Genomic DNA, 560,066 nt, shown 5'->3' on the forward strand with positions numbered 1-560,066 from the left:
CAAAACTGGCAGACTCTTGCAATAAGCATAACATTAAAAGCTAAAAATGTAACATTCTAAAAATACCAGCTTGCTTTATCCAGTTTGCCCTTTGAAGGGCCACAAATTTTTATTTGTAATTCTTTTCGCTCTTCTATCAGGATAGGCTTAGCTATGCTGTCGTAACAAATAACCCTAAATAGCTTAGTGGTTAACACAACACACGTTTATTTTTTTGCTCGCTCTGTACAACCAGTAAAGATCAACTGAGGATTTTGCTCTCCGTTGTCTTTCAGAGACCAGGTTGATGTACGTACGGTGTAGCCACTACTTGGAATGCTGCGGCAGCAGGAAAGACAATTTAGGAGGGTTTCACTGTCAATTAAATGCTCTGGCCCGGAAGTGGTCCGTGTTACTTCTGTTCCTGACTCCTTTGGCCAGAACAAGTCACATGCACTCACCTGAGGAAGCCAAGTAAAGAGGAAATCAGGAAAGAAAATCCCACTAGGCAGCCAAAGCAGAAAGAGTTGGTAAGAGCACTAATGATTTCCACACTACTTACAACACCAACCTGACTGTTGTAAAGGCAACTAGTATTGATTGAATAGCTCATTTAAGTGTTGACCTCTTTAAAATACCACCATGACTAAAAAGTAATATTAAGAGGACACTTTTTCTGACCTACTAGAGCAAAAGGAGGCTTCTCAAGACCCACCTCCCGCTGAGGCCCCTTGCTAAGGCTTCAGTGCACTTCAAATGCCTTCTGCTAATTGTAAGCTTGGATAAAACTGCTATTTTGAGAGGCTGAGTGATGGCAGTTACAAAAACACTTCAACAGGAGTGGTCAGCTCTTGGCAAGCAATCTGCCTCACTGGGAAACAAAGGTCTAAAGAAGGGAATAACAGGTAAATACTGTTATCACTGTTTTAAACGGAGACTGATTTTAGCCTTTAAAGCTCTTTTCATCAAGGCATTGCTGAAAACTCATCCATTTTAAGGATAGCTGTTTTGCCCAAATACCTTTCGACTGGCTCCTACTAGATAATGTGTAACAAATAAATTGAGGAATAGACCGAAGTCTCCAATACAGGAACAATCTTCCCAGTCCATGAAGGATATGAGAGAAAAGGATTTTAGGGATGGTTTAAAAAATACATCAGTGTCCAAATCTCAGGACATTATCTGTGTGGTGGGAACAGCTAACAGCACAGTTAGTTTCACATAGTGTCTCCTGTTCAATTTCTTATTTTCTCTGGGATGATGAACATTTTGAAAATGAAATAGTGGTTTGAAGATCAAGTAACAAAGCTTTTAGTGGATGTCTTTTTTGAAATATCGTTATCTGTGACGTGCTGATTTTACATAATAGGTCACAGAAACCCAAAATGTTTCATTTATTAAATAATACTTAGCATAAACATTTCAAACTTGGCTATTTTAGAGTATTAGGAAATTAGAATAAAAGGAGAATATTTTTTAAATTTTTTTAGTGCTTTACATTTATGGTAAGATAAAAATATGAAGAAAAGATTACTATCTCTTAGAACAATATAACAATGTAATAAATATTTTTATCATTAAATATAAATACTAATAGGTAACTTTTCTTGAATGCTTACCATGTGCCAGGCATTACCATTATACAACCCATATTCACTAATTTTATTCTCACAATAATCCTCTGGTGTAGGTATTGTTATTATTATGAGCAATTCACAAATGAAGACATTTACAACACAGTCTGATTCCAAAACCTTTGTATGGACATTCCTTTGAGAATATGGTCTGTGGAGACAAAGAGACTGAGGTTTGAATCTTACTGTGCCATTTAATAAAAGTAGAAGCCACTTTGAATCAGTTATTAAACCTTTGTAAATATCCATTTCTTCATTTGTAAAAGTCATGAGCTTTAGGTAAGAAAAAAGAAAAAGAAATTGCTCAGGACACTGTCTTTCCCCCAGTAGTTGTCCAAAAAACACCAGCTATTATTCTTATTGTAATCACTAGATATAAAAGGAAGTATCTAGCACAATCTCAGGACTACAGTAACTATTTAATAAATATTGGTTTTCTTTCTTGTATATATTCAAAAATCTTAATAGACTGAAAACTAAAAGACTACACCACATGTGAAATGGAACCCAGCTGGGATGGAATTCCACAAGATTATGAGAATGTGTCTGTGAATGACCTTGAAATGAAAGCCCAGGGGCTATTTTGAATTCTGTTTCTAAATTTAACTGTGTCATCGTCTCATATTATTCCTCTCATTGCCAGGGAGTTTGGTGTTCATTTAATATACACTGGATACACTGGGTACATTCTTCAAAGTATCAGCTTTCAAATCCTGGCATTGAACCAGTTTCAATGACTATTCACATTTCCTACAGAGGCATAGTGGAATTTAATAAAAGATCTGTGGATTGGAGGGGGAATAGGGTATCTGGGTATAAGAGATTTGTGACGGCTCTGATATATTTCTTTCCTCTTTTCAAAAGCAAAATTCACAAAGCGCTTTAAAATTACTGACAAAATTACAACTGAATATTAGCACTCTTTAAGTCCAAGCATCACCACTGAGTACTAAAATGAACATAATGCTAAAGTGTATTCGAGTTTCAGTGCTCTAAAAAAGTTGTCTGTGAACCAAAGGTAGCTCTTGTACTGTCTGATTAAAGATACCTGTCTGCAAAACTAAATGATGCATCAACATTGCAAGCTCCAATCAATTTAATTGATTTGTGTGCATCATTATCCTATCTGTTATGTTTATGTTTTCAATTGTCAAAAGCAGACTTTGCCGATTAAGGGCTGTGTTACAGATATAGCAGTTAAAGGATGGAGAGTCCAATCATTAGTCTATATCATACAGAGCTGGCCAAGAGCATTACTCTTCAAAAATGGAAAAATAACAGCTTGAGGAATAGGTCCAACGACACATTAACTCAACAAATCCAGGAAGCCAATGCGTAGGTGGTAAAAAGTCTAGTTTAGTTTCCAGAACAGCCAAGTAGAACTTCCAAAAGTTGACTGAGGGTAAACTTGACCGTATTGTTAGCTTTAGCAAGTTGAAAAGTGATGTCTTATGAATTCTATTTTGAGCTAAGATTTTTTTACTAATAATTCCCATTAAAATTAATGTGTGCAAGAAAAGCTGAAAGTATGTATGATCTTGCTTATTTCTAATAATAATCAGTTACACGTGATTTTTTTTGTTTAGCATTCATACTAAGTTTTGGTTAGGATAAAAATATCAAACTACAAAATTTAACATTTAATCTCTTTATTAATGCTAACATTTGAAATTTAAAATTTCCTCCTGCATAGGGGATATTTAAACTTATTTGATATTATCTCATTGACAGAGATGAGGAAAGGAGAACATATATATATATATATATGTACCTAACTATTACGGATGAAAAGCATTTTGATTTTAAAGAAAAGACAAGGTAACAATCTTGTATTGGTTGGCTAATGCCGATTACAGCAAATGTTTTACTTCCTAGTATTGCTAAACTTCATTTCACTGGGGAAAATTGAGGCAACATAAAATTAAAGGTTCCATGTCCAGCAAATGTTACTTAGGAGGGGAAATAAGCCAATGAGAAGAAATTCCCCCTCTTCTCCATTTCTCATCTAAAACATTCTGGAAAATGGATTTGTGAGGAGAAGCTCTTTCTTTCAAGGACAAAAATTAGGGTTAAAACTATATACAAAATTTGAATTCTGCTATCTTGATCGCAAAGTGCTGTTTCCACAGGATGACCCTATTCTTTTGAAACATAGTTAGTAAAAAGCAAATAAACTGCAGGGAAGCAGCAGACCCAAAGTCCAGGAAGAGTCAGGACCAGCAAAGCAATCATCTATCACATGCACTTGTGAAGTCCAGGACCATATCTTGACAGTGTTAAACATTAAAACCAAGGCTGGAACATTAGGGATAAGGAACAACATCATTTTTTTTTTTTTTTTTTTTGGTGCCACACACCCCTACCACACTGTTCCAGTCTCTCTGTCTTTTCAATTCGTTAGGTTTTTGATGTAATGTTCAAGAACTCCTCAGTTGTGTATAACACCAAGTGCTCAACACAACACGTGCCCTCTTTAATACCTATCACCCAGTTCCCCATCCCCCCAATTCACAGTCTCTTTCTAAAGTTTATTTGAGCAAGATCAACAGGAGTTTTGGTTTGTTGTGGGGTTTTATAACAATGAATTATAACAAATTATAAAATTATAATTATAATTATAATTATAAATTATAATATAATTATAGATTATACAAAGAATTATAACAATTCTAGAATTATAACAAATTCTGTTAAAATTTATCTGGAAACACAAAAGACTTATAACATTATAACAAGAATTATAATAAATTACATTAAATATTATAGAATTATAACAAATTATATAATTATAATTATATAATTATAACAAATTATATTAAAGAATTATATTATAAAATTAACAAAGAATTATAACAAATTCTATTAAAATTTATCTGGAAACACAAAAGACTCTGGATAGCCCAAGCAATCTTGAAAAAGAAAACAAAGCTGGAAGTATCACAAACCCAGTTTTAAAACTTTAGCAATCAAACAGTGTGATACTGGCACAAATACAGACACAAAGATCAATGGAGCAGAATGGAGAGCCCAGCAATACACTCGTGCTTATATGGTCAATTAATCTGTGACAAAGGAGGCAAGAATATGTAATGGGGAAGAGGCTCTATTAAAGAGACCTTTAATAAGTGGTGCTAGGATAACTGGACAGCTACCTGCTGAAGAATGAAATTGGGTTTTCACACACCATACTCAAAAATAAACTCAAAATGGATTAAAGACTAAATGTGAGACCTGAAGCCATAAAATTCATAAAAGAATACATGGACAGTAATCTCTTTGGCACAAGCCTTAGCAACGTTTTTCTAGATATCTTTTCTCAGGTAACAGAAACATAAGCAAAAATAAACCATTGGGATTACACCAACATAAAAAGGTTTTACACAGTACAGGAAAGCATCAACAAAATCAAAAAAGCAATCAGGGAGCCTGGGTGGCTCAGCTGGTTAAGTACCTACCTTCAGCTCAGGTCATGATCCCAGGGTACTGAGATGAGCCCTGTATTGGGCTCCTGGCTCAGTGGGGAGTCTGCTTCTTTCTCTTCCTCTCCCTGTCCCTCTGTATCTCCCCTCACTTCTTCTCTTTATATCCCTCACTCAAATAAATAAGTAAAATCTTAAAAAAAAAAAAAAAAGAAAAAAAGAAGAAGCAATATGCTGAATGAGAGGAGATATTTGCAAATGATATATCCAATAAGGGGTTAATATACAACATATATAAAGAACTTGTGCAACTCAACACCAAAACTCCAAATAATCTGTAGACACATGAATAGACACATAGTCAACATCACTAATCACCAGGGAAATACAAGTCAAAACCACAAGATATTACCTTATCTCTGTCAGAATGGCTAGAATCAGAAAGAAAGAAAGAAAGAAAGAAGGAAAGAAAGAAAAAGAGAGCAGGAGAGAGAGAGAAAACAGAGGAGAGGAAAGAAAAGAGAGGAGAGAAAGAAAGGAAGAAAAGAATAACAACTGTTGGTGAGGATGTGGAGAAAAAGGAACCCTTGTGGCACTACTGGTGGGAATGTAAATTGGTATAACTGCTGTGGAAAACAGTACAGAGTTTCCTCAAAATATTTTAAAACTAGAAATAGCATATGATCCAGTAATTCTACTATTGGGTATTCATCCAAAGAAAATAAGAAGACTAATTTGAAAAGATATATGCATCCTTATGTTTATCACAGCACTATTTACAATAGCAAAGATATGGAAGCACCCCAAGTATCCATCAATAGATAAAAAAGTAGGGAAGAAGTGGTAGGTATATATACAATGGAATATTACTCAGCCATAAACAGAATGAGATGTAGGCACCTGGGTGTCTCAGTCGGTTAAACGTCTTCCTTTGGCTCAGGTCAATCCCAGGTCCTGGGACCAAGTCCTGCATCAAGCTCCCTACTCAGGAGAGAGTCTGTTTCTCACTCTGCATCCCCGTACTCATGAGTAAATAAAATTTTAAAAAAGAAAGAAGAAAAAAAAGAATGAGACCTTGCCATTTGTGACAACATGGATGGACCTAGATGGTATTAGACCAAGTGAAATAAGTTGGACAGAGAAAGACAAACACCATGTAATTTCACTTATATGTGGAATCTCAAAAAGAAAACAAACAAAGTCAGCCATGAATACATAGAACAAACTCATGGTTATCAGAGGGTAAGTTCGTGGGAGGTGAAGGAGTGAAATAGATGAAGGGGATTAAGAGATACAAACTTCCAGTAATAAAATAAATAAGTCATAGAGATAAAAAGTACAGCATAGGGAAATTAGTCAGTAATATTGTAATAAGGTTGTACGATGAAAGGTGGTGACTACACTTATGATGAGCATTGAATAATGTATAGAATTCTTCAACCAATATGCTGTGCACCTGAGAGTAATAAAACTATGTGTGTTAATTATACTTAACAAAAACAACAAATAAAGCTTATGGTCAGTTCTTAATCTGCTGTGGTGGGGGAAAAGGGGGGAAGGAGAGAGGGAGAAGCAGTAGCAGCTGTTTGCACCTAATTCTGACTTACTCAGGAGCTTTGTAACATGCAAGAGCATGCAATATTTTTAAAATCTTCACATTAAAAAAAAATCTTCGTATTTTTCCTGGAAGAACACACAAAATAATCAAGAGTCCACTGGGGTAAGCCATTCCTTACTGAAAATAACTTGTTTTTTTAAGACTTTATTTATTTATTTGACAGAGAGAGATACAGCCAGCGAGACAGGGAACACAAGCAAGGGGAGTGGGAGAGGAAGAAACAGAGCAGGGAGTCCAATACAGGGCTTGATCCCTGAGATCATGACCTGAGCAGAAGGCAAATCTTAACGACTGAGCCACCCAGGCACCCCCTGAAAGTAACTTTTAATAGTGACTTGTAAAATTGTGCACTGAATTGTAAAGATCATTTGTGAGAAGACAATAATGAGGTTTCTTTGTGATTAATTCTTGTTTTATGTGCACTAAAGGATTGGATGTTTATTGTTTTGTTTTGCTTTGCTTTGCTTTGTTTTGTTTTTAACATCAAGCTCTTCTATCTTTCTTTGCTATTCTTGAGCACAGCTGAGCATATTTTGATTATTTTTGATGCCACCAGTTTGGTAGTCATCTTTCTTTAGGTACAGTTCACAGATATATACTGCTTGACAAGAAAAAAAAAATCCACAAGAATTTCCTCTGAAGACATTCATATGCAGCATGTGTTAGATTTTTTCATTTTCATTTGGCATTTGCCAACTCAACTAATTATGTTATCACTCAAGGTAGACTTTAAAAAAGAAACTCTTAAGTAAGGAAAAAAACCAAAAAGATGAAGTCTTACTGCCCAACTTTCAGAGATTTTCTTGTCATCCTTAAATAGAAGAAAATTATACTGGGACTTCTACATATCTGCATATTATGTGCTTGTTCACCTCACCCTTTCTCTCCACCTTCACCCTTCACCCTCCTTCCTCTCTCTATATATATCTCTAATGACTTGTTTCTCTAGAACAGGGTCTTTACCGATCCATTCAAATTCAAGAATTTATCTCTGGGTGGTTGCTCTCTGTAGAAGTTTTGTCATGTTATAACCCTCTATCAAATATATCTGTTACATAAGTTTCTCATTCTCTTTCCCGGGCTATGACTTATGTAGCAATTCTGTCAGACATAAATATGAAATGGTCAATTATGACATGAATTGAAAATATGGAGATGAACATAAGTTACCAGTATATATTTATGAGCAAATACTTTATTTCAGTCAATCATTCTAAGTGGTTACTGTTTATAAGGAACATCGTTATATGCATCACGAAGAAAGAAAACATATTTCCATTTAAATTTGACACATCAGCAATTGAAAGATATATCCCCATTTCATGGATGAGAAATATAGAGAAGGGGTGTACCATAGAATTAATAAAATGCGGTAAACTGATGTACGATGATGGGCCTTTTTCCCTTGTAGTACATCCAGGGTCAACCACTGAGCACATTAAATTTTACTTACCTGCCTCTTTCATTTTTCTGTTTTCAAGTCATATTTATATGCAAGTAATTCTGCTGATTTGGCCTTGATTTTAAGATGCAGTTTAAAGCCTGAGCTTGGGTTCCTTCCAATCTATGTCATGGAACTTGGCACCATTTATTCCTGTAGAGTTAATTTCATTTATTCTGCCTTCAGTTGGCCAGTGACATAGATATCAGGGAAAGCTGGCACGAGGGAGCAATGTCTGGGCGCTACTCTGTTATTCCATATTAAAAGGATTACTCCAAAATACATATCCATTTTAAAGGCATTTGGACTAGTTCTACAAAATAGCGAGGGAAGAAAATTTATTTGTCAGTGCCATCCTTCTTTCTGATGGCCAATTTTCTTAACATTCCAAAACAGAAAGGTCAGAGGGTATCATACTGTTCTGGGTTAAGCTTACAGCCCCCAGTAATAGCTATGTGTTCTTTCTCTCACATCCTAAAGGATAGCATTTAGCAATTAGCAAATCTGATAATCCTTTCAACTGGCCAGAGAAAGGAAAGTGGGATTCTGCCTCCAGTTAAAAAAAAAAAAAAAAAAAAAAAAAAAAGATATGGATTTAACACTGACCATTTGAAAAGCAATTAGTATTTCATCCCATAATTAGGGATTCCAAGTGAGTGTGGGTGGAAGCAGGGCAGTTTCAGCACAAATAGTAAGGAAGAGAGCTATGATAGGTTACCAGGTAAGATATTTTGGGGCAAATGGACCGTTTATCTATCTAAAGTGTATAGTTAGAACTTTAAGCCATTAATGCCAAGAACCAACCTAGGCTTAGGGAAAGCATTTGCTTCATCTCAAGGAAAAACCTATAATATAGTTTATAAATGTAATATAATTTATCGTCACACAATGAATTCTGGAAAAAAGTCATTCATTCATTTAGTATTTTTAAACATCTGTTATTAGCCTGGCCTGAGCTAGGTTTTAGAGATACAGCAATAAAATAGATTTGGCCTTTGGCTTTATGGAGCTTATAGTATAAAAGAAAATATAGATATTAAATAAGTAACTGTATGTGTAATGAGTGTTATAAAAGAGATGTGCAGGACCCAGTCTAGTGTTTGGCAAAAGCAAAAGAGATGACAACTTGCTTAAGACTTCAAAGACAGGGGGCGCCTGGGTGGCTCAGTGGGTTAAAGCCTCTGCCTTCGGCTAGGGTCATGATCCCAGAGTCCTGGGATTAAGCCCCCCCAGGGGATCCTACTTCCTCCCCTCTCTCTGCTTGCCTCTCTGCCTCCTTGTGATTTCTGTCTGTCAAATAAATAAATAAATCTTAAAAAAAAAAAAGAAAAGAAAGACTTCAAATACAGGTGCATATTAACTTGGTGTAAGTGGAAAGTGAGTTACCCAGGCTAGGAGAAGTACATCTCTTTGAGGCCCCATAGACCAGAGAGCTACTACCTTATTAGAGCTAAAAGAAACTAAATGTGAATATAATATAAAGACGGAAGCATGTAAGGGATAAGGTTGAAGATAATAGGAGGACTAACCACACTATGTGATGTCCTGTAAGTCATTCAGAAAATTTGGACTTTATTCTAAAACCATTAAAAAGCTGTTAAAGGGTGTTAAGCAAGAATTAGTTCATTTTATTCTTCAATTTTTTAAAAAATTGTATCTGAGATTAAAGAAATAGTTTAGAGAAGGAATCAATTGGATGCAGGAGACCACTTCAAAGAGCACTGCAGTAAGTCCAGGTGGACTGTGATGGTGTGAATCAGAGCAGGGTGGTTGGCATCAGAGCTGGAGAAAAATAGATAAACCAGAGAGCAATTTGGAGATAGACTCTTAAGATCTACACAGTAAAGATAAACAAGCCATCAAGGATGACTGCATGAGTCCCAATTTTGTCTTGAGTAACTGGGTATGTGGTGGTAACATTTCTAAAAAGAAAAAGAAAACTGGGAGGGGGGGAACCTGGAAGAGGGGGGAATAATTGCAGAGGGACTCCAACATTTAAGGATCAGGTAACAAAGAAAGATGTGACAAAGGAGATCAAAAAGGTATATTCAGGGACACCTGGGTGGCTCAGTTGGTTAAGCTGCTGCCTTCAGCTCAGGTCATGATCTCAGGGTACTGGGATAGAGTCCCGCTTCGGGCTCCTTGCTCAGCAGGGAGTCTGCTTCTCTCTTTGCCTCTGCCTGCCACTCTGCCTGCTTGTGCTCTCTCTCTCTCTCTCTCTCTCTCACTCTCTCTCTGACAAATAAATAAAATCTTAAAAAAAAAGGTATATTCAAATTATGCTCTTGTTAGAGTGTCAAATATAGCCTTCTTACACCCTTCCATTGTATGACATCATGTTAGTGGTCAGAAATGAGGAGAATCAGTGGCATAACAAATAATATGGAGGAAGAAAGTGTATAGGGTTGGGAATGGCAGGAGGGAATAACAGATGGGCCATCTTACAAGTGGGGACTACTGAGAAATATTTCTCCTAATTCAGACACAAAGGGCAGAAAGTAAGGAAAGCTGATGGAGTTCTAATCTCAGTTAAAAAAAAAAAAATTCTGATCGAAGATGAGCTCTTATTATAGTAACATAGATCTTTAATTTTCTCCATAACTAGTGTAACCCAAAAAAGGAGAAATCTATTTATCTTCTGCCTTTTGGAGACAAACTTCTCAAATCAATAAGTGGCTTCAATAGCTAATTTTACTGAACACTTACTATGCGAAAAGCTTTTTACTTTCTCTTTATAACCTAAGATGTAGTAATTAGTATATTATCCTCTTCTGATCAGGGCAGAAGGACTAAGCAATTTGGCCCAAGTTGCAACGTTTTTAAAGGATGAAATCAGTATTTAAACCTGAACAATCTGATTCCAGAACTAGTTTGTCTCCACAGCATTAATTTCCTATCCCACCACTCTACTACATTCTACGGTACTAGTACTACATTCTTACAGGTCACAAATAATCATCTAATCACTGATTCTTAATGTTCCCTTCTTGATGTCACTATAATTTTTAATGAAGTCTGTTTTGAAACTTTTCTTCTCTTGTTATCTGTAAATATTCTTGTTTTTCTTTTACTTTTTTTTTTTTTTTTTTTTTTTAACACCTCTGACCACTTTGTCTCCCTTTTTGGCTCTTCTGCATCTGCCCTCTAAGGCTGCGTTTGTCTTAAGCCCTCAACCATGAGTACAAATTTATGTATAGTACTTTAGTTTCCTTTAGGAATAAGGCCCTTAAAAAGAAATTCTCTGAACAAAGACCTCAATACCCTAGTAGAACTACATACTGTAACCTCCAGTCCAGGTACAGCAACCTGTAGACCCCGTACTTTGATCAGCGTTGCTAGACTGGTCAAAGTTATGCGCACAATCTAACTAGATCAGTTTCCCCAGTTCCCTGTGATCCCCATTGCTTCTCTCTGCCATTTCCAATGTTACTTCCTGGTTCCAGCATGCCTCATGCTTTCACTTAATGTCGCAGTGCGGTTTCCCTACAGGACTTTATTACTGCAGCCGAGTTGGTCTGTTGATTCCATAACATTCTGAACTGTCCAGGAGGCTGTAGAGCTGAGAATGTGTTCAGAAGTCAAACGATCTTATCATTGTTTTGTAAGTTCTGTGTATTCCGGTTATACTCCTTTCTCAGGTAAATGCTTTGCAAATATTTTTCTCATATGTGTCTTATCATTTCATTTTTTTAAGAGCATCTTTCAAAGAACAGAAAAATTTGATGTTATTGAGTTAAATTTATCAATATATTTACTAACGGACCATGCTTTTCCTTTGAATCAAAGGAATCTTTGCCTAAACTAAAGTCAAAGGGTTTCTCCTATGTTTTATTCTACACTTTTAATGATTTTAGTTTTGACACTAAGTTTTATGATTCTCTTTGATGAAATTTGTATTTAATTAATGTTATGGATCATATGGAATACATATAAAAATCCAGTTACTCAGTATCAAAGTTTACCCCTTCTGCATCAAATTTACTTAAAACCTTTGTCAAAAATTGGGGCACCTGGGTGGCTCAATTGGTTGGGTGACTGCCTTCAGCTTGAGTCTTGGAATTGAGTGCCACATCAGGCTCCCTGCTTAGCGGGGGTCTGCTTCTCCCTCTTCCATGTTCTCTCTTTCTCATTCTCTCTCTCTCAAACAAATAAATAAGATCTTAAAAAAGAAAAGAAAAGAAAAACCTTTGTCAAAAATCAAATGATCACTTGGTATGGGTCAATTACTGGACTTTGAATTCTGAACCAGCAGTCCATTTATCTCTCTTTGCCCCAAGACCATATTGCTTTTATACTACAGCTTTATAATACGTATTGTAAATCAGGTAGCATTTCTTCTTCTTTTTTTTTTTTTAAGATTTTATTTATTTATTTGACAGAGAGAGATCACAAGTAGGCAGAGAGGCAGGCAGAGAGAGAGGAGGAAGCAGGCTCCCTGCTGAGCAGAGAGCCCGATGCAGGGCTCTATCCCAGGACTCTGAGATCATGACCGGAGCCGAAGGCAGCGGCTTAACCCACTGAGCCACCCAGGCGCCCCATTCTTCTTTTTAATGGTTGTTTTGCTTAGTCCAAATACTTTGCATTTCTCTACGAACTTTTCAGAATCAATTTAGCAATTTCTAAAAGACAAGAAAAGAAAAAAAAGTCTACCAGGATTTTCACTGGGGTTGCTTTGATTCTATAAATTAGTGTGGGGAGAACTACCATCTTAACAGTATTGGTTCTTCCTATCATTTAACATGTTGTATCTCTACATTTATTTAAGTGTTCTTGAATTTGCTGAAGCAATATTTTGTAGCTTTCAGTGTACAGAATTTTGAACATCTTTTGCCAGTTTTATTCTGAAGTACTTCAGATTTTATTTTTATTTTATTTTTATATTTCTTTGTTTGAGAGAGAGTGAGAGCACGAGTTGGAAAGAGGGGTAGAGGGAGAGAGAGAAGCAGACTCTTTGCTAAGCAGGGAGCCTGATCACAAGTCTTGATCCCAGGACCCCAAAATCATGCCATGAACCAAAGGCAGACACTTAAGAGACTGAGCTACCCTAAAGTACTTTATATTTTTTTAATAATCTTGCAGTTGGAATCTTAAAAATTTCAACTACCTCTCATTAATTGCTAGTGTACAGAAACAATTGATTTTCATATTTTGATCTCATATTCTGTAACTTCACTGAACTCACTTACTAATTCTAGTAGGTATTTTGGTGAGTTTCCATAAAGACAATCATAATTTTCAAATAAGTACTTTTTCTCTTTCTTTCTAATTTAGATAACATATTTATCTTCCAAAATACACTGTCTAGAACTTTCAATACAATATTGAATGGAAGTGATGAGAGTGGACATCTTCTGTTGTCCCTGGTTTTAGAAAGAAACCATTTAGTCTTTCACCATTAAGTATGTTAGCAGAAGGACTGTTGTAGATGACCTTTATCAGGTTGAGGAAGAGCTTTTCTTATCAGAAATGGATACTGGATATTGTCTAATTCTTTTCTTGTGCTTACACAAATGATCATGTGATTTTTCATTTTAGATTTTTCATATGGCAAAATATATTGATTAATTTATAAATGTTAAATCAATCTTGTATTTCTTAGGTAAACCTTATTTGCTCATGATATATCCCTTTTATGTATGGTTGAAATTTATCTATTAATTTTCTAAAAACTATTTTTTACATATAGGCTTATTAAGGATATTGGCATGTAGTTTTCTTTTTTGGTAATGTCTTTGTCTGATTTTGTTATAATGGTAATGATGACTTTATAGAATGAGTTGGTAAGTATTCCTCACTCTTCAATTTTCTGGAAGAGTTTGTGTTGAATTGGTTTTATTTCTTCCTTAAAGGGTAGATAGAATTAATCAGTGACACCATCTGGGTTTTCTTCATGGGAAATTTATTTAATACAAATTCAATGTTATATATATACAAATATGTGTGTGTATTTATCTGTGTATTCATATACATGCATATATATTTATAGATCATCTATTTCTTCTTGAATAAGTTTTAGTGGTTTGTTTCCTTCAAGAACTTTTTCTATTTTATTTCAATTATGGAATTTATAGGCATAAAGTTTCTCATAGTAACCCTTTAATGTCTTTTTAATATCTGCAGAATCCATAGTGATGTTCCTGTTTCCATTCTTGATGTTGGCATATTAGTAACTTGTATCTATTCTCCCTCTCTTCCTTTTCCCTTCCCTCCCTTTAATCAAACTGGTTATAGGATTACCAATTTTATCCATCTTTTCAACAAATTTGGTTTTGGTTTCTTTGGTTTCCTCTGTTGATTTTGTTTTCTATCTCATTGGTTTCTGTTTTAATTTCTTCTACTTACTTTGGTTTAGCTAGCTCTTCTTTTTCTAATTTCTTAAAGCAGAACCCGAGATCACTGATTCGAGAACTTTCTTCTCCAACAAGTGTTCAGTGCTATACATTTCCTCCTAAGTACTGCTCTAGTGGTATCCCAAGACCCTGTTACACTGTGTTTTCATTGTTATTTATTATAAAATGTTTTCCTATTCTATTATTTCATCTTTAGTCCATGTGTTATTTAGAAATGTGTTATTACCAAATATTTGGGGATTTTCCAGATATGTTACTCTTGTTTTCTCATTTGATTATATTCAAAGAACACACTCTTTATAATTTTAATCCTTTAAAGTAATTGAGACTTGTTTTATTATCCATAATAATCTATCTTGGTAAATTTTCCAGGTGTATTGGAAAAGGGTGCATTCACGTAAGTTGGATTGAGTATTATAGCAATGCCCATTAGGTTAGTATGTTCAAATATTCTATATTATTATTGATTTTGTCTATTTATTTTATCATATACCGAGAGAAAGGTATTGAAATCTCTACCTATAATACTGTATATGTCTATTTCTTCTTCGAGTTCTATCAGTTTTTGCTTTATTTATTTCAAAACTCTATTATTAGATTCATAGAGATTTAGAATTATTATGTCTTTTTGTTAAATAGATCCCTTTATCATTATAAAATAATCTTCTTTATTCCTGGTAATATCATGTGCCCTGAAATGTACTTGGTCTGATATTGTATTGTGATGTACTTGGTCTGATGTTGAAGCTTCATTCTGAATAGTATTAATATAGCATCTCTTTTGTATATTTATATTTAAAGTGAATTTATTATAGGCAACATTGAGTTAATTCTTCTAATCTGACAATCTCTTTTTCATTGGAATGTCTGGACTGATTATATTTAATATGATCAGTGCTATATTAAATTATATTATCTCTTCTTTTTGTTCTTTCCATTCTTTGGTCCCATATTCCTGCATTTTCAGCCTTCTTTTGGACTTGATACTTTTTAGTGATTTCATTTTATCTTCTTTGTTGGATCATTAGCTATGCCTCTTTTTTTTTATTGATTGCATTGAGATTTATAGTATACATTTTTAACTTACCACATTCCACTTTAAGTGATTTTTATATCACTATATGTACATGTAAGAGGACCATAGTTTACTTCCCTTTCTACTTCCTAGTTTTTTACTATTTTTTCCTTTATTTTACTCATGCATATTATAAAATACACAATAATTTTGCTCAAATGATGAATTGTCTTTTGAGGAAATTTAAATTATAAGCAAAATCCCTTATTTTTTTTAATCCATGTAGTGAACTTTCCTGGTGCTCCTCATTCTTTTAGATGTATGTTCTCATCTGGTATCATTTTTCATCTGTCTGAACAAATTTCCTTCAATTTCATTATAGTATAAGTCTCCTCAAAATTATTTTTTCAGCTTTTATGTCTGAGCTATGTTTTTTTTTGCATTTATTTTTGAAAAATAAATGCATTGAGTATTAAACTCTAGGCTGTCAGTCTTTTCTTTTACATTTTTAAGATATCCCCCACTCTTTGAGTTTTTCCAGTGAGAAATCTGCTGTCTTCCTTATTTTCATTTATATACATATCGTTTTTCCTTTGGCTATTTTTAAGATTTTTCCTCTTACAGCACGTTTTAAGTAATTTTATTATGAAATGTGTTTATGTAATTTTCTTCACTTTTTTTGTGTTTAAAGATCATTTTGCTTCTTGGAATGTGGGTGCTTAATTTTTATGAATTTTTTTTAATTGGCCATTGTTTCTTCAAATTTTTTTTTTGTTCCTTCTTTTTTCACTACTTTAGGAATCCAATCACATATTTGAAAGGTTTCTTGAAGTTGTTCCAGAGCTCATTGGTATGATTTATGTTCTTTTTAAAAACCACATTTTCTTATTTGTGTATTTATTTATTTATTTATTTGAGAGAGCACGTGTGTGTATAAGTGTTGGTGTGTGTTGGGGGGTTAGTTTGCAGAGGAAGAGAGAATCTTAATCAGGTTCCACATTCAGCACAGAGCCCAACACAGGGGCCAAGATCCCATGACCCTGAGACCATGACATGATCTGAAATCAAGAGTTGGATGCTCACCTGATTGAGTCCCCATATTTTATGTTTTAAATTTTGGATAGTTTCTATTGCTTTCTTCAATAGCCTAAATTCTCATTTCAGACACTGTAGTTTTCATCTCTACAAGTTTGATGTGGGTCTTTCTCACATCTTTATTGTTTCTAGTTAACACTTTAGATACATGTATTCAAGGCAAAATAACTGTTTATTCCTTGGGCCTGCTAATTATAATATTTATGTTAGTCTTAAGTCAGCTTTGATTGATTGATTATTCTTCTCAGTATGGATCATATCTGTCTGCTTCCTTGCATGTCTCTAAATCTTTGGTTGGATGTCAGACCTTGTGGATTTTATTTTCTGAGTTTTCCTTTTCCTATAAATATTTTTAAGCTTCATTCTTGTATGCAGTTACTTGGAAATAGATCCTTTGTGGTCTTGCTTGTATGACTTGTTAGGTAGTTCCAGAAAAGTACCAAGCATAGGGCTAATTTTCCCTCACTACTAAGCCACGACTTCTTTGAATACTCTACCCAGTGCTACATGAATTATGAGTTTTTCTTTTATGGATCTATGGAACAGGTACTTTTCCTGGTCAATGTGATGCTGTACACTCTTTGCTTTAATTCTTATGAATGGCCTTCACTGCCTCTGGTAGTCTGCTCAAATGCAAATACTGATCAGTACTCTGGGGAATAGTCACCTTAGACCTTCTACATGACTCGGGGTTATTTGTCTGTTCTGGTCCCTCCTTTGTGGTATTGTCCTATCAACTCAAGGCGGCTTTTTGTCTCTAGACCTCCATTTCCTCAGGCCAGATTCTGCCTGTGTTCTTTTCTGAACCATAGCTTGGAAATTTTCTCATGACAGTAGGCTAGGACATTTGTAGGAGTTACTGCAGATGTTTTCTATCTCAGGGATCACTCTCTTCAGTTGCATTATGCCCAGCTCCTTGATTTGATATTGTTGTTGTTTCCTGCAGGAAGGCAAATCTAGTCCTTTTTACTCTGATTTGAAACTGAAGTCCCAGATGATCTTAATAATGGAGATGATCCATGGGAAGATGAAGAAATCTATATATAGTTCTTCTGCAGAAAATCCAGCTTATGGTATATATTGAATCAAAGTTTCTTTCTACATACACATACATATGTATATCTTTTTAATTTAAACTACATTATCCTACTCTGGGGAAGTATCGATTTTAATGAGCACCAAATTCAATTCTAAATACTGTTCACTTAAAAAAAAAAAAAGGAAAAAGAAAAAAACCATAGATACTGCAAGAGTGTCTGTCATTTAATAGGTAGTGATGACTTTATAGAAATGTGTGCCTCAAATCCAGCCACTACAATCTTTTTATATTGTAACTATTCTTAGATCTTAAAGAATTTTCTGACCTCATCCCTCTAAGGAAAAATTTCAACATTTACCTGTCAAATACTCTTCTTTTTCTAGATTAAAATTGTGGTATAACTAGGAGAATACTGAGCCAGGTGAAATGATAAACTCTCTCACGAAATAATTTAGTATCATTGGCTTAGGAAATGTTATTGTCCCACATGAGAGTTAATTTAGGAGGTCCTCATGAATACAGGTAATACAGAGACATCTGCCAGATTAATTATCTCTGAAAAAGTTCTCAAAAAATTTTTGGATATAGGTAAATTTAATCTAGATTATAAATTTTGTGTAAAGACAGAATGTTTTAAAAAATCTTTAGTATTAAAACCAACATTAAGTAAATAGCCTTGGTTTCACTGTGATATCTTTGAACACTGTGAGTCTTTTCAAGTTTAAAAGGCATTATTATGGGGCATCTGGATGGCTCAGTTATAGGGACACCTGGATGGCTCAGTTGGTTAAATTTCTAGCTCTTGTTTGGCTTGCAGTGATTTCAGAGTCCTGAGATTGGGTTCTGGGCTAAGCATGGAGTCTCTTTGGGACTTTCTCTCTCTCTCCTTCTCCCCCTTCCCCCTACTTGCTGTCTCTCTCTAATATAAATACATAACGTTTTTTAAAATAGATGGGAGCAGATTGTGGAAGAATTAAATTAGAAAGAAACTTCAAAATTCGATACCTTAAGTGATTCAGTGTTATTAAAATTTTGTATTAAAAAAAGGGAGTCTATTAAAATTGTTTTAAGAATCAAATAGCCTAAGGAAAATGACCTCAAAGTGGGGAAAAATGAATTCTTAAAATCTGGGTCATTTACCTGAGATTTCCTGTATTTCCTGCAGCTTTGTGTTTAAAATTTTTTTTTAAGATTTTTATTTATTTATTTGAGAGAAAAGATAGCAAGAGCAAGAGCATGAGCAGCAAGAGTTTAGGGGAGAGGGAGAAGTGGGCTCCCCAACAAGCAAGGAGCTCTGTGTGGGACCAGATCCCAGGATCTCAGGATCACAATCCCAGCTGAAGGCTGACATTTAACCTATTGAGCCACCCAGGCACCCTGTGCTTTAAACTTTTTGATGCATCACCTAGAGACCATTACTCTTCCCCCCCCCCCCCACTGAAGATCAAGTTATCAGCAAAGTACAAAATGGTAATTAAAAATTTCTAGTTCAGTACCAGGCCCACATTGTTCTTTTAATGAATCAGATTATCTCAACTTTGTAAGGATTAATGAGGCACTTGTAGCAGTTCCTTTAAATTTCTCAGAACACTATGCCACCAGATAACTAAGCAGCAGCCTTGTAAACTCAGAGTTAACAGAAGCTCAGAAAATCCATTACATTTAATTCACTAAAAGAGTCAGGAGTTTTTTATTAGGACATTCTTAAAATATCATTTATTTTAATTTAATATTAAGGTTTGTGTAAGCACTCAATACTAGTAGAGAATAGGGTAAAATTAATATTGCAGTATTTTTCTTTTAGAAAAAAATTAAAATAATTGTGCAATATGTATAACAATAGTTTTTGAAAACTGCATATGTTTTCTTTCCAAAATCAACAAATATTAAGAATTTAGTAATATAGATATTATAGGTTTAAGAAGAATTATTTTGTGTCTTCTTCAATTTCTTTCATGAGTGTTCTGTAGTTCCTCAAGTACAGATCCTTTACCTCTTTGGTTAGGTTTTTCCCAGGTATCTTATGGTTCTTGGTGCTATAGTAAATGGAATCAATTTTCTAATTTCCCTTTCCATATTTTCATTGTTAGTGTATAAGAAAGCAATTGATTTCTGTACATTGACTTTGTATCCTGCCACATTACTGAATTGTTGTTTGAGTTCTAGTAGTTTGGGGGTGGAGTCTTTTGGGTTTTCCATATAAAGTATCAGGTCATCTTCGAAGAGAGAGAGTTTGACTTCTTAATTGCCAATTTGAGTACTTTTTATTTCTCTTTGTTGTCTGATTATTGTTGCTAGGACTTCTAATACTATGTTAACAAGAGTGGTGAGAGTGGGCATCCTTGTCGTGTTCCTGATCTCAAAGGGAAGACTGTCAGCTTTTTCCCATTGAGGATGATATTTGCTGTGGGTTTTTCATAGATAGATTTTATGAAGTTGAGGAATGTTCCCTCTATCCCTATACTCTGAAATGTTCTAATCAGGAATGGATGATGACCAGACAGGACTGGAAGGGATTATGCTGAGTGAAATAAGTCAAGCAGAAAGAGTTAATTATCATATGGTTTCACTTATTTGTGGAGCATAAGAAATAACATGGGGGACATGGGGAGATGGAGAGGAGAAGAGAGTTGGGGGAAATTGGAAGGGGAGATGAACCAGACTATGGACTCTGAAAAACAATCTGAGGGTTTTGAAGGGGTAGGGGGTAGGAAGTTGGGTGAGCCTGGTGGTAGGTATTATGGAGGGCACATATTGCATGGAACACTGGGTGTGGTACATAAACAATGAATTCTGGTACACCAAAAAGAAATAATAATAATAAAAAAACTATTTTGGAATAACTTCAGGTTTATAGAAAAATTGCAAAGATAGTATAAATAATTCCCATATGCCTTCACCAAACTTTCTCAATGCTAACATTTTACACAAACACATGTATTAAAACTAAGATCTTAACACTGGTACGATGCTATTAACTAAACCACAGATTTTATTAATATTTCACCTTTATTTAATTCCAAGATCCATTCCAGAACATCATTTTAACTGTATGTATGTGCATATATATGTCTGTCTGTATGTATATAGTTTCCCATCCAATACTTTGTCAGAACTATATATATTTTTCTTTCCATTAATCTTTATTTTTTTGAAGATTTATTTACTTATTTATTTGAGGGAGAGAGAGAGAGACAGAGAGTGAAGGGAGGAGAGGATGAGGGACAGGGAGAACAAGTCTTAAGCAGACTCCAAACTCATATCGGAGCCCCACACTGGGCATGATCTCACCACCATGAGATCACAACCTGAGCCAAAACCAAGACTCAGATGCTTAAATGACTGAACCATTTGGGTGCCCTTATTTTATTTTTAAATTAAATTAAATTAACATGCAATATTACATTAATTTTAGGTATAAAAGATAGTGATGATATTTTTATACCCATCATATATATCATATATATATTTATATCATGAATACACACACACACACACACACACACATTACAATGCTTTTATCCATTCATCTATCAATAGGCACAAGTTACTTCCATATTTTGGTTATTATAAATAACACTGCAGTGAACGAAGAGGTACATATATCTTTTCAAATTAGTGTTTTCATTTTCTTTTTTCAGATAAATACCCAGAAGTGGAATTGCTGGATTGCTATAATTACTTGACAAATCTCTATACTGTTTTCCATATTGGCTGCACCAATTTACATTCCCACCAATAGTGCACAAGGGTTTCCTTCTCTCCATATCCTCATCAACAGCTACTATTTCTTATCTTTTTGATAATAGCCATTCTGACATGTGTGAGGTAGTATCTCATTTTGGTTTTGATTTGCACTGATGTTTAGCATCCTTTCCTATCTCTATTGGCCATCTATATGTCTTTAGAAAAGTGTCTCCTCAATCAGGTTCTTTGTTTTTGTTGTGTTTTTATTGAATTGTATGAATTATTTTTATATTTTAGGTAACAACTTCTTAACAGATATATCATTCGCAAGTGTCTTCTCCCATTTAGTAGTGTGCCTTTTGTTTTGTTGATGGTTTCTGTCGATGTGCAAGAGTTTTTCAGATTGATGTAGTCCCATTTGTGTGTCTTTTTGTTTCTTTTTTTTTTTTTTCCTAGCCTGAGAAGACATATCCAAAAAACAGTGCCAAGACCAATGTCAAAGAACGTATTGCCTATGTTTTATTCTAGAAGTTTTATAGTTTCAGGTATTACATTATCATCTTTCATTAATTCATTTTGAGTTTATTTTCACATATGATGCAAGAAAATGGTCCAGTTTCAGTCTTCTGCATGTAGCTGTCCAGTTTTTCCAGTACCATTTATTGAAGAGAATGTCTTTTCCTCTTTGTATCATCTTGTCTTCCTTTTCATAGATTAACTGATCACATAAGCATGGGTTTATTTCTGGGCTGTCTACTCTGTTCCACTGATCTATGTATCTGTCTTTGACCCAGTACCATGCTGTTTTGGTTACTATAGTTCTATAGTACAATTTTAAATCAGAAGAGCTAGGGTATCACTTAACTTTTAGTCATCATGTATCCTTAGCCTTTTTCAACTGGGGATAGTGTCACAGTCTTTCTCTCCTCTTCATATCTTTCATAATTTTTAAGAATATTGATCAGCTATTTTATAAACATCTTTGAATTGGTTGTCTGATATTTACTTGTAATCAGAAATTCTCAATTTTTTTTGAAGAATACCTCAGTAGTGAAATGTGCTTCTCACCACAGTATATCGAGGGTTATATCACAACATGTCTTATCACCAGTGGCATTAATTTTGTTCACTTGGTGAAGGTGGAATCTGACAGGCTTCTCTACTGTAAAGTTCCCATTTTCTGTTTCCATATTCTACTATTTGGAAGCAAATAACTAATGTCTAGCACACATTCCAATGGAAGAGAATTAAAACCTGCCTCCTGGAGGGAGAATAATTTATTTAGAATTTTTCTGAAGGAAGATTTTTCCCTTCTGCCTCATTACTTTGTCAATCAGTTATGTATATTAGAAGGTACTTGTAAATATTTACTTTGTTTTTTGAGTTGTAAATACTATTACAAGCATAGCCCAGAGATATTGCTGGTTCAGTTCCAGACCATCTAAATAAAGCAATATTGCAATAAAATGAGTCCAGTGAATTTTTTTCATTTCTCAGTGTATACAAAAGTTATGCTTATATTATACTGTAGGCTATTAGGTGTACAATAGCACTATATTTACAAAATGTACATGACATTTTAAAAATACTGCTAAAAATGTTAACCATCATACAAGTTTTCATCAAGTTATAATCTTTTCGCTGCAGGAGGGTTTTGCTTTGAGGTTAATGGTTACTGACTAATCAGAGTGGTGGTTACTTATGATTGTGGGTGACCATGGCAATTTCTTAAAATAAGACAACAATAAATTTTGCTGCGTTAATTGACTCTTTCTTTCATGAACAATTTCTCTATAGCATGTGATGTTGTTTTTTGTCCACAATAGAACTTACTTTAAAATTGGACTCAATCCTCTAAAATTGAGCCCCCACTGTTATATCTACTAAGTTCATGTGCTATTCCTAATCCTTTGTCATTTCAATAATCTTCAAAGCAACTTCGCCAGAAGTAGATTCCATCTGAAGAAACCAATTTCTTTGCTCATCTGTAAGAAACAACTCCTCATCTGCTTAAGTTTTATCAAAAGATTGCAGCAGTTCAGCAATCTTCAGGCTCCAATTCAAATTCTAGTTCTCTTGCAATTTCAACCACATTTGCAGTAACTTTCTTCACTGAAGACTTGAAACCCTCAAAGTCATCCATGGAGATTGGAATGAACTTCTTCTAAAGTTAATATTTTGGTCTCTTTCACTGAGTCACAAATGTTATTAATTGCATCTAGAAGGGTGAATCCTTTCCAGAAATTTTCGAACTTTTTCCCAGATCCATCAGAAGAATCACTATCTCTGACAACTAAGGCCTTATAAAAATACACTTCTTGGGTTACCTGGTGATTCAGTCAATTAAGTATCTGCCTTCAGCTCAGGTAATGATCCCAGGGTCCTGGGATTAAGCCCTGCATTGGGCAAAGAGCCTGTTTCTCCCTTTCCCTCTGCACCCTCTCTCTCTCAAATAATAAAACAAAATAAAGTCTTTTTTAAAAAATGCACTTCTTAAATACTAAGATTCAAAAGTCAAAATTACTCCTTGGTCCTTGGGTTGCAGGTTGGATACTGTGTTGACTGTCATGAAAACAACATTCATCCCATCATACGCCTCCATCAGAGTTATTAGGTGACTAGGTGCATTGTTAGTAAGGAGTAGTGTTTTGAGATGATTCTTTTTTTTCTTTTTTTCTGAGCATTAGGTCTCAACAGTAGACTTAAAATATTTAGTAAACCATGTTGTAAAGAGATGTGCTGTCATCTAAGCTTTGTTTTCCCATTTTTAGGTCACAGAGTAGAAGTAGCAGAATTCTTAAGAACCCTAGGATTTTCAGAATGGTAAATGAGCATTGGCTTCAACTTTAAGACACTAGCTGCATTAGCACCCTAACAAGAGTCAGCCTTTGTAGTAGGCATTGACTTCTCTAGCTACAAAAGACCAAGATGGCATCTTCTTCCAATAGAAGGCTATTTCATCTACACTAAAAGGCTACTGTTTAGGGTAGCCACCTTCATTAATTATTCTAGCTAGATCTTTTGGATGATTTGCTGAAGCTTCTACATTAGTACTTGCTGCTTCACCTTGTACTTTGCTGTTAAGGAAATAGCTCCTTTCCTTGAACTTCAGGAAACTACTTTAGGTAGCTTCAAACTTAATTTCTGCAGATTCTGTTCTGTCAGCCTTTATAAAATTAAAGAAAGTTAGGGCCTTGCTCTAGATTAGGCTTTGGCTGAAGGGAACACTGACTGGTTTGATCTTCTATCCAGACCACTGAAACATTCTCCAAATCAGCAATAAAGCTGTTTGTTTCACATTCTTATTATTCATGTATTTATTGGGGTATCACTTGAATTTCCTTCAAAAACTTTTCCTTTGCATTCATAAATTGCCTATTCATAAATTGGCTATGAATTGCATTCGTAAATAGGCAAGAAGCCTAGCTTTTGGCTTAGCTCAGATTTTGACATGTCTTCCTCACTAGGCTTAATCATTTCTAGCTTTTGATTTAAAGTGAGAGACATGTGGCTCTTCTGTTCACTTGATCACTTAGAGGCCATTGTAGAGTTATTCATTGGCCTGATTTCAATATTGTTGTATCTCAAGAAATAGGGAGACCCAGAGAGAGAGACAGATAAAGAATGGTCAGTCAGTGGAGAAGTCAGAACATACGCACTTATCTATTAAGTTCACCATTTTATAGGAGTGTGGTTCATGGCACCCCTAAACCATTACAATTGTAACATCAAAATCACTGATCACACAGATCACTGTAACAAATATAACAATAATAAGAAAGTTTGAAATATTGTGAGAATTACCAAAATGTGACACACAGACGCACAGTGAGCAAATGCTGTTGGAAAGATGTTGCTAATAAACTTGTTGCCATAGACTTTCAATTTGCAAAACATGCAGTATCTGTAAAGTACAATAAAGTACAATAAAAAGGTTTGCCTATACTACTAAGAGTCCAATACAACTATTATTTATTTTGTTGCTCAAATGATTCGTGCGTTGAGTATTTGGGACTCTTTCTGGTTGGTTCCTATGTCCCTTTGACGTGCCCCGTAGTCATCTCTGTTTCCTTATCCTCCTTCTTTTCTTGTTCTTTTTCATCTCCTTCTTCTTCCTCTGTTCCTTCTTCCTATTCTTCTTCCTCTTCCTCATCCTCTTCCTCTTCTCCTTCTCCTCTTTCTTCTCCCTCTTCTACTTTTTCCTCTTCCTCCTCCTCCTCCCCCCTTACCACTCCCCCCTCTTTCTCCTCTCTCCCCTCCCCCCTCCCCTTTCCCCCTTCTTCCTCCTCCTCCTCCTTCTCCTCCTCCTTCTTCTTCTTCCTCTTCCTCCTCTTTTTCTTCTTCTCTTTCACTCTCTTTCTGGCATTATTAAATGCTTCAGGTTTATCTTGCATTATTTTTACCCAGTCCTAGAATCAGCCATTTCTTCAAGGAGCCCTGGTTCTTTTTGTTGGAGAATGGTATTTAGAAACTAAGATCTCAGTTCTGGGTATGCTTGTTGTTACTGTGATGTCACTGTTTCCATATTCTCTCAGCAGACAGAACTAAGAAATTTAAGTGTTATGTAAACCCAGGCATACACATTTTTAAAAATATATTTATCTCTTTTGAGTATGTATAAGGGGGTAGGTGAGCTCATATCACTCTCTCTGAATCTAAATTCAGGGCCACAAGGTTTATTCTATCCTTCCCCCATTGCTTTTATTTGTAACTTCTATCTCCGACAGCATGAAACCTGGCTCCAGTTATCTACAACTTACTTACTTATTTGCTCAACCAATTGTGGTATACATGCAGAGTAGCCTTAGGATTCTTAGTCCATATTGCTGTGAAATATAAATTTACCAACTAGAATATAGTGTTTATATATAGCTCTTTTTGTTTTTAGCCTTATAGTATTCAGTCAGACAATAGTTTCTGAAATTTAGGTTAGCTTCTTTTTCTCTTCAATAATGCAGTTTCAAAGAGAATTATCTTGAGTAAAAAACACAATATAGGTGATATGGAATTTAGAAATGTAATGTTTCAAAAGTTCATTTTGAAGATGATTGTCATTAATTTTTACAGAAGCAATATTCTAAAGCATTTTAATCCATCATAATTTTAACTCACCTCAATATTATCAGAGCTCTTTGTCTTTTAAGTGGGGCAATTACAGCATTATACCAAGTCCTACTGGAGTGAAGGCAGAGTTGGGGAAGATTACCTGCTGTGACTTTTATTAGATACAACCACAGTAGCACAACTCCGCTTCCTCCCCTCTAAATTAATTGAGTTGCCTTGATCTGCTACCCTTCTTGTCATGGTCTTGATATAATATTTGAATGTCTTATTTTCCTAATGACATGCTTTACTATATTATAGAAAATGAAACTGAGGTTCTGAAAGTGACTTGTCCAAGGTCATATGGAATATAAATGGTAGAGCTAAAACTAGAATTTAGTCTGTTTAAAGTAAAAAATATGAAAATTTATCATATTAATGTTAGAACTTCATGTCCTGCAGAAGAATACAATGTGGCTGGGTTCCCAGGGTACCCTGGGATCAAGCCCCACATTGTGCTCGCTGCTCAGTGAGGAGTCTGTTTCTTCCTCTCCCCTTCTCTCCCCTCATGCTGTCTATCTCTCCCAGATTGGAGCGCCTGGGTGGCTCAGATGATTAGGTGTCTGTCTTCGGCTCAGGTTATGATCTCCAGGTCCTGGGATCAAGCCCTATGCCAGGCTCTCAGCTCAGTGGGGAGTCTGCTTCTCCCTCTCCCTCTGCCTCTCCCCCTGTTTGTGCTCTCTCCCTCCATCTCTGTCTCTGTACCTCTCTCAAATGAATAAACAAAATCTTTAAAAAAAAAAAAAACAGATTATTCACTTTAGTACATGGACATTTTTATAGTCTTTGAATCATCCATTGCCTATTTCTTTATTCAGTTGGCTCAAACTATGCAACTCTAAAGACATTTCTACCCAAAGAATATAAACAGGGTCCTATTCTAGTCAACTTTCTCATACTTTACAGTTTGTCTTTTGTCTCTGAGTAACTTGGCATGGTTATCTTACAATGTAATTTGAATAGATTGGCTCTTCTTGAATAACTTAGCTTTGACCTTGAACATGTCAAATTAAAGTGCAATTTCATTAAAATGTTCAGAGTCAACATAATTTTTTGTTTTATTTTGTTTCATGAGGATTTTAGAGTGTCCACTATGTACTCATGGGAACACATGCACAGATAAAGAATTTTCTGAAAATAGTTCTGGTTAAACGTGGTACAGGCTTATCAAAGAAGAGGTTTTTTCCTTTTTTTTTTTTTTTTCTTATAACCAATCATAGATTGATAGCTTCTTAGAGTAAAATACTTTCCTAAAGAAAGAAAAAATTTAAAATACCAAAAAAAAGGCCCAATTTCTTATGATTATATTTTTTTGTTGATATTGAAGTTTCTAAACATTTTTTCTCAATTTCTGTATTTTTCTGTTAGTGGGTTGGTCACAGGCATTTGTTTACCAGCATTGGTCTATGGAACATACTGGTTACTGATTAGAGGATTCCTTTAGAAAACGTCATGCTCATCATATTCCTACTCAGGTTTCACTGGCATATCCAATCCCCCCGTCCCCTGGAGGTGTGTTAACTATCCTCAAGATCTTAATACTTTCTTACTTTTGTACTAATCTCAGCTATTGGAGAGCATTGTATATGAAAGACATTACTGTTCTTTGCTATAGTATTGCCTTTGCAGAAATATAATCATTTCTTAAGTCATTATTATATGTCACATAGAATTTTAAGTATCTTATATATATTGTCATTTATACCCTCAATATGAAAATTGGTACTACTATCATTCCCACAGAAATGGAAAATGAAGGACAAAGAAATTGACTTCCTGTGATCGTAGTTAATGAGTTAAGATCCAAACTCAGGTAGTCTGGTTCCTAAGTCTGTGTCCTTGCCTTATCATACTGCTATCCATAAGATAAACTATTTGAAAAGGACATTGTGTATATCTAAAATTGGCTTCTGAGGGGTGCTTGGGTGACTCTATTGGTTAAATGTCTGCCTTCAGCACAGGTGATCTCAGGGCCCTGGGATCAAGCCCCACATTGTGCTCCCTGCTCAGTGAGGAGTCTGTTTCTTCCTCTCCCCTTATCTCCCCTCATGCTGTTTATCTCTCTCTCAAATAAATCAATAAAATCTTTAAAAAATAAAAATAAAATTGGCTTTGGAGTACGTTGTTCAAAATGTTCCTCAATACCTCTCACTTATGGAGCCATTTTTTTTTTTTTTTTTTTTACTCTCAAGTTTTCATTTAAATTTCAGTTAGTTAACGTATGCTGTAGTATTAGCTTCAGTAATAGAACCTTATGATTCATCACTTACATATAGTACCCAGGACTTACCACAAGTGTATTCCTTAACACCCATCACCCATTTAACCCATCTCCCTAATCACCTCCACTCCAGCAAACCTCAGTTTGTTCTCCATAGTTAAGAGTCTGTTTTCTGGTTTTTCTCCTTCTTTTCTCCCTGCACTCCCATGTTCATTTGTTTTGTTTTGTTTTTTAATTCCACATATAAGTATCTATCTTTCTCTCATTGACTGATTTCACTTAGCATAATACAGTCTAGCTCTAACCACATCATTGCAAATGGCAAGATTTCACTCTTTTTAATTTTTTATTTAAATTTAATTAACATATAGTGTATTATTATTTGTTTCAGGAGTAGAATGTAGTTACTCATCAGTTGTATATAATAGCAGGTGCTCATTTCATGAAGTGTGCTCCTTAATCCCCATCACCCAGTTACCCCATCCGTCCACCAACCTCCCCTCCAGCAGCCCTCAGTTTGTTGCCTGTAGTTAAAGAGTCTCTTATGGTTTGCTTCCTTCTGTTTTTATCTTGTTTCATTTTTCTTTCCCTTCCTCTATGTCCATCGATTTTGTTTCTTAAATTCCACATGAGTGAAATCATACAGTATTTGTCTTTCTCTGACTTACTTCACTTAGCATAGAATACTCTAGCTCCATCCATGTCATTGTAAATGGCAATTTTTCATTCTTTTTGATGGTTGAGTAATATTCCATTATCTATATCTATCTCATCTCTTCTTTATTCATTCATCAGCCGATGGATGTTTGGGCTCCTTCAGTAATTTGGTTATTGTCAATAATGCTGCTATAAACATCAGGGTGCATATGTCCCTTCAAATCAGTATTTTTGTGTCCTCTGGGCAAATACCTAGTACTGCAATTGCTGGATTGTAGGGTAGTTCTATTTTTAACTCTTTGAAGAAACTCCATACTGTTTTCCAGAATGGCCATACCAGTTTGCCTTCCCATCAATGGTGTAAGAGTTCCCCTTTCCCTACATTCTCACCAACAGTTGTTGTTTTCTGTGTTGTTAATTTTAGCCATTCTGATAGGTATGAGGTGACATCTCATTTTGTAGAGCCATTTCTAACTCAAAGGGACAATTTAAAGCTTATAGAATTACAGAATTTTAATATCTCTCCTCTTTGTTTTTGCTACTGGGCACCAGAGAACTAAGTTCTGAACCCAAATGCCATATATTTTCTCTATCTTAAGATTTTTTTTTTTTGCCTTTCTCATGTATTGTTTTACTTATTCAAAGTACTTTTTAAAGATTTTATCTATTTATTTGAGAAAGAGAGAGAGAGACAGAGTGCGCACACAAGAGAGCGCACGTGCACAGAATGGGCCAAGTGGCAGAGGGAGATGGAGAAGCAGATTCACCTCTGAGCAGGGAGCCTAATGTGGGGCTTGATCCTAGGACCTTGGGATCATGACATGAGCTGAAGAAAAACTCTTAACTGAATGAGATACATAGGTGCCTCTGTCCCCCAAGTATTTTTATTAGCCACCTCGAATTCTTTTTGTCAAATAGACGGTATAAAAATATGCCAATTAATGCCCTAAAGCAGTTCTTCTCTCATATGATTTAAATAACAGAAATATATTCTATAGTAGTTTTGAGGATCAGTTGTCTAAAATCAAGGTGTCAGCAGGGCCACATATCACCTGGAAGCTTTAGGGAGAATCCATTCTTTGCCTCTTCCAGTTTCTGGTGCCTACTGACATTCTTTGACTTAGTTTGTAGCACTCCAATCTTTGCCTTCATAGTCACTTTACTCCTCCATCTTGTTTCTGTCTGCTGCATATCTCTTCTAAGGACACTGTCATTGGATTTAGGATCCAGATAATCTAGATAATGTGGGATGATCTCCTCATTTCAAGATCCTTAATTGTGTCTGCAAAGACCTCTTTCATAAATAAGATAACGTTCACAGGTCTTAGGGATTCGGACTGGGCACATCTTTTGGGGAGCCACCACTCAAGCCATCATAATAGGTGATTATTGTTGCATGAGTCTTTAATCCATGGGCTTTGTGACTTAAATTTTTATATGTAAAAAGTCTTTTTATTTTTTGTCCACTTCCTGGCTCTCCATTTTCTTGTGGACCAGTTAAGTTTGCCAGGGATCTGGGTTTCATTCAGGTAAGGTTGACAGATACAGTGTTTTAAGTTTTGTCTAATTTTTGTCTTGAAGTCCTAAGAAAAAAATAGAACTCTCCTACATATTTGTCTCTATATTCATCTTTCTGAGAGGTAGGATAAAATAGCTCTTAAAATCATAGACTGTAAAAGGTGTACTTAGATTCAAATCCTGACTGACTCCTACTTGCTGTATTATCTTAAGCGATTTTCTTCATCTTTATGTATCTTTATCATAGGGTTAACTAAGGATTTTACACATATGCACCACACCACACAAATGGTTAAAACAGTGCCTTGACTGTGGCAAGCAGTGTATTACTATTAGCTTTTATTGTAAAGCACTACAGTCTTTCAGAATAAGTCCATTATGATAAGCTCAGCTATCTGATCCTTTCTTACAAGATTTTATGCCTAAAAAGTTTGTAAAATTTTCCAATAAGCAATTCAGAAGTACTGAAAATTTCACATATATAATCACTAGAGATAACATAAAGGCATTAAGGAAGCCTGTAACTCCAAGTTAAATGAAAACTGCCATTTGATTGGGTAAGTCTGAGACCAAAGAAAATTGTTTAAGTTCTAATGGAGAGGACAAGATGTTCAAAGTATTTGTCACAAAAGTTAGAGCCTTTCACCTTTAGGTCGCTGATTCTCATCCAACTGGCGACAAAAGTAATTGAAAATCATTATCATCTGAAAACCATTAAGTACTGTCTCTGAAAAAAAGTTGTTTGCCTCAGACTGACTTCCAGGCAGTAACAATTACCATCACATTGAACACCCTCTACTTGGCCATCTAAGTAGAGAGGTTAGAGGGTGAGCAAGTCTGAAGATAAAATGACAACCAGGACCTCCAAGGTCCTCTGAGAGGCTTGGCAGGTGTAGAGGGAAGGCTAGCTGGCTACTGTCTCTGCTCAATTTAATCCAGAAATAAGTGGGTATCAGTTTGGAGACTGAGATTCTTACAGTCTATATAGGAGAAAATTTTAAACTAGCTTCATGGAGTGTAATTTACACCATAAAATTTACCTGCTTCAAATGTATAATTCAGTGATTTTTGGTAACTTAGAGAATTGTGTAGCCTTTGCCTCATCCAGTTTTAGAACATTTTAATGGAAGAATTTAAAGGAATATATATCCAATTGGGCAGTGTAGTGGCATCCTAATAGTCTAATAGTCTCTCTGCTTGCATTCTTGTATTCCCTTTTCCATAGGAAAGATATTTTTTTTTTAATGTAAATATTTTTTAAATGTAAATCAAACCTAATCAGTCTTCTGCTCAAAACCCTTCAATATTGTTGGGGCGCCTGGGTGGCTTAGTGTGTTAAGCTGCTGCCTTTGGCTCAGGTCATGATCCCAGGGTCCTGGGATCAAGCCCCTCATCGGGCTCTCTGCTCAGCCAGGAGCCTGCTTCCTCCTCTCTCTCTGCCTGCCTCTCTGCCTGCTTGTGATCTCTCTCTCTGTCAAATAAATAAAATCTTAAAAAAAAAAAAAAAACCCTTCAATATTGTCCTGTCATACTTAAACTAGAACTCCTATATGATCAAACAGCTGCCTAGCTCTCACACCCTACTTCTTCGTATTCTTTTTACTATAGAGCAGGTACACCAGAATTCTTTTTTCTGTGACTAATCCACTCATTCCCCATTGCAAACTCTTTATTTGCAATGCTCTTTCTCTCATGGCTTATTCCTTGTCATTACACTTAGCTTAAATGTCAGTTCTGAGAGCCCCTCCTTTACCACCATAACTAAAGCAGATGTATTAGTTTAATTTTAATTCTCTGCATTTATTCATTACAACGGGACATTTATGGATTTTGAGAAGCATTTCTTATATGTTAGTTGACATTCTTTCGCCCTCCACCTCCTCCATGTAAGCTTTATGACAACTGGGACTTGTCTTGTTTACCTTTTAGCCCAATACCTAGAAAACTGAACTGGCTGTCACATGGGACTTCATTAAACACTTGCTCAATAGTGAAGAGAGAATAGGTCCCTGCTCTCTTGGAGTTTACATTCTAATGGGAGAGATCAGTACATAAGAGAAAAGGAAAAAGAGAGAGATAGAAACACCTAATTTTGTTAATTGCTGCACAGGAGAGAAAGTGTTATAATAGATTCTGAAGAATCTTATTTAAGTAGTGAAAGCAGAGGCTTCTCAAGATGAGTTGACATTTATGCTAAGATCTCAAGGAATGCTGGGAAGAACCAGCCCTGTAGAGCTGAGTCATGACGAGAATTCCCAACAGAGAAGGGCACAAAGAAAGTCTCAAAGGCTACAAAGTTCCGTGAGTCCCAGGAAAGTCAGTATTTCTAAAGAATAGTAAAACCTGATGAGATGAGAAAAGGTGATGAGAAAAGTGGTGGAAACATAGTCAGGGTCCAGATGATACAAGAGTTGTTAGGGAATGATAAGAAGTCTATATTTAACTCTGAGTGAACAAGCATGTCATTTAAGTTGTATGATTTACTCCTTGGGTAGAGCCTTACTATTCAAACTGCCCCTAACCAGTAGCAGCTGCATCACCTCTGAGCTTGTTAAAATTGCAGAATCTGAGGTACCATCCAGAACTGAATGAGACTAAGTACTTTTAGTGACATCCTCAAGGGATTTAGATGCACATTAAACTTGAAAACACCAACAAAGGATTAGAGCGGAGAAAGAGTAAGAGGGAAACTAGTTGGGGCACCTGGGTGCTCAGTTGGTTAAGCATCTGCCTTCAGCTCAGGTCATGATCTCAGGGTCCTGGTGTCAAGCCCCACATCAGGCTCCCTGCTCAGTGGGGAGCCTGCTTCTCCCTCTCCCACTCCCCCTGCTTGTGCACCCTCTCTCTCTTTGACAAATAAATCTTTAAATAAAAAAAAAAAAAAAGAAAAAAAAAAAAGAGGGAAACTAGTTAGATGTATTAGTCCAAATGAGAGACTGCTTGTATGAGTGACAGCACAAAGGATGGGAAGACTCATTTGGGGTGTATTTTGGAGATAGTTTAGGTCTTCTAGCCAGCTAAATGGAGATTTCTGTAGGTAGTGATACAAACCTGGATTTCTGAGAAAAGTTTAGGTTAAGAGATACAGATTTGTGGGTCTATTGGGTAACTTGCTTCCGGGTTTCAAGTGCTGTTTTATTATGTCTTATATTTTACGGACATTTGCATGTTGTCTTCATGAAAACTAAGATATGCCTTTCTGAACGTTATCCAAGTCCTCCACTTTCACTCAGAGATCCTCTTTTGCTAGGTATTGCTCATCAAGTCCTTTATTAACCCTTTCACAAAAAAATGTTTTGAATGTTTTAAAATTCAAGGCCAATGCTAATCAAGTCTTCTCTCTCTGTAGCCCCTAGAATTCTTCATATCCAAATCTTAACTGGGGAAGAGACTCAGAGATTCTCCAGTTCCTAGGTTCAAAGCAATTTGGAAACTCCTGGGTTGGTGGGTCCAATTCTCTCCATGTACATACAATTCTGTACTCTCCAAAAAGAATCATTAGGCTAGAAGCCAGTTAATGGGAATGAAAGAACATAAGGAAGTTCCAATTGGGGAAGTTTACATAGGGTTCCCCCTTCTTAAGCTAAGAGGAAGAACGACTTCTTGTATTAGCACTTCCTTAGTAAGTGGTGCATTTGAAATCCAGTTTAATGTTCTTCCTATACCATTTGTTTTACCAAGGAGAGTTCAGTTTAATTGTCGAAAAAGTTATTACAATTATAAACAAGAGCAAAAAGGTGTGTGTGTGTGTGTTTGACCCCCTTTCTTTTGTTTCTCTTTGAGGTATGGGAAATGGGCAAAATTCTTGCCACGGTTTCAATTCTCTGCCGCTGGCAACCCAGAGAATAGTACCAGAACATCACAGTGTCCCTGGGATCTTTCCAGGATCCTGACTTTCTTTAGTTAACTCATGCGACAAGATAACCCTACAGGAGTTTCTGGGGAGACAACGGTGTGAACAGTCTCAAAGGTATTCCTAGAGCCATACCTAACTTCCTCTCACAGTGAATTTATTTGCTGTCTGCAACACTGCGCTAACGAATTCCCAGAACTTTGAGAAGGTCCCCTGCAAGAAAACCAGACATCCCTGTGAAAAGGATGCCACAGAAGAAAAGCTGAGGGCTAGCTCTGGAGCCAAGTACGGGTCAGGGGAAGGGAGGGCAAGGCTGAGCTCCGGCGGCGGCCTGGACCCGCCTGCCAGGACGGCCTTGGCCCAGCCAGGGGGAGGTTGCGGAGGAAGGGGCAAGTCTCCCGGCCTCCAGGTGCTAGCCGCGTGAGTGGGCGGAGGCCCTGGGCGCCTCACCCCCTGCTCGGGAGGTGCGTCCGGGAATCACCCTGGGTCCCGCTCCGCCCCGACGCCGGGGGGTGGGGGTGGGGGCGGGAAAGACGAACGGCCGTTCACTCGGGCTATAAAGGGCCCTGGGCCGCCAAAGCTCCCCTCAGCGTCCTCCGGCTCCGCCTTCGCCGCCTTCCTCCCCGCTAGAGCTCCAGTTCCCGCTCTGGTTCCAATCGACCTTCTCGGGCTCAGCTACTCGGGCTGCAGCAGAAGATGGCGGCTTCCGAGGCTCCGGCCGACAGCTCTGAGGCGGCTCTGGCTGCAGCCCTGGCGGATGTGCCGGAACTAGCTCGACTTCTGGAGATCGACCCGTACCTGAAGCCCTTCGCCGGGGACTTCCAGCGCAGGTACCGCCTGACGCCACCTCAGCGTTCTCTCCCCCCATCCCCCCTCTCTTCTCAGCGGACAGGATGCCTTTCAGGCGCGAGCTGCGGGCTCGGGCCGCCCCTCGGTTCCGCCGCGCGCAGGCCCCGCCCCTTAGCGGTCCCGCCTCTTGGGCCCCGCCCCGCCGCTCGCTGGCCCGCCCCCGAGCTCGGAGGGTCGCAACTTCTTCGGGTGGGCGGCGGGTTGACCCGGTTTCCTGGGTCCAGTGGCTTTCAGAGAGTGGTTTGATAACTCTGGCACCCGGGCGGGCGTGGCGGCCCTGAATAAACTTTCCTCCTCCCCTCTCCCTGCCGTTCGAATCCGTGGTTTTGCGCCATTGGGTACGTGCTTTGACTCCCAGCACTAGTTTCCTCAGGCGCTCGACCGAGCGAGGCAAAGCCGCGGCAGGTTTTCTGACCTTTGCGTTCACGGAGTTGCCCTGTGAATTAGCGTGTGCGTAGCACTCGGCGTGTGTAATCGCGCGTTTGCCTTCTCCGTGTATTTCATTGCAAATACTGCGATTTTTATGTCCAACACGATTCTTTCCGGCAGCTTGTGTTCTTTCCTTGTTACTATATCCTTGTTACTCTCTCAGAGGAGATTAGCGTATTTTGGCCACTTGATTTCCCGCGGGCCAGCTTTGATGAGTAAACGTAGAGCGACGTTTGTCAGCACCATTTGTCTGTGTTTGGCATGGCCATCCCGAAGAGGCAGAAAGGCCTTTGGAGCCACACTTCTAGAGAGCGATTTAGGAGCTTTAGGTTTAGTTGGTCCCCTCCTCATGCTATAGGAACTCGGTTTAGCACCATAAAGTTGCTGGGATAATCATTGTAACAGTCGTCAGCTTAACTTCAAAGGTATCGTTTTTAAGACGGAAACAGTTGTTAGACCAGTGATGGTAGTTGTATTTGTGAGATAAGCGCATTGTGATTTAATGGTTTTCTGACCTTTTAGCCAAGTGACTCCAGGAGGACAACTACCATGGCAACAAAATATGCATAGTCGCATTTTCAACTAATAGAAAATTGCCGTTTGTTTATTTATTTATTTATTTATTTATTAAGATTTTGTTTATTTATTTGACAGAGAGCACAAGCAGGGGGAGCAGGAGAGGGAGAAGCAAGCCCAATGTGCGCTCGATCCGAGTGGAAGGCAGACACTGAACTGACTGAGCCACCCAGACGCCCCAGAAAATGGCTGTTTAGTTATAGGCAAGAGGCAGTATTGGGGGTACTGGAACAGGGTTGATTTGGAATTTGGAAAAAAAAAAAAAAACGAAGTTCATAACTTGGCATTGTCATTTACTACCTGCATTTAATCCAGCAACTGTTTATTAAGGATTCCCTGTGAACAAAAGAAGTGGAAGACACAAAGTTCCACGTAACATCTCATTGCAGAGCTTGTATATCCTAATGAATGCGCTCTCCTCGAAGTAGTCACCTTGAGCTGTTGCTCAGTTGGTCAGGTGATTGGGCCCTTACACACCCTTATGAAATTGCTTTCAGTATTTACAACTTACATTTTCAAAGTGACAGCATAATCTTCATGGTTAAAAATTGGATTTGTTGTAGAAATAGTTAAAAATTTTGAGCAAATGGTGGTGGTCATATTTTTTTGATGTGTTTATTAATGATGATCCTAGTTTATTTCTATGCTTTGTAAATAACAAAAGACATTTCTAAAAGAAGACTTGTGGGGTGTTTGTTTCCCTACCTTCTTTAAAACAAAAAAAGATCACAGCTGAAGAACAACCCTTGTTAAGTGTTTCTTTCTTGTAATTCACTTCAATGCCATTGGGATTGAAGCAGTTAGGATCCTCTTTTATGATTTGTCAAAATTAATGAGAGGGACAAAGCCCAGAATAAGGAAGTGAAGGGAATCCAGTGTTTTTGATGAAAAGGCTAATCCAGTGGCCCCTGGTATCTCACTCTGACCTGGATTCTACTTCTGGCCTTGGTTCTGAGTAATTGCCATTTCCAGCACACATGTTCCATTTAGGCATATCAAATAGTAATTTGGGATTTTGCAGTAGCAACTTCTATTGTTAACATGTGAAGAATAAAAGGATTCTTCCCTCATAAAGTTTGGTCCTGGTTATTTTCTATTTTCTGTTTGTTTCTACTAACCCAGTGGGACATTGTGTCCTTGGCCTGACACGAATATACACCCAGTCATTCAGGCCCAAAGTAGTGCTTACCAAGGACTGAAGAAAATTTAGGTCCCAAGTAATGGTATTTAAGAATGGGATGGGAGAGGTCATTTCTTGTCATTGATAGACTGTCTCATTCTTTCCCAACTGAAGTATCTTCATTAACAATTCTATTATGTACATTTGTTGTTCTTGTTTACCTTTTCTGTAACTGTAAGAATGTCAAAACAAGTGTTAGGATTAATGAATTACTCTGTGACGTAAAATAAAAATTAGTACATTATTGCGTTTGATAGTCCCAATGATGGTTACCTTCTCAGATGGGATTTTCCTTTTGGCTGTCCTTTTTTTTTTTTTTTTTTTTTTTTAACCTATTATATTTTCTATTAGTTGCTGTGATCATAATTTTAAAATCTTAGTGTTTTAAAACAATAAGATTACTTGTCCTTATATTACATGCCAATGTGTGTCAGGCTCTCCTCATGGTCATCACTCAAGGATTTAGGATGATGAAAGCTTCGTTTTGAAACATGCTGCCATAATGTTAGCTGTAGGGAATACAGAACATGTTAAACCATACACCGTTTCTTACAGCTTTTGCCTAAGAGTGAGTCACTTCTGTAGACAATGTTATTTTGGCTAGTGTAAGTCAAATGTGATGTCTGGGCATGTGTGTGAAACAGAGAATTGACATTTGTGTACAGCTTAGAGAACAGCACAGTTGCAGTTGCACTTGTCTATACTTTGTGTTTAAAGTTTATTAATATTTTTAGATTTTAATTTAATCCTGATGACAAAACCATGAGGCAGGAAGGTTTTTATTTTTCATGAGTTACAGATGGAGAAGCTGAGATTTGGTTAGTTGCTTAAATTCACATGGCTAGTAGTACTGCAGTTGGGATTAATCTTTCTTTCTAGAACTATTTTCAACAAGTTCACAGACAATGACTTCTTAGTAATTTAATGGATACATCTTTCTTTCTTTTTCTCTAGCATTGGACATTTTGGATCACTTATTGGATCCTTGAAGCCATTGAAATGTTTTGCTTTTCTTTTATTACCTCTGATGGCTTTTCCTCTGTCTCTGACCATTTAACATAAGAGATTCTCAAGGCTCTTCCCTATGTCCTTTTATGTATTTCTACTTATATACTTTCCCTAGGCATTCTTCTCCATCCCATGGATTCCATTTATGTACTGAGGCTGCCCACATCTGTCTTCAAACCCAAATCTCCTGGTCTCGGTCATATTTATAAATACCTTCATTTTGATGTCCTAGAAGTGCAAAACTCAACATGTGTAAACCAAATTTAGGGTTTTTCATCCCAAACCTGTTTGTTCCTTTATACCCTGTCTCCCTGTGTGGTGGCCTATCTACCAACTGCTCGAACCTAAAAACTTAACATTTATCCTTACTTTTCACCTCTTCTTTCTTCTTATCTCCAGGTAGAGTCAATTATAGCTCCTGTTTTTCAACCACATGCCACTTTATATTCCTACTGCTCTCATCCTACTCATGTTGTTAGCATCTGTAGCCTGGTTTACGAAAACAGCCTCATAATTGCTCCCCCTTTTTACATTTCCTCAGCAATTTTGCATGGCTTTTAAGGTATAATACAGACTACTTCTCATGATGTGCAAGATTCTGTACTATCTGGTTTCTGTCTACCTTTTTAGCCTCATTATTGGACCTTCCTTCTCACTCTATACCATCTAACCAAAGGGTCTTGAGAGACAGCTCAGATGTGTGAGAACCGTTCTGTAAGAGACAATAAAATATCACCAGTATAAATTGGAATTGTATCCACTTTATGCGTGCACTCCTTTTCAATATTGAAGATTTTCATTTCTTTGAGCTCACAAGAAGGTAGGGGTCTAGAAAAATCATGAATAAAAGGCAAGTTTAAGAACCAGAAACATTTTTGATTTTTATCAGAAGTGACTCCTTCAGCTCAGTGGAAATGAATTAATAAGTGAACCCTTTTATATATTTTTATTAATATAATTTTCCTCTACCCCATTAAATAGATCTTTGACAGATGTTTAAAGGATATCAGTTGGCAGTGTGCCGGAATATTATTCTGTGTTGGAAGTCACGTGTTTTGGTCTAGACATGCTTCCCGCTGTGCTTCTGTACATGCTGTTCGTTCTGTTTTATGCAGACTTTGCTGCTATCTTAAATTTCCTAAACATGCTTCTGGAAACAGCTTAGAGAGATATACCTTCCCTGATTTCTCCTCATCCTTATACCTTCTTCCAGGCTGGCTGAAGAGCCTCACTTCTTATCTGCCACCTTGAACATCCCCATCCTAAGGGTGTTCATCCACTGTCATGTAGTTGTCTTTCTGCCCTTTTGTATCCCTGGCTAGATCGCTTGCTCCCATGTGTGGGTGCTTTCTCTGTGTAGTATGTTTATTCTTGTCTTCTCAGTCCATAGAACCATACCTGGCTTATAGGAAACAGAGTAGCATTCTCATGAAGGTGTTCTTGTTCTGAGTCTACTTATTTTTCATAGCAATAAATCTCAGATCAACTTACCTTGAGCTAAAAATGTGGGGAATGCTAGGCTCAACAGAGTAGAAGCAGTAGTTACCAGAGGATTATGTATAATAGTCTAGGGAAGGAAATATATGTTCGAGTAAAGAGCTAAAGATAACTAGAGAAAAATCAAGAAAATTATTATTAATTAGATATTCTCACAGAGTCTAAAGGTTTAGTTGCCCGAAGGGATGTTCAGTTTGAGAGAGCCTGATGTCAAATAGTGTGCTCAAGAATGGGAGAACTGTTTTTTGTGACCCCAAGCATACCAAGTGTTACAATTACAGTGAACATCTCTATTGGAAATGAAAATAGCTTTTATATGGTAGCTAATCAGAGTGGGAAAGCACTTTGGAGTTGGTGTGTCAGCAGCCACACCAAAAATTGATTCTCACAGCACAGAAATTTTATATCATAGCTGCATGGTGCACTTTTTTCTCAGTGCCTGGCCAAGTTGTTGGCTCTGAGGAAAGTCAAATGTCAGTGATTCTAGAAGGCAGGGAAAAATCTAAAGATTACAAGATGTATCTTGCCCACTCTTCTGTACTAGTAGATTTATTTGCCCTTTGCAGCTGCGATCTGTACTAACTCCAGTTACTCCTGAATTTTCTACAGTGATGGGCAAGAGGCTCTGACCTCTTTTCATTTTCAAAGTGCCTTAAAATGACTTGATGGAGCATTATGGTTTAGTTTAGGCTCTGGTGCCTGCTGTACCACCTCCTGAGAAATGACTCTTTATGTGATAACTTCTTAGAGGATTCAGTTCGGCTCCCACCAAGCTGGCCCTAGTTAGTCAGCAAGGTGTTAATATAGTCCCTGTGAAATGTACTATAGTTTTAGACTGATAAGAATATCATGCTGCTGTTATTTGAAAGCATGTATTAAACTTCAATTATACATTTGTAGATATTAAAGGAAAACATGAAAGTGTTTTCATTGAAGAGAATTGCTACTATCAGTTCATTCTAAAGTAAGTTTATATTTCAGTAAAGAGTACGTTCTTTTCTTGTGATGTCTGCCCCTCAGTAGATGCTTACCACTGTTTTGAATCCAGGGTTCTTTTGTGTTTAACATTCCAAAGCGGCATAATCTGTTTTGTATTTAGAGTATAGTACATTAATGAAAGGTAAAACTGCATTAAACATCTGTTACTATACAATCTACATTCATTAATTTATTATATAGCTATATTGCATCTTACTTGATGTTAAGCTATAGAGACCAACTCGTAAAACTAGTGTTTTGATGTTTAAATGATTAGAACAGTTTAGATTCTGAGTTTAGTTTCCTAACATGTAAAATGGGAAAATGTATAAAAATATATATATGTAAGAGCAAGATGTGTGTGATGTAAGAGCAAGATGAACTTTGAACTTGAGCTCTCATGTGTGCTAGTAGTTTTGGATCTGAGTGCAAATTAATCAACCTCTGTAAACCTTAGTTTCCATTTCTGAAAAGAGTGGGATGGTACCTACCTTCTAGGAGTGTCTTGAGGACTAGGGATATATTGAAGATCCTCAGTAAATTAATAGTTATTTGATGATGATAATATTATAAGCAAAATAGCCTTCCATCATAAATATTCACTAGGATATTGTTTTCAAAAGATTTTATCATTGTTAGCTTCTTCGATACTGTGTCTTGAAATCAACTATCAGATTCGTAACATGACCAGAAATTCTCCACAATTCTTCCATTTTGTTGGATGACATCTTTACTTTAGGGATTCTTTCTTTTTTCCTAGTAGAGCTATTGTGTGAATTAGGTGAGGAGGTGGTAATGTTAATCATAGTCTAGTATACAGGGAAAAGAATATGTTTAAACTTTGATCCTTAATTTGGAGAGGAAATGAGAAGGCAATTGTCTGTTTACTATAAGCTGAAGGCAAGATGAGTTCTGGTATAATGCGCACAAAACTCCCTTTAGAGAGAGAGAGGTAAATGCTAGCCTGCAGAAACTCATACTCTTCTTTTGATCTTCCTTTTCGGTCTTTTCTCATCTTTTATCTAACTGCTAACTGTTCATATTCTTGGACATCAAACAGCTACAGGGATTTTCTTCCTCCTGAACTCTGGATGGTTGGAGGACTGGTCATATCAAGTTTACTGATAAACAGGAATAACTTTGAAAATAAGAAAAAATATATAGCAGCAGCTTTAAAGTTTGAAAATAAAAGAATTATCCAGCCGAGTCCGAACATATAATCTATTAGTAAGAATAAAATTTAAATCCTGTATCTTGCCTTGTCTTTTCTCTCTCTTTATTTGATGATTTCAGTTATTTTCAATATGCTTGATTTTGCAATGAGTTGTATAAAAGAGAAAGATGGAATATTCATGTGTGTTTTAGTAGATCCATTGAACAGAAATTACAGTGAGTCACAGTCTCTGGGTATGTACTTTAGGTCTGTAATCTAAAGTAGGATAATCAAAGGGATTGTCCTGGGTGGCTCAGTCTGTTAACTATCTGCCTTTGGCTCAGGTCACGATCCCTGATTCCTGGGATCGAGTCCCACGACAGGCTCCTTGCTCAGCAGGGGAGTCTGCTTCTCCCTCTGTCTGATGCTTTCCCAGCTTGTGCTCTCTCTCTCTGACAAATAAATAAATAAAATCTTTAAAAATAAATAAAATATGATGATTAGAAACCAAGTATACAGGTACACTTCTTGTGTAGGTAACCTTGACGTTTTCCAAATATTTAGCAAGTAAGAATTAAATATTTCTTTTACCAATGAAATCATGTTATTCGATATCATATCTAAATTATTTTCATTTTCATAAATTATTAACAGCCACAGGTTATATTTAATTATGAATCACTGCATAATATAGGTATGTTCTCTGTTACAAAAGCATAATAAAGTCAATTATCATGTAGGTCTGTGTAACAGAAAACCCAGTGTGCCCTCAACTAACAGAAAAGCCCACAGACTGATACAAAGTACAACTTTGCATTTCTGACAAAGGAAGAGAACGTGAATGGTTTGGGCTTTAGCGCTGAGCCATCCTTTATCTTTCTGTTCTACCATCCTTTGCTTGTGGTCTTTCTTCTTACGCTTAGAAGACGGCCGGGCACATCTAGGCCCCACATCTGTTTCCCTAGCAGGAGCGTGTTCATTCCAGCTTACTCTGTCCATTTTAGCGAAGCATGTGTTAGATTTCCTGTAAACTCCATCTAGGTCTTTCAGTTTACAAATTATTGACTAGAACTGTCCCATGGTCATTCTTAACTGAAAGTGAGCCTGGAGGGTTAAGGCTTTTTGTTACGTACACCTTTCAGAGAAAAGTCCTTTGGCCTCACCTATGTATGGTGAGAGCATCCCAGAGCTCTTCCCTTTGCTCCAAAAGCTGACACTGTTTCTGCATAAGATGAAAACCTTTAGTGAGACTATATGTTGTAGTTCTCTAATATCATATCTGTGTATAAAACCTTCTGAGCAGAACCCAGGTATTTTCATTTCTCTCAAGAGATGTCTACAGCCACATCCCTCAATATCACCAATCTCTTGAGTCATGGCTTTCACTTTCCTAAACCTGATCTGTGTTTTTTCTGGATTATTTTCTTAGAGAAATATAGAGACTTTGACTGCTCTGGTCCAAAATGAACTGATTGGGTCTCCTCAGCTACCTGGCTCCAAGACTTGGGAGCACCACTGTCTTTTCTTTTTAATTTCACAGATTATTACTCTTAAAAAATAATGAGAATATTTTGAGAGGAAATGCGTTTGTCGGTTACTAATAACTTTTCATGTATTCTTGGGTTCATTAAAAAATGATCTGATTTATCTTTAAGTTATATCGTATTTGTAAGGTTGGAAAGAAGAACTAAATTAAAGATGTCAGTTAATTTACGTTCAATCTTTAAACACAAATTGTCTTTTGTTATCTGACAACCTGCACATTTATGAGGCTTTACCAGTATACCTTCCTGTCCTTTTCTTTTGAGAGCTTGAGATGTGTGACTGTCATTCTCACAATATACCTAGCACAGACTTTTTATATAAATAAAGGATTTTATCATCATAGGTAAGTTTAGTGTTTTGTCTTTGATAATAGGATTAAAGAGCAACTTATGGAAGAGTGCAGTTCCTCTTTGGTGTCAGAGAAGATCGTTGCTGTGTCTGGGTCATATAGATTTTCTCTCCTAAGAGATTATGGACCTACTAGCCATGATCGTTCTGTACTATTATTTAGATCATGAGTAACTAATGTCTGATTTACTATTGGTTTTTAATAGTTTTCCAGTGTTTTCTCAAGAGGATTGGTTATTATCCCAGGATTTTGGAAGTTCACAAATGAGTTCATATTTACTATTTCCATGTTTTTTTTTTTTTTCCCTAGCTGTGATCTTTCTGTGTTAAATATCTGTTATTTGTACATTTTTATTGTTGTTTACGCATGGGAGTCTTCCATCCTCTTGATCGCTTCAGTTGACATGTTATGTTGGTTGTTTAAAATTGTGCTTGCTAGCGATAAGAGTGTAATGAAACTAACAGATCTCTTTTCGCTTCACTTCCCTAAGGTGCCCTTTATTGAAAACTCTATGCTATCCCTGCAGTAGTAGGTAAACCTCTACTCACAAATACAACACATAAGCAGGAAGTACATAGAGTATTAAATTAGCTGAAGTTTTGTTGCAGCAGGTTCAGAGTACCTTTAGACGTAGAAGTCTTTAAAAAGAAACAATAAACAATGAGCCAAAAAAAAAAAAAAAAAGGTTAGAGGACATTTAAAAATAGCATGAATTTGGAGACCTGCAGATTATATTAGACTGGATTTAAAGAAGAAATATTTTGAAATAATTATAGATTCATAGGAAGTTGCAAAATAGTTCAGAGAAGGCTCCCTTTCTCAAACTTGCCCCCATGGCAATATTCTTGCCTAACTATACTGCAGTCTCAAAACCAGGAAGTGAACATTGTCACAATCTACAGATCTTCTTCACATTTCATGGATTTTTATAATACATGCATTTATTTGTGTGTGTCCACTTTTTTGCAATTTTATTGAAAGTGTATATTGACGTAACTACCACTGTAATGATGATATGGAATTATTACATCCATGGACTTAAAGGAGCTCCCTCATTCTTTTATACTCACACTATTCCTTTCCCCCATCTCTAACCTTTGGCAACCTGTGGTTTGTTTTCCATTGCTATAACATGTTTTTTTCATTTTTAGAATGATATGAAAATTAAATGCTACAGTATACAATCTTTGGTTATTGACTTTCCCTTGAGATCTATCCCAGTTGCATAGATGAATAGTTTGTTCCTTTTTGTCACTGAATAGTATTCTACTGTATATATGTACCATAATGTATCTGTTTACCTGTTGAAAGACATGTGGATTATTTCTATTTATTGGCTAATTAAAAATATTGCAATAAAGTTGAGATATTCATATTTACATATGGGTTTTACTTTTCTGGGAAAAATTCTTATGAGTGTGAATGCAGGGTCATATGGCGAGAAAATGTTCAGTTTTATAAGAAATTGCCAAACTTCTCCATAATGTCTTTGCCATTTTGCATGCCAGTCAGAAATATATGCAAGATCCAGTTTATCTGCATTCTTGTCAACATTTGGTATTGTCACTTTTTAAAAAGTTAACCATTTTGATACATGGATAATGATAGATCATTGTGGTTTTAATTAGCATTTTTCTAATAGCTAATTATGTTGAAAATCTTTTAAAGTAGCATACTTGCCAACTCTAGATCCTCTTTGGTGAAATGTCTTTTCATGCCTTTTGCCCATTTTCTAATTGGGTTTTTTTTTTTTTTTTTTTTTAACCTTTGAGTTTTGAGACTTTAAAAAACATATTCTAGATAGAAGTTCTTGCCAGATATTTGTTTTGCAAATACTTGCCGTTTCATCTCCTAAGAGGGTCTTTAACAGAAAAGTTTTTAATTTTGATGAAGCCCAATTTATTGATTTTTGTTGTTGTCATACGGATTGTGCTGAGAGCTCTTTGCCTAGCTCTAGGATCTGAAGATTTTCTCTAATGTTTCTCCTGGAAGTTTTATTGGCTTACATTTTACATGTAAGCCTTTGACCCATTTTCAGTAAATTTTTATGTAAGATTTGAGGTTTCACTTGAGGTTTATTTTATTGCCTATGTATATTTGATTCTTTTTAAGGATCATAAACTGACATACTTGTATTAGGAAGCCACCTGGCCAAAAATAAGTTGGTGTTTAGTTAAATATCACTGAAATATATGAATGATGACAATTGTCATCTTGTGTTACAGTTTTTTCAATATTTAATTTTCATGTTTTTCTTATGCCATAGCATTACTTGATTTATATTATAAACATGTGCAGGTTGAATTTTAATTTGGCTTTTTAAGATTTTTCTTATTTCATGCCTTAGAACCCACCTGTTTGTCAGTATCACATATTGTTCAGTTCTATATTATAGAAAATATTGCTTTTAAAAACAAAGTTTCATTCATTTTGTCTGTTTCCTTGGCTTAAATAACAAGCAAACCTTCAAAAAAATTTTTTATACTTTTGCTTGTAGGAATGAATGTGTTTAATTTTAGCTAAAGTAATGTTAATATTCCTTAAGATTAGCTACTTTTTATCTAACTAAAATTAGCCTTTGGTTTATTTCAATCTTAATATTTACTTTGATGTTTGTCAGATTCATTGTGCTATTAATATAATAGAAATCAGAGCATGTCAATTTCCCGACAAAAATTGCTTGGGTGTTGAGAGATGAAAGTTCTTAGCACATTTATTTGATAAAATTTATAAAATTTATGAGGAAGATAGCTAAAAATTTACCCATCTTTAAACAGAAAAGTAAAGTGGAACTTTTGAGGATTTTTTAATTCTAATTACTCACTGTGATAAATATGATGCTCTGAATATCTAAAAGAGACTTCTGCCAACTCTACTGATAATAAGTTAATCATCACAATAATAATAATTACAATTTATGTACAAATTATGTACACATCATTTTATGTGCACTGAGTCTGAGATATGGATTTCTCAGAAGCTCCCAGGTGATGCTGGTGCTGCTGTTTCACAGATATTTTGATTAGCAAGGCACAGCATGACCCCAACCTCAATTTAAAACTCAGTAATGGGCCAAATTTTATTCTATAAATATTTAAGTTATATATTCTAACTTTTTTGAAAATAAATAATCTGTATATACTCATATAGTTAACCAGATTATTTAATTTTATAATGGTCACAATGATTTTTCTACTTACAGTAGGTAAAGGGAGTTTTATTTTATCATTATCAAAGTTATTTTTTCTTTCGTCTGCATTGTGAGTTTCAGTGTTGCATATATGTCTTTTGGATAAGATATAGAAAATGACTACGTATAGAAAACTATTCCCCACACTGGTGTTCCAGGGTATATGTGTGCATCTGAGTCATAGGCTGTTTAATTAATTTGTTTGTTTAACAGACCTATTTTTGACATCCTCATATTCCCAGGCATTTCTCTGTGAATGGACAGTAGGACAATTATGAGTAAAGTAGGCTTCCTCTCGGACAGGAGCTTTAATTGGGGAGATGAACGAATAAATGCAATTATAGTAGATATTTGTGCATAAAATTCAGTATAAGGAAGATGAAAGCATATCCAGTTCTGTTAAGGAAGGGGAGTTTGTACCACAAAGAAGTTCATTTGAATTGCCTGAAATTCTTAAGATACTTTATTTCATAAAAGAAGGACTGAGTCTTGAGGAGTGTTGCCAAAGCCTGAGACTTTTTTGGAAGGAGTTGAAGAATACGATAGCTATAATATTAATCTTCATTAAAACTATAATGAAGCTATCATATGACTTCTACACAGTTTTTGTTGCTTTAAAGTGAAAGTTGACTTGCAAAAATGGTTCAGTTGCAAAATATGCTTGTGTAAGAATTGCCACATTGTGTAAGAACTGAAGCCTCTAAAATAGTTCATAAATTATATTTGATGACCTATTAGCATATTTCTTTAACAGATAAACCCATTTGGAAGAGATTGTGGATTCTTTTTAGAGGCAATGAAGCAATTCCTAAGTAAGCTAAGGTCACCCATTCCTGAATGAGTCAGGGAGATATTTTGATGATTGTCACCTAGTCAAGAAGGTCTCAGAAGTGCACATGAACGCTGAGTGCCTCCTCCTGACCCCACTCTAAGTGTCTCACTTAGATTAGCACTACCCAATAGAAATATAATATCAGCCACATATGTAATTTCAAGTTTTCTAGTAGCTAATGGGAAAAGATACAAAGAAATGGATAAAATTAATTTTATAGTATATATTATTTAACCCAATATATTCAAAATATTACATATTTAGAAGAAGAGTTTTTATAGGAAGAGTTGGTATAGCTTATAAAGACAATGAAGAGAAAGATTAAGGAGGGAGAGTTTCAGTCAGCTTTGTATTCTTGATTACAGAGGAAAGTATTCCCATGATGATTCTAATTTTGCCTAAGAGAGGGAGTCAGCAATGACTGACTGCTGACTTGTTTTTAATTATACTTGAAGAGAAATATAAATGGGTGATGTTGTAAATGTAACGTGGAGATATGCCATACTTACTTAATTGGAGCTGACTAGGTGGTCATGTCTTCCCCAAGTCAGTTGACTTGTCCACAGTCACCTTTTCATTTAGGTGAGTCTCATTTATGTCATATTTTCATATGCTGAATGCCTTACATCTATCCACTAAAGCAAAAACAAACACAAAATGAAACTAAACAGCCAAAGTAAGTATGGCCTTTCTTGATAAAGTGAGATTAGGTAGCTCCTCTGTGCTGTCATGGTCCTAGACCTTCCAAGATGTGCCAGCCTTACTTTGACTCAGCCAATGACAGCTGTACCTAATTTTTTTGTCCTAAGAATCTAGCTTATTTACTGTGACTCATTATGACTTGCATTATTCCTGAGTTGGTCTCTGCTCGTAAGAGAGAAATGTTGGAAGGACTGCTCCGTGATCACTCTTGAAACTATTGACAGTCTTGTGGGTGGTGTGCATGCATGAACACGAGTGTTCTGTTACGACCTTTTCTTTGTGACTTGCTTTTCTTTCTTTCTTTCTTTCTTTCATTTTTTTTTTTTTTTTAAAGATTCATTTATTTATTTATTTTACAGACAGAGATCACAAGTAGGCAGAGAGGCAGGCAGAGAGAGAGGAGGAAGCAGGCTCCCTAGGAGCAGAGAGCCCAATGCGGGGCTTGACCCCAGGACCCTGAGATCATGACCTGAGCCGAAGGCAGAGGCTTTGCCAGGCGCCCCTGTGACTTGCTTTTCTTATTTTGACTATATGGTATAGTCTATATACAGTTTCTTCTGTATTTATACTTTTTATTTATTTTACTTCTGCTCACTTTTCATACTTAATAGTTACCATTGTAATAAAAAAATAAAAAAATAGTTATCCTTGTAATAATAAAAACATTACTGTTTAATCAAAGTATTTGTGGTCATGAAGTGCCAAATTCTTCCAATGGAATGCTGTTTTCCTTCTCTCTTTAGTATTGTATACTTCACGTTAGAGCTTCTCAGTTCATGCTGACTCACTGTGCATCACAGGGATGCCGGGTGTGTGTCTTGAATTTAAGAAGAGAAGGGTATATTTAGGGAACACATTATTGTCTTTTACTTGTTTTCCAGAGAGCTTAGAATAGAGGTTTTTATTCAGGGGGTGTTTGCAAGTAGATATTGGCTGGGAGTCTGGTCCCGCTTGTTCTGCATTATTAGAAATATAGAAATATTTATTCCTATTGTTGTTGGAGGGTCCCTAGAAACGCTTGAAAGTAATTCTTCTATCATGTAGTGGCCTGTGGTGGGCAAAACCTCTCTCACATATAGCTTAACCTTTCTCGTGTTTAATACTACTCATGAAGAAGATTGTAATTTGTGCATTGTGCTTTTATCAGGTTGCTGTTCCCAATGCAGTTAGTGTAATTTTTCATTTCCTAACTGTCCTCGGGCAATTCTATTTAACATGCTTTCTATTTCAGAACATTCTCCTATTTAAAAAACTTCTTTTGCCTCAGGCCCAACATGCTTTTCCAGCCAGGCCACTAGTAATTTCTATCCTTGCTGGCTTCATTCACCTTCACTGTTAAAATTTTATATAGATTTCCTAGGAATGTCTTTTTTTTTTTTTTTTTTTTTTAATGGCAAATTCTGGGATGCCTAAGCCTTCTATTTGTTGATGTTACTTTGATTTACAGAAATGACATTTTTATTACTAAGAAGAAGACATGTCTAGTTTTTATTTTTTCTTTCAAATCTGTGTTAGATTGTAAACTAGACTTTGTTTTCATAATGAATAGAATTTTAGCTTTTCACCTGAACTTCTAAAGTTGGCCACAAAATGTGCTTGAACACTAGACAACACTAGACTAACACTAGAATAAGAGGCTGTTTCACTGATTTTTAAAAAAGGGGCTTATTCAAGTTCATTTAGTAGGTAGCAAATTCCTTTTTAAGGTGGTCTCTTAAAAGTGAGTGAAACAAATTATCTAGATTGCCATCGGAATGATCATAATTTTGGCTTGATTTTAGCTTGAGGTAAAGCAGCATTGTAAGTTGAGGCTCTTGAAGGTGATTTTGGGTCTGAATTCGGTAATAATGATATACTGTAGAGGGATTTAGGTTTATAATGAGGACAGTCTGGTAAACAGAGGCATCCAAAAGAAAGCCTTTGTTATCATTAGCCACTCGCCACTCTGCTTTATACCAAAGTATATTTTGAAATATCTAATATGAAATCAAGTTTTTCAAGTGGTTGCAGGGAATATATTATAGAGAGAGATCTCAGTACTAAAATTTGAACTCTGACTATGATATAAATATGTATTATATATTTTTATATGTGTACATATTATATGTGTGTTTGTGTGTATAAATGACTTTTATATCATGTCTCATCTGATTCGGAATAAATGTTTTCCTGTTCGTCGTGGTGCTGATATCTGTGGAGAAACATGGCAGAAAATGGGGATTTTCTTTTCTTTGGGGATAGTCATCATAGTGTTAAAAAGGAGAAAGGAAGAGTACTTCTTTTTTTGGGTTATAGTTTGCATTTTAAATTTCATTGCTGTTCCTCTCAACTTCCATCTGTGTTGACATTTGGGAATTTTGTCGTTGCTCTTTCTCAAGTAGAGTGGAAAAGCTTAAAACAGAATTTACACTTTAAAATACAACGGAGGCTCTGTCACATCGCGATTCACTCCAGGTCTGAGTACTTTTTCTTTTTGGCCAAAAAAAAAAAATTTTTTTTCTTGTTGAACGAAATATTTCTCAAGCTTATGACACTACTCATTATTTTATATTATTAACAACCATTTGCATTAATGGAAAGCTCTGGCTGAAAATACAATGATAAATATTAAAATTTTAAGCACTTAATATTTTATAATACCAAAGAGATATTTTCATATGGATGTATTATGAATTAATTGCTATTTGTTAATGATGTTGTTTTATTTTATTTATTTTATTTTATTTTTTAATTAAGGTTCATTTGTAACCTTGGAAATAGTAAAAATGTGGATGAACTGCAAATAGCCATGAACAGATTGGGTGCTCTTTCTTTTTTTTTTTTTTTTTCCCTTAACTTTCTAAATCCCAGTAGGTTGGCATGCATTCATTTTCTCTCCCTCCCTCTACCCCCCTTCACTATCCCAACTGTGTGTGTGTGTGTGTGTGTGTGTGTGTGTGTGTGTTTGTGTGTGTATAGGAAAGAGAGAAAGGATCTCTTGGCTGAAGAACTAGTGGCCCACACCTCCGTTTAGTTACTGACAGGTTTGGCTGATTGACCTGTTTTAGTCCATTTAGACTGCTATAACAGAGCACCAAAGTGGCTTAAACAACAGGAAATGTATTTCCCACAGTTGTGGACATGAGAAGTCTCAGATTAAGGCTTTTTGGCAGATTGCAGTGTCTGGTAAAGGCACTCTTCCTGATTTGCAGATTTCTGTCTTCCCCCTGTATCCTCACTTGACAGAGAGGAGAGGGAGAAAAGGAGTAAGCTCTCTCCAATCTGTGTAAGGGCACAACCATTCATGAAGGCTCCACTGTCATCCTAATCACCTCTCAAATACCCACCCCTTCCTCTACCATCACACTGCGGTTAGGATTTCAGCATCCGAATTTTAAGAGGGATACAGGCATGGAGTGCATAAGTCCCTGAGACTATCTAGCTCTTAATGTTTGTGATGGATTTTGTGGGTAAAGTGAATTTTTAGATTTTAAACAGTGTATGTTCATGCTTGCGTGTGTGTCCTGCCACACTCTGAGACAGTACAGCAGAAACTCACTGTCATTTTCTAAGGCAGCCATGAGACTAGAGACCATTTAATAATAACTTTTAATAATGAAGGCTACATGATTGAAATTAAGGAACAGTAGATTTTGGGGGCCGTTATAAAAGGCAAAAAAGGAATATTGTAAGTCTCCCACATTTTTTACCTTCAAATTGGTAAGACTGGGACTCTTAAAAGTTCCAGGGTTCATGGGGAGTGAGGCAGAGATCTGGTTATAGGCAGACATAATTCATTCATCAGGTAGCCTGGGAAGGAATAAGTAAGCTATTTTTATTTCCTCAAGTTGAAATAATTATAATGAAATTTTTTTTGGAGAAAAATAAGATCTGAAAGGAAAGGATAGTTTAAGAGCACTTAGAGCATTTTAGTTTTCTTATGAAACATAACAATAAAAAATGGTGCTAACTCTGGACTAAACAGATACAAGTGGATATCATACCAATAATTAAGCATTCATTTTAATGTTTTTCTTAAGACCTTAAGCCATTTCTTTCCACTTTCCTCCTTGCCTTGTCATTAGAAATCTGTAGGTACATTTAACTTATAAAGAAGGAAGGGATGCAAATAATTTATATTAGATTTCTTTGTGTTTGATTTGGATGTTTCCATGTAGGAGCGATGTAGTAAAATTGGTGTATATTTTTGAATGTATTAGATAGGGAAGTATTTATTCTTGAGTAGATGTTTAGGAAGAGTGGAGACCCTACCACATAATTTCCCTATAATCGTAATAAAAGTTAATTGCTAATTTCAGAGACATTCATTAGGTAATAGACATATTTTTATGGTAATTGAACCCTTTATTCTGTTTCCTTTCCTCCTCTTTGCTTTCCATTGGTTCCATCTCTTTTCTGTGAACTTTAGTTGATTTTCTGGCTGATCAGCTGATTAAAGGTAAAGTGATAATAGCTGATAATAGCTTAATATTGTACTGTTATATACATTTAAATGACTATATTTGCAGGCTAATTGAAGATCATCCATTTGAGAATTTATGGACTTTCAGCGAGGGAGCGTTTTTGTTTTTAAACTGTGTCCACCTTTATGTAATGCTTACCCTTAAGAAAAGCCAACACATAGGGGCACCTGGGTGGCTCAGTGGGTTAAGGCCTCTGCCTTCGGCTCAGGTCATGATCTTAGGGTCCTGGGATCGAGCCCCACATGGTGTTCTCTACTCAGCAGGGAGCCTGCTTCTCTTCCTCTCTGCCTGCCTCTCTGCCCACTTGTGATCTATCTCTCTCTCTCTCTCTCTCTCTCTCTGTCAAATAAATAAATAAAATCTTAAAAAAAAAAAAAAAGCCAACACAAGCCTGGGTGGCTCAGTTGTGTCTGCCTTTGGCTCAGGTCATGATCCTAGGATCCTGGGACTGAATTCAGCATCTGGCTCCCTCTCCCTCTGCCCCTACCCTCTGCTTGTTCATATACACTCCCCCTCTCTCAAATAAATAAAGAAAATCCTAAAGAAAAAAAAAAAAGCCAACACAATACCAAAAAACCCCAAAACAAAACAATCATGATCTACACTATTGTTGTTATGTTTTGGAGACCATCTAAGTTTTGATTACTCTTTTCCTAGTAAACATACTAGACTGAGCTATAAGGAAGGGAAATTTCTGCAGTAACAAACCAAAGGCCCCAAGATAAGGCCTGGAATTGAAAATAGGCAGTATGAGATAACTAAAGCCATTATGAAATTTTGCTTTCTCTCCCTAACTATGCAAGTAGCCAGTAGTGCCTCTGGATCACCTGTGATAAATTCTGTTAAACTACAGATCAGGAGGCTTGGGTAGGGGCTTGCAAATTTGCATTTTGAACAAGTTCACAGGTGATGCTGCTGGACCACACTTTGAATGGCAAGGTCAAAGAGTGCATGAAGTTGTTGATGTCATTTGCTGACCACTTCCCCTCCAAGTTGTTAATTTTTCTTTTCTTTTCTCTTTTTGCCTTAATTGCTCCAACATATTTACCTATGTTTTCAATGAAATCATAGTCTTTCATTTCTTACAAGAATCCAAAGTTTTCTTTTTTTCCTTTTATTTTTCCTGTGGTGCTAGTAATGCATAAAAATACATTGCTGCCAGATCCTTACAGATCTTTCAGTTAAAGTTGATTGTGTGCTTTTATCTCTATTCTATAATTAAGGAGCCTGTGTTGTTGCCACTTAGAGTAATTCATCTTCGATGGTGGAATTTCTCTCTATAAGGGTTTAAACTCACCCCCATAATGTTTACAGTGTGCTAAAATATCATATTAAAACCAACAGAGATATTTTAGTGATCATTCCTGTGGAAATAGCATTACTTCAGCTCACATTCCTGATATCTTTCAGAGTTTTTTGTGTGTGGAACAGAATGAACATTTCGGGTTTTCATCACAAATGAATCATGATTCAGACTTTCAATTAGAAAAACATTTATTTTTCCACCTGACTTTTCTTAAAAATTATCCAGTATAATCTTGGTTGTATATGTATTCAAAATAATCTATGCCCACAAATTCAGAGAAGGAAATGTTTGTGTTATAATCTGCTGGGGAAAATTAATGCAAGAAAATATATCTTAGCAAACTGCTCTGTAGAAGTGGTTATCTAGTGGGAGTTTTGTACTACAAAGGGAAGACTGAAATAAGTAAACTGTTACATTGTTAATATTATTTAGGATCACATTTTCTTGGAGCTAAGAAAAAAATTCAGGTGTGAGTTAGACAAAAATGGAAAAGTATAGCTTAAATAAAAGCACTGTAATAGATAATGGTTAATTTTAATTTTAATTGTTTATTATGGGCTATACAATGGTATTCTTGAAATTTAGAAAAAGCCTTGCCTGACTTACATAAAGTTTAAGAGGTGTTTATGTTTAAAAAATGAAAATAAGAAAACTAGCACAAATATATTCCAAAGGAGTAGAATATATGAGTCAGTCCTCAAGGGATGACAAGGCAAGGTAAAATTGCCTTAACCCATATGGGAAGCCTAATGGAAAAGATTCAAGTCAGTAATGAAAATACTCTCAATAAAATCAAGTTAGCTAGAGAACCAGTGTGATCACATTATTGTGTTGCCTAAGTTTATGGATAGATTAAACTCTTTTTCTATCAAGAAGAGTTAGTTTCTTAGATCCAAACTCTCCTGAAATAGGCATTAATTCACTCAGTATTTACCAGGTAGTATGTTAGGTTCTTGAACGTGTGTCTTTATCTTTTTTCTTGAGTAATTATTGCCTAATGGGAAGTACTAAGAATAATCCAGTGATAGATGCCAATATACCAAACTTTCCTGATAACCAAGATGTAAATAAATTCCTAGTTCTGGAAGACACATACCCAGAAGTTTTTTCTGAGCTTCATGAAATATTTTATTTAAAATACAGAAACTGGCTGATTGGTACATTGACAATATGTGTGTTTTGCAGTATCATTTGGTCTGTGTTCTAATCCCAGTCCCCTGACTTATTAGTTAAGTGACTCATGGGCAAGTTATTTAATGTCCCTAACCCTTAAGTTTTGAATCTATAACATGAGGATAATGATAGTAGGTTTGCTGAGATTTAGTGAGGATTAAATGAAATAATCCGTGTAAAGATTGACAAGAGGTAATAGTGCTCAGTAAGTATTATTGATAGTGATAAGGAGATATAGGTGGTAAGGTGATCTTAGGAATTACATTCCAGGGCATACAATTTTTATGATGCTATAAGCTGATGAAGGTAACAAAGACATAATACATAATCACCCCCAATCCCTAAACGTTAAAATTTTTCTGTAGATTTCTTTCCTTAAGGGATTGTAGTTACTACCATAGCTTTAAATCAGGGCTTTCCAACCTATGGAGAAAGATCAGTCTATTATATATTTTTAAATATATATATAATCTAATAGAGACATACTTTTATAAAATTCAACAAAAGTATTAGAAAAAAAATAAATTTAAAAGAAAAGCCCTAGTTTTTATTACAATAAAATATATAAAAATACTTTGTACAGTTGCTATAAAAGTTTCCAGATGCTTATTCTCATATTCTCTACCTATCTCATTATGGACCAGTGATCATAGTTGGCAGCTCAGCATTGGTCCATGCATCACATGTTTGAGTAGTACTGCTTAAATATATATCCTGATTTACTTCAAAATTTATATCTATACCCAAATCTTTTCTCTGGTCTTTAGATGCATATTTGGTGAAGACCATCTCTCTCTTTTAAGTAAATGGTACCATGTATCTACTCAGTAGAAATCTACCATTATTGATTCCTTTCTTTCCTCTCTCCCCCTTCTCCTACCAGTTCACCTCTATCCTATTGAATCTTACCCTTGTTTTAATTTCTAGTGTTAACACTCTAGTCCAACCCACCATCATGTCTGATCCAGTTTGGAACTTGACTTCCTGTTTCTACTCATCACCGCTTACCCTTATGTTTACTAGAATGATTTCTTATTTTTTTGGAAATAGTCTGTTTATAACCTTTTAATGCCTTTATGTTTTAATTCTAGTCTCCTTGGCCTAATGGTATGTAATAATTACATCTTCAAAGGGTTAGGAGGAAATTCCAGCATTCTAGGTAGGTGATTATAGTAGTTTAGATTGAGGTGGTGGTTGTGTAAATGGAAAAAAAAATACTGATTCAAAATATTTCTTAAGTATTAAAATCAATATGAATAAGCCAGAGGTAGAGACAATTTTTGCTTCTATAGAGAATAGAATACTATTCTTAAGATTTACCTGTATGCCTGTCAGTTCCTTCAGGCCCATAACTGAGTCAGATCCTAGGCTTTCACAATGACGTTGGCATTTTAGGTAGAAAGCTAATCTGTGTTAACAGCAACCTGGAGATAGTGTACTGAGTTGAATTCTAAGAAAAGTAGACTAAGGAGGATGGAACATACTAATATGAGTATTCATAATATTCATTTTCTAATTCTGAATATTCTAATATTCAGATTGAGCCAGATTTATCCATATTGAGTGTTCTTAACAAGAATCTGGATTTAATTTAATGACTCCAACAGTTTGCTTGCTTATTTGACTGGAACTTGAGCTGAACAACAGGTAACATTTAATGAGGTTGAGATGCCTGAACATTCCTAGGCTGTGAAGAGGAAGAGAGGCTTGGGAAGATGGGAATGGGAGAATAGGTTTATCATGTACAGCTTTATCTACCGTGTCACTCTGTCCTTCATGAAGTCACACCTTTGATTTATAATTTTAAAAAGTAATGGTGAGAGGAGCAGACCTTTGCAGAAGTAGCTACAGGCTTGGAAATGCTATTGAGATACGTTGCCTTTGAACTGAACTCATTGATTTTAGTGGGGGTTATGGGATCTGGTAGCAAAACACTTGATTAGGTAATTGTAATTGCTGTAATAGTCTTCAAGTGTAGAGTGGCAATCATTGTTTTGAAATGTAAGGTTGTGTGGTATGAGTAATAGATCACAGTGTCCTTTGGAATATGATATATTGGTAGATTACCAAATTTTTACCTGATCTATAAAACTGGGGAAATTCTATGTACGTTGAGTAGAAACTTGACTTGTGTTAACTGAAATAGGGAGAACTGCTTCTCTTGCAGTCATTTGATTAAAGGAGAGGCTGATTTCCCTTGAGAAAGGACATAAAATACCACCATGCATATGTTTTAAATCTTTCAAGCCTTTCCCAAGGAGACCTGCTGTTTACCAAGAAGAAGCCCAGACTTTTGAGAATTTATAAAAACAGAATCTGGGGTGATCCTAAGGCTGTAAATGCCACAGTGGCATATAAGTTAGACTTGAAGCTTCTGTAGGTCACTTGATCTTCGTCACTATGGGTCCAAGTGGCTGAGCAGACTGATGCTGTAGTTAATTTCCAGTGTCCTGAGTGCATAGTAGCAACAGACTTGGAAATTGACAGTTTTCACACTGACTTCTTGTGGAATGAGGACTCTTTAGGAAGGATCAAGTGGAAGCCTCTAGAACTGCCCCTCATTAACAAAAAAGAAAAATCCTAAGCAGTATTGCATCCTTGGAAATATTGCTGCAAGTGTGGCCACTCTCAGAGACTTGAACAATATAACAAAGATACAAGATTCATATAACATTCCCTTTTGATTTGCTGATTTGATGGATGATCTCAAAGAACAACTGTGGACTAAATAAAGTAAACCTAATTGGTGTGACTCCAGTTGCTTTGCTTTCTAAAATATAGTGTCAGTACAGTCCTTGGTACCTGGTATGCAGCAATTGATCTGGTGATTTTTTTTTCCCTCTATGCCAATTAGTAAGGATAGTCAGAGACAGATGGCCTTCAGTTTGCAGGGAGAGCTGAAAAACCTTCATATTTTTAGAATAGGGCACTGATATTGTTCTTGATCTCTGTCGTAATATGGTCCATAGTGATCTTCTGATGGTTAATTTTATTTGTCAACTTAACTAGACCACAGGGTTCCCATATATTCATCTAAATATTACTCTAAAGGTGTCTGTAAGGGGAATTCTAGATGAAATTAACATTTGAATTAGTAGACTGAGTAAAGCTGACTGCCGTCCCCAATGTGAGTGGGCCAAGTCCTGTATAGAACAAAAAGACATGGAGTAAGGGAGAACTCTTTCTCTCTGCCTGACTTTGAGCTGAAACGTAGGGCTTCTCCTGTTTTTGTATTTGAATTTGGACCAGAACTTACATCATGAGCTCTCTGGTTCTCAAGCCTTTGAGCTCTGTTTGGAACTATGCCATCAGCTCTTTTGGTTCTCAGGCCTTCGGACTTCAATTGGAAGCACTAAACCATTGGCCCTCCTGGTTCTCTAGCTTGTCCACTGCAGATCTTGTGGCTTCTCAGTCTCTATACCACATGAATCAATTCCCTATGATAAATCTCTTTAATAAATACTTATATATCTCCTACTGGTTCTGTATCTCTGAAGAACCCAGACTAATACAGATTTTAATCATTTAGGTATCTAGAAAACACCACCCTGGGCCACTTACAGTAAAGGCATCATACTTTTTAAATATGATTAGTAGGGAGTAGCGAGCAGGCTAGATGCCTTAGGGTAGTACTCACATAGGCCACATGGTAGATGAGAAACTCCGTGCTTTAAACTGGTAACCCTGCAAAATTTAACTTAATACAGTGTTCAAATATTGGTTCAACACTTCTGAGTCTATAAAGTTTTTTTCCTTTCCCCAAATGACTGGTGTTAATTAAATACAGAAAAGATAAAGAATTCCACATTCATTTGAACTTCGAATAGGGATTTTTTTTATTGTTAACTGGGAAATAAATTTCTGGAATTTAGTGTATTTATTTTACACATGCACACACTCATATAAAAATCAATGTCATCTTTAAAAATAAAATTCTATTATTGAATGATTTGTATGGAAAAATAAGTTAAATTGGAAAGCTTTAGGAATAAACTAGAGTTTCCAACCTCAAAGTTTTCTTGTTTTTATTATTTTATTTATTTGAGAGAGAGAGACAATGTGCAGAGGGAGAAGCGGACACCCTGCTGAGCAGAGAGCCCAGCTGAGCCACCCATGCACCCCACCATCCTCAGGGTTTTTTTGTTTTGTTTTGTTTTGTTTTAATTGATTATACCTAATACTTTTAAACAAATGACAGATGACTAGGTAAGAAAGGCAAATTTGTCCAATTCCCACCCTTTGTTCATGTAAAGGAGCAGAATTCATTTCAGCAATTTATTTAGTGTCTACTATTGGCTAGGTACAATTACAGGCATTGGAATATGAGTGAATAAAACAGACTAAAATCTGTACATTTGAGAAGCTTACTTTACAGAAGCAGGAGACTGGGTGATATGCAGTAAATATAGTAAATATTGGATGATAAATGCTATGGCAAAAAGAAAACATAGAAAAGAAGAAATAACACAGTAATGGGCCAGCAGTTTTAAATAGGCTTTTTTTTTTTTTTTTTTTAAGGTGGGTACTGTTGAGCATATGGCACTTGTGCAAATGTGAAGGGGAATTACTTATGTAGATATTGGGTGGAAGAAAGTTCCAGACAAAACAGTCCTTAGGGGTTTGCCTGAAGTATTTAGGAAATCTGTTTGGGACATAGTAAGCTAGGAACAGAGCAGTAAGAAATGGCATAGAAAGATAAATTGAGTAAGGCTCAGTTATGCAAGTACTCATAAATTACTGTAAAGATTGGTTGGTTCTTACTGTGGCTGAGATAGGGAGCCACTGGAGAGTTTTGACCAGAGAAATGACATGATTTTATGGTTAAAATGATTACTGTATTAGGGTTCTTCAGGGAAATAGACTAGTACTCTCTCTCTTTAAGCCAACAAATAAACACAAGTTTATTAAGTGGAATTTGCTTATGTGACTATGTGTACTGAAAAGTCCCAGGATCTGCTGTGTGCAAGCTGGAGGCCCAGGAAAGCCAGTGTCACAGTTCCAGTGACAGTCCAAAGGCCTAAAACCAGGAGAATCGATGGTATAAATTTCAGTCTGACTCTGAAGGCCTGAGAACCGCAAGTACAGATGTTATAAATCCTAGTTTGAGAGTAGGAGAAGGTGTTGCAGAGAGATTTTGTTACTTCCTCACCTTTTTTTTCTGTTCAGGACTGAAGTGGATTGGGTGATTCCCACTCACTTTGAGGAGAGCAATCTTGTTTACTCAGTCTACTGGTTCAAATCCTAATCTCTGGAAAGATTTCGCAGACATACCCAGAAATAATGTTCAGTCAGACATCTGGGTAATAGGTTTTAGGAAATGGAGAATAGATTTCAGGAGACAAGGATGTGAGAGGGAAGACTATTACATAATGTAGGTGAGAAAGACAATGGTGGTTTGGACTAGTAGCTTAGCAGTGGAGGTATTAGAGTGTGATTGGATTATGGATCTGTTATGAAATTTGAATCAAAAGGACCTCCTGGGGACGCCTGGGCTGCCTTCGACTCAGGTCATGATCTCAGGGTCCTGGGATCCAGCCCCACATCAGGCTCTCTGCTCAGCAGGGAGCCTGCTTCCCCCTCTCTCTCTGCCTGACTCTGCCTACTTGTGATCTCTCTCTCTGTCAAATAAATGAATAAAATTAAAAAAAAAAAAAAGGACCTCCTGATGGATTCGATATGAGAAAAAGAAAGGAATCAAGGATAACTCTAAGGTTTTTGTTATGAATAAGAGGAAAGAATTTAATAAAGTGATAACATTTATCATTTTTATAGTTGAATGTGGGATTTTGCTCATTTTAGAAGGAAATGGGCTTGCTGTATATATTTGCCTGATATAAAAGATACTATATTGTTGTCTAATGTCATTTGTGAGTGTTAATTATCTCCATTAATAGTAGGCTTCTATTTCATTTTACTTACTGACCTGGGTTCATGCAGTTCTCATGCATTCTATATATTCACTGATTTAACAGCTATATTTCAATGTAAGTATGAGGCTTTGTGTTAGGTCTGGGCTACAACAATAAAGACCAAGTAGACAGCTATCTTCATGGTGTTACAATCAATATGTCTAAAGGTTTTTTTTGTTTGCTATTGCTTTGTTTTGTTTTTCCCATTATTTCCTGTAGGATTGGATACAGAAATTAATCTTTATTCAAAATTTATAAAATGTTATAAAAAGTTAAATAAAATGTTATAAAAGGGTTTCAGCATTTTTTCAGGGCTTCCACAGGAAATAAATGTCAATCAAAGCAGTATAATCTAAGGCTGATTTATTTATAAAGTGAATATTTATAAAGATATGGTAGTAGGAAACCTAAGTGGATAACGCAGTGACCAAGGGCTTAGCCGACTTGCTCCCGTGGGTAGTCTGAGGGAATAAGTGAAGGGGAACTTAATACAATCTAGAAGGAGAATATGATATAGATACATCCATTTTGAGAAGAGCAGTGAGTGGTCTTAGGTCAGGGGACATGGTGAGCTCAATGGCATGGAGGGAGCTGGGAGTATATGTATCCTGATATCACACCCCCCACCCCGACCCCTACTCTTCTCTCTTCCTGGATCTCCCTAGTGGCCAAACCCTATTGGCTGCCAGAAATCTGTTAATATGGTCCATATAGGTCATGATATTGATAAAGAGAACAGTGGACAGAATAATAGAAAAATAGAAAATAGGTCTGGAGGAGCCAATGAAAGATGTCTGGACAGTTTGCCCCTTTTGCCTCTCAGCCTATACTCTTAACCTTTTTCAAGGTGAAATGTTTTGTGATCCTGAGGTAGACAGTGCACAAAGTATCATCATCTACGCTACCATCTGTGATGTCAGACTCGTCCAACCCTCACTGAAATAGAAGGCATTGGCTAGTATTCTTTATATAAGATAACACAGAGGAAAAAAAATAGAGAAAAAAATGACTGAGTACTATAAAACATAATTGCTATAGGCCATTTTAATCATCTTCCACCTTGGCTGGATGGGGTTCTTTGCAAGGTGAAACTTTATGGGGAACGTTTTCAAGGTTCATTTCCACAGGATCTGAGTCCTTGGTAGTTTTGTTTTTATTGGGTTACACCTTATTGGGACTGTGGGGCATCCCAGTATATCTCCTGATTTTAAACATAGTCCTTTTGGCCTCCATTGTGAAACTACAACATCTTCCTCCTTGTCTTCCCATGGTTCAATGACAAATGGAGTGCAAGATGGCTAGAGGGTAGTCTTAGCTTTCCGTTAATCAAAAATGTGACCATATTTCTTGTTGGAAGAATTCCTCTTCATTGGGAACTGGGACGCCACATGCACCAAGCCTAAAGTTGGTGTGAAGCAAAATTTTTCCTGTATCTGTTATCAGATATGATAATGAGAGGGGCTACACCCACATCTTCCATTTGGTTCATGGACCTATATTCTGTTTATGGACAGATATTGCTGTACATTGGCTGCTAGTTTGAAACATACACTGAGTCTCCTAGGACAGTAGCTCAACCTCTCAGACTATTGCCTATCAAATGTAATAATTGAGCCTTCAGCAGGCCATTCTGCTATTTTATAAAGCCAGCTATTTCTAGATGATAGAGCATATTGTAATACCAGTGAATTGCCCAAGAATTAGCTCATTATCTATATTATATATCCTGTTGTCAGAAGCACTGTTGTTTCATAACATGATAACTGATAAAGTATAAGATAAATCCCTGAACAGTAATGCTGGTAGAAGAATCAAAGACAGAGCTCTACCCAGAATATATTTATCCTTTTAAGGACAAAATACTGCTCCTCCTTGAGTTCCTCCTTGCTGTGATAGGTCCAGTGTAATCAATCCACTACCAAGTAGTTGATCAGCCCAGAAAATGGTAATATTCCTGGGTTTTCTTGGGGACAGCCTGCTCTTTCACTGGCTGCATACTTGGCAGAGATAGTAGCCAGATTAGACTTGGTGAAGGTGGAAGACCACCCTAGCCACTTTGTATGTGAACATGGGTGGCATAGGCTGAGGAGAATGGTTGACTGGCAACTGATGTCATCATACTCTGTACTTATTCCTAGAAGTCAATCAACATACTTGTCTGTCACTGATTCTTAAATTTGTTTCCAAATTCTGCCTTGCTGGCTAGACCTTGTAGTTACTAGCCTATAAGTCAGTGTCAGACTGCATTTCCAGTTACTTCTCATTCCATTCAAAGTAGAAAACCAGATGTATAGCCTGGTTTTGCTCTCTGGGAAGGTTCCTGCTGAATGGAATTATAGTATACTCCTAACTTACACAGATGCATTCATTATCCAAGCTCAAGCTTTTTCCTTCTGTTTCTTGGCTGTTGGGATCTTATCCTCAGGTCAGATATGCAGGTTGAGGGAGAGGCAGCAATGTAGTAGGAACAAGTGCTTTCGGAGTCAGAGCCTCTTGTTTTGTGTGGTTTAGTTTACTTGTAGAAACCGCTTCCATTTTGAAATGGAATTCCATTCTGCAGTCCATAATGGAAGGTTTGGTGAATCTGATAATACCTAGTTCAACATGGACAATTCAAATCTCATAGTCACTAGATGTTAATGAGGAGGCCAGGAGCTGCTTTTCAAATTGAGAGCAGTTGCCTGCAAAGAATGGCATGAGTTCCCTTTGATGTAAACCACATATATTAGCTTCTTGAGGTGAGAGGGCAAGTTTGAAAAGGTTAGACCGTGAATTTGGAGGGGCAAAGGGAAATCCCTGGTATACTTTGAACTCTTTGAAGAATTCCTAATCTTTTTAATGGTAAATATTTAATCAGCTCTTCTGTTACTATATATATCCTTTTGTATAGGAGGGCATCAGTAATAATTTGATTTGATATTAGAATTTAGACTTAAGTTCATAGTAGTGCTTTTCTAATTGTGCCTTTTTTTTTTCTTTGCCAGAGACACTTACTTCTTTTTCTTTCCTTTCCCTGCCGCCCCCCGCCCCCATGGCCAAGTAATAATTAGGGTGTATTTCAGATGTACATTCTGTTGCAATATATAGTCAAACTAAAATGTCATCTCCAGACTAGATTGGTGATTTACTGCTAGCCAGATTTACTGTTTCTAGTTTCCTTCCTGTTCAGACCTGCCTGTTTCTGCTATTTAGAGGAAAAATTGGATGAGGTGGTTTCATATTATTTTCATTATGCATCTATATTGAAGTAGGTCTATAGCCAGGGTAATTAGAAAGCATAAAACTGGAATAAATCAATTTCTCTAGCATTATGGTAGTTCTTCCTTATCCCTACCTATAGAGTTCCTACTTCATTAGCACTAAATTTTTGTATTTTTTTTTACAAAGTTCAAATCACTTTCAACACATTTAGCTATCTTTAGGATGACAGATGTTTTCATTTCTTTAATATATGTATGTATGTATGTGTGTGTGTGTGTGTGTGTACGTGTATATATATATAGCAGATTCTTGCTCAGTGAGACCTTTTAAATTCGGAAAGTTTTCATATTATCCTTTTTTTCTCCCTCAGTACTATATCTTTTGGTTCATTTTCAGTGTTTTATGTTTATGACTTAACAACCAATCTGTACACAAAATAGGTACTGCCAAGAAACTAATTTTTACTGGTAGCTCTATAGTAATTGGGAGGTTAATCAATAATTCAACTATATAATTAGCTTATATGATTCTAAATAATCATAATATGAGCATCTTTAAAAATAATCTTTTTCTTGACAATTCTGGCTAGGTGTCAGTTTTAGTGAAAAAAGGCTACATTTAAGAATCTGTTACTTTGGAGGCCATCAGGACAGGCTGGAATTATGAGAAACCAAATGTCACTTCAATTTATTCAGCATGCATTTATCTTCCAAAAGAAGCTTAAAAATATACTGCCTACTTTTTTTCCAATTTTTGCTGAGAGTCTTACTTTATAATGACATTCATATTCTCTTTTGTATTTTAGCTTGAAAATTGTTGTTAAAATTTCTTATCATAGGAAGAATTGCGTTGACGTGTTTGGCATTATATTATGTGGTGATTGCTCAATGGCAGGGGATTAAAAATTACTTATTTACAAACATTTAAGTATAGAAAGTTAACATGTCTGAATTGATAATACTTCATAAAAAGTAGTTTGTTGTTCTGGAAATGCTTGATCAAGTTCCCAACTATTGGCTTAAAGATCCTCTAACACTCAACCACATGATTATTGATTTATTTTCTGTTCTCATGATAGATTAGTAATCTGTGATTTTTGTTTTCAAATAAAGATATGATCTGTTAGCCTCTTTTCAGTAGATGTAACACATATTGCATCAAGGGAAGAGAATGTAGGACATTTACAGGATTCCTGTTTGAACAGAATTTTGCCTAGGAGTTAAAAAGGTTTACATTTTCATATTTTCATTAAAAAAATACCAAGTATCTAGTCCATTGAACTGCCTTAATTTGGTCATTTGATTGAGTTGGATATCACCATTGGCATTATTTCAGCCTTAGGGGAAAGAGGAGAAGGGACCAGAAACCCCTCACTAATAACCCTTTTCTCTTGTCACCGCTCACTTAAGTCACCGAAGTAAGCCCACATGTCTTCACTGGGCAACATCACTTTGTTTGGTGCCCAAGAGTAACTGCAAATAATACTGGGGAGCCCTACCAAAGAATTTTTCTTGAATACTCTGGGAAGTATTGCTGGGGCATTTGGAGTAATCCCTCTGTTGGTACAGACTCGAAACACGATTCATATAAAGCCCAGGGTTGCTTAGCAACTTCTATATATAACCCTTTGAGTGATCTCTGCCTCTTCTTGTCCAGAACTGAACATTTCTTTGTTTTTAAAAAGAAACTAAAGTCCTACTTTAGAGATGGTATATTTCTCATATGTAATCTCAATTCTGATGTGTCTCAGGAGAGTCCCAAAGACATTTTTAGTACCAAAAAATAACCTGAAGGGGGGATATATTGTTAGAGACTATTACTCTGAGAGGAGAAATATGATCTTATGGAAAAGAATGTATTTGGATTTTACCTAAATTGAGACATTGAGTAACATTGGGTTGTTGATATGTTTCATCTTCCTCTTTTAAAGAGGCAAAAAAAAAAAAAATTAAAAAAAAAATCTTCTTGCTTATCAGGTTTAGTAACCTTATTTAAGAAGCTATTTACTGGGACACCTTGATGGCTCAGTGGGTTAAAGCCTCTCTTATGGCTCGAGTCATGATCTTGGGGTCCTGGGATTGAGCCCCACACCGAGCCCCACATTGGGCTCTCTGCTCAGCAAGGAGCCTGCTTCCTCCTCTCTCTCTGCCTACTTCTCTGCCTACTTGTAATTTCTCTCTGTCAAATAAATAAACAAAATCTTTAAAAAAAAAAAAAAAGCTATCTACCTACCCATCGGTAAGCATTTAAAACAGATTGATGTGCATAGTAGTGATGTGGAAAAGTTTTGTTTATAAGGCTATTTTTGGGCTTCAGTCTCCAGAAATCATGTCTAGTAGCAGGCATTGTGGCAAGCACCTCAAAAATCTTGATTGTGATAAGCATCCCAGTCGATTTGGATGTAGAAGGGACAGCACCTAAAGAAACACATGTTTTGGGAATTTTATGTAAGTTAAAATGCATTCATTGGCTTTTGTGATATAAATATCTAAAATTGGTATTAGTATTTGGGTATGAAGATATTTTCTTGTTTTTCATGTTTTAAATTTGTATTTTTTACTTTCAGAAAAATTAATTTTTGCTTCTGATGAATGAGATTCCACACCCCCCCCCCCCCCGGGGCGGGGGAGACACCACATTTTTATGTATACACATTAAAGCACTATTTGCTAACCTAAGGGGTTTGGGATTCTGTAGAGGTGCTGTGGAAACTGGACATCAAACTTTGGAATGCCTATTTTGTAGTTGGTTGAGACTTTTAGATTTTTTTTTTTCCTTCCTTGAACAAGAGAAAACTTTTTCTCTGTCATGCAAATCTGTCTGTGATTCTTCTTATTGACTAAAAAGATCTTGGCGAGTGGGAGATGTTGGTTAAAGATGATAATTTTGAGTCCCATCTTGATACCACAGAACTGTAGGAAATAATTAGTGAACAGTATCATAATTTACTTATCATACTTGGAAGCATTTTGATCTTTTAAATTTAGAATGTTAATAAGAAAATGCTGGCAAATACTGTTTTTAGTGTGAATTTGGAAACAAATCTAGTTTCCTTTAAAGTGAGTTGTATAAAATATTTTAGATTTATACATGTGTATTTCCTGTAAGATGAATCTTTCCTTGCCTTTGGACTTCTCTCAATTATAGCCATGTTCCCTGAACCAGGACAGGAACCAAGAAAGGAGTCTTATGGAGAAAAATGTCAAACATACTTTTCTCAGCAGTTGTTGAGCTGGCGGGTTCTTGATGGGGTGCAATTATTGTTTAGGTGTTCATCCTAGTAGCCACTTAGTGGGAAGGAATTTGAAACCTAGTGTTTTCCAGGGATGAGAAATAAAACAAAGAAAGCAAAACAAGCAAACACACAACTGAAGCTCAGGCTTTGATTTTGGAGTTGATTTGTGAGACTGAATGACTAATGCTTTTCATACTCCTGCACACGGTCTATAAAGCAGGAGGCAGGGCCGAGAGAGTGGCTGCGGATACATAATTACATGGCTGCCTCCGTCTTCTCTGGGGTTTTAAAATAGAAATAATGTTACTCTTGAGGGTGCAGAGCTGGACTTTTTGTGCTCTGGTGGTAACCAGTCTTAGAAGAGAATGAGTATGTCATGCTTCAGTGCCACTGCTTTTCGTATTTATTGTTTGTAAGCGTGGTTTTGAGAATGTTGCTGGAAGTAAGAAGAAAGGAGGGAAATAGGTATTGAAGCAAACAATAATAAAATAGATCTATCACTGGAACTGTCTGTGCAACAAGCAGTGAAGTAATTTAAGATGTATTGCCCTGTTTTTAAAGAAAAAAATACATGGTGAAAAAACTGAATGGTTCATTCTACTGTTCTACAGGTGGTAGGTTTCATTTAAACATGGCACTCTTGATATTGCAATGTTCTTTTAAAAAAATCATTAATTTAATTTATTAGGGAGGATGTATGTCGTTTTCTGCTGTGGAGTGAAGTTGACATTTGGAGAGTGAGTAAGGAACTATCAGGAAGGTTGTGGAAGGTTTTATCCTTCAGGAAATGATGCTGTAAGCGAATAATACTGAATTTTCTTAAAGACAGGCACTAAACTTTTTTCGTTTGTTCTTTTTAGCTCAAAGAGATATTTTCTTCAGGAGCACCTGAACCACAATAGCTGATTAGGTATTGGAGATTGGAAGTAGGAGAATTAATGAGTGGGTAAAGGGGGTGGAGGAATGTGTATAGGCAGAATCAATTCTCTTCAAGGCTTTAAAGGACCTTGTGCGTTCCGTTTCAGCAGAGTGATCTGTGATAGCAGATCATATTATTGACTTAGGAGAGTTATACCTTCTATTATAATGATTTGTATAGTAGAAGAGCTAAAGAGATATAAGTTTTCATTATTTGGTTGTCTTTGCTTTTCAACAAGTAGTCTTTCAAACTTTTGTTAAATTAGACAATTAGAAAAAAATATGCTCTACCTTAGAACTTTTAAATTATTTTTTAGGTAATAGACTTTAAAATCATAATTATATTTTAGGTCCTTTCTTACTTTACTTCAGATTCTGTTGTCTTTGCATTTTTATAGTAAGAAAAAATAGAAAAAATAAAGATGGTAATACTGTGAAGTTATTCATAACTTCATTATTCTGAGATCATGGTTAACATTTTGATGTATAATCTTGAGATACTTTTCTATGCATTTATAATTTAGCAAAAGATTCTGTATATTACAAAAGGTCTTTTAACCTTTATTATTTTTCACATAACAATGTAATATGAACATCTTTTTATGTCAGTAAATACAGCTTCAAAACTTTTATTTTGTGTGAGATGTAGCACATATCTTCAATAAAACCATACTGTTAGGGTCCGTGATCAAAGGAGCGATACTGATACAAAGCGAAGGTCAAGCAAAGCTTTATTTCCCGCCAAGCATTGAGAATCAAACCGACTGGTCGGGCCGCCTCTCACAGAGAGAGGGACCCCTCCCTGCCTTACAGACTAACTTTTATAGAGCAAAGGCCTTGTGGTTGAACCTAGTCACACACAGGGGTCCAATGAGATTGTAACACACAGAGAAAGTTGCATAGTCATGCTAGGTCACACACGGGTGGCCAATTGAATTACAATTCACCCTGTAGTAGCTATTTGAACTAGCCTATCACCTTGGTCAGAATTGGTGCCTAAAAGGCACCCAGAAGGCAGGGCCCACATTCTTTAGGGAGATGGTGATTGGGTGTCTCCATCTGGCCTGACTCATCCTTGCATTCCGGCTCTGTTATTTCCACCTAACCTGACCCGCCCTTGTATTTGGGCTCTGTTATCAGGGACTGGTCGACCATATTTTACTGGTTTCCCCCGACTTGCTTCTAGGTAAGTTCCTCGGGGGGGGGGGGGGTGGCGGGCAGGGTCAGTTTAAGTTTTACTGCATAAACAACAAAATCACTGTTTAACCGAGATGAAATCGCTCTGGCTAAATAGGCTCTTACACATACCTGTAATTTTCTTGGTGGGGGTGTGCTCAAAAATCCATAATGGCTGAATTATTCCATAAGAACTTTGGAAATTCTTGTAGAGAATTTGAAGTTGAATTGAATGTATGGCCAGAAGATTAACCAGTGTTATACATCATTGCAGTTGTCCATGTTTATCTGTTGGGGATATGTTCCAAGAACCCCAGTGGATGCCTAAAACTGAGAATAGTACCAAACTCTATATATATTATGTTTTTTCCTATACATACATACCCACGACAAAGTTTCATTTATCAGTTAGGCACAGTATGAGATTAACAACAATAGCTAATGATAAAATAGAACAATTATAACACTATACTTTTATAAAAGTCATGGGAATGTGGTCTCTTAAAATATTTATTGTACCAAACTCACCCTTCTTCTTGTATGATATATTATAAAATGCCTATATGATGAGATGAAGTGAGGTGATGACAAAGGCACTGTAACATAATGTTAAGCTACTACTGACTTTCTGAAGTCAGAGCATCATCTACTTCTGGACCATGGTTGACAATAGTTAACTGAAACTAGTAGAACTGTGTATAGAGGGAGACTACCATATTATAATAATGGCTGTTTTTAAAAAAGATTTATTTATTTATTTGTCAGAGAGAGAGTGTGTGCACAAGCAGGGGGAGCAGCTGGCAGGGGAAAAGCAGACTCCCTGCTGAGCAAGAAGCCCCGATGTGGGACTTGATACCAGGACCTTGGGATCATGACCTGGACTAAAAACAGACTCTTAACCAACTGAGCCACCCATACATCCCTACAGTCATGACTGTTTTTCAGATACCTTAACATACAATTAAATAAATCCTGGTTCTGATACAAATGCCATATGATTTCATTCACTTGTGGAACTTAAGGAACAAAACAAACAAGAAAAGGGAAAAGAGGAACTAAGAAACAGACTCAACTGGAGAGAGCAAGCTGATGGTTAGCAGGGAGGGGGTGTGTGTGGGAGGATGAGTGAAGTAGGTGATTGGGAATAAAGAGAACCCTTTCCATGATGAGCACTGAGTAATACAATCAATTGTTGAGTCACTGTAACACTGTATGTTAACCACACTGGAACTAAAATTAAAAGCATAGTAAAAAATTCTGGTTCTCACAATAACATGCTGAGTTATCTTGGTCAAGTTTTTAAGTCTCTGATCCTTGGGTTCTTCCTCATTTTTTGTAATATAGAATTCCTAACACATAGAATTGAGAGAATTAAATAAAATATTGTTTGTGGAGAACTTAGCACAATGCTAGGTACTTACCATGGTGATTGCTCAGTAATAATTAACAATTATTATTGAAATCTCCCTAGGCTACTAAGACATTGTCTGTGATTGTGTAAATGCCCCGTGGTGAAACATACTGAGGAAGCCATTTGTTCAGTCCCTGTTTTTTAATGGATGCTTCCCAGATGTTGAGGTTGTAAAATTAAACAAAAGATGATTCTTAGTTTTATGGTACCCATAATCTGGTGGAGAAAAATATCAGCAGGGAAATTTATACAACTGTATGATTATACCATTGGGACAGTTTGGCCCATGTGAAGCGTGTCTTGGGAATGGTTGGCCTGTAAACAATGAGGAATCTATGTGAGTTCACAACTCCAGTAGTTTTTATTATGAGTAGGCCGCATTAATTATATTGTAAGTACCCGTATGTGATCTGGCCAGAGCATTTTTGGGAACACCAAATTAAGAAAACAGTGGCCCATAAGCAAAAAGAGTCCTAGGTGAATTAGAAGTTTCCATTTTTCCATTTTACTGATGTTGAATAAGCTACCAAATTAAGCTTCAGGGTGGCATCATTAGCAAAGAGATTTGCTTGCACTTCAATGGAATTTAATGTTGTTGTTGTTGTTTTTTTTTGTTTTTTTTGTTTTTTTTTGCAGATCTGGTTATAGCATTATGGTCATGGTTATAGTAGTTTAATTTGATGCAGAGACTCTTGATAGTATGGTGACTGAAATTTATAAATGTTCTTTTATATCCATACTTCATTATAAAACCTACAGAGTTAACATAGCTCAATAAAACTTAAATACTTTCATCTCAATCTCAATTTGGAAATATTTAAAAGAATAAAATATGCAATTTGGGAAAATAATTAACTGGGACATGTAAACAATACAGCAGATCACCCTACTTGCCAAACTGTACCATGGTTTCAGACCTATTCTGTTCAGTCTGTTTTGGGTCATTGGATATAAAAAAAAGAAATTTGTGAATGTGTGTGTATGATATACACATAATATATATGCATAATATATAATGTATATATAAGCATGTGTGATACACATAATATATTTATATATATACAGATAAATGGGCAGAAAGAAACTTGGATTTTTTTTTTTTTTTTAACTTAAAAGAGGTCTTGCCGACATGTTGGAAGTGACTATGAAAGCTCTTTGATCTTTTGGTTTTGTAGCTGACAGAATTTTGAAACCTTTGTCTCCCTTAGTAAAGGCAAAGAACTGTCAGGGTATTTGATAGACCTTTGATATTTCATGGCTATTTAGTCCAAAAGATGTGGATTTTTTTGTTGGAGATATATATATCTCCTTAGAGTCTTTGATATATATTAGGAGAGTGTGTCCTATGCCATTGTCAAAGTGAAAACTGATTCATTTATCATGTTTCTAATATTAAAAACATTCACAAGGATAAAGTTCTTGGCTATCTGGCTATATTTAATCAATTCAGGAGTGTAATTGGGTTTGTTGATTTGCCAAGTGCCAATATTTTTAGCTTTCTGAAAGGCTTTGGCAATTTTCCAGGTAAAAAAAAGAATAGTGCTTGGTAGTTTTTATCTTACAATTGATATAATAACCATCCAATTTGAAACATATATCAGAGGTATAAATAGTTTCTGTTTACATATTTTGCCTCAGTAAATTAATTCAGGTTCATTGTGACAGATACATCCACTCCCCAAATAAAATTTTCTGGGTAGTTAGAATCCAGCACCAGTGTAATTTCTGCTGTTTTTTTGGAAAGAGGCTTTAAAAAATAAAAAGCTTTGTGGATTTATTTAGTCAGTGTAAATATGACAAGCTTTATTTTTTTAGTGAGTTTTCTGATGATTTTATTTTATTTTTTTTTTACCATTTTTATCACTCTTACTTATAACAAAAGGGCTTTTTTTTCCTTCAGAAGTTTAGCTTATTAAAATTATTTAGCAAACATTAAGCAAAAAAATAATTTAAACTTAGTACAAAGTCCTGATCAGCTTGGAAACTGTAAACTGCAAAATGTATTGGGTAGTATTATGGCTAATGGTTAAGCTCAGATACTCTGAAAAGAAAATCTTGGATTTATATTCCACCTTCACCCACTTAATAGCTGTGTGATATTGGCAAAATTATTTAATGTCTTGTTTCTTTATCTGCCTCATGAGAATGACAGTAGTACACTTCACACTGGGTTATTGTGAGGGTTTAAATAAGTTACTACTTAATAGTGCCTAGAGTGTAGTAAATACTCCATGAAGGTAGTCATTATCATTTATGATTTGTGATACTTATAATTTATTATAATTTTTTACTATTGACTGTTTTTTTTGTTTTATTTGCTGTGTAATTTACATGTAATAGATGGTTTGTATGCTGCTTTTTTAAAGAAAAATAAACATTTAAAATTATATCACTTGTGCATGGTAAAATAGATCCTTTTTGGTATATGTGGGAAACGTCCAAAATAACCTTTGCATTAAAGTGCATTTCTTTTTTCCTTTCTGTTTGGAATTAGGACCCAAATTTGAACAGGTTCTTAGACCTGGATGGGACTTTTTGTTTTAGCTTCTTCAGTGTTACCTGAGGAAGCTAAAGCTTTGGGTGGTTGTCTTACATTCACCTGGCTAATGTCCTAGACTCAGTCTAGAATTTGTGTCTTTTGACTTCTTAACCTCCATCTCTGTTTTAGTAAGTAAATAATTTTTTAAAATATTTTAATTATTTATTTGATAGACAGAGATCACAAGTAGGCAGAGGCAGGTAGAGAGAGAGGGAGGCAGGCTCTCCGCTGAGTAGAGAGCCAGACCTGGGGATCAATCCCAGGATCCTGGGATCATGACCTGAGCCGATGGCAGAGGTTTTAACCCACTGAGCCACCCAGGCGCCCCAGTAAATAAAGAATTTTTGACAGTGTTTGAGTAACATTGACATTCATATTAAGAGATGAAAAGACTTCATTTCTTTTGATGGCTGCATAGTATTCCATTGTGTATATATACCACATCTTCTTGATCCATTCATCTGTTGATGGACATCTAGGTTCTTTCCATAGTTTGGTTATTGTGGACATTGCTGCTATAAACATTCGGGTGCATGTGTCCCTTTGGATCACTACATTTGTATCTTTAGGGTAAATACCCAATAGTGCAATTGCTGGGTCATAATGAAATCTTGCCATTTGCAACAACGTGGATGGAACTAGAGCGTATCATGCTTAGCGAAATAAGTCAAGCAGAGAAAGACAACTATCATATGATCTCCCTGATATGAGGAAGTGGTGATGCAACATGGAGGCTTAAGTGGGTAGAAGAATAAATGAAACAAGATGGGATTGGGAGGGAGACAAACCATAAGTGACTCTTAATCTCACAAAACAAACTGAGGGTTGCCGGGGGGAGGGGGTTGAGGAGAAGGGGGTGGGATTATGGACATTGGGGAGGGTATGTGATTTGGTGAGTGCTGTGAAGTGTGTAAACCTGGTGATTCACAGACCTGGGGATAAAAATATATGTTTATAAAAAATATATGTTTATAAAAAATAAAAAATTAAAAAAAAAAAAAAAAGAGATGAAAAGACATAACCATCATTGATTTTAATCTTTTGATATAGTGAATCACATTAAGAAGATTCTGGTGGTGATTTGGGAGATTGGAATTGCTTCCCAGCAGATTAATTGGCCCATGTTCTCAGAGCATAGCTTATTGTGTAGATTGTGGTCTCCATCATCACCAGAAGCCCCTCTCTAACCCAAACCTGTGGTCTTTGCCATGTAATTTTTCCAAAAAGAGAAACCTGACCACAGAACAGAGTGTTATTTGAACCAAGAGCTGTTGAAACATTAAGTTAGATTTCTTCCTAGAAATCAGTAGACTAAGACTGTGTTAGCTCATGTTTCATATTACACGAGAGAAAATAAACTGAAAGGTCAGTTGAACAGTTACAGCATTGCCCTTTTCCAAGGTAATCAGCAGAGCATGTAGCAAAGACGTGAACAGGAGCGTGACTGGAAAGAGAGTGTCTGATAAAGAGGCTGGCTGCTCGAAGTGCTTGGGACAATACTTGACACTTCCAGGCCTGACCAGATGGGCCGTCTCACAGGGCTTACCTTCAGTAATTCTGATTTATTGCATTCACATGATATTTTTTTTCTAGTTAGGCAGTCAGGTTTTCACATTGCCAGAAGACCCCAGAAATTTTAATATTGACCATTAATCATACCTTGGTAAAATGCAAGGGCAATATATTATTAATTTGTTTGCAACCAAGAGACAAGGCCCAGTGATTAAAATTAATTTCTAGCTACATTTTGTTAATTTATTCTAATTAATTAATCTGTTAAGAAGCGAAAATATGTTTGTTAATGGCTATATTGTAGGTTCTTTAAGTTGTGTTATTAAATATCATTTCCATTACCCTAAAGGTAGGATTCTAGAGATAAGTACCTTATTATTAAAATAAAAAGGGAGTTGTATAAAGCAAAGTAATACCACTAAGCAGCAGATTTCTTGTTTTTCATTAATTGAGTAAGAGCATTTCATGGTTTTGGTTTTGTAGCATTTAGAACTGAGAGGATCTCAGCAATAACTTGCCCCCAACTCTTCACCTCTATGGCCCAGAACCAGAATTAGGAAAGAACATTTAATAAATAACAACCACTATTTACTTTCAGGACATTTTTAAATTGTAGCAACAAACTTTTAAAAGTTAATTTTTAACAGTTTTGAAATGACCTCATTCTTCCCGTCCCTAAAAAGGAATATTTAATGATTTCTATATAACCATAATTTCTACATCTATTTCATTAATTTGAAACTCAAAGTAGTCAAATTACACTTAATTTTAGGTCAAGTAAGAGTAAAACTTATTTAAATAGATTTTATTCTGTAACATTAGAAAATAAGAGGTCAACTATTTGTTCTTAAGTGTGATCTGAGGATGTATTTATTGGGTTGGCTCTGCATTTGTGTATTAGATATGTTACAAAATGAATAATGTTTTTTAAAAGGTTAAAATTAATCATGCACTTAATGCTTGCTTATAATTGAATTAATATTTAGATTTTACTATTGTACTATAATTAGCATGATGGGAGTATTTCGTTTTTTCAAAATTTTATTGATTTCTTTTTCTAGTTAGAAATTCCTTAATTTCTTTTTTCTTAAAAAAATATGAGAAATGCCATAAAATAATTTCTTTTTAATAAATTTATAAATCAATTACTTATACAGTGGATCCTTGAACAATGCAGGGGTTAGAGGCACCAACTCCCTTCACAGTCAAAAATCAGCTTATAACTTTTTTTTTTTTTAAAAGATTTTCTTTATTTATTTGACAGAGATACAGAGAGAAAGGGAACACAAGCAGGAGGTGTGGGAGAGGGAGAAGCAGGCTCCCCACCGAGCTGGGAGCCTGATGATAGAGCCTAGGCTCAAGGCTCTACCCTAGGACTCTGGGATTGTGACCTGAGCTGAAGGCAGATGCCCAGTGACTGAGCTACCCACACACCCCTAACTTTTGATGCTCCAAAATATAACTACTAATAGTCTACAGTTGACTGAAAGCCTTACCAATGATATAAACAGTCTACTAACATGTATCTTGCATATTGTATGTATTATGTACTATATTCTTACAATATACTAAGCTAGTGAAATAAATGTTATTAAGAAAATCAAAAAGAAGAGAAAATATAGTACTATACTATATTTAGGGGGGGGGGAAATCAGTATAAGTAGACCTGCACAGTTGAAACCCATGTTGTTCAAAGATGAACTGTATATAAGTACAACCCTGACATCAATGGTATTATCTTTCTGCTTTATTAATGGGCATGCTGAAACTCTAAGATCATTAAGTAAAAAACCTAAGGGCAGTTTGCTAATGGGCCTAGCAATTGAACACAATCTTCTATTTCTAAACTCTTTTCTTTCTGGTATGCCAGCAGGCCTGGCATATAGTAGGTGGTCCATACCATTTAGTCTTAGGCTAATTCCATGTGTGAAATAAATATTTTAATTAACATCAAGTCCCAATTCTCATGAATAAAGGCATTGGTAAGGATTATAATAATGAGACAAACTACGTGAATAAAAACCGCATCCCTGCACAATGCTATGTTTGAATAGAAATGAGATGATGAGAATTAATTGCCTTCCACTCACTTTTGATCAGTTCTAAAGCACAGAATGGTTTGCATTCATCTTGAATAGCACCGACTACTGAGGAGGATGTGTTTTGGCTCCTGGCAGCCCTCAATGTTTTTATTGGGTATCGCCCTCGACCCACAAAGACGACAAGAAGCCCCAGTTCAGATGTATTTTTTCTCTCTTTATTTTTGCAAGTCTACACACTTATATACGTTTACATGACCAATCAGTGAGCAGGGTACAGGAGGGAGCGAATCAGGCTGTGCACCTAAAGGAACAACTTCGCTAGCAACCAATGCTGTTTACTTCCTCTGTGGGCGTTCCGCTTAGTCTCACGAGGCAATCCTAACCTGGCAACTAGCCAGGTGCCATCTTTTAATGGCAGAGGCCGCCCTGGCCAGGGGCCTGCCTCCGACAGGTCATCATATCCCCAGGTTTGCTATTTACTTTTGTGGTTCCATATGTTTGATCTTGATATAGCACCAAGTTGATGAATCAGCTTCTTACGTGAGACCATGTATTTCCTTACAAAACTGGTTGTTTGGTCACACAGGACCTTCAGGAGGCAGGGGGAAGAATTTCTCCGAGGATTCCTTCCCATTTTCTGTATCATACTGGTCAAGATTTGTCCCATGGAGGCTTTATGCCTTTATTCCTCCACACATCCATGTTATAGGATTTATTTTTTTTTAATTTTTTTTAAATTTTTAAATTTTTTAAATTTTTTATCATGTCCACTGGATTTGATGTCCACTGGTAGTTGCCTGTAAGCCACAACCTCCGTTAAGTCCAGTCAAAGGAGTGCACGAAGCCTGGAGGGCCAGTGGGACTGAGTGAATTAGGGAGTGTGGGACAGTCATACTGCATTGTAACTCTCTTACATTTTAAAAGGCTATTGATTTTTTTTATGTTGATCTCAAATGCAGCAATTATTTTTAATACTTTTATTGTCATAATGGTGTTTGTTTATTTCATACAAAGTTATCATGCTGAGCAATTTTAGATATATTATCATTTTATTACCAAAGCAACTTTATGGAGTTGGTTCTGTTACTATTCTTAGATTAGGAATTTTGGTCTTAGTTATAGCTGGTAAGAGGTAGGATTGGGATTCAAATCCCAACATAATAGTTCTAACTTTAAGCCTAAATCTAACCATTGTATCACCATTGCTTAGCTACAATGTGAACATAGTAAGTGCTCACTAAAAGATTTTCATTGAGTAGTTAATATGTGTTAATATTTTAGGTGTTTGGTTCTCTCAGTATGCAAAACAGATAATTTTCCCTGTCTGTGGAATTTATATTTTAGCTACTTCTGTTTTCTGGTAGAAGCCTTTACAAATGCCTTATGTAATGCTTTCCCTTTTTGCTTTACTATCTTCAAGAAATTATAAACAGCGTCTTTAAGCCACTTTGTAATGTCTTTCATCTCTGTTTGCAGTGATGGGCAGAGCACTAGATATATAGTAGATGTTCACTAATACATATGGAATAAATGGGTGGATTTTACCACTCCTTGTTCATTAACTTTACTTAAATAGTCCCCATCTCTGGTGTTTCCTGGTAGATGAAGTTGAGAATACACTAAAATGGATAGAGATTAGAAGAGTGACTGAGATTTTAAATGGAAGCTTGGATATTTATATATTTGTTTATTAATGACATTTAAACATTTAAAAATAAGGAACAACATTCAAAAATAAGAAACCACATGTAGTATGATACCAATTTTAAAATTCTTCTCATCAATCTTGTATAACAATAGAGTCTACAAATCCCTGTGCTTTTCGTATTGAGTCTATTTAATTTATTTAATTTATTTTTATTATTATGTTCAATTTTAATAAAGATTTCATTAATCTATGGACTCTGCCTACCAAAATTCTTTGTTCAAATTTCTCCTTTTAAAACTTGTCTTTGATCATATCCATTATCTCCCTTTTAAAGTCTTTAGGGTTTTTATTTTTTATTTTATTGTCTTGCTGAAAACTATCTTTTCCATCCTAGTTCGCTTGTAGATCCCTACCCATTCTCTTGCTCTGGCTACACAAAGCTAGTTATCATGTCAACAAGAATCTCCTGGTTTTTACATATGTATTTTCCTTCTCTGTCCTTTCTCTAGCTTTCAAAATATACTGCTTATCCTTCAAGAGATAGCGTAAATGCCAACTACTCCCTAAAGCCTTCTCTAACCTCTTCTCCTCCCAGTAGTACCTTCTGTTTACTCCCCAGTTAATGCTTGCTTATCCCAGCTGTCTCCTGCCATGAGTTGAACACTCTTCCACTAGACTACCGAACTTCTAAAGGAAAGGATTTTATTTTATGTAACTGAATTGTTAGCACACAATAAATATTTTTATTCTATAATAAATATATTACAGTTTTTATTGTTGTAGAATACTTATCCTTAATTAAGAGACATAAACTGTCCACTTGAAAGTCTCAAATGCCTAAATCTTCTTCATTTGACATTTTAATGCATGGATAATTCTGCATATTCTGGGTAGTTTTCACCTGAGAAGAAAGTTTGTATGAGAAACTTTGAAGTCTTTTTAAAGGCTGAAGCTATTTTTTTTTCTTTCAAAAATCCCATAACCCCCTCTTTTAACCTTATTTTCCCATTTTTTAGCTCTTAAGAATTCCTGTTGAGCTTTTCCTTCTGTGTTTTTTCTTGCCTCATAATATAATTCTCCTTGAGGAAGCAAATGACAATATAAAATCTTGAAAATTAAGCTGGCAGGGAAGGAATTTTCCCCATGGGTCCCTTAGGTTTTAGGACCACTTAGAAACACTTGAGAAAGCATTCTATATCCTAGACATTTCCAGATAAGGTATGATCCATCTTTCCTGACTTATCTCCCTATGTTCACAACTCTGCTTAAAATCAGAAATACAGTACTGATCTAGGATGAATTACCTTCCAGGAGAGCAAAGATTTCAGGTTGTTTCTCCCCCACCCTCCCTAAATTTATCTCTTGCTACTTCTGTAAAATAACTATTCCCCCCCACCCCGGTCAATCCAGTCTATATAATTTTCCCCAAAACTTTCCATAATCCATGCATTCGAGTCAATATGAAGTACTTAGTATGTGCTGTGAGTTAGCATGCCTTTATTGTAATTTCTTCCGCAGGGAGAAAAAAAAATTGTAAAGATTCTTAAACACTTTTGGAATTTGAGGAGAAAACCCCTAATGTTTGCTAATAATTAACATATATATTAAATCTAAATAAGTGCTATAAATAAAAAAAGATAAATTAAAAAGTATCCTACAGCATTGCCACTCACTAAAGTGGAGAAAAGTTGTGGCCAACAATTACGGAGCACTTGCTAGCTACTGTGGGGATGGCTCCCAGGGTGATTTCATTGATTCCTCAGAACCTATAATGTTTCTCCCACTTAACAGGGTAAGAAATTAAGCAAAAGGGAGGTTAAGTGACTTGTTCAAAGCCACATATAGTATGTAACACAGTTAGGACATAACCTGCACTTTATTTCTAAGGACTAAGCTGATTCTCTTAATTAAAAGATTAGTAGCTTTATGAATGAAACTTTAAGGACTATCTTTAAAAAGAAAATGTGACATTTAATTTGAGATTTTTGTCTCTTGATTCACTTAAAATATACCTTTTGTGATGCATGATGCTTTATCTATTGCTCCTTACCTTCTTGACCTTGGACAACTTAACATATTTATCTGTGCCTCTGTTTCTTCCTTTGTAAAAAGGATTAAAAACATCAATGTAGAGATCAAATCTGATGGTATTTATAGCATTTTATATCTGTACAAAATGCTAGTTGCTATACTAACTTTATTTTATGTTCTTTGGTTACTAAGAATTTGACCTAGTTTTAAAATATCCTATAAATTCATAGCAAAATATTAAGAGAGATGACTGTAGTAGGAGAGGGCACAGGCATGATGAGCTTGCTGTATCCTCAGGCATTTTCTTTTTTGAGCCACAGTGATTTCAAAGTGGAATGTGTATTTCTGTATCAGAAGCTATAGGGCTGACCTTGAGGGAAGTCAAGATATTTAGTTAAAATAATATAATGTTATAATCCTGTTTCTGTTGAAATTTTAGTAAATGGGACATTTGTACATATTTCATGAAAGTTCTTATGAATGATTTTTTTAAAACTTACACCTTAAATCCGAAGTGCACTTCTAAGATATTAGACTCACTTTAACAAGAACATTATTACCGCATTTGGTTTAACATCCCAGAATTTTATCTTTTTAAATCAGTACTTTTCTTTGCATTATGTATACATGTGTTTGTATTCTTTTCACCCTAAGTCCAATTAATTTTGTTGATTGTTCCTTACTGTTTGATACTTTTATGGAATGTTGTCACTATGTTGTTTAATATGGGTTAGAGTTTTCATACACCCAAGACTTACAGCTGAATGATACTTGCAAGAAGTAAAAACAAAACAAAAAACCAAAAAATACATTTTCTCGTAGGACTTTGAGAATATGAGAGGGTTTGCATCTGAATCTCATTATATCTGCAGAATTTTTTTTTTTTTTTTTTTTTTTTGTCCAGGTCAGTATTTTAAAGATTTTTGAAACATTTTTCAAATAATAACTATTTAAATCAGGAAGAGTTCATAGAAAAAAATCTTGGATTTTTTTTTTGGTTTTCTTAATTAGCTATTTGATCTGGCAAATCACACTGGGTAACAATGGGCTGTAGCTATTAAATAGAAGCTTTTGTTTTTCAGTGGGGTTTGTATTCGCCGTCTCACCAGGGTTCCTTTCTGCATTGTTTTCTGTACTCTAAGGCCAACTTCTTTTCTCATCAGGCTCACACTTTTGTGTTTTTTGATGTGGGACAGCTCCTCATATATGCATTACCTATCTGGTTTCTGTGAGTGGTTCAGTTTGTGTCCCCTGGAGTTAGGGCTGTCATTGAGATTGGAGTCATGCCATTTTGTTAAAAGCTAATTTGTTTCAGATCATGGATCAAATATAATTTTTATATTTATAAAACCATGGATGTATGTGCATGCACATGTGTATGTGTGTGCATGTATGTGTGTGTTTTTGTATGTTTTGGGTATATGTATAATATAGAGGGGCAATTCAACATCAAAACCCCCCAAATAATCTGATTAAAAATGGGCAGAGGACCCAAATGGACATTTTTCTAAAGAAGACATACAGATAGCCAACAGACTATGTAAAGATGCTCCACGTCACTAATCATCAGGGAAATGCAAATCAAAACCATGAGATATCATCTTACAGCTGTCAGAATGGCTAGTGTCACAAAGAAAAGTAACAAGTGTTGACAAGGATGTAGAGAAAAAGGAAGCCTTGTGTACTGTTGGTGGGAATGTAAATTGGTGCAGCCACTATGGAAAACAGTATGGAGTCTCCTCAAAAAATTAAAAATAGAGATACCATACAATTCAATAATTGTATTCAAATATTCGATTCAAATATCCATTACTGGATATTTATGCAAAGAAAACAACAAGATTGATTCAAAAAAATGTATACACCCTGTGTTTACTGCTGTGTTATTTATAATAGCTAAGGTGTGGAAGCAACCTAATTGTCCATCAATAGATAAATAAATAAGGAAAAAGTGGTGTATATACACATACAGAATGGAGTATTACTCAGTAATGAAAAAGAATGATAAGCTCAGATCTTGCCATTTGTGACAACATGCATAGACCTAGAGGGTATAGCATGTGATAAAAGTCAGAGAAAGACAAATAACATATGATTTCCTTTATATGTAAAATCTAAAAAAATAAGTGAACAAATAAAAAGCAGAAATAGATAGGGGCACCCGGGTGGCTCAGTGGGTTAAGCCTCTGCCTTCGGCTCAGGTCGTGATCTCAGGGTCCTGGCATCGAGCCCCGCATCGGACTCTCTGCTTGGTGGGGAGCCTGCTTCCTCCTCTCTCTCTGCCTGCCTCTCAGCCTACTTGTGATCTCTCTCTCTGTGAAATAAATAAAACCTTTAAAAAAAATAAAGCAGGAATAGATACATAAATACAGAGAACAAACAGGTGATTACCAATGGAGAGTGGGGTGGTAGGATGGTCAAAATGGGTGAAGAGGAGTGAGAAGTATAGGCTTCCAATTAGGGAATGAATAAGCCACGGGAAAAAAAGGTACAGCATCACCAGTAGAGTCAATAGTATTGCAATAGCGTTTTATGGTGACACATGATAGCTACATTTACAGTTAAGCATAGATAGCATAGTAAACAAATACATAGTAAACTTAGATCTGTTTAGTGATGAAGTTGTACACCTGAAACTAATGTAACATTGTGTCAAATATCTTTCAATTAACAATACAAAAGGGGGTCATATATGAAATAGTCCACCCACACCTACCACTCCTGTAGGCCACTTCACTCCATTGATCTGATTATGTGACATATTGAGATGTGTCACTGACATTCACAGACATGTGTCACTGAAGCAAATGTTGTAACTGTGGTGTGGTGGTGTTAAGAAGCCTTAGGGCCCTGCCCACTTCAGGCCATTGGAGCCCCACCCTTGGAGCCGAGGAAGAGGGCCCCATGAAAGTGGATGTGCATGCCATTTACAGCCATATCTATATTTTCTTTATCCAAATAGTTACTTTCCAGAATACTGTTCTATAACTTCTTTCTCTAAAAGTAATCCATTTTGAGTATCTTTGCATATCAGTCTCTTTCTCTCTACCTCATCCTTCTTAATGACTCTTATGTAATTTATTGTTTGGATATTCCACAGTTTATACAACTACTCTCCCAATTGTTGATCTGGTAGGTAGGTTATTTTCCATCGCTCAGTGTCATAAATAGTCCCATAATGATTATCACTGTACACCAGAGATGTCGTTGCTTCTTTGTTCTACATATCCAAGGCATTAATTTCTAGAAATGGAATTACTTAATGATTTTGAAATTTTCATAGGTGTTGCCAAATTTTTCTTTAGTTTCTATCATACCAAACGGTCTTGAGAGTGTCTTTTTCTCTGCCTATACTGTGTTCACACTATCATGTTTACTGATTTTTTTTTTTTGGTAGAAAGTAAAATTTCCAAGTTTAGGATTTGTACTTCTTTAGTTACATATGAATTTGAACATCTTTTTATATATTTTTGAACATTTGTATTTTTTTGTGAACTATTGATTTTATTTATTTATTTTTTAAAAAGATTTATTTATTTGAGAGAGAGAGTGTACAGATACACAGGGGAGGGGCAGAGAGAGAGGAGAGAGAGAATCTCAAGCAGATTCCCTGCTGAGCATGGAGCCTGATGCAGGGCTCAGTCTCATAACCCTGAGATCATGACCTGAGTAAAAATCGACTCAGACACTTAACTGACTGAGTCAGCCAGGTGCCCCTTTATTTATTTTGAATTTAATGTCTATGTCTGTGATCTCTCTTGATGTTATTTTGATTTTAGGGGTCCAGTTTTTGATAATTAACTTAAAAGTTTCTATATTTTATTAGATGAGAGATCCTTTCTTTACTGGTTTAAAATGCTCTTTAATCAGATATTTAATTTCTACATATGCTTGAGACTCTTTTGGTGATTCAATTTTGTTCCATTAATCTATTTCAAATAATTTAAATTCCCTAAATTTTACAAACATAGCTTTACGCACTCAATAAAATTCCTATAGGATATTGTATTGGATTATGTAGATGTTGTAATGATATAAAAATTATATAGTTTCAGAAAAAATTATTTTTATTTAAATGGTACTTATTTGTTATAAATGATTGGAACAATGCAAGGGAAAAAGTAAAAAGAAACCTCATGAAAAAAATTGTCACTAATATTTGGGGAACATAATTACTGATGTTTTATATGCTTTCAAACAGGTAGGAGAATAGAGAAATGTCTTGATAGATAGAAATAATATAATGAAACTTGAGACAAATATGTGTTAAATTAGCTTCAATTTATTTGAAACAAAGAAACTGAAGTGAAATGAAAGAAATGTCTGAAATTTATATACATCTTCCTTTATACTAAAAAATGTTGTTTTCTGGAGTGCACATCCAACATTAAGCCATTTACGGTTGTACCAAAAAGAATAAACATCTAGGAATAACTTAAGCAAGGAGGGGAAAAACTGTACTCTGAAAACCTTAAAACATTGATGAAAGAAATTGAAGATAACACAAAGAAATGGAAAGCTGTTCCATGATGATGGATTGGAGAACCAGTATTGTTAAAATGTCCATATTATCCAAAGCAATTTACAGATTTATTGTAATCCCTATCAAAATACCAACAATGTTATTCACAGAACTAGAGCAAATAATCCTAAAATTTGTATAGACCACAAAAGACCCCAAATAGCCAAACCAATCTTGAAAAAGGAAAACAAACCTGGAGGTATCACAATCACTACAAAGCTGTAGTAATCAAAATATTATGGTACTGACATAAAATTAGATGCAGATTCATGGAACAATACAGAGCCAAGAATCAATCTACACTTTTATTGTCAATTAATCTACAACAAGGAAGACAAGAATATATAGTAGGAAAAAGACAGTCTCTTCAAGAACTGGCATTGGGAAAACTGGACAGCTACATACAAAAGAATGAAATTGGACTACTTTCTTACACCATATACAGAAATAAACTTAAAATGGACTAAAGACTTACATATGAGACCTGAAACCATTACATTTCTGGAAGAAAACATAGGCAGTAATATTTTTGACATTGCCCATAGAAACGTTTTTCTAGATATGGCCTCTCCGGCAAGGTAACAAAGGCATAATTAAACTATTGGGACTACCCCAAAATAAAAACCTTTTGCATAACAAATAAAGTCGTCAACAAGACAAGAAGGCAGCCCTCCTGAGTGGAAGAAGATAATTTCAAATGATGTATCTGATAAGGGTTCATAATAACCAAATATATGAAGAACTTACACAACTCATGCACTGTTGGTGGGAATGCAAGCTGGTATAGCCACTGTGGAAAACAGTATGGAGACTCCCCCAAAAATTAAAAATAAAATTATTGTATAATCCAGTAATTGTACTATGGGCCATTTACCCAAAGGAAATGAAAACATTAATTCAAAAAGATATATGTATCCCTATGTTTATTGCAGCATTACTTACAATAGTCAAGATATGGAACCAATCCAAATGTCCATTGATAGTTGAATGGATACAGAGGATACAGGAGTGGTATGTGTATGAATGTGTATGTGTGTATGTGTGTATGTGTGTATATGTGTGTGTATTTGTGTGTATATATACATATGTCATACACACACATACACAATGGAATATTACTCAGCTGTAAAAAAGAATGCGATCTTGCCATTTGTAACAATGTGGATGGACCTAGAATGCTTAATGAAATAAGTCAGTCAGGGAAACACAAATGCTGTATGATTTCCATCCTATGGGGAATTTAAGAAATAAAACAAATGAACAAAGAAAAAAAGAGACAAACAATAGACTCTTAAATAGAAAAACTGGTGGTTGCCAGAGAGAAGTTTGGTGGGGCAATGGATAAGATAATTTGAAGGGATTTAAAAGTACACTTATCATGATGGGCACTGAATAATGCATACAATTGTTGAATGACTATATCATATGCCTTAAGCTGATATAACACTATATCTTAATTATACTTGAATAAAATAAAGGAATTAAAAAGTATAATGATGACAATCTTAAATTTTAGTCAGTGATCAGTTATTCTTTTACAGTGGGGACGACTACTATATTTTCTTCCATTTTCCTTTCACTCATGTAATTTCTTTTATAATAAAACTTACTTTATCCATTGAGGTTATTTCTTTGTTATCACATTCTAATTTTCACCATTGTCTAGCAATGGTTCTATATTTAAAGATCAGGGTTCAGCAACACTGCTCCCATGACTGTTAATTCCTCTGTGTATGTGTTTTTAATCTTTTAATCATCTAGTTTTTTTTTTTTCCCCTTCAGCTGTAGTTCATTAGTGTCATAAACTTAAATTTATTTTTTAATTTGACAATATTTAAAGAATTCCTTAGGTTTGAGGGGGAAATTGCCTTATAAAATACCGTTAGGGGCGCCTGGGTGGCTCAGTGGGTTAAAGCCTCTGCCTTCGGCTCAGGTCATGATTTCAGGGTCCACGGATCGAGCCCCACATCGGGCTCTCTGCTCAACTTCTCTGCCAGCTTCCCCCTCTTTCTCTGCCTACCTCTCTGCCTACTTGTGATCTCTGTCTGTCAAATAATTAAATAAAATCTTTACGAAAAATAAAATAAAATACCATTAGATTATCGCCTTTCCTTCTCAGAAATGTGTGGGCTTAGCTTTATCTTTTGGTCTTTAGTGTTATGTTCCTTTGGAACAAACAAAACAAAAAAAAACCTCCATCTTACTGCTTTTCTATGACTGGTTTTCTAACGAGTTCTTTCTCTATCCTTTTAATTTTAGTAGCCTAAATTGGGAGGCCATGTGCATGTTTATGTTTGTTTTCCAAAATTTTCTTAAAACATAGTATGCTCTTTTTTAATATGTGGCTTTAGTTCTTTTATTTTTCCTTCAAGATCTTATTTATTAGAGAGAGAGTATGACTTGGGGTGTGGGGCAGACTCCCCACTGAGCATGGTGCCCCACATGGGGCTAGATTCCAGGATGGGGTGATCATGACCTGAGTTGTATGTTTAACCGACTATGCTACCCAGGATCCCCAAATATTTAGATTTAATTCTGAGAGAAGAATTTTCCAGCTTTATATTTTTTATATCCATTTTATTTGGTTTTGTTCTTCAGAGTCAGCAGCTATCCTTATTTTAGATCATTTTTGTCAATTTTACGTACCTCTTAGCTTCCCTAATATAGTCCATTTCTTAGTCTTTTTCTTCTCTATTATATAAATTTCCAATTATTTATTTGTCTAATAATTTGCTATTTTACCATATGTGTATTTTGTTTCTTGCTAATTCTATTTTATTATTTTCCAGTGATATATTTTGTTGCTCCTCTTGCTTCTTTTAGGTCTAGGGGTCTCATTTTACCTCTCATTCTATTGTTTTGTTGTATAATCTCTCACCTCTTACTTTTACTGAGTTCATATTTTTTAAGATTTTATTTATTTAGGGGTTCCCAGGTGGCTCAGTCAGTTAAGTGTCTGCCTTAGGCTCGGGTCATGATCTCAGAGTCCTGGGATTGAGCCCCACATCAGTCTCCCTGTTCTGCGAGGAGCCTGCTTCTCCCTCTCCCACTCCCCCTGCTTGTGTTCCCTCTCTCACTGTGTCTCTCTCTGTCAAATAAATAAATATAAGATTTAATTTATTTATTTGACAGAGAGAACATGCATAAGTAGGGGGTAATGGCAGAGTGAAAGGGAGAAGCAGACTCCCCCTGAGCAGGGAGCTTGCCCAGGGGAATTGATCCCAGGACTCTGGGATCATGACTTGAGCCTGAGGTAGACACTTAACAGACTGAGCCACCCAGGCACCCCCTATTGAATTCATTTTTAAGTAAGTTGAAATAAAATGTGAAATATTTGTAAGAATTTCTAAATCTTTGGAAAGATTTGTTTTCTGTTTGGCTTAGTGGGAATGTTCTTCATTAGTCAGCTTCTCAAGTTTTGGATATTCCTTATATATCCCCTACTTGGATTCATGTTATCTTTCTGGGATGACCCTCAGGATTGCTCACCCCTCAGGATCTGGAGAAGTGCAAGGAAGCATATATTAGCATTGCTCAGTTCATCGTTCTGGAACCTTCATTTTTGACAGAAAGCACCTACCATCTGCCTCACTTTAGTTTTACCTGTTTTGTTTTTGCTTCTCCCTGTCTAGTGACATTAGTAGCATTTTTATTTTATTTTATTTTATTTTATTTTATTTTATTGATTGGCTGTATGGACTCCAGATCTGGGTAAGGGTGAGAAACAACCATGTGTTACTCTTAGTCCTCCTTGGGAAGGAATGTTTGGTTTCTTCTCATGGACACTAGCTTTTATAGTTTGACATGATGTAGCACATTTTTTTCCATGCATAGTTGCTATGCTAAAGGGCAGAACTAGGGAAACTACAGCCCATAGGACAAATTTGGCCAGTAACTGTTTTGTAAATGACATGTTATTGGCATTAACCATACCCATTCATTTACATGATGTCTGCAGCAATTTTCATGCTTTTGAGAAATAGCTGAGTAATTGTGAAACAGACCAATTTACCATCTACCTTCTAACAGGAAAAGTGTGCCAAACTCTGTTGTAAGGTAATTTTATTTATCTTACTGGCTTTTGACTATTTTTCTTTTACTTTCTTAGGGGTTGGAAGAGAAACATGCAGGGATGCTCCTTCATCATACTATTTTGACATAGAAATTGCTATAATGCTGATTTTTAAAATTTCATGGAATATAGAAAATCATATTTTCTCTCTTACATCAAAATGCATGAAATTACCAAAAAAAAAATAGATTGGTTCAGTTTGAGATAGGAATTATTTTATCCTGTGAGGTAACTGCTACCTTATATGTGAAATTATTCACATTATTCCTCTTTAATATCTTTTTTCTTTTCTTTTTCTGAATAAGAGTAAATAAAGCATTGACTTAACTACAGTAGCTTTCCTAGAAGACGATTTTATTTTCTAACTTCCTTCTTTTGCACTTTTTCAAAGGTATAAGCGGTTTAACGAGACCTTGAACAACATTGGAGAGAACGAAGGTGGTATTGATAAATTTTCCAGAGGTTATGAATCCTTTGGTGTCCACAGATGTGCCGATGGTGGTTTATACTGCAAAGAATGGGCCCCAGGAGCAGAAGGAGTTTTTCTTACTGGAGACTTCAGTAAGTGTTTGAAAGATTTAAAGTTAGGTGTACTATTTCATTTGTTTACTTAAAACATAGATTTGTTATGCTTCATATATTTATATGAAAATTAATGATTACAAATATCTGACTTTTCAGATGGAGCCATAGGATTTGTTGTCTTTACCTTCACGTGGTACTGGTGTTCCTGCTGTAATGTAATACAGGTGTTCCTGAAAAACTTTCATGTTCTGTAAAATCATGTACCAGAAGTAACGGAGTTTATGAGAAAACTAGTGCTAGGCAGATTGCTTCAAATTTATTCAACGTTGTTAGCAAGCCCTGACAAAATCAATAGCAATCTGGGTAAAAATATTGGTTTAAGTTAAATCTCCACTAGCATTTGCACCTGGTTGGCTGGCACTGTAGTTCTTGGATCCTTCAGAGCCTAATATCCTTTTTTGAGACCTCAGTGAAAGTGAGGACATCTAATCTAGAGGATTAACTTCTTCATGACTCAATTCTTTTGTTTTCTTTTCCTTTTTTTATAATACAATCTCAGTTTTTTTTTAAACAAATATCTTTTTAGCCTTGTTATTTGCACTATTAATTTCATTAGGCACTTAATCCTATGGAAAGCATAGTAGGTCTAGACAGCAGGCTTCTAAGTTACTACGGTCTAGTGAGGTAGGACCTGCATGTAAACGACTATAATATAATTTGGTCAGTTGTAGTCTAGTGGTATAAATAAATTACTGTAATAGTGACAGGGAGGAAGGTTCAATTTTGGATGCAGAATAATGAAAACTGGGCCTTGGCAAAATGTTCATAATGCAAGAAAATACCAGAATGATAATCATCCTTTAGTGCTGTGAGAGTACTGTAGTATTTAAAATTTGATTTTATCAGATTCAGAAGTCTACATGCTGTATTATTCCATTCATATGTCATTCTAGAATTGGCAAAGCTACAGGGGCAGAAGACAGAGTTGTCAGGGTTTGGAGGTAGGAGTTAAGTTGTGAGTGGATTACAGAAGAGTGTGAAGGATCTTCTTGGGGTGATGAAAATATTTCATGTCCTAATTGTGCTTGGTTGTTACATGACTGCATACATTTGTCAAAATTTATAGACCTATACTCGTAAAAGACTGCATTTTATTGCATGTAAATTATACGTTAAGGAAGCTGACTTTAAAAAGTTTTGATTTTATACAGGTTGTCTAAAGCAGTACTGTCTAATAGAAATATAATGTAAGCACTTATGTAACTCAGAACTTTTAGTGGCTATATTAAAAAAAGTAAAAGGACAGTTGAATGAATTTTCATAATGAAAAATTTTATGTAACCCAATATACCAGAATATTTTAATATTTATATAATCAATATCAAATTCATTGGGTATTTTTGTTCTTTTATATTCTTTTTTTTAAATTAATTTTTTATTTTTTATGAACATATATTTTTATCCCCAGGGGTACAGGTCTGTGAATCACCAGGTTTACACACTTCACAGCACTCACCAAAGCACATACCCTCCCCAATGTCCATAATCCCACCCCCTTCTCCCAAACCCCCTCCCCCCAGCAACCCTCAGTTTGTTTTGTGAGATTAAGAGTCACTTATGGTTTGTCTCCCTTCCAATCCCATCTTGTTTTATATTCTTTTAACTCATATTTTTTAATTGGAAATACTTGATCTATATTTAGATTTAGTAAATTTTTAGCTTAAGAATATAAAAAATAAAAAATTAAAAAAAAAATAAATAAAATAAAATACAGGCAAACATACACAACAAAAAAAAAAAAAAAAAAAAAAAAAAAGAATACAAACCCAGGTTTTTTCAAACATAATTGAAAGTTCTAGTAACTGAGTTGAATACATTAAGATTTAAATTTAGTAAAGTAATTAAAATTAAATAAAATTTAAAATTCAGTTTCTCAGTTGTACTAACCTTAATTCAAATGCTCAAAGGCCACAGGTGTCTACTGGCTTCTTTATTGGAAAACATAGGTCTAAGGACTTGTAGTCCTCCAAATTGGATAAGACCTGTTTTTCTTGAGAGGAAAGTTTTGAGAAAGCCATATGATCTGCTGACTTAGATTAGTTTTGGTTACCTGATGATAATTATGAATTAAACAAAATTATGGGGATAAGAGACTTCTTACTTAAATTATTATTAAAATAGTCATTAGTAATTTTTTCTTATACGCAAACCTTAATATTTCTGCATCTTCTCTGTACAGCTGCTTGGACTAGTAGTTTTTTGTTAAAAGACCATTTAGACATTCCACCTATCATTAAGGCACTTTTGGCATTCTATTTTATTACTTCTTTTTACAGCCATTTGTAAGACTGAGAAGTATTGACTCAGAATGTGCAAGTTAATTTTTACATAGAGGTACCAAAACTACTATAAGAACCTCAGTTAAAATTTGGTACTGTCATTAGGTACCCCCTCCAACATATTTATGATTAAATCTACTAAATAAGTTTTAGAAATATAAAAATATGGGAAGGGAACTATATGAAAATTAGATTTGGGAACTGTCATAAGGACTAATACTGATTTATTAGAAATTGTGCCTCGTAAATATAGTTGGGCCGTATGTCTATTTGGAGAACTGCATTTAAAATTTTATTTAGGATTTAATGCTTATTAATTCAAATATGATAATCAGAAATTTTTTTGTAAACAGAAAACTAAAAATTTTCTACTACGTATTTTAATGTAAAAATGTCCTCTGTTAACTTGTTGTTTTTATTCCAATTCAATTTGATTTTTAAAAAACACTACCTTTGGGCACCTGGGTGGCTCAGTGGGTTAAGCCACTGCCTTCGGCTTCAGATCAGGGTCCTGCTCAGAGGGAGCCTGCTTCCCTCTCTCTTTCTCTCTCTGCCTGCCTCTCTGCCTACTTGTGATCTTTCTCTGTCAAATAAATAAATAAAATCTTTAAAAAAACAAAACAAAAACAAAAATGCTACCCTTTGTGAAGGTGTATAACATAATTTAAAATCTCTATATATACTTGGGATAGCATTTGGTGAATTATTTTCATCAACCAGTATTTGTTTAGTGTCCAAGAACATGAAGAACATCAGATTTAATCAATGAGCCCTTACTTTTACTGGAGAGATGGAAAAAACTAAGATAAAACTAAGAAATTGTGATAGAAAATAGTTAGGAACAGGCAGTACGCTGGGAAAATTTAAATGACTAATCTATTTTTTCTTTCTTTAAGATTTTATTTATTTACTTCAGAGAGAGAGAGAGCACAAGCATGAGTGGGGGAGGGCAGAGGCAGAAGCAGACTCCCTGCTTAGGAAAGAACCCCTTGCTGGGCTCCATCCCAGGGACCCAAGATCAAGACCTGAGCCTAAACAGGTGCTTAACTGACTGAGCCACTCAGGCGCCCCACTAAACTACCTTCTTATCTAGATGAAAGAAGAGCTTTTCTGCCCAAAGTTACAGGGTCTCAGAGTCTCTGTATACATTAGATCTCAGTTTTTCCTCACTAAGGAGCTTTCACTTTGAAAAGTTTGAAAATTGAGAGTAGAGCCAAACTTTTGGGTTAATAATGCATTTAAAAGAATATGTCTTTGGAAAAAAAAAAAAATGTACCTGTGAGTAGTGAGCATTAATTTGATATGACTCTGTAGAGCACAGAATTTTGATGATGATGACAACATAGCTGAAAATATACCCTTAAATAACGGAACTAACCGTGCCTTTAACACAAAGAATTCTATATTTTGTTTTTCCCTACTTACATTTTCTTTTCTTTCCTTTTCTTTTTAAAGAAGAGTTGAGCAAGAAAAAAGTCATTTTTTCTTTGTTGAACTTTTTCTCAGGGTCAAAATAGGTTAGTTAATTTTCTTGTTAAGTCTTTTAATGTATAAATTTGTACTAAACCAAAAGGAAAAGAAAATGGCTATTTATTAGCTAAATAATTACATATCTTTTTTTCATTACAAAGTACATATGAAGATTAATTAAAGTGTTCTTGGGAGTTTTGCTGATCATATTAAGATGTTTTAAAAAACATGTAAAAATATTTAACTGTACTCATGACTATACTTATATTTATCAGCTGACAGGTTGACACAACAATAAACTTAAAAGGCTCTGTAGAATTAAGCTCCAACTAGAACATTGATCAGTTTTTAACATTCTATTCCTGTAACACAGTAAGCTTAACTTTCTGTATATGTACTTGAAATACCACTTTCAATTAATCAAAACAATTGCTTCTTTACCCATTGACCGAGATTTAAAAAATAACATGATTTTATTTATATTTTTATTATCAAAGTATAATATAATTTAAAACATTGCTTTTGTGCCTGCCTCTTCTCTCAAACCCTGAAGATAATATAAAACAGATCTTCAGACACCAGCAACAAAACTTTATTTCTACTAATCGTTAAATTAACTATTACTAATATTTACATGAAAATGAAAATTTTCTCAATTTAGTTTTTACCTAAACGATTAGATATTTGTGGTATTTTTTCAGAAGAATTTAAAATGAAAGAAAGTCTAAACTTTATTTCTGTATTATGAAAAATTATACCTGTAATAAAAACCCTTTAGCATACTGTCATATTTGTGTCCTAATCATTTTAAAGATTTTATTTATTTATTTGACAGATAGAGATCACAAGTAGGCAGAGAGGCAGGCAGAGACAGAGAAGAGGAAGCGGGCTCCCTGCTGAGCAGAGAGCCCCAGGTGGGGCTCCATTCTAGGACCCGGAAATCATGACCTGAGCCAAAGGCAGAGGCTTAATGCGCTGAGCCACCTAGGCGCCCCGTCTCCTAATCATTTTAGAAATGGATTGCACTCTATATTCTTTCCCTGGGCTTATTCATAATATTGCTGGTAAATACTTGTTCTATTTTATTTTTTTGCCAACCAACTTGAAGATATTTTAGGTACAACTACTCAGAGTAGTCAAATACAAATGATCCTTAAGAAAGAAATTGGCATGAATTGGTGTGTAAAAAAAAAAAGTTTGAAATCTTAGTCGAGCTGTCGAAAACAGTTCTTCCTTCAGCTCAGTGGGGATAAAGTGATGGTATTTGTCTTACTTGCCTACTAGGTTGCTGTAGATACTAACTAGATCGCAGATTTGAAAATATTTTATACCTTATTTGGTGCTAAAGAAATGTTAATTGACAGGATTGAAAAAATTCACTCATTTGTATTTTTTTCCTTATTAAAGAAATTACTATTAATTTCAAAAGGCAGTTGACCCTTGCACAAGTTCAATGATGTAGTCTCTGTGTTGTCCAAACCAAAGTGGATCTAGCTTTTGCCATTCACATTTTTAAAACTTGGAAAGCAGCTTCACTTTAAATATATTACACATATTTTCTTTATTTGAGAGAAAATGAAACAATCATTTCTTTTCCTTTCAGTCATTTTTTAAAAACTAGCTTTTTAAGCAGCTAGCAGCTGCCGTAGCAACCCAGGAGAGCAGTGGAGGTATAATTAATGACATTCATCAGGACTGGAATCTTACCACCCCAAAAGTATTTCTGGGCAAGCCAGAAACTACTTAAAGGTTCGAGATGAATTTCTAAAACTTTGAATCATCTTCAGTAGAGCGAAGATTCATTCTTTACAAAATTAAATGTGATTTAAAATATCTTGGAGTTTTGGAACTAAACCATGTTTATTGCAAGTTGCTAAATAATTGAAGAAAACTGGGTGCTTTCCAGTAGCTAGATGATAATAAGTTGAGAAAAAGGCTGTAAACTACATATGTCAATATAAAATAATTGGGTTCTATTCGCTATAAGTGAAAACATTTCATTTAAAATTACTAAGTCTGGGAGCTAGGCACTTTTCAAATAACCTAAATGTCTATCACTGATGGACTTAAAAAAAAAAGGGGAAAAAAAAAGGAAAAAATAACACCCTGATTTTTATGCCTATAGAAAAAAGGAACCACAGATATTTTTGCAGAGTAGGATAGATTTCTTTCTTACTTCCTTTAAAAGGAGAATTTTACCTGCTTCCTGGACAAATTAGTCTATAATTTTGTTTTCAGTTAACAATTGCCCAGAAGTTTACATCATCATTAAAGCTTTTGTATTTCTTGATTCCACATGCCCTGAAACAGTGCTGCTGAAAGTGTGCTCTGTGGATCTGTGTGGTTCCATGCACTGTGATTTTACCAGTGATGTATTGGCAGAAATTGGGATTGTAAGCATTTAGAAACTTGAATAGCAGTTTGACAGGGTAGGGTTTTTTTCTGGTGAATCTAATGATAATATAAAAATTGGGGCTTAAATTTTGAAAGCTTTTTTTTTCTTTTGATTTTCTAATAATTCATTTTATTACATTTTAGATAAGATTTAGTCTATAATAGATTGGAAAAAAAGGTAACTGATCCATCAGCACAGATAGTTGGAGAAACACTGATCTGAAAATTAGGGATTATTTGTTGGTTTAGAAGTCTTTTATGGTTGGAAGGTATATAGTTCTGATGTCAACTTCCTTTGTATTCTCTTTCTTCCGATAAATCTATCACAGCTGTGTTGGCTTTCACTGTGGTATGGCATGTTACAAAAAACTCTAACATAATGGTTTGCAACGGCAAAGGCTACAATTAATCAGCTGTCCCTCAATCCTAAGGGTCAAATTCTTCCCAGGATCAAGGGTGATGGAGCAGCCCCTGTGTGGGACATGCTGATCTCCTGACAGAGAGAAAGAGTAATGGAGGAAGCCTCTCACAGCTTTTGAAAGCTTCAGCTTAGAAGTGACAAATATGATTTGTACTTCCATTTCATTAAGTAATTTGGCCAAGCCTTATGTCAATAGGGCATGGAAGCAGAATCTTCTTTAATGGAAGATTCTGAAGATTATGAAAATTTGGGAATAATAGTATAAATGACCCCCATGGCAAAAAATGCACACTCATAATATAAGGTATAAACTTTCTAGATTCTTTGATATTCTAGAGTGTGAGTGTGTGTGTGTGTGTGTGTGTGTAATCAGAAGGGAGTTGGTTCGGTAGGGTAGTGCAGTAGAGCTCTCTACTTTGATTGTTGAGGGTTTTTTGTTTTTGTTTTTTTGGGTTTTTTTTCCTGGAATCTCTACTCACCTCTGCATTCAAGTGGAAGGAACTTCAAGGAGTTTTTTTGTGAGTTAGACACTTTGAACTTTACGTGGGTCCTCTGTAAATGCATTTTTGTTATGTGGGTTCTCATAAGTTTGGCTTTTTGGAGATTGGGATGTTTCTAAAAAGCAACTTTCTGGGATGGTCTGAGGACTCTTGTTTATTTTAGCAAAGAGGTGGCAACTACAAGGTAGAGGTAGAGGCCTTAGGACTATTAATCAAACCAACACTGATACTGAGAAATGGCCTCTTTGATGTATGTCAACTTAAAATAACTAATCAATCTAGGCATTTTGTAGAAAGTTTTCACGATGTTCCTCTAACTTTCCCACCTGATGTTGCTGCTCTCACCCCTTTTATATGTTTTTACTGATAGATTATTTGTTTTCAGTGGAGTGGACGTACAGTGGAGGTTTACTTAGCTGATGTCTACTTACCATATGCGGTGAATTTACTTCTGCTTGACAGGCTCACTGTAAATGATACTGACAGCTTTCCACGGGATACTGAGTACACATGGGTTGTAGGCGGTAGTTCACCACATGGACGCAGTTTGGTTCCTGCCAGTTACATTCAATGCTTATTAGTGAGCGGATTTCCCACCCCTTCAAATCCTGTGAATGCCAATTCTTCTCATTATAATTCTGCAATATAACATTCTATAAAGTGATGAACCCTAGGTGTGACAGCAAAGAAAATTATTAAGTATTGGGAAAATCTCAGTAAGGACAAGTTGGGAAAAAAATGATTTTGAATTAAGTATGCACAAGTGAACTGTGAGAAAATGATATAAATCTAACAATTTCACATGCAGATTACTTTGTGTGCACCTCTCCACTTTTGTTCCGTTATCACTCAAAGGGAATTGGAAATATAAATGTTGCATGGTAGGCGTGCGTTTGTATAAGAAAGATATGATAAGATCCTAATCAGAAGACCTAAGGAGAAATGGCTTTAATCTTTTAACAGAATAGGGGTGAATATTTGTATTTATATTTTAAGTAAAAACAAAATTTTTTACTGTTTTTGAGTGTGCATGTGTGTGTCTACATATGCCAATACATATTTTGTCATTCTCTGCTTTAACCAGTATTTTCAATATACGTAGCAACTCTGCCCCAGTTGTGCTGGATCAGAGAGATTTGTTATAATGTGTAATGGGATTATTTTTATAGGGAAACATCCTTACCTCCCAGGATTTTAGGAAATTGCTGTTAGAAACCTTAATGCTAGAAGGTAGATTTTGAACTGTGTGACATAAATGATAATTTTCTAGTCTCGTGTTGCTTTTTCATAAACATCCTGTTAAAAATTAATGCTGTTTGGGTACTACAGTACTTTTCGTTAGGTCTCAGTTTTTATTCGCAGTTATTTATTTTCTGTCATTATCTTTTTAACATTTTAAAAGAGCTATAATTCACATATCATAAAGTTTACCATTTCGAAGTAGACACTTCAGTGGTTTTTAGTATACTTACTGTGGTGTACCACTGTTATCACTGATTCCAGAATATTTCCATCATTCTAAACAGAAACATCCAACTGGTAGCGTTGGTCCCAAATGTCTTCTCCCGCCATTCTCTGGCTACCTTTAATCTATTTTCTGTCTCTGTGGATCTTCCTATAAATGGAATCATACAATATATGGCTCATCTTTCCAGTTTCTTTCACTTATCATATGTTGTTTTCAGGGTTCATTTAGGGTGTGGCATGGAACAGTCCTTTATTCCTTTTTTTTTTTTTTTTTTTTGGTGGCTGAATAATAATCTACACCACATTTTGTTTATCCATTCTTCAGTGGCAGGACATTTGGGTTGTTTCTACTTTTTGTCTATGATGAATAATGCTTTTATGAATATTTGTGTACAAGATTTTATATGAATAGACACTTTCAGTTCTCCTGGGTCACCTTAGTTATTGATGTTCTTACCATTATTTGCCCTAAGATCTTTTCACCCACCCTGCTCTGCTCTGTACCTCATTTCCCCAGCTCCCTTAGCCTCCACCACTATGGAGCTGGCTTAGTGGGAGGTCCTAATGAATTACTTAAGGGAGGGAAGAGGGAGAGGCCAGGGAATTTCCCCCTACTCCCTTGCCTACCCCTATGTCTAAAGTGAGTCTACCCATTTCTCATGCAGCAGTCCTGTCTTATAGTTCTTGTGTTGCTTTTCTCTCTCTCAGCTCAGCTCCTGGCAGGTAGGCTTGCCTTCTTGCCAACTTCTGTTGGGTGGCCCTGGCTTCTGAGTTCCAGTAATCCTGCTTCTCTCTCAGGGGTATTACCAGCTTCCTGTTGTTGCTCATCTTTATTTGAATTCTTAGTTCTTCTCCTACCCTACCAGTGTAACCAGTTTCCTGTCTTAAGGCTCTTTCTTGGGAATAGGTAGCTTGATTTCCACTCTGGCCTCTCATGGCTGGATAGTATTTCCCTTTCATTAAGCATGCTGAGTTATGGACATATACAGGATATCTTTCACATTCTATTTTAGATATTTTAAAGCACCCATGGAATGATTCAGCCCAGTGGCCCTACCTCTGTTAAGGTATTTTCAATAATTTTTTTAGAAGTTAAACTTACTAACTTTGTGAATGTTTAAGTCTTTTTTTGTGCTAAAGAGATACGCATTATAGAATTTCAGTTATTTTTTTAAAGATTTTATTTATTTATTTGAGAGAGAGAGCACACAAGCAGCAGGAGGGGCTGAGGGAGAAACAGACTTCCTGCTAAGCAGGGAGCCCGATGTGGGGCTTGATCCCAGAACCCTGGGATCATGACCTGAGGCAAAGGCATATGCTTAACTGACTGAGCCCCCAGGAACTTCAGAATTTCAGTTATTTTATTCAAAGTTCTAGAAAACTCAGCAGTGGGAGATAGTGTTATACTCTTCCTTTATATTATAGAAAATTAGTTATGTTTTACTTTAAACAGGATTTTGATGTTTCCTCTATTAGAGAACGGTTTCATCTTCATCATGCTTTGTTAAGTCTAAAACAACTTTTCCACATGTCACTTGAAGCAGACTAACCCGGTGTTGGTAATGTGAAGATTTCAGGATAAATAACAAGTCTTCTGAATCACAATCTTAGGGTAGAGTTTAATGTTTATGATGTATTGCCCTCCTTTTTGAGGATTTGTACCATTGATATGCTAGTGGATGTTTTTAACCCAGGCTATTCTAGTTTGCTTTCTTTTTTCTTGCTATCTCAGTTGACTGGTAAATGTGCTTGGCTCCAATGAACAAGGCTGTTGTGTCTAGGCAAATTGTTCACACACTTGCTTCTGATGATTTTTGGTTGGGAGTTCTGGTTGAGAGTCACAAGATTTTGTCCTCTGTATTAGTCGGTGGCTCAGGGGTTTCACTGCGGTGAGTTTAATAAAGGGCTTTTTACCAAAGGCTGGGGAGGACTAGAATTGGAAGCTGTTGCTTCTTAGGGTGTAGGTATGAGAAAGCAGGGAATGGGAACTAGGGAACTATGTTACTGAAACATAGTTAGAGCTGGAGTCGTAAATGAGGAGTCTGATTACAGGATCTGTGGCCAGAGAGAAAGGCAGCCACTGACAGAAGGAAGCAGAGATGGAGTAGGTGTTAAATACCTTCATTTCTCTTATGCCAGCATCCACCATTGGTCAGTCTCAACTTGGCACTGGAGTACAAGGGAGACCTGGAATTGCCGTCTACTGATGCCAGCCTCCGGGGCCTGGAGCAGGACTTAGGAATTCAGAAGGATCTTAAGGTAGTTCCTAGGATGGAGAAATGGAAAATAACCAGGATAGCTACCGGGATTTCTCTTAACATGACTTAGAGGGAACTCAAATCACTGGAGGAGGCACTTCGGCCTTTATTTTCTTCTAAGTGATTAGGACTTCTTTAGATAACTATATCAGTGTATGATGTACCTTTTCATTCAAAGAAGAAGAAAGCATTCTTGGTGCATTGGTTTCTTTCCCCCCTTCCTTCCTGCCTTGATTGCACCTACCCTATCACCCCTTTTTTCCCTTTCTCCACCCCCAACCTCCCTCCCTCTTTTCATTCTTACCCCAACCCCTCCCTTCCTTCTTTTCCTTGGATATATCTTTAATCTTAACAATCCTGAACAATAATAAGAAGCAGAAGAGTTTCAGGTTTTCAAAAGGGCCTAGGTTCTTAGGGGGAAGGAGATGGAACTTTATTTCTTAATCTACTTAAAACAAGCAATTAACTTTGTAGCAATTTATCAAAGGCTTCTAAAATAGCATAAACCACTGTATACACAATTACCAGTACATCTAAAATCAGAGCAAGTAAAATCCAAGTTTTTCTTTTCTCTTTTTCCCCCTGAAATTATAGAATATAATCTTAAAGTCAGGTGCTTACTCTGTTAAAGTTATAGTGTCTCTCAAATAATATTCCAGTTCACTAAATATACAGTTGCATTGGTGTATATAGTGATTTTTTTTTAAAAGCAGGTTTATTATTAAAAAAAAAAAAAAGAGTCCTTGAAGTTAGGATCTGAAATTTAAATTTAACAATTTCACCTTCGTCCCTCCCTACTTTCCCTTTCCCTTGAGCAGCAATACTTATTGGGCACTTTCTGTGTGCCAAACACTGTGCTAAGTCATGGAAATTCACTGATGCAAAAGAGGGGAAATAACCTTTTCATCTAGCAGGGGAAATGGGTGGTCTCCTTTTAACTACCAATAATTGCCTAAGGTCATCTAGTCATAAAATTAAACAGGGATTTAGATATTATTCTAACTATTGTAGGCATCACTATATGACATTTTGGTCAAAATAAATAAAAGATCAAAGATAACACTTCATAGAGCTATTTTAGGAAATAAAGAATTAGGCAAAGATACTTCCTAAGTACTTTCCAAAGTTGAAACAACTCTTAAAATATAATTTAGTAATAATAACTCTTTCAAGATACTGTTTTTTTAAGGACTTACTTTATTCCTTATTTATTTTGGTGATATTTTGTGTGTTTATTTTTAAACCAAAAGTATGAAAATGAAACTTTTGAGGTATATTTCTAGAGAATCTGTAATTGATTTAAATGATACATGAGACATTTTTTGTCAAACTGAAGTGAGCTAGAAAAAAATCTCTTAGAATAGCTGTATTTAGATTTTAATGAAACTAGGCAGAAAGGAGACTAAAGTGAATTTCCTTTTTAGTCTTTTAAATGAAAAAGTGCATCATTTGTCCTATATATCTTATTCATCATCAGTCATAGCAAAGCATTCATTCCCATGAGGGAGATAATGGATTCAGAGAGCCGAGAGGAATGGAAGATTGTCATTCAATGCAGATGAGTTTTAGTAATATTTTTATCATGAGAAATTGGGTTGCAGAACCTTAAGATTTAGAATTAAGTTGCCATAGATATATTTAATTAAAAGTAGATTGCTTTAACCTTTCTTTAAGTTAGAAATAGGTTTAAAATCTTAAATTAAATTTATAGTTAGTTTGTATTTAACTTGTATTCAGGACTTGCCTTTAATAGGGATTTTTTATAAGGTTTAGCTCCAAAAAGGTACATTTTAATTGAACTATTACAGTGAACATATAAAGAAAGTTTCTGAAAGGATGTTATAACTTTGTATATTGGATCAAAGTATGGTTTACTTTTCTGCTGATGGAGAAAGTAACCAAACTTATCAAACCAAAGTAAAAAGGGAGACCAAAAGGGCGTCTATGTCCTGAACTCTCCTAACACCTCATCAGCACACCTCCTTAACCAATAGAAATTATATTTCCTAGTGTTTTGTTGTTATCATGTGATGGGTTGGTTTCTCATTGATAATACTGTTCTATGGTTAATACTTTTCTAGAAGTGGAAATACATGAAGAATGAAGTTACCAAAGCAGAAAAGCAAATGAGCATGTGTGTGTGTGTGTGTGTGTGTGTACATAAATACACATTTATACATATCTATATATGTCAGATTCGTGAACTCTGATATTAAAGGATCAGTTTTAGGTTAATTAGAGGAAATTAGAGTCTCCAAGCTCATTCTGTGATCTTACCTTATTGGACATTCTTAGTCTAAGGCATTAAGAAAATTAAGTTAAATAAAGAAGGTTGTATAGGCAACTACTAACATTAACCACACCTCCCAGGCCTGGAAATGCATCCCCTAGTTCAGGAGGTTATTTACCCCCTGATTCTGAGCAGACTCTGAGGTTTGGGCTGTGTTGGAGCCATGCCAGTTTCCTGCTTGAGGAAAGCCAGTTTCCTGCTTGAAGAGACAGGGGATGGTGCAACTCATCTGTCATCAGGCCTGGGGGTCGTATAGTTTAACTTTTTTCTAAAGGTTACAAAGTCAGAAGAGGGGCTTTGTCTCAAATCTACTTAGACACTTTTTAACCTTATTCTTCTTGGGGAATTAAAACTTTTTTTAATAGCTAGGTCATGCTGACTCACACAAAAGTATCTCAGATTAATTGTACATATTAAATCAAAATAGACTCCGTCAAAAGATAAGTCTATTCACTGTAACTTTCATTTCCTTTATAAAGGGAAAGCTTCTATAGAAAATAGTCCATATTTGTTCTCCTTTTCCCTCCTCTCCACAGGGTGAGGTAATCACAAACTGCAGTCTCCTATAAATAAAAATACCATCATTACCCAGAAGGTAATTGCAGCATTATATAGCTGTTAATCTTTTCTCAATGAAGATTGAGATTCATTCACTCTCAGAGGCTTAGTAAGAAAGCATGGCCATGTGATGCATTCAGAAAATGGGAGTTCATTGTTGTGAGCTTCTAGGTTATCTTCATCTAGACTTTATTTTGTTTCACACCTTCATCATCAGCCAGGCAAGAAGAGCCTGCTCTGTACAGAGCTATAGAGCAAGCAAGATCAGATTAAAATGTGCTCATGAGAGCTCCTAGCACGGTGCCTGACATCTTGTACATTCATGATCAATACTTCTTCACTAATTCCGTTTTGCCTTTGTCTGGCATTTTCCGGTTTAAAGGGGAATGTGCACATTGTTGTCTAGATGGTCAAAACGCGCCCTTGCTGGATTACTTTTTGAAGCTGTGGACTCTCCTGCGAGGCTCATTGGTGGTGGTATTGTTCCAAATTGAAAGCATAACAATTTTTTTCCTATGGAATAAGTAGATGATACCTGGTAAAATCGACTCTTAAGTTTCTCCAGGTTAATTCCTTTCTTATGGGATGAATTTGGATTCATCCATTTACCACATGTTTCAGTATTTTGTTTAGAAGTCATTGGAACAATATTACTAGAGAGTTGAAGATAGTGCCATGGAAAGCTCAATTTAGGGGTCTAAGGATAATGAAGTGGTGAGGCATGAAAGAAGAAATAGTACGAAGAAAATGAGAAGGGTGTTCTATCATAACACAGGAAGAGAAGAGGGCTTTTTTTTTTTTTTTAAGATTTTATTTATTTATTTATTTGACAGAGAGAGAAAGCACAAGTAGGCAGAGAGGCAGGCAGAGAGAGGGGGAAGCAGACTGCCCACTGAGCAGAGAGCCCAATGCAGGGCTTGATCCCAGGACCCGGAGTTCCTGACCTGAGCCAAATGCAGAGGCTTTAACCCACTGAGCCATCCAGGCGCCCCAAGAGGAAAGGACTTTTTAAGGAAGAGAGATGTATACAGTATTATTATATTATCTTCATAATATTGAAAATGTAGTGAGCACTTAACTGTGCAATAAGTGCTTACTATAGACTTGCACAATATCTTCCCAATGCCCATTGAGGTAGATACTATTACTGTCGTTGCAATCCAGAGGAAAACCCTGAGACTTAGACTCTAGAACTCACAGCTACTAACTTGTGCCAGAGTCAGGATTTCATTCAAGCCATTTTGTCTGCATGCTGAAACCACTGAGCTAGAGAAGGGTTGAGGTCCACAAGCTTTCAGTAAGGTGAGTTCCATTTGCAGCTTTTCTTTGTAGTGGTATGGAGTTTCTGTAACAGAGAGTTGTTTCTATATTTTACAGACGTGGAAATTCAAAATCAAGAGGTTATATAATCTCCCAAAAGTCACATATCTAGTAAATAGTAACTAAATATTTATCTGTAAGTATTCTATATATATTCTGTTAAAGCTCTGTTGACCAATAGCATCCCAATTTTGTGCCTTTGAATTACATATAATTCCTGTGATGTACATCTGATACTCATGTTTATATCTCTAGAAGCTGATTTATATTTTTGGGATATTTTATATCTAAACTTTAAGACATTGTGTGTGTGTGTGTGTGTGTGTGTGTGTGTGATTATATACATATATAATATAATATAATATAATATAATATAATATATGTAAGTAATTAAATGGTTTACATTTTTTACCTTTGAGTTGTGAGACAGAAAAATTCAAAGTGGACTGACTTGAAAGAGAACTCATATATTTAATTTCTTTTCATTTTTTAAAAAGTATTTGAAGAATCAAACTTCGTATCATTAAGATTAGATTTGTTTTGAACCTTGGCTACCACTTTTCAAATCTAAATTTATTTGACTCTATCTACCACATATAGTTTCACTGGATTGTTCCTGTTGCATGAATGTCACCTTTCAAGGTGATTTTGAAACTAATCTTGAAGGAAGCTTCCAGAAATTTTGTTTTTTGGATGACACAACCTGATAATGAATTGAATATGATGGGCAAACGAAAGGCAAGGGAACATTAGAGAACATATAACATTTCAATATTAGGTCATTTATTTTAAAACATACACAAGCATACACAACACACACACATAACTTTCTGTTTCTACAAATAAAAAATAAATACATTTATAAATATGTGTATATATGTATGAAGTATGTATGAATGTATTGGAGTGTGTGTGTGTGTGTGTGAAGTAGATATTAAAGAACCACATGACTTTTGAATATACTATCTTAGGGGAAGGAAAGGGTCTTGGGGAGGTGGTCAGTTGAGTTATTTTGTCAGACTTAATCACACTTAAAACTATTCTAGTGTCTACTATAGGAAAACAGGACAACAGAGAATCACAAATGATTCTCATAGATGAATCTCAGATTTAATCACAGATAATCATAAAAACAGTGGCATTGTTTAAAATTGTTATTGGGCTACTCTTATGGAATATTTTGGAGGTATTCAGTTAGGATAAGTAGTAATGATAAAAAAGAAAATGAATTAGCAAATTTTTAGTACATACCTCAAGATGAATAATATCACTATTGTAGTTTAAAATGCATATTAAATATCACTATAAAATAATGAGTAGTTTTGGTAACTATTTAATGCACGCATCAATTTTCTGCTATGTGCCGTTCCTCTACTAGAGCTAGAGAGATATCTGCTTTATTACTCTTTAGTTGCTTTTTCTGTATCTAGCTCTTATTGTCTACTTGATTGATAGCTCTACACCTGAGATCCACTTCATTCATTTCTTTGGGAACCTTAATAAGAGGAATTTAGAGAGAATACATGCACATCGACTTAGAACTGAATGGATGTACATATGACTCTCATTGGTGTTCAGTATCAGAGAACTTGAGTCTACATAGTCTCAGGTCAGCAGTGTCCATAACTGAGAATATCTCCTTACTGTGTTCAGTAGAGACCAGGGGTAGATATAGAGAAAGAGGATAGTTCTCTCTCTCCAGAACATCAGATTTGTGCAATGAGCAAATGGCCAGTGATCAAGAGAAGATGAAGAGAGCTTGGAGCTTAGTTGACTAACCCTCCAGTGATGGGACAGAGTGTAACAGGATAAGAAGGCAGAGCCATGCAGCCTCTGTTAGGAGATGGTTAAAAGTGATGGAAACATTTTAATGATTTTGTTTCAAATTTTAGAGTTTCTGAATCTGTTCAGTCCAGTAGTTAAGAAAAACATGCTTATTCACTTTGTTTGACTTTAGATAAATGGCTGTTAAATTAGAAGCCAGAAAACCTGGTAATTGTAAGTGGTTTCAATGTGCTTTATTTTAATGGAATTGCCTTAATGGAAGTCAGATTTATTCTTGAACATGTTAAACCTCCATATAACTTACCAGTATTTTCCTGAAATTGGCTCTCTGATTTCTGAAATGGGAGTGGGGAAAGATGTGAAAATTGATGGCCTCAAGCTTTTTAAAATCCAAATTGAAACTTGTACTACAAAGAGAGAAGTTTAACCTGAGAGTTTATGCCTATATCAGCATGACACAGAGCAGCAATTGAAGTTTTCTTACACCCCACAGATCTAATAAACACACTGGTTCATTTAAAAGTGATTCAATTTTCTTGGATTTGGGATTTCAGAAAAGAAGGAGCATCGCCTAATGAATTATGTGCTATGTGCGTTATAAATGTAGAAATCACACATAGAGGTCTATTTTAGATGCTACTTGTATGTAGATAGGGATAATTAGGCATTTTGCAAATCTATAGATTAACAGCTTTTTGAACATTTTAGAAAATCAGCTTTGAGTGGAGATTTTTTTTTTTTTTTTAAAGTAAGCTCTATGCCCACCGTTGGGGCTTGAACTCATGGCCCCTAGGTCGAGAGTCGCATGCTGTACTCTCTGAGCCACCCAGGTGTCCTTTGGGTCATAATAATTATATAAATTATATTAATTATGTATTTGTATATTGTATTACATGTAATATATATACACACACTTTTAAAACAGAGTTTTGTAACTTTTTTCCCTTTATGTATATATTACATATAATTAATACATTATTAATACTACCACTCATAAGAAGGTATTCTTCTGAAATGGTTTTATATTATATAAATTACACATAATAGCTTTAGAATTTAGTACATAAAAGAGAAAATCAAGATCTCCTTTAAAATACAAGTAAATACAGTCATGTTTCCTTTAATTAATATAATTTTGCTTTTAAGTTAAGTCTACATAATTTAGTTACTGATACATATTAATTGAAAAGATTAATGAAAAAGAATTATCTAGATTTTTGTGCTTAATCATTTTTATTACTAAATATAGAGATAATTTTTTATAATCTTAGTATATAATGAAATCTTATTAAAGAGATATTGTTTATTATGTACACTTGCAAAACTAAGAAGAAGTGATTTTTTTTTATTGTTGTTCTGTTCTTTACTGAATTTCCAGTTGCCCAGTTATCTTATGAATTCAGTTTGGTATAAAAAGTTGAAATTTATTCTTTCATTAAAAAGTTGTTGAGTACTTATTATGTGGGTGGTACTGTACTAGGTGTTGCTGTACAAAGATAGATAAAACTTGATCGTGAACTTTAGAAAGCTTAGAGTAAAAAAACAAATCAACACAGATACATGTAATATGTGCTGTAATAGATATAGATTTAGGCTACTCGTGAGATGTTCAGAGGGGTAATGTTCACTCTTAAGTGGTGCATAAGTCAGCTGTGGCCATAGTAACGCTGTGTAACACACTATCCCAAACTTCATATGTAACAACAGTAGCATTTATTTCTCACTCATGTATTTATGCATTTGCTGGGGGGGGCTCTGGTTTGTAGAGGTCTAGATATACTTAGGGAAAATGATGAGATAGAAATCAAGATTTTTTTGGTGGGGGATGAGGCTGCTGATGAGGGATAGGGCAATTGTTGCAAAGCATTATCAAAACTCATTGTCTAAAAGGTGCAAAGAAAAAGAAAGTACAAAGATTGCTATAGCAGCAATTCCATGTTCCAGACTCCATGATGCAAATTATTCCAGACTGAGCGAGACCTCTAGATCCATGATGCCTCTGACATGACTTGGTTTCTTTAATGTCTTTTCCAACCTCTCCAAACCCTGTCTTCCTGAAAGTTTTTTTTTCTTGAACCTTCTACCACACTTGCCCTATAAATCTGCATCAAATTGTCCAATATCTCTGCTCCTCTACAGCTTCTAGGCCCCATGAGGAAAAACCACACAGCCATATGTACCGCTGCTTCTGTGGGCTGTGGCCGTAAACACTCCACAGAAAACATTTGCACACCTCCCAGCCTGGTCTTCCTTACATCCTCCATAGGAGCTATTTAGTTTCACCGCCTCTTCCGAATCCCTCATTTCACTGCCTCTTCATTCTCCCTTAGCGCAAGACTTGTTCTTACTTTTCAGAGAAAGTAGAAGCCAGCAGAAAGGAAAATTTCTACTTCCAAACCATTTCCCTAAAGAGATCATTCATCCTGCCCACATAGTTTTAACAGATAGTAAAAAAAAAAAAATTGATGTCATGAATCCATACATTGAATCCCTCTTTCTTTTCTCCTTTAGTGTGGTAGATCTGTTTACCTCTTTTTCTCCCATCATATTCTCCCTCTGCTTCTTCCTTTCTCTTGGCATACAAAGTTTTTCACATCTTTCCTTCCTTAAATATAGTGGAAAACTAAAGACAATCCCTTCCTTAATTCTTGATCAGATTTCTAGAATGATATTGTAGATCATTAGTTACCAAACCTATGTGTGTACAACAAAAAATTAGGGAGCTTTATAAAAGCGCAGTCCCATTCCTGGATCTGACTCAAAGATGTGGGATGGGGTCTGTTGATTTCTAACTCTTAAAAGAAGCCTTGTTGGTTAAGTATCCGACTCTTCATTTCTGCTCAGGTCATGGTATTGGGGTCATGGGATCAAGGTGCATGTCTGTCTGTGGCCTGGATGTGGAACCTCTTGGGATTCTCTGTCCTTCTTCTAACCCTCCCCACCTCCAGGCTCAGTGGCTTGCTCTCTTTCTTTTCTCTCTCTCTCTCTCTCTCATAAATAAATAAATAAATAAGTAAACAAACAAATAAATAAATGTGTTTTAAAAGCAGCCATGTTGGGGAACTCTGGTCATAAATAGATATGTACTGGCAGAGATAACACTATTAGTATATGAATAAGGTTACAAAACTGTAAGTTAAGAGAGTATGTATATATACATACCTTATATATAATTCATATGGTGGAAACACATATGCATATGCATATAAACACATGTATAGTAAAAAGAAAAACTTTAGACTAAGGTATTAAGGAGGAGGAGTTGGGTTTATGAGTGCTTTCTTTAATTATATTTTTTTGCCTTTTATTCTATACAGAATACACATTTCTTTTCTAGTAAGAAAAAAGTAGAGAAATAATAGTACCCTCGTGCGCATGTGTTCCTCCATTAAGCCTCCCATTCCCTCAAATTAGGCATCTTTTGTGTAGTACTTAACTGCAGTCATAGATTGTGTTGACCATTTCTAGCCCTTTTGAATTCTTTTTTCTCTTACTTCCATTTTCTTTGTCCTGTTCCAGTAACTACCCATGCAAGAAATTATCACTGTCACCTCTAATAACCAAACACTGGTTCTTACCAATTTGAATGTTGAAATCGCTTTCAAATGCATTCTTTTCCTTCCCTATCTGTGCTGTTGTGATGTAAGAGAACCTATGGTGGGTCTCACTGACCCCCAAACAGGAGTGACCAGGCGTTTCAAAAGTCACTGAGAGCTCCTGTAAGTTGAAGTATGAAAAAAAACAATTGGGATTGGAAAGCAGGAGGTCTTCACTGATGAATTTTGCCAGAGTATTTCAGGAACATTTTAGGGGGATGAAGAAGTAGAGATAATAGCCAAAAAATTGGGCTGTCAGTGATAGGAGAAAGAGAGTGACTTGCACCAAAAGAGAGGGTTTTCTTCATTGTCGTTGATGTTACTCGAGAATTAGCAAGTATGTCAATTGGTTGGATTTGATTGCTGAGTAACAAGTCTATAGAAAGAGAATGTTTGAAAACCTCAGAACATGAACAATTTATTAAAAACTGACAAAATGGAATAGTGGAATCAAGAAGTTAGCCTTGAACAAGAGAGAGGTGGGGGGGAACCCTCTTCTACAGACTAAAGGGAAGGAGGTAAAGATGGCTGTTGGTATCTGTTTGTAGGTTTGAAAGCAGAAAACTGAGGGGGTTCTTGTCTGGTGGCTCTAGTTTTCTCTGTGAACTTGAAAAGGAAGTTTTCTGTTCTGAGAAAGGGCGTATATGTGTTTACCTATCTGTGTATGCGCAGATGCTACTCAGTAGAAGGGTTCATTTTTTGTTGTTCTCTCTCTTTTCCCCCTCTCTCGTTTCCTCTCTCTCAGTCTTGTTCTCCTCCCCTCCCTCTGCCTCTCTTTCTCTGTCTTGCTGTCACTCTCTTTTACTTTTGTGGTTGTCAGCCATATGGCTATACACCAAGGGTGATGACGGGATTATTGTTGACAGTTAAGGCTGAATGTCTAGGGAGTATCCTGAATCCCATGCTCTATCCGTTGCTTGGCTGGGAATGGTGACTTGGTTGGACACTGCGGTCCAGAGTGCCCTGCATTTAACAGACTAATGCAGCTCTTTCTCGAGTGTAACTGCCACAGACCTGCCTAACGGTTTTAAGGCTTGCAAACATTTACAGTAAGCCTTTTATTAATGAAAAAATCCACATGCAGAATTTATTTCCTAAAACACAAGATACCAGAAGAATAGCCTTTATTTGCAGTGCAGACATAAATCTAGTTAAGAGCCCAATATGTGTTATGTACATTTCTAATGTAGAGAGATGCTGGACTGGGTCCAGACAGTTTATGTATGTTGTGCAGGAGAAGGGTACGTATAGACAGAAGCAGGAGTCAAACCATCATGGATTCAAATCCTGGCTCTGTCACTTAATAGCTGTGGAACTTTGGCTTTATTGTTCTCCCTCTTTGAGCTTGTTTCCTCATCCATCAAATGAAATCTGTATTACTTTGTAGGACTTTTGAGATAATTGAGTTAGATATTGAATGTCAAGCTCTGAGGATAATCCATAACTACTGTTGCTGCCATCAGTGTCACCAAGTCATCCTAGCTTTTGTTAATGTAATGACTTTTATTACTACTTCTATCACAATAAAACTCTTCACTCCTGTATCATATGAGACAGCCTCTGCTTAAACCATTTTTTTAAGAGAGTGGGTTTTGTGATAGTTTTATAGATTTCCTTTCTTTATAGGACTCTTCCACAGTCCAGCGTAAGTTCTAACATCATCAGCAGCAGCTATGTTTATGTTGGTAATCACGCATAAATCTATTGCTAGTCTGGGCTCCAGAAGAAGATATCTTTTTTTTTTTTTTTTCTTAAAAGCCTGTTTCCCCCATCTTCTTCTTCTTCTTCTTTTTTTAAAAGATTTTATTTATTTATTTGACAGAGAGAGATCACAAGTAGACAGAGAGAGAGGAGGACAGGGAAGCAGGCTCCCTGCTAAGCAGAGAGCCTGATGCGGGCTCGATCCCAAGACCCTGGGATCATGACCTGAGCTGAAGGCAGGGGCTTTAACCCACTGAGCCACCCAGGCGCCCCTCCCCCCATCTTCTAATACAGTTAAGTTGTTCTACCTTTGCAAAGTCTTGAAACATTTAATCATTTTCTCTTCAAAGAAGTCTTAAGGTATCCAGCTTGACTCTTTATTCTCCTTATTGACCAAGCTATCTTCTCAGCATTAAATTTTTATATATGTCTCCCTACATGGTCTTTTCCTTTATGGTTATCTCTGATACAATCTGATTTTAGTGTATGGCAAAAAGCTCAATAGGAATGAACAGATAAAGGCTATCTGCCCTTTAAAATATTTATTTTTATTTTTTAACAGCTTTATTGAGATAGAATTCACTTACTATACAACTTAACTATTTAAAGAATACAATTCCATGGTTTTTAGCATTTTAAAAATAGTGTTGTACAGCCATAGTTACAATCAATTTTAGAAAATTTTCATCACCCCAAAAGAAAACTTGTACCCTACAACTATCACCTTGTAATCCTTCCATCCCTCCCCTAGCCCTAGGCAACCAAAACTTAATATAAATTTGCCTATTCTGGATATTTCATATAAATGTAATTATATGTGGTCTTTTATGATTGGCTTCATATGCTTGGTGTATTGTTTTCAAGGTTCCATGTTGTAGCATGTATCAGTACTTCATGCTTTTTTAGGGCCGAGTAATATTCTACTGTATGGATATGCAAATTTTTCTTTATCCATTTATTAATTAATGGACATGCATGTGTTTACCTTTGACTGTCATGAGTAATGCTTCTATGAACATTCATATGCAAGTTTTTCTGTGGACATATGTTTTTATTTTTCTTGGGTATATAACTAGGAATGGAATTGTTGAGTCAAATAGTTACTTTGACTATATCTTTAGCTTTTTGAGGAACTTTCAGACTGTTTTCCAAGTGGCTGCACAGTTTTACCTTTCCATCAGCAGTAAGTGAGGTTTCCAATTTACCCACAGTGTCACCAATAAGTATTATTGATGTTTTTGACTGTTGTCATCTCATTGTAAATGATAGCTCATTGTGGTTTTGATTTGCATTTTCCTACTGACTAATGAGGTTGAACATCTTTTCATGTGGTTATTGGCTATTTTACATCTTCCTTGAAGAAAGTCCTATTTAGATCCTTTGCTCATTTTAAAAATTTGGTTGTCCTTTTATTATTAAGTTGTAAATGTTCTTTGTGTATTCTAGACTTAAGCCTCTTATCAGATTCATGATTTAGAAATATTTTCTCCCATTTTGTAAATTGTCTTCACTTTCTTGATAGTGTTCTTTGACATAGAAAATTTTCCATTTTACAGACACCTGAGTTGTCACTTCGCTAGACATATTAGAAAATACTATTTCACTTTCATTGGTATACTTTTTTAAGTGGCTGTAGGGTTAGGAGGGAGCCTTGTATAATTGCTTTCCTGATTGCTGTAGACCTCTGACATACATCCACCCCAGGGGCCAGTTCAGGTAGAACAGCTTAAGTTGAAAGATAGTGTTGTGTAGAGAAGAGTTTCTAAACTCAAATCTGTGCTGAAGCCAGGAAAGTTAGAAATGGGTTAAGTTTCGATCCATAGTTACATAGCATAAAAGTGTAAGCTGGAGTGTGGACTCTAAGAGAGCCTCCCTACTTAGCTCCAGATATTTCCAGACATGGAAGGATACAGCTCAATATACGGTTGGTTAAAACATAATCAAGGGCCATTCTTGGCCCACAGGATGATGTTGCTGCCCCTGATGATTTATTGTATTGCATTATACCTTTCTCCCATGCTTTCCCTTTCCTATTTTGTCTTTTCTTTGTTCTTTCTAAGCAAATATTATATCACTTCCTAGCTTTAACTATTAATTTCCTCCTGCTTTACTGTCACTTAAAGATTATAAAATAAAAGGATGGTCAAATCTAGACCAAAAACAAACTAAGGCAAAATGGCCTAGAAATCAATAACAGAAGTCACAGCAAAGATAAATGCCATTATCCTTATGTTCCAAATAATACTTTCTTTTGGTCAAGTATAGATGGCAAGAATTGCTAGAAATTGGATAGATTTTCAGACCCAGTTGCCATGATAGAATTTAGTATAATCTTAACTTGTGCTGAATCAATTAAATTAAAAATAAATGGAGAATTTAAAACAAATTACATATTTTTCAAGGCTGTGAAATATCTACAAAGGTAGATCATGTATCAGAACACTTTTTAGGACTGTGTTTTGAGTAGCAGGCTCTGGATAGAACAATAAATCGTGAGGAGTGGCCAGCTAGGAAGGGCCACTTCAGGCAGAGCAACCTTGCTTTCACTTGTTTTTGTAGTTTTCATGCTGGGGTTCCATAAAATCTATTTTGAGATAACTGAATGGTTTATACTATTAAAAATAGATAGATTGATAAATAAATAACTGGATTGATGACCACCAAATTAGGCCATAAGATAGACCACATTTTAATTTCTTTTAATAAAACTAGAAATAAATGAAAAAGTTTGAAAAAAATACAATACCCACCACCCAACTCTTCCCAAATAACAACAGGAGAAAAGAGAATAATCAAAAGTTATAATTATAGCCTGTTTCAAAAAGAAGTGCAAACACTGTGTATCAAAAGCTATCTGTTATACCTAGGACAATAATTAGAGGCAACTTTTCTCATGTTAGTTCTTCATTTGACCCACAGAACGCAGATAATTATTTAACGTCTGTTTTCTAAATTCTCCCAAGTATGGCCATGATGAATACTATTCTAGATGTACTGAAGAGAAATTAATTTATTGTATACAGTGGGTCTTTGGGGCCTTACGGCCTCATTCTCTTAGTGATCCCTGGTTGAGCGAGCTGGCATGCCTTATTAAAATTATAATTCCCAGCGTTGATGAGGATATGGATAATTGAGCATGCTTATATGCTGCTGTTGGAAGTATGAACTAGCACCGCCTATCTAGAAAGTAGTTTGTTAACCTGTATTTAGAACCATAAATTAAAATCTTTTACTCTTCGAAAACTTTTTTATAATTGTTAACAGAGATTTGGCCAAATATTTTATACAAGACTTCACATTAGTTTTTAAATTTTTATTGTGGAAATTTCTTGGTATGTGTAGAAATAGAGATAAACTTTGTTTTATAGTCTGTTGGCCCGCTATAACAATTTTATAGACCGGGTGGCTTATAAACAACAGAAATTTATTTCTTATAGTTCTGGATGCTAGGGAGTCCAAGATCAACGCACCAGCAGATTCGGTGTTTGGTGAGGATCCATTTCCTGGTTCATAGACAGCAGTCTTTTTTCTGTCTCCTAACATGGTGGAAAGGATCAGAGATCTAGCTGGGGTCTCCTTTGTAAGGGCACTAACCCCATTGATGAGGGCTCTACCGTCATGATCTAATTACCATAGGCTTGAAATATCATCACATAGGCTCATTTATTTCAGTTCTATTTTAAGGGATTTTTTTTTCTTATTTCTCCATTTCTGACAATCAGCTTTTTAATTGTATGAATTGTTCCTAATTGTATGAATTGATTAGTTCTAAAGTCAAAATATAATAAGGTACAATCCTAAACTACTAATCTATGTTATTCCTCCCCTATATACACAATCATTTCTATTCATTTTGGGGGGTTGTATTTTCATGCTACTTAAAATCACAAAACTACATCTATTCATTTGTTATCTCCTTTCATAAAAAATACCATACTATAAATACTATTCCTGTAATAAAGAAACATGGTTAATTCTAATTAAGTCACATTTGCTACATGTGTTTTGATCATGGAGCCCTTTTCTTCCATGCATGCCTTCAAAAACAGTTCAGTAAGCGAAGCTCTAGATTATTTGATTTGTTTTCTAATTTCCAGAAAGCTATATTTCACAGGACTGAACATTGTTCTTTATAATATCAAGATATTAGTATTCACTTGGTCCTGAAGTTAGAGGCATTCTGATTTTATCAGAATGTTCTTGAAAAGCACAGGTAGCCTTCACTAACGTGTGTTGAGAGAATTTCCCCCAAGAAATAATGCTGGAGGTCTCAATAAGATTATCCCCAGGGTACCAGCTGCCAGCCGAAGTCGAAGAATGATAGTTCCCAGGCATCCAATTAAAGGAAAGAATTATCTGGAGGAGAAAAAAAAAGGATGTCAAAAAATCACAAGGATATATCTCAGAAAAAACTACTGCCTTCCACCCAATTGGTTTGTGTGGTCCTCCCATAATCCGTAGGTAGGGATAATGACATAGGAGATTTCAGTTGTGAACATTATGATTTCTTGGGAACAGAGCAAATGCTTTCTTGATATGAGAGAAGTCCCCCAAACTTCCATTTGGCAAGCTAACTTTGCTTAGATGTCTATAAATGGCACATGATATGAAGCTTGAAACAATTAAATAACACAGAATTATGAAGAAGGGTATTTAGTTGCTTTGAGGAGGTGATATTCCAAATATTTAACAACTGTTATAACATAAGGGACATCCATGCAGATAGAAAGTGACTGAAATGTGCCACACAGGCCAGTAGTAGCCTTACATTGTTAGCCTTATCTGCTGCCTTCACCAGGAATCTGTGTCCCTGCTGGGGAAGTCTGCAGGGGTTGGCCCAAGTGTGGACCATGTTCTTCAGCGCACAAGCATCCACATCAGAGGTGTAAGACTCTACATAGTAAGTTGGACTGATTTCAGCAATACATAAGGGAATTTTATATGAAACTCAGGAACTCTACAGAAATGAGGTGGCTAAGAGCTGATGAAGAGAAATACTTTACTGTGAGTTAAAGAGTTTGGGAATATTTGAAGGAGGTTGACATTTAAGAATTTTATGTGAGGATTATTACATTAGAAAAAGAAAGGTTGTTGGGTTTGAGATAAATATAGAGTTTGTTCTCCTGATGCAGTGACCTTAAGTTAATGTTTGATGGCCTATATCGAATGTGTGTTTGCAGTTCATATTAAACTGTGCATACACATTGTTTCTTTTCCATATCTCGATTTGAATTTTGTCTGCTGGTCTTGAGTCTATGGACAAATAGAATCTTTTGCATTACCAAATATGATGATATATTTTAGCCTGTTAATAACATACCTATTAACATGTTTTCTTTAAAAATGTGTCAGGTCACCATAACTTGATAAATACTGAATGTCTTATAAAATGTTATAATAAAATAATTTATGCTAACAGCAAACATGATCTTGAAACTTGACCAAAATTAGTATAAGTAAACACATTGTTTTGGGTATTCCTAACTCTTGAACCTGGCGATGTCTACATTATGGTAAGAAATGAGGCATAGAAAGGGAAATAAGGTAATATGTTAACATTTTAAAACTTTCATATTTTCTAAATAAATGGCTTCAAATTTCTATTCACAATCAGGCAGTGATCAGTGGCTCAAACATTTTAACCAAGTGATTACTTGCTGATAATATTTTAGAAAATATTATTATAGATATTAATAAGTACATTGAATAATGGTCTTAATATATGTTATCTTTTTATGTTCAAATTTGTCAAATTTTGTTCCCTTACATTAATACATTCCAGCTCCTTTATACATTATATCTGTTCTATTATCTTTATCTCACTTGTCATCCTCTGGGCTTTATAACCCTATTCTTCCCAAATTCTAAATCCTGAATTTCATGTGAGTAATGTTGACCTTGAAAGATTATTAAAGATATTTCTTATTTCAGAATTTCCTTGACCAGTTGATTTAGGGCATTATTTGGTAGTCCATAAATCTAATTTAATTTAGAAAATCACTCACAAAGCTAGGAGTAGAGAATGCCTGAACATACCTATTGAGCCAGCAGTTGTTTTTAGTGTGGTCCCTAGGCCAGTGGCATCAACACCACCTGAGAACTTTTTAGAAATACAAATTATTAGTCCACACTTGAGATCTATTGAACCAGACTCTGAGGGTGGGGTAGCAGCAATCTGTTTTAATAAGCTCAGGTGATTCTGGTATGAGCTGAAGTTTGAGAACCACTGAACTGTAGAACTCTCAGTGTTAGTTCTGTACTGGATAGAGACACGAACAATTGTTCCATGTGGTGATGGTGCTATTTTTGGTGTTATCCTGAGGCCTACATACGGATATTAACTATTTGCATTAAGTACTTAAATAAAGTTAATGCTATCTTGTGTACTCAGAATGTAAGTCATACAAGGTTAAAATGAAAAATGTTTGGGTAATCTGGTTCCAAAAGTATCTCTTCAGATCTACTCTAGTATGGCCCAGAATCATTTATCATTATTGTTATTGTTATTATTTTCAGTTATGTTTAAGAATAAAGTCTCATGACTTATTTCACAAGACAAAAATTTCCCTAAATTTTGTCTTTCAACTTCTTATTTTGCCTCTCGTATTTTTATGAAGCTAATTCTATTCTATTTACAAATAAAATACTCAATTTTATTTATGAGGCGACTGTGTGGCTCAGTTGGTTAAGCATCTGCCTTCCACTCAGGTAATGATCCCAGGGTCCTGGGATGGAGCCCCAGGCCAGGCTCCCTGCTTGGTGGGGTGTTTGCTCTCCCTCTTCCTCAGCCCCTCCCCTTTTGCTTGTGCTTTCTCTCTTTCTCACTCTCTGTCTCAAATAAATAAATAAAATCTTTAAAAAAACAAAATTTTTATACTGGTCATTTGATGTTAAACATTTGTTTATTTATTTTTAACTGTGTACTTTCACAAGTGGTTTCTGCAGTTATGCCTAGATGTACCTTAATTTTGTTCCTTCTTTCTTAACTAAGTGTTTAATGTTAAGTTTATAAGAACAGGTCCAAATCCATTTTTTTTTTTTAAAGATTTTATTTATTTATTTGACAGAGAGAAATTACAAGTAAGCAGAGAGGCAGGCAGAGAGAGGAGGAAGCAGGCTCCCTGCTGAGCAGAGAGCCCGATACGGGACTCGATCCCAGGACCCTGAGATCATGACCTGAGCCGAAGGCAGCGGCTTAACCCACTGAGCCACCCAGGCGCCCAAATCCATTTTTTTAAATTATTCTGTTTCTGGGCCTTAGATATATTTATACCCTGGAGAAAATCTCATCTTATGAATCATTTTGGAAAACCCATTTTACAAGAAACAGTTTTACATATGCATGCTGTACTGTGGAAGTGGGAATTTTTATTGGTGTCCATGTGTCCAATAGAAAAAAGCAACATTACTTAATAAAGGAAGTTGAGTGAGGAAAATTCAGGGCTAACAGTAACTGAAAAAGAGTCGAGGAGATGACAGACTGGTAGTGATGTGGCTGAAGAGGGATTTGCATGGGGTGACAATTGTTTAATGCAAAAATCTTAATTTGTTTCATGCATGTATACCTTGTAAATTCCTCTCCCTTTCTCATATGAAATCTTTAGATGTATTCTACGTCACTTGTGGTGGTTGGTAGAATGGATTTTCTTGAGGCGTATATGTGAAGATGTTTTAAATTTTGCTTTCAGGGGTGGTGTTTAGGAAGAAAAATGTAACTGCAGTAAAAGTAAACACCTGAGTTTCCATGAGTAGGAGGGGTAATAATAAAAGGAAAAAAATTCATAATGTGGAATTATAAATAATCAACATATGCTTTAGGGGATTTAGAACTCTTAAGATTTTATAAAAGGAAAATGTGATTCAGTAAGAGTATTTTCTTTATATAAATATTAATACTTGTTTAAATTGACCTTAAAAGTCAAGTGACTGCAAGTTGAGGAACTAGTTAAACTGATATTCAATCAGTAATATTCAAAAGCACATTTATTTTTCCATTACTGAAAACAGCTTTTAAATAAGTCTGAATATGTAAATAACCCATATAGTTGAAGATTCACTTGCAAAGTAATAAAATCTTATTTATAGTTAAATTTTTAGTGAATCTGTATTATAAATTTATTCATTTTGGTGCACTCTGACTCAATTTAACCTTTTCTTGAGGAGATATGACTGTCTTTCTGAACACTAATTTTGAGTTTGGCATTGAGCAGGGCCTATATTAAGCATTGAGTTCATATTTAATGAATGAATGAATGAACTAATGAACTGTACCCTTTATTTTCAGATCTAACTAAGCAAGAAAAGATCTGTCACTTGTCTTAAGTTTAATTGTCTTAACTGATTAGCTTAAAAAATATAGTAAACGTATGAAGTGTTACAGTATCTAAATATTGTTATTTCAAGATTTTTTTTCTTTCTAATTATGCCCTCAATTCTTTGCTTTGGTAAAGGTATGTCACCCTGTATGTAGGTCAGATATTTTTGAGATTTTAGGAGCAGGAACATATAAGGACACAGAGCCTGTTGTTTTTTAATATAAACCACTTCAGACATTTTCAGATTGTCTTCATGTGAGGAGTAGGGAAATGTTTAGAAAGATCTTTATTTCTTTATTTAAATATTGTCTCTTACCCTCACTCCGTCCCCAACATTCAGAGTGTCTGGAGATAAAGATCCTCAGTACTGATGGGGTGAAAGAGTTGGTGTGGAAAAAAAGAAATCATGGCATAAAAGCCTTCTGATGCTTTTCTTACTTCATCTGCTAAGACTCTAATGTCAGTGCCATACAGTGCATGGCATCATAGTGCTGCCCAGTTATTTGTAGAACTATGAGATAGTTTAGGCTTAAACAGTAACAAATAATGTAATAAGCATCTTTCCATACACCACCTACCTTAAGATATATTACAGATATTATTGAAATGTCCTATGTTAATTTTCCTTTATCCAGTGGAAATCACCCATGGAATTTGGTGTTTAACATTCTCATTTTTCTTCTAATATTTTTACTATGTGCCTATATATCCATAAGTGCTGTATAATACTCTTTTGCATATGTTTGAACTTTGTATAAATGATATTCTTTCATACCCTTTTAAAATTAACATTCATGCTTTAGCTATTTGCATATATATATTAGTTCTTTAGTTTATACTATTGTATAGCACTCCATTGTTTAATTATACCAAAACCTATTTACTCATTTTGTTTCTGACTTACATTTTGATCACTTCCATTTTTTGCTATTACAAACAGTTCTTCACTGAGCATTTGCGGATGCTGTCTTGTGCACATTTGTCAGAATTTCTCCAGGCTATTACCTAGGGCTAGGATTGTTGGGCTTTCCAGGGAATGTATCTCAACTTTGCTATACAATGCCAAGTTGTTTTACTAATTTATACTCTCAGTTGCAGTGTTATTTTATAATCCTTGCTGACTACCTGATATTTTCAGGCTCTTAAGTTTTGCTAATCCAGTGGGTGGTAAATGGAGTCTCACTGTTCTTTTAATTTGTGTTTCCCTAATCATAGTGAGTTTGGGCATTATTACATGCTCCTTGGCCATTCGTGTGTCCTCCACTGAAGTCTTTGTTGTTTTTTTATTGTTGTTTTTTCTTTTTTATCATTTTTTGGCCATTTTTCATATGTTTTGGATGTTCTTTCTTGGTATATTCATTTTAAGTGTATTCTCACAATTGGTAGTTTGTCTTTTCATTCTGTCTATCCATCAATCTATCTGTGAAGATAAATTGATAATTTTACTGGTCAAATTTATCAGGCTTGTTCCTAGTTTTTATGTTTGTATCTTGTTTATTTATTTATTTTAAGAGTTTTATTTATTTGAGAGACAGAGAGAATGAGAGAGAGAGAGAGAGAGAGAGAGAGAGAGAGCGCGCATGAGTGGGGTGAGGGGCAGATGGAGAGGGAGAAGTAGATGCCCCGCTGAACAGGGAGCCCTGGGACTCCAGGATCATGACCTGAGCTGAAGACGGTTGCTTAACCAACTGAGCCACCCAGGTGCCCTGTATCTTGTTGAAAAAATACTTTTTATACCTGGGGTGATTATTATTTCCCTGTATTTTCTTATAAACATTTTACAGTTTTGCCTATCATATTTAAGCATCAGTCTGTGCTCAGATGATTCTTAGGCATGGTATTGGGTAGAGATTTCTTTCTTCCTTCCTCCCTCCTTCCTCTCTCTCTTTCTTTTCTTTTTTTTTTTTTTTAATTTTTTTTTAAAAGGTTTTATTTATTTATTTGACAGAGAGAGATCATAAGTAGGCAGAGAGGCAGGGGGGCGGGGGAAGCAGGCTCCCTGCTGAGCAGAGGCTTAACCCACTGAGCCACCCAGGCACCCCTCTCTCTTTCTTTTCTTTCTTTCCTTCTTTCATAAGGATAGCCAGTTGTCACAGCACTGCTTATTAAGCAGTGTGTCCTTTACTTACTGATTTGTTTTCCTGTGTGAATGGGTCTATTCATTTTGACTTTCTTCTGAGATCTGTGATCTACCATTCCTTTGCTTCCTGGCATTTATAACCTTCTACCTTTCTTGCTTGTGGCATTTCTTTAGGTTTTTGACTCAATTCTATCATATACTTGTAGATTTGGATAAATGAAATATGGTTTTAATTATTTTTCATCATTTTTTCTGCCATGAGATATATCTTATCTAATCACCAAGAATACATTTCTGTTTTTTCGTATTCACTCCAGTTGTTGATGGTGTTTTCTACAAAAGGGCCCATTTATTTTCTTTTACAATCTGTTTATTGATAGACATATTGGAATTGGAAGGACAATTGAAAATGTTGTAATTTTTAATTTTAAGTTGCAAAAGGCAAACTTTCAAATATATTTCTTAAAAATAAATATAAAATAACCTGATTTTTTCTAAATGGCTAGAGTATTTTACTTAACACCCTAGAAAACTTAACGTTTTTTAGACAATTTGATTCTGTACAAGAAAGCAGCATATTATGCTTTACTTGAAATTCATCAAGTATTAGTCATACCATGCTATTGTTAACTAATCTTCTTTATTTTTTTAGATGATTGGAATCCATTTTCGTACCCATATAAAAAACTGGATTATGGAAAGTGGGAGCTTTATATCCCACCAAAGAAGAATAATTCTCTACTTGTACCTCATGGGTCCAAATTAAAGGTACTTTCTACCTTCCTGTTTTGATATGAACTTGTTTTCTTTTTGTTTCATTTTCAAGCTTGATTTAAAATATTACAATATAAACTGATGCATGATAACTATGGGGGAAATAGTCAAAATGTTTAAACATAAAAATTTAAGAGACATCATTACTAAATTGTGTTATATTGGGACTGTTTGGTAAGGTACTGAACTTATTGTATTAGTAACTTTGGAAACTTTATGTAAGGAGAGATTGAGTAACTGCAGAAGTCTAGTTTGAAAAACATACAGTTTAATAGAAAGATGAAATCTATCTTCAAATCAGCGAATGTGGAGAGAATTTTTACCTATTAAGAGTGTCTCGATAAAATTGGTTTTGTGGGGGCACCTGGTGGCTCAGTCAGTTAAGTGTCTGCCCTCAGTTCAGGTCATGATCCCAAGACCCTGGGATGGAGCCCCATGTCTGACTCCCTGCTCACTGGGGAGCCTGCTTCTCCTCCCTCTGCCACTCTGCACACCCCCTGTGTGTGCTCTCTCTGTTTCTCTCTCTCAAATAAATAAAATCTTTAAAAAAATTGATTTTGTGGTGAGTTACATGAAGGGGCTATTGTGCGTTGGAGAACCATGCATTTTAGGGACATGATTTTCCTGGTTATTCTTCTTTCTGGTCTTTAACATTACGAGTCTCGTGTTAAATTAAGCCTACTTGGATTACCTCGGGGCCTGCCTGTCAGAGGAAGGCTGAGTGTGCTTCACATGCCCTCTGCTTTGGCTAACCATATGTTTCTGTGTTCGGGGTTTACAGAGCTCATATAGCAGCCTCTCTTGTCTCCTCAAGGGAGGCTTGAAGGATGGGTCCAACAGCCTGGTTTATAGATTTCAGGCATTTGATTATGTGAAAGGTTATCTAAATCCTTTAACATTTACTTGATTTTATCTAGTGCTCATAAAATTATGTAATATTTCCATGTCTCCTTTTTTCTTTCCCTCTTTTGAACAGAATGATTACATTCAAAGCATTTATCATGATGAATCCCGTGACTGGATTATTATTTTCATTGGTATTTGTTATATAACATTTTTAACTGAGTTACTTAAAATAAAATCAAAATATATTGTATTTGTATGGTTGTTTTGCAGGTTGCTTGTTTTGTTTTACAAATAATGAAATTTTACATACATCAGAGAATGACTGAAATACTGCCACAAATAATATAGTTACCAGAAGAGCATATTATCTGGAATAAAGAGACATTTTGACATGGGATGGCAGCCAGGGATCTTAATTTATAATGAAAATGACAAATAAGTAGCTACAGTATACAATAAGAGGGATTTAATGTTTAATATAAGTAATCCCTTTCCAAGTTAGTATAAACTCCACGAGATCAGGGGCCTATCCAGTTTTGTTTACTAATATTATCTATTCTCAGTTCTTAGAGCAGTGCTTGGCACAGAGTAGACACTCGAGAAGTATTTATCAACTATTAATGCCATTTTTAGATCCACTTTTTGATTGAATAAGCCAAAGAACTTGATTCTTCTGTTGTTTATGTGACCTGATTTTAGGAACCTGTGAGGCAAGGCAACTGTTCTCATACTGCTTTCTTTTTTTGTTTGTTTTTAAAGATTTTATTTATTTATTTAAAACAGGGACAGGGGTGGGGGGGTGCACTACACAAGCAGGGAGAGTGGGAGAGGGAGAAGCAGGCTCTCTGCTGAGCAGGGAGCTTGATGTGCCACTGGATCCAGGACCCTGGGTCATGACCTGAGATAAAGGCAGATGTTTAAATATTTAGCCCTCTAGGCGCCTCCTCTTACTGTTTTCAGTGTCACTTTAGGCCTTATGGCCATTTGTTCTGTTTTGTTTTTTGTTTTTAAGAACTAAACTTACTAATTAAAAAAAATTTTTTTTTACCCTTTAAAATTTTTTTGTCATTGTAAATTAGAAAAATTTATGAGCTCTGACTCCTTACCAACTTCTTATGTTAAATGGTGACTGAATTTTCACAAGTTGTTTTTATACAGGGGTAAAGTGATTACAAGGAATGAATGATTATTAATATATACTGGGAATAATGGTAAACATTTGCCTCTCCCATCCAACTCCAAATCCTTTATACTTTCTGCTATGGTCTGAATATTTGTATTCTCCAAAAAAAAAGTGTATTAAAGTCCTAATGCTTGATGTGATGGTGCTAGTGGGAGGGGGTTTGGAGGTGCTTAATTCATGAAGATATAGCCCTCTGAATGGGATTAGTGCCTTTATAAAAGGGGCTCCAGAGAGATCCCTAGTCCTTCCATCACGTGAAGATACAAGAAGAATCTGAAGTGGGCCCTTCCCCAACCAGGTTGGTATCCTGATCTCAAACTTCCAATTTCCAGAACTGCGAGAGTTAGATTTCTGTTGGGTGTAAGCCACCCAGTCTGTAGGATTTGCTGTAGCAGCCTAAACAAATTAAGATGTTTTGTACACTATGTTATGTTTTTGTTAAAAATTTATTTGACTTAGATGAGATGAAATGATCCTATGATTTAAAAAAATGTAGCTTTTACCTTTCACTTGGCTTTGAAAATCAATGTCTAACATAAAGTGAGTGTTTAGTATCAAGTAAACTATTGCATAATCATTTTTCATTATTATCCTCTAAAAATTTCTGTTAGGTTAAATAACTAGAAATTTAGGCCCAAAATATTACTCATAGTGTTTAGATATTTCAAATGTTGAGGAAACATTTAGATGCTGTTAATATGGTGGTGATATCATTAATTTTTCATTTATGGGAAATGATGTATCAGATTCTTTTGAGGGAGGGGTTAAATTCTCTATTAAAAAAAAAAAAACAACTAACTTGAGATTTTTGGCCTTTCAATTTGAAGTTATCCCTAGGTAGTCTATCTCGGTAATTAAAAATCTTGTTTTAAATTGAACTTCAAAATTTATTTCAGTTCACAAGGGATTGACCCCTTTAACTCACTTAAGGATATTTCTCTTATGAATTATCTGGTAACCACTGACAAAAAAAGAAATGTTACCTACCATTGAGATAATAGCTTTGTTTTCTCTGTAAAACATTTTCAATGAAATAATTTGTGGAAGAAAATGCCTCACTGCTAATGTGGTCATATAAATGTCTCCTTTTTGTGTGAGTTTACCAAATAGAACATATTTAAAAAAATATTATAGTAAGGTGAATTAAACTTTCAATACTGTACCCCTGGGGATAAAAATATATATTTATAAAAAATAAAAAATTATTAAAAAAAAAAACTTTCAATACTATAGAAATTTAAAGAAAGAAGACTACATTCCTGAAGGAAAAGGAGACATATTTATTCAAGCTTTAATACTTTTTCTTCCTGGATGCTTAGCCAAACTAATGTATCTAAAGGTATTTTTGTTGTTGTTATTCATTATTTTAAAATACACATCTTTAATAGCATTGTTATATTAAAAAAAAAAAAAAACCTTCTCAAGTTGTTTCATAGAAATTTAACATAATTATTGAGTGCTGTATATCAGGTGCTGTCCTTGATCTGTGATGCTTGTACTGAATTGTGATATATATGTGGACCATGTGTGCTTTTAAAATAAAGTGCTGTTAGAGCAAAATATCAGTGGACAGTTCATTTGTTCTGTCATGGTAACAAGGGAGATAACAGAGGGGCAGCAACATTCAAGCACACTTGGTAACGTGTTTAGAAGGTGACCAGAGAGTTGGAGGGAAGAAGAATTCATGAGAGTACTACATGAATAAAGATGTGTGTGTTGATTGATGTCCCAAAAGGAAGCAAATGGCGCACACACCCACACCCACACACATACACATAGAAATAGGGCAGTTTGAACAATGTTTTTTGTTTGTTTTTCCAAAAGTCTGTTTTCAAAGTTGAGCATGCAGGGGATCCATTAAAGAGTTCAAAGGAGGGTGGGTGAGGGGGCCTAGTAGCCTCAAATTGTTACCTTGCATAGACCACAGGGAACAGGGATCAATTGCTGGAACTCAGAGGGAGGAAGAGTTGGCCATCTCGAATGAATCGCTGAGCTTTGGTGAGAGACATAGTTAATTTATGTCAACCTTGCAGGGAAGGAACCAGGGAAATAAGGAAACAAATAATCTCATCTCCCACTCTTCTTTTTTTCTCTGACCACTTACTGGGGCTGTACCTGGGCCAAAGCCAAAGAGAACCCAGTTTTCTAGGGAATATGGTCCATGTGGGTCAGCATCCTGGGGCAGAGATCTAGGTAAGAAGTAAATCTGTCCTAACTCATAAAATGTAGCTCAGGAGGTCAGTAAAGACCTCAGGTCAAGAAAAGTAAGAGATTGGGGAGAGTAAACCTGTAAGGTGGGTTGGAGGCAAACAGTGAAGAATTCTTTTTCTTTTCTTCTGATTCCCATTTTCTTTTCTCATTCTGATTAATACCCAAATGACTTCCAAGGCAGTGGGAATTGTCTTCTTTTTAGTCTTTACAATGTTTGTGTATTTTAACTTTTCCTTGCCAATGAGTAACTAAATGGACTAGAACAGAGGTTTCTTGATTCCAGAAATTTAAAAGTTTTAGGGGATTCATGTGTCAGTCATCTCGGGATGTTATAACAAAATTCTATACAGTGGGTCACTTAAGTAACAAATTTATTTTCTCACAGGTCTGGAGGTGAGAAATTCAAGACTAGTCAGCTTAGTTGGGTTCTGGTGAAAGCTCTTTTCCTGGCTTGCATATGACTGCTTTCTTGCTGTGTCCTCACATGGCTCTAATCCCATCATCAGGACCCCATACCATGACCTCATTTAAACCTAATTATCTCCCAAATGCTCTATCTTTCAGTACTATCACAGTGGGAGTTAGGGCTCCAACATGTGAGTTTGGAGGGGAGCATAGTTCAGATCAGACCACATTGCTTTTCTAATTATATTGCAATGTTATACAATCAATAGGTAGAAAAGAGACGCAGAACCCAATACCTACATTTGCAATTTTCTTAGATTCTAAGACACAGTAAAAAAAAAAAAAAGTAGAGATTGCTTTACATTCGTATTTAATTTTATTCTGATGGCAATAATATGAGAGAAGGTATTGTGATTATATTTTTTATTTCATGCATGAATACACTCATCTGTGGACTTGAATTAAGTCTTGTCTGACAGCTAAGTCGACACTCTTACGTTACAATATCCTCCTATAGGCTTAGGGTTCGCAGAGAAAAGAGGGGGGAAAAGTCATAGAGAGGAAATAAAACTGGAGTCTCGGGTTTAGCAACTCATTTTATACCATATTTGTCTTTACTTTTTTGTGTGGAAACCATTATCCCCAATTTTTAGGGAGTTGAGAAGGAAAGTTTGGAAGTGACCTTCCCTGAGAATAGAAAGGAGATAGGTAATTTATAAAAAGAGTTTGGGTTTTAGGGGGTAAAATAACAGATTTGTTAAGTAAAGTAAAACTACTAATTGAAATCTGGAATGAGATTGTGAGGCAGAAGGTTGCCATTGAGTAATTTGGGGGGGCATATTGAAAAAATTAGTATCAGAATATTTGCTTAAGATGGTAAATCTCATTTGTACATGAATGTTCATAGCATTATTCATAATAGCCAAAAAGTAGAAACAGCCCCAATGTCCATCAATGTATCTATAGACAAAATGTGGGAAACCCATACAGTGGAATACTACTTGGCCATATAAACAGGTGAAGTACTGATACATGATACATTATGGATGAACCTTGAAAACCTGGGCTCAGTGAAAGAAGTCGGTCATAAAAACCAAGTTTTGTATGGTTTTATTTTTATGAGCATCCAGACTAGGCAAATCCATAGAGACAAGAAAGTAGATTAGTGGTTGCCAAGAGCTGGGAGGGTATGGGGAATGACTACCTATGAGTATAGGGTTTCCTTTTAATGTGATGAAAACATTCTGGAATTATATCATGGTGATGTTTGCATACCATGCAACCTTCTGAACCATTCTAAAATCCATGGGATACTTTGAAAGGGTAAATGTCACGTTATGTGAATTATTTCTCTGATACAGTGAGACATTTGTACTTGGTCTTCTTCCATTGCTGGCATATAGCTCCTAAAACTTTGGGGGGGATGGGGGGACAAGAAGAAGAAGAAGGTAAATCTCATAAGCACTTTATCCTTCATTTCTGAAATATTTTCTTGACTTATTTCGCTGCCAATTTTCTTGTCCCCAGATTCTTTGTTCACTGTTTTGGGAATTTCTAATATCTGGATATGGAATCTCTTAAGTTTTCTTATCTTTTTCTCTCAAGTTGCCAATCATTTTGACTTTCTGTTCTGCTTTAAGAAATAACTTTGTTTTCCACTTTAATAATCACATTTTTAACATTTTTTTTTACATTTTTTTAAAGATTTTATTTATTTATTTGACAGAGAGAAAGATCACAAGCAGGGGGAGTGGCAGGCAGAGGGAGAGGGAGAAGCAGCTGTGGTGGAGCTCTATCGCAGGACTCTGGGATCATGACCTGAACCCATGGCAGACACTTAACCACTGAGCCACCCAGCACCCCCTTTTTTCCCCTAACATTTCCAATAGCATGCTTTTGTTCTCTCCTTTTGCATACATTCTGTCATTGTTAAATGCCCAAAGATACTTTTATCTTTTTGAAAATTATTATAGATGTTTTATTTTCTTTCATCAAATTTGCTGCTTACTCCTGACCTCCTCCTCCTCATTTTCTTTTTCTCAGATTTTATTTTCTTCTGTTTCTTTTAGTCTCTGTTTTTCATTCTGCATGCTGTTTTCAAAGGCCTTGTGATTCATGGCTATTTGGTCTTATTTTAGAATGAGGTAGGAAAAAGTATGAAAATCATGGGCATGTATACAGGGCCTTATTCTGGTGAGTTTCACTATTGGGTCGTCAGAAAGTGAGAGCTTTTAAATTGGTCACAATAACTGAAGCTTTTTCTTTGAGATCTTTCTAGATGAATCTTCCTGTCCCATACAGGATATGGGTGGAAGGGGTGTGGACAGGAGGACTTTATACCTGGCTACTGGAATTCATGGATAAGGACAGGGAAAGTAGAGGAGGGTTCCACTGTGAGAGGTGACATTAAGACACTTAATCCCAATACTTTCAATCCTGTGAGTCACCTCTGTCATCTAATATTCCCATTGTCATTGGAGCCTTCCTAGTTCATTGTTTTTTGAGCATCAACTTCTCATCTCCTGTTTGAGGGGTAAGAGGTGGTGTTCTGGAGAGATATACATTTTATCTGTATAGGCTAGGGAGAAGGTGTGCTCCAGAGTCCACAGTCCCCTTGTTTAACTTAGTCCCCTTGTTTCACTGACCACCTTCCACAGTATTAGGAGTCTACGGATGCCGAGTCTCCTCGTGGTGCTGTGAAGCAAATTGACCAGTTCTCTTCAGGTTCTTCATCGGCAAAATCCAGTTTTAATTTGTGCCATCTTAGTTCCTTCTTACTTCAGCTACTTTCTGTCTTCCAAACATTTGTTGAAATTTCTGGTCTCTTACTGACTCCTTTTCTGTCAATACTGTTTGTATTGCTTTGCTGTTATTTCAACAGATATTTGTTAGGCTCGTCATTTTTAATTCATACTTCTTAACACCCTTCTTTAAGTGGAGGAAGAAAAAAGTACATCTACTGCATAGAAGAATATTTTAAACTTTCTGGGGCCTCAGGTCATTATATTCTCATCGTATGCCATGATTATAAGATTTTAGCCAAACTGATTATTTCTTGCTTGTGATATCTTTACATATTATTATATGTGATAAAGATTTTCTTCTGTATGACCCACAGAAGATCCTCTACTCACTTCATTTGTTACCTGGTTCAACTTAATCAACCTTTAAGACCCTGAAACATCTAATTTGTGAGAAAATGCGTAGTTAGAATTAGATGCTCCTTCCCTTATCACAGAGATTATAATTCTTTGTGTTTGCAAAATACAATACAAATGTTAATAAACCTAGATAGCATACCAGCAAATGGTCTTCCTCTGTAGATGAGAATAAAGGGTTTGTTAATTGATTCATTTTTCTGTTCTTTTTTTTTTTTCTGAAGTTCTCTAAAATGTTGATAGAAAACACAAAATAAATGTGTACATTTCCAAAGGAATCTATTTGCCTATCTAAAGAGTAACTCTGCTAGAGAGGGTGGGTGAGGTAGAAAATTTGGGGAGTGGTTTTTTCTACTTTGAGTTTGCTTCACATTAATTTCTTTATCAAATTTTGCTCTTTTTCTTTCTTAATATCTCAGTTAACATATATTTAATTTTATATTTTCTGCACTTGACGTATTGTACTGTCTTCCCAGATGTATGTGAAGAAATAAATGATAAATTGCCTGCATTTTGAATTTATATTTGGAGAAAACTCCCCATAAACAAATGAATTGCTTGAGCATTCTGTGGCTGGGAAGAAAGTAGAGGAAGAAATTTATATTTTTCAGGAGGTTGTGACAGGAAAGAGAGGAATAAGTAAATGGAATATGGGTTTTTTTCCCTCTTTTAAATTTGTTAGTGATTTAGTTCTCTTTACTTTTGACTACATATTGATGGGGGCAAGAAGGAAACCAAGAGAGAAGATGGTGGGGGGTGGAGAAAGAACAAGGAATTAGAGACAGACTCTTGGGGAAGTAGACAGATGGAGAAGAATAAAGGTCATAGGTTTAATAGTTCGTCAGGGAATGATTATGGGAAGAGATGCATTTTAAGCTTGGTCTTGTGGGAGTTAAGAGATGTAGATTAATGAATAGGTTGTCAGGGGTCAATTAGGGAATAAAAGAATATAAAGTCAAGCAAGATTGAACAGGAATTAACAATTCCACATAGGAGACAGTGGCCAGTTTGACTTAGAAGGATATCATATATAGGGAGAATTAAAAAAAAATAGTGAATCTCATTGAGGAAATTTTACTATGAAAATGTGCAGGACAACATAATTGCTAAACTTTATTTTTTTTAAAATTCTACTTTTTTAAAAAAATCCTTCATTCTTAAAACCTCAGTAATTTTTATAATGACCAGCTTATTCTTTAACCTATGTTTTCTTCCTTTTATTCCTTAGGACTTTGACCCTTAATAATCTCATGGTTCTCCTCACAAATATTCATACTCTCTCTTCTAAAGCATATAAAAGTAGTCTCATTTTCAATTAGCAGAAGTTAGCTACTGTTAATGGACCCTGAATGTTCTTCTTCTCTTGTAGGTAGAGAGTCCTGAAAAGAAGAACCTTCTATCATGTACTTGTGCTCTTGCCATATTTTCACTTCCCATTCATTGGTTTCTATCCTCTCCTACTCTCACTATCTTAATAAAATAAAAGAAAATAGTACAAATAACTGGATGATGGTACTTTCAAACTTAAGACCCGTGAGTGAAGCAACGTAAATCTTATTTATCATTATAGATCATTTGAACCATATATTTATGTCAGTATTTCATATAAATGCACAAATGGATTTTACTGTATCCAAGGCCTATGGTAGGGTCTCAGTCTTCTGCAGTTTCTGAGGGATCATTTCTAGTTATGGTATTGGAAAAACCACCTGCCAACTCAAACTTTTCATAAATCATTGTTTTTGTAGTTAACTTATTAACACTTTCTTTTCCTAGGCACATTACTATAGAAATTCTTTCAGCAATGGCTTGAGATTTTATTATTTTACATTTTGTGTAGGATTAAGGTTTATGTATTATGGATATCTAGATTCAAATTTGTTTAGATGAACATAGGGGAAGGGGAGAAAAAAGAGAGAGGAAAGCAAATCGTAAGAGACTCTAATAACTGTAGAGAACAAACTAAGAGTTTCTGGAAGGGGAAATGGGTGGGGAGGTGGTAGGCTAAATGGATGATGGGAATTAAGAAAGGCACTTGTGTTGAGCACTGGGTGTTATATATATGTGATGAATCACTAAATTCTACTCCTGAAATGCCCCAGTCCACTTTCCTATTATAGCTCCACAGTTAATCATTCTAAAATTTGAAATCTGCTCATGTTATGTATCTGCTTTAAACCTTTATGATGAACTCTCCCAACCCCTGATTTGATTATAGCCAGGATTTTCACATTGTGTGTCAAGAGCTGACCTGGTAAGTTTTTGGATTCCCCAGCACTCACTTGAAATAAGGAGCCTTGCCCTGTTTTATTCTGGGCTCCCATGTATGACTGTGTTTAAATATTTTTTTCTGTTTTGAAAGAATTGAACAACACTGGCCTCTAGTTTAAATTCTGCACTCTTAACTTGACATACAAAGCCCTCCATGCCCTGGCCTCTGCATTCCTCTCCAACTTTTTTTTTAACTTTTTCAGATTTCAGTCCTTTTGGGCTGCTATAACAAAGTATTGTAGGTGGAGTGCCTTATGGACAATAGAAATTTAGTAAAGTTCTGGAAGCTAGAAGTCTGAGACTAAGATGCCAGCTTAGTAGAATTCTGGTGATGGCTCTCTTTGGTTTAAAGACTGTCAACTTCTCATTGGCAACTTCTCATATGGTGAAGAGCAGAGAGAAGAAGCAAGCTCTTAGACTCTTAAAAATACACTAATTCCATTCCTGAGTGCTCTGGCCTCTTGACCTCCTGGAATCCTCATTATCTCCTGTACTCCCTGCCGATACCATGACATGGGGGGGGGGGCGCTGTTAGCATTTCAACATATGAATTTGGAGCAAGGGGGAACACAAACATTCAGTCCATAACAATGAGGCATAGAGTCCACACCAGAGTACTTGGCAGTTGTTCAAATGTCACTCTAATCGTGTTTTAGCAAATGCAAAGGCAGTGTCCCTTCTACACAGAACAGCTTCCCCTTGCTGCAGGCTCACAAACTCCTAGTCTTTGATACAGAGTTCATGTGCTATTTATTTTTGGTCAAGTTTTCCGTAACGACAAACTCTTCTTTCCATTTACTAAATATCCCTTCTGCCACAAACCTTTCTGGAACCTGTTCCCTCCTAGTTCACTGTGATGATACGTAGTTTTAGGCTAAATTTTTTAAGGATATGGTCAGTATCTTGGTCATCCTTGTGTCCCTGGGACCTAACAATATCTGATAGAAGCTACTCAATAGATGTTTATTGACTAAATAGATGAAATGGATAGAGACCATCAGGTAAGTCCATTTGCTGTTGTTGGAAATATTTTTGCATATGCACATTATACAGAAAGTGATTATAAAGTTGTATGTCAGTAACTTTAAATTCTATTCTTTGAGTTTAGGCATCTTTGACCTATGTACTGTTATCTATGGGAATCCTATTGAAACCAGGGTTAAAAACAAATAAACAAATATTAGAATCTGGAAATCATAGCTTGTTTTTTTTTTTTAATTTTTTATTTTTTATAAACATATATTTTTATCCCCAGGGGTACAGGTCTGTGAATCACCAGGTTTACACACTTCACAGCACTCACCAAAGCACATACCCTCCCCAATGTCCATAATCCCACCCCCTTCTCCCAAACCCCCTCCCCCCGGCAACCCTCAGTTTGTTTTGTGAGATTAAGAGTCACTTATGGTTTGTCTCCCTCCCAATCCCATCTTGTTTCATTTATTCTTCTTCTACCCACTTAAGCCTCCATGTTGCATCACCACTTCCTCATATCAGGGAGATCATATGATAGTTGTCTTTCTCTGCTTGACTTATTTCGCTAAGCATGATACGCTCTAGTTCCATCCATGTTGTTGCAAATGGCAAGATTTCATTTCTTTTGATGGCTGCATAGTATTCCATTGTGTATATTTACCCTAAAGATACAAATGTAGTGATCCAAAGGGGCACATGCACCCGAATGTTTATAGCAGCAATGTCCACAATAGCCAAACTATGGAAAGATCCTAGATGTCCGTCAACAGATGAATGGATCATAGCTTGTTTTAATGAGTCTTTAGCATTTTCTGTGTTAGTAGAAAGATCCTTGTGAGTTACTGTTTAGAGAGCTCAATATTAGAGTAAAAGTTTTTCTTTCTCCTGAAGATTTGAAATGCTTATTTTTATCTCATGATTATTCCTTTTCTCTTGTCTGTCAGAAAACTTAAAATTAAGTGAAATGTACAATTGCAATAACCATCCAACTCCAGAGCCCTATACCATTATCTCGCTTCCTTGCCCTCCAGCCCTTTTCGCCTTCTATTTTCATTGTAACTGTTGATTTTTCTTTTTCATTTTATTTTTAAATATTATATTATGTATTTTTTTTTTTTTTTAATTTTTTATTTTTTATAAACATATATTTTTTATATACATATATTTTTATCCCCAGGTCTGTGAATCACCAGGTTTACACACTTCACAGCACTCACCAAATCACATACCCTCCCCAATGTCCATAATCCCACCCCCTTCTCCCCAACCCCCTCCCCCCGGCATCCCTCAGTTTGTTTTGTGAGATTAAGAGTAAATTATAAGTTTTTCCCCCTGTTTTTGGAAGTTAAGAATATAAATTAAATGAATATAAATCTGTGAATAGATCTTGAAATTACTTCCAACCAAGACCCAAATTTGTTTTCATATTCCTTTACATCACCTATGAGTAAATAAATGGGACATAAATCTTATTCCTTATAGTTCAGAACCGTTAGTTAGGAGGCTGTGCAATGAATTTACTGTGGAATGTGCCAGAGGTCAGAATATTTAGATGAGTACTATGAAGAAAGACAAGTCCAATTATGGGATGATGTCACTCTTATTCTATCCCAAATTAGTAATTGTTTGTTATTTTTCTATGGGCGAGACACTTATCATCTGTTTTAGCCATTTTCCTTATTGAAAACTTTCTCTAACCTTGAGGAGTATTTACTCTTGGCACAATGAAATAGAAATATGGAATGCTCTGTTACTATATCTGGGTCTGTTTTTGCTTAAGCTACAGTAAATTATGATGAAAAAAATTGCTCAAATCCTTTTTAGATAGATAGATGCAATCTTATTACAGCTTGCTTATGGTAAGCATTGGGGTAAGGAGTGACTTGGAGTACGTAGTTTTGTTTTCCCTTTTTGTTTTCAAGCTAAAGCAGACTAGGAGGTCGTTAGTGAGATATCACTGGCAGTATAGGGATTGCTTTCTGAAGTCATTATGAATTAACAGCTAATGGGTAGCGTTCTTTGGTAGCTCGTTTATAATTGAGTGCAGATAGATGAAAATCAAACACAAAGGGAACTCAATTTTATCATTAATTTTGACTTTGTTTAACGGATGATTTCTGGGCACCACAGCAGCCTTTCTAATTTGTCTGTGTATGATGAAGAAACTAATCATACACAGCTCAGAGAACAAATAACATACGTTTTCCCCAAAAGGTCACCTTCAGAGACAAGCACAAGGAAAAAAAAAAAAAACCCATAAACCTGTTGATTTTTTTTTTCATTTCTCCTCTGTTTTTTCTCTTCCTTCTTTTAAGAATTCAGTATATAAAATAATTATTTCATAGTTTAAAACATGCAATGATTGAATAGACAGAATTTATAGCCTAATGTAGGCTATAAATATAATCAACTTGTTTCTTTATAAAAAGATTCCTTTGTTTATTTTATAGAACTTAACTATGTGCCAGGTACTATTTTAAACACACTATACATACTAATTCATTTCATTCTCAATGAAGCCCTATTAGGAATGTTCTATTATCATTACTCCCATTTTTCAGAAAAGGAGAGTGAGGCACAAAGAGATTATATAACTTCCTCAAAGTCACCTACCTAGCTGATAGCTGATAGAAGAGGTGGGATTGAAACCCAGGAAGTCTGGCTTTCAAGGTTGTGTTCTTAACCATTATGCTATGTTGTTATAATTTATTAGTTTAAATACAATTCCTGTGACTTCTTGGTAACTCTACTTAAAAACTCTAACAAGTATGACCCGTGGCTTAAATGATAAACCTTTGCAAATTCTGTTATGTTTTTAGAATACATGTTTTCCTATGAGCAAGTGGCAATGCAATGACCGTACTAAATTTGCGAGAACACACACACACACACGCACACAAAACAATCTGATATATTTTTGATTGTTAGGAACATTCAATGGGACATATGTCATAAGTAACACACACACACACACACACGTATGTATGTGTATTTCAAGTTAGGTATTTGTTGGAATCATAACTACTATGTGAGGGCAGCTTACAGTGAAGATCCTCAAGGGAAACTAAGCACACAGATGGAAACAGTTTGATCTTATGATATTGCTAGTCAGTATGTAGTTTGTACACATACTTGTATATATGTTTGTGTTGGTAGATATGTGTGTAAATATGTTGATAAATATGTGGGCATGCATTGGTAGATATGTGTGTAGTTTTATAGCTCTGTAAGTCAGAACATTCTAAAGTAAGGTGATTTTACTTTGCACTTTTAAAATTAAGACTATTCCCGGGGCGCCTGGGTGGCTCAGTGGGTTAAGCCTCTGCCTTCGGCTCAGGTCATGGTCTCAGGGTCCTGGGATCAAGCCCCGCGTCGGGCTCTCTGCTCAGCAGGGAGCCTGTTTCCCTTCCTCTCTCTCTCTTTGCCTGCTTCTCTGTGATCTCTATCTGTCAAATAAATAAATAAAATCTTAAAAATAAAATAAAATAAAATTAAGACTAGTCCCTATGCCTAGTGTGACCGTACATTCCTGTCCTACCTCTCTGGCTAGACCTGTCAGCTTGGGCACTGATGAAGGGGCTAGGTTCAGAAAGCAAGGACCTAGTGGTTGGGTGAGACCATACATGGTACCTGGAAGAACATTGGTGTCATTATAAAGTCGAAAAAGGAAAAGACTAAAGTATCCACACAGAAAAGCTAAGGACAGAGGATGAAAGAAACCCAATTGTTTATAAAGCTTGTGCAGCTAGACAGAGGATGGTTGGAGGAATCCACAATGAATGTGGTTAAAAAAAACAAACAAGCTGTGAGGTATGGTGAGTGTGAGCAAGGTATGGTGAGTGTGAAAGGTGGGGGTCCACCATGCTATTCTTGTTTTGTTGTTGTTGTTGCTGTTGTTTTGTAATGTGTTTTGCTGGCCTGGGACTATACTTAGTCAACTTTATTAAGGTTGTTTCAGTGGGACATAGGCATCTTTCACAGTCACCATATTAAGTAAGATATTGGTTATTTTGCTTTGTCAAGTACCAAAAAATAACAGTGTCTTACTCAAGGTAGATGGTTTTTGTCTCTCTGAAGTAAAAGTTCAGGTCAGTAGGTGCTCTATGGATAGTCTGTGTCTACTCCATGTGTATGTTCAGACCAGTTTCCTTGTTACCTTCCACTGGCCTACAGTTGCCAGGTATGTTACCCACATGATAAACAGCACCTGCCCTATGTGCTTCCTACAGAAAGAGGAGAACAAAGTCAAGGCATTCCCTTTTAAAGATGTGAACACAATATTTCTATACACAACATTTTGACCAAATTCTTAGTTTCATTGGCCGTCCTCACTGCAAGGAATATTGGGAAATGTGGTTTTAGCTTGGGGGCCATTTATCCAACTAAAATTCAGCATGTTCTGTCTTCAAGAAAAAATGGAGGATCGCTTTTGAAATGCAGTTAGCATTTACTGCCATAGCCATTTAAAAGGAACTTTTAAGGAAAATGGAAGTATTAACCTTGTGCTAGAAACTTTTATTTTTATATACTTCTCAGATCAGCTATAAATAATATATCCTTTAAAACTTAAAAAGTTTTAAAACTTTTATGAGTTCAGTCATTATAACTTAGAAAGAGTGGTGTTCTTAATAAGAACAAGAATTTATAAGAATTTAGAAGAGACAGATGACAATATGTACTCAAAGATATAAATAGTATTATTATTATTATTTAAAGATTTTATTTATTTATTTGACAGACAGAGATCACAAGTAGGCAGAGCAGCAGTCAGAGAGAGAGAGGAGGAAGCAGGCTCCCCGCTGAGCAGAGAGCCTGATGTGGAACTTGATCCCAGGACCCTGGGATCACGACCTGAGCTGAAGGCAGAGGCTTTAGCCCACTGAGCCACCCAGGTGCCCCTATAAATAGTATTATTAATGTACAGTTATAATGATATACTTTAGATCATCGTGAATGCCAACATTACACAAATAAAGTGAAAGTAAAATCCTAAAGCAATCTGGAATTTGTTAGATAATATTACGTGAGGCTTAAAATTTTGCCAATTTTGGGGGTTTTTGGTTATTTGTTTATTTATTTGGCAGAGACACAATGAGAGAGGGAGCACAAGCAGGGGGAGTGGGAGAGGGAGAAGCAGGCTTCCCACGGAGCAGGAAGCCTGATGCAGGGCTCAATCCTAGGACCCTGGGATCATGACCTGATCTGAAGGCAGATGCTTAATGACTGAACCACCCGAGTGCTCTAGTTTTGCCACTTTTTGAGAGATATCCAAATTATTATGAAATGCTAGTCTCATTTTTCAAGCTGTTTTTATTTTTTTATTTTTTATGCTGTTTTTAATTTGACAACAACTTCTGCATGAATAAGAGTAGGATTTTAATGAAAACACTACATGTAAATATAGCAGTGTGGAATGTAAAAGCATACTGAGTAGAATTTGCAAATGGACAGAAACCAGGCTCTAACCTGGTTTTCCTTAATAGCAAAATTGAGCATGAAAAATGATTGCCTATATAACAGAATTCTTAGGACAGCTGGTTTGGTGCATTTAAGATACCTAAGATTTAAATTAAGAAGAATGATTTTCCTTCCCTTCTTAATAAAGGTAAATAGGTATTGGCTCTACTCATTTATTTTTTGTATTAGTGATGAGCATTTTTTTTTTTTTATTTTTTATTTTTTATTTTTTTTAATTTTTTATTTTTTATAAACATATATTTTTTATAAACATATATTTTTATCCCCAGGTCTGTGAATCACCAGGTTTACACACTTCACAGCACTCACCAAATCACATACCCTCCCCAATGTCCATAATCCCACCCCCTTCTCCCCAACCCCCTCCCCCCGGCAACCCTCAGTTTGTTTTGTGAGATTAAGAGTCACTTATGGTTTGTCTCCCTCCCAATCCCATCTTGTTTCATTTATTCTTCTACCCACTTAAGCCTCCATGTTGCATTTTAAATACATATTTAATTCTTCACTTTTAAAAATAAATATGTAGGAGCATCGGATAAGAAGGAAAAGGTACAAGCCAACATTTATCTGTAAAATTATAATAATTAATGAAATGACTTTTTAAAATATTTTACATAATATTAGAAGGGTTTTAGAAAGAAGACTGCTTTCTAAAGCTGGAAAACTGGTAAATGGAATCTTACTAAAATAAGAATTATATTTTCAAATTTGTCTTTACTAAATCATATTTTAGGGAAAATCATCAAATATTGGGAGGGCAGAAACACCTCAAAATGTTTCAGTTGTACCCTTGAGAGGATATCTTTTTTTTTTTTTTTAAAGATTTTATTTAGTTATTTGACAGAGAGAGATCACAAGTAGGCAGAGAGGCAGGCAGAGAGAGAGAGGAGGAAGCAGGCTCCCTGCTGAGCAGAGAGCCTGATGCGGGACTTGATCCCAGGACTCTGAGATCATGACCTGAGCCAAAGGCAGTGGCTTAACCCCCTGAGCCACCCAGGCACCCCTTGAGAGGATATCTTAAAGGAAAATGATTTTGGTGATTTCAATATCCTCATAGGAGACCTGCCAGCATTCTGGCCTCTCAGTTCCTTCACCCTCCTCTGCCCTAGTGGTCTCGCCCTCTTCTCACCTCAGCCATCCGCTGTGGTGATCCTACTGCAAATACTGTCCCTACTCATACACTCGTCACTCTGCGCATGCATGTCACCCACTCCGTGTTCACAATAGCATGTGTAACAGTCCCCCTAAAGCACTGGTCCTCAGACTTCAGTGTGGATCACAGTCACCTGGTAGGCTTGTTGAAAGACACTGCCCAGGGTGTCCGATTCAATAGGTCTGGGATGAACTTGAGAATTTGCATTTACAAGTTCCTCAGTGATGCCAGCGCTGCTGGTGTGGGGACCACACAGGACGGCTCAAAGGGCTGTGTTCTTGCAGAGCCTGTGCCTCTAGTTGATGATGCTTTAAGAAACAGAATTGTGTCCTCCAGTCTTCTTTCCTTTTCTTTTCTTTCTTTGGGTTTTTTGTTTATATGTTCATTTGTAGGTCTTAAGGTCCCTTGAAAAAGAATATAGTGGGTTCTTTTTGGATTAGAATTGAAACCGTTGTATACCACTGTTTCAATTCTAATTTTGAAGAATATGGGCAAGGTACAATAAAGGGGTTCTTGAACAAGAGTTTGTATTTTATTTTGTTGAGCAGAGAAACTCAAGGGAAAGTCTATTGAATGCCTTTTTCTTTTTCTTACTGCCCAAGTATGCTCTTTTAGTGCCCTGCGGAGACCTTCCTTCTCCATCCCTTCTCCCTTTATACAAAGGATACATGAACTCATATTGTTACTTTATGTTAAGCCAGCCCAGGAGTCCTGCTACAGCAGTTTTGTTGAAGGCAAAGCATCAGGGAAGAAGTTGGAACAACTAACTCAGTGTTTACGAAGAGTCTATTTACTGTCTTGTTAACTAGGTGTCATGACAAATTATTTTAAATAGAGAATTAGATAAAAGACTTTGGAATATAAAGTTTATTATATGCCATTTATAGCTTTAAGCAAGATACATATCTGAGCATCTTGGGTATTCCCCAGTTTGCATTTAAAAAATATAACTAGTATTTTAAAAACTTTTCAAATAAACAGTATTCAAGTAGATTTCAGTTTCCCATTTTTTTCATATTCATAATAAATAAGAAATATGGTGATTGTTTTTATTATCTCAGGATATATATTTCTTTATTTAAATTTTGTCCTCTCATAATACACCCACAGAACAAATTGTCTCTTTTGAGTATTCTGCCCAATAACACTCTTCAAAACAGTGTACCCTGTCTCACCTGAATATCTAAATATATATGAATGCCAATACCATGTGACATTACTCCTGGGCACTCTGCCTGTTAGATGGCTTTGACTTTATGTCCATGACAGTACAACCTTATATTTCATAGGGAATGTTTCTCTGTGTTCCCTTGTGTAGTGGAAAAACAATAATGTATGTAAATATGGACTCCAGCCCAAATAACTGTTTTGCTTGCTGTTTCTAGCACCTGCTATTGGTGTGACCTTTGGTTAATCATTCTTGTATCTCAGTTCCTTCCCCTAGACTGGGATTCATAATAGTATCCCATGGAATTATTGGGAGGGTAAACGTATTTTCAGCAGTGCTTGGAACTAACTTAATTCTCTGTAATCTCAACTATATATTTTTTTGCATACAAGTGCTTAGAGCCATGCTTATTATGCTTTCAGTAATCACATCTTTGCAGATTTTATGAGTGCAGGCCAAATATTTTATAAATTATAAAATAAGGCAGTATCTGAGGAGTCTGTAAATCAGCATTGTGTTCCTCCTTACAAGATGCTTCCTGAGACTCAGCTGGTGTGTTCATGGGATCACTCCACCAATGTCTGAAAATTCACAAGAGTGTTTAAAAAATCATGTGCTTTGCCCAGTGCTTATTCATGTAAAGAGTTTTATGTGCTTTTGAGCGTTCCTTTTCTTAATTCAAAGTTTACATTTTAAGAATCTTGGAACTATGCATAAAATCTCTGTACAATTTTAAAAGAAATCTTAATGAAATGTTATGGGAGAGATCAAGGAGACTGTGAGACCAAAATGAAGCTACCACAGTGAAAATGGATAGAGAATCCTTAATGAAGAAAGGAACTATTGGAAATGAGAAAAGCTACTTGTTTTGAAACTAATCAAATACAAGGACTGGATGTGAATGATCAATAAGATCTAATCAATGTGAAAAAGCATATCATAGGAAATGTATTAAACTGTGAGCACTGGAATGAATTTGGATACTGTTCTCATATTGCACACACGTTTTTGTCCATCCGATAACCAAGAGAGCCTTTCATATTTCAGTAAAGACAATTCCCATAGTCTTTTCAGTGACCTCTAACAAGTCACAAGAACAAATGTGGCAGTTTCTGCTTTGAACTCCTGAAGGAGTATAGTTCAACTATATATTGACTTAACATTTAGTACAATTATTTTGTGTTTTATACAATTGTCCAAATATATTATTACTGAAATTTGCCTAAAAAACATAAAGTTTGTCTTAATTTATCATAATTCATAAGTAGTATATAAATATAACAAATTTCTTAGGCTAATGGGTAATGGGAATGTATCCTAAAAGAAAGATGCATCTGCAAAAGGATCCAACGTTATTGAAGAGTAGTTCACATTTATATTGTATATTATCAAGCAAATATTTGCTTTACTTGCTAAACTGATTAATTTATATTGTTTTTAAATGATCTGTACTTGTTTATGAAGAGAGGGCCTTACTTACTTGAAGGATACTCATCTAAGTTAGATTAAACTTTGAAATTTCAAATGCTTGATTTGAAATTTTCAAATGCTTGAAAATAAGGGTTTTTATAATTTAGACTTATACAGTTATACAGTTCTGTTTTGCTGGCCTAATTAGCTAAAAATAACATTTTTTGTAGAAAAGTAAATAATGAAATTAATACAGTTTAACTTTTTAGCTCTGGGTTTTGACAGTGCTTGTGTTCTTCTGAGGTAGAGTAGGGGATGAGACAAGGTAAACCTACACATAAACAAAGTATATTTGTGCATAAACACTCATATACCACATGCAGTTTTTTTTTTTTTCATTTCATTTGATTTTATTTCAGTGCTCCAAAATTCATTGTTTGTGCACCATACCCAGTGCTCCATGAAATATGTGTCCTCCATAATACCCACCACCAGGCTCACCCAACTCCCCACTCCCCTCCTCTCCAAAACCCTCAGTTTGTTTCTCAGTCCACAGTCTCTTCATGGTTTGTCTCCCCCTCCAGTTTTCCCCAGTTCACTTTTCTCCATCTCCCAATGTCCTCCATATTATTTCTTATGCTCCACAAGTAAGTGAAACCATATGATACTTGACTCTCTCTGCTTGACTTCTTTCACTCAGCATAATCTCTTCCAGTCCCATCCATGTTGATACAAAAGTTGGGTATTCATCCTTTCTGATGGAGGCATAATAGTCCATTGTATATATAACCATACCTTCTTTATCCATTCATCTGTTGAAGGGCATCTTGGTTCTTTCCACAGTTTGGCTACTGTGGCCTTTGCTACTATGAACATTGGGGTACAGATGGCTACATGCAGTTTTCAAGTTGCTTAATATTAACAAAAAAACGCTGATCGTATTGCAAAAATGCATATCGTTCAGTTACATGTATGAATCAAACCCTAAGTGAGGTAAATCTGATGAGATTCAAGTATACAGTGGACATTAAATATAAGGAAGAAAGCTGGGTTTTTGGTTGTAAAGCAGTATAACCTTTCAACTGCCATATTATTTTCCAAGGGGCTGCCATCCTGAGTCCCCCAGAACTGTAAATACACACTTCTTTAATATTTTTTTTAAAGATTTTTATTTATTTATTTGACAGAGAGAGAACACAAGTAGGCAGAGAGGCAGGCAGAGAGGGAGGGTGGGGGGGGAAGCAGGCTCTTCGCTGAGCAGAAAGCCTGATGTGGGCCTGGATCCCAGGACCCTGAGATCATGACCTGAGCCGAGGGCAGAGGCTTAACCTGAACCCTACACTTCTTTTATCTCTTTTCTTCTATTACCATCATATTCAGTCAGTCAAGAAATTTAGCTAATTTTACCTCTGTAGGATTTCTTGAATATTCTCTTCACTTGTAGCTTGGGCCTTTATTGCCTGTTGTCTAAATTACTCAAGTGGCTTTCCCTTCCCACCACGGTAGACAGTAGCTTTCAAAGGTAGCTTTTGTATCACCATCACGGAGGAAGAGAGTTGTGTAGTTTTAAACAGATTTTGATGATTTTGGTGGATGGCAAGCTTTAAACTACTGGCCTTCTAGAAGTAACTCTGGGCAAGGGGTCAAGTACTTTGGGTTATTATTGAACCATTAGTAATTAGCTATTTGATTTTATATCTTGGTTCTGCAGTTTATTGCTCAGTATATTTATGTTTTATATGTCCCACCTGATGACTTTGTGAAGATACCTTTAAAGGGTAAAAATAATCTAACGGTTTGTCATTATTATTTTATTGTACTGTCAGTGGCTTAGGAGTTGGTAATTTTTAAGCTGTTACTCAGTCCTAAACTCCTCAGGATGGTATTTGCATTTTCTTCATTAATTAATTAACTACTCTTGTTTTAAACTTTCTTGTGTTTAGCTTGCCAGTTTCTTATTTGGAGGTTTGTATAATCTTCTACTATCAGGTTTTGTTATTCTTACTGAATTTATTTCCAATATCTGAATATCTATTTTATTTTATTCACTTCCTGGAATGGCCAGTTTTCTGTGTTTTTGCCTTTCTGGATCCATTTCTTCCTTCAAAATGGCTTAGAAGTCCCTTCCTTAATGAAATAACACTGTGATTAAGGATCTATTTCATATAACCTCAGAACTTACATATGCTGTTTTTATTATTTTTCCTATCTTGTTCTCTCTCTGTATATATATAGTTTTGCACATACACCCGGTATTTTCTCTTGGTAATGAGCAATCCTAGAGTTTGCAAACAAGAAGGAACCTTTGAGATCATCTTCGTCAAATATCGCTGATGTAGTTAAGAAAATTGAATTTCAAGGAAGTTTTAACTTGCCCAAGATTCATGCAACTCTTCATGTTAGTAAGATCTGAGCCTACAGAATACCAGCTCATGCTCCTCAAAAAATAAATCATCTATAGTTGCTTCAGGTTTAAATAAGAAAATATTATCAGTATAGTTGTTTTTATTTGCAGTATATTTCCAGACCATGAATAGTCTTCCATGGATACTATTCTTCTTTGATGAGTTTAAATCATTAGAGCATTTTAGTTGGCATTTTAAAAGTATTATTTTGAGCATCCAGTATGTTAAAAGTGCATTTTAAGCATTTTGTTTGTTTTAATAGCTTGTTTTTGGTTTTTAACCCTTATTTAACAGTCCTGTGAGGTATAGATACTATAATTATTCCCAGTTTTAGCTGAAGAATTTGGATGTTAGCTAGATTAAGTTTCTTGTCTAGCATCATAAGTGGCTGAAACAATAATCAAACTGAAATGTTAATCTTCTCGTCTCTCCTCTGCAATATACTGACTTACATGTTGAAGTTGGGAAAACTATAGTAATCAACTAGCTCAAACCTTATTTTAAATGTGTGTAAACTTGGTGATTTGGCCACATGCTGATTAAGAGGAACAAACCATCTATTTTTAACTGTAATTAACATAGAAAGTGTATAAAATAAATAAATATGGTAAATAGCATTTTGAATAAATAGGTGCCCTGTTTTCAAATGTTTTTGCCTACTTGCATTTCATATTTAAATGTATATGTATATGTATTTAACCTGGAACAATTTCACATTCTTTTTAGAATATAGTTTTCCAGAGTATGACACCATTGCTGTTATCAAGTTGAATTAATATCTGGGTTTTGATACTAATATCCCTTCTTTCATCATTATTGTGTCCTCTTGGTTATAACTTAAGTATTTCTTTTACTTTGATAAGCTTTTTAATTCTTTGGTTGGTATTTCCCTAGTTTAGAAACTAGGTTATATTCTTTTTGTTTTTCTAAAGATGCAGTACATTTTTTTAAGATTTGATTTAATTTATAAAGTAAATTCTGTGAACATTGTTTTCAGTAGGAAGCCCCCAGGTACAGTATTTGATATTCATGTTTTTAATAATCACTGCAGGAAACAGATAGCATTCTGTTTCTAGTTCTTCTGAATGACACCAAATCTTATTTTCAAATAATAATAAGAACCCATAATTTTTAGTAACCATGACTTCTTTGGTCTCTGAATCTGTGTTTTTTCAAATTATAAACAGTATAAGATTTCTGTCATATTTTTATGCTACAATTGAGAATTTCATAAAAGAGAACAGGTTCCATTTTATTGTTGTGGATCATGATATTTTTCATAGATTTAACTGTGCTCTTTAGGCAATTAAAATCATAATGCTTAAATAAACACATAACTTAAAGTTCTTTCTTAAAATTATTTTATTTAGGTAGCTCAATAAGTTGTGTGTTTGAATAGATCATGTATATATCAAATCGATATATTTGTGGCAATGGAGTTATATCTCCCTCTTTTGGAAAGTCAAGGCATGGCATTTGATTGCAATTAAATTATTCTTTATAGATTTTCAGTTTACAAAATTCTCTGAGCCAACAGTTGTAAAAATATTTTCTTTGGAATAGTTTTCCTTTTGGATTTATAGTATTAGTAAAAAAGCTAAACTTTGGTTTGTTCACGTGCACATATTTATTTCTTTAGGCTTGAGACCTACAGGCCATTTGATGTGTTTGAATGCAGGAAACTATATTTTCTTATTTGAAATGCTTTCTTTCATCTTTACTTCAAGAGAGTCAGTTTTACTTTTTTATCAAAGCAGAATTATTAAACATAACTTATAATGTATGTTAAAAACAAAATTTAAAACAATTAAGAAATAGAGAAATAAAACAGCAAAGTAGCTCTTCTCATAATTAACACCCTGGACATCCCTCCTACCATCCACCGTTTTGTGAGTTTTCTTCCTGATCTATTTCTAGGTATTTATATACAGTCTTTCTCTTTGTCACTCTGCTTCTGTGTGTGTGTGTGTGTGTATGCTTTTTATTATCATAAAACTGTGATTATTCTATACTTACTGGTTTCCAATTTCCTACTCTTATCTCCCAATTTACTGCCCCTCTCCCCATTCAGTATATCATGCAAATCTCAAAAAATACATTAGTATTTTACTGACTTTAATCAACTCAATACTTATATTAATGAAGTGATACCTACAAGCTAGAAACTAACAGCATTCTACCTTGGCCTAACAAACTATTATAAAAGAAAGAAAAGCTTATTAATACACTTAATGTATGTCACACAAATCTGTTTTAATAGCTAGTCTAATTTTATAATTTTATGCTTTCTTGAGTTGTTAAAATCAGGACTTGACCTTCACCACCGTTGTTTAGGAGAATATTTTCTTTTTCTGCTCTCTTTGCTGCCTACATCAGCAGCTTAGCAAGTGCCCTGACTTTACCTGTAAATTGTTCAACACTGAGTGTCTTGCTGGATATGGTCTTAGATTTTGTTTTGTGCTCCTTTTTACCTTGCGTAAGGAATATAAAGGGATTCACATTTAGAGATTTTCAGTTAACCATTACCATATCACAAGAAGACTGCTTACATAAAATATAAAAAGAAAACATTTGCAAGAGTCAAAGTAGGTTCTTTTACTTTAAAAAGTTGCATGTCTAATATCAACTTGGTAGTTTTCATTTGTTTAATTTTCATAAATTACTTTCAGAACTTAATTATTTAATCAGCATTTCTAAGAGGTTGAAAACTTTACTTCAACCTACAGGAGCTCATGCAATAATATATGTGAATATATATGTGAACTTATAAAACATAGTTGTGAACTGCCATTGAATAAAACTGTCAGTATAGGTCTTATTTCATGTACACATTAGAATTTAATTAAATTGTATAAGTCAAAGAATATACAGGTAATGCCTTTTGTTTGTTACCTTTGTAAATAACAATGTCATTGACATTTGCATATTTTAATTAAATTGGATTTACTCTATCATTATGCTAAATATTGTTAGTTTATGATGGCCAATTAATTCTATGTCATTGACTTAAGAAGTCACATTTACAAATAGTCATGTTGAGAGCTTTGTGATAATGGTAGTAATGAAATAATAATTCATAATGTCTTATACTGGTAATTAAAGTGGTGTTTTTTGCAAATCTTTGTTCACGTGAATATTTGCACCATTCTTTCAAATGAATCTGTAAGTCAGAAATAAAAGTAACAGCTCACTTACCTGTAAATCTTAAAACATATTTCTGGCAAATAGGTAATTTTACTGTTGGCTCTTTAAGAGATATTTGCTTGGTGATTGAAGCAATTATAAGCTCTCCTATAAACATGGTCTTTTTTTTTGAGTAACAACTGTAAACTATGTCATAAACAGTTGTTTCTCAGCTTTCCGTTTGTTCCTGAGACATGAACTCATTTTTAAATTAATGATTTATATCAGAAGTAATTTTAACATCTGAATAAATTAATCTTTTAGGTGTTTTCTTTTTCTTTCCAAAGCTTTTTGGTCATCTTGTTACCAAAACCAAAAGGTCAGTATTCAAGAAATGAATTTTGATCGGAAGGGAATAAGAACTTTATTTAGGAGGCCAGCCACCTGAGGAGAAGGCAGACTCCTATCCAAAAGCCAACTTTATGGTTTCTGCCTGGCCCAGAGATTTTTAAAGGAATTTAGGATGGGTCATCAGTTAAGGGAGTGTGGTAGTGTGACAATTCTTAATTATATCCTGTCTCAATGGTGCCAGCTACAGATGTTTCGGCAGTTTTTGGAGGTTGTACGAGGGCATCTGGTTCCTTGGTGCCCTGGATAGTACAAGAGAGCCTGGTGATGTGCGGAAGTGCTTGGTTCTTTCTGGGAAAGAATGCACAATCTATAAATATACGAAAGTTTTCGTTAATTGATGTCCTTATTAAGGATGCTTGCCAAAACTTAGACTACTAGGTTGGCCAGAGGGCCCCAGGCAGCTTTAATTTTAGGACCAGGATTGAACATAAGTACACTCTTGGTCTTAGTGATGACACTTTTTTGACACATCTTAGAAGTTTTCAGGTTTTGTCCATCTAATCTTGAAGTTTAGTCCATTCTCCTCCAATTCTTTAGGACTCCAGTTTCCAAGCTCTACTTCTAACTTTTCATCTTTTCTCAAACTTACTTTGATTTCTACTGTATATCATAGTCCAAATTTGGTGTGTTCTTTTAAAGTCCTATCCTATCTTAGGTCAGTGTATCTTCCTCTTATTTTTTATGAGAAGAGTACTGCTTCATATCCCAATTTAGGTACAGATTATCCCTACCTCTTCATCCTCTCTCTGCCCTGCTAAATATTTCTATATATTGCCAACATCTGTTTTCTTTTCATGAGAGGACCATATCAACTCAGATATAAAATTTAAATTTTGAAATTTCAACTTTGAAACCAAATGCAAGGAGAAAAGAACTTTCTCTCATGCCAAACAATATTTTTTGTGATTGTGCCTCATCAACAAGCTAATTCTGAAAATATACATAATTATGTATAGGGAGGTACAAATGGAAATAATGAATGTGTAAGTTAATTAATTGTGGCATGTCAATTATCCTTGAGTTTTCCACTATCTATGCCTATGGAGATAATAGCATTTTATTAGTTTAAGCATCAGTATTCTTAGGCAAGAAAGACTAATCTCCATATGATTTACCTCATGCACTAGGTTCTTTCTTACCTAGGTGCATCTCTTAGGTGCAGAAACCTAGCTGCAAGGAAGTGTGAAAGTGTGATTTTAAGCTTTACATCCTCTTTGTAACGGAAGAGAATGTCAGAAAGTGGTTTGACTGACTGAGGAGCCGATATCTGCTACAACTTTTAAATAAAAATTATAAATGGAGCTCCTAAGACATAATATTGGAAAGAAAAATCATCCAGTTTTAGTAGTGGCATTGAAAGTAGCAATAATAAATATTATTTTGCAAAAAGGATTTGTGTGATACGTGGTAGAGAAATTGTGAAGTATTTTAAACAACGATCAGTTAAGATCAGAAACTTGCAAAGGTTCACCATACCATTTTCTGAAGGCATTCCCAGGTCCTGGAGAAAACATAAGAAAAGTAAATGATGTGAAGACATTCACAGACATACTCAAGACCACAAATGAATAATTTTTGAACCAGCATGGATGCCTTCAGTGACTGAAGTGAGATTAAGTTTATAAAATGACAGTAATAAGTTGGTAAGGAGATTAGAATGAAAAATAAAAAAAATTGTAAATTATTACTGAATAAGAAATAAATGTCAAATTCAAAGTAGAGACTGAGACAAATTTCTTTGCAAAATACTTTTTAAAATCATCTATAAAGTATTCATTAGCTTCCAGGTTTAGAGAATCCATTCCCTCTAACTGTGGTGTGAGTTTTCTTTCCTTCCTTCCTCCCTCTTTCCCTCCTTCCCTCCTGCCCTTCCTGTGTCCTTCCTTCCATTTTTAAATGGACTTGACTTTTTGCTTTCTCACATCTGGCTTTTATTTGCTAAGGCATGAGACCTACAGACCATAGAATCAGAATCAAGGGTGATAGGTAGTGTTGGTACTGGCTATAAATAGAGCTCTTTATTTTAAAATGTTCCTCAGGTAGTCCGCATTGCACATCCAGGGTTGAATACTGCTGCCAAAGATGCATATAAAAGTCTAATGTTCAGTTTACTGAATTCAGGGGGAAAATGTTCATATTTCAAACATGTCACAGTTCAGCATATACAAATCAATTTCAACAAGTGTTTAATTCCCTCTGTTAAAGCCACAAGGGAGTGTATAATACATTTCAGAAAGATAACTTTAAAAAATATTATTTTCTTCCTCTAGCTTTAGTGCTTATAGAATTAGATCACTGGTATCTAGAAAATTGGACTATCCATAATTACCTGTTGCCTGATTGCTTTCTTGATGTCAACGTTAATTCTAGAAATACTTTAAATGTATTAGCAGACATCCTTTTCCATATATCCATGTCCTGTGATATATCTTACATTTATCTTATAAACTTTTTTTGTCCTTCAGTCTGAGCAGGCTAGATTTTAAATAGGATTATGAAGTCTGGAGAATTGAATACTTTCATTTTTCCTTAGGAATATATATTTATTTTTTAATAAAAGTAGTTCGTGCTTTTGTCCTCTAAATTATGTAGGCATCAGTTTTTTTTAAATAGAGCTTTTATTTAGGATTTGATCTTTTAATGCTATGCCAGAAAAAGGGAGAAAATTGCATTTTATACTGTTAAGGTGGGTATTATTTTGAGTTATATTTAATAGAAGTATTTGCCCTTTGGCAAAGTAGGCCTTCAAATATAAGTGAATAGAGGTACACCTACAGGACATAACCTTTTTCTCATGGTAAAGTGCATACTATATAATCTTTTTATCATTTAAATATTTGCATTTAAACTAAGTTATTTTACTGAGTAGCACAATTAAATGTATATTAAATGTCAACATTAATGTTTAATCCTCTTCAATATAAAGTGTGGGGTTTTTTACTTTTTTTTTTTTTTTTTATTTACTTGACAGAGATCATAAGTAGGCAGGGAGGCAGTCAGAGAGAGAGGAGGAAGCAGGCTCCCTGCTGAGCAGAGAGCCCAGTGCAGGGCTAGGGCTTGATCCCAGGACCCTGAGATCATAGCCTGAGCTGAAGGCAGAGGCTTTAACCCACTGAGCCACCCAGGTGCCCCTTAAAGTGGTTTTTTGCTGTGTGTGTGTGTGTGTGTGTGTGTGTGTGTGTGTTTACTCTTCAATCCATTTCTCTTTACTTAGGCTAATAGCTATAAATTTCTCAAAGTGAGTCAGAGTGCTCTGATTGGAAAAACAGAGCCTCATGGACAGGTATAGATAGATACATTTTTAAAAAGTCAACTACTGGTCACTGCATCTTACCACACGCATATGCTCTGAGTCTCACTCAAAAGTCAAGTGGGCAATTATCTAACCTATGCTTTATGGACTGCAATGTCAGAGAAGTTTCCCAGAGTTTCTGCTTCTCCGGAGGTTTAATTTTTTTTTTTTTTTCTCTAGAGGACTTGGAGATTAAAGCTTGTTTGCTGTCCTGTGCCTTTCTTTTCTACATAAGATGGGAGTATCTACGTTTAATAATTTAAATATACCTGAACTAGTGAGGCTTAAAGGAAATATCTCTATTGTGAAGACTCCTATTATTTACCACTACTTCTTTCCATCATCACTGTTGCCACCTCCAGTCTATTAACAAAAGAATCACTTCAATACTTTGCCGTATAATATGACCTACAAAAATGCTATAAATGCACATCACTGTGATATATCACGTTAATAAGAGGATAAAAACCATATGATCATTTCAATAGACACAGAAACAGCTTTCAACAAAGGAAAATATCCATTTGTGTTAAAAACCCTCCACAAGTAGGTTTAGGGAATATACCTCACCACATGATGTGACACCAAATGTCATATTAAGAAAATCCGTAACTAACATCAACCTTAGTAGGAAAAAAAACCGAGAGCTTTTCCTTTAAGGTCAAGAACAAGATAAGGATCTCCACTTTCAACACTGTACTCAACATAGTACTAGAAGTGCTACTCACAGCAATCAAACAACAAAAAGAAGCAAAAGTCATCCAAATCAGTAGGGAAGAAGTAAAACTTTCATTATCTGCAGATGACATGATACTATATGTAAAACCCTCCAAAGACTCAACCAAAAAACTCCAGTAAGATCATATAATATAAAAATCAATCTAAAGAAACTGGTTTCATTTCTTTATTTTTTTTAAGATTATTTATTTATTTATTTATCTGACACAGAGAGAGAGATCACAAGTAGGCAGAGTGGCAGACAGAGAGAGAGGGGGAAAGCTGGCTCCCTGCTGAGCAGAGAGCCTGATGTAGGGCTCTTTATTTTTTTTAAGATTATTTATTTATTTATTTATTTATTTATTTATTTGACACGGAGAGAGAGATCACAAGTAGGCAGAGTGGCAGACAGAGAGAGAGGGGGAAAGCTGGCTCCCTGCTGAGCAGAGAGCCTGATGTGGGGCTCCATCCCAGGACCCTAAGAAACATGACCTGAGCCAAAGGCAGAGGCTTCACCCACTGAGCCACCCAGGCACCCCTTATTTCTATATACCAATAAAGAAGCATCAGAAAGAGAAATTAAGAAGATAATCCCATTTGCATTTATACCAAAAATAGTCAAATATCTAGGAATAAATTTAACAAAGGAGGTGAAAGACCTGTACTCTGAAAACTATAAATTGATGAAAGGAATTGAAGATGACACAAATGAAAAGATATTCCATGCTCATGGGTGGAAAAAAATGAATTTCATTAAAGTGTGCATACTACCCAAAGGAATCTACAGATTTAAGGCAATCCCTATCGAAATGTCAACAACATTTTTCATAGAACTAGAATGAAAAATCCTAAAATGTGTATGGAGCCACAAAAGATCCAGAACAACCAAAGTAGTCTTGAACAAAGAAAGCAAAGGTGAAGGTATAACAAGTCTGGACTTCAAGTTATATTACAAAGCAGTAGTAATCAAAACACTGGTATTGGCACAACAACACACACATTTATCAGTAGAACAGAATAGAAAATCCAGAAGTGATCCCACAGTTATATGGCCAGTTAATCTTCCACAAACAAAAAAAGAATATTCAATGGGGAAAAGATAGGCTTTTCAACAAATGGTGTTGAGAAACTTGGACAGCTACATGCAAAAGAATGCATGTAAATGACCCACAGACACACGAAAAGGTGCTCATCATCACTCATCAGGAAAATGACAACGAAAACTACAATATCACCTCATACCTGTCAGAATGGCTAAAATAAAAAATAGTAAACAACAGGTGTTGACAAGGGTGTGGAGAAAAAGGGACCCTCTTGCAGTATTGGTAGGACTGCAAACTGATAGAGCCATACTGGAAAACACTATGGAGGTTCCCCAAAAAGTTGGATATAGAACTACCCTATGAGCTAGCAATCACAGTACTGAGTATTGACCCAGTGAATACAAAAAACACTAATTCAAAGTCATAAATGCACACCCATGTTTATTGCAGCATTATTTACAAGAGCCAGGATATGGATAAGGAAATCCAACAACATATATATACATATACATATACATATACATATATATACATACACACATATATACATATACACATATATGTATACATAGACATATATACACATATACATATATGTATACATATACATATACATATATATATATATGTTGGAATATTGGAATATTACTCAGATATAAGAAAGAATGAATCTTTCCATTTGCACCAACATGAATGGAGCTAAAGAGTGTGATCTAAGCGAAATAAATTAGAGAGAAACAAATATGACTTCATTCATATGTGGAATTTAAGAAACTAGACAAATGAGCAAACAGAAAAAGAGAGAGAAACCGAGAAACCAGAGCCTGGTTGCTACAGGCTCTTAATTGTAGAGAACAAACTGATGACTGCCAGAGGAGAGGTGGGGGGGGGGCGGGGATGGGTAAAATAGGTGACGGGGATGAAAGAGGGCATGTGTCATCATGAGCACCGGGTGATGTATGGAATAGTTGAATCACTACAGTGTGCACCTGAAACTAATATTACAGTGTGTTAACTACCTAGCATTAAAATATAAACTTTAGAAAATGTTATGAAATCAGCTGACAAGAAATTATCCAAATGCCTATCTGATTTTAACATTTCACATATAGTCTCTATTCCATATTAAACCAACTGTGTAATCACTCTTTCATTTCTTGATGGGTATACTTATTTCAATATTTATACATACTTTGTAGATCTTCCCCTAATACCATTTATACCTAGGAAAATACATGTCTTTTATGGATGAAAAGAGAGAAAAGAGTGTTAGTGTTGTAATCTATATTACAAAATCTTAATATAGAAAGAATATTAAATATTCAGGAAGAATTCTTTTCATCATGAACTGTTTACTTAGTAGTCATTAATTACAGTCTTGGAGATATTAGTCTCAATATATATTAAATATATATTGTATGTTTTCTCAAATCTTACAGTTTTTACAATTACATATTTCAAATCTAGTCTCTGTAATTTCTCTGCATACCTTTTAGGGGCTGAATTATTTCTTTTTTTCCCCTACACTTTATAGCTTACCTCATTGCAAAAGCACTTCACGTGATTGCTTAAGAATCATACTCTTTTCTTCAAATGGTTTGATTTATCACCATATAGACTTTTGTAATTATACTTCATAAAATATTTTTAAAGAGAACTTTAACTCATCTTATGATAGTACCCCCCTATCCTAGCACTTCTGAAAATACTTCTCAGATATTTTTCTATTGGCATTATACCAGATTATAACTCTGTTTACTTAATAGAATTCTAGCCTTCACTGCACATGGATGAGTCTCTTTGAAGCACACTTTTTCAGTAATGAAAACTCACTGATTTTTTCCCCTTTTCATAGCTTTTTTCTTTTATTACTGTATTGATCTTTCAATATCTTGGAAGTTTAAATCCTATATTTTTTATTTATTTATTTATTTATTTATTTATTTATTTATTTGACAGAGAGAAATTACAAGTACACTGAGAGGCAGAGAGAGAGAGAAGGAAGCAGGCTCCCTGCTGAGCAGAGAGCCCGATGCGGGACTCGATCCCAAGACCCTGAGATCATGACCTGAGCCGAAGGCAGCGGCTTAACCCACTGAGCCACCCAGGCGCCCCAAATCCTATATTTTTATACCATGTGTAATTCATTTGTTTTCTAGGCAAAGACACTTAATCAATCTTTACCCGATTACAACATTTCAGCATTGTTCCTATTCTTTTCACTTAGGAGTAGTTATTCTCACTTGCTCAGGGGTATCGTTTTCAATGCCTGCTTCCTAAATCTCGCATAATCCCTTTGGATTTTGTCTTTTTATAGTGACCTCACTTTATAAGGTTTTTGTTCAGGTAATGTACTTGAAATGAAGCAAACACTTTATCAGTTCTACTTAGTTGTTTCTTTATTTCTTTAAAGATTTGCCTCAGTCAAAAGACAGAGACAGAAAAAAATATTATAGTTGTAATACTTCTTAACAGGACTAAAAGGCTGGGGAACTGGGATGGAAACCTTTGGAAGTAATACTCCTTTTTACAAGTACAGGAACGTCTGTCTCTGTAAAAATCATTCTAAATAAGGACTTGCTTTTAGAAGAAGCAACTACTGATCTTCATTTATTTCTTTTTTACAATATTCTGAAGTCTCTTCTCTCCCATGTGTAAGTATTACAGAAATGAATGTTTATATCTCTGTAATTCTACAATTGGTGTTAAATCAGACGCAAAGTAGCTATGAGTGTTATGCCTCAAATATAATCTTTTTGTTCTGTACATTGCTGTCCTTGATGTCAAAGTTCGGTATAATTTGATCTGATACTCCTTTGTGTCACATTACAGATTTATTTTTCATAGGTAGTATGCTTAATCTTTTCTTTTAAAGACATTTTTCCTATCGTAGTTTCATTTTTTGAGAGAAATACTTTAACTATTTCTACTCATACCATTCTTACTGGATTCAACATTGGAAATATTTCTTATGAAAGACCAAAAAAAGAAAAAAATCCCTAAAATCCAAAAACAAAAAGCGCCTGAATTGTGATGCCATATTTTCAAATTAAAAAGTCATACAAAGCTAAAATAATGGGAGTCAGTGACCATTTATCAATAGGTTATTGCTTTCAAAGCTCAACTGATTTATATCTTAGTTAAGCTACTAGGAAGGATATCATCTTTTCTTTTGTGTAGTGTCTAGTACTGATAACATAAGAGTTAATGGGCTTAATCTAATCACTTAATCTCTTTTCCATTTACCTCAGCCTCTGAATATTGTGGATATAAAGGACATCTCAGAATGTGATCATTTATTTCAGTTTTTTTTTTCTTTTAATTTTAGTTCTGGTGTCGTTGACCAATACTGTGTTATATTAGTTTCAGTTTTACAACATAGTGATTCAGCAGTCTGCACATTACTCAGTGATCACGAAGATAAGTATTCTTAATCACCTTCACCTTTTTAACCCATCCCCCAACCCACCTCCCCTCTGGTAGCCATCAGTTTGTTCTCCATAGTTAAGAGTCTGTTTTTTTGTTTATCTCTTTTCTTTTTTTCCTTTGTTCATTTGTTTTGTTTCTTAAATTCCATATGTGAGTGAAATCATATGATACTTATCTTTGATTATTTTGCCTAGCATCATACTCTCTAGCTCCATCCATGTCATTGTAAATGGAAAGATTCATTCCTTTTTTATGGCAGAATAGTATTCCAATGTGTGTGTATGTATACATTATATACACACACAAATATATACACATATACACATATACATATGTGTGTATATATACAATACAGTATTACAATACAATATTACTTCTTTTTTAAATTTTTTTAAGATTTTATTCATTCACTTGAGAGAAAGCATGAGCAGGGAGAGGTAAAGAGGGAGAAGCGGACTCATTCCTTGGTTGGGAGCCAGACATGGGGCCGAAGGCAGATGTTTAACCAACTGAGCCATCCAGGTGCCCCTGCCTACACATTATTTCTTTATCCATTCATCAGATGATGGACATTAGCTGCTTCCTATCTGGCTATTGTAAATAATGCTAAAATAAACACAGGGTGCATTTATCACTGTGAATTAGTGTATTTGTATTTGTCAGGTAAATACCCACTATTTTTAACTTTTGGGGGAACCTCCATACTGTTTTCAGTTTGTGATACAGAGTGATACAGGCTGTATCAGTTTGTGATACAGAGTTGCTGTATCAGTGGCTGGTTTTCAGAGTGGCTACATCAGTTGCATTCCCACCAACACTCAAAAAGGTTCCTTTTTCTCCATATCCTTGCCAACACTTATTGTTGTTTCTTGTTTTTCATTTTAGCCATTCTGACAGGTGTGAGGTGATAATCACGTTATAGTTTTCATTGGCATTTTCCTGATGATGAGTGATGATGAGTACCTTTTCCTGTGTCTGTTGGCCATCTACATGTCTTCTTCAGATGAATATCTATTCATGACTTCTGTCCATTTTTTAATTGGATAATTCATATTTGGGGTATTGAGTGCTGTAAGTTCTTTACCTATTTTGGATAATAACCCTCTATTGTATATGTCATTTGTGATGTCTTCTCCCATTCAGTAGGTTGTCTTTTAGTTTGGTTGATTGTTTCCTTTGCTGTGCAGCTTTTTATTTTGGTATAGTCCCAATTGTTTATTTTTGCTTTTGTGTCCCTTGCTTCACGACACATATCTAGAAAAATGTTGCTACACCTGATGTCAGAGAAGTTACAGCCTGTGTTCTCTTTTAGGAGTTTTATGGTTTTAGGTTTCACATTTAGGTCTTTAATGCATTTTGAATTTATTTGTGTGTTTGGTATAAAAAATGGTTGGGTTTCATTCTTTTGCATGTAGCAGTCCAGTTTTCTCAACATCATTTGTTGAAGAGACTGTCTTTTCCCCACTGTGCATTCCTTTCTGCTTTTTGGAAGATTAATTGGCCATATAAGTATGGGTTTATTTCTGGACTTTCTGTTCTGTTCCATTGACCTATGTGTGTATTTTTGTGCAAGTACCATAGTATTTTGATTACTGCCACTCTGGAGTATAACTTGAAGTTTGGAATTGTGATACCTCCAGTTCTGTTTTTCTTTTTCAAGATTACTTTCTTTGACTATTCTGGATCTTTTGTGGCTCCATACGAATTTTAGGATTTTTAATTCCAGTTCTTTGAAAAATGCTTTTGGTATTTTGATGGGATTGCCTTAAATGTGTAGATTTCTTTGGATAGTATAGATATTTTAACCATATTTGTTCTTCTAGTACATGAACATGGAACAGCTTTCTATTTGTTTGTGTCCTCTTCGATTCCTTTTGTCAGTATTTTATGGTTTTCAGTGTACAGGTCTTTCACCTCTTCGATTAGGTTTATTCCTAGGTATCTTACTCTTTTTGATGCAATCGTAAAAGTGATTATTTTTTAATTTCTCTTTATGTTGCTTCATTATTAATGTATAGAAATGCAACAGATTTCTATAGATTGAAGATCTATATTTCTTCAATCTATATTTTTATAGATTGAAGTTTCTGTGGCTTTACTGAATTCATTTATCAGTTTTAACAGGTTTTTTGGTGGAGTCCGTAGGGTTCTCTCAATATGATATAATGTCATCTGATGATAATGAAAGTTACACTTCTTCACTTATTTGGATGCCTTTCTTTTGTCTGAATGCAGTGGCGAGGACCTCCAGTACGATGTTAAATGATAGTTGTGATAATGGACATTCTTGTCTTGTTCCCTGACTTAGGGGAAAAGCTCTACTTTTTCCCCCTTTGAGTATGATATTAGTTGTAGGTTTTTCATATATGGCCTTTATTATGTTGGTGTATGTTCCATCTAAACCTACATTGTTGGGGGTTTTTATCATGAATGGATGTTGTACTTTTTTCAGATTTTATTTATTTATTTACTTATTTGAAGGTGAAAGAGAGAGAGGGCAAGTGAGGAGAGGGGCAGAGGGAGAGGCAGAGATTCTCAAGTAGACTCTGTACTAAGCACGGAACCTGACATGGGGCTTGATCTCACAACTCTGAGATCATGACTTGAGCCGAAACCAAGAGTTGGATGTCCATCTGACTGAGCCACCCAGACACTGCTTATGATGTCTTTATCTGGTTTTGGCATCAGGAAAATGCTGACCTTATAGAATGATTTTGGATTTTTTTCCTTCCTTTTCTATGTTTTGGAAATGCTAGAGAAGATTAGGTATTAACTTCTCTTTAAGTGTTTGGTAAAAATCATCTGTGAAGCCCTCTAGTTCTACACATTTGTGTTGGGAGTTTTTTGATTAGGGATTCAATTTAATCACTGGTAATGGGTCTGTTCAAATTTTCTATTTCTTCCTGTTCCAGTTTTGATAGGTTATATGTTTCTAGAAGTTTATCTGTTTCTTCCAGTCTGTTGGCACATAATTTTTCATAGTATTCTCCTAAACTCCTTTGTATTTCTGTGGTGTTGCTTATTTCTTTTCCTCTTTTGTGTCTGATTTTATTTGAGCCCCGTTTCTGTCTGTCACTCTTATTTATTTATTTATTTATTTGTTTATTTATTTTGATTAGTCTGGCTAGAGGTTTATTAATTTTGTTGATCTTTCCAAGGAACCAACTCCTGGTTTCATTGATCTGTTCTATTTTTTTTTTTTTTAATTTCCATGTTACTGATTTCTGCTCTAATCTTTATTATTTTCTGCATTCTGCTGGTTTGAGGTTTTATTTGTTCTTTTCCTAGCTTGTTTAGATGTAAAACTAGGTTATTTGTTTGAAATTTTTCTTGCTTCTTGTTGTATGCCTGTATCACTATAAGCTTCTCTCTTAGAATAACTTTTGCAACATCCCAAAGATTTTGGTCCACTGTTTTTCATTTTCTTTTATCTCCATATATGTTTTGATTTCTTCTTTGATTTCTTGGTTGATCCATTCATTGTTTAGTAACATGTTATTTAATCTTCATGTATTTGTGTTCTTTACATATTTTTCTTGTGGTTGACTTCTAGCTTCATAGTGTTGTGGTCAGAAAAGATGCATGGTATGACTTCAGTCTTTTTGAATTTGTTGAGACTTGTTTGTGGTCTAATATGTGATCTGTTCTGGAGAATGTTTTGTTTGCACTTGAAAGGATGTGTATTCTATTGTGTTAGGATGGAATGTTCAGAATATTTCTATTAAATCTATCTGATCTAGTGTGTCAGTCTAATCCACTGTTTCCTTATTGATTTTCTATCTAGATGATCTCTCCTTTGATCTAAGTGGGGTGTGGAAGTCCCCTACAATTACTGTATTACAATCAATTCTTTCATATTTTTTAGTAACTCTTTTATGTATTTGGATGCTCCCATGTTGGGTGCATAAGTATTTATATAAGTATTCTACAGTGTCCTTCTTTGTCTCTTGTCACAGTCTTTGTTTTAAAGTCTATTTTGTCTGATGTAAGTATTGTTACCCTGGCTTTCTTTTCACTTCCATTTGCATGATCAGTGCTATTCCATCCCCTCACTTTCAATCTGTATGTGTCTTTCAAGATGTGATAATTTTTATGATGATTTTATATGTACACTACTTATATAAGGTTTTTTGAGTTAACAATTTTATGGTCTAAATTATGAGATCAAAAAGGAGATCTCTAAAATGTGTGAGCTTTATTATCCAGATAAAATTAACAGAATTTTTAAAAATTCAAATAACAGAGTTATATTTATTTGGTACCCATAGCAGCCTCAATATGTAAACAATGGTAATCCCAGTTATAGTTCATACATAAACCTAATTTATATAATTTTAACAATGAAATATAATTTTAACAAAGTGCTCATTTACGTATTATGGGCTTGTTGTTATTTAGAAAACTGCCTTGATACTTTTATTGGTGTTTGGGTTTTTTCCCCTCAGTTAATTGAGACATAAACTCAAACTTTACAATGAAATATCTTTTAATATCAGATAGTGTTTCTTATATCCCTGATTAAGATATCCAGAATGAAATTTCCTCAGTAAACATTGTTATTATTATTTTTGCTAACTGATTACCTATTGAAATAGTCTCGTCTCTATTTAATGAAGCAGATATATCAGATATAGGGTAGAAAAAAATAACTGCTTAGCTTTTGCATATGGTGAATTCAGAGCTTTTGCTTGCATCATATAGAGTTGTTCCTTTTTTTCAATCTCTGAATATAATTACCTGGGGGTAGACTAACAATCAAACTGCATATTACAAATTCACTTTTTTTGTAAGCTCTCCTATCAGTTCTGAAGATCAGCAACATGTATTCTGAAGGAGTTTGCTTTTTCTGGGAATTGTCAAGGAGACTTGTTTAGTGAATGTTACTGAAATGCATTGGTAGATGTCTTCTTTTGGGGAGTAGGAAGTTCATAAGAGATAAAATATGTTATTTAGACTATTCAGTAAGATAACTTTAACTCTTTCCAGCATGGACAATGTTTAACTAAATTTAAGTACTTTCCATATTATTCTTAAAAAATGATTGCCTGCAATTTTTTCTTCCTATTTTAGTTTCTTATGGCTGCTGCACAAATTTGTTGGCTTTAAATAATAGAATTTGTTCTCCCACAGTTTTGGAAGCCAGAAGTTCAAAACTGGTATCACTGGGCTCAAATCAAGGTGTTGGAATGAACACATTCCCTCTGGAGTAGGAGACTCTGTTCTTTGACCCTTCCAGTTTCTGGCTGCTGCCGGAATTCTTTGGCTTATGTCTGCATCACTCTGCCTCCTTGGTCACATTGCTTTTTCCTCTTCTATCGATGTGTAAACATCCTTCATTTCCTCTAATAAGGATAAATGTGATTTTTCCCTCTTGTAATCTAGATTATCTAATCTCTCCATTTTAAGATTACTTTATCATATCTACAAAACCTATCTTTGTTACATAAAGCATCAATTACAGATTCTAAAGCATAGGATATGACTATATTTTGAGAGGCCATTTTTGAGACTCCCAAAAGAGCATAGTGATTCATTCTTACATAATGTTAATGAATCTTGAAACTGATCCAAGTTGGAAGAACAAACAAAACTATGGGGGAAAGTATACTTGTATATCATTTTTTAAAACAAAGATTATGTGTAAAACTTCAGTTGAATTAAAATGAGGTTTAAGAGCATCTTTAAAATTATATTTTGCTATTTTGTGTGTTAATAATTATATCTATGCATTTAAAATAATGTTTGGGTTCCTGGGTGTCTCAGTTGGTTGGGTGACTGACTTTTTTTTTTTTATTATTATTAAATAAAAAGATTTTATTTATTTATTTGTGGGTTTTTTTTTTTTTTGTCTTTCTTTCTTTTTTTTTTTTTTTTAATTTTTTCTTTTTGGCGTAACAGTATTCATTGTTTTTGCACCACGCCCAGTGCTCCATGCAATCCATGCCCTCTCTAATACCCACCACCTGGTTCCCCCAACCTCCCACCTCCCCACCCCTTCAAAACCCTCAGATTGTTTTTCAGAGTCCATAGGCTCTCATGGTTCACCTCCCCTTCCAATTTCCCTCAACTCCCTTCTCCTCTCCATCTCCCCTTGTCCTCCATGCTATTTGTTATGCTCCACAAATAAGTGAAACCATATGATAATTGACTCTCTCTGCTTGACTTACTTCACTCAGCATAATCTCTTCCAATCCTGTCCATGTTGCTACAAAAGTTGGGTATTCATTCTTTCTGATGGAGGCAGGGTGACTGACCCTTGATTTTGGCTCAGGTCATGATCTCAGGTTCATGAGATCGAGTCCAGCGTCTGCCTCCATGCTCAGCGTAATCTGCTTAGAATTCTCTTTCTATCTCTCTCTCTCAGGTAAATACATCTTTAAAAAAATTTAAAAAATAATATTTATACTATGTTATTTGTAAATATTAAAAACATTTATTTTTTTAGGATTCTACTCACTGATAGAATCATCACATTCTCTAGAATATCACTTATTTTCCTACTTTATTATGAACATTGATTACTTTTTCTAAAAATTTATCTTCTTAGTTTTGCCCCATGCACATTTTTTTTTAATTTAAATTTTAGTTAACTTACAGTGTGGATTTGATTTCTGGAGTAGAAGTCAATGATTCATCATACAACACCCAGAGCTTGTCACAAGTGCCCTTTTCAGTACCTATTACCCATCTAGCCCATCCCCCACACTTCTAAAATTACTTAAGAACAAATTACAGTATATTTTCTATGTATGTATACTTCTCTTTCTCTGTAAATATATATATTTATATATACATATATGTATTCAGTCACACTTTAAATGCACAAAGAATACTCGTATTCAGTATTGTACTTGGTATATCTGTACCCATTGTTTTATATATGTTTATGTATATTTATTTGTATATATATTGATATATATACAAACATATATTTTTGTGTGTTGGTATATATTAGTATATAATATGTACTAAATCAATATATTTATATATTTTCTCTTTATAGTATAAATTACTTAGATGTTATATAACTTAGAGGTAGTTTAAAAGTGGAGATAACATTGCTTTATAAATTAGAAATGACTTTGCTTGGTTATTTACTTTAACCTGCATGCCACTAAATAGTTATTTTTATGACTGTATTTTTGGTAGTATATTTAAGAAATTGAATTTTAGTATTCCATATCTGTTCCTTTTCTCTTGGTCTTCTACACATTCACTCATGAAACCCAGACTTAAATTCAATACCATTTTCCAGAGTATGCTAATACTTCTAACCAGCTGAACACATCCACAGTTTTTATATGAGATTGTTGGCCACCTGATGTGCATATTATGTCATAATTTTCCAGTCCATTGGAACAATATTCTTTGACAAGAAGCATTTCAAAAGGCATTACAGAATGAATGAATACATGCGCGCACACACACACACACACACGCACACACAATTTTTTAAGGTCTTCACTATTTTACCAAACTGTTTCTTATATTGTTTATTTGAGTTCTAAGTGACATTTTCTAAATAAAATTTGAATTCATATAGCTCATAAGTCAATTTGATTTTTGTACATGTAGAGGTTTCTTTTATATACTTGTTTATTTATTGTCTTTTGATAGTAACTTCCCATGTCAAAGAGATAATTTGTTTTAAAAAGGAGCCTGATAATATTTTTACCATGTTATAAGATGTTATAATTTTACAAAGTATCCATTTGCCCTATAAAAAGTTCATCATGATATTGTATTCATTAGGATATTCCTTTAAAATAATTTGATACACTTTTGAAGTTTTATTTTTAACACTGTGTCAATATATTTAAAGTACATAATGCATGCAACTTGAATAGAATAGCTCCACAAATGTGTATGCAATTACATAATTAATGTATTTGTGGTCCTTACTAAAATACTTATTTGTTTCTGATAAAAAGTTATACAAATGAAGGGGTGCCTTCATGGCTCTGTTGGTTAATTGTACAACTCTGATTTCGTCTCAGGCCATGATCTCAGGGTCCTGGGATCAAGCCCTGCAGTAGGATCCCCACTCAGTTATACAAATGAAATGAAGTGATATGTATATGCATACAACCAGGAAATAAAGGTTACAATAATCTATCCATAGCCAATCATTTAAGTATTTTTTTCTATGTGTTTAAATATTTTCGTTTGCATTTACATTAGGAGATGCAATATATTCTTCTTCATGACATGAAAGAATGTTCTTACAACTTTCAATATAATTCAATACTATAGGTTTTTTTGAGTCATTATACATACCATTATACATATTATTGAGTCATTCACTTTTTGCTGATAAAAGTAACACTAAGTTCAGTAGACAAGGATATAATTCTTTGGACACATCTCTGATCATTTCCATGGCAAAGTTCTATAAGTAGAATTGCTAAGTCATTGAGAATTACTTTTTTCATGCATATTGCCAAATTGCTACTCAGAGCTTTTATACTATTTTATACTAAGAGTGTATAAGACTTTGAATTTAGTAGTATCAAGTGAATTCTTTCTTCTTCATCATCTGTTAGACTTATTATCATTGAAAGATCTATCAAGCTATCTCTTTTCAATTTGTTTTGTAGCATGTGCTATTTTGATGTAAAGTCTTATCTCGTGATCTAAAAAAACCTTTCATCTGAATCTGAACTCAGGAGATCCAAATTTTAGGAATTGCCCTCTCCCCCAAAAACTGTGAGCAGAGTTTAGTCAAGAAAGATTATATTCCCCATTCACTGGAACATCTCACAATTTAGATTTACTTAGATTTATTATAATACTCTTAGCTGGTTACCAAATAAGGACAGCAAATCAAAAACAATCTGAGGTGGCTTCTGTAGTTGAGTGCTCAGGAAAATTGAACTAGTGTAATAAAGAAACTTCTAAAATTTAGGGGCCTAAGGAACAGAGAAATTTATTTATCATTTATGTAATGATCACAGATAAGTGTTCCAGATTTGGTGAGAAGTTTTGCTTTTCTATATCACTGGAGGACCTAGACTTTAGAAATATTCTTTAGACTTTAGAAACATTCTTGAAAATGTTAATTCTGTTACAGAAGGAACAGAAGGGAATTTCAAAGTTACTCTTCTAACAAACAATACTAAGGAATAACTGGGAAGGAAGAAAGGGAACTTTTGAAAACAAGAATATTGAAGTCATTCAGTGAATGATTAAATAATCTTTTGTCAGGTGTAGAGTATGATTGTACCCTACCTACGAGCTTATAACTTAGCTTGTGACTGTTTCATGCAGTCTGGCAGAATGCACACAACTCCTGGGTCAGAGACAAATGATCTTACCAGTCACCACACAGTAAGCAGCATGAGCATCATCTTTGCATTGGTTTTCCTGGTCTTCCAAATCCCATGCCGTGACTCCAAGGGGTCCTGATAGAAGCTACTCATACAGTTAGTTTGCCTCATAGCTCCAGAATATTTATCTTGGGGAATTCATTCTTTTATGGAAAGCAGTAAGCAAGCCTGTTCAGTATATTCAGAGGAGACATTATCTTATTCCTCAGGATTGCATGCTACAAACACAACTCTGAGAAATGGCTTCTGTCAGTAACTGTCAAGGCCTTGTATTCATGGCATACCCAGAAAAATATGTAGGAATATGATACACTGATGGACGTCCTTCCAACACCCATAGCACAGTAGCCTCTATAGACATGTGTAAAACAAGCAAATTAATATTAATTAGTAGAGTAGCCTCTATAGACGTGTGTAAAACAAGCAAATTGATATGGACATCCTTCCAGCACCCATAGCACAGTAGCCTCTATAGACATGTGTAAAACAAGCAAATTAATGTTCTAAGGAATGTGTAAATTACAGTAAGCATGAGGAGATTCTTGATGTCCTCTACTTAAAGTTTCAAATATTCTCTCTGCCAACAGGCACCTTTACAAATAATTATGATTATATGAGAGAGTCCCTCCTTGGAGGGACTGTAGAACCATTTTGCAAAGGAGAAAAAAGATAGATAGTTGGATTAAGCAGAGTGTTATTTACTGAAAACTGATTACTATATTTTATTTCCCCATGGCCTATTCTCAGTTGATGAGTGAGACAAAGGACCTTTTCTTAAGCATATTACTATTGTATATTATACCAGAAATTCATGTGCCTCAGAGGCAGACATATCTTTTAGGAAGAATACTAGTGAAATGGATGAATCCAATTCATTCATCTTTTTATGATAATTATTTGAATCCTAGCAATACTTAGCAGTCAGTGACTTCAATAACTTGAAGGCCTAATGAAGGAGAAAGAATTTTGTTCATGTGAGTTAGACATTCCTTTTCACCACTCACCTGCTCTTCCATCATAAATGATAATTTATCATTTTTTGGTGTCTGCAGAAAGTGCTGTGGTTGCCTGTTAAGAGCAAAGAAAGTAAGTATCAGAGTCTCTGTGTTTAACTTTTGGCTCTGCTATTCAGGACTTTTGGCAACTCAGTATCACTTGATATTCGAGTAGTAAAGATTCTCTAGAATCAAGTAAGGTATAATGATGAAAGTCTTTTCTAAACTGTAAACATTACACAAATATTTAATTACCAAGAATTATGCACACCAGAGCTTTTCTCTATTCGAGGAGACTGAAGCCATATTCTCTCTCAATGCTAAGGGCATAATATAGCTTCTAATCTGAACAATTTTGATCATCCTATACCTATGTTTAGAAGGTTTAATTAAAAAAGGAAACAAGAAAAAAGCTACCATTTCAATCTCTTGGAAGCACTGCTCATGTGGTTCACATTGTTATTTAGCCATGTTGATAAATTCAAAATCTTTTATTCAGCATTAAGTCTATAAGGGTGGATTTGCGTTTATTTATTTTTTTATTATTGATAACAGTAGTGATAATATTGGCAAATATAGGAATGGATGGCTAAAGTGGGAAATCCTTGGTTTTATATGGTAAAGCATACTTGGAATAAGATATAGAAGAAGTTGAAAAGAGGTGGAAAATATTTGCAGAGTGATATCTGTGCGTGTACGTATATTTGTGTGTGCACAATACTAATGCTAATCAAAACTCATTTTCCTCCTTTAGCTTCTTGAAAATGTTGTAATTGCTATGAAAACATGATGAAAGAGATGGCACTATAGCTCATTACTTTTTTTTTTTTAACATATAGTAGGGTTATGTCCTTCTGTTGACTTATTCACAATAGTTTCCAAAATATATTCTTGTCTTTCTACTACCTACTGTCTGCTTTAATTAACGATTCTAATGGTTGATTCACAATGATGGAAGTTGCCAGAGAATCATAAAATATTTCCTCTGGTAGTGACTTTAAGGGTCATATACTATAACAGATAAGAAAGTAAAATCCATGGAATTTAAATATCTTTTTTTAGAGATTTTATTTATTTGACACACAGAGAGAGAGATTGCAAGTAGGCAGAGAGAGAGAGAGACGGTGAAGCAGGCCCCCTGCTGAGCAGAGAGCCTGATATGGGACTCGATCCCAGGACCCAAAGATCGTGACCTGAGCTGAAGGCAGAGGCTTAACCCAGTGAGCCACCCCGGTGCCGCGAATTTAAACATCTTTACGGGTACAGATTTGTATGGTGGTTTAGAGTCTTATGACCATTCCTCCTCTTCTTACTATAAGGTAGCAGTGCTCATAAACTCTTAGGTGTTATCTTAGCGTTTTCAAAGTATTTTAAAGCAATAACATCTCGTTCTCTTTTTAGGTAGTTATTAGGAGTAAAAGTGGAGAGATCTTATATCGTATTTCACCATGGGCGAAGTATGTGACTCGTGAAGGTGATAATGTGAATTATGATTGGATACACTGGGATCCAGAACACTCATATAAAGTGAGAACAACAAATCTTTAAATAAATGCTTGTTCCAATATTTCTAGGAAAATTAATTTTTACTTGTATAAATTTTATAGTATAGTAATGTCCAACCTCTCTCTTCACTGCCAGTTTTATATTTTTACATCATAGTGTACCCGGTATACTATACATATATCAGAGTCCATCATCTGTAGCCAATAAAATGGAGATGTGAGTTCTTGTTTTATCTTGTGTTTCTGAGGTTAAGAAGGAGATAGAAATCTCTATACAGTGACCTGGAAGGGATACTGCTTTTTTCTTTTTTTTTAGTCACAATTTCTGATTCATCGCAGATTCTTCAGTGATGAAGAATATTTCTCATTGTTATTGGTTGGAAGCAGGATCAGTGTCCTTAGAAACAAGGGCTAGGGAAGATACCTCATGAATGTATTATTTCAAGTTATTTTTAAGGCCATATTATTGTCAAGGTTTATATGTATCTTTGAACTCATTTTTTTGTCTTCTACATTATTGGAGCTTGTTAATAAATGCTTTGCCTTTAATAACTATGTGTGCATTTTAAGCTCTTGTGTTTTCTCTAAGATTCAATGATAAGGCATAAGCCATTTCATGATTGCTCTTATAAAACAGATCCATTAACATGATCCTAAAAAGGGATTTCTTTTCAAGAGAAAATTTAATGGATGTAGCCAAATGCCTCTTATATGCATAAGCAGTTCCAAACTATTTTAGTTGATTCACCATTTCATTTAACATGCTTAATCAGTTAGTATCATACCTGTGTTTCTGATCTAATTTAATTTTATATTCTGTAGTTTAAGCATTCCAAACCAAAGAAGCCAAGAGGTCTAAGAATTTATGAATCTCATGTGGGAATTTCTTCCTATGAAGGAAAAATAGCTTCTTATAAACATTTTACATGCAATGTACTACCAAGAATCAAAGACCTTGGTAAGTAATAATTGTGATTTTTATTCAGATAAAATTTTAATGAGTCTGTTCTCTTATTAGAAAAGCTAATTACAAGTGTCTCTTTTTTGTGTTAAGAGATTAAATATGTAATAGAAATGCATTTTATTTTAGGCTTCTCAAATTGCCCTGTAATAGTGATAGCATAGAAAAGAGAAATGGAATAAGATAGAGCATAAGAATTCAAGATATTATTCCAATTTCAATTTTAAGTAATGTGAACTGATGGCTTCCAAATTGTAGATAAATATGTAAGCATAATTACTTTTCTACAGGAGAGAACTTTTATCAATTTAAGTGGTCATTGATTATAGCCTGTTCATTTTAGTCTGTTAGGGAAAAAAAAAATCTTACTTTTTTTAAGGTTACTGGAACTCATTTTGTATCAAAGTATATACATAGATCTCTGGTCTGGATGACTTATTTGACAAATATTTATGGTGCATCTTTTTTCTAAGACACACTGTTCTAGATATTTTTATGTTGAACTGTAATGACACAGATCCTTGTCTTCATGGGACCAACCAGGAGAGTTAATAGTGTATTGCACTATTAACTATATCAATAATTCAGAATGCTTTAAATTTGTTATTTTTCTTTTTATTGGTAATGCTTTTTTATCATTTCACAGCATATTAGCACCTGCTCCAACAGCTAGGAAGGAAGATAAAGTACATTTAATTATTCTGCTTCTGGTAGGCAGTCCAAACTTTGGCTAGAAGAAAGGTTTGCAACTCACTGTTAAAGTTCTTAGTTATACAAGGATCTTAATTGTCTGTGATGGTGAGGTCAGATTTCAGAAATCAAAATTAATTAAATATATGAAGAACTTAATATTAATTATATTTATTAGGTGTTATATATAAATTGTTGTATTTGAGATGTTCTAATACTTCATACTGTAATACATTGTTTATGACTCAGATCTTGCAGAAGGTTTGACAGAACAAGAATTCTCTTGTTCATTGTTGTGTTTCAGTTGAATAGTTCAGAACTCTGAACATAAATGAATCTAAGAATGAGTAATGCCATAAAATTAATAATCAAAACCATAAATTGGTGCTTGATCATAAGAATAGTATTTATTTCATAATAGAGAAATAGACTACAAACTCTATTTTGTTAAAATATGTAATTGATTTATGTTTTCTGAGCAGGAGTTTATGTACATATTTCTATCATGATAGAAATGTGATAGATTGTTTTTATAATGAAAAAGCCAACAGCAGATTATGAACCGTAGTTTATGCTGTTCTTTAAACATGAATCTCTAAATCTGAATGTGCCTTTGCATTTGTTCCAGTATTAATCCATTGATGAAATATATACACGAGAAGCTATCACTGACATGAACTGGACTTTGAGAACAGAGTATTTTCTAGGTTACAGAAATGTAACTTTCAAAGTAGTCAAATCATATTTGGAAGTTTTACCAAATTTTACCAAATTTGAAGGAAAAAATGCTTTCTTAGTTATTTTTTTTAAAAGATCAAAGTTACTTCTTTATTTGCTTATATTAAAAGCATATTGGTAAATGCTTTATGTGTGCCCATGTGTGCATACATACAACTTCGCAGTACTTGATTAGGTGTTGAAATTGCAGAAAGTAGAAGAATTAATGCTAGCTTTGTAAGAGCTACCTTGTGGAAGAATGAATTTACTGGTAGATCTTTTGTCATGTGATAGAAGTAATTGAAATACAAAGAAAAGGGTAAAATAAAAAGTTTATGGCATGCAACTGGTTACTTTTATTTAGCTTTCATAATCTTCACTATGAATATTACAAGTGCAACTGAAGTTTAGCATATGTAGATTGCCATCTTTAATATTCTAAAGTCAAATTAAGAGTGTATTTGCATATCATTTATTACTCGTTAAAATGAAGACATTTCAAATAGCTAGTTAGAGTACAACTCTCAAGAACTAACTGTCCGATTTTGTGTTAGAAGGTCAGACAAGCAAAAGATGTTGAAGTAGTAGAACTTTTCAAAGTGATAAATCATTTATATGTAAATGATTATATGTAAAATTTAATGTCTTCAGAACAAGGATGCTGAATTTTTTTTTCATTTTTTTTTAATGTTGCTTTTAATCTCTGTGTGACCTTTGCTTGTATAGGTTACAACTGCATTCAGATGATGGCAATTATGGAACATGCTTACTATGCCAGTTTTGGTTACCAGATCACGAGCTTCTTTGCAGCTTCAAGGTAGAATGAAACTCCCAATTACAACCATTTTTACTTGAGGAAAAAAAAATGAATTTTTACCCTATCAAGCCTTAGAGGCTGGCCATGATTCAACACTGCTTTTCATGAAATGATTTCTGGTGAAGAATATCCAATTAACCTGTTGAAATGGTCATGCATTTGGAGGCCCAAGACTTACTTAGAAAATCATGTCTCATGGAAGTCGTTATTCCAGAGCTCATGTCCTTTTCTAAAAAGAGATTGATTATGTAGGAATATAACTGAGAAGGCTTTTAGTAGGACATACTACTGCAGAAAGATCGTCCTTTCCAGGCTTAAATCCAAGGAATGTGACTGTCTGGGCAGAAAGACACCAAGGAGTCCTATGTAACTGAAGAAGTACTGAACTAAATGACCACAAGTTGAATAAGTCCAACATTGTCTCCACCTCATGGAACTCACACTGTTGTGGCATACAATGTTAATCCAGTAATCATACGTGTTGATTTCTACCCATGATAAAAGCAAAGAAGAAAATGACAGAGTGCTATAATAGCCTAGGATGAGGGATCTAATCAGTTTAGATTAGATCTGAACTGATGTTGGAACTAAGATCTAGAACATAATTAAGAGTGAACTGGGAGGAGTGGTGAAGTAGGAATAGGAGATAGCATTCCAGGCATAGAGAAAAGATACTGATCCTTTTATCTGTTTTTCTTTATAGTCATTCCCCTTGAATAAATTACCTATATTTACAATCTCTAAATCTCATTCCTCTTCTTTCTTGAACTCATTCCAAGTAGGCTCTTCACCTCTTCATTGAAATTGCTTTTGTCAAGTGTACTGATGACCTCCACACTGTTAAGTCTGCTGATCAGTTATTAACTTACTTGAACTGTCAGCAGCGTTTGGCACAATTAGTTACTTGTAATTTGTTAGGACATTTTTCTTTACTTGGCTTTCAGGAAAACTATTGTCCTCCTGTTTGGGATTTTCCTATCTCTCTTGCTGCTTTTTATTTCTTTCTTCTTCTTCTTCTTCTTCTTCTTCTTTTTTTTTTTAATTTCCTTTGCTTTTTTTGACCACTAAATATTGGACCTCCAGGGCTTAGCCCTTGGTTCCATTCTGTTCTGTTTGTGTATGATTTATATTGGGGTGTTTCATCAAATGTCATCCACTCTTATGATTTAAACACACTTTCCACTGTACTGGACTCCTCCCTTTTTGTCTATTCCTATACACTAGCTATCATAAAACCTAACCACCTTGGAACTTCAAAATGTTTCCCAAATCTGGCTTCTTCAGCTGCCCCTATCCTGGTCCAGATTGCCATTATCTATAACCTGGGTTATTTCAGTAGTCTTTTATTTTTTAATTCTTTTTAAAAGATTTTATCTATTTATTTGACAAAGAGAGAGACAAAGAGAGCAGGAACACAAGCAAGGGGTAGTAGGAGAGGGAAAGCAGGCTTCCTGCCAACCTAGGAGCCCAGTGCAGGGCTTGATCCGAGGACCCTGGATCATGACCTCAGCCAAAGGCAGACACTTAACAACCGAGCCACCCAGGCACCCTCAATGGCCTTTTGACCAGTCACTGTTTTCTCTTGTTCTTCTACCCCTTTCCTAGCCTTCTCTCCCTCCCTCCATACACATGTCTGATCACCACTTTAAAATAAAAGATCATGTCACTCTCTTGCTCAGAACCTTCTAGTGATTCCTATCTCTTTCAGGTTAACTCAAAGGTCTTTTATTTTGGGCCATAAGACCTCCTGTGATCTGGGTCTTGGCTGACACTCTGGGCTCATCCCCTTATTGATCATTCCACTCTGGCCACACTAGCCTATTTGCTTTCCTTTCAGGTGTTCCTAGCTTATTTCCCCAGTGCCCTTTCTTTCTGAACATTCTATCTTTTAGACATTCACATGCCTTATTCCCTTCTTCTTTCAGGTGTTCATTTGAACATTGCATTCTTCATGGAACTTTCACTTGATAACCCTGTTTGAAATAGCAGACCCGCCTTTTCTACCAGTGACTTGACTTCATTTTTCCTTAGCAAAGTTATTGCTATCTGACATCCCCCCATGTTTTGCTTATTTATTTGTAGTCCTCCAAATAGAATGTAAATTCCATAAGGGCAATGATATTTATTTGGTTCACTGCTGAATCCCAGAGTATAGAAAATTCCATGACACATGGTAGATAGCTTAATAAGTATTTGTTGAAAAAACAAATGAATGAATGAAATTTTAAGGCTATTTATTCTCTGAACATGCTGCTCATTGAGTAGGAAAAAAAGCTGGATGGTTGCAGTAGGGAGAGAAAGGGGTGAAGTGTCGTAAATCTAAAGTTATTTGAAGGAGCCAAATTAAGCAGTGCAGTAGGTTATGATAAGGCCCACAGTCTTCATCCTAAGGACAATGAAGTGCAAGTATTATTTTAAGTAAAGATGAAATGATCACACTTGCATTTTTTAAAGCTAAGTCTTACTGCTCAGTGGGTTGGCTACCAGGAGACCTGCTATGTAGCAAGCACTGTGCTGTATCATGGGAAACCAGAGAGTCACAGTCCTTGCACTCAGATGAGGAAGTGAGACAATAAATAATCACAAGGGGGATTGGGTGATTACTTATTTAAAAGCAAAGTTGATGCTATGGAAGGCCAGTATTGAGATTTTACATGGGTTAAGAAAAACCTTCCCTCTTAGGAGTGATTTGTTTTCTATTTCATGCAGACAAGAAAACTGCTATTAACACAAACACACGTGCCTATGCCCATGTTTTCTTCTTGGGTAGTGACAGACATGGCACAGTCTCTTGGCCTTCTGGCCCCTGAGGTGAGGTCATTCCAGTTTGGGAATAAGTAAGTGCGGGAGGGATGGCTTCACTCAAGCACAAAGGATATTCAAAGAAATACTCCAAGAGCCTCCAACCCCAAGCATACACATTCACGGGAATGGCCAAGTATATGAAGGGGGATGACAATGCTCTCCAGGCTAGGTAGGCAGGGAGAAAGAAATCAGAAGCTCTGAGTATAGAGAAATGAAATTTACTGCTACTTACTCAAGATGTGAATTTTCTTTGGGATGTAAACCTACATCTAATAACTAGATTTAAATTATTATTGTGTTTTATTGAATGCCTTTAAATTTTGTTTAATAGAAAATATTACCACTTTGAGTTATATATTAGTAATATAACATATTGAATTTGCATATTTCATATTGAATTTGCATATTTAAAGTATCCAGTACTGTTCTGGTAAAACAATTGATACACAATAGATGATTAATTGTTTGCTTTAAATATGAAATGATTTTGGTTTTGCTTTATTCTTTATGTTTAGCCGTTATGGAACTCCTGAGGAGCTAAAAGAATTAGTTGACACGGCTCACTCAATGGGTATTACAGTCCTCTTAGATGTGGTACACAGCCATGCTTCAAAAAATTCAGAAGATGGATTGAACATGTTTGATGGGACAGATTCCTGTTACTTTCATTCTGGACCTAGAGGGAATCATGATCTTTGGGACAGTCGATTGTTTGCCTACTCCAAGTAAGTACATATCATATGGAAATGTCTTTGTTTAAAAAACATTTCAAGGAGCATTACTAAATTCATTGTGTGTTGGTATACAATATCTTATGTCGATTATTTACAATTTTATAAGAAATCTTTAACACACTTACAGCATTTACCTTGTTTTGAATAGCACATGCATTTGTGGTAAGTTGCATTAAAAATCAGTTTTACCAGTCTTAGGTCATTTAAAATATATTAGTTACATCGCCATTTAAAAGGATTAAGGTGAATTTATGAGGTTGAATTAACTATAGCAATTCCCCTTTTAATAGAAATATGCACATTATTTTAAGTAGGCAGTTTTTAAAAATTGTACTTCACATTTTGCTGTCTTAATAATATTGCCATGTTTTTGATCACAGCTAAATTAAAATAACTTCAATAACAACTAACATTTATTAGTATGTAATATGTTAGGGATGATGCTAAGTGTTTTAGATATATTAGCTACATATTTTATTTATTCTGCATAGCAACTCTACTTATACATGGTAAGTCCTGTTGTTACGACCACATTACATAAAGGTAAACTAAGACTTAATGGGTTAAACCCATCTCTGACTTCTTTTACCATTTAAATAGAAGGATATTTTAGGTTATTAAATAGCACAATATGGCAAAAATATTTCAAAAAGTCAAAAATACTATCAGTTTGTATCCATTATTGATTATAAGTGAAAATATAATGAAAACATGCTGTTGGGAATATTAAAAGTAGCAGAGTATCAATGTGTAACTAATTTTTTATAAAAATTTTTGAAGAAATTTAGTGAGTTTTCTTTTAGTTGTTGCATTATACAGAAACATACATGTATCTGGAAAACGAACAGTATAGAAAAATGCTTTAGCAAGACCTCTGACAAAATTAAGATTTCTAATTTTTTAACATAAATTAGGTTACTTTCATGTGGAGGATAGTGTTTTGCTTTGCTTTTTCCTGAATATTAAACATTGTTTTATATTTCATAACCACGTAGAAATCACTCAGGCCAGACGAAGCAGCATAACATATGAGAAAAGACAAGAGGTAGAAGCAGGTGGCAGGGTTCCAGGCCTAGTTTCATTCTGGAACAAATCGATTAATCATTCTGGTCCTCAGGTTTTTCATTATAAGAGGAGGCAGAGTTTGGGGGCTAATACAATTCCCTTTGTAAAGGTATTTTGTATTTCTGTCACCTTTTTGAACATTGCTTTTCCTACTACAGATTTATAACAAGTAAAAAGGCCTAAACCTGTGCTAATTCTGTGGTATAACTCCACTCTTGAGAAAATCTTGTAAACATAGATTGTGGGCAAGTATACAATTAATTGAACTCTCTGGTTCATATTTAGATGAATAAGAGTTGACTCTATACTGTAGAACTGTACCTTAGGAAAGACATGCATTAAGTGATTAAATTTTTGTGTTATGACATGGTTATTCTGTAGAACTGTGTTTTTAAAAAAAACTTTAAGTGGGTGGATTTTTATGTTACAAATGATTATTTATTTTATTAAAATATTTATTATAATGTGTTTTTATCTACTTTGAGCTCTCACAGTCCATTAAAAGTTACCCAATTTTCTAAAGAAAAGGGATTATACACAATTGTTTTAAGAAACATTTCTATTGTAGAAGCTAAGGCATATTTAACATTTTATTTAATACTTGTTTTCTTTTGTTATGGAATTAACTATTAATCTTTCTCAGGGGCTTGCTTTTGGCAAATAATATATAACATGGTTGTTGGATTTTTATTTTTAGAATGACTAATTTTTTGGTTGCATTATATCATACAGGCTTAGTCCTTTGTAAATATAGTTCCATTTAAAGTCCATTTTATTATTCTATATGTTGTTCTATGTGGTCTCTGTATTTTCCAATTTAATAGGATCGGGATTTTCTGTATCAGTTTAGACTAGTTGGTTATGACATCATTATATAATATAGATAAAACCCTACAAAGCCAAATTAAATAATTTAAATCACTAAATTTAAACAAATAATTTTTAATACTTAGGTTTCTCAATATATGAAATACTAAAGATTCTAGGACTCCAAATTATTTTCTCAATACTTCATGCAATTTATTAAAAGCTTTTTTCACAAAATTTATATGAAGTTGATGAAACTTATCAGGCTTTTCTTTTGCATTTTATTCTATTCTGATTAGTTATAGCATATGTAAAATATGTATATGTAAGATAACATTATATGTTCTGTAAAATATGTAAAATAACATTGCTCTTTGCAGCTTGACAAACTAGCTCTAGATTTCGTGACTTCAGATAGCAGTTGTTTATTTTGCTTCTAGATCTGCAGTTTGGGCACAGCTCTGGAGGACAGCTCTTCTTTTCTTCATGTTGTGTCAGTGGGAGTGGCTGAGTTAAGGGGTGGAGCTTGCAGGATCCACTTTCAAGATGGTTCACTCACATGACTGACAGTTGGTGCTCACTGTCATCTAGGAGCTCAGCCATGGCTGTGGGCAAGAGGGACTCAGCTCCTCTTCTTGGAGCCCACTTCACAGCCTACTTGGGCTTTCTGACAACAGTGAACATTCTAAATAACAGGACATGAAGGCTTCCATTTCTTATGGTCTGGGTCAATAAAGTGACAGAGCATCATTCCTACTGTCCCCTATTGGTCAAACAGTTAAAATTTTAAGGACAGGGGATGTAGACCGTTTCATTCAAAGGCAGGAGCATTAAAGAATTTTTATGCTATGTTTTTAAATCCCCACATCTTGGGGTGCCTGTGGCTCATTTAGTTAAGCATCTGCCTTCGGCTCAGGTCATGATCCCAGGATCCTGGGATCGAGCCCAGCATCCGACTTCCTTCTCAGTGGACAGCCTGCTTCTCCCTCTCCCTCTGCCTGCCACACTGCCTACTTGTGCTCTCTCTCTCTCTGTCAAGAAAATAAATAAAATCTTTAGGAATAAATAAATAAATCCCTACACCTAACAAGTTTTGACCAAACACAATGAATATGCCATTTCACAAATTCAAAAAAATATTGAAATACCTGTCTATGAGGAAATACTTTTTTTTTAAAGCCATATTTCTATGGTAGAGTTTTGTCTAAAATAAGCAAGTTTTGAAAAAATATGCTTTTCATTATAAAAGTAAAGTCACCGTTGATAGAGAGTATAAAAAGGCACATGTTATCCAAAATTTAAAAAAAATTATAATTCTTAATAAATATAATGTTCTTTGTACATGAATGCATTTAATAAACATAAACTCATTAAACACACAAATAACACATGAAAACCTAGCCTTCACTAATATTCTCCCCATAAAATAGCTACTCTGCCTGTAATTTTGGGTTTGTTCCTTATCCAGATAAAGTCAGAAGCTACATATTTTAAAATGTAAGTTCTTTTCCAGCCCTTATTTTTGATTTGTTGATTAATATTATCCTCCATGGAAAAGTATATATAAAAGTGGTACATGGTTTATGTAAGACCTAAGCCTCTTCTTTGAAAACTTGTAATAATTTTTGAAATTATTTTATTTACTATTTGAAAAAATTAATCTTATATAGAATCAGCTTCTGTAAGATATGTTGCTGATGCTCATTTCATCCTATCTATATGTCACAACCTGTCACCGTTTATAATCTCTGATTCAAGTGCCATCATCAGAGTTATCAGAATTAAATCTCTCACTCTGAGTAATACCAGAGATCCTGACTGCGCTGTTTCATTACCTGCTATGAATAAATTTCCAATCAGGAGCTGCCCATGTTTTAATTTTCTGTCTACTCGGCTGAACTGCCTTCTAGCTCTGCTAAATTACTAATGACAGTTCATAACAGAGATTGGGTTGTCCTTACTTTAGTTGGTAAAGAGAACTTTATGACAAATCTGTCACCTATAAGTTCCTGAAGTTTCTGAAGTTAAGAAATAATGGATCAAATTTAGAGGTCTCAGTTTTAAATTCTGTTTTGCATATTCATCTGACACTATGTAAATACACTTGATAAAATAACAAGACAACTGCAGATTTGTTGATCTTAAACAATTACTATGCCTTAACTATTGCTAAAGCTTCAAATGAGTACATTATCTTTGTTGACTATTTCTTTTAGAGATAATATATTGAAGGCCAAAGGTGGTAACATAGTAGAGCTAATGCTCATATTTTCCCTGAACCTTATTACATTTGGATACAGAGGTAGCATAATTATATTCCATTAGCATGGGTCCATGGTGAAACAACTGTTAGGTAGGAAGATACTCTATTGTTATCTTGAGTTACTAGAGTTCCTTCTAGAAATAAAAGTAAATCCAGTTTGTTTTTTAACGTCATAATCGTGAATAGAATGAAATACTTCTTAGCATGGACACTAAAATAATTGGATTTTTAATCATGGTTCGGCCTTTTCTATATGTTAGAATGTGGAAGGAAATTCATGAGGGCCTTCCCTGTTATAGTGGATATCTTAAGACTATGATATCATATGTTTTGTTTCTTTTTTTAGCTTGTCAATATAGCAAAATCCATTTATTGATTTTTGAATGTTAGGCCAGTCTTGCATTTCTGGGATAAACCCTCATGAACATAGTTGCTAATATTCTAAAAAAAAAATTTAGCATATTTATATATGACATTTTATCATGATCAGATCAGTTATTAATGATCAGTCTTAACTTAAGGATTATTGTGCACTGATACATTAGCTAAGGAGTGTATGGCACCATCATGATTAGCAAGATGTCTAAAAACTAAGCATCTAGGATATGAATAGAAACTTCTAAAATTATTATTTTAAAATCATGTAGTTCTTTGTGGTCTCTTAAAAGCAAAAACCAAAAAGCCATGTCATTGGGTGAAATAATTTCACTTTTTTCCCCACAGCAAAAATGACTATGGGGCCCCTGGGTGGCTCAGTCGGTTAAGTGTCTGACTCTTGATTTCATCCTAGGTCATGATCTCAGGGTCGTGAGATCGAGCCCCCAGTCAGGCTCTACACTCAGTGTGGAGTCTGCTTAGGAGTCTCTCTCTCTCTCTCTCTCTCTCCCTCTGCCCCTTCTACCCCTCCTTGCTGCCCTCCCCACCGTCCCACTTTGACTTCCGCGTGCTCTCTTAAAAAAAATGACCACAATAACAAATAGATAATAGCAAAAATAAACTAGTAAAGGTAAATGTGTACAACTACTTTTGAAAACAGTTTGATATTATCTGGAAAACTTGAAGACTCATATGTCCTAGGATGTATTACAAAGCCTTTATGCTTGGTTAACTCCTGAGCATATGCTTATCAGAAATTTTGGAAAAAACAGATTGAAAAGTCATTCCCTTCAGGGTATAGGCGATATCTTAAAAATTAACTTGAAGTAATGGTCTTTAAGGAAATTTCTACCATGGGGAAAATACCAAGAAAAAATTATCATCGTTGTGATTTTATTGCCACAATTTCAGTCATAAAATTTCTTTGCATACACATAAATCTTGCAGGTAGTGTTTACCAAACTTTTAAGTTGGTTTCAGTTTTAGTATATCTTAAGCCCATTGGTTATAAATATAAATGAATCCTCTTGCGGTTACTCAGCAAAACTAACCTAACTTCTGGGAAAACGGAAATAGACATGATTTCAGCAAAGACGGTAGGAGTTGATGGAAGCAGTTGAAAAAATTTTCATAATGTAATAATCGTAGTCATTGATCTTCTCATTCATATCCATATATTTTAGTGAGCTGTTATGGCATTAAAATCACATATCAAAGTGACTTTTAACTTTAACCAGACCCTTAATTATTTTATCTTTATTTCCAAAATTAGTTTTAGGGTACCTAGGTGGCTCAGTCAGTGAAGTGTTTGTCTTCAGCTCAGGTCATAATCCTGCAGTTTCAGGATCAAGCCCTATATCGGGCTCCCTGCTCAGCAGGAGTCTGCTTCTCGCTTTGACCCTCCTTCCTATTGTGCTCTCTCTCATTCAGCCTCTCTCTCTCTTTCTCTAACAAATAAAATCTTTAAAAAACTTTTTAAAAAATTAAATAAAATTAGTTTCTTTGTGTGTATAAGTTAACAGTGCACTTAATCTATTACTAAAGGGTCACATATATACAGTTAATAAATAGGTGTATGGGGAAGAATGTGTTGAAAAGTTTTCACTGATAGGGTACACAATCAAAGGGACGCCTGGGTGGCTCAGTTGGTTAAGCGGCTGCCTTTGGCTAAGGTCATGATCTCAGCGTCATAGGATCGAGTCCCACATCAGGCTCCTTGCTCCGCAGGGAGTCTGCTTCTCCCTCTGACTCTGCCTTCCACTCTGTCTGCCTGTGCTTGCTCTCACTCGCTTTCTCTCTCTGACAAATGAATAAATAAAATCTTTAAAAAAAAAAAAGTTTACAAATCACTGAATTAGACCATTTTTAGTTAGATTAAGGTTAACATCATAGACTTTTTAAAAATAAACTATTCTTAGGTTAAAATCATAGATTTTTTAAAAATAAAACTACTTTTTCTGAAAAATTCATTTTTTTGAATAATTCATTTTTTCTATTGACTTGTTTAACAAATGTTAAACACCTACCAAGTGTCATGTCTTCAGAGATGTGATATTTTCAATATATTTAAATGTAGGACAAACCCTAAAATATAATATATGTTTTTAATTTCTTGGATTGATTTTCGAACATTTCATATTTTTTTAATATAATTTTTTATTTTTTATAAACATGTATTTTTATCCCCAGTGGTACAGGTCTGTGAATCTCGAACATTTCATATTTTTTAATTGAGGGTAATACATCATCGCTTTAGACAGACATATATCTGTCCTATTTGCTTTATAAATTCATGAAAAGTAAAAAAGATGATTTTTGTAGAGCAAATGATGAATGATCAAAAGACAGTTTTGGGGGCACCTGGGTGGCTCAGTGGGTTAAAGCCTCTGCCTTCAGCTCAGGTCATGATCCCAGGGTCCTGGGATCGAGCCCCGCATCGGGCTCTCTGCTCAACAAGGAGCCTGCTTCCTCCTCTCTCTCTGCCTGCCTCTCTGCCTACTTGTGATCTCTCTCTGTCAAATAAATAAATAAAATCTTTAAAAAAAAAAAAAAAAAAAAGACAGTTTTGAAGGTAGATTTAGCAAACAGCTAACCATTCCAAAGACAGACAATTAAAAACAAATAATAGCCTATTCTTCATTAAGAATATTACAATCTCACAGTTAGATTGTTAGTAGCTTCAGTGAATGCTAGATATTCCATAAAAAGTCTTAATTGTTTTCTTCTTTCATAGTATTTGTTTCTTTTCTTTTTTTTTTTTTTTTTTTTTTTGTATTTGTTTGTTGTATAAGCCAGAACCTTATTTCAGCTTAAGGAAAATGACTAAATCTACAATTTCAAAGAAGGAGAGTTAGATTCAAAATTCAGACAGACTAATTCTCTTTTGTAAAAGAGATTAAGAAAGTTGCTCTATCAATCTAATCTGTCTGGATTTGAGTGTGAATAGTAGAAATATAACTCAGTCACAGGTTTTATAAGATTATTCAGCCTAGCAGAAAGGTTTCTGTTGATGCAGAGTATAGCACAGGGGTGAGGATTTACAGTCTTTGTGTGAACTTTGTTCCTGGCATTATCTGCCCCGTTTGTTCCCCTCAAGTCTAAAATTTAGGTGCACAGGGATATTGTGAAAATATCTTGAGTGTTTTGGTCTTACTCATCTGTAGCACTCATTCTCAAATCCAAACAGTAGGACAGTTTTACTTGGTAATTTGCCTTAAATTTGAAAACACTGTGCATCGCTCTAATAGTAGCTTCTTTAGGTTAAGACAGTGGTCCACGTTAGTGAAAATGGTCTGAAGGTCCCCGTTCAATGATTATTCATTTGAGTGTGGAAATGACATGGAGTCTATAAGAATAATAGCTGGTTTTATTAATGACCTTTTTAAACAAGTAAGTAAAAAGTGGAAAAAAAATCTATTTTCCATCTGTGGATAACAAGATGACTTGTTTAAGCATGTCTGTTTTCTAGGGTATGGACTAGCAGTTTTGAAGTTACAAAGTAATATTTCATAGCTTCCTAGCCGAAAGATTTCCTTAACATTAAGGGGTAGATAAATAATCCATGTTGTACTGAGCCAATTATTTTCAGAAAATATGAGTATTTCATAATTTTGGAAGCACACATTTATAAGTAATAGAAGGATTATTCATTTTTGAAGGCTTTTCCCCTATTCATATAGATTAGCCATCAGGCCTCTTTTTCTCTAACTCCCGAATTTCCCCTCCACATTTTGTGATGTGTGAGATATCCCTGTTTGGTTTTACCTCAAGTCTTCAGTCTGTCTTCTTTTTCTTTCATTGTTAGTAAAAGAAACCCTCAGCCTCAGGATTTATTTCATTTTCTCCTTCCAGGTTAATGTATCTTCCAAAGATTAGACCTTCACCTGTGTAGCCTTTCAAAATTCTGTCAGCTGAAAGCATCAGTAAAACTCAGGAACAGTAAGAGTTAACATTTTCTCTCAGTGCTTCAGGAAACAAAACAGCATAATAACCGACTTTTCTATAACTTGGTACTGTGTTAAAGATAGCAAATGCGGCGGACTAGGTGTCCAGGTGTGTTCTTCTGGTCTTTATGGAGCGATGGTGATCATGACGATTTCAGTGGTCACCATTGTTAAGGGGCATTCAATTTGGAGGCATTATTGAACTTCCGTCTATGACTGCCTGTTAGAAAATGACTCCTCTCGTCCCTCTCTCCTACTCTCGTCTAATTTTTCTCCATTGTGCTTATACCACTGTGTGACATTCTACATAGATATTATTTAGTTTTTAATTTTAATGTTATATGTGTTGTTTATATATTAAATATGAAGTGAAGTTAATAATTCATTGTTTATAGAATATATTTTATTTAAACTAAAGCGATCTCAAGCTTTCTCTGTCTTATAAGCTTTTTATTATCGAATTTGCTTTCCATGAAGGTGACACTGCACAGTATTGATTTGGTCGCGTTGCCTGTTCTTTCCAACTGAATTCAGGGAAGGAAGCTACAAAAGATACTGCCAGCCAAAAAACAAAACATACATACATACATACATACAGACATATACGTGTGTGTGTGTGTGTGTGTGTGTGTGTGTGTGTGTAGTGAAGATCTGGTATAATATAAAATAGGTGGTTTGGAATTAGGTTACTTGGATGGTGAACTAAGTAACTTAACACTTCAAACTGTTTCATGTGTAAAGAACTTATAATGAAGGACTCCTGGATGCCTCAGATGGTTAAGCGTTTGCCTTCCTTCTGCTCAGGTCATGCATGCTCTCAGGGTCCTGGGATCAAGTCCCCCATCAGGCTCCTTGCTCAGTAGGGACTCTGCTTCTCCCTCTGCCTACTGCTCCCCCTGCTTGGGCTCCCACTTTCTCTGACAAATAAATAAATAAAATCTTTAAAAAAAAAAAAAAGAACTCATAATGATATTATTTATGTGCCATAGGGCAGTTGTTCAGACTATTTTAAATAAAAACTGAAAATGTATGGTAAACTAGAGCATAGAGTGTTAAGGAAAGTTTGGAGTTGTCCTTTCAGATTTTTACTAAGGAAGGTAAGCAGGGCTAAGCTCACGGACCAGGCAGGTAACTGAGGGAAGCAGGCTACCTGGTGCTGTTGGCAGCTGGAGCAAAGAGGTTTAGTCGAAAGGGGCTGCTGCTCACAGCGCCTGCCTGTTTCCATGTGAGAAAAGTCACAAGTCAGAAGTCCACACTTTATTTGAAATCTCTCCATTTTTAATTGTCTTGGGACGTTTGAAGAGGTAAGCAAGAGGTTTTAACCATGTGTTGACATGCAAAGCTGGACTCAGGCTCCTCACCCCGCTCCTGTCCTTGGAATATACATTCTGCCTCCCGTTTCCGTAGTGGAAGCTGTTCCATGGACAAAGCCTTGAGGTAGTGAGGTGGTGCTGAGACTACCTAGACAGTATATGTACCTGAACACAGTTAAGGCCCATATACAAACTTTCAAGATTCTGGGGGACAGGTATGGAGATCCACTCATCTTGTAGCTGCCCAAGACAAGCCCTGTATGTGAGTAAGTTCCCTCCTTATTAAAACTGCCACCTCCCAATTTGGAGTGGCCTGCCTCTTTCTTGGGCTCTCCCCACCTTTCACGTATTCCAGTTTCAGATCACACCTAGGAGGCTCCTGAGGTTGCAAACTAATAGCCATTAATTTAAAATTTTGAAATTATCATACAGACCAAAGGAATAGACATTTGAGATGGATATCATCACTGGGCCCCTGGAGCTATCTCTGTAACCGAGGATGTGCCCTGAGTCGTGGCAATATCAGATTCTACCAAACTTCCAAGAGTAGTAGTAAATTAAGTAGTGACTCAAATATGATATGGACAATGATACTTTTATAGATTAAATATGACATTGCAATTATTTTTTCCTTGGATTAGCAATGAGAATTTTATAAACTTAAACTCATTGTATGATATTATCACTCAGAATTATGTTAACGTCTCCTTGATTTTAAAGAGCAACAGAAGAAGTAAGTGCCTTTTAAGACAGTCTCAGTAAAACAGTACATTTATTGAGGAAATCTACATATTGAGATATATATATACTCATGGCAGAAGCAAGAAGGACAAACTGTAGGTCAAGTGAAGCCCGTGCTAGCTTATTATAAGGCAACTCTTAACAACACTTTGTCAGAAAGAAAAAACATCAGGGGTATGTGTATATATATATATGTGTGTGTGTGTGTGTGTGTGTGTGTGTGTGTGTGTGTATGAAACCTAAGACCTTGCATCTAAATTGTGGTTTCTTTAAAAAACAAACAAACAAAATAGTAAAGTAGATAAATAAAGTAAAGTAAAATAAAGTAAATAATAAATAATAAAAAATAAATAATACATAAAGTAAATAAATAAAGTAAAGTAAAATAAAGTGGATAAACATAGCAAACACTTTCAGGCCAGAGGGGTGGTGAGAGAAGCAGGGAGGGTGCCTTCTAGGCTGCCAGGCTGCTGGCTGGCAGGGGTAGTGGGAATGATGGGAAAGCTTAGGGGAGGCGTACATTAATTAAGAATGCAAACTAGAAACCCAGCAGTCCTGCTGAGGCACATATAGAATAATACTGCCCCAAAGAAATATAATGCAAACCACATACATAATTTTAAATATTCTAGTGTCCATATCCATCTCTAAAGTGGTGATTAAAAAGGAGCCCACCCCATAGAGCTGTTGGAAGATTTTAAATATTAAAAATATGGATAATTCTTAGCATAGTTCCTGGAATATGAGAATTCGTTTTGTATCTTAAAGCTTCTATGGTTTGCTCCACAGCCAGAATGTCATATTGTTATTGAGCTCAAATTTATGTGTCATGCGAACTGTGAACATATATCCATTTAGCAATTACAGTCCCTCTTTATACCATGTTTAAATTATTTCTCAAATCAGGATTGTCTTTCCTATCTCCCACCCTGAGTTAAATGCTCTTATTTGATGATCTGCCTTCACTCTTTTCTCCCTTACCTGTGAATATGTGTTTTATGATATCAGTTACTGGATTATATTATTATTTAGATTTTCTTCTCTGCACCAAGCATGAATGTAAACTTCAGCAAGGCAAAGACAATGTTTGTCTTGTTTCTCTCATTAGCCCTCAAGGCTAGAAGAGTGCTTGACTCATTTAGACACAAATTTGTTGGATGGATAAATAAATGAATGTGTTTATGCTTTCAAAGCCTCCCAAATTAGAATATAGGTATTATACATCTTAAAACCCTATTGATAGGCACAATCCCTCAGAAACTACCAGAGTAGACTGTCAAATGTTTGTCCAACTGAGTAGCAATGAAACCCATTTTCTCTACAAAGTACTACTTTTTGAATATTTTAGCTCCTTTTATTCCCAGATGTAACAAATGGTGTTTCAGTTAATTCATAAAGTAACAATAGCATCTAGATTTGTCACTGCTCTTTGTTCTAATATAACTACTTTGGGAAATCATCCACCAAGGAGGAACGTTCAGCAGGATATCAATGTGTGTCATATGAAGAATGTTCAATGCTCGAATAAATTTGGAAAACCCTGAATTGAATCAAGTTCAACCCATTTCTTTATAGTTGAAATTCTTGGAATGGTTAATTAGTTAATGTGCGTTTCGAACCTCCAAGTAAGTGCTATACAATAATACTTTATTTCTCAAATTTCTTTGACCTCAGAGTACTTCAGTGCACTTTCAAAAGATTAAAAAAAATCTTAATATGGCTTAAGAAGTTTTTGAAGGACCTGAATCTCATCTCATCCAAACATATTCTTTATCTCACTTATTAATCTCTTACCCCTCTGGTGCTTTTCATCCACTGGGACCTCTGTTCATGCTTCTCCCTCTGCCTGCAGTATTTCCCCTGTATGGCCATCTCCTGTTCATTTTCCAGTCCACGGAGTAAAAGCCCCTTCTTAACTTCAGTCTAAATTTCCCTGGAGTGCTTGCTCATGGCTTCCTCTTTTCATCCTTCCTTTATTTATAATAATCTGTGGTTAAAATTTGTGATTATATTCTCATTCTGTATCTCAAAATGGTTATCACTTACCTATTTTTTTTATAATCTCATATTTAGGAGATATCCCACAGTATCAGTGTACATGTGAAAATTCCATATTATAAACGTTGTTAATGGTGGCTTTATATTTTTGTAAAGAATGTCCTGTTGAAATTTGCATCCATGAAGTAAAATAAAAATTTTCACTATCCTTTCACCGATGAAGGTAGAGTGACAGTAACATGTAGTCCATTAGGGGAAGGAATTAGGATAGACTGACTTTGGCATTCAAGTTATTCTGTGTCCAAGCTGTGGGCTCCTTCCTGATGGGTGCTTTTCATCATTTTTAATTATTTACTTCACTGAGCTCTTTTCATTTCCATCTCTTCTCCACAACTCCCAAACCTCATCAACATATAGGACTCTTTATATATAGTATACATTTTAGAGAAATGAAACTTCTTTACTATTATTTCCCCAAGTGGAGAATAATAGCACAGCCTGCTTTAGGATTTATACTTATTTAAAGAAAATACTATGTATCAGTCTTCCCCTACCAGCCCATCAAAAGTCTGTCTACCCGCCTTTATTCTCCCACTTCTTTTCTGTGTTCTCTCTCCCTCTCTCTCACTCTCATATAGATCTTAGCTGTACATTTGGCAATTTCAGCTTTATGATATTTAAAAGAAGATATCCAAAAATAAAAAAAACTTTAAGGACTTAATTTTTTAATTCATGCTTGTCAATTTCTGGAATGAGCTGAAGGGAAATTATTTCTGTGTTCTTTTTTAAAAGTCTTCATAGGCCCCAGTTGCTAAAAGAAATTAAAGTGTAAGTATTAAAATATCATAGCCAATGCAAAAATTAAAACTTCATTCAGAGCCAGATACGTTTGAAGAGAAACTAACCTTTGTGTCTAAAGTAATAATCTCTGAATTGGTAAAGACTTAGAAATTTTTCCCATCAAGGCAGGAATAAAAGATTGTTCTTTCCTCAGGAAAGGGTCCATTCTTCCTTCTTTCCCTTCTTTTTTCCTCTCCTGCCCTCCCTCCTGGTCTTTGTTCCTCTCTCCTCTGTCTCCCTCCACTTTTTTTTTTTTTTTTAAATAATAATACAAGGGAGGGCAAGATTCTAAGGCAAGGGAGAATTTGGGTACGTGTCAGATTAGCTGTGGTCTTCTCTTTGGTCCTCCTTTTTGTCTTCCCTCTGTTTGGTTTGTTTTCCTACTGTGCTGATAATTTCAGCATTAAAAAAAAAAAAATGGCTCTGGCTACAAATTTGCCTTAAGAAATGTGAACCTTGGAGGCCATTTGAGCATAAACCTAAGTACTTTAGAAACAGTGGGAACAGACCTGAGGGAGGTTTGGTCCTTTTATCCACTCTTTGCGTAGGATGCATTAACATCCCGCAGAAAGCAGAAGGTGATTCTTGTGTGTCTTTATAAATTGCCTTGCCATATAGATATAGCATATGAATATTGCATCAGACATACAGGTACTGTACTAACCATATAGATATAGCATAGACATTGCTCATTTGAATATGCACTGGGTTGTTTTCTTATGATGTGTGTGTGTGTGTGTGTGTGTGTGTGTGTGTGTAGACACATCTAAAATCCAAATGTTTATACAGGTTAGTCATCAAATTAATATTTTGGTTTCTTTCAAGTAACTACAACTCATAATCTCCACGTACCTAAAATTGATAGAAAATAGGGCAAGAATATACATTGCTGGATTTGTTTTAAAGCAAAGGAAGTTTTGTTTTAAAAATGTATATGGAATACATTTTTTATGTTAGAAAGTCTGTAAAATGTCTTTAGCGAACATAAGTGTGTGTGTGTATGTGTATTTAATATGTACATAAAGTGAACTTCTCAGGGTCTTAGCTTTTTAAAATGAGTAAATAAGTGTTAGGGGTCAGAGGCCTGATGGACAGATACTGATGATTAAGTAGTATGTTGCTGAGAATCACTTTCCAAAAATATTTTTGGTGTACACAAGCTCTGATTTAACTAACTTGTTTATTTAACAAAAAAAAAATGTATGAGTACTTTCTATGTACCCAACATTCCTAAACTCTGGGAATGAAGCATTAAAAAACCAGTAAGACACCAGTCCTCAGAGCCCTGATGTGGGGAAGGCAGATATACAAAGCAAATTGCCAGGTAGTAGCAGGTACCATGAAGAAAACCAAAACCAGCTAGGTCAGTGGCATGTTACATGGCAACTGTCTTTCAGTGTAGTCAAGGTAAACATTTTGGAAGAGGTGATATTTAAACAGAGACCCAAATGTGAGGGTTCAGTGTAAAATCCACTGTAAACTGTGAAAAGAAAAGCAACTGTGGAGTCCCTGTTTGGGGAGTAAATGGGCTTGGTGCATTCAAGAGAAGGCAAGAGAGATGTAGAATGGTAAGCAAGAGAGAATTTTAGGAAAATCCAGAGAGTTTGACAGTTGCCAGATCGTGGAAAGCCTTATAGGCCCTTATAAGGAGTTTGGATTTTCTTCTATTTTAGTCAACTTATTCTCTGTTTGATGGGAAGCCGTTAAAATGTTTGGATCGTGGGAATGGTGTAACTGTATTGAAAAGATAATTCTGCCTACTATAGGTTAAGGTTGGAGGAAGAGAGGTATAGGGCAGAGGTAGAATCAGTGACCTGGCAATTACTAGAAGTTATCTATATTAATAGAAGTTATTACAAGGGGTGCTCGGGTGGCTCAGTTGGTTGAGCAATGGGCTCTTGGTTTTGGCTCAGGTCATGATCTCATGGATTGTGATAGCGAGCCCCAACTTGGCCCCATGCTAAGCAGGGAGTCAGCTTGAAGATTCTCTCCCTCTACCCCTCCCCACATTCTCCATCTCCCCCCTCCCCAGCTGAAGTAAATGAATCTTTAAAAAGAAGTTATTTCACGTTGTGAGATTATATCAGAAGCACTTAAAGAATAAGGGTGAGGAGAAATATGGTACAACCCTGAGCTCTGAGTTACTCTCACACACAAAGATTAGGAAGACAAAACAGAAGGTAACTAGGAACACAGGGAAGGGTCTGCAGGTGAAACAGGAGGGAGTGTCCAGGGATGCCAGCTGTGTTGGCAGGGCCCAAGACTGCTGATTGGGACTCATAGGCACTTATTTGGACTAAAAATGGTTTTTGGTGGAATAGTCAGGCTAAAATTCTGAATTAGTGACACTACTGGGTGCTTACCCAAAGAATATGCACCCTTATGTTTATTGCAGCATTATTTACAATAGCCAAATTATGGAAGCAGCCCAAGTGTCCATCGATAGAGGAACGGATAAGGATGATGTGTTATATATGTGGTGGAATATTATTCAGTCATAAAAAAGAATGAAATCTTGTCATTTACAACAACATGGATGTGTCTAGAGTGTACTGTGCAAATATGGAGATCTAATGTCTGTTGTAGAGTCTCTCACACTTGAGGCTGCCTCCTCCTTATACATGATGTAACAGCCTGATACTTATTTAATCACTATGAGATAGAAATATGGGACTTAAAGACATAGAAAACAGGGTTTTATGTGCCAGTTTATCCATATCAAATATGATCCCAAGTATTTCTCAGATATTATCCTTACTGTTTCTAGTCCCACTGAAGGAGGGATTCCTTAGAATGCCTGGAGAGTCCTGAGCACAAAAAATGCCATTGTTCACTAGGTGGTTAGAATTGCAGTTAGTAGTAGACAACACAAGGATGTTTTCCAGTTTGCAGCTATGTATGTCAAGAAAGCCTGGTGTGTCTGTGTGTGTGTGTGTGTGTGTGTGTGTGTGCACGCACGCATTATATAAGAATGTATACAGATGTGTGTGTGCATGAGTGCATATGTTGGGGTTAGTACCTGGGATGTGTCAACAGAATCCTAACTCCTTATATTGTTTCTACGTGGAAAAAACTACGAGTCTCTGGATACATTCAATTACAGCTTTATGATATAATGAAGAACTTAATTCTATATTTTAAGAAAACACACATATTAAAAGATGGCGTTATTTTTAAAAGGCATTTGTAAGGGGCGCCTGGGTGGCTCAGTGGGTTAAGCCGCTGCCTTCGGCTCAGGTCATGATCTCAGGGTCCTGGGATCGAGTCCCGCATCGGGCTCTCTGCTCAGCAGGGAGCCTGCTTCCTTCTCTCTCTCTCTCTCTCTGCCTGCCTCTCAGTATACTTGTAATTTCTCTCTGTCAAATAAATAAATAAAATCTTTAAAAAAAAAAGGCATTTATAATAGGGATGTGGCTGTGTTTCTTCTCCCATACTGTTTGTATGTCCTTAGCCAGTCTCTGGGAAGAAGCACACAGATCTTAAGAACAGACAAGAGTTGCAATGCATTATTCCTATCTGCGTCTTGTGCCATCAAGGTAGAGTATTTCCTCAATTGTCTACTCCCTCAGCACCTCAATTCCTATCCACTGGGTGCTGAGGTATCTCACGGAAGACCTAGAGGGGGAAGGATCACATTTTTAAGGTAATTGTACCATAGGATGAATTCTAGGTTCTTCGAAACCTGGGAGCTCTTATTAATATCTGATCTCTTTCTGCCTCTCTAAATTCTACAAATACTAAAATGTGGAGTTCCTCTCACACACCAAAACCATGCCAAAAACCATGTCTTTACCCATGCCATTCCTTCTCCTTTGAAATGCTCTCTTTCCTCTACTGTTCTTTCTGGAATATCTTTTATTTCAAGACCTTATATTTCAATAACTATCTCGCCTTGTAGGAAATTTTCATAAAAACCTCCCCATTACCATCTCGGTCCCTGCCTCCTTAAATGCTTTCCTTCCCCTTCATTCCAACAGATTTAATCTGGAATTCCCCTTCTTAAATACTGTATTTGTAGGCCTAATAATGTATAACATTGAAAACTCCCCATGTTAGTCTTTCCTACTGGACAACAGATCATTCCAGTGGCCTGCCTTTTTATTTGTTTGTTTGGTTGGGGTTTTTTTGTTTGTTTGTTTGTTAAATGGCACCATGGCCAGCATGGGGCTCACACTCACAACCCTGAGATCAGGAGTTGCATGCTCTACTGACTGAGCCAACCAGGTCCCCTCAGTGACCTACCTTTTGACTTCTTTTCCACATCATATGTTTACTCTCTAATGCAATTTTTTTTTTTTTTTAATCTTAAAGCTTTATTTGAGAGAGAGAGTGCGCATGTTGGGGATAGGAGCAGAGGGAGAGGGAGAGAGAGAGAGTCTTTTTTTTTTTTTTTAAATAAACATATATTGTATTATTTGTCCCAGGGGTACAGGTTTGTGAATTGTTAGGCTTACACACTTTACAGCACTCACCATAGCACATACCCTCCCCAGTTCATATCCAACCCACATTCTTATTAGCCATTAGAATTATACCTAAAATAAAAATATGGATCCTGAGAGAGTAGTACTCAATACATTTCTTGAGAAATGTATCATTCAAAGTTACAGATTTTTGAGTATTTCTATTTCAAAAATATTTTCATCTTACCATGTTGCCATATAGTACAGATTTTTTAATTGATATATTTTATATCATTTGATTTTAATTCATGTGTGCACTGAGTAATTTATGAAAGCAGTACTTTTTTTTAACAAATAGGAAGTCATGAGATATTTTTAATGTATCAACTGATTTAAAAAGTCCACTTCCTCCTAATTATAGAGATATTTTAGTTTATAAGTTTGTGTATATCTTTGTGGCATGACATTTTAATACTTAACTGTTTTACTTATGATGGAAAGGTTTTACTCTAAGAGACCTACTAAAAAGACCTACTGCTAAAAAGTAAATAGAAAAACTAGGGCGCCTGGGTGGCTCAGTGGGTTAAGCCGCTGCCTTCGGCTCAGGTCATGATCTCAGGGTCCTGGGATCGAGTCCCACATAGGGCTCTCTGCTCAGCAGGGAGCCTGTTTCCCTTCCTCTCTCTGCCTGCCTCTCTGCCTACTTGTGATCTCTCTGTCAAATAAATAAATAAAATCTTTAAAAAAAAAAAAAAAAAAAAAAAAAAAAAAGAAAAACTATTTTAAGTGTAAAATGATGCTTTGCTTCCTCACATTAAAATGCATTTAAAAATGTCAAAATAAACATGCAAAGTTAAAATTAAATCTCTTGATCACATTTTTTTTAAGTGATAACTCTCTATTTTAATTAGGTCCCCAAAGAATTTTTAAATGTGAACGCCTCTGACCTAGAGGATAATTTTCAAACATTATGTATATAATTATTTGCTGTACAGTTTTTCTCCATTCCACATAAAATCACGATTTTTATCAAGTACTTATCTTACCCACCTTCCATGAAATATATGTTAAGTGTTAAATTATTTATAAGTTCCAACCTACATCTCATTATCATATCTATCATGGCATATAATTAACTGCCATAATTATCTTATTTATAAATAATATAAAAATTTTAAATGTAGACATTTTATATTTATATAAATATAAAAATACAGAAATATGCACGTAAATACAGAATAATTGTCAGTTTTATTTAATTAACATAATAGCCTGTAATTGTACATTTGATATCTGTCAAATGTATTATTCTCATTTCTCTTTATTCTGATTTCAACATGGTCAAATTTAGCAGAAGACCATAAAACTACTATGTTCGTTCTGAGTTTAAGTAGCAAAGTTATAGATTTTTTAAATATATATGTATGTACAGATCTATTTACAAGATAAATTTGAGTCAAGTTAATATAGGTTTTGATAATGGTAAGGATATATTTTCCATAGAATGAATATCACAGTTATAGTTCAGCCATAATGCTAAATATCGGCATAAAATATAGATTATTTAAGCTGATTTTTGTATGGCCAGTGTGTCAACACCAATTTGTCAATATCAGCACTATTAATGACTTTATCACTTAGAAGATTTCTTTTGAAAAATAAGTGAGTTAAAAATTACTCTTTCTTTAAATAGGTTGCAAAATTATAATAATTGTTTACCTATCTTATTATTTTGCGAGAAAGAATCAGTGTTTGAAAAGTGTCTCATATATAAGTTCAGACATTTTCAAGGATGTATTAGGTCAGGTGTTTCTGGGTATGTAGCAGTTTCTCAGGCCCAGAAAGTGCCTGATGAGTAGATTTACTCAAAGGTAAAAATCAATAATGGAACACAAATATCTCTAGCTCTAGTCATAACTTTTCCAGTAGGCATGTAAGTAATTTTACTTTCTCTAGGACTTATCCCGTAGTTATAAAGTGTAGCTTGGCATAAACTCATCCCTAAACTGTTCATACAAAGGAAAATCAGTGTAAGAGATGTCACCAATGAAATTTCTGAGCTATGGGAAAGAAGGGAGGTAATAATGTCCAAGCGAACCAAGTGAGAGAAACAGGTGCTAACTGAGAATGTCAGAGGCAAAAGAAACTTCTCGTTGATATTCAAAGTTAGTGATTCTCTGTCATTTTGATGATTAAGTTTTTGTATCCACTTAACTCAGCTACAGGATGTCCAGATAGCTGGTAAACATAAATTTGGGGTGTGTCTATGAGGGTGTCTCTGGAAGAGATTAACATTCAGTTCAGTAAACTGAGTAAAGAGGCCTGCCCACCGATGTGGCCCAGGTATCATCCAACACTGTTAGCACCTGAGTAGACCAAAATGGTGAAGAAAGGGCAAATTCTTACTCTCTATGAGTTGGGACATCTCACTTTTCCTACCCTTGGACATTGAAATTCCAGGTTCTTGGGCCTTTGGACCCCAGAAGTCATAGCAGTAGCACCATGGTTCTCTGACACTCAGCTTGGGACTGGGAGTTATACCATCATCTCCCCTTGAACTGAATTATGTCATTGGCTTTCCTGGTTCTCCAGCTGGCAGAAGGCTTTGTGGGACTTATCTGCCTCCCCAACTGCATGAGCCAGTTCCTATAATAAGTGTCCTCATCTGTGTCCACATACATTCTGTTGGTTCTGTTTCTCTAGAGCACCTAGACTAATACAGTCATGTTTAAAAATTAATATGATAAATAATCCTCAATGGTGTCACTGGAATTAATGGACTATGGAGTTGTAGGGATCTTCTGAAATGAACTAGTCCACCCTCTCTAGGAGTAGGGTTAACTTCTGTGCAGTACTTTTCATGGTATATACTTTTCTAAAATCCTTTTGGAAAACAATTTCTCAGTACTTACATTTAAAAATGCTCTAGCATGCTCACTGAGTCTGCTCTCACTGTGCTTATGTAACATAGTATTGGAAGAACTAACCAATGAAAAAAAGAAAGGGAAAGGAATGGAAGAGAAGATGGATTGGAATAGAAGAAATAAAATTATACCTATTTACAGATGATATGTAGAAAATCTCAAGGAATACAGACAAATAAAAATCCTCCAATATCTAAGAAGTTTAGCAATGTTGCAAGATCCAAGAAAAATACACAAAAATCAGTTGTTGCTATACACTAGCAATGAATCTATGATAATTAAAATTTATATGGTATCATTTTTAATTCCTCTCCCTTCTTTCCTACCCCCTTCCTTTGTCATTCCTTCTCTTTCTTCCTCCCTCCTATTTTCCATCTCTTTTTCTTATAAAAGAAATATTTAGGTACAAATCTATTAAAATATATACAGGACTGTATGCTGAAAACTATAAAACACCAGTGAAATGAAATAAAAAGATGGGAAATGGAATGCCTGTGTGGTCATAGGTTAGAAGAGTCAACATAACAAGGATGTCATTTCTTCTCAAATAGAAAGGTTTAAGATCATTCCTATCAAAATCTCATCAAGATTTTTTATCAATATAAAGAAGATAATTCTAAAATTATACAAAAAGGCAGATTATTCTAAAATTATATAAGAAGCTAAAAGGTTTTAGCTATTCTAAAGAAATCTTGTAAAAGAGGAATGAAATGGGAGGAATCAATCTTCCTAATTTTAAGACTTACCATATAGTTACAGTAACCAAGACTGTGTAGTTGCAGTGGAGGGATGGACAGAGATTCAAGGAACAGAATAGAGAATCCAGAAATTGACCTGTATGAAGATGCCCAAGTAATCTTTGACAAAATTACAAAAGCACCTCAATGGGGGGAAGGATAGACTTTTCAACAAATGATGCTGGAGCAATTGGACATCAGTGGGCAAAAAATTAGCCTCTACCTAAATTTTATACTTTATATAAAAGTTATTTCAAAATAGATCATGAACTAACATGTAAAACATAAAACTGGACAACATTTAGGGAAACAAAAAAAATGAGAGAAAAATCTTCAGAATGTAGAGGTAGTCAAAGAGGTCTTAAACTTGATACCACAAGCATAATCAATACAAGGAAAAATTAGCAAATTGTCAAAATTACAATACAAGATCTGGTTAAGATGATGAAAAGAAAAGCTACAGAGTGGCAGAAAGTGTTTGCAAACCATATGCCCACAGATATCTCAAATCTAGAATGTATAAAGATGTCTCAAAACTCCACAGTAAAACAAACAAAAAAAACCCACAAAACAAACAAAAGATGGAAAATAGAGGACATGAACGGTGTGTGTGTGTGTGTGTGTGTGTGTGTGTGTGTGTGTGTATACACACACAGAGATGAGAAAGCATTCGGTGTCATTAGCCACTAAAAACTATAATGAGATATTACCACATACCTATCCAAATGCCCAAGATGAAAAATAGTGATGACACCAGTGCTGGTGAGCATGCGGGGAGATGTTTAATCTTGGGGGAAATGTAATATCTTACAATCACTCTGTGAAACAGTGTGGTAGTTGTAAAAATAAATATGCATCTACCATACAATCCAATAATTGCACTTTGGGATATTTATACCAAAGAAATTAATTTTTTTTCCTCACACAAAAACATCTTCATCAGTGTTTATAGCAGCTTTTTCATAATGCCCATTACCCAGAAACATCCCAAGTCTGCTTCAGTGGATGATTGGTTAAACAAATTGTTGTACCTCCATACCATGGAATATGATTTAGCAATAAAAAGGAACTCTGAATGGTATATACACCAATTTGGATTAATTTCCAGAGGATTAGGCTAAGTGGAGAAGAAACTGTCCCAAAGGGCACATACATGGTATTTGGTTCCATATATGTCACTCTTGTAGTGACAAAATAAAGAAATGGAGGATGAATTAGTGTTGCCAGGGGTCAAGGATAGTGATGGGAAGGCAGAAGGAAAATGTTGGGACCATAAAAGGGCCTCAGAGGGCTACTTCTAGCAATGTAATTGTTCTGTATCTTGATTATATCAATGCCAATACCTTGGCTGTGATACTGTATGTTATCTTTCCAAATGTTACCATTTAGGGAAACCAGGTAAAGCCCATACATGATCCCTCTTTATTATTTCTTATAACTGTATGATAATCTATATCTCAAAAGCAAGAGTTTAATTAAAAAATTTAAAAGCCGGGACGCCTGGGTGGCTCAGTTGGTTGGACGACTGCCTTCGGCTCAGGTCATGATCGTGGAGTCCCAGGATCAAGTTCCACATCGGGCTCCCAGCTCCATGGGGAGTCTGCTTCTCCCTCTGACCTTCTTTTCGCTCATGCTCTCTCTCACTGTCTCTCTCTCTCAAATAAATAAAAATAAAATCTCTAAAAAAAATAAAAATAAAAAATTTAAAAGCCTGACTATCTGGAATTTAAATAGAATTTGAAAAAAAAAATTAAAAGCCTCTTTGCAAATGAACAGAGTGGCTGGGAGAAAAATATAGGAAAATGTTAATAGTTATTTAACTGTTACCTCTCATAGGGACTTGTTAGTAGTCTTTATTTTAAAAAAACATATTAACATATGTAATAACTTTTCAAATAGGTTTTTTTTAATAATTTTTTAAAAGATTTTATTCATTTTTTTGACAGAGATCACAAGCAGCAGAGAGGCAGGCAGAGAGAGAGGAGGAAGCAGGCTCCCTGCCGAGAAGAGACCTGATGTGGGGCTCGATCCCTGGACCCTGGGATCAGGACCTGAGCTGAAGGCAGAGGCTTAACCCACTGAGCCACCCAGGTGCCCCCAAATAGATTTTTATATAAAAATCAATTTGTGGGGGGGCGCCTGAGTGGCTCAGTGGGTTGAGCCTCTGCCTTCGGCTCGGTTCATGATTTCAGGGTCCTGGGATCGAGCCCCGCATCGGGCTCTCTGCTAAGCGGGGAGCCTGCTTTCTCCTCTCTCTCTCTGCTTGCCTCTCTGCCTACTTGTGATCTCTGTCTGTCAAATACATAAATAAAATCTTTAAAAAAAAATCAATTTGTGGGAATGCCTAGGTGGCTCAGTCAGTTAAGCTGCTGCCTTTGGCTCAGGTCATGATCCCAGGGTCCTGGGATCGAGCCCCACATCGGGCTCTCTGCTCGGTGGGGAGGGAGCCTGCTTCCTCCTCTCTCTCACGATGATCTCTCTCTCTTATGGGATCTCTCATGATCCCAGGGTCCTGGGATCAAGTCCCTCATCTGGCTCCTTGCTCAGCAAGGAGCCTGCTTCTCTCTCTGCCTCTGCCTGCCACTCTGTCTGCTTGTGCAGGCTCTCTCTTTTTCTCCCTGATAAATAAATAAATAAAACTTTTTTTTTTTTTTTTTAAGCAACTTGTGATTAAACTTAGTGAAATCAGGACATCTGGTGTGCATGCAGTCTTAGAACACCAATGCCATTTAAAATCATTAGGATTCAAAGCTGATAGTTAAGTTTTAAGTTCAGATCCCCTCCACCAAATGAGAATGAGCTATAGAGGAAATACAGAACTCATAAGAGAAAGATGTAAAAAATTAATGATCTAATAATAGTAGATGAAGTATATAACTTAAAAAGTTATTGGGATCCTTGTGTTCAATAAGCAAGTTAACCTTTGTTCTGCTCCAAAGAATTTTTGAATCCAAATAAGTGATTCTAAGGATTTTTAAAACAGCATAGAAATAACACTATAATAGTTACATGGTTTAAAGGATAGATGATCTCAGTAAAGTAAATTTCTTATGAACCATTCTTACCTATCAAGGGCTATTACTCCTGTATAACTGGAAAGTTGTGTTCGCTAACTAGTGTCCCTTTGTTCCCACCACTGCTGGGTTAGTACTGGCTAATGCGTATTAGTAAGATTAGTAAAGTGTTTGCTTTTACTAGGCATAATGCAGATCATTGCTCTTTCCTCAGTACATTAATCTTCTTGAGATTTTTCTCACATTCTTCACTGCATCCTGGTTTTGACAAGTCACACTTGTCACCTTGATTATTTTTGGGGTATGCCCTAACTCCCCATCAAAAAAAAAAGGAGGGGGGATTTATAAACTACATCTTAGTTACCTTTATTTCTGTGGCTAGCTAATGTTATTCATTATATACTTGTATTTTTTTTTTACTCTGAGAGGCTCTCTTTCTCAGTCTGGGAGCTGTCTCATTATAAACAATCCTCATAGCTGATCATTCATAGACATAAGATTTTAAAGAGTCCTCTGTATCATAGTTTTAATCTATAGTCCTTTGTTCAGTAGCCCTGATTCTGCTTGCTCTTACATGTCTTCAGTAGTGTAAAACTTACCTCATGAGGTAGCCCAGTCCATATTTGGACAGGTCTGTCAATTTGAAAATGTTTTGTTTTATTGGGTTAAAAATCTGTGTACCCGTTTGTAACCCATGGAAGTTCACGGAACAGATCCATTCACTTTTCTATATAGTGTGTTTTTGAACATTATACCTTGGGGTTCCTTCTATTTCCAGTGCTTGGATTTCTGTCTCCCCACCCCTAGTTGTTTTTCCTGTTGCAATACAGGGTTTTGAATTCTTATTTATTTAGCAAATGTACATTTGTATATGTCCCTCTTAAATGTTGAATTCTGAACTAATTGTCATATACCAGAGGAGTTCTGACTATATCATATTATATTTTAGTCAGAATGTCTTAGCCATTATCCAGTATAGGAATGCATTATATCTTGTTGTTTATGACTTACTTTATACTTCAAAACTGTAATTGTGTCAAAATGTTAATTGTGTATTAAGAATTGGTACTGTTCTGTCTTCTAGATTTCTTTCTTTTTTTTTTTTTTTTAAAGATTTTATTTATTTATTTGACAGAGAGAAATCACAAGTAGATGGAGAGGCAGGCAGAGAGACAGAGAGGGAAGCAGGCTCTCCGATGAGCAGAGAGCCCGATGCGGGACTCGATCCCAGGACTCTGAGATCATGACCTGAGCCGAAGGCAGCAGCTCAACCCACTGAGCCACCCAGGCGCCCCTGTCTTCTAGATTTCTAAATAATTTGTAAGCAAGGTAATGGGAAAAAGCACTCTTTAGTGACAATTTTTTTTAACCTCATTTAACCTCCATGGAGAATATTGTAAAGGTTACTTAAAAAAAATAAAAAAAAAAAACACTTCAATGTATATCTAGTCAAAATATTAAAACCAGTCATTTTATTTGAATTTAATTCCATAAGGTCACTAGATGAAATCTCTTCCTTTACTTAGTGAATGGATGGAATATGTTAAAAGAGGAAAAGCAGACCACGTTTATGTTTTCAAAAGGCTAAATTGGAAACTTGTCTGTACTCACAGTCCAGTTCTTCAGAATTATAAAACTGAACTTGAAAGCACCCTGGTCACCTCTGACCCACTGGGGAACACAGCGGTCACCACTGGAGAGGAAAGTGGTACGTTTCTTTTCAAGGGGAGCCACCTGCAATCACTGGTATTATCAACAACACTTGGAGTTTCAGAGACCGATTATATTTTTTGCTTCAGCCAGCCATTGTGATAATAGCCTTTCAGAGGTGGCTGGGCTACTTTCAAACTTCTGTCGCTTAAAAGCCACATTAGGAAATTATATTATGCCTCTAATTTATCAAAATTGCTTTTTCTTTCTTGTTTTAATAAGATCATAAACCTTCAAAGAAGCCTTTCCTTATGAAGTGTTATGAATTAGGAGGAACAAATGTAGGCCTTTTATCTTATAAACACAACAAATATTTTACTCATAAAAATGTATTTGTCTTCAACTAGATATTCCTCTATTTCATCTTTAAAAGAGACACACTTTTCATAAAATAAACCATTGCTAAAGACTAACAAGTATCTATAAAACAAAGTGTCTTTCAAATTATTCTTTGATTAATTTGCTGTATCAAACAAAGGTCAAAGAATTGTATCCCTGAATGGTGACGGGAAGATGTGGAAAGGAAACATCATGTTCAGACTTGCCTTGGCTGGCTTAACAGTGCTGTTGCTCTAGTGATAGAGAAGGGGTATTTTGAACCAATGGGGTACACATGTAACATGGGACATCGTAATAGTTGGAAAAAATCAAAAAATTATTGTAAGAATTTACACTTCAGAGCAATACTAATTTCTGTGTGAGGCCATATTTTCATGACATTTCCTTTTGCCTACATGCCTTTTTTATCCTCTGCTTACATTTATATTGTTATTAATTTTTACATCCTCTTTTTTTTCCCCCCTCTGTTTGCCTCATTTGTCCCTCATGCAACTGGTTGTGAATGAATTTGAATCACATTTTTATGCCAGTGACAAGTCGGAGTGCCAAATTGGAGCTATTTGAGACTCTGTTGTGAGAAATTTTTATGTTTACAATTTCTGACATCTGTATTAAACTACTGTCATATTATAATTATTTCTAAAGTATGTTTGACCATTAACAACCAGCAGTATCAACAATGAAATACATGGTGACGGTAATTAGTAAGTTAGAAGAAAGCATAAGTGAGCAAGAGGGCTCTAGAAAGGCAAGTTGTGATGACTAGTGAAGTGGCACATTGTGGTAAACTCCATGAACTCCCTGTAATAGACCTAAAATGTTATTAATTTCGCCAGTAATGAATAACATGCAAAAGGACAAGAGAAAGCAAAAAATAAAAATGAAACAAAAAACCTAGGAAGCAAAATAACAAAATAATTTGAGAGACAGGCAAACCTGTGGGTTGTAATCATTAATATATTTTGCTGTGTCTGAGAATAAAGTCCGACATTATGGCTTTTTGTCTTTGAGCATTGTTTTGGAAGGAGATAGTCGGATAGATGTGGACTAGTGTCCCAGTTTTCCACCTGTCTGCCCAGGTGATTTTGGTAAAACCACTTAACATCTCTTCTTTTAGTTTCCTCATCTATAATTAGGGTATAACAATTGCTACTATAAATACAATGAGAAAATTAAATATAATTATTTTTAGAATATTTTATTTATTTTTTTGATAGATAGTGAGAGAGGGAACACAAGCAGGGGGAGTGAGAGGGAGAAGCAGGCCTCCCACAGAGCAGGAAGCTGATGCAGGGCTTGATTCCAGGATCCCGGGATCATGACCTGAGCTTAACGACTGAGCCATCCAGGCGCCCAAAAATTAAATATAATTAAATGGGTAAAGCATTTGCTCCATTGTAGATCTTTAGGAAACTTAGGGTAGTTTTCTGTGCTTTCTTTGTTTCCCCAGTAAATAAGCTGCCGGCAGCCAACAGGGAAAGGAAATCATCCTCAGGAGTTAACAAAGTATATCATGACTGCCAGTTATCTCATATTGCTTATTGTTTGGGGATCATTGACTATTGCAGTGGAAACTGTTCACAGTGACAGTTCTATATATCAATGAAAAAGCAAATATCAGAAACCTATTCAATGACTTTCAGTGCATGATGTTGAAAAAAAAGTATTGAAAATGTAGTTTGGGACAGCTCTTCTAAACGGGAAAAAGATGTTATAGCCTAAATAAAGAGCTTTCCTAAATGCCTGATTTAATCAGAGAGTAACATTCAGAATTTATATTTCTTAATAAAATTTCTCTCAAGAATAATATTCAGGGGAGGAAGCACGGTAGATACAGTTTGCCTGCACTTATTTTACTTCCATATTATGCAAAAGTAATATTATGTGGCATAGCTCATCACCAGTGATTACAGAGGAGAAAACCATAGGGCACAGGTTGTAGATTCCCTCTTGGTGCAAATAAATGGTTTGGTATGGGAACATTCACCACTGATCCAGAAAACCATTGGTAGTTATAATGACATGCTGATATTCAACAAGGATCCAATTGAGCGATTTTTAGCAACAAGAATTAATTTTGGTAAAAGTAGCAGATTTAGTTCTAAGGAACTTGAGGGGCCAATACAAAACTAATAAATGAACAGCATTAGGGATGCCTGGCAGTTTCAGTTGGTTAAGCAATGGACTCTTGATTTTGGCTCAGGTCATGATCTCACAGTCATGGCCATCAGACCCCACCTTGGGCCCCACACTCAGCACAGGGTCTGCTTGTCCCTCTCCCTCTGCTTCTCCCACTGCTCTCTCTCTCTCTCATTCTCGCTCTCATTCTCTCTCATTCTCTCTCAAATAAATAGATAAAAAAAATCTTTTAAAAAATTGAACAGCATTATAACATACCTTGCTTAAGACACAGTTTCTTCTATGGGATCCCCATTTATCTGTCCTCTCTGTGCTGTCCTAAAATAAACTAAAAAATGATAACAGATACAAAAGTAATAGTAAGAAAGGATTCAAATTCTATCAAAAAAGTTAATGAATTAAAACAAAGCTGCAATTTTGAGTAATTTAATTACAGAATTAAAACATAGTATGAATTGCATGATTTTCCTGAGGCCTAGACACTTTTTTTTCCTTCTTTCCTATGGATGGTTCTTCAAAGCTAAGTAAGTAAGCGGGAGGGACCACATGGTGCAATGTACACAATGGGCTGTGAGTTCTGATGCCTCTGTCTGGGCTTCCTCACCTCTCTCATTTATTCCTTCATTTCATATGTATTTACGCTATGGCCCCTAAGTGCTAGGTGCTCTGCTAGCCTCAAGGATATAGCAGTTTTAACAGGACACCTCTACTTCAGGAGCACCAATTTATTACGTTAAAAATGAATGATAAATTAATTTTTAAAACCACACAGTGTTGCATAATTGCTATGTAGAAAAGGAACAACAACAACAACGGCAACAAAAAACTCAATAAACCAGAAAAAAAGATCATATATATCACATAAGTAGTAAGCAGAACATAAAGGAGAATGAGGATGCTGTGGTTGGTAGAGTGGCCTGGTATCCAAAGAAGGCCTCTCCAGTGTCCTATTTACTTATTTATTTATTTTTAAAAGATTTTATTTATTTATTTGACAGAGATTGCAAGTAGGCAGAGAGGCAGGCAGAGAGAAAAGAGGAAGCACGCTCCCTGCTGAGCAGAGAGCCCGATGCGGTGCTCAATCCCAGGGTCCTGGCATCATGACTGAAGGCAGAGGCTTTAACCCACTGAGCCACCCAGGCACCCCTCCATTGTCCTATTCAGTGAAACCTACTTGACATTTGAGCTAGGGTCTCGCACAGGGGCAGAGAATTCCAGGCAAAGGTGTGAAGTCCCTATGATGTAGATGAGCTTGATTGTGCTTGAGGACAGAAAGAAGGCTGCTGGAGCCGGGGCTTCATGAGGGGACAAAAGTCATGGTATTAGACCATTGCCAGATCGTACTGAACTTTGTAACCAGCTCTACAGACTGGATTTTATTCCGGATGAGATGGGACTTAAATTCATTAGGGCAGTGTCTCTCTGGAGGGGCAGGATCTTGGCCCAACTGTGTGTCATTATTCTCTACCTGGCATCACACTGCAGAGGTGCAAAGGGCCTGGGCATTAATAACAGTAATTCGAATACCATAACTGTAAGTATGTATATCATATAGTATAATATTTTATATATATTTCCAAGTGGGTGGTTTTAGTAGTTCATCATGTGCCATTATAGGAAAAGGAATCTTAAAACATACCATGAAACTTTAAAATAATTTTGGGACTTTTTTTTTTAAGATTATTTATTTATTTATTTGACAGACACAGAATACAAGTAAGCAGAGAGGCAGGCAGAGAAAGAGGAGGAAGCAGGCTCCCGGATGAGCAGAGAGCCCGATGTGGGGCTTGATCCCAGGATCTGGGATCATGACCTAAGCCGAAGGCAGGGACTTTAACCCACTGAGACACCCAGGTGCCCCAATTTTGGGACTTTTTAAAAAAAGCTCATTTGTCCTACCCACTTAAGCCCCCATGGCTAAAAATATATGTTTATAAAAAATAAAAAATTAAAAAAAAAAAAACTCATTTGTAAGCACAGGCTAAATCCTCAGACCTTTCACCAGATACCCTGATAGTCTGAGGAGCAAAGTTTTTATTTCCCAGGGACTGCATCCATTTCAAGTATGAAGTTTATTCTACTCGGTTGTTTCATCTTTTACAAACATGTCACTTTGCCTTTTACTCTAGAATATATTTGTGTTTATTTTACTCTTAAGTAGCTTCTTAAATTGCTGTTAAGAGAGAGATATCCATAGTTGTCCAGCTGCTTTGGTTCTGCAGTGAAAGAGACCTGAGTTTAAATTATTACTTCATCACCAGTCAGCTGTGTGGATATGGGTAAGTTACATACTGACACTGGTAAAATGTGACTTTTAATTGCAGAAGGAAGCAGATTATGGTCTGTGGGCCTAATCTGTCCAAATCTGTTGCCTGTTTTTGTATGTAAAGTTTTGGTGAAATGCAGGCACACCCATTCCTTTACATATTGCCTATGACCCCTCTCATCCAGCAGAGCTGAGTTATAACAGACTGAGACCATACATAGCCGACAAGACCTAAAATGTTTATATCTGGCCCTTAAAAAAAATTACTAACCCCAGTTATACTGCATACCTCAGAATACTGTGGGAATTCCATGTGGGAACACTTCAGAAAAAGCATTTAGTGTAAGGCCTAGCATTTAGTAAGTATTCAATATATATTTGTAGAGACACCTGGGTGGTTCGGTCATTAAGCTTCCGCCTTCAGCTCAGGTCATGATCCCGGGGTCCCAGGATCAAGCCCCACATCGGGCTCCCTGCTCAGTGGAGAGCCTGCTTCTTTGCCTCACTTTCCCTTGCTGTTTGGCTTGCTTATACTCTCTCTTTCTCTGTGTCAAATTAATTAATTAAATCTAAAAAGATTTAAAAATATATATATAATTATGAGAATTTTTAAAAATTCATTTTGTTTACTTACAAATTAATCAGGTCAAATTGACCCTTAAGAAGATGGATCTTTATATACACCTTTGGGGGTACCAAGCATCCAAGTTTGAGAAGTCTGTTTTTAAGCTGTAGTATTTTGGCAACACTTGCCCATTTCTGCATTAATAGCAGTCCTGGATGTTGGAAGTGTAATTTTGCCCACTAATCTGTCCTTGGTATGGATATTATAAATTATATATAGGTAAAAGTCCTTGGCTATATTACAACAATATGGGTAGATTGTTAAATTAATCATTGCAGAATCCTTTGAAAATCTAGGCAGCAATGTGCAAATGCAAAATTTATAACGGGACCAAACAAAAAGAAACTGATGATTCCTTAAGGATACTGATGTTTTTGTGGTTTCTTCCTTTTGTTCTCGTCACCAGAGATTTATATAACATTTGGGGAAATTTTCAATATTTAATCATAAGTATTCTTATTCCAGTGTAGGCTCTACATACAGGCCAATCCGAACTTACTCTAGCTGGAGGCTGGACATACTTTTGTTTTGTTTTGTTTTGTTTTAATGGGATATAAAATGCCCATGTGTATTAAAATTTCTAATAAATGTATGCATTGATAAGGAAGTATGATTAGTGAAGAATTTAATAACTTTACTCTTCACAGCGGTAAACATCTTGTAAAAGTTCCCTAAACAAGGATTGTAAACTGTGGGGGACAAAGAAAGAGGATAATCCTTTATTTGGGGGTTCCAACTAAATAATTCCTTTTTTTAAAAAAAAGATTTTATTTATTTATTTGACACAGAGAGAGAGAGAGATCACAAGTAGGCAGAGAGAGAGAGAGATGGGGAAGCAGGCTCCCTGCTGAGTGGAGAGCTGGATGCAGGGCTAGATCCCTGGACCCTGAGATCATGACCTGAGCCAAAGGCAGAGGCTTAACCCACTGAGCCACCCAGGTGCCCCCCAACTAAATAATTTTTAGTTAGTTTTCATTGTGAAAACATCTTGTTAAAAGCCTGCAGCATACTAATTACAGAACGTCTTTTGTAGTTGTCCAAAGTATCATAATCATTGTTTAAGTTGCATTTATTCCTGTGAAGTAGAGTTTATTGTTTTTTCTTTCCATTTCCTATTTTCCATTGACTCTGAAAATGGGATTTCTTAAGTAAATGTATTAGTTTAATTTGGTTTTTGTTGTTGTTGTTGTTTTAGTGCTTTAGAGTTAATGTTGGATTTTTAAAAATAAATGTTAATTATTTGAGGTTTTTTAGTTTTCCTTGTACATTATTAATTCAGTTGAGGTCAATTTGTTTAAGATTAATTTTTTGAAAAATATACCCCATGGTTCCTACCACATAGACCTTTATGGTTAAGTTGGGAAGACGAGGTTTATTATTTGCATGAACCAGTTTATCTCCTATTATCTTTTATGCAGCACTGATGTAAGGAATTGTCAGATTCTGTGAAGCGTTTGCCAGGATTTGAATAATGAGTAGCATTTGGATAGGAGAGAAATAGCAAATGATTCTTATATCTGATTCTTTAGGGGGTGTAGGCTGGGTAGTTTTAGTTTTGTTTTTGAATGTAATTTTTTATTTTTACAGGTCATCCAGAATTGTGTTATTGTCTAAAGCACAGTATTTGATGTGATTAACCTTTAGGTCTGGAATGTGTTAGTGTATAGTGAAATGATTCAAATAATTTGGCCTATATCCTAAAACTCAGAAATTTTTTAGTCTTAAATTAACATTTTACTTTAACAAAAAGTTTATGAAATTAGGAGAACAAATAATGGAGTATTCTGTTTTAAAAATAATCACATTAAGATTCAGAGAGATTATGTGTTTATACTCATTTTTGCCAAATTGGCTTGAATACAGTTTTCTTGACTCCTAATTTACTGCTGTTTCTTTGTGAATACAAATGTTTCATTAATTTTCATTAAGTGGAGTAAGGCATAATTTTCTCATAAAATGCATCAAACCAGGGTACCTAATATCTGTAAATTTTCAAATTCATGTATAAATATGTATATTTATATATACTTAATGGATTTCAAGCAATAGCTCATTTAGTGTGAGGGGCTTTCACTTTCATTTCTTCAATAAGGATTTAAAAGGAAAAGAGGCCAACAAGAGAGAATGATTAAAGAAGGAAAAGGAAAGGAAAGAGAAGAAGCAATCATATGGAAAGCTAGTTCAGGGATGAAGGAGCCACAAAGAGGAAAGGAGGGAAAGAATGGTTACTCAAGATTGACAGAAAGATCAGAGTCTGTGTTGAAAGAGACAAGAATTGATACAGGAGTCAAGAACAGAGTGAGAGGGGCGCCTAGGTGGCACAGAGGGTTAGGCCTCTGCCTTCGGCTCAGGTCATGATCTCAGGGTCCTGGGATTGAGCCCGAATCGGGCTCTCTGCTCAGCGGGGAGCCTGCTTCCCCTCTCTCTCTCTCTCTCTCTGCCTGCCTCTCTGCCTACTTGTGATTTCGCTCTCTGTCAAATAAATAAATAAAATCTTAAAAAAAAAAAAAAAAAGAACAGAGTGAGAGATTCAAATCAAAACCACATTGAGATACCACCTTACACCAGTTAGAATGGCCAAAATTACAAGACTGTAAGCAACGTGTGTTGGAGAGGATGTAGAGAAGAGGGAACCCTCTTACACTGTTGGTGGGAATGCAAGTTGGTGCAGCCACATTGGAAAACAGTGTGGAGATTCCTTAAGAAATTAAAAATAGAGCTTCCCTATGAGCCTGCAATTGCACTACTGGGTATTTACCCCAAAGATACAGATGTAGTGAAAAGAAGGACCATCTGTACCCCAATGTTCATAGTAGCAATGGCCACAATAGCCAAACTGTGGAAAGAGCCAAGATGCTCTTCTGTGGACGAATGGATAAAGAAGATATGGTCTATATATACAATGGAGTATTATGCCTCCATCAGAAAGGATGAATACCCAACTTTTGTATCAACATGGACGGGGCTGGAAGAGATTATGCTGAGTGAAATAAGTCAAGCAGAGAGAGTCAAGTATCAAATGGTTTCACTTACTTGTGGAGCATAACAAATAACATGGAGGACATGGGGAGATGGAGAGAATTGAGTTGGGGGAAATTGGAGGGGTAGACAAACCATGAGAGTCTGTGGACTCTGAGGACTAAGTGAGGGTTTTGGAGAGGAGTGGGGTGGAGGGTTGGGTGAGCCTAATGGTGGATATTAAGGAGGGCACGTATTGCATGGAGCACTGGGTGTGGTGCATAAACAGTGAATGCTGGAACACTGAAAAGAAATCAAACAAAATAAAATAAAATGGGGGAAAGAAAAGAAAAAAAAGAACAACAGAGTGAGATTTGATAGGTAAAGAGGCTATGACATGTAGTGGGGATTTCCCTGGGATGTATATTGCTAGAAAGAATGCTATTCCAAAGGTATTCTCTTTAGAGGAAAAAATTCTAGAAAAAAAAATGACTAAAACAGGGAAGAATAATTGATCTTTATGTGGGGAGGACAGTCACAAAGTGATCACATAAAAATATTCATCTTACTTTTCTTACCCTCGCCTGTTTATTTGATAGTTAATTTGATACTTTTCTACGAAATCTGATTGTGTTGACCATATATTAGAATCAGTTTTTAAAGGCGGCCCTATGTTAAATACTACACTAGAGAAATGACAGTAAGTAATAAAAACATTCCTGCTATGTCTGTCAGTATGGATTGGGAGCTTTTCTGAAGTAAATTACTTCTTATAAATTTGAATGTATGATATATTGTCTCATTTATCCTATAGAATCTTTAATATTATTAGTCACTATTATAATTAAATGTATTAGGGCGCCTGGGTGGCTCAGTGGGTTAAAGCCTCCTCTGCCTTGAGCTCATGTTATAATTCCAGGGGCCTGGGATTGAGCCCCACATCGTGCTCTCTGCTCGGCATGGAGCCTGCTTCCCTCCTTCTCTCTCTGCCTACTTATGATCTCTGTCTGTCTAATTAATTAATTAATTAATTAATGAAATCTTAAGAAAAAAATTAAATGTATTTATCATATTGTTTATAAAGTGTCTGTCTCTCCCATTAGACCCCGAAGTCCATGAAAATGGGTATTGTGTATTTCGTATTCATTACTGTATCCCCACCACTTAGCACTGTGCCTGGCACAAAGTAGGTACTCAAGAAATAAATGATGAATATATAAATAAATAAATACTACACTACTCCAGAAAAAAAAATCCTGAGTCAAAAAAAATTAGGCTTGTTTTATTTTGGTATTACCCAAACATGCTTATCTTTGTGAAGATTTATTTTCAATATAAAAATACCAGAACACATTGTACTAGAACACAGTACTAGAGCACATTGTCTTATTCCAATGTATTTAACCTATTATTTAAACAAATACACATTTAAAATCTGTTTATTATCTAATAGTTCTCCTTAGTCAATTTCATACTGTATATCAAACTGCTAATAACATGATTATCCCATTTTCTCATTTAATCCCCTTCAAGAGGATGCTGAAATTTTCTTCCATCTTATTGTAAAGAAAACTGAGTCCTGGAGAGGCTAAATCTCGCTCAAGTTCATGCAATTAATTTGATTACATATAAGAGCAATGGATATGTGGGACTTACATAGTCTTTAAAAAAAATTGGTGTACCAAGGAAATTGCCAAAAACAAGAATTAATATATTCATGCCACATGTGGCAGTATAAAATTATACTTAAGAATTATGGTTTTCAGAAGATGGGATTGAGAGGAAGTCAAACCATAAGAGACTCTTAACCTCAGGAAACAAACTTTGGGTTTCTGGAGGATGGCATGGGAAGGGATAGGGTGGCTGGGTTATGGACACTCGTCATGGACATTGGTATGTGCTATGGTGAGTGCTGTGAATTGTGTAAGCCTGATGATTCACAGACCTGTATGCCTGGGGCAAATAATACATTATATATTAATAAAAGTAATTAAATATATATAAATAAAATAAATTTTTAAATTTTTAAAAAGAATTATGTTTTGGGGTGTGCCTGAGTGGCTCAGTCTGTTAAGCTTCTGCCTGCCTGCTTGGGTCATGACCCCGAGGTCCTGGAATGGAGCCCTGCTTTGGGCTTCCTGCTCAGTGGGGAGCCTGCTTCTCCCTCTGCCCCTGCCTGCCCCCGTTTGGTGGTGGTGGGGGAGCTCGTTTGTGCTCTCTCTCTCTCAAATAAATAAAATCTTCGAAAAAATAAGCTTTTAAAAGCTGATTTTGGTTTGGTATTTGTCAATGATAAATATCTATATATATTCAAATCACTGTGACTTGTTTTGATCTGGAGCGGTAATTAGGTTCATTCTATAAGAGCGGATTTTTAACCTTGTTTGAAAGACATGGATATGTGCGCTATCTAGATGCCCATGTCTATATATATATATTTAAGTATAATTAGTTAATTAACAGCGATTTATTATGGAGAAAAACAATGTTTTGTTCAGATAAGGGGTCTAATAATTTCACAGAATACCTCACCTATACTTTCACCAGAGAGGGTGACCTAGTTTGGCTTTCTACTTTCTGTACCTTGGCCTACTCAACTTTTTGGGTCGTCTACTTTCAGAAAGATCTAAGTTCCCTCCAAACGTTAGTAAGATATTTTATAAGCATTAATGCTTTGAAAATTCACTTTTGATAACAGTTTTTGTGAGGAAACAGAGAAATAAGAACCAATTTAAAAACAAATGATGTATTAATTTCTTAAATACCCAGGGTAACCATTATCAGAGTGGGTTATTATTTGATTTATATTTGTCTCTTTTATATCAGGCTGAATGCTTTCATTTTTGTTCTCACTGATGGTTCCTCTGGTCTCTTACTATTCCCTTAACATGCAAACACACACACGCACACGCACACAAACACGCCTTTCAAGTGTGCCTTTTCCTGTCTTATTTGAGCAGACAACCAAGCTTGTTAAGAAATCAGTCAAATTAGAGAAAAAAGAGACTTGAAAATTTCTCAAGTATTTTTTTTAAGCAAAAGTATAATTGGAAGGATTTAGCATATAAAGGTACAATATGCTATCTTTTTGTACTTATTTCCCAGAGAATCCCTGATTGGATTTACAGATACTACAAATAGAGGTAATTTTTATACAATATTTAATAAGCTAAATACAGTTTAGGCCTTCGGGAAAGAAAATGTTTTATTGTAATAATGAATGTAGATAACCAGGGCTCAGTGGATATAATGTGATTAGACAGCATATTAATTTATCTAAAATAAAGTTTTGTGGGTTAAAATCCAGAAAATAATGTGATATTGCAAAGAAAACTTCAAAATCATATTTCAGAATAACCATCTATGTTCTGAAATTTATATTATTACATATTTTTAGTAGTCAGATTAACAGTCTGTCTCACTAACATTTTGTGCTACTTGCTACCTAATTTTATTTGAAATTAATATATACAATAGCCTCAGTATAATTCTCAGTGTCTGAAAACCCAGATATATTTTATGATCGGTGATACTACTGTCTAGTATTAGGTATGATCACTGGATTATATTGATCAATTTCTTAATCATTTCCTATTGACTGACAAAGTATAATTTCTGTTGATAAAGTACAAGCAAAAATGCAGCATTTTTTTCTTTAGTGGTTAATTTAGTTACATTTAAATTGATAGAGGACTTTTTAATAATTTTTAAAAAATGGAATAGGTAGATATTACCTGCTTTTCAATGGCAGTAATTTCAACAGAGTATTTTCCTTCTCATGTTACTTTTATCATAGTTTAGGATTCTGTCCTTTTATTTGACATGCCATACCTTCTTCATGAAAGAAAAAGTCTTAAAGCGTTTTCTTGCTCAAGGTCGACCTACTGCCTGAGTTGAAATACCTGGATCAAAACATGTAGTTTCCTTTCACGGTGTTCAGATGTGCTCTTTGATAGCCATTCAGCTTCAAGATTGTGGAATAATTAAGAAGGATTTATAATTTTCTTTAGATTTTTACATTTAGTGACTCTTTAATAATGTTTCCTATTAATTATACAATACTAGTAGTTTTAATAACATCCAATGGACAAAGTTGCTTACTTTGAAAATCCCAGAAGTTATTCAGGACCACAATTAAAAACAACATTTTGGCAAATACGTTTAAATTACAAAATGTAACTTCGTCCAATAAATGTTGTTAATTCTGATTATACTTGTTCACCAAAAAAATTTGACTATATTTTATTTCATTATAAAGTTTGTTGGCAGAATGTGAGACAATCTACAGGTTTTTTTTTTTTTAATTTTAGGGATATTTTCTAGAGATCTTAATATTGGAATTATCTGTGTAACAAAATTTCCTTAATAAATCTTCATTACTTGATTACAGGTTGAATATTTCAGACAGCTAAACCAATTAGAATCCTGATTATTTTGATTGCCAGAAATTCTTAAATATATATATTCTTCAGCCATATATTCAGTTTTTATATCAGATACCTGTTTATGATTCACAGGAAAGTCAGCTGCATTTTATTATCTTTTTCTGGATTGTAGCAATTCTGTTTTGCTTACTAAAAAAATATGAGTAATGTAATCCGTTGACTTGGCAATATAGATCATGTAGTATTAGCTTCTAACAACTTAATGTGTTAATTAGTTTAAGATATAAAGCTAATAATAAAATAGGTTACTTCTCATACACATTCATCCTGGGCCCCAAAGTATATTATTTTGGCATCACCTTCTAAAATTTAGCATCTATATCTCTTCCAGTTGTTTGGAAACTAAGCTGCCCTTTGGTTTCTAAGAATAGGCTTTAAAACCCTTGTGTCAATGGAGAAATCTTGAAATCAAAGCCCTACCTTGTCTGCTGGAACTCACCAGAGTAAAATTGTGCTTCTAAATTCTGCTATATATTTTTATGGGACTCTAATCAACTGGATGTATCAACTGTGTGATAGGCTGTCTGATGACATTTTAAGGTAGAAAAAGTAAATTGCCTTTTTTATTGTACCCTTTGACAGACATTTTCACACTTTGATCAAGGCAAACCAGACAGTTGAGATGATTCTGTTTATTTATTACTAAAGGGTGTGCTGAGTAATATTTCTATTTCAATCATAATTTGGAATACATTATAACCCTTCTTTTTTTCAGCCCTGCCCCAAAAAAGAAGGAAAAATGGAATTTACAGGTACAGGACTAAAAAATTATGATAGTAGAAATAGTAATAGACATCTTTCAGAAATCTGTTTCCAGGGCACCTGGGTAGCTCAGTCAGTTAAGTGTCTGCCTTCTGCTTCTGTACGGGGTTCTGGGATTGAGCCCCACATTGGGCTCCCTGCTCAGCTGGGAGCCTGCCCTCTCCCTCCCCCTCTCCCTCTGTCTGCCACTCCCCCTGCTTGAGCTTTCTCTCTCTCTCTCTCTCTCAAATATCTTAAAAAAAAAAAAAAATCTGTGTTTCCACTGGTACCTATTCCTTAAGCTTGTTCTGTTGGTCTCTTTAAAAACAAATCTTAGGGATGCCTGGGTGGCTCCATCAGTTGCATGTCTGCCTTCAGCTCAGGTCCTGATCCCAGGGTCCTGGAATCGAATCCCTATTAGGCTCCTTGCTTAGCGGGGAGCCTGCTTCTCCCTATGCCTGCTACTCCCCCTGCTTGTGAGATCCCTCTCTCTCTAACAAATAAATAAATAAAATCTTTAAAAAAAATCTTAGATTCAGTGAACAAGTTCATTCATGTACTGGCTTAATGATTTCATTGTCCCTGTGATGCTGAAAGGTAGCATGTAGAGCAGAATGCCTCAACCTGGACTCCTTACATATTTGTGGTTTTTTAAAATTATTTATTTATTTTAGAGAGAGAGAGCAAGCAAGAAGTGGCAGGCAGAGAGGGAGAGAGAGAATCTCAAGCAGATTCCCTGCTGAGTGCAAGCTGACAGGCTCAGTTCCATGACCCTGAGGCCATGACCCAAACAAAACTATGAGCTGGAGGCTTAACTGACTGAGCAACTCAGGTGCCCCCACATTTAGATTTTTAATGTGTAGATTCTTCCACTTGGTTTTGAAATCTGAGTACATGAGAGAAAATTACTTTAGAAGTAGTTTTCTCTACGAACCTATAATAAGTATTTTATAATTATAGAATAAATGTTAGGCTATGCTTCCTGCAGAAAAGAGTTAATATAGCACAATTAAGACTGCTATTCTTAGAAATGCCTGCCTGCAAGATTGGCTTCAGGCTAGCCATTGGGGACTTGGATTTGGAGAGGGTTCTCATCATTCCCAGAACTGAAAACAGTGGTTCACTGGACTTAAACACTTCATACAAGCAATATGTCTGTTTTTGTTCTAGATAGTTTGGTCTCCTATGAAATATTGTATATCTCCTTTCTGAACACCCACTTTCCTTCTGGGAATCTAGGTTTTGATATGTCAAGGCAGAGGATACCCAGTCACCAACCTCCTGTAAAATCACTAGGAACTGAGTTTCTAATGAGTTTCTCTGGTAGACATTTCACAAGTGTTGTGACAGTTTGTTGTTGGAAGGATTAAGTGTGACTTCATCAGGAGAGGACTCTTAGAAGCTTGTGTCTAGACTCCTCTGAACTTTGCTCCATCTGTGTGCTTTTCTTTTTGTTTATTTTGCTTTTTATCCTTTTGCTATAATAAGTCATAATCATGATCACAACTATATGCTGAATCCCATCTGTCCTCCAAGTCACTGAATGTGAATCACTGAATCACTGTGAACTTGAATCACTGACAGGGGAGGTTCTGGAGGAACCCTGGCATAGCTTTCCTCTTGTAATATAAGTTCAGTGATCTGTGATAATTACATTTTTAATTATATAAATACAGTTGAATACACTATACATTTAAATACACTGTCTGTGTTCCGTTGGATGTTTTCCTAGTGTTAAAAGAAAGGAAAGGGAGGGGTGCCTAGGTGACTCAGTGGGTTAAAGCCTCTGCCTTCAGCTCAGGTCATGATCTCAGGGTTCTCAGATCGAGCCCCACATCAGGCTCTCTGCTCGGCCGAGAGCCTGCTTCCTCCTCTCTCTCTCTACCTGCCTCTCTGCCTACTTGTGATTCCTCTCTCTGTCAAATAAATAAAATCTTTAAAAAAAAAAAAAAGAAGAAGAAGAAGAAAGGGAGGGGAATGCTACATCTTCATTTCAATGGTAATATAAATACTCTTATGACCTACTATTTTTCATCTTTGAGTTCTGGATCCTGTCCATGAAAGGTCTGGTTATTTCACAGACTCAGATCTCAGTCTTCCTTGTTCTCTGTCTTGTCAGATCTCTAAAGTTTTTTTTTTTTTTAATTTTTTATTTTTTATAAACATATATTTTTATCCCCAGGGGTACAGGTCTGTGAATTACCAGGTTTACACACTTCACAGCACTCACCAAAGCACATACCCTCCCCAATGTCCATAATCCCACCCCGTTCTCCCAAACCCCCTCCCCCCAGCAACCCTCAGTTTGTTTTGTGAGATTAAGAGTCACTTATGGTTTGTCTCCCTCCCAATCCCATCTTGTTTCATTGATTCTTCTCCTACCCACTTAAGCCCCCATGTTGCATCACCACTTCCTCATATCAGGGAGATCATATGATAGTTGTCTTTCTCTGCTTGACTTATTTCGCTAAGCATGATACCCTCTAGTTCCATCCATGTTGTCGCAAATGGCAAGATTTCATTTCTTTTGATGGCTGCATAGTATTCCATTGTGTATATATACCACATCTTCTTGATCCATTCATCTGTTGATGGACATCTAGGTTCTTTCCATAGTTTGTCTAAAGTTTTGATTTTGTACAATCTGTGTTCTAGAGTCAGTTTAATCAGGAAACTGAATTTACCAAGAGTGAATTAGTCTGTCTAGATTTGTCATGTAAGATGATAAGAGACGCAAAATTGGGATCACAGAGATTTTGAAAACATATTTACGAGACTGTCTTTCCTCTATTTCCTGCATGAATTTTTTCTTAACCAACAAAAACTAATTATTTATAAAACATTACTCTTATAAGACTAATTGTTGTTATTATTTAACTCCTCTTAATAGTCTAGTTTTAGAAAATGTATATAACCAAAGATTTAATATTTTTTAACTTTTGCTTTTCATTTGCTACTACCAACTTAAAATTTTAGGTCTGATTTTTTTTCTATAATGTATTTCCTGAGATTTTGTTATAAAAAATAAAACTTTCTAGATTTTATTTCTTTACTGTTTTTGTTCTAGATAGTTTGGTCTCCTATGAAATTTTGTATATCTCCTTTCTGTCTTTACAGATAACACATCTAGTTTATGCTTCATCCATGATTTATAAAACATTATAAAATAAATTATTTTGAAAGCGCTACAAATTTGATTGATTCCTCTCAGTTTAATCTTGTGGTGATTTCTGCACCCCAGGATTGTTGATGTTGTTCAGACATTGTTTCAGGTTAAGAGCATTTTAAGCTCTAATATGTAGAATTTAGTATTTTTTAACCCATTAGATTTTTTTTTTTAATTTAGATGCGCCATTATCATTGTTTCTTTTCAGATTATCACAGGGAATTCCTTTTCTGTTTATCCATACTAAGAATCTGTCTAGTCATATGGTCATAGCTAACTGTCTTTTTTTTAAAATACATTATACTTCTTTTGCTCAAGAAGAGAATAGATTAAAGGTTGCAGTAATATGAATGAACAGGCCATTAATAATGCTGCCCATAGTCAACTAAATGATATTGTGCAATGCTTTCTTTTGTTATTAAATTCACAGCATCCCCTTTTTTTGTTTTTATTGGATTGCAGTATCACTGGCTCTTTTAAAAAAATCTTTGTAGATATCAGGACACAGTTTTATAGTGCAACCTGTGTCTAGTCTTCCTAGGAAACATGCAGTCCATAATATTTGTATTAGAAATTGATAGCAACTCTCTACAAGCCCAAGCTGGTGGTATAAACAAATATAGGGCTGGTATTGGAAAATGGAGAGTGGCAGGGACTGGGAAGAGTTTAGGAGGTCCATGTACTATCTGCAGGCATTCAAAGTGAGAATTTGAAGTCCTCTGCAAGTTAAACAAAGCAGTAGTACATGCCACATTAGGCCCAGGGACAGTTTGTAATCTCTTACATATTCATATCTTCATACATCTTCCCAACATATATAGTACTTAAATAGGTTTTGTTCCTATCTGGGGTATTTTTGACTAAAAATATCTTTCCAGTCCCTTTCAGAAATAAAATATGTATTACCAGTTGAATAGCCAAATTACAAAAGTATGTCCTTCTCAAAAACATTGTTTACAAAGGATTATTAATATGGAATTTTCTTCATATCTTCTTTCTGGAGTACTCCTATAGCAACTTTGTTAGAAAAAAGTGTGGACGTGCTTCCTTTCTATTTTGCTGTGAACCAAAATGGCTCTAAATAAAACTTCAAAAAATGTATCAATACTAGAAAGTACTACACAAAATAGAGTAATTTTGATTAGATTTGGTTGTAGAATGCCTCTTTGTTTTAATTAATTTCTTTTTGTTAAGCAGAGTTGGTTTCTGTTTGTTAGTTTGTTTTTCTTAACCCCTAAATGAATATGCATTCATGGAAACATTAGCAAATTCTGCCTTCCTCATGGCTTGGACCTAGCAATGTAAGAGTTCCTTACTACCTTTCAGATGTTCTGGATTGCTTGTATTTCTATTTGTTTCATGTCCTTTTTTTTTTTTTTTTTTTTTTTTAAATTTCAGTAAGTTTGCAAAACGCAAAATAACTTATTTAAAGCAGTTAATTACTAACAACTCATCTTTCCCCAAAGTTTGGATTTACTCTTCTGAAGTTGATTGTGATGACTTAATATCCACTTATGTCAGATTGCTCTTTAATATATGGAAGGTTTTTTAAAAAAAAAACATAAATTTTAACTGGGTTAAAGATTTATGTTCACTATAACTGCTTTGCCATTAAACTAAATGAGGTATTAAAGTCTTAAAACCGGAGTTATAATAAGAGAGAGAACTCAACCAAAACTGTATGACTAAAGAAAATACTAATTGATGATGCCTTCTTTTCAATTGTCCGAAATAGTCTTGTTTCATGTGGCGTCTTTAATTGAGTTATAACAGTTCTTTGTTTTCCCTCTGTTTTTTATGGATGTATGACTCTAACTTGTAAAACTTGTTACTGTATTACTCATGTGTGTTTTAGTAATTAGGATTCTTTTTCTTTACCCTCACCAAAGCACAATAATCTGGTAAATGTAATATCCGTTGTGTGATTGACTTTAAGTCCTTTTGTTTTTAATTTTTTATTCTAAGTGTATGTTTGAAATTGTAGAATGAGGAAATATTTTAAGCAAACATTGGAGACAGTTTTTCTAATCATAATGAAATTATATTTTCCAGGAGGAGAAGCTTTGTAACTATGGTTATGTTACATGAAAAATCTTGATGAAAATTTAGAGATCATTAACAGATTTTTTTTATTGCTGTTGCTATAAACAATACTATGTCATAATCACTGTGTGATTGCTAAGGATACAGCATTGACCTGGAGGGTCCCTGTATTCTGGACCCAACTTACACACTTTTTCTCCATTTTTCTTAGATATTAAGTGATTTTGCAACCAAAAAACTTAGTAATCTCTTAGAACGAATTTCATCAAACAAATGTGATAATAGTTTTCTGCTTTTTGTATATTTCTTTGAACATCATAATTCCTAAGATATTTATAATTAATACTCTAAGCAAACAACATATAACAATCAAAGAAACCACTATAAATAATGCATTTAAATATATTTTTTTCTAATGTTTTAGCTGGGAAGTTTTAAGATTCCTTCTGTCAAACATAAGATGGTGGTTAGAAGAATATGGCTTTGATGGATTTCGTTTTGATGGTGTTACATCCATGCTCTATCATCACCATGGAATGGGTAGGTAGCCTCATATATTACAGATGGAACTAATGATTTCATTTTTTTTTACTGGAATTTTAAAACCAGATTTAGGGTTCAGTTAAAAGAATTGCAATGACTATTATTGTTGGCTTGACTTTTATTGGTTTCATTGTGTATGTCCTTTCTCTAGTGATTTCTGATCCCTTTTTGGTAAGAGGTTGGAAAATATATCTTATAAGTAAATGAACAATAATGCTTTTCTTTAAAATGTATCTACTTAATAATATGCTATCCTTAATATGTAGCTTTCCTTTCAAAATGTTTTATTTTTTTCATTCTGTTCTATTCAAATATAACATGCAATGTTAAATTAGTTGCAAATATACAAACTAAAGATTCCACAATTCTGCACATTACTCAGTCTCATCAGAATAAGTGTACACTTAATCCCCTTCACCTGTTTCACCCCTCCCCAAACCCACCCACCCCCGACCCCCGCAACCATCAGTTTTTTCTGTATATTTAAGAGCCCGATTTTTTGTCTCTTTTTCCTTTGTTCATTTTATTTATTTCTTAACTTCCACATATGAATGAAGTCATATGGTATTTGTCTTTCTCCGACTAGCTTATTTCACTTAGCATTATACTCTTTAGATCCATCCATGTTGTTGCACAGGCAAGATTTCATTCTTTTTATGGCTGAATAATATTCCATTATATATATGTGTAACACACACATGCATATATATAATCACAACTTTTTATTCATTCATCTCTGGGTGGACACTTAGGTTGCTTCCATATCGTGGTTATTATAATAAATAATGCTGCAATAAACATAAAGGGTATATATATTTTTTTGAATTAGTGTTTTTATATTCTTTGGGTAAATATGGGCTATTTCATGGTTTTGTGCAGATTTAGGGTTATAGGTTCTAGTTCTGTGAAAACTGCTGTTGATATTTTGATAGGAATTTCATTGAATCTGTAGATTGCTTTGGGTAGTGTAGGCATTTTCACAATACTCATTCTCCCACTCCATCAGTATGGGAAAGCTTTCCATTTGCTTGTATCATCTTTAATTTTTTCCATCAGTGTTTTATAGTTTTAAGAGTACAGGTATTTCACCTCCGTGGTCAAGTTCATTCCTAGGTATTTTATTCTTGTTGGTGCATCAGTAAATGGATTTTTTTAAAATTTCTCCTTTATTACTTCATATTAGTATATAGAAGCTCATTAGATTCCTGTATATTAATTTTGTATCTTGTGAGTTTACTAAATCCATGTATAGGTTCTATAGTTTTTGGAAGATTCATTAGGATTTTCTATATATAGTAAACATCATGTCATCTGCAAATAGTGAAAATGATGAAAAACTGAGAGCTTTTCCTCTAAGATCAGGAAGTGGACAAGGATGTCTGCTCTCACCACTTTTATTCAACACAATACTGGAAGTCCTAGCCAAAGAAATAAAATGTTTTTAAGCCAACCATTTATCACAGCTCCCATACAATATGAACATGACAGCAATTGCAATGAGAAATAAATAACCAAAAAAAAGAGAGAGAGAGAACCTTTGTGAATGTGTTAGTCCCTTTGCGTATTAAACACTGATGAAAATTATGTATATTTTAAATACCGATGTTCACAATTAAAAGTATAAATTAATTTGTAATTTAAAATACTGATCAAAGATCTTCAGTTTAAAAATTGTTCAAAGAAGTGGGATCATGGAATCCTAATTTCTTAGTAGATCATATGGTGAATAATTACTATTTTTTTAATGGCCAAATATTTACCAGCAACAACCAATTCGAAAAGGAGACTTTAAACTGTAAATCTTGAAAAGTGGCTACCAAGGAAAGAAGCTATATTCAGAGCATCCTGCTATCTGCTCTTAGTCATGGTGCTACCCCCATGAATTTATGTATTTTCCAAGGAAAGACGTTGTATCTATAAAACATGACAGGTGTCGCTGATATCCTCCAGTTTGGAGAGAAGCTAATTTAGGGAATGAAGAAGGAAAGCATGGCAAAGGTCAAGAAAGAGCCTCTCCTAGATTACAGCACCTGCATACTCGTGTAGAACTTCTCTCTGCTGAGGGCTTGATATTTTCCAAGGAATTGTGGACTTAGGGAAATTAATTGGAAAAAAAAATGAGATAAAGCAATTAACATCAAGACACAAAGTGTTCAATTTATGAAATTGAATGACAAAGGGAAGTTCAGCAGGTGACAGAAAGAAAAAGAAATTTACCTATGTGAATGAAAACAGTGGCTGAACTCATACTTTTTGACTGCCAAACAGCAATGTTTAAAAAATTCTTGGGAAAACGAAATTTGTCTCAAGAATTTAATTGAATTGTCATTCAGGTATTAAACTGAAAGAGGTTAAGGAATAAAACTTCCTTTATTATATTTGAAAATATCATTTAGTGATGGGAAACTGAAAAAAAAATTGAATCAAAATGAAAAACTTGATATAGAGAAGCAGAGGGAAAAGGCATATGTTGGACATTAACTTGGTTTAATTAAAAATGATTAAACAATTCAAGGAATTGAAAGTAAGTAGTACAACCTCCATAAGTGCTATGTACTATAAGCAACCAAGGTTAGGATGTGGGAGAAGAGAAGGTAGAAGAAAGATGGAGGATGTTAAAATCTTTTTGTCATCATGGGAAATCTGTATTGCATAAATTGAAGCACATACGTTAAGTAATATAAACACTATGTCTCAATGTTATGATGGTTTTCATATTTGCTTTTCTTTACCTCAAAAGGATCTAATAGGAACTAGCTAACATTAACATCTCTCTCTCTCTCTTTTTTAAAGACTTTATGTATTTATTTGACAGAGATCACAAGTAGGCAGAGAGGCAGGCAGAGAGGCGGAAGCAGGCTCCCTGCTGAGCAGAGAGCCCTACCCAAGGCTCTATTCCAGTATCCTGGGATCATGACCTGAACCAAAGGCAGAGGTTTAACCCACTGAGCCACGCAGGCACTCCTAATATGAACATCTCTTGACATGAGAAAAAAATGTATCTGAAAATTGAAATCTAGAATTTGGTGTCATTTCTCTCTCTCTCTCTTTTTTTTTTTTTTTTTTTTGATTTAAAGTTATGTTAAAATTAGTTTTTTCAATTAAAGTGCTTTCTTTGTTTGCTTTTGAAAAATGAAAATTAAATTTCAGGATTATCTGAATTCCAAATATTTACCATGGAGTACCTTACTAAAATAGAACATATATTTGCTAATGATAATATTACATGGCATTGAAGCCCATTACACTTTGCTATGGAAACAAAACTGATCTCAATAAACTAATTGGTGGGGGCATTTGTGCTAAGAAGCCTTGCACATTAACATAATGTATCTATATTGATTTTCTGTTCTCTAGGTCAAGGTTTTTCAGGTGATTACCATGAATATTTTGGACTTCAAGTAGATGAAGATGCCTTGATTTATCTCATGTTGGCAAATCATTTGATTCACACATTGTATCCAGATTCTATAACAGTAGCTGAGGTAAAGCCATAATGATCTCTACCCTCTGGCCCCCTTTAATATAGAACATTTTGTCAGCATACAATATTTGAATGATTAATCTCATGTTGTCAGTAATTGCATAACTGAAATGATACCCTGACTATAGTGCAGCTATCTGGTGTGGGTGGCACATTATTTGGAATACAGTGTTTTCTTATTAGGAGATAGTGTGCACTAATTACTTGTCGTCCTTCCATTGTTACAAAAGAAAATGCCAGTGGTTAGAAAGTAAAATATCCTAATCAGTGGACAGGTCCTTCCGCCCTGAGACCTTCAACAGAGAAAAGAAATGAATATTAATGCATGTCTGTTTATTTATTTATTTATTTTTTTCCCTTTTCTGGTTTAATCATTAGAGATGGCATGGATCACTGCCTGCAAGCTTCTCTGAAGTCTCTCTTGTTCTGATGCGATTACCTTCCTTGTTTACGTTATTGCTCTTGGATTGCCAAATGTTCACTAGTTATTCATGATTACTGAAGGTTCATGATTAACTGTCCCAAAGCTGCGCTGTAATGATATAATTCGGTATATGCATAATTGACAATTCCCCTCTTGGTGATAAATGTGATAAATTAAGAAGTTTGTTAAATGCTTATGCTAATTTAGATTTAGTTCTAAAATCCCACTGGTTTTCTGAGTCCTCTTACTAGAAATTATTATTAAAATTGAATTTACTATGTTAGAACTGTTCTGTACAAAGCGTAGTACTTGGCATATGAAAATAGCAAGAATATCGTTAAAAGAGTCAGAGTTCAGGTGTATTTGCACACCGTTGGCATTTAGTTCATGGGAATGAGATGCAGTAGTGACAGTCCCCTTTCTGTGGTATTTATTATTTGTATAGACTTTTTGTATCCATCTTTTCTCAAAACTGAATCTTCAACTAGATGGAATGATTGCCTTGTTTATCTTTGAATAGAAAACAGTTCCTTTCTTTAGACATTTTGTCTTCTAAATAGTCTAGGAACAGAGCAATGGACCCTAAATTTCTGGAATAAATTCTTATGCAGATTTTTAAAAAAACAATTATAATAACATTTTGATAAACCTGTATTATTTTATACTATCTACCTGACTACATTTGGTCCTATTTTACAAATCTTGCTAATACCTGTGCTAATCAGTTTATGTACTGAGTATCTTTTAATGTCAGAGTGTATTTTAAACTTTTATTTTGTCTTTCATATGAGTTTATCTGTCAAACATCAAAAAATGTTGTCAGTTATATTTATGACAATTCAAAGCAGAGGCAGTATAAATGAAAAGTTACTACAAACAATTAATGACAGTATAAATCAGAAGTAGGTACTGGAAAAAAAGAAGCAATTATTTAATACATGAAACTTAAAATTGTTCCATTGATCTCATCTAGGGAGCCCTTGTCTGATTATCAGTGTTTCTACCAATGAAACTTGGAGACTTTAGGCTACTTTATATTACTTGGTTTTAGATTTTTTTTTAACAAGATGTGTCTTCAATTTATTCTACTTAAATTGAAAACTACTTCAATTTCAGTACATCACTTTTCTGTCTAGTGGGAGTCTCTTCAAAATGTGAAATTGATCCTCATGAACTTTTTTTTTTTTTACGAAAGGAATGTGGTATAACAAATAAGTAATATAATTTATATAAAGTCCTATTGTAGAAATTTAAATTTATTTACAATGACAGTTACTAAAATTGAAGACTTTTTTTTCCCTAGAATGTGTCTACCATTTCCCATGGTTCTCTTTGCTATATTAATTAAAAGTATTTTTCTGTTGAGGTTTTCTCCTCCTTTTGGAATAGTCATAAGATATCCTTAGATATTAAAAAATAAAACTGCTTCAACTTTATTTGGAATACGTGGTCATTTTTATGTGCTATGTTGGTAGGTATTGACTTTTTTATACTTGAAGTATATTTATTTTAGCAGCCTTTATGTTTACCTATGACTATCCTTCTTCAGATTTTAAGAGGATAATCATTAACTCCTTTCTTTCAAAAAAAGAGCTACAAATATCTTATATGCCTTAATGGAGTAGCTTATTCAGATTTAGGAGTCAAGGCCAATCAGTGTCCAAATATTTTTCTTAGCATATTCTATTTCCTAACAAAGTATTTCCTAAAACTACCTTTAGAACAAATATAGAATGCACCTTAGTGTTTCTTGAGAAAAATTACCTTGATCATTAATACCAGCCTATCACCAGCCCAGGAAAACTCAGTCTCATGGAAACTCTTCTGGGGAAGGCATTTTGTCTACAAGTCCAGTGCCTAATACAAGTGCCTAGAATTTAATGCATAATCAGCTGATGTTTATAAGGAACAGAACTAAATACCCACCCTGATAGTGAAAATATGACCTATTACAAGATATAACTTGTTTTCATTTTTTTTCTGTTACACATTCATACTTTTCACTTTTTTGTCTGAGTTTGTTATAAACTATGAAGTATGATGTAGAAATAGGATATTGACAAATATCTCATTTTCTTACAGATACATTCCACTATGCAATATAGTTAACTGTATCTCTCTTTCATTAGAAAACAATTAAAAATTGTTTTAGAATTCTGAAGAGATCATATGTTTCTTTTTTACCAGTCTTTCTGTGTGAAGAGTTTCGGGATGGTGGTATAAATGAAGAAGCATTTGAGTTAAGTTTCAGAGAGCTCAGAGTATGTGATAGAACATAGAAGAGTTTGTAACAAGCACAGGGAAGAGTAAATATTTCAAAGTGAATGATGTATTTAGTACTTGAAATATAATAGTAGAAATCGTGGTGGAAAGCTATAGGTCTTTCCGTTGGGCTTTCTGTGTGGTTTAGTTAACAATTATAAGAACTGCTTCACATTATCATTTACTGATAAGTGTGTATATGTTTATTTAGGTTTCAGTTTATAAATCCTGAAGGCCAAATATTATGTCTTATTTACCTTTGAATTCCTGACATCACCTTTATTCATTCACTCATAAAATTGTATTGAGCTCCTGCTTTATGCCAGATGCTCTTGTCCTACTCAGAATTTGTGGCGTCTATCAGTGAACCACAACAACAGCAACAACCACAAGACCCTTGTCCCATGGATTGTACATTCTAACAGAGAGGAAGGAGGCAAATAATCAAATAGGAAATTATACTGTCCATACTTAAAGTACGATTGTTGAATTGAATCTTTCGCTACAAAATTTGAGGTTTTGGTAATTGGCTATTGGAAGCTATGGATGGGCAGTGTTAGGGCACTGTCTCAAAAGATGTTACTTTAGAGGGAGCCTGGGTGGCTCAGTTGGTTAAGCACCCAACTCTTGATTTCGGCTCAGGTCATGATCTCGGGGTCGTGAGATCCAGCCCTGTGTTGAGCTGCATGCTCAGGGGAGTTTGCTTCTTTCTCTCTGTCCCCCAACTTGTGTTCTTGCTCTTCCTCTCTCTAAAATAAATAAACCAATCTTTAAAGAAAAAGAGGTTAATTTGGCAGCAATTAGAGTAAAGGGAAACTGGAGATGGGGAATTCCATTTGGAAGCATAATGGTCTAAGCAAGGAGTTATGAAGATTAAATAAGACGGTGGCTGTAGAAATGGAGCAAGAGAAAAGGATTTCTTTGAAAGATATTGTAGAGTTAGAATTGCTAATATGTGGCTCATATTGCTAATATGTGGTTCACAGTTGCTGTTATAATATATTTCGCTACGTCTGGGTCCTCGTACCATCTTTTTTTTTTCCTTGTTTATTCAATTATCAGTAATCTAGGAGTGGCATGACAGAGAAGGAAAATACTCTGTGGAAGGGCCTGACATTTGAGTCCTGACTCTACTGTTGAGAACTGTATCTTTAGAGATTCCTTCACCTGAGTGAGCTTCAGTTTCTGTATCTTCTAGATGAAGAGAATCCATCAGATAACCTTAAGACCCATTTCAAGTGTTGCTGACTATAGTGAAAGCCATCATATTGCTTCATTCTTAATGTACTAAGTCGTCTTTCTATCTCATCAGAAGCTAGGTGCTCCCAGAATGCCCTCCATGACAGGACTGTATGCAAACAGAATAAGTATAACAGATACATGCCACATGGATTTTTGTGTTTGATGAAAGCAATAGCAAAGTGTTCATATATTAGCTCAAAAGTAAGTCTAAGAAACTATGTTTTAGCAGTAATCGTCTTATTTTTTTGTGTGTTCACTTTGTGATACTAAGGAGAAGAAAAAAAATTCGCCTCTTGAGATTGAAGTTGTCTTGCTTTGAAAAGCATTACACAAAAGGTTAGTGGGAAATGAGATATACTGTCAGAGTTGTAACTACTTTTACTTGGAGTGCCAGAACACTCCAAAAATATGTGCTCCCATTTACTGTTTTTATTTATTAGCCCAGAATTTACTGTATAAAAAAAATACTCAGAATCTGACAATGTGAATTGATAATGCTGATATATTTTATTTCAGGACGTATCAGGCATGCCTGCTCTCTGTTCTCCGATTTCCCAGGGAGGGGTTGGCTTTGACTATCGATTAGCCATGGCAATTCCAGATAAATGGATCCAGGTAAGATTTCATGCAATTTTTTCCCGTGTAAATCCTATGTATTATGTTGATTTATTTATTATTTCTTTCATTTATTTCTTAATTTGTGGTCATTAGTTAAAATATTATAATTATTATAATTGAAGTATTAACTTTTCTCATTAGCATGTTGATTCTTGTGCTTTTTAATAAGATACTTCACAGACTTCTAAAAATTCTAGTTTATTCATACTTGAGTTATTCAGACAAGAGGAAGATATTAATATAATGTTAGCTGTGTATTTGGAATTTTACATTATCCAGTTTTATGAAACTTCAGAGCTCTATATTTAAAACACATTAAATGTCATCAAGGCATCCATTTCTGCTTCCAGATCATCAGCGTAGAAGTAACTCCTTAATTCCCGAGACTTGCTTCATAGCATGTTTTTTCCTCAACAGATTTGGATTTATCCATTCCTTTATTTAACATTTAGAAATCCTTACCATGTGTCAAGCACTGGGGATGAATAATTGTACATGACACCTTGCACATAATTAATATAATTTTATTAAATTTAATGACATTTTAGTACCTTGGATTATATTTTGTTTTATTTAACATTTGTCTAAAAGACCAATGTTCTTTTATGTAGACTTAGATTTGACCTATAGCATTTCTGAGTGGCTATGTCCAAAAGCATAGGCTTAATAAGTGTAAGAAGTCAGCTCTGTCTCGAAAAATCATAGCCTTCTGATAAACCCTTTGGTACAGAGGTGAACTGGTGCCTTTACATCACAGTGATAGACCCACTGAACTTTGGATGGAAAAACCATGGAGCCCACTCTGAAGGAAGTGGGTATTGTAATCCTGTAATCCTTAACTTTCGTTCCTGTGCCCCTAGGCAATTTGTGCAGTGCACAGCTGTGACATTAAATCTTTACCAACATAATTTCTGCTTCTCCATTTATAATGATTCCTTAGACATTGTCAAGTTAAAAAAGCAAATGTTTTCTAGAGATGACTCAGAAATCAAAGAAACAAGTATGTATTCTAGCTTCAGCACCTGGGAAAGTTGCTTTATATCTGTCATTTTATAAAAATACTGTTACCTTCAGTTTTCTCACTTTGGTGTAAGGGTCTTTAACATTTGGTTTAAGGGTCTTTACCACCATTTTTAAGGATTTCTAATCTTCCACACAAACTTCCCTCACGAGTGCAAATCTTCCTTTTTTCACCTCCTACTGGAAAGCCTTCACCAGTTTTTGTGCGGATTCAAGAATATTTCAAGGTGTATAGAAACCTAGAATTATAGCCCACAGTGGGATATTTCCTTTTCTGAACAACGATGACTGCTTTAAAAGAAAGAATTAATTTACCTTATGAAAAATAAGGTAATGCTCAAGGTACTATCCTAGTCAGTACCTCATAAGAATGGAAAAATATATTGTCCTGTGTTTAGAATATGACCACTGTGTCTTCTTAGATCATGAATTCTCTAAAGGCAAATGTCATCTTCTGTTTTATGTAATTATTTAAAAATCTTTGCATCACCAAAGTGGTTAGTAAGACAAGAGACAGTTAAAATAATATTTTATAAAACTCAGTGATTTACCCTACTTATGTAATTTGTGCATTTAAAAAGATAATTCCATTAATGACTACTGTTTCCCCAATTGTCAGTAAAGCATACAAGAGTATTAATCCAAATGGTAGCTTTACTCAGAATGTATGTGGGATTCGTCATGATCTACCCAGAGGGTCTGAGTTAGATTAGAATGCTAGATTTCATTCATATTTTTGTTGTTCAAAAGCAAATTATTTACCACTTTCTACTTCTGTTAGTTCAAAGTTAGTAGTTTGGAATATCATATTTAATCACTTACTGAACAAACATTTTCCAATCTAAAATATGGCAGATTTGCAGCATCTCTTTTCATTTTATTTGGTCGTTTTTGTTACCTACCTACCTTTTATCACTTTTTTTTTAAAGTATTTATTTATTTATTTAATGGAGATCACACGTAGGCAGAGAGACAGGCAGAGAGAGGAGGGAGCAGGCTCCCTGCTGAGCAGAGAGCCCAATTCGGGGCTCAATCCCAGGACCCTAGGATCATCACCTGAGCCGAAAGTAGAGGCTTTAACTCACTGAGCCACCCAGGCGCCCCCCTTTTATCACCTTTTTATATTAAATTGATGTAAGTATTTAGTTGAATTCATTCATTTATACATTAATTGCACCAAATATTTTAAGTACCTTATATTTTTTTATTATATAAAGTTCCTCAATTAAACTTTTTGTATGAAGATAATTGCAGATTCCCATGCAGTTTTAAGAACAGTTGTAATGCAGTGAGATCTGGTGCAGTCTAAACCAGTGTTCCCCAGTGGTAATGTCTTGCAAAGTTAGAGTACATTCTCACAGCTAGGATACTGACATTTGATGTAGTTAAGGTACAGAATATTCCATCACATAAAGTTCTTTCATGTTGTCCCAATCACTTTTTAACCTGTGGCACCCACTAATCTGATCTCCATTTCTGTAATTTTCTTTTCATTTCAAGAATGTGATATAACTGAAATCATATACTATGTCATCTCTTGAGATTGCCATTTTTCACTCAGCGGAATTCCCTGGAGATTCATATAGATTCATTTCATATAGATTCTCTGGTTGCATGTATCAGTAGTTTATTCCTTTTTTTTCCTGAATGATATTTCAGGGTGTGGATATACCATGGTTTGCTTAGTCATATACCCATTATAGATGTCAATATTGTTTCTAGTTTGGGGCTATTATAAATAAAGCTGCTTTAAACATGTGTGTGCAGATTTTGTGTGGCCATAAATTTTAATTTATCTAATATAAATGCACAAAAGTGCAGTTATTGGATCATATAGTAGTTGGATATTTATTTGAGGAATTGGATATTTAATTTTTTAAAGAAACTGCCAGACTTGTCCAGAGCAACTGTACCATTTACATTCCCACCAGCAATGTTGCAAAGATCCAGTTTCTGCATATTCTTGCACCTATTTTAGTCATTCTGTAATAGGTATGTAGTGATATCTAACTATGGTTTTAAAATTTGCATTTCCTTAGTGGCTTACGATGATGAACATCTTTTCATGTTTTTATTTGCCTTCTCTGTATCCTCCTTGATGAAATGTCTATTCATATCTTTTGGCCATTTTCTAATTGGATCATTTGTTTGCTGTGGAATTTTGAGAGTTCTTTATATAATTTAAATTAAACTCTTCTATTATATATATGGTTGGTTTTCTCCCAGTCTGCTGCTTCTCATTTTATCCTATTCATGTGAACTTTGACAGAGCAAAAGTTCTTTGTCTATATTAAATTTGATAAAATCCAATTTATCATTGTTTTCTGACAGAGACCTTTCTGGTGTCGAGTCTAATATTTTCTGTCAAACATTTTATACTTTTATATTTAAGTCCATGGTCCATTTTTAATTAATTTTTGTGCAATTAATATTTAAAACTTAGTTTCTTAGTTCAAGTTTCTTTTCCTTCCTTCTTTCTTTCTTTCTGCTGATTTTCGACTTTTCCAGCATTATTTGTTGAAAAGTCTATTCTTCCATAGAATTTTCTTTGCACATTATTCAAAAATCAAGTGGGCATATTTGTGTGGGTCTGTACTTTAGTGCCAGATTGTTGCTGTATCTAATTACCACAAAAGTGTCTTAAAACAACACAACTTTATTGTTATGTAGTTCTCATAGTTCTGTAGGTCACAAATCTAAAATGGGTCTTACTAGACTAAAATTAAGGCCTTGACAAGGCCTCCTTTATTCTGGAGGCTCTAGTTCCCTTGCCTTTTCTGAAGGCTTCTAGGTTTTGGAAAGCCACCTATACTCCTTGGCTTGTGGCCCCTTCTTCCATCTCCAAACCCAGCAAGGTAGCATCTTCAGATTTCTCTCTTACTCTGACAACTCAGGAGAACTGACAACTCCCCTTTTTGAGAAAGATCCCTATAATTACATTGGACCCATCCAAGTTATTCAGGATAATCTTTCCATTTCAATGTATTTAACTTTATCATATCTCTAAAGTCCTTTTGCATGTAAGACACCATGTTCACAGGCTCTGGGCATTAGGATGTGAACATCTTTGGGTCGTCACTATTCTGCCTAACACAATCTGCTGTCTGGTGTCTTAACGATTCACACTAAAATTATGAGAGACGGCTAAGCACATCTGAATTCCATAGGCCAAAAATCAACAAAGGAAGATTCAAGGAGGCCTGAACCCCATGTCTTGTACCAGAATTTGCCCGAATTTTGCATTAGTTGCTGTGTAAAAAATGACCACAAATCTAATTTCTCAGTTGCTATTTATGGTTTCTTCAGAGGACATCCATCCTATTCCAAGGTCCCACCCCCACTTGAGGTAAAGGATTGCACAGAGATCTGAATATGGAGGAACAGGAATCATGGGGACCATCTTAGAATGCTGCCTATCAGAGTGCAATTGACACTTTGGACAGAAGAATGAATGCATGCTCAAAGAATCTACTGAGTAGAAGAAAGAGGCTATTTTTAGGAATAACTTCCAAGAGCACCAGCTTTATAGGCTAGACAGAGGAACAGACACTGCAGGATGCTGGAAAACAAAACAATCAAGAGTTTCACACTGGTAGGCTGAGAAGGAAAGTGCTTCACGGGAAGGGATAGAGTCAGCACTCTCAACATGTACAAGAAATACTTGCCTGAGAAAGAGAAATTATTACCTAAGAGACAGTCATCCACAATCTTGGCAGGGTCATTTGCATCAAAAGGGAGAAGAAGCCAGACGTAGACTGAGTGATAACTAAAGTGGAGAAAAAAATATGTGGTCTGTAAAGATGGTAATTATTTCATTATAATTAGCCTTTAAACTTTGAAGTAACAGGTTTTTTTTTTTTTTTTTTAGTTATCATTTTTTTAAAGAATGGAACAAAGCATTATTCCTCCTAAAATTTTCTTTATTCAACCTAAAAATGTAGCAAGTATATCTCTTCTTGTGAAAGTGACAGAAAGATATGTGCACAATAACACTTCACTGTGGTCTTAATCAAGAGGTAGCAGAGGAAAAAAAAGGTTGAAAAAAATCCTAAAATGTAATGATCACATCATCTGCACAAAGGCCAACGCACACACCCCCACATACCACATCAGTGTCATTTGGTCAGTCTGTATAAAAGCTGTGATTTTAGTAAAAGTTTAACCAAAGATACTTTGCGGCACGGTTACCCTTGTATCTATATGTCAAGGATTGATACGATGGATGTCCTCAGATAGTGACTTAAGGTAAGAACAGTAATGGTTTATTCAAATTATTTTCTCTCTTGCATTTAGCTACTTAAAGAGTTTAAAGATGAAGATTGGAATATGGGCAATATTGTGTACACACTCACAAACAGACGCTACCTGGAAAAGTGCATTGCTTATGCAGAGAGCCATGATCAGGTAAATGAAATTAATGTGTATAAATTAATTGTGTCTCTCTCTGTATTTATTAACATATCTAATACAAACATCTTAATACAAATTTCTATAGTTTAATACAGTTCATATAACTTGTATCTATCTTTACGTCAAAACTCATACTTGAAAAACATTTTTAAAATTATTTTGCAAATCTGTAAATTCCAGCTTCAAAATGCAGTACTATTTTTACTCTGCCAAACTGTAATTAAAAATTGAAAATGACACTTGCAAGTGTTCTCTTACATGTTTTCCTTTGTTGTAACAAGAGAAATGTTGGTGCTGATCCAGGTTAATTTTAATTTCCATTTTAGATATCCTTCTAGAGGGTTTCTTTTATGCCTTCTGACAAGCTTTCATCATTCCCATACCCCTGACCCCCACCCCCTAATCACTCAAATCTCTTGCTAAGTAATCACCCTGACCCCTGTTTGGTTAGGTTTGGCCCTTCCTTTCTAATGCAACCTGAGGTATTTTCCAAAGAGCAGAGTTCATTTCATCAACACAGATCTTTTGATTGAATCTTCTCATTCAAGGCCACTCATATTCTGGCCTAAGGCACAGTTTCCACTTTCATTCTCTGCTCAACTCTCCAAGCATTTTACTCTTCAGTATGATTACATTCCTACCCATTCCTGAATAGGTCAATCTTGTTCCAATCTTGCAGTTTCCCCCACACACCAGCAAATGTCTAGAGCACCTGGGAAGCTTCTATAAAGTCCTACGACCCTGCCTCAGATATCATATTCTCCCTCAAGACCTCATCTAGCTGTATAGGGGGAAATAGTTCCCTCATCCTCCTTCCTTTCCTCACATTTGGGCAGAACATTTGTTTCTATTACCTTTAGATTTCCAGCCTTAGCACTGTGACTGCTCCTAGTGGTTGTTCAAAAAGCCTAAGTAAATGCAGGAACAAAGGCCATTTAGTTTTTTAAATCCCTATTAATCCTCATAAGCATAAGCAACAAAAAATATGCTCTTCATACATTAAAAAGGAGAGAATAGAAATTTTTAAAATTGTTTGCATGGGGCTCCTGGGTGACTCACTCAGTTAAGCGTCTGACTCTTGATTTCAGCTCAGGTCATGATCAGGGTTCTGAGATCAAGCCCCACATCTGGCTCTGTGCTCAGCATGGAGTCTGCTTGAGAGTCTCTCTCTCCCTCTCTCTGCTCCATCCCTGACTCACATTGTTTCTCTCCTCTCTCCCTAAAATGAATAAATAAATAAAATTTTAAAAAAAAAGAAATTATTTGTAGTATGTTTATGAAGAAAATTGAAGCTCAAACAATAAGTCTGTTATTTTTGCAGAAATTGACCATTTAAGGTAGAGAAGTACATTTTCAGGTGTCCTCTTTAGTTAGTAAGAAAGTGTAAGTAGACCAGAGGTTAGCTACTAAGGCCCATGGACCAAGTTCTGCCTGCTGCCTGTTTCTGTAAAGGTAATTGGACACAGCCATATTTAACTGCGTATGTATTATCTGTGGCTGCCTTTGAGCCAAAATGGCAGATTTAAGTAGTGGAAACTGAGAAAGTGGCCCACAATGCCTAAAATATATACTGGGTAGCCTTTACAGAAAGTTTTCTAACTCAGATATAAGCCTATATTAAATTTCTTATTTTCCAAATCAGGGCGCAGCTTTCTTTTCAACTTAAATTGGCCATAAAGCAGATCAACTAAATACCTACAAAAAATGAGACCCAAAAGCTAAAAAAATCAAAAATGGATAATTTGAATTTAAGCATGGAGGAACTCTTACCAAATACATAAAAATATGAAAACTAAAATACTTGTATAATTTCTTTACATTGCACATTTCTAGCAATTATAATAGATTTTGAGCTCTCTAGATATGTTTACTTCTATATAAATGAATAAAAGAATAAATGAATTGATTAAACAAATTGAAAATGAAACAGATTATTTTCATATTTTTATCCCAAAATGTATAGAAAATTATAGACTTATCAAGAATTATTTCATATTTTAAGATTTAGGTAATTTTGCCTTTTATTACCAATTGTCAGAATGTATAAAAAGATTCAGGTTTCCTAGTTCTTTCTAAAAGCAAAAACACAGTGCCTGGTTGGCTTAGTGGTTAAGCATCTGCCTTCGGCTCAGGTCATGATCCCAGGTCCTGGGATGGAGCCCCACGTCAGGCTCCCTGCTCAGCGGGGAACCTGCTCCTCCCTCTTTCCCAACTCGTGCTCTCTCTCTCTCTCCATCTCTTTCTCTCAAATAAATAAATAAAATCTTGTAAAAAAAGCAAAAATACATTGACTCTTAAATCTGATGAAATTATAAAGATGTATGTTTATAATGAATAATACAGAAAAATATGCATCAGGGTAGAAATCTAAGCAGAAGTTACAAAAATAATTTTAATAGAATCATAGATTGAAGAAATAAACACAGTTATAGGTAAGTGTATAATTAAACAATTCCAAACAAGGGAAAAGGACAGATTGTTTAAGAACATTATTGCTGAGTCACCTGGGTGGCTGAGTCTGTGAAGCATCTGCCTTCGGCTCAGGTCATGATCCTAGACTCCTGGGATCAAGCCCCGCAACGGGCTCCCTGCTGAGTGGAGAGTGTGCTTCTGCCTCTGCCTGCCTCTCCCCCTGCTTGTGTTCTCTCACTCTCTCTCTGTCAAATAAAAAAAAAAATTTAGAAAAGGAAAAAGGAAAAGAACCAGTACTGCCTAGTAGCTATTTAACAAGTATATATACATTGTCTTCAAACTTTTTTAACAATGTAGCTTATTATTGAATCTCGTTATATAGCACCAAAGTTACATGTCGGATTGAAGCTGCATTGTCTTGGTGCAAGTTATTAGTCCATTAGGGCTGCCATAACAGAATTCCACAGACAGGGTGGTCTACACAACAGGAATTTATTTCTCATAATTCTGGAGGTTGGTAGTCCAAGATTAAGGTGTCAGCAGGTTCATTTTCTCCTGAAGCCCCTTCCTTAGGCTTGTAAAAGGCCATCCTCTTCCTGTTCTCACATGGTCTTTTTTTTGTGCACAGTCATTCCTAAGCTCTCTCCTCTTCTTCATATAAGGACTCCACTCTTACTAGGTTATAGCCTCACTCTCATTCAGTCTCAATTACATCTGCCCTCTCTTTAAATATAACCACACTGGAGGTTAAAACTTCAACATGAATTTGGGGAGGGCACAGTTCAGTTCATAACTGCACACATTCACTTTATAAGTTTAGATTTAAAATATTTATCTATAAGTCGGAGAACAAAGAGTCAACTTTGATAAAGAGAAATAGTTTGACTGCAAGTAATATAGATGACAATTACCATCTAATCAAACTCTGAAAATTCTTATGCCAGGAACCATATTCTGAGCTAATTCTTTCTTGGTCCTTAAAAATAAGGACAAAACCCACAGAATGAGTAGATATTCTTCTAACAGCATTTTAAAAAGTCATTTTAATCAAAATCGCTGAGAGATTATAACACATTTGTAAGGAAAAATATTTTTTTCTAAAAAATGAAAATTATTATAATACGGTAAGGAGGTTATGGTTTTATCTCATATATGTTTCACTATCTATTATTTTTTGTCAATGAAAAATATTTTGCATTAGTTAGCCATTTGTTAACCATAAATAGTTCAGATTGTTAAGAAGCCTCCCTTCTGCTACTCAGGATGTTTCGGAATTACCTGACCTATTTATCAACTGTTATGTTTTCATATAAAAACAAACTAATTTTAGATTAGATGTCAAATTGAAGGAGAAAGCAAATTTTAGATTTTAAGGAAAAGCTGTCAACCCTCTGCTGATGGGGACAAGGGTCCATTTTACTATATTTATGTACATATTTTATATATATAAATACATATACATAAATATAAATACATATACATATAAATGATTTTTAAGATAGTCTTCTATTCTTTCAAAACAAACAAAGTCATGGTAATGCAAACTATTTTAAAAATTTATTTCGTATTCTCAACATTATAATAAATATTTATTCCAGTTTTCAGAGAACAGGTATAAGAAATATGCAGGTGGCTTATGCTGAGTTTTCACCAAGCTCTTTAAAAATAAAAATCCGTCCTGAAATAGATGGTGTTGATCTCTGACCAGCTCACCTCATTTTACCCATTCACCTTCTGCATAGAAAGCAACTATTAGAAAACACATGAAATTAATACTAATTCAAACACCTCTCCTACATTGTTTCCCATCCCGTGTAATCATGTGTTATTCTGGTATACATCACAAGTGCTTAGTACTTATTCTTTGCATTTATCTCAGTGACTTTTATTTCCATAGGCACTCGTTGGAGATAAGACACTGGCATTTTGGCTGATGGATGCTGAAATGTATACCAACATGAGTGTTCTGACCCCGTTTACTCCAGTTATCGATCGTGGAATACAGCTTCATAAAATGATTCGACTCATTACTCATGCCCTCGGTGGGGAAGGCTATCTCAATTTTATGGGTAAGTATGAATTGAACACATACCCCATCTATGTTCAGAATGTTAACTAATATTACATATGACATAAATCATCTAGAATAGTTTGAATTACTGCTCAGATTTAAAACAGAAGATTACAACTTTGTTTCTTTCATACACTGTCATCTATAAACTGCACAAATTAAATTACTATGACATCATTGTTATACTAATGTATGGTGCAAGAGTAGTCTAATAGCTGTCATCTTAGTTAATTTTTTTTGTCAACAAGTGGGATGAGCTATTTTTAAAAAACTTATAATTATTCTGAATTTAAACATTGGAGTTTACTTTATTATTTTAGTGCTTGCACATTAAACATAAGAAAGATAAAATTGTCATGCCATAACATATCAAGCTAAGTTTATTGGTTTTTGAGGTAATTGTATATCAGTATGTTTATATTATAAATGTGAAAAACCAAGGCAAAGGATATTGTAATAGACTATATATATATATATATATATATTTTTTTTTTTTTTTTTTTTTTTAAGAGGAAAACTAGGGGGGGGCCTGGATGGCTCAGTGGGTTAAGGCTCTGCTTTCAGCTCAGGTCATCATCTCAGGCTCTGCTTTCAGCTCAGGTCATGATCTCAGAGTCCTGCTGGGCTCTCTCCTCAGCGGGAAGCCTACTTCTCCCTCTCTCTCTGCCTGCCTCTCTACCAACTTGTGCTCTCTCTCTCTCTTTGTGAAATAAATAAATAAAATCTTTTAAAAAAAATAGGAAAACTATATATAGTCAAAGGTCTTTATTATCCGAAGGATCTTGAATAATGAAATACAGAAGTCAACTAATAATATTTTCTGTTCTATTTGGTCTAAAACTGTTATTTGAGCATTTGAGTTTTAGATTTCACCAGTTTTCACACTAGAGAGAGATAGAAAGGCTGGGAAGTATATATGAAAGGCTGACTTATTTTTCTATAGTACAAACCTTAGAGTTTCAAATTAATTCATTTCTATCTGGAAGTTTTTTTAAGGAACCTCAGATTGGACTTTTAAAAGTCTCTGTAGATAAATAAGTAAGTAAGTAAGTAAGTAAGTATCTCTGTTACTTGCTAACAAGGTTAGGAAGCCCAGCCATATAAACTATACACCATATTTCACCTGTATGGCCTGTACCTTTGGGTGTATTCCTCTCAAAACAAATTTTGATCAATAAAATCTGTTTAATATTCCTGAGTTGTCCAGAAGTGACCTTCCCAAGGAGGGAGACTGTACTCAGCCAGTCAGGTCACAGGCCAGGTTCCCTGAGTGGATTTTGTAGTTGTTAAATTCATAAATAAAAGTTGGCCTCAGTTCTTTAAAAGCAACTGGTCCTCCCTGACCCAATAAATATTGTTCACAAATATAGCTTTTCCAGTAAGGCCTTATTTGTACAATCAGTTTATTCGATTATATCCTAATAAAAAGATAGGGTCTATGAACCTATATAAATATGTCACCATGTAAAGTAAGAAGAAGTGGGGGTTTAGTGAGAGATTTTTTTTTAAATGTTTTATTTCATTTACAAAAGCAGTTCATGAAGTTATTACAGTTGAAGATCACTTAAAAAAACAAACAAACAAACAACAGATTGCACTTCTGTTTATGTGTGGAAACTATAACAGTTTTCCAAACAGAGAACCAAAATAAAACCTCCGAGTTCATGCAGTCAGTCCTATGTCATTAATTAAAACACACTACATTCAAAATTCTAGTGATCTTGGAGCACCTGGCTGGCCCAGTGAGTAGAGCATGCAACTCTTGTTTCTCAGGGTCGTGAGTTTAAGCCCCACACTGGGCATGGAGCCTACTTAAAAAAAAAAAAAAAAAAAAAAAAAAATTACTAAAAAGAAAAAAAAATCCTTAAAAAAAAGAATTCTAGTAATCTTGACTCAATTTACTGCTTTAGTCTGGACGTTGTGTAGGCAACGTCAATTTAGAAGCCTATAACTAATGAATGGAGAGGATGGGTAGTTCGAACTACGTAATAAAGTCCTTTCCCTGAGACTGTCATCCTTTGTTGAAGACAGTTCTAGCCTATAGCACGTAACAGAACCTGCAGGCAAGCATCAGACTATCAATACATGACAGAGATTTAACAGCTCTAGTTAAATATTGATAATTTTTAAATAAGAAAAGTCTGATGCAAATTCATGCTAAGAATTATTTCCTGAGTCTTGGTATATATTCCATGAGGGTAAAAATGGGTCATGGACAGCTAGGATATTAACAAATCTCAGTAGCTTCATAAACTTTTTGAAGTATTTATATTAATAGTCAACTGCATATATTCTACCTAGGGCAAGCTGAGCATCTCTTCTGTTTTGGAAACTCTTCCCATAGTAACAATAAATAGTAACAATAAATAAACATAATTATTTCTAACATATCTATAAGGTCTATAAAGTGAATATATTTGTGGTATCAAATATAACCTTGAGATTATTTTTTGCTATAGGACTAAGAGAGCTTTGAAGTTCTATTCTGTCCTTAAAACAAATGGCTCCTAATGCTTAACACCAGTATTAACACCTTTTTTTTTTAATTTCCTCTGTCTTATTATCTAAGTCTTAGCATTTCTCTACAGGTATTAAAATCAGTAATCTCCAAATAGCTCTAAAATTTCTGATTATTGGTATTGTTTTATGAAGTTTAATATTTCCCTGTGAGCTATCATGACTTTATATATATTTTTTTCTATTTCCTGATCATGTCACTGTCCTGCCTAATGGCTTCAATGACTAGTGTCCTCCAGCTGACCTGTAAGTCTCACATTAATGGTCTCCTGTGGGTCTCCGTGTTGATCGCTCTGCTCCAGCCAAGCAACCCTTCTTTCAGTTCATTGAATGTACTAACCTCCTTCCATTCTGAGCTCTATACATTTGCAGTTCTCTTTTCTCTGAATCATTCCACTCAAACACACCCTCCCATACCTGAGCAAATCCTTCATCTGCAAATCTCATTTCCTTGGGGAAGCTTTTCCTAAATCCTCATGCTATGCTAGTTTTCCCTGTTATACATTTTTATATTACCCTATACTTACCTTTCAGGGCACTTAACAAAATTACATTTAAAAAACTATTAAATATATTACTCTTTTGGTAAATTTAAGACTCAGTGAAAATAGGGGCCATCTGTATCTTAGTCACTATTTATATCTCCAGGAACTAGTAGCAACTGGCACAATATCTAGCACATCACAAGGCTTTCACTTTTTCTAAAAAAAGGATATCAGGTAGATGTATATGTATGTAATAAATAGATAAATAAATATATATTTATATTTATAAAAAATACAACCTTGTAATATTTTTAGCAGTAGTTCATTAGCTGTAATCACCAGGTATAGTTATAAGCAGAGTAATTTTTTTTCAAGTGGTATGTAAGAAATTAATATTTAAAAAGATCAATTTAGGAAATTTTTTGAGATTGACTGAAGAGCAACATGGTTGTTTGTTCACGTTTTAGGCATTTTTAAACTTGTTCACTTTTTGGAATTTTATTTTATTTTATTTTATTTTTGGAATTTTATTTTTATTTTTATTTAGTAGAAGAAGAAGTTAAGAGAAGAAAACACATTCGTATAGTTTATTAAAACATGTTTACATACATTCATTAGGCACTTAGATATGTGTTCTATTCATAACAAATTATTAGGATCAACACTAATTTCCTCAGAATGATGCCAGTTTGGCTGTTTTGTTTTGTTTTGCTTATTTTTTGTCTTATATTGTCCTAATTTTGAATTTCAAGAATTTTTTTTCTCTCTGATTAAAGGAGAGGAATATTTGCTGTGAATTTTTTATTTGCTAGACTATTTTAACTGGCTATGAATAAATACATTTATATTTCTTATTCTTCTATCATTTAATCATCTGAAAGAATCAAATACAGTAGAGGGGAGCAGGGATGGCTAAATTATGTTTATATTTTTATCATTGATCATAAGAGAGTTAAAATAATAAATATGAACGAAAGTAAATTTATATTAACATGGCATTCTGTATTTTCTAAAGCACTTTCATATGCATCATCTAACTTAATCTTCACTTTTTTTTTTTTTTAATATCATGTCTTCGTTTAAAAGAAACCTTGGGAAAAAGTTAGAGGTGTACTAAGGTATGGTAGGTCAATGTCCCAAGTCACATTTTGCCAAAACTGCAACTCGCGAAGGTAAAGGGGCATGGGTAATGTTGTACAGCTAGAAAATACTGCAGCTGGTTGGTGGTCTTTTCCTTCTGATTTCCAATTTGAGAAAATTAAAAAAAAAAATTTTTATATCAATATGTAGATTAGCCACCACAGTATAATTAATGAATATCTTTTAGGAAAAGGTAGAGCAAAGCGATTAAAAATACACTCTGAGGGGAAATCCAAGAGCTCTAGCTGCGTGACTTGGCTGGGATGCATTCCTTCTGGGCCTTCGTTTGCTCAGGGATAAAATGAAGTACCACCTGCCACAGGGGACCGTTTTGAGGGTGAAGTGATTTAATATGGATGCAAGACTCAGAATATTGCTAGGCACATAGCTCGTTATTAACTTTTATTTAAATTAAGTTAATTGAATTAAAATTAAAATTATGGTTAGCTTTTTAATATTATTAATTATTCCATTAAATAAATAGGTCCTGGATACTGTTGTTCCTGTTCCATCTAAGAGTATTTCTTCAGAATCTTGCCTAATGGTACAATGCTTAAACTAAAAATGTCTTAAAATGTTTCATTCATTTCCTCTTTAAAACATGAGTAAATGCAATAATTCTTTGTTAGAAATCAAGGAACATTTTCCAAGTTGATATATGGGGTAAATTAAACCGTATCTGTAGTAAGTCTAAGAGTAAATATTAATTCTTTTGTTTTTAATTCATAGTGACATTTACTGAATGTTACTGCCAAAACAGCTTACTTAGCTTTCATGTATGAAGGGGTCTGAGGGTTACCTCAGCTAGTTTTCATTTCTAGAATGACTTCTAGGATATATATTGATCGGTTAACATTTATTATGTATCTACTATATGGTATCTGTGTATTGGTCTTTGCGGGCAGTAGATAAAACTTAATGTTTTTCCGGCATACCTGTACAGAGAATTCCTATATACACAGAAACAGAGATAAAGAAGGCAGATTGATTTAAAGTAAGTTCAATTTTAAAAGTTAGTAAATTTGAGATACATATCAATTTAAACTACTAATTTAACATGCATAACACATTCTAGAATATGTTTTAACACAATTTGTAAAATTCCTTCATGCTCCAGACATTTATATGTATCCACTGTGTACCAAGCATTGCTAAGTGGCAGATATTCTTAGGTGAAAAATAGTTCTTGCCCTCAAGGTCTCAGAACCCAAAAGGGATTACAGACAAGTAAGCAGACAATTATCTTTATACTAGTGCATGCACTAGATACAGTGATAGAGATAAGCAGAAAATGTCATATAAATATGTAGGAAACTGGGTTAGGACATTGTTGGTGGAACTTTTAAGCAACTTTAGTTAGACAGATGTAGAATAGAAAGGCACAAGGAGGCCTTGCTATGAAATCAAAGTCAAGTAGGAATAAGACTGATGTACTGGAGTGAGATTGAAGTCATTTGGAAATATTAGACTTCAAATAAATTAAAAAATTGGGTCTATGGAAATGAATTTAGTGATCATTCCTTGATTAGAAAGTTAAATGAAAAAATGTGGTTGTTGGGGTTCCTGGTTGGCTCTGTCAGTTAAGAATCTGCTTTCAGCAGCCCGGGAAAAGAAGTCTGTAACATACAATGGTAAAAATATTAGATTGGCAGCTGACTTATCCCCAGAGACCTGGCAGGCCAGAAAGAGCTGGCATGATATTTTCAGAGCACTAAACGAGAAAAACATGCAGCCAAGAATACTATATCCAGCTAGGCTATCATTGAAAATAGAAGGAGAGATTAAAAGCTTCCAGGACAAACAACAACTGAAAGAATTTGCAAATACCAAACCAGCTCTACAGGAAATATTGAAAGGGGTCCTCTAAGCAAAGAGAGAGCCTACAAGTGGTAGATCAGAAAGGAACAGAGACCATATACAGTAACAGTCACCTTACAGGCAATACAATGGCACTAAATTCATATCTCTCAATAGTTACCCTGAATGTGAATGGGCTAAATGCCCCTGTCAAAAGACACAGGGTATCAGAATGGATAAAAAAACAAAACCCATCTATATGTTGCCTCCAAGAAACACATTTTAAGCCCGAAGACACCTCCAGATTTAAAGTGAGGGGGTGGAAAAGAATTTACCATGCTAATGGACATCAGAAGAAAGCAGGAGTGGCAATCCTTATATCAGATCAATTAGATTTTAAGCCAAAGACTGTAATAAGAGATGAGGAAGGACACTATATCATACTCAAAGGGTCTGTCCAACAAGAAGATTTAACAATTTTAAATATCTATGCCCCCAACGTGGGAGCAGCCAACTATATAAACCAATTAATAACAAAATCAAAGAAACACATAAACAACAATACAATAATAGTAGGGGACTTTAACATTCCCCTCACTGAAATGGACAGGTCATCCAAGCAAAAGATCAGCAAGGAAATAAAGGCCTTAAATGACACACTGGACCAGATGGACATCACAGATATATTCAGAATATTTCATCCCAAAGCAACAGAATACACATTCTTCTCTGGTGCACATGGAACATTCTCCAGAATAGATCACATCCTCGGTCCTAAATCAGGACTCAACCGGTATCAAAAGATTGGGATCATTCCCTGCATATTTTCAGACCACAATGCTCTAAAGCTAGAACTCAACCACAAAAGGAAGTTTGGAAAGAACCCAAATACATGGAGACTAAACAGTATCCTTCTAAAGAATGAATGGGTCAACCGGGAAATTAAAGAAGAATTGAAAAAAATCATGGAAACAAATGATAATGAAAATACAACGGTTCAAAATCTGTGGGACACAACAAAGGCAGTCCTGAGAGGAAAATATATAGCGGTACAAGCCTTTCTCAAGAAACAAGAAAGGTCTCAGGTACACAACCTAACCCTACACCTAAAGGAGCTGGAGAAAGAACAAGAAAGAAACCCTAAGCCCAGCAGGAGAAGAGAAATCATAAAGATCAGAGCAGAAATCAATGAAATAGAAACCAAAAAAACAATAGAACAAATCAACGAAACTAGGAGCTGGTTCTTTGAAAGAATTAATAAAATTGATAAACCCCTGGCCCGACTTATCAAAAAGAAAAGAGAAAGGACCCAAATAAATAAAATCATGAATGAAAGAGGAGAGATCACAACTAACACCAAGGAAATACAAACTATTATAAGAACATACTATGAGCAACTCTACTCCAACAAATTTGACAATCTGGAAGAAATGGATGCATTCCTAGAAACATATAAACTACCACAACTGAACCATGAAGAAATAGAAAGCCTGAACAGACCCATAACCAGTAAGGAGATTGAAACAGTCATTAAAAATCTCCAAACAAACAAAAGCCCAGGGCCAGACGGCTTCCCGGGGGAATTCTACCAAACATTTAAAGAAGAACTAATTCCTATTCTCCTGAAACTGTTCCAAAAAATAGAAATGGAAGGAAAACTTCCAAACTCATTTTATGAGGCCAGCATCACCTTGATCCCAAAACCAGACAAGGATCCCACCAAAAAAGAGAGCTATAGACCGATATCCTTGATGAACACAGATGCGAAAATACTCAACAAAATACTAGCCAATCGGATTCAACAGTACATTAAAAAGATTATTCACCACGACCAAGTGGGATTTATTCCAGGGCTGCAAGGTTGGTTCAACATCCGCAAATCAGTCAATGTGATACAACACATCAATAAAAGTAAGAACAAGAACCATATGATACTCTCAATAGATGCTGAAAAAGCATTTGACAAAGTACAACATCCCTTCCTGATCAAAACTCTTCAAAGTGTAGGGATAGAGGGCACATACCTCAATATCATCAAAGCCATCTATGAAAAACCCACCGCAAATATCATTCTCAATGGAGAAAAACTGAAAGCTTTTCCGCTAAGGTCAGGAACACGGCAGGGATGTCCATTATCACCACTGCTATTCAACATCGTACTAGAGGTCCTAGCCTCAGCAATCAGACAACAAAAGGAAATTAAAGGCATCCAAATCGGCAAAGAAGAAGTCAAATTATCACTCTTCGCAGATGATATGATACTATATGTGGAAAACCCAAAAGACTCCACTCCAAAACTGCTAGAACTTATACAGGAATTCAGTAAAGTGTCAGGATATAAAATCAATGCACAGAAATCAGTTGCATTTCTCTACACCAACAGCAAGACAGAAGAAAGAGATATTAAGGAGTCAATCCCATTTACAATTGCATCCAAAACCATAAGATACCTAGGAATAAACCTAACCAAAGAGACACAGAATCTATACTCAGAAAACTATAAAGTACTCATGAAAGAAATTGAGGAAGACACAAAGAAATGGAAAAATGTTCCATGCTCCTGGATTGGAAGAATAAATATTGTGAAAATGTCTATGCTACCTAAAGCAATCTACACATTTAATGCAATTCCTATCAAAGTACCATCCATCTTTTTCAAAGAAATGGAACAAATAATTCTAAAATTTATATGGAACCAGAAAAGACCTCGAATAGCCAAAGGGATATTGAAAAAGAAAGCCAACGTTGGTGGCATCACAATTCCGGACTTCAAGCTCTATTACAAAGCTGTCATCATCAAGACAGCATGGTACTGGCACAAAAACAGACACATAGATCAATGGAACAGAATAGAGAGCCCAGAAATAGACCCTCAACTCTATGGTCAACTAATCTTCGACAAAGCAGGAAAGAATGTCCAATGGAAAAAAGACAGCCTTTTCAATAAATGGTGCTGGGAAAATTGGACAGCCACATGCAGAAAAATGAAATTGGACCATTTCCTTACACCACACACAAAAATAGACTCAAAATGGATGAAGGACCTCAATGTACGAAAGGAATCCATCAAAATCCTTGAGGAGAACACGGGCAGCAACCTCTTCGACCTCTGCCGCAGCAACATCTTCCTAGGAACAACGCAAAAGGCAAGGGAAGCAAGGGAAAAAATGAACTACTGGGATTTCATCAAGATCAAAAGCTTTTGCACAGCAAAGGAAACAGTTAACAAAATCAAAAGACAACTGACAGAATGGGAGAAGATATTTGCAAACGACATATCAGATAAAGGACTAGTGTCCAGAATCTATAAAGAACTTAGCAAACTCAACACCCAAAGAACAAATAATCCAATCAAGAAATGGGCAGAAGACATGAACAGACATTTCTGCAAAGAAGACATCCAGATGGCGAACAGACACATGAAAAAGTGCTCCATATCACTCGGCATCAGGGAAATACAAATCAAAACCACAATGAGATATCACCTCACACCAGTCAGAATGGCTAAAATCAACAAGTCAGGAAATGACAGATGCTGGCGAGGATGCGGAGAAAGGGGAACCCTCCTCCACTGTTGGTGGGAATGCAAGCTGGTGCAGCCACTCTGGAAAACAGCATGGAGGTTCCTCAAAATGTTGAAAATAGAACTGCCCTATGACCCAGCAATTGCACTATTGGGTATTTACCCTAAAGATACAAATGTAGTGATCCAAAGGGACACATGCACCCGAATGTTTATAGCAGCAATGTCCACAATAGCCAAACTATGGAAAGAACCTAGATGTCCATCAACAGATGAATGGATCAAGAAGATGTGGTATATATACACAATGGAATACTATGCAGCCATCAAAAGAAATGAAATCTTGCCATTTGCAACAACATGGATGGAACTAGAGCGTATCATGCTTAGCGAAATAAGTCAAGCAGAGAAAGACAACTATCATATGATCTCCCTGATATGAGGAAGTGGTGATGCAACATGGAGGCTTAAGTGGGTAGAAGAATAAATGAAACAAGATGGGATTGGGAGGGAGACAAACCATAAGTGACTCTTAATCTCACAAAACAAACTGAGGGTTGCCGGGGGGAGGGGGTTGGGGAGAAGAGGGTGGGATTATGGACATTGGGGAGGGTATGTGATTTGGTGAGTGCTGTGAAGTGTGTAAACCTGGTGATTCACAGACCTGGGGATAAAAATATATGTATATAAAAAATATATGTTTATAAAAAATAAAAAATTAAAAAAAAAAAAAAAAAAAAAAAAAAAGAATCTGCTTTCAGCTCAGGTCATGATGTAAGGGTGGGTCCTGGGATCAAATCCTGAATCAGGCTCCCTGCTCCACCCTCTCCCTCTGCCTGCCTAGCCCCTGCTAGTGCTCTCGCTCTCTCTCTCTCTCTCTGTCAAATACATAGGTAAAATCTTAAAAAAAAAAAAAAAAAGTGGTTAGCATCACTTTAAAGTATCATGAATTCTTCAGTAAGAAAGACCCAGTGTTGATGACTGAATGGCTTTGTGGTTTACTTTTTTTCTGTATTTATAATGTAATTAAATGAATACATATTAGAAAAAGAATACATAGGATCATTGATAATCTATGGGGATATGTCTTGCTACCCTTTGTAACCACTGGCTATTTAAGAATATTTAATAGATGGCTAAAAATAAATATAAAAAATATCTGCCATACACATAGGATATCCTCACTAAATATATGTTAATAACATGTAAATAAAATCCTAAAGCCATTCAGAGGAGAAGAAAATGAGGATAGGGATATATTTTGTCCAGGTTTCCAGTAGCTATTTGCTTATATTGGAAGTACTACTGTTTCCTAATCCAGTTCATCTGAAGTGGAGGGAGTAGTCACATGACCTCATCATGTGACTCATCAGGAACTGCTATAAAGGGGTGTGGTCAGGCAAGCAGGTGGGCTACTATGCCCAGTGATCACAGTACTAGGAATGAAGTCAATAGTGATACAGGGGTCCCCCCTGTAGGTTCTGCTTTCTGCGGTTTTAGTTTACCGCCCAGTCAACTTCCATCTGGACACCAATGATCCTCTTTCTGACCTATCCTCAGAATCAGGAGTAGCCTAAGGCTTTGTCACATTGGCTAAATGAGTCACCTCACCTCTTGTAGGCATTTTATCATCTCACACCATCATAGGAGGAAAAAGGGTGAGCACAATACAATAATAATAATAATTATAATAATAATAAAATACAATACAATAACAATACAATACAATACAATAAGACTTATGGAGAGAAAGAGAGAGAAAGAGAGGGAGAGAAACACTTTTACATTAACTTTTATTAGGTATATTGTTAGAACTGTTCTATTTTATCATTATTGTTGTTAATCTCTTACCATACCTAATTTGTGATTTAAAATTTATCATTAGTTTGTGTGTATGTATGTATGTGTGTGTGTGTATGTATAGAAAAAAATATAGTATACGTAGGGCTTGGGACTATCTGTGCTTTCAGGCATCCACTGGGGTTCTTGGAGAATATCCCCACAGATAAGAGAAGACTACTACAGTATTTTTATTAAAGACTGTTTAGAATTCTACAAAGAGAGAAGAAACAATGTATTTCACTAATTTTAAATATAAATATATATAAACGTTTTGCAGTATCAAGTAGAGCATAAATTAAAATCACCATTAAGCTAAGCACATATCTTGCAGATTTAAAATACTGGCAGACAAAGCGGAATGGGTTTTAAGAATCAGGTATCCAAACAAAATGAAGAAAATTTAATCATAATTTTGAAAATGAAATACCATTTAATCGTTCTTTAAATATAAGTTTCAAAAATAAACTGCACTAGGGGTGCCTGGGTGGCTCAGTGGGTTAAGCCGCTGCCTTCAGCTCAGGTCATGATCTCGGGGTCCTGGGATCGAGTTCCGCATCGGGCTCTCTGCTCAGCGGGGAGCCTGCTTCCCTCTCTCTCTCTGCCTGCCTCTCCATCTACTTGTGATTTCTCTCTGTCAAATAAATACATAAAATCTTTAAAAATAAATAAATAAAATAAACTGCACTAAAATGTTGCCATCCCTGAGTTTCAGGTTGAATTTTGTGCAAAATGTGGCTTTTCAGAGGGCTCTTTGTAACCCTGTCCCAGACTAGGCAATGGTATGGAGAAAGTTACACCAAACAATTAACCCCAAATAATTTTCTTCACTTTCAGGTACTCGGGTTTCTTACCTCATAACATTAAGAAAATGTTTTTCAATAACTTTTTGGGTTTTGGTGGGGAGGAGTTCTTTTTATTAAAAGCTTGCTGCCAGTTTTGTTTCAAAGGAAGTTGTTTTGTTTTCCCCTCTGATTTGACTTCATCTACTTGAGTTTTATCATATATAGATAGAGATTCAAATACAGAGTGAATGCATCACTTTCAGTACTGTCATGTTCATACTCCACTTGTTCAGAAAGCCTTTGAACTAAAGTAAGAATTATTCTTGCAACAGAAGCCTTGCTTCCTCGGTTGTCATTTTCTTCTTCGTCTTGGGGATAGTGTTATAGAAGAACACTTTCTAAATGAGTACACCTTCATTCAATTTGAAATATTAATGCTGCATATAACTCTCTGGGTGTATCTCAAAACATAAATGATTCAAGTTTCTCATTTAAAAAATACTGAACTAGCAGAGTTAAATCAACAAAACTGGTAACGTTTCACTAATATATTGTAGCACGATAGTCTAGAAAACTGAAAACTCATGTCATAATCATAAAACACATATTCCCCATGACATCAGATGTTAATACATAAACTGAAATGTCAGAAATAATCTGGAATCAGTGGGACTCACTGATTCATTTGCTCATTCATTCATTCATTCATTCAAATTAAACTCATTGTTTCCATGTCAATTTCTGGATACAGGTATAGGTTGGTTGTAAGTGGAGTTATTTGAAGGCAAAGAAGCTCAGGTTTGATAGTTTCATACTCTCAAGTGAGGTCATCATCTGCAAGCAGAGGCAATAACTAATGTTTGAGAAAAAAGTAGAAGCATGAAATAGATCACTCCAGGTATGAAAATACTAGGGAGCCATAGTAAGATATCTAGGTAATATTGAGTGATCTTCTCAGAATTGTAATCAAGACTGTAAATTAAATCAGCCTGTGGTTGTGTGACTTTTTTTCTAGGAGGCATGGCTTATCAAGAGTAAGAATTTTATCAGGCATCTGTCAAAAAGAGGGACAAGTTTTGAAAAGTATTAGGAAAAAACCTCCTATAATAAAGAACCAATAAATCACTGGTTCTTAAAATTGCACATTGTAATAACCTGTGGAGTTTTAAAAAAAATATTAGAAATTGTGATTGCATTAGTGTTGGTGATAGCTTGGGCTTTGGAATTTTTTAAAGATTCTCAGGGGGTTCTGAAGGCTAGGAAGGAAAGAGAATTCCAAGACAATGTAAAAGATACAGGAAAGTTCTCTGGTCATGGAACAGAAATCATAGAAGGCACAAGAGGAAGAGGTAGGGGGAAGAGAAAGACAGGTGGGACACATTCTTGTGTATCATGGGTGCAAACTGTGAATGAATGACCAGAAGGCTAGACTTGGACTTCCTAGAAGCAAACAGAGCAAGCAGGATTGGGGATGCTCCTGGAGTTTTCCAAGTTGGTTGGTATCGAGAAGCTTTTTCAGATGTATTTTTATCAATACATAAAATTTAAACCAGCAGTCTTTTCTACTTGTCTTATATTGTTTGCTCTACTTATGAACAAACCAAAACCATGACAATAGAGAGCAGACTACATTGTGTCCATATAGTGGGTCATCTGATCTGTGCAGATGTGTTTTTACTACTTTCTTGTTTAGGAATCTCATTACCATGATGTTATTCTCGTTTCTGTAATGAGTGATACCTGTGGAGAAAGAGGCATAATTACAAACTGGCAATTTTCTCTCTCAGCAGTGTAATGAAATTTCTATTACTAAATTTGAAGGATTTTCTCAATATGATTATATTGTATTTTGACATTTGAAATTCCGTGGGACATTCTTTAATGAATATGTTACGTCCTCCCTAAAGTCACAGAGAAAGTTGAATGGATTGTGTCCTGAGTGTCAGTCTGCATAGAGTGATAGCTACATTATGCTTCAGTGTAAAATGTGTGATCTTACTTCAAATCTTCCATCTAGGATTGTTTAGTGTCAAACTTGTAAATCCTTCTTTTTTCTAGTGGATAGGAATACAATAAAAATTTAAATGCCTTCCTGCTAAGTGCTAGAATTGAAGCAGTTATAGGAAGACAAAATACACTCTCCTGAACAGTAGGAGTGCTAATTTTTGGCATTTTCTCTTAGCTTGTTGAGGCAAGTTTACCGAATGTAACAGGACTGGTAGATGTCTATAAAGCTGAGCTGTGAAAAACTGCAAACTTCTCAATATGAGCAGTTGTGAATGGCATGAAGCCTGTTAAAATGCTCAGAGACACAAATAGCATCTATTTTAAATGGCATGGACTTAAAAGTAATGGCTCTGGTTTGATTCACAGCATTCTGATAACCAATTTTAGATGGTACAGAATAAGAACTTACCATGCATTTGACATTATTATGCTAGGAGTTAAGGAAGTGCTGCCACAGTTAGCTGGGGAGCCTTAAATACTGAAGCCTAAGCCCCACACCAACCATTTGAGTCAGAGTCCCAGAGTGCAAGGTTCTAAAGGTTCTAGCAATGGTAGTCTTTAAAAATCTCAGCAAGCAATTTTAATACGTGGAGATACAATGTAAAGATCCACTCCACTGACGGAGGGAAAAAAAGAAGGAAATGCCAATGCAATTTTGCAAAAAAAAAAAAAAAAAGAAAGAAAAGAAAGAAGGAAGGCAGGGGGGGAGGGAGGGAGGAAAGAAAGAGAAAGAGGAGGGAAGGAAGGAAGGAAGGGAGGAAGGAAGAAAGAAAGAAAAGCCAGAGACAGATCCATACTGTGGAACAGTCAGTCACTGGAAGTTAGGAGATGGAATCGCCTCTCCTTCTCCCCCAGGCGACTTAAATGCCCTCCTCAGTACTGGGTGTGTTCTTTCTGCCAGGTTACTCTTCACCAAAGAACTCTCTAGTCCTTGCTGAGGATCAGAACCTGGGAGCAGAGTCACTTTTGAGAAACCACGTGTGAACCTAGAGGGGAGGGTTTCTGATGCAACTCCATCCACATTTTTCTCCAGCCCGCTCACATTGACCACATCGAACGCACCACACCTTTACAGCAGGCGAAGGGTCTCCTAAAGATCTGAATATTGAGAGGAAGAAAGAAGCCACGGACGCTAACTCTCTGTCCTTCATTCTTTCAGGCTTGGTCTCAGGGTAGGATGCTTGTGTGGTTCCTGAATTTCTTCTTGCGGGATGTGTGTGGTTGTCTATGGCTGGTTGTCTATGGCGGCGAGTGTGTGTGGTGTTAACGGCTCATCCTGAACTCCTGTCCAGCGGGGCTGACCTCCTGCTGCAGTTCCGATGAACGAGAGCAGTGGCCCGGGACCCACCACCGCAGCTCCTCACCTAAGCCAGGTGCGCTGCTGTCTGGTCCGCTGCCGCTAAGCCTCTTACACCGGAAGCAAGAACTTTTCTCTTGGGTTTATTCATATAAACCCTCCCAGAAAAGTGGAGATAATAATTATTAATGTTAGTTCACTCGTTTATTTTCATTATAAAGACTTGTTGGTAAAGTGAAACTTTTTCAGTGCAGGATATGCTAACCTGTGCCATATGATCCCTCATGTGTTTCAAATTTTTAAACCCAAACCTTCCATTGGGGACGTTGATCTTTCTCCTAGTGCAAGTACATCATCATGTCATCAGAAAGAAAGAAAAGTCCTGTGTACAGGAAGGCACTGGTTTTTCTCTTCAGCTCTCTCTTCAGGCTGAGGTCATCACAGGTAGGGATTTAAGCTTGGAGGCCACAGAGCATGTCTCCTAATCTAACAAAATGGTAAAGTGGGACTGGATCTTAGAGGAAGCCCCAGTGAAGAGAGCATGTTTTTTTTTTTTTTTTTTTTTTTGTTTTTGTTTTTTCTAAAATTAACATCTGGCGATGCCTGGGTGGCTCAGTGGGTTAAGCAGCTGCCTTTAGCTCAGGTCACGATCCCAGGTTCCTGGGATCCAGTCCCGTGTGGGGCTCCTTGCTCAGCAGGGAGCCTGCTTCTCCCTCTGCCTACCGCTCCCCCTGCTTGTGAGTGTGCTCACTCTCTCACAAATAAATAAATAAAATCTTTTAAAAAAAATAAAATTAGGGGCATCTGAGTGGCTCAGTAGGTTAAGCTTCTGCCTTCAGCTCAGGTCATGATTTCAGGGTCCTGGGATCGAGCCCCGCATCGGGCTCTCTGCTCAGCAGGGAGCCTGCTTCCCCGCCTCCCCGCCTGTCTCTGCCTGCTTGTGATCTCTCTCTCTGTGTCAAATAAATGAGTAAGATATTTTAAAAATAATAAAATAAAATTAACATCTGAATTCTGCGCTCTTAGGCCAACACACATGCATACATACACACACACTGAATATATGCAGATATATGTGCTCACATACACACATGCATAAACATATGCACACCACTGAACAGACTCACTCTTTTCATAGCCCTGGATTAGGAGACCCGCAGAAAGCTCAGCAGCTCCATTGTTGAGTTGTAGATGGTTGAGTTTGGAGTACTCTTTACTTTAACAATTCTTGGAAATGTTTAGGAATACAGAAATTTCATCAAACCTTTTTATTACTTTATTACCTAGCATTTTGGAAGAATGCTAAAGCATCACATCACGAGCTTCTGTGTCTCACATAAGCTTCTCCTAAATGCAGAAAGTCAACTAGGTCCAGGATCCTCTTTCAAACTGTTTGTATTCGCAAGGAGGGAAAAATAGGATTTTATGCTAGGAGATGTGAGTGAGGATAAATTAATATATAATGAGCATTATACCTAGCCCCTGAAGTCCTGATTTAGTCTTATCTTCAGCTAAGCCTCCTCCCAGTCTAATCCCAATCCAATCCTAATTTGAGCATTAACCTCATCTTATTAGTGGAATTTTCCTAAATGAGATGCCAGTGAAGGAAGAGTATCCCACTCACCCCAACCCATCACATGGTGTGTATTTACTTCATGCTTCATAGTGTTTCTTCTGTGAGGTTAGGCTCTTGAATTATTTCCTACTTTCACTAATTCTCTTCCAGTTTTACTACATAGCAAGTTTCCTTATTTGGCTCACAGTCTCCTAGAACTTTCCAAGTCTTCTAGAGGTTATCAAGAAACCCACAGATAGATCTTCCTTCCAAAAAGAATTGATCAGAGAGGTTTTTGTTTTTGTTTTTGTTTTTGTTTTAGCTCAAAGAATACATGCTGATTCTTCTGGGCTCAAAGAGTACATGCTGATTCTTCTGGTATTATTCAAGATTGTAAAGATCCTTATGACCATAGGAAGCAAAATATGACTGATTCCACACTGCCAGAGGTGGTGAGCTATATGGTTGTCATCTTTTAAAATGTGGTTGTGAAGGCTTGAAACACAAATAACCTGTTCTGGCAACCTTTCTCCTGATCTCCTTGCCAACAGGAGACAAGAATTTAGAAGATGAATTCCTCTGCCTCTAAAACTTTAAATCATTATCTGAGTCTTACCTTGCCCCAGCTCACTCCCAAAACAAAGCAAGAAGATGAACTATACACAATAATCTCATTTAATAGTAGAGGAGAGTAATTTATATTTTCTAAGTTCCTTGGAAAGCATAGTCATTTTTCTTTTAACCTTTTCACTAGAGAAACGTAAGTTTCTCTTTGGGAATATATTTTCCTTGAGGGCTTGGGGAATGTAGATCATATGGGTGACTTGCCTTAATCTGGCAGGCTGTTGTCAAATCAGCATCTTTGAGTGTCTTTGAGTATGCTGTTCTTAAAATAGCTCCATACTGAATATTTACACTGAGCGAGGCAGTATGCTAAATGTTTTACCTATCATATCTCATTTAAACTGAGTTCCAACCGTGAGAAGTAGGAACGATTACCTTCATTTTACACATGGGGAGGATGAAAGGTTAAATCTTAATACAGAAGTCAGAACTTGAACCTAGCTCTGTCTGCCTCCAAAACACTTCATCCCATAGAAGCCAATATTATTATTTCACCTGAAATGAATGCTAAGATTAGCAGTGATGTTAACAAATCTCCAACTAGAGACATCCACCAAAAAGAGATGAATCAAAGAGGAAAACAGCAAAGTGAATTTTATATATGAGGTCATCTGTGACACAAATCAAGTGACTTGTTTCCCGAGTTTGAGCCAGTCTTACAAATCAGTCGTTAGTCCTCTTTGCTTGCTTCTTTCTACTGCTGGATTACTGCTGGGTCAGGCATCGGCCAAGGACCTGAATAAGCAAGAGAAGACCTAGCCATTGGCTCACGGAGTCCATACTCAGAAAAGAGACAGACAAAGCAGACAGATGCAAGTGTGTTAGGTGACACATGTCTCCTTCACAGACCACACAGAGCACATTCTAGAAGAACACGGAACCGATACTCAGGAAAGGAATAGATTGGGACTGTCGAGGGAGGCTTACTGTAGCAAGTTGGGTTTAAAGTATCCCTTTCCTCTCTATCCTGATCCCTTACTGGAGGGGTACCTAGACAAAGCTAAGAAGGTGAAACAGAATGAGGGACCCATCAATTTAGAGCATGAATGATGAGAGAGAAGGCTATAGATGGAAGCAGAGGCCAGGTCATAGAGAGCTATTGAGGGTTTTATAGGAGATTGACAGAGTCAGATCCACAGTTTAGATATGTTACTCAACTAAAAATGTGAACAATAGATTTGAGGGGGCAGTCACCTCAAACTAAATATAGCACTGCAAGATATTCTGCTAACAGAATTCTTTAAAATTGGTTTAAAATTGTAGGTCTAAATTCTTTCCATACTGTTCACCTCACTTTATAAATTGGATCTATCCCTTGCACATGGCTTCAAAATCATTTTCTTCATTTTTTTAAGTAAGATTTTTCTGAAGATTATGAGGAAAATAAAGTTGCCATTTTTCAGGGCTACATAGATGCCAGATCCTTCTGATTATTAACTGAAGTAAAAGAGATATTTAATGGTTAACTCTGCCTAAGTTATGTAATACAGGATAAGAATAACATTATCTTATTTAGGTAAGTTATTTTTACTCCATATTTATATCCCATGTAATCAAACACTTGAATACTGAATACTGGTTCATTTGGGTTTTTTTGGTTTTTTGGTTTTTTTGGTCCTATATGGATCATATAAAAGATGTGTTTCTTTGAATGAGCAAGTTTGAATCAACTGTTCATTTTATTTCATAACTCAAAAATGATCCAGGTACTAGATTGAAGTAGTTTTAAAAATATAAGGTAGTACAGGTACAACTCACATGATACAGTAACTAACATTTGGAAAAATGTTCTTTAATTTTGAGTTTTTAAAATGTATAATTTCAGGTATAAGTGAAATATGCTATTTTAAAGAATTCTGTGTATAGTCAAGAATTATCACCTGATTCATCTTTCATAAGAACATTTTCATATATTTGAGTTGTTTTAAAGAGGTTGTACCTTTAGAAGAATAAATTAAAAATGGAAGAGAATAATAATATAACTTTAAAGCATAAATACAGTTTTGGGCTATGTTGTAGAAATGCCTACAATAGTCATCATCCCTTTATAAATACATTTAATAAATCTGTTGATAATTGACTAAAAAGCTTATATGATTATTCTTTTTTTTTAAAGATTTGGATAAAAATATATGTTTATAAAAAATAAAAAATTATATTAAAAAAAAAGATTTTGTTTATTTATTTGAGAGAGAGACAGTGAGAGAGAGCATGAGAGGCGAGAAGGTCAGAGGGAGAAGCAGACTCCCCATGGAGCTGGGAGCCTGATGCGGGACTCAATCCCAGGACTCCAGGACCGTGACCTGAGCCGAAGGCATTTGCTTAACCAACTGAGCCACCCAGTCGTCCTTATATGATTATTCTTAAAAATATAGGTCAACATTCACTTTTTAGAGAAGAATTTTATAGCTTGGGAGAAAAAAAGCCAGAAACACCTTTGCAACTTTGTTTGCATCCTATTGTCGAACAGACTCTTGAATTATTTTTAATAAAAACAAATGGTAGGTGTTTGAGCCTCACCAGCACACACAAAACCACTGTCATTGAAAAGTCCTATTTTGCAATATGCTGACATGACCATTTTGTGATGAAGAGATGAGATGAGAAAAATAAAAGTTTGAAAATCTAGATAATCCACTCCTTTTCAATACTTCAGTCATATATACAACATACTTGGTTATGTATAGGTCATGAGTTAAAGTTTCTTGTTATACCTAGTAACAAACTAATAATGTGGGTAAGTAAATTTATTTTGATGTTGTCATACTGAGTTATTTTTGTGGTCTCACCTTCCCACCACACTAGTTAGCCTTAATAACACCTTTCCACAAACAAAACATCCAGCTATCTTGGATTATCATTCCAATAAATTATCTACAGTTTAATGAAAAATATTAAATTACATGGTTAAAATTTCACCCCATATCTTATATTTTCTTTTCTTTCCCTCTTCTTTATTATAATGTGAAAGTGCTGTGCACTTAAAAATATCTTTTTAAAATATTTAATTTATGTATTTGACAGAGAGAGAGATCACAAGTAGGCAGAGAGGCAGGCAGAGGGTGTGGGGAAGCAGGCTCCCTGCTGAGCAGGGCTCGATCCCAGGACCCTGAGATCATGACCTGAGCCAAAGGCAGAAGCTTAACCCACTGAGCTACGCAGGCACCCCTAAAAATATTTTTTAGGGATCAGCTTATTTTATCCCTAGCTTTAGACTTTAAAGTAATAGTGTGGCATGAGAACTTAATTATTGTATGTTGAGCAAAGAAACATTTATAACCCTGGTACAGTTTTAAAAATCCATTTATTGGCTTTTTGAAAGACATTTTATTAATTAAAGCAAGAGTCTTCTGAAAGCTGTGTGAACTATAGTAATATCTCTCCATCTTTTAAGTAGGAGACTTAAATTTTGTGTATATATGGGTTCTCCTATAAATGAGACCAAATAAATATTAGCAGAATAAATAATAGTCGAACCAATTCTTTTGCTTACGAAGTTGGAAAGCTACTACTCTATTTGTTAGTCAATTTCAGTATTTTTGGAGCCAGACAACAGTTCTTTCCGACAGCTCTTAAAGAGGTCTTGATGGGAATCAAATGGACGAGGTAGGATCCCTTTATATGTTCTTTGAAGATGTGTAATCAAACAATTCTTTGACTACCCGACGCAGACAGCATGTGCCTTCTATACAAGGAGAATATGTGTACCCTTTTCCAGCAGCTTACCTAGCTTCCTGGTTTCATAAACAGACCTTTTTCATGCATTCTCGGTGGGGTTGATATCACTGAAGGGGGTGGAAAAGGAAGAACAAAAAGTAATAATAATCTTAGATATTATGATTGTTTTTGTCCTCCAGAGCATTGCAGCATATAAACACATATGCAGTAGGTATGGAGTATTTAAATTTCATGAGGTGGAAGCAATTAGGAAAAAAATGTCTAAAAAGGCTCCTGAGTGTGGTGTAAGTGGGGTGAGGGTTGGTGGGGAGGTGATGGGGCCACAATGACACGAAGGTTGAAAAGCAGGAAACACTGTGTTTTTTTCATTGTCCCTTCTGGGCCTCCTACTCAAGCACTGCCCTTTAGGTTCTGTTTCTTAAAATAGTATCTCAAAGAAAATCATTTCTGTTTTCTGGCTTGATGTGTAGATTCTAGTTTTGGAATAGACAGGTAAGCTTTTAATCCTGGCTCAGCCATTCCCATGGACCTAAATGTTCTACTGTGTAAAATAAAACAAAGACTTTGACCTCTTGTTTTTCCCAATAGGTATTGATGAGTTCTTATTCCCTTGGAAAATATTTCTCAAGTAGCTAAAAAAATGAACAGGTTTCAGTTTAAAAATCAGTTTTCAATGTTTTTGAAAGTTGGGGGGTAGTGACTTTTGTGACTGCCAGCTTACTTCCAACTTAAATCTTTTATTCTTCTTGGCTTTTTTCTCCTTCCCTTGCCAGTATATGCTGCCCCTGACTGAACGAGGCCAGGAGTTGCCTGAGCAAATATAATATCAAAGGCCAAGACAGTTTAAGATAAAGAGGAAATTCTTAAATTCTAATTTTCCTTCTTGGAGACACCCATCCTTTTTTAAGTAAAAGACAAAGATAGGCATTCCTATTTAATCAGTTGACTTCAAGGTCACGTGTTTAAATTGGCAACAGTTCTAGTATCTCTATATTGTTATGTGTATATTGTGAAAATGATTTACTTTCTTAGAGAAGAAAATACTCTCATCATTATACACATTAGCATTTAACATTGAAATCCATTTGTATAAAAAGTTTTGTTTCCTACTATCATTTTCTACCTACGTAAGCTTGGATATACAAAATACTTGTTTTCCTGTGAGTCAGCGATATTTTCATAAGTGATACCTCATTTTGTCTTGGAAAGGTTTAACTATAAAAGGCAAGTGTAATTATTATGACTTACTCGTAGAAAAAAATCTTTTTGCATTTTAAAAATTAGCAGCAAATTTGCTCTTTTCTGACCCTTAGCACAAGATATTTTATACCAAGCAGCATTTCCTCCACAAATTGGGATATACATTAGTGACACCTGAGTTGCTTTTGTTTTTAAATTGCAGTTAAACAGTGAATGTTTCCATTTACAGTGTGGCTAAACACGCAGTAACAACAGTAAGCATTGGACTGGACATTGTTCTTTTTACCGTGACTTTGATACACATTTGTTTTAATTATTTTTTATTATGTTCAGTTAGCCACTGTATAGTAGTACATCATTAGTTTTTGATGTAGTGTTCAATGATTCATTAGTTGCCTATAACACCCAGTGCTCATCATAGCACGTGCCCTCCTCAATACCCATCACCCTGTTATTGCCTCCCCTCCCCTCCCTCCTCTCCAAAACCCCCAGATTGTTTCTCAGGATCCATAGTCTCTCATGGTTCATCTCCTTCTCTGATTTCTCCCCCTTTGGATTTCCCTCCCTTCCCCTGCAGTCCTCCATGCTAGTGCTTATGTTCCACATATGAGTGAAACCATATGATAATGGTCTTTCTCTGCTGGACTTAACTTCACTTAGCATAATCCCCTCCAGCTCCTTCCATGTCGATGCAAATGGAGGGTATTTTAATTTTTTTAATAATTACAATAACTAAGAAATGAATCTGAGAAAATATCAGAAAATTTTAAAACACAGCTTTAAAATGCACATTTTACAAATGGAGAAATAGGTCACTAACATGAGAAGCTAATATCTCACCTGTTTTCCCTCTACTTCATTATGTAGTTAGGTGTGCTAACTGCTTTCTCATATTCAACAGTCAGACCCTTGCAGGTATCCTGCTGCCTTTTCAATGACAGGGAAACTCTGGTTTCCAAGGTTGTCATTGGCTTGCAGGTCTCTGCACCCACTCCCTGTACTCTCTCCTTCACCTGCTTCGGTTGACTTCCCTTATTTTCTTTCCCTGCCTTTTCTGCTCTACCAATGTGCCTCCCCTGTCTCTTGCCACACACCCCTTCTCATCTTGTTTCTCTTGCTACATTGGCCCTATTCTTTATTTCTCAGAAAGCTCATCTACTTTGAGGCTTTGGACATCTCTTTAAGTAGATAATTCTAAAATTATCTACTTAAAGCATTTCAAGATCCAACGTTTTGCTCTAAACTACAAACATACATTTTGAAGCTACCTCCCTGAGATCTCTGTGTGGTGTTTTGCGGCTCTTCAAAGTCACAAAATCCAAAACTGAAACCATCCTCCCTACAAATTATGAAGCCTTTCTAAAATTATTATTACTATTAGTATACCGTTTTTTTCCAGTAGCTGGTGGTTGAGCTCTAAGACCCATTTCAGTTGTTCCTTCCTTTTCCTTGTGCTTAACATTCAACCAGTAGCCAATGACCGTATCTTTATTATTCATGTCCTTTTCCCTTTATGCATTCCCCCATGATTTGCTATGTATATTGCATTTGTTTAAACTTGTAAAGTTTTAAATCATTTTCACATACATGATCTCACATAGTGAAACCTGCAAAGTCAGTATCCTTTATATAATGTTCATTTTGAGGCCATATAACATAATGGTTAAGAGTTCAGGTTTGGGGAGCATCTAGGTGGCTCAGTCAGTTTGGTATCTGCCCTCCGCTCAGATCATGATCTCACAGTCCTGTTATCAAGCCCCGTGTGGGGCTCCCTGCTCAGTGAGGAGTCTTCTTCTCCCTCCTCTTCTATCCCTCCTTCTCGCTCATGCTCTCTCTCTCTGAAATAAATAAAGTCTTTTTTTAAAAAAAAGAAAAAAGAGTTCAGGTTTGGAGACAGTCTGACGAGATTCTGATCTTAGCTACTCTACTTCCTGGTTGTGCCATCTTTGGCCCATTACTTAACGTTTCTGTATCTCATTCATCATCTCAAAAATAGGGATTATAATGAGACCTATTTTACCGGGCACTTGTAAGAATTAAAATATTTAATGATGTTAAGAGCTTGCAGTGCTGTCTCACATATGACAAGTGTGTAATAAACCCAAGTTCTAACTATATTACAAGTAAGGGAAAGTTACAAGGCTTGAGGTTTTATATTGTAAGTAGAAACTGCCTCCTAAAATTCATATCTTTTATATCCATATCTCATGCTTCCCCTTCTCAATGACACATATTTTTTTCTATTTCCTAAAGAGAATTTCTTTATTTATTGGATGGCCTAATTTATAGAAAGAAACTTATTTGAAAGGATAAAACTGAGCAATAGAATGTATAGTTCTGTAAGCCAGTTAATAGAGTTTACCTTCTTAGTTATGTTACCACTCTGTGCTCCCACTATTCCTGTAAACTTTTTGTAATGGATCCCAGGAATAGCATTAAAGCAAATATGTATATATTCCTAGATGGTTGTTTAGAATGTCTGCTAACTTATGAATATTTAAATATTCATGAGTCTTGACATCTGTCACTTGGAATGTTAAAAGTTTCTTTTTTCCCCCCAAATACCTGACACATTTAATGATTCTTTTTTTTTTCCCCATTAAATGATACTTTGTAAAGCTTCAAGAAGTTTGGAGAAAACTTTGACAGTTTGTGGAGGACCCAGATAATTATTGTGCCATAATTCTGAATGTTTATTTTAATCTTCTGTTTAGTATAATTAGAGTCTCTTGGATATTTCTCTCCCCTTTAGGCAAACTACAGCACTTATTTCTGAATAGCTTCCTTTATGCTATATAAAATTTAATACAATATATTTGTTTCAAATTGAGTTTAATACGTTCTTTGAAAATAGCATATTTTATATTGTTTCTCTCCATGCTATACAAATACCTTCTAACTGAAAAATGGAGGTTAACTTAGATATCTGTCACACTGTTAGGCTTTTTGGTACAGTTATGTGAAATTCACCTAATTGTATGTCTGTATCTACAAACATCTCACAAAACTGAAATACTGCCCTTCCTATGTAGTACCAAAACATCCTTCCCACCCAAGGAAGAAGGAAAGGAACAAAAAGTGAATATCTCTCCCCTTGAATCAGCTCTTTTAAAACCATCTTCTCATAACAATTCTGCTGGTGTATCACTGGACAAAACTTAGACACAGAGCCATAAATGGAAGCTAGAAAATGTGCCTTTTCTTGAAAGCAGTTTATCTAGCTTGAACAAAACAAAACAAAAAGAAAAGGGTTTCTTGGACTGAAGGAGGGATGTATTTCTGACATAGGAGGTGATATTTAAGCTGGTTGTTGAAGAATAGACATGATTTCTGGAGGCAAGAACAAGTATTACAAGCCGAGGACTAACTAGAAAGATGTATAGGCAGGAAACATCAGCCATGTTCATATTACTTGGGTCATCTTTTTGATTGAAGCAAGATCTGTATATTGGGAGATAAAGCTCAAAGGAGAGCAAAGAAAACTTTCCTTATCCAGGGACAAATAATAGTGATAAGTATTTCTACATGGAATAGCTTAATGAAGTTATTGGATATGACAAAAGTTAAACACAAAACTGATAACATTACTAATGGTATTGTTTTGTTTCTGTGTTCTTTTCTTTACCAAACTTGTTTCCCTCGTTTAGAATTTTAGCTTGTCTGCAAGCGCAGAGAATGATTTAGACCAATGGAAAACGTTCTGGTGTATATGGAAGGAGTGGTGGTGGTAGTTTACATTGTATCAAACCTCTCTGGGACATTTGTGTATGATAATTTAAACATCATTACTTTTAAGACATTGAAATTGTTTACATGATTTTGAACCCTCTCTTTTAATAGCCTTCAAAGACAGTTGACAGGCTGATTCATAACCTTGTCATTATATTTTTTACAATTCAAAATCAGTGTTACCCAGAGCAAATGGGGACACCTGAAGCAAGTAGTGCAAATACTAAGAACTTTTCTTTTTATTGAGGGAAGAAGTTCACAGTGTTTCCTGCAAGCGGTCATGCTGCTTGGGAACTTTTTTCTCATTTATTTGGCACCAGTGGCCTGAGAGGAAGCAAGAGCTGACAGCAGGGAAGCAGAGGAGGCTAACTAGCTGTTGGCAGGAACTTGGAGCAATGGAAACATCTTCCAAAGGCAAACTGATACTGGTCCCTTGATTAAGTTATAAGCAGGTAGTTAAGTCTCTCTACAAGGGGGTTGGAATTGCTGACTACAGAAGAAAGGCTGTGGGAGATTGAAACCTTGGAAGGCTGTAGCAGACTGTGCCTTGAAAGAGCCTGAGGTTCTTAGGCTCTTCTAGCCTGGAATGATATCAGGATTGAATTAAACTGATGTCACTTATTCCATACAGAGGACTTAAGTGAACAGTTTCTTTCCAGTCTTATTTCCTGTGGTTATATGCTTCCCCTTTCAGTGTCTCTGCTTAGCTCTCAATAATTCATTAGGGAGATTTGCTCATCTCTATTACTATGTATGTTTGATGTAGCCAAAAGGAACTAACCCTGACTTAGTGGTTGCATATCCTAGTTATAGACAAATTTTAGGGGAAAATGGCATAATTTGACTCAATTACTGAATTTGGGGGCCTAAACCAAAAGTTAGAAGAGCCACAAAATCACATGTGTATAATCAATTTTGTAGTCATCCAGTATATTACTTTTCACAATTCCTGTTTTCTTAACTTGTTTTCTACTGCCTAAAAAGGTGTTGGGTCTTTCAGCTAGCGCCCTGTTCACTTGCAAAACTTTCACTCTTTTTACAACAATGTGCATTAACAAATCACTTTCTAAGGCATTTGTAATTTGCTTGAGATAAATATGAATTCAGTTAGGATTATATTAAATAACCTCATTTTTACCTTCACCATCTCTTCCTTCTTCTTCTCCCCTTCTTCTCCCCCTTAAAGAACATTTTGAAATTGGAAATACATCTTCACACACCTTTTTATAGCTTTTTTATTATCTTCCCTAATGTCGGGAACATCTTCTGCTTCATGCAGTATCAAGATGGTTTCAGACCAAATGGCAGAGTCCACGACGGTTGCTGTGAATTTTCTTAAGGAAATAATATATTGTTTATAAGAAATTATTTTTGTCCCAAAATGTCAGGTTTTCTTCATTTAGTTCTGTGTGTTTTGTTCATTTTTACTTGGTTTGATTATACTTTATTATTTGTTTTAAACCAGAACAGTGCCACAAAAATCCCATGTAGGTCAAAGTATAATTAGCAACATGAGCCATTTGAAATTCAGCCTCATTGCTGTGGCTTTCAGAGTAGGAAAACACTGTAGGGAGCCTCAGGGAGAGAGAACCTAAGTGATGTGTCTTCTCTCTTCTGATTTACACCCCTCCTTCCCCCCACGAGGGATGGGCTTCTCTGTATGTACCCCTTTCCACCCCTTAGCACTTCTGTCTGTAGTGTTTTGTTTTTTAAATTTGTGTTTATTTATTTGAGAGGGGAGAGAGAGAGAGAGAGAGAGGGAGACTGACACTGGGCTCAATCTCTGGACCCTGCGATCATGACCTGAGCCAAAGGCAGACGCTTAATTGACTGAGCCACCCTGGCGCCCCTCCTCTGTGTTTTTTATGGCCCTCATTTTGTGGTTAGTAAGGAAGCATTTGTTAAACACTTTCTTTGAGTCCTCCCCCTTTGAACTGGGGAAAGTAAGCTAGAACTTTCCCTAAGTAGTATATGGCCTCCTATAGGAAGGAGACATGATTTCCTTCATTTTCTTCTTTCAACACATGTTTCATTGGTCCTCAAATGTGTGCTCTATGCCTGCGCATAAATTAGGTAATAAGGATAGGAGATAAAAACATAGTGTGTCTATCCTTAATCTAATAAAGAGGCAAAAACAGCAAACACAAAAATCACACTATGTAAGGATTGCTTTAATAAGGGGGGGGGGGGATTACACCTGAATATAAGTGGAAACACAAGCACCAAAGCTTTCCAGCAGGATTTTAAAAAGGCCTCATGGAGACCAAACAGCTGTAACATGGGATAATAACATCAAAATAGCAGAACATGCAAGGCACAAAGGGAGCACAGGCCCGTGATAAATATACTTTATTTGTATACTCGGTAGTGAAATTGGAAATATATCTTTACACACCTTTTTATAGCTTTTTTATTATCTTCCCTAATGTCGGTACATTCGTAACAGGTTTCCAGCTAATGTTGCTCAAATCAAATGCTGAGTTCTGGATACCGTAGAAAGAATACAGACAAACCTTAAGTTTGAATACTGACTTTGATGTCTTACACCTGCATCACCTTGGAAAGTCACATTAGCTTCCCGATCTGTTGTCTGAAAACAGGAATAATGTCCCCTCCCAAATTGAAAGGTTATTGTGATTATCATTTGAAATAACTTATAAAATTCTAGCTCTGAGTCCATGTACATAGAGGGCTCTCAAGAAATTACTGTTGCTTGGGACGCCTGGGTGGCTTAGTCAGTTAAGCCGCTGCCTTCCGCTCAGGTCATGACCCCGGAGTCCTGGGATCGAGTCCTGAATTGGGCTCCTTGCTCAGCAGGGAGCCTGCTTCTCTCTCTGCCTCTGCCTGCTTGTACGCTCTCTCTCTCTCTCTCTCTCTGACAAATAAATAAACTCTTCAAAAAAAAAAAAAGAAATTACTGTTGCTTCTATTATTTTAATATAGTTTTATGATCTCATTTATTTAAAATGTTCTCCCATAGTCTTGATTTAAATAAAACATTATGAGAAGATCATTATATATCATTACCCTTCAATATAATAATGCTAATTCTTTAGCATTTCAAGTAAGACTGGTTTATAAGTGTGTTCTCATTTATTCTACCACACATATGCAATATAAAGTTATTCTTACTTTGTACTTATGGACATTGATGGTTAAGAATGTTTTACAGTTGTTTTATTTTGACAAACTTCTTATCAAAACACTTGACCTACATATTTACTTCGTCTACTACCCTGTTCTTGATGACAGGAACTCACCACTTAAAGCAATTCTAATCATGTAGATAAGTGAAGGGATTGATGGGTTTGGCCATGGTCCAAGCGTCGTTCAAGTTGGAAATGTTTTCTTTCCAAAGTGCCCAGAGCTCATTTGGCCTTTGCTTCAAGACTTTTTATGCATAATTTATCCAGGGGAAGACTGGGGAGAGCAGAACAGATGGAGGGGCTCAGCCAGCCTTGCTGCAGTGGCTCTAACCTTCAGTGCCGTTGCTGGCCCCTTTCAGCTCTCAGGGATCAGGGACATGGACGGTGACACCAGGTGGGATAGGAGAGCAGGTGTACAGTATTTGACTCAAGCCACCATCCTCTTTATCTGGCGATGAAGGACTGGAATTTATCATGTATTTTATTCAAAATATTAGTTTGTAGATTTGCTGTAAAAATTTTAAGGAAACCTAATAGTATATTAGTTTTTTTTTTTTTTCCTTAATGTCTTAAGATACGGTACATATTATATACCATAAAACGCCTCAGAGTTCAAAATTTATGAATACAAAGCCTTATATAGTTAAGACAGACCATTCACTCCCAGGTATTTAGTTAAATACTACCTGTCAGAATATCCTAAAATAAACAAAGAGAAAAAGTAAAGCACTCCGTCCTCACAACAGTTTTCAGTTCTTTGGTTTTACCCCAGACGTGACTGTTGTTGCTCCCTTTCCATTCACGAATGTTCTTATTACTCAGTGTAGTTATTATAGGACTTCAGGTTTAAGTTCAACTACTAGCTCCTATTACTGTTGACCATTGTTTCTTCTCGGAACCCGTCTTTCCCTGGGGTCTGTCTTCGGTCTCCCGCCCACCATGGCTTTCCTCATCTCTCTCTCGGACCCTTCCTCCTCAGGCTTTTTTCCAGGCCTCCTCTGCCCCACCTCGCCACGTGAGTGTTCCTCGGGCTTTACCCATTATACTCTCTTTTCTTTTTTTTTTTTTTTTTTTTTTTTTTTTTAAATTTTTTATTTTTTATAAACATATATTTTTATCCCCAGGGGTACAGGTCTGTGAATCACCAGGTTTACACACTTCACAGCACAGTAATTTATAGAATTCCAAGATTGAGTTTCTAAGACCAACACCCTCTCTCCCCAACCCTGTACAGTGATGGAGTTCCAGGCCTGCCCTCTCTACCTCGGCCACCATCTCTGCACTTCACATTTTCTTCTTCTTCTTTGTTTGTTTGTTTTTTAAGATTTTATTTATTCATCTGGGGGGGTTGAGGGGAGAGCATGAGCTGGGAGAAGGAGCAGAGGAAGGGGAAGCAGCAGGCTCCCCACTGAGCACAGAGCCTGATAGGGGGCTGGATCCTAGGGCCCTAAGATCATGACCTGAGTCAAAGACACACATTGAACTGACTGAGCCACCCAGGCACCCCCCGTATTCTTTTGTGGGAGGAAGGCAGGAATGCGGAGAGATTTGCCACTATTCTCTCCTTTCCTCTCCTACTACCCTTTGTTGTTTTTACTCTTATCCTTTGAATCTTTTTTTGAGCCCTCTCATCCAGACCCTTTCCAAAGAAAATATGTATTTTTATACTTGTTTAATGTCTCCTCTAAATCTCTTAATTAGATTATGAGATCTATGAGGACAGGGATCGTGCTGACCTACATTAAGCATGTTATCTGATACACAGGATATACTTTAATACTTTTGAAATTATAATCTTGTGTTATAGTTGAGCATATGACCAATATAGCAAGTCCTGGGACTCAGGATATAATCACTGACCTGTACCTTTTAAAGGAGGAATGCTCATAAGAGGGGCTCCACAGGAAAACCCAGAGACCTCCAGACCAAACCGTTTGATTTTGGAAGTCTTGAGGATATTAAGAGGAACAGGCATTGACATTTGTTTGTTTTTAATGTTCTCTTTAGGACTGTACCATATACACCACATGTGTGTATTTCAAGTGTATATATAGATAAACTTGATATCAACAATGAGTTGCCAAAAGTCCCCAGGGTTGGTTTGTGTGCCACCTTTATGTCATCTTCTGGATCTGATTCTTTTATTTTGTTTCTGTACCTGGAAAGAGATGATTAGATCTTTAATAATTTGGGGCGCCTGGGTGGCTCAGTGGGTTAAGCCACTGCCTTCGGCTCAGGTTATGATCTCGGGGTCCTGGGATCAAGTCCCGCATGGGGCTCTCTGCTCAGCAGGGGGCCTGCTTCCCTTCCTCTCTCTCTCTGCCTGCCTCTCTGCCTGCTTGTGATCTCTCTCTGTCAAATAAATAAATAAAATCTTTTAAAAAAAAAAGATCTTTAATAATTTAATAATTATTACAATTTAATAATTTTAATAATACAACTTTAACAAATATTAAGGGATATCTGTTCTAGATATAGTACAGTGGAGCATACTATGGAAGAAAAAAAATATTAGGTGTGATCACTGCCCAGAACCACATTGATCACTATCAAAAATGGGCCAGGAGATAGCAGGTTTATTTTTCTAAAAGGGAATATCACAGTCCCTGATTTGGAAAAATATTTTATGTTGTGCCCCACCCTTTGGAGAGTTGAATATCCACTAAAGAGCTAGAAGAAAACTGAAAATAGATTCTTCCTCTTAAGAGTTACTTTTTAGTACAGTTGAAGAGGAGAATTAAAGTGTTTTACATTCTTAAGAGGACTATACCTTATTCTCATATATGCATAAACTCAGTATCAACAAAGAGTTACATAACATTCACAGCATGGAGGTTGTGATAGGCTTTAATTAATTCCTAGGTAAAATTAGTATGCATTACAGTTTAGAGAAACAAAACACACAAACCTGCTAATCAGAATGCTCAGCTAATAGAGCTGGGGCTTTTTTCATTAGTTGTATTGTCTCGAATTCCATCACTGGACCAGCTGGCTTCTTGTCAATTTATAGTTTGGACCTTTACATCAAACAGCAAAAAATTAATTACAGGAAAAGCAATCCCAATAGGAATTTTGTGCCGAGAGGTTTTACCCAATTAACCAGACATGAATGGTGCTGTTTACAGAGGAAATGGAAAGGAGAGAAGGAACTTGGTAGAATTTTCTGGAATCATTAATTAACTATAGCAATGTTAGTTACTTGCTTCCCTGTTTGGGTTTTAAAGTTACTTATTATAATAATACATTATATGTTTATAAATTTTTTTTAAATTATAAAAATTTTAAAAAAATTACTTATTAGCCAGAGCTTTCTGTCTTATTTCTGGAAGCACCCAGTTCTGTTATTACAGTGAATGCAGTGAATCATGGCATGAACTATGAATTTTCTTACAAAATATCCCAGGTGACAGCTCAAAAAAATTACTGTCTTCCCATCATTTTGAAATAAGTAACATTCTATGTATTACATCAGTGATCATAATCATATTTTAACAAGCAGAAATATCATCCTTTGATGGTTAGTGCCAGGTTACTTGTAATGCATATTTTTAACTTGGAAATATTGTTCCCAGATGTCATAGTCTTTGCCTCCCTGTGCTAGAGTTAGTTTAAATGTGACTTTTCTAAGCTTCTTATCTGTTGAATAAACTAGCCCACGGTTTGAAAAATGCTTCCCTCCATTTAGGTTTTCACATTTTTTCCCCTTTTTTATGTAGCTTAGAAACTCTTACCTGTGACCCATTCCTTTAGTTACCAACATTCTAATACAGTGAGTGATTCTTACCCTTTTTAAGACTCAGGCTCCCAGAGAATGTGAAGGAAAACTCTCTCATGCCTCAGAAAAACACACAGGTGAACGTGCATACAATGTTTTGCATGAAATATCAGGAAATCACCAGCAATGCATGAGCTCCAAGTTAGAAATGCCTGTTGCATTCTTTGAGGAAGACATACATATATTATGCGTGGATGTATACTCACATATACCTATAATTTAGAAATACATATACATATATTTATTTTGTTAAATTAAAATACTCATTTGTATTATGTGTTTCTTATTCCGGCAAGTTATCTGTACTAAAACAAATCAATTACCTTTTTGGCCATCACCTGAATAAATTTAGATTTCGTATCCATCTTTATAGAACAGCCTTTAGTTATAAGCTTATTTGGGTGGCCATATTTCACTGTACTGTCTCAAGTGCTGCCACATTCCTAAGTAATTTGTGGACCATAGCTGAGAAGAACATTCTTAACTTGTTTTAATGATAGTATTTTTCTTCATTAGGTTTGTGAGCTGTGAGCTGATGTAAGATACTAACAGGCATTTTCCAGTTTTCTCTGTTCAGTCTGAGAATGGTTCACTATTATTCCAAGGTCACTTTGAAAGTCTTTCTGTGATTTGCTTCCATTTATTTTATGCTTGTGTTTACAGTTTTGAACCAAATATGAAATTTAATGTTGCGTTTGTCTACATTAAACTTAATTTGCCCCTTGTCAGCTCATTTACAACAGAGATAACATTCAAAAGCCACCCTGTACAATGTTTTCTCTGCGATCACTAATGTAATTTTTCTATCTATTTCTTTGTTTTATGCAACTTCTGTTTCTTTCAGTTTAAACAAAGCCTCTCCAGGAAAAGATTTTCAGAACATCTAAATTAGTCTCTAATAGAGATTAATAAATGATTCTCTAATAGAATAGGGTCTTCATCATATCTTGAATTTTTTTTAAATAGCTCTTTTTTATAACTTAGAAATTCAATTGCATATTCCATAATATATAAATGTGCTTATTGGAATGTTTTTTAAAGTAGTGACTTTATACTTATCAACGATAAATGAGGTGAAAGTTAAAATACATTAAAAAATCCTAAATTGTATTATGACACCAAACATTTGTCCTGCTTTCATCTTTGTCTTTTATTTTTCCAAGTATTTAATTTGATCTCATGTAATAATTATTTTTATTAATTGTTGCTAATTTTTAGATATGCTATCAAAAAGATAAATGTTTAAAATGGACTAGTCTTAGAATGCAATAAAATAAAACCTTTAAATGATGAAAAATGCTCTTAAAGTAGCATATTAAACATATGCATTAAGGAATATAATTTTGTGTGAGTGTTGAGCATTACTTCCAGTGAGAATTTGTTAACTTGTGCCTATGTCTTCAAATGATTAGTAATGTTCAAAACTTGGAAAATGCTTTCTCTGAGAATCATATCTCCTTACCTTCTCAGCAGCTGCATATTCTTTTCTTAGGGAAATATTAAACAAAAAAAAATCCAGAGGTGGATTTGTAAGATTGCTCATGTTTTATTGCACTAAAATAATAGAAGAAGCAAAAATGACTAACATGAAGAAAATGGTTAAATATAATTGTGTTGTATGCACATAAGGAAGTACCATCATGGAGAGATATATATACTTATTGATGTGGAAAATGCTTACATTAAAATTCAAAACAGCATATAACTATGCATAGTTATCAAAAAGGGTGGGGAGAAGAAATCAGGAGATGGAGAACCTCAACTGTCATTAGTGTTTCAGCCAAAGAAGAACTCTGATTTTAGAAGGTTCCTAAAATGTTCGTTTTAGGTAGAATATAATCAGCTGTATACTATATATACTCTAAGCATATATAGTATATGTGATAATAAATATACCATATAAATATATATGCTACATATAATATATGTAAATATATATACTATTAATATATATACACCATAAATAACCCATGAGAACTTGTTCAGAGGTTTTGCAAGGTGAACATGTAGGAATAAGGAAGAAAGAAACTGGAGAGGGGATTCCTAACATGGCAATTTGATTTGCCCCATCCTTGTGGCAAAATTATTTTCACATCCAATTCTGCCTTTTAAAAATCTAAAATAGAAGATAACTCAAAAGTCATTCACACTGGGCTTAGGGAAATTGGTTTGTATTATTAAATATATGAATAAATGCATCCTTTTACAACTTCATACTTAAAGGAATAAGGTTGGACCATGAAAACTGAATCAAAAGGAGCCAACTGACTAGTTGCCTATTGAATTCGTCCTGCTTGCTTGTATGCCTACTACAGAGTAGGGCTGGTCAGGTCCCCACTCTGATTTTAGCTTTATTATAGCTCTCATCTGTCGCCCTTTATGTAATTCTTTCCTGAACAACATCTGTAATAAGTGGACATGTGTAACATAAAAGCTTCTGTACATTGAAAGCCAATAGCTGACAGACCCTGTGCCCAGTGCCTCACTTAGCATGTTTGAATTTTTTTTTAAGATTTTATTTATTAATTTGAGAGAGAATGAGTGAGAGAGAGCATGAGAGAGGAGAAGGTCAGAGGGAGAAGCAGACTTCCTAAGGAGCTGGGAGCCCGATGCGGGACTCAATCCTGGAAGTCCGGGATCATGACCTGAGCCGAAGGCAGTCGCTCAACCAACTGAGCCACTCAGGCGCCCAGCATGTTTGAATCTTTTTTTTTTTTTTTTAAGATTTTATTTATTTATTTGACAGACAGAGATCACAAGTAGGCAGAGAGGCGGGCAGAGAGAGAGAGAAGGAAGCAGGCTCCCCGCTGAGCAGAGAGCCCCATGCGGGACTCGATCCCAGGACCCTGAGATCATGACCTGAGCCGAAGGCAGCGGCCTAACCCACTGAGCCACCCAGGCGCCCGCATGTTTGAATCTTAAAAGAACTTTTATGAAACATATTATCCTATTTTACAGACAAGTAAACTGAGCACTGGAGAAATTAAATTGCCTAAATTCACTCATAACTGGCTCACTCAGATAAAACCCGAGTCTCACTGTGTCCATGGGCATCATGTAACATAACTGTCTTTTCCTTAGACGTATTAGACATAGAAAGAACGTTCAAATCTCTACTCTGTTCTCCTTCAGAGAGTGGCCTTTGGTTATCCTGCTTTCATTCAGTATAGGGAGGTTGAAAAAAATGTATATCAGTGCCTGGGACTTCCCCCAAAGGTGATGAACATTTTTAACAAGCTTCCTTGGAATCTATATGTTTTCTCTGGAGCATTCCATAGATTGCAAAGCACTCCTCTAAAGCATTTCATTCCTATACCAAATTGGTAGTAAGGTAGCAAGGTCTGAGTTTTTAGTTTGTGTGTTTGTGTGTGTGTGTGTTTGTAGCATTTGTCACTGACCATCCTTTTTGAAACTCTTCTTAGTCTTTGATACATTTTTTCTTGATGTCCCTCTTACTTTGCTAACCATTGTTCCATGGTCTTTTCTAATTAATCTTCTGCCTGCAGTTCCTCAGGATGCTGTCCATAAGCCTTTGTCCTTTTGTGGATGTAACTACTGTCTCTTACTGAGGCCTTAACAAATTACTGTTGGTCCTCACCCCCAGTTCTCTCCTAAATTTCAGTCCCTTATGTTTATCAGTGTTACTATATATCCATGAGTGCCTGTGTATTCTTCAGGTCTTAAATTTAGTATGCCAGAAAACTCATTATCTCCCTCCCACACACTTCCTCTGTCACCATTGTTCACTAGTGTGGTTCGTGTGGCACTACTCAGTCACCTGAGCTTGAAACTTTAAAACTGCACTCAGAGTTTCCGCTTTTACAACCTACATTCATCAGGCAGCATCAAATTCTGTTATTATCCGTTATTATCCTCCTCAGAAATGTCATTTGTTGTTTGTTTGTTTGTTTGCTTCATTTTGTTTGAGTATAGTTGACATGCTGTGTTACAGTAGTTTCAGGTGTTCAACATGGTGATTGACAAACGTATACATTATGCCCCACTCACCACAAGCTTGGCTACCGTCTGGTACTGTGCAACACTATTACAGTATCATTGACTTTGTTCCTTATGCTGTGCCTTTTATTCCTGTGATTTATTCGTTTTATAACTGGAAGCCTGTATCTCCCATTCCCTTCACCTATCTTGCTCATCCTGCCACAGCAACCATCAGCTTGTTCTCTGTATTTCTGATTCTGCTTTTTGTTGCTTATCTTTTTTTACATTCCACATATGAGTGAAATCCTCTTGTATGTGTCTTTCTCATTTGGCCCTGTTTCACTTAGCATAATACCCCTTGGGTCCATCCATGTTTTTGCAAATGGTACAACCTCGTCCTTTTTAATGGCTGTGTAATATATATATACAGACATACACGCGTACACACATACATACATACACCACATCTTCATTATCTATTCATCCATCAGTAGACACTTAGGTTGCTTCCTTATCTTGGCTATTACAAATAATGCTGCAGTAAACATTGGGGTGCACATATCTTTTGGAATTAGTGTTTTTGTTTTCTTTGAATAAATACCCGGTAGTGGAATTATTGGATTATATAGTAATTCTGCTTTTAATTTTTTGAGGAACCTCCATAGTGTTCTTCACAGTGGCTGTATCAATTTATATTCCCACCAGCAGTATAGAAGAAATGCCATTTGAATCATTCTTTTCCTCATTCTCACTGCATCTTACCTTATATACTTTGGATTCTGTGATAGCTGTTCTACTGTGTAGCTATCCCCAATACTCTGTGTCTTTTTTTCACACTGTAGAGGTAGTTTAATAATAAATGCATTTGAACTTCTCATCCCCCTACTTAGAAAATAACCTTTAGCTCCCTACTGCCTGCAATGTAATTACGCTCCTCATTTTATGAGGCCTATCCTAATCTAACCTCATCTTGTCTGTCCCTCCTCTTCCCCTCACCACTAACTCTGTTTTGTGGCTAAACCAAAGTCCTAACTACATCTCACGTCCTCACTCCAATCCATCCGTACATGTCATTCCATCAGCTTGGAGTCTCTGTCCACGTAGGAGAGGTTGGTCATTCTTGGCACTGTATTTCCATGGTATTTATTTCTGACAATATGATGGAGTCCTAACCATCAGCATACTAAAACCAGACTCTCTGCATTCAAAGATCCCAGTACTTAATAAATGTCTGTGGCTCAGCTTCCTTTCTTATAAACTTGGGATAATAATAGTGCCTTCTCTAGTGTTGTTGAAGATGTTAATTCATGTGCAGTGCATGTGCCCAGCCTGTAATAAACAGACATGAAGCATATGCTGTCGCCTCTGCTATGGTAATCAGGATGACAGTGATCGAACAATCTCCCCCAGAAAGCTGAAGGGGTTGCTTGGTAATACCGTAGTCAATCCAGAGTTGATGGCCATCCCAGAACAACAGTATCATGCTTATAGAAAGCCTGGATTTAGCTGTAGGCTACTATACTTTAGCCAACTTAAGTCATTTCTAGTCTTTCTAAAGTTCTCTACTAGTTGAAATTTCACTGGTGCTTAGACATATGGTTTTCCTCAGGTAGGCAGTCCCTTTCTCTGTTCTCCTGCAATTCCAAAGGTGCCTGGGTTTGCCAGTTGAACGGATGTTAGAGTGGGCTGTGCCTTGGCTACGCCATGACAGGCTCCAGACCTAAGCAGAGCTCCGAAGTATGGCAGTGGGAAATTGCCAGTGTCCCTTGAAGCATCCTAAAGTAACTGGAGGCCCAGAGAGTCAGAAATCTGGTTCCCTCTTCTGTCACATCACAGGTAAAATTGTAAGGGATATTCTGTTGACAAATACCAGAATTTAGCAAAATGTTTGTAGATGCTTGATTCTTAGGGAGCTGCTGCAGACGTATTTGTTTGGATGCTATTTTTACTTTGATGGCTGTGGTCCCAAAAAGTTAAATGCAAATTCCAATGTTTCTTAGCAAAGTTTACTAAAGCAGTGCTACAATAAATCATTTTGAATTACATGCTAGTGTACTAGTTTTTATTTATTAAAATATTAATATATTAGTTTTTTGAATGTAGGACATTCCTGTTTTGGCTATAATACTTTCTGACACAAAGGAGAAGTTCATGACTTAGAAAATTATAACATCAAAGTGGCAAATGAAAGTAAATTTTAGAAAGCTGTATTTAATTTTTAAGAGGAAAACAAGAAACTGTAAAGTAGAAATCCACCTTGGGGAAAACAATAGGAGCCAATCTAGTAGACAACCAATATCTAAATTTAATTTTGAGAATGAAAAATATTTATGTGTTACTATTTTATTTTGTTTTTCCAGTGTATGGAGTTTCTGGTTCTCATCATTACAACGCTAAACAATATTTAATTGATAAACATCAGTACAATGATAAACAATATTCCAGTATATGGAGTTTCTGGTTCTCATCATTACAATGATAAACAATATGGTTCCAAATCAGATGTCCTAGCTGAACCCATATATGTGCACATGCATGCAGACACATTTGAAATTAAAGATGACGATTCTAATAGATACATGAAGATCTGAGAAAGAAATAAGGAATATGAATAAGAGTGATGACTTGGGTTTCTATGGCACCTGAAGTTTAAAACATACCTGCCTAATGTGTGGATGAGGTAGAAGGAACCTCATTAAAATCTTTGGATTTTAATCAAAAGAACTCAATTTTAATGGTTACCTTTGCACTTATTATCTGTGTGAGCTTGGGCAAAACTGTCCACAGCTTTGGATTTCTCCTCTGCAAGATGGATATAATGAAGAGGCCCACAGAGGATCAAAACACAATGTACATTCAAAGCCTTGGGTAATTGTAAAGCATTGTACAGATTACAGAAATGATGGAAAGAGAGATTTTGGAAATTAATCAGAGATATTAGAGATTGTTTCAGAGATGACATAAGTATGGTAGAGGTAAGTGTTCTCAGTTTGTGGAAAAAGAGGCATATATCAAGGGCTGTATGGCTGGAATCCTGAGTCCAGATGTGGTCAGCCCTCTCTGTGCTACACTGTGCCGTTTTTGAACCATGGCTGTAAATCGTTCACAGGACACAGCTGTGGTAAATTATAACCTAAACTGATTTTAAGGACTTTAAGACATATAATTATTGAGTCATCTTAGCAAGAAATGCTGATATTACTGGGTGAGGTTTATATTTGTTTTTTGTGTTTTTTTTAAAAAACAGGTAATGAATTTGGGCATCCTGAATGGTTGGACTTCCCAAGGAAAGGAAATAATGAGAGTTATCATTATGCCAGAAGGCAGTTTCATTTAACTGACGATGACCTCCTTCGCTATAAGTTCCTAAATAACTTTGACAGGGATATGAATAAATTGGAAGAAAGATGTGGTTGGCTTTCAGCTCCACAGGTAAGCTCTTTATTCTAAATGTTATGTTTTAGTCTCCAATGTTGTACATGCTTGGAATGGCAATCGATTTAAATCCATATGCGGATCTTTTAAAAACCACTTTATTATTCAGTGTGTAGTGCCCTGGAACATACTTCGGGTTGTCAAAACATGTCACTGAAGTCTCTCCAATAGATAATGAAAATCTTAAACACAATGCCCTGCTTACTTTCCTGTTTAGTTTGTTGTTGGTTAAATTCAGTAATTTTTATTTCAATTGGTTAAAATAAATGACAAAAGCTCCGCATGGAGTCCATTTTGGAAATTGCTGTGGAAACATCTTAATTGTTTTGACTGTTTTCTTTATATAAATAATTTTGCTGTCATAAAGAGACTATTTTGACAACATGTAGATCTCTTTATTCCTTTTTTTTTCTCCCTTCCTTTACTGGTCTCTAACTTGTCATCTCAATAGATGCCATTATACCTGCATGCTGTTTTGTATTTTTCATGAGTCTGACTCTCCTCTGGAATTAAAGTCTCAGTTTTCAATAAGTTTTAGAAAATGTAATTAACAGGTGCAAATTTTATACAGGCTTTTTCCCCTTGCTAAAATTAGCATATAGTATGTGTTACTTATAATCCATTTACTTTTTACTGGTACTATTTGAAATTACTGTTGATGTTTTTTGACTTTGGTGTCTATGACTTTTTTTTTTTTTTTGTAAAGATTGAACAAAGGTACTTATGTATTCACCAAGATTGGCTACATGACATGAATGCCCTAATCACGTTTATTAGTAATGCAGTTTCCAGAAGAGAGAGCAAAATGATGCTCCTTTTCAGCAGGAACAATGTTGAATACCAAAAGGCATGCTGTTTACTCTAGAGCCTTGTTCACATGGCTAAGTTACTAAGAGTAGTGCTGCTGATACGCAGGGAAATCAGTCCTTTCAAAATGGGAGCTGCCAGAGGGTGGTGTTGAAAAAGCGAAGGCTTCTCGCTGCCTACAATAAAACATGGTGTATAAAATGGGAGACTTGGTAAATATAATTTCTTTTTAGACTTTCTCTTTTATTAGAAAAAAAGATAAATTGTAAAGAACATTAGGTTGCCATTGAATCTGACAAAGGTGTGCAATAATGTAAAGTTTTTAAGGTAAATACAACTTCAGAAATCCCAGTACAATAACAATGTTACATTTTATTTTAAAATGTAATTTTATATACCTTACCTCATTAATCTGGGGACTAAAAGTCTTAAAGAAAATTCACTTGTAAATATCCAGTATGCGCACACACACACACACACACACACACACACACTTTATAGGTGATATAAGTACTTAAAACCTAAGCCACAGTGCTGATCCTCTGTGCTTTATTTGAAGTTGTCAATAACTACTGAGATTTTTATACTCTTTAAGCCATTTTTGTGACTTTTGTTAGTGCAGAGTTTGATGCGTGGCAAAATTGCAAGACATTCAAAAAATACAATACATTTTCGTTTGTTGGCTTAATGACTAAGAAGTCTATTAATAAAGACAAAACCAACTTTTTAATAAATAATTTGCTTCTATCAGCACCCACAACGTAATAATGGAATATATGTGTTAATTCTTGCAGGCCTATGTGAGTGAAAAGCATGAAGCCAATAAGATCATTGCTTTTGAGAGAGCAGGTCTTCTTTTTATTTTCAACTTTCATCCAAGCAAGAGCTACACTGATTACCGAGTTGGAACAACACTGCCAGGAAAATATCCTTTTTGTTGCTGGTGAATGTATCTGTCTGCATTCAATTATTTATTACATCATAGAGAATAAGAAAGACTAATGCAGATCTTGGTGACAGTAGCTCTCAGTTACTCTTTTGAAAAATGAGGGACTTGAAAGAGTGATTGGCAAATCTTTGCTCTGCTTGGTTATCCTCAGCTCGTTCTGGTTATAAAATAATTCTGAACATTTTTACATGATATTTTGATCCAATATGCAATTCAGGAAATGATTATAGTTTTTCTTTATGAAATATTTTGTAAGTTATCTTTAAAAATTGTCTCTTTTTCCTTTATCCACTGAGAGAGCAGACAATAGCTATAAAGATAGCTTCCTTCCCTTTTCTCTGTCCTGCCTCCGCAAATGCAGGACATAGCTCACTTCAGAAAGCTTAAACTGGTAAGGAATCAGGGCTTTGGGAGTGTGAGCAAAAGAAATGATAGGGAGAATGTTTTCGATATTCTGTTTATTCATTTACTCATTCATTTATTTGTTTCTCAGATATTTGCTGAGCACCTACTCACTGAACACCAGTGTGCCAGCCCTCTGCTTGGTGCTGTAAATACAGGAATTCTCCTGGCAGATGTAGTCACTGCCTTTATGGAGCTTTTAAACTAGTGAAAAAGAAAAACATTACTAATTGTAAGTTTCATCATTGTTGAAAAAGGAAAAGTACAAGGTATTTTAGGTAGATTATGACTTACCAGATCCATGAAAAAAAAAAAAAATGACAGATTCAGGACCTAGCAACAACCTAACACAAATTTTTAAACAGACCACTGAAATAATGTTCTTCTCCCCCGAAGCCCTCACAGTGATCAGTATCTGCCACCCTGAACATTGCCAGATGCCAAGGGGAAGGCTGAGGCATCAGGGTATCTCTAGCTATAGTAAAGGAAACCTCCTGTTCAGCTCAATCAGATGGTAAAGAAGATGTATTTTGCCACACAATCAAAAGTCCTGAGGTAGGGTGACCCCAGGACCCGTGATAGTATCATCAAGTTTCCTGGTTCGTTCTGTCTTTCTGCTTTCAACCCTCCAGGTGCACCCACGCCCAAAGGATGGCACTGCTGTAGTCACAAGACAACAGCCATGGTTCCAAATGTAACACAAGAAAAGCCAAATAGACCTTTTTTCTCTTTTTAAGAATGAGGTCACTTTAGCAAATTTTCTTTCATCTTCTGTTGACCAGAATTCAGTCACACATCCCCAAAGAAATTTCTAGGAAGGAGGAGTGTATTGCCATGACTGGTTGAATCAAGGGAATTACCCTGGAGTTTCTAGGAAGTGGAAAGTGGACTCGGGAGGTGGACTCCTGGGGAAGTGGTTACCCGGACAGTCTCTCTAAGAGTAAAGAAGAAAGGGCCAGTGCTGTCCAGTGAAGTAGCCTGAGGCACCCACCAGTCCCCTGTGCTACCAGTGAGTGTGGTGAGAGATGGTTCCCTCCTCTCTTCCTGCCCAGAAGATCACAGTTCCACATGCCATCGGGGCATTTAGGAGAGATGGCTGCAGCTGTGACTAATGGTCCCAGTGTGCCCCTGTTGTTGACAGGAAGAATGCTCCTTTAGTGTGATGGGATTGCCTGCACCAAAGAGCTGCACTGTTTGGGGAAGCAAATGTATGCACCATTTTTATAAAGAAATAGAAATAAATGCTAGATGTGTAGCAACTCATACATGACCCCTCCCAGCTCCAAACTGCTGAAGTAATGCCCTTAGACTCCCTCCTCACATACCTGAAAATGTAATCAACATGCAATCAATATATACTTTTTTAATAATCAAACCAAAATACATTTTTAGTACTTGGGGACTACTGTAGTTCTTTGTTAAGCACTATCCTTGATGCTAAGTCGGTAGGAGAGAAGAGATATATAAAACCAAACTAGGATGCAAGTCATAATGCAGTAAATGAGAAGGGGACAGGAATGTTCCATGGAAGAAAGGAGATCAGTAAAAGCAAGAAATAAAGAAAGAGAAATTGATGGATAGAGTGACTGACTTAAGGAAAAGACTCTAAGCCTGGACCTTGGCAAGTGGATAAAATTATAGTAGACAAATTGAGGAAGGCCATCTCAGCTATTGGAGAGTATAGAACATTCTTACATAATGAATAGCACAATGTATTAATTGGAGAATGATGACCCTAAAAAGGAATAAGAGATAAAGCTGAAAAGACAGATCAAGATCACATAATAGAAGATTTCAGTGCTATATTAATTAGTTTAGACTTTTTTCCATAGTTCTTATATTGAGTCACTGAAGGTTTCTAAGTTAAGGAGCTACCTGATAAGAATGTGTGCTTTAGGAAGAGTTCTCATGGACCCATGGAGAGCTTTCTTGAAGAAGGAGATTGGAAGTACAGATATTAATTATGAAAAATTACAGTATATGTAAAAGCTAATTAGGGCTTGAGCTAAAGGGATGACAATAGGCTAGAAAGAACATTTTCTTAGAGTGAAAGAACTCAGCAATTGTTTGAACTTGGGATAGAGAAGAGAAAATATAAGTTTTCATTCTGAGCAAGGGGAAGAATGTTAGTGATGTTATTACTTAGGATACCAAACCAAGAAAGCAAGGAGGAGTAGAGTAGTAACCAGTTGGGGAAATAGAAAATACAAGTTTAGGGGCAGCTGGGTGGCTCACTTCTTAGAGCATGTGACTCTTAATCTCAGAGTTGTGAGTTCCAGCCCCATGTTGGGTGTAGAGTTTACTTTAAAAAAATAAATTAATAAACATATATACACACACATACACACACACACACACATGAAAATATTGTTTTATTTAGGATTTTGATAAATGTAAATACATAGAATTTCAAATGTGATGTTTAGAATAAAAATCTTGACTCAAGCTACATTGATCTCCTGTGTAACGATGTGATCTCTGTAACTTTAACAAATATTATTAAGTGATAACATAAATAATAGCATATTTAATGAAGTAGAATCTACCCAAAAGTTAATTTTATTTAGTGACATAATATTACACTGTACATGGAAGTCTAGTTTGGTATTTTGTGTGTTTTGTTTTGTTTTCCTAAAGTGATCTCTACACTAAACACAGGGCTTGAACCCATGATTCTGCTATCAAGAGTCAGATGCTCTAACAGTTGAGCCAGCCAGGTACCCGTCTAGTTGGGTTTTGATAAAAACCTTGACACAAATTGAGTTTCCTGAAATTTGGTGGTTTATCTAGGTATTTATCGGTATCTGAAATTCTCTAGAAATCTGAAATTTATACAGAAATTCTCTATAGTAAACACTGAATGCTTTACGTTAGTGACCCTTTCAGAAACTGTACTCATTGAAAGCTCTAATGATGTAGACACCTGGGAAAATTGGGTAGTATCTTCATATAAGTGGAACTTGAGCCTTGATCATCTCCTGGATCTCTAGGGAAACCTCAAAGAAAATATTCTTGGTTCTTTCCCTACAGATTTGTTTTCTACAGGCTTGTGCTCACTTAGATCTTATTTACTCTTGCCACCTCTCTCGTTCTTGTCTGTCAACAAGCTTTAACCAATTCCCATATGTTACTGCTTTCTTTAAGGACATTTACATTTTAATAGTGATCTTCTTGAAACTGAAGAAATATGCAAGACCTCATGGACTGGTTATCTAATGTAATAATATTTTTATAACGAAGACTTTTTTGTTGTTGTTTTGGAGGGGAAAGTAGCAGGAGAGGATCCCCAACATACCTTAAACCACACCTAATTAGCTACAGGTTCATAACGCCAGCTTTTACTCCAATATTGATCTTAAAACCTTCTGGATTTTGTGATGTTCTATACTCTAGTGACGCAGTTCAGTGCAGAAATACCATTTATCAGTTCCGCCACACATCATAACTAACCATCAATAGAGCACATTCCAGTCCTAGGAATCTCACTATGTCACAAGGTAAGCAATTCAGGGTTTTTCTTATTTTTTTTTAATATTGCCTTAAACATATGAAAATAAATACATTAATTCTGTACTCTGTCCCCAAGAGCTGTTCTACAAGCTGCCACTCAAGTCAGAGGGCCTTTAACATGCTCCTCACAATACCTACTGCTCCCAAGACTTCCCTCTTGTCCCTCATCAAAATACACATGGCATGGTGTACATCCCTCTTGTGGCATGTCTCCAGAACTAACAGCACAGTATTCCAGATAGAGCCTGGCAAGTATGACGTAGAGTACCCCATTACCTCCCTTTATCTTGATACTTGTCTCTTGTTAATTTAATCTAAGGGAAACTAGCTTTCCTGACAGTCATCACATTTTCTATTCATATTACATTTGCAACCAAATAAAAATCTTTAGTTTTTTGGGGATGTGTAATAGTATGATGTCATAGCTCCCTTAGCCTTTTTTTTTTTTAAGATTTTATTTATTTATTTATTTTAGAGAGAGAGCAAGCACAAGCAAGGGGAGCGGCAGGCAGAGTGAGAAGGAGAAGCAGACTCCTGCATGAAAAAATATATATATATTGCTTTTTGCCTCTCACCTGTTAATGAGGAAGACAACAGCTCTCTGTTATTATTATGATTGTACCATCTTCCATAAGCAGCAGATACACCTATGATAGCTTTTGGCTCTTAGTGTTCCAAGCTTAGCTTTAAGAGTTCTTTTTATTATCCTTAGCGTTTTACAAGTCTCATTTCTTTTTGGTCTTTCATCTTTCCGACTTTATTCTTATACCTTTACACGACATTGTAGCTTGGTATTATAGAACCATTTCAGATAGGGAAAGTACAAAAAATTAGGATTTCTGTGCTGTATTTTCTGACTTTGCTGAAGTGTTCTGTGCCATTGGTATTTCCAACTACTAAGCCAGTGAATTGAATACAGATTTTCACTGTGAAGAATCCACAGTGGCAAGATGGATATATTAATCAAGTCAAGAAATTCATCAAATTTTTAATTCCCTGGAAAGCAGGATTTGGTGACAGAACAAATTTAAAGTTTCTGAAGAAGTCATTTGAACTTCTTCTGTCACTATGAAATATAAACCTATGAACAGGTAACATGTCTGCATTCTTGAGCTGTTCCATTTTTTGAACCCATATATCCTGTATATCAAATAGCAAGACATCAACTTTCACTCAAATCTGTGGAGAATACATGGTGACTATCTTCCCTAAGAAACTGTTGTAAGGTGAACTATTTGGGGGATAATGCCAGGCTAAGTAGAAGAAACACTTTAAGGATGCTTTTAACTATCACTTCAAAATAAGATGATAGATTTTGGAAAGCTAAAAGAGAAGTCCGATTCGTATCACTAAGGTTTTGGAATGTGGTCTTAATGGTGACTGCTGAAAGACATAGTATTGTTTCTGCCATAAGAATCTGCAGCTGTATTCTAGAAAATTAAACACACACACACACACACACACACAGCAAAAACCCTTTGCTTATATACTGTCTCATGTTGGTCTTTTTAGTTGCTGATCTTCAACATAAACACCAACATTCTCTAATTAGTAAATAGCAATGTGGGTGATGCAGAACTCAGATCTAAACCTACAGACAAGTAGACAGGTCATACATTTCATACCTAGGAAGAAAAACACACTCTCTTAATATGTTATATTTGCCTAAAATTTTATATTGTTTGGCCATAGAAAAAGAAAGAAAAAAACATAATGCCCTTTATATTATCCGAATCATTACTTTCTTTCTTCCATTGTATTTCTTCACTTAGAACGATTACCAAATCAGCCTTGAATCAAAAGGAAAACTGCTAAGCCCCCAAGGACAAACCATTCCTTCTAATCCATTTTGAAGAACATAAATGATGATACCACATTTTGAGTAGTGCCAAGGAAAGTGGGTGTTAGGGCACCTCTTTTTGAGGACCTTCTGTTTTCGGGCCATTTTAAATAAGTATCTAGTTTCATATTCCCAGCGGCCCTGTAAGGTAGTTTGTGTTAGCTTCATGGGACAGATCAGTAAACCAAGGCCTTTATGTCACTACCTATCTTCCTCCAGCTCACAGCTGCAGAGGTTGAGCAAGGTACTGCAAAGCTCCTGCACTTTGTGCCGCCTCTGCTCATGGCTGCCTCTGTGTGGTTGGTAGTGATATTGCTGATGATGACATTTCTGTTACACACAGAAAAACTTAATGTGTAGTTCCAGGGCAGTAGGTAGCATGGGAAAAGGAATTGTAAATCCTGTATAGCAAATACACAAATTCATGGCACAGGCGAGCTTCTCTCTCTTCAACTAACTGCCTTCACGCCTCATTCGTAAGGTGTGTGTCTTGGTATGTGCAGATTCATACTGTTCTGAGAGCGTAAACAACACTAAAATCAAATGTTTCTTAAATTATTTGTCATCATGCTGAGATGGGGGCGGAAATAATAGTGTAACAGCAGCCCCCTTTCCAAATGATGTTTCAAACTGTTACAATACTGAAATGTTAAGAGGAGAGTGATCATAAAGGATGGCTTGTGAAAACTACGTGAATCCCAGCCAGAAAATATTTAAAGCTAAGGGAACAGATGAGTAAATAGTTGAATTTGACCTGAGATCTTTGAAATATTTTCATTAAACTGCCGCAAGATGTACTTTTTAAAATGTAAATTCAGACTCTGACATTTGCAACCTGTACACAGAGTTTCTAATGAGCAAATAAGGTCACTTGGATGATTCACTGGAGTATGATTGCTGAAGGCAGAGAGGTTGCTATGAGTTGCTTAGTTTCCAGAAGCCTTTGAAGCATGGTTATGTAACACTCTGTGTTTATTAGAATCTATGCTTTATGCAACAAATAAAAACAGAGGGCTTAAGTTTAGCTAAATGCCATGTTCCATCAAGAATTTATATATAAAGGTTGATTTCTGGACCAAGAAAAATAGAGCATCTCAACTTTCTAGTTTTCCAGGTTATATATGTTTTGGCTTAAAAAAAAAAAAAAAAAAAGCTTAAAAAAATACAAGGTTTTCTCATAGAACATCTACAACAATCACTTTGAACAGATGCAAGCATGTTTCTTTTTCTTGTGTGTATATGTGGGCTTTTACTCTATGCTACGATTTAATGATGCTATTCTTTATGTCAAAGAGATGACCCTACTAACAATTTCATATTTAATATAGGTCCTACTTTGTTTTTATAGCTTCAAAATAGATGTGCATTTATTGCTAGGTTCACCTTCTTTAGTTTCATGATGACAGTAATACGTTTAAACATTATCTAGAGGTCTTTTTTTTATCATTTTTTATTGTTAAACATTGTCCAACAATCCCTATGATTTAATGAAAATAACAGATGCGTATCCCCCCCCTCCACTGGCAATAAAGAGCCTATGATTTAGCATCATTCTTCTACCCAGGAATTTAAGATGAATCATAAAGTAAGAAAAACATTTTGCATGATTAAAATATTGCAACTCCTATAACAGTTTTAGATTGGCTTAATATATATTCATAAGACTATAGGTGGTAATGAATAATGAGCAGGCCCTTAAAACACAAATGGTTTTAGGTGGGTTCTTTTTTCTTTACTTTTTTTCTTTTTCTTTTTTTTCTTTCTTTCTTTTTTTTTTTTTTTCTTAAATATAGGAGTACTATTTCAGGGTCTCAGTATTCTGAGATATTCAACAGCATTTCTGGGGTTTTTTTGCTTCATAGCTCGGTTGTGTGGTAATGGTCTCCTAGGCTCCAGAAATTCATCTAACAATAGCTCATTCAAGATTTCTGTCCTCCAGATCTTGACCTTTTTTGAGAAAAGAGAAATCAGAAACATTACTGTAACCGTTAAAAACAATATACACTTACGTAACAGTGGCTTTGCTAATAAGGGGGAAAATATTTGTGCCCGGGTTGATTATTTTTACCAATCTGTAAAAAGAAGTACTGGTATGTGGAAATTGACTCTGAGGTATGCGTAAGACTTAGAGTCTACCTGCACATTAGCAGTTATATATTTAGTTAAAATGTATTAGGTACCACACATAAAGCTAAGTTTCTATTGGATGGATGGTGATGAATAGAAGGATGGACGGTCAGAAGTGGATGGATGGCTGAGTGTTGGATAGATGAATGGTTGAACACATGGATGGATGGATGAGGTGCATAGATAGAGGATACAGCTACCTAATGGGAACAGAACACCTGGAGTTGTTTAAAATTAAATAATTGAAGTACAAAGATTACTAGAATTTATTGTCTTTCCCTTCAAGTAGATATTTAATTAAATGGTAGAAAGGAGAAATTGATAAAATAATAAGATGCATCATGATTTTGTACAACTCAAAATTAATACAATAAAATATATTGTCAGAATACTTGATGAACAGACTTTAATAAGAAGCTCTATCATCCATTAGAAACTTATCATATGCCTTGCAGTCTACAAGCACTTTACACTTATTATCTCATTTAGTAAACTTTTTCCTTTCCTAGCAAACAGTATTGCTTATATGGAAAAAGAAAATATTGGCCTGAAAAATTCCATATCTAACCTTTCTTTAAAAATAGTTCTTTATTTAATCAGTCCAAAATACATCACTCTCAACTATTAAAAAAAAAACAAACTGTAATTGTAGTCATCACCTTTCTTTATATCTGATGCCAGTGGTCTTTAAACAGAGCATTCTGTGTCTAAAATAAATTTCTAGTAGTGAATGTTAAATTGCTTTTTCCTTCTGGATCTCAGTAGAAATTAGCCATTTATTTATTTGTTTGTTTGTTTGTTTATTTATTTTAGTAAATATCTTCTGCCATCCTTAAAGCTGTTTAGATCTCCTGTAAGTGAGGTATTTTCATTTTCATTATTTTCTGTTAAGCTGTTCTAATTCAGAATCTCACAAGGTCAAACTGAGTAGTAGTGTTTTACTTATATGTGAAAATAGTACGTGAATACTCCAGAAGATTCTTAAAATGAAGCCATGATATAATTACTGGTTCACTGTAATTATTGAAGGGCTCCCAGGAAAAATATATGGATGCTGCAACCAAAGGGAGAGTTTGTTTCTCCAGAGTAAAGTGGAAAAAGTAGAGCTATGAACAACTGTGTTCTTGGAAACAGTGTTTTCAGTTATCACCATGTGTAAGACTCATTTCTAATCCTACTAATGTAGTATTTCTTGGCCTAATGGTGGAAAACTACCTAATTAATTCCTATTATGTCTGTGAAGTTTATTTGTGGAATTAATTGATTCTTTTTGGTTGCTATATGGTATTAATTGTGAATTAGGAAAGTATTCTTTAGATGTGATTGAGAAAAATTATTTAATTAATGTATAACTTAATGAAATACAATCATATTAGCTTCTACTGGCACACAGTAAGTGTTTCATTACAGGAACATTAAAACAGAAAATTATTTTGTCTGTAAAATTACAAAAATTACTGTAATTTTTTTCCTCCATCCATTTCTATTTGGAGATAGTCCATTATTTTCACTTGAGTGCCTTCCCTTTCAACACTCTTCCTTTCTTTCCAGCTAAGGAACACAAGAAAAATAAGTTTTTCTGATGATAGCATTCTTTTCAGATTATGAAACATTGTTTTCTTCAGTTTGTTTTCTTACTCTAACATTTTTGTTTCCCAGAGGCTCACTAGTTCTAAGTATTTCCAGTTCTTATATGTGTAAATGTTGAGAAATTTGTTCTTATTATTAGGATAGTGGTTTAATGCATGGGCTCTTCAGATGGAACAGGACGGTTTAAGCGTTCAAGTTCCCTCTCTCGCACTTGTGTTATAAAAGTAACCTCACTCTTTCTTAGTTTGCTCATCTTTAAAACACCTACTTGTAGAATTATTGTCAGAATTAAGGGAGTTAATGCATATGAAAGGCTTAATTAGCATCAGTGTCCCACTCAGACCTTAAACTCAGCACTGTTACCTGCTGTGCTCATCATTATCAGCTCTAAAAATGCCTTGGAAATTTGGTAATAAAAGAAAGGAAGGGAAAGATGGGAGGAGTAGGTACTGATCCTATCACCTATTAAGTATGTACTCTGGCCCTACCTTGTTCGGTTCTTATTCCCCAGGTCACCACCACAAGGTGATCTCTGTCCTGTCACAGTCTTGGAATTTCTTCTGCTCCTGGCTAAATCCTTCCCACGCCCTTGTGTTACTGGCTCACCTCTCTGCTTTTACCCCCTTGCTCCATCTGCTGCAGCACTTGAGTTCCCTCTCCTCTGCACCTGCTTCGACCTATCTTTTTCCCTCAGGTCCAAATCAAGTTATTTATTCTCTTTCCTTCCTTCTACTCTTCCCCTGAAGAACTCACATATGCTCATAACGTCAACCTTTCGTGGATGATCCCTAATCATCCCTCCTACGTCGATGTGTGTGCTAGTCACCGACTGTAACTTTGGGATAATGACCGTTAGGAAATACCCAGCAGCATGGAATCATGGATTTTTGAGAGGCAGCAGAACTCTAGCATGACCTGGTTCAGCCCATTGAAATTAGATAAAATCGCTTGGTTCAGAAGATATATTTTAGGACATGGTTTCCAAATTAGTATCAAAAATCAAACCTGCCTAACACTTTACATTGTGTGAGTGTTTTATTTACATTGACTCTTCTTATCATCACATCATCTCAGTGATGGGGATCAGGCAAGTATTCTTTTTTTTTTTAATTTTTTATAAACATATATTTTTATCCCCAGGGGTACAGGTCTGTGAATCACCAGGTTTACACACTTCACAGCACTCACCAAAACACATACCCTCCCCAATGTCCATAATCCCACCCCCTTCTCCCAAACCCCCTCCCCCCAGCAACCCTCAGTTTGTTTTGTGAGATTAAGAGTCAGGCATGTATTCTTATCCTCAACTTAATATGAGCACTAGAAAGATTTATAACTTTCACAGGATCATATTTCTGGTAAGTGAATAAATGTGATTTAAATCTGCTGCCTCTAATTTCAGTGTAGTTTTTCCACGTGAGCACCAGATAATTCACTTTTTTGTTGCCCTGTTGAGATGCCATTAAAGTAGGTAAAGCATGCCTCGCTAATTATTTGTAATTTTATATTTCCTTTGTGTTTCTTTGTAAGAGTTAATGGTGCCTCTGACTAAATGTCATTTCTCTGCAGTGTTATACTGTCCTAGTTTCCAACACACTTATAAACACATCAGTTTAAATGGAATATTTTTTTGAACAAATATATTCATTTTAAAAATAAATTTTTTAGGGGTGTGTGGGTGGCTCAGTCAGTTAAACATCTGACTCGATTTGGGCTCAGGTCATGATCTCAGGCTCAGGAGATGGAGGGTTGGGATCCACACTGGGTGTGGCACCTGCTTAAGATTCCCTCTCTCCTCTCTCTGCCCCTCCCCTCTCTCTCTCTGTCTCCTCCTCATACACAAATAAAGAACAAGCAGACTTTTTAAGGGTAAAGTAACTTTTTAAGGAAAAAGAGGACTACTCAAAATTTTTATTAAACCAAGATTAAACCTAAGTATATTTCAGCTTCAAGTGCTGACTGGGAAAGTGTAGATCTGAAGGACATCAGAGGATAAAAGGGTTTGGGGATGAAACATCCCATAAAACAGAGGAAAGAACACTTTACAAAGAAGTGAAAGGTAAGAGTTCTGCTTTCATCAGCTTTCTTGATAAGCTGTTGCTCATGTTCTTCCTTTAGCAGTGGAAGTTAGGACCTATATGCTGGATCCATATTATGGGGATAGCCTTACAGCACAGGAGTTCTAATTTGTTTTAGCTACACACAATAGATCTGTCTTGGACAGGTTTAGGAAGATGAACCTCCATGTAGATATATATTAGAAGTGTATAACTGTATATTTCCTTTTCTTACCTTAATTTAGAATATAGAGAATTCATCTCTGGTGATATTTTGTCTGCTGGCTGCCTTGGACAATTTATCTAAAGAATACATAGAATCCTGTCACTGTATTCAGTTAACTCTCTCATGACCATAATAGTCTCGTCCCTTTGGAATTTTAGTAATAATTCGACGGTCTAAATAAAACATTTGTGAAATAACTATAAAATAAATAATTAAATCTGCATATAATTTGGTTCAAAACCTTCCAGAAAGTTTGGATTATATAAGTCATTTCCACGTCTGGGTATCATGGCCAGAACTTTTGTGGATTTCATTTTGAATAGGACAAGCATGCACTTTGCAGAAATAACTTAGCCACTTTACTTCTTGCTTGTATTATTTCTTCCACCAACTCAGTAAGATTAAACCAATATGATTGTTTTAAAGATGATTGCCAACTACTATGTTAGATTTATTATACCCCTGGAAAATATATTTATTAGCAGTCACATATGTGGTTAAAGCTCTCGCTCATTTTTTTTTTTTTTTAGACCCTACAGGGAAATGTTTATTTTGAATCTTTTCCTTTACAATAATTAATCTAGGTAGAGTTACGATAGTTATGGGCCGGGTGCCCAGAACAGCTCGGGAATAACCGGGAGCGACGCAGCACGCATGGGCGGGTATGTGTGCCTGCGCATGCGCACTCCCGATTGCAGGCTTTTCTGTATAATTTTTCATGGGAAGCTAGCTCAGCCCATTCTCAGTTTTCTGAAACACTGAGTGGGTCCTAGAGTATTATGATTTTCTATTTGCCGTGAAACTTATAAAAAATAAAAAAGGAATATACATTAACTATACATACAAGTTATGACTTCAGATAAATGTTTACTAACAACACTAAGATAATCAGCTTTCAAATGTTTAAGATTTCAGTGTTCTCAAAATTTGCAGTCTTTCTATAGCAGATGGGGAGAGAGGGGTAGAACATATTACTCCGAGACCTATATCCTGGCCCTGCCGAACTATTTTTTATATATTTATATACACACACACACACGTATATGTATGGGTTTTGATGTTCTTTGCTTAAGTTCAATCATCTGTATAAAAAAGCTAACTGATGGGACACCTCGGTGGCTCAGTAGGTTAAGCTTCTGCCTTTGGCTCAGGTCACGATCTCAGGGTTCTGAGATGGAGCCCAACATCGTGCTCTCTGCTCAGGAGAGAGCCTGCTTCCTCCTCCTCTTTTTCTCTCTGCCTGCCTCTCTGCCTACTTGTGATCTCTGTCAAATAAATAAATAAAATACAAAAAAAAAAAAAAAAAAAAAAAAAAAAAAAACCAACCCTAACTGATGAGGTTGATAATGCAGGGTTTTTTTTTTCTGCTGACTTTAGTAACTAAGTAATCAGTCATCCACTTCAACTAACAAATACATAAAATGTCTATCTCCAGGGCTCATACCAATCAGTTATTCACTTTAACTACTGAAAACTGACAAGCATTTGTTTTACTATTGTAATTTCTCCATACTAGACACAGTGCTAAGCACTCAAAATACATTGCTTTAGTTAATCTTTACAGCAACCGTCTGATATGGGCACCTCTGTTTTAACAATGAGAAACTGAGCTGCCAGGAAGTTCAGTAACTTTCCGAGACACACAGCAATTGCCAAAATCGGTATTAGAATGCATTTGTTGGACTCCAAAGCGCATGGATGTCCCCACCATATTTTCCTGTTGTAGGCTATTTCTCCTACCCTAGTCTGTCTGTAAGACATAGCTCAGATGATACCTACTTACTGCTTATAATCGTCATTATTTTTCAAGGACTTTGAAGTTTCCAATTATCTTATCCATTTATGTATGTTTCATTGGATTCCACTGAAGACTGTATTAGAGTAAGTTAGGGAAAAGCTATTTCTTTATAGTCTAAGTCAAAATTATTTTGAGCTCAAAAGCACAATGCGTCCATAAAAAATGTTGAATCTGCATGGTCAAAACTCATTTAGATGACAAAGTATATGGTTATAAGGTGAATAAAAACCTTATTTTTTTCTTTTTCAATTCTAAATAATTGCTAATGCTTCATCAAATAATTGAATTTACAAGTTCTTTATGTAATCATTAATGGCACAGACAAAAAGCAACAGTTTTAGAGGATGGTTAGGCTAGAAGTGTGGGCATATTTTTTCATTATTATACTTTAACTGTGAGCATATTTTTCATTATTATTCTTTCTTGAATTATTGAGAAACAATGTTTTTTTTTTATTTCAAGTTATATAATCTTCTAGGACAAAGAAAATAACCTAGTTGGATTAGTCAAAGTATTCTGTAAAGTATTTAGAATAATTTTCCTGTTTGCATAGAGAAGTATGTGGTACTCAGGACTTGGTATTATCATTTAGTTTGCTATTTACTGTTATATATCATTAAGCATGCCTAAGCATAAACTAATAATTTGCATGAAAATTTATTTCAAAAAGCATAGCAATTCATTAATTAACATGGTAGATAATACTTGAGCCCCTCATCCTTTGAGTTTGTTTTATTGCTGTTCTGAATTATACAGTTTCAAAAAATTTACAGCCAAGGAAATAAACTTGAAGGAATTGTAGTTAATTGAAGAAACCTATTGTTGGTGAACCAAGCACATCCTAGAATATAGAAATATACTTCTGTTTTGTACTTAATTAAAACATGTGGTTGTCATTTAAACTTTTAATTAAGACAGTACTCACAAACTTGAATGCGAATGTAGCTTTTTACAAAAACACCAAAATATTAATGTGAACTAATAAGAGTAAAAAAAGAAAAAAATTACTCCCTTAGGGAGAAGTTGTGGTGTTTGGCGTTTATTATATCTTAAAATGCTCTTTGGTTATATTCAATAATAAATTCCCTTATTTATTTTCATATTACTCTCTGTTTTAATTTTGCTTTAGAAATATAACATTTAGGGATGTTTTAAAGCTAACGTTAAGAAGAAAAAAAAATTTAAATGGATATTTTCTTTTTTATTTTAATGGATATTTTCTACTGAAAGTAGCATAGTCATAAATGCCACATTGCCCTAAAATGGTTTTGAAAAAATAGTTATCAGAATTGCTTTTCAATGATGAATTTTTAAGTTAATGTGTATTTTTTAATTTTTTTTAAGGATTTTATTTATTTATTGGACAGACAGAGATCACAAGTAGGCGGAGAGGCAGGCAGAGAGAGAGGAGGAAGCAGGCTCCCTACTGAGCAGAGAGCCCAGCGCAGGGCTCCATCCCAGGACCCTGGGATCATGACCTGAGCCGAAGGCAGAGGCTTTAACCCACTGAGCCACCCAGGTGCCCCGAGTTAATGTGTATTGTAGATAAGAGAAGTAAATTTAGGAATGCCTAAATCAGACATGCATGCACACATACCAACACACATGCAGATTCATACAATATACAGCAACACATCACAAGAATTTGCTACTTTTGCATTTGGAAAAAGGCTAGAGAGAGCAACTAAAAGGTTTAATGTATGGCCTGGTGTATTGCCTAGGCATAATCTCCCTATATTTATATTTATGGTATACAGTTATAACTGAAGATTTTGTGGATAGTATCTGGCAATAAGTAAAATTCAACTCATGAAACATAAAAAGAGAAGGACTTTGTTAGAACATTGTGACCGGTCCTGTGCTGGAAGTTGTTTTTAACATTGTTAAAAATAGAAAATTTCCTTTGCTTTCCAGAACTTGTTCTTACTCTACCAGAAGTTTGTCCACAATTCCTTAAAGTTTCATATGGAATATTTCCTGCCTTTGATATAGATTCTTTCTTCTGGGGTCACTGAGCTCCCAGAAGTCATTTCAATCATGGTAATATGAGTGGGTTGATTAAAGAATCAGATCTGAAAATAACATAATAAATGCATATATTCTAAGATGTACATTTTTTTCACATTTAAGCTTACCTTCAATTGGGATGTGTTGTACAATGAATGGCATGGTAGTGATTTTTTTTTTCTATTTATTTAAAGAGGATATATAAAATAATTCATCTTAAAATTGATGGTGGCTTAGATGTAAAGATAGATGGTAACTTACCGTCTTTGCCATCTTTATGGTCACCCTGTGCCTAGAGAACCCCTTTCATTGTCACTCAGTTTGAAACCTCAGGGGTTGTACCTTACAATAAATTTCCTTAGCTTGATCAGCGGGAGTGAAGTGAGTTTAGTGCAGAATGATATAAATGATAGTACTTCTTACATCAAAATCCTTATACTTTGAACAGACACTTTATCAAGTGGCTGAGCAAACACAGCAGCTTTTGAAGTATTTGAAGAGCCATTGAATTTAAGAGTCTTCATGCCTTCACTCTTCTCTAATCTTATTAGTGCAGGTCTTCAGAACATGGCTCTTTCTTGGTTCAAATTTAAGGACATAGATTATGCAATAATGCTTAAAACTTCTTATCTATTTCAACCTGTTGATATATCAAATACTTAGGAAGCTCTTGAATTTAAAATGAGAAGAAATCATAATATTTTTAAATGACATTCGAATGGATAAGGACCTATTTGATCTCTTTTATAGAAAAATCTTCATAAAATAATTCCATCATTCTATCATTTTTTTCCTACTGTATTTTCCCAAATTGAGTGAGGTAAACTTTTTGGTCCAATATTTTGTATTCACCAATAAAATGACCAAATGAACCTAATGAACAAGAGTCGGTCTTGAACAAATACAATAAATGTCAGATATTCAGACTCCATAAGGAATGTTAAGAATTCAGCCTTTTAACATCAATTTTTTAAATTTAACGAGATCAGTCATTTAGATGAATATCACTTTATCTGCTTTTTAAATTTTTATTTCTCTCATGTTGTATTCATTCTGGCCTCTTTATCGTAAGAATCTCAACTTCAGAATTAAACGAGAAACTGTTTATGAAAAGATTTTGCCTGATTCCGTGTAAACTAGGTACCCAGGTATAGAGAGTAGGATCATTAGATTACATTGGACTGGTGTGTACATCCCAGCTCCACCCCTAAACCAGTTAGGTGTCTTTAGGCAGACATACTCTCCCCTTCTTCTGTTTCCCCACATTGTGCATTGGTGTCCTTACTTTTCCATCCAAAAATCTCATGGATGTATCTGTGCCTCTCCATTCATAATTTCCGAGGTTAGCCATACTACTGTCTGTGGACTTCTAAGACTCCCGGCTGTTCTCTCTGACCTGGTCTTTTCTTTGTCCATCTCATTCTACCCCTAATCTCCAGGTTAATTTTCTTGGTTGTCCTACTCTTTCTCACCAATCTTCAACATTCTGTACTTAATTACCAAAAAATCTTAACAGCCTAGCCCAGCCTTCAAAACTCTTTATAGACAGTCAATCCTACCTTTCCTCCTTGACTCTCTCTCCCACTGCATATTCCTTTCTGCTTTATTTATAGACATTCAGGTGCATGTGTTATCTCTCCTTACAGCTGTAAGTTGTAAGTAAACTAAGACCATATCTTAGTCATTTTTTTTATCTTGCACAGTGCCTTATACATTTTGTGTACTTAGTAAGTGAGTGGGGGAGTAAAGATAACTTACTTTACTTTCCTCTAATACAAAAATATAAGATATGGAATTAGACCTTCCTTGGTGAATCAGAATTGTCCTAAATGTTTCAAAGATGTATTGAGAACCTTTTATGAAAAGACATTCTGTTAAGTGTGGGGAGGTAGCTATGAATGAAAGAAAGCCTTTTAAGGTATCTTGCTAGATTTATTCTACCTGCTACAGAATTGGAAACCATATTTAAAAGAATAATTTGAAATAAGTGTAAATTGGTTCAGAGTTGTATTTTCAGAGAGATATTCTTTAGTGAAAGATGGGGGTTTACAGGGATTTTGGTGCTGTTTGGGTGCCCTGTGTATGTGTGTGTGTGTGTGTGTGTGTGCACATGAAAAAGAAGGAATAAGGGAATGCTTGAATGAGAGATCGGAAATCAGTAAATCAGTCCAGGTGCTCAAATAACCATTTTAAAATTGTTTGTTCTAAGCAGTGTCCCTAAAAGATGGGTTTTCTAATGCTCAAATAATATATGGTAGTAATTCACAATTATAACGCTCTTCCATAATCATTACTTTTTTTTTAATTTTTTATTTTTTATAAACATATATTTTTATCCCCAGGGGTACAGGTCTGTGAATCACCAGGTTTACACACTTCACAGCACTCACCAAAGCACATACCCTCCCCAGTGTCCATAATCCCACCCCCTTCTCCCAAACCTCCTCCCCCCAGCAACCCTCAGTTTGTTTTGTGAGATTAAGAGTCACTTACGGTTTGTCTCCCTCCCAATCCCATCTTGTTTCATTTATTCTTCTCCTACCCACTTAAGCCCCCATGTTGCCATTTGCGACAACATGGATGGAACTAGAGCGTATCATGCTTAGTGAAATAAGTCAAGCAGAGAAAGACAACTATCATATGATCTCCCTGATATGAAGAAGTGGTGATGCACCATAATCATTACTTTTAATCTAGTGCTTTAAGTTATTATAATTTCTGGAACTCAAGAGTTGCTTTTATATTGTATTTCCTAGGTAATGTAGACACAGGGCTAAGTAATTCCAAAAGTGTCCACAGCTGAATTTATTCTTTAAATTATAGATCAGAGAAATAGGTCCAAACTGATGTTTTAAAAATTTTCGTTATGGCTCTTTAAGCTTTTGCTTTATGACTACAAATTATATGTATTAAGTGAGTAGATTCCAACCATTTTAAGTGTGAGGATCCCTTTCAGTGTCAAAAACAAATGGATTATTTTATAACAATTGTTCTTTCAGTATTCTTGATTGAAAAAATATATAGACAAAACCTTACTCTAAATCTTGTGATTTTTGAAATGAATCTGCATTTTATTAATCAAAAAAGATGAACATAATTTAAAATACAGGATCAGATGTGTATAATAACATAACTTAGGCTTCAGACAATGCCTAATGCAAATATAGATTCCCAGTCCTTTGTAATAACACAATTACTCATTCAGTGAAATCTTTTTAATAACACAGCTGCCAGTGAATATCAACCCAAAGGTTGGGAAATTTTGATGAGATATTTGCTTTCTTCAGACACTACTACCAATTATCTGTGATCTTAACTATTAATTTAATAATTGATACTCTATTTCAGAAGTTTTTAAAGTATTCAAGGACATCAGTCTCTAAATTGTCCTCATTTTTGTTCTTGTTTTTGCTTTTTGAAGATTTGTACAAGCACTTAATGAACTAGGATGAAGAACAAAAGCTATCTTTAGTTGTACTAGTTCCCTTCATTCCACAAGGCTTCGTTTCTTTACGGTGTCCCCAGTTATTTATTTTCACTACCTGTGTTTTGCCATTAAATGATTTCAAATGCTCAAGTCATTTTCAGCTATACTGAGTGACTTTAGAATCTGCCTGTGTCCAGTAGTCATCTTTTGAATCTCAATCAATCTTTCTCTCTGTCTCTTTCTTGTTAAACACTAACATTCTGATTATCAGTTTGAATTTGAGTCAAAGCAGACGGACCTAGATTGAATGAAATGGAGCCATCCCCCCCACACACCAAAAGTTCCTTTAGCAAGTTTGACTGTATCTGTTACCCAGAGAGAGGTTACCTGGGCATGAAAATGATGGTTATTGTTGGTCACCACATCTACTTTTAACGTGATACTTTTTAATGAAAATATACAAGCACTTCTGAATTAAGGGTTTGTATACCAGAGAAAGAAAACACAAAGCACTTAATCTCTTTGTATCCCTCCTTAGGCTAGAAGAAAGTTAAGATTTCCATTTCTACTGATGTATGTTTACTTAAGGAATTTTGTATTGTCATGTCTAGACATTTAGACCATAATAAACTTGAACATAATAGCCATAGCTTTTATTTTATTGTAAATACAGTAATAAAATATATCTCATAATTCACCCAAAAAACTGGATGGTAAATTATAGCAGACCTTATGAATGCAACATGAATCTGTGTGTAACATGAATAGACAGTATGTTTTCATGATCTTGTTTGTTAGTAGCAGAAGGAGACCTGCTTAGGTCTGCACACTTCAGACATACATGGACACTTGGTTCACTTCTGTGTTCCTCACTTTGATAACCAGGATCTAGAAAACTCGAATGAAGTTGGAGTTGGGGAAGGAGTAAAAAGCCATTTCAAATGAGAAATTCTTAAAGGTCTCGGGATTACTTTTAGCATATATTTAGTAATAGATGTAGAGGACACTGGGAGATAGCATAACTATTATTAAATATATGAAAGGTTACTATATTTTGAATTTTCCTTTATAGCTTTTCCAGGTTGAAAAGTCCCAAGAAGTCAAATTTCTGCTCACTACAGAGGTGAATTTCTAATGAACAGAATGGGTTGTAGTAAGAGAAAAGTAAATTCTCTGTTAATAGGTATAGTCGGTCCTAGGTTGGATGATCATGTGATAATCTGTGATAGGATAACAAGGACCCATGAGTATGTGGACCAGAGTCTCTAATACCCCCTTTCAAACATGAGTATCTCTGAAATATTCGAAAAGAAATGGGTGTATAACACAAATCAGGATTTAACAGTGTTCAGAATACTCCCTTTTAAGTTACTATCTCAGAAGATATTTTATAATGTCTCATTTCACTCCTGAACCGTTAAGAGCTATTCCTTAAGAGCTATACATTCAAAATTGTGCTGGATACAGATGCAGCTGAATATGGAGGACATCAGAGATTGGACCACAATACTGATTTTTTTTCTGAAGATTTTAAACATAATGAGCGTCCCTGTTCTCTTTTGGTAAGTAAGGTCTTTAAGATCTATTCATTGCATATTAATTTAATGCTTTATTTTTAAAGCGGCGTTTTTGTCCAAAGAAACAACTTTGTGTAAGTGGCATGTAAAAAAACGAAACGAAACAAAAAAACAAACGGGGTGGGGTTGATAGAAAAGAAGTGAGCTGAAATATTCAGAGGCGGTGTGTGTGGTGCTGGGCTGAATTTGCTTTTGGAAAACTGATAGTAACAGGTATTTGGTGGACAATTGGGAAAGTTTGTCTATCACTAGGAATAAAAAATATTCCTTAAAAAATAAGGAGAAGGCATATTTTTCTATTTTTATGCAACACTTTATTTCCCTTCTGTTCTTGCTTTCTGTATAATCTTTTACATCCAGCAGATTTCTACATTATTGACTGTCTAATGAAGTTTAATTTAAAACACCTTAAGAGGGTCTATAAAAATCTATTGCTATTCTTTCCTGCAGTCAAAGACTGAATTCATTCTACTTACAGAATTTTCTGATTTCCTCATATCACTGAGAAAAACATTAAATCATATAACTAATTTTTACTCTGTGTTAATACGTACAAAAGGATATTGCTTTAAACTATAAGGCTTCAATTCTTTTTTTTAAATTCTTCTTTTTTTTTTAAGGTTTTTTTATTTATTTATCTGACAGAGATCACAGGTAGGCAGAGAGGCAGGCAGAGAGAGAGGAGGAAGCAGGCTCCCCGCTGAGCAGACAGCCCGATGCAGGGCTCCATCCCAGGACCCTGAGATCATGACCTGAGCCGAAGGCAAAGGCCTTAACCAACTGAGCCACTCAGGCACCCAAGGCTTCAATTCTTTTAAAACTGTAGGATCTAGAAACTCTCCAGATTTAGAGGAAGTCTTGTTTACTTTATGTCCAGATAGTAAGCTCAGATCCATTTATCTACGTTATTTTTTTTTCCTTTTCCTGACTAGTCCTATACCCGCCCCCACTGGCCCTCCCTCCCTCTCATTCACACTCTCATTTTCTCATCATCTTCCTCTTCCATCACTCCACTTCCCATGCACATTTTTTTCATCATGGGAGGTCTTAGATGAAGATTTGGTTCACTTTTATGAGGTCAGAATGTATCTAATAAATGTATAGATAGTTTTATCACAGCTGTTAAATTCTCTCTTTTCCAAAAATGTAAGTGTAAGTCAAAGGGGAGAATCTGTAAGGGACGCCTGGTTCCCCCATTTTTCTACCATATTCCCACCTTTAAAGTGGTGCAAGTGTATCACTTTGTAAATCACCCTATTGCCTATGGAATCAGCTTTCCCAAGACAGTGGCATAAAATAAGTGAGAAGAGCAGAGATAAGCAGGATTGAGTTGTGGATTATAGGCTCTGAGGAAAGTGTCATGGCCACAGGAGACGTGAGGGTTATTCTAACAGTATGTGTGTGTATATACGTGGTGATAATAATGACATATGTTTATGTAGCTTTAGATACAGATGTAAATACATATGCATTATTAAGAGGGTGGCCTGGGTGGCTCAGTGGGTTAAACCTTCTGCCTTTGGCTCAGGTCATGATCCCAGGGTCCTGGGATCAAGCCCCACATCAGGCTCTCTGTTCAGCAGGGAGCCTGCTTCCCCCACTCCTCTCTCTCTCCCTGCCTGCCTCTCTGCCTACTTGTTAATCTCTGTCAAATAAATAAATAAAATCTTTTAAAAAAATAAAATGATTAAGAGGGCTATCAGATTTTATCCACAAAGAATAATTGTTGTAGTTTGTCGGAACATTAAGTTTTGCCATGTAAAGTTGATAAGAATAGTTTCTAAAATGAATCTTATTTTTTTAATATTGTTTGAGAGAGAAAGAGAACACACAAGTAGGGGTGAGGGGCAGAGACAGGGTAGAGAGAATCTCAAGCTAACTCTGCACTGAGTGGGGAGCCCGAACCGGGCTAAGTCTCGCAACTCTGAGATCATGACCTGAGCTGAAATCAAGAGTCAGACACTCTCCGAACTGAGCCACCCAGGCGCCCCCTGAAATGAATTTTAAAAATTATCTTAGGAGACACCTGGGTATCTCAGTCAGTTAAGCATTGACTCTTGATTCTGGCTCAGGTCATGATCTCGGGTCCTGAAATTGAACCCTGTGTCCAGTTCCATGCTCAGTCCAGCTCCCACTCTCTATCTCTCCCTCTCCCTGCTTGTGTGCTCTGTTTCTCTAAATGAAAACATAAAATCTTTTTTAAAAAATTATCTTAAAGTTCTGCAATAACCCCTGAGAGATTAAGGAGACCATTCAGCTTGCAAGGAATGGAAAGGAATTTGGAAGAGTCAGGCAACATTTTTATGTAGCAAACTTCCTAAAGCTTCATGTGTCCAGTGAGGATTCTCTGTTAGGTAGAGAGGCCTGGTAGAGCATTGAAAAGACCACAGAATGTTGTGGCAGCGAACCTGGGATCGAGCCCCCGTCTGCCATTGACTAGCTCTAGGAAACTGAGTTCTCACCTTTTCTGCACTGCATTTTCCATCGTCTATAATGAGGATTAGTATAGGATACTCTCCACAGCAACAGATTCTTATGACGCATGAACTCATTAACTTGGCCAAGTTTTTTTGGAAACCGCAAAAAGCTATTTCACATGTACTTTAAAGGTATTGTTATGGCTATTCAGTTCTTTTTTAGGTATGTTAAGCACATCAGGATACTAGGTGCTTTGAGGACACATAGTTAAGAAAAACTTCTTCTAATTTGGGGGAAGTTAATAATCTTACGCCAAGGGCTCACCCTCTATGGGGATGGGCAGAAAATATCTTGCTATGCTTTCAGTTCTTGTAAAAATAAGAAGATTCTGGGCGCCTGGGTGGCTCAGTGGGTTAAGCCGCTGCCTTCGGCTCAGGTCATGATCTCAGGGTCCTGGGATCGAGTCCCGCATCGGGCTTTCTGCTCAGCAGGGAGCCTGCTTCCCTCTCTCTCTCTCTCTCTGCCTGCTTCTCCATCTACTTGTGATTTCTCTCTGTCAAATAAATAAATAAAATCTTTAAAAAAAAATAAGAAGATTCTATCATAATTAGAACAAGCCAACTCACAGTGGCAGCAACAGTCAGGAGATTATTTTGCAAGTACTAATTGAATTTATCTTGCAAATAAGGAATGCACAGATAGAAATTAGCAGGTGGAGTGGAGAGCAGCACATGAGCGTTGGTAACAGGTAGAGGAATACCACGCTGCAAGCACATGAGAGACAGAACATAGCTTAGCCCCTGCCTGTATTAGAATTCTGATCCAACTGGGTCAAAAAGGTAATGATTAGCTCTGTCTTCCCAACGGCAGCATCTTGTTTCAGTAACTTAAGGTGCTTCAGGAAACACTCATTTAAATGTCTTCAGGCTCCAGGTGAAATGATCACTGGTTTTAATATAGGAATAAGAGAGCCCAAATAGACCGGAAAGTCCAATAAAACATGTTCCTTCTTGCCAGAGTTATCCTTTGAAGAGCCAGAAGGGAAAAAAAACACATTAAAAAACAAACCTGTTCTAAGAATGCCTCATTATAATGGGACTCTATTAAACTAGGTCATATGTGCTGGGATCTGATCAGGGTTCTTGAAATGACTGCAGGCGCTCTAGGTCTCATTCCGCCACCAGCGAGAGATCACTCTTGCCTCCCACATGGCTGGAATAAAGGGGAGAAGAAAGGCTTCTTTCCTTCTCCATAAAATTTCTGCCCATCTTAATAAGGACACAGTATTTACCAAAGCTTAATTTGCAAGCTCAATAATCCAAAGGATTTGCTGAATAAGTGTCAAATCTGCTTTCAAAGATAGTAACAAATAGTGCTTGAAGGAATCTTAAAATAGCCACGCAAGCTGCTGATGCAGGTAGCATTCCAGCACCTTCCCTATTATGAACTCTACCAGTTGACGCTGGGAAGCCCAGCGAGAACCGGGTGTGCGCTACCGTTGACACACCTTTGCTAAGGTCAGAGTCGCCCGCAAATGCCAAGAAGCGATGGGAAAGAATTTCTCCATTCTCCTTTACTGGCAATTATCAGAAACTACCCTTTAGCACACTCATTTCCCTACATCTTGGTTTTGTTTTGTTTTTTAAAGATTTTGTTTATTTGACAAAGAGAGACACAGTGAGAGAGGGAACACAAGCAGGGGGAATGGGAGAGGGAGAACCAGCCTTCCAGCTGAGCAGGGAGCCTGATGCGGGGCTCGATCCCAGAATCCTCGGATCATGACCTGAGACAAAGGCAGCCGCTTAACGTGTGAGCCACCCAGACAATCCTCTATTTGTGTCTCTGATAGAGGAACTTATATGAACCTATATGTTACTTACATGTTGGTCAGTGCACTGGAAGCAGGGAGGCTTACTTTCCCTTCTCTAGTTCATAAACTCAAATTCCCTGGCACAAATGGAAGAACAGATTATAGCACCTGTAATGAGAATTAGTTTCCTTTATGGTAACTCAAGTAGTCTCAAGAGTGAAATATGAATAAGGCAGTAATTTCAGCATTTATTACTTTCCCAGTTGGGCTCCTCATCACTAAGAAGTAGATCTGTTGATGCGATTTAAAAAAAAAAAAAAAGAAGAAGAAGAAGAAGAAGTAGATCTGTTTATTCTTATTCTAAATTTGGGAATTCAAAAGCAGACTTTTGGTTTAAATACGGAATTTGGCATAGGTGTATCTTTATTGTAGTGGAAATACAATTTAGCAGTTGGGATAATGTGTTTTGCTCTATCCCAAATCATGAACATGTTTAGGTTTTTCAGATAAGAAAAAAAGTCAAACAATTCTTAAAGCTTATTCTTTTTTAATATTTCTAAATCAGATAATATAGATTTCTATATAGAAATATTAGTATCACTTTTCTCTTAGCCTAACATGAAATAATGAATTAGAATAAGATTTATTTTTTCTCAGAAAATACTTTATGAACTAAAACACATATGTGAAAATTAGAATTATTTTATATATCAAACTTATTTTTCAAAATAATTTGTAATTCTTTTATGACAAATGTGTGTATGAAGACTATGAAAAGTCTAATGCCCTGTTCATCAAATGATGTTATCACCCTTCAATTATGTGCTATTGCTAAATTTAGCAATTTCTAAGGAAATTTAAAAATTAAGGGATTTTCTACTTAAAAGTTATTTTAAAATTTTCTGTTTTCAAATTTTTGACACCCTGTCTTCAAAAATTGTATAATTAATTTTTGCAACTCAGTTATCCTCGAAGAACATAAAACTTTGCCTGGATGCCATAATATAATAGATTATTGTGTGCTGTGGGTTTTTTTGTTTCTGGGTTTTTTTAGTCATGTTAGTTCAACATAGTGATTAAGTCATTAGGGTAGTCAAAATAACTAGGTATATTAGCATGCATTTTGCCTCTCTTAAAAAGTGAATTGGATTATACTGTGGCATTCTGATTCCTTCTGAAGTGCTGACTATAAATTTAGCTAGAAAATACTAAATTCATGACCATACATTACATTGTCTTATATGTTCTTAATGTGCTCCTAACCCCAAAGTCTTTAGGGCTCAATGGCTAACACATGGGCATGGCATATATGTCGATCAGCATATATTACCTGTAACGTACTAAACACTTTTTCTGTACATACACTTAAATATAAATTGTTTATATTTAAATATGCTTAAACATTTTCATGTTTAAACCTACTCAAATTATGTTCATATTTCTTTTCACTTGCTGTATGAATCAAAACTATTTTTAGAATTCAAATTATAAAATGAGTGTTACAGAGCCAATACTTAGCACTAAATTATAGAGCCCCCAACCTGTTCGTGTCTGTGATTGTCTCATCACAAGGATTAGTTCTGATTATCTTAAATCCTTTAGTATAATTGGTAGTCATTTCCTAACCACTAAGAAAATTGATTTACAGACTCAGAACCCTAATAAAGAAAAAAACTCAAAATTCCATAAATAGCCAGAGTTAAGAAAAATCACTTGCTTGGGGAAATTCTTTCATGTTGCCTATACTGCAAGGGCTCAAGAGCAACATAAACACATTCTAGTAATTAACACTGCAGTGAAAAATATAATTACACAATATTCTACTCTAATGATACTCTACAATTATAAACTGAAGGTTTTTTGAGCAGATAGTATTAAGAGGTCTCTAAGTGTGACTGGAATTGGCCTCATAAAACTCCTTACATAAAATGACCAGCATCATTTAGTAAGAGTTCTTGGAGCATTTTTGAACCATTGAATGCCAAAAGAGGAAACTCAACGCATATATTGCAAGCCTTGAACTTCTCGTCCTTCCTTTTGTTATACTCTTACATTTGGGTTGGCTAAAATACCAAGAGATCACAGAAAGGAAGAGTCTTTCTAAATTATAGGTTTATAGTTTTCATTTGTATTTCATTAATGAAATAGTTATGAGGTTATGAATCAAACAGAGTAGGTGCCAGAACTCTGTAGGATTCAAACAGAAGATTGATGTGACCTGTCCTGCCAGATCACTGTGCCACACTGAGCAGAGATCTGTCAGTATTTGTTTAGGTCCGACTTGTTTGTTTTATTAGATCTGTCTGCAGAGCCTTGAACTTACCAGAATCCTTTTATATGCATATAAGACCATACCTAAAATTAGAGAAATGTTTTTAATGTAAAGGGAACTGAAATTCTTTTATCTAGTCATTGGTACTACTGAAAAATTTAGATTGATCTTCAGTTCTAAAGTGCTTACAAGAATTCAGAATCATTCTATTATAACCTGCTGCCCCAGTGATTAGTTAAACCTAGTTTTTGTGATTCCCCAAACTATACACACAGAACAGAGTAAGTATATGGCAAACTCCTTTGAAAGGGCAGAACACTGTCTCCTGACTCCTGCCTGTTTTGATGAGAATGGAGAGAGAATTGGTTGAACCTGTAAATAATAGGAAAAATAGAGGGAAACAGGTTATGGCATTGACATAAAGGGTTTCCCCACACGTAATGATGGCAAGGGCATACTATTTATCTTTTGGAAGTACTAGACGCAAATCGAACTGTGAGACATTGAGCTACCCAGTGACTGTTAGCATTTGTGAAATTATGATGATGATCATTTTTGAAAATCACTATTAATTGAAGATTAGAAAAACTCTTCTCTAGTTACTACATTCATAATATAACTTTCTTTTTAAAATGCCATCACTTTACAACCACTTTAATCTTTATTGTTCAAAACTAACCAACTAGATTAGTATATCTGATTTTTTTTTTTTTTTTAGAATTATAAGAGTTCTTTATGACAAAAACCTTAAGGGAAAACATTGTGTTCATTTGAAGAGTCGAGATGTATTGGACATCCAATAGTTTCATTCAGTGAAAACCAGCTGTTCTGTTCCTTTATTTTTTTTTTTCTTAAGCCGTGCCTGCTTTGCATCTTACATTCAAAAAAGCTTTTTTTTTTTACATTCAAAAAAGCTTTTTTTCTTTCTTTCTTTTACCTATCAGCCAGACTTTTACTTAAAGATAAAATGTCTGAAATAATAAAATATTCAAAGTGTCAAAAATGGAGAGATATTGTCACAATGATGCCCACAGTCTAATATTATTTTTACTGTTTCTTAACAGTAAATATATGTAAAATAGCACATAGATAAATATCAAGCAGTTCAGTTCACTTCTCAATTTGGTAAAAAGTATTTCAGATATGTCTACCAAAGAATATCTTGTGATATATGCACACATTGGGCCCACTTTTATTTATTCTTTTATTCATTGTTTATTATTTTATTTTGTCATCAATGGCACCTACTTTGTCCACTGGCACCTATGAAGAGTTAGAAATGTGAAGACTTTGGGCTTCTACCCTTATAAAATTCATAGTCTGCTGGGGAGGACATATCATAAACTTGAAAAAAAAAATCGCAAATTGTGTTAGATGTTCAGAAAGAAATAAAAATCCCTTTGACCTAAGAACTTGGGTTCACCTCTCATCTCTGCCACTTACTAAGTGTGTGACCTTGGGAAAATTATTTAGCTGCCCCTTGCCTCCATTCCCTCATCGGAAAGATGGAGGTAATCGCAGTGCTGCCTCACAGGGTTGTCCTGAGGATTGAATGAACTAGGACCAGAAAGACGTGGAGATCCTCCCTGATGGAGGGCACAGACTGAGCGCTTAGTAGCTATTAGCTGCGATTATCGTGTGGCGTCCTCACCATACAGAAGGGAGATCAGGGACCCAGAGAGGCAAAGCAACACAGCCTAGGTTGCCCAGATTTAAAAAAAAAAAAAAAACAAAAAAACCACAAAGAAAAAAGAAGACAAAGGAAACAAACAAAAATGCATCAGTCATAGAAAACGGAAGTGGAAAAGCTATGCTATCTAACGTTGTCAAAAGACACCCCGCTGTGGAGCTGGAACTTTCTAAAATGCAAGAGATAAGGAACTAGCAAGATCAAGAGTATTCTGAGCAGGGACCCAGCGAAGGGAGGAAACCCCGCCCCCCCCGTGGGAGGAGCCTGGTGTGGGCGGGAGGGGAGACTCGTGCCACCCGGAGCTGAGAAGGGAGATGGACTGTCTCGCAGGCAGGAGCCGAGTCAGGACCCTGCAGGGCTTGGAGAGGATGCGTACTGCGTTTTCAATGCAGGGGCGAGCTTTGGGGCTGGTTTAAGTTGGGGAGGGGCCTAAATACCCTTAGGATCCCTTATATTACCTTTCAAGTTTATTTCTTAAAAATGACAGGAGACAAAACGGGATGACAAATAAGAGTCTTGGTGTCGAGCGGTGTTCTGTATATTACTTTTATTCACCTGAGTGGAATAACATGGTAACCTCAGGGCAGCCTTCCTGTACCACCGGAGAGTGCCTCGTCAGCAGCGCGTGTCCTTCGGAGCCCGCGCGTCGGCGGGACGTCGGGTTTTGTAAAGCGTGTGGCGCCCTCTAGTGGGGGCTGCTTCGAAGGCGTCTCGCTCAGGTCCCGGGACTGCTGAACCGCGGAAGCGTCTCGGGGAGTCCGCCCCAGTGGAAAGAGACCTGAGAAGGCAGCGTGTCCCTTTGACCTAATGTCACCGTATTCGGTATTTCCTTCAGTGGCACTGACATGATTGTGTTGGCGCAGGTGTACATTCCCAGCCGAGTGGGCCTCGTCCTTCAGAATGCGGATATGCCCCACTGAAGAGACGGAGTCGCAGCTTCCCCAGAAGCCCCGTGCGCCCTGCTTCCCTGTCCGCCCAGTCGCAGCGCTGGTCCTGTGTCCGCCGGCCGAGCACGGCTGTCGGTGTCCAGACGACACACCCATCAGACGTCGGAAATGGAATATTGGCTTATGCAAATGGACGTCAGACTTTGGCTAGAGGGGGCGCATGTGTTTGAAATTTCAAGGATCCTAGACTCTATTTTTCTAGGCATCCGAGCAGCGAGGATTCTCAGATGAAGTGTTCTGTGTGATGCCTTTAAACGACTTTTCTTTCTAGGCCAATATTTGATCCTTAACGTTCACCTATGAATCGTGTGTCATGGGTGATTATTTCTGTTGAATGTAGACAGTATTTTTTTAAGAAGACTATCGGGGGACTTTATTTGTTCTAAGTATATCTTGGTTTAATATATAAAGCACCAAGGTTGTTACTATGTTTTTTTTTTTTTTTCACATTGTGTTTAGAAATACTGTAATAAGTATGTAGTAATGTAGTAATGATATAAAATCAAGAGTTGGATCAGAGATAATATAAGACCATTATACACTTGTCCATGCTTCATTTTGCCTAAGTTTTATCTTGTGACCTCTGCTTCATTTAGTATCTTGGTGGATGCTGATATCTCCGTCTTTCTGAAGACCTGAATTAGGAATTGTAACATTTCAGAAAATGTCTTTTATTGTTAATCAATAAAAAATAAAAAAAAATTTAAAAACTGCAAAATTGCCTTTGCTAATATTTACTTTGCTGGACTACCATTGGGATTGATTTAGAATGAATGTTAAAATGCTTCTCTTACCTCTCATACCCTCCCCACATATATGCACACATGCACAATTGGCCAAACACAGGGGTTAATAATAGTTTTTCTTTAGGTACTATTTTGTAATGTAAGATTATATTGACTAACTCAGGTATCCAAGCTACTCTGCAGCTGTAAACCTGAACACTTTCAGACGTTGAATTAACTATCTCAACTCAGTGGGATACTCAGTCATGAAATTGCCAGTCAATTCATTAAATAGTAGGCCATGGGTCTAAAATCAGTGACACATAATTCACTCATAACTGAGAAATTGTGATGCATTTATAAAACAAAATATCTCTCACTTTTTTAAGATCTTATTTTCTCCTTTACATTAATACATAAATAGTGATGGCTTCTTTTTTGTTTGTTTTTAGCCTGATTATTCATGACTAATAAGCAGTACTTGGAAGTCTTAACATTAAAAACTTATTCAGTACTGGAAAGGGTTAGCAAAAGAGACTTTTATAGCTAAATCTATTATATATTTACCATTTTTCTTATAACTTAGGCCTGAAACATGGTGTTTACTTTAACTTCAAAGTAGAGTAATAGTTCGATTTCCTGACAGAATCATGATTGCTAGCTGATGATGATGCCTACTAGGAAATGTTACTGGAAGCCTGTGTTGCTTGTTACCAAATGTTCTGAGTATCTTAGCACTGCCATGATCTGTGTACTATACTCTTTACTGATAACCATTCAACATACAGGGGCACCTGGGTGGCTCAGCTGGTTAAGCATCTGCCTTTGGCTCAGATCCTGAGTCTGGGATTTGTGTTGGCCTCAGGGTCCTGGGATCGAGTCCTACATCAGGCTCCCTGCTCTGCTGGGAGTCTGCTTCTCCCTCTGCCTGCCACGCTCCCTGCTTGTGGTCTCTCACTCTTCGGCAAAAAAATAAATAAAATCTTTTTTAAAAACAACAACAACATTACAGCATACAGCCATGATGTTTTATGTTCTTGTTCATCATTTCTTACTTTGGCATTTCATTTGTATGAAGAGATGTGGGAATTTTCTATAATAGCTCTTTGAAAATAACAAGAAATTACTTCAGATCTAGAACCCATCTTCTTTCCCTTGTGACTTCTGTTGTATTGATCAGTATTACTAATATAATGTTTAGATTTTTACGATCTAAAGTTCAAATTTAACAATGTAATGTAAGTTGCCTTTGCCAAATGCCCCCCCCCAAAGGGAATAATAAAAGGATGTTGCTAGGTAGAAATTATAAAAATACATGCAACCAAAATATTAAGAGTCCAAAGTAGAATGTAGTTTTTTGTTGTTGGTTTTTTGTTTTTTTGTTTTTTGTTTTTTTCCTATCAGAGCAGACAGCCTTTCTAGAACATTCTAGTATTGTACTGTATTTCTCTATAGGTCTTCATTTTTGTATCAATAACATTCTCCTCATCATGTGCTCTAGTGAGAAGTTCTTTCTTTGAACTGGTTAAACATTTTCAACAATCACAACAGAGAGATGCACAATTTTACTCCATGTGCCTTATAATGTTTTTTTCTCTGATGTGGTTATCACTCATATCAAAAATGAGAGTCCTATATCTCTATCTTTGTTGACTGATTTAGAATAAGTATTTTTACCATTCTGATCTTCTGTGTTCTAGAAAACATAGACGATTACAGATTTCTTTCCCTTGTTGGTTTTTTTTTTTTAAATATCAGTGAATGCTAGTAATTATTTTCCAAAACAGAATTTACCCCTAATGTTAATGATGCTTCATGTTTTAGTTTAATATCAGCTTACATGGAAAGTGCCTATCTTTAATAATCAAAAACTGAACTGTAAACATTTTTCCAAGAACGTTTCCCACTTTTTAACACTTGAACTCTGAGGGTCAACTCCTTTCCTATAATTCTTTTTCTGTACATTGAATGTTTCTGACGTTTCCCTGCTCTTAGCTGATGCATTCATCTCTAACATGAAATGAGGGATTTAGCCACCATGTTCCTCAAGTTCAAAAAAAGAACCAGTGACAATAAATTGACTATTCTTGTGGCAACTGTGAAAGAATGCATGTATTTTTTCCTCTGACTCGAGCACTCCCCTTAGCAATATCAATTCAACATTTGTCAACCATCAGGGTTATAGCCATGGCTATGTGGGATCATACGGGAGGTTGTCTGAATAAGGAGCCTATTCTTCAAATAATACAGAAGAGAGTGCAGACAGATCTCGGGGAAGCAATGAAGGGTAATATGTTTTCCTCTTGTGTTCAGCTGCGGCTTCGGGGCAAATATCTTTTCACTGTCTCTGGTCCCGCAGCCATTGAATCCCATGATGAAAGCAACATAAAATAGGTTTCCTGTTGCTCTTCCTGTCTAAAACAAGCCAGGGCAGACATACCTGATAAAAACCAAAGCAGGAAAGCAGCTTTCTGGCTGGCCTCAAACCTCTGAGACGATTTCTTTTTGCCTCTTTTGACTCGTGTCCTGAACTGGGGGTCTTTGAGTCTTGGGTTTCATTAATCTATATATTTCCTTTTAGGGAGACAGGCACTGAGCTAGGAACTTTGCTAGGTGGAATATTTTGTTGAAAGAAAATAGAAATCTAAACCTAGCGATGTCATGTCCTTTATGCAGCCGAGTTCATTTATCATGCACGATGCGTTAGAATTAAAATGTAGATAAATTTTCCCACTAAAGCCAACCTTCAGGGGGAAAAAAAAATCAAATGAACTCCCTACTAATTTTTCTGCTCTATTATCTTATTAATGGTGATTTGTAGAGAATTGCAGAGAAACATTCATACTTTAGGGCAGAATTTCTTAATTGGTAGTGTGAGAAATTAAGATACAGTAGCTCTAAGTGTTTCTGTCTTTCTGTAATTTAAAACATTACATCTGGATTTTAACTCTGGGCAAAAACTGTGCAGAGAATGTAATGTTTATTTACATGAAAAAATGTATTTTGTGATAGATACGCTGATACTGCAGGGTATGTCATTCAGAAGTTTCCTTATGACTAACAGTGTTTCTTGTGATTTGTGCTGGACCGGAGAGAGGTATCCGGCCCACACATACTCAGTGCAGACCCCTTCACCTAGAAGCCTGCACTGAACTTGAACAGAGCACTGTGATAGCATGGTCAGAAGGCCCGAGTTCCACTTCTAGCTCGTCCTTCCCGTGCCTCATTTTAGAAAGCACCCACTGACTCTTACTTCTCACTTAGGTCAATAAGGCAAAGGGGGCGGGGTGAGGGGAGCATTGGTTTGGTAAATGCTGTTGTTTGATCAATAGCCAAATGGATGGTGAGTCAGAGGAGACATCTTCCAAATTCATTGTCAGGGACACACAGTCACCATCACCTGTCTGTCTTTCACAGCTTCTGTGCTAAGTTATCCGCCCTCTCCCCCACCTAGGCAGGGATGTGGAGGCTGCCTTATAGAGAAAGGGATTTTGCATTTCCTCCACTAATGCAGGTGACCAAAATGTCAGTCCTCCTCCACTGTTGCTTTCCTTTGCTTATTTTAGCTTTTTCTCTGAGTACACGAGGACATTCCAGTAAATTCCATTCCCCTGCAGTCATGTTCTGCCTCCTTAGTGGGTCAGCTATTCTCAAACTTGACACTTACATAACTCAGCCTCGTGAATGAAACTTAACAACCCCTTTATGGCAACCAACAGGGCAAGGTAAACCATATATACGGTGACATAGCCACAGGTACCCTCCAGTGAGATGTGGCAACCAGGTGCTAAGGGTCTGTGTTTCTCTCCTCTTCCCGTTCTGCCCACACTACTGACAGAAGGCATGAATTACAGAGGCAACTTAAGAATTACAAAAGAGAGGTCAAGGTTAAAAACAATTTGGCCCATCATTTTTTGGATTGAAAGTCTGTACTCTTGTCAGGCATACACATATTCATTAAATAAATGTTTGCACAACTAAATAGTAATTTTTTCAAGAAGGGGGAGCAGTATCAACCATTGGTCTGCAATTCCCACAGTTGTTGTTACTTACAATTAGTGCATAGCAAAAAAACTAGCAAAAAGGCTATCACCCTGAATTACTCTACCACACAAGGATATAAATTAAGTGGGATCTGTTCCAATTGTGTGTGCTTGTCTAAGGTCATACAGGAAACATAAAGCTGTAAATGCATGAAAAAAGCCATCCTGTATATAGAAGTTGTAAGTAAACTGAAAACCCACAAAGTCCACTGATTCCAATATTTATCTTGAACTAATGAATTGTTTGATCTCTATATGTGATACTACTCAATTTAGGCACTTTTCTCGCCATATAATGAGCATCAAATCTGAACACGTGATTTTATTTGGATTTAAAGAGCTTTCAAATCTCAGAATGAAAGGCAGAATATGTTTCAGTCCCTTTAGAGAATTTCTCACCTCAAACTACTTGGCTGTGAGTCTTTTATTTTTCCTTTAGAAAAAGAAGAGGAGGGAAATGAAATACCTTTATTACTTCTTTATGTATGTCCACTAGGGATTCTTTTTACCTGAGTTTATAGTATCACTTTCCATTCACTCCAGTAATGTAAATAATGAAAAACACTACATGTGATTTCATTTCACAAATGCCTCTAGCCTTGTTGTCAACTATTGATTAAAGCCAGTCATGTGATATGGAACTCCCCCCAACATGGAAAGTCAACTTCTATCCCCTTTATCACTCAGTTATATCAAAGCTGCTGTAGAATGCCTAATTCTGCACAAGATATTTATTTATTTATTTATTTATTTATTTATTTTTTCCCCCTAACATATACCATATTGGCTACCATGTTCTGAGTGCTTTCCTCTTACTCTGTGCCCTATGGTGGGACTTTATACATTATCACTGAGTCTCTTAAACTCTGCCAAATGATTATAATTACCTCTGTTTGAGGTAACGTTCCTCCTCATCCTACCATACTCTGCTGTCTTCCACAGCAGATCCTTGGCCATTTCAAAATCAGAGGCCAAAATCTGGCCCTCCCATTTGTTAGTTTGTCTTCAACTGGATCTGAGCATCTTTGCTGAGGGAAGGGGATGGCCCGTGAAATCACACTGGGGTGTGTAATGCCCCACACTTTATATCTGATCATATTCAAGTTTCAGGAATTATTTTTGTCATGAATTTACTCCAGCTCCCAGATCCTGCTTTCTAATGCTATTCTCCAATAAAAGGAACTCGGACTCCTTGGAGAGATGGCTGATTCTACAGCCAGAGCAGGGAGTCTACGAGATGAGCCGGGGGCTTCTTGTACTGCCAGAAAGTAAGAAGTGCCCCCTCAAAAGAATGGGAGCATATCCAAGGGACACAGGAGCCAACTGAAAGGTACCCAACAGCTACACCTAAAACAATCTGAACAACAAAATAAATAATGTATTACTGCATAAAGTATAAAATAAATACCCGTGAGTTCATACTGATATAAATAAATGCTTGAATAAATAAATCAATGGGGGAGAAGAGACAAATCTCCTACACAGAAGAATGCTAAATAGTTTTTACCCCTCTGGAAGATAGGTAGGGCTTGACACTCCCCACCCTAACTCTCTCCCTTGCGCATAGACTGCGCTGAGTGATCACGTGATCACTCAGTGATCACCTTCTAAAGAGTAGAGTGAGGCAAGGGGAAAAATAAATGGTAGTGGGAAAACTTGGAAAACGACCTCAGCCAGGGAACTGTGCTTAGCATCATCAGTGAGTCACACTGGTAGCATGTGGTCTTAACATAATTTGGAACACTGAGGAGAAAGACAAAAATAAGTCTTCCAAACCTGTAACACTAGTCTTACCATGAAAAAAATCATAAAAAATTTGAGGGCTTGTGTGTATATTGATTAGATATCAGGAGATTATACATAGAAGATTTTGTACAAATGTATATGTATATATTAGATTTCATGTGTGTGTATATCTCTGCATATAATATATACGACATATTAAAAAGAATTTTGTTTTAAGGAATTGGTGCCTCTGGTTAGGGGTACTGGCAGGCTGGTGAATTTGAAACTTGGACAAGAATTGACCCTGTGGTCTTGAATCAGAATTCCTTCTTTTATGGAAAACCTCAGATTTTGCTCTTAAGATCTTCAACTGATTGGATGAAGGCCCACCGTATTACCAAGGGTAATCTTCACTTAAAGTCAACTCCTTGCAGATGTTGACTACTATGTTAACAAAATAACCTAGTATTTTAATCTAGCCAAGTTGATATTTAAGAATAATCACCTAGAGATACCTGACCCGGTAGGGATGTCTAAGGACTGTCACAGCCCAGAGTTGGAGAAGAAGCATGACATCTGAATACACTGTGATACCCAAAGTGGGAGTCTGAAACAAAAGAAACACTGGGGGAAAGAGTGAGATTCAAATGAGATGTAGCTTAGTTAAGAATCTACAAAAAAATTGCATCAAAGAAGACAGATGCCTAAAAAGACAATTCTCCTTTAGAGAGGAAGATAGTGCTACAATAGATCACATCCAGTGTCCCAGGGAAACAGACCAAGACTGAAAAGAGAGGAAGCGTAGGAGCTTCAGAGCCTGACTGCAGTTTTCTAAAGTGACAGAAACAGTGATGACCAATTGTCCTCTCACCATCTTCTTTCCTGACCCACGGACAAAGCAAAAGTCTAAAATCATGACTACATGGCGTTAAATGTCTAAAACTTGTGTCTTGTTGGTCTGTATGGGATTATTTCCTCTGAGACATTATACTTAGTATTTGGGTTGTGGCCTCCGAGTGAGCAAATACAACATTGTAAAACCAGTACTCGGGATCTGTGGCACAACCTCTTCCACAAATAAGTTATAAGCAATCCTATAGGCAAAATCACTCATTCAACTACTTGGGCATATGGCTTTCAACCATCTATCTGACAACAACCATTTCATGTTAATAAATAAAATGCTTTAAGTGTTCTTCCAAAATTAAGAGCTTGACTATAATCCTCATGCTAGGCAAAGTTAGGCCGAAATTCCACATTAACCCTATAATCTTAATGACTAGACGAAAGGAAAGTGCATTTTTTGGTTTCCATCCCATTTCAGGGTAGGACAGGTAGCCTTCCATCTTGTAGCTACACTATCTGGAATATGTGGCCTCCAAAGTCACAATAAAAGGAGAGAAAACTAAAGAATTATAAGAATAAGTCCAGGTTTGGAAGTAGTTTATACTCCTTTGTCCCATCTTGTTAGAATTCAGTCATGTTATCCTGACCTAACTACAAAGGAGGCTGGATCTTTCTATGTCCAGGAAGGGGAAACAGTGCAATGAAAACAGCATAGCACCTGCTGTAATTGTCAACTAAGTCTAAAAAATCTTATAGACTTAATTCCCCCTTATAAGCTCATATGCAAATTAAATATTAAATACCCTGTGAATTCCTATAACAAGGAAACTAGACTAACTTTGTTTGATTAACTGTTTCCCAAAGTAACTTAACCTTGTTTAACTCAGTTCTTATCCTCAAGGAACATCAATAAATATCTTGGGGAAAAAATGCCACTGTATTTGTTTAAGCACCATTTGGATACACTAACTTGAAGATACCTGTCTCTTCTTTTTCTGTGCTTCTATGACCAAAAGCTCCCATTTCAAAATCGTCTGTGAGTGTGTGTGTGTGTGTGTGTGTGTGTGTGTGTATTCATTTCACTTCAAAGTCACCTTATCTAGGAGCCAATGTTCCTATTGAAATCATTTCTTGATCTCATAATTTAACCATGGGTGAACAATCCTATTTCCCTAGATTCAGAATTCTCCTGATAGATATTTAACGGAATCCTCCAATACAGACATACATCCTTTTGTTGCACTTCCTGGGTATAGTGGGTTTTTTTTTTTTTCCTTGTTGTTGTTGTTGTTTTCACAGATTGAAGGTTTGTGACAGCCCTGAGTTGAGCAAGTCTATTGGTGCAATTTTTCCAACCACCTTTGTTTAATTCATGTCTCTGTGTCACATTTTGGTAATTTTTATAATATTTCAAACTCTTTCATTATCATTATATTTATTATGGTGATTTGTGATCAGTGATCTTTGATGTTACTAATAAATTGTTTTGGGGTGCCATGAACTGCACCCTTGTAGGATAGCTAACTTAATAACCATTGTGTGTGTGTTCTGACTGTTCCACTGACCTGCTGTTTCTCCATTTCTCTCGGTTTCCTTGGGTCTCCCTATTCCCTGAGACACAGTAATATTAAGATTAGGTCAAATAATAACCCTACAATGGCCTCTAAGTGTTCAAGTGAAAGAAAGAGTCACATGTCGCTCTCTTTAAGTCAAAAGCTAGAAATGATTAAGTTTGGTACGGAAAGTATATTGAAAGCTGAGATAGGCTGAAACCTAAGCCTCTTGTACCAGTTAGCTAAGCCGTGAATGAAGAGCAAAAGTTCTCAAAAGAAATTAAATGTGCTACTCCAAGAAATACATGAATGATAAGACAGAGAAAGACTAATATTGCTGAGATGGAGAGTTTTAGTGGTCTGGGTGGAAAATCAAACCAGGCACAACATTCCCTTAAATCAAAGCCTAATTCAGGGCAAAGACCTAACTCTCTTCAGTTCTGTGAAGGCTGAAAGAGATGAGGAAGTGGCAGAAGAAAAGTCTGAATCTAGCAGAGACAGGTTCATGAGATTTAAGGAAAGAAGCCATCTTTATTACATAAAAGTACAAGGTGAAGCAGTGACTGCTGATGTAAAAACTGCAGGAAGTTATCTAGAAGATCTAGCGAAGATAATTAGTGCGGGTGGCTACACTAAACAACAGATTTTCCACATAGATGAAACAGTCTTACAATGGAAGACGATGTTATCCAGGATTCACATACCTTGAGAGACATCCACATCTGGCTTCAAAGCTTCAAATGACAGGTTGATTCTCTAGTTCACAGCTAAATGAAGCTGGTGATTTAAAGTTGAAGTTGGTGCTCATTTACCATCCCCCAAATCCTAGCACCCTCAAGAATTATGCTGTATCTACTCTGCCTGGGCTCTATAAATGGAACACAAAGCCTGGATGACAGCACATCTCTTTACAACATGATTTACTGAGTGTTTTTCTTCTACTGTTGAGGCCTACTGCTAAGAAGAAATGATACCATTCAAATTATGACTGCTCGTTGACAATGCTCCTCCTTACCCAAGAGCTCTGATGGAGATGTGCGAGATTAATGTTGTTGTCATGGCTGCTAGGTACAACGTTCACTCTGCAGCCCATGGATCAAGGAGTAATTTCAACTTACAGGTGTTACTTTTGAAGAAGAACATTTTTGTAAGGCTATCGCTGGCATAGAAAGCGATTCTTCTAAAGGATCTGGGCAAAGTCGGTTGAAAACCTTCTGGAAAGGATTCACTATTCTAGATGTCATTAAGAACATTCATGACTTATGGGAAGGGGTCAAAATATCAACATGAACAGGAGTTTGGAAAAAGTTGATTCCAACCCTCGTGGATGACTTTGAGGGGTTCAGGTCTTCAGTGGAGGATGTAACTGCAGAAGTAGTGGAAATAGCAGGAGAACTGGAATTCGAAGTGGAGCCTGAGAATGGAACAACATTGCTGAAATCTTACGATAAAACTTAAACAGATGAGGAGTTGCCTCTTACGGATGAGCAAAGTGGTTTTTTCAGATGGAATCTATGCCCAGGAAAGATACTGTGAAGATTGTTGAAATGACAACAAAAGATTTAGAATAGTATGTAAACTTTGTTGATAAGAGCAGCAGCAGGGTGTAAGAGGACTGACTCCAATTTTGAAAGAAGGTCTGTAGGTAAAATGCTGTCAAGCACCATTGCATGCTACAGAGAAATCATTTGTGAAAGGAAGAGTCAATTGATGTGACAATCTTCATTGTTCTCTTATTTCAAGAAATTGCCACAGCCACCCCAGCCTTCAGAAGCCACCACCCTGATCAGTCAGCAGCTCTCATCTAGGAGGCAAGACCCTCCAATAGCAAAGAGATTACAACTCACTGAAAGCCTTTCAGTGGTTAGCATTTTTTAGAAATAAAGTATTTTTTAATTAAGGTATGTACATTTTTTTGAAACAGTGATATTACACACTTCATGGACTACAGTATCATGTGAATGTCACATTTACATACACTAGGAAACCAGAAAATTCATTTGATTCACGTTGTTGAGATATAAGCTGTATTGCAGTGGTCTGGAACTATGCCTGTGATATCTCGGAGGTATGCCTCTCCTGATCTCCCAGTTCTCTGGAACCAGTTTCTCCAGGTTTTGAGAAATACTAGAACCAGATTGATGGCTGACTTTTTCTGGAAAGTCAGTAAAATTTCATGGTATGCATGTCATTAAATTACCTAATTCCTGAAATGATTTACCCCTAATTTTCCTTTGCTCCGATCATTGTTACCCGTATATATAAATTTCATTTTTATAGCACTTATCGTAGTGTACATTTGTAAGACACTTAAATCATTTTTGGAGTAAGGCAGTAAATAAAAGTGTAGAAAATCATAGATTAGATAGGCAATAGATGATTGATAGATAGGTAGATGAATACATTTTATAAATATGTCTTTTGTTGTTCTGATTGCATAGTCTGTAGCTATGTGTTTCTGTGTTTTGTGACTAGTTGCTGAGGAACCACTTAGAGTTAATGAGAAGTATAGGAGTTTCCCTTGATATTTCATTAGTCTAAAACCTGGATTTTCTAGATTCATGAAGATTTCTACCCAATATTATGGCAGCAGGATGTCAAATCTAATTATAATATGTGAAGCATATTAAAATATATATGAAAAATGATGACTATTCTTATGTGACAAAAACAATAAATTCTTATATGTACTTTATCAAACTTCCATTCATATATATATTAAGATGTACTATGTTAGAAACCTGAAGGTAATATAAAAAGATAAACTCAATATTGGACAAAACTAAAAATTAAACTTGGGTAAAATAATATGTATTTATTGACAGGCAGTTAGAGAAATGAAGTTAGTAATATTCAGCTTTAGTTTCTTTCTTTTGAAGAAGCATTCCCAAATACAAATCATTCTTGTCCCTCTTGGCCCGTTATTTCTGGTACTGCTCAGAGTCCTAGCACAAGTATGATGTGGGCCCCTTCTTGACATTCTGGCTGGCTAGCCAAATGTCAGTTTAAAAAAAGATAAGGTCATTATTCATTCATTATTATTCATCCATGTATTGAGATACTGTGCCAGGTGCCAGGAATGTAAAGATAAATAAGTAATAGAATTTCACAATTTAGTATGCTGACTGTAGTCTCAAAGGAGCAAATAGATTTGTTGTGGCAGAGTCTACAAGTTTTCTATCCAATGTCCATTCTTCTGTCTTCCATAATAATAGAATCATTATTCAGGTGCCAAAAGACATCATTTTTTCAACCATGTGACTAAATTCCAAGCAAAGAAAGAAGTTGTGTAGAACTTCCAGGAAAACTCCTTAAAATAGAAAATAGAAAATTAGGGTGTTTACTAATAACAACCGTTACCTTCTCCTTGGCTGCTTGGTGTTTGGATAAAATGGCTGGAGGTCTACATCCCTCTTAGCTTATTATAAGACATCTTTACATGCTAGATGGCAGAAGAGAATGTTAGAAGATGCTAGGTTCTTGATGATTATAGACAACCATATAGCCGTGGACCGTCTTTACTCTAGATTCACTTATTTGTAAAAGAAAAATAAGCCTTTATGTATTTACTAATATATTTAAGATTTTCTGTTACATGCAGCTAAAAACATAAATGATTCACTTATCAATGAAAGTAAATCATCCACTTAATGAAAAAAAATCAAGAGCTAGGCCTTGTATATATAAGATTTAAGAAAGCATCTGAATGAGGCTGTCGGTACACAGAGAGAAGGCATATTAGTATATTAGAAGTAGGAAGGTACATTGAGTGTCCTCTAAATACATTAATTCATTCAATGTGAGTTACTAATTCAGAGTCTATGAAGAAAAAGATAAAGAATAATGAAGGAATAATAATCTAGAACCAGTTTATAAAGGTCTTCAGTGTCTAAGCGAAGAAGATTAGTTTCTATTTTTCTTATGATATGGTCATTAGGATTATTTAAAAAGTAAGAGAAAATAATAATCTTTAGAGCTGAATGGACCTTAAAATCTACTACTCTAGGGGTTTTCAAAATGTGCTATGGGGGATCCCCACAAGAACCAGAGGGCTGGGGCAGAGTTTGGGGCTGCTGATTAAGTCCACATAAACCATAATCTCTCATTCAGAACAACTCCATTTTTATTTGTTTGTAATGCCACACAGAGCTTTTTTGAAAAGAATATTACAAGACTAAAAGAATGTGAAATCTACCAACTGGTATCAATCTCTTCTTTTTATTTATTGGAAAATTTTGACTCAGAAGGGGCTTTTGCCCGTGATCTCACTGCAAGGTAGGACTTGATCACTCATGTGAATTTGGCTAGTGACAGAACACTAGCCGAACCCCCCATTATGTTATGGGGCACATAGAGCTGTTCTTTGGAAAGATGCTCTGAAGTACCCTTTGTTGGGAATAAATGCTGGTGGCTGGTTGTAAAAGCTGGAAGGCTGGTTGTAAAGTCAATTGCAGTTACTGCTCCAGACACGAGGATGGCCTGAAGCCAGAGTAGTTTTGATACGAACTGCACAGGTAGGAACATGAATTGGTCACCCCACATACATTCGAGTCCTCCTTCATCAGCACTGTGACCAAATTCTTACTTTTAATTCCCTCCATCTTAAATACTCAGATGGTTTCTCTTTTTTTTTTTCTGGGTGCATCCTGACGTATATGCAGATCAATGCCCTACTTTTTGCTGAAGAGAGCTGGTGAAGAAGGAAGTTGAACTTGCACCGTAACTCTGCAACCTGCAGCCTTGAACTTTCCATCTGGTATTTGGACTCATCAGTCCTGAGATTATCAGAGATGAAAGATAATTTTAGGGTAGTTTCCTGATCATGTTTTGACCTGTGAATCTAAAATGCTGAGAATTTGTTTTCTTAATGTGCCCAGAAGTAGGCACCTTCCCCACAGTCCTTCTACTCATCCGTGTCATGTCATCATTTTCCAAAAGTCACTTGGAGTCCCTATACCTGCTTTCACTAGGCTTTACATTCTTGGTAACTCCCAGTGATAATTTCAATAATAGTTTTTCATTGTGTCTTCTGGACCGCCATCTCATTTTCCAGTAATGATGGAGTCACTACTACCTTCAATTGTCCCTATGCTAGACAACCAATACGAAGACTCATCTTCAGGTGGCTCTTTACCTAGAATATTCTTCTGATCCGAAATATTGCATCAGTCAGGGGCAGTCAGGAAAACACACATCACCACAGGTATTACAAATACAAAGTGATCTAAGAATATGAAAGGGCTGGTAAAGCCATGGTAAGAAAGCTTACTTCTGGCTTTCAGAAATTCCAGAAACATCAGACTTACAGAAAAGGCACTGCTAATAAACTTGGCTCTCTGCAACACCAAAGCCAGTGACTCCCAGGAGGATGCCCAGATACCGTTGGAAGCTGGTGCTGATTACTGCAGCTGCCTACAGCCCTGAAGTAGGTCATTCTCTGGAGAATGCCTAGAAGCTCTGGCAAAACTCCCTCGGCACCATCTGCTGCTACGCTTCTCTGAGAAGAGTAAGGAAGTTCCTTAGCAAAAATACCAAAATACAGCACAGGACACATGTGAAAACTGTTGGAACTGAATTGATAGTATCCCCAGCCCTTGGTTTGCACACTAATGAGGAATCATAAAGATGACTGTACAAGCTGGAACTATGCAAAGGCACCCATAATCAAGAAGAAAAAAAAAGTAATTGTTTTACAGCCTTTTGCCATATTTGTCAAAGCATTGAAACGTCTTTTACTCGAGGTTATAAATGTAAAGGGAAGTGAAAAAAATAGCAAAACTAATATTTACGTGGTCCACAGTAATTTTAAACATTTGAAACACTGACAATAAGTGTGTTTGATTTTTCTGTACAAAACATATCAAGAGTAGTTTGAACAGTGCTTGCCTTTTTGTCATATAACTTAACTGCATGGAGAGAACATCTTTTCTATGCCTGGCTGAATTGTACTCCTTTCTAGGTTTAGATCAGCTGCCAACATTTTATGCTTTGAACTTGCAGTGCCGTGAAATATCTCTGAGAATTCCTTGAGTGTAGGGTTGTGGCTTTTTTTGTTGTTTTATTTTGTTTGTTTTGTTTGTTTGTTTGTTGCCAGCATCACTTCCTCTGGGACACCTTTATCTTTTTCATCACAACCACTTGCCTCATTTAAGTCAATAAGCCACCAGCGATGTTTTTCTAAAACATCATCTACACTTGATTCTCATTTTCTTTCCATCATTATCACTTACCATTTCTTTACTGTACTTTCTTCTTTTCTAGCTAAGTCCCTTTTCTAACTGTCCATTTTTGTAAAAATAGACTAGGGGTTTATCATGGGAAACAAAAGTAAACACAATTACATGTAATTTGTGCACGAACAGAAAACCAGACGCACAAGGACCGACGATCAGCATCCTTTGAAAGAAGTGATGTTACAGGCCACTAATCCCTGATGCAGAGATGTGATTTACATGATGGTTTCTAGGCTGAAGAGCTATCAGAAACTTCAGACTTAATGCAATTACATAATTAATATACTGTGGTGACTGAAAATTGAACTTCATTTAGAACAGGTATTATTTAACTGAAACATGATGACCAAAATTCTGATATATTGGAACCTTACAAAGGAAGGACTATCTGGCTTGGTATTCAGTTGAAGTCCTGAAATAGCCTCGCGAGTAACAGCTGAGAAGAAAAGAAAACATCAGTGATGACTTTAAAAATTCAAAGAGGAAGAATGATAACACAAATAAGTGACATAGAAACAAGTGGTGGAGAAGTTGAGGAAAAATTAGGATATCGATTTTGAACCTCTTAAGTTTTAGATCCTGAAGCTAACCCCTGTGGAAGTATTCAGCAAGCTATTAAAATTTCAATCCCCATTTCAGGACATTTAGGAAACAGAGCTATAAATTTGAATGCCATCCACAGAGAGGTGACAAATGAAGTTAGGAGAAAAAAAAAATTGCTAAATGCATATCTTTCCAAGACCTCACACATATCTGATATGTAGAAAATAACAAACCAAGAAAATGGTAGATGGTAGCATCCCAAGAGACATAATGAATCCAGGAAAGGCAAAATCATGTAGCCAAGGAAAGTGAGTTCTTAGAACAGAACTAACAGCGACAATGACAAAAAGGCAATGGTAAGAAGATGTTGCAGAGAAACAAGACAAGTCCTAAGTAAGAAGCCATTATTAGCTCTCCCATTTAGAAACACCATGGTGATTCTTTAAAACTGTTAATAATGTGCTGGGAGGGGACGCCTGGGTGGCTCAGTTGGTTGAGCAGCTGCCTTCGGCTCAGGTCATGATCCCAGCGTCCTGGGATCGAGTCCCACGTCAGGCTCCTTGCTCAGCAGGGAGCCTGCTTCTCCCTCTGCCTCTGCCTGCCATTCTGTCTGCCTGTGCTTGCTCTCTCCCCCTCTCTCTCTCTGATAAATAAATAAAATTTTTAAAAAAAATGTGCTGGGAGGTAGCAGGAGAAAGAGATTAGAAAAATTTGAGAAGTGGGAAGTAGATGTGGATGACTAGCAAATGTAAGTCATACAGATGTTGGTCAGAGAAAGGAGAGCTTGGTAATGCACCTGGAGAAGAAAAGCATAATCTCTTTTCTTACAAGAAGAGAGTATATATTTTACTGCAGAGAAGGAGCCAGTGGAGAGATAAAAACTGAAGATGTAGGTTCAGAAGAAGCGACCAAGGCCAAAGTTGAGATCAGATTGATGTGACTTAGACATGAGTGAGGGTAATGTGTCTTGAGAGACAAAAAAGAAGGAGGTATCAAGTAAGACTTTTAGGTGAAAAAGATTGAAACAGGTGGAGGCTTCATTAGTGCTTCTCTTCATCAGTGTCAAGCTGAGAACTTAAGATGAGCTAGAATGGTTTATAATACTCATCATAGGAGCTGGTAAAACATACCTAAAGCAATTGTTCGGTATTGGTTTACCCTCACCCAGTGGGTCAGATCACATGACTGTGACCCATGGATAGGCTGAATTTTTATGAATTTTGTTTCTATTTCAGTTCTTAGCTACCTGCGATTTGGATTGGGAAAAGGGAACAGGAGTATTTCTAGAGGGATAGTGATACAGCAGGAGGGTAAGCAAGAAAACGATCTTCTAGCGTTAGGAAAAAAGGAAGTCTGAATGAGACGTGTGAAACCAGTGCGAAAGAACTGAGAACATATGTTGACTATAGGACGGGGTGATAGGGAACATCAGTGTATTAAGGAGTGGCAAGCAATTCTTTCTTGAAAAAAAAGGATTTGTCTTTACACGTACTCAGTGAATGTTCGCCAATGTCAAATACTTCATCTTCAAGTTCAAATACATAATTATATTCATACAACTCTAGGGTACCTGTTCAAGCCCTGCATGTGTTTATCTTTTTTTCAGAGAATTATGTCAGACTGTTGGATCTTCTGCTTTTTTCTCGGAAAGCTTTTTCCTATGGGATTCGTTTCTGACATTATTCAATGTAACTTCATTTTTTGTTTCTTTTCTATCAAATAGATTTTCCCAGATATTTAAAAAAAAAAACTTATTGTTGTGTGATAAGGGAGATTTTACCCTTTTTTGTTTGTTTTTAAGAATACCTGTTAGCTTTGTGTCTTTTTGTCCATGAGCTGGAAGAAACAAATTGCAAGTATCTTTCCTTCCACCTAATTCTTTTCATTTGAATATGGTGTTTGATGAAGTAGGAACTAGGGATGAGCCATAGCTATGTTGTGAGTACGGTGGAGATGTGCACACTTCAGTGCTAGCCATGAATTTGCGATTCTTGCTTTGGAACCACCTGGAAAAAGAAAACATTTGATTACAAGAGAAAACCTAACTGGGGTGAAGCTTTGAGCAAATGAGAAGAAAGAAATTAATTCTTTTACATACAGACGCATGTCCTATATGGTGGTTAATCAAAGAACTTATCTTACATTCGAAGTACATGTATCAAGAATGAAAAACTGGAACACTGATATATTCAAGAAAGGTGTAAGTAGAGTCACAATCAACCTCAGAACTCTGCATAATCGCCAAAGTTATGATGGTATTTTTTTTTTTAATTTAACTACTCTGTCCCCAAAAGCTCTTTTGCCTATGGATGAAGAAATTTGACATAGCACACGGAAGAAGAAAAGATAGGCATGCTGAGGCAGCTGACCAAGAGAGTGGGCATCAATAAGAAAAGGCTGAGAAACAAATTTATGCCTGAAGACGTGCAAGCATATGCACCAGACCTTTTCCAAGTTCACAACTGGGATGCCCAGTGGTTCACAGCTATCAAAATCTGGTTTACAAATGCTTTTAATGTGGTACTTGCTAGTGATGTGTTAAGTTACAAGGAAAGAATACTCACTATACACTGCTTTTGAAACGCCCAAAAGAGTATCTTTAAAGTTTTGACGAACTGGGGAAGGGGTCTCGGGAAAACAATAATTTGGCAGCTACGAAGGGATGTGGATATTCAGACTTCTGTCTACACCGATAGATTGTTTTCCATATCCCCTACTTTTAGCCTTCAGTTTGCACCTGCTGACCTGTGCATGCTTCTGCTGTCCCATCTGACTTCTGAGTTCATCCTCCTCTTGTACCAATGTTTTCTTGCTCAAAACCCACCTTGAATTTCCTTAAAGAAAATAATGTAGGAAAAGCATCCAGCATATGGGATGTAGGGGTTTTCAGCACAACAGCTGAAATGAATATTATTTCTTGACCCACAGATTTCCCTGAACCCATAGCATTTAACATTTCCTAGTGATACCACTTTTTAATTGTTGTAGTTGATTGCTATGAGCATTTCATGTATTTTTGTCTTGTTTATGGTTAAATATTACAGATCTTCCCCCAACTTATGACGGGGTTATGTCCTGATAAACACATTGTAAGGTGAAAACCTCGGAAGTCAAAAATGCATTTAATACATCTAACCTCCCCACATCATAGCTTAGCCTAGCCTACCTTTTAGTGTGCTCAGAACACTTCCATTAACCCACAGTTGGGTTTACCCTCATGATCCCAGGGCTGGTGGGTTGCTGCAGCTCACTGCCATTGCCCGGAGTCACAAGAGAGGATTGGACCACATATTGCTAGCCTGGAAAATCAAAATTAAGATTTCTACTGAATGTGTATTGCTTTCACACTACCGTAAGGTTGCAAACTTGTAAGTTGAGCCATTGTAAGTCGGGAACCTCTGTATTATGAAAACTTGAAGCTCAATTCCTAAAAGGCTATGGCTGGCTGCCTGCCTTCCTTCCTTCCTCAATCCACAACGCAATGTATTGCACAATGACAAGAGAATATGCCCAATTAACTTTTGTGTGAACAAATAATCTTTCCAATAGAAGAGAGAATTCTCACCTAACTGTATTATTTATTCCCTCAATATTTTGCCTACAAAAGGCTCGTGTAATGCAGGTCACTGACTCTGATATACTGAGATGACAGTCATGTTCATTTCACAGTGGCGCAAACTAGGAGGGCTAATTGGATTTAGCTCTCTCGTTTTGCAGGTGAGGAAACAAGAATGTTTACTCGGATGACTTTAACTTTCTGAAGACAATGGCGGGAAATGGGCAGCAATAACCAGGACAAAAGCCACATAACATTTTTGCAGGGTTGTTGTCTATCCTGAAAGATACTATTTTCTGACCTGAATGGAGAAATTTAGTTTGTCTGGATTTTCTACAATACAAATTTGAGGCATAGGAATAATTTCATTATTTTTGAACCTGAGTTACTTTCACACTTAATTCTTCATAAAAACCTTTTCCAGGGTATGAAAAGAATTAGAACTTCTTATGTTTGGACTGTCTTACAGTAAAGAGGTGGAAAATAGAATTAACTGCAATGAAATGGTGTGTTATGCCTCACTTTAAATTATTCATTTTTTTATTTCTTTTATTGAGCTTGAATTTTTCCTCGTGATTGACCTTCAGACGCTTATGAATATCTCTCTGCCACAGAACTGAGTAGACTAGCATCTGGCCTTCCTAGGTTATGAAGTACAAATCCAATTGACTCTTCTAGGACTTGAGGCTGAGGTCACAGGGTATCTTTTAATGGAAACTTGGGAATCGAATAGTCAAAGCTTGCTCTTTGAGAATTAATGTCCACCTATAATCAAAGTCCTTTTGTGCTTTGGCCTTGATAGTTTTAGTGGTGACTTGATTACGAGCTGACTTTAGCGTACTTTGGACAAATTCTGATATGAAGAAGAACCGAGTGACATAAAAAGTATTATACTATGCAGTCTACATTTGATGAAATTCTTTAAAAACTGTCAAGGCAATCATCCGAGAAATGTATTGTGCTTCTAATGGCATGCCGAGAGCATGACAGGTGGGTGTGATTCACCCTAGACCACCAATGTCATGTTCCTGGGTGCTCTGGCAGGGACAAGAAGTCTATGACACTTTCCTTCAAATAGCTCAAAATCTAGTTAGAGTTACAAAATAAGAGAATGGCTGTATGTCTAAAACTGAGAGAAGGGGAAAATTATGATAGGCTGGAATATTTAAAAAAAATTTTTTTTTCTTGAAGCTGCATTCTAATTTGGCCACAGAGCAGGGCAGAATTTGGACCCATCGATGAGAAAAGCAAGGTCAGGTGAAGCAACACTCGCAAAGACAGATGTGATCCTGAATTATTGTGCATCAGAGGACAGAGAGTATCAGCCCAAGTGGAACAGACTATGCATGGTGGGGTACGGTGGGGACAAGGCTGAAGGTACAGACCTATAAAGGACTTAAAAGAACTGAATACGGTATGCAGTGGAGAATCAATATTGTGTATGTTTTGGAGCAGTGGAATTAGTTAATGACATCACTCCCCTGCAAAGAGTAATCAGACTAATGCGTTAAAATGATTGAAAGGGGAGAGAGGTGACAGGTGGAGAAAATAGTTACAGGTTTCCAACTCTGAATGACTGCCGGAAAAAGGGTATGGAGAGGAATGTATAAATAGAAGAGACGTTTTAAGGAAAAAACAATTGAGCATTATGACTTAGTTGAAGAAAATGGAAGTGAAAACACAGCAATATGCCAACCTTACAAATGACCAAATATCTCTAATGAGTAATAAAATGTTTGGTGTGTTTACCTAGCTCTGCCACCTTGACTGTTCAATGAATTTATTCATTAAAAGGTAATGTATCAATGTCAACCCCGTATGTAGGAGGCTAGCAAATAACAGGGAAATGGCCTCACCAGATACTGCTCTCAGCCAAAGGAATGCATACCCATTATGTTGTACAGAAGGCCCTTCCTGACTGCCAAACAGGGGTCAAATCTTTTTTCATTATGATACAAAGCCTTAAAATTTGCCAACATTTATTCTTTTACCCTTGTGCAGAGTCCCTTCTTCCTGAATTTCATGCCACCCTCTACCCCTCTTGATAGCAGCCATTCTTCAATTATCTATCACCCTCAGAAATTTTTGAAATATTGATTCCTTTGTCATTGCTTCCTTTCTCCAAGATCTGACATGAGGAGCTGCTGTTTCTCCCCTGAAATTTTGCAATCCAGCATGCCTTGGTATGACCACAGTCTTTCTTCCTTCCATATCTCTCATACCTACATTCCTGGTACCAGTAATTTCTCAACGACTGCTAGCTGTTTTTGCCTTTACCAGAAACACTTAGTCATTATACTCTTAGTCCTTAGACTCTCCACTCCCTCGCAGATCTCCCACGATACTAACACAGCCAAACTCCAATCCTGAATTTATGCCAAAAACTACCACCTCCCCTTATCTATTTGAGATACAGTAAGAGAATAGCCACAATGCTTAACCTCAGGGAGTTCCTCATATTCAAGAATACATCTAGAGAAAAAAAACTACAAATATTTTATAGCTTTAATACTTCTGCCCACTGTCTGAAAAAAACAGCTAACTGCCAGTGACAGTTTCTCTAATTTGAGTGAGCTCTGTGTGTCTGCACGTGCATGGGTATGTCTGTGTGTCCTTCCTAGGGAATAATATAGATCAAGTGAAAATGGAATCAAATTGCTCATTTCACCTCAAATCAACCCTCACACTCTGATCTCGTTCAATTTCCTCTAACACTTTTTACTTCTCAAGTTTCTTCCCCTTGCATCTCTACTTTTGTGCAATATCTGATCTGTTTTCCCCTAGAATAAATGTGCCTAGAAGTTTTCCAGAGTATGTGTGGCAGTATAAGCATTACAAAGGGATTTAGGACTTGAAAGCTTTGCTCCCCTGTTTAGCAAAAATTTCAGGGAAAATAAGAAAAAAATAAGGATGTGTGTCAGGTTGTGTGGATGTGTGTGTATTTGTGGAGTACTGATGCTTATACCCAACCAAAATATATAGATAAGAAACTTCAAATTAAATGGAACATTATATTTGTCCTTCTCTACCATTCTGAGTATTACAATATTCTTTTACTTAAGAAAACCAAGGTCCCAACATGGTTCCTTGATTCTCTCATCTGAAGGGATTAACATACAAGTTTTCTTGACCTGAAAAGTAACCTTTAGCTGACAAAGCATGTAAGGAAATGAAAAACAGCAGTGTTTCTACTCTTAACCATTTTTTTTTTCTGGTCTCTTCTGATGTAAAAATATTTCGGCTTTCAAAAAAACTATTGTTTTATATCTGCATATGTTAAGGAAAGCTTTAAATAATTAAGGTGCTTTCCCGAAGTGAGCATACATATAAATTTAAAATTTAAGGCCAAGCAATAAAGTATTCTCTTTGAATTAAAGTGAACTCACTGAAATGATTCATTAAATACTTAAAAATAATTCAAACTTCAAGAATATATACTAATGAATATTTCTTATCTAGCTTGCAAATTAACTTGAAAAAAATCTACAAAATGTAGCTATCGATAGAAGAACGCTGATAAATCATACAGATTCATGATTTTATTACAAAAATTCATTAACAGATGAAATTTATATGATTATATACATTTCGAGTATATAATTGGGAACTTCACAAAGCCAGTGATCCACACAGGTAGATTTTTCCATTTTTCTAAACGTACCCTTAAATCCCCAAAGATATAAATTTATTGCAACAAAGTATTACTAAAAGAAGCAGAGAATATAAAGATTGGAGATGGCTTTCTCAGAAATACCAAAACCTCATGCAGTTTCTCACCTTAGACTTGGCTTGATGATACCAGGCCAATAAAGTCAGCCTTATGAATGGTTCAAAGAATAATAGAATAATATCAAGAAGTTAGAAATTCCATGGTGACAAATATTATGTATTTATTCTCTAAGTGATAATTTTGAAAACACTCATCTTTCTCTGGAGATATAAATTACTCACAATTAATTTGGTTAAGATATAACAATGCTTATAAGTCTCAAGATTATCAAAAATTATCAAAAAATTATCAAAAATTACATTTTAAAGAAATTTTGAAGTTTCATAGTTAAATTAAGGTAATGATGTACAGAGATGCAGGTAATGTGAGTTCCCTAGATCTAACAATTGTGGTTAACATAAGAACAGACTAGATCTTTACTTTCCTGAGAAAAGAAAAAGATATTTATTAAATGTTGGGGTTTTTAACAAGACACTGGCTAGGCATTAATATGCTATTTTTTGTAATTGAAGTGACTGAAGCTCAGGCAATTGCCCAAAAATTATATAGTTAGAAAGCAAGAAGAGCAGATTTTTGAATTCAGGTTTGCTTGATTCCGAAGACTATGCTCATTTCACTTTAACAGATTTCTTTTACTACTTTTCTGTGATTCTATATGTATTTCAGAAGTATTCATTATGTGATCTTTTTAATAATAGACACATTACAATTTATGACAAATACATTATAAGTCACAACATTTGGGGAAACAAATTGGCAGTATGTAGCAAATATCTACTGAAGACAAAATTTCTGGAAACCGCCTACAACAATAAATGGGAAGGAATGTTGCTGGATACAATTAGAATTAGGTTCTTAGATGTTGCTAAAGAAACAAAAATTGTTCAATGATGCTTGTTAAAGATGATAAGGAAGACTTTATCATGTCATTATGATAGAAATAGGGAGCACTGGGGCACCTGAACGGCTCAGTCATCTAAGTATGTAACTCTGTGTTTCGGCTCAGGTCATGATCTCAGGGTCCTGGGATCAAGCCCTGAGTCAGGCTTCACACTCGTCAGGGAGTCTGCTTGGGATTGTCTCTCTCTCTCCCTGCCTCTGCCCCTCCTCCTCTCTAAAATAAATCTAAAATAAATCTCTCTAAAAATAAATCTTTAATAACATACTGACTTATTTATTGAGAGAGAGAGAGAGAACACACAAGTGGGAGCGGCAAAGAGAGAGGGAGAGAGAATCTTAACAGACCCTGTCTTGAGCGTGGAACCCCGGCATGGGATCCCAGGACCCTGAGATTATAACCTGAGCTGAAGGCAGATGCTTAACCACTGAGCCACCAAGCACCCCTGGGCATACAGTTTTAAAGATGAAATGAAATCAGTTTCAGTCACCCTTCCCCGACTCCCACAATCCCTAGTCACAAAGCTCTTAGGAAAACGTCCTAATCTGGCTTGAACCATGTGTGTGTCACCTGGATGAATCACAGTCTAGCCAGGGATAGAGGGAATGACGGTAGGCTGAGCCTGAGTCCGGTGCTCATTCTTCAACCACTCACTATGGCCAGGAAAGGACAAGCATGCAACCAGCAAATAAGCCTGCTCCCCTCAAAACATTTTCCCGAGGACGGTGCTAGGGTACTGTTTTGGAAAAACAAAACAAAACAAAAGATTCATTTCCATAACCCAAAATATTTCCTCATTTGCTTAAACAAATTCAAATGGTTTCCAGTCATTGTGACCAAAAAGACTTAAATTATTAAACTGTTTTTTATTACATATAACAAAATCTACTAAAGAAGAAATCCAAAGAAAAGAGAAAGTTCTTCACATACAATGTCCATTTTAATGTAACACTCGGTGTTTGTTTGCACCTAACATTCCGTCTCTCCCCCACCCTTTCCATAACCCAATTTTCAGATAGGGTTAACTCCTCTGAAGGCAAGGTGATTTTCTCAGGGAAATTTCCCAGTGATTAATTCAACCACCCAGACTGAAGTCAATCTGCGAATGGCCTTCTGCTGGCCACAGGGCTCAGGTACCAGGATTAACTCATGACCATGACATTAGAGGAAGTTCTCCTGGGAGTGACAGAAAAGAGGTCTACTGAGTCTTTATGTGAGAGAAGTCGTGGGTTGGAAAACGTTCTCTGTTCTGCCACCCATCTTGATTTCTGGACCTGTGAAGGCTGGTACTACTGGAGGTGTTTTGTAAACACCAAAAAAGCTGGTTTTGTGGTCAGTGGCCCTGGAAGGGCACAGCTGAGGAGTCACAGAGAAATGAAATCAGCACCATTGTATTAACAGAATGAACATTTGTCCTATTGTTGGAGATACAGTGATCTAAACAAAGGCCTGTCTTCAGAATTAAGTTGTTTTTTTGTCTTTTCTTGTGTTACTTATATTACAAAACATCTTGAGACATGGAGCTTTAATTACAATATCATTTCAAACAACATTAAATGACCAACCAAAATGAAGTAGAAAAAACTTTTTCAATATTCACCTTAAGAAATATTTGGAGACATTAAATATTATAGTCACAAAGACTATAGACTATGTAGATATAGCCCACATCTATGTAGGATACTTTTCAAGTTAAAAACAAACGGTCTGTTTCACGTTTTATTACCTGAGCTATCAGTCAGCGTGCGGCAGTCATATTAAAAATCTTACATTCTGGTGGTAACATACTTAGGTCTCAGAGGTCTGACATGACTGGGAATGAGCTATTTCATGAGAGTCTACCCAGAATACTCATGCGTTCTTCTTTTTGTTATTTTTTTAATAAGCTAAGTATTTTTATGGGAATATTCATATGATGTGTTAAATACTTCCTGCCTTATCAGGGAGGGATGCATAATTTCATGTTTTCTTGATGACTCAGGGTCATCGTTGTGCATATCAATTGTATGGCACCTGGTGAAGTAACTATTTGAGGAGACATTTGCCTCCAGATGCTATGCCTTTTAAATTCTTGGGGGTTTTGTTGTTGTTGTTGTTTGTTTGCTTTTTGGTATTTACTTTTTATAATTATTTTGTGTCTTTTACAATTCTGACTTGCCCCTTTCTGTCAGGCTGTTAGGTATCATTTCTTGCTGTTCTTTGACATCCCGCCAATACAGTCATGCCCCCTCCTAATTTTCTGCTTTGAACCTGTTCTAGATTAGAAAGTCAAATAGGCATGCCTTTTAGAACCATGTCCAAGAAAGAACACAAGAGTTTTTAGTAAAGGATTTGTCTAATATACCAAGTTCTGGAACAAAGACATTGAGTTATTTCACTTGGGCTATTTAAAGACTTTTGGACAGATGGGAGTCAGGAGAAACAATCTTACCATTTGCTAATTACAAAATAAAGAGCTCACTTGTGTGTGAAAGGGATTTTTCTGTTAAATCTCTTAAAATTGAAGGGATTGTTTTGAGTAATATTTACACTGAGTTAATTTGGATTTTGCCCTGAAGTAGGCTTGCTGCCAACTGACATGTAAATTTTAGATCTGCAATGAATCTTGAGCTAGAAGCCACATTAGTCAAGATGTCATATGATCTATCAGATTACTGAATGCACACTGTTTTAATGGGGTTCGTTAGCTGTTCCCAGCTAATGACAGAACTGGTCTGTTATCAGCGCCATTTTTTTCATAGTGTCCTGATCTTCCCACACAAAAATATCTAGTAAAAGTGTTCCTTTTCTTCCACTAAAATTGCACTTTTTTCAGCTGAGTAAATATTTTAGAAAGAAAAAAATGAACTATTGGCCTAAATACTGTTGAAATCTACAATACTTTGAATTAACATCTTTGGATTGAATTTAGCTCTCAATGGATAATATTTAATATGACATCAATTTGAAACTCCAAGAAGACCATATGGAAATGATGACTAAAGTGTTTACTCGAAGCCTTAAACACAATTATTTTTATGGTTATCTTTAATGTTTCTACTTTGTTTAATAGCAGCCTTTAGTCACTGTTCTTGATCCAGCTAAGACATATAATGTGCTGTCTGGTGTAACAAAGTGTTATTAGAAGCAAAATCTTTAATATCTAATTTGCTAACTTCAATTTTACAGTTTTTGATCTGAAATGCAGATGTAAATTGGATCAAAGAGAAAACATTTCACTTGGAGAAATTTTCCCAGAAGCTTTTAAAATACACATCTTTTTCTTTTCCTTTTTCAAGAAGGATGAAACTGATTGTTTTGTGAAGTCCTGTGGAGTTTGAGACTCTAAGCAAAAAAAGTAAGGGGAGGATTCTAGAACTCTCTGGCTTATATGGAAGGCATTTGCTTCATGGGAAATTTCCCTCAGACTCAGTCCATATGGATTATCTTTTAAAATGTTTTCATCAGTTTTGCCTCTCTGCCTTTGATTGAAATGAGCCTACCCCTTGAATGTTGTTGAATTTATAGCTCTAGTAAAACAAACTCTTCTGGCATTTCCTACACACAATTGGATTTTTTAGATGCTCCGAAGACTTGAGCTACAGTAGTTTGCTTCATTATTAAAGACATATGATGCCTGTTGTACAGATTTCCCGTTGGGCAACAGAGCTGATAAAAGAATAAAGAATTTCAAGAATCTGTATCTCGAAAGTAAGTCCCAAGGTATCTTTCTTTCATTTTTTTAAGTTGGAGGAAAGCTTGCAAAATAATTTCCATTTTTTATTTAGCTTTGTACTTATTGTACAGAAGCTGTGTGAGAACACAGCATTTATCAGATAAAATTATTTGCCCTATGAAATAAACATGTGTTATTTTAACTTTTTGCCCACCACTGGGGATATTAATGAGAACTTCCTAAAAATGGGTATTTGATGTCAGTCCTGATCAGAATCCTGATTGCAGGTACAGTATAATTCCAAAGGGAGAAAATGTGGTTACTCCTGAATGTTTCAGCCCCTTTACTAGAACACTATTCATCCCAAGTAAAAATTTTTTGGCACTGCCACTTGTGAAGAGTTCAATGGTGACAGCTTTTATACATCCTAATGCCTTAATGTCAGTCCTATGGTCCTGTGATTAGAATGTCATTGCATTAAATCTATCAAATTGCCAGGCCTTTTGCAAGCAACTTTGAAGCAGAATGTGTAAACTGCAATGAGATACTTTGTGCCCGAATGTCAGGGGAGAGAGACAACCGTAACCTAGATTGTCCCATCTACTGAGTTACATAGCTTTCCACAGACACATTCAGTGGCCGAAAGATTCCTTCTGTTAGTGCAAAGGAGGGAAGCTCAAGTAAAGAGGGGGCATTCACAAGGGGAGGACATCTGTTAGAAATCAGCCCAGGAGCAGGAGCTGGCAGTGCTCCCAAAGTGGTTTTTCAGCCTCGGCAGAGTCAGACAATGACAGATGGACTTGCATCTAAATGTCACAAAAGAGAAAAATGCAATCTAGAATTTAGCATTTAGGTCCTTTAACTGTCTGAGTTGAAGATGTGAGAGCTATACAGACAAAGTTCTGTAGCTTGGGCACCTGGATGGCTCAGTTGGTAGGTCGCATAGTTGCTGATTTTCTGATTGAGTTTTGAAAAATTAAGGCACGGTATAACTCAGGGAAAATGCAAACTTTTGTAGCAAAGGTGATCATAGTAGTCTATTTAGACTCACAATAAACAATCCTTACATAGTCATGATCATGGCAACAGAAAATACACTGAATCCAGTACTGTGGTAGACGTCCATTTGGCCACAAGGGATGAAATGTAGGCGGTGATCACAGACAAATAGAAAGCTAAATTTTCATCATTGTAACAGGCAGGAACGAGATGCTTTAAGTAGATAATTGTACAGTCTGAACTCAAGAGCGTAAAATCAGGGGAAGAGATCATTTTTCTCCATGGCTGAGTTTAATTTAAACCTGCGCCGTCAGAGCTCCTTCCCCCATCATCCTCCAGTCATGTTCATTTGGATGAGAAAGTTAATCGTGGCCACTCTCGGATATATGTCCAGACCATTCCAACGTAAACCTTCAGCCTCGTCTCTGATTCAGTTCTCCCCTTGCCCCAAGCTGAGACACTTGCAGGGGGTAGGGGTCATAGCTTTGCTCTTTCACTCTTGGAGCTGTCTCCCCAGCCCCCATACTTGGGGAGGGGAAGGAGATGAAAAAGGTCAAGTGCTTAAGACAGAAGTGGCAAAGGTAAAGGTCTTATGTCACTGGCACTTCTGTAAGGTAGCCACTGCAATTCAATCTTTTGTGTGGAAAGTATAAATGGGCTAGTTCTCTGGGGGATCATATTAGAGATCTTCTTGGGGAGTCTGTGGTGATTTCCAAACTGTTTGGTTGCCTATATTGAGTAAAGTACTATCTAGTGGTGTCTTGTGACCCAACCCACCCCAACCCTCAACACACACACACACACACCTTTCACACCCCTTTTACATTTTTTTTTAAGTCAGCAACTCTTTTTTAAAAAAAAAATTATTTATTTATTTGACAGAGATCATAAGTAGGCAGAGAGGCAAGCAGAGAGAGAGAAGGAAGCAGGCTCCCCACCGAGCAGAGAACCCGATGTGGGGCTCGATCCCAGGACCCTGGGATCATGACCTGAGCCCAAGGCAGAGGCTTTAATCCACTGAGCCACCCAGGTGCCCCACCCCTTTTACTTTTGAAGAATCCTCTTCGACACTCCTCCATCCTGCTCAGTCAGGACTGGGCACCTTCCATGGGTGGTACACAGTGGCTATTCTGAGACCTCCTAGTTCTCTTCCTTGATCCTATGTGGGATTTCCTGATCTTAAGAGAGATGCCTTCTCATCTCTTCATTTACTTCCTTGTTTGCTTGAAGCACATCCACCAAGAGCTTCCTAAGAACGCTGCATAGTAAAATTCTTTGAGTTCCTTTACATTTGAAAATGGTCTTCTTCTACCAATTTATTTTTTTAAAAGACTTTATTTATTTATTTGTCAGAGACATAGAGAGAGCACAAGCAGGCAGAGTGGCAGGCAGAGGCAGAGAGAGAAGCAGGCTCCCCACTGAGCAAGGAGCCCAATGTGGGACTCGATCCCAGGATGCTTAACCCATTGAGCCACCCAGGCATCCCTTATTCTTTTTTTAAAGATTTTATTTATTTATTTATTTATTTATTTATTTATTTGACAGAAAGAGAGATGGCGAAAGAAGTAACACAGCAGGGGTAGTGGGAGAGGGAGAGAGAGAAGCTGGCTTCCCACTGAGCAGGGAGTCCCAGGAAACTCAATCCCAGGACCCTGGGACCATGACCTGAGCTGAAGGCAGACGCTTAACAACTAAGCCAGCCAGGCACCATCTACCCACTTCATTAACAAGTTTGCTGAGTATAAATTTTAGGTTGAAAGCCCTTTTCCATTACAAAGGTGAATATGGGCCTCTACCATTTCCTCTAGCAAGAAGAAAACAGGAATGGGAGTGAGAATTCAAGTTCTGGTTTCCTTGGCTTCAGTCTGACACCCTGTTTCCTGTTCCTCTTCTCCTTTACCCTATATTATTCACACAGAATTCCACTTTTTCAATCCTATAATACTTGATTTGCTGTCATTACTGATTACGAGCCGCCAAAGCAACCTGTGGCCTTAAGATCTTTTTATTTTTTTCACAGTTAAAAACAAACAAACAAAAAACATTGTTAAGCATGTAAATTTCCATTTTTTCCCTGAAGGAAAACAGATATAAGGCAATGCAAAGATCTTAGGTATATAATTTAATGAGCTTTTAAAATGTGTACATCCATGTATCTGACACTCCAGTCAAGGTGAGGAACACTCCCGTCTCCCTAAAAAGTTATCTTCAGCTCTCTTTGAGTTAATTTCTGCCCAACATAGGAAACCACTGCTCTGATTTTACCACCATAGGTTAGTATTCTCATAGTCTTCCCCTCTTGCCAATGTATCTAGGTCAGAAATAGTAAGAGTGGGGTGCCTGGGTGGCTCAGTCGGTTAAACGGCCGCCTTGGGCTCAGGCCATGATCCCAGCGTCCTGGGATCGAGTTCCACATCTGGCTCCCTGTTCCACAGGGAGCCTGCTTTTCCCTCTGCCTCTGCCTGCCACTCTGCCTGCCTCTGCTCTATCTCTCTAACAAATAAATAAATAAAATCTTAAAAAAAAAAAAAAAAAAAGGAAAGAAAAGAAAAGAAATAGTAAGAGTATCAGCGTTCACTGCTGCCCCCTTCAAAAACCATGTCAACTCAGCACAGAGCGAAGGCTCTTCCTTGCCACCCATCTGAAAATCTTTCCGTCAAATAGAATGTATCAACCAAAACTTGGTTTCCTCTTCTCCTTTACCCTATCCAGGGTAAGAAAGCTGGGAGAGTGAGTGGAACGGGTGCAGCAGGAGCATTTGAATTTGGAAGGCAGAAGAAAACCCTCGGATATAGTCGAGCCTAATGTTAGGGAAGGGGCAGGGTGAGGGCTCGGCTAAGCCGGGGCTTCATCGCTGCCCGCTGTTCCTGAACTGCGTAGAGATGAAAACATAAAGTAGGTGATCCTTTGTGTCACTATTCTTGCTCCGCATATTTTGAGAATCGTTCCTTGTGTTTTATGTGTCAGTAGTTGTTAGAATTTATTATGATTATTGTTGTTATTGTTGAATAGCATTCCAGCATATGACTACAACACAAATTGTTTTTCTAAATTCCTGTTGAGGAATACTCGAACTGTTTTTAGTTTTGAGATACAATTGAATAAAGCTGCTATAAACCCTCACACTCAAGTTTTGATGTATGATTTTTTTTTTTCATTTCTCCTTGGTAAATATCTAGAAAAGGAATTGTTTTGACATAGCTAAGTTAATGTTTAGCTTTATAAGAAATGCCAAACATATTTCCAAAGTGGTTCTACTTTTTACCATCTCCCTAGCAATTCGAGAAGATTCCAGTGGCCACACATTCTTGCTACCATTTGGTATCATTCCCTTCAATTTATTTCTAATTGAGGTGATGTGGTAGCTTGTTGTGGTTTTAATTCACACCTTCCTGATGACTAATGATACAGCGTATCTTTCCATGTTCTTATTATCCACTTAGACTTTTTTCTTTTGTAAAGTATCTTTCAATATTTTACTCATTTTTAAATTTAATTGTTTTTCTTTTGAATTGTAAGACTAAATATTTTGCATTTAAATACTGTGTTAGACATAGGAATTACAAATATTGTTCTAGCCTTTTCGATTTCTTATGGCATATTTTAATGAGCAAAACCATTTTTTTTTACATTATTTTTTTTTTTATTTTTAATTTTTTTTTATTTTTTTTTTTAAATTTTTTATAAACATATATTTTTATCCCCAGGGGTACAGGTCTGTGAATCACCAGGTTTACACACTTCACAGCACTTACCAAAAGAGCAAAACCATTTTTTAATGAATTTACTTATTTATTTGACAGGAGGAAAGAGAGAAGGAGAGCACAAGAAGGGGAAGTGGCAGGCGGAGGGAAAGGGAGAAGCCGACTCACCACTGAGCAGGGAGCTCAATGCAGGGCCTGATACCAGGACCCTGAGATCATGACCTGAGCCAAAGGCAGAGGCTTAACCTACTGAATCTCCCAGGCACCCCAATAAGCAGAAGCTTTTAATTCAGATAAAGTCCATTGTATTTTTTTTCTTTTTTTGTTAGTGCTTTAAAAAAAAAAAATCTCTCATTAGAAATCTTTTCCTGCATGATGTCCCTAGAAATATTTGTCTCTGTTTACTTCTAAAAACATTACAGTTTGGGCTTAATGTTTTAGTTCTATGAATGTTTCAACTTAAAACAAACAAACAAATAAGAACAGTATTTTTTTTTCCTCGAACCTGCTTTCAGGTATGCCACATTTGGTCATATTCTTTAAGAACGTGGAGTAAAAGATTTAGTGGCCTTCCTGACATTTTTATACCCAGTAGCCTAAAATTCCAGCTACAGTTTATCACCAGACTCCTGAAAGACAGCAAGAGATAATTTGACCATACTTTGTTACTGCATAATAGGAAATGTCAATGATCTCCCTGGGGTAGACAAATTCTAGCTTTCTCTTACTCCACTTTGACTCAACTAACTCAAAAGTTTATACTTTCTCTCCCTGTAAATATCAATTTCAATTCCTGTACATTTGAATCTTTAAATAATGAGCATCAGGATGCCAATTATAAATTTGCTTAAAATAACAATAAATACAAGAAGGATTATTATTAGTTTATATAACAGAAAAAATCCAAAAGAAGAGAGTCAGCTTTAGGAAGAGCTTTATATACCTGGAGTACCCTCAGCCCTTCGTCAGTCTCCTCCCAATACCCACCCTTCTTGCAATCACCACTTCCATCCATCTCTTAGCTTTTTTGTCCTCTGTGTTAATTTCATTCTCAGGCAGGCTCTCCCCATACAGCAGCCCTCGGCTTCTCTTTCCAATTATTTCTAAAAAAGTCTTGGTCTTAACTCCCAGACTTAGCCACAGTCACATGCCTGTCCTTGAGCTACTCAAAGTAAATTTGTTAGACTGGGTATAAGCTACTTTCCATCCCTCAGAGCAGGATGGACTGGGGCTGGGTTTATCTGAATTAATTTGTAAAGAAAAATAGAGTTGCTGGGGTGCCTGCATGGCTCGATCATTTAGCATCCGCCTTCAGCTCAGGTCATGACACCTGGGGTCCTGGGATCAAACCCCATATTGAGCCCTGCATCGGGCTTCCTGGTCAGCAAGAAGCCTGCCTCTCCCTCTCCCACTCCCCCTGCTTGTGTTCCCTCTCTCACTGTGTCTCTCTCTCTGTCAAATAAATAAATAAAATCTTACCAAAAAAAAAAAAAAAAGAAAAAGAAAAAGAAAAGAAAAATAGAGTTGCTAATTTCCAGAAAAAGGGAAAATACATGCTAAGCAGACAAAAGAAGAGACTATTATTACTATAATTTGAGGATATCAAAGAGTCAAATGAGATAAACATGCTGAAATATTTATTTTTAAAAGAAGTCTTATTCTGTAATTTTTTTTCCTCTACTTTTTTCCTGTACTTTTCACCTACCTTCTATTCCGGACCAAGGAAACATCCAGCTTCTTCTTGCGACGTATTTCAAGGTATCTCTAATGTAAAATGAAGACTCAGAGTTTATCTGAAAATGTTGAAACCATATCACATTTGTCTTATTCAAACTTGTGACACATGTGGTTGGATATCAAACAATGGATACTTTTTGACTTTTCAAAAGCATTTCTGGCCAGTAGCAACACTGGTATGGAAACATTGATCTGCTATAGTCCGTTCTAGGCTGGGTTTTGATACTTTATAATGTAATTTCTCTGAAAGAAACTTTAGATAAAATAACTGGCATTCTGATCTCTGCAAGTATGCTTCATTTTTACAGTGACTAAAAAAGTCCATTTAGCTGATTTGTCAGCCTTGTAAGAAATTGCTATTAGAAACTCATAAGAGTTCTTTGGAGAAGGGCATTTTATATGGGCAACGAGGAGGAGAGTTTAAATCTTTTTGAAGTTATTTTTCAGTCTCTGACTCAAATCACCCCAAGTCCACATATAAATTAACTCCAACATTACCTCAAGGTTAGCAAGCTTGTTTTAACATCACCTTTGAATCTCATTTTGACAAAGTGGAGTTACATTTCTGTGGCTCAATGTGGCTACCACAACCGGTCACTGTCCTCAGCATTCTCTGAGGGTTACCTTCAAACACCATGCCTTAATAAAAAACACGCTGGAAAATGAAATGTTATGTACTTCAATACCATCTTTGTTTGGTTTTAAGAACTTGCCATCCGAATTCCATAGTCAGGGCCCGAGTGTCCCAGAATAAATTGGCCACCACCCCCCAGAGAGTGCATTAAGAAATCCATTCTACTTGGCCAGCATTTAGCGCAGAGACAAGCAGACTCAATTAACCTTTCCTTACTTGTCCTGATACTCACCTTAGTCTCTTCTAGCTCCAGAACATACCACACCATGATATCACAAAACTCTCTGGAAAACTCATTCATCTGTTGGCCATTAACGTCTTCTCCCCCGTCCCACCCCATTTTCCCCCCTGTGGGCCCTCCGGGGCTCTTTGCAGTCCTGACTCCTCTCCTGGGTAGCCTTGCAAAGGGCGACTTCCTTTTCCTTTGTTGCTGAAAGCTTTGCTTTCTATCTCTCTACCTCCCCTTCCTTTTTATTATTTTAAATATTTTCCTAAATATGAAAAACAAGTGGAAGACAGTTTTCCAGTGAGATGTTACCAAGATGAATAGCCTCATGCAAGCTGTTTCTGTTTCCCTTTTCCCTGGAAACCTCTAGACCAGCCTCCTCAGACTGTGACATTTATGTGTAGGGAATGAGGAACATTCCACACTGACAACACTCCATGACCCAAAATGTATTTTCCTGTCAGGGAAAAGTAAGAGGACGGGCCTCCAGTAGTCAGCGGGCTCAGACCCTTGCAATCCCAACGGAGTGTTGAGGTGAAGGGAAAGAGGAAGCAGGGACTCTCAGTTGCCTCTTGGACCTTGGTGGGACTGTGGTTCTCCTGATTTCTGGGGTCCCTGCTTTTCAGCGGTTGTCTTGAGGTTTCTCTAAGCTTCTAATACAAAGTCGTATAAAATAGCGGGTAGAAATCATGGGTCTTGATGGCAAACTGCCTATATTGAAGTCAGAACTCCAACTTGCTGTGTGACCTTAAAAAAACTAATCTCTCGGGGCTCCTGGTGGCTTAGTGTGTTAAAGCCTCTGCCTTCAGCTCAGGTCATGATCCCAGGGTCCTGGGATCAAGCCCCGCATTGGCTCTCTGCTCAGCAGAGAGCCTACTTCCTTCTCTCTCTGCTTACCTCTCTGCCTGCTTGTGATCGCTCTCTGTCAAATAAGTAAATAAAAATCTAAAAAGAAAAAAAAACTAATCTCTCTGTTAACTTCTTAACAGAGAGTTAACAGAGAGGTGACCTGTTAATCTCTGTTAACCTCTCTATGCTTCAGTTTCTCAACAACAAAATAAATATAACAGTAATACTGAGTCAAAGATGATTGGAAGGACTTATTGTCTACAACCCTTGTCTAGAACCCTTGTGACTAGATGTAGCTTAGAATTTAAAAGATTTTATTTTTCACAGAAAGTTTATATGGACAATATACAATAAATTACACAATGCCCCATGAGTTTAGATAGCAGAGTCAAAAATATTGACAATTCTGTAGGAAAGCATATGGATATACACATCAAGTAAAGACTCGAAATAGCCACATAAACGTCCAGGCCAGGTTGCCATCAAATGAGTTGTCAAATACATGTTTCAGAATTGGAACCACAAGATTGTAAGTGTTTAGCCAAGTGCTGAACACATGGTAAGTTCCTCAAAGACTTTATTTATTATCATCATTATTAATTAATTAATTTATTTATTTATTTTATAGATTTTATTTATTTATTTGGTAGAGAGAGAGAGATCACAAGTAGGCAGAGAGGCAGTCAGAGAGAAGCGGGAAGCAGGCTCCCTGTTGAGCAGAGAAGCCGATGCGGGGCTCGATCCCAGGACATGACCTGAGCCGAAGGCAGAGGCTTAACCTACCAAGCCCACCCAGGTGCCCCTTATTATTAAAAAAAAAAAAAAATATTGAATGCCTACCATACACTATTTATTTTGATATATGTTATTGTTTTATAGAACCTCTTGATTAAGGTCAAAACCTCTCCTTCCTTGTTTGGTTCTGATTAATTAACACTTAATTATTTTAAGACTTATTTGTTTTAGAGCAAGTGGGTGTGGGGGGGAGGATCAGAGGGAAAGGAAGAGAGAAACTCAGACTCTCAACTGATCTCAATGAGAGAGACAGACACAACTCACTGCACCACCTAGGCGCCAATACCTGTTAGTTTTAAGATGGAGTGAAACCTTCAGAACTTGAGGAGGTAGGTATCAGAAGAATTTTTCTAACAAAATCCTTTCATTTTCTCCCCTGAATAACTTTACTATTCAGATACAATCCACAATATCTTCTTTTAAAAAAAATTATTATCTATAAGTGGATAATTATCCACTATAAAGTGGATAATTGGCAGGCAAAATTGTAAGGCATTTAAAGTATATGATGTGATGAAGTGATGCATGTATATAATGTGAAAGCATTCCCTTCATCAAATAACACATCCATCACCTTATATATTTATCTGTTTTCTTTTTTTTTTTTTTTTTTTGGTGAGATCATTTAAGTTGCACTCTCTTAATAAATTTCAATTTACACAATGCAGTGTTACCAACTATAGTCACCATGTTGCACATTAGATTCTAATCCCATGGTGGTGGGGCTCCAAGAAGACCTGGAAGTAGCTGCTAATCTCATCCCAACCCCTCACACAGCCCAGCCCCATTCACAACAGTGTTTATAGAGCCTCAAGTTCCTCCAAACATCTGGGTTCTGCTCCTGAGATGATTCATCTCATTTCTCTGAACTTGAGACGGCGGGCACGGTAAATATTCAGTTACAACCCTTTGTTCCTTTGGAGACCCTAAGTAGTGGGCCACCTCGTATCTTCTACTGGACATCACATGGTAGCAATTATGTGAAAAATTTCATGACAAGTTTCAAAATACACAGATTCTAAGACCACCCCCCACTCTTCTTCCCTACTTAATTTATATGAATTATACTTTGGTATTAGAGCGTAGAAAGACAGGCTACTACTAACACCAGTTTATTGAATCTATAAGTTAAGAGGAAAGAAGTCTTTCTTTCTTTTTTTTTTTTTTTAAGATTTTATTTATTTGTCAGAGAGAGAGAACACAAGCAGGTGGAGCAGGAGGCAGAGGAAAAAGCAGGCTCCATGCTAAGCAAGAAGCCTGGTGCGGGGGGGGGGGCTCCATCCTAGGACCCTGGGAACTGACTGAGCCACCCAGGCGCCCCCCAAAGAAATAAGTCTTATTCTGAGATAACTGGCCAAAGCTTCAACCTGCAGGGCAGATCTTACATATTTTAAACCCGTATATATTCAACGGCTACCTAAATTATAGGAGAGGTCATTATAATTTTTTTCAGGAAAACATCTATAAGCCTTATGGTCCTTAGTTTTCGTTTTAATTATTATGATTATGTATTTTTTCTGTTTTATAATTATAAACCAAATAAAACAAATATCTTGTGTCTTTTTTATGTAAGCAGGTTGGCTCTTGGCTTTCATTTTTTGTTTTATTGTTAAATAAGTACAAATGAATGTAAGAAATTATATATGTATATATACACACATATAGTATTTTGGGTATATAGATATAAAAATATCTATAGACAGATAGGCAGACAGAAATCCAGATATCCCTCATAAAAAGGCCACCTAGACTTTTTCCCCAAAATGCTTTTTTTAGGACACATCAGAATCCATTCACTGAAATGTGAAATTCACTCAGAAGGTCACTTTATTGCCAGCCTGAAATTCCCAATGTTTCCAGCACTTGATATGGTGGCCTTTAGGCTTACTGCCTCTTGAACCGAAAGTCTGTGGCCATTACCCAGAAAAGTACAGCGGGCTGTGGACCAAGCTCTTAAAGGAAAGTAGTTTTTCAAGCTACATTATGGTGCTTTTAAAGGGAATAAAATCCTTAATGAGAAAATGAGTCTCCTGAGACTTCTGGCTCCGAGGTCAGTTCTGCACACTTGCCCTTTTAGTTGGCAGAGCATCTGCTAAGGGAAATTTCGGGGAGCCAATTCTATAAAAGGTCCAGGATGAAATAAAATGACAGCCGGTTCTCTGGGGCCTCTGTTGGGCAACTTTATAATGCTCTGACAGATTTTCTCTGAAGCTGTTCCCACGCAATACCCAGTCACCCAGCCTCTCCCCCTGCTACATACCAACGGAGGGAAGAGAAATCGTGTTGCTAAGAAACCTGTTGCAATCGCACCTGATGGAACTAACACTTGTCAGCTAATAACAGTTTAGTGTGAATAAACTTATCAAATCTTCCCAAGTGGATTAATACATTGTCAGCTCTGGAGGGCTTGGGCCCTGTATTTATTTATCTTTATTTCTATTCACATTGAGTGCCGCGCTAAATAAATGTTTTTGGAGTGTCAGTTGAGGTCAGCCTGCTCTGCAGTATTGCTCTCAGCTGACTCTTCCACGTGGGGAGTGAGGAGGAGGAAGGGGGTCTTTTCCCAGACGCCGGCGTTCACCACTGCGCTGCTCCTGTCTCCGCGTCTACACGGTAAGCAGTCCAAAGTCGCGGAAGCGTTAAGACACTGACCGCTAAGATGATATCGTCAATATTGCTGAATAAAGGATAATGCAAAATCTTTACAAATTTTACCGTGCAGAAGACTTCTGGAGCCTCTTTAGATGATCTCCATTAGTTGGTGGTCTAGTTTTGGTCGGACTTCCCCTCCTGGAGGAGAGCGGTTCAATGAAACTTTGATAATGGGAGACAGAAAGCAGCACTGGAACAATGGTTTTCATTCCCTCTCCCAGTACGCCCACATTGAAGGCTTCTGGGTAAGCTACCGTGAACACTTCAACGTTGTGAGAAATGGAGATGGCAGTATAATGTAATTACGTTTAATTTATCGAATGCAGAATAATAACATTCTGTAAACTAGGACACGTAAGAGAAAGGGAAAATCTAATCTGGTTTCCCGAGTCTCTCTCCTCTCCATCTCTTTAGCATTAACCGAGGCTCACTGTAACATGTATTATAAGGAGATGAATTCATTGGTGTGGTTCTTTGTTATTTTACTTTCACCCAGAAATGTAATTAAGAAGCAAATCATATTACCTAATGACAGAGACAAAGTATGTCAGAAATGGCATTATTATTGCAAAATTACAGAAAACACAGACTCCATTCCCACTTGTAATTTATCACAATAGTGATAAAAGATCTAAATGCTCCAAAACAGTGAAATTGAATGAGAGTTATCAGCATTTTGTTACTTATGACCACAACTGCTTTCTTTTCACCCATTATAGAGTGAATTATATAATCTATGATGCATTTTGCTGCTTTTGATGGTGGCAGTGTATATGACAATGACAATCCCTGGCGTCCTACTTTGAAGAAATTTTATATCAAGCTTAGGTGCCTATAAATTCATAGGACAAACTTACTAGTCATCAAGTGGTAATTAGCGTTCTTGATTAAGAAAATGAAACACAAGGAGTTCAAGGTTTATGAACTTTATTCAAGTTTATGCAGCATTTATTTCCCAGGAGGGAAAAAAAATCGTCACCCGCTTAATTTCAGATGCCTCCTCTCTCCGAGCCTCTGGGACATAATAAAATCACTGGTATATACTTTCTCACCCTGATGGAATTGGCTGTCAGATGTGACCTTTTGTTCTTTCTGTTCAGACCAAACCCAGTCACCAGCATGTGCCTGGAAGAGTCTTGAAACCTCCGCTTAACTCCTTGTATGCTGCTTTTTCTTCTGCCACCTGCTCTAAGGCTGCCTCTAACGTCTCCCATGCTTGGAGCTCTGGAAACAAGCCGCACATCCCAGCAGTAACCCTCTGACCAGCTGTGGAGACTTTATGATGGGATACGCCCCTTCCAGGAGCTTTTGACCTTGTTAGAGGTCATTTTAGGAGGCCTTTCTCAGCTCAGATATTACGGTTTCCTCCCTAAAGACTTTGCAAGGTCATTCTTCTTTCCTGATGTTTGCCCTAGCACTTTGGTAGAGGAAACCAATTCTTCCAGGATCTTTCTGGCAGGAGAGGATACAGGAGAGCCTTCTTATTTACGGGCAAGTTCAAGGAAAAAAGACTGAGCCGAGAGGGACATCAAGACTGACAGTGTGGAAATTTTGCCCCAGCCCTGTGATCTGGGAACACAGGGGAAGTTAAAAAAAATCCCCCTCCCTTTTTTGTTCCAGGAAAGTGTCCTGCCGAGAACCATGCTATGGAACATGACTTCGGTACACCTCACAGATGCCCCCTTGTTTAGCTGAAATGAGGTCAGACCCAGAGGCCCCCAAATTTTCCTTCTTTTCCTCACACACGTTTAGTTGAACTGCTTGTCCCTGCTGAGCACTCGACACAAAATGATGGTTAGCGAAACTTCAGGATCTTCAGTATTTTTCCGTCCCCCAGGGACCTGAGCTGAGCTTTGACTCACTTTCAGCGTGAGCCAGCGTACAACCAGACCGAAGGGTCCCTGGTCAAGAATGGTCTGACCTCACAGTAAAACAGTCTCTGATCTGCTATCCCATCCGGACACCCCAATCCTACATCACTGCACCTCGTTCTTTCTAGCCTGTTTACTCCTCCTTGCAAAGGAAAAACCCTTTCTGCTTAACTTGTGAGACATTTGCAAATGTCTGATTAGAGCATTCTCTGGATGCTTCCAGTATTTTAGGCCTAATCAAGTATCTACATACTTCTTCCCCAACAACCTTCTCTCTCTCTCTCAAACACACACACACACACACACACACACACACACACTTCATACATATTCTTTTTCAGAAAGACTCCAATATGGCTAAAATTTACATTTCTCTAATAAAAGAATAGGTATGATGATAGAGCAAGTTACAAGATTACCCCGGAAAAGCACATTTTTCTTTATCTCTGAATTTCTCCTTACCTTTGATGTTTTCCCAAATTGCCTGGCAATCTCCATCCCTTATTGAGATCTCTATTTTGCATAGCTGTGTCCTTCAGAACCCACTGGTAAAGCCAATCGGCTCGCCCAGAGGAAAAACAAGCTTAGAAAACCCTTGTTATTGTTTCTTTCCCCTTTCATGATTTCCCACAAAAATGCCAGACTACCATATCTGACTAAATAAACTCTGAAGATTTTAAATAGAATAAATAGTGCTTATTCTAAAATGGTATTGTTAGGGTATTTTTTTTTTCTTTTGGGAGTGGATCCATTCATGTCTTTTGAGATAAAAATAGTATTTGTTTTTCTTAGCATTCATTACTAGACAGGGTCTATGTAGACTTTCATGGTTTAAGCCTTTTCAAATTAAATTTGAAGGACCACTATTCTTTCCTATCAGAGTAAAACACATTCTAAATCCTAATAAATCTATTTCTTTAATATGCCACTTGATGTATAATAGTGCAAACAAAAACACATAATGGGTTCCTCTTGAGAAAGAAAAATGTATTCACTCCTGATGAAAGATCTTTTGATAATTCACTCTTGGCTTCACCACTTGATTTATATCATCTTCCCACATTAATTTGTTTTTAATTTTTTTCCTGCCTTCTAAGGTTTTTCTCATTTCAGTGACATATACGTGACAGATAAGGTTGATGAACTACAGAAGATTCTAACTCCGATGAAAAGCTTAAATTATTCTGCACTCCCATAGAATCCATGCAAGAAACTGAGAAGTCAGGATTTCCAAGGGCTTGATCACAGCATTTTAGAAGCAAGTGATAATATCAACAACAAAAAAAACCCCCATTAAAACAGAGTGTATTTTTTTAGCCAACACTGAATGGCTCCCCGGAGTGTATTTTTTCCACGGCTTCAGCGGATTCAATTGTGTACTCTAAAAACGATGGCAAAACTATATAGAAGGTCTATAAAATCCATTCTTTATTACAGGTCTTAATTTCAAAGATATATTCCCACTCTGGACTTAATTTTAATTTGGGGAAAAGTAATAAGTTAGTTAACTATCTTCAGGTAAGGAAGAAAGCAGAATAGATGATAATGGCTCAAGGTGAAACCCACTGTCTTTGACAATAATTCCCAATCCCTTTACAGGGTATGGTCTATGCACCTTCATAGAGATGCTCCTCTACATCAGTCCTGTTCTGTGTTTCACGAGTCAAGGTAGATGCCACTTACTGTAGCATTTTTCTTTATTCTGTCTCAGTCACAGGAAATACATTTCAGTCATCTTTTCTCTTCCATGATCAGACTGCATGAGTGTATTTTATGTATCTCTTCAATAGTCCTTTGATTTCCACTATACCCTTTGCAATGTTGATTGATTTGAGGGTGTGACCCTAGCTAGGAGACAGGCATTACAGCACCGGCTCCTAGGGTAAGAAAGCCTCATGATGTGTCGCTTTCCTCTTCTGTAAAGTGGAATTCTTGTGAAGATGAAAAGGATGATATATTTAAAGCATCAAATGCTAGGGATTTATCTATTTGCCTGTTTGATTATTATTTATTTATGTTTCTAAATACTTTGCTTAATTGAAGGTGATGTGTTCCACTTACTTAAATTATTTCTTTTTTCCACAAAGCACCTGTAAATATTGCACTTTTGCTATTAGTCTGAGTTGTGTTAGAAACATCTAACGTAACTGACAGTGTACCCATAGGATGCTAAAAATGTCTGGTCCTGTTTTGGAGTAAGTTGGGCTCATAAAAATAGGCAAGCGGTGCCTTTTTTTTTTTTTCTCTAAGAAACATTTTTTTTTTCTTTATGCCTTCCTATAAATAACCTCCAAATTAACTTCATTCTATGACAATAATTTGAGAAAATATATTCTTCAGGAAAAGGTAGAAAAGAGAATACTAGACAGTAAATTCCTTAGGAATAAATCAGCTTAGTTAATTTGCTACTTAACATCCCTGAGGGATCTATGCCTTCAGAGCCCTGGACTGGAGGCTTTGGGCTTATTTGCTTAAATTTAAGGATCTTTAAACTGCAACCCTAGCAAAGTATGACCAAGACTATTCCTGTTACATGGAAAGCTTGGTTCTACCATGAACATCTCTTTCAAGCAGAAATCACATGGTTATTACAACTTACAAGTAGGATATTTTATTCAATCGGTGACAATATGCAATATCTCCAAAATACATGCTTGTGGATGGCTTTGACCACTTAATTTTTATAATTCAATTGCCACATGGACCCATGTTTTCTAAGCTATAACATGAGTACTTTAAGCTACAGCATTCCCTAGCAACCCACCCACACTACTGACTTATTTAGATGTGTTCTATGGAATTGTGTGTGAGGAGCTTTGGTGAGAAGCACCCCCCTTTTTTCTGTTACCAAGAACAGATATATTTCCCACTGATTAATGGCCTAATAATTACCACTTAGCAGTGTGAATTTTGGAAGAAACTATTTGCAAATGCTGTTTTAGTTTTATGCATCCACACTTTAACAGACTACTTCCATAAAAGCACCCCCATGTTTTTCTAAAGAATTACTTTTTAATCTGATCCAATATTTCTATTTTAATTTGTTGCCTGATTATTTATGCTTTTGAAAGTCAGACTTTATTTACACATCCTGATTACCAGAATTCTTTTTCAGAGGAAAGTGTAATAATATAAGCAAAGTGACCAAGACGGAACACCATGGCTATCATAATGTTAGAGGCTATTCATATGTTTTTATTAATCCCCATAACAACCTTGCAAGCATATCTTCTACCTTATGGAACAAGAAATATGGCTTGGAGAGTATAACTTGCTCCAGTCATACAGTCAGTCACCAGCAACACTGGGATTCTCACCCTGTCACCCTAATTCCAAAGCCCGACCTTGCTCTTTGCCCTTATATGTCCCAGCGTATAGCATATATGTGTTGTATGCAACACAGTTTCTGGCACACAAGTTATTTGTTGAGAGATTGCTTGATAAAGCAATATAGATGTACGTGTATTAAATCGTGATATTACATTTTGTGTTATAGTTTTATAAAAACAAATGCGAGTGGTCATACCTCTCACAGACAGGTCCTGAGAAAGTATTTATTTAGAATAGTCACAAAACAAGAGGAGTTGCCAATATGATATTTTTCTGTTGTCCCTTAACACTCTGGCTGAAACAGAGATCAGGCTTGGAAGAGACACCTCAGCTCTGACGCAGTGGGGTTTTTTAACGGCTGTGATCACAGGTCTAACCCTTGTACTTGCAGCTCTGTGACGTATTGGTCTAAGGCCTGGCCTGTGGGGCACCTGGGTGGCTCAGTCAGTTGAGCGTCTGCCTTCAGCTCAGGTCATGATTGCAGGGTCCTGGCCTCAAGCCCCGCAGCGGGCTCTCTGCTTAGTGAGGAGTCTGCTTGTGTTCTCTCTCACTTGCTGCTTGTGTTCTCTCTCTTTCTCTCTCACTTGCTGATTCTCTCAAAGAAATAAAACCTTAAAAAATAAATAAAGTAAAAAATGCATAAATAAATAAGGCCTAGCCTGCCCCTTCAGCTGTCTCTGTTTGGGGAATGCCCGCTCTTGCCTGACCCAGTCATGGACTGGAGTGTATCTGGGCTGCTACAGTTAATACAATCTGCTGGACAGGTGACCCGTGACTCCTTTAGCACTCTTTCAGCATTATTTGCCTTAAGCACCTGCCTGTACTGCACGGTTTCATGGAACTTTGCAAGAGACCAACATGCAGGAAATAAGAGTTGACTAAGTTGCCTCTTCCCTTTTATGTATGTGACAGTTATTGTTTGTATAATTTTATTTTATATGTGTGCACAAAAATTGCCACTAGTGCCATAGTTCCTTGATAGCATCTGTGTAATCCTTCATTGAGTCCAAGCCAACTTTTTTTCCTCTCCTTTGGGGAGAGTATATAAACGTTCAAGGGGGGAAAAAATGATTCATGAATGAGAATAGCAAAGATAACAGTACAATGATAAGACAGAATTAGTGTAAGAACTATCTCTGCTTCACACTTTTCCTGCCAAACAAAGCCTGATTTGCTAAGGAGAGAAATAGAGTGGACAGTCACCTCTGTGGCATGGTGAGGGGCAGCAAGGGAACTTCCACGTTCCTCAAATATTCCCTTTTCCATTGACTACATTCTGAAAAATCTTGCACTAAAAGATTGTTCTGTTTAATTAAAGCCTTAAAGTGACAGTTCTCCTGGGAGGGCTTACACTGAGAAACTATCAATACCTTTTGTGTGAATAAATTTCTGAAGAGTTAATAAGTAAAGGAATTTAGGGGGGCCAGTGGCAAGGAGAGCATCTATGAAGTTCCTGAATAATATAACAGGATTGTGAGGATATCCACTCAAAAAGAAAATTAGTTGATGTCACGAAGGCCACATTTGTCTCTGCAACATTTTTCTATGCCCACTGCTACCTTAATTTATGACTTATCAAGTGGTAGTTGCTTATTCTATTTTTAAGGTTTACATATATCCAATATCTGGATAATTGAAAATTCAGTTAGACACTCAATATATTTAAGTAACTGGAAATAAATGACTAATCAACCACTCTTCTTTCAACCCTCTTTCCAGATGGAGAGAATCATAATCCTAAATGAAATTCCAGGATCACTTGAGCATTTTAGTTTAATCTACTTAACAAAAGAATAAACATGGAAATGATAAAATGAATAATTTTTCTCTGAACTGAGTATTATGGATAAAATTATGGAGCCATTTCATTCAACTAAGATTACATTTGATTTTAGTTCTACTGTATACCCCAGGGGACTATAAAGGCAGCATTTGAATTTATTTATATTCTATTGCTTTTCATTCAGCAGAGTCAATAACAAAAAATGATAGGGAGGTTGCATATATTGTGCTTTGAACAATTTGTTGCCTTTTCTTGGGCTACCTTCTCTCTATATTTTTAAAGACACAAGTGTATTATTTGCTTAGATGTAACAAAATCCAATCATAATTACCTGGCAGATCAAGGAGCAATCTTGACATATCTCAGGAAATCCAAGCATGAGGAATGCAGCCAGACTCTGTAAGGGACTAAAACTCAGTACTGAAACCAAGGCAATCAAGACAACCCAGAAATCCTGGCCCCTCACTCCCTCTCTTTGGGTCTATGTGGCTCCTTTATTTTGCTTTTTTCTGGATGTTACTCTTCTGTAATTGCCCAACAAAGCTGCCTGGCAAATATGATCGTCGCAGTCCTAATTTTATGTGATTTACAGAGGCCAGCACCCCAAGCCAAGTAGAATCTGTTCCGACTTCACATTCTTGAGAAAGTGAATTTGATTGGTTGAACCTGGGTCAAGGTCTGATGCATTTATAATTATATTTCATCAACATTACTTGAACCATTTTTGAATCATCAAAAAGTTTCCTGGGTACCCATCTTCATCTGTCTAAATATCTTAAAGTACAAAAAATATTTGAATTGGTACATGGTGTCACTCCTTGTTATTCTATCCCAAGCTTCAAGTCGTCATTCTGATCATCCTAGGGCCATTGGTATTTGTTCCTATTTATTGGTGTTTATTGCTGTCTCCTCAAAATAAATAACTACCACATGAATTTTGAAAGTTATCTCTACAAGCTTGTTTGTCATAGCACTCAACCCACAAAGTTAAATCTCCATATTTGGGGGGGGTACCCATTTACTCCATTTTAATATTTTCACTTGTTTCCATCAAGTCTCTTCAGTGTTGAAAAGGAACATTAAACACACTCACACGCATTAAACACACTCACACACACACACACATACACACAGAGAGAAAACAAAAACTAAACAAAAAACCTTAACACAACATTCCTCTTCATAACATAAAATTTAGTCCAGTTATCACCACTTCGTGAAGATGCCCCTTATAATGTTCCCTACCCAGCCCGATTGCACACCCAAAATCCTGCTCCCCGCTCCCCTCACACATGAAACATGCCAGAGATTGCAATATTCATATTTGTAACTGTTTAATTTTCCTCTATTTTTCAATTTAGGCACTTGGCTTAGAGGGACAGGAATTCTGTCTTGGTCAGTTTGTGTCCTCAGTACCTACTTATCGCAGAGGTAAGTGCATAGCAGGTGTAAGTAAGTCAATGATGATGTAGAAATAGCTAAGGGTTGCAAAGACGGATAAAGTGTTATGGTGCTTCATGATCAAATGGAGTTTGTTGTATTCTGAGTTCCAAATGTATCCAGAAATGGCTCACTATTGACCTAGGACTTAACCTTTGTTATTTAGTTATCTTTTCACATGTTTTGAAAGACTTTTAACAATAGAGTAATTTTTTTATAGAGAACAGTACAAAGAATACCAGGGTTTTTTTTTTTTTTTATTTTTGTTTTTTAAAGATTTTATTTATTTATTTGACATGGAAAGAGAAAAAGAGAGCACAAGCAGAGGGAGGGACAGAGGAAGAGGGAGAAACAGGCCCCCACTGAATAGGGAATCTGATGTGGGTTTCTTTCCTAGGACTCTGGGATCATGACCTGAGCTGAAGGCAGATGCTTAACCGACTGAGACACCCAGGTGCCCCAGAACACCAGTTTTATAAATTAGAATTGTGTGAAAATTTGTGTGACACCTGTGATATTCACATGGCACATAGATCAATCTGTTTTTATCTTTGGATTAAAGGGAAATGAGGGGTTAACTACGTGGTTCCAAAAGTATTAGCATAAAATCACATTGTTTTTGACCCAAGCTTCTTATGATAACCTATGTTATATTTTTAGGAATCACCTTATAATTTTCTTAAGTTATAATGACAAGTCAGAATACTTTAATGGAGAGTGAGCATAAAGAGAAAAGTGAAGTAGAATAGTGTCACATTTTTTAAATCACAAACTTAGCAATTAAATATATCACAGTCTATTTCAGCTTAACAAATTCTTTCTGCCTTTTTCAGTATCTTTGTGGTACCTATCCAGATTTGCAGGCTTTGTCTCCATCTCCCCTATTTTACTCTTTTCTCTGAATGACATTTAAGCACCTCGAGAACAGACATACGGTTATGTTATCCTTATCTGTTGGCTTCTGGGTCACTCCAGTTGAGATGTGGATTGTCTTGCCTGGTTTCCAGATTTGGTTTCTGTCTTTGTTGTATCTTCTGTGAAGTGTCTTAATGTCATCTTTCTCTGCACAAGAAAATTCTTGGAATGATGACCACCTCCTTCTTCTTCTTATTCTTCTTCTTCTTTTTTTTTTTTTTAAGATTTTACTTATTTAGTTGAGACAGAAAGAGAGTGCATGTGGGCACGCACAAGTAGAGAGAAAACAGGGAGGAGCAGATCCCTACCTAGCAGGAGCAGGGAGCCTGACGCAGGCCTTGTTGCAGGGCTCCATGTGGGGATCGATCCCAGGACCCTGAGGTCAAGACGGAGCTGCAGGCAGATGCTTAACCAACCAAGCCTCCCAGGAGCCCCTGGTCATCTCCTTCTGTTATCCGGAACAAACACCTCAGTTAATCCTAACAGAAATCCTAGCAAAGATTTCTGGTAGTATGATATGGAAGTCTCTGACTTTGGGCTATCCATCACACAACGACTGAGATATCACACCTAAACCTCTAGATTTCTTTCCTGCTTTTCCCAGACTGTGGAGAATGAAGATGTCCCCATTTTATGACCTAATCATTACCTAACTATGATATACCACCATACTATGTTGTGTTGTCAGGCTGCTTCTTCAAAGAGCTTTGAAATTTTGTAAAATTGTAAAAATAAGGAATAAATACTCACCTTTAATATGGATATTTCTAACAATCTATCTTAGAATTGTGATCCCAAGGCTGATGGGATTTTTGTATCAAAGGACTACCTTTCACTTTCCCCATGTCTCCTTTCCACCTAAACCAGACAGACACTTTTTGGAAGAGTGTCACTTCACATTATGCAATCCATTGAATTGTGTCCACCCAAAACTCATCTGTTGAAGCCCTCTCCCAATGTGGATGGTATTTGGAGATGAGGACTTTGAAAGGTAATTAGGTTCACGGGCGCCTGGGTGGCTCAGTGGATTGGGCCTCTGCCTTCAACTTGGGTCATGGTCTCAGGGTTCTGGGATGGAGTCCCTCATCGGGCTCTCTGCTCAGCAGGAAGCCTGCTCCCCACCCCCACTCTCTGCCTGCCTCTCTGCCTACTTGTAGTCTCTCTCTCTGTCAAATAAATAAATAAAATCTTTAAAAAATCAAAACGAAACAAACAAAAAAGAAAGGTAATTAGGTTCAGATGGGGTCATGAAAGAGGCCTCAGGATGGGATTAGTGTCTTCATAAAAAGAAGCATCAGATGAGAGCTTCTTTTCTGTCTCTCTCCGCCATGGGAGGACACAGCAAGAAGGTGCTGGTGGAATGCAGGAAGAAATCACTCACCACCAGAACCTGATCCTGCTACCACCCTGATCTCTTCCAGCCTCTAGAATTATAAAAAAAAATTAAATAAATACATTTTTGTTATTTAAGCCACCCAGTCTGTGGTATTTTATTATGGTAGCCAAAGCTAAGAGACATTATCTCTTCTTCTTCCTACTGCATGGCTTAATCTTAAAAATAAGGATTGTTGTGGGACCAAATGCAATTTACCAAGAAGGGAACATAACACTGGGGTAGTATAACATACTATTGCTCTTATGGATGAAAGAGCACAAAGAAGACCTCAAATTCAGACTAAATAATGAAAAATTAAGTATACATTATTTTTCAAACTCCCGGTTACAACCCGTTAATAGACTGTGAAAACAATAAAGGAGGTCACAATTAACCCTTCTGTTAATGATTTAGAACAGAACAAAATAATATAGAAAACATGAGAACGTTGCTGTGTGGAAATTTTTATTTTTTAGTTGTATGCACGGGCCTGTTTGCATCATGTATGTATACCAGTTAATAATAGAACATGCATTTCTTCCTGAGACATGAACTATTACAGCCATCCATACCTAACAGGCTCAGAGAGATGCTGATGTCAGCAAATCCTCTCATTCTAAGTCTCCATGGCCTTTAACCAGGAGGCATTGGCAACTATGCCTTCTGAAAGGAACAATCAGTCTTGGAGACCCTTTTGGGATTCTGTCCTCCCTGTCTGTTCCCTGTACCTCATATATGTGGAGGCCGAGAAAAATTAAGGCCACCTACCTCAGGTTTAGCCTTAGCATAAGTACAGCCATCTTAGCTCCAGCAGCCATCACAGACCCCTTTGCCCAAGGGCTGAACTTTCCCCTATTTTACTTTAGTTCTAAGGACCCCTACCCTGCTTTAGTAACAGGAAGCCCCACCCTGCTTTAGTTCCAGAAACCCCCACCCTGCTTTGGTTCCAGAAACCCCCACCCTGCTTTAGTAACAGGAACCCATAAATACCCTGCCTTAACTAAGCTCTGGGTCCAAGTCTCTACTCCGCTGTGTCGGGTATACTGTTGAATAACAAGTGTAGCTTGTTGAATAAACCCTCATGTGATTGCATCGGTGTTGGCTCCTTGGTGATCTCTCGGATGCGAAAACTCGGGTATAACAATATACACGTTGAATTTATCTCTATCGGGTTTTAAAAATTGGTGGTGAAACCCCACAAATTTTTTTTTTTTTAAGTCCTTTGGTATTTTCTTTTATTGATGTCCTTCAATTTTTCCCACCCTTCTCCCAACCTAGTTCTGACCCCTTGAATTTCCACTGTACGTGGTTTAAAATCTCTGAGTGTCATTTTCTTTATTTGGAAACTAAGAGAGTTGGATTTGCTTTTATTTAATGTCTATTCTATCTGTAAAACTCTATCTCTCTCTCTTTTTTTTTTTTTTTTTGCTTTTATAGTAGAGTACTGCAATCTGTGACAGTATTTCTCAACCTGGGATTCATGACCAGCCTCTCAGGGTCTGAGGATATATTCTCAAGGATTGGGAAGCTTTAAAATTTGTTGCCATACAGTTTTTTGTTTGCTTGTTTTCACAGCCTTGGGAACTCAGACACACTTTTCTGGATGAGTGGCTTATGCAAGGGCTCAGGATCTTCACGTTGTTTAGCATAAATGGGAGTACCTTGTACTGTACAAAAGCGTACAGAATCAGGCAGGGAGTAGAAGCAGAATATATACAGAAACAGCCTTGTAAGCCAAGTTGAGGATTTTGAACTTTATCCTAAGATCAGTATGTATATGTGTGTGGGGGGTGGGTGGGTCGTGAGGGTGTTTATGGTAGCAGACAACAGACAGAGTTCATTAAAAGGGAGAGATGAAAGGTTTTGTTTTAGAAACACTGCCAAGGGAGAGGGCAGGTTGAAGGTAACAAAATCCTGGGTCTAGTCAGGAAGGCTTTAATGATAGCAAAGTGAGAAATAGTATTTCCCTGCACTAGGGCATAGAGAGTGGAGAAGCAGAGATGTGGGAAAATTAGAGAGATATATTCTAGACAGATTCATCAGAACCTGATATTGGATGATCTTTGGGGATTAAGGGAGAGGGATGTGGAGGATGATGTTGGCATCTGCTTTGTGCAATTGGGAAGGTGATGAAAAGTCCATCTTCTGAGAACATTAGAAAAGAGTGAAACAGGAGGTAGGGAGAAATCAGACAAAACTGTTCATGTGGAAAGTGGGAGAGAAAGCTACCCACACATATCCTAGTACTATCATGCAGTCCAATGTTCAACAACCAGCAGAGGCTAGATATTTATTAATCCAGAAATGGTGAGAATGCAAATGATACACATAAGCTTGGGTGACATTCTAGAAACATGGAAGGGCCACTAAAATGTTAGATAGGTATTTTAAGTATGTCAGTTTGGGTCTCACAGTACACGGGGGCTGGGGGGGATGGACATAGGATTGGACAGAGGAGAATACCGAAAAGCAAAGCAATTTGCATTTGCAAGGAGGCGTGACTGTTATACTCCCAGTCGGGGATCTGGGCTGTTTGCATGGAGGAAGGTGTGACTTTGGGTGAGGCAGCTCTTTTCCGCTGAGGCTGTGGTTCTCAAAGTATGGTTCCCAGAACACCGGCATCGGCATCACCTTGGTGCTTAGTAAAAGTTAGAATATCAACCCCCACCACAGACCTACTAAATCAGAAATCTGGGGGCATAGCTGTTGGTGCATTAAAGTCTCTCTATGATTCTAGTACAAATTTAAGTTTGAGAACCACTGGCTTCAGGAAATTTTGGGCAGAGACTCAGCTGGAAAGTGTCAGCAACCCAGACTCTCAGAAACTGGGGACTAAGTACATTGCTCCCGAAGGGAGAACTGTGCACACCCTGAATCATCAACAAGTGTTGACGTTGGAAAGACCAGTCCGCAAGCAGGGAGCGGCTTCTATTCCGAGTTAGCAATACTGGGGACAATTTAAGTAGGACTCACAGAGGGGCCAAATTCAAGAATTTGACAATGAATTATGAAAAGGTACATAGTTGCCTTTTTCTTTATCTCAAGTATACATCCAATATACACCGTTAATTAGGCATTCTTTAATATCAACAACTCTTCTGAAGTCAACCACAGTTATAACAAATATTTATGGTTGAGGAGTTTTATGTTGTGATTAATCAATAGAACATCTTACTAGTTCAAAAAGTTAACAGTAACTCAACATTTTTCCTTTATTATGTATAAGCTGGCAAAAGTTAGAAGAGAAGCTTTTGAAAGTAAATCAAGTTATATTGTATAGAAGTATGATTCTAATGCAAATACATCTTTTCTTTGTTGATTAACATAGAAGTCAGATTTTCATTAGAATAAAACACCTAATACTTCATTAAGCACTCACAAGATTGTGTAAAACCTGCTTCTAAACCCACATGGAATCAATTCTTCTCCAAGGCTATTGGCTGTATGCTCTACTTTTATTGCTGACCTTCTGCATCTTAAATCCTTGTAACAGCAACCTTGACTAGAGAAATATTCATTGCCGACACACAATTTATTTAATGTGCAGAACAGCTTGATGGTTTAGTTCAGCAACGTCTAGATGCTATGAAGTGAGTATCTTGAAATTTTCCCACCACTCGGGGCTAGTAGTACCTAGAAAATGGCAATCCATCTTGGAAGGGGATAAAGAGGAGATCTGTCAAGTCCCTTTACCTTGTTTTTAGATTACATGCAGAAACACTTATTTTTGTAGAAACCAGTAAGGTTTCTGCGCCACTTGAAGTAGGAAAAATGCTGCCTGGCAAATAGAAACAAATAAAGATATAATCGGTTTAAATAGCCCTGAAGACAGAGATTCAGACTTTAATTTAGTCACTACCTAAAGATAATCAGTAGCTCTTTAGGAAAAATTTAAGGTGTAAATCTCCCAGTAGAAGCAATTTAAAACAAGGTAAAATATGGAGCAAGCAACAAACAGCTAGAGTATTACAACAGAGAAATATGTTGGTTTTCATGCGATAGTTGCTTTTTGTTTCTTTTTTTTTTCCTTAAAGATTTTATTTATTTATTTGTCAGAGTCAGTGGGGGAGGGAGAGAGCCAGTGCACAAGCAGGGGGAGTGGCAGACAGCGGGAGAAGCAGGCTCCCTGCCGAGCAGGGAGCCCTCCTCTGGGGCTCAATCCCAGGACCCCGGGATCATGACCTGAGTGAGCCAAAGGCAGAAGCTTAAAGGACTGAGCGACCCAGGTATCTCTGCTTTCTGGTTTTTATTGGACCAAATCTCCTAAGTAGACGCAAACCCAACACCCGGAAGTTCGATGAGCCATTTGTTCCTTGCCAGTGACTAGGTGATGTTCCTCCTGGCTTTTCATTATTCATCATTTTACTGCTGTAGAGGAGGATGACAGAAATTAATAAGAAAAACTGGACAGCGGGTTTGTGGCTACTTAGAAGATAAAAAGGAAAGTTAAACTGAGCTTGAACAGGCATTGATTAGCAGTGGTAATTTGGGATCTCCCAAAGGCACCTGGAAATGGTTACGGAGTTCTGTTGTAGGTAAATACCAATAACCTCAATCTAGTTCAGTGACGTTCTTTCATTATTCCCATTAATCCTTTTTATGAGTGAATTTTTTCTTTTATTTTTTCATTGAAATTATTTTCTTTGTGTGCCCTATTCCTGTTGCCCAAATACATGACTACAGATAGTAATGATATTTTAGCATGTGTATTGATGTTAAAGCCAGAGTGTGAAGTCATTTACTTGACTCCTAAATTTATTTCCTTTCTTTTTGATCTTAATGACGATCTCCTCCTACTCCCATGAAGACCATGGGGTTCAAGAAGCTGACTCTAGGGGTGCCTAGGTGCCTCAGTCAGTTGAGCATCCAACTCTTGCTCTTGGTTTCAGGTCAGGTCTTTATCTCCAGGTTGTGAGATTGAACCCTGGTGGGCTCTGACCTCAGTGCTGAGTCTGCTCAAGATTCTCTGCCCCCTCCCTGCTCTTATGAATGCTCCCTCTCTCAAATAAATGAATTAATTAAAAAAAAAAAAAGAAATTGACTCTATTGTTAGGTATAGATGTGGCACATAGTTGCCCTGGCCATCATGATTTATTTAGAGATGAATCTGTGATTTAACTGCTCTGATCAGAATGAGTCTCTGGACATATATTTGGAAGTTGTAGCAGAAATGTTCTCTTTGCTGGATAGGAAAGCAGAAGTACGATTTCTTAGAATCCACTGTCATCCAAATTGGAATATGAGAGAAGCTGCCACTGAGTGAAAGACACTCCCAGAAAGAGGAACTGAGACATAGATAATGGATAAAACAAGTCCTAGTAATACCTTTTAAGCTGTAGTTCAAACAAGTACTACTTGGAAGACTTCTCAGCCACAAAAGCAGTAAGTTATGTTGGCTAATTAAGCCTGTGTGAATTGTGTTTTCTGCCATTTTCAAACAAAGCACTCTGATAGGTGTAGTAATTCTCCAATCCCTAAATCATATATTTAAAAAGAAGAAGAAGAACAACAATAATACGGGGAAGAAGAAGAAAGGGGCACCTAGGTGGTGCAGTCAGTTAAGCATATGACTCTTGGTTTGAGCTCAGGTCCTGATCTTAGGGTGATAAGATTGAGCCCACATCAGGCTCTGTGCTCAGTGCTGAGTCTGCTTGATTCTCTCTCCCTCTCCCCCTGCTCTTCCCTCTCGTGCTCTCTCTCCCTAACAAATAAATAAATCTTTATAAAAAGAAGAAGAAGAAAGAGAAATAGAAAAAGACGCACATAAGTAGCAGTATTTGTAAGGAGTGTAAACTATTTTCTGACTATCTTGTAAAGAAGTCATAGGTGCATGCAATACCTTACTTTAATTATCTCATAGCAACATGGCTGAAGTCATAAATAGCCAATATCAATGAGCAATTTGGAGATGGCCTATTTTATTTTCTTTATCTTCATTCACTGCCAGGGAAACAAATGTAAAATAATCAAAGTATTATTTAGAAGTCAGGAGAGTTTCTCAACATTCACAAAAATCCTGTTTCATTCAAATATTTTGCTCATGGTAATAAAGAGCATAGGAAAGAGAATGAGAAATCACAGAACAAACAAATTGTTTCTTCTCCTATTTCAAAGATTACCTGGAGGTATCTTTTGCCCTTTACTATATAATTATAAAGATGCATTACTTGAAGTTAAAATTTCCAGTGAATAAAAAGCATGTTTTCATGAATATATTGATCTAAATAACTTAGAGAAAACTCATATGCTTTTATTGCAGGTCAAAACTCACCAGTGAAGCTCCGTCATTAAATAACCAAAAACGCCTGTGTTTTTTTTTTTTTTTTCAATTTGACTGCATAAGTATGTTTTTGTAATAGTTGTTGAGTACACATTTTAGTGTCCTTGTATTTTTTGTGGGTTTTGGGGGGTTTTTGTTTTTGTTTTAGTATTAAGAATCTACAATAAGGACCCCACTAGGGATGTTGACAATGAAGGAAGTAATTGGCTTTCTGGGAGATAAATGAGAACATCAATATCAGATTACAGATCAGCAGGCTTATGACAGACCAGATGGCTTCTGATTAAAGTATTAACATGTTTAGAGGAAAAGAGGTGCCACACAGAGAGGTATCAGTGAACCATGGAAATGCAGGGAAAGCTATGTCTTTGGGCAAATGGTAACCATCATGAAATGAAGAGAGGACCCTGGTCATTGGACATCAAGTTATTTTTGTCCCCTAGCAAGGCTGACCCTTAGATTTGGAGCCAGGGGCACTCGGGTCTTTGTGATCTGAATGGACAGTTCAACTCTATTGTGAGATGGAACAACAGGTATTCTCACCTGTTGCCGTTAAACAAATTCATCTAACAACCAGTTTTGATCCTGTGCTCACCAAGAAATCTGATTTTCATATCTTCCTCCTTTTCTGCGTTTCAGTCCTGTTGCTGCAATTTCACAAATAAACTTGATTATGTTTATTGCATGGCCATATAGTTTGGCTACTGGGAGTCAACGTGCCAGCACTAACTCAAATAGGTATGGCTTGTGTGAAAGTTGTATTTCTCAGTGCATATAAATAAGGTGGTTATTTATCTTACATATTGTTTATTAGTAACAGTGAACCAGTCCATTCAGGACCTGATCCCATTCTGGAACATCAATAAGATAGCATCTTTGTGGACTTCAGAATGAACAAACATTATAAAAGGTTTCCTCTGTATGATACCACTTACTTATTTGTATATTAATTTCTGAAGTATCCATCAAAAGTTGTCAGATATCGTTTTTACTGTTTATGCAAAGCTTAATAATCATTTAAATATCTTTCATAGTCTCCTGTTGCCTTTAGGATAAAGTTTGAGCTGTTTCAGGTGACATGTAAATCCCTTCATGATCTGATTTCTATATATTCATCTCTTGACATCTTGCTGCATGTAATGGAAGTTTTATTCTTGGTCTCTTATAAACTACCTGTGTTCAAGGTTCAGCCCAAACACTATCATAGGACAGTCACTCCTCCCCTCTTTCCTTTTCTTTGTTTAAATACAGCCCTTCTTTGGAGCTTTGGCCCTTGCTGTCATAATACCCATGGCAATACTACGGTGTATTGTAATTATTTGACTTGGCTATAAGATTACAAGCCTTTCTAAAAACAATTCTGGATTTTACCTTGGCATGCCTAAGACAGAAGGATGTGCTTATGTATGCAACTCAAGGGAGTTTACTGAATGTACAGATGAATGGAAAATGAATTGAATCTTAAATTCACATTCCTTGTTATGAATTATAGTAGACTGACGTAACGACCAAATACTCTGCATCTCCCTGTGTCCATACCTATGATCATATACCTTTGACATGGCCTTCATACTCTGACTCTTAAACCTGCCCTGTGACTTGCCTTAGGCCAATGAAATGTGGGTACCCAAGATGCAAGCAGAGCCTGGTGGAGAGATATAGGAATTAGAACCACTCGGCAGAAGAATGAATGAGCCCAGCCAAGCCCTGTCAAGCCCATCCTACATCAGCTGAACCCCAGCGATGCATGACAAATAAATGCTCATTTTTATAGGCCACTGAAGTTTTGGGTGGTTTATTACACATTGTTGCCACAATACATAAATGACACACCTATGATGACCGGCGATATTAATGAAGCAATACCCATAGCAAAAACAAAGCCATAATTAGTGTTGACCATAGATAGTGTGAAGTAATGGTTGAAGTAGCATGCCCTAAAGCCAGACTGCTTGGCCTTAATCTTGTTTTTGTACTTACTAATAATCTGACATCAATCAAATTACTGATTCATGCCACACTTGTTTTTTCATCTATAAAAGTGGAAAATAATAGCAGCACCTCATAAATTTTGTTATGAGTGTTGAGTTGTGAATACATATAAAACACTTAGGCCTGTGCCTAGCATAAGTATTCAAGAAATGCTGTTGTTCTTCTGTGTAGAACAACAATAGCAAACACCCTTGTTTAATGAATCTCCTTCGTTTTTCCCTGGATAAGCTATGTTCCTCTTAGCTACGACGTATGGTTCTGTACATCTGTAAAAAGTGATGAAATATAATGTTTTATCTGTTCAACAACATGGCTCTTTTGAACTCAGAAGGAGGCAAATCCTAAATTGTAAGCCACACTGGTCGACTAGAGGAGCGGCAGTGACAGATTTCCTGGGAAAGTCACACAACGTATCTTAATAAATTGCAGAAAATTAGAAGCTAAGAAGGTAAAATGTATTCATGACAAAGCTCATCTCCAAACTCCAAAATCTTAAGCTTGAAACTTCTTGCCCAAGTTCCCTTCCTTTCAGAGAGTTCCATTCTTCATGGAAAGACCAGCTCTGACAGATCCTTACAGGTTAAAGGAGCTAGCTTCCACCCCTACTGCATGTGAAAAGCCATTTCTGGCTTTTCTCTATGTTGATACACCTCTACTGGGCTCCTCGGGAGTTGGTACCCTGCAGAATCTTATGAGGTCAAGTGACAGAAATGGGATGTGTTTTACCCCTTCACCGTGAGGGCCTTTGGAGAAGGAATGCTTAGTAGTAATAATTGATCAAGCCTCTTAAAGCCTTCTACCATTAGACACAAGGCTCTCTACTCCAAGGAAAACTCAAGAAGTTGCTGAGGATCATTTTAAACTTTACTAGAAGCTGACAGGGAAGTTGGATGAAAACAGTAAAGCCATTGGACTTTGCCACATGCTTGCCAAGGATTTCTAAACAAGAAGAGGCTCCTTGGACATCGCCAAGGACTCTTCCCATAAAGCACTGGTAATGTGTCTCGGCACGCAGCAGGTCTGCCATCACCATCTGTAAAGAGGAGAGTCAAAATGCTGACTGTAGCAATTGGCAGGACTCGTCATCTCTCTCCAGCACTCGTGCAATCCCCGAACGAGCTGCTTTCAATCAGTTACTGTGCAGGGCTAAAGAACTGGGTGTGAGGCATGGAAAGTTTTTGCCTGCATGAGGAACAGTATTCTCTTGTTAGGAGAGAAATACAAGAAATAATTTGAAGAGTTGGATACATGTCCCAGAACTTTGTATGGATGTGTTTTCAATTATTAGCAGGCCCAAACTGTGTTACTTCTAAATAGATACGGATGCGAATAGAATTAATTATGACCAGAGCCAGTACATGAGGGGATGGCCTTGCAGGTGACAGTTGAGGTCTGTGTTCGAGCCATTGCCTGTATAAATAGCCCTAGATTTGGCTTCGGGATCATCTTTTCTTGAAGGCCTGCTTAGAGAGCTGAGAAATGAGCATTATGTTATTAGAATATAAATTTGGCCTCTGGGAAAGCCCTTCCAGCTCAAAAAATTATGGACATCTTTACAACACTCAGAACTATTCTGCATACACTATAACTCGCCGGAAATTCAGAGCCATCCCCACACAGCAGAGACACATAGAAGGGTGTCTTCTTTTGGAAGACTGAGGTAACATCATCGCCTTGTACCACGATGTCCACTCTCAATGCCAAGGACAATCCTTGGAGGTGCGTGCTGCCCTGTAAGCCTTGTGAGGAATGACTGTTAATAGCACTAGGAGAGGACAGAGAGCTAACCTTTGCTTGGGGGTGCTAAAATGCTTGTGAATTCATGAGGCAGTTATTAAACAGTATCCCCTTGCTAGGGCCACCCTTTGACACGGTGAGAAACGAGGCAACGGAGCAGGTCATGGATGCCAACTTTTCACTCTGGGTGTACTTGGGGAAGTCGTCCAGAGTGGGACAAATTCATGAATCTCCTTGAAGCTTTCTAACTTTCCTCCCGAGGCTGTAAGTGGAATGCACCATTTTTTTTTTTTTTTTCCTGAACAGTGGAGCTCTATTTACATCAGAAGGGACATCTACCACAACAATCACTAAAAATGAAATCCCTGGGCTTAGCCTGCCAACCAGCATGGAAAGTGTGCAGCTGGAAGTGAGCTTCAAAAGGCAAGTCACGCGCAAGGGAGAGAAGACAGCACGATGCCGAAATAGCTTATGGATCGCATGAGAAAGGGGGACAGACTAAGAGCGGCAGGGAACAAAACCTAAAAAGGCTCAGAGAAGAGAAGGATTTGGCTGAGCTCTCTAGAAGCAGGCAGACAGAAAGAAGAACAGAGAAACCACACTGAGCCTGCAAGGGCAGGGTCCAAACTCAGAGATAAGACCTGCCCGGAGTGTCTGCAGCCGTAAATGCAGGGTCGTGGCCATGTGAACCCAGGGTTGACAAGGACCCGTGGGTTATCTATCAAACTTGACAGCTGTATTTGATACTGTCACTGTCATCTGTGTCACTGTTGAATATAAAGGTCAGGAAACTAAAGAGTTGTAGAGACATCTTAAATATGAAGGCTATACAAATGACCCTCTCAACATGAGATCACAGCCATGAACATTTCTGAAAAGGTTGTCTAACGGCTCTATGCATCTGCTATTTTTAAGGACACTGACATCTCCATGTAGGCCATGAAAAAAAAAATGGGTAACTCCATTTCAACTCAGGTGAGTATCTTCCCTTCTCTTACTCTGTTAAATTGTTGGCCTCTCTGTCCACTTATCGGAGTTATTAAACCCGAAGAACCAGTACATGTGTGAAGGAGATGATGGTGTGTTTATGGGCCACACATGCCTGTATGTTCGCCTGCTAAAGTCTGAGCCCATTCGTACCTTGTCGGAATTCTCCTGGCTGCTCTAAGGATCGTTAGTACTTAATCTCTATTCATGTGAAACAAGAAACAACGTCCTTCTCATTTTATTCCAAAGCCATCTTGAATGCCAAAGATGAATGCGGATATGGAGGAGGTTGACATTTACTCAGAATTATTATTCAATCAAAGTTCTATTTTCTTCTTATGATGATTTCATTTGTCAGAGTCGTTTTAATGCAAAGCTTGTGATCAGGGTTTTTTCCCTCTTAAACAATTGGTGCTAGCATCTGTGTCACCTGAGGCTCCTTTTTGTTGATTATTTGCATCGTAGCCTCCTGTAAGGTGACACAATGAAAACATAAAGAATTCGAGCCTTGTTTTGCTGGTAAAGAACGCTCCACCCAGTGGAGTACCCATTCCGGAGAAGGCGAAGCAATGTAATATTCTTCCCACAAAAACCCGCTACTTTTTTTTTTTTTTTTTTCGATCTTCTCTTTGTAAGTCTTTGCTGAGTTTGATTGGAGATCCACATCAGAGGCGTTTTCTGGGGCATGGGACCCGCCTGCTCGGGAACTTCCCACTGTGCGGATGAAGCACCGTTCACCTAGTCTGAGCCGCTGGAGTTCAGAACAACCCAAGGGCATTTTTGTTTTCTGTTTTATATCTCGTTTGTTCTTTCCCTTTGTTCTCTTCCATTCAGAGGAAGGTGTGTGCTAATGCCAACTTGTTAGAAGTGTACCCAGCAGGAGGAGAATGTGAGCTGTTTGGATTCTTTAAAATAGTTCTTGCTTATTTGCCCAGTGCGTTAGGTAACAATTAGAGGATAGTCTCTCCATAGACGCAAGGGGCTCCGTCTTCAAACAGGTAAGGTTAGCAACGTGTTACCTACGAACTTTGATGGTTTACCCCCATTCTCTCATACTTCGCTCTTAAGGCTCCTCCATCCATGCCCAGTAGAAATGGTTTCTAGCTATTCTTTCCATAGCAGAGCTCTCTGCAAAAAAAAAAAAAAAAAAAAAAAAAAAAAAAAAAAAAAAAAAAGATATTGGAGATTGACTCTAAAATGCTGTATTTGGAGAATGCTGGATTCGGGCACAAGTTATGTTTTCTGCTATCTTGCCAAAGCAGGCACTCTCTGGGCCTTGGCTGTTGGAAGAGCTTGAAAATGGGAGTGCTGAGCTAAGTTAATAAACTTCTAGTATTTTTTTGAACTTAAATTTCAGAATATGTCACCAGCAGCGAAGTGATAATAAATTAAGGTCCTTACAAAAATTTTTAAGAGCTAGAATTTTGGAACATGGTTCGTGTTTAGCTTATTCTCCAATGCAACCTCCAGACTCGCTGCTTTCAATTGGTTGTTTTGGTGTTTACATGCTTGTGCTCTCACTGGGGCAAAGACAACATAGTCTTCTGAGATACTGGGAAGCATTTAGGGGTGATAAGAAGAGGACTCCTCCTGTATGCCCTCTTATGCCCGAAAAGCCACCGTGAGGCATTCACTCTCCTCCTTCGAATATTTTCCTCTTTATATCCATTAAAGAGCCAGATTTTAAGTAGCAGAACTTAGAGCCAACGGACACCAGGGATTTTGATTTCCTACATGCTTATTACTCAGAAAGGTTGATTAAGTGTGTTTTACTCAATTAACCACAGATGTGCCCTTGTGCACGACTAGTTTGTAATTGTCCTAATTGATTCTGAGGAGAGATCTTTGGTCAGAGTCAAGCCAGATGTAGGCTTTGTTAGTGATTTTGATGGAATGACCCCAGGAAGCTCAATTTCTACAGCTTTGCGATTTAAAAAAAAAAAAAAAAACAAGCCTAAGAAGCTTGCCCAGGCCTCTCTGCTTGCTTAATTATATTTTTGATAATTTATTTTACCAATTGACTTGTAGCCAGGCCAGGTTATGTTTAATTTTGATGATGTTGCACAGACTTGCAGGAGAGGAAGAAATGTCCTAGCTCATTATCTTCTCTTCTTGCTTTATCAGATCTGTTTTCTGGAAACTGTATGCAAATTCCGGTTATCAGACACTGTCTTTTAAAAAACAAACAAACAACAAAAAAAAACCATTCCTTTCTTTCTCTCTCTCCCCTTCTGAATCCTTCTGTTAGCACAGGGTGAAGAGCCAGCTTCTCGTCTTCTTATCACTGATGTTGGAGATTTCATCACTGGCCACACATTCTGCTTTCTTAACTCCTGTTTTTTCAAGTATACCCATAAATGGGTATTATTTTGGTAAAGTGAGGCTTTAAGATTAGGTTAAGATAAAGTTCCATTACATATAGCAATCAGATTCATTCAGAAGTCAATTAATTCTCAGGGCTTTACTAAGATAAAAACAGAGTGGTAGAAAACATTTTGAAACAGCATTTTATTTTTTCCATTTCCAAATTATACTCAGCATCTATAACCTCCTTCTCCCTCTGCAGAAGGGAGACAGTAATAGAAGGCAGAGAGCAAGCGAAGGTGTTTTCTGTCTTGGGAGAGGATGAGGAGTGCAGGTAGAAATTAAGTGATGGAAAAATAAAGGTTTCTGTGTTTTTGTTTTGTTTTTTTTCACCTGCATCTGTGGACTATGAGATCCATTTCTATTACTGTAGCTTCTGTATGTTGTTGTAATTGTTCTTATAAACATTTCTTATAGGAGTTCCACTTCTTTTTTTAACTTTTTATTTCTTTTTTTTTAAAAGATTTTATTTATTTATTTGACAGACAGAGATCACAAGTAGGCAGAGAGGCAGGCAGAGAGAGAGGAGGAAGCAGGGTCTCTGCTGAGCAGAGAGCCCGATGTGGGGCTCGATCCCAGGACCCTGGGATCATGACCTGAGCCGAAGGCAGAGGCTTTAACCCACTGAGCCACCCAGGCGCCCCAACTTTTTTATTTCTTTTCAGCGTAACAGTATTTATTGTTTTTGCACCACACCCAGTGCTCCATGCAATCCATGCCCTCTATAATACCCACCAGCTGGTACCCCAATCTCCCACACACACACACCCCGCCCCTTCAAAACCCTCAGATTGTTTTTCAGAGTCCATCGTCTCTCATGGTTGACCTCCCCTTCCAATTTCCCTCAACTCCCTTCTCCTCTCCATCTCCCCTTGAGGAGTTCCACTTTTGTTGGCTCACACAGGCATATTGTTAGAATGTGGCTAACTCTGGAAATTGGAAAATAGAAAGTCCTTTCCACCCCAATACCCATCCACATGTAGTTCCTGCAGGGAAAACAAAAGATAGCACAATCCAGGAAGGATTCAGTATATGTGTGTAGTTACAGATGGGCAAAGATTCTCTGTAGATTCTGTCTATATGTTTTGTTAGCCTTAAAAATAAAAATTGCCAAAAACAAAATAAAAAATAGAAATAAAAACCGCCGGTTGTTTTATCAGCAAAAGACGGGTTTACTCGGGACTGAATGAGAATTGCAATCTAGGACAAACAAGCTGCGGCAAGACTGTAGGCAAGTCCAGGGAGCAAGGAGAGAGGTGTGCTTTATGAGGAGGAAAGAATACACTGGGAAGGCTGTTATAAACTAAAAGTCCCTTGGTGTAAAGTGGGAGTTTGAAGTGGTGCCCTCTCCTTGGCTGAGCTGTTTTGGGGTTGGAGGAAGGAAAGCATCTTTTTCTGCCGCGGGAGGAGTAGAGTAGGATCCTTGTGCAAGGTCAGGTTCATGTGAAGCAGGCAAGTAAGGTTCTTGTCTCACGGAGTCGAAGAATGAATCTCCTGGACAACAGAGAGTGAGTAAAGGGATGTTTATTTAGTGAAGGTACAGAAAAACTTCTCAAGAGTGAGAGGGGTCCAGACATGGTTGCCACTGAGGACTTGCAAGGTTGGTCTTCTATAAAAACTAACCAGGGAACTTAAATCCTTTTAACATCTCTATTGATATCATCATGGAGCAAGGACTAGTGATAACACCTTCAGTGGCTAAATTCGTTGTTAGGGTCTGGTTAGTCTTTGTTGGTCAGAGATGATTTTCATAAAGAAGACACCCAACCCACATCCCAAGGGCCAGGTGGTCCAGTTTGTTCCCTAATCTCCGGTTTCCTCACACCTCCACCTTTTTGGGATTTCTGTGAGCCTGATCACAAAGTCGCATATTTATCTCTTCCTACCTAGCCCCGCCTTTCCCTTCCTCCCCTGTGAGGTCAAATGTGTCTCTTCCTGGTAGGTCTGTAACTGACTAGGAGTGGTAGAGCTGGGGAGCTACCCCTCCCTAACCAACGGACCCTATTTTAGTGAGATTTCCCATTACTAATTTTCAGTTTCTCCAGAGAAGAACACGTAAGTTCAGAGCAAGAGGGGAGAAATATGGTCCTGACAACACTGAAGTATTACATAATTTCATTTAGAGCTCTAGAGGTTTTAGTTTTCTTGGTCACGTTTACCAAGCAATTTGTAGTCCATGCACATGTGAATGAATATTTTATGCAAAACTTTTAAATTTTATTTTAAAACTTTAAACTCTACTTCGGTGAATTTTGTAAATGTTGTCAGTTGAGTAAAATGTCAGAATGTGCAGGTGTATAGAGTTTGTACCGAGATAGTGGGACTGTGTTGTCCATGTAAGGGAGAAATAAAAAATCTTTTTGCTCTACCATCTTAGGTTCTCCAACTGCACTTGAATCAGACAGAAGTTGTGGAGCAAGAATTTCTGTCCCCTTTAAGTTCCTTCTAGCTGAATTAAGAATCAAATTGACATGAGATACACAGGAGAGAACCAAATTTAAATTTGTACATATGGGGACTCCACGCAGACATGGAAATTCCAAAAATGGGCAAAATGAGGTTTATATGTCACTTCAAACTAAGAAGAAGGGGATAGTGGTCTGGGATGTCAAAGGGAAGAAATGCAGTTCATAGGAAGATGAAAAATAGTAAATATTTGGCAAGCAAATGTTTGCTGGGCCACTGAGAAACAATGGAACACAGAGAACTTGGGCCTTGCTAGGGTCCTCCCTGACTACCATACCTAGTATATATCATAATGTTATCTTTAGTGATCGCTCTCTTTCTGGAGAAGGTCCTCTATTTAAATTCTTTTTAGGCAGTTATAGGGGGAGGTAAAGAGCTTTTCCTGAATCTGCTGGGTTTGTAGTCCTTTTTTTTTTTTTTTTCTTTTTTAAGATTATATTTATGTATCTGAGAGAGAGAGAGACAGAGAGAGAAAACACGAGATGGTTGTTGGGCAGAGGGAGAAGCAGCCTCCCCAGTGAGCAGGGAGCCCAGTGCTATCTCAGGGGTTTATCTCAGGACCCTGAGATCTTGACCTGAACCCAAGCCAGACTCTTAACCAACTAACCACCCAGGCACCCCTTTGAGCTTTTTAACTTAAAATAATCTTCCTGCCAAAGTGGTCCATCTTGGGCTGGCTTGTCCTTAACCCACACACTGGTAAAAGACAGATAAACAAGATAAAAACTAAGAGAAGTTTACTCAGATATTTATCATATGTACACATGGGGGCATCTAGTGATGAGTAGCCCAGGGATATGGTTAGAACTTGGGTTCATTTCACATCTTAGGCTAAACACAGGAAAAAAGGTTTAGGGATCCTGGGGCCAGGGAGGCAAGTTCTGGGAAGATGATCAGGAAAAGTATGGTAAATACGGGTTGTTAGTAAGGTTTGTTATACAGATTTGTCTTACCTTCTCTAATGATATGAGCTGTTAGGAGTCCTCTTCTTGGTAGAAGAGAAGGTGAAACCTTTACAAATGGAGATTTCCTTTATAAGTGTAAATATCTTTTACAAAAGGAAAACTCTGTGCCCTGCTTTGGACCTTTTCAGACACCTACTTCTTTTCAGACACCTACTTCTTCTCAAAGTCCTTTAGGTCAAAACAATCTAGGGACGCCTGGGTGGCTCAGTTGGTTAAGCGGCTGCCTTCGGCTCAGGTCATGATCCCAGCGTCCTGGGATGGAGTCCCACATCGGGCTCCTTGCTCCGCAGGGAGCCTGCTTCTCCCTCTGACTCTGCCTTACACTCTGTCTGCCTGTGCTCGCTCTCGCTCGCTCTCTCTGACAAATAAATAAAATCTTTAAAAAAAAAAAAAACACAATCTATATGCCCAAAGAAATATAAAATTTGAACTCTATGATAGGTTCAATACTAGGTTCAATCCATAGACTCAATTTGGTTATTAAGGACACAGTTTTAATTTATTCCTCCTCTCTGTTTTTAGCTCCTAGGCTATGATAGTTTCCAAGGTCGTGGTATGTGAAAACTGCCAGCAGATTCTAGAGCTAAATACCTCCAACAGAGGGAAGAGAAAAGTAGTCTTAGAATTCCCAGCAAAATTCCTGATGGCCCATTCAATTGGTCCAGAACAACTTTCTGATTTCACACTAATTGACCCAGCTTAGGTTATGTGCTTGTTCCTTTAAGTAATTTTTATGGGCAGGAAGTTCAATGTATTATTAGTTTAATTACGGCCACATTCTCTAGTCCTGAACAATCCCAGGCCGGCCAAGATTCAGATTCTTCTGAAAAACATGGACAAAGAATTGGGATTGTGGAGGCTGAGAAAAATTAAGGTCATCCCACCTCAGGTTTAGCCTTAGCATAAGTACAGCCATCTTAGCTCCGGCAGCCATCTCAGACCCCTGTGCCCAAGGGCTGAACTTTCCCCTACTTTACTTTAGTTCTAAGAACCTGCACCCTGCTTTAGTAAGCCCCACCCTGCTTTAGGTCCAGAGACCCCCCCACCCTGCTTTGGTTCCAGAAACCCCCGCCCTGCTTTAGTAACAGGAACCCATAAATACCCCTGCCTTCACCCCTGCTCTGGGTCCAAGTCTCTACTCCGCTGTGTCGGGTATATTTGGGCCCAAGCTTAAGCTTGTCGAATAAACCCTCAGGTGATTGCATCGGTGTTGGCTCCTTGGTGGTCTCTCGGACGCGAAAACTCGGATATAACAGGGATGGATGGTTCCCTTATATCATCATCCTTTATTCTTGCCTCAAGAAAGGGGAGTGGTCACTGGGAAGAAAACAATAATCACTGACTATACTATTTAGTGAGAATCACTGGTTTAAAAACTGTATACAGGGTGCCTGGGTAGCTCAGTTGGTTAAGTGACTGCCTTTGGCTCAGGTCATGATCCCCGAGTACCAGGATTGAGTCCCTCAGGGGGCTTCTCGCTCCATGGGGAGTCTACTTCTCCCTCTGACCTTCTCCCCTCTCATGCTCTCTCTCACTTTCTATCTCTCAAATAAATAAAATCTTGAAAAAAAAAATAAAAACTATATACATTAAAAATACATTTAATATTTGTGTGTGTATTAAACAAAGGTGATGGAAAACATGAAAAGACAGCTTTTTATCTAAAGAAAAATAGAGTTAAAGAAATATGGCCATAGACTAGAATGAGTGCAGCCTTTGGAATAAAATCATGGAGATTTAGTGTCGTAGAATTTTAGGGTTGAACACAAGAAAACTAGAAGAAACTCTAGTTTTTAAAACTTTTCTTGTATTGAGCTGAACTTCCTTTAAATGTTATCAAACCATTTCCCCTGGTACTCTCATTTGAAACTACTTATAAAAAGAAATTCTTCTCTTATGCAACAGCACTTCAAACATGTGGGGTTGGTTATAGATAATGGCCAATGTAACACTGTCTTACATTGGGTAGTACCTTAAAGTTTTCAAATCCTGTTATGTTTAATATCTTATTTTATCTCTAAAAGAAACACTTATGAAATTAGAAAAGTTGATCAGATTAGGAATTCTTTGGCACCAAGGGATAGATGCCAATTTCGAAGATGAGGTAAGAAAGGGGAAATGCACTGGCAGATGATTCCAAGGAAAAGCTGAATGACCAAGCAGCTAGTACCATAGGACACAGCTGAACTTGGAAGGACTCAGGCAGCAAATTAACATGACCCTATTTCTCAACTGTCTCTCTGTTTACCGGCTTCTTTCTATAGCAGGCTAACTTTCTTTGGTAGTATCTGTGGTCAGTGGTAGCTTCTTAGCTGTCATATCCCAGCTCTGGCTACTAAAGACCACCTGATCTCTGGTTCACAAATCCCTTGCAGTGCCTCATGAACAAACCAGAATCAGGTTCATGTGCCTCTTACAACGAAATATAGTTAGAAGTTTGTTAGGGGATGTCAAGAGGATGTAACTACAGGTTGATGGTCGAGCTGGACCAGGGTAACAGGAGACTCCCCACCTCCTCCGCTTTCCTTGGAATATATGTTACACCCACCATCCCACACTGGGAGCTGTTGCAAGGACACAGCCTTGACAGAGCAATGTTATTGAGACCATCTGGATGGTATAAGTGACTGCACCCACTTAACATTTCTATATAAACTTTGAAGATTCTGGTTGGTGGGTGTAGAGATTTGCTTATCTTTCAGCTGCTGGAGAAAATCCTCATAAGTAAGTTTCTTTGCTTATTAAACCTGTCACCTACCTATCTGAAATGGCCTGCCTCTTTCATGGGTCTCTCCTTGCTCTCCTATATGGGGGCCAGGTTCAAATTTCAACCAGGAGATTTCTGAGAGTGCAAATCAACAACTGGTAAGCCAGCCAGGAGACTGAATAAATGGTTCTTGGGAGAAAGGGATCTGAAGGGGAACATTCTAGTGACATTCAGTCTCTGTGTGTGGAGGAGTGGTCTGTATGCCAGATGCTTGTGGACCACTATGTGAATATGGGGACACCCCCCCAAACATCAGCTGGTCTAATACTCTTGTTGGAAGAAATACACATAGCACACCCTGGCAAATAAGGGAAATGAATGGTTGCTACAGTGGGCTGACCTCTACTGTGGGCAGTTTGGCTCAAACACCTGTGGCAAAGCCTGATTGGCGTAGTAAGAGATGGAATCCATAGGACAGTGAAGAGGAAGATATTGTGGTGATAGATATGCCAAAATGCCCAGACCCCAAATACAAAGGAAAGCAAAAACATAATAACAGCAACCCCAGCCAGCAGAGCAACCCCAATTCAGAAAATGTTTATAATTAGAGAATATACTCTCACAGGGCTCATTGGTATAGCTCCCAGAGCACATGGACCTTTGTAAATCTATAGAGTAGGTAAGACAAATTTTAGGTATTTGGGAATGAGACAGGCCATCCATGCGCCTGCCTTTGAAAGTCCTGATCATGTCATATTTACCAGGGAATAAAAGCTAAGATTCTTGAAGTCCATCTCTGAGCATTTGGTATGAGATGCTGATATTCATGCTGAGACCAGTTGTGGGAGAAGACATTTATGAAGTTGAGTAATCCATTGCCAATCTGGAGGAAACTGACAAATCCTAGAAGAGGTATGAACTGTGGGAAAGACTCAAGACAGAGAGGGAACTCAAAAAGCCAAAGGCTTTCCCAATCAGCTGTAATGGATCTGGTAAAGGTAACTCAGAAGTAAGTGTGGTTCAATCTCATTGCTGCTAGGACCCCACCTGAAAAAGTAGACCCCCAATCTACACTAGGAGTTGTTTCAAAGATACAGCCTTGAGGAAGTAAGATGTTGAGATTACATGTGACTAAACCTAGTTAAGGTCTCCCTGTAAGCTTTTAGGATGCTGAGGGTTGAGTATGAAGATCTACTCATCTTGCAGCCACCCCAAAAAAGCCTTAAATGTAAATTCCTTTGCTTACTAAAACTGTCACTTACCAACCTGGAGTGATCTGCCTCTTTCTTAGGTTTCTCCTTGCTCTGTGTATGGAGGCTGGAAATTTCCAAGGTCACTGACACAAGGTTGCGTCATAGCTGCCATATGGACAGTGGCTAGTGTCTAGGACAGGCTGCTGGGAAAACAGTCATACTATGATCTATGATCTATTACATTAGTCTCATTTTAGGGATGAGGAAACTAAGCCGTAAAGATACCAGGCAATTTATCCAAGACAATTATCTTTTATTTTTTTTTATTTTTATTTTTTATATTTTTTTAAAGATTTTATTTATTTATTTGACAGAGAGAGATCACAAGTAGGCAGAGAGGCAGGCAGAGAGAGAGGAGGAAGCAGGCCCCCTGCTGAGCAGAGAGCCCGATGCGGGACTCGATCCCAGGACCCTGAGATCATGACCTGAGCCGAAGGCAGCGGCTTAACCCACTGAGCCACCCAGGCACCCCAATCCAAGACAATTATCTTGCAACTGACAGGTCAAAAACTTCAGGTCTTTTGACATCATGTCTTTTTTTTTTTTTTTTTTTTTTTTTTTTGGTCTTTCCCCATGTTTTCTCTTTTCAAATCTGCATTACTCCAGTTTTTAATTAAGTGTCCTTATGTAATCTTTCAATTACACTTTTCTGCAAGTGTTCCATTTATCAGTATCTTGGCACTCAGAATTTAGCAAAATTATATTACAGAGAAAGGGAAACCAAGGAAAATAGTAAAAATATTCCCCTTAATGTCACTATTACATTGTTATTTTCATTTGTCACATTCATCCCATTCATCATTTTGGACACCTACGATAATTAAACTCCCCCTCTCTTTTTCTTCTTGAGGTTTGTGGTCATTGGTTTTATTTTTTAATTAATTTTTTAAAAAGTTTAAATCTAGTGTCGTTAACTGGAATACCTAACTGGAATATCTATACCTAATATGACAGGGTTATATTACTTTCAGGTATACAACATAGTGATCCAACAATTCTATATCTTAGTCAGTGCTCATCACAATTAGTCCACTCTTTAGTCCTCTTCCCTTATTTCAGTCACTCAACCTCCCACCCATGTCCCCTCTGGTAACCATCAGTTTGTTCTCTATGGTTGAGTCTGTTGCTTGGTTTGTCTCATCTCTCTTTTTAGGTTTGTTCATTTGTTTCTTAAATTTTACATATGCATGAAATCATGTGATATTTGTCTTTCTCTGACTGACTTATTTCACTTAGCATTATACTCTCTGCTCCATCCATGTCACTGCAAATGGCCAGATTTCTTTTTCATTCTTTTTATAGTTAAATGATTTATTCACCAATCAATGAACACTTGGGCTGCTTCTACAATTTGGCTATTGTAAATAATGCTGCAGTAAACATAGGAATACATGTATCCTTTAGAATTAGTGTTTTTGTATGTTTTGGGTAAATACCCAGTAGTGTGATTACTCAGTCATAGGGTAGTTCTATTTTTAACTTTTTGAGGAACCACCATAGTGTTTTCCACAATGTCTCCACTGGTTTGTATTCCTACCAACAATGTACAAGTGTTTCTTTTCCACCAAGTCCTCAACAACAGTTGTTGTTCCTTGTGTTTCTGAGTTTAGCCATTCTGCCAAATGTAGTGATATCTTGTTGTAGTTTTGATTTGCACTTCCCTGATGATGAGTGATATTGAGCATCTTTTCATGTGTCTATTGGCCTTTTGTTTGTCTTCTTTGGAGAAATGTCTGTTCATTTTCTCCTGCCCATTTATAAATTGGATTATGTGTTTTTTGGGTGTTAAGTTTTGTAAGTTCTTTATGTATCTGAGATACTAACCCTTTATTGGAAATGTTCTTTACAAATATCTTGTCCTATTCAATAGGTTGTCTTTTAGTTTTGTTGATTGTTTCCTTTGCTGTGCAGAAGTTTTTATCTTGACAAAGTCTCCATAGTTGTTTTTTTTTTTTAAGATTTTTTAATTTATTTATTTGACAGACAGAGATCACAAGTAGGCAGAGAGGCAGGCAGAGAGAGAGGAGGAAGCAGGCTCCCTGCTGAGCAGAGAGCCCGATGCGGGGCTCGATCCCAGGACCCTCAGATCATGACCTGAGCCGAAGGCAGCGGCTTAACCCACTGAGCCACCCAGGCGCCCCACGAAGTCTCCATAGTTTATTTTTGCTTTTATTTCCCTTGCATCAGGAAACACCTCTAGAAAAATGTTGTTACAGCCGCTGTAAGAGAAATTACTGCCTATGTTATCCTCTAGGATTTTTATTGTTTCAGGTCTCACATTTAAGTCCTCAATCCTTTTCCAGTTTATCTTTTTGTATGTATAGTAGAAGAAAGTGGTCCAGTTTCATTCTTTTGCATGTAGCTGTCCAGTTTTCCTAATGCCATTTGTTGAAGGGACTTTTTCCCATTGCATATTCTTGCTTCATTTGTTGAAAATTAATTGACCATATAATTGTGGGTTTGTTTCTGGCTTTCTATTCTGTTCCATTGATCTGTCTATTTTTGTGTCAGTACCATACTCTTTTGATTCCTGCAATTTTGTAATGTAACTTGAAATCTGGACTTGTGATACTTCCAGGTTTGTTTTTCCTTTTCAAGATTGTTTTGGCTTTTTGGGGTCTTTTGTGGGTCCATACAGATTTCAGGATTATTTGTTATAGTTCTGTGAAAAATGCTGGTGGTGTTTTGATAAGGATTTCATTAAATGTGTAGATTGTTTCGGGTTATGTAGACATTTTAACAATATTTCTTCTCCCAATCCATAAGCGTGGAATATCTTTCCATTTTTTGTGTGTGTTGTCTTCAATTTTTTTCATCAGTGTTTCATAGTTTTCAGAGTACAGCTCTTTCGGCTCCCTAAAAAAAACTCTTTCTATATTTTTCACTTGAAATATCTCTTAGATTGGACCCAATAATCTTATGTTAAGACATAATTGTCTTTGAGAGTTCATGTTTTAAGTATTAACCACTTTTTTACTTTTAGTTTCTTGAAAATTTTGAAGACCTTATTGTATTAATCATTGTTATGTCAATAAGGTTTTTCTAAATACAAATGTCTGCATATATACTCTGAGGGATCTTTACGATGCTTCTACATGCATTATTCTATCTAGCCATCAACATAATTAGGATGATTTTTTAAAAAGACAATTCATTTCTCTCTTATCATCTAGCTCTGATTCTGCTCTTTAGAGTTATGAAGAATAAAAGATTCCATTGAAAAACGTGAGTCAGAAAAGTGGTATTTAACTCTCTTTTTCAAGACTCCGTTGGTTCCTAAGGAAACCATACACAAGGTGTTTTGATGAAAATGAGAACATATTAGCTCATATCAATGTAAAGTCAGAGAACAGGACTGACTCAGGTACAACTTGATCCATGTACTTGAGGGATATCTTTAGGGCACTGTCTCTCTATTCACCCACTCTACTGCTTTCTGTGAATTGACCCAATTCTCAGGTAGGTGTTCTCCATGTTGTAGGCTTTTAGGAGCCCCTAGTGGAAATCATCTGCATTTTTCACCATCCAAAATTAAGAAAATCCATGAGCATCTAAAGAAGCATTTACAGAGCAAATATTAAGATTTTGTGTTGGAAAGAGGCATCCTATTGCTTGAAAAAAGTATGACAGAGTTTAAGGATTTTTTGAAAGGACATCCAGCTTGTGAATACTAGAGCTGCACTCAAGCCAGAGGTCAACCTCTGTTAAACATGCACAATCTAGCTCAAAATATTCTATAAGAGCTATAAAAATTCTCAATCTTTGTTTTTCTTGGATGGTACATGTATGTATCCCCCTGGAAAACTCATTTATACTTATAATGTAAATGAAAGAAATCTTACCATCTTTTTTAAAAAAAAGATTTGTTTCTTGCTTGGGGGGTGTGGAGGGAAAGGGAGAGAGAGAGAATCCTAAGCAGACTCCCTGCTGAGCGTGGAGTCTGATGTGGGGCTTAATCCCATGACCCTGAGATCCTGACCTAAGCTGAAATCAACAGCTGATGCTTAACTGACTAAGCCACCCAGGCACCCCCAAATCTTACCATCTTTAATTACTTGGGTTTTCTGTACATTTCTATGGTGACAAACTTCTCTTTGTCTCCTAAGTTAAGTGGATTATTTCATTTATTGTCTGTAAGTAACAACTAATACACTTGGATTTCGTAAGACCGTGTATCTTGCTTTTGTCATATTTTACAAGGTGTGTTCATTCTCAGGTAATAGTTGCATAAGTAAGAAGTTAAAACTTAGCTATTTAATATAGCTCTGAAATAATTTACCTTCAAACTGTAACTACAAAAGAACAAAGAGTATTACTTAAGCTTCTGTTAGTTTCAAGTGTTCAAAATACAACTGGGGCAAGCTTAAGTAAAATTCAAACTTAATGGATGGCTTCCAGGCTGTCTTATGGATTGGAAATATAAGAAGATATCTCAGCCTCACAAAAAAACTGCAATCAGGGGCCTAATGCCCTCAAAACTGTATCTACCTGTCTCTCTCCCTGTCTTTCCCCAACTGAACCTCTTCTACCTCTCCAGTCCAAACCCAAAGTGATTGTCTCTAATTTATAAATCTTGTATCTTTAAATGTGTAGCTTCAGACACTAGAGAGAGGCTTATTCTCCTAGAAAGTTTTTAGTTTTTGGAGAAAGACTCTTACTGGTTCATCTTGGATCAGGGATCCATCCTGGTAACCAGAAACTGAAATTTGAAAAGAACTTTGTCCCAGCTTTTGCCAAATGTTTATGCCAGTTAGGTCAGATGCCCAGTTTTTGTCAGCCAATATTGCATCATGCTAAAATATTTTTTCCATAGTTGCTATGTGTATGGAGGAGGAACTATCTCTCAGAAAGGGGTTTCTCCAATATTCAACACACTAAGTAATGTATTTTCTCATAGCTAGTGGTAGCTTTAGGATATTAGTTCAAGCCCCAGTGAAGATTTAACATATGTATCCTAGCTATAACTGGATTTTAGATGTCAACATTATTGCTGATAATATTATATGTAAGGTGGACTTGTCCTTTCCAATGCCGCTTGCATACCGTTTAATTATCAACTCTCTTACTAATTTTATTTCTATTCGTCCCACAACTCTTGAATATATTTGGCATTAAAATAAATATATTTTTTAACTTAACTAAAGGAATGACAATGATTATAGAATTAAACAGGCATGAATGATTTATCACAAAAAGATGCATGCTTTGGAAATTGATTGTGTTATATATTTGTTTTGTAAAGGACGTGCTTGGGTTGGAAAGGGTTCTAATAAGACTCCTACACATATCTTCTACTTTATATTTCTCAGAGGACTTTGTCACTATTCTTTGAGAGCTCTGAAATTTCCATAATAAAAACTGTAACTAATCTTTATAATTATAAAGGAATAGTTGATTTTCGAAGCCAGCTGAAATAGTTTAGCAGGTAAAACTTTCCCAGACTATCCAGTGCACCAAAAAGACTAGGACGCCATCTTGTAACAATTAGGTTTTCCAAAAATAAAGGCTTACATTTTAGAAAAAGTATATATAATTCAGTTTCTCATGCATTGTTCCATAAGAGCACAAATACATCTGAGTAGATTATTAAACAGAAAATCATTTCAATAGGTGGTTTAGACAGAATTGGTAAGACACTCTGAATTCAGGCCAGTCATAAAAATTTACTAAAGTTTGCCATCTAGAGGCCTTCAAGGGTATATTTTGGAAAGTATTTCCAGATGCTTTTTCTGTAATCTGAAGTCCTGATATTTAAATGTGTAATGTCGTAATACAATAAAAATTAAGGTAAAGGGAGAGCATTTACTTTATTATCGAATCTACACAGGACATTTTAAATTTTGAACTTTGAATCTTAAATAAAGGTTCATTTGTTTCTATTTTTTGGTGGTTACATTACAAGAAACCTTTTAGTCGAGACCAATTACTAATTTCTTCACCTTATATGTGAAAAGAGGAAATAATACATTACATATTGGTAAATGTACCGTGGTACATATACTGATTAACATTTTCTTGACTATCAAGGTGGACTATCTTAGGGTTATTTGCATTGCAAGCCAGTACGGCTGCCTGATGGATGGAAAGAGAAAGTTGTTCATGTTAAACATCTGCAGGAGTAAGGAAAGCAAAATTCTCTGGTTATAAAAGACAAAGGCATCATCTGAAACTCAGTTTTAAAGCCTAGAGCTATATCTTTATGTGTGTGTGTGTGCGCATGCATGTGTGTAAACAATATGGATCTGTGAATCTCTGGCACTTTAAGAAATAATTGTAATGCATAGATCATTGTTGCAACAGATCACACAGTGGAGGCATTTATCAAGATTGCAATTGTGTTTTCATGAATGTTTTACAGTTGTCAGCTTATCAGTGCTAAAACAGAGGATAATGAGCTTTAAAATGTAGGTTATGGGGCCACAGTAGAACCTACTTCTAATGAAAACTTTCCAATCAACTGAGTTGAAGGTTGGGAACTTTTAATTCTCACTACATCACATGGTGCTGGCTCCCGCCACGAGAGCGACAGGACGTTACAGTTGCTGCCAACATTGATGCTTTCTGTTGTCAGGAGGAGGTGGTGAGCATTCCACGTGATCCAGACAAACATGCTCAATGTTTAGCAACTGTGGAAAACACTCAGAGGGGCTTCTTTAAAATTTTAGAAATTATTTCTATACCGTACCAATATTGGATTATTTCATTTCTCTCCCTCCCCCAACTCTCCACCCCCAATTCTAAGAGACCTTCCAGGTAAAATGGACCTTAGAATTAAAAATCAGCATTTGGGGACAGGTGTCACCTCACTGAATGCACACACTTACATCTGATTTCAGGACATTGAGATGCATTCCGGTGTCAGACATCCTGTGGTGGGGGGGGGACGGTGGGGAGGTGTTTCCTAGGAATGAGAAATTGCTGTGATAAAAATTATTTTATGTAGTGGAGGTAATATGCACCTCTGTAATTAAGTGCCTCATGTTATGGTATAATTACTCCATGTCCTCACACTGACCTCCAGGAAAAGAGTGTCTAAATATTACATTATAGTTTTAACATTCATCTTTTTAAATAATACAGTTCCCATGAAATGCAGTGCATTGTGTTGATAAAATATCCAAGGTAATTTACCGACAAAAGGGTATATGTCAGCAGCAGTGAGATTCCTCCACTTCATTCTAGAGACCTCTTATATCTTGAAATCAACTTAAAAACAGTAATAAGGTTGAACAGATAGCTCAATCTCTGTGCTCATCAGTGTTTGGGGACTACATGAACTGTGGCTTCCCGCAGCAGATCCTTCATTATGCACCATTCACAGCCCACTAATGATAGCAAACATTTTATGTTAACAGTATCAAGATCTGATGATGAGGAAAACTGGTTTGGAGAGTTACCTGAAGGAGAGACACTTCTTGAACCCAAAGCGACTCCTCTTATTACAGTCCAAGCATGCAGTTTCTCATAGTAGGAGTTTCTATTTACTGCTAAGTTGGTAAGCATAATGGTCAGCGGAATGCCGAATGGGATCTTCCTGACCACGGGACGACATCTTACAACTGCGACTGCTAATAAGGTGTGTATGTGTGTGTGCGTGTGTGTTTTTTAGTCAGGATGCTGTGTTGCTTTGTCTTCAAAAACAGTGTTGTGTATATTTCAATGAGCTTATTTTATATTCAAATTCTTGCCTTATCAAGGAAAGATGATTCATTTTCTTTTGAAAAAGGAATCCACTAATATAAGTCTCACACATTTAGGTCCTCATGAGTCCTACGTATTTAACTCCTCTAAAGATTTTTTCTCAGGCTGGCATAATGGTAAGTCTTATGGCTCTGGAATCAGATGACTTAAATTCATATCTTGGCTTCTGCCGAGCTGTGTAACTTTGGGTAACTTACTTAAAACCTTTCTGTCACACAGTTATCTGATTCAAATAGGGATAATAATACTACCTTCCCTTTAGGATTATTGTGAGAAATGAATGATTGAAACATATTAAGAGGTCAATAAATCTTCACTATTAGAATGATATTTAATCACTAGTCAATAGCCTGGAAACCTACCAGTCTAGTTTATTTCTCTGTGTCAACAAAATCTCGATTACTCTTTCTGACAAGAGACTCTTAGGTAAAAATCAACACCTGGATTTTACAAGAAGGTTTTGAGGTTATTAAGTGTAAGAGGCAAGCTGAGTTTCAATTTGACAGTATTCCACAGTAATTTTAAAAATGCATGATTTTTCTAAAGAACTAAATATACACTCTTGAATAAGGAGCACAAAACTGAAAAATAATGAAAGTCAGTGCGGTGTTAGAACAATGGGTGTTAGTACCATACCTGAGTTACAATTACTGGTCTACAATTTGGTCAACATCTCTAGGACTTACACATCTCATCAGTAACTTAGGGTAATGTCATTTCCTTAATTAGGGTTGTTTTGAGGCTTAATTGAGATAATATAATTAAAATAAATAAGAGCTAATGAGTAGAGCTTTTTCTTTGTAATAGGGAGAAAAGGCACCATGGCAGGGGTTGGCTAGGTGTAGGCATATTACTCTGACTTTCCCTTAACAATTCTGATCCTATTTTTCTCTATGTCTATACAAATTATTCCCTCTTACCCCACTTACCTCTTTCTTTCACTGAATTTTCCTCTTGTTCCATGTGTATGTTTCCTCTTTTCCCTTTTGTCTTGCTTATTTGCCACTAAGCCCAAAGTAGCATTTTGAGGAAAGCATTTTTCTACGTTTGCTGAAAAGAGATTCATGTTTAAAATTACTCATGAGGGGCGCCTGGGTGGCTCAGTGGGTAAGCCGCTGCCTTCGGCTCAGGTCATGATCTCAGGATCCTGGGATCGAGTCCCGCATCGGGCTCTCTGCTCGGCGGGGAGCCTGCTTTTCTCTCTCTCTCTCTCTCTCTCTCTGCCAGCCTCTCTACCTACCTGTGATCTCTGTCAAATAAATAAATAAAATCTTTAAAAAAAATAAATAAAATAAAATTACTCATGAAGTAGAATATAAGAATGGCTAGCACACAGTGTTTTGAATAGGGGGAAATATGTATAAGCATGTAATTGTCTACCATCAACTGACATGATATTCTTTAGGCCAGGGGTTGACAATATTTTTGTAAAGGACCAGAGAGCAAATATATTAGACTTTGTAGGCCATATGATCTCTGTTGCAATTATTCAATTCTGCTGTTGTTGTGTGAAATCAGCCATAGACAATACATAAACAAATGAGCATGGCTATGTTCCAATAAAACTTTATTTATGGACATGGAAATTTGAATTTTACATAGTTTCACATATGATAAAAGATCGTTTTTCTTTTGATTTTTTTCCCCCAACTGTTTCAAAGTGTAAAAACCAGCCATTTGCAACAACATGGATGGAGCTAGAGAGTATTGCACTAAGCAAAATAAGTCAGCCAGAGAAAGACAAATACCATATGAATTCATTCATATGTGGAATCGAAGAAACAAAACAAGCAAAGGTTGGGGAAAGAGAGGCAACAAAGAAACAGACTCATAACTCTAGAGAACAAAATGATGGTTATTGGCCAGGGTGTGGGGGAGATGAAGGAGGGTACGTGTTGGGATGAGCACCAGGTGTTGGTTGTATGGAAGTGCTGAATCACGCTACCGTACACCTGAGACTCATGCTACACTGTATGTTAACTAACAGGAATTTAAGTAAAAACTTAAAAAAATGTAAAAATCATACTTAAACCACAGGCCATATTAAAACAGGCAACAGGCCAGATTTGATCCATGGGCCATAGTTGGCAGACCACTGCTTTAAACTATGGGCTTTATGCTGATGTTAAGGAATGATATATTGAAAACCCACACTAATTAAAAATAGATTAGAAGAGACTATGATATCAGATCAAGTGGGAACAGATTACGGAAGACTTTGAATAACAAGAAGAAGCATTTAGATAAAATGATGTTGTCAATAGATGGCTTTATTTATTTTAAAGCAGAATTAAGTGATAAAAACAACTTTTGAGGGAGATTCATCTGGAAATGCTGTGCGGTGTGGACAGGGAAAGGAAACGAGCGGGAGTGAATTCCCAAAACCCTTTTGCGTCAGCTAATCCAGGTGTCAGCTAAAGAGGGCTTTGGCTTGGCTGGTGGCTTTGAGAATCATGAAGGGGTTGGAAAAGGAACAATCAACAGAACTTGACAAACAATTGGATTTAAAAATAAACGGAGGTGATAGCAAAACAAAGTGGTGACATTATTAAAGTCAGGAACTGGGACAAAACAAGAAAGTAAAAATGAGGGGTGCCTGGGTGGCTCAGTCAGTTAAGCGGCTGCCTTTGGCTCAGGTCATGATTGCAGGATCCTGGGATCGAGCCCCACGTTGGACTTCCTGCTCAGCGGAGAGCCTGTTTCTCTCTCTCCCTCTGCCTGCCGCTCTGCCTACTTACGCTCTCTCTCTGTCAAATAAATAAATACAAAATCTTAAAAAAAAAAAAAAAATAAGAATGGGAAAGAGAAGTCATAATTTGAATTATATATCTTTTCTAGACCAAATGACTAAGTACACAGGGTTTCTCTCTTTTCTAAAGAGATTTCACAAAAGAAAATACTCTGAAGATTTTTCTTCATCATTTTTTATAGTTTAAATTGTTATTTTAGTTTTTGTGTTGTAATTAACTAACTCAGTAAGTTAGCTAAATAAGTGGAGACTAAATAAGACTAAATAAGACCATTACTGGTCTTACCTATGTGTGAGTTAAGAAAAGTTTCACATAAAAATGCCATAGGCAACAACAGAAGTCATGATAGTTTAATAAAGCATAGAGTATATAAACACATTTGTTTTTCTTTGCTCTATTAGTATGTAATGGAAGAAAAATGGCATTGTTCAGATCCCATTTTCCAGACATTTTTACAACATAACCTTCATGGATGTGCATTCTAAGTAAAAACATTTACCAGTACTCTGAATCACTGAGAATTAAATAACTCAACCTTTTCAATAGAAAACTCAATTTTCAAGCTATCATATCTCATTTCTTACCAGAGACATGCTAGTCTACTCATGGCTCCCCTATGTGAACTTTTTCTCCATCGACTGAGAGAAGTGGTGTGCCTCTAAGAAGTAAGCATACAGTAGGACCTCAGGGCCATGGAGTTCCAACTTCTTATTTTTCCCAATAAAAACTGCTTTTATAAGATAAAGTATTCCCCTAAGCACAGACTGAGTTTAAATAACACATTTGGTTATTTCCTAGAAGTTGGATGGTATTATGTGACAAGTTAAATGTATTCATTTCTATAAAGTAGTTGGCAAATGGGCATGTATAAAGTAGTTTTGGTCCTTGTGAGTTGTCTTTCTGTAATTTGAATGATCACTTCCCATTTCTTTTTTCACAATGAGAAGCAAAACCATCTTTCTCTGTTTTAAAGGAGCAAAGTGATATCCACCTATAAAAGCAGTTAGTACGTAACATCTTTATGTCATATCATGCATCTTTGGGATTGTCTGTGGCTAGCATAGCAAAAAGCCTTCCATTAGAAGAAAGGAGTAATAGATATTAAGTAGGTCAATTAACTTAAAAGGTTGTTTACAGTGAGGAATCATGAGATAAATTCTATATCCTTACATTACAGTTTTTTCTATTAAGCTAAAACCTATAAATACATGTTCATTAACTTTTCTTAAATATAAGACCAAAGTTGTTTTTTGCTGTTTAGTTTTTTTAAGGACGGGTCCAGAGATTCGAGCTCATTGTATTTTATCATAAAATTTACACATAATATATCTTATATGAAAGCCAGTTTTATTTTTAAGTGGAGCACCAACTTAAAGACCCACTGTGAAGTAAACTAACGTAGGTAAGAAAAGACTTTAAGATATTTAAATTTTTTTCCTTCAGTTGTTTACAATTGTATCTACTGAAGTTAATTCAGCCCTATTGGTGACTTACTGAGTCTTAAAACATTCAACCTAGTTCTTCCAGAAACAATATCAAAGAAACAGTTTTATAAACAAATATGATCAGTTTAAGCAACATTTAATTGAATTACATAATTATAATCATAAACATAACTTATAGAAACATGCTTGGGAAAAAATCCAAACTACCCTCTTGGAGAAAACCAAAACATAAAAACCCGCAACTAGTGGAAGAAAAAAAAAATTAGAGTACATAAGAGATCTTATTTTTGAGCATTCAGCATGCTATGGCCATCAGATATATCATCATAGAACTAATTAAGAACGTTGGTTAATATGATAGAATACTTAAGTAGTAGTTTTATGACATATATATTGGATTTTAAAAGGCATTCTGTTAATGTTCTTTAACAGTTTTTGAAAAATCTAGAAAGTACTACTAGGTTTTCAGCTCTTGAGAGTAAAAGATGAATCTTATTCATAACTATATGACCATTGCTTGACATATAATAAACATTCATTATTACTTGAATGGATAAATCAGTGGATGGTTGAATAAATATCTACGCCAAAGGGGGAAAGGATAATATGCTGACTTCTACATGGTTTCACAGGACATAAATCTAGATTAAGAAGTTAATTTTGCCATGGAAATGTACTCACCTTTATATTACTATGGGAAATGTTTCCTTTCCTCATTAGATAACAATATAGAAAGTCCATTCTCAGTGTGATTTTATTCTGTCTTAAACTAGCTCAACTAACCAGATTCTACAATTTGTAATTTGACTTCCACTCTCAACATAATTGAAATAATTTAAAGGTTAAGAGTGATCGTCTAAACATCTAATTACATACAGCAAAATAGATCAAGGAGATTGGGTAACTGGTCACGTATTTTCATTTCTTCACTTTTTATACTCCTACCCTCTCAAGCTATACACAATTTCCAAAATGCAAAACATTCAGGCTACCTGCAGGCTAAATTATCTGTGGGTAGTTTGATTCTCCTCCTACTGTATTTTATAAGTCCATCTACCTTTCTTCATAAAAATAGTAACCACTGATTCCAAAATAGCATGCGGGCTTCTTATTCGTGCATCAAGAATGATTTCCCACTGTAGTTTAATTGTGATACTTGGTGTAAATTTTCTAACTTTCAAAAATGTTAATAATGATAGGTTTCTAAAAAATTTCATGTTATAGAGTCATAAGAAAGTGAGAAATCTTCATCTAATGCACTATTAAAATGGTGTCACTATGTGCAAATCACAGTAATATATTGAAATTGCTTTGAATAAATACTTTCTTTTCAGTCCTCATAAAGCTATTGATATATCATATTACTTTTTATAGACTCTGTTCTGTGATATGATGTTCCTATGTCTAAGTGTACCCAGCATGAGGAAAAAAAACTTTCCTTCTGATAAAATGACTTTCATTCTGCCCCCAAATATTTTTTGATGGTATCCAGTGAGCACAGAAGTCAAAAATCTAATAACTCTTACTCAGTTCTTCTTGATATCTCTCCTTTCTTTTTGACTGTTTTGTTCTCTGACAATAAATAAACTCGCTTATTCTTCTATTTTTTTCCAATCTTTTGAATTCTCATTTTATCCCTTAAATAGTGGTTCCTCAGGTTTTTGCTTTGTTTGTTTGTTTGTTTGTTTTTAGATTTTATTTATTTATTTGACAGAGATCACAAGTAAGCAGAGAAGCAGATAGAGGAGGAAGCAGGCTCCTTGCTGAGCGGAGAACCCAATGCATGACTCAATCCCAGGACTCTGGGATCATGACCTAAGCTGAAGGCAGAAGCTTTAACTCACTGAGCCACCCAGATACCCTGTTTTGTTTTTGTTTTTGTTTTTTTATTAGAGCAGTCCTCATTTTTTTTTTAATTTATTTTTTTACACAGTTAGCATTATGTGGACAACTCAGAAATCGCTTTCTAAAGTCCTGGCTTCCTTTGTAATTTTAGTCCTATAAATGCAAACGTTGGCCAGAAACCTCACTTGGCTATTCAGTAGTTATCAAAACTAGAATCACCATAATCCCCTTCTCAAATTAAGACATCTTGTTGTGCAAGGGCTCCAGGTTTCTGTGTTTTTACCACCCATCATTGAAACTTAAACTCTAGATGTCAGCTTGGCTTCTAAATAGGTTCTGGTAGGTTGAGGGCTTCCCATACAGCACCAAATATTCTCCAGATTCCAGCTAGAGGTCCTCCAATTCGACTCAATTCTGACTCTATCCACCTAGAGCTGGTAGATCACACAGATCGAGGGTTCAGTCCTATAAGACTACCCTGCACCACCTACTTCAGATGCCAGTCACAAGTCCAAGTTCTTATTTCTGCTTCTGATGCACTGACTACAGATTGGAAGTTCCCATAAACTCTTCCTCTGGTTCCATTAGTATCACATAAGGTCCTGAAGAACTAAACCCTGCCAACTCATTGTTCCTGATTTGGAGAACTCTTAACTTGAGCAAGGTGAAAGATTTTATGGGAAAAAGACAATTAAGAAGATAAGGGGGAGAAATGAATGGTTAGTTTAAAATTTGTATTAGATTTTGAAGAAAGAATGGGATTTTGGCTGACCAAAAAAAAAAGACAGAACACCAGATCTTACGTTTTCATTCTTTGGATATTTGTTTGTGTTATTCTTTCTGTCCATACTTCCATCTCCTTAATCTTTACCTATCAAAATCTTACTGAACTTTAGGATCTGTGACAGATCATCTCATTTAATATTTTTCAACTAATTGCAAAAGTGTGTGCCAATCTTATTAACTTTAGTATCTTCTGCTAACACTACACACTGTGTTTGGCACATGGTAGGTTTTCAAAATGTATTTGCTAAAGTAATAACTAACAGCATGAGAAAATGTGCTATTCAGGAAAACAAAAATACAGTGTATACACTGTGTTTCAAATTGCCCAGGCTTTTTCTGCTGTGTTCACATATGAAATTAGGAAATGACATTGGTTTCCTAATCATGAAGAGCAGTGTAAAAACTCTGGTGCCTTGTAGTCAGAAATAATCAGACTTTCCATATCTGGGATGTCCAAAACAAATGTTATGACCTATTATTCGAGTATCTGGGTATTTATGAAGGAGCTGAAGCTTAATCACAAATGGAAATACAGTTATAGTGAATAATAGTTATCTGGATCGTCAGTTTCTCGTAATCTTCTACTCTACTTTTTTCAAACTGTAACTAACCCTTGCTCCATTTTCTGAATTACTAACTTACTCACCAAAGTATTTTGTGCTTGTAGATGTAAACATATAATGACATTTACTATTTATTGAGTGCTAGCAATATGCTACTCACCCTACATCTGTTACTTCACTTAATCTTTATAGCCACCCAGTGAATTATTCATATCCCATTTTATGGATGGAACTAAGGATGCGAGTGATAAAGTAATTGCCTGTTTATAGTCCTAGGAGGTAGGGGCACTTTATTTGGGAGCTAGGTCTAACATTAAAAAGCAGCTCTTACTACACCTTGCCCTTAACCATGTAATAAACACAAGAGACATTTAAGGGGACAGGAATGTTGAATGGGTTGTTTCTTAGGTACAAAATCATCAGCTGAAAAAAGTGTATTTGCTTTACTCATTGTATATGAGCATAAAGTCATAATTTATTTTACAAGTTATGTTTAGATGGGGTCATTCTCCCAACTCCAGCATTAGTCTTTGAAATAATCAAATGGGATATGATGAATTGTATAGGTACTTCAAGCTCTAATATCAATAAGTCTTCACTGTGAATAGTTAAAAGGGCTGTGCTTAGCTGCAGGTTGAACAAATGTTTTCTTTGAGAGGTTAAGACCACGCTAGCTGGATATTGAAGAGAAGAGGACACTTGCCAATTATACCTCAATACGGCTGAAAAATAAAATGAATGCTCTTCTATTATATATAATATCCTATCGGGGCGCCTGGGTGGCTCAGTGGGTTAAGCCGCTGCCTTCAGCTCAGGTCATGATCTCAGGGTCCTGGGATCGAGTCCCGCATCGGGCTCTCTGCTCGGCAGGGAGCCTGCTTCCCTCTCTCTCTCTCTCTCTCTGCCTGCCGCTCTGCCTACTTGTGATTTCTCTCTGTCAAATAAATAAATAAAATCTTTAAAAAAAAAAAAAAAAAAAAAAAAAAAAAAATATATAATATCCTATCAATCGTGGCTTTAATTGCTGTGACACTGATAAAACAACCGGGAAAAACTTGAGCATGAAAAAGCCAGTCAGTGTTTTGGGCTGAATTATGGAAATAACGAAGTTGGAAATCTTTTCATTCCCTTCTTCTCACTGAATTAATTTATGGTTTTCATTTCATATCAACACATTCACTGAAGAGCTACTCAAACTTGGCAATCACCCCTCCCCCGACACTCCTTCCTACAATGGCTTGAAAGATACATTTTTTTTTTTCCTCTTCCTTTTGTCTTCCTGGGGTGTTATATATCTAAGTGACAGGAGTCTTACAAAAATTTAGGAAGATAAACACTCTGTGTCTGTTAGGTACAACAGAAGGATTCATACATCATTTACGAATTTCTCTCCCTCCCTGTCTGATTCAGGGGAGGACAATAACCCTGGATGGGCTCAGTGCCTTACGGCTGATTGCTGTCGAGGACATCATTATTGGTGATCTTGTCTTGTCATTGGCTTATGGATGTCACAGAGGATGGTGGTCTCAAACTGGGATCTCTGCAGCAGAGCCAAGAATCATTACAGGTTATTACCCACTTGGCAAGGTGATGAATGCTGTGTTAAGATTCAAAATGGCTTCGGGAGATAATTTTCAAGGAAATATACATTTTATCATTTTTCTACAAAACTTTCACTTTAAAAAAGTAGATGGCTTATCATTACTTTACAAGTAAGTTTTGATATTTTAAGATGTAGTTAGTGGTCAGTTTTCAAAATCCTAGTCAACCTGGAAACTAGAAATCTGGAAAACATGTCCATAACACTCGTAGTGAAAAGTCCAGGACACCAAGTGCCCCTGATTTCCAAGGAAACCAGATTGGCTCTCTTTTATTTTTTTGCTTCTCAAGGAATTGCTTGAGCTGGGGCTAAATTCCGTGCTTGATCATTACCTAGGCATAACTTACATTACACAAGGGTTGTAAGTCATGGCAGGCTTCTCAGGGAATTTAACGAAGAACTTGTGCTTTGTGGACAGGATGCCAGTTTTGCAGCTTCCCCCACATTTAGCATGACAGTGATCTGCCACTGCCTACACTTTCTCTCTGAAAGGCATTGATGACGGGGCTGAAGAAGGACTGCAGGGAAATGGCCACATCCAACTATGGGCTAACCCATAGAGGTCTGACTAATCCTACTCTGTGTACTGCCTTCTCCCAAACCTTCTCTCCAATGCTGCCCTCTAGTCATTAGTATTTTTACTTAGGGTAAAGTGAAATAAATTAGTATCCTAGGTATGTGAACAGAAGCCAGGCTGCAGAGGCCTTCCCCTGCTTTTGTATTGGCTGTGTTAGATGTAGGGATATATTTTGTGGACCTGTCCTGCCCAGAGGAGACCCCTGAGATTCAGAGATTATTCTGCACTTGCTTGATAAAGGAGTTATCCCCAACCTCTTGCCCTCCCCCCACCAAGCATCTCTTAGTAACTGACAATCACCTTTCCATGACAGCTTTTCCTCCTCAAAGACATTCTTTATTAAAACCCTGCTTTATACAACCTTTGCATGGCTCTGCATATGAAATACTAAAACATCATCAGTTTTAATGAAATAGTCAACCTACTACTTGAAGAATTTATATTTATGGCCAGCAGACTAGCTACCCTCCAACATGAGCTAGGTGATGCATTTCTAGGAACTTCAAATTAATCCTTTTCATTACAGAAGTAGGTACCCATGAAAATGAATAGAAATAGCTGATCTCATTAAAGGCTGAATTGAAACCAATTCTTATAGTGGCAGTAGCTACAACCTGTGATAATTTCCCTAGCTGCTGTATGAGTTAAGTCCTGTAATTACTTTTAAAAATTCTAAATAGCATAATTTTTGGTTATATTATATTTTTTATGTGTATATTTGTATGTATGTTGGAGAACAGGGTATAGAGATGTATTTAAATAAGCTTGAATTTTAATTGGGTTGGCTTGGTTTTTATATTCATAGGGCTTTATACATGTCTTTCTACAGACACTACTTTTTCCCTCTAATTCTTTTTGATTCTCATTCTCATTTTGTGAGACTGATCCTTAGATTATGACTCTTGTTATAAATGCATACTATGCTAGAGGGCTATTTTTATGCTCACAGACTCAAATCATTCTGGGATTTTAATTTCTCTTCTATAGTTTGAAACAAATTTTTTAAATTTAAAAAGATGAAGACATTTGTCCTTGCCCTAGGGCCCTGATTTAAGGTTTAGACAGAAGGTTAAATATCAGACCTTTAATATAAATCAAGTGCATACATTTTGGAATAAAGGTCTGGAGCCATCTGCACAAGGCATTGATTCCTCTAGCCAGAGGGCAGGAGAGTCTGTTTACAAAAGAATATACAATTTAGACAGAACAAGTACCCTTCTATCAAATAGAAGAGAAGAGTCATGTTCATTTGTCATTACAAGCACACCATTTCCTTTTTGGTGGGTTAATGCCCTTCCTTAAAAGGAGATTAGTCCTTTAAAGTAAAGAAATTGGAGCTGGCAGCTAGCATCCAGAAGTAGATACAGATTCGAAATTCTTTAAAAGCCCGAGTTCCACCGGACCCATTCAGAATCTCTTAAAAACCTCACCAGAGAATGCTGGTCGTATCCACATTCACCCACCAGGATTATTTCAGAATCACGACCACATGACTTTTCACAGTTAGAATTTGTATGCAAATAGACATCAGTTCTCAATGGACACTCTGAAAACTCTTTGGTTAATGCAGCAAGAAAGTAAGCACAGAGACCATGAGGGAAAGATATTAATCTTAAGATTTGACAGGAAGGGTCATACCTTGATTTTAGCTAACGTCTGTCCTCTACAAGTAGATGACCCCAGTTTCTTTAATAACTTACCCTCAAAATTAGATGCAATGGGTAATTATCTTGGTAGAGAATTTAAATTCAGCCTTTGATTCCTTTCACAGATGAATCTCATACTATGAACACAAGGATAATAATAGGCCAAGGAGCATTTAAATATTTATGCAGATTCTACTTCAATTTATATTTGGAAACTTTGCAACCCTGGTAGAAAGAATATTTCTCTTCTCACTGCGTGCCATAATTTCCAGGACTTTAAAAGTAAATATTTTAGTACAGAGAAGCAGTGGAGAAACTCAGTGACCTGTAGCTTTGAATAAAGACAATTCTATTAAACTTTCATTTATATGTCACAATCAGGGAATTGGCTGAGAATAACAATATGCACCATAAATAAATTGAAAACTGTTCCAAGTATTATAATGCAATAAAAATATACACAACACTGATACCATATTAGAGATATTTTAATATTTCCTTAATGGCTTCAAAGCCACTTAGAAAAGCTGCATCAATTTAGGATCTTCATTAATGACATTGCAATCTTGGGGGAAAAAATTAGTTTTTAAGTTATCTAGCTGTTTGAATTTAGGACAAAAGCCTGATGGTTAGGATAATTTGTTTTATATAAACCAAGGCGTTAGGTGTTTTCTCCAGAAAGTTATTATGAGGTATATTATTTCAGTAATGATAATAGCACCCTTGTTTTTATAATAGTTGTGATAGAAAAACAAAGAGTAGAGAGTCTGGAGAGGCATATTATTGTAGAGGGAAGAGCAATGAAAGGAAGGGAAGCAGTCTGAAAGGGTATATATACTGTAATATGAGAATTAAATAAGTAAGTAAATAAATAAGCCACCCTGTTATACTTTGTGCAAAACGCATACAAATTAGCTATGTGTTTTGGAAAATGGCAGTTCTGAACATCATAGCTTCTTCATTCATAAACATAAACAGAGTTCATACTGCATTTGGTCACTGTGGACGTTAAAGGAGATTATATATGTGAAGAGCATGGAATATAATGTTTATTGTATGTGTCTGTTTTCCCTGTCCTCTTAGGAAATAGAAAGATCAGGCTGCAACAGTTACTCCCATCCTAGGCCATTTTAGGTCTCAGAAAAGAGATTTCTCCGTTTCCCAGTTTTTGGATTTTTCTTCCAGGCAGATATGCCAACCAGTAGGTCCGGCAGAACTTTGTGGGTATGCGAGCTCATTTATTATGGGCACTCATATGACAAGTGTCAGTAGGCAAAGCAAATGGTATGTAGTACCCTGGAGCTCAGTTGAACTTGCGATGTCATTTAGCCTTCTTGTACTTCACTCTAATTCCTTTCTTCGTGATCTTTCAGTTTGTCTGCAACGTAAGTATCTACTAAAGCTGATTCAACATCTAACCCCCAAAGGAGATCTAAATGTCCTCATGAGATTCAGCCTGTACTATACACTTCATTTCCAAGCACCATTACAAGAGCATTCTCACAGGGGTGAATACCACTGCCATGGAAGTGGGGTGGATTCTACATTGGGCAGGTTTTACTGAAAATGGTACTAATGTGCTTCATCTTCCACACTGTTTACAGTTCTCTTCATTTGTGATTGTAAGTAGTCAATAAACCCAATAAACCAGTAGTAAACTGTAGTTGTGTAGATAATGTAGCCACAATTCAAGCATCCAATCTTTTAGTCTTGTGTTGGTTAAAAGAAAAAAAAAAATAGCCACGAAAAACGGTCAAAAAAATGCAGTTAATTGCATATCTCAAACTCCACAAGAAGATACAGGGTTCAAGTGACATGACTCTCTTATCTATCGTCAGCAAAACCAGTATCAAACTCCAACATCTGAATCACCTAAAAAAATGCCTTCCCCAATCTTCTACCCTCTAGTGCAATTTCTTCCAGTTTTCCCATAATATTGCATCACAATAATACAAAGGTATGTTTGGAACTGCAGAATGCTCCTCATTGTTTGAGAAAAAGGAAGAAATTTGTAGGCAGAGGAAGAAACATCTTTAGTGAGAAGGGGAGAGGGAAAGCCTGAAACCATTGGTATTTTTATTTTGGTTTTCAGATCTACAAGCTTCAGCTACAACAGGGCAGAGAACAGAGCAAAAGAACCAGAGATACAATGGATAAGGAGTATTGTCAATGGAGTAGTGAAGCAACTTAGGAACATGAGAATCAAAGAGAAAAAAATGTTTCCGCTTTATTGAAGTTTGGTGACTTAAGCTCTGATAGAAAAAAATTTTAGAGATTGTAAGGAGTACATCGGACCACATGGATGGACACAGAGGGTATTATACTGAATGAAGTAAGTCAGACTGAGAAAGGCAAATAACAGAATCTCACTCGTAAGTGGAATCTAAAAAATAAATAAACAAGAACAAAAAGCCACAAATGAACAAAAAAAGCAGAATCAGACCTTTAAATACAGAGAACAAAACCATGGTTGCCAGAGAGGAGCAGAGGGGTATACAAAATGGGTGAAGGAGGGTGGGAGATACAGGCTTCCAATTACTGAATGAATAAGTCACAAGAATAAAAGGCACAGCATAGGCAATATAGCCAATGATATGGTAACAGCGATGTTTTGGGACAGGTGGTAGGCATACTTATGGTGAACATAGCATAATGCATGAACTTATTGAATCACGATGTTGTACACTTGAAATTAAGGTAACATTCTGTGTCGACCATGCTGAAATAAAAACAAACAAATAGGAAATACATACATACATATATACAAATTAAGAAGACTTGAATCTGAGTTTTGTATTCTGGCTGAGTGCAGTTTACTCAAAACCTGTGTTGTTTAGAGATACTAATTTTCTCTTTCTTTTTCAACATGGATCAATTAAATCAATGAAATATTATAAATATAATAAGTTTTTATTGTCCAATGCCTTAGTAAATACAAAATAACTGATGTCTGGTAGTAATTTATAGATTATGAATAAGTAGGTTTCTCCAGTAAGTAAATTCTGAAATGGCATAGGATCAAGTCTAATGTTTTCTGTAGTCCTCTATCTGTGTTACCTGTCTTCATTACTCTCTAGAAATGCTTCAGTCCTGATAGGAGGGGGTGGCCGGATAACTTTATACTACTTTCATTCTTCCATGCTAAGATTCCATAATCAATATAAAAATGAATGAATTTAAAATGAGTATTTTAAAAGGGCATAAGCTTCACTTTAAACTAATTATCCCATAAATCCTATTTTGTTATTTTGTTGGGTTCCTTGGTCTCTTAATTTTCTATTTAGTGTTTAGAATCTCAGGGCTGGTTTTTTCCTTGCATTTATTTAGAGCTTTTATTTCGTGTATGCCAACATTTATTTCTGTATTCAGTACTAAACAGGTTCTTTTCAGTGAATACATCTACTCCCCTTCCACTGCCCCCCCCAACTTCCTTCAAATCCATCAATGCTAATGGTCTCTGAATTTATAGCTTTTCAAAAAGGTAAATCTGCCAAACAAGAAAAAACACATTGCTCAATTCATTAAAGTGATTTCAGAGGCTGTCAAGTTAAAGATTTAGGTGACATAAACAAACAAAGAAATATTAACAGATCAAGAAGTCATAATTGAAACATAGTAATGAATATATTGATCTGATTTAAAAATGACTTAATTATTTTAAAATGAATCCTTTCTGTATATACCCATAAAGCAATAGCATTTTACAACTTTTTTTTTTCATTTTTATTTACTTATTTATTTATTTTTTAAGATTTTATTTATTTATTTGTTAGAGAGACAGCTAGAGAGGAAACAGAAGCAGAGAGAGTGGGAGAGGGAGAAGCAGGCTCCCCTGATGTCAGGCTTGATCCTAGGACCCCAGGATTATGACCTGAACTAAAGGCAGATGCTTAATGACTGAGCCACCCAGGCACCCCTATATTTATTTATTTTAAATAAGCTCTATGTCCAACTTGGAGCTCAAACTCAAGACCCCAAGATCAGGACTCCCACTCTCTACCAACTGAACTAGCCAGCATCCTGCATTTTACAACTTTTTGAAAACTTTTCAGTAGTATGGCTGTTTAAAAGTTTTATTTCTACAGATTTATATGTGTTGTAATAGCAGCTATGTACTGTGCACTCACTCTTCACTGAGAATTATATTAGCATTAAAAAGGTTATTTTACTGAATTCTTACATTATGGCCTATGTAATAGGTATTATTAATCTTGTTTTAATAATTTTTTTTAAAAAGTACTTCCAAAAGGTAAGGTAAATTTCCTAATTCCACATAAGTAATAAACATCAAATCTGGCATTCAAAGTCAAGTCCATTGGTCTCCAGAGTCCAAGACTATTGACTTTACACAATGATAACCCAATAACCTGATTTCTAATTTCAAATAGAAAATACACTAAAAATTATTACTTCTTTTTTTGAAAATTTTTCTTTGATCTATTGTGAGTTCATTTAGAATTTTGGAATCTCAATGGGTCCTTCTCTAACCCTCATTTGACTCAGGAATCTTCTCTACAATATTGGTGATAGAGCTGTTGCTTCTTTTAAATGTTTCTGATACCAGGGCGCCTGGGTGACTCAGTGGGTTAATGCCTCTGCCTTCAGCTCAGGTCATGATCCCAGGGTCTTGGGATCGAGCCCCACATGGAGTCCTGCCTCAGACTCTCTGCTCAGCAGGGAGCCTGCCTCCCCCCATCTCTCTGCCTGCCTTTCTGCCTAAATCTTTAAAATATATATATATGTTTGTAATAGCAGTAAAGTCTTATTCTTTTTTTTTTTTAAGATTTTATTTATTTATTTGACAGAGAGAGATCACAAGTAGGCAGAGAGGCAGGCAGAGAGAGAGAGAGGAGGAAGCAGACTCCCTGCTGAGCAGAGAGCCAGATGCGGGACTCGATCCCAGGACCCTGAGATCATGACCTGAGCCGAAGGCAGCGGCTTAACCTACTGAGCCACCCAGGTGCCCAAGTCTTATTCTTTTAAGGCATCTGTGTATCTACACCAGTTAGAGGCCACTGTAATTTTTTTAAATTCTCTGTTATTGAGTAGATACTTGCCTTTATTAACAGCCACCCATCAGTTCTAATTCTGCCCTAATCAGAATAGGTAACAAAAGTCTCTATAAAAGTCTGAGACTGAAGAGGAAATAAGCAAAAGAGTAAGCAAAGCTTGGTGTATAGGTATTCTAAACACAAATAACAAAATAAATTCTTGACAGTATTCAATCCTAGGATGGCTGGGGAAATGATTTATTTTTTTGCCTTAAAAATTTATAATCTGGAATCCTATCTGGGGTGCATTATTATTTTAGTACAATAATATTGTAGCAACAGAACCATGTAATACTATGATAATCCTATAGAAAATGTGGAGAATTTTTCTGAGTTAGATGTAGCTATGGTTATCCGGTGAGAAAATAATTTTAAATCCGGTGCAGGAGTGCCAAAAATGCAAAATAATAACAACAATAATAATATTTCCAAAACATTTCATGTGACATTTGATAATATGAAACATTAAAGAAGACATTTCTGGCATAGATAATGTTTGGTGGAAATGCTTTGGAAGGATCAATAAATCACATATATGACGTAATGTTCCACATTATCAGCATTCATATGTAGAATAGCCAGTTGTTTTTTGATGGTATGTATTGTTCACAAAACTAAATGATTATAAAGAAGGCAAACATGATATTACATAATATTTACTTTTTATACTATTGAAACTCTACTTAAAAGGAAGGCTGGGGTGTTTCAAATAGACCAACGAGTCAGTTGCAGGACTGTACTTGAGTTGGAAGAGTCTGAGGGATTAGTAGTTCTTCAGGACCTGTATGAAAAGTGTCATCAGTGTACAGGGCAGGAAAAAATGAAATGCAGATATAAGTTATACATTATTCACCCAAAGCAGTTGTTCACATTGATTTAGTCAAAGTGCCTGATCTAATATATAATAGTTCCAATCAGAGCCAGGCCAGACACCATGGTGGAACATTTAGTTCCCTTACTTTGATCTTCTAATCCTTTCTATGTTCATCTTTCATTTTATTTATTGAGAACCTGTCTTGTATATTCCCCTCCTGACTACTTGTCCCTACATTCACCTGTACTTCCATCACCAGAATCACTCTCATGGGAACCATCAGTACTTCTATAAAGTCAGTGTGGGGGCTCCAGTGGTGTGCATGTCTGAATCACACGGTAGTTCCACCTCCACTACTTCCTAAGTGTGTGATCTTGGGAAGGTGACGTAGGTATTTGGGCTTCTCCTTACTCTTTTACTAAATAATATTGTATTTCTATGTACTAGTTTACTTAATCATCTTAAGACTCTATGGAGTCTATGAAGTCTAGGTCCGGAATCCAATAATCTTGATCATTGTGCTCTATCCCTTCTGTAATGTTGCCTAGCTGCTGGAACTTTGAAACATTTTTTTTTTAAACTTTGAATCTTAATAATTTTGGCTTTATGTTTAAAGGGAATTAAATCCCTTCCCTTTGAGTATCTCTATATCACAGAGAACTGTGTAATTCAGATTACCAAAGTCACTAACTTTGTGGGAATAGTCAGAGAAAAACAACAGAGAACACCCAAGGTGTTCTGTTCGGATGAGTGTTTTGTTTGCTGAATGAATTTAAATTTTACTTCTGTTTCATTTCAGTTTTCATTCAACAGTTGGAGCCTTTCTTGGACCTTCCTCCACGACTCCTCATGAACTTGTTCCCGTACATAGGACACCTGTAGCTGTGAACTGGGTAGGAGAGAACATTTGTCGGAAGACTCTAAGTCACATTGGAACCATCACCTTATGTGTAATGGGATAATGAAATAGACTTTTGGACTCCTATCCTAACACAGGATTTCATCACCTCTAGTAGTTCCTATAATTATTATAGGTAATAACCGTAATTTATGGTAGATCAATAATAATTTGAACTATAATGTGTATCTCTATCCCACTGGATTATCTGTATTATCATATCAAATCTAACTACAGTCCCATTAATCTCCTTCTATTTATCTTCGTCAATGTATCTTTTGACTTCTGAATAGCCTCAAGAGATGCTTTTAGAAAGAATTTCTAACTTTTGATATCCACAGGGAGGTGGCTTGCAACTGCTGTATCATGGTCATGAAAGATGCTGCTAATATATCTCCAAGCATAGCCCTCTTTGGAAGAAACCAGTCTTTATTGTTCCTGTTGGCAGTACCAGCATTTTGAAGAACAGGAATGAAATGCTTACACATTATTCAAAGAAGTAGCTGAAAATACCTGAGGTGCATCCCTGAACCTCCGAGAAGGTATTCCTGTCCCTTCCCTTTGTCTTTTTTGCGTCGAGTGTTCTTCCCAGGCATGACTTTGAAACCTATTTGTTCATGACTGTGGCAGGTTTGCACATTTCAGGACTGTCCAGGCTGTGGCTGTGGAAGGGATGGTCACACATCAAAACCCAACACACTACCCAGCACTTCCCGTGCCCTCACTTAGCATGCCTTCATGAATGTGTAGCCTTTTTCGTTTTCCCTGTTGAGTTCCCAGACCTATTATTAGCACATTATGATTGACAAGAGAGTGGGTTTTTTAGTAACAATGCTGAGAAAGCGAAACTCATTTGTTCATCTGAAGAGGTTTGGGAGCATATTATAAGTGCAGGGTGGTCAGAATAAAAACTGACACAAGTACACGGTCTGTGATTGTTCCTAATCGAAGAAAACACCAAATTAGAGCCAAAAGGCTGGGAAACAAATTGTTTACCACAGTAAATCATTCTCATAAATACAATTACTTAGAGCATTTGAACTCTACTTGGGGATATCAACAGTGATGGGGGTTTCACAAGGACACTAGACAGCTGGTTGGCTTTAAATCTCAGTGGCAACCACATGGGAAGCTGCTAGGGGCTTCTACGGTTCCCTTTTAGCTAAAGGCAGGATTACTGAAACTGCATTATATCCTCCATCTCATTTTCAGCTCTATTGCACCAATTATGCTGCATTGAAGCTTATAGGGGCTTACACTGAGTCTCACATAGATGGAAGAAGCCAGTCTATATTCTTTGTGATAAAAATAGTCATTAATTACTGAGACTTGTAAACCGCTTAGCATCCTTCTTAATGTGGCCCGTCAGGTGCTCCTCCTCATTCTATAGCTAATCAGCAAAAGAGGAGAAAAATCCTCAGGAAGAAGATGATCTTTTTTGGCTCAAACAGAAAGCCAAGGTTAAAAATAAATCGAAAATGCACTGTAAATCTAAGCCAATGCACACTCACTGGCAAAATACGGTCTTGTTTTCTTTTCTGTCAGTGTTGATGAGAGAAATATTTCTTATAACGTTGTCCCGTGGGGAAATTAATTATCAATATAATTTTTTCCCCTCTCTGATGAAAAACAATGCGTTCTGAGGATTTAGATGCATGAAAACACATTAACAAAGACCTCAAATAGAGTTGGATAATTATCTAATTAAAGAAAAGTGAAATGTCATAGGAATTAATGAGTAATTCAGCAGAGAGGGAGCCCAACTAGTAAAGGGTCTGCTGAAAGCCACAATGAATAGGTTCACCTCTGAGTGGACAGTTTAACTATGCTGGAGGAATTTCCAGGTAGCCGTTTCAGAATTGACTGCCACATTCAGTATTTTAATTTTTAACAGTAAACTCACGTTTAATTGGCCAAGATGTCCATTAGGTTCCACCGTGAAGGCATCCAGAATCATGGGGTAGTAAATGTCAGTGTGAAGAACTAGAACAACTTTCATTTGGTAGACAAAACGCAGATAAATGGCCTTTGTGTGTGAAAGTATGCTACAGGTTGGAAAAATAGAAAACGTTCTACTAGGGAGTGTTAGCACATGTGGAGGGTTTCTTTCCTTAATGTGCATATATTTTTTAAAGATTTTATTTAAAAAATAAAATAAAGATTTTATTTATTTATTTGAGACAGAGAGACAGAGCTCACAAGTAGGCAGAGAGGCAGGCAGAGGTGGGGGAAGCAGGCTCCCCGCTAAGCAGAGAGCCGGATACGGGGCTTGATCCCAGGACCCCAAGATCATGACCTGAGCCAAAGGCAGAGGCTTAACCTACTAAGCCACCCAGGTGCCCCTAATGTGTATATTTTATAAATCAAAACCATGCTTTAAGGAATGCTGTACAACCACACTTCATGCATTTTGATATAACTACTATATGTGAATGGGAGTACTGTTTTTCAAAGCAATGGGCAAAGAAAATTGGAGTGATGGTATATCGACTAAGTTGATTTTTATAAAAGCCTTGTAGAGGACTTTAAAAATGAACAGTAGGTGCAGGGGAAAATAAAAAACAACTATGAAAGAAATTACAAGTGGGTTTCACTATATTACAAGCTTGAGATTGCTTATTAAATACATAACTTGTTTTTCTGCTATACCAGTCATTTTACATAAGTGTGTGATTTGGCTTCCATTTATAATGTGTAACTGCAGCGTGCTTCAACAGTGCCACAGGGAATACTTGTTATGGGTTGAATATTTGGTTAAAATCTCTGGAAAAATTCCAAAAGCATCTACATACCCATGGCAGCTTTGGGTAAGCAGCTTTTTTTTCAGTTCACTTCTTTCCTTGGCAAGTCTGGAGAAAACAACTGCCCTCCGGACACAGGGCAGATCGTATATATCCCCATTTCTTTCCACTCCACATTTTGGTGAATCAGTGCTATCTGTATTTGGAAGTAATTTCAATTTCTACTGCTCCTTAAGCAGAAACTGCTTTAGAATCTGTCTGTAAAATGTTGAGCTATTAATGCATACTGTATTTGTATATACTTATTTTAATCATAAATAATTATAGTACTTAAAACCCACAGTGAAGTGTTGACTTCTTGGTACAATTTCTGCGTAAAATCCCATTGCACAATAGTTCTGAGGGGCAGGGAGGGGCAGTTCTGGAAAAGAGGTATAAAAACAGATAATCAAGAAGAAGTTTGCCCCAAAACTAGAAAAATGGGTCCTTCAGATGTTATATCAAGCATAGATTCTGGCACAAATTTTATGATGGACAATTGTAGAAAGTAATATTATATATATACATATATATATATATACATACATATATATGCACCATGTTTTTTTTCCAATTTAAGGCTTCGCTGGAGGAAATTATATATATAACCTTTAGATGTAATCATTGATTTATTATAAAAGAGGCAAAGACACCACCAAAGGGAGCCAGAAATGAGACTCAGTGCTGAAAGAGTGGAGAAGAAACATGTAAACATGTTCTAGGACTATTTATTTTCTAACTGCTTTTCTCTGACTTGCACAATCTAAAAGGCTTTGCAGGAACAGTCTGTTAGCAGAAGGAACACAATCTTATTTTTCATAAAAAAGAAGGCACACAGAGACTGTAGCTGATACAAAATATTCTTTTCTTTTCACATCATCACCTTTCAATGGACACAGGATGTACATAGGGTGTGCTTAGGTAAAAAGGACATTTAGAAAACATCTCTTTCTCTGACATGCTCTTTTTTTCTCCACTGCTTCCCAACCCCCATGCTCTAGTTTCTTCTGCATCTTTTCCGATTATCTTCATCAGAATCATGGGGCTTTGTCTCCATTCTTGCAGGGAGCTTTAAAGTTAAGGTCATGAGGAAAATCCTGGGTAGTCTCAGGTGTAGTTGACAGCAACTATGTCCTCATGTCTTTCTTTGGTAAGAGTAGATCTAAGTCCTTCAAAATAATCATGGTGAAACCCCAAACGACCTCCTCATCATCAAGAGTGAGAAAGGGAAGGAATAAGAAGAGCAGAGAACTTCTATTTCTCACCCTCTTCCTCTCGTGGTCTTCCTTGAGTTTTTGGAGCAGATTCTACTGTTTATCTTTCATCATTGAGTGGATTTGTGTTTTTGGAATTGGAGTAAGATATCTAAGTACCACATACCATACTTGGCATATCTTGGGTTATGCATGGAACTGAAAAACCAGCAAACTAAAGTAGGTAAAATAGAAACATTATTGACTCATATAATTGAATAAACCTGGGCACAATGTGGTCTGAGGTGGAAACATTTTCATCAAGGACTAAATATTTTCTATATTGTTTGATGTTTTTCTCTTAGTTTTAGCTTCTTTCTTCAGTTTCAAACGTCACAAGATGGCTGTCAACTTTCCAGAATAAAACTGTTCCCCTATACAATACCCCAATCCCCTAATCCCCTTAATATCGTGTGCCTTATGGGGAAAAGACACCTCAACACTTGAACATCCGATGAAAGAATAGCTTCTTTCTGCTGTTTGCAATTCTGAATCTTCCTTCTGAAACTTTTACCCATCCACCTCCCTCATATAGATAAATGTGAGGTGGTGAAGTCATAGCTTTTATGGCTTAAAGCATAGGATAGCTCTAGGCTACCAGCCTTCTCCTATAAGGGAGATGGTTTTCTATATTTGGGGGATGTCTGGCAGCCCATCTCCACATGTCTTAGCAGCCTGTTGGGGCCTATGAAAAGAGCATCCGCTACCCCTGGGGATAAAAATATATGTTTATAAAGAATAAAAAATTAAAAAAAAAAAGAAAAGAAAAGAGCATCCGCATTGATAGTGCTTACTTAATTTTGATTGACAATGAATTATAAAATTAGAGAATGTAAAAGCCTTCTTCTAGTGCTTTTCCATTGGGTCTAATTTAGCCCTGGTAAGGATTTGGGAAAGAGGGCTATTTTCAATACACATTTGAAAGATACCCTCTGCACATACTTCTTGCTGATCAAATCAAAGCTTAGACCCAGTTTATGAATAATTAAGCTGCCCTCATGCCATGCAGACATTAACCAATAAAGTCCACAGGTTTCCTGTATAACAGCACAGCCAAATAGTCCAAGGTTCATTTTCCTGAATGTCTACTGGATATCTTCCTCAAGAATGTATTCATGATCTGGAGGCCTGACCTCCGCTAACACAAAGGACCTGCAGGAGGAAATTATGAAATTATGACAGGTTGCTAGATATCAGCAGAAGCTTTGATAGATCAGCTACAATAACTACTGAACCCCAACATGGGTTTAGTTCTTCAGAGTTATCCAGAGCACATTTTATTATCTAAGAGTAATGAAAAAAGGCATACTTCTACATTCTCTTTCATCTAAGGGGTAGGAAATAACTACTTCAATAAGGAAGGGTTTGAACTGACAAGAGATGGAAGTGATGATGTTACAGTTGCTTTCTGAAAGTATGTTTGAATCCCTGGCTATTTCTTTTTAAGCAGAAGATTAGATATTTAGTTTTTGGATTTTTATATTGTTTTGTGTGGGATTTTTTTCTCCCAGAATAGAGTATCTACAGGCAAATAAACATTTCTTCGGCCAAAATGGACTACATTTCCCTGCTTAGATTAAATGAAGTTCCTCTAGCAGCCTCCTACCAGGGCACAACAAAATATAACTGGAGAGGAATGGGTCTCTTCCCACTACAGTTTATTTATTAATCCCACAAGCATTTGTTAGGGCCTACTATATATACCGACTATATACAATAGAAATACATTCCCTGACTTTATATGTCATATGGATATTAAGGTCCTTTGATTTACTGAAACGTTTTGTTTGTTTCTGGATCTTTCTGAATTTTAGGTGAGAACTTATACTACCAGAAAAAGAGACTTGCTATTCCCTGGGTGAAGCCAGTGCCACCAAGTGGGAAAAGTGGCTCATCTTCTGTCACAAACAACCTCCAACACTAGTCGGCATCTGAGGACCAAAAGCAAACCAAGGCTCATCAAATACAGGGGTCCTTGGGAAGGTCATGAATATTGGTATTGGGTTTAGGATTTGGATTTGAATCTGTACTTCCAGATTGCCTCCATAAAATCAAAGGTATATCGGTCGGAGTTAGTTGTGGTAAGGTTGATATTTGATTTGAGATTTTACTTAAATATCTTAAGAGTTTATTAATAAGCATTTCAAATAAAGCAATTTGTTAATGGAAAATTTAATTGTTTTGCTGAAATTGATGAGTTCAGATTGTCTGAAAGGTACTCTGTCAAAGAAGAATATCATAGATGGCTGATAAAAGGTTATTGACTGATAAAAGATTATTGGCTTGTTGGAGTCTGATTAATCAAAAGGAAGCTGAAGATAACTTTTTGAAATTATGCAGTAGAAGAAGGTGGTCAAAATTGTTCATGACCCTGAATAATAAATACATTTATAACCTTCATCAGTGGTTATCATAAAGAATTCCTTTAGTGAACGCAACTGGAAGATACATCAATAATTGATCTTTGAATACTTATGTCAGACACTGTAGTTCTTGTCCTCAAGGAATTCATATTTTCACAGGGAAGATTGACATTATTCATTAATTACCAAGTGCCTAACGTGTGAGACACTGCATTTAGTTCTAGGGAAACAATGATGAAAACAATTGATTTTGTCCCTGACCTCATATTGCTTAGACTCCATTGTTGGGCCAGAGAAAAGGAGTAATAATTAATGAAACACTACTGGGATATGTGGTGTCAAGAAAAGTTCATAGTTCTGAAGAGAGCATAGTGGAGGGATTTGATCTAGTTAGTGAGGATAGGAAGTGTTTCTGGGGACAAGATATTTTGTTGACATCTGAAGAATGCTTAAGATTTAATTAGAAAAGGTGGGAGAGACCAGCGGGCGAAATATGTAGAGGTAAGTATAGAGGTGCTGTGATGGAAACAGATCCTTCCTGGAGTTGAAAGAGTAATGTGTACAGATGTTTGTGAAGTAAAGGACCTATTAAAGATGTTGAATATTGTCCTAAGAGTTCTGAGAGGCTACTGAATTTCCCCATTGTCAAATTAAGGCAGAGTGTGATATGTCTAAATTGTTATTTCATCAAGATTGTTCTTGTGGCCATATACGAAGAATATATTTACACAAGTAAATATGAGCAGAACTTTAGGGCAATGCTTGCAAAATATCTTAGAAGAGAAATGGTCATTGTGCAGAGCAGGGGTGGTAGAGATAGGAATCCTATATACAGATCTGAGAGATATTTAAAAGTTATAATCATTGAGACTCGGTAAAATATTGGACAAAGGCAGTGAAAGGGAGGGAGTTTTTATTTTTAAAATTAATTATTTTTTAAAAGATTTTACTTATGTATTTGACACACACACACACACACCACAAATAAACAGAGCATCAGGCAGAGAGAGATGGGGAAGCATGCTCCCTGCTGAACAGAAAGCCCAATGCAGGGCTCAATCCCAGGACCCTGAGATCATGACTTGAGCCGAAGGCAGAGGCTTAAACCACTGAGCCACTCAGGCATCCCGGGAGGGAGTTATTTTAGATAATTCCTAGGTATTTGGCACTTACAATGGACTCTTCGTTGACCAGTTTCATCAAGAAAGGATGCCAAGAAGAAGGGTCAGTTTTGCTATCATGAGAGTAGGCACAAATTGCTAGAGACATTAAAGGAAGTGACTGAGAGGTAACACAGTGCTGGAGAGCTCATGCTGCGAATCTTCATACGCACACGTGGACACGCACACATATATGTTCATCGAGGGCTGGTATAGAATTGGCAGCATGGGGTCCAATTAGGATCTTGTGGGGTTTTTTTGTTTTGTTTTGTTTTAAGTGAGCTCTATGCCCAATATAGGGCTTGAGTCAAAAACCCTGAGATCAAGAGTTGCATACTCTACTGACTAAGGCAGCCGGGTGCCCCTTTTGTATAAATTTTGGAATATTTCATTGCAAATGACAGAAATCAGCTTGGGTTAAGTTAAGCAAGAGTTAATTTTTTGGGCAAATAAGGGGATTACAGAATTCACGGAATGCTACATGTAAACATAGGACTTGGAAATAAGGATGTCGAGTAGCCCCAGAGTCTAGAAAGCAAGAAGCCCAATAAAAGTCTAAGAAGAGTAATAATCTGGGTGAGTTCAGCTTTTAGAATGGATGAATTCCAATGTCTCTGGTTTCTTTGTCCTGCTCACGAGAAAGCATCTGATGGGTCTAGCTCATGTTCTATGTCATCTACCGAATATGGAAACAGCAGACCATGCTGGAGAAAGTGATTTTTCAAAAGGATCTCAAGGTTCAATTCAAAAAGGGAAGCGAAATCTGAAAAGCCAAAAACTAATCTCTGCTACACCGTGGAAGGCATTTACCTTTCTCTCTCTTAAGTATTCACTGAAGCAATGCAGCATTGAGGCAACCTTTCCAAACGTTCGTTTGATCACACATGTTAAAAGGAAACATCTTCTCTTATTTGGCAATGACTGTGAGTGAATTATTAATTGTGCTTATCCCTCTCTGCATCCGCCTTCCCTTCTCTTCACTTCACATATTCTAGGTTTGGCCAGGTTTATTCAGCTTGCTTTTTGCAACTATTGAATATGCTGCATTATAAGAGGATGTTAGTTTGAGTGAAGGGAATCACCTTCCTTTAGTACACAAATATAAGCCAGTAAAACATACAAATAAACTTCAATAAAGTATGTTTACATGGTTGTCATTGTCAAATTGTATTCTAAAAGCACTGCATCATGATTCAGAGAAACAAAAAATGTGGCTTTTGTATATATGCATTTTTCTCTCCACGAAGTAAGTACTTGCCTCTATTTCAGCTTTAACTGTTCTCTAGTTACATACTTTTAAGAAAAGACATTCATATCCCTGTTGATTTCCATATATTTCACAATTCTGCCTCCCCCTCCACAAAGACAGTTCAAAGAGATTCATTAGAACTTACACAGTTGCATATGGAATCATTGTAAGAGTTCTGTTTGTGTCCATCACTTCCCTGTCAGTACAATTCTCCTCACTCCTCTCAGGAAAATACGAATCTCTTTCTGAACACAATTTTGGTTCCCAACTGTGTTAAGTAATTTATCTCCAGTTGTTGTCCCAAATCCTGCATCAAATTACCCAAGTTGTCAGTCAGGTTTCCACATATTGATTCAGCAAACTCAGCCTTGTGTCCTGCCCAACTCCAGCAGAGAGTTGATTGCTTTACTCCAAAATCCGTTGAAAAGTTAAATTGTTAACAATACAAATTCACTGGAAATTGGGATAACTCTTCGCCTTAGCTTCAATCTCTTCACCTTGAGCCCTGGGCATTGAACACTCATCTCTGGGCATCAGGGCAGGGAATTGGAAAGGAAAGTAGTAATGCGGTTACTGCCAGGAGTCAAAGGAGTAGTTAGAGGTCCGCTGACTCTGGCGGTGGGCACAGGTGATGCTCAGACACTCACCTGCCTCCCAAAGCAAACAGCTACTGATAGAGTCAATTAAATATAACCTGCATTTCAGGGTCCCTGCTTATACCTGACCAAACAACCAAAGAGAGATACAAATAAATGGGCCCAGGAGATAAGGGAGTCATTTACTTTAACCCAAACCTTTGTCTTGATTCAGCTCTTGCTCCAAAGGGAAACATTACCTTATAATGTCAATTAGAAATATTGTTCTCTGGATTATTTTCATAATAGCTGATGAAAACCGTATCTGTTTGCAAATACCGTACCTTTATAAGAAGGCACTAAAGCTTTAAATAGCCTTGAGTGCTTTTTACTTAATGTTCAATTTGTAGCAAATATACTTTAGGAGTTAAGTGCTAGTGTTTAACCAGTTAAGATATTGTAAGTTAACTTGGGCATTTAACAACGAGTTGTTTTGAAGAGTATTATAAGTGAGCAGGTGTTTAGGAGAGTGGATCATAATTTAAAGTGCTTGACTGAAAAATGGGAATCTTTTAATGGTATTTATGTGTTTAAGTCTTTGGTAAAAGCTCTATATGAAAAAAAAATTATCCATCAAGGCAAAATAGTGCATTTGCACTGCTGTTGTTCACACAATCATGACATGAATCTTGAAGTTCAAAAGGAGCCTAGAGATCATTTACTGCATCTTTTTATCCGTCCCTTTTCTCCATTCCACCTTCAGCAACTTTCCAACTTCTCCATCCTTTTTCTAACAAAAATCCTCAGAAGAGTCATTGATAGATGTCACCTTCTTTTATCTCCTCTTACTCTCTTTATACCCACTCCAATCAGTACATTGACAATGACACACCGTAAAAAGGCCCCACGAAGGCCACCAATGACTTCCACATTCCAAAATCCAATTGCTTATTGTAATTCTCATCTTAGTTGATATTGATCCTATCCTTTTTTTTTTTTTATTTTAAAGATTTTATTTATTTGACAGAGATCACAAGTAGGCAGAGAGGCAGGCAGAGAGAGAGAAAGGAGGAAGCAGGCTCCCCACTGAGCAGAGAGCCCGATGTGGGGCTTGATACCAGGACCCTGGGATCATGACCTGAGCCGAAGGCAGAGGCCTTAAACCACTGAGCCACCCAGGTGCCCCCTATCCTTCTTTATAAAGCATTTTATTTGTTTGGCTTATGGCACACATTCTTTGTTGGTTCTCCTTTTCCTCACTGGCTGCTCATTTAGTTCCTCTTTGCCAACCTGACATTTTTATGTTAGAAGCCCACAGACATCCTCTTTTCTCTTTCTATACTCCTTCCTCATGTTGTCCAGTTTCATGGTTTTTCCACTAACAAAGATAGGGTGAATGGTTATAAAATAGTAATAATTATTCTTATAACTTGCTATATTAAGTGTATATTCTATCTCTCATCCATTCATATGTATTATCTATTCATAAATATGTACTTCACTGTACTTGTCCCAGATACGCCAGAGAATCCATACACTTTATCAATTTTAAGACTAAAAAATGGACCCAGTGTGTTAAGAATGAAGGAAAGACATAGGAACACCCCAAAAGGACAATTGAAATGGAGGTTTATAATAAAATACTTTGTTTTGGCACTTGGAAGAATGTTGGAGGTGGTCAGTGACAAGATGTGACCACTACTTGACCCAAGAGCTGGACCTGGGCCATCAGAGGCTCCTTGCCTCCTCCCCTGTCCTTGGAATGTACATTCTGCCCACCATCCTATGTTGGGAGCTGTTTCAAATATGCAAAGAGGGCAGGCAACACACTGTATATGTGACTGAACCCAATTAAAATGGCTACAAAAATTTTAAAATATTGGTGGGCAGGTACAGAGATCTACCTATTTTGAGGCTATTAAAGATAAGACTTGTATGTAAATCCCCTTGCTTGTTAAAACTGCTAGCTATCAATCTGGAGTGGCCTCTTTCTTCAGTCTCTCCTTGCCCTTCTGTATGGGGGCCAGCATCAGATTTCATCAACGAAATTCCACAGTTTGCAAACCAACATTTGGTGAGTCAGTCAGTAGATTAAAGAAATAGGTCTTAGAAAAAAGAAGGATCTGTGGGAAAAGACCGAGGAGGAGTACCCCTATATCAGATGCCTATCAACTACCACATAAGTACAGGAACACCCTGAAAGTGCGGATCTAATTCACTTATTTGAGAAAATACACACTGGGGGACAAAGAAGGGAGTGGTTGCTGCAGTGGGCTGGCCTCTACTGTGCATAGTTTGGCCACCAATGCCCGACTAGAAGAAGTCAGAAGAAAAGCTGAGGAGAGAGAAGGACATGCGGTTCTCCACTACTGTGCTCGCTTTGGGGCCAACAGATGAGGTGGGAGAGGAGGATAATAAGTTGGAGGACGTAGTGTGCTGTTTTGCCAAGATAGGCGGGTGCAAGTACCACAGGGAACACCTGAGCACTTGTGACCAAGCCTGATTTAGACACTAAGACGTAGAATCCCTCGGAAAGTGAGGAGAAAGATGACCAGGATGTTGAAGTGATTGACAGTGAAATGGTCCCTAATTTAAAGGAAAACCAAAACATAGTAACCCTAGCCAGCAGAGCAGTCCCCAGGGCAGGAAATGTTCATGATGAGAGAATATAATCCCACTGACCTTATTGTTAAAGCTGCCAAATTCTCACAAAAGACCAAGGAGAGTATGGAGGTATGGTTAGTGTGGCCACAGGGTGGAGGGGGTAATGACATTCCTCTGACCAGACAGGGGGAAGGAAGAATGAGCAACATCATCACACACCCTGTTCTCTGGCAGCACCTGCATGGTGTTCAGTGTATTCAAGGCATTTTCTGCCTTACAGATAACATTTTTCTAGCCCACAGGAAGGCTTGGTCCAATGAGAGGCTCTCCCTGGGCACATGGTTCTGCTAGTAATCTATACATGAGTTACAACAAATTCTTGGGGAGTTGGGAATGAGACAGGGCTTCTATGCTCCTGTCTTTGAAGGCTTTGATCAGGTCACAGTTACTGTGCAAATGAAAGCCAAGATACTCCATCCCCAGAACCTGGTAGAGGATCCTTATTGAGCTCAGTTGAAGGACAGGACATTTATGATACTGGGCAATCCATTGCTGATCTAAGGGAAACTGACCAATCTGTGGGAAAGACTTAAGACAGAGAGGGAACTCAACAAGTCGAAGGCTATCCAAATCAGCCTCAAAGGGCTCACAAACGTAGCCTGGAGGCAAATGTGGTTTGAGCTCATTGCAGCCAGGACTCTACCTGAAAAGATAGGCTGAAGACCAACAACCGTTAAGTTAGCAACAGTTAAGACAAGAAAGTCTGAACAACAAACCTGTCCCATTGTGTCACTACCGCCCCTGATGCCCGCCTCACCCGCCCCTGTGAAAGCCCAAGGAATTTAGTCCTAGTCAGGTATTCCCAGGACTAGTCAGCTTCCCACACTCTGGGGGTAGGCTGCTGGCCACCGCTGCCTCCAGTGGGGGCTGTTGGAGGTGATCAGAGACCTAATGTTAAGCTCAATATTCACTGGTCCCTCAGAAATAAAATAAAAGGGACAGCTCAGGTTGAAGGTACGGATAAATGTACTCTAAAGAGGGCTACTCATAGTAACCCTCACAAGTTTCCTGGCCATCAATGGTTACAGAGGGCAAACAGTTATGATCAGAAACTTCAAACTAGGCATCGCCCCCACCCCCATGAATATAGGTTTTTGTCTCTCCCGCACCAGAGAACACCCTGGGCATTGATTTCCTACAAGGCCAAATCCGTAAACCTTCATTGTTGAACTTCTCCTCCGGGTTCGAATAATCAAACCAGTGCAGAGAGGAAACACCACCTGGGAACCAGAAAGTGTACCATCCCCATAAAGACTGATGGCCTCAAGCAATGTAAATTGCCTGGGGGAGTGTAAGGAAATAGGAGAAAGTCTTCAGGAACTGCACCAAGTAGGTATTGCATGCCCTGAATATAGTGTTTTCAATACCTGGTATGGCCTGTGAAAAAGCTAGGTGGCTCATGGCAGGCTTGGACAAGGTAGAGCCCCACATCCATGCAGCCTGCCCAACATTAGTACCAGCTTAGATATTTTGGCCATGTTCCCAGGAGTGCACTGTGCTATACTTAGCAAATGCTTTTTTTTTTTTTTTTTTTTTTTTTTTTTTTTAGTAGAACCCTGGCCACTGAGTCATAAGATCAATTTGCCTTCATATGGAAGGGACAACAATGGACCTTCCAAAAGCTTTCCCAAGGTTACCTGTACAGACCCACCATATGTCATAGGATAGTAACCTGAGATCTATCCCTGTTCTCCTTCTCCCAAATGGGCCTGTTGCACTGATGATATAGTGTTTAGCAAAGACTTGCCTCTGCTGCAGAACATTCTGAAGTCTTTGTTGGAACATCTGTAAAGGAGAGGATGGGCAGTGCCCACATAACATTCAAGGCTCAGACACGACCTTAAAGCTTTTGAGAGTCATTTGATTAAGACATGAGTTGTCCCAGAAGCTGTGATTGTATAAGGTACAAGCCTATGCAACCTTTAAGTAAATGAAAAAGATATGAATCTAGGTAGGGATTTTGGAGTTTTAGAGGACTTTCATTCCCCACCTGGCATAGTACATCCACCCCTTTTATCACCTGGTAAACAAAGAACACATGTGGGGGTGGGGATCCGAGCAGAAGCCAACCATTCAGAAGGTAAAAGTATTAGTGAAGCAGATTAAAGCTCTGAGTATCTTCCATGCAGTGCTACGATTTGAGTTAGATGTGTCTGTGACTCTGGAACATATTAGTTGAACATCATGGTAGAGACAATGGAAGGAGAGAGTACCCCTAGAACTTCAGTTTCAGTTTGGGGGGATGCGGCAGAAACACAATATATATAATACCCTTGGAGCAACAGCCCCCTGAAGTATACACAGTGCCTCTCCAGATAGAGCCACCCAAGACGGAATAACATATCGTGGTGAGAACTCTTCTTCCTATCAAGGTTGACAATATGTACTGTCAACTTACTTCTGCCATGGCTGACTTCCACTTTGGCATCCTATTTCTAGCAGAGGAACACTGTGTCTGCCGACCCACTACCTCAAGAAATAGGGTGCTACTACAGCCTGTAGAGTAAATAGATGCTCCAAATGTCCCTGCCCCTAATCCTCTAGCAGGCCCTGTGACCTGTTGAAAGGAATTGGGGAACTTTCTGCTGATTCCTGGTACAGAGTTGGATCTAGTCTGTCCACATGACTGTAGTCACTATTTGGCCCAAGACTACACCATCTGAATGGAAACAGGAATGGCCAGTGGACTGAACTCAGGCTGGTGTTCACTGATGAGCCATGGCCATTAGCCCTTTGTAGTGACAGCTGGGTTATTCTAAAGGGATCAATCCTAAAGCTTAGACAATGGGAAGCCAAGGGGTGGATGATCATGAACAAACCCTTGTGGGGTCAGGGTATGTGGGAAGACATTTGGGTTTGCCTGTAAGATTCTGAGGCAGACCTCATTGTTTTCTAAATCCTGGTTCATAAGATGCTGACACCCAGCAGCCATCATGAATTTGATACCCTCGTTCAGGTATAAGCCCTAGCGGCTGACCTTTCAGTAGGTGAAACAGATGAAGTGCATAGAAAGAATGGCCACCACAGTGCCCACCTGGGATGGCATATAGCCAAGGATTGCTCTTGAATGCAGCGACTTGGTTAATGCAGTAACCACATGTCTGTATGTTCTAAGTTATGCCCAAGGCAACTGTCAAGGAAGGCTAGGGCCATCCAGTGGAGTTCCCAGCTGGTGAGGGATTGGAAAATTGATTATATTGTCACCTGCCTCCAAGTGAGGGCTGTAAATTCGCCTTGGTTATGTGGACACTGCCTCTGGCCTAACCCAAGCTTGCCTCTGTCACTGTGCAAACCAGCCTGCCTCCATTAGGAGATTAAAGCAGCTCAGTATCATGTACAGATACTCTCATCAAATAAAAAGTGATGATGGGGAGAGGGTCACATTTTAAAATTCATGATGTATAAGACTGGGCAAAAGAATGTGACATTGAATGGAGTTTCCATCTCCTTTATAATCCATAGGTAGCAGGGTTGGTAGAAGGGAAGAATGGAATATTAAAGCAGCAGAACAGATTACTAACAGGTGGAAACCACACTGGTTGGGTGAACAAAAGTGCTGTCTCGGCATTTAATACATTTAAATGACCAACCAGTAGGGTGTATTGCCCCCTATGCCAGATGGGGGGCCCTGCAGAGCTATCTCATCCCATCACGATTTGGAAGTTGAAAGAAATCGCCATTGCCCAAACTCTCACAATGGATGAACTCTCATAATGGATTATGCTGAAACCCCGAGTCTCATCACACCTGCAAAGATACTATCTACCCGACTTCTAATAGACACCCCAATGAGTTGGGCAAATTACTTTGGACCCATAGATCAGGGGGAGCTACTCAACCTCTACTGGGATCCTCTTACTCCTGCAAGCCCGACCTGTTGAAACACACCATGCCTGGAATGGAACACACCCCACTGAAGGAGAGGAAGAGGTGAGTGTCCTAGCCTGGCACACCCCACTTGCAGTCTGCCTCCTCATGCCAGCCAGTGCTACCTCCCCTGGCCAACATATATGGCACACACAACTAGGTCCAGTTCCTAAGCTGTAGCCATATTAACATCTCAGAATCAGATCACAAGTATAATTCTTAAGGAAGGGGAATATCTTCCCATGTAAGTTCCTACTAAATATCTATCTTTTTGACCTTAGACTTAAGCTGTTTTCATGCTTTTGGTCACAGAATGGAAACCTAATGGCAATACCTTTCTATAGTGGGCCCACTCAGATGCTTAGTAAAGGGATCAATCCAACTGCTGGGTATGCAGGCAGCTGCCCCTCTTTACCTTGTCAAGATTACCTTCATAGGTATCACCTATCCCTCCAAAGGGATTGGAGGACTTAAAGCAGTACATTAAGGGAGAACAAGGTAGGTCTAGTACCCTTACTTCATGAGGTATTATCAATACTGATCCAGAAACCTGGCCTGTAGGACACACTCTTTATAATCCTGGGCAGAAGTATTCTTTTTCTCTCAGTCAAAATACATAGGCAGCCCATCAAACCACTGACTGGAAGTGTCCTAAAAATATATTCCTGTTAGAGCTATGAGTGGCTCTGCTCTGATCTGGGATGAGTTCAGGTGGCTGAGCCCCAGTTACAGACATTTGAATACCTAGGCACTCCTATGTTGGGAATTGAAAAATCACTGTAAACAGAACTAACCCAATAGTACAGGAGTATGGGATGGATATCACTGGAACTATGTAATCAGTCTATCATACTAAAGGAGAGGGACTGCTTTGGCACTGACCCACCCTTTGTGGCAATATTTATCAGGTAGACCCAGAAGGGACCCAGTATTGGATGGCACAAACCTTTGACTGTGGCTTCTACTTGGGTGGTTGGTCCACCAGCTTTCTCCTGGACACAATGGAGAATCTGCCCCACAAGGAATGCTTTTCAACCTCCCCCTCCTCAAGACAACATGGGGACATTCTGTATTCCCATGGTACCATCATTTGGCCACCTTCTTTGTCCCTTCCGTTGGCCTTATAGCACATGTACAAGCCTTTCCTGCATTCACCCAGCAAGCCTTAAATGATAGCTGGCAAAGCCAGTCTTGAATGAACACTGAGATGTCTCTAATGAGAAAAACTGTCCTCCAAAATAAAATGAACTCGGACATTACTGCCCCTCCAAGAGTCACCTACGCCATTATCCAAACTGAATGTGTGTTCACAGCTGATGAATCTGCCCATGCATCATCTTTGTTAAATCATACACGGACCCAAGTAAATGCACTGAGTGACCTGATCTCCAGCCCCGGGGACTCAGAAAATCAGTGGTTCGAATCGTGCCACTCTTGGTGGAAAAAATGGTTATGTATATTAGGAAACATTATCTCAGTTTGCGTTTTCTCGTGTTTGCGCTCGCACTGTTGCTGTGGCATCGGCCTCCACCGCAGCCAGAGAGCCGCCAAACGAGCCGCCTCCACGCTAATGAAATCCCTTGCCACTGCTCAGGGCACATTGCGGGGAGCTTTTAACCGGGTAACGGTCACGTGGGATGGAGCGTTGTAGGAGGTTATTGGGAGGACGTGACCCTGCGAGGACCCCAGAGCTCCATTCAGGCACTTTGAGGCTCCTCCCCACCCCTTCTAAGCTTGGAAGTTACGTCACGCCCACCTTCCCCACAGTGGGAGCTATTTTCAAGGACACAGCCCTGTGACAATAAGGTCTTGTCGGCAGTGTATGTGGTTAAACTCAGTGATGGCGTCTAAATGCACGACAGGATTCTGGCGGACGGATGCAGAGGTTTACTTGTCACGCGGCTGCTCAAGACAAGCCTCCCTAGTAAGTGCCTTGCTCGTGTGGACTCCCACCTACTAATGGGGGGCAGGGGGTGTCGATTCTTTTTTCCGGTCTGTCCATGCCCTCCGCGTCCGGTAGCTGGTATCACATTTCACCTGGGGATATTCCTGAAGTTACAAAACCGCCGAAGGATTGAGTAGTTTTACACAAGACAAAAATTCTCTTTCTCAGAAGTGTCAAGAATCACCCCGAATACTACCCATCGGATATTCATCTACTATAATCTACATGCAATGAAACAAATACCTTGTTTTTTTTTTTTTTTTAAAAGATTATTATTTATTTGTTAGAGAGAGGGGTAGAGGTAAAGCGAGAAGCAGACTCCTAGCTGAGCAGGGAGCCAGAGGCGGGACTCGATCCCAGGACTGTGGGATCATGGGTGAGCCCAAGGCAGTGGTTTAATGGACTGAGCCACCAAGGCGCCCGAAACAGATACTTTCCAACTGCATGTTAATTCTTGTACTCTGATTTCTGTTTGATCTGTTTGAGTGCAATCTGGTATCCTTGGAAGCAGTTGTTGAGATGGAATTTGGATTCAAGTTGTATATTAGAGACAAAAACTTGCCAGAGCCGAGGACAGGAGGCAGGCTTGGGCAGATGGAGAGGCAGACTAGACAAGGCTTTCATCTACTCCGTGGGGGCCCTGGACCAAATTCACTTGCTGGAGTGTGGTGCATGGGGCCGAACTGTCCATACCTCCCCTCACTTAATAACCAGTCCTGGGCTGCCCTGGCAGGGGTGTGACTTCAGGCAAGGCTGTTCTTTACTGCTGAGGCCGACCCTGAAGAGGATAACAGCTGGACAGTGTCTGGTGAGTATACACCCCCACCGTGTCAGGTCCTTCCTTTATTAAGGATTGGGGTGGCTCATCTCCACATCTACCCCTGTGTACCCCTTGCACCACAGGATCCACTCTGTGCATATGCAGACGGCAGGTCTATCTCATATGCCAGGGTCCACTGTTTTCCTAATCAGAGCCCTCGCTGCAGTGTAACTGACTTGCCTTGGTGAGCATTTTTGTCTTGTTGGCTGTTGGGCATTTAACCGCTGGTCTCTTAGATCCTGTATTTGGTCTTTGGCTTTTTCTGTCCTGCCATGCTGATGATAAGAGTGACTTTGCAGGCAGTCGCATAGGCTTCTGGCTTTTATATTTGGCTTTTGGTTGCTTGTTACCTCAGCTGTTTGTTTCCGTCTTAAGTGGAGCATCAGTGGCCTTTATCCATGGCCATGTGGTCCTGTTATCCTTACACCTGCTAGGACCTCCCTAAGTCATAGCACTTGAGCTTCATCTGTGGTAATGTAGTCCCCTCTTCCCTGGTACACCCTCCCAGTTTGCCACTCATAAAGCATTAACTGCCACCGTTCTGGAGAAATGTTCTTGACTTGCCACCAGTGATGCATCCTCATTATCACACATGGCCCCTCCTCATTGTCTACCGACTCAGCTAGCCCCAGTGCTTCTTCTTATGGCTGATGTACTTGGATCCCATTTCTGGTTCTCCGGGAGCTGAGATAGAGTTTGAGGTGCAAAGTGGGTCAACTTCTACAAAAGGAAAGAGGAAAAACATGACTATGGAAATCATTGAATTTCAGTGTTAGCCTCACAAAACCCCAGCCAGCTTGACAAGGAGCTCTGAGTGATGCCCACCAGAGCATCATATCAGGCCATTTTAATTTATTTAAATTGTTCCTGGGACTTATATCCTCACCTTGATCAGTCAATAATATGGGCTCAAAAATGATGGGACTTCTGAAACTGAGGCAGATCCTGAAGGAGCTACAGCTCCTACTTGTTACATATGCTGTAGGATAGCAGAACGATCCTGGAGGAGAACATTATCTGTGTATCTTTGGCAGCACATTATCTGTGTCTACTGTAGAACTCTTATTATATTTTGTTGGTCAGTTAATACATTTGTATAGATATAAGTAGATCTTTGGATTTTTAATATTTATCATTTCTATTTTTAGAAATTCTGCCCATCCTTACCATTGTAATTAAATGCATTTTTTGACCCCAAACCTTCTTCAGCTTCATAAATTAATCTGTTTTTCTTATTTATGCTTTTGCAGCATTAACGTTGTCTTCCTCTGCCATACTTGTGAAGAGATTATGTCCCAACAGGGATAACACTTGTGAGAAATTTCTGTATGTGTTTTGCTTACTGAAAACAAGTGTTTCTTCTCCTTAAAAATCTGTCCATAATTTCGGTTAAAGAATGTGTCTTTATGCTTCTTGGAAGAAACATGAGAAGAATAAAACATATGGTATGTATCTGCCAGCATAAAGTAGTATCAGAAAGTTTTTCTTTTTCTCCAGAGGAGTGCTGGGATTCACAAGATAGACCGGAGAAAAGCAGCCAAGTGTTTTGTCAAGAAAAAAAAAAAAAAAAAGAGCAGGGGAGTGCCCTTTTTTTCCTACTTCTAATATGAAATCTAGAATGAGAATTCCAAATGGGGCAGCTGTAATATCAGAATAGAACCGGATGTCTATCCTATTTGAGCAAGCAGAGAGATGGAGTTGGAACAAGTGGTGATCTTGGTATGGGTGCAGAATGGGTAGATAGAGACGTTCCTCCATAAGTAGGTGACTGACACTGCTGGCTGATGAAATCAAAGGAATATGAGGAGGGAAGCTTGATATGGTACGGCAAAATACAGAGGTGGCCAGGGCTATCCTGAGATCATAGGGAGAACCCAAACAACAAGAATCAAGGTGTTGATGAGAGAGCAAAGAACTGGGTTCAGCAGGGAGCAGCCGGGATTCAGAGAACAGGATGCAAGCTGGAGGAAGTATCCACATCCTCTCCTGTAAGGCCCACCTCTCCATAGATGCATTGGTTTCTTGTGAAAAAAAGTGGAGGTAGTAGAAACAGCAATGATGGGGTTTAACTTTGAATTAACTGACTAGTAAAATAAGAATATCAAACAAATTCAAGGAACTCATCAAATTCAATCTCATTACTGTTTGCACCAGGTTGAAGACTTGAAGGTTAGATCAGACGTGAAAAAAAAATGCTCTTCATTTTCTTGGTATACATGAACAGTACAGTATAAATCTCAGTGGGTTTTTATACTTAACATTCTCTAGGGGATCGTGGGCTCCTCTAGGTCCAGCATGGTCCCTCCTCATCTTTTTATTCTTGGAGCATTTATAGGTCCTCAATTAATGTTGTAACTTTAGAGGAGGGGACTTGTTTTATTTTTCTATATTTCTTTTGGTGTCGAGAACTCAATTTTGCAAATAGAGGTCATTTAGAGAATTCTTTATATTTAATTGTATAATTTCATAGTTGCCTAGTTTCTTCTGTGAGGATCTGGATCTACCATTTATGGAAGAAATGTACTTAAAGCATTTTGACCATCTTTGAGATTATATTTATATATTCTTTTGCATTTCTAAGTGTTATAAAGTGTTTTTGTTGCTACTTTTCATTTCAGCTAAAATTATCTCTTGGTTTTAATTTTAATACATGGTTTTGGTGGTGCTAATTGATTTTTTCCTTGCTTATATACTTAAAAAGGTCTGCAATACTTCTGAGTAAGACAATGGGCTTAATAAGAAGTATTTATCGCTAATTCACTTAATACTTAATATTTCTTTACCAGATTTTTAAATATAAATGACACCATTTACTGGAACAGAAAATTTCACAAGGTTTTTACATTAATTCTTCCTCTAATTCTTGCCAATTTGCTGCAACAATGTAATTGCATTGCCTACATTATGGTTAACAGGAAAGATTAGGTATGTAGCATTTTATTGTCTTTGACAGCTTGATGAATTGTGACTTGAAGTGAGCAAGTGCCTTTGTTCTAATTGTCTCTTTTTCATTAAAGCTGAGAACTGTACTTGGGCATTGGGGGAATACTCCTCTTACTGCCTTTAAGTAAGAGCTGTTCACACTGATGAATGTTTCCCACCTAAATATTGTGCAGGCAGCTCTTTGTTTATATTCCACCCTTTTTATCATTTCAAGGCTAAAACTGATGAAGATCAATCAATACAACAGATTGAAAAAAATTGTCAGAGAAAGTGATTTCAGGAAACAGAATGCATTTTCTTGCTTTCCAAAAGAGTAGGAGAATAAGATAGAAGAATTCCTGGTATTTTGCCATTCTTTTCCATGTATACATATGAGTGTTTTTGTACATCTGTATAGGGTGAATCTGTGGTTCAGTAACCCAGTTATCCAGCTTGGTTAATGCAGGTTAACATCATTAATTTGATCGCTCTGAGAGCACATTTGCCTTTCTCTTTTCCAGAGCTATAAGTTAATTCTAACTAGTTATCCACTCTTTCATTCACGATTAATTAATTTCATCCAATTGGTATACTCTTATTGAGGGTCAACCATGAGCCAAGCTCTGTACTAAAGGCAGTATGGACCAAAGATGAACACAGTGTATCCAGTCCCTAAAAAGGTTACATTCTGCTTTTAAGGGAGATGGGATGAAAGACTTTGACTCCAATAGTGAAAAATCCCATTATTTGCTTCAAATAATATCCTATTAGTGTGTGATTAATGTGTTCTGTGGGATGGAAGGGCAGCTTCAATCAGGTAATAGATGAACAGAGTGTGTCGAAGATTTTCACTATTCTCTCCCATTTCCAACAGGTACCTTTCACCTGGGGACAGTATACAGGGTCCCACTAGTGTGAATTGGGGGAGAAGAAATGTTTGCAATATATTACTCTTTTTGTTAGGTGAAGGAGTTCGATGAATTTATTCTAAAGTTGGGAAGAGCCACTAAGAGTTTTAAGGGGATGAATGATGGGAGTGTTTCTCAGTTTTAAAAAGCTAAATGGCAGCGTCAAGTGTTATTTGAAGGCAGGGAGAATTTCAGTATTCCATTTGAGGTAAGATAAAGCTAAATATTTTTACTATTTCTGTGGTGAAAAATGGCAAATGTATCAACTGATTTAATTCCAGGTATTAGTGCATGTGATAGAAGGGAGGGAGATGGTTGGCCTCTCTCCTTCCCTTTCTGCTTGATTTCACCGGCCCATCTGCTACTTTTGTTTTCCCCAGTTACTCTGTGGACTCTATCTATATGCCCTGTTGACTTGTGCTTAACTCCTGGGTGGCCCAACAGGAAAGCATCAGTCTCTAAGACTTAGTAGCTTTGGGGCACCTGGGTGGCTCAGTGGGTTAAAGCCTCTGCCTTCTGCTTTCCGCTCAGGTCGTGATCCTAGGGTCCTGGGATTGAGCCCTGCTTCCGGGCTCTCCGCTCAGCAGGGAAACTGCTTCCTCCTCTCTCTCTCTATCTTCCTGCCTCTCTGCCTGCTGTGATCTCTGTCAAATTTAAAAAAAAAAAAAAATACTTAGTAGCTTTGCCAAAAAAAAAAAAAAAAAGTGAGACTCAGTAGATTGACATTAATCAGGATGAATTTAATGTATCAGTTAAAGTATGTTTTAAGGCCACTCAAGTCAAAGAGAATGCAGCTGTTGCAAGGCTCTCTGAAAAAACTTTGACACCTCAGTCTTTGAAGAAAGATGCCGTGGTTGAGGTGTTCAGTGGCTGGCAGAAGAATGTAGTATACTGAGCCAGGAGCTGTCACATTGATGTTTGGGCTCCCTTGTCAAATGTGTGTGTCACACACATTCCACGTTTTATTCAAGATGGGTAATTTTTGGGTCCCTTACTCCTAAATTACTTTTCTTTTTACTGACTTTATTTCTTAGGCTCAGTGTTCCTGGCTCAATATATAGTCTCTCTCTGAATAATAGATGTTTACTTGAATAGATCAGAACCAAAGCTTAAAGCCAAGTGTCCGTTCCTTCATAGCTTCCAGGTTGGTGACTATAAGGTCCAGACAGGACACCTGATAACCAAGAAGACCATAACATTTTCTTCAGCTTGAATACATTTGGACAAGTTTTTTTCTAGTCTTTAGGCCTCTGATCTCTCCTTTCTTAGAACATTTACTTTAGAAAACTAGTGAAATTGTACATTCTTCCCCTGCCCCTTTGAGGTATAAATCTTTAAAAAGTTTTTGCTAGCTTTACAACCCTACATAGTCTTTCTCAAGGACCTGAGAGCCATCCCTTTGAATTGTAATCAAGGAAGATAGTGCCTATATCTTGCAGGCTCTGTAGGAGAGTAAGAATTTAATTTAGGTGGGAAATGTTGCTCTAAATTGTGAAACTACCTCCCATGATTACTTTTCCTTTGGGTAAAGTAAATTAAAAAATACAGCTGACCCATGATTCCCCATCCAACCTATCTCATTGCCTTTGAGTTTCCTCTTTAAAAAACCTTATTTTGCATTTGAGTGTTGGGTGTATGAGTCTTTTACATAATAACAGGCAACTTTGAAGGAACGCACACCACTCCATTCTGGGTTTTGTGTTTTGGGACAGAGCAGAGCTCAGCTGTATTCCCTTCCAGATTGAGGAAAATGAAAGAGCTCAGAGCTCATACACCCAGATTAGGTGAGTTACACTTTGTGTTCCAAGCTCTAAAGGCAATAGGGTTTCTCTGTAATGTTTGTTCAGATCTGTGCAGTGGTTGGGAAGATGGCAGCAAAATCCCGTGATGTGAAATCCCAGAATGATGGATTTCCTGGGAAATAAAACAGAAAAAAGGCTGTTTGTAACTGGTGGAAAGGAGGCAGGACTGAGGACAACCGAATGGGCTGGGGTGAAGTGGGAATTAGGAAGAATCTCATTCAATGTAAATGAGTTGATGTCCAGAGGATCCATGCAGTTACAGAGCAGAGCTGAGATGGGGCCAGTGGCTGCGTTTCAGGATGAAGGGGCCTAAATTAGATTAAAAATTTTATAAAAACTAATAGTCTGGGGAAGGAAGGGCAGAGGCTTCTAGAGAATAAAAGTACTTGGGATGAAACAAGGTAGGAGCTGCTCAGAAATGCATCAACAGATATCAATACCTGGACTTCCTTTGGCCACTTGTGCACTGAAAAATACAAACAACTCAGTGGGTTAATGTGAAAATGTGGATTATTGGATTTAAGGAAATTATGAGGAAATCTCATTCTTACTAATTGTTCATCATTTTGTTGGGGGTGGGGAGCGCCCTGACAGAGAAGGTGGTTCTGGACTATGCTTATTCTTCTGTGTTATCACTGTAAATTAATATGGATGCTATGTGTGCATGGGTGTCTGGACTTACTGATCAGATACCTTCATTGTGACTCTTGTTGGTGGCTTCTCAAGTATTTGAATTCATGGCTTAGAACTACTTGTAAGCTTAAACCTTGCCAAAGTTGTGACATTGAAATAATGCCCTCTTTCACAAGAAGGAGCAAATTTTTCTTTCCTCATCCAAGCAGCATTGGAGGCTATAAAACAACTCCCTATTTTAGCCACTGAAAAGTCATTAAAAGTCACGGGTACTTGGAGACTTACTATGGAGTGTTGAGGTTTATAAAGAAGGAACTGTTGTTCTTGTAATCCAGCATTTCATTACAGTGGCTAAAAAATAGCTATTGCCAACGATATTTTGTACGTAATCTTGGGCATTGCTAATGCCCTCTTTTCCATATTTCTTAACTTAAAAATCCCCCCAAATCAGTTCATCATTACTTGACAAGTAGCACAGTATGTTTTTTACTCACCCAAGCCTTCCTGGGAAGTGTCATCAGGAATTGGACAAACTCAAGTACAATGTAGATTTCTAGGTGAGGTCCAAACATTCTAGAATATTGATGGTATTTTGATAGTAGTCCCCACTGTGAAATGTCTTATTGCATAACATGGCATTCCAGCATGAGTAAACATGAATGGGACCTTAAATGAGGACAGATTCCAAGGCTCTGCTACACTGCTGACCTCTGGGGCTAACAGGACTGCAGTCTTAACAGACATTTCATGGGCCATTGAGTATAATTTTTTGGCCTTTCTGTCTCCCACTCTAAAGAAGGAAACCTTCCAATTGTTTGACATCTTTGGGTACTGGAGGAAATGCATTCTGTACTTGGGATTTTATTAAAATCTCCATCCGAAGACACCCAATTAATGGCCAGATTTGACTGGCAGGCCATAATCTTGAGAAGTGTCCAGATAACAGTAAAACAGGTTCAATCCTTGGGTTACCAATTGCTTTAGATCCCAAATTCCAGATTCCTTGAACCAATCTTATAGCTATAACGAGCCTTAACAAAAACAAATAAAACCTAATCCAAACAAAAGAAACAAAACCTCTGCTGCTTTTCAGTAGCTTCTGGGTTTTTGTACTTGAAAACTTTATTCTGAGGTCTAGCCACAGAGGCTAGCCTATGATTGAGTCCTTCTGAAGGCAAATCATTCTCACTAAAAGAAGATTGTTACTTTTTCTATAAAGCATCTTCACTGAATCTTAGGTCTTATAAGACTTCTTTAAAAAATATTTTTTTAAAAGATTTTATTTATTTGACAGAGAAAGAGAGAGAGAGAAGGAGAGAGAGAGAGAGATAGACAGAGCACAAGCAGGTGGAGCAGCAGGGAGAGGGAGAAGCAGGCTCCCCGATAAGCAGAGAACGTCTGGGGCTTGATCCCAGGACCCTGGGATCATGACCTGAGCCAAAGGCAGACACCCAACTGATTGAGCCACTCAGGCACCTGAGGAAAAGATAAGTTTATAAAATAAAATTTTGAAAAATGTACATACTACATTCAGTCAAGAGCTAGGTTTAGTTTCTGAGCCTTAGTTGACATCATGAATGGGTGACTCCATACTCATTTCTCATGAGATGGCTCTCCTATAGCCTGACCCAAACTGTTAGCTCAGTAGAGGTATTTTTTTTTTTTTTTTTTAGTAGAGGTCTTGTCAAAATATTTTCTACCTTGAGAAAGTGCATGAATCACTGATTAAAAACAAACAAAACAAAACAAAAAACATAGCCCTACCCCAAGGTGGGTAAATTCTATGGAATGCCATAGCCCACTGTCAAACTTAATGAGAGCGAGTTGTTAATAACCCACAACATTAGTGGTTCTGTGCTATCAGATAAATTTTAGTTCTCCTGGTGAGAGAGCAGCATTCCTGAAATTGACAAAAACATCTAGATGTGTGGTGTATGACAAAGAGCCTCTACTGGACCAAAGGTTACTCAGGCTTCCTTGAACTTTTCAACTAGACTTCTATTTTTGGACTAACGTGTTTGCCTCTGTATTGTCCCTTTTTAGCAAGAATCCTGCTAGGTTGGTTTATCTCACCAACTGTAAAATTTGAAATACACAGGAGCTGAGTGAATATATTTGTTGCTACTTAACAATTCTAACCTGCTAGTCCCAGAGTTTTTTTAACATGCTCTTTTTAACTTTATACCTTTCTTAATTATAGATGACTTATTCCATACACTTACAGGTTTATCTCATGTATTGTAACAGTAATATATGTCAACAGTGAAGCTGTGACATTTATTTTTATAAAAACCAAGTCTCTCTTTCTCTGACAGAGAAATAAAATCTTAAAAAAAACCAAACATTTAGTTAATTTACCATATTGTAATTTAATCTTTGTATATCTTCCATTTTTAACTGCTTAAATGACTACCATATTGCCTCAAAAATGTAGTGATACAATTAGCTGGCCATTAAAAATTTACTTCTACAGATAAAAAAAAAAAAGATTTTTTTCCATATCCTGTCATCCTCAATAACTAATCAGGTTCTTTATCCTCTACTATCCTCCAGGTAGTTTCTGATCACCCTGGCCTGCCTTCAGCAAGAATCCTATTAGATGGATTAGCCAGAATCCCCTCTTGCTCCTGTTAATTTCTCCACTGACCTGCACCCTCTTCTTTGGCTACAAATTTCTACTTGCCAATGCTGTTTGGAGTTGAGTCCAGTTTTTGTCTTCAGTTATAAGACCCCATACAGTAGGTCCCTATATCTATTGCCATGCTCCCACTGAATAGTTTTCCTTAGTATATTTTAACAAGTGGACTAGAACCAGAATAATTGATGATAATGCCCCATGGGAAAAGTTTAGAATAGTTTTAAGTTTTTCCCATTTATTCCAGCCTCTGTGTTAATAATATCTAGCTGGGCTGGCTGCCTGCTGCTCTTTAAAAGTTGTGTACTGTTATATTTAATTTGCCAAGGTTGAAGAGCAGTGCACCCAGGAATCGTGGGATAGAAAGCTAGGTAAGTTTGAAGAGGAACATTTTGTCCATCTTCAGTATTTTTAAGATTTTTTTTTTTTTGATTTGGCAATGGTATATGGATGGACAGTTTATGACCTTGGTGAGTGGATGACTAGTGTAACAGTCCAGTTTGAGGGCATATGGAAATAAGTAATTCTCGATAGTGATTTTGCCTCTCTCATGGTTATACAAAAACCTTCTGTGCCCAGAAGTTGCTTTTGATAACAAAAGGATAATTCGTAAATCTTGGAAGATCTTGTAATTTTTTTAAGTGGATGAACAGCCTAACTGATAAAGAGGAATGAAAGACCTTAGTCAGGTATGAACAGCTCTGACCCCAGAAAGTGTCTGGTGTATGTGGATTTCCTATTTCAGATATGGATGAAAAGGTTGAAATTGTCTTTCACAATTGTTTCAAGCAGTGGCTTGCTATCTGTCCCAGCTGCAGGAGACCTCCTCCCCGACAATTATGCCAGAATCACTGTGAACCAGAATCCATGAGAGCTAATGGAAAGACTCACACTTAATGAGCCACCAAGGGCAGGGAGTGGACTGAAAAGAGATGAATTTGGACGGTTCTGGGGCTTATTCTCCCCCTTTGCCACAACTTACCACTCTCTTTTTGGTGGCTTAGCAAGCAGCTAGCGCAGCAGTTTTGAATTAGCTCAGTAGTAAAACAGCCTGATACCAGAAGCTAAGCTCAAAGTCTCTCCAGCTGTGCTCTACCGAAGCATGCCCCCTCTACTCAATGCCGAGAGGATGGAGGAGTCATGCACTCTGCTGCCTCTCTGCTTGTGAGTTTTCCCATTAAATCCTCTTTTATTTTACATTTACACCTCATAGTGCCGTGGCATATGTGTGTCCATGCATGACAAATGCGGAAAGAATACAAACATCATTTTTACCCATGGACCTTTGTTTAAACCCTGATGGTGGGGAAGAGGAAGATCTATTAAGGACCCAGGAGAAACTGTAAGATTTGTCAACATTATTTCAAGTAGATGTGGATAATTTAAAACCTGTGAATATGTAATGTATAACTTAAAAGGTTTCAAATATAAGATGTAAATACATTGTAATAGGCCTTGCCTCAGAACACAGGGGAAAATATTACAAGGCCTTTACTGCATGTAGATAACTCTGCTTCGATTACCATTAGATTATAACTGTAAAATCCAGATATGAAGTACAATAAATCACAGTGCAGAGTTTCAGCTCAGTGAACAGTGTTTCAAATAAAAACAATCTTACATACTGGAAAGAAATACACATGAGTTTCCTTTCCAATGAGATATCCATAAAGATAGCATACTTACTGCAGATCATCCAAGTTCATACCTATTACTATAAATCTCATTTTGTATGGTTATGGTGAGGCCAGTAATGAAAGTGGTGTTTCCATATGGGATTGAATGGAACACTTGTGATTTCACTGTAATTCTGTGTTATAAAATGGTTTGTTTGGCTTTTGTTTCATTTCTGGAGATCAGGAATCATGGCTCATAAAGAATGGATTGTGTTAATTCTGAACTTTTGTGTTCATTTTGGTATATTTAGATATCAAAATATACCAACTTTTGGTATATTTAGACATATGCAATAAAAGAGGGCAGTTCTAGAGGAATTTTGCATGAGTAGTAGAGGCAGAGGGAATTGGTGGCATTGAGAGTTGCAATGTGGAATGAATCTTTGAAAAAAAAAAAAAAGAAGGGTGTGTCTTGGAACACAGTTCCAAGTTATTATTCCAAGTTATCCAAGCAGTTATTGGCTGCTGAAGTCCTAGGTAAAGAGCTCAAAGTCTGAGAGACAGTCATGACAGGCAGAGCCGCTATTCACTTTAGTCACTTTGAAAGAACTGAAATGATAATACTCCTCACTATTGGACTTATTAAAAATACATTGGGAGAAAAATGATTACTTCTAATACGAAATATCAGAAATAGTTACAGATAATGTGATTCATGAATCTTCAGGAAGAAACAGAATAAAGAAAATAGCTAGAGTTTTATCTTAGTGGAAAAAAATAGAGCACTTCTTCAATCTTATGAAAATTACTAAAAATTTTAGTGGCATAACTTCAGAAATGATTAATAGCAAGGCTCAGAGGACCAATGGCCTTTGTCCTTTAACAGGAACAGAATTGAACCTGAGGCAAAGTAAAGGTTTAAATATAATGATGGTCTTGGCCTGTCAATTGTTAAAGATTGAGCCAACCCATTCCATCAGAAAGTCATGAAATTCCTTCTGCTTGATGAGGTACTTAATAATATTCTTGTTCAATTTTCATGAATGCTATTCTGGTGCATGTTCTGTAAATTATAGTTATAACCTGGATAGATAGCCAAGGTCCCCACAAATGAAGCACTTTTATATTTTTTTCATACAATTTGAAAATATTTTCAAATTAGAAGGAAACAGTCCCAGTAAAATAAAGAGAACATCACACAAAAATGGCAACGTCTTTGGAAATTATGGAATCTTAGCAATTCATCATTTTAGTTGGTTAAAACATTCTACTATCAACTATTTCTAAAGCATTTTTATTTTGGGGGGTAAATTACATTTTAAAATTTATAGACAATGAAATTCACATGTTTTGGTATACAGTTCTCTGATTATGTACATGCAGAGCTGTGGATCACAGATCCATCACCCCAAAGAAGTCTCTCATGCTGACAATTTGTAACCACAACTTTGCCCTTTGTCCCAACCCAACAGATCTGTTTTCCAATTTTATATATAAATTCCCTCTTTTTAAAAAACATATATAAAACACACACACACATAATTTTCCCTCTTCTCGGTTCTTGGTAACCTCTAATCCCTGTCTCTAGGAAATTGCCTATTCTAGATAGTTATATAAATGGAATTATACAGTATTTTCCTTTCCAGTAATTTCCTTTTGGCTTATTTCACTTAGTATCATGTTTTCAAGGTTCATCCATGTTGCAGTATGTATCAGAACATCATTCTTCATTATGGCCACATAATACACCATTGCATGTAGATACCACAATTTTTTATTCATTATGTTAATGTACCCTTTGGTGATTTGTTATCTATTCTGTCAATGTACCCTTTGGAATTTCCACCTTTTGGCTATTTTGAATAATTGAACTTGGTGTATAAATATCTGCATGAGTGCCTGCTTTCAGTTCTTTGGGATTTATACCTAAGAGTGGAATTGCTAGATTATGAGGTACTTCTCTGTTTATCTTTCTGAGGAATCGGCTGCTTCTACAGTAGCTTCACTGTACTACAATCTTACTAGCCATGTACGAAGATTCCATTTTCTTTACATTCTCAGCAGTGCTTTTTCCCCTTCCCTTCCCCCCCTTTTTTTGTCCTTGTTTGAATTGTAACTATGGTAGGTGTGAAGTGATACTTCCTCATGGTTGTGATTTGCCTTTCCCTAATGACTAATGTTATTGAGCATCTTTTCATGTGCGTATTGACCATTTGTATATCTTTGGGAAAATGACTACTCAAGGCCTTTGCCCATTTTTTAATTCAGTTGTTTGTTTTTTGTTATTCTTGGGACTTAGGGTTTCCTTACATGTATGAATATTAAATCCTTTTCAGATACATGATTGCAAAACTTTCTCCTCCTTTTTGGGTAAGTCTTCTTAACTTTTTGGATAACGTTCTTTGATGCACAAAATTTTAAATTATGATGAAGTCCAAATCACTGATTTCTTTTGTCTTTTGTTACTCAGCTTTTAGTGTCATGTTAAGAACCCATTGCCAAATACAAGGTCATGAGGTTTTATCCCTATGTTTTCTTCTAAGAGTTTAATAGATTTAGTTTTTATATTTATATCATTAAGTTTTAGTTAATATTTTTACAGTATATGTTGTGAAGTAAGGGTCCAAATTCATTCTTTTGTATATGAAAATTCAGTTGTCTCAAAGTCATCTATTGAAGACTATTCTTTCCCCTTTGAATGACTTGGCAATTTTATGAAAGATCAGTTAACTATAAAGTCACAGGTATTTTTAGACTCTCTTTTCTATTCCATTTGTTTATATATCTATCCTTATGCCAGTGTCACACTAAGTTCTGATTAGTATATCTTTATAGTAGGTTTTGATCTTGCGAAGCTGATCCCTTCAAGATAATTCTTCTCTTTCAGTATTGTTTTAGTTATTCAGGTCTCTTGCAATTCCCTGCGAATTAGAGGATTGTAATAAATGTTAAGTGCACGAAGCACTCACCATTAGGATATTGAGAATGTCGCATTGGATAAAATACATGCTGTCACAAGAAAAATCACTTCAAATACAATATTAAAGACAGATTAAATATGAAGCCAAAAAACAAGTTTCAGTAAATTTTAGAAGATTGAACTCTTACCAAGTATTTTCTCTGACTGCAGTGAAGTTAGAATTCAATAACAGAAGGAAGACTGGAAAACCAAAAAACATGTGACAATCAAACGCACATCATTTTTTAGAACCATTATTCCATATTTTGTTATTAAAGTATAGATGACACACAATGTTATACTAGTTTCAGGTGTAGAACATAGTGATTCAACAAGTCGATACTTCATGCTATGCTCACCACAAGCGTAGCTTCCATCTGTCAGCATCTGCTATCACAATACCATGGACTAAATTTTCTGTGTTGTCTTAATTCATTGCATAACTGGAAGCCTGTACCTCCCACTCCTCTTCACCCATTTTTGCCCATCCAGCCTCCCACTCCCCTCCGGCAGTCATCAAACAGCATACTCTCAAGAAACGAGCAAATTAAAAATCACAAAGGAAATTAGGAAATACCTAGGGATGAATAAAAATGAAAATACAACTACCCAAATTTATGGGATGTGGCAAAGGCAATGCTCAGAGGGAGTTTCTTAACTATGCATGCCTAGATAGAGTTTCTCTCAGGGTTTTTGTGTTTTGTCTTAGTTTTTATTTTGATACAATTGTACATGCACATGCAGGATAAGAAATAACACAGTACACAGATATTTGATCTAGTTTTCCCCAGTAGTAACATCTTTTATAACTAGAGTAACAATATCACAATTAGGAAATGGATGTAGTCTACAGATTTTACTCAGATATCACCAGTTTTACAAGTACTGATTTCTGTGTGTGTGTGCATGTGAGTGTGTGCTTAGTTCTAGGAAATTTTATCATGTGTGTAGATTTGTGTGACTACCATAATACTTAAGAATCAGAACAATTATATGACAAGGATTGACCATCTACCCCTTTCATAGTCACAGCCATCATAGTCAGTCCCCCTATCCACTTGCTGTCTAACCTTGATCAACTGCTAATTTGCTCTCCATTTCTATAATTTGTCATTTAAGATATGTTACATGAGTGAAATTATGCACGAGGTGACTTTTTGAGATTGTCTTTTTCACCCTGCATAATTCCCTTGAGTTCCATCCAGGTTGTTGCATTTTTTTTTTCTTTTTATTACAGAGTAGTGTTCTTGGTAAGGATGTGTCACGGTTTAACTGTTCATCTTTTGAAAGGTATTATGTTTCCAGATCAGGGCTATTATGAACAAAGCTGTTATAAATATCCCTGTGCAAGGTTTTATGTGAATATAAGTTTTCATTTCTCTGGGATTACTCAAGTGTGCAAATGCTGAGTTGTACGGTAAGCACACGTTCAGCTTTATAAGGAAATGTCATACTGCTTTCCAGAGTGGTTGGACCACTTTACCTTATGTCCTATCAGCACCTTCTCTTAATGTTTTAAGCATGTCTCCTGCTGTAACCAGTTAACACTGGCTGAGTTCAAAGCAGGTGTAGGAAAGAAACGAACAGCTCCTCCCCCGCCCCGCAACACACACACTAAAGACAAACTAAAACAACAACAAAACCTACCAGATTGTCCTCCTGCTTTCTTCAGCTGAGGAGTTTACTTTTCCCAGTCTTACTACTTTGAAAATAGAATTTCTCTAGGAGATTTTCCTATCAATGTGCAGTCAATCCTCTCTGCAGTTATGGGGCTCAGCTTGCTCTCAGATCAAACACAGGAGATAAAGGAGGGGTAAAAAACATTAACTCACCACCATGCTGGAATTTCTTAAAGTTTTGACATCCTTCCTCAATCTGTTATTGTTTATTTTTAGAGACTTACGTTCTGTGTTCTGTCCAGAGCTTCAGTTATGTCATTGGGAGCTGAAAGCTCTAGTGAGCTTACTTCATCTTGGCTATCACCAGAATCATTTCACACAACTTTAGGAATTGTCAAACTGTTGGTACATTTTCAAATACACTGCTGCTCCAGCATTTTTTCAGATGTCTTAGATCTTTTTCTTCTTGGCCAGCTGGGAAAGATACTTGTACGTTGTTCTAAAGTGAACAGTGGCTGAGTGATGAATGTCATCCAGCTGATGATCTAATAGATGAGAATGCAACTTCTGATAGCAAAGTGGATGAATAATGTGACTCTTATGGTATGTCCTGAAACCAGGGCATATTTGGAATTTTTTGAAGATGACTTGCGTTGCAGTACTTAGGAGCTTTATATTCTTCAATGGGAGATGATTAAGTAAATGGCTTGCAGAGTAAATTCTTCTTTTTTAAAAGAATGGTAAATCCAGTTTCTATTTTTGTTTCTCCTGGTGTTCTGTCATTTAGCTTATCTTTGGGTGGAGAAAATCACTGCAGTTTCAAAAGCGTGAGTTTAATCTATGATATATTAGGGTGTTCAAATCCCTTCTGAGATTCTAGTCTTCTCCTAGGAGTGATAATTAACCTCTGAGAGTATCACTTACGCAGTTTCACCTGGTGGCTTGTTTTAAGACTTTATTTATCTCATTTACCTTTCTGACTATAATCACTTCAGGCTGGAGGCAGGAATGGTAAGGGTGTAGAAAAATAGGTACCCTCACCAAGATCAGATTTCAGCCATCAGAGACACTAAGCATCAGGGACCCCTGGGTGACTCAGTCAGTTAAGTGTCTGCCTCTGGCTGGGGTCATGATCTCAGCGTCCTGGGATCAAGTCCTGCATCAGGCTCTGTTCAGCGGGGAACCTGCTTCTCCCTCTGCCTGCTTGCTTGAGCCCTCTCTCTGACAAATAAACAAAAATATTAAAAAAAAAAAAAAGCAAACCCTAAGTATTGCATTCTAGTGTTCAATATTTGAATTGTATGGTGCCGTTTTAAATAATAGTTCTAGGATACCTTTTCTCTCTTAGGGTACCTGAAAGTGCGTGGGACTTCTATGCTAAAGGATTAAATTTATCTTTAGTTCAACTTTTTGTTAATTACGATACTTTGGAGTGATTTATTATTATGAGCCTTAGAGTCCTCATATGAAGATGGTGGTTAATAATATCTGGCGCAAAGAACTTTGTTCTGAGTTCTGAATTTTATACATATGCGTTGATAATCTAAATAGAGATAAACTGAGGCAAGCTCAGATTTCGGAAACCGAGTTGATTTGGGAAGAGCAGAGGAATTGCAGTTTAGGAATTGCATGCTGTAGCAAGCTGCAGGTCAGTCCACCGAGAATTTGCAGGGACCGTGCTTATGGGCAAGGATAGCAAAGAGGCAGAAGTCCAGCGAGAGTCCCAGCAGTAAGCTCATTGATTTGAGGATGGGGAGAGATTCCTGGGAGATATTCATTGGTACAAAAGTGAGTCTCAGTTTTCTCTAAATCAGGTGTTTATAAGAAATCAGTCTCTCAGTTCTTAAGTTCTTTTCTTTTATATGCATGTGGGAGATTCCACATTTCATATTCTTCTGTTCCATTTTAGATTGAAGTTTCTTCACAGTATATATATATGATGTATCATATACATGATATTTTTATATATATATATAAATATATATTTATATATATTTTATATTTATATTTATATATTTATATATATATTTATATTTATATATAAATATATTTATATTTATATATATTTATATTTATATAAATATATTTATATATTTATATATATTTTTTTATATATATTTATCTCTAGGATAACTATCTGAAGGTAATATTGCTCTAAAAAAACTTTTATAAGCCAAACTAGCATAAAGCAAAAAAAAAAAAAAAAAAAAAAAACAAAGAGCATTAATTTATATGGAAAAGTTTTTGAGCATTCCCAGACCCCAAAAATAACATTTCTTAGGCTATATCTTCCTAATGGATATACAAAACAATTTGAGATAAAGGACAGAAGATGCTCATAGACACAGTTGAAAGCCACGGTGACTTGATGCTGAGATGCTGAGGGTATTTTCTAGGGAAGGAGCTGGCCCACTTCCACTGCTTGGGGTAAATGCTGCCTCTATAAGGACTTGCTGCATGGCTAACACTAAATTCTACTTTTGCTTTTTGCCTTTTTTGGTAAAGGTGAAATCCTCTTAGGATTCCTTTTGGCTAGTGAAAATAGATAGTAACATAATCTTTCTTAAAAACTTAGTAGCATAATCTGAACCTTTGAAAAACTAGTTAAATTAAACACATATGTAACTCTTCTATAAGATTTTAAATGCAATAAAGAAAAGAGTATTGATTTTCTGTAAATAATTTATGCCTGAAAAGCAATGATTTCTTCCTTGGTGTAGGGGAAGGAGGATTTTAAAAATATTAGCCAATTTTTAGGAGTAGTTATTGGAATATTCACAATATAATATGCTATATTTCTACTAGTAATATCTGTAAGTAGATTGCAGAAACCAAGGATTCCTTCTGTTCCAGTTTATAATTACATTTTGCGGGCTCTCTTTGAGGTTCTGACTTTTTGTACTCACCATTTTAGAATCTACATATAAATTGCTGTGTACTGTCAATTTTACTATAGTCAAATACATTTCAAAGCCAAACATCATGATGTTTAAAAAGGGACAGAGAACAATTATATTTGACAAACAATTTTTACATGACCTGAAAATGTCTTAGGATTAAAAATGATCCTTTTATACTCTGATTTGCTTAGAAGTGTTTGTTTAGTTGAAACTTGTGGAATCATTTCACTTTACTTCAGGGCTGACTGAAAAAGTTGGAAAAGTCTCAGTAAAGATTTCGAATTTTGCCTCTTTGCCCACTGGGGTGAATATTCCCAGCAGAAGAATCACCAAGTTTGTATTGAACTTATTGATAGTTACAACTAACACTGTAATCATTTATGCAATTTTTGTGAATACCCAGGAGATGGTGGTACTTTTTCAGTTTCAGAAGGAAAACACTTGACATAACTATAAGGAAACATCTAATGTTGAAAATGAAAAGTAGCTATCTTTTTGTTATGGTTAGCATCAAACAGAAGTATTCATGTTTTTCCTCACAGTTTAAAACTAGGCATGCAGAAATTTATGTGTCATTCAGAGAGAGAATAAAATAAATAATTCCAACTGAAAGGGAGCTGCCCTAAAATCTGGGAAATTTTCCTAAGCATGAATTTCAATTAATAGTAATTTTGAAAAATCTAATTTCAATTCTTTGTACACATTTATTTTTTTATAATTTTTAAAGGCTTATTTATTTATTAGAGAGAGGGTGTGAGTGGAGGGAGGGGCAGAGAGGAGGGAGAGAGATAATCTCAAGCTGCCTCCCTGCTGAGTGTGGAGCCTGATGCAGGGCTCCGTCTCATTGCCCTGATGTCATGACCTGAGCCAAAACCAAGAGTCAGATGCTCAACCAATTAAGCCACCCAGGCGCCACCACATTTATTTTTCAATGAAGGTTTATAAATTGATGAGAGGGTTAAAGAATAAAAAATTTAGGTCAAGAAAGTCTGAATTGTGCAATATTTCTTATTTTCTCACTGGTTGCCCTATTTGGAAGTTCCTTTGATAACCCACCAACCTGCAACTCCTTGCCCACTTTTCCAAAGAGAGTATTTTAGAATTTACATTTAAAAAAGTTTTTAAGAATGATTTAGAAGATTAAAGTTATTTGGACAGATTGGTTCTCAAAATAAAGCACATAAAAGAAGCCGTTTTTCTGAAAAGAATTGGAACAGTTTTGATGTTCTCTTCCTAAGAATAAATAACATGTGGAGACAGGGCAGTACCTTCAAAGCCTCTGTTTCTTTAATAGAGGTCCCATAACATAACCACCTCTATTCTTTCAAGTGAAAGGTTTTGCTAGGTTTGAATTAATTCATAAGCACTCTTGGAGATTAGTAAAAAGGCCACCTCTCACCCCTGGAAGGGAAACAGAAAAAATATTTTTTTTCCCAAGCTTAGAAAAGATGAAGGATTGGCTGTTAAATCCCTAAGTAGAGTTCAGTGTTTGATTTTATAAACCCAGTAGATGAGGGTCAGGTTATTGTTGTAACACTTCACATATACACGCACATGCATGTACACACGTGCTTGTGTGTGTTAAGTAATCTTTAGTTTTTCCCTGTCCTATGAGAAGTCTTTAAACAGGAGATGCCTTTGTCTAGTGTTATTTATTTATCTTTTGGCTGAAGATAACAGATATAAGTTAGCAACTTGTTAGTGGTAATGTAATGTGATGTATATAGGTAATGCAGCCTATAGTTAAGAGTATGGGCATGAAGTCATTCTCCCTTAGTTCAGATTCTGGTTCTGAAATTAACTGTGTGACTTTGAACATCTTACTTGAACTCTTTGTGCCTGAATTTTCTCTTTCACAAAAGAAGACATAGTAATTACACATAACCTGTAAGGTTTTTTAGGAGATATAAATGACACAATATTTAAAATACTGGTATATGTTTAGCTTTTAATAGATTTAGATATTTTTGTTATTATCACTATTTTAATAATCATGAAACCATCATTACCAGGATAATCATCTTTATTATATCCTGATACTCTGTTTTATTGGATTATATCAGCCTTTTATCTGAGGGGATTACTTTTGTTCCTGTATTTAGTAGAGGAAAGTGTATGTATTTGTATGTTGTATTTTTGTATTTAATAGTTCTTTAGATTTTTCAAAAGGCTGAACATACGAGTAAAATGTATTAATATGTAATGTTCCTCTTGAACAGTACATATACATTTAAATAGAATAATTATTAAAATTTTACTCCAAAGTTACTCAAAATGCTTTATATTTTTAAATACTTTAAAAACTAATACTTTTTGAGAATTTAAATTTTAAAGTTCTGTAAGAATTTCTTAGATGCTTGTAAGTTTTTTTTAACCTTGTTAGCCTAGTTCATTACTGAAAGTTTACTATACGTTGAAGTTAAAACGGAAATTTGTACTTTGGCCAGACACAGTCAAGTGAGGAATTGAAAAGAAACAAAATGAAGGAACAGAAATCCAATTGTGTAGCCTCATTTTAGATTCATTCCATCACCATATATAAAATTTTTATAATGCAATACCATAAATGATCTCACATATATGAGTTATAAGAAAGCCAGATCAAAAAATACATACTTTATGAACTACTTAAAAGTAGTTGAAAAGTAGACAAAATTAATGTATGGTGATAAGGATTAGGATGATTGCTACTCTGGGGGATTTAATCTGGAGTTTAGGTGCCCGAAATTACCTATTACATGTGTATGTATGTGTGTAAAATGTCATTCACTGAGTGGTACGCTAAAGATTAGAGCATGTAATACATTCCTCAGGAAAGGGAGAGGGAGAAGGAGAGAGAGAAAGAGAGAGCGAGTGAGAGAGAAGAGAGGGTGTGTGTGTGGTGGGGAAGAATAGATGTCTAATTTTGCTCTAAGATTTCTTTTTGCTTTGCTTGTATTTTGTATTCCAACCTCCCTTATTGTTTCCAAAGACATTTGGTGTTTCTTTAATTTTAAATTTTTGAACTTGACAAAGTGTTTGCAGTATTCTTCTTCCATATCTGATTAATCTTGTTATATTCTTAATTCTTTTGAAAAGGTGTGGAATTTGATTTGTGTATTTCATTCTTTGCCAAAGATTAAACCATATTTACCATAAGTAGGGTAAAATCTGCCGGAAACAAAACAGTTTGATACTGTTAACTCATCATTGCTGGCATTCCTTTTGTATCTTACCCTCTCAAAATGTCATTATAAAGTGAGATTTATTTTCAGGTATGTACACTTTCTGGATGTGAGTGATGTTTCATTACTTGACATAAATACAGACACTGTGGTCTGTAATCCTCAACATCCCTTCTTAGTCACTTAAGCTGCGGTGAAGCCATCTTGCTTGCCTTTATATTTTCCTCACGAGAGTGGAATTCATATTTTTAGATAATAAATTTATCAGTTGCCTTTTTTTTTTCAGTTGCAGCCTTTAAAAACCCATGTTTCTCTGCATTCTTTGTGTTCTCTGGCTCAGCAGTTTATCCTTCACTTTTAATTTAATTTAATTTAATTTATTTGTTTGACAGAGATCACAAGGAGGCAGAGAGGCAGGCAGAGAGAGAGGAGGAGGCAGGCTCCCCACAGAGCAGAGAGTCCGATCCGGGGCTCGATCCCAGGACCCTGGGATCATGACCTGAGCCGAAGGTAGAGGCTTTAAACCACTGACCCACCCAGGCGCCCCTATCCTTCACTTTTTTACTTTCACTATTTATACATCATCAGAGGATGGGTGTGATTCAGGTTCAGGTTACATAGAACCAAAGAGAAATGTTTTGAACCCAAATTGGAAAGCATAGCTAAATATTTGGATTCAGCCTGGAGTGTCAAATAAATACATAAAGTAACATTGTTAAGAACAAAAGAGGCTCTTAAGGCCCCTGGAGAATACTTTTACCTCTATGGTCTCCAATGATTATGTTTAAGCAGAATGTAAATCTTTGAGTTTTATATGATTCCCTGTATTTCCTTAGAACATTGCTATTTATTCTGTAAGGGAGGGATCTTGTAGAGTACCATGGGATTTCTTAATCTATCCCTGGTCATCACTATTTGACACCATCATGATCTTTTGATAAATTCTTTGATTCTAGGTCTTTATTACAGCTTGTTCAGGTGAGTTCTTAGAATCATCTGAAATAAAAATACTAAGGTCAGAAAGATTATTTTCTTTTGTTAAGCAGCAAACGCTATTGTTTCACTCAGATGCTCAGATGCCCTTGAGTCCACCTTTAACCCCAGGGAGTCTGAAATCCCCGGAAGGGGAAAGGGGACTCTTCTAGTAGGCCCTTAGCCAATGACTGATTTTGGTAGAGAAGGACTGCCCACCTCCCTTGCCTCAGGCTGGGGCAATTCTGAAATGCAGTACTCCCGAGTTCCTCAGCTGCAGGCCACAAGTACTCTTCTGGGACATGGTCTACAAATGTTCCCCTCATTAGTGTCTTGCCTTTCTCTGTCTTGTGTCCTCTCTCCTCCCACTTTCCTTAGTGATCTCTCCTGTGATTCTTTCCTTAATATATCATTAGGAAAAGAATCTTCTTAAACTCTGCTTTTGGGCAACTTGACCTAGGACAAACTGTATGCCACATAATGATTAACTTCTTTCAGCCCGTGTTCATAATAAGTTTCTAAAGAGAATTTATTCCTCTTTAGCAAAAGTTTGCAATATTTGTAAGACCGTATAAGTATCAACACTAGAGATATTACTTACACTGATTCCTTTCTACCATGGCTGCTATTTTACATACTGAAGAATAAGACTACTGACTTCCTTCTGACTATAATCAGTGAACTTACATTCTTCAGGGAAAAAAAAGTCAGCCTGAATATACCTCTTAATTTGCTTATTTTCGATAGCGTACTCTTCCCACTTGGAAAAGCAGGAAGTCTTACTTCTGAAACTTTAGAACTAATACATGAAATGTTAATTTTTATGCCTTTTTTGATATGACGGCTTTTTCATGTGAAAATAGTTGACTGCTATTGAAAATGACACAATAGCAGTTGTTGTTTATAATGTTCCTTAGTTAATACAAGCGCTGAGAGCTGGAGTTTCTCCACACAAAGCAGCCAGCTGGGGGCAGAGAAGCTTGCCACAAGTGTTGGAGGGCAGAGCTGGTTCATGGGCGCAGTCCACTGTCGCTGAGGAATCTTCCAGAGGATGGCTGCCACTGGGCCACCTATATACCCAGTCTTCGGGGAGATGCAACATAAGAGTGTAACCAAGAACGAATGTGAGTTCACTCCTTGGTGAGGTAGAGGGAGAGACTACACCAGGTGGAGTTGTCACACAAAATGATCTTTATTAGAAGCAAATAAGGAAATCACGGGGATAGATTTCCAAAGCTGTGACACGGGGATAGATTTCCAAAGCTGTGACTTTGCAGACAATACAGCTGGGGAGGTTTTAAGCTAATACATTTTCGTGGAAGGACTCGACAAAGGGTGAATTCAGTATAGAATTGGGGCAGAAGTCATCCTTAATAGTCAAAGTCCACGTCCTCCTTGAAGTCACGAGCAAGCATAGGATCCTCAGTTTTATGGCTCCAGTTTGGTGTCTGAGAGTTCACCGGGATTTGAATCCTGCAAAAAGCAACTGCAGAGTGTGTCTGTTAGGTCCATCGTTGCTTTTGAAAAATCGCTGGGAGTTTTACCCCTGATTTACTGTGTCTGACAGGGTTAGGCTATCTCCTGGCCTGCTAGGTTTTTGCATTCTGTTTATTTCTGGAGATTCCTTAATAGGTTTTTGCATTCCATTGTAATTCTAGCACCTCTTAGGAAGTTCTCCAAGTGGTCTGCCAGGGCCAGGGGGACCTAGGTCACAAAAATATCTGGGGGCCTAAAATGACTTATTGTGAGTCATGAAGTCTAGGTCTCCTCTTTCTTGTCCTCTTCTTTTTCCTGGGGACCCCAACAAGAGTCTCCTCAATCTGGAAGAGACCCGGGCTGCAGCTTTTCTTTTGGTCTTGCAGTGTCCCTGCGGCACCCTCTGTTGACAAAGCCTGCCATTGTGCCAGCTGACCCTGGGAAATGTTGTGAGTCCAGCTTCGACACCACAGAGGCGAGAGGCGTAGGTTTGAACTGACGGGATAAATTGATGACCCCGCCCACAATTCTTAAAGCAAATATTCAGTTTTGTTTCAGTGATGAGCTCTGTTTCAGAAAGCATAGAGCTGCTCTCTAAATTTTGTTTTCAATATAAAAGTAAAGTTACTAAGTTATATAGAAATAGCAGTGAGTTATTTTTTTAAATAAGGGTCTTTTTTTTTTTTTTAAAGATTTTATTTATTTATTTGACAGAGAGAAATCACAAGTAGACGGAGAGGCAGGCAGAGAGAGAGAGGGAAGCAGGCTCCCTGCTGAGCAGAGAGCCCGATGCGGGACTCGATCCCAAGACCCTGAGATCATGACCTGAGCCGAAGGCAGCGGCTTAACCCACTGAGCTACCCAGGTGCCCCTAAATAAGGGTCTTTTAACCTATTACGAGGGTTAATGCTTGATAATTTGAACACTCCTTTCTTTATATTGTTTACTGTTTATTTTTATTTTTACAGAACAGTCTCCTTCAATTTTTTATGACTAAGAGGAGATATAAAGTAAGTGTATATATTAAACTCAGGTCTTGGGGCACCTGGGTGGCTCAGTGGGTTAAAGCCTCTGCCTTCGGCTCAGGTCATGATCTCAGGGTCCTGGGATCAAGCCCCGCATCGGGCTCTCTGCTCAGCAGGGAGCCTGCTTCCCTTCCTCTCTCTCTGCCTGCCTCTCTGCCTAATTGTGATTTCTGTCTGTCAAATAAATAAATAAAATCTTTAAAAAACAACAACAACAACAACAAAAAAAAAACTCAGGTCTTAGCTTGGCTTTCAGAGTTGGTTCAATTCATTTCCCCAATCAAAAAAGAAATGGTAATCTGGGGAGCACATACCAGTCATGCTCTTTGCTTCTTTTTCACAGAAGGGATATTTTAAAATCTTTCTTTTTATCCTTGATAGAGTCATAAAGCTAAATGTGGTATTGTATACTGCAGGTTATCAGCTTCTGATTTTACACGCGGAGTGCTTCAGAACTGAATGACTTAGCAGAAGTCTCAGAGCTTGCTTGTGACCGAATCCACACATGCCATAACACAGGCACGCAGGTACTTGGGATTGCGACTCTTTCTGTGAAGTTAGATTGTGCAGGTACCAGTGTGGTTTAGTTATTGATGTAAAATAAGTCACCTCAATATTTAGCGACTTGAAACAATAAGCATTTAGTTAGATCATGATTTTACAGTTTGTCAGTTTAGGTGAGGCATAGGTAGGTGGTTCTTCTGGTTTTGACTGGGCTCTGTCACCCGTGTCCTTCTCTGGTTGGGTAGGCAGCTCTGCTGATCTCATCCAGGCTTATCTGTGGGCATCAGCTTTGACAAGTAGGTCGACTTGGGATCATTATTCTGCCTACCACAGATGGCTAGCCGTCCAAGATCTCCTGTGAAATATTAGCATTTCCCCACTCTCTATCTCTTGCCATCAGGGCGTATTGCTTGTCTAGGCTAGTTTTGTGGAGGAAAAAAACCAACAACTTTGAAAAATGGGAACGATACAGACCGAATACACTGGAGTAGGAATTTATAGCAGATGTTGTAGGTATACCCTACACCCCCTTGACTTACTCCAGATATCATCTACAGACATAACAAAGGAAAATTGAAGCCCATTTTGCAAGTAAGGGTGGTGTCAGGAACAGAAGGATTACTTTAAAATACTTTGTTTCAGGGGTGTGTCTCCTGAACAAGAACAGGATCCAGGGAAAGGATTTATAGCAGTGATTTTGCACGAAGATGGTACAGGCAAATAGAGGAGGTAAAGTCTAAAGAAATCTTAAAGGAGTATGTGGGGGGTAGGCATGAGGAGGCTTTTAGAGTTCATGGGAGTGAGTGATGGAGAAAGAAGCTGCTCCAAGAGTGGCAGTCTGAGTTTGTGGGCATAGAAGGAACTGTTCTGCAGGTAAATGGAGATGTAGAATATAGGTATGATTAATAGAACAAAAAGGTAACTATATTACCTCCATTCATATGAATGTATGAATCCTGATTGGTTCTCTGATTCACCATATGTCATGTTTAATTTGTTTTCTTATAGGACTTTCAAGGTTTATCTGCAGTTGTAGCATGGCTGGAGATAAATAGTTTTCTTCATACAACCTTTCTGGCATAGATTTTCTTCCTGCCAGTTTATGCCAGTTTATGAACTAGAATGAATGGTTTGTAAGAAGCCTAAAATCTTTTTTTTTTTTTTTTTAATATACTAATAGCTGTATTTCACCTTCTTTACCTGTGGGATGCCTTTAATTTTTCACACTGGTGTAGGAATGGCACATAATTGCCAAGAGAAAGCCAAGCTTATTTGATACTGTTGTTTGAGAGCAAATAAAACCCAAGTATTGGAAAAAGAAAAACTGGGAATTTGATTAAGAAGTGGAGGGCTTTAAGTGACACTCGAGTGCCTTGGGCTGGAGTTTCAAAAAGTTGGCAAGGGAATTGAATCCCCCAAGTGCTCAGGCTTATGATGGCAGGAATAAAGCTATTTTTGTCCTCTAGGCAACAGCCTTACTCTGCCAAATTTCCCAAGACTCATACAATGAGAGCATCCATCCCAAAATGATTAATGCAAATTTAGTAATTGTGCACATGGATCATTTCTCTGTCACCCATTTTATCCATAAAATGCGCCTTTCTCTCTATGCACGCATTGCTCATGTTTTGTGCCATTCACCTGTTGCTGGGGGCATGGAACAAATTACTTCTTTGTGTGAGGCTGCAGGAAGAAGAAATTATCACATTTGTGGCTGGCACCCACTATTAAGCCAAGCATGTAATTATTTGAATCAGAATGATCATACGCACAGAGTCAGATTTATCTTGGCTATCACAAGGAGAGCATATGAGGTGTGATCCACAGCTGGACAATTTTCTGAAGGGGAGATAGTGGAGAGGATATGGGTCTCTGTTAAAGAAGATACATTTTTGGCAGCAAAGGCAAATTTCAGTAGAAGCCAATGAGACCTCAGGGGTTCTGGCTTTTGTAAAATTTTAAGTGCAGTGCGTACAAGTGGAAGGGTTTGAGCTGAGAGCCCTGGGGAAGTTAATCAGCAAAAGACGTATCGTGTTGCCAGTCTCACAGTGTGGACTCCCCCAAGCACTTCACACCAGACCCTCAAACTTAATCAACCAACATAGCTCAGAGGAGTAAACTAGAAAGCCCCTCAGGCTTGTGATAGCCCTTTCAAGTTTCCAGGAAGCATTGATGCCTGCCTAATAGGGCCTTTCTGGAAACTACTAGCTCCTGTTCTGAGGGCACCAATCAACCTACAGCTGTGTTGAGTTAGGGCTTTAAATTGACAGGGGAAGGTGGAGAAGCCATGGTGAAGTAGGGGTCTCCTCCACAGAAGCCATTTGCTGGTTAAACATCCCACTGCTTGCTGACACTCCCAGTTACTAATTTGAGCAGCTGTATGCTTACTCTACATTCTGCTGCTGTGGGATAACAAAGTGTCCACTCTATTTTTCTCCTATACCACAGGCTGTCAAGCAGATTTCCTGAAATAAACGAAATCTTTTCTGTGCTAACAAATGGTAGTGGATTAAAAATGGATGAATTTTTCATATGAAGATTGGAAGGACCCTGTACAAATAGTACATGGCTACTTACGAGTGCCACCATGTTAGGCAGAGAGAACTCAGTGACCTGATGCATCCCTTTCTCAAATGCCTGGCAGTTTCAGTTTTTGAAGAGTAGCTGCTTTGAAACCCCACTTTTGAGAGTGCTTGACTGTCTTTTTCTTCTTTTTACTTCAGGATGAATTGGGAAAATAATAATAACAAATCCGATAAAATACACCATACAAAAATAGAAGGTTTTAGTCAGTAGGATTGTAGGGAAACTGCCGAGGGCTTTGAAATGGACAAAACACAAAGATTACTGAGTGTCCTGGGTAGTACACCTTTATATGATTTTTGTCTGGTGCCCCCCCCATTCCTCCTCTTTGTTAATAATGTAAATAGTTCTTGTCTATAGAAATGAAAATGAGTTTGGTCCAGTAAAATACAACTGATTATTACCCTGTGCCTATTTATTAGATTTAGATCTATTTGCAAATTTACTTCAGCATTCTTGATTGCCTATGTATGTGTAAGTTGTTTGAATTCTTCCTTGAACTACTAGTAACATCCTATGGTATTCTTATTAATGACTTAATAAAATATTTGGCACATATTCTTTTTATATTTCTCTGTGAGTTATGATGTTAATTTTAAAAAATATATTCCTCATTAGCATCAATTCAGAGCATTTTTAAAAAAATTAATACTGAGGAAAAGTATGTTTTTAAAAATGTTCTCCAGGGGCGCCTGGGTGGCTCAGTGGATTAAAGCCTCTACCTTCAGCTCAGGTCATGATCCCAGGGTCCTGGGATCTAGCCTTGCATTGGGCTCTCTGCTCGGTGGGGAGCTTGCTTTCCCCTCTCTCTGTCTCTGCCTCCCTCTCTGCCTACTTGTGATCTCTGTCAAATAAATAAATAAAATTTTTAAGAAAAAAAAAATGTTCTCCAAAGGGCATGCCACTCTACCCCATGGGAGAAAATGAATAACAAATAACTCTGGTGGGTGACTTGAAAATGCCAAATGCCCATTAATGGAACAAAGCTATCAAGCTGTCTTTAATAGAAAAATGAGATACTGCAGTGTGTTATGTTTAGCATCAGTCTGATCTTAATGCTTAATCAAATGAACACTCAGTAAATGGAAGCTTGGTTTTCTTTTGTTGTTTGTTTTTGTACAGAATCAAAATAATGTCTTTGCTGAATCTCTTTTAGATTGAGGGTATAGATTTGGACATGGAGGTTAAAACCTTTGGGTAGCCAAGATACAGGATCAGATTGTTTTTCCCTTTTGTGCTTCAGGATGTAAGAAGTAGCTTAGACAAGAAACTCCATGATTGCTTCTAATCAAATCTATTTGTTTGCATTGATGCAGCTTCACTATTATGAATATTGTAATAGAACAAAAGAAAAACAAAGGAATTTAGGAGATCATTGACTTAGTTTTTTAGAATATGTCTGCTTCATTGTAGCTTACACATTTTCCAGGACCTGTTTTTGTCTGAGGGCCAAGGAGAGGCCCGAGATCAGCTAATGCATCCTAGATCATATTTTTGAAGTTTGTATAATACCAGAGTATTTATTTGAGATTTATGTTGAATGCTTCAACTTATGTCATAAGTACTTGGGAATCTGGCTTCCCCTGAAGGCTTTTCTCCTTTTCTCTTGGCAGACCCTCCCCAACCCTGACTTATTAAATATAATATCTCATAATAAGCCAGGATGAAACATGCCAGGACAAAATTAGCTTTTTTTTTTTTCTTTTCTGTCATGTCATGTTCTAATATGAGAAGTTAATGGGATGACTCGAACTTGCATTTTAACACCTGACGGGTAGCTATTCAAAACCTCATTTTTTGAGATGTTTGATGAAATTTGGGTGTGAAGGTAATACCTTTTCTCAAGTCACTGGCTATATAAGGAAATATACCAGAATATAATATAACATTACTATTCGGCATTGGTCATTCCTTCTGACTTTGTATAGATATGTGGTGAGTGAGGGGATACAAAGAAAAGATCACTGGTTAGAATTGTATCTCTAGAAGAAACAATCAGAGCTAGCCTGTTATCTATGTGATGTTTTCATTTGTTAAACTTTTCATGCCTTAAGTTCAGGAAAATTCTCTTTAATCAAACTGTAGCATTCAGCACTTTTTTTTTTTTTTTTTAAAGTAGGCACCATGTCCAGCTTAGAGCCAAACATGGGGCTTGAACTCACAGCCCCACAACCCTGAGATCAAGAACTGAGCTGACATCAAGAGTCAGATACTTAACTGACTGAGCCAACCAGGCACCCAGTATTCAAGCATTTTAGGGTTATAACCTAAAGTTAATTTACAACCTCTCTACCTTTAGACCTTTATAAACACTGTACTTCAGTGAAACAGACTACAGACTGCTTCCTCATCCTAGAACAGGTAGAATGCTTTGCTTTGCAAAAACCTTGGCCGCCTTCTATGTTTGTGTAGAGATGTTAACCGACCTCTAGTCCAGTTCTCTTAACCTCTCTGTGGTAAAGGACAAGTTTTTTTTGAAAGTTCTTATTGGGTCACATTCCAAAATTGCAATATAAAAACATTACTAGGCGTATGATATAACTATAAAAGGCATATCAACTACAAGGCTTAATTTGTTGTTATTATATTCAAAACACATTTTCAAATGGCTGTAAAAATTTCTAAACCCTTTGAATCTCTGTACTTTTGCCTTTACAAATCAGTAATAAACAATTCAATGACTAGAGGCATTGGCATAATTTCTTTCACAAATGCTATCTGCTCCCAATTGTTTTTTCTGTATCTCTCTAAATAAAAGTGATCTAACCCTTTACTGGAAAGTAGCGGTTCAGTGTTGTTATACTTCTTATAATAATTGACTTAATAGTATTAGAGTTCTTGAATAATTACTGTTTCCCTTTGAGGAAAACTTCAGCACTAAATGTTCAAGTAAATATTTGTTGAATTGCAATTTTCTTAAATCTGTTGTTGGAAATAGGTTTTACGATTGATGTTTAATGCCTATTCCCCTCTTTTCTGCAACAATTAATTATAATAGAGGGAAAAAAAGCATACATCAAAGTCATTGTTTTTGAAATACCTTCTGCAAGAATGATTCCCAGCATATCAGACCTAAGAATTTGAGTATCTGTTATGATTGACAGTATTTCCAAGTTTATTGACCTTGTGCGTCGGGCCTGCTTTGCCCACCCATTTTACTTTGAACTTAGGCCAATATGGCTTTTACTTTTTTTCTTTTTTTTTTTAAAGATTTTATCTCTCTGTTTATTTAGAGAGAGTACACACATGCAAGTGGGGGGAGGGGCAGTGAAAGAGAGAGAGAGAGAGAATCTCAAGCAGTGTCTCGCTGAGCTCAGAACCCAGTGCTCAGGGGCTTGGTCTCAGGACTCTGAGATCAGGACTGAAGTCAAATTAAGAGTCAGATACTTAACTGATTAAGCCACCCAGGTGCCCCTGGCTTTTCCTTTCATTCATTAACTGTGATTTCACATTTCCCTCATCATCTTCCTTCATTTCTTCCTAATCTCATTACCTATATTCAGTAAGTTGTCTGTCACTATGGATTTGCAGTTCTCACATCATCACCTGCCCTTCCATCTGTGTTGGCCATTACCTTGGTTCTGGGGATCATCAATGCTAAGACTTAGGTTGGTCAATAGTCTTCATCTGTTTTTCATCATTACATTATGTGTACTGGGCTTTGTCTTTCTTTGGAGTATCTTTCTTTGGCAATTTTTTTTTTTTTTTATTACTGATGAGAGTTCCCAAATAAACTCAATACTAATAATACTAGAAAGCCTAAATGAGTGGTAGAGACTGGGTGAGATCATTCAAGCATGAAGGGACTCAACTCCCTATACAAGGCTCACTGGTGTAAAGTTTCTTGTTTTCTTCTTTCCTTTTTCTTTTTTTTCTTTTTTTTTAGTAAGTGGAAAAAGCTCTCATGATTATGTAAGTTAATGGTAAAATTGATGATAAAATAAGGGTAGAAATGGTATGTAAATGCTCTCAGGAGAAATTTACTTTTCGATGTAAGACTTCTATAAATACTCTATAAGATTTATAGTAGCAATGGTCTATCTAGTTACAGAGTACTGAGTTTTAGAAACAGTCAGTTCTCTCTTTCTCAATGTTAATGTTGGAAACTCTGAAATCACTGTACAAAGAGGCTTCAGATAGAAAATAATTTTGTTTCTGGAGCAATTCCATGGGAGTAAATGGCACAATACTAATAATTTTGATAGTGATACTAGGTGTGAGAACTATGTATTGCCTGATTATTAAGTTAATTCACAAACCATGTAAGTTACCTGCAAATTAAAAATCTTACATCTTTGTAGACTGTAATTACTGGAAACTTTTTTTCAATTTACGAATGCTACTTTTGAATCCAGCTGGTCTCATTTGCAGTATGTTTTGTGGAAGTTGTAGAACAGTACTGCGAAGGTGCCAAAGGTTATTTTACTGACAGCTATCAGTAAGATATGTTAGCCTGGGGATGTCATTTTTCTTTCAAGAATAGGGTAAAGCTAATCAGATACCCAAGTCCATTATCTGATGAGAAGTAAACAAGTGACAATATCATAGCTGTCAAAATGAAGTATAGTCTTGTGAGAGGGTTGTCTAGGAAAATGAAGAAAAGTGAATACAAAAAAAAATCTCTGAAATGAAAAGAACTAGCCTTTTTCTTTGGACATAACAGTGGGTCATATTTTGGGACATAATTATAGGAGGAACAATCTGGGAGTTGAAATATAGGAGTTAGAAAAATCAACTGCTAAGTTACTATGCCATTCTAAAATGGAAGTTGCAAATACAATTGAAATATTCATATTGGTCAAATAAGTAATAGGGCTGAAACTTTGATTATCTTAATTTACAATATACTTGTTTCCTTGATCTTGAATTTTAAAATTTAAACTATATTTAAAACAGAATATATGCCATCTTTATTAGGGAGTAGGCCAGGCTGCTGTGAAAATATTTTAAAATGCAAGAACTTAGCAAGATAGGAATTTATTTCTCAAGGACCAGTTCCAAAGAATAGATAAAAAGCAGATAGATGGGCTCCATTGTACTTAGTTTAGCTTCCCAATGCACTGTCACCCAGGTGCTTTCCTCATTTGCATGACCAAAACTGGCTGTAGTCCATCCCACAGCCTGTTGGAAAAGAGAAATATCAGGACACAAAATGAGCAATTTTGTTATAAGGAAATACCCAGGCAATTGCACGCCTGTTTTCTGCTCTTTTCATTGCACAAATGTAGCCACATGACCGCACTTTGTTGCAAGAGAGGCTGGGAAATGTAGTCCTAACCAGCTTCCTTTAAACCTTAATAGAACTAGGCAAAAGAGGAGGAAGGTGGGGGGGGAGTAACTACTGGTGAATAATAATTAGTGTTTCTGTTTTTGTTTTTTTGGCTGTATATATATGTGATTAAAATTAAATATGATTTTAAATTGGAAGAAATAAATTCTCCATTCCTAGTCCTACTACTAATTATTTTTAAAAAAAGATCTGTTTATTTATTATTTTAGAAAGAGAGAGAGAATACGAGAGGGGAAGGACAGTGGGAGAGAGAGAATCCCCAGCAAGTTCCATGCCCCACTCAGGACTTGATCCCATGACCCTGAGATCATGACCCGAGCCAAAACCAGGAGTCAGATGCTTAACTCCCTGAGCCACCCAGGTGCCCCAGTTCTACTGCTATTTTTTAGTGTGTACTTTTCAGATACTTTTATACTAAAGGGGTTCAGAACATACCCACCCCGCAATATGCCCTCTGGCATATTGATTATTTTGAGGTGAAGGCACCTGACAAATAGCAGTTATAGGAAGGGCTCTCTAACCTCACTTAAAAGCAGGTTATGAACTTTCCCATGAGAAGGGTGCCTCGTTTGTACCAGGAGGAGAACATTTTTACCACCAGGGATTGAGAGTGACCGCAAAATGAAGGTGTTCAAACAAACCTATTGAAATAACCCTTGAATTCCATTAGCTTCCCCCATATATTTCCTTACGACTATACCATAATTTACTGCCCCTGGTTGAAGCCACTATGTCTTGTCACTTTCTTATGATTTATTTTTTGTTTCCAAGGCATATTAATTTTGGGGGGCCTAATGGTTCTTTTAGGTCTATGTTTTCCTTTTGAAGACTCTCATGTGCACATAAAAATATTAAGTAAGTTGTATATGTTTTCTCCTATTAGTCTGTCTTAGGTCAGTTTAGTTTTTAAGCCCAGCTTTATAGAACCTAAGAAGGTAGAATTTTTTTTTCTCTACAATATTCATGGAAAAAGATACAGATTATAGCATTCCCCCAACCCCCTTTTGAAGTATAGTTTACACATAGTTATACATTTTGTTACTTAATGCATCTTTGAAATATTTCCATATTAGCACATGCATATGTTCTTTTTCTTTCATTGCTATACAGTGTCCAGTTGTATGAATGAACTATGACTTTGAACTACTTTTGGATATTTTGATATCATCAAGGTATTTTTCTTCTTCTTTCTCTTTCATGACCATTCTACAATGAACTTTACTCAATATAGTGGATCTTTATTGAATATAATATATATTTCATAAAATATACCCATTCTAAGCATACAGTTTGATGAGTTTTAGTAATACATACAGTCATGAAAAGATGATGACAATCTAAATTTAGAGTACTTGTTTCATCTCTAAAAAGGTCCTTTATGCCTCTTTGCAGTTGGTCTCTGCTTCCACCCAGCTCAGAGCAACTACTTACCTGCTTTCTGCTGCTGGAGATTTGACTTTTCGAGAAGGCTCACGTGAATAGAATCATGTTGCGTAATTATTGTTTTTTTTTCTGGCTTTTTTCATTTAGTATTATTACGTAAAAAAATTTATTTTTAAATAATTTTAGATTTCCAGAAAAGTTACAAAACAGTATAGAATTTACATAGTTTTCTTTTCTGTTAACAGCTTACACCCCATAGTCCAGTTATCAAAACCATAAAATCACGGGACGCCTGGGTGGCACAGTTGGTTGAGCAGCTGCCTTCGGCTCGGGTCATGATCCCAGCGTCCTGGGATCGAGTCCCACATCGGGCTCCTTGCGGGGAGCCTGCTTCTCCCTCTGCCTCTGCCTGCCATTCTGTCTGCCTGTGCTCGCTCTCTCCCCCTCTCTCTCTCTGATAAATAAATAAAATCTTTAAAACAAACAAACAAACAAAAAAACCCCATAAAATCATTAGCACAGCAATGTTTTAATTTCACATGTATTGTAGAAAGAACCAAACCTAAGTCACCACTCTGATGTATTTGTCAGTAATTATAGTGTATGATCTTACAGAGATTATTTATTAAATTATTTATTAGATTGTTTCATAAATTGTTCTAATAGTAGAATAATAAGTAGAACACTAATTTATTGATTCAACTTGCTATTTTTTTCTGCCAATATCATACTTGGTCTTGAAACATAATATACGTAATTTTTGAAGGGGTTGAAGAGTTTCTCAGCTAATAGCAGTACTCATTTTGACTGAAAAGGATGAGTTAATTCCAGAGTCTCCTGAGAAAAACTCCTGAGAAAAACTTTGCAGTTAGGGAAGAAACAGAATAAACTTCCCAGATGACTCAGATACCTAGATACCGTGTAGGTATACCTTTGATTACTGATCTATAGGTTGGCAAATCAGGCTGGCTGGTGTACTAATCAGCATAATTATTTTGAAATTAGTTCATGCTGTTTTGTGTATTATTACTTCCTTTTTATAGTTAGTTGTATTTTATTATATGGATATACCATAATTTTTTTAATATAATAGGTAATAAAGAACAAAAATTATCTAAAATCTTTTTATCAAGGAATAACAATCACTAACATTTTCAAGTATAATCTTGAGATAGTTTTCTGTGTTTACATACCCACTTATGAATTACCTTTCCCCCTGAACAAAAACATATATACAGCTTTTGTAACTTGCTTATTCACTCAGTCATCTTTCATGAGCATTTTCCTATTTAAATAAGTTTAGGCCTTTCTTATATTTTAAATATTTAACAGGTCCTATATAATTATTATCTATTAATTATTATTTTAAAAAATGTCATGATTAAGATCTTTGTAAATGTAATATTACAATGCTTCCAGAGAATTGCCTTAACGTTAATTATTGATTCATTTTTATAGCTGTGTCCGCTAGGCTGTATTTGGTATTGAAAAACAGAAGTCTTATTATTGGCTACTGGGAATCATACTGATCTATCACTATCATTTGCCTATTTTTATTAATAGCTATTAGTAGCTATTAATGTACATGAAGAAGAAACAAAAGGTGTTCACTCATGTACACAAGTACAAAAGCTCACACCCATATCCACCCACCTGAAAAACCTTTATCACTAATTGAAATTCAGTTCTTTTATTTTTCCCATTTTAAGAAAATACATTCAGGCTCTTTAAGTCTACTCCTGGTTAAGCATAGCTAATGGAACAGTACATGAGCGAAGCCTGGGACAAGTCCCTTGGGCAAGAAGCTGCAGATATGTGGAACACCAAGAAACTAAGTCACTTCTCAGTCAGGGGCAATTACACTGACACCTAAGAAAAATAGCATTAGAGTCGCTTGACAGTTGGAATCGAGTAAAGGATTATCAAAAATGCTGTATGCCAGGTTCATGCCTAAGGCAGATGACCTGGTTGACAAGCTTGCCCAAGCTAACTATATTAATGCTTCAGATCAGTGTTAAGAGGAACTAGCAGCAGTTCTCCTTAACTAATCAAGTTAAAATTGTTGACAGATTTCGTGTCTGCTTTTCAGTTGCATAACTATTCATCAGTAAGGTGGAGAGAAAAATTCATACAAATTGATTAGAATATGTGCATCTTTTTTCTCTTGGCACTGTAGGAATATGGGAGCTTGCTTGCTTTAATTTTCTGGTTTGTTTCTCTAGTAAGTCAGATTTTCCTACAACAGCTAATCTTTTTTTGTTTAAAAAGAAAAATAAAACTGCATGATGTATCTGCAAGTTGTAAGCTTCAAATCTGGGTCACATGTATTTTCTGTTAGGAAAGCATAGGGTTCAGAATTTGGAGAGTCAAATACTATTAAAATGTGCTCAATATGAATATAAATTCTTAACCAATAGTTAAGCCTTGGGGTTTAAAATTGTGACTATCAATTAAATGCATGTTTGACGTTGATTAGCCACCTTCTTTTTTCTCTGTGGCAAAGTATTTCAATCACATTTGTTCCTGAGAGTAATTAGATTTTTGAATAATCTACAAATTGCCTTACAGGCTGGTTTTCGAACCCCTAAAATCATGCACATGTCTGTACATGATTTTGCAGTATTAGGATTTGTCCTTACCTCCTGATTTCTTAGGGAAATAATAACTCTTGTGGAAAGTAAAAAAATGATATTCTTGTTAATGTTTCACATATTCAAAATAAATGAAGTTAAATTAACTTAAATTACCCTAAAATTTTTAGTTTAGAATAAAGATCTTCTCATTGGGTCAGTTCATATAGAAATAAAATTAGAAGTAGCTTGCATGATATTTTCTATTAGCAAGTGTGTCACATTTCTCTTTGGAAAAGATTTGGATTGGCTTTTATGAAAAACATAAAAACCTGCTTAAGTTTAATACCTGATTCTTACTTTTTCTCTATCTCAATACTGAAGATAAATTTGTGTGTGAATAATGACCTCTTTCTCCAAAGATGAGAAACAACTATATCTACCATCCAGTTGCTTCTACAGACTTTTTAGTCAGGTACTATACACTCAAAAAACAAGATCTGACTTTGCTGCCCCCATTATACAGGGAGTAGTCTTGCCATTTTCCTTTTATCTACTAGGTGACATAATAGATGCAGCTTTTCAATGTCTGTGAAGGTGCAGGTGCCTGTGTAACATGTTTTTCAATGTTTAATCCTCTTAGTTATGTTTGTTAACTGACAGACTAAGTGTAAGTATGCTGATAGAACAGGGTTTGTTCATGACTGCTCACTTAAGTATTTATGCGTTGCATCTTGGAAGTTATATGGAAACCCAATGATTGATCAAGAAAATACTAGTTTTCAGTTTGCTCTACGGTTTAACAGCTAGTCACATGAGAAAAATAAAACCACAACTGATGTGGACTTAAAGTTTTGAGCTGAAAACCTGTTTTGCCAAATTTGGGTGGAACGTAAAGGGAAGATAGGTAAAGGCCAGCAAATGTTACCACAGATTCTGTTAGTGTTTCCTTGGAAATGGAAGTAAAAGCACTCTTAATCTCTTGCTACCCCTAAAGCCCATTCTTAAAGATCAATGCAGTGTGATTGTGAAACACTTACTACTTTTTAGTATCACCTCTTATTTTGTTCATAGCACAATACAGTTACGGTTCAAAGCAATCTTAAATCGTTGTGTTTTGAAATAACTGGAAAATGCCTGAGTCTGCCTTATCCCTGCTAATTAAATGGAAGTCCTCATGTGAGAAACAGCAAAGGAAAGGTAAAGGAACACTCCTCCAACACATTTTCTCCATTTTCTGATAGTCTTTATATGAAACTCCCTTTTAGAATATGGTCAGGTCAAAGTTCTCATGTATTTCATAGGCCAGTCAATTTGCTTTTGAGTTTGATTCTGAATGACCACAAAATAGAGCAATATAAACCTCTTTTTTGGAGGGGAGTGTCAGTTTGGCATGCATATCTACTTAATTTTTATGGTTCAGAGCTAAATATCCATGAAACCTCTGTCTATATATAGTGTTTCATCTTCATGCTGTTCAAGGAATGCATTTTTATTTCCACCTGTTTTTGAACCTTGTATAATCTGTGATGTATTACATTAATTACAAGGTGGTAGCACATTTTAATTAGATTTGACACTATGGTTTCTGGTAGTTATTAAATGTTATGATAATTATGGATAAAAAGTTGTTGCACATAAAGCAGAATCCTAAATAATAATAACAGCTAACATATATTAAAGGCTTAACTTGTATTAGGTATAGGACAGATGTCTGAGAATATTCTCTTTAGCCATTCCCTGAGGTGTAATTCAGTGTGACTGTCATACTTTCCTTATTCATTTTCATAATTTTAAATATGATTTCCAGATGTGTGCCTCCAACCTGGAGCTCTCTCCTGAACTCCAAATTTCTGTACTCATCTCCATATTAGATGTCCTAGATGTTTATTTAGCACCTTAAAACTATATACCCATAATAGGGCTCTTCTCTTTTCTCCAAAACCAGTTCTTCCCCTGATTCTCCATCTCCATTATCGGCAACTCCATTCTTTTTGGGGCTCAGGCCAATAATCTCAAGGATACCCTTGATTCTTCTTTTTCTCTCATACCCAAATCCAATAACCAGTAAATCCCACTGACTACTTTCCAAATCCAACAACTCTTTACCATCCTCACTGCTACAGTGGTAGTGGAATGCCAGCAATGTCTCATGCTCATCTCTCATCCAGCTAATTGTGACAGCATCCTAATTTGTCTCTCTTGCCTCTCCTCTATTAAAATGTGTCACATTATGTTAAATCTGTCCATTCAAAATGCTTCATTGGTTTCTCTTCACAGATTAAAAGTCAAAATCCCTTGAACGGTTTACAGCATTCTAAACCACTTAGTTTACGTTCTGCAACCCATGTCTTTATCTCTCTCTCCTCTTTCCCTACTATGATTTTTCTTGATTGCTCTGTCTAGTCAAGCTGGCTTAGCTTGAGAACACCTGCTTTGCAGTAGTTGAATGAATGATCTATTTTATTTTGCCAGTGAAGAGACTTAAAAATTGTATCAACAATTTTCAAATCTTTGAAATGATTTTCTCATAACTATTATCAATTAAGAGAGCCTGTTTATTTGCCTATGATTCAATTAGAGATTGGAGCATGTTGGAGGTGGTATTTAGCCATTCTATTGTGCTCCTTCTATAATGTTGAAAGCCTAAGGCAAGATTTGTAGTTAAAAAGACTTGAACTTTCCTCTGTCTTGGCTGCCTATCACTCTATAAGGAAGAGATACATGCAGAGCAGATAGATACTGATGTGCAAGGGATGTTCTCGTATGGAAAATACATTTTAATCTTTACACTGAATATCGTGGATGATGATGAGAGATGTGAGCACGGGATGGCAGATACAGGAATAGTCAAGTTGATGGAATGGAGAGAAGAGGCCATCTAAGAGAGCAGATGTGGATTACCTAATTCACTTTTCACCTCTTGCTAGAAGTACTATGAAATAAAATTAACTTTCTTCCTTGATGTGAGGGAGATCTTTAGCTAGCAGTCATACAAAGAAGGACATTGGATTGTCATTTGGTTTTGTGCGTGTGTGTACATGTGTATGTGTGCTTAAGAAAACTGATATTTTTGTGTTTATTATATTCTTTACTCATTATAATTAAGTTCCTTATTCTTTTTCTGTATTTCTTTTTTAATGTACACATTTATTTACTTTTCAGTAAGTTTAAATCCTTGATGAGTACAGCATCACATGGATCCTCTGGCCAGTGGTTTTAGCAGGAAAATTGCTTCAGTATTTGGCAAGAACCATGCCACTATTTCCACGAGAGTGAGTTACTGTTCCTCAAAGTACTCTGGTTTTCTTTGGTTTGCCTCCAGGAGTCACTGTGTTGTTCTTTGCTTTGTATACATAAGCATATCTCTTGCCTAGATAGAATTCAGTTTCATCTCAAGCATAAACACCTTCAATTTTAAGAGCTATGTGCTCCCTCTGGTTCCAGAGACCCTACTTGTAGCCAGCATATGTGGCCTTGGACCACAGTCTTCTAGACATATTTGTCTTGTTCCCAGCAGGTCTTGATAGGCTCCAAGATGGAGGAAAGAGAAGCAGTGATTTTCTATATTTCTTTGAAATATATTTATTTAGTGGTGACATATATCTAAGTGGTAAATTAAAAAAACTTAGAATTAATTTTGATTTTCCTATGAAATAAATAAAACTGATATAGCTAAAAAGCTTAAAGGGAAGAAATAAAGCTTTACTCTTTGGGGGGAATTTAAAGTAATTTTATATTTTTAATGTATTTAATACTATAAACTATAAACTATGAAAACATTTATTTAAATTCATGCCTTAATTAACAGAGTATGTTTTCTGAAAATATTCAACTTTTTGTTTTCCCTTCTGATGGCTAGCTTAGTTTTACTATATTCAAAGCCCTCTACCATACCCATATTACAGAGTGGGCAGAAAAAAGGATTTACTTAAACAGTGATGAGGAGATATAAGTTAATAATGAAAGGAGTTATGTCTTATTTCTCATTTCTACAATACTCCACTGAACATTGCTCTAGGGTAGATATGTAGATAGAAGAATATCTGTATTCATTGTGATTATTATAACCACTGTATTTAGTGTATATTTATTTTGGAATCTGCACACACATATATATACACACATATACATATATCTATTTTGTATATAGAATATGTTTTCATGTTTAATCATATTGGTAACAGGTACCTCAAAAGCAAATAGATAAATAACTAACTGATGTATTTTGAGGTCTTACAATTTAATAAAAAACCTGGATATGCAGGAAAAAAATAGTAAATACAGATTTGATAATTAATGCATTTTTTTAAATAATAGAGGAACCAATAATCCAGCTACCTAAATTTCAAAGTTAATTGTTGAAATAAAGTGTTTCAGACATTTAGGTGTACCTCATTCTTCATGGGAGAGAAAAAATTAAATTAAAAAAAATAAAGTTTTAAAAATTCAAGTGAATATTGATATGTGTAAGTAATATCTTTGTATAACCTCACTTTTGATGAAAGTGGACATATTTTTAATGATTTACATTATAATTATTTCAAACATATTTCGATTATACCTTGCTAGTAGCCATTAGGAGTTTTTTTCCTGGTTTCCCTTCAAGTAAAATGTAATTTTTATCAATGCAATAAATCATTTTTAAGGCAATTAATTCTTTTGCATTTTTGTAGCTGCTAGAGAAATCTTATTTGAGCAGAATGTCAGCCAATTCACAACAATATTCATAGTTTTCTTGGGACATGAGTTATAGATATGGGCTTACCTAAAATGAATGTATGGTGTCTCATGATAGCTGGGTAGTATCTCCACTGGAACCTGTGTTTACTAAGTAAGCTGTTATTTGAAATAACATTTCCTCGTTATCTCAGGATAACACTGTAAATTATATGTATTATTCGGAATACTAAACAAATATTTTCAGGAGCTCATCAAGCACCTGACTTGCAGCTCTGAAATGGTCCCAGTGTTACTCGGAGAACAAATCCTATTTGTGTATATATTATGAAATTAGACTATGCCAAGCCCAGAAGGCAGATACAATCATTCTTTGAACTGTACAATAAATCCTGCTGCTCTGGAAAGTTTGAAAGCCTATTTGCATATGGCAGAGGTAATGAAATGCATCCTAATAGACTTAAACATGCAGCTTTAATAAGTATCAACCAAATATAACCATTTCCTAGGTGTGATCAGATAGGCTCCTAACATTCAGTTTTATTTCTTTAGTTCTCTCTTGTTTATTTTTCCTCTTTGTGCAGTAGCAAATATGAAGCATTAGATTTGTCGATGGATTGAGCTTCAAAATTATTATCTTGTGAAAATAAACAAGAGTCGCTTATTTAGTAAGCAAAATACATGCTTAATAAAAGATATATTATGCTAAGCTTTTTAGAAGGTCTGCTGCTGGTCTGATAAGTGAAAATACCCCTTTTCCCAAGTCTCTGTAATCTCAGAAACAAAAAATGAAATGGAATCTGTGTTCCAAGGGGGTTTGCATGATTACCTATAATTACAGAAAGTTCCTCTTGCCTTAACAACTCTATCTATGCATCGACATCTGTGCTTGAAAAGTTTTTCTTTTAACAGAAGTTGACATTGGGAAATATATATTTTCTTCTTTGAGTTTTTTCTGAAGAGATTTAGAACTTCAGATAGAACCACTGAGAAAATACTCTTTCTCCACAGCAGACGAAGGGCAATTTGAAAATTAGTATTCTGGGCTCACTCATCCTATTCCAGTTGGAAACCTTTATCCAAACAGGAAGAAATCCTGCCCCCACTTCAGAAATGGAGCTAGCAGAAGGTTTAACTTAGAAGCTTTGTATGCCTATTTGTTCTAAATATTGCTTAAAAAGCCTAAACACAATGGCATAGATAAAAATAAACATCTTTTATAGTAACAAGAACATCATGTTCATCACACCTGGATTCATTCTCATCACAGCTGATGTCTAGAGGAATGATTAGAAATCATATAGACACTGATGAGGAGTGAGAGGAAGTTATTTAAAATTCTGCTGCACCTTGTGCTCAAAATATCTCCATCGGCATATAGTGACTCTTGTAAACAATTTAGGAAACCATGTTTTCTTTATACTGAAAAAGCTTAATTTTATGAATATTTTAGATACATTTAGCCAGACTGAAATTTTTAAAGAACCGCAAGCATAACATTTCCTTCTCTATTTCCTAACAGGTGTAACAGAAAAACAGTCAATGAAAAACAAAAGATCAAATGTTCCCTAGAAAGTGTAGCTTTTTCTTATGCCAAGACAACAACTTGGTTGATCATCAACAACTTGTTGGTCCATTGTTGTTTTAGAGTGTTGCGGTAATAATTAGGACATTTGTCTGGTTTTTTTTTTTTTTTTTAATGGTATAGCTAGATACTTACCATATCTTATACCTACAAAACCAAAACTCAGTGTGAGGAAACCATCCTGAAAATGCCTTTAAACCTATCTTTTACAGAAGTTGTTTCAACATCACCATGTGTGTATTTGATGGTTAAGTATGAAACAAAATATCTAGCAGGTAGGAAGGTGCATACTGGCAGTTGCCTGGTTAACTCATTTCTTAGACATAGTCAAGGTTTTTTTATCCAAGCACCAAGATCATGATCTGACTTTGCCGAAGTTTAAATATTTCCATGTTAACATCAACCTAAATGTGAATTATATCAGAATTACATATTATTGGTCAATAATAACAAATTATGAATTAATGAGAGAGAGAGTAACTTATGAGTTAATTAGCTAAGCAATATTGATTTTTAAATAATTTATACCTGTAATCAATACTGGTTGGATTCCTTTTGTTAATCACTAATCCTTTCATGATTAATGAATAAACTCTGAGCTATATGTTCTTACAAGGAAATCTTCTCTGTTTTATTCTCTTACTGTTCTTCAGGCTAGCCATCCCATTCTGCTGGTAGAAGTGGCACCTGATGTTTGTAATGTATGCTGTAAAATCTTTTTTGAGTACAACGGTGGATCCTGTCACAATCTTTTTGTATTTTTTTAAGTTTCTATTCTGTTTTCTTCTTAACAAAAAGATCTAACTGGGCTGCTGATGTTGCTACTATACTGATCTTTTTGCCATCCTGTTTCTGACTTTTCCATTAGTACAGATAGACCTTAAGTAATATTGCTGACTAAGGGGCATGCTTCCCTGTCTCAACTGAATACTGTGGTTTGTCTCCTTGTTTGTGACCTTTGGATTTTCAGTACTGGAATAACATGTCCTGACCTCAGTTTCTCCGTTGTATACCAACTTCTAAGTTACTCTATGCCAGTGTGTCCATCTGTCTAAACATAGTTCTCCTGTGTCTCCTCTTGAGATGTATGGTTACAGGTTCAATGGCTTTCTTATTTTTCTAATTTTGAAGACCATTTTATGTATAACTTTCAGTAGCCCCACTGGTCAGTTTGACTCAGGAAAAAGCTGCATCTCTCTATAAAGTCTCTTCGAGCACATCTAAATAACATAACTCAGGATTTCTCCCAAGTATGTTCCAAAGATTACTCATATTATTTTAATGCTATAATAATCATATAACAATATAGAGCAAATTAATTGATATCATTGCATATTTTTTCTGTAGTTACACAATTTTATAAAATGCTACATTAAGACAAGTTAATCAGGATACTTTATCATAGGATTTCTCACTGATTTCAAGAATCTTAAATCCTTTGTGGATATCTAGAAACTTTTCCATGAATAATACCATGCATTTTGTGAAGCAGACTTTGACAAATGCTGATGTAATGTTTTTCCTGCTCTTCCCACTCCTAGGTGTGACACAAAGAGGATTTAAATACAGCCTGTTTTATCCAGCCTGTTCTTCCATCCTTAGATTGAAGAGAATGTTCTAGGAATGAGACATGATGGAAAATTAATCCTATTACGTATAAACATTATCTTCTGTTTTGGAGCTTAATCTTGTGTCTTTATTAGCCACCATGCATTACTTCATATCCTCTCCTCTGTAATCACTTTTTAAATTTGATTGTGTGGATGTGTCCATTCCAAATAGAGCATATGTATATTTTTTTAAATTTTTATTATTTTTTTATTTGGCAGACGGAGATCACAAGCAGACAGAGAGGCAGGCAGAGAGAGAGAGGGAAGCAGGCTCCCAGCTGAGCAGAGAGCCTGATGTGGGGCTCGATCCCAGGACCCTGGAATCATGACCTGAGCCGAAGGCAGAGGCTTTAACCCACTGAGCCACCCAGGCGCCCCTAGAGCATATGTATTTTTGATAACTCCGCACTATACTTCTTTACATTTCCATCCTATAGCATTTCACAAGTACAAAATAAATGTTTAAGTTAAAAAAATCTTAATACTAAGCACTAATATTTTACATAATAATAAATAAAAAAGAAATAATTACTAAGTCAACACTTTTTTGATGTAGAAACCCTTTTTATTTTTCTTGCTTTTTTAAAAAAAGATTTTATTTATTTATTTATTTATTTATCTGACAGACAAAGATCACAAGTAGGCAGAGAAGCAGGCAGAGAGAGAGGAAGGGAAGCAGGGGCCTGATGAGCAGAGAGCCCAATGTGGGGCTCAGTCCCAGTACCCTGGGATCATGCCATGAGCTGAAGGCAGAGGCTTTAACCCACTGAGCCACCCAGGTACCCCTTTTTCTTGCATTTTTTTTTTTTTTAATTTTTTATTTTTTATAAACATATATTTTTTATATACATATATTTTTATCCCCAGGTCTGTGAATCACCAGGTTTACACACTTCACAGCACTCACCAAATCACATACCCTCCCCAATGTCCATAATCCCACCCCCTTCTCCCCAACCCCTTCCCCCCGGCAACCCTCAACCCTCAGTTTTAAAAACTCTGTATCCTTGGATCATCTAAATTCCTGTTGAGCTTTTGCGGAGAGTAATTGGTAGTATCTGTTAAAATTTTTATAATGTGGGATTCTGAAAATAACCAAGTAACAGGTTTACCCTCTGACATTAAGAATTATGAAGCTGGACAAAATAAGGCAGCTATTTTAAATATTAGACAAAATTTTAGAGTGGTATCCTTGAGAGAAAGGGAATTCACTATTCCCTGATAAGACTGGTGGTCCTTAAGAGAAAAGGAATTCAGAAAGTAAGCTCCACATTTGCTCTGCTTTCTGCCTAGAGGTACTTCTCAAACTTTGGTCCACGAATTGGAGCCCAAGTAGAAGTCAGTAGTTTCACTAAATGGAAGAAATTGATCAGTTTGGGCTGTTGAGGCAGCTATAATTGCCAGGCAAGTTATCAGCAAGATATCACAGAGAATTGTCTGGAAAGTAGCATAAGGATGCCTCCAATCTTGGAATGAACTCTAAGCTGTCATGCATATTTCAAGATTATGAGAGGCCAGCAACTAGGAGCTGTGTGCTGAACAAATATTCTATGAGCTGAACAGTGATGGGAGAGACTGAAATGCTGAACATTTAGAGTGAAGAAACCCTGAAGAATACAGCAGCCATTTATTCAAGACTCCAAAGAGACACACTATAGGGTAGTTCTTGTTCATGTTTTTGGCTTACCATTTTAAAGCCCCTAGTTGGGATCACGAAGGAAATATCCAGTCAGTATGTCCAACCACCTCCATGCTCTGAATTCCCAGATCGATTATAGAGGATGACAGAATAACAGCAAGCACGTGCAGGAGCAGTGAGATGTATCAGACTCATGAGCCAAAACTCTGATGTACCATTTTTGTCACAACAAATCTGTACTTTCCTCTGTACTCATTTGCTATGCAATTTGCTCTTCCACTCAGTAACAGAAACAAGATTCTTGTTAATTATATTTGGCTTCTCCTTCTCACCCAAGTCAAATCATTTATCAAGTCCTATTGATTTCATTTCCTTTCATATATTTCAGTTTTGTCACTTTTTCTGCATATCTCCTGAATTAGGAATCATTAATACATGAATTATGGAAAGAACCTCATACCTCTGAACAACCAGTGGATCAAAGACAAAATCAAAGGAGAAATAAAAAATACCTCTACATAAACAAAAATGGAAACAACATGCCAACACTTAAGAGCTGCAACAAAAGCAGTTCTCAGAGAGAAGTTCATAGCAATTAATGCCCACGTTAAGAAAAAAAATCTTAAATTTACAGGAACTACAAAAGGAGGAAGAAACTAAGTCCAAAGTTAGCAGAAGGAAGATAATTACAAAGGTCAGAGCATAAGTAAATGAAATAGAGACCAGAAAAGATCAACGAAACTGAGAACTGGTTTTTTGAAAAGATAAAATCAACAACCTTTAGCTAGACTAAGATAAAAAGAGAAAAGACTCAAAATCAGAAGTAGAAGAGGAAATCCTACAACTCTAACTGTACAAATACAAAAAAAAAATCATAAGAAACTCCTGGAACAGTTATATGCCAACAAATTAGATAACCTAGAAGAAATGCATGCATTCCTAAAAATAGACAACCTACCAAGATTGTATCATTAAGAAGTAGGAAATCTGAGCAGACCAATGAGTAAAGAGATGGAATCACTAATCAAGGTATTTCAATAAAGAAAAGCCCAGGACTAGATGGTTTTGTGAATGAATTCTACCAAGAATCGGCACAAATCATCCTCAAATGCCTCCAAAAAAAAAAAAAAAAAAAAAAAAAATTGGAGAGACACTCCCAAACTCATTTTGTGAGGCCAGTATTACCCTGATATCAAAGCCAGGTAAGGATATTATAAGAAAAATAAAATTATAGGCCAATATCCCTGATACATACAGAGACAAACATTCTCAACAGAATATTAGCAACTCAATTCAGCAACAGATTAAAAGCATCACCCTCCCATGATCAATGTGATTTATCCTTGGGATGTTAGGATTGTCCGATATGTGCAAACCAGTAAACATGATATGGAGTGATGTGAAATGGAGGAATAGGAGACTATACACTGTTCCCCCACAAAGACCCTACATTAGATGACTATCTATAAATAAAAATAGCCCTGGGAGAGCTCCACAGTCCACTTAAGAAACTTGAACAAGAAAACCGGAGAATAACTGCACAAAAAGATGAGAAGGAGCAGTTTTATTTTGCCTGTACCATCCCAACCTTCCCTTTGGCTGGAAAGAGCTTCCCTCTCCTGAAATGGAGAATAAGGAGAGCATCAACTTCCCCAGACTTTTGGGGCAGTGCATGAAGGATCCACTTCAGTTTCATCCCACCTAGAGACCAGAAAGCTGAGATATATAGGGATGGCTTGGAATAAGGAAAAAAGGCAGAGGCTACCAGTGTCAGCCACACTGTGGGAGTGGGCTGCTGTGTGAGTACAGGATACTATGCTAGATTGCTACAGCTGAACCCCGCTGCTATGCATGTGCTCAGGGTTAGCCCCTCCAGCTGTCCATCTGCATTATCAACAACAACCAAAACATGGATACAGACTTAGCGTTTATTAACAGATGAATGGATAAAGAAAATGTGAGATTAGATAGGTAGTTAGGTAGATAGTTATTATTCAGCTATTAAGGAAATAAATCCTGGCATTTTTTAAGAACATGGATAAACCTTGAGGGTATTATGCTAAGTGAAAAAAGTCAGATAGGGAAAGACAAATAATGTAGGATTTCACTTATATGTGGAATCTAAAAGAGCCAAACTCAAATAAACTGAATCAAATCATGGTTGCCAAGGGCTGGGGGGAAATGTGAAGATACTGATCATTGCTTATCAGCTTCCAATTATAAGATGAATAAGTTTTGGGGATCTCCTGTACAGTATGGTGACTATAGTTAACAATAATGTATTCTCAAATATTGCTAAGAGAGTAGATCTTAAATGTTTTCATGTACACGAAATTATGTGAGGTAATGGAGAGCTATTAAATTACATTGTACATCTTAAACTTAAACAATGCTATACGCCAGTTATATCTGAAGGAAGGTGAGAGGATAAAAGAAAAGAACACCATGATGGAATTTCCTAATTTCCAAATTGTTTCCTGTCAACCATTTTCAACATTTTAAGCAGAAAGATTATTTTGCAAATACAAATATTCTTGCTTAAAAACCTATAGTGTTTCCTCAGTGATCCACAATGAAAAGTATACGTTTCCAAGCATGGCCTTTAAGACCCCTCATGACATAGAACCAACCTAACTCTCCTAACTTTTTCTATTGCCACACCTTAATATTTCTTCTCCAACAACATTGAGCCTCTGAAATGTTACTGTTTCTGTCTGTGTCTCTCTGTTCAGAAGCCCAGAAACAACTCCATCTGCCCATAAAGTCTTCCTCATGCCCCGTCCCTTCAGCCAGGCTAGCTTCTCACTGTTTTCTAATATTCAACTCATGTTTTACCTTCTCGAAATGCCTTTCTTTTGACATCTCATATACCATATGCTGTATTAAGCAAGTGAACCGAAACCTTTGTCTCTCAGTTTCTTCACACATAAAATGGAAATGACAGTAATGAGGATAAATTAATGAATTAGTAATTATAAGGCATGTGCCTTGAGTAGGAGATGTACCTATTTTGAATCAGATTTTCACATGCTGAAAATAGTAATAAACTTCCTCTGGGCATTCAATTAAAAAGAAAACTTTGCTAGTTTAATGAGAAGATCGACACCTAGGCAAAGGTTGAAAGTTAGTTCAAATCAGTTTTAGAATATCATAGTATTTACTCCATTTTAGTTTGCCCAGAATCCGGCAGAACCAAGGATATAATTGATGTATTTGTTTGGGGTCAGTTACCTTTTACTAATGAAATTACTGTAAATTTGCATTTTCTCTTCCTTTTCAAATTTCATAAATCTCCCACCACAGTGTAATTTTCTCCAATGATCAGGGTTTATCCTCTTATTGTATTTGCCATCTTGCTATTTTGTATATGACATTTCTTAGGTCTCACATTCCCAGAACAACCTCCTAATTTCTGTTCCTTGTATATAATAATAAAAAAACAGTAGATCTTTTGTGACTAATCACTTTGAGGTCGCCAATAATGCTAAAGATTTTTTTTTACCTTTCCAAAAGGACCTATGTAGTAATTTTTTACTTTTTCTCTAATTATTTGAGAATACTGAACTTTGTAGATATTCTCATCGCTAATATAAACCTTTAACCATAACCATCTAAGTCATTCCACTCATACAGATGAGATACAGGACCCTACTTTCAGGGGAAGGGATTTCACCTGTTTATAAATTCATTGATTCACTCAGGCGATGCAGTATCCTCTCCTCTCTCAAGTGACATTACACAAGGGAGGGTTAGATCCATCTTTGCTTCTCTTAGAAGAGTTGACACTATCTGTAAGTCATTCTTTTCAAGCCTGTTTTGATAGTTGCTCTTAATTATTTTCCTTTCCATAAAAATTGAATCCTGCACTGAATTCACTCACACTCAGAGTTATGGCTCAGTTGGTTTGTTCTACTCATTTTTCTCTTATATATTAATGAAATTTTGTGATTCCACTAATGAACTTTAAAACAGTAGAATTAGATTAAAATGTCTTAAGGAATTCAGTGATTTCATCACACTTTTTTCTCCCCAGAAATTACTATAGAATATATATATCTAGTATAGTTGGGGTAACAAAAGTCAAATTTGAAGAAATAGTTTATTATTAAAAACCTGCTGTCTTATGGTAGTACATTTGTAAATAATACTACCAACTCCAAAAAAAAAAAATAATAATAATACTAACTTCAAATAGCATTTAGCTACCTTAGAATCTCTATCAAGGGGTCTTAGAGACTAACTGTAGAGGAGTACATAGGTGATGTGTCCTTCATTTTTGTTTCCTCTGCTGTAGCAATTCCAATATATTTGTGTATACGTACATGTATGCATATATACATTCATTATTTGCCATGTTTTGTTTCTGGAAAGCTTACATGAGTGCGGTCATTTAATACCACTCATTGGTTCATTTTACCAGTGAAGAAAGCAGTCAGTCTGTGGTAGATTGGAGCATAGGTGTAGGTCTCTGTTATCCTAGTCCAGAGTGTTTTCAGCCACACATGTTTCTGATAGCGTTATCCTTAGCAAGAAGGGCCAACTTATATTTCTGTGATATTACACTTATCCTCAGAGGTTTTCTACAATGGGTAGCCTGGTGCTTTTCCTCTGATGGTATGTTGAGTGATATTTACCAAAACAAAGCTTTATCAAGAACAAGAGGGCAAGGATATGTTGAATCACCAGTTGCCATAATCCATGTTCTTACAGTGTATCCCTAGGACATTGTCCCATACTGTTAATCCAGAAAACTTTAGCACCATACATCAACCCTGGTTAATAAACCTGCTTAGCTGACATCCCTGTACCGCCCTGGATTGCATTAGGGTGTTTATCAATGCGAAGAAGTTCTCATATTCTTAAGATCCTCACATCTAGGGTACTCAGGGCTATGCTTACACTTGCCGCTCTACCAAAGACAGTGTAGTGTCTTTGATTCATGGTCATCAGTACAATATTCCAGTTAGGGTTCCATTTCCAGCTGTCTGATTAAGGTTGATGTTACTTTGTACACATAGAAAGTGGCAGATCTTTCGAGTCATTCTCCGTTTATTCCAGTCAGGCGCTGGTGATAGCGCATAGGAACATTGCACAGAGTTATTAAGGGTATGGGCTTAGAGGAGTCAACTTACTCAAACACAGTTGAAAAATTAATTGTCCAGAGAGCCGATGCTGTTCTTCTCTATTAATGAGGGTCACATCTGTATTAACCCTTGCCATCCATTCATTTCCTGAGGGTGTCTAGAATAAAGCTATTTTATCAACTAAATACTAGATTCCAAGACTAATTTGATCAGCATGTGTATTTTTCATCTCCTTTAATATTGCTGATTTTCTTTCCTTTTTTTCCCCCCTAATTATGGTCTTCTAAAGGTTTTGTGATCAGTTTGGATTTCTTTCAAAGGATTAGCTATGGTATCTGAATATAATTCTGCCAAAGCCTATGCCATCTTTTTGTGTTTTGAAGGGTGAACATGTGTTGTTGCAAATCAAATAATGGTAAAGCTTTGTCTTATTGAGTGTAATTTATGTAATCTGTTTTAATAGGTAACAGGAATTATATGGTCAAATGAACTCTTTGATCCCTCAACCCTCATCTTTTATTTATTTATTTATTTATTTTTATTTTTTATTTTTTTGGTGGTGCTGTATTGAATTTATTTATTTTTATTTTTTAATTTAATTTTTTTTTTTTTTTTGGTGTTCCAAGATTCATTGTTTATGCACCGCACCCAGTGCTCCATGCAATATGTGCCCTCCTTAATATCCACCACCAGGCTCACCCAAATTGAGGGTTTTGGAAGAGAAGGGTGGGGGGATAGGTGAGCCCAACTCTCATCTTAACACTTTTTATAACTAGAAATTTGAAATACTACATCTTAAGCAGTGAAATTATTCCTTCAGAATAATTCTATTGAACCTATACAAGGAAACAAAATTTGAGGTTAAAATGAGCAGATAGTTTTAACTTTGTATGCTGGAGGTGGTAGGGAGGGTAGAGGGATATTGTGCCTAGTGGTGGTGCAAAGAACATGAGCATTTTAATTTTTTTTAATTTTTAAAATTAATTTTTTATTACATTAGTACCATACAGTATGTCATTATTAGTATTCCAAGACTCATTGTTTGCATATAACACCCAGTGCTAATTAATTTTTAAAAAGATTTCATTCATTCATTCATTCATTCATTCATGAGAGACAAACAGAGGCAGAGGGAGAAGCAGGCTCCCTGGACCTCGGTCCTAGGACCCTGGGATCATGAACTGAGCCAAAGGCATATGCTTAACCAATTGACCTACTCAGGCACCTGAACGTTTCTATTTATGTTTTTATTTTTATTTTTTTATTTTGTAAAAGATTTTATTTATTTATTTGACAGACAGAGATCACAAGTAGGCAGAGAGGTAGGCAGAGAGCTTGGGAAGCAGGCTTCCTGCTGAGCAGAGAGCCCGATGTGGGGCTTGATCCCAGGACCCTGGGATCATGACCTGAGCCGGACCTGAGCCGAGGCGGAGGCTTTAACCCACTGAGCCACCCAGTTGCCCATCTGAACATTTTAAAATGAAAAACAAAACAAAACAAAACAAACGTAGACTTGAATCCCAATCAAGATAATATTCGGGAATTGATTAACCTCTCAAAGCCTTAAATTCCTCAAGTGAAATGGAGTTGACAATTCCTATATATTAGAGTTAAGTATTTATTAATATATGTTTTCTTCTGCCTTCAAAAGGTAAGTAAATACTCAATAAATGCTAGCCACCTTCTTTCTTTTCCCTAAATCTTCTTTCTTTACATTGGACATGATAGGATAGGATTGTGTTCACATTACTAAAGAATGAATCCACAGGATAATACTGCTTAGGCAAGGTAGGTTTTGTAGATTGATTTAGACCTACATCAGAAATGAGGCATTTGGAATGCAAAGCTTTATCTCTGAGAATAAATATGGTTTATTACAATTACAGCAGCTTTGCTCTAACCATCGGGCTTCCCAATTTGGGTTCCCATATCATACTTTTTGTCTGAATTACAAGAGTTTGAATCCATGTTTAGCCACTTTCTAACATATGATTTTGTACAAGTAATTTATCCTCTGTGTTGGTTTTCTTACCTGCACAATATCATATCATATTATAGTACCTTTCTCAATAGAGTATATGAAGATATACTGATAAAATCCATGTAAAGCACTCAGCCAAGTGCCTGGTTCCTTGAAAGTAATAAATGAAAAATGACTAGTTATAGTTTGTAAAATGTTAACATATATTCGGTCATGTGTCTGTTTTCCCAATAGATAAGGATTCCTCCTGTTCTAGTTCCTTCTGTATCACTAGTTTGCTAAATGAATGATGGAGTGAATAGCAGAGAGATTGTTCAGGCCAATGCATAACCACTCTACTGAGATGTCAAACACCCAGGACAAGTTATAATGTGAGAAGGAGTGCTAGAACTATATTAGATGGCTATTTTGGATAATTAAATATAAACAAGCAAAGAAAGAGGTGTCTTACTTGTGATGTCCACACTCCCTTTCTGTAATTTTTATCTTTTATTATTTTGGTCTAGAGATTTATTTGTTGGAGCTGTGGTTCAAGTGATGGGTGTTAACATAAATCCAAGGGCAGAGAATGTGGAGGATCAAATATGATTACAAAGTAACTATCCGGAGACTGGATGATTAGAACTTGCCTACCGATTATGTTCGGCATTCAGTGGTCTTTGTGTACTAATCATTAGTGCACCAGAAAATGTGACTGATAGAATGTCAGTATAGAATTTTTTGAAGAGGCAGACTACATCTACCTTTCTGTACCATGTCTAGACTAAACACCTAAGTGATTTAATGTTTACAATTGTCTAAGTGAGAAAAGAGGGTTATCTCTCATTAGCAACGATAGATTTACTGTGTGAAAGGCAGTGGAAGTAAAAAGTAAAGTCTCAGGCGCCTGGGTGGCTCAGTGGGTTAAGCCACTGCCTTCGGCTCAGGTCATGATCTCAGGGTCCTGGGATGGAGTCCGCATCGGGCTCTCTGCTCAGCAGGGAGCCTGCTTCCCTCTCTCTCTCTCTGCCTGCCTCTCTGCCTACTTGTGATCTCTGTCTGTCAAATAAATAAATAAAATCTTAAAAAAAAAAAAAAGTAAAGTCTCATTTAACCAAAGTCTCATTTAACCAGTATCAGTATAAAAATATAAGTGTATAGACACATATCGAGACAGAAACATTTCCTAGTAAATTTGCAACTGAGAAGAAGCTGGATTTTGGCAGACAATATTTCAGATGTTACTGACTGGAAGTAATGAGCTCGAAACTACTAAAAATTTAAGTGACTCCTATAGTTGATACAACCTTTTAGTGGCAGATCAGGTTTTAAAATTCACTCGTTGATTCCATTTAGTCCTAGAGCTTAGTCCATTAAGCCATGCTACCTCCATTTAAAACCCATTACCAGATCTTTACATGCTTAGCATTCAGTGTTTGGAGTAACTAAATCCAACACACCTGAAGTAGTGTATTCCTGGATAGATGCACACATATTTGCATATGGATCTCTATTCTTTTATTTTTCTATAAGTTTTAAATTTATGAATTGATGATTATCCTCTATGGCTCAGGGTTTCATTCTGTGATGTTACAGTGCTTTCTTTCATGATTATTTCCAGAGTGACTGATGTTAATTTTGCAGGCTGTGTAGGCTGAACTGATATCTCTTAAATCACAGTGCTTGATAAACGGAGGAGGTTAATAAGGCATGGATCATTACAATTGTAGACCCATCCTAATTTATACTAATGACTAACAGGACTCATAGCAAATAAGAATCTCTGAATTGGAAAGTGAAATGGCTTGATTAAAAACAATGAATTTTATGTGTTTTGGAACTGCACAAAGAGAATAATAATTTTGATGTCATCTATCCCTGAGAGAGAAACTGTCAATACAGAAAACAGAGGATTGCTTATGAATAGCTTATGTGAATGAGAGTATTTACAGACTCATAATAAATCAGTTCCTATTGCAGTGAACTCTTCAGGAGCCTGGCCGTGGTCCTTATCCTATAATTTTGATGAAATATTTTCTGAAATAAAAGGTAATCAGTTGGGCATTTTTGTTATATGGGAGATTTTAGTGAAATAGTTTCTGTCATAATAGAATTTGACCTATAGATGAAGTGCCGTTTAGTTACTTTCTTTGGGAATCACCACATAAATATTCTTGTTAGGATTTTTCTTTTATTGGTAATATCAGGAATGGCAGAGCCATGTGATTAAAGGGAGCCTGAGGCTTCAGAGTGTTTTCAGAGAACATTCCTGCCACTACAGACTCTAAAGAAGGACAAAGCTGTTGTTCTTTAGAACCATTTAGAGGGAGGTGGGGAAAACTCACACTTCTGTTTTCAAAAAAAGTGGATTGACCATATTGACGTTTCCTACTGTCAGGGGATTTTTGTATTATGCGTTGATGCTAACGTGTGTGTGTATGTGTGTGTGTGTGTGTGTGTGTATACATGCATACACATGCATATGTTTATATGTTGGGGAAGGGGGGTAACATATAAGGTAACTTTTGAGAAATTAATTTTGTGCTCTTCTAATGGGAACCTATCCATTGCCCAGTAAGATACAACACTCTTAAAGAAGACATTTTAGTTTTAACATCAGCCATACCAAATAGAAGCAAGAAGAATGAAGGGGAGAGACACTTTTAAGTGTGGAATGACACAACCATTTATTAGTGTCCTTGTAGTATTAAAATTGGGTTCTATGAAGCTATGCTGGGGAGGAGCTCTTATGGTCTCTAATTACAGCATTTATTATCAGTCTTGGCTTAGCACAAAGGTACCACAGCTATGTTGCTTTGGTGTTAATTTCAGGTCTCTGAGAGCATCTCTGGCCGTTATGTGCAGGCTATTTAGGAGAGGAAAAAAGGACTGGGGTCTTAGATGGGTGGTGTGAGAAGCTGTGAATTACTTAATCCTAAAGCCATCCTTACTGTCGCAATGAGAGAAGATGACTCATGTTTGGAAAATTTAGAAGTCATGATATTGAGAGGTGAGTCCTTTCAGAGATGTTAACTGAAGCCTTTTCTAAAGACTGAGAGTCCTATTTTTGGAAGAATAGCTAATGAAGTGTGTGTGTGCACCTGTGCAAGTATGCATATAGATATACATGTAGATACTTATGGGAGAGGGATGGGGGGAGAAAGAGAAGAGAGGGGAGAGAGCACACACAGTACTTAGTGATGCCTACAGCATGCGTTGCTCCTTCCTCAGAAATAATGCCTCATTGAATTGAGAGTGATGCAAGATTCCTAGGGAGGAATAAATGCAGATAATTAGAGTAAATAGTTTCTAGGGAGTTAGAATAGGTAGTTCTCCTGGCCCAATATTGTGGAGGAGATTCAGACAAAAAGTAACATATTCAATTGAAAATTGACTGTTACCATCATTCTCATAATTATTTAGCCCTGGTTCTATGTTTTATAGGTCTTAATGCTCACCATTAATTTTTTAAAGATAATAACGGTATCTCTGTTCATGATTTAATTGGATGGATTTCATTCTCAAGTTGGTTCCCTCCCCAAGAAGAGTTTGTGGATTATATTTCCTGAATTCTTTCATGTCTGAAAGTATTTTTCTATGGTTTCTGTTCTAAAATAACTTCAGTGTCCATAAGAATCTTGGATCATATTATAAAAGTTGTTTTTATTTTAAATATTTGATAAAACAAAACATGTATGTAGCACAACACAGATTATAAAGCATGATAATAAATCAAACATCAGTGACCATATCAACCAACTTTTAGCCTGATTACTCCTTGTTTGCATTTTCCAAGAGATACAATCTACTAGAGAGGTTCCTGGCAACCCACTACTTTGGGTAGAATCCATGGACAGAGAGAACCCCTGAGGTGGACAGTGTTGACTTGCAATGTTGGAATAGTTTTACCTCCAGCTCCTTCCCTATCAAGTGAAAGAGGAAGAGGGGGAGCTGAAATTCCTTTTTATTTTTTTTAAAGATTATTTATTTATTTATATAACGGCAGGGGGGATCACAAGTAGGCAGAGCAGCAGGAAGAGAGGAAGGGAAGCAGGCTCCCCACTGAGCAGAGAGCCCGATGCAGGGCTCGATCCCAGGACCCTGAGATCATGACCCGAGCCAAAGGCAGAGGCTGTAACCCACTGAGCCACCCAGGTGCCCCCTGAAATTCTTTTTGATGCTTCAAAATGTTCTAGTAAAGTGATGTGCTACAGATCCCAATGTCTAACTCCCACCGGGTCTTTGCTGCTATCCTTCCTGGGCCTCATATAGACCTACCTAAAATATAATAAGGGAGCCTTCTTAATTCATGCAGTCTGTTTTTTAATTCTGCTTTTGACGTAAACATATCAGTTGTTGAGACTCATTTTGAGCTTAAAGTCAAGCCTCCTGCCCCTCCACAACTGTCCCTCTGCACATGCTGAAGAACTGTGAGACCTAGGTCAAATCACTTCACCTCTCATGGCTTCAACTTACTTTGTGTAGCATGAGCAGCTTGAACCGTAAAGACTTCTGAAATTTCTTCAAGTACTAACTTTGAGTTCCTAGGAGAGTTCACTTTGTACTTTTACATTAAGATATCTCACCCACAGCCATATGGGAATGTAAATCTGCCTAGAGGCATTGTTGATTAAACAACATAAACTATGTAGATAATTTTTCTCAGCTGTATAAAGCTAGTATTCACAGAGGTCTGATTACTAGGTGGTTGGTGTCCATGTGTGTGTATCTAGATAAAGCTGGTTGACTGTGCTGGATTGTAATGGTCCAAAGGGAGAAAGTAAGTTCAGATGGAAAACAAGAGTAGGAAACGAGTGAGGGGAATCAAGGGGAGGATTTCCACACCCAAAAAAACCTCCATTTTCTTTCTTTCTTTCTTTCTTTCTTTCTTTCTTTCTTTCTTTCTTTCTTTCTTTCTTTCTCTTCTTCTTCTTCTTCTTCTCCTTCTCCTTCTCCTTCTCCTTCTCCTTCTCCTTCTCCTTCTCCTTCTCCTTCTCCTTCTCCTTCTCCTTCTCCTTCTCCTTCTCCTTCTCCTTCTCCTTCTCCTTCTCCTTCTCCTTCTCCTTCTCCTTCTCCTTCTCCTTCTCCTTCTCCTTCTCCTTCTCCTTCTCCTTCTTCTTCTTCTTCTTCTTCTTCTTCTTTTAACCCTGGGCAACAGACATTTCATTTGGTAGAATCCTTAGTTGCGTATCAACCCCTTATCTGGTTTCACACGTTAGAAAGGGAAGGAGAAATATTTTGAGAAAAAGATCAGAGACTAAGAAGAGCAAAGAGAAAGTCTGGGAAAGTGTTGTAGTAGTATAAAATGACTGGTAGATATACCATCATCCCGTCTAAACACACCACATAGCTTTTGAAACCCTTATTCTCTTTTTGCATTTACCTTACAATCTCAGTTTCTCATCCGGTGCTGGGTTAATATGGACAGGATCTAATGCTGATTGTGAGTGACAGAAAGGTCCAACATATGAGAGGCTGATTACAAAAGAGTACTTGAGCAAGGGAAGACAAGAAGTGACACAGGGAATGTTTGCTCATTGACCATGTGATGGATGGCTATGTGTGGTGCCTTCAGAACCTACAATAGCTTTCCTGTGATTTGTAAGAAAAGTGAGAATAGCAGTAAAAGAGCTTCTTGTGTACCTCTTTAGTTTTAATTGTTTATTGGATAGAGTATTGACTCATATACTATGTCAAGGACTGGTTAACATATACTTTTGTTAACATATCCTGGTTATGTTATATATATATATATATATATATATATATATATATATATATATAAAAAATACTGGTTAACATATACTTTTGTATATAGTATATGATGGACTTCTCAGGAGAGAGTTTGTTATAGACTTTCCTATGTCTCCATTCTCTAATTGAGGATCTAATATGAAAGTTAGGTGGGCAAAATGTTTTAGAAATCTTTAATAAAAAAATTTGTACAGATGCTAAGGACAGTATTATAGCTGGCATATTAAAAGTATTCTGTTACTGTCCATTTGACACCCTGCAAAGCAATATAAAACAGAAGGAAGAACTTTTTTTTTGTATGTGTTTTAAAGTTGTATTATTCCTATGAAAAATTCTATTGGAAAATATCACAATCCTGGAAAAAAATAACATCCCATAGGATTTTATAAAATCACATTCATTTTGAAAGTAAACGAGTTTAAGTGGAATTATCAAGGTGACTTCCACTATTACTGTTATTGTTGTCTTCAGTAACTAATGACAACCTTTTCCCATAGTACTGAACATAAATTAAATGAAAGCAATGCCACTGACTTCCAGTAATAAATAGAAAGGAGACAGTAATGGGGACTCCCTACTGTTTTTCTTTGCTAGTGTGTCCTAGGAATGCAGAAGAAAGAGTATCTAGTTCATCATTCATATTTTTATGAAATGTACTTCTTTTCACACTAACCCAAAGATAGAGTATCAGTGCATTTTAAAAATGAGCTATCTTCACATATAATGTGACAATTCACAACATAAAACTTAAGGGAGAAATCTGCATTTTTATACAACTTAGATTCTGCTGAAAGAATATCAGCCTCATAAATTCAATGAATGAAATATATCTTTCTAAAATAATCATCAGTTTCATCTATATTTGAATTTTGAAGGCTAATTTCTCAGTTCAGTTAAAAATATTTGAAGGTGAGGCAATATATCACTTTAGTCAGGTGGTGAAGTTGACAGACTTGGAATGTGGAATCAGAGGCAATTGTTTTGATTCCATTTAAAACCTCTGTGCCCTTGGACAAATGAGGGTTTCAGTTCCCTGAAATGTGAGATGGGGTTGATAAGGCCAACTTTTCTGGTTTGTTCAGTCACTTGGTGGGCATCTTATTTGTGGAAACACCTTATTTAGTCCATCCACGCATGGTAGGACACCAGCCACTTTGTATATCTGCCTCTTTGTGCCCCATCCCTTGGCCATAGTTGACTAGATGGGAGTGAGCATGTGGCTCAAGGTAACCCAATGAAACTTCTATTAGGATATCTGGAATTCTGGGAAAGGGAGTGACTGACTGTTTCTTCGAACCCAAATGCTTGTGCCTAGACCTGTAAAATGTTACCCCAGATATGACTCTCAGACTCACCATATGGATTGCAGAAGAAGAGGAAAGACTTAGGAATCAGATCTAGACAGATGTGGCGTGAGCAAGAGATTAGGCAGCTCTCCATGCCTTTCTGATGCTTACTCACCTTTTTCTCTTGGCTTTCATCTGAGTCTTTTGTGGAGAAACACTTGCCAAACTGTCCTGAGTTTCTTTCTTTGATATGTAACTCAAGAAGTCCTAACTAATAAAGGAGTTAAGTGAGAGTGTTCATTCATGGAAACAATCTTAAAAAACTGCCGAGCAGAGTTATTATAGGATTCCAACAGATACAGAAAAACAGTACAAACTCCTTAGTGTATGAATTAGTCTGCCATAATAGAATTCCAGAGGTTGGGTGGCTTACACAATAGAAATTTATTTTCTCACTGTTCTGGAGGCTAGAAATCCAATATCAAGGTGCCGTCAGAATTGGTTCTGTGAGGCCTCTTTTCTTAGTTTGTAGATGCTTGCCTTTTATATGCATTCTCACATGCCATTTTTTCTTGTGCCTGTTCGTGGAGGGAGAAAGATCTCTCACAACTCTCCCTCTTTTTGTTTGACTAGAGTCCTATCCTTATGAACTCATTTAACCTTAATTACCACCCTACAGGTCCAGTCTCCAGAGAGTCACATTGGGGGTTAGGACTTCAATGGATGAATTTTGGTTGTGGTGTATGGGGGGGCACAATTCAAACCTTAACAGAGTAAGTAAATGACATAGCACACGTAGATACACAGAACAGAATCCACTGCAATGATTCCTTTTGCGGCTTCCTGGACTTCAGCTAATGATTGTCCCCTGCTGTCTGAGAATCACCTGATTGAGGTGAGGATTCTAGAAAGTCCCTTGAGAAGTTCCATTAGGTTTTAGAACCATTAAACTTTTTAATAGTTCTCGGTCTCCTCTCAGTTTTATTTCCTCTCAGCTCTGGCTGTTTACCCACTGGCTTAAAAGGTGAGAGTAACTGGTGACAACTTTACTTTGTTCATTCTTTAGGGTCAATTTCCAAGAAATACCATCCCTTAGCCATCTCAGGGTTTAGTTTATTTGTATCTATTCCTGTACCCATATAAAAGTGAGGTATTATTATATTCATTCAGTTATAGTGATTTAGAGTTTCTCCTTGGAGTCAATGACCCTGTCAGTGGGGGTACCTATTATTATTTTTCTTTCTATAGCAAATCTGGTAGGTTTGAAGTAAAATATAATATCTGTATAAATAATATTAGTGGAAAACTTGGGAGCATGCCAGTCTAAAATTTCTATAGTCCTACCTTAGATCCTGTTTTTTAGAGAAACTGGAAGTAATATGTTGCAAGAGACTCATAAAGCAAGCAAAACCTTACACTCTAACCTCCCCCAGCACACCCCTGCCCTCCCATACTACTTTTAGGAACCAGAAGAAAGCTCAGGAAGACCTGCTTTGGGAATTAGCTTGGGAAACTGACTGAGTGAGTTTCTTTTTTTTTTTTTTTTTAAATTTTTTATTTTTTATAAACATGTATTTTTATCCCCAGGGGTACAGGTCTGTTATTCGCCAGGTTTACACACTTCACAGCACTCACCAAACACATACCCTCCCCAATGTCCATAACCCCACCCCCCTTCTCCCAGCAACCCTCAGTTTGTTTTGTGAGATTAAGAGTCACTTATGGTTTGTCTACCTCCCAATGCCATCTTGTTTCACTGATTCTTCTCCTACCCACTTAAGCTCCCATGTTGCATCACCACCTCCTCATATCAGGGAGATCATATGACAGTTGTCTTTCTCTGCTTGACTTATTTCGCTAAGCATGATATGTTCTAGTTCCATCCATGTTGTCGCAAATGGCAAGATTTCATTTCTTTTGATGGCTGCATAGTATTCCATTGTGTATATATACAACATCTTCTTGATCCATTCATCTGTTGATGGACATCTAGGTTCTTTCCATAGTTTGGCTATTGTGGACATTGCTGCTATAAACGTTTGGGTGCACGTGCCCCTTTGGATCACTACGTTTGTATCTTTAGGGTAAATACCCAATAGTGCAATTGCTGGGTCATAGGGCAGTTATATTTTCAACATTTTGAGGAAATTCCATGCTGTTTTCCAGAGTGGTTGCACCAGCTTGCATTCCCACCAACAGTGTAGGAGGGTTCCCCTTTCTCCGCATCCTCGCCAGCATCTGTCATTTCCTGACTTGTTGATTTTAGCCATTCTGACTGGTGTGAGGTGACATCTCATTGTGGTTTTGATTTGTATTTCCCTGATGCCGAGTGATATGGAGCACTTTTTCATGTGTCTGTTGGCCATCTGGATGTCTTCTTTGCAGAAATGTCTGTTCATGTCCTCTGCCCATTTCTTGATTGGATTATTTGTTCTTTGGGTGTTGAGTTTGCTAAGTTCTTTATAGATTCTGGACACTAGTCCTTTATCTGATATGTCGTTTGCAAATATCTTCTCCCATTCTGTCAGTTGTCTTTTGATTTTGTTAACTGTTTCCTTTGCTGTGCAAAAGCTTTTAATCTTGATGAAATCCCAGTAGTTCATTTTTGCCCTTGCTTCCCTTGCCTTTGGTGATGTTCCTAGGAAGATGTTGCTGCGGCTGAGGTCGAAGAGGTTGCTGCCTGTGTTCTCCTCAAGGATTTTGATGGATTCCTTTCGCACATTGAGGTCCTTCTTCCATTTTTAGTCTATTTTTGTGTGTGGTGTAAGGAAATGGTCCAATTTCATTTTTCTGCATGTGGCTGTCCAATTTTCCCAACAACATTTATTAAAGAGTCTGTCTTTTTTCCATTGGACATTCTTTCCTGCTTTGTCGAAGATTAGTTGACCGTAGAGTTGAGGGTCGATTTCTGGGCTCTCTATTCTGTTCCATTGATCTATGTGTCTGTTTTTGTGCCAGTACCATGCTGTCTTGATGATGACAGCTTTGTAATAGAGCTTGAAGTCCGTAATTGTGATGCCACCAACTTTGGCTTTCTTTTTCAATATCCCTTTGGCTATTCGAGGTCTTTTCTGGTTCCATATAAATTTTAGCATTATTTGTTCCATTTCTTTGAAAAAGATAGATGGTACTTTGATAGGAATTGCATTAAATGTGTAGATTGCTTTAGGTAGCATAGACATTTTCACAATATTTATTCTTCCAATCCAGGAGCATGGAACATTTTTCCATTTCTTTGTGTCTTCCTCAATTTCTTTCCTCAATTTTCTTTTTCTTTTATAGTTTTCTGAGTATAGATTCTGTGCCTCTTTGGTTAGGTTTATTCCTAGGTATCTTATGGTTTGGGGTGCAATTGTAAGTGGGATTGACTCCTTAATTTCTCTTTCTTCTGTCTTGTTGTTGGTGTAGAGAAATGCAACTGATTTCTGTGCATTGATTTTATATCCTGACACTTTACTGAATTCCTGTACAAGTTCTAGCAGTTTTGGGGTGGAGTCTTTTGGGTTTTCCACATATAGTATCATATCATCTGAGAAGAGTGATAATTTGACTTCTTCTTTGCCGATTTGGATGCCTTTAATTTCCTTTTGTTGTCTGATTGCTGAGGCTAGAACTTCTAGTACTATGTTGAATAACAGTGGTGATAATGGATATCCCTGCCGTGTTCCTGACCTTAGCAGAAAAGCTTTCAGTTTTTCTCTATTAAGAATGATATTTGTGGTGGGTTTTTCATAGATGGCTTTGATGATATTGAGGTATGTGTCCTCTATCCCTACACTTTGAAGAGTTTTGATCAGGAAGGGATGCTGTACTTTGTCAAATGCTTTTTCAGCATCTATTGAGAGTATCATATGGTTCTTGTTCTTTCTTTTATTGATATGTTGTATCACATTGACTGATTTGTGGATGTTGAACCAACCTTGCAGCCCTGGAATATATCCCACTTGGTGGTGGTACTGTTGAATCCTATTGGCTAGTATTTTGGTGAGAATTTTACTGAGTGAGTTTCTATCCCAATTTCTTCCTCAACATTGGTTGCCTTTATTATCTTCATTAAGACCCGAAAATCTTCCATTGTGTCCTTTGGCACTCACAGATGATCATAAACAAAATCCCCTATATTCTCCTCCTTCACTTTCTGAATGTTTCTTTCATCTTCTCAATCTGATGAAATATGGTTTTCTTCCTGAGTACATTATTTCGCTAGAAGCTCTGAGCTGGTGACTCTAGAAACCCTTTGAATCACTACCACAATGCTTATATAATTGGTATCTCTGGCTCTCCACTTTCCACTCTCCATTCTCTCACACTTAGATACTAAGTGTGCCTCTTTAGCACTTGCAATGTTTGTAGTCTAAATTGAGATGTGCTGTTATGTGAATGAAGACTGAATGAAAATAATATAATTTCATTAAAAGTTGATGTTGATTGCATGTTGATACCATTTTGGATGTATTGTTAAATAACATATTATTCAGCTTTACTGCTTTTTTAATGAGGTTACCACAAAATTTTTAATTATATGTTTCTTATATTCTATCGAACTACTTGTTCACACTTTCTTTTCCCTTCACAAAATCCCCAGCATTTAATATCAGGCACTTGCTAACTATTTACCCACACTATCCACAGTCAAATTCTAATCACCAAAGCATATTCTTTCCCTCTCTCATATTTGTTTTTCTTTTTCTTTAAAAGATTTTAGCACCTGGCTCACTGTTGTTCTTCCCAGTATCCTGTCATAAAGTCCTCATGTTTATAATACTCACATAGATAAATTTTCAATAAATATTTAGGCCTCTCACTTCCTTGACTTCTTTTTTTCCAATGTGTTTCTTTTTTTTCCTCAACTTTCCCTCAGGCATTCTTATCATGGTCATATGCTAGAACTTGCCATTACGACACCTCCAGTTCCTTTGTGATTTCAGTTTTCAAGCAGTTTACTACCTCATATTTAAGTGTAGTACCCAGCTCCAGTAGTCTTTCCACCCCATGCATTGATCTCACTACCTGTTCATTCTTTCTTTAAGCCACTCATGTGCTCAGTTTTCCTTACCCAATTTAAATATTCTCCCTTGTAATTACTCCCTCCTATGCATTCTCTACCCGCTTGTCCTTCTCTCACTTTGTCTTATACATCAGGCAAAACCTCAACTCTGTTTAAGATTTATATATTTTAGAGAGAGTGAGTGAGCACATGAGCTGGGGAGAGGAGCAGTGGGAGAGAGAATCAGAAGCAGGCTGTGTGCTGAGCGCTCAATCCCATGACCTTGTGATCATGACCTGAGCCAAAACCAAGAGTAGAGCTTAACTGCCTGTGCTACCCAGGCACCACCCAACTCTGTTTAAATGTAGTTACCTATCTTCTGCATTTTTGCGTATCTGAAGCTAAGTGGATATGAGCAATCTACCTAGCCTCATGTTAGATGTGTGCCCATTACAAAAATATGTACCTTGTATTGTTGAGCAATCATTTTCTGTCCCACATGAGTACTTCATACCCTTTCCTTTCTCTTTCAACCTCAACACCAACTCTACAGCCTCACTTTAAGCGTAAGACTTTGCTTTCTAGTTCATTGGGAAAATGGAAATAATTGGAAGGGTGTTGTCACAAACCTTTACCATCTTATCTCCCAAATGCCACATCGAATCCATTAGCAAATCCTTCACCCTACCTCAAAAATAGGTCCAAGATATTTTCTTTTCTACTCCTGTGCCACTCTCACCCCTTCCCCTTCTATTTGCCATACAGTAGCTACAGTGACCTTGTCTAATCTTGACAGGCCAAGTCACTCCTTAATTAGATGCTTCCAGTAGCTTCCCACCGTACTCAGACTAAAGTCACAGCTTCCTGTGGCCTTTATTATGTCCTCCTCTTTCAGTTCTCCGACATCATTTCCTCTGCCATTTGTCTTCATTCACTCAACTTCGGGCTCCTTGCTATTACTAAAATAGGTAAGCATATCCCTTCTCTGGGGTTTTTTAGTGGGTGAGAATAGGAGATAAAACTAGAATGTCCACTAATAATTTAGACTTTATCCTGTAAGTACTGGAGAAACAATAACTGTAGGTGAAGAGATAGGTCAGTTTGCATTTCAGAAAGTAAACAATATGTTAACATTACATAGGATGATTAGGGATGGGAGAGACTGAATATCAGTAAAATTTAGTGATTTTTTTTTGAGGTTTCTAAGTAGGTTTTGGAATAGAGGTAAGCTGGATTTGAACAAAATTTTGAAAATAGAATTGAAAATGTATCTCACTTAGTAGGCTGGCTTGAAGAATAAGAAGAGTCCAAGATTCCTGGGGCACTTAGTTTGCTCTGAGTAACTGTAAGCAGAATGAGTAGAAAAGATGTTTCTCTTAGTTGATTTGAGTTGCGATAGCCAGAAATTGACTGACTTCTAAACTATAGAAATGGTTCTCACGGTTCTGGAGGTTGGGTGTGTAAAGTCGGGATCCCAGCATGATCAAGCTCTGGTGACAGACCACGTCTAGGTTGCAGACTTCTCATCACATTCTCACAGGGCAGGAAAAAGCAAGCTACTCTCTGGCCTCTACTTTTCAAGGCACACATCCCATTCTTGAGGGCTCCACCCATGTGATCTAGTTTTATCGCAAAGGCCCCAGGCTTACTACCATCATATTCAGAATTAAGGTTTCAACACAGGAATTTGGGGGAGAACATAGACATTCAGTGTGTAACAATGTCACATATCTACTCGTGGTATTAGACCACATCGTGTAGCATTTGGTTCTAGTCTGTATCCAGATCTTGACCCAAGGTTGGCATATCAGGGCCCTGGGAAGACCGTCTCAGGGGAGGTTTCATCTGTAGTAGATAATGAGTACCACTCCAGCACACCCCAGGAAATCATATTTCATAAACAACAAATGCTCCAGGAAATCGTATTTCATAAACAACAAATGCCATTTAAATAAAATAAAATTAAGATCCAATAAACTGAACATATTAACAAGTGACTGACCCCTCTGGACTACAAAGTGTCAATTTGAAATGAGAAGCATTTCCTAAACTCTAAGGTCTGTGTAAATTCACAAGAAGTAGAAAAGAACTTTTTGATGTCTGTCCTTCAGATCACTCTCCCAGCACCTCGTCCCTTGGAGGTTATCGCTGGCTCTCATGTTTCTGTGTCCCAACTCTGCACATTGCTGGTAGAGCCTGGTTTCACTCTGTCTAATAATTCTCTATGACCGAGTTATCTTTTTAGTACTGGGTCTGATCTTGGATCCCAGCTGCCAAGTCCACACCCTCTCAGGAGAAATCTAGCAAATGGCTCATTTATATACCACTCGAAAGAACCGCTTTACAAAAAACCCTGCCATGCATGTCAAATATCCTCTGACTTCCTACAAGGCCAAGAATCTTTAGAAGGGACTTAGAATTGTTTCATCTACAGAAGCTGTCATTTCTGAAGCAAAAACTTTTAAAGCTTTGAACACCAATACTTATACCTGCTGCTCTTGGTCCTACGAAACTGAAGAATCAGTGACGTTACCTGGGTAGTTTATTTAAACAGTTTTACTGTTGCTATGCAGCCTGAGTGCTGTTTCGCATGACAGGTAATTCTTTTGTAGTCAAAATTGTTTTATTTTTAATAACACATAACGCATGAGCTCTCTTTTCTACATTTCTATGCATATGAATATATAGAAGCAAAATCTTTATGATGCAAGTCAGTATTTCACAAAAATTTATCAACTACTATGGAAATATATGAAAGGGAAAGAAAGAACTTTGTTATTTAGATTTAGTGCCTTCACTGCTGATACACTGTGGGGTTATTACTATTATATTGCTGATAATAATTTTATATTGCTTGATAATAATTTTTACTTATTCATTTCTTTATTGTAATGCATGGCTACTATGAGAAATGTAGAAAATACAGAAAATAAAATCATTAGGAGTCTCCAAAGCCAAAAAAAAAAAAAATTGTTACTATAAGTATACATATACCCACATGTTTTTGAAAATAAAATGATACGCTGTTTTATAAACTGAATTGAGAATGTTTTAGTTGAATTCATTACTTAATCTATGAATAGATTTATTTTCTGCCAGAGGACTAAATGATAAGAATGATAAATTTTGATAATAAGAACTGAGTATGTGGTATTGTGACATTGGATGTTAGGTGCTAAGGTGCAGACATCTGTATCCAGAAAGGTACCATATAGTTTGAACTTCTACAGCGGTTCAAACTGGGTCTCAATGTGACATGTTGACCGTATTTAGAGACCACAAAAATCCTTGTAAAATTCTATGTATCCAATGAATGAATGCACGTACAGATTGGGCACAGTACTTGGCATGGGGTAAACACTCGACAAATCTTAGCTGTTGTGATTTAGCTTATCCATGCCTCCAGGACTCTGGGTGATTGTGTGTGGAGAGATTCCTCCACATGAGTGGAGCTGCTGCAGTGTCTCTAGTTAAAACTCTTACTTGTAGTTTGCATAGCATTGCCCTTTTGGTTTAGATGCTGCTGTATGGATTGGACAGGATGTTTGTGTCTGTCCAAAATTCTTAGGTTAAAGTTTTAATCCCCAGTGGGAGGGAAGTAGAAGGTGGGAGCTTTGGGAAGTAATTAGGTCAGAGGGTGGGGCCTTCCTTAATGGGACTGTGCTTTTATAAAAGAAACCCCCGAGAGTTCTCTCCTGCTTTTCACTATATGAAATTACAAGGAAAATTTGGTAATCAGTAACCCAGAAGAGGGCCCTCACCAGAAACCCAATCATGCTGGCACCTTAATCTAGGACTTCTAGACTTCAGAACTGTGAGAAATGAATTTCTGTTGTTTATAACCAAGCTAGCTTACAGAATTTTGTTGTATCAGCCCAAACTAAGGCAGATGCATTATTTATAAATTTTGAGTTAATTTTGGCTGTAAAAATACTTCATATACATACTTATGAATCATTGATTGGTGATACACAATTCTAGGATCCTCAGAAGTATTTGGTTTTGGCAGTTCTGTGCTTAAAATTTGTAATAATTGTTACGACCCCATGGATAGGGAAGAGTTTGAAAAACATACAATATCATTACTTTTATGGTATTTACTAACAATATAGCAGAAAGTAGAAGACCCAGAAAGGAGAGGACAGATGAGTTTTGTACCTATTTGCATGGTTATGTATGACCATCTTTTTCTGTACTTTCTGTGTATATAAGCCTGACTATATGATTTGCTAACCCTTCTTTTGCTTTCAAATGAACTGTCAGCTCATATGAAATGTTTTATCACATCGCTTAAATGATTAGCAGAAATTGTTTTGCTTAAGCCTGCTTATTTTCAAATGTAAGCATTACAAAAGATCATATCTGAAAATAGTTTAGACATTAAGAATATTACTTGCTTCCAAATGCAACCCAAATAGGAGGACTGTTTAGTAATTTATAATAGTTTGAAAACTAAGGTCTTTATGTGCAATGTAGCACTTCTAAAAGTAAAAATGCTGCTGAAAATTTCCTTATATTGCTTAAATATATGGAACTACAAGGCAGCTGGATATTGCAAATAGCGTTGCATAAATTATATAAACTTGAATAGAGCAGATTTAAAATGAGTAGGAAGAGCAAGTATCATTGGCTTTTCAAAGGAAGTGTTGCTGTTTGACAAAACACCACACATTCCCCAAAAACATATGTTAATTTGCAAAATTTGGATCTATTCCTCATGGATCACATTTCCATAGGGGAATTAGAGACATTTATCCACTGAAATTTTAGTGACATATCAGCATCTACCATAATTCTGAGTTAGTGGGAAAGTAAATCAATTGGTGATGACTGAAGCTTCTAATAACAAATTATAAAGTGAAACTTATATTCAAGGAATGAACTAAACTTCTATTTCAAGCCGGAAAGGTATCCTTAGATATTGATAGATATTGATACATAAACAGTGTTTAATAAAATAACATTTGAACTTTACCAGTTCTGAAATATTTACTATACGAATTCAATCATGAGCATTATCTTAATGCTTTCTTCTTCCTTAGAGCATTCTATACAGTTTTATCAAAGATGTGCACCAGTTAAAATAGTTAGGCTTTTCATAACATTAACATGGCAAATAATGTTTTCTATGCTTACATTGCTTAAGATATGGATTATTTTAATGGACATATTAGTGACTTTGATTATGGAATCGTTTGATTAGACACAGTCTTTGGAGAATTTATATATGTATTTAGGGAATATATACATATCTTTAAAAAATGTGTTGCTTATGAAAAATCCTATTGGAACAATTACAGTGGGGATTATCAGTCATTCCTAACACAGTTTGGAAATCATATGTCTTAAAACTACTCATCTGGGGCACCTGGGTGGCTCAAGTTGGTTAAGTGTCTGCCTTTAGCCCAGGTTGTAATACCACTGTCCTTAGATTGAGTCTCTTATCAGGCTCCCTCCTTAGTGGGAAGCCTGCTTCTCCCTCTCCCACTACCCCTGCTTGTGCTGTCTTTCTCTCCTCTGTCAAATAAATAAAATCTTAAAAAAAAAAAAAACCAAAAAACAAACTACTCATCTGACATAATTGTAAAATAAATGAAAAGTTTCTAGGTTTCTTGACAGATGTTGGCAAGGATATGGAGAAAGGCGAACTATTTTAGACTGTTGGTGGGAATGCAAACTGGTGCAGCTACTCTGGAAAACTCTGGAAGTTCCTCGAAGAGTGAAAAATAGAACTACCCTACAACCCCATATTTGCACTACTAGGTATTTATCCAAAGGATACAAAAATACTGATTTAAAGGGAAATATGAACCCCAATGTCTATAGCAGTACTATCAACAATAACCAAGTTATGGAAAGAGCCCAGATGTCCATTGACTGATGAATGGAGAAAGAAATTATGTATATGCAATGGAATATTACCTAGCCATCAAGAGAATGAAATCTTGCCATTTGTGACAACGTGGATGGAACTAGATTGTATTATGCTGAGCAAAGTAAGAGAAAGGCACTATCATATGATTTCACACATAGGTGGAAATTAAGAAATAGAACAGATGAGCATAGGGGAGGAGAAGGAAAAAGAAGATAAAAAACAGAAATGGAGGCAAAACATAGAGACATTTTTTTTTTAAGAGAGAGAAAGCGCATGAATGCAAGCAGGGGGCTCAAGAGGGCAAAGGCAGAGGGAGATGAGATCTGAGATCTGAGCGGAGATCATGACCTGAGCTGAAATCAAGAGTCCGCACCAACTGAGTCACCGCAGTCCCCAAAAAGACACTTAAGTATAGAGAACAAACTTGAGTGTTGCTGGAGGGGGTTGTAGGTGGGGGATGGGCTAAATGGGTGATGGGTGTTAATGAGGACACTTATGATGAGCACTGGGTGTTGTCTGTGAGTGATACATCACAAATTCTACTCCTGAAACCAATATTACTCTCTATATTAACTAGCTTGAATTTAAATAAAATCTTGGAAGAAAATAAAAAAGTTTCTAGGTTTTTTTTTTTTTTAATGTAACAATGTTTGATTAAAGTAGTTTTATGTTTTCCTAAAAATGAGACTGATTTCTGCTAAAAAGGCTTAAAATTTATTAAATAAAACCATTCTTTGATTTTTTTTTTTTTACAGTCACTGGAAACTTTAGCTTGAATATATTTTTACATACTAGAATTTCTGGCCACACAATTTTACTTAATAAGATCCATAAGTCTCTGTTAACCTGCAGATAAAAAGAAGAGTAAGTGAAAGAATTTGGCCTTTTCCCCTTTTCCTTTGTAATTTCATCTCACTTACTGCACTTGCTTTTGTCTTTTTGATAACACACTCTTTAAATATTGTTTTGAACTTACTGACTCAAATTAAGATACAGGGGAGTAACATCAAACTGAAACAACAGACTACCTGCATTTCACAAGGATAACTGCAAATTGCTCTTAGGTTAGAAAGTCTAATTGAATTTAAAAAAGTGGTAGAAGTTATAGCTGAAGCACATGCAAAAAAGACTCAGGATTTTCAATTTGACTGTAAGCTCAATATGAATCAAGTGTGATGTGCCTGCCTTGAAAAGCTAATGCCTTTGAAGACTCTATTAGCTTTGAAATGTGACTGAGGTTGGATGGAGGTTGGATGGGGAGGGGGAAGGGGAACACCCATATATTAAGAACAGTAAAAAGAAACTAAGGGTATTTAGCTTGGAGGAGAGAAAACTCGAGGGGCAGGTATGATAGCTGTCTTAAAATAGTTGAAGAACTTCAATATGGAAGGATAAAACTGCAGCAGGAGGTTTAGGCTATTTTACATCTGAGGAAATTCCAGTTATGAGATTATATGGTTTTCTGATCAATGGTAACGTCTTCAGGAAACAATGAAGATATTCACTAATAAATTATAATTAACTGAATATTTAATGACCTGCTTTTCAAGCATTCCCTCATTGGTGACCCCAAATGTTATCTGTGTTCACCAGCAGTGATGAAAACATCTGAAAGATGATGCTGAAGCAAAGAAATATAATTGGGCCTTGGGGATTTGGAAAGCTCAGTAGGGTTAGTCCTTTTTAGAAACTGTGCTAAGCATAAGCTGAGAATCCCCCAAATCTTGGAATATATATATATATTCTCTTCATGGCTGTACCTGAGATCTAAAGGATGGTATCTTGGGCTTATATCATTCAGTTGAAGGCTCTGAAGGATGGATGACAGGCCCATTCTTAAGCCTATTAAGTGAAAATTATGGCACTGCAGACTACAGACTCTAAAAAACCTCAGTAATTGCCACAGTGATTTAGGATCATCTCCAAATGCAACATGTGACACTCATTGCTGTTGAAACCAGCAACGGTGTAGTCTATAAACACAGAAGATACTTATACATCTGTATTTTTCCATTCATAATTTATGAATTGAATCATTGATCAGAATTGCCAGATTATGCCTATTATAAATATGGGCAATGGTCTTGCAATTTTCTTATCCTAGGTGTATTGGGAATATGTTTCCTTGGTGATAATGAAGTTAACCAAAGCTCATTACTGGTGGTGTATAGCATTAAGGTTTAACTGCTAAGGACAAATTCCAGTTAAGAGTGAATGGTTTTCCATTAATTTATAATAGGATTCACAGAAGTCTAATATACATAGAGCAAAATATTCATTTGAATTAAAAGGAGAATTTCTGACATAACACCAAGATTACATAGAAACAACAAAATTGTTTTTAAATAAACCACCTAGGTAACATCATTGATTCCGCAGTCAAATAAATTATGATCCTTGAGGACTGGGAGCAATAGATATAAATGCTGGTTTTCAGAGCATCAAAACTGTTTGCTTCAAAGAGGATAGCTTAAGGAGATGAAACAATTCTGAGACCCTGTCAAAAGACCTTTTGGCCTCTTAAGAAGTCGATGGAATTTGACATGCACTGCAGGATTTGTAAAGTAGCTCCCTCGAGATATATTCAACAAGAGTTTTTGACTGATGGTAGTTGTTCTAAGCCATCCATTTCCTTAAATCTTTAAGAAGGTTTCTATTTATTAAAGGAAAAGAGAAAGGAAAAGAAAGGCAGGAAAGGAAAGACATGCCCTGGAAAAGGGTAATTATTTCATGACATATGGTACCAGTGGCCCTGCTGTTCTAGAAACGACTCAGATGAACAAACAAATCAAAGAAACCAGAGACAACTCGGATGCCGCGGTAACCACTGATTTTATTTGTGTATCTGGGGTCTTCAGGAGAGAGCTCCCTAAGAGCTAGAAAAAAAGAAGAGTGTTTATAATAAAGAGAAGTGATAATTGAAGGTCGACCTGTGGCTACATTCTGTTTCTAACATTCCTACCAGCTTTCCTCCTGTTGTTAATCAAGGAAAACTTACATTTGCCATTTGAATGGTGATTCAAAAATGAAAATCAATACCATTTTCCATTATTTTTTCCATTTAAAAAAGTCAGTTGACCTTACCGAGTTACTCCTCTCGGTAGAGGTAAATGGCTTAAGACCGAGAAGGATGTGCTTTTGTGTGCTTTTCACGATGTGGCAGTAGACCCCTTCGTGGTGATAGTGACAAATCGTACTGTCCTACTCTGTGTGTGTTCAGTCCAGATACACCTAACGAGTGTATCACAGATGAGTTGAGGCCCAGTGAGACAACTCTGTGTGTGTGTGTGTGTGTGTGTGTGTGTGTGTGTGTGTAGGGGCCCTCTCCAGGAAGAAGGTTTAGTCAGCTTAAAAGAAGGAACATGTTTCTTTCACTTCAGGATGTGCAAGGAGGGAAGTTTTTATGAACCAGTTTCTAAGTTGTATTCTTTTCTGCCCTAGGATTTGCTAAAGCAAATAAATATTTATAGTATCAACAGATTTTAGTTTTATGCCTACTCTGTATAAAGCCAGGTGTTGGAATTCGAGAAAAAATAGGAAACAAGACATTGCCTGTATTTCAAAGAGGCAAGTGTCAAAGCTTAAACACTTCCCACTCCTCTGTCAGATTAAGTAGGAGCTGGTAGAGACAGAGAGTACCTTAAACATTTCTTAGAGAGCTGATTACTGCCTGTGCTATGGTGGCCTCTAACCACTTACGGCTACTTAAATTTAAATTAATGAAGATTAAATACCATTAATGATTCAATTTTTAATCCAGTCACACTAACCACATTTCAATCGCTCAGCAGCCACATGTGGCCTGTGGATTTTGTATGGGGTAGTGCAAAGATAGAATACTACTGTCATTACAGAAAGTTTTATTGAGCAGCATTGCAAAATATCCTAGAAAAACAATAGTAGTAGTAGTAGCAGTAGTAGCAGTAGTAGTAGTAGTAATAGTGAAGCACTGGCCATGGATTGAGTCAGGCTCATACTACTTTGTGTGACTTGAAACATCTCCTTTCTTTCCTTTTTTTTTTTTTTTTTTTTGAGATTTTATTTATTTATTTGACAGAGATCACAAGTAGGTAGAGGGGCAGGCGGGGGTGGGGGAAGCAGGCTCCACACTGAGCAGAGAGCTGATGTGGGGCTCAATCCCAGGACCCTGGGATCATGACCCAAGCTGAAGACAGAGGCTTAACCCACTGAGCCACCCAGGCTCTCCGAAACTTCTCCTTTCTTGAATTGAGTTTCTTTTCCAAATGAGGACATTGTTTGGGAACCCACTAGGTGTGTTCAGCAGTGATGCAAAATACTGTAAGGTTCTGTTATGGAACAGAGGTAAGAATCATCCTGAAAGCACACTTCTTGTTTTTAAAGTTTCTTAATGAATAATTGCCTCTCAAACTGATATTTGACTTTGGTTTCTTTCAGGGGTCAGGCCTGTTTGGCTTCTAATAAGCAAATAAACAAAACTCTAAAGTGTCACTGCTGATAAGAGAGTACTGTTCCATACATAAAAATATAGTGCTAAAAGATTTTTCATAATCCGTATTATCAGCCAATCTACTAGCATCATTTGAATTGTAAATATTAAGCTTGTTTTGGTAGCCATGGCTGAAATGAAAGTCTAAATATACCGTAGTTAAATTTGTGATTTTATTGAGAATTGTTTTCACTAGGGAACTCTCAGCCTGTCGGATTAAGATGGTAAAGAGACCTTTTACTGCAAGAGCTCTGACAGTTATCCCCTTAGCAAAGTTTGCTTTTGTGATAATTACACCTACTCTTGTTTACCAAATGAATCACTTTTCAGTGCTGCTTTTAACCTTGACTGGTTTCCCCTTATGATTATTTTTTTCTATGAAGAGATATTTAGAAATACAGTGCACATTTTCTGCTGCTCTTTTTCAAGTGATATTTACTCTTGGTTTTCTATATAGCAGATTTCAAGGTTCATTTTAGGGGGCAGTTAAAGTGGGGGACAATGTCAGCAGTATGTCTTTCATCAGCAAGAGTATCGGTGTGCAGTGGTTAGTCAGGAATAATTCTGTCCAATTTCCATGTCTCTCTTGGGCACGTAGTAGGACACACAGGAGCCATCAAACCCATGAGGCATTTTGGGAGGAAGAGTTAAAAGGATTTAGAGACCTAGAGAGGAGAATGAGACAAATGGTTCTAGTAAGTAAGTTAGGTTGGGCTTGGTGGGGTAGGTCTCTCCATAAAGCAGAAAAAACCCTAAGGTAGAAGAATGTTGAGATACTGAAATCATGTACTGGAATTCAGGTTCATGTTTTGTATACACCGCTGATTTTTAAATGTAACACTCGTTGGTGGCATCACAATTCCGGATTTCAAGCTCTATTACAAAGCTGTCATCATCAAGACAGCATGGTACTGGCACAAAAACAGACACATAGATCAATGGAACAGAATAGAGAGCCCAGAAATCGACCCTCAACTCTATGGTCAACTCATCTTCGACAAAGCAGGAAAGAATGTCCAATGGAAAAAAGACAGCCTCTTCAATAAATGGTGCTGGGAAAATTGGACAGCCACATGCAGAAAAATGAAATTGGACCATTTCCTTACACCACACACAAAAATAGACTCAAAATGGATGAAGGACCTCAATGTGCGAAAGGAATCCATCAAAATCCTTGAGGAGAACACGTGCAGCAACCTCTTCGACCTCTGCCACAGCAACATCTTCCTAGGAACAACGCAAAAGGCAAGGGAAGCAAAGGAAAAAATGAACTATTGGGATTTCATCAAGATCAAAAGCTTTTGCACAGCAAAGGAAACAGTTAACAAAATCAAAAGACAACTGACAGAATGGGAGAAGATATTTGCAAACGACATATCAGATAAAGGACTAGTGTCCAGAATCTATAAAGAACTTAGCAAACTCAACACCCAAAGAACAAATAATCCAATCAAGAAATGGGCAGAGGACATGAACAGACATTTCTGCAAAGAAGACATCCAGATGGCCAACAGACACATGAAAAAGTGCTCCATATCACTCGGCATCAGGGAAATACAAATCAAAACCACAATGAGATATCACCTCACACCAGTCAGAATGGCTAAAATCAACAAGTCAGGAAATGACAGATGCTGGCGAGGATGCGGAGAAAGGGGAACCCTCCTACACTGTTGGTGGGAATGCAAGCTGGTGCAACCACTCTGGAAAACAGCATGGAGGTTCCTCAAAGTGTTGAAAATAGAACTGCCCTATGACCCAGCAATTGCACTATTGGGTATTTACCCTAAAGATACAAATGTAGTGATCCAAAGGGGCACATGCACCCGAATGTTTATAGCAGCAATGTCTACAATAGCCAAACTATGGAAAGAACCTAGATGTCCATCAACAGATGAATGGATCAAGAAGATGTTGTATATATACACAATGGAATACTATGCAGCCATCAAAAGAAATGAAATCTTGCCATTTGCGACAACATGGATGGAACTAGAGCGTATCATGCTTAGCGAAATAAGTCAAGCAGAGAAAGACAACTATCATATGATCTCCCTGATATGAGGAAGTGGTGATGCAACATGGGGGCTTAAGTGGGTACGAGAAGAATAAATGAAAGAAGATGGAATTGGGAGGGAGACAAACCATAAGTGACTCTTAATCTCACAAAACAAACTGAGGGTTGCTGGGGGGAGGGGGTTAGGGAGAAGGGGGTGGGATTATGGACATTGGGGAGGGTATGTGCTTTGGTGAGTGCTGTGAAGTGTGTAAACCTGGTGATTCACAGACCTGTACCCCTGGGGATAAAAATATATGTTTATAAAAATAAAAAATTTAAAAAAAAATTAAAAAAAAAAAAAGTAACACTCGGAAATAATCAAATGTCCCAAATTTTAAATAGAAGATCCTATAATAAATTTGGAATCTGCCTCCATTTGCAGAGGCACTAAGAGATTTTTCTTTATGGTAGTCATACAGCAATAGAGAAGGCAGAAAAGGTATCAGAAAGTATCAAGAATGCCTGGAGGGGTGCCTGGATGACTCAGTCTGTTGAGTGGCCAACTCTTGGTTTGGACTTGGAGGCTCAGATGGCAATCTTAGGGTTGTGGGACTGGGCTGAGTGGGAGACCACACTCAGCGTAGTGTGCTTGTGGCTCTCCTTCCCCCTCTGCCCTTCCTCCCATGCATGCACTCACTTTCTCTCTCTCTCTCTCTCTCAAATAAACAGGTAGTTAAAAAAAAAAATTTAGGGGCGCCTGGGTGGCTCAGTGGGTTAAGCCGCTGCCTTCGGCTCAGGTCATGATCTCAGGGTCCTGGGATCGAGTCCCGCTTCGGGCTCTCTGCTCAGCAGGGAGCCTGCTTCCTTCTCTCTCTCTCTCTGCCTGCCTCTCAGTGTACTTGCAATTTCTCTCTGTCAAATAAATAAATAAAATCTTTTTAAAAAAATTTAAAGAATGTTTGGAGATATTAGGTGTAGCAAGACTCCCCCGTCCCAAGCCAAGAGACAACCTAGGACAGAAGCACAGGAGCAGCCTCTAGGCAAATCCAAGTAGCCCTAAAGCACAGAAAATGGTTTCAGAGGCTGTTGAAACCTGGGACCATGATTTGAGGTAAAAAGAACCTGGGAAAGGAGAGGTGAAGTCCCAATAATTTGATATTGCTCCTCCAAGATGAAATGCGCTGAGTCGGCAAGGCAGGTGTACATGCATAGACACATGCAAACACAAACATAACCGCATCTCCAAAACCTTCCCTGTATTCCATGTCCCTCACCAACCCATTGTCTTTTCTATCTCTCCTTTTTCACCATCACGCTTACAAGTCCACCCTGGTTGCAAACTTTGGCTTGCTGTTCAATTCTGAGCCACTACATTGTGGCTTCTACCACACCCCTGCACTGAAAGTGACCTCATTAAAATCACCCATGCCCTACACAGTGGATTCTGCAAGTTTATACCTTTCTTGACCTCAGTGACCACTTTGCCCTTTGGAAATACACTCCACTCAGCTTTCATGGCACCATGCTCTTTTGGTTTTCCTATCTCCCATCTTTGCAAACTCCTGTCCTTAGAGTTACATTCTAACTATTGGGATCTCTGATGTGGGAAACAAAGGCAGAAGAAAAATTATTTAATTTCCTTACTGCCTACAGTAACAAGTCCTTGAAACAGGCAAAGTGACATTCCTGTGGGGACTCAACTGCCTCAATGTTAATACTTTGCTAAGTGCAAAAGGCAGTCTTAGCCCAGCTTCCAGGACCCTGTAAATGTACTTTAACATATAAAAATTCCTTTGGAAACTTCTTTATCTCTGCCCCCACCTCTCCAAATATATGTTGGCAATCATCCTCCAAGCATATGACCCACTGATATACATCTGAAGGGTCTTATGACTGAGTTTTTTGCTAAACAGTAATAAATGACCTTTCCCAAAAAAGGCCAAACCCCTCAGGATCCTGGAAACCTTGTTTCCAAAATACCTGGGAGACTTAACACTATCCATAAATCCACTCCCAACCTGAAGGTATATAATGGGCCACTCCTCATGATCCCAGTGCAGCTCTTTCTGCCGAGGGGTCCTGTCCCTGTGCCTTAGTAAATCCACCTTTATGCACCAAAGATATCTCAAGAATTCTTCCTTGGCCATTGGCTTTGAACCCTGACATCTTTCCTAATCAGTCTCCACCTGGGGTGTCTTCTTTTCTCACTCCCTACACTTATTTTGGGCAGTTGCATCTACTCTCAAGATTCAAATGCTTCAAATATACTAGTGATACCTAAATGCACACTATTTCTATTGACCTTCATAAAGAGCATAGCCATGACTTGAATTCATCTTTTCACCGTCTATTTACTTCCTTTGCATTATTTCCCATTTCATTAAATTGCTTCATTCCCAGCAATTACTCAGACAAAAATACCTAAGGGTACTTGATTCCACCTTAGCCTTAAATCCCTGCCTTCTAACGACAATCAATTAATTGCCAAGGCCTATTATTCTACCATCTAAAAGCCTATTGATTCTACCATATAAAAGGCCACCTTTTTTTTTTTCTTTCTATTCCCTTTTCTACTGCCCTTGATTAGGCTATTGTCTCTCCTTCTCTCTCTCTCTCTTTCTCTCTCTCTCTTTTTTTCAATTTATGCAGTAGCTTCCTAACTGTCTCCCATACTATAGGATTTTATATCTGCAATATACTTATTATAAAGCCTTAGAATGATCTCTTAGAAACACAAATCTGATTCACAAAATCCCATCCTTAAAATCCTTCAGTAATTCCTATTGTCAGCAGGATAAAATTCCTTTAGGTGGTTGGTAAAATTACCCAGGAATTGGCTCTGTGTCTTCTTACCTCATCCCTAGGAATATTTCCTCTCAAACTCAAGGCTTCAAACTTTGATTTCTTTCAGTTCTCTTTTTTTCACATTTTTTTTTTATCTCACCACCTTCACACAGGTTGTTTGTCTTTCACTAACACCCTATTTTTCTGATTACCTTTAATAGAGGCTAATTGGAAGAAAGGTAGGGAGGGACAAAGCGCCTTCTCCCTCCCCCTGCCCTGCAAGAAGAAACCACTCTCACTCCCTCTTTGGGAGCCTTGTAGGATCACTTTGCTATCACTCAATAAGCTGCCACCACTCTCCATCTGGTTTACCTTTTCACTCTTCCAAGGGGCATGACCAAGAACCCCAGGCACCACAGGAAGAGAAATTCTGTAAGACCTCCTCACCTTTCAGATCTTATGGTAGACACCACTCTCTTCAGGAAAATTTTCCTGACCATTTAGACCAGGTTAGGCCCCCTCAACAGCAGCTTTTCAAGAGAACCCAAACAAGAAAAGTATTTGACTTTTCATTTTCTGTCTTTCCTATAAGTTATAAGTTCTGTGAAAGCCTGAATTTTGTCAGTTTCACTCTGTTGTTTCCATTAAATGAATCAAAGATTCTCTCATACAGAAAACGTTGAAACCAATACAGAAGCTGTAAATATGTATAGTTGTATGTACTAAATAGAATATATATCTACATTCATTAATTGGGTTAGCACATTTCAATATTATGTGCTAGAGACTCCAGTACAGAGATAACTCCATATACAATTTATACAGCATAAACAGGCATTTCTGCCATGCACAACAACATATGTGTTCTTGGATAATTTTTGTTCTGCAAAACTGCACACAAAATAATGGCTTATTGGAAAAACCAGAGTTGAACAGAGATTCAAAACCAATGTAACTTTTTGAGTAAAGCATTAACTAAAATATTAATTGGTATCTGAGAATACAGCACAAATAGCAGAGGCAGGCAGCTCAGTGTGGCTGGTATTAGCCTCAGGGAACAATTTTTTTAAAAAACTGCCAGAACAATGGGTTGGAAATGCTGGCTTGTGGGCACTGAGATGATGCAGACTAACTTGCGCTCTGAGCTGGGGGAGGGAGAGTGGGGAGGGTTCTGCCATTTAGGGCTCATGGGAGGGCCACAAGCTGAAAGCTGTACAAAGCTGGCAGCTAGCCTCTCTGGGAAAAGAGCCCCTTGTTCAGGTACTCAGTTTTACTTAAAGTACAGCTCTGAGTATAGCAGCTGAGGTGAGGGCTTTTTCCTTTCTTGATGAAAATTCCAATTCTACTGTGGCTATTCTGGCTCCCTTTCTCTTGAAAAACCTGCGTGTAAACTTCCTTTATTTCCCAAGTCTTGATCATGTGTAAGGTAATCAGTGTTAGAGAAACACACATGGGATCAGAACAGACTGTTTTTGCACACTTGGCAAGTGGTTTTGGATTGTGTTCTCATGACTATGGATTTCTATAATCACATTCATAAGAAAAAAACTCAAAAGCTAAAAAAGTTAACCCTTGCTTAAGATGGTGAAATAGTATATACTTAGTAGAGGTGAACATAGAAGTGCTTTGGGAGTAAATGTGTGTGTGTGTGTGTGTGTGTGTGTGTGTGTGAGAGAGAGAGAGAGAGAAGGGAGAGGAAGAGACAGATAAAATGGGTCCGGGTTCAATAAAGGAGGCAGGATCACTATGAGTTTTGTGGAATATGAATTTTGTGATAAGAATAAGACCTTACCCAACAAGAGACCCATGGGAAGTAAGGGTCTTTTGAAAAGAGGAGTTGTAGAGAATTATAGAAAAATTAGTCCCCAAGATGTCTGAAGCACTGATGTGGATGGACAGATAGAAACTTGCAAAGGTGGGACGCCTGGGTGGCTCAGTTGGTTGGGCAGCTGCCTTCGGCTCAGGTCATGATCCCGTTGTCCTGGGATCCAGTCCTGCATCGGGCTCCTTGCTCGGCGGGGAGCCTGCTTCTCCCTCTGCCTCTGCCTGCCATTCTGTCTGCCTGTGCTTGCTCTCTCGCTCTCTCTCTCTGATAAATAAATAAAATCTTAAAAAAAAAAAAAAAGAAAAAAAAAAGAAACTTGCAAAGGTGTCTGGGAAGGCTGGTCTCTCCAGCTGATGGAACAGGACAGGGAGGAGAGCTCCTAAATTCTGTTGCCTCTGCACACAGCAGGGGTCCTGGGTCCCATCAGCAGAACTGGTTGTTGGGAAGAACAGCTGTATGTGGCACAGGGAGACTGAGGACAGGCTGGAACTTGGCCAGCAGTTCTGTGCTTGTCACATATCCTACCGCAGTGACTTTTGGAGAGGAATGGTATCTTCACTGTGCCTTCCGAATCATGCACAGATTTTTCTTGTGGCAAACTTAAATTGGAAGAATTCAAAAGAAGGGATTTCTTGGAAATAGAGTCCCAGCTAAGGCAAGTTGACATAGTAAAACACACTTTGATAAGTTAGTCTGCAGAGGGAGGCAAGTGTCAAATTTTGGAGAGGCCAGAACTCAGACTCACATTGTGTTCTCAAGAGAGAGTGTTGTGCCACCATCTTTGCTTTTTAAGATAATTGTGGCAACGGTGGGATGAGCTGGATCGAACAGGCACTAGGGGTTTTGGAGTCCAGTGAACCCCTGAAATGGTGCTGGGTACTGTTATGAAGAATTGAACTAGAGCATGACATGAGAAGTAAAGAAAGGAGAAAATGTTAAAAAAAAAATTAAAGGAAATTTAGTTCAAATCAGTTGTTTGGATTCTAAGAGGCACATGGTCCTAAATGATTCAGAAATTAGAGGAATTTCTGATAACACTGCTCCCATGTGGCTCAGGTATCTCTGGGCCTTTGTTCATATAGATCTCTTTGCCTGGAACAATTTTCTAGATATTTGCATTCTCATTCCATTCAAACCTGGGATCAAATATTACATCCCCATGGAGTAAGTTAAAATAGTATGCCCATGTTTTCTTTCCTTAATTTTATATTTCTTCACAACATTCATTACCACCTGATGTTATAATATATTTATTTTATTTTCTAAAATTTTATTTTATTCCTTCTCCACATATGAGAATTCCGTGAAGGGAGAGATGTATTCTGCTTTGTTTATTGCTGTATCTCTGACTCTTCGGTAAAGAATGAGTGGTCCATGTGACCTTGGTCATGAGTAGTGCTGGAATTTCAGCAACAGGCTTTAAAAAAAAAAAAAGTCAGGAAGTGCTGTGAGTAGAGGCACTGACCTGTCAATGGAAGCAGAGTTTTATCCTTCCTAAAGAGATGAGTTTTTATATGGGTACACTATAGATCAACTTTGTTGGGATTCTGAGATGTGGCGATATTCATATGGGTGTTTCCATCTGGGTCAATAGATGCCCTTATCTAAACCCTAATCACAAGAATGACAAGGCTCAGGAAAGTTCTAATTCCAATTGAATGCTTAGAAGGTCAAGAAACTCATCTAGTTCATAACTCAAACTGTTGGAGTGCTGAAGTTCAAACTCTACCACTATTGTGGATGGACTTATAATTCCTTGCCAGGAATCTAATAGACTAGCTGTGGCTAATGGTTTTGATGGAAAATCTTCCACACCCACAGTTGGGCAGGATTGGAGCTTTTGAGAAATGACAGAATAGCATGAGGTGATTTCATGAAAAACTATTATTCAGTAATCAAGCTGTACCTCAGTGCTGCGCATGAGCCAATCAGCACAACCCCTGCAGATCTGAGACAATGATTGCATGCTTCTCTGTGTCCTACGTAGGTAGGCAACAGAGTCTGGCTTGAGGACAGGGGAGTCAAATTCTACTAAGGCGCTGAATAGTAGCATGGGAACAGTTAGTAAGCAGAACAAGGACATGGGACACAGTGGAACAAGACAGTGGGAGCATCTCACAGAAACCTCAGAATTTTTGTTTGTGGTTGAACCTCAAAACAACATGAAATAAGTGTTATCTGTGTTTGCTCCCAGAGTAGGGGCTTGGGATAGGTGTGGGATCCTCTGTGTGGGAGATTGCCCTGGCATTGAAAGCCAGATGGACAAAGCAAAAATGTCTTGGCTAGAATGCTAAAAATAGACCTAATCAAATGCTAGCTTCGGTGCCTCCTGTTAAGAGTCACAAATCAAGAGTCACTTATGGTTTGTCTCCCTCCCTGGGGATAAAAATATATGTATATAAAAAATATATGTTTATAAAAAATAAAAAATAAAAAAAAATAAAAAAAAAAAACAAAAAAACAAAAAAACAAAAAAAAAAAAAAAAAAAAAAAAAAAAAGAGTCACAAATCAGTGTTGGGCAGTGTTGATCAGAATGAAAACTGATTTAAGTATGGTTTAGGGTGCCAGGGTGATTGCTGTGAGCAAAACTGGAGTACTGGTGGATGTCTTCACGTGCCAACAGGTGTGGGGTGTTTTTGACTGCTTGTATTTGGGTGAAAGTTGAATTGTTTTAAGACCAAAGACAATCCTGTAACTCTCTCATCTACTATGAATTCAGCTATGTTGCAGACCATGGCATTTCATCTGCTATTTATCTTTCAGAAAATATAGCCTAGTGCTGCAGAAATGGGCCATCTATATTAAGGTACAATTACTTGATTCATCTCAAAGAATTGCATATGCATAAATGTATGAATGTGAGTGTGTGTGCACACGTGTGTGTGCATGTATATATTCATAAGTGATGTGAATCTCAGAGAAGTCCAGTCCAGGCTGTGGAGAAGTCTCTACTGGTTCTAATATTCTCTGCTTCTCCCTTCCTGGTGAGGGTGCTCCATGTCACCAAGATAACTTTGAGGTTATCATGATCAGCTGCATTGGCTTTAGTGGGTCATTTGTAAATGTCAGAATCAGGGCCCCAGGAATTATAATAAGCAAAGTTTCCAGACCAGATAACTCTGCTGGTATGTTCATTAGTCTTTTAGTGAATGGGTAAATTTTTTATGATCAAGATGTGTATCAGTGCCGCTGTCCTGTTTAATTATAGGGACAAGAAATAGGCAGACACACTGATGTGGCATTCAAGTGAGGGGGAAAAAAAGTAGAGGAATTATTACAGACGTCTGGATGGTGTCCTTAATTCCCCCTCCAGCTATTGAATCTCAGCTGTCTGCAATCAAGAACTGAGTCACAAAATGGCTTGCATTGTGTTGCTATTTCAGTTTGACAGGCAGTCTTTCAGCATGGAAATTGTGAACAATTCACCAGGTTTTTAAATTTCTATAAGAAAAACATTTAAATGCTGTTAGAACTTCAGCTATAATGGCACTAAGTATAACTCTACAAAAATATTTTAATAATTGTGTGAATATTCAGTAAAACCTTACCTTATTAAATTGAAAAGTAAGGTGCAAACTCCCCTACCACAAGCAGATTTTAAATTAACTGTATTCAGATAAACCAATAATTTTATCAAAGGAAAGTAGGGCAATTATTTTGCATAATACACAATTTGGGGGGAAAAAAGATACTCAATTAATTGGCATTTCTGAAAACAGCAGATATTTTGAACCACTTATTCTGCTGAAAACGTTTTACTGAGTTGTCATTTTCCTAGCTGAGACAAATATTCCAATCTGCAAATATTTATATTTGCCGTGTACATGCATTCATATCGTTTAAACTAGATATCTGTATATCTCTCCCATCTGCATACACAGGTATGCATCCGCAGGAAGGATGCAACACCCTTTGGCTTGGTGTGTGGGAATATTTATCTGGGGTGATTATTTTTGACATTTTAGAATGTTGCTGCTTCCCTCTTGGAGGAGTCATTTTGGAGAAGTGGATGAAGGGGACCTCAAGTGCTTGCAGCAAATAGGCTCCTTATCATATTATCCAAATACACCATTGTATTTATAAAAGTTTTTTAAAAATGCTATGAATGCTTATTTAAAAGGACACTCAGGTGGCATGCTGATTCCTCAGAAAGGTGGTAAGCTCTTGAGGCTGCCTGACCAGAAAAGGCAGGGAGAAAGAGTAATTTAACATCATTCTAATCTGTTCCTAATGGACTTTGCAGTGTTTTTCTTCCTATTTCTTCCCATTGTTTTTCAACCTAATCACTAATAGGTGGCTGAAATGGAGTCTCTTAATTGTTTTTCACTTTTTACAAATTCCATATGCACAGTTTGGAAATTGCAGTTCGTGCATTGGGGGATTTTCCTCCTCTTGCTCACCCTAACTCCTGGGTTTGTTTTTTTGTTTTTTTGTTTTTGTTATCAAATTTTGGTTAGCAGTCTCTTTCATGTACCAAAGGGCAGTTGGAAATAACTGAAAAGTTGTCTCATTTGGGAATTATCTGAAGTAAGTAAATAAATAAATAAGCAAGACTAATAATTAGGCAGCTCATTGACTAGGCTCTTGAACCAGGTAAAGTGGGAAAGAAATTATTCAAGTTCCAAACCTTTCTACTTGCAAATTAGCCAAAATCAATTGCGTTTTAAGCGTTGCATCACCTTGATTGATTTTAAAATGGATAGCACTTCGCTGTTCACATTTACGGTGAGCTGTGAAGGACTTTGCAATGGGCATCTTTTCTACCATGTTCTGCATTAAACTTTTTCAATAGTGCCTACTTTTTAATGTCGAACAAACTTTACTGCAGAGTGCAGTTTGACTTTTCTTGAAACACAGCCTTCAGGTTATATTTATTTCTTTATTTTATACAGCATTCTCCTGTTTCCTTAAAATCCCTAGCAGGTTCTAATTAATTCCTTTAAGTTAGAAGAAATATTTTTGGAATTTTAGGTTTAAAATGGACATCAGTAAGACAAAATGCCTTATGGGGAAATGAGTAAAAGCCTAAAATTTCTATGGTTCAATGAGAGTCAAAAGAAGGGAGGGGGAAATTACTGATTTTCAAACCAAAAGACAGATTTTGAACACTGGCCTGGAGAACGTATTTGTGACCTTGGACAATCTTTAGACCCCTCTACTCCCACCTCACATCTTTTTTTTCCCCTTCTCCCTCATCATACATTGTTTAAAAATTAAATTAGAAAATGTGAATTTGTTTGACAGAATTTGTTTGACAAAAGTGAATTTGTTTGACACAAAAAGAACAACCAGTAAATTCCATTTTTCTTTCCCAAATGCAAACCAGGACACATGATGAATTAAGTGAATGATTAATTGTATGCCCAGTGTCTCCTCCATTTTTCCCTTTCCTCTACTCTTTCTTATTTCTTTGGTACACTTAATTTCACCAGAAAGTGTGGAATTAACTATACTACCATAGAATTTTTCTTCTGTTATACTGCCAAGCTCATGCATTGAAAATGGAAAGTTAGGGATTATACATTACACTGGTGGTAATAAGTGGTAATAACTATGGTTGCAATCGATGGAAATGTCATGGTGATATAGGCTAAATAGGAGAACCCACATTTTATGTTTTTGGCACATATAAAATGCTTAAATACATGTTCATTTATCGGAGTTAGGGATGTTCCTCTAGTTAAGGACACCTGTGGCTACTTTGCTAGATTGTTTCATGAAGCATATACATTTTGTACAATGGGACGAAAGTTAGATGGGCCACAGTTTGAGCGTGCAATATCATTTCTAATGATTAATCATTTATAAATATTGATAATCCAGTTTATTTTAAAAGACACTCTCTTGGCTGAGCAAGGATTTTAATTTGTAAAAATTGGCTGGAAATAAACATTGGTAATTAGTTTCTAGTTTGCATAAGCCTTGCTTCGCAAATATTTGCTCTTCTAAGGAGTTAGCAATGGGTGTTTGCATATATACAGGGATTTGTGGACAGTAACAGTGAAACTTCATTATGACTTTGGTAGCTGCCATCATGTATTTTACATGGGCTTCATATTTGATAAGACCCACCTGCTTCTACTCATCTCCTAGTAATCCAAATTTGACATTTGGAGGAGCCAGTTAATTTTCTCTAAGAAGCTGTGTTCTCACCTGCACATCCACATTCCCAGGGAAGCTCTTTTTTGTTGCTGTCGTTGCCATCATAGTTTATAAAAAAAAAAAAAAAAAAGAGTTCAGGCTACATTTGGAGCTTTGAATAAAGATTTTTTTCCCCCTTCACATCCCCTTTTATTTGTTTATTAATAAAAATCATAGTAATTAAAAATGCTTTTGGCTTAAAGGCAGGGGTAGAACATTCTTTCCGAAGTTCAGGGATGAGGCCTCTGGCAACTTTAAAAATAAGCACTTCTGGTGTTTCTGACCAGCTCAGGGGATCTCACTCTGACACAAACGAATATAGAGCAAGGTTGTCCAGAATGAGGCACATTTGCCATAGAAGGTCTGAACCAGGAGAAAAGATTAGAACTTATGTTGCCATATAGTTTTATGTGGTTATATATATTTATAATTATATATGATTTTATATACTACCTATATCTATAGATCTGTCTATATCTATAATTCTATGCACCAGACCTTGAGAGTACTTTCTGGTATCCCAGTACCCTGATAGCCTCCATGAAAGCATTTTCTAAACCCCTCCCCTTCCCTTCTTCAAGAGGGCAGCTGTAAAAATAGTACAAAAGCACACAGGTGTGTTGCGGTGAGATAGTTATTACCAGTAGAATTTGCATCTGAACATCCTATGCACATTGGCCCTTTTCTGTTGACCTTGGTGTGTTTTGTCAAATTCTCTGAGATTATATTTTTGTCTCATTGGCATCTAGTTGAACTGGAAATTAGGGTTCACAATGTCAGAGAAACATGATGGGAAGCAAAGTACTTAAGTTTTTGATCGTTCATGTTTCTTTGTTCTATTTTAGCTAGTTTTGCTGTTTTAACTCAATTGGAGCTTCTTCTATATGAGCACATATTGCTTTCTCAGCTTGGAATATCCATACTTGGCATAGCTAAAATAGGTTTCCCTGAACCCACAAGAATGGGTGCATGTCACCTTTATGCAGCCACAGAATACTCTAAACTTATGTAATATGTAATTTTTCCTTTTAATTATTTGGCTTTAAATTTTCTTTTTCATTTTATGTTTAGTATTTGGATTTTTGATGCATTTGAAATTTTTTGACAGCTTTATTGAGGTATAATAGATATATAATAAAATGCGCACATTTGAAAAGAATAATTTGAGAAGTTTGACACATATATATATCCAGGAATCCATCACCACAGTGAAAATAATGAACATATCTACTTACAAATGGCCTATCCCTTTGTAACCCCTCTATCCTGCACCTTTCCTCTACCCCAGGCAACTGATGGTCTGTTTTCTGCCACTTTAGTTTTAACTTTATAGAATTTTTTAGTAATGAGATCATAAAATATGTATTTGTTTTCTGGCTTTTTTCACTTAGTGTCATTATCTTGAGATTTATTCAGTATTGTTATATGAATCGGTTGTTTATTTCTTTATATTTCAAAATAATTTTTATTATATGAACTATAACAGTTTGTATAGCCATTCATTTGATGGTTATTTACAAATATTGGCTACTAAAAATAAAGCAGCTAGTAAATTCATGTATGAATTTGAAAAATTATTTTATTGTGGTAAGAATGATTAACATGATAGCTACTCTTTGAAAAAATGTTTAAGTGTCCAATACAGTATTGTTGAGTATAGTGACAATATTGTATAGCTTATCTCTGGAACTTATGCCTGTTGCTTAATTGAGACTTTATAATATATATTTTTATTTAATTTGGATGGATACCTAAGATTTAAATAATTGGGTCGTAGGGTAGTATATATTTAACTTAAAAAAAAAATAAAGTCAGTTGTTTTTGAAAGTGGTTTTAACATTTTTCTGGGGAGTGGGGAAGGAGAAGGTCTGTTTCCCCTGGGGAGGGTGTAGCTGTCCGCCCACCTCTCACTGCCTCTTGCCCCTCAGTAAAATCTTAGACCGACCACACACACACACACACACACACACACACACACAGAAAATGGCCTTACCATTTTTTATTCCCACCATCAATGGATGAGAATCTCAGTTGTTCCACATTTTCATCTGCTCTAGTTATGGTCAGTCTTCTTGCCTTTAGGTATTTGAATTGGGTGTGTAGAGATATCTCATTGAGATTTTAATTTGCATTAAATGTCTGATGACTAGACATGTTGAGTTATTTTTAAATATGCTTATTTATCAGTCCTACATCTTCTTTGATAAAGTATCTGTTAAATATTTTGTCCAATTTTTATTTTATTTTGTTTGTTTTGTTATTGTTGACTTTTGAGAGTCCTTTATATGTTCTGGATACACATCCTTTATTGGGCATATGATTTGTGAATATTTTTAATCAGACTTAGGTTGCGACTTGTATTTTATCCTCTTAACAGTATTTTTTGAAGAACAGAAGTACTTAATTTTGTTGAAGTGCAATTAATGATTTTTAATGGATGGTAATTTGAGTGTTATGTTTAAAACTCTTTGCTTAAGTAAAAAATTACAGAAATGTCCTTTTAAGTTTTCTTCTAGGAAGTTTCATAATTTTTGATTATACATTTAAATCTGTGATCCATTTTGAGTTAGTTTTTGGTATCTATCAATTTTCTTTTTTCCTTCTCAGATATTCAGTTGTTCCAATACCACTTATTTTAAAGATCATCATTTTCCACTGAATTTTATTTTTTCCTTTGTCAAAAAATCAATTGACCAGGGATGTCTAGGTGGCTCAGTCGGTTAGCATCTGCCTTTTGCTCAGGTCATGATCCCAGGACTCTGAGATGGAATCCTCCATCAGCTCCTTGCTTAGCAGGGAGTCTGCGTCTCTCTCTGCCTATTGCTCCCTTTCTTGTGCTCTCTCTCTCTGACAAAAACAAAAACAAAAACAAAAACAAAAACAAAACACCTTAAAAACAATTGACCATACATGTGTGAGATTATTTCTGAATTCTCAATTTTGATCTGTAATCTCCTGAGAACAGAAAATGTATCTTTTTATCATTGTTTACCCATTACTTAGCATAATACTTGGTCCATAAAGAAACTCTGTTCATTATTGAATAAAGTAAGTGATGACGTGATTACATAAATGTATGTAACTACAAAAAGAAACCAACTTTCTCATAGTGTGATATTGTTCCCATCTACTTCTCTGACTTTTCAAATTTACTCTCAGGAATCATTGAGATTTCAGAGCAGGGGCCATGTGGATTTGGGTTGAGAGGCAAGGACAGAAAGAAATATGGACATGTTTCTAATCTTATTTGTTCCATGTTATTTATATATTGCATTTCTAGTATGATTTAATCCAAGGAGCAATTGCAATGACCTATACAAAAAAGTATGAAAAATAACTGCTTTAATATCCTGCCTTTCCTAGTGTTACTTACATTTAACAGATTGTATTAGAGACCTTCCAAGGACTTAAAATACAGAACAACTAGTTGTGAAGTAGCTCATTGTTTTACTAGTTATTTGGAAGGTTTGGGGGACAAGAGCACTCACTGGTGTCCTTTGAATTATACCACATAGGTAAATGCTTTCACTAATAATGAAAACTCAAGTGAGTCTTAAGAAGGGGAATAATACATGGATTTTCTGTGCCTGAATATCATTTTGATGAAAAGACAAAACTTCGACTTTGCTGATTCCTTCTTTTAAAATAATGATAAATGCCTGAAGAATTTGACATTCTGTGTTCAATATGAGATTGCAGTGCCTAAGATAAACAAGGAATTCAAAAAGAAATGAAAAACCCATTATTAAATAGCTCTAACATGTCTTGTGTAAAAAGCTGGAAAATAGGAGAGAAAAACCATTTCTGAGGAAACAGTTTACATACAAGAAGAAAGATTATTCAAATTGTGTGATAAACAAGAACTAACACAAAATCACAGTTATCTTCTTGGTCATGTAAGTTGTGCCTGATGTCAGACATTGGTTAGGATCCTGGTGTCAGTTTTTTTGTTTTGTTTAGTTTTAACTACTTATTTTGTATATTCTGCAGTGAAATGTATTAGAAAATATGAGACTTCTGTCACTACTATTTGATAATATTTTATTTGCTAAACTAAAAGAATCTTTGAATGTTAATAACTTATTTCAGAATTTCTTCAGAAAGACACTCAACTTGTGATGTTTGTTTTTTCCTGCTCAACATCAGTGACCTACATAGGCCACTGGCCTGGGCTTAAGGAAAAAAAATGTTTTATCACAAAAGCCAATGATAGCTTTTGACATCTGTGCTAGATCCATTTCCTACCCGCTGTGCTTAATTTCAGAATTCAGTTCTATCATTAAAATAAAAACCTTGTTGGCTCTTCCATCGATGTGCCACATTACATCAATTTTCTCCAAGCATCATGTACAATTTCTAGGTACCAGTGCCCCCTGGACTTATTTGGAATTTCAGATCTTGCTACCCTGCTGTATGAATTGATCTTGTACATTGTGGGATGACATGTGACCCATGGAAGTACATTGTTTCTTGATTCTTTTCACCAACTCAAGTCCTGAAATGACCTATTTTTCCACATCTTTGCTGGACTGACTTATGATTCCTCTCTCATCCCATAAAGATTATCTTTCCACTGGAAAGAAACTGGATGACATGGGTTTGGGCTAAGTATACATCTTCAGTGTCATCCTCCATCGTATGGTGTCTCTTAAATTTCAGGGTTTTTTTTTTTTCTTTTTAAAGATTTTATTTATTTATTTGACAGACAGAGATCACAAGTAGGCGGAGAGGCAGGCAGAGAGAGAGGGGGGAGCAGGAAGCCCGATGTGGGGCTCGATCCAAGGACCCTGGGATCATGACCGGAGCCGAAGGCAGAGTCTTTAACCCACTGAGCCACCCCGGTGCCCCTTGAATTTCAGTTTTAAACAGCAACTGGGAATATAAACTCAGAGCCATTATTTAGCAGCTGAATAACTAAAAGACTCTGTCAGAACTTTGGGAGTCTGTGGCTGGTAGATTTACTAATGCTAGGGTTTTGAAATTAATGAGAGGCACAGGACAGATACCTTTGGTTTTGGAGAAGAGAAATTGATAGATTTTGAGTCCTTTACAGAAGAGATGTACATTTCCTTTAAAGAGACAGAAGCAGTATTCCATCTTGTTGAGCTTGCTTTGTAGTTGTTCCTAATACGTGTACTTCTGAGTACCTAGTTACTAGTTTACTAGTTACAAAGAAAGCAGGTGCAATATATACTTTTCCATCTCTAATTCCCTCTTGGACAATGGTTGCTCCATCCATTCCTGTCCCTACAAGCAAGAAACATAGGTATTGTGTGTCCTGCATTCATCAGAGGATTAAACTCTTGTTTCTTTTTATTTTGATAACTCTATCTTATATCTGTTTTGTCTTTTTCTATATACATAGCTACAGCTTCCTTTCAGAGAATTATCTGGAATGTCTGCAGTAGACTTCTTGATTTATGTCATTTCTCTCTCCCTCTATAATCTCTCTAGAGAGATTTTTGTAAAAGGCAAATATCATGCTACTTCCCTTTTTAAAAATCTTTGAGGCTCCCTATCACATAGTACATAGCTTGGAAGTGGGAAAAGATAGGTAGAATGTGTGCAGAGCTTGCTACGTGACCCAGACATATGCCTCCCTTCCCAGATTGAGACTCAATGACTTACAAGATAGTAATAGCTAACAGTTATACCAGATAGTATTTTAAATGCTTTATATGTATTTGCCCATTTAATGTTCACAAATATCTGGATTCATTTTTTAGATGAAGGAAGCAAGTTATAACTAAGATTAAGTAATTTGTCCAAAAATAACAGAACTCATTAGGAGCAGGAGCAAGAGGCAGAGTGGAGATATTCTAGATCCCAAGAATATGTTGCTAAGCTGTACGCTGTGCTTGTTCTCTCAATGGAGCTCTAGTTTCTTGCTTCTATTCTTGTGAATATCAGTGATTTGCATGGAATATCTGCTATGTTTTTAATCTCCAACCTTCCAGCCTTTAAAAACTCCTTTAAAAACTCTTTCATGCAGGGCTAATTTAGTTGAAAGATAAGCTAAAAATTTTTCATCCTAGAATGATTTACCAAAGCAGGTAGTGAAAATCCTGGTAAAACAACATTAAAATAAGATACTTTCTCACTTACCTAGATACCTTAGATGTAAACCTGATTGAGGGAATCATAAAGGAACATGACAGTGTGAAACAGGAGTTGGCAAAATATACAAAAATTGTGTAACACATTTTCTAGGGAGGCATGCTGACTCAGATTTCTCTTTCTAGTAAAAGATGATTGAATCAGAGATTAAAATTAAAATCTTCCTTAAAAATTTTAAGAAAAACCTCCTAAACTTATTGACTGAAATTCTCTAAGAGGTAAATTACTGTTAATGAAGTAAGTTTGGGTTGCATGCAATAAATCAGAGAAGCAAGTCAGTGGAATATCTGAAAAAGAAAGATGAAAAAAGACTCAGGACAGTTCACATCCTTGAAACTGCATTTCTGTGGTTGGCAAATGCAAAAAAGACAACTTTCAATGCTATGATATGACATAAAGGAACTTGTCATTCAGAAGGGATTGATAGTACCCTTTTAATCATTTTAATCATTTTATTGGGCATGTGTCTATCTATTCAATGTTATGGTGACTTTGTTCAAGCATCTGTGTTCTTAAATTTCGAGAAGTACAAACCACTAACTAGGCACTTGAGCTGGAACATTTAGAGGAAGAACCACACACAGAAAGATGCCTTTTTATATGCATATTGCCTGAATCAACACAACACATTTACAGGCTTGATGTAGAAAGCAGGAGAAACAAAATCCTAGAGGACAGCATAGGCAGTAACCTCTTCAACATGGGCCACAGCAACTTCTTTCAAGACATGTCTTCAAAGACAAAGGAAACAAAAGCGAAAATAAACTTTTGGGACTTCTTCAAGATTAAAACCTTCTGCACAGCAAAGGAAGCAGTCAACAAAACAAAGAGGCAACCCATGGAATGCGAGAACTTATTCACAAATGACACTACCGACAAAGGGCTGATATTCAAGATCTATAAAGAACTCCTCAAACTCAACACACACAAAACAGATAATTGTGTCAAAAAATGGGCAGAAGATATGAACAGACAGTTCTCCAAAGAAGACATACGAATGGCTAACAGACACATGAAAAAATATTCATCATCATTAGCCATCATGGAGATTCAAATCAAAACCACATTGACATACCACTTGACATCAGTTAGAATGGCCAAAATTAACAAGACAGTATACAACAGGTGTTGGAGAGGATGTGGAGAAAGGGGAACCCTCTTACACTGTTAGTGGGAATGCAAGTTAGTGCAGTCACTTTGGAAAGCAGTGTGGAGATTCCTTAAGAAATTAAAAATAGAGCTTCCCTATGACCCTGCAATTGCACTACTGGGTATTTGCCCCAAAGATACAGATGTAGTTAAAAGCAAGGCCATCTGTACCCCAGTGTTTATAGTAGCAATGGCCACAGTAGCCAAACTGTGGAAAGAGCCAAGATGCCCTTCAGTGGACAAATGGATAAAGAAGATATGGTCTATATATACAATGGAGTATTATGCCTCCATCAGAAAAGATGAATACCCAACTTTTGTATCAACATGGACGGGACAAGAAGAGATTATGCTGAGTGAAATAAGTCAAGCAGAGAGAGTCAAGTATCATATGGTTTCCCTTACTTATGGAACATAAGGAATAACATGGAGGACATTAGGAGAAGGAAAGGAAAAGTGAATTGTGGGAAATTGGAGGGGGAGACATTCCATGAAAGACTCTGGACTCTGAGAAAAAAACAGGGTTTTGGAAGGGAGGGGGGTTGGGGGTGGTGCGTATTAAGGAAGGCATGTATTGCATGGAGCACTGGGTGTGGTGTATAAACAATGACACTTGAACACTGAGAAAATAAATTTAAAAAAAAGCAGGAGGAAGAAATTTCTAGGAACTAGAGAGTGGTTAATACAAATTAATGGTAAATTACCCATAATAACTGCTTTAAAAAGGTTGCATAAAAAAATAAATAAATAAATAAATAAAAAGGTTGCATAAAATGGCATCAATATTTTCTTTTATGCACACATGCAGCACACTTTTTCTTTTTGGCATGTTTCCCAATTGTTTATTAATTTAGAGTGCAAAATAGTACTAAGGGAATGCTTGCATTACAGTCACATTTGTTCTCCCTACTCTCCTTACCTGAATTAGGTATAAAATTGTTCCACTTTGATTTCATCTGTGATGAGATTTTTCAAGAACATTGCTTCATGATTGGGGAAGAACAACTGTGCTGCCTTCTGCTGTAGAGTGGTTGGAATAAAGTGTGTTTATTTTTAAATTTTTAAAAAATTTTATTGAGATATAACCTTGTATACCCTAAGATTTGCCCATTTTAAGTGTATAGTTCAATGAATGTTCATATATTCATCATCCTCATAATCTAATTTTAGGAACAGTCACTCCCCAATTCTATCCACAGCCCTGAGTGACAGCTCATCCCACTTTCTATCTCAATATATTTCTGTCTCTCTGCGTTTGCTTTTTATGGATTCATATAATATGTACTCTTTGTAAGGCAGAGAGGGGTTGAGAAAGATTTTAGAAACTTTCTCTATTCTCTATAGAGGAATGGTACTCTATATTATCAGAAGTGTTAGAGTTGTATACCATTTGTACTTTCTACTTTGTGACCTTGGGCAGGTTTTTTTCAGTTTCTTCATCTGTAAAATGGAAATAATAATATTACTTGTATTATAGGGGTTTATGGGGATGGAATACATATTTGCATAATATACATACATTTTTTAGACTAGGGCCTGGCTAGTAATACTACATACTCTATGTGTGTGTGTGTGTGTGTGTGTCTATGTATGTGTGTGTATGTGTGTGTGTGTGTATATATATATATATATATAAAATATATATATAAATAATATATATTATATATATATATTTATATTTATAAGATTTTATTTATTTGACAGAGAGAGGCACAGTGAGAGAGGGAACACAAGCAGGAGGGGTAGGAGAGGGAGAAGCAGGCCTCCTTCAAGCAGGGAGCCTGATGCAGTGCTTGATTCCAGGACCCTGGGATGATGGTCTGAGCTGAAGGCAGATACTCAATGACTGAGTCACCCAGGCACCCTTACATGGAATTTTTAAATGTTCTTGCTAGTTTGATTATCATCATTATACTTGCAGAACAGAAATATAGGTGGGCAGATTTTTGTCTTGGTGAATTAGTAGTTATCCTTGAAGTGATCAGTGAATTATAAATCTACCCATAGGGCAGGAAATTATAAACTAACTCTTCTCTTACAGGAATAAAATTGCCACATTAATGAATGGCAGCTTCCTAAATCATGAAGGAAAACTATAGTGAAGAGTGAAGAGTACATAATTTTTCCTGGGGACAGCTAGTTGACTTTTCTTTACTTGGTGTGAATCACATGAGTTTGGTTCCCTTCTTGGGAAGCTCCCTCTTGATAATGGAGGAAAAGAATCAAGTGGTTATGGCAAGATTGCAAAATTTTCCTGCATTCTAACAGCAAAACAGAAGAATGTCCTTTTAAAAAAGTCCTGTAGCAAGGCCATTTTTTGCAGCATACTTCAAAATAATCTCTATTCATCAACTACTCTGTCACTTCCGATAGACCTTTTTTTTTTCAAAGCTAAGTAGAATGGCTTATTTACTCCAGACTTGACCTGTGAAATCTACGCTGGCTGACCAATCTGTCTGTTTTACAACCTTAGCAGGTGGGAAAAACTTTGGGGGCAGCAGGTGTTACCTTTCTCAAGTGGCTGCAGAATAGGAGTACCCTTGAAAGATGAACATTCTCTTTGCTTGTCTTTTTCTTGGAACAACTCTGACAGTCTGGTGTCTAACCTTGGTAAAACTTCCTAATATCTTTCCCACTACTGAAATGGATAATAAGAGAAATACATCCTTTCTAATGATCAGGTGCCACTTATTATAGAGTTGTATTTTCTGGAGGATACAAAGTGTGATTGTATTCTCTGTCACATAAAGTGAATCCCTCAGGGAACTTTTTGCAGCCTGCTGTGTTCAAGTCATTTACTTTAATAGCTGCTTCTGTTATGAAAATTTATTTAAAAAATAAAAGGATATGTTGGGAGATCTATTTTAAGTGAATTTTTCTATTGTCCCTTTGATTTCAATTAAAATCTTCTACTTTTAAAAACTCAAAACTTTTGAGTTCTGTAGTCAATTGATTTATCAAGGTGAGTCTGATCACATTTGTCTAATTTCTTTTACTTAACGCTGCCAATAATCTACCTGTTATTAGAGGTGGTAGTAGCATAGTAGCTTTAGTAAAACATTTTCATGTATTTCACACATCTCTTCAGAGGTGATTCCAAAGTATATCTCCAGCATAATTTTTATATTATGTGATCATTCTGTGCACTTAAAAAAAAGTACTAACATTATGGTCATCCAAATGATGGGGCTAAATATCTCATCTATTTGGATTTCTTTTATTTTAGTCAAATATTTCTGAAAAATCTCAATATTACAGTCATTCCTTTCAGATTCTACATGGTGGGGCACCAGTAAATGAGTTTCTTATTTTTGATATTTCTCATTCCTTTAAAATGTCTAATCATCAAGAATGTATAGCTTGTAACTCATTCAAAATATGAAGTTGGGTGACCAAGAAACTTTCTGATGAGAAGCTATTTGATGAGAAGCTATTCTTTTCTAGTAGTTAGTAAAAAAATCTGTGTAGATGATCAAAGGGAAAGATCAGAAAAATCAGAATCAGACCTTAACATATATAATAGTTATATAATTCATGAAAGTAGCATCTCTGATTAGTGGGCAAATAGTAGTTAATTCAGTGAACAATGTTGGGTCAAGTGATTCATGATTTAAGGGTGAGAATAAAATATCTACTTCAGGGGCACCTAGGTGGCTTAGTTGGTTAAGCATTTGACTCCTGAATTCAGCTCAGGTCATGTTCTCAGGATTGTGACTGAGCCCCACCTTGGCTTCATGCTGTGTGTGGAGCCTGCTTAAGATTTCTGTTTCCTTCCCCTTCTGCCCCTCTATCCCTTAAAAAATGTACTTCACTTTATACAAAATAATTTTCACATGGATTAATATTTAATTTATTTTTAAAAAAATTTTATTTATTTATTTGACAGAGAGAGAGATCACAAGTAGCCAGAGAGGCAGACAGAGAGAGGGGAAGCAGGCTTCCTGCTGAGCAGAGAGCCCGATGTGGGGCTTGATCCCAGGACCCTGAGACCATGACCTGAGCTGAAGGCAGAGGCTTAATCCTCTGAGCCACCCAGGCGCCCTGGATTAATATTTTATTTTATTTTATTTTATTTTATTTTTTTTTTTTAAGATTTTATTTATTTATTTGACAGAGATCACAGTAGGAGAAAGGAAGGGAAGAGATCACAGAGAGAGAGGAAGGGAAGCAGGCCCCCTGCTGAGCAGAGAGCCCGATGTGGGACTTGATCCCAGGACCCTGAGATCATGACCTGAGCCGAAGGCAGCGGCTTAACCCACTGAGCCACCCAGGCGCCCCTGGATTAATATTTTAAACACAAAAATAAAACCATGAAACCTTAGGGAAGGGATGAATATTTATCTAATCACTTTGTAGTGATGGCTTCCAAGCATGAAAAATAAAGCTCTATAAATTATAAAAAAAGGGGATTGAGATATTTGACCATAAAACATGAAAATTTACACATGGTAAAAACACCTCAACCAAAACTAAGTACAAATGATGAAATGGGAAAGATGTAATACACATGGAAAAGTAATGACATTATTAAATATGAGGAAATACTGCAAATGAATGAATACCTTAATAATGGACAAAAAGTTGGCAATCTGCTCACCAAAATATGAAAGACCAATAAACATGACAAAATGTTTTAAATTACTTATTGATGAAATAAAATTAAAATATTATTGGAAAGCTACTTTTATCAATCTGGCAGATTTTTTTTGTTTTAAAATGACACTTGGTTAATGCCAGGGTAAATGAGTATTACTACATACTGGCAGTGAGTGTAAATTGGTATAACTTTGTAAAGGGTAAAACTGTAGTTGCAGAAAATTCTAGTTGTAAAATATGTTCAAAATATTGGGGAAATAATTAAGCATGAGTCTAAGAATGAAGCTAAAGATTTAGTGATAAAGATATTCAAAGTGGGATGCCTGGGTGGCTCAGTTGGATAAGCCACTGCCTTTTGCTCAGGTCATGATCCCAGGTTCCTGGGATCGAGCCCCACATCGGGCTCTCTGCTCAGCAGGGAGCCTGCCTCCCCCTCTCTCTCTGCCTGCCTCTCTGCCTACTTGTGATCTCTGTCTGTCAAATAAATAAAATAAAATCTTTAAAAAAAAAAATAAAGATTTAGTGATAAAGATATTCAAAGTGGGATGCCTGGGTGGCTCAGTTGGATAAGCCACTGCCTTTTGCTCAGGTCATGATCCCAGGTTCCTGGGATTGAGTCCCACATCAGGCTTCTTCCTCCGCGGGGAGCCTGCCACTTTGCCTGCTTGTGTACGCGCGCTCTCTCTTTCTGACAAATAAATAAAATGTAAAAAAAAAAAAAAAAGATATTTATTGAAGGGATTTAATAGCAAATAAATAAAATTGGAAATACTTCTAATACGTGATTTATTGGGTAAAATATGACTCACAGAAGGTAAAAGTGTGCTTGTCATGAATTATGTCGTAGAAGTATTGTTTAAGTAGAAAAGTGCTTATCAGAAAAGTTGGTTACAAACAACATATACATCATCTAACACATGAAAATATATTCTCCAAAATATAGCACTTTTTTTATAGTGAAATTATGGGTGGTTTTAGTCTTCCTCTTTGGATTTATTGATTCCAGTTTTTAAAAATAATATATCATTATTTAAGAATAAACCAAGCAAATGCTATGATATGCTTTGGGTTAGTGGTTTATATCATGGTAAAGCCCTCTCTAATCATATTGTCTGGATTACAGTGCTGTCTTCACCACTTACTAACTGTATGTGACATTGGGCAAACTGCTTATTTCATTTTGAGTTTTCACATTGTAAAATGGAGAAAACAAATTTAACTACCTCATAAAGTTAGTTTGAAAATTAATTGAAATCAGGCAAAGCCATAATATTATGTCTGGCATTTATTGATTTTGTGTTCATTTTCAGCTGTTGTTATGTAAGTAAAGGTTACATCATAGTCATAAAGTTCCATGTTGCCTGGAACAGATGATGAGGCTGATTCTCTAGCCTACTTACGTTTTCAAATCCACTGTAAGAACATTTTCAGTGTTCAGGCACTGTTGTAAATTTGTGCACTGCACGAAGGCACCAGGGACGGGGGTGAATGGAACTAAAAGCAGACCTTGTTGTATTTCAGCAGCCATGAGCATTCCCAGTGAAAGGGCAGCCAGTAGCTGGCAGAAACACTAATGTTTTTGTTCTTATGTAAAATCCACTGTCATCCTACAACAATAATAACTAATAATCTTCATCTGTTAAGTTCTTGTCTTTTGAGGTTAATTGTATCCTCCTTGCCACAAAGAAAAATAAGTGCTTTCTTCTATCTGTAAATACCTCAGAACTCTGAGAACTCTGCCAGTTAGTGAAATTCCATCAGGAATTTGCCTTTAGTAATGTTACCTTTAGTAATGTTACCTTAGTAATGTTACCTTAACCTTAAAAAAAGTTTTAACTTTGCCACTATTTTCAATGGCCTAAATCATCTTCAAAATGTTTCGGGGGAAATGCTGAATTTTGCACAGTAGCCATTTCAAATAACAGAATAATATATCAAGCTGTACTGTGTTCTCTCCCGCATTTTGTGCTATTGAAATCTACCTGCTGTTTAAATTCCATAGCCTGGCACTCTGATATTAACCTGGAGCCCTAAACTCCACAGGATTTACCAAACATACAGACAATGTCCTATTAACTTACTCTCTGCCTTCCTTTCACTGTATCTCTTAGATATGAGCTTGTAATTTTCTGTGGTGGGGCACTTGTGTGTAATAGCTTGTGCCATCTAATTGAATGAGGGGTTTAAAGCACATTAAGCACTTAGAGGAAATTGTGCCAGAATATAATGCCCTTTCCTGGCTGTCATCTAGCTCTGGGTCCTAATCAATAGGCTGATCAACAGCTGTAGGAGAGAGGCAAGGGTGACAGAAAAACAGTACTCTAATGAGTAGGGAAACAGAGAGAAAACCAGATCCTTTTCAAGGGGGAATGGAAAGAAAATTAAAGAACTGAGATAAGAATAATTGATTCAGTATTGTACAAACATTTTTGCAGTGCCTACTGTGTGCGTGGTGCTGGGTTACGTGTTAAGGAGAATGCAAAAATAAACGACCTTCTTTGATACTGGCACATCCTGGGAACTGACTACTTTGGAATAGAACTGTTTATATCTAAAAGTTTGATGATTTTTTTTTTTTTAACCAGAACAGTATAAAAGCTACATGTCCTTTAGGGCCACTAAATTCATTTTTCTGTTTTCTCCTGATGAGAGTGAATGTGAGCCAGAGTAGTTATTAATTAAAATAAAACTAGAGGAAAAAGCTGCTTGGCAAGACTGGTGAGGGAGGAGGGTTGTATAGGTACAGAGCCATTATTCTCTGAGCTCCATGTTGTCTCCTAAGAAAATCCATACCAATCTCTAGGGTGCAAATTAATTAATGATATTGTGACTAGTTTATTTATAATCCCATAACACATGCAATCTTGAAGTCTAAACCCTGGTTACTCACCCAAGCCTGCGGGGTGATTGTTCTCCTAGTAATGAAAGGGAGAAGGGAAAGAATGATGGAAAATATAAAATACCGACGAAGAAGCAGAGGAAATTTCAGTCCTTTCCACAAATGGTGAGGAAAATAAAAATACTTTTCTTCTCCTTATATATATATTTTTTATAACAGCCAAGCCTGCAGCATGTGTCAGGGGCAGATCAAATATTAAAAGCAAATTTTAATAAGTGAGACTCAAAAAGGGATTTATAAAGCTCAGGGGATTTGGAGAGGAGTGCTCAGTTCAGGGAATTCCACAGCTCCAGGGCAGACCAGGTGAATGCTCTGTTGCCCAAGGATGAGGGACCTGACAAGGGGGTTGATGAATTTGAGATTTATTATTAGAAAGTAGGGACTGAGGGCACATATAAATGGAGGCCAATTCTGATAGGAGTGAAAGGGAAGTTCCACAGAGGTAATGAAAAACTCTGAGCCAAATTTTAAAGTCAATGTACTGACTGATAGTGAGTGAGTATAAATCTGCCATCCTGATTGAATTTATGGCCAGGAGTAAATGCATGGGTTGCGGGAGGCTGAACAATGGTGTGCTTTGTGAGTGTTAGACTTCGGAGAGTTTCCATATTAACATAATCTAGAAGCCGTAACAGGACGCATTATAGCAGCCGAAGCAGCACAAGGACTTTAAAATATAATCTTGGGTTAACTGCTTTACATCCTCAGACTAGCTCAATGAGAGGGTTTTCCTCTGATAAAAGCTTTTAGAATAGTTAATGGCAAATGATTTGGAAAAACAAAGAATAATGTGAAAATAAAAGTTTATAAAGCGATAGCAGGACCTTCATAAGTGCCATTGAATGGGAGATTGGCAAATGTGGCAAGTAACCAGAGACACACATTAACTGGTCACAGAAGAAGGGGAATGTGTGATGTTGGCACTCTACAATGCTAGAGAGGTAATTGTTTCTTATAATAAAGGCATGTTCTCAGTTCTGAACAAGGGCTGTTCTTCCAAATGGAAAACTGTGAAACACAGCACTGGGGTATTAGAGCTACTAAAATCCTTTCAGTTTGATCCGCTCTTCTGCCCCTGTACTTTCTTGGGACTAAAGTATTTACTGCCAATGGATTTTTAAAAAGGCTCAGTTTGCAGCATCAGTATCCCAACTCACAGTCTAAAGGCTGAGTAGAACCACATTTAATCTCTTCCTTGCCTTCCTTTATGCTTTCTTTATGTCTTCTTTAATAATATTTGGAGAATTAATCTGTTTTATCAGGAAGTTTAGAAATCTTTGAGGGCAGGAACAGGTCTTTTGTGGTCTTCAGGGTCTAACACAGTGTCTTATACAAAGATTAGTAGTTTTTAAAAAAATGTTTCTATGTATTGAGTAAGTTGATTCTAGCATTTATATTGATTAGTTAAAGGTACTTTCCAGTCCTATTAAAATCACCTCCCGGTTTTGTTCATTTGCCCTGCTGTAACAGAATACCATGGAGTAGGGGCTTATCAACAACAGGAATTTATTTCTCTCAGTTCTGGGCACTGGGAAGTCCAAGATCAGGGTGCCAGCCGAGTTATGTCTGGAGTGAGCCTGCTTTCTGGATTATAGACTGAATACCTATTTTTTCGAAGGGTTGAGAGAGATCTCTGGATTTCTTTTGTAAGGACACCAGTCCCATTCATGAAGATATCACCCTCTTGACTAATTATTTCCCAAGACCCCCACCTCCTAAAACCATCACTTTGGGGGTTTGGATTTCAACCTATGAATTTTGTGGAGATACACCCATTCAGTCCATAACATCTGTGAACATTGTTTTCATTGTTATCATTCATAGACCTAGAAAATGGACCTAGTTAAAGAATATATATTGGGCATAGTAAATAGTTAGTGAGGAAAAAGATTCATGAATTCAGTAATTTGTTTTATTCTTCCGATTTATTCTACAACTATCATTAACCGTTTATTTTGTGCCTGGCACTCTTTTAAGTGCTTGAGATACCTTAAAGAATTCAAATGCCCTGCTTCTGTGTAAGCTTACATTTGGGTGGGGGTGGAGTGGGGTGGCAGACCATGAACCACCCCACAGAAGTATAGTATGTAGTATATTATAAGGTGGTGAATGCTATAGAGGAAAAAGATCTGGAGAAGGTAGAGGACGACTGGCAATGTGGTGGGAATGCAGGGAAAGTGAAAATTTAAAATAAGCTTCTGGGATAGGTGAAGATTGAGTAAAGCTTTGAAGGAAATAAAAAAGTGAGCCATGGGGATTTTGGGCGGGGAAGGAACCAAAACAGGAGACTCTGGCAATGATGTACCTGGAGGATAGGGGCAGAATGAATGAAGGAAAAAGCAATACCAGCTGGTGGCAGATTTTCTGTGACCTTGTAGATCACTTTGTAGTCATATAACAATCGCGTTAACATTTATTTTGAGGGAATTGGGACATATATTCAGGTTTCAAATACAGGAATGACATGATCTAACTTCCTTATCTTTAAAATATGCCTGTGTCGTGTTGGTGATAGAGTTTAGGGTGCACGGCTGGATAAATATTTTTTGAAGTCTTATGGTGCTCTGTTTTGTGCCTATTCACTTAGATAGGAAAATGTGATGATTTGAGGCCAAACAGAACATATTGGGAAGTACAAAACTAACAGCTTTTATGCTTTAAAATTAAACTGTTTGGTATCTTTTCTTAAAAGAAACTGTAAGCCATACAGAGAAAAACAGTGACATATAATGGAGGTATGATATTAAATGATTATATGTGGCCTTAATTCAGTGATTCGAAGTCATGGAGATTTTAAAGCTGGAGGAGACCTTAGAAATTATCTCATAATTTGACACTTTCTTGTACACATCGAAGATCTGAAGCCCAGAGAGGAGTCAGGTGGGGAATTCCACTGACCTACGTGCTCGGCCTGGATTTCACTACAGATGTTCAGATCCAAGTTTAATGGTTTCTCTCCAGTAGGACATTTTCTCTCTGTTTGTAGCAGTGTTAATGTCTGCTAAAGTCTTTGGAACATGAGGAACAGACATTCTCTAGGTAGAAATATTGTCACAGTTCTTTCTTAAGAGAAAAAAAAAACCTTTTTGAACAACTCATCAGAGACATGACCTAATGCCCCCTTAGAACAGATAGACATTGGGATTTATTGTCCCCGATGAAAACTATTTTAAAAGTCTAATGGGAAAAAAATATCTTCGTGGATTGTGGGGAACAGATCTAGAGTTCAGTCTTTGAAATGCCAAAAGCCAATGAACTTCACTAAAGGAGGGGGACAATAATATGCATAATCGAAGTCATTTTTCTTCAGCTTCAAAATGCCAAATACCAAAATATAACTTCAGGGAGCTCCAGGTTATTTTTTTAGGTTATTTTTAAAATAGGATGTTAAAATTAGTTTACTGGCAGCAGCATGGGTGACACTGAAATAATATGTAAAAATATTTCTGGTAACTATAATGGTTACTTTTCGTATAAACAAGAACCCCAAATAGCAACAACAAAAAAGAACAACAAAGGAACAAATGCACAAAAAACAAACAGCAGCTAAATAGGGAGAAGTTTGTTTCATACTTGTGGAACAGTCTGGTCAGTCTTTTGTGGTGTCAAAACTCTTTTCTATGAGTTCACTCAGAACCTTGTGTCTGGTCGTTTGCATGCTCTGGAGCAAAGGTCAATGTATGTATATTTGGTGAGAAGTTTGATAGAAAATACTTTAGGCATTGTGGCCATACTGTCTCCGTTTCAGCAATTCAACTGTGCTGTTGTAGTGTGGAAACAGAGCAGCCCTAGACTTTATGTAATGCTGTATAACTGCATGGGTGTGGTTGTGTTCCAATAAGACTTTGTTTAGAAACAGGCAATGGTTCCTGAGATTTCAGGCAATGATTTCACGGTGGGAACTTCTTCCTCAGGTTGCTATCTGAGTTTGCATGGTTGAAGGTGGATCACTGCGACATCAGCATTTTAGCTTAAAACAAAGAGAAAAAGAAGCTAAAGAAATGTATGAGCCATGTCACAAGTCCCAAGTGGCACCTTTGACTTATACTGCCATTTCACTAGTCCAACATACTTAGCTGCAGGAGATAATGGTAAATGCGCCAAACATAAACAAAAGAATAAGGAGATTAAGGACATGGGGAACAAAATCAGCACAATGCTTGATTTGCTTTATACTGAAGTCTTGCCATTGATTATCCACCCAACATATAATCAATATGCTGATAATAACCCTTTATTACTCATTTTATATGAAAAATTTCAAATATATTAAACAATGGGAATACTTTTATAATAAACACCCAAATACCCATTACTTAGGTTCTGCAACATCTATTTTGCTACATTTGTTTTATTACGTATTCATCTGTGTATGCTTCTGTCCAACAATAAATCCATCTTTTATGTTTTCAAAGCAAGTTGCAGACATCAGCATATCTCAGTTCTGAGCACACTTGTCTTCATCAATGTTATTAATTAGAGTGCAGTGTTTGACTACAATTTTTAAAGATAGAATTATAATAAAATGTATGCATCTGAAATGTGTCATCCAGTGAATATTTTAAAAATATAAATCTTTGTAACCCTATTTTATTTCAAGATGTAAAAATTTCAATCACTCCAGGAAGTTCCCTCATGTTTTTCTAGATCAGTCTCTCCACTCTTCTTGTTCTTACCATAGGGTAGTTTTGGCTGTTTTAGAACTTCATGTAAATGACATCACATAATATGCATTTTTTTTGTGAAATATTTCTTTCACTCAACATACTGTGTTTTCATCTTGTTTTGTTTTCTCACATTTCATTCATGCTGTTGCATGTATATCAGTAGTTCATTTGTATGAATATTCCATAGGGTGTTTATCTGTGCTACTGTTGATAGACTTCAGAATTTGTTTTTATCAGATTGGGTCTATTAACAATAAAGCTGCTATGAGTATTCTTAAATAAGTTCTTTTGTTGCTGTATATACATAAATAGATACATGGATCATATATATATATATATATATATATATATATGTAAACTCACATATGTGTGTATATATATATTTGTATGTATCTATATATCTGTCTGTCTATATATCTATCTATATCTATGCATAGATCTATCTGTCTCTCTCTGTATGTATCTACATGGGCTCCATCTCACACCCTGGGATCATGACCTGAGCCAGAAACCAAGAGCTGGATGCTTAACAGGCTGTGCCACCCAGGTGCCCCTGTATTTAGTTTTATAAGAAAATCCTAAAATCTTTTTTCCATGTGATTGAACCATTTTATACTTCTATGATCAGTATACAAAAATTAGGTGCTCTACATGCTCACCAACATACAGGGTTGTTAGTCTTTCTAATTTTAGCTCTTTTGGTGCTTGAATCATGGACCCACATTTTTTCTGTGGAGGATTCTAACAGAAGGCAATATATTATCTTTAAAGAATTACAATTAATTTATGTTAGAGATAAAATAATTTTCTCTCTGAGCTATTGACATAGAGGTCGCACCTCTAGATTCAGTGAGAGCAGAGCTCTGCTGTAGTGCTAAACCCCATGGAGCAAACCTCATGGAGCAAAGTGGTAGTGTATGTACATGGGTCTAGATTTCAGTGGGAGTGGGAAGAAAGGTCATTTACATAGGTCACAATGTAAATACTACCCCCGATGATCATTCTAAATGCTTAAAACTATTTAAAGAGATATATCAGAAGAATATCAAGAGAGCACTCAAAAATAACTCCATTTTTTCTTTTCTAAAGTTTACTAGTTAAAATAATTTCAATCAAGACAAATATGTGAAGCTTACTTACCGAAACAAAACAAAAAAGTGAAGTCTTACAAGAGTAAACATTTAGCTGAGCTTTATCTTTCTTTCTATAATTTTAGTCTAAGAATTTTGATAAGTATAAAAATAAAAATATAAAAAATAAAAATCAGGGCACCTGGGTGGCTCAGTGGGTTAAGCCTCTGCCTTCAGCTCAGGTCATGATCTCAGGGTCCTGGGATCGAGTCCCACATCGGGCTCTCTGCTCAGCAGGGAGCCTGCTTCCTCCTCTCTCTCTCTCTGCCTGCCTCTCTGCCTGCTTGTGATCTCTGTCTGTCAAATAAATAAATAAAATCTTAAAAAAAAATAAAATAAAAATCATAAAGAGAGGCAGAGAAATATGCCTTTATGAAAGCAAAGTTACAGGGACAGCTAAGAATAAAGGAGATGGGGTAACATGCCATTTTATGGGATGTGTTTTTTTTTTCTCTTTCTGTCAGTCTGTTGTGTTTGGGATGGAAACATGGACATCTTCTAGCATTTAAAAGGAGATAATGGAGGCGAAACGCCAATGAAAAGGAACAACAATTAGAATGGCAACCCTGTTTTTTAAATTGACTTTTTGGATCTCAATTTTTGAAAACATTAATAAAGAATAAACCTTCCTTCTTTCCTTTCTTCCCCTGCCTACCTTCTTTCCCCTTTTACTCCCTTCTTCTCTTCTTTCCTTCATCTTTTTGTGGAGATAATTATTTTTTAAAAAGGTTAAAATCCCTTGCATACAGATAAAAGTGAATCTAAGGCAAAAATTTTGTTTAACTCATTATTAACGAGCGAGTCAGGCACGTGTTACAGTTGGTTTAAAGAGAAATCTAAAGAACAGACACATTTATAAATCAGAAATATTGAAATGAATGAGCAAATGACACACAACTGGCTTTTTCCACCATAAGGGAGGAAAATCAATTGAACCTTTGCCTAACAGAATTTATTTGCCTGTCTGTAGACAAGAATTATTTTGCATTGCTATCAGTTATTTACAACTTACAGAGTTGTAAAATAGCTAAAAGGCAATGAAAGGTGCAGAGCTCCCATAGAATCAGTCAGCAACCCAGGAGGGTATGTTTTAAACAATGTATAGTTTTTCATTGAAGTACAATATTTTCCTTAATCTATCAGTCATATATTTATGCCTACTGACTTACTCTATTTTTAAGAAATCCCCATGATAAATAGAGAAATTTGGCCTTTGATAACCTTCTACCTCAAATCTGTATTGAAAAATAGATTATCAAAATGTGTGGCTGACGTTAATGTTCTCAGTCCTCTCTCAAAAATTATCTAACATTCAAGGAGTTAAATTATACGGTCAATAGCATAAATAGAGAATTAAAAGGTGCAAGAAGATTCCCAAGCAACAAAATATTTTTGTTCCTGACCATATAATCTAAATCTTGCTTATATCTTCAATTGTTTACTGCTTATTATTTCCTTAATCTTTTAATTAGTTAAGTAAGAAGAGTTCTCTAAATTCTTGCTAATATTCATGCACTAACTTGTAAAACCATTTTTTAAAAGTCTGTACACTTTAAAAAATATATTTTATTTATTTATTTGACAGACAGAGATCACAAGTAGGTAGAGAGGCAGGCAGAGAGAGAGAAAGAGAGAGAGAAGCAGGCTCCCTGCTGAGCAGAGAGCCTGATGTGGGGATCCATCCCAGGACCCCGAGATCATGACCTGAGCTGAAGGCAGAGACTTAACCCACTGAGCTACCCAGGTGCCCTTGTAAAACCAGTTTTGTTTTTTGTTTTTTGTTTTTTTTAACATGAGAGTTGTTTTTAGGTGCTTTATCACACAGTATTTAAGAAGAAAATGTAAAAAAAAAAAATTAATCTTGCCACTTATTTTGAGTAAATAAAAAAATGCCTGCAAGCTAATATGTAAGAGGGAGAAAACTGAGTAATGCAGTTATGATACATGCATGCAGGTATTTTCAAGAGACTACAAAGTCTGGACAGAATCTTGCAAATCTCTATGGTAAAGTACAGCTGGCCCTTGAACAATGTGGGAGTTAAGGGCACTAACCTTCACAGTCAAAAAATCCTTGTATAACTTATAACTCCCCAAAAGTTTAACAAATAGCTTACTATTTACCAGAGACCTTACTGATAAAATAAACAGCCCATAAACACATATTTTATATGTTATATATATCATATACCATATTCTTAACAATGAAGTAAGCCAGAGAAAAGAAAATGCTATAAAGAAAATTATAAGAGAAAATATATTTATAGTACTATACTCTATTTATTGAAAAATATTTGCATACATGTGGACCCACACAGTTCAAACCCATGTTGTTTAAGGGTTGACTATGGATGAAAATAAATAAGTAAATTAGTAAATAAATTTCTCTTATTTCCTCAAAAGGCAAATGGATGTACCTTGTGATAGTCTTAACAATGTCTTGCAATGTAATATAATGATCTTGCATTGTAAAATTAAAAGGTTGGACTTCTTATCAGGTCTGTTATATTTTCAAGAAGATATTGTAAGGGGTTGGAGGAAGTGAGCAGCAACCTTCTCCTACTTTCTTGACAAAATTTTATTATTTTACGCTTATGTAGGATGTCATAAGATCTGGTTTTAGTTTAAACCATTTTGTATAAAAATCATCAAGGAACAAAGTCTTTTATAGCAACAAGAAAATATGCAACTGTTTTTATTTCTGCTACACACACAAGTGTACTGTTTTGTTTTAAGATTTATTACTTATTTTAAAGAGTGAAAGAAAATGGGGCCTGGGGAGAGATAGAAAAAGAGAAAAACTTCAGCAGACTCCATGCTCAGTTCAGAGCCGGACATAGGACTTGGCCCTACACATCCCTGAGATCATGACCTGAGCTGAAATGAAGAGTTGGATGAAAAATCATACCATTTTTAAGCATTTGTACCTAATGTAATTATTTTGTAAATTGAATATCTATTTCTAATTGACATTATTTATTATCTTAGTAAAGACCATAAAAGCTTTATATTCCTGTTTCATAAAAATGATTTCTTAATCACTTTTATCCTTCTCAGTTAATCAGTGGATATTGAGGGTGAAAAGAAGGACCATTTAAATTTTATTCTGAATTTTTCTTTTTTTTTTTGCCATCAAAGAATCTTAATTTTTGGACTAAAATTATCAAAGTAGTCATTTTTAACCTTGTTATTTGTTTCTCAGATGTTTATAGTTGATAGTTTTCTTTAAAATAAAATTAGTTTCTTTTTCCCATCAAATCTGCTGTTGGAAGCCTAATCAAAGCATGATTTTGTAATTTTTTAACTATGAACATTGTACATTGCAATGAACAATGAATTTAGATAAGCAGAAGATGCTGTGCTGGGTGAATGATATGATCCCTGAGATATTTCCATTTAAATGGTCACTATAGGACACAGCTTGTGAAGTTGCCATTTACAGTAGAGCACTGTGTAGATGTGATCCAGCAGAACGTCAATTAGATTTTCTACTCATGTTACTGAAATGTGAACTATAATGATCCTGTCCAGTTTCAGTCAATGTGAAATGATACTCCTTATGCAATGGAGAGGAGAGAGTTCATCATGGCATGAAACGTCAAAGACTCTGTCATGATAAAATCAAATCTAACATTTACAAGTTTTCTCAAGTGACTGAATAATTATTATAATTGTTTTTTTATAATCTTAGTGCTGAGGAAAGGTCCCTTTTAAAAAAACAGTTGCTGGACACAAGTTTTCTTTTTTAATACCTTGATAATATAATACCTTGGTAAAAGTATGAATAAAATCTTATTGTATTGTTATTGACAAATTCATGAAACCCTTATATTTCATGATTAAAGTTCAAAGTTAGAGGAATTAAGTTTAATTCAGAAGCCCAAGGAAAAATTAGATATTAAAATTGTATATGTTATAACTAGTTTCCCATATTTATTAAAAATATATCTATAATTTCAGTAGATCATTATCATATTCACCTTAATATAAATGACAATATAATTTGCATATCTGAAATTAAAAACTTCATGTTAAATGTTTCTTAGGTGGATTTGCCATCAAATCATTTTCCACTTCCCCATAAAGAGAAGTGTCTTACTGTTTTCTATTTGGTTTGGAAAAAACCTCAAAGTTAATTTTCCCCAAGTGAGACAAAGCAACAGGAGAAGATTAGTAAATTGTTATTGTTTGTATACCATGTTTCACTTAGCACATTGTTAATATTTTCTCATAAAAGTAAAAGATTTTTGAAAACATTTAAATCTTCATACTAAGTTTTATCACTAAAATTGAACAATTTTCTTCTTATATCATTTCCAGTTGTTTCATATTTTATTATAGTAAATAACTTCTAAAAGAGATCTATAAACAAATTTCTGATTTTTTTTCCATAGAATATATTTCTAAGAAGTAGAATTACTTAGGCTCAAATAATGAATGTTTTAAAGACTTTTAACATATGGAATATTAGATTTTGGTAATATTTATAATCCTAATATTCTCAATATAGTATTAAGTATTATCTCTTTGGTCTTTGCTATTTTTAATTAAAAAAGTTTTGTTACATATCTATTTCTTATATCGATAGTGAAATAGACTACTTTGATATATTGATCAGGCATTTCTAATACTCATTCTATGAGAATACAATCTGATGTTGGGTCTACATTTTTCCTTTGATTTGTAAACATTAGTAACATAAAAGACTTTTCCTTAATATGCATTGCAAAATTATTTCCCAGTTTATAGTTGGCCTGTGAATTGTCAGGTACATCTTGTTTTTGGAGGAGGTCATCAAGAGGATATGACCAACTGTTGACCCTTGAGTTGTACTCTAAATTGGAGGCTCCTTACTCCCTACACTGTCCTCCAAGTATATATTCCAACCTCCATTCCAATATTCGGAGCTGTTCCAAAGATGTAGCCTTGAGAGAGTAAAGTGTTGTTGAGATCATGACTGAACCCAATTAAGAGCTCTCTAGGAACTGCTAATATTCTGGTGGGCAGGTGCAGAGATCTAAAATCAACATTTGCCTACATCCAATAGTTCACATACGTATTTTTAGTATTTCCCCACATAGGTTGAAACATTTTCTTGCAGTGGATGATTTTATCTGTGTTCTGCCTTTGTCAGTCCCCTGTTCCTCTCTCATCTTTTCTGTTTAATCTCTCCTAACTTTTGGCTCGAGCGGATCTGGAGATGCCACTCTTGGTTCGGATATTTATTTTTCCACTTACACATACTTGGAATTTCAAGGACTTCTCTGTCTCCTAGCTTTGCTGTAGGTGTGGGTGATGGGCAGTTTTATTTATTCTCCTTTTATATCTGCATGAAACTATGGTCAACTAATCTTTGACAAGGCAGGAAAGAATGTCCAGTAGAAAAAAGACAGCCTCAATACAAATCAAAACCACAATGAGAAACTACCTCACACCAGTCAGAATGGCTAAAATCAACAAGTCAGGAAATGACAGATGCTGGCGAGGATGCGGAGAAAGGGGAACCCTCCTACACTGTTGGTGGGAATGCAAGCTGGTGCAACCACTCTGGAAAACAGCATGGAGGTTCCTCAAAATGTTGAAAATAGAACTGCCCTATGACCCAGCAATTGCACTACTGGGTATTTACCCTAAAGATACAAACGTAGTGATCCAAAGGGGCACGTGCACCCTAATGTTTATAGCAGCAATGTCCACAATAGCCAAACTATGGGAAGAACCTAGATGTCCATCAACAGATGAGTGGATCAAGAAGATGTGGTATATATATACAATGGAATACTATGCAGCCATCAAAGGAAATGAAATCTTGCCATTTGCGACAACATGGATGGAACTAGAGCATATCATGCTTAGCAAAATAAGTCAAGCAGAGAAAGACAACTATCATATGATCTCCCTGATATGAGGAGGTGGTGATGCAACATGGGGGCTTAAGTGGGTAGGAGAAGAATTAATGAAACAAGATGGGATTGAGAGGGAGACAAGCCATAAGTGACTCTTAATCTCACAAAACAAATTGAGGGTTGCTGGGGGGAGGGGGGTTAGGAGAAGGGGGATGAGGTTATGGACATTGGGGAGGGTGTGTGCTTTGATGAGTGCTGTGAAGTGTGTAAACCTGGCGATTCACAGACCTGTACCGCTGGGGATAAAAATATATGTTTATAAAAAATAAAAAATTTAAAAAAAAAAAGAAAAAAGACAGCCTCTTTAACAAATGGTGTTGGGAAAATTGGACATCCACATGCAGAAAAATGAAATTGGACCATTTCCTTACACCACACATGAAAATAGACTCAAAATGGATGGAGGACCTCAGTGTGAGAAAGGAATCCATCAAAATCCTTGAGGAGAACAGGCAGCAACCTCCTCAACCTCAGTCACAGCAAATTCTTCTTAGGAACATCACCAAAGGCAAGAGAAGCAAGGGCAAAAATGAACTATTGGGATTTCATCAAGATCAAAAACTTTTGCACAGCAAAGGAAACAGTTACCAAAACCAAAAGACAACTAACAGGTGGGAGAAGATATTTGCAAACGACATACCAGATAAAGGGCTAGTATCCAAAATCTATAAAGAGCTTATCACACTCAACATCCAAAGAACAAATAATCCAATCAAGAAATGGGCAGAGGACATGAACAGACATTTCTGCAAAGAAGACTTCCAGATGACCGACAGATGCATGAAAAAATGCTCCACATCACTCGGCATCAGGGAAATACAAATCAAAACCACAATGAGAAACTACCTCACACCAGTCAGAATGGCTAAAACTAACAAGTCAGGAAATGACAGATGCTGGCGAGGATGTGCAGAAAGGGGAACCCTCCTACACTGCTGGTGGGAACATAAGCTGGTGCAACCACTCTGGAAAACAGCATGGAGCTTCCTCAAAAAGTTGAAAATAGAGCTAACCTATGACCCAGCAATTGCACTACTGGGTATTTCCCTAATGATTCAAATGTAGTGATCCGAAGGGGCACATGCACCCGAATGTTTATAGCAGCCATATCCACAATAGCCAAATTATGGAAAGAACCTAGATGTCCATCAACAGATGAATGGATAAAGAAGAGGTGGCATATATATACAATGGAAAACTATATGCAGCCATTAAAAGAAATGAATCCATCAATGACATGGATGGAACTAGAGGGTATTATGCTTAGCGAAATAAGTCAGTTGGAGAAAGACAACTATCATATGATCTCCCTGATATGAGGAAGTGGAGAGGCAATGTGGGGGGTTTGGGTGGTAGGAAAAGAATAAATGAAACAAGCTGGGATCAGGAGGGAAACAAACCATAGGATACTTTTTTTTAAAAGATTTTATTTATTTATTTGACAGAGAGCGATCACAAGTAGGCAGAGAGGCAGGCAGAGAGAAGAGCGGAAAGCAGGATCCCTGCTGAGTGGAGAGCCTGATGTGGGGCTCGATCCCAGGACCCTGAGATCATGACCTGAGCCACCCAGGCCTTCCCCCATAAAAGACTCTTAATCTTACAAAACAAACTGAGGGTTGCTGGGGGGAGAAGGGTAGGGAGAGCGTGGTGGGTTTCTGAACTTTGGGGAGGGTATGTGCTATGGTGAGTGCTGTGAAGTGTGTAAACCTGGTGATTCACAGACCTGTACCTCTGGGGCTAATACATTATATGTTGATAAAAAATTAAAAAATTAAAAAAAAATCTGCATGAAAGTTGTCTACAGAGATTCAGTAGTAGGCAGTTGCCATTATGCAAGGAAAATCTCACGCATTTTGAAGCAAATGATAAAACACCAAAGACAATTTTTAAGTGTTCAAGAATTCACTTAAATACTGAAAATGTCCTGTACCTTGAATAGCTTCATCTATTTACTGTTTTTCCTCCATCTATTCACTTTTTAACTTTAAAACTACAATGTTAGAATTTGTTGTAGGGAATCTTGATGTTGACCATTGATAGAAGCAAATTTTGATTAAGATTTTTATTCTTTCCCATCTCTTGACTATATTTACTACTCAGAAAAAGAAATTAATGGTATTTTGGCATATTTTTTAAGCAACTCTGTCTAGAGTCAAAGGTAGTCAAATAGTTGATTCAGAATTATTTGCCACTATCTCTCAAATTTGAAACATTTGAACTACTTATTATATTCACATAATATCACATTCATATATCATATATTCATATCATATTGTATTCATACCTTTGAATATGGTATGTATTTTTAGGTGGTTTTAAATACTCCCAACAAGGGGTGACTGGGTGACTCAGTCGTTAAGTGTCTGCCTTCAGCTCAGGTCGTGATCCCAGGGTCCTGGTGTCAGGTCCTGCATTTGGCTCTGCTCAGCGGAAAGCCTGCTTCTCTCTCTCCCATTCCCCCTACTTTTGCTCCTTTTCTTGCTCGCTCTCTCTGTGTCAAATAAATAAATGAAATCTTTAAAAAAAGAATACGCCCAACAATTCTTGTTTTAGTCTCCTTTTGTGCACTAAAAAGAAATGTCTTTATAAATGTGATGTTCTAATATATGAAAGGGTTTGCCACAACAGAAAACATTTGATATTTTTCTCAGCAGCTAACAATTGTTAAGACTTTTCTAATGTAGTAGAAATAAAGAGTGAGGAAATTAACTAATTAGATGTGGAATTTTATATTTGACTTAACATACTCTGCTTTGATCCAAAAATAGATACCTAGGAATAAGCTTCTGATGTCAACCTTATTATTGATAGGAAAATATTATTAATTATAAACATTTTTATGATTAAAAATTATTGAAGTATTTTTTAGGGTTACTAAAATTTGGAAGTCAGATATATGCAAAAAACACTCACTAAAAATGTTCCATAAATGCCCAGAGTTTGAAAACTGCTGATATAAAATGAAGATTCTGTTGGATTTCTTTGGCATATTTATCCCATTTTCAAACACCACTTCGTGATCAATTCATTTCTTCTAAATGGGCTCATGGATCATCATCACTTTTGAGTTCTTTATGTATTTTGATCTCTTTGCCTCCTACTACTTTTTACATTTTCTTTTTAGAATTTTTGTATGTGTACTAGTGCTACACTATTTAACTTATTATGGCTTTATTATAAATTTTACTACAGAAAAAGAGAAGTTTACTTCTCTCTTCCCTTGATAACTGTTTTAACTCAGCAGTCTCTGCGCTTTCTAGCTTTGTTCAGGGACTGTCTCCTGGAACCTGCATTTGCCCTTTAAAATACATTTTGAGATGAAATATATTTCATCATCAAAAGCTTCCTCATGTGGCCTCTTCTGACTTGGCCTCAAAGGTCTTCAGGGAAAGTACAATTATTCTCCGTACTCGTAGACACTTTCTGCAGCCTTGTCCCAGGGAAGTTTTACAAAAACTCTTTGGTTAGCACAGCACGCTAGAAGGATGTGTTTACTTATAATCACTTGCCTCAAAAAGTTGACTTTTGTTTGTCTTCTGTCCCTCTCTTCCTTCCCTTCTTCCCTCTCTTTCATCTCCAATTTTTTCTTCATATTCTCTCTTGAACCCATTAATCAAATTTAACCTTCATTATACCAAAAGTCTCTTTCTGTTAAAGTCACAATGACCTCCAGCCCGTTTCATCCAATCTTGTTTCCCCGTTCTTGTCTTATTTGAGTTAGCTGTTGTTTTTTCTTGAAGCACTTTCTTCTTTTGGCTTATCTGATACCTCACTTGCCTGATAATTTTTTGGCCACCAATTTTCCTGGTTCTTTCTCATTCTCTGCTTCTCTTTCTCATTCTCTGATGTCTCAATGTAAGAATGCCCTGATCTCTGCTCTTGGCTCTCTGTTCTTTTTCTGACTCCTTCTCCTAATATTCTCTCCCTTATTCCTTCAGTCAAGCTATGCTGGTGGCACCTTGCTCTTTCTAGAAATGGCAGACATGCTGTAGCCTTAAGACCTTTGCACTGTTTCTTCTACCTGTCTGTAATACTCTTCCTTTATATGTTCACACGTTACATTCTATCACTTCCTCCTGGGTTTCATTCAAAGGTCACCTTCTCAATGCAGACTTCTCTGACCAGTCTACTCACAAACACATACACCTTTTCTACCAGCTTCAATCCACATCCTCTTTTTCAGATTATTTTTCCTTTTTAAAATTTAATACTTTCTTGAATAACACACACACACTCACCTTATTTATTGTCTCTCCCACTAAAATGTAAAAGTCCCATGAATTAATGGGTTCTTTTATTTGACTCAATACAGTATATCTAGCACCTAAAAGGAAGTTCATGGTTCCAATTGAGTACTCATATATTTGTTGAATAAATTAATGAATAATTTTTGCATTCGCTACATTGTTTACTTTAAAAAAAGATTTTATTTAATATTTATTTGAGAGAGAGAGAGAGAGAGACAGAGCACAAGCAGGCAGAGGGAGAGGGAAAAGTGGACTCCTTGCTGAGTAGGTAGCCCAAAGGCGGGGCTCTGTTCCAGGACCCTGGGATCGTGACCTGAGCTGAAGGCAGACACTTAACCATTTGAGCCTCCTAGAAGCTCCTGATGTTTACTTTTTTATTTTTATTTTTTTGCCTCATATATTTAAATATATGCTAGCAACTGTAGCTTCTATGCTTTATCTATCTTTAGTTTGTCTTTTTCAGTTTTAGTCTTTTAAGACACATTTCTGTGGGATTCATTCTGTATATTTTCTGGATCATTAATATATGAAATCATCTTTGGGTTTCTTTTGTTAATTAAAAGATTTATCTGGAAACAGAATTTTGAGATTCACAAAATTTCCTCTTAAAACATTAATCTTGTCTCTTTTCCATTTAATCTTGCAGAGGAGAAGCAGGAGCTGGTCAGGTTTTCCAATGTTTAGACAGCATTTTTTTTTTCCCTAAAAAGTTATTTGCATAATCTTTAACTTTATTATTTTAGTTCTTGAACTTTACATGGCATACTTAGATTTGTGTGTCATTCTCCTTTCATCAGTATTATCCGGGACAGTTTGATTCTACTATGCAAAGAGAGTTACAGCAATTTTAAAAAATGTGTATCTCACCGTATTTTTCTTTTCTTTTAATGTTCTATTTTTTCATTGTAAACACCTTCAATTTTTAGTTTTTATCTTAACTTTGTATTTCATACCTGTAAGGTTTTACAGGCGAGATACACACGACACCAGGTGAGATAGGTGCAAGGCGAGGTTTATTAAAGCTGCCCTTGGTTGAGGTTCCGCGACTCAGAAGAGGAGTGTCGGGGGAGTTGCGAGTGGGAAGGTGTGGAGTGAGCTTTTATTGGGCCAGGGCAGGGCGGGGGCTCATAACCATATTTGGTAAGGTTAGAGGTTGGGGGTTGGAAAGTCCCAAAGTGGCTGGTTTCTGTTTCTGGCATAAGTTTCAGTTGACTCAGGGTGTTGCGTCCTTGACATATGTCCTTTTGGTGGGAAAGTCCTGGGTAGGGGAAGATGGCGGCCTGGCAGACATTTTATTGTTCCTCCTGCATTCCTAGGGCCGCAGACCTAACAATACCTACTACATTTCTCTTGCATTTTTATCATTTTAGCTTTCAGGCACATACTCTAAATTTTTTTACTCATTGACTCAGTAGGTCTATTTTAATACTCATTTTTGGTTTTCAATTCCAAAAGTGGTGGACTTTAATTTTACTCTTTAACTTTTTGCTTCCTGGCAATTTTTCTTTCTGTCACTCAGGATATTTAGCTTTTCCCCTCCCATTTATCTCTGATTATATCCTACTGTTTGTTATTTCAGCTGATTTTCTTCTTGTGGATTTCTGCAAATATTTCATAGAATCCTTTTCTAATTGTATTATTTTGAGTGCAAATAATAACCATATTCAGGGGTTTTTTTTTCCTTTCATTCTAGGAATAAATAATGTTTAGCTTTTTTTTTTCCCCCTTCTCTGAGCCTACAAAATAGTGTTCACTGTATCTAGCAGTGAAGTAGTTTTATTCAGGACTCCATACTCTCTTTCCTTTATATTCATACTTCAAGAATGAGTAATTTATCAAATCCAAATGAGCATTTGACAACGGACTTGCCTTGACATCATATTGATTTGAATATTGTGGAATCTTTTTTCTCAAATACACAACTGGAGAGCACATTCATGGTACCCATGTAGCCAGCATTATTTAGTAGAATTCATCAGTGGTGATGGAAACTTATCATAAGTAATTGTCCTATATTCTGGAACTCTAACTTTATATAAAAGTTTATATAAATGCAAGTAAACTATGTCTGCCAAAGAACAGTTCTCTGCCTAATTCATCAGAGTCAGCATTTCCCTGGCTGTAGAATTTCTGTAGAATGAAAGTTAACTGATTTTTAGCGAGAGGTTATATAGAGAAAGGCTTTTATAGTAAAAGCAGTTCTTATATGTAGGGGGACTATTCTGTGTCTTGAAACAAGATTCCTCTTTTTCTTCTTACCTAACCTTTGAGGCTAGACATTTTTCTCTATTTTAGTGTCATGGTGCATTCACTGAATCTCTCACACAAGTCCCATTTATCCTTATTTTTATAATGTGGGTATTCCAACTTCTCATGATTGGTTGATGTTAGTATAAGGTTTCAGTGCTATTATGTGTAACTAGTATTTTTGGTGCTTTCCCTTTAATTTTTGTGGTGAGCTATTTGACACTCAACTAAGAATCTGTTATTAGATACCACTTTAACCATAAATCTTTGGCATGAGAAATTGAGAAATATTTTTTCTTGTGTTATGAATATTGAAGATAATATCCATGCAGAGAATAGATAGTGCAGGACACCTGTTCAAAATAGTGGTGGAGATCCTTGAATATGATAAAGTTTGTACTAAATCCACCACAGTCTTCTATAGGGAAAATATTGACATAGAATAGAAAACAAAGAAAATGTATTTGACTGAAAAAATTTAAGTGTCTTATTGAACTACAATTCACATAAAATAAATTGCACATACTTATAGTGTACAGTTTGGTAAGTTTCAATATGTATATATACATATGTATATACACATATGTAAAAATATGTATGTGGCCTGTAAAGCCATCATCATGATCATGATCATGAACATAAATGACAACCCCAGAATTTCCTTGTTCTTTTCTGTAGTCTTGTAGTCTCCCTATCTTTACTGTGTCCCTGATCAGCATCAGGCTACAACTGATCTGCTTTTTGTCACTGCTGACTCTCCCTATACCATTATCCACTGTCACTACTGACTTTGACATTACTAGATTAGTTTTCATTTTCTAGAAGTGGAATCATACAGCATTTACACTTTTTTTGTCTTCAACTCAGTATTAATTTATTTTTATTGCTCAGTTTCATTCTGTTGTTTGGATATACCATATTTTATTTACTCATACACTTATTGATAGACATTTGAGTGGCTTCTAATCTTTGGTTATTACAAAAAGAGTGGCTAAGGATAGTCATGTGTAAATCTTTTATGGGAATATGATTTCTGCACAGTAAAAGGAGAAGATACACATTTAACTTTTTAAGAAATAAGACAATTTAGTGGTATCTGGGTGGCTCAGTCAGTTGAGAGTCTGATTCTTCATTTTGGCTCAGATGGTGATGTCAGGGTCATGAGATCAAGCCCTGTGTTGGTCTCCGTGTTCATTGAGGAGTCTGTTGTCCCTCTCTGTCCTCCCTACCCCTCTATCTGCTCATGTGCTCTCTCTCTCAAATAAATAAATAAGTAAAATTTAAAAAAAGGTAGTTTATACTGAAGCTCATAGGGCATTATACAGTGCAACCTAAATATGTTATTATGTTTAGAAATACAGTTATTTTGGCTTGTCACTGTAGTCTGGTTAAATATATCCTATTCATATTTAATTAGAAGTAAATTATTAAATCAAAGTGAGCATATCATAGTATATGACTCTCAAAAACTTTGGACAAGATCTGAGAAACTTAAATTTAAAAAAAGGGGTCAGCACAGACTTGCACCCCTGGGGCTGATAAAACATTATATGTTAAAAAAAAAAGTTATATGTCCCACTAAGAAGAACATTTTTATACAGTAAATGTCAACAAATTGTAAGTATGTGGATATCCATACAGTGATTAAACATAACTAGATAGTGTCATACATAGGAAGGATCATTTTGTTTATCATAAGGGAACATGGACTTCATTATCCTAAATTATTTCTCAGTCTCCCCAAGACACTGCCTAAGGTGTATTATCTCAGCTAATCCTGTTTGAACCAGGAGAGCCAGTGTTAGTCCATTTTCTCTTTAACAGACAGAATTAAAGAAAGAAATTGAACTTCTTAGAAAAAACAGGATTAAATAAAACAGATTTAACTATAATCATAGAGACAAGGTGGAAAAGCTTACAGAATCATATTGGGGACTTAGAGTGGGTTTCAGTGTATGTATACAGTTACTTTTTTGCTTAGTTATTTGTGTTCTCCTTAGATTAGGTCTCAGTGAATCAGAGATTAGAAATATGATTATATTATGGCCTCCAGAAAGGAAATCACAAGGTGCGAGTTGAGAGGGAAAGGGAAAGACAGTGGAGGAGTCATCCAATCACTCGCAGCATGGAAGAATTTAGAATAGCAGCAATAGCCCTGGATTCTTAAGCATCTTGCCTTCTTTAAAAATGATTATTTGCAGTAATGATAAGACACATCAAGAATTTGTTAAATTTTTTTTAAACAGGTAATTTGGTCCATAAATTTAATAAATTGTATTATAAAGTTTAAAAAATTTTGGATGGATAAAAGGCTTACACTATCTAAGAGTTGATTTTGGGTGCTTAATTTTTGGTGATACCAGGTAAAGGAGTGATTAGGCTAACGTTTCAAAGCATATAAAAAATTATAAATCCAAATGAGATGAATAAGAGAAAACAAAGAACAGCAATAAAAAATAAAAAACAAAAGATTATCATGCCCAACCTTACCTTTAAGAGATTAATAATGAAGACTGGTGTGCTAGGTTAACTGCCTTAAGGCCATCGATGTGTTAATAGCACTGATGAATGTACTGACAGAATTCTGTGCCTATTTATTCACACTTGGATACCATTATCACCTGTATATCATCACATCAAATTATCATGAAAACCCTGTAGTACTTTTTAGATGAATGCATTTAGATTTACCACCTGTTTTTTATTTATTCAAATGTAATACTCTGAACAGTCAGAGTTTCCATTCAGAAAGTTTGAAAACTTCACCTCCTCTAATAACTCATTGTCCTGCCATAGATAAGAAGCTCATTAGCTAAGGAACATGGCCTGGCCTGGCATCAATAGAGATGGTTTTCTTAGCTCAATCCAAAATCACTGACAGACAATTTAACTCCTATGAAGCTCGATGCCTATTCATGGTTCTGGCTGTGCAGACAGGGTCAATCTTAGTTCCATATCTGCTCTTCTGAGTTCCTCATGTTGCAAGAGGTAGAATGAGTGGTGGTAGAAAGGAAGGGCCCTCTGTAGGAGACAGATCTCAGCTTGACTGCTGATTATTATCCTTCCTTGACATCTAATTCTGGGTAATTTTTTTTTTAAGTTTATCTGTAGTATAGATTTCTTGTATGTATAATAGGGCTTATCGTACCTGTTCCCAGTATTATTTTGATAATACTCTATGATCTTGTACATGGTCTAACAGAAGAAGCACAATAGAATAAATTCTTCTAGTTATATAGTTCCTTTTCCTTTTTGCTTCAGCTTAACCTCTGCTCTCATATTGAATTCCTACACTGAGCCAAATCAGTGAGGTCCTCCCCATGCTCTGACTATCCTGATTTGAAAGCCCTATGTTTCTTTGAATTAGCTTGTTCTTTAGTATCAGTGTGTTCTTACTTCTTTTCACTTTTTATAAAATATACAGTTGTTTGAAAAGACTACCATTTTTAACACTCAACATGATGAATCTTTAAATACTTCAGTTTTATTTTTAATATGTTCTCATAGTGCATGACTTCCTGGCAACTAAGAATGTTTTCATTGTCTAGGAGTGAAAGAGCCTACTTCTGAGTAAGTGTGATTAAGACCGACTCTTGTAAATAAGGCAGAGGATCATAGGGGAAGAGAGGGAAAAATGAAGCAAGATGAAACCAGAGAGGGAGACAAACCATAGAAGACTCAATCATAGGAAACAATCTGAGGGTTGCTGGAGGGGGTTGGGTGGGGGGATGGGGTAACAGGGTGATAGACATTGTGTTGTAATGAGCACTGGGTTTATGTAAGACTGATGAATCACAGATCTGTACCCCTGAAACAATACATTCTATGTTAATTAATTGAATTTAAATTAAAAAAAGATTGATTCTTATACTTTAAATATGTTAACATCATAGCAAATTTTTCCCTTTTGAAGTGTTGGAAAATTTTTTTCAATATTCCAGTTCTTATTCTAATGACGATTTTTCAAAAAAAACGTTGTAACTTTGCAAACATTAAAAATAGTACCATTTGGTTACATTTTCATTTTTTTTAATTAGCCTTAACAATATATTTCTTATAGGTGATTCATAATACTTTGCATTATGATAGTATTACAAGAAATAGAAACCTTAGAATGTTACATTTCCACATTATCTTAATAATGTAGGATAAATTATTTGATAAAGATTGAATAATATGCAGTGTCTTTCATTTATTGGTGTTCTATTTTATATAGCGTCATCAGAATTCCATCTTATCTGATTATGAAAATTTTCTTCATAATGTATTTTACTGATGGAAAAATATTTTAAACCCATTAACATCAACATATTAATAAGAAAGTGATAAAGTAGAAGTTTGTTGTCATTTAACTACACTAAGACAAATACACATTTTATTAACCACCTTTTGCAACAATAGTGTTAAAGTGCAACCATTTTAACCTGTGGTATAAAATTTTTCCAAGTTTTTGCTGATTCACTTACAGTGACAAAATACTGCACCTCCGACTTCATACTGCACACAGACACACACACACACACACACACTTCAGTAGCAATTTACTTTGTTAATAACCTTGAACTGAGATTAATGTCACAAGTATAAGATTTGGAGTGGAAAACTCTGAAAGATACTGAAATTTCCTCTAGCCTTGAGCAAATAATGGACCTTCTCTTCAATTTTGATCCTATGTTGGAATAACTAACTACCCAGGTTAGTTGCTATTACTGTGTTCAGTTACCAAGGTTATCCTGTGTTAACAGGGAAATAATACATATGAAATGCAGGAGAGAGAGCAAGAAAGAGGTGAGACGTGGAGGAGGTGAGAGAGAGGTTTATTGTAAGATGTTGGCTTAGGTGATAGGTACCCTGGTAGTCTGGAGACCCAGAGAAGAGTTGACATTGCAACTCTGAGTCTGAAGACAGCCTGGAGGCAGAATTCTCTTTTCCCTGGTGGAACTCATGTTGTTTATTCTCAAGGCTTTAAAGTAATTGGATGAGATGCAACCACCTTATGGAGGGTAATCTGCTTTACTCAAAGTCTACAGATTGAAATGTTAATCTCATCTAAGAGATACCTCCACAGCAACATCTAACAATGGTTTCACCAAAAATGTGGGTACTCTGGCCTAGCCAAGTTGACACATAAAATTAATCATCACCGAGGCCAGTCAAGATTGCAATATTGAATAAATTCCCAAGGAGAGTACCTTTGGCTCGATCCCATGTGGTAGCTTTGAACATAGCATAGGTCTCATTTTAAGGGCCATCCGGATCAGGAGATGTGGAGCTGGTAAATATATATAAATATATAAATAAATAAATATATATCTCCTTCCTCCTGCAATTACTGATCAAGGGCTACTCCTGAGGGGACTTAATTCTCATGTGTTTATATGCGTAGACAAAACAGTCCCGGTCAGCTGAGAGCATTTCTCTGACAAATGGCTCCAGGTGCTGGCTGTGGGACTGGAAGAACAGTTGGAGCCAGTGTGTCTCCCCGCAAAAGTAAAGAGATTCGGTGGAGTATGTGTCGATCACCAACAACATTTGCAAGGACCCGAGGGATTGCGGAGGCAGATCGAGTTTAAGATGTGGTCCAGGACTACATTGTGGAGATCTGGGGGACATTCAAAGCATGTGGATTTAGTATAAAGGTAGGTTAGTGGTAGGCTCATCAGTGTCAGTCTTGCTGAAGAATTATTACTTGAAATGATTAATTATCATCACTGGAGCTTCTAATTAATGAGGTCTGAGTTGAGGCTCTGTAACCTGCTTTAGAATTGATGTTTCAGGCTTGGGGACCTTTGAAACATTGCGCAGGGGAGAGTGTGATCATATTTAACACTTTACAAAGAGCACACTTGTCTGAGGTTGAAGGAAGGCAAACCTGAAAGGAAAGGTAATGTTTTACTAGTTTAAAGCTACAAGTGTGCTTCTGTGGGAGGAAGTTCAGGATATATTTAGGTGGCAAATTTGACAAAACCGTCTAACGTGGGATGAGGGAAAAAAAACCAAAAGAGGTTAGTCAATAATAATTTCTAAGTCCCTGGGAAGGGAGATGGAAGTTACAGTGTTGCTGGACCCTGAAATATGGGACATGGAAGGAGGACTTGAAGGGGGTGAAAGAGGCTTGAAGGTGCAGGGAAACATCGGGAAGAGAAGAAGGTTGTTAGTGTCTTAGTCTGTTTAGGATCTATAGCCACATATCACAGAGTGAGTGGTGCTTTTAAACAACAGAAACTTTTTCTCGCAGTTCTAGAGATGGAAGTCTGAGGTCAGGCTGCCAGCATGGTCAGGGGATGGCCCTCTTCTGGGCTGCAGACTTATCGTTTTATCCTCACTTGCTGGAAGGGGCAAGGGAGCTCCCTGGGCCTCTTTTAATAAGAGCACTAATCTCATTCATGAGGGCTCTGCTCTCAAGACCTAATCCCCTTTCAAAAATTGGTTTTTAACCTATGGATTTGGGGTGGGGGGCACAAATATTCAGACTGTATCAGTCAGGTAGAAAGAAAGTGAAGAGAAGTTTCTAGAATACAGATAAATGTTTTAGTATAGATCAGCTATTGACAAACTTTGGCCTTCTGACCAAATCCTTGCTACCAAGGGTTTATAAATACAATTTTACTGGAACATAGCCATACTCATTTGGTTACATATTATCAGTGGCAGCTTTCACTCTACACAGAAGAATTGAATGCAGATAGCTTTGTTGTGACAGAGACTATATGGTTGCTGCCACTAGAAATACTTCCTTTCTGGCACTTTTCATAAAAAATGTGTAGACTTCCGGTGTAGACAGATATTGGTTAAATTTTTGGATGTGGATAAATTGCCTAGGAAATAACGTGTGTAAGAAGAGAAATTGCTGAGCATTAAGGAAGAAAAAAAAGGAACAAAAGAAGAGGACTAAAAACTAGAGTCTTAATGAGAGGAAAAAAAGAGCAATCATCTTAAAATCTGTATCTCTGCATTATCCAGTCTCCAGTCATCAAGTAAGCCAAAGAGGAAGAGCTAGAATGTTTTTTCTTATTTTCTTTCCTCCTTGGTTTTTCTTTTCTATCTTCTACACTATGCTTTCAAAAAAGAAGGTATTTGGTGGAAGGAAAAAAAACAAAGATGATTCTGGAAATAGTTCTAACCCTCTAAGAAGTAGTAGAAAGAATCTTCTCTGAGGCCCATTCAGTGTCTCAGCCAATGGCAAGTCTTGCCTGTCTATATCAAGCACATATTACGTTTTGCTCCCACATTTCATTTAACCTCTACCATTTCCTTTTTGTTTATATGGGCTTTTCCCCTAGAATAAAAACAAAGATCACAGCATTTTGCCTAGGAAATCATATTCTGCTTCCTTTGTTAGAAGCTATGTACTTGCAACGGTAATATAATTGTGCTGCCCAGACGAGATTCCCACCAAACTTGTCACTTGTTTGAAAGGGAGCCCTTTCTCTGACAAGAACAGACAAGGGCCAAATGAGCCTGATTCTTTCCTATGCCAGCCAGCAATGCAATTACAAGAATGGGGGCTAAGGAAGGACAAAGCAGTCACTCACCCCTGCACACAGGTGCTGTGTCCTTGAAATAGTTGATTGTACTTGGGGCCCTGTCCTGGCCTGTTAACCAGACACTGTGACATGGGATTTCATAAATGACTGTAATTCATTGGTGATTTGTTGAAGCTTCTAAATACAATTTTTGAAAGGGATGATCTTTTTTTTTTTTTTTTTTTTTTTTTTTTGGTGTCCTCTGATAAAGGCTCATGGTTTCTATAATCTTCAGAATTCATAATCTTTAGGTAATGTACTTTATAGAACCAGGAGGAAAGTGAGGATTTTCAAGCCTTCTTTTCTTTTACTGATGAGTTTAAAAATGCTGTCGTTTACTTCAACTGTTGAAAATGGAACTTTCCCCATATTTAAGCAGTGGTGTTCTCTTTTCACACTGAAAAGCAATGAATTGTCACAAACGGACATCTTGCTATGAATAAAGATGACAAATGAGTAAGTGACTCAGAAATATGCTTGACAAGTGGGAAATGGTTTGAATATAAAGTTTATATAGTCTTCTACCATCAACTTAGGAGACTGAACAAGTCTGGTTGCAATGGGTAACCAATACGTATGTGGGCAGTAGCCCTCGGAGTGTTCTCATCCTCTTCAAATTGCCACAGAACCTTCTCAGAGGGCTCCTGTTTGTGAGAGTGTGATATTTCTTTTCTTTTTTCCTTTTTTTTTTTTTTTTTAAGGTCGTATTTATTTAGTTGAGAGAGAGAAGAGAGAGAGAGCATGAACAAGGGCGGAAGGAGAAGAAGCAGACTCCTTGCTGAGCAGAGAGCCCCATGCCGGACTCTAGCCCAGTACCCTGGGATCATGATCTGAGCCAAAGGCAGATGCCTAACCAACTGAGCCACCTGGGCATCCCATGTGATTCATTACTGTTAAAATGGGCATGATTTGATCCTGCTTCAATTTGACAAGGCCTCTGTAGCCATCTACCATGAGGACCCTGATCTTAGGACATGGTTGGACATTCCTAAACAATTATCCTATTTAGTACAGACGTTTAGTGTCTGGTGTGTCTCACTAATAGGCTGTTCCAGAGACCCTGGCACCTGAAAGCTGATTTTGAGATCCAGGAAATGAAAGAAGTTAAGAGAGGAAGCCCCACAGGTTTCCTGTGCTCAGAAAGATCCCATGTTCTCTGAGGGAAGGGTCCTTGTTGGTAAACATTCTAGCCCTCACTTTCCTTGTCATTGAAAGTTGCTAAATGAATTAAATAATATGATGTGGAATTTCTGACAGCGTAAAAACTCTGCAGTGCCTGTTATTACTGTAAATCAGAGTGCTAATATTTATAGCACATACAAAGTGCCTGTTTTTCTACATAGTTAATGTGGTTGTGATTGTTGCCCTATACTTGATTTGTCTCTGGATTTTGTCATCTGCATCATTATTAGATCAGTATTCAGAAAATAGTTTCTTGCCTCATTCTCACTCATGTGCAATGCAGACATATTGCACTCTTCATTTTTCTCCATCCATCCTTGCCTCTTTCCTTATTAAAAATTTATTTATGAGTAAATTTAGAGAGGAAATGGAAGTCACTATAAAATCGCATGACCAAACACAGTGATATTTGGAATTGCTACATCAGTTAAGTGCGGGTCAGGGTAGCACTAACAGTCGCTAACAAAGGGCTTTCACACAGATTGTGGATTCTGAGTTTTCCCCATATGTGGCCGTAAATTTTCTTTTTCTTTCATTTGAGGTGCTTGGAGGGATGGCTGGGTGGCTCAGTCAGTTAAGCATCTCCCTTTGACTCAGGTCATGATCCTAGGATCTTGGGATCGAGTCCTGAATCAGGATCCTGGCTTAGCCAGGAGCCTGCTTTTCCCTCTACCTGCTGCTCCCCCTGCTTGTACACACATACTCTCTCTCTCCCTCTGACAAATAAATAAATAAAATATATTTTTTTAATTTTTTACTTTAAAAGATCTTACTTATTTATTTGAAAGAGCATAAGCAGGCAGGAGAGGCAGAAGGAGAGGGAAAAGCAGACTTCCCACTGAATAGGGAGCCCAATGTGGGACTTGATCCCAGGACCCAGGGGTCATGACCTGAGACGAAGGCAGATGCTTAACTGACTGAGCCACCCAGGCACCCTTAAAATCTTTTTTTTTTTTTTTTTAAAGGGGGCTTAGAAATGCAAGAGTATAAGAATGATGTTATCAAAGACTAAAGTTAGAACCCCTCTGTTTTATGGAAAAAGCAATTATTTGTGAATTTCTGCTACATTTGGTAGCCAGTGGCATAGGAAGGCACAGCTGCCTGGAGACCTAGAGCTTAGATGAGACAAGTGAAGAGGAGACACCTCAGTACAGTGATGGCAGAAGTGTGTGCTGATTTGGGTAACACTCTTTCTCATATACTCTCTGTTTTTCTTCTGTCTGGGAACTAGTGCAGAAAATCTAAAAGAGGAAAACAAACTGGTCTTTCCTACTTATTTTTAGTTAACTAGTGCTTACACAAGTGTTACTTTTCGACTGCTACAGAAATAGTTGGTTGGCAAGTCCTGTTATTTTTTATTCATTCATTCATTTATTCATGTAATGATAAAAATTTTCTGAAGGTTTTATTGTTGGGGGGGGTGGCTACAGAATTAACAGCTGCAGAATTGTATTAGGAAAGTTCTTGTTCCGTAAGGGTTTACAATCTTAACAGGTTTTACAAAAATTTGTCCACCCGCCTTATTCTAAACCAGTGGTTCTCAGTGGTGGTGGCGAGGGGAGAAGTTGCCTGCAAGAGATGTCATCTCCCATGTATGGAAACGTTTTTATTAACTTGGGGAATGGGTGCTTTTGGTATGCAGTGAGTAGACGGCAGGGACCCTGCTAAATATCCTACAATGCACAGGAGAGACCCCGCAGAAACTGTAATCTGGCTCCAAATGAGAAATCCTGTTCTGAACTCTTGCTTTGACCAGAATTTGTTCTTTACTTAGCACAATTCTACATAGTGGAGGTATCTGCTACTTTGTTTAGCAACTTAGCAGAGGTCCCTGACACATAATATGGTATTTAAAAGATATTTGTCAAAAGGATTAATATATCTCTATCTGGATTAAATTTAATGACATAATATAAAGAACCATGGCTTTGGGAGTAGAACTGAGTTTGAATCCTAGCTCCCAAATTAAATGTCTGTGTAATACTTGCTCAAGTTACTAACATTTAAGAGTCTTAGTTTTATACTAATATGGGACAGTAGTACTTGCTACTTAGAATTTAATGAAATAGTATGTATGAAATATCATGTATATATGAAATATAATATAATAGTTCCTTATAATAGACTTTCTTTCTTTCTCTTCTGTGTGTAGACAAATTTCCCAAGGGTGAAGGAATTAACTTTTTCAATTGATAGTCTTATCATAGTTATTCTACAAAATATTAGTTATTGGATTTTGTTTTCATTTCCTTTGAATGTCATTTTTTGTGAAGTCAAGGTGATTCTGGCTATTTTCTCTTTTTCCTTTTTATTGCTGTTATAGCCTTATAGTGGAAGGATTGAGTCTGTATGTGGGTCTGTAGGCTGTTACCTGTTCTTTGTGTGCAAAAATGTAAGCACTAACTGCTCCAGATGGTACTGCAGATGCAGAAAGGTTAAGAGATGTAATCAATTGTCATACCAGGGAGGCACTCAATGTGA

General features: G+C 36.5%; 1 protein-coding gene and 1 pseudogene across 1 annotated transcript; one reads left to right on the forward strand and one right to left on the reverse strand.

Moving 5' to 3' along the window:
• The first annotated feature begins 34,925 nt into the window (after nucleotides 1-34,925).
• Nucleotides 34,926-313,081, forward strand: GBE1 (1,4-alpha-glucan branching enzyme 1). The gene is made up of 16 exons (XM_059164440.1): nucleotides 34,926-35,459; nucleotides 90,467-90,636; nucleotides 123,747-123,862; nucleotides 170,269-170,394; nucleotides 171,195-171,330; nucleotides 173,467-173,557; nucleotides 176,878-177,087; nucleotides 222,377-222,492; nucleotides 225,853-225,980; nucleotides 230,424-230,522; nucleotides 235,839-235,949; nucleotides 240,265-240,436; nucleotides 280,722-280,906; nucleotides 282,511-282,641; nucleotides 303,094-303,211; nucleotides 312,280-313,081. Exons 1-16 carry the CDS (start codon nucleotides 35,326-35,328, stop codon nucleotides 312,334-312,336), a joined length of 2,100 nt encoding a protein of 699 aa, XP_059020423.1. The 5' UTR covers nucleotides 34,926-35,325; the 3' UTR covers nucleotides 312,337-313,081.
• Nucleotides 313,082-467,414: 154,333 nt separating this feature from the next.
• On the reverse strand, nucleotides 467,415-467,744 carry LOC131825952 (large ribosomal subunit protein eL33-like; annotated as a pseudogene).
• Between the last annotated feature and the right edge of the window lie 92,322 nt (nucleotides 467,745-560,066).

The sequence above is a fragment of the Mustela lutreola genome, chromosome 2 (genome assembly GCF_030435805.1).
Source record: "Mustela lutreola isolate mMusLut2 chromosome 2, mMusLut2.pri, whole genome shotgun sequence".
In the NCBI taxonomy this organism is placed as follows: Eukaryota; Metazoa; Chordata; class Mammalia; order Carnivora; family Mustelidae; genus Mustela; species Mustela lutreola.

Bases quoted from the DNA above. Each gene is read 5' to 3' on its own strand.
- GBE1 (XM_059164440.1), top strand. From the start codon at position 35,326: ATGGCGGCTTCCGAGGCTCCGGCCGACAGCTCTGAGGCGGCTCTGGCT. The intron at 173,558-176,877 runs GTAGAATGAAAC...CTTTATGTTTAG, and splicing joins AGCTTCTTTGCAGCTTCAAG to CCGTTATGGAACTCCTGAGG. The intron at 230,523-235,838 runs GTAAGATTTCAT...TCTTGCATTTAG, and splicing joins TTCCAGATAAATGGATCCAG to CTACTTAAAGAGTTTAAAGA.